The 551,953-nt window shown below is 44.8% G+C and overlaps 4 protein-coding genes across 9 annotated transcripts; 1 reads left to right on the top strand and 3 right to left on the bottom strand.

Annotated features, from left to right (window-relative positions):
- Positions 1–44,898: 44,898 nt before the first annotated feature.
- TRA2B (transformer 2 beta homolog) lies at positions 44,899–62,754 on the bottom strand. 2 transcript variants are annotated; one of them, XM_055127586.1, is made up of 9 exons: positions 62,541–62,754; positions 52,731–52,864; positions 51,348–51,510; positions 50,338–50,526; positions 48,623–48,738; positions 47,638–47,721; positions 46,864–46,923; positions 45,980–46,053; positions 44,899–45,309 (listed from the first exon to the last, which is right to left on the bottom strand). In XM_055127586.1, exons 1-9 carry the CDS (start codon positions 62,574–62,576, stop codon positions 45,299–45,301), a joined length of 867 nt encoding a protein of 288 aa, XP_054983561.1. In that variant the 5' UTR covers positions 62,577–62,754; the 3' UTR covers positions 44,899–45,298. The 2 variants fall into 2 exon arrangements, with proteins under 2 accessions (XP_054983561.1, XP_054983562.1); XM_055127587.1 differs by having other exon boundaries at positions 45,980–46,050.
- A 21,194-nt stretch (positions 62,755–83,948) lies between these two features.
- LOC101543543 (nmrA-like family domain-containing protein 1) lies at positions 83,949–100,619 on the top strand. Its single transcript, XM_004603262.2, has 5 exons — positions 83,949–84,067; positions 91,594–91,832; positions 92,861–93,110; positions 96,582–96,772; positions 99,829–100,619. Exons 1-5 carry the CDS (start codon positions 84,028–84,030, stop codon positions 100,006–100,008), a joined length of 900 nt encoding a protein of 299 aa, XP_004603319.2. The 5' UTR covers positions 83,949–84,027; the 3' UTR covers positions 100,009–100,619.
- Positions 100,620–167,343: 66,724 nt separating this feature from the next.
- Positions 167,344–238,542, bottom strand: ETV5 (ETS variant transcription factor 5). The gene is made up of 13 exons (XM_004603030.2): positions 238,361–238,542; positions 235,129–235,247; positions 234,924–235,011; positions 234,763–234,810; positions 234,614–234,664; positions 204,133–204,262; positions 202,978–203,265; positions 189,311–189,570; positions 187,327–187,386; positions 182,204–182,272; positions 181,865–182,034; positions 176,073–176,174; positions 167,344–169,957 (listed from the first exon to the last, which is right to left on the bottom strand). The coding sequence occupies exons 2-13, from the start codon at positions 235,171–235,173 to the stop codon at positions 169,736–169,738; spliced, it is 1,533 nt and encodes a 510-aa protein (XP_004603087.1). The 5' UTR covers positions 235,174–235,247; positions 238,361–238,542; the 3' UTR covers positions 167,344–169,735.
- Positions 238,543–265,812: 27,270 nt separating this feature from the next.
- On the bottom strand, positions 265,813–508,342 carry DGKG (diacylglycerol kinase gamma). Of its 5 annotated transcripts, none has more exons than XR_008628503.1 (26): positions 507,942–508,342; positions 463,513–463,818; positions 452,556–452,632; positions 445,849–446,014; positions 445,272–445,334; positions 433,898–434,068; positions 429,266–429,315; positions 425,273–425,347; positions 423,939–424,061; positions 418,298–418,415; positions 416,340–416,428; positions 413,579–413,695; positions 412,611–412,703; positions 410,851–410,910; positions 407,722–407,801; positions 406,472–406,546; positions 402,968–403,053; positions 397,238–397,327; positions 394,547–394,707; positions 384,593–384,657; positions 347,974–348,064; positions 327,039–327,216; positions 300,457–300,577; positions 296,782–296,842; positions 278,287–280,619; positions 265,813–268,275 (listed from the first exon to the last, which is right to left on the bottom strand). XR_008628503.1 is itself a non-coding variant. In XM_055126218.1 (26 exons), exons 3-26 carry the CDS (start codon positions 463,577–463,579, stop codon positions 280,521–280,523), a joined length of 2,376 nt encoding a protein of 791 aa, XP_054982193.1. In that variant the 5' UTR covers positions 463,580–463,818; positions 469,688–469,877; positions 507,942–508,342; the 3' UTR covers positions 275,013–280,520. The 5 variants fall into 5 exon arrangements, 3 of the variants coding, with proteins under 3 accessions (XP_054982193.1, XP_054982192.1, XP_054982195.1); XR_008628504.1 differs by having other exon boundaries at positions 265,813–267,150; XM_055126218.1 differs by lacking the exon at positions 265,813–268,275 and adding an exon at positions 469,688–469,877 and having other exon boundaries at positions 275,013–280,619.
- Positions 508,343–551,953: the final 43,611 nt, after the last annotated feature.

The following is a 551,953-nucleotide window of genomic DNA, read 5'->3' as shown; positions in this document are numbered from 1 at the left end:
GTGGGAAGGGACCCTGAGACATTGACAGAGAAACAAGAGACTCGTGGCTGTTGTACTATTGCAATTTTATATGCCTGAAACTTTATTAGCAGCGTTGTAAACCGTCGTGCCCAAGTTAATGTTTAATAAAAATGGGTAGATTTACAGTATGTTGATTCTCAACTTTATCAACTTGTATGGGGAGAAACTATTTTCTTTCCTACTGTTTGTTTATAGAGAAATGAGATCCTGCCTTTTTCGTCTTTGCATCTCCTGTGGCCAGTGTGGAAATTGACATATTACAAGCTCAGGTGCTATTTGTCATATAAACAATGACCATCTTTAAATGGTACATAAAGTTTACATACTATAGTGTTGTTCTGAATTTTTTTACTTTTTCTGATTTTTAATTAAAAGTAAAATGAGGGGCTGGAACAATAGTACAGCGGGTAGGGCGTTTGCCTTGCACGCGGCCAACCCGGCTTTGATTCCCAGCATCCCCTGAGCACCGCCAGGGGTGATTTCTTTTTTTTTTTTTCTTTTTTTATTTTATCACCATGTGGAAAGTTACAAAGTTCTCAGGTTTATGTCTCAGTTATACCGTATTCAAACATCATCCCTTCACCAGTGCCCATATTCCACCACCAAAATCCCCAGTATACCCCCCGCCCCCGCCCCACACCCCAACTGTATAACTGATGAATTTCACTTCATTTTCTCTTTACCTTGATTAGGTTTTACCTTGAGTTTTGTGTTTATTTCAACACAAAACTCACTATTGTTGTGGGAGTTATACCCCCAAACAAGATAGCTCTACTAAGGAAGCATTTGATAGTTAGTTTTCCAATAAAAGATTGTATGTTTTCAGGTTTTAGAATAGGTCACGTGGCCGCATTAGCGGCCGCGCGGCTCGGATGTGTCCCAGTCCCGAATCCCGGAGCCGTGTTAGTTGCTGCTCAGTGTCGCCAGGGCTCCATCTGGAGAAGGTATGCTGGCTGCACCTCCTCCGTCCGGCTCCCCGGTGTTGCTGGCCCCAATTCAGGTCCGGAGCATTTTCCAGGCCGCGTTGCTCACCAGAATGCCTGGCCGCTTCTCTGTTGAATGTGGCAAGATGACGCAGAGGGTGGGTCAAGGGCGTGACTTCCGGCGCCCGGGACCACTTGGAGTTTGGGCTGGTGCCGCCCCACTCCAGTGCCCAGGGGTGATTTCTGAGTGCAGAGCCAGGAGTAACCCCTGTGCATCACCAGGTGTGACCCAAAAAGCAAAAAATAATAATAATAATAATAATAATAAAATTAAATTTTAAAAAAAGTAAAATGAATGGTCATCTAACATTTGCTCTAAAGATGGACTTAAGATATATGAAATTTAGGTCCTAACAGATAGCACAGTGTGTGGGGTGCTTTACCTGCACACAGCCAACCCAGGTTTGATCCCCAGTACAGTACATGTTCCCCCAGGCACCACCAGAAGCAATCTCTGAGCACAGCGAGGTGTGGCCCATATACAAAAATACAGAAAAATGTGTGAAATTTTACCTATCTTGCATGATGCCTAACTTGAGGCAGGAAGAAATGTGTCCTTTCACCCCTTGTAGATTGTTTATTCATGACATTACACAATATTGGCACTGAGTATACGGAAATGGATATTGTCCACACCCTTGAAGTTTATAATCAGCAAGGAAGGCATATGTGTAAAAAAGATTGTAGACTGTTGGACTGGAGAGATAGTACAGTGGGTGGGGTGCTTGCCTTCCATGTGCCGACAGACACTGATTTGATCCCCAGCACCCTATATGTTCTCCGGAGCCCACCAGGAATGATCCCTAGGCTCAGAGACAAAGAGTACTGATCGCTGCCGGTGTGGCACAAAAAGATTATAGTACGGCATTAGAGATGCCACAGTAGACTGGTGAGCATAGACGTGAGACCCAGTTCAACCTAAGGTTAAGAAGGAGATTCAGTTTGGAAATGGATTTTGAAAGATCATGTAAGGATTTGTACTCAAGAGTAGAGAGGAAACATATCAACGGCAAAAGGCTAGCAAATGTAAAGACAGACATAAAAAGCATCTAATCCTACCTAAACCCAAATATTGATTCAGAAAAAAAGTTTGCAGAAAGGTGAATGGAGGAAACAATATTTTCCAGAATTTTCCTCAGAATTAAAGGCAACAAGGGGTAAGGCTCTTGCCTTGCAGATCTGCCAAGCTGAGTCTGATCCCTGGCAATTGTTATGGCCCCTGGAGCCCCATCAGGAATGATCCCCGAGCACAGAACCAGGAGAAAGCCTTGGTCGGGTATGGCCCCAAATGAAAAAGTAAAACACAGCGGAATCTACAAGACAGGAAGAACTTAAAAAACTGAAAATGTATTCATAATTCTACATCTAGACTATCAGTTAAGACATGCAAAGATTTAGACATGTCCCCACTTACTGTCTCTCCAGCCCAATACTCTACATACTTTTTTCACATATGCCTTCCTTGCTGATTATAAATGAGGAAGTTATTAGAAGGTAAGTACCAGCAAAACCGTAGATGATGTTGGGGATTGGGTATGTAACTGAGTGGTAGAACTCAATCATTATGTATAAGTATTGATCACTGTCACTTCCTTTCCTTCCCACCAAACCTTCAGACCCAAGGAAGAAGAAGACATGGCTTTTAAAGACAGAGGATCCAAACCAGAAGAGTGAAGAGCAGCTCAAAATGCCAACAGTGCAACTCTGAGAAAAGCAGCATAGACCAAAATGAGAAGAATAGATGACTCCAGAAGTGAGGAATTCAAGGAACAACAACAACAAAAGAGAACTCATGAACTGAGGATGGTACAGTAGGGGACCCTGGATGAGCACTTAAAAAAATGGAACTAATGAATGAATGCATAGTAATTGTTTCTGATAGGATGTTGGAACATTTGAAATAAATTAATCAGAGGTATATGGAAAACTAGGCAAATGGAAAAACAAGGAAATCATTAACTGTAGGAAAAACACATGGTCACACAAGAAAGGAGCAATGGTCATAGGCTCAGTCAACAGTGAAAATATTTGTACAGTCATAATGTAAACACTGATGCATTATCCAGAAGGCATAAAGAGAGCTTAACAAATCAATTGGAAAAAGGCATTAGAAAAATTGGAATATAAATGGGCTGGCTCACAGACGATAAAACTCAAAATGAACAAGAAGCTCTCATCCTGAGCAACAAATTAAAACATCACAAAGAGTAGATTGACACATTTTTAAATTCTAATGAATAAAGGTATTGAAGGTGTGGAGCATAAGAAACAGCCATCTGGGGGCTGGAGCAGTAGCACAGCGGGTAGGGCGTTTGCCTTGCACACGGCCCACCCGGATTCGATTCCCAGCATCTCATACAATACGCCGAGCACTGCCAGGAGTAATTCCTGAGTGCAGAGCCAGGAGTAACTCCTGAGCATCGCCGGGTATGACCCAAAAAGCAAAAATGAAAGAAACAGCCATCTGCTGCCAGCGAGATGTGCACCAAGGAGGCACAAAGAAAGACGGTTCCGAAGAGTGGAGCGTGTGGCTGGCATGCATCAGCCACCAGCCCAGCACCACATAATCTCTGGGATTGGTCCATTGACACTAATGGACCTAAGAAATACCCCATCCTCTGCCAAAGTACTCAACAGTAGGCAGAACTGAGCATGTGGGAGTGAACCCTGGGCTCCTTTAGTACTTCTTGGGAAGCCCACCCTCACATTAGAAGAGTGTACCCGAGTACACTTTCTCTGAAGAGCAATTTGTCAGTATCTTGTAAATCTGAAGATTAAAGACCCTTAGCACTCTGGCGATTCTCCTGTCCTCCTAAATAAACTTTCTTCGCTTAGCTCATCTCTCTCCACACATCCAGTAGTTCTTCATCTGCTCTCAATCTCTGCTAACCTCGCTTTCTATCTCTGAGAAAATAGAAGCAATCAGAAGAGCACTTGAACAAATCTCTGCTCTATGTGCCCGTATACCTGCATCATGCCCATAGATTGATCGTCCTCCAGTTTTAATAGTATCTCTTATGAGTGAGAAGTAATTTATATGTCTAAGGATCATCTTTATTTCCTAGCCACGTTTTCTATTCCTGTAATTTGTTCATTCAGTGTTGGGTTTTCATCTATTTTTTTCCAAATATTTTACTTAAGTATCAGGAATTTAACCCTATTGTGATATGTATTGCAAACATTTTCTCTAAGTTTTGAGTCTTCTGAATTTGTCGATGGTAACTTTTCCATCCAAAACTTACTGATTTTGAGCTGGAGAGATAGTACAGCAGGGAAGGTATTTGCCTTGCCTGCAGCCAACCCAGGCTCACCCCCTGACCACAATATGATCTGCCAAGCACTACCAAGGAAGGAATGATCGCTGAGCACAGTGCCAGGAGTAAATCCTGAAGAAAATGTGAAAGGAATTAAATAGCAAAAAAGTTTTTGCTTTAATTCACAAATATGTCACTGTCACTGTCCTCCCATTGCTCATCGATTTGCTCAAGCGGGCACCAGTAACCTCTCAATTTGTGAGACTTGTTACTGTTTTTGGAATATCGAATATGCCATGGTAGCTTGCCAGGCTCTGCCGTGTGGGTGGGATACTCTCGGTAGCTTGCCGGGCTCTCAGTGAGGGACGGAGAAATCTAACCTGGGTTGGCCGCATGCAAGGCAATGATTTTTCACAAATATTTTTTCCATCATCTGATTTTGAGTTACAATTGAAAAGCTTTTCTAAAACAAGTCAAGAGGAATTCACTCATTTTAATAGTACTTGGTTTGGTTTCACTTTAATATTTAGATCCCTGTCCATTAGCTATTTATTTTTATCTGTAACATGATACATGGAAATAATTTTAGTCTTTTTTCTAAGTAAATTGTTTCAGTTTCATATATTTTTAAAAATTTTAGTTCAGGGGCTGGAGCGATCGCACAGTGGGAAGGGCGTTTGCCTTGCACGCGGCCGACCTGGGTTCGATTCCCAGCATCCCATATGGTCCCCTGAGCACTGCCAGGAGTTAATTCCTGAGTGCATAGCCAGGAGTAAGCCCTGTGCATCGCCGGGTGTGACCCAAAAAGCCAAAAAAAAATTTATTCAGAAATTTTGAGATACCATCTTATCATTTCCTAAAATTCCTTATGTACTTGGTTCTATTTCCAGATTTCCTTTTCTACTGTTCTATTAATGTGCCTATACCCCATTGTTTAATTGCAAAAGTTTAATAGTATGTCTTGTTTGTTTGCTTGTTTGTTTGTCTTTTGGTGACTGAGTGAGGAGTGGGAGTAGGGGCATGGTTCATGCCATGCCCTGAAAATGCAGTTCCGGGGATTACCCAGGATGCCCTAACAGTGCCCAGGGGCTTCCAGAGCCACAGGCAGTGATGCTGAGCAGTGCAGGGTGGGGGCTGGAATAGAACACCAGGCATCAAACCTGGGTTGGCCACATGTAGAGTAAAGCAAGCGCCTTAACCTCTGTGCTGTTTTACTGACCCAATAGCATGTTTTAAAGTCTGATATACCTGGCTCCCACGTGCAGTTTTTTTGGTTTTTGTTTTTGCTTTTTTTAGTATTTTCTTTGCTAGTCCTGCATGTTTTCTCTTTCTTTCTCCCCCCCCCCCTTTTTTGTTTGATTTATTTTGTTTGGGGGCCACACCCAGTGGTGCTAGGGCTTACTCCTTGCTCTGTGCTCAGGGATCACTCCTGGAAGGCTGGGTTGACCCTAGAGTTCAAACCCAAGTTGGCAATGTGCAAGGCAAGCACCATACCCACTGTTTTTTTCCTCTGGCCATTTTTTCCCAATATATTGTTTTGGTTCAACAGTGAGAACCACTGTTGGTTCTCACTGTTGAACCAAAACAATATATTGAAAAAAAATCAGGATGAATTTCTGATTTCTACAGCCAGGATCGCCTTTAGTATTATTTTAAAATTTAATTTTTAAATACTACATACGAAATGATGTGTTTTTAACGTACTTAAAAATTTTTATATTAAAAAATATAAATGGCACACTAAATTTGAAGCAAGAAATTTGAAAATATTTCCCTTTCTCAATGGGAGAATAAAAATGGTAAAATAAAATTCTAAGAAACTAAAGGAATTATTTTATTATATCTAAGCTATGAAATATAGAAAAGTAAAACAAAATCTAAAAAGTGTCACTGACAACCCTGTGGGCTGGAGTGATAGCACAGCGGGTAGGGAGTTTGCCTTCCACACGGCCAACCCGGGTTCAATTCCTTCGCCCCTCTCGGAGAGCCCGGCAAGCTGCCAGGAGTATCTTGCTTGCACGGGAGAGCCTGACAAGCTACCCGTGGTATATTCGCTGTGCCAAAAACAGTAACAACTAGTCTCACAATGGAGACGTTACTGGTTCCCGCTCGAGCAAATCGAAGATGACAGTGATACAGTGATACAATATATTGTTTAATATCTACTTGCCAGGCTCAGGCTACATAAAAAAAATGCAGAGGGATTGAGAGGTGTTGGTATTCTGCTAAGATCCCATTACAGTATAAATTAACTTTATGATGTTGAATCATCCTACTAAAGAACAGGGGCTGTCATTTCTTTCACCAATCCTACTTAATAATAATAATAATAATAAAAATCACGTTCTAAGTGTGCTGAAGTAAGAGGTGGAAGAGTTAAACATCAGTTGCCTCAATGGGAAATAAAATGATAATGACTAAAATGGATACATGAAGTAATTGTATAGATTATTAGTAAATGCATTGGAGATGGATAGATAAATACCAAGAGAACAAAATACCAGAGTGGGGCCTGGAGTGATAACACATGCGTTTGCCTCGCATGCGGCCAACCTGGGTTTGATTCCCAGCATCCCATATGGTCCCCTGAGCACTGCCAGGGGTAATTCCTGAGTGCAGAGCCAGGAGTAACCCCTGTGATCGCCAGGTGTGACCCAAAAAAGCAAAAAAAAAAACCAAAATACCAGAGTGAGGGGACTATTTTTCATATGATTCATAACACAGGGTTGTGGGAGGAATTCCGTGCTATGCAGAATGATTGACAATAAAATAGTGCAGGTGGGAGTGTGGTTAAAAACATAAACATGACCTGGTGACAGACGTGAAAGACAGTAGGAAACCATTGCCACTGTGGGGAACAGCTGCGGGAGAGACAACTTTCCTGGAACCAAGAGAGCTCGAGGGAAGGAGAGGTGTGCCCAGTACTTACTGTGGGCCTGGGTGGCGATGGACAATCTCGGCACAAGGCACAGTAGGACACAGGGGTGAGAGTATTATTTTGCTCTGTTTTCTTGCCTCCCAAGTAATATTCAGGGGTCCCCAGTGCCACCCCCAGCAACACTCAACCAACTAGCTGGGTTATTCAGTGCTTGGACCCCAAGACCAGCTGCTGCACAGACCCCGTTATGCTGAGGAGCATCAGAGCCACCTCTGGGGTCTCCGGGGCTACTTCTGATGATGCTCAGGTGGTCATGGTCATGTGGTGCTTGGGATTGAACCCATGTCCAAAGCATGAAAATCATGTGCCGTAGACACTGTACTATCTTCTGACCCCTGGAGAGTGGCTTTGGAGCTGTGCATGAAGGATATCCAAGCAATGCTGTGATACATTTAAGTAGATAAGTATACATCATAGAATAAAACAAAACAATTATGGAAAAGAACTATCATCCATGAATTTATGACCCGAGGGACCTTGAGTTGAATAATTAGACTAAGTGCTGGAAAAAAAGAAAAATGGCTGGAGAGAGATTGGAATTATTCCCGGTAAGGGAACCCAGCCGATCATCTGTGAGCCTTTGCGTTGGCCATCTAATCCATACCCATATCATGGGTATTTCTCCACCTTCTGCGATAGAACTTCTAAGGAGAGAACACTGAAGTGTCTCTGCCTTACGGTTCCCCTGGCTCTGCTTCCTGTGGACATTTGTCTTTTCATGCCCATATAGTTTTAATTGTTGAAATTACTCTGCAGTTTTATTTAGTTTTTGGGCCACACTTGATGATGCTTAAGGATTTCTCCTAGCTCTGCATTTAGGAATCACTCCTGGTAGTATTCAGGAGACCCTCGGGTGGCCTGGGTCGGCCACGGGCAGGGTCATACCTTCTATACTATCACTCTGGCCCCCCCATCCCTTACTGTGTGTCTCTCTCCCACATGGGAAAGAGCATTCTGTGTCTGTCCCTCTTCTAACTTCACTCAGCATGGTTCTCTCCAGATTCAGCCACATAGCAGCAAATTGTATTGTCATTGTCATTGTCATCCCATTGCTCATCGATTTGCTCGAGCAGGCACCAGTAACGTCTCCATCGGGAGACTTGTTACTGTTTTTTGCATATCGGATATGCCTCGGGTAGCTTGCCAGGCCTTGAAGTGGGGGTGAGATACTCTTGGTACTTTGCTGGGGTCTCCAAGAGGGATGGATTGTATGATTTTATATTTTCTGACAGTTCAGAAGTATTCCATTGTGTACATGTGTCATAGTTTCTTTACCCAGTTACCTGTTTTTGTATACTTGGGCGGTTTTCACATTTTGGCTACTGTGAATAATGCTGCAGTGAACGTCGGAGTGCAAAACTTTAAGTAGAGTTTTTAAGCCCTTCGAGTAGATGCCAAGAAGTGCAATCACTGAGTCATATGGGAGCTCAATTCCTAGTTTTTCGAAAATGGTGGACCAGTCGATATTACCACCAGCAATGGATGAGGGTCCTTTTTTTCTACATTCATGCCAACAGTGGTTGCTTTTGCTCTTTGTGATGTGTGCCAATCTGGTGAAAGATGATATCTCATTGTTTTATTTGCATTTCCCTGATGATAAATTATGCAGGGCATTTTTCCACATACCTTTTTAGCCATCTGTACATATAGGACTGATTGTCATATATATAATATAACATGTCATATATATGTTTTAATATAATACATGGTATTATGTAATGTGTATTAGATATTATATTATTTAAATAATATATCACTGTCACTGTCATCCCATTGCTCATCAATTTGCTCGAGTAGGCACCAGTAAGGTCTCCATTGTGAGATTTGTTGTTACTGTTTTTAGCATATTGAAAACGCCATGGGTAGCTTGCCAGGCTCTGCCGTGCGGGCGAGATACTCTCAGTAGCTTGCCGTGCTCTCCAAGAGGGGCGAAATAATATATATTATATATTATCCCTCTTGGAGAACCTGGCGAGGTACCGAGAGCATCCTGCCCGCACGGCAGAGCCTGGCAAGCTCTCCGTGGAGTATTTGATATGCCAAATACAGTAACAATGATGGATCTCATTCCCCTTACCCTGAAAGAGCCTCCAATGCAGCACCGCTAGGAAGAACGAGTAAAGAGAGGCTGCTGAAATCTGAGGGCTAGGATAAATGGAGACATTATGGCGCCCACTCGAGCAAATAGATGATCAACAGAATGACAGTGATACAATTATATATATATATATATATATACATATATATTCTTCTTGAATTGAACTGAAATCTGTTTCTCTACTAATTACAGACTCAAAACGATTTAGAGTGAAAAAGAAATCTTAAAATCTCCCAGCTTAGGGGCTGGAGCGATAGCACAATGGGTAGGGCATTTGACTTGCACGCGGCCAACCTGGGTTCGATTCCCAGCATCCCATATAGTTCCCCAAGCACTGCCTTGGTAATTCCTGAGTAATTCCTGAATTACTCAGGTAATTTCTGAGTGCATGAGCCAGGAGTAACCCCTGTACATCACCGGGTGTGACCCCCCAAGAAAGAAGAAAATTTTTAAAAGTTAAAATTAAAAATCTCCCAGCTTACTCTATGAATGAAGCATCTGAGTCTCTGTTCTCTAAAGTAATGTTTTGCAGAGCTACACAGAAATGTATCTTCCTCTGCCTGTCAATGTTATCAATCAGGGCAGCTCCCAGTTCTTTCAGAATACCCCCTTTCAACCTCCTTGAATCAGAGTTCACTCTTCACACTCTGATGACCAGCTGTGAATGACCGCCACATATGCAAGTCTTTATTTGTTGTGGCTGGAGGGGTTTACTCCTGGCTCTACATTCAGGAGTCATTCTTGGTGGGCTTGGTGGACTGTATGGGATGTCAGGGATTGAAGTCATAGTGGCCTCATTCAAGGTGAGCACCTTACTCACTGTGCTATTGCTTCAGCCCTCTCACTTAGTTCTTGATTTCCAGAACTAAGCCTGATTCAGAAAGAGAGAGAGAGTCAGAGACACAGAGACAAGACAGACATATAAGTTTAACTTTTTTCTACACACCAAAGAAAGGGATGATGGAGACAGGAGAAACTGTAAAAGGAAGCAACAGATTATTGTCTTAGATTTTTAAATTTTGCAGTTTTGCCCCAATAAGAATTGAACTTGACATGATGCTCAAATTATCATAAAATTTTCTAGAAGTCCAGTATTACTGATATGTTCTAATTATGTTGATAATAAAACTTTCCCACTACAAGATTTCCTTAATACTAATGAGTCCTGGGTCAGAGCAATAGTACAGAGGGAAAGGCGTTTGCCTTGCACTCAGCTGACTTGAGTTCAATCCCCAGCACCCTAGGTGGTCCTAAGCTTGGTAGGAGTGATCCCTAAATACAGAGCCAAGACAAAGCCCTGAGTACTTCCAGGATGCCCGCCCCCCAAACAAACAAACAAATCCTGGTGAGTCCTTTCTTTTTTAAAAAGAAAAATCTTTTTTTTTTGTAACACTGTGATTTACCAAGTTGCTCATAATAGAGCTGCTTTAGAGCTTGTATGTCCCAATGCCAGTCCCACCGCCAGTGTGACCTTCCCTCCACCAATGTCCCCAGTTTCCCACCCACCCAAACAGAATTACTTCATAATGTTTGTTACAACACAAAGGCAGATAGAATTATGAAAACTTAGGTTGATAAACGTCAATGGTGATCATTGTCCTATCTCACAATGATGTCACTAAAGTCCCTGTCTGAGGTTCACTGTGCTGGTTGGTGCTATTGGGCCTTCTGTGTTACTGTGTAGGCTCATAGGCTCACTGAGCTTGGTGGTCTTCTACACAACTTTCCCATCAGACTAGCTGTGATCCGACTGGGCTGACAGTACGATGAAATTTTGAGGCAGCATGGCTAAAAATGTGACTATATTATTCAACTGAATAATCAGTCCTTGGTAAGTTGTAGTGTTTATGAAATTTGTCTAGTGACCAATACATTTAATGAGGTGACATTTGCCAAGTAATTTCTTTTAATTTAATTTAAGATCATACCATATTGGCTTATTGACTTTTTTTGAGACTTCTTTTCTAAATTTTAAGAACCAATGGCTATTGATAAAATGAGTAAACTACAGTCTCGTTTTAAAGGGAATTATGTTTATAAACCAAATACTTGTGTTTTTATTAAGTTTTGTAAATTTTTTAAATTTTAACTATATAAAGTATATCTCCTCCTGAATAACATTTCTGTAAAAAAAAATTCACCCTCTTCTCTATGAGAGACATTCCTAGCAATCACACAAAAAGTGGTTTTCAGATCAGAAGCAATGATATGATCATCGAGTTATTCATAAAAAGGAATACCTAAATAGGTACCATGTTCCCCTAAATTTTGTTTTATCAGAAGTTTGTCAATCATTGAATGACTGCACTCATTGGTGAAATATAAAGTAGCATAATATGAAACTAACACTTAAGGACAGTAGAGATAAGGGCCAGAGGATCACATCGTGGTTTGGAAGCCGGCAACCCATGCTAGGGTAAAAGCACTTGGGATGGAGAAGGGACCACTAAGTAAAGGATGATTGGAGAGATCAAGCAGGATGGGAGATGTGTGCTGAAAGTAGACTAAGGACCAAACATTATGGCCTCTTAGTTTCGTTTTTTTTTTCTTTTGCTTTTTGGGTCACACCCGGCACTGCGCTCAGGAATTACCCCTGGCTCTGCGCTCAGGAATTATCTCTGGCGGTGCTCAGGGGACCATATGGGATGCTGGGAATTGAACCCAGGTCGGCCGCGTGCAAAGCAAACGCCCTACCCGCTGTGCTATCGCTCCAGCCTCAGCCTCTTAGTTTCTGTATTGCAGATCATAACGCCCCAAATTAGAGAGTAAGAAGGATTGTACCTGCCACAGAGGCAGGGAGTGGGAAGGGGTGGGGGTGGCGGGAGGCACACTGGGAACAATGGTGGTGAAAAATGTGCATTGGTAGAGGGATGGGTGCTCTATAACTATCTCACGGTGATACAATAAAATTTATTTTAAAGGGGCTGGAGAGATAGCACAGCGGGTAGGGCGTTTGCCTTACACGCGGCCGACCCGGGTTCAAATCCCAGCATCCCATATGGTCCCCTGAGCACGGCCAGGGGTAATTCCTGAGTGCAGAGCCAGGAGTAACCCCTGTGCATCGCCAGGTGTGACCCAAAAAGCAAAAAAAAAAAAAAAATTTATTTTAAAATAAAATAAAATGGGGGCGGGGGGACAGGATGTGCCCCTGGATTGGAGAGATAGTACAGCTTAACTTTGCAGAAAGACAGGTATCTATTATGGTTCCCTGCCTGGTTTGTAAGCCCTAAGAACCACCAGGTTAAAAAAAAAAAAAGAAGTTTTTAATTATTTAAATGGATAAGTTTAAATCACACAGAGGGAGCTGTTATAGGCCATTTTTAATGGTTGTTGCCATTACATTAAAAGAAGCCAACAAACTAACAGAGCTATTAGCAGCCAGGTCACATGAAATGAACACCTAATTACTGTACCTCTAAGGGAATTTATCCCAGGCTCAAGCTAGACTAAAAGACAACATAGAAAGAGACATCAGGGAGATGCAGATGAAAACAAGAATGAGATATCATCTCACCACAGAGACTGGCACACATCCAAAAGAACAAAAGCAACCAGTGTTGGTGTGAATGTGGAGAGAACTCTCCTTCATTGTTGGTAGGATTGCCAACTGGTCCAGCCTTTTTGGAAAACAATATGGATGTTTCTCAAAAAAACTAGAAATGGAGCTCCCATTTGACCCAGCAATACCACTTCTGGGAATATACCCTGGGGGCCCAAAAACACAGCAGAAACTCCATCTGCACTCCTATCTTCATTGCAGCACTATTCACCATAGCCAGAGTCTGGAAACAAACTGAATGCGCAAGAACAGACAAATGGATAAAGAAAACAGGGGCTGGAGTGATAGCACTTAGTGATAGCGCGTGCAAGGTAGGGCGTTTGCCTTGCACGCGGCCGACCCAGGTTCGAATCCCAGCATCCCATATGGTCCCCTGAGCACCGCCAGGGGTGATTCCTGAGTGCATGAGCCAGGAGTGAGCCCTGTGCATCGCCGGGTGTGACCCAAAAAGCAAAAAAAAAAAAAAAAGGCACATCTACACAATGGAATGCTATGCAGCTGCTAGGAGAAATGAATTAATAAAATTTGCTTACAAATGGATAGACATGGAGAGTATCATGCTGAGTGAGATGAGTCCGGAGGAGAGGGACAGATATAGAATGACTATTCACTTGTGGAATATAAAAAATATATATAGTAGAAGACTAATATCCACGGCCAGGGAAAACAGGGGTTAGGAGGACTGGTCATTGGTTGGATCTACCCACAAGTGTATGTGGGGCTGAGGGTAGGTAAGATAGAGAAGAGACCAGTACAGCAATAGTAACTGGGAATGATCACGCTGGACAAGATCTGAGGGTTAGAAGTACGTAAAGGGATATTCTTGATAAACTTTCAGTATCAATACTGCAAACCACAATGTCCAAAATGGTGGAGTGGGTGGGTAGAAAAGAAAAACTCCTGTCATAGAGGCGGGGCAGGGGGAAAACTTGGGTACCCTGGTGCTAGGAAATGTACATTGGTGGAGGGATGGGTGTTGGAACATTGTATGACAAACTTAATCATGAACAGCTTTGTAAGGGTCTATCTCACAGTGATTTAAATAAAAAAAATTAATAAATAAATAAATAAGGTAGCAATAGGTAGTTCCTCTATCTACAATGTCCATGTTTAAGTTTAACATTTCCTTGACTTTGAGAATCCAGCCACAGAGAATTGTAAACCTTCCCATTACTCCTAAAAACTAGGATCCAAAACAGTGGGCCTCCCAAATTTTAAAAATTGGTGACAAAGATGCTGCTTCTGCTGAGAGACCACCATATGAAGTTGACATGGAAAAGGTGCAGGTTTAAAACCAGAAAACCCGGTTGGAGTACCCACTGCTGCTTCTCTCTCGTGAATTTGGGATAGCTCCTGTAATCTCTGAATCTCATTTTCCTCCCGAAGGCAGACTGCTGGATCCAATCATCTTTGGGGGTGTCTCTCCACATAAGAGGTATTAGTAGACTTCTTCCTGGGAAAGCCTCCGCCTTGTTTCAGGAAATACCACGATAAGCCCCCAAGGCCCGAGGCTGGCTAGGGCTCAGGCTCCCAAGAAAGGTCAAAAGGTTGCACTTGCTCAAGCAGGAAATTAATTTTTCTTGAGGGGTGAAGGTTGGGCTGCAAGGGTGGCTTGGGGGTTGGAAAGGCAAAACCTATAAAATGGGGGGGGCAGAATGAGGAAAGAAGTGGGGAGCATTAGGAGATTATTGGAGTGAGGCCCCTGCTTGGGGTAAAACCCCACGAGAAAGCCCCAGAAGAGGGGGGGATCCTAGGGGCTTTTCCTAACCCAAAAGCTTGAAAGGTGCCCGGAAGTGGTTTAAGGTAGGAGCAGCAGCACGACCCGTCGCCAGACTCTGGTTTTCGTGCTCTTGAGTTTGTTGACAGGGAGGCGGAACCGTGTGGATGTGGTGGAGGAGAGGTAGGGTCTCAGGAAAGGCTGAGCTGGAGAGCAAAGGTCCTGGAAACTGTAGCCCAAGACTTAGCCAGCGGCTGTGGATGTTGGCTGGGCACAAGGGGCCCTTCCCATCTCATGTGGGCACGGCGGAGCATCTTGGTGACTCTGAGGGGAGGAGGGCCACCAGCTTCTTCAGAGAACTCAGCCAGCTTGGCCTCGAGTGGTTTCGTCCTTTTCTGTCCAGAGTTGATGCCTAGAATCCCTTCTGTGTACCTGCGATACTGTTATCAGAACACACAGCATTGTCTTTTAGTACCGTCTCCCCTTCAGTGTTTATCTTAAACCCCTCTATATTGTTTCTTAACTCTTTTCTAAGTTTGAACTTGTTATTTTTGTCTCTTTTTCTTGAAAGTGACGCATGAGGTCTGGGTGTGGTTCAGGGGGTAGAGCACCATTTATACATGCACAGGACCTGCATTCAGTCCTGAGTATTGCTTGGATATGTCTTGTTCCCTGAACATCCAGGGGCCCTGGTGTGCCTTTCACAACAGTAAATAGTCTGGGGGGAGAGCACTTTCCCTACATGTGGCTGGCCCCAGTCTGAATCTTTGGCCCCACATACAATCACCCAAACACTGCCAGGGGTCACTGCTGAGCACAGGGCCTAGAGAATCCTTTGAGCACCAGCACTGTGACCCCAAAACAAAAGAAAAAAAGTGAATTGACAGATTCTGGTTTATTTCCTTCTCTTGTCTTCCCCTTGTTATTCAGATTCCTCTTTAGTCTTGCAGTTTCTATGAGCACTGTTCTATAGGGCAGCAACTTGAGCCTAGAACCAGGAATAAGAACTGAGCATCACCAGGTGTGGCCCCAAAGTAAAACGAAACAAAGAAATATCTGTGACAGGCCAGAGACATCAGACAGGGGTTGAGGCACTTGCTTACACGAGGCAGTGTGTTTCCCAGAGCCCCTCCAGGAGTGAGCCCCAAATACTGGGCCAGGAGTAAGCTCTGAACAGTGCTAGGGGTTACCCTGACCTCACCCCTCCAAAAAAGAAATATGAGTCAACATACGATAAAACATGCATTTTATACCTTTTATTCAATAATCCTAATACTGAAGATATATTCTAACATATATGATTCAAAATAAGAACAGACTTCTAACATATATGATTCAAAATAAGAACAGGGTGCTTAGGCAGGGTCTAGCCAATAAAATTTTTGCACGGATTATTTTATTTTTTTATAATTTTAAAATTTTTTACATGAATCACCGTGAGGTACAGTTACAGACTTACAAACCTTCATGCTTAAGTTTCAGTCATACACTGATCAAATACTCATCCTTCCACCAGTGCCCACTCTCCACCACCAATGATCCCAGTATCCCTCCCACAACCCCCACCCCATACCCCCCACCCCACCCCGCCTCTGTGGCAGGGCATTCCCTTTTGCTCTCTCTCTCTCCTTTTGGGTGTTGTGGTTTGCAATAGAGGTACTGAGGGGCCATCATGTTCGGTCTACAACTTTCAGCTCGCATCTCCCATCCCAAGCAGGCCTTCTAAGCACCCTTTACTTGGTGGGCCCTTCTCTATCTGGGCTGCCTTTTCCCCCAGCATATGAGGCCGGCTTCCAAGCTGTGGAGCAAACCTCCTGGTACACATCTCTACTATTCTTGGGTGTAAGTCTCGCATTCTTGCACACATTACTTTAAATGGAACTAAATACAGAAACTCCAGACCTAAAAACACTGGGCAGTAGTCAAAGCAGACAGGATTTTGAAAGGGGAAAAACAAATACAACCAAAAATATCACAGGATAAGTAGATTTTTTTTTCTTTTTGGGTCACACCCAGCAATGCACAGGGGTTACTCCTGGCTTTTCACTCAGGAATTACTCCTGGCGGTGCTTGGGGGACCATATGGGATGCCGGTGATCGAACCCAGGTCAGCCACGTGCAAGGCAAACGCCCTACCCACTGTGCTATCGCTCCGGCCCCAGGATAAGTAGATTTTTGTCTGAAGACAAGTCATAGTCAATGCTATGTGGAGTGACCAAGGCAGAGAACATCTGCTGTCTTTCTCATCACAGAGCACCTGGTTCAGGGCAATCCTGAGAGGGGGTGGTGCAATCTCAGAGAGGAGAGAATCACAGAGGACAATTTCTGTCTACTCGGACTAGATCTCTGGTTCACTTCTGGAACACCTGTGCTAGACTTTAGCTCTGAGCCAAAAATTTAATAAATGAGTGACCATCCAAGAAGTAGAGTTTCTAGTTCAAATACAGTCAAATGAGTTTCTGATTAGACTATTTTTAAAGAAAATAAAATCTGGGCTGGAGTGATAGCACAGCGGGTAGGGGTAGGGCGTTTTGCCTTGCACGCGGCCTTGTACATGGCCCGGGTTTGATTCCCAGCATCCCATATGGTCCCCTGAGCACCGCCAGGAGTAACTCCTGAGCGCAGAGCCAGGAATAACCCCTGTGCATCGCCAGGTGTGACCCAAAAAGCAAAATAAATAAATAATAAATAAATAAAAATCTAACAATTCTATAACTTATCATTTACAAGGTCCAGGGATCAAGTTTAATTGTTCAAAAAAAAGATACCTTCAAGTCAAATGATAATCAAAGAGATTAGAGATAAGACTACTCAAAAATTGAAATTGGCTGATAAGGACTTAAAACATATTGCAAACATGTTTAGAGACGTGAAGGAAACACTGTCACAGTGCATGGAAAGATAGGGAATCTCAGTTGGTCTCTGTCTTCCACCCTTTCCCCCCACAATTAATTGGTTCTATTACCAGTGTTCATTATCTTGTTTTTCATTATTTTTTTTCTGTTAACTTGTATAATCTTATATTGAATATGTGAATGAAATCATCCAATACTGGACTTTTTCCTTTTGATTTCGTTTCCTGCAATTCCCTCAAGCTGCCTCCATTTTACTACAAGTGCTACTATTCCAACTTTTTAATAGGTGAATAATATTCCATTGTATAAATGCAACCTCTCCTTCTTAGCCAATCATACATCGATGGGTAACTTCATGTTCTTTGAATAGATAGAAGTAGGATTGATGTATTATGGCAGTTTTGTATTTAACTTCTTGGGGAAGCTCACGATGCTTTCCAAAGTGATTATACCAACTTACCTTTCCAACAACACTGCTCAAAGGTTTCATTTCCTCCACACTTTCTCCAATACTTAATGTACCTTGTGATGTAAGTCATTCTCACAGGCACAAGATGGTATCTCTTGTGTTTTAATTTAAATTTCTCCGATAATTAGTGATAATGAACATTTTTTAAAAAATGTTAATTGAATCACTGTGAGACAGACCCTTACAAAGCTGTTCAGGATTAGATTTCAGTCACATAATATTCCAACACCCATCCCCTCACCAATGTACAGTTCCCAGCACTAGTGTTCCCAAGTTCCCTTCCATCACCCCCATCCATCCCACCCCCCAACCTACCTCTATGGCAGGGGCTTTTCTTCTCTGTGTCTGTCTGTTGGTCTGTCTGTCTCTCTCTCTCTCTCTCCTTTTGGGCATTGTGGTTTAGAGTATTGACATTGAAAAGTTATCAAGAATCTCCCTTTACCTATTTATAACACTCAGATCTTGTCCAGTGTGATCATTCCCAGCTGATAATGAACATTTTTTCATGTATTTTCTGGCTGCTGGAGCGATAGCACAGCGGTAGGGCGTTCGCCTTTCACCGACGCGGTCGACCCATGTTCAATTCCTCCACCCCTCTCGGAGAGCCCGGCAAGCTATTGAGAATATCCCACCCGCATGGCAGAGCCTGGCAAGCTACCCATGGTGTATTAGATATGCCAACAACAGTAACAAAAAGTCTCACAATGAGAGACGTTACTGGTGCCTGCTCGAACAAATCGATGAGCAATGGGGATTTCCTGGCCGTCTGTAAGCCCTCTTTGGAGAAGTGTCTGTTTAAATCTTCCACTCGTTTTTTGATTGGGTTTTTGGGTGTGTTTCAAAGTTTGAATATTCTGGCTTGCTCCTCAAGCCTATCTTTTCCCTATCTCACTCACTTGTCTGAGGTTTCTTTGCTTATTTCCACTCTGGTGCAGCCTGTGTTCTTTCTTGAACACACGTTTTCCCTTTATCTCCTCTCACATATTTCTAAATAAGTTTCAATAGAAACTACCTTGCTTCATGAAAAATAAAGTTTAAACTTTTTTCATATGCTGTGGATATTAATTTTTTCTCTTGTTCAGTAGTCTCCTCAATTTTTTAAATATTTTCTTTTCATACAAAATGTTTTCAAGTTAATGTGGTCCTTTCAAGTTTATTCTTTATTTCTATTCTCTAGTTCTTTGGGCAATTCCAAAAGATATCCCTAATGCTTATGTCATGAAACATATAGTTATCTTCTGTGGACTTTATGGTTTCAGGTCTTACTTCCATATCTTTAATACATTTTAAATTTAGTTTTGAATATGGAGTTAGAGAAGTACAGTTTCTTTCTCTTTGCAGGTGGTATCAAGTTTTTTCCAACATCATTTTGTTGAAGAAATTACTTTTTTCATTGCATGGTCTTTAATTCTTTGTAATAAATTAAATATTGATAAATGTATGGATTTTAATTCTATTCAGTTAATCTATGGGCCTTTTGTTTTTGGTTTGCTTTTTTTGTTTTTGTTTTTGGGTCACACCTGGCGATACACAGGGGTTACTCCTGGCTCTGCACTCAGGAATTACTCCTGGCGGTGCTCAGGGGACCGTATGGGATGCTGGGATTTGAACCCGGGTCGGCCGCATGCAAGGCAAACGCCCTACCCGCTGTGCTATCACTCCAGCCCCTTGGTTTGCTTTTTTAATCACACCTGGGAGTGGCTCAGGGGTTACTCCTGGCTCTGCACTCAGGAATCACTCCTAGCTTGTTTAGGGGACCATCTGGGATGCTAGGGATTAAACCCAGGCCAGCTGCATGCAAAACACACTTTGGAATCACTTCAGCCCATGGTCCTCTTTTTATTCTAAAACAATAGTCTACAATACTGTCATATTATAATATAATTTGAAGTCATGTAATAGAATATTTTTTCCTTGGGTATACTTTAGTTATTCGGGGGACTTTATGATTTCATATTAAAAAGTATGGGGAGGGCAGGGAGAGACCATTTGTTTATTTTAGTTTCAGTTGTGTTTACCAACAGATCTGTATCATTGAAGCATCTTTGAGGCACAAATCCTGGACCATTCTGCCTATATTTTCCTCACTGTATTTTCTGGTGTCTGGTCAAATCTCAGTCTTTTATCCACTTTGAATTGACTTTTGTGTAAGATACAAATAAATTTTCCATTCCTTCCTTCCTTCCTTCCTTCCTTCCTTCCTTCCTTCCTTCCTTCCTTCCCACCTTCCCTCCTTTCTTCCTTCCCTCTTTCCCTCCTTCCTTTTCTCCTTCCTTCCTTCCTTTCTTTTCGCACATAGCTATCCAGTTTCCCCAACATCATTTGAAGAGGCTATCTTTACTGTACTTCATGTATTCAGCTCTTTTGTCTTGAATTAGTTGTCTATATTATCTGAGGGTCTACCATTGGATTCTCAGTTTTAACCCATTGATTAACATTGATTAATACTATTTATCCTTATTCCAGTGCCATTTTTTTTTTTTTGCTTTTTGGGTCACACCCAGCGATGCACAGGGGTTGGTTACTCCTGGCTCTGCACTCAGGAATTACCCCTGGTGGTGCTCAGGGGACCATATGGGATGCTGGGATTCAAACCTAGGTTGGCCGCATGCAAGGCAAACGCCTTACCCGCTGTGCTACCGCTCCAGCCCATGTGCCATGCTGTTTTGATTATTATAAGCTTTATAGTTAAGTTTCAAGTTAGTAATGTAATACCACCTAATTTTTTATTTCTCAGAATGGCTTTGGCTATTTGAGATGTTTTAGTTTTCTGTTTGTTTGGTTTGGAGGCCACACCCAGCAGTGCTCAGGGATCACTCCTGCTTCTCTGTTCAAGGATCACTGCTGGTAGTGCTTGGAGGACTGTTTTCGGTGCTGAGAACTCAACCCGTGTTGGCCGCATGCAAGGCAAATTTTTTTGTGAAAACCTTAGAGCCCCCTCTACCTATAAGTATCATCAACCTACAGAATAGTGACTTCTTTTCCAAATTCTAACCCACTGATTTCTCTTTGCCTAATTGCTGCTGCTAGAACTTCTGAAACAATATTGAATAATAACAGGAAGTGAACATCCTTTCCTTGTGCCTGGTAGAGGGAAGGTTTTTAGTGTGTCACCATTAAGTCCAACACTAGCTATGGAGCTTGTAAATGGCTGATACTAACTTGAGGGAGTTTCCTTCGAACCCTATTTTGTTGAAGACTTTTTAAAAAAATCATGAATGGGTATTATATTTTGTCAAAAGCTTTCTCTGCATCAGCTGATACAATATGATACAATATCTCCCTAGTTCTTAATGTCTTGTTACTATATATGCATACACACACACACACACACACACACACACACACACACACACACACATATATATATTGGCTTTTTGGGTCACGTCTGGCAATGCTCAGGGGTTACTCCTGGCTCTGAATTCAGGAATTACTCCTGGCGGTGCTTGGGAGACCGTATGGAATACCGGGATGGAACCCAGATTGGCCGTGTGTAAGGCAAACAGCCTTCCAACTGTACTACTGCTCAGGCCGCCTATATACTTCTAACAGCATCAAAAAACAGTATAGTTTTGATTATATTTCTTTTATCTTTAGGTGTCATTGTTTCTATTTTGTGTGTGTGCAGGCAAACATATGTATTTATTGTCATGGATGTAATCCAGAACTTCTTACACAGCAGGTATGTATTCTACAACTGACCTATATTCCCAGTCCTGTCTTCAAGGTTTTTTTTGAGGGGGTGGGGCATGGGGGCACATCCGATGGTGGTCAGGGCTTGCTCCTGACTCTGTGCTCACAGATCCCTCCTGGCAGTGCTTGGACGGCTGTATGGATCCCAGGGATAGAATCCAGGTCAGGCATGTGCCATTGTATCTCTGCTCCAGTCCCTGTCTCCAGGTATTTTTTAAATTTCTGCTTTAATTTCCTTATTGACCCAGGGTTGCTGAGAAGTACATTGTTTAGTCTCCACATATTTGAGGTTTCTCTGCTTTTGTTTCTGTGGTTGAATTCTGATTTTATAACATCAGAAAAAAGTGTTTGGTATATTTCAATCTTCATAAGGTTCTTGATACTTGTTTTGTGTTCCTGTATATGTTCTCCACTGCTACAATCATTTTTTTTTGCCCTTTATAGCCAATCTTTATTATCTCCATCTTCACACTCCCTTCAGTGTCTTTGCTTCTATGACTCCACCTTAACGAACATTTACCCTTTGAACAGCTTGCCAGAGACTCATAGCTGGGAAATTTTATTGTGATTTTTAAGTTGCCATCCAACTCACGCCCTCTGCAGCCGTTGGCCTTGTTAACCACCATTCTTGGCTTCCATAATAACATTCTCCTTTTCTCTAGCATTTCCCCCTCAATCTCCTTTTCATGCCACTCGTCATTCCAAAGTCCAAAGAGCTTATCAGATTTTCTTTCAAACTACAACAGGAATACCTGCTTCATGGACATGCTTCAGTAATATTGAAATAAGGACACATACAGAGAAGTGTCTGAAGAAAAAGCTAACTACACTTGCCATATGGAGAAATAATTTAAGGTTCTAAAACTACTACACATTTTAATTAAAAATTTCAAATATTTACCTGGGCTTAAATCATCCATTATCCTGTGAGTTAAATGAAAGTATACTTAAAGGCAAAGGGGATTGTACAGGGGCTAAAGTATTTGCCTTGCATGTGGCTGACCCAGTTCACTAAGAGTGACCCTGAGCACAGAGCTAAGAGTAAGTCCTGAGCATCACCAGGTGTAGCCCAGCCACCACTCCCACCCCATATTGCTGATACAGAGAAGACCAAAGGCAGAGAGACCAATCAGGTGGTTGCTGTGCACTCTGGTAAGATGGGATGGCACTGGAAACTGGCAGCAAACATGGCAAAACAGATCCACTCACTAGGTGTATGGAAGACAGAATCACTAGGATTGAGATGTTGATGGCTTTCAGGAATTGGGATGGCATGAGAAGTAGTCAAAGATGCTCCCCAGATTTCTAGTGGAATGAGAGTGACACCAAATGAAATAGAAAGGGTGAAAGAGAATTCAGTTTGTGAATATATTGTTGTTAATCTGGTTTTAATATTTGAGTTTGAAAGGCCAGGGACACATCCTGAAAGAAATCCTGTGGCCATTTGAACACATGAACCTGGAGAGGACTCAGGTGGGATATTCTTATAACAGAGAATTCAGGGATGGAATTATCCTTACATCAGAGGATTCAGGGATGGGATATCCTTGTGACAGGGTTTGGGGATGGGATGTCCTTATTACAGGGTTCTTCAGGGATTGGGATGTCCTTGTGACAGGATTCAGGGATTGGGATGTTCTTGTGACAGGGGTATCAGGGATGGGATGTCCTTGTGACAGGATTCAGGGATGGGATGTCCTTGTGACAGGGGTATCAGGGATGGGATGTCCTTGTGACAGGATTCAGTGGTGGGATGTCCCTGTGACAGGATTTAGGGATAGGATGTCCTTGTGACAGAGGATTCAGGGATGGGATGTCCCTGTGACAGGATTCCGGGATGGGGTGGCCTTGTGACAGAGGATTCAGGGATGGAATGTCCTTATTACAGGATTATTCAGGGTTGTGATGTCCTTGTGACAGGATTCAGGGATGGGATGTCCCTGTAACAGGGGATTCAGGGATGGGATGTCCCTGTGACAGGGGATTCAGGGATGGGATGTCCCTGTGACAGGATTCAGGGATTGGATGTCCTTGTGACAGGGTTCAGGGATGGGATGTTCTTGTACAGGAGATTCAGGTATGAGATATCCTTATAACAGGATTTAGGGTTGGAATGTCCTTGTGACAGGGAATTCGGGAATGGGAGTCTTTATGACAGGATAAAGGGATGGGAGTCCTTATGACAGAGGCCGTCAAAGTAACCGTTTCTCATTGTGAGAAACTGTACAATGAGAAGAGAAAATGGTCCAAGACAGGGGCTGGAACAATAGCACAGCGCGTAGGGTGTTTTTGCCCTACACGCGGCCAACCTGGGTTTGATTCCCAGCATCCCATATGGTCCTCTGAGTACCGCCAGGAGTAATTCCTGAATGTATGAGCCAGGAGTAACCCCTGTGCATCTCCGGGTGTGTCCCAAAAAGCAAAAAAAAAAAAAAAGAGAGAAAGAAAAAGAAAGAAAGAAAGAAAGAAAGAAAGAAAGAAAGAAAGAAAGAAAGAAAGAAAGAAAGAAAGAAAGAAAGAAAGAAAGAAAGAAGGAAAAGAAAATGGTCCGAGACAGAACTTGTAGGAGCTTTACAGTTTCCTTTGTACAGAAGGAGAATCCTGCAAGAACAACCACACTGTCTTTGTCAACATCTGTCCTTTAGCCCATCTGTCTGGGTCCGGCTGCTTCATACTGGCTGAGAATGCACAAGGTAAACTGCGGAAGCCATTGAAACCAACTCATCATATTTAAATTTTCTTTTTTAACAGACCAGCAGAAGATGATAGATCAATAAGTAAATGCAGGCTCAAGTGAAGTTCCAAAAGAAAATTCATACCTTCCCATTTCCCATTCATACCTTGAGAAAAGAAAATTCATACCTTCCCATTTTTGTTTTCTTTTTCTGATGGTTTGACATGTCAGGACTTGCTCTTTTTGTTTTTTTTTTTTTTTTTTGGGTCACACTGAGAAATGCTGAAGAGTTACTCCTGGCTCTGTCCTCAGGAATTATCTCCTGGCAGTGCTGGAATACTGGGAATTGAACCCAGGTCGGCCGTGTGCAAGGCAAGTGCCCTACCCACTCTACCATTGCTCCGGCCCTGTGGGGCCTTGTGAACCCTGCAGAGACTGCTTCTCCAAGGACTGGCTAATTCATCAAGATAGTAAAAGGCTTGGGGAGCAACCCACTCGCCGTTGTCCTCCACCTATAAGCAATCCCTGGTGGAATTGGTATTACCGGAATCTAGTGCCTTATTGTTTATGCTGAGGTTAACTCTTTAAGGAAAACAGTTGGTGCGTTTTAGGACTGGGCCATCCCGAAACTGGGACCAGACACAGCAGACCTTCGAGGGACTATTAAACCTGTGAATGCTGCTGCTGGGGTTGTGTCTCAGGGGGTTACGGACCAGAACCCAATCCAGGGTCTTTGTCCGTCAGGTTGTCTGCTAGGCCCAGCCGGATTAGCGTGTTCCTTGAAGTTCTCAAGAATGGCATGGTCAAATTTCTCTCCAGAAAGAAAAATAAACTGAAATTAAAAAAAAAAGAAGTTTCTCTCCATTTGCACTTTTAGCAAGAAACATACAAGGGTGCAGTGAACCAAGGGCTGCTACTCCTCCACCCACACAGAGCCTGCCAGTTCACCCAAGACGGGCACTTGGCAGATGGAGACATTACATGGTGATGCCAGTGGGGATGTGTGTGGGCAGTTGTGGGCTGGGGTTAGAATAACCCAATGTTCTTTAGCCCCCACCAGCCAGGAAACAAAAAAACGTAATTTCTCAGATTTCTCTTCACGCTGATTCTATGTTTCTACAAAGAGCCAAATCTTCAGAGAAAAACAATGCAAAACCCAAACTGGGCCATCGAGAGAACCCCCACCTCCTTCATTTCCCGGCAGGAAAAGTTAAAGCACATGGGAGAAGGGGCTGAAGCGATAGTACAGTGGGTAGGGCATTTGCCTTGCACACGGCTGACCCGAGTTCGATTCCCAGCATCCCATATGGTCCCCTGAGCACCGCCAAGGGTAATTCCTGAGTGTAGAGCCAGGAGTAACCCCTGTGCATCGCTGGATGTGACCCAAAAAGAAAAAAAGCACATGGGAGAAGATGCTGGCCACCTTCTACTCCATCAGTCAAGGATGGGTCTGAGAGCTGTGCTTTGTACTCCTGACCCCCAGCCCAGCCCCTTAGGAAGTCCAGACCAGTCTCATCCACGGGACCATATTCTTTCCCCTGTCAGATTCTCTGTACTTTCGGGGTGAGGGTTCAGGATGGATTTCAGGGCTGCTGTTGCTAAATAGCAAAAAGAATACATCAGGGAACACGTGGAAGGGTAAAGCGAATGGTTCTCCTAGTAAAACTCACTATCACTGTATCACTGTCATCCCGTTGCTCATTGATTTGCTTGAGCGGGCACCAGTAATGTCTCCATTGTCAGACTTGTTACTGTTTTTGGCACAGCGAATACACCATGGGGAGCTTGCCAGGCTCTGCTATTTATGTAAAAAAACCCTTGATTATATATATCATATATATATATATGTATATATATATGCCACAGAGGTCTTGCAAGATTGTCTGTGGAAGATGGGAGGAATGTAGTGGAGAGGAGAGAAATACAAGCTTGAAGTGTTTGCAGACTTTGTTGTAGACTTGTTTGACTTAGCAACTATGTAAACATTTTACATAATTATAAAACAAAATGAAGATTTAAAAACAATCCCTTAAAATTTAAAGCAAAATAAAACAAATGAACCCAACTACAAATCAAGTTAGTGGCAAAGACCCTCCGAAGGGACCTTTTCAAGTGAATTTAAAACAAAAGTAATTTGATTGCTTGGCACCGTGGAATATACCCTGAAGGATAAAGAGAACTGCTTAAAGAATTATCAATTGTTTATGGCAATCATATTGTTTTTAGTAGTGTTGGTACTGTTATTATTGAGATTGTTGAATGTGTATTGTGAGGTTGGGAAAATGACTACTTATGTGATATTATGGTATCATTCCCAGGGTCACTGATAACCAGGATTCTCAGCATGGGAAAAAGAAAATACAGATACAACATAGAATTTAAGTATAGCCCTTTCATTTGAATTGGAGGTATCATGATGAATGTGTTAGGGGAAAAATGAGCATTTTCTAGTTCTGTCCATTTCAAACATTTAAATAGTTTTTAAAAAAGGGGGGGCATTCAGGCTCCCAAGTTGTGATCTTAAAAATACTGCTTCCAACTTGAAAGAGAAGATTCCTTGAAGAAGCAATGGGAACTTTCTGACTAGGGCAGAAAGTTTTTGGAACATCAAATAACAAGAAAGTTAGCAAAGTCCATGAAGGGCCTGTCAGAAAGACCAAGAAGCCAACCTGAAGACTCTGCCACTGGTCAAAGACGGAGCAAGTAAATTACAGTGTAGAGATCTTTGAATCGAGAATCTTAACTCATGGTTCAAGCAAATTGTCAAGCATAACATAGACACAACCAAAACATTTGAAATAATTGCACACTGAACAAACTGAAGTATTGATGATATGAAGAAACTATGGTTTATTTATATAAATATTTTTTGACTGGTTTTTACCCTAAAACGTAGCATTGTTTAGAAACACTTCCCACCCCCCCTTCCTTCCCTTTATCATTCTTCTGTAGTGAGGAGTCGGGAATTCATAATCAGACCCAGTTGTGGTGCTCCCACATTTTGGTTGCAGTGCTTGCCAGGGGACGCAGTGCTCACAGTCCTGCTCTACTTCTGCTACTTTTTTAAAAAATTAATTTTCTTTTCTTTTAATTTTTTGGCTTTTTTGGGTCACACCCGGCAATGCACAGGGGTTACTCCTGGCTCTGCACTCAGGAATTACTCCTGGCAGTGCTTGGGACTATACTGGATGCTGGGAATCCTGGGTCGGCCACATGCAAGGCAAATGCCCTACCCGCTGTGCTATTGCTCCAGTCCCTACTTCTGCTCCTTTTAAAAAGACCAAAGAGTCACAGCAAATCATAAGAAAATGACAAGTGTCCAATGGGAAAGCGGTCAAAGAATAACATATAGCTCACTGAGGAAATCTGTAAAGTGCCAACAAGTGTAGAAAAGTACTAAACCTTCCAATGATCAGGAAGACATAAATTGAAATCCCAGAGAGGGCACAGCCCACATGCCCAACGGAGAGCAGCAGCTCCACTAGGTACCACAGCAAAGTGTGCAATCTCCAGCATCCGGCAAAAGAGTGTGGGACTCACAGTGAGCACTGAATCCAATGTGAATGTGCACCTCTACAGAGAAGATGCCCCCGGCCTCCTCCACTCGGCACCGCACCAAGTGTGAGCAAATGCTGCCATCACAACAACAATAAAAGGGAGGAAAAGGGTCCTGAGAGCTCAACAGACTGACCTCAGGCTTTGCACTTGGGAGACCCCGGCTCACTCCCCAGGCCCCCCTAACACCACAGGGAGCGACCCCACCCACCCCAGAACAGAGATGGGAGTAGCCCCTGAGCATTGCCAGGTAGGGCCTCCATACAATAAGTGAATAAATAACCACAAAGAAATACCATTTTACAAATATTAAATAAACAGCAATCTAATAAACTCATGCGTTGGCAAGATATGCACAAATGGAAATTCTTAGTGCCTGCTAGTGGCAGCGTAAGTTGAATAGTTGTTGAGAAACTGGAAATACCTGCAGAAGTTGAAAGAATAATGGAACATATGTTATGTTGCACATAAGTATATAATAGCACTGTAGCACTGTCGTCCCATTGTTCATAGATTTGCTCGAGCGGGCACCAATAACGTCTCCATTGTGAGACTTGTTGTTACTGTTTTGGCATATCGAATACGCCACGGGGAGCTTGCCAGGCTCTGCCGTGTGGGTGGGATACTCTGAGTAGCTTGCCAGGCTCTCCAAGAGGGATGGAGGAATCGAACCCGGGTCGGCCACGTATAAGGCAAATGCCCTACCCACTGTGCTATCGCTCCAGCCCATAAGTATATAATATAGAAAATAATATACCCAAGAGGCCAGCATGCAGTTGTCCAAAGAAAGCCTGCTTATTTTTATAAAGAAACATGTATAACAATGTTTGTTGCATCACTGTTCACAATAGAGAAAAAAAAAACGACCTAAATATCCACCATAGGTAGAAAATAAAGCGTTTTACTCATATAATGAAATGCTTAGTAGAAGATAAAACTGTATTAATTCCAAAAGGCATATATTGAAGGAATAACACAAAATTAAGGATCACTACATAGCATTATTTATATCGTTTTTTCATCGTAAAATAATGGTATACATTATTTAGGAATACATATCTACAAATAAAAATAGTATATAAATATGTGTGGGAACAATAGGTGCCAACTAAGTTACCTCTGTGAGAAAAGAAGTGAATCCAAAAAGCTTCAACTCTATTTACTTTAAAATATTGAAGGGGGAGTGGAACATGTGCACTGGTGAAGGGATGGGTGTTTGAGCATTGTATGACTGAGACTTAAACCTGAAAGCTTTGTAACTTTCCACATGGTGATTCAATAAAAGAATAAATTAATTTTAAAAATTAAAAAAATAAAATATTGAAGGGGGGGAGGTTGGGCCACATTCGGAGGTGCTCAGGGCTTACTCTGGGTTTTGTGCTCAGGGACCACTCCTGGCAGTGCTCAGGGAACCATACACAGTTCTGGAGATTAAACTGGGGTGAACTGCATGCAAGGCAAGTACCTGGACCCCTGTGAATCATACACAGTTTTGGGGATTAAACCAAACTGCATCCAAGGTATCTGGACCCCTGTACTATATCTCTGCCCCCCCTATTTTATTTTTTAAATATCTAAAATTAAAATTGAAAAATATCTTAAAGATTAAGAGCTAACTGGGAACATGGATGCTTCTTATATCGTTTTCTATACTTTTCTGTATGCTTGAAATACTGTTGAAAGAAAAAAATATGAATAGGGAGATGAGAAAGTGGAAACAGTGAATGATCTTGGCTCTGATGTCAGAGAGGATGGTCGCTGGCTAAGGAGAAAGGGCCAAACTCCTAAGAGTCACAAGTTCTGAAATGCTCATGGGTTTAAGGCCAACCTCTGCTTTCTTACTTCTTACTGTTCCGCTCCAGTTTGACAAGTAATCCTCAGCAAAGAAGCAAGCTGTCTGTGACTTTTACTGAATGGATGAATGGTGTTCAGAACTACTTCCAAGGAAACAGCTGGCATCAATAAGAGATGTAGGTGAGGGGCTGGAGTGATAGTACTGCGGGTAGGGCGTTTTCCTTGTACTTGGCCAACCCGGGTTCGATTCTAATCATTCCATCCCGAGCGCCTCCAGGAGTAATTCCTGAGAGCAAAGCCAGGAGTAACCCCTGTGCATCACCGGGTGTGACCCAAAAAGAAGAGAGAGAGAGAGAGAGAGAGAGGTAGTTGAACAGGCTTTGCTGACAAAGTGGCTTAGAATTTCCTGAATAGATTTTTCTGGGGACAATTGCTTCCCTCTCTTAAAAAATGCTGAAGCTTCTGACTACATGGGTATTTCTGCCATGCTTGCTAGCACTGATTATTACACTTCAGCAGTCTTTCTGGGTTAAAACTCTAACATAATCAGATATCTGGGTATTTTTAACAGATTGATAGTGTTAAACACCACAAAGTCAGATGTTGCAAGAGTACAATTCAATAATTTTTAACAAATCTATAAAGTTGTATAACCAACACCAACGCTCTAGTTTAAGAATATTTCCATGACCTAAAGAAATAACATCATATCCATTTGCAGTTAATATCTATTCCCATTCCAGTCCCAGGCGAGCACTGACTTTCCAAGTTTCTATAAACTGGCCTCTTCTGAACATTTTATGTGAAAAGAATCATATCATATTAGTGCTTGTAGCTGTCTTCTTCCACAACATAATGCACTTGAGGTTCATCATATTGAATGTGTTAGGATTATATACATATATATATAAACATATATATACATATACATATATATATTGCTTTTTGGGTCACACCTGGTGATGTGCAGGGATTACTCCAGGCTCTGCACTCAGGAATTACTCCTGTCGGTTCTCAGGGCACCATATGGGATGCTGGGAATCGAACCCAGGTTGGTCGCGTGCAAGGCAAATGGCCTACCTGCTGTACTATTGCCCCAGCCCCATAGAATTACATATTTTTATTATAAATGTCATTTTATTATCTGAACATATTATATTTTGTTTATTCACCTGGTGATCACTGTCACTGTATCACTGTCATCCCGTTGCTCATCCATTTGCTCGAGCAGGCATCAGTAACGTCTCCATTGCGAGACTTGTTGTTACTGTTTTTTCTGGCACATTGAATATGCCACAGGGAGCTTGCCAGGCTCTGCAGTGCGGGCGAGATACTCTCAGTAGCTTGCTTAGCTCTCTGAGAGAGACAGAGGACTCGAACCCAGGTTGGCCGAGTGCAAGACAAACACCCTTACCTGTGCTATCGCTCCAGCCCCCAAGTAAGTTTTTTTCACTGTATTTCACATTCTGTTGCCAATAGGGTTTAACACACAACACTTTACCGCCTTTTAACACCACTTCCTTCTCCTGGTCAAATGCTTCCCTCCGCCATAGTTGTTGCCCTTTCCTGTCCCATCTCCCAGCCCCCTCAGGTGGCATGTTCCCTATTGAAGACCAGTTCTCATGTTCTTGGTTTCCATTTGTCTTTGGGTATTCGTTAGTCCTTCATTATGTGTCTTTCTATCCCGCATACGAGAGAGATCACTCAGTGTGGGTCTCTCTACCTCTGACTAATTTCACTCACCATGATGCTCTCCAGGTAACCTCCCTGTAGCAACCAGCTGCACAATGCTAAGTTTATCTTGTAAAGAAATGGTGCTTTTTCCCTCCCACCGAAAACTATTGTAGGCACTGTGCTTTATAGCACTGTTAGTAGGGTCTCGTGCATACAACGTTACAGCACCAATTCCATCCGCCAGAGTGCCCACTTCCTCTGCCATTGTGTCTGCTCCACCCCCATGCCCTCTTTCCACTGCTGTGACTGCTTCCTGCTGAAGACCAGTTCTTAGTTTTTGTTGCGTTTGGGCATTTGTTGTCCTCCTTTGTTTCATTATATGCTACATATGAGAAGAGACCATTCTTCGTCTGTCCCTCTCCTAACTTCACTCAACATGAGGCTCTCTAGATCCATCCACGGGCATGGTTTCATCTTTTCTCTTTATTATCTGACTCTTCCTAATAACATAGGACATAGTCAGGAGTCCTCACCCTAGGTCCAGTCTGTGCTCTCCTAACCCTGACCGGGCTGGAGTTAACCACAAGTAGCCACAAGATAGCCTGTCAGTTTCTGACCTTTCCTGGGAGGGTGAAAGTAAGAACAACTTTCATGACCTCATTTTTCCTAACAGCTCTGTAGTATGCCATTGTGTAGACGTACCATTGTTTCTTTATCCATATGTCTGTTCTCGGGCATGGGCCAGGAGGACTGGTCAATGCTTGGTTAACAGTGTTCAAGATGGAGGGTAGTTAAGAGAGAGGAGGGGTCCATTATGACAATATTAGTTGGAAATGATCACTCTGGACAAGAACTGAGTGTTGAAAGCAGGTAAAAGAATAAACATGATGAGGCTGGATCGATAGCACAGCGGGTAGGGCATTTGCCTTGCACACGGCCAACCCGGGTTCAAATCGCAGCATCCCATATGGTCCCCTGAGCACCGCCAGGAGTAATTCCTGAGTGTAGAACCAGGAGTAACCCCTGTGCATCGCCGGCTGTGACCCAAAAAGCAAAAAAAAAAAAAAAAAAGAAGAAGAAGAAGAAACATGATAACCTTTCAGCATCTGTATCGCAAACCATAATGCCTAAAATGAAAGAGAGAATGAGAAAGCGAGAAAGAGAAGAGAGGTGCGTGCCATAGAGGCAGGCCAGGGTGGAGGGTGGCTTGAAGGGGTGGGAAGGAACTGGGGACGCTGGAGCTGGGAAATTTCAGTGGCAGAGGGATGGGTATTGGAACATTGTATGACTGAAACGCAATCATGAGCAATTTTGTAATGCTCTATCTCATGTTGATTCAATAAATATTTTTTCTTTAAAAAGGAAGACAGCGAAAAAGGCTCTGAGAGCTGTCGGGATGTGAGATGGAGTCAATACCCATTTTTTTCTTCTTTATCAAGATTATTTTGATTAAGGCTGGAGAGATAACAAGCAGTGCATAAAATTTGCAAGCTGGAAGTCTGACTTCTACACCCAGCACTACCTGAACCCCCAAGCACCACCAGGAGTAACCCCCCAACACAGAGTTAGGAATAGCCAGCCCCCTGAGTACCACTGAATGATATTGCCCCATCTAAATAAATAAGTGCTCACATTGGCACACATATACTAAAATTGGAGCAAAAATAAAGAAACTGATAATAATTGTAACTTAGTACAGTGTATTGGCTGGTCTATGGCCAAGGTTCCTTATATTTCCATGTATGTTGAGGGGGAGAGGTTGGTTTTTGGATTGGGGTCACACCTAGTGGTGTTCAGGGCTTACTCCTGGCTCTGTGCTCAGGAATCGCTTCTGACAGACCATATGGGATGGAGGGGAGTGTACCCAGATCTCTCACCTGCAACACCAAATTTTTTTTTTGCCTTTTTTGGGTCACACCCGGCGGTGCACAGAGATTACTCCTGGCTCTGCACTCAGGAATTACCCCCTCCCATGGCAGTGCTCGGGACCATACGGGATGCTGGGAATCGAACTCGGTTCGGCCATGTGCAAGGCAAACGCCCTACCCGCTGTGCTATTTCTTCAGCCCCCAACACCAAATGTTTTATCCACTGTACATACTATAGCTCTGGCCCCATGTATATTTTGGAATTAAAGTTTCGTTTTCTACCAAAAAATATTTTTATAGGAAATTAGCCTATAAACAACCTTGATTTTTTTTGGTTTGTTTTGTTTTTGGGGTCACACTCAGGCATGCTCAGGGGTTACTCCTGACTCTTCACTCAGAAATTACTCCTGGCAGTGCTCGGGACCATATGGGATGCTGGGAATTGAATCTGGGTCGGCCTTGTGAAGGCAAATGCCCTACCCACTGTGCTATCGCTCCAGCACCAACATTGATTTTTTTCCCATTTGTATACATAGCACGTCTTTCCATTCATTTAAACCCTGACTTGGAGCAATGCTTTCTAGTTGTCAGTGTGAAGATTGCATATATATTGTTACATTTATTCATGATGATTTGTGCTATTGTACATATATTTACTCTATTCTAAATCACTTTTTTTCTTTTTCATTTTTGGACCACACCCAGAAATGCTCAGGTATTACTCCTGACTCTGCATTCATAAATTATTAATTGCTGGTGCTCAGGGGATCCTATGAAATGCCAGGGATCAACCCAGGCAATGCCCTACCAGGCAAATGCCCTACCCGCTCTACTATCACTTGGGCCCCCAAATCACATTTTTAATTCTTAATTTTCTGATTATCTCATGCTATTATGTACAGAAATACAAAGAATTTTTATACTCAACCTCATTTGCTGAAATTTTCTAAATCACTTAACAATATATATAATTCTTATAAATATTTGAGTTTCTATTAAGATAACAGCATAGTCTGCAAATAAAATTTTAGTTAAAACACATCCCACAACTGCCACCATGGAAGCTCATCCACCAAACCAGCTTTACAAACTCATGGTTAACTCTTGGAAGAGAGCAACCTGCCGCAAAACTTCACGGGTTCAGCAATCTCTCAGCTGGAAACTCTGGTGTGCCCTTGGGAAGGGGGTGGGCTGAGTCCCTGCCCTGCCGAAGCCCCCACAGCTACACCCACACCCCATTTGTGTTCAGCATCTCCATGTTTTCATCACCTGAATTCATATAGAAGTGTCCTTTCACTTTATGTATCTCAACAAACAGTATTATTTTCTCTGTTTGGAATGTTTTAACCATCTGGTGTTTTTTAAATGATGTGATAATAAATAGGCAAATCCTCAAGCAAAATTATGTTTATCTAACTTAGACCTACAAATACAGAAATGCATTGAGTTACCAGACTTAACATTTTGAACCAACTCCATGTCCCTTCTGAGGAAAAGCCAAGGAAATTACTGTCATTTCTTCCTTCTCTGCTTGTGGGGGTGGGGGGGGGGAAGGAGGCAAAATTAGTGAACACTTACTCTTGGCTGATGTCATGAAAAGGCAATTTATAAGCCTGGTTTTATTCCAACAGCTGCAGTTGAGGTTCGTGCACTGAAGGCTGGACAAGACTTTGGTCACACCCTGAGTCAGCTGGTGCCTGATGTCAGCACTTTCTGGTCAGACCAAGACTTGCTTGACACCCTCCTACTTTCAGGAGGACAAAAGTGAGTTTCTCAGGAAGCTCAAGTACCCAGGTCCAGGCTGACCCATTAAACACCACACACACATACACACATACACACATACACACACACTCTTTTTGTTTTGGGGGCTGTACTTGGACTTATACTGGCTTTGAATTCAGGGATCACTCCTGGTGGATTTCGGGGGATATATGGGGTGGTGGGAATCAAACAAAGACTGGTCATGTGCAAGGCAAGCACCCTACCTCCTGTACTATCTCTCCAGTTGCTCTATACATATTATTAATTCCTAATTCCTTCCCTATGTAATTCTCCTTTCTAGAGTACGTCTCCATGGTCTACCTATCCTCTAATGCACAAACACTAATGGTAATCGCTTCCTCACAGAGGCCCCATCTTTTCTCGCAATTTAAAATGATTACTGCTCTTTTTGCTTTTATCTGGGCCTCCTCTATCATTTTCCACATGTTCCCTATTTCAGAACCTGTCATTTCTTTTATTAAAATCAGAAATTTCTCTTTGTATGCTCTTGCCCTGGGATCATATTCTCACTCTCAATGTCCTATAAAGTACCTAAGTAAGATCCCATTCACCTATTCTACTCTATCCTCCCATTATTCTCTGGCTTGTAAAGTCTCTTGACAAATCTGCTGTGCATCTTTTTGGATTCCCTTTGTGTGTGCAGTCCTCTTTGGTCTTGCTGGTTGCAATAATCTGTCTTTGGCTTTGACATTTATCATTTTAGTCAGAGTACGTCTTGGATTTTTTTTTGTTTAGGCTCCTCTTGGCTGGGACCCTTCGGGACTCTTAAATCTATGTGCATGGACTCAACTCGGAAAATCTTTTCAATGATTTTTTGGAATCTGGTTCAACATAAAATACTCAACTGTTGATTTTTGTATTATTTCTTTTGAATTCATCCCCTAGTTAGTTCTCCAACGTACTGCTCACTTCTTTTCAAACTTTCTTCCGTCTTCCAGAGGTTTCTGTTGTTCTCTGCTGTTGAGATTGTCCATTGAGTTTTTTTTTTAATCTCACCTACTATACTCCTCAGTCATGTCAGTTCTTATTGTAGTTTTCTCATTTCTGCTCTATTGCTTTTTGTGTACCTGTACCAGCATTTCTTTGAGCTCATTAAACATCTGCATCACATGCCCCATAAAGTCTTTATCTGAGAGGTTCAAGAGGCGGTTGGTGCTGGTAGTCTTCTGAGCTATTATCCTCACTTGGTGGGGGTTTTGCAGCTACCCCATTGTGTCTGGCTTACTGCCATTTAGTCTTTCTGCCTGCCTTCCCTCCGTTCTTTTTACTCTTTCTCTCTGTGTTTGAGCCACACTTGCAGTGCCCAGGAATCACTCCTGGAAAGTGAGTGCGGAGTGCACAAAGAGTGCTAGGGATCAAATTTTAGCCAATCACGTACAAGGCAAGCACCTTACCCTGGACTATCTCTCCAGCCTCATTTATTTCTGTTGCTTCCCATTAGGTTTTCTGCCTTTTCATGTGTTTGATAAACCCTGATGATTCTCTTCACTTCTTCATTTTTACCCCTCTACATGTTTCTCTTCCAGGTTTTCGTTTCGTGGCTTATCAGGAGGATTGTATCAAACTTAGTAGATTTTTAAAAACCTTTGTGCATGTTGGTTTAGTCAGATTTTTTACTTAAATTGATTCCTTTTCTTCTTCTCCATGGTCTTTCAATTCCCTTAGACTTCTGGTGGCAGACTTGACAGCAAAAGTGGTATTGTAGACCCAAGAACCATCTGCAATGGTTTTCATGCTGGAACTACAGTGCCAGAAACCTACAGCCCGTCTCATTTTGGCCTTGTCGCAGAAGGAGCACACATACTTGATGTTCTTCACTAGTTTCTATAGGGAGGCACCATTACATGTCCCCTGTTTACTCATGATCCAACCTCGTTGGTGCAGTTGGCCATCTTCATAAGCTAGCTCAGGATGCAGAAGTTTTCTGAAATTTTAAAAAATCTTTAATCTCTTTGGTGAAGAAGTTCTTGTCAATTTTATATTTTGGACTTCCTTCTTTGTGTACATGGGGATTTCTAACTTTACTACATCTTATTAAGAAGGCTCTCCTCAACTCTTTGTTACCTCTTCCATTTCTGGTCTCTTAAGTTTGCCCTCCCCAGATCTGTCGTTCACTTACGGAGTTCCAGATCTCATTTGTACAAGTTGCCCACAGAATTTTTCTGCTCGACATCTGGATACATTTCTTTTCTTTACCTGCAGGTGGCACTGTGACTTTAGTGTTGGAATTCTCTCCTTTGTTTCCATGGGCATGATCAGAAGGACAATGGCAATATTTAAAAGCAAAAAACCAAACAAACCTGTGGTTGATTAGTGCTGCTAATGGGAGCCAGCCAGAGATCCAAGCTGCTTGTTTCTGCAGCCCCTCGTTACCCTTATTTGTGCCAAAGTTTGCATTCACGTTCTCTGCTGCTGAATTGCCTGTCCAGCTGCTGTTGGTCTGAAACACCAGAATGTAGCTGCTTCTGCTATTGCCTCAGAACTTAATTTCTGCCGGCAAGTCTTCTACCCCTGTTGGGAGAATCATTTATCGTATGGAATACTCTCCCAATTCTCCCATTTGTATCCCTGAAACAATGGCAGCTAATGTGCACTATGCTGAAATATGAGTATCTTCACCAGCTGATCCTGAACTATTTTATGCCCAGGTTTCCCAACTCTACATTTACAGATGCACGTGGGCGGATGCGTTTTCTTCCTGTGACTTGTAATTGACTTTTTTGGTTGTACTTAACGTGGAGAGTTTTGCTTGCTTTGTTGTTTATAACCACCATTTCTCCAGAGGCTAGAAGTCCTTCTAGATCTTTCTCTGCATATTAACTTTAGAATTAAAAAAAATTTTTAATTAAAAAAAACCTGCTGCAATTCTGATTAGAATTACATGAAATATATATATGGCTGTTTGGAAAGAACTGACACATTAACAACATATATTCTTTCTACCCAGGCAGTCGCCAGATATTTTCCTAGTTTTTTTTTTCCTTCCCCATTTTCCTAGTTTTTAAAAACAATTTTATCATTTTCTTCAACTCAAACTTAGATTGTTAGCTTTATAGATTCTCATGTGTGCTTATGCAAATTCTATTACATTTTTTTTTGCTTTTCGGGTCACACCCAGCGATGCTCAGGGGCTACTCCTGACTCCGCACTCAAGAAATTACTCCTGGCGGTGCTGAAGGACCATATGGGATGCCAGGGATCGAACCTGGGTTGGCCGCATGCCAAGGCAAACGCCCTACCTACGCTTTGCTCCGGCTCACATATTTAATTTTAAACTCCACTTAAGGCTGTTGAACAGGAAAGGGATTTTCCCCTTTTTCCCTTGTTGCCATCATTGCAATGACTGGGACTGGACATGCTTGGCCATGGTGCTCACACACTTGGCCACAGTGCAATGTTTGTCAGGAGCTGCATGCTTCAGCTATAGTGTTCACACACGTGCTCACTGGGAGCTGCACTAACTTAGCTGTGGTACACACGTCTTGGTTGTAGTGCTTGCCTGGAGCCATGTGCTCACGGGCTGTTAACACTCCAAAGTCCTTGAAAATCCTTGTTTGCAGGGACCATGAGCAACTCAACCCATGTAGATAGCACTGAGACTGAATTCATGGTCTCAACTTGCAGTTTTTGCCACACCTGGCAATGCTCTGGCTCTGCATTCATGAAATCACTCCGGGCAGTGCTTGGGAGACCTCTATGGAATTTTGTGGATTGACTTGGGTAAATGTGTGCAAGGTAAGCACCCTACCCACTATACTATCTCTCCAGCCCTGAAACGCACTTTTAAGTCAAGGAACCCTTCCCCCCACACAGGAGCTAACTTTTGAAATATATATACCTGCAACTTTACTGTGCTTAAAAAAAAAAAAACCCATTCTTTCAGATGTTCTATACAGGCAATCGTGTTATTCAGATTTTACTACTTTATTTCCCTTTTCCAAGAGTGTGTTAGAATGTGGATGTTGAAAAAGGAGTGGCGAGAAATAGAGCCTGCCCTTGTTCCTGATCTTACTGGGAATATTTCCACTATCTCACCAGTGAAATACTATGAGTGTTATTTTTGTATATTTAAGCAGAGAAAGTTCCCTTTATTAGTTTTTTTGATCATGAATGTATGTTAGCAGATGCACTTCAGGCATGTATTGATGAGCTCGTGGTTTTTTCCCCCTTCACCCAGTCAATGTGATAGACCACACTGATTGTGGATTTTAGGAATCAAAACTAAGACCACATACATGAGAAGCATATGCTAATGCCACTGAGCCACATCCCAGCCTACCCATTTTTATCCATTTTTGCTTTTTGAGTCACACTTGGTGATGCACAGGGCTTTGCACTCAGGAATTACTCCTGGCGGTGCTCAGGGGACCTTATGGGATACTGGGAATCGAACCTGGGTTGGCCACCATGAAAGGCAAATGCCCTACCCGATGTGCTATCGCTCCAGCCCCCAGCCTACCCACTTTAAAAATGTTGATCCAGACTTACATACCTGAGAGAAACCCCACTTGGTATGGATGTAATTCCTTGTACATTGTTGGATCTGACTTGCTATATTTTGCTCAGGATTTCTGCATGTTTATGGAAGATTTGAACCGTAGCTTTCTTGTATATTTTTTTTTTTTTTTTTTTTTTTTTTGCTTTTTGGGTCACACCTGGCGATGCACAGGGGTTACTCCTGGCTCTGCACTCAGGAATCACCCCTGGCCGTGCTCAGGGGACCATATGGGATGCTGGGATTCGAACCTGGGTCGGGCCGCGTGCAAGGCAAACGCCCTACCCGCTGTGCTATCGCTCCAGCCCCTCTTGTATATTTTTGATTAGGGTAATGCTGTCCAAAGGATTAATTTTTGTAAAGATTGCATGGGGGCAGGGCAAAGCAATATTAGAGGGCAAGGCATTTGCCTTATACACAACCAACCCAGGTTCAAGCCCCAGCACCCTATGATTCCCTCACTAAGTGATTCCTGGGCAGACAAGACCAACCCCTGCTCATCATCTAGTGTGGCACCAGAACAGAACTAAAAAGTTTATACATATGTATAAACACATTATGTTCAATTATGTCCTTACTGATATTCTGCCTGTTTGACATTCCTTTTGAGGGGAAATGACATCTCCATTTACTATGGCCATTTAATTCATTCTAATTTTCTCCTGCATTTAAAAAAACTTACTTGGCTAGGGGGCTGGAGTGATAGCACAGCGGGTAGGGCGTTGCCTTGCACACGGCGGAACAGAGTTTGATTCCCAGCATCCCATATGGTCCCCTGAGCACTGCCAGGGGCGATTCCTGAGTGCAGAGCCAAGGAGTAACCCTTGTGCACCGCCAGGTGTGACCCAAAACTGCAAAAAAAAAAATACCCCTTACTTGGCTATTAAACATTTCAGGCAACAACTTTGTTATCAGTATACTTCACCCTAATCCCATTTCCTGCTCTGGAAACGGTTTCAAATTTAGCTACTCCTCCAGCTTCCTTTAGGTTAATACCTGTCTACTTTTATGAACTGGTTTGTTTACATAACCACATTCTGGTTGACTGGGAACACTGCCTTTTGGGTATAGTAATCAGAGGCTACTTTTACTATTATCATTTATGAGGGCTGTCCTTGATTTACCCACCAAAGCTCGAACTTGGTTAACATCACACTAGAGGGTAGGTTTGCATATAAGAAAACATCTAGTGTGCAGCAACCTTGACACCAACTTGGGATAACTTGTTTCATCTTACCCACTCTTCTTTTGCTCTTAACCTTTATTTGGTGTTTTGGGCCTCACTTTGCTCAAGGGCTTACTCCTGGCTCCGGTGCCCATGGGATAGAAAGTGGGTTGGCTGTATGCAAAGCAAACATCCTACTCACTATAATATCACTGGGCCCTGACAATACTTTTTTCAGTTCCCATAATACTTGGTGGCACGTATGGAAATGGGGGGTGGGGATGGGGAAGGTCAGTCACACACAAGGAAAATATACTGTTTTAAGTCTCCAACTCTGCTTTGTCTTTTAACAGTCCAACAGTGATTTAAGTCTGTTGTCCTACAGTTCTTGGTGTCTGTGCTCATGTCTCCCCTACCTCCACCCCTTGTTTGGGACAGGAAGGGTAAATTGAGTTGAAACAAATACTTTTAACCCCAGCAGGAAAGGCTCATAATTTATAGCAAATCTATAGAATACTCTGGTGTGGTTCCTTTTTCCTGTTGGTTGACAAGCAAATTTATCACCAACTTTGATTGCACCCTAGTCGTTTTTTTCTTTTGTATGTTACAGCGAGCTTTGAGCAGCTGGTCAATTACAGTTTTAAGCTGTTTCTCTGTAGTTGTCTCTCCAATTTAGGGGGTCCAACAAGGAACTTGTGAACTCATTTCTCTGGTTCTTAAGAGCACTTTTCAGTTTGCTCAGCTTTGAACTCATTAAGATAGAATGGTTATTTCCAAGCTCATCACATCGCAAACCTAGTACAGTGGGTGAGGTGCTTGCTTTGCACACAACCTGGGCTCATACCCTGGCACTGTATATGGTCCCCTGAGTACTTGAGCCAGCACTACTCCCCAAGTACACTCATCAGTTAAGACCTCATTACTGCTGGGTGTAGACCAGAGGCCACTGAGAAAAACGGTATAAAGAGGTATTTATACGTTCGAGTTTCTTGCCTTTTTCCTTTTACTTACCAAGGGGCTTAAACTTCTACTCAACTAAAGCTGAGGAAACTTCCCCTAATAGTTCAAAATTACCAAATTAAGAGAAATCTGATTGGTGGGTGTGAGAGGAAGAGGCTAAGATGATAAAGGTCTAACAAGGAACTTTATCCTAAAATAGGAGCTGACCTTTATCCTGAGATAATGATTAAGGCTTTTAAACCTAAGTGATGTTATTTCACCCGTAAGACTTTCACTGCTAAGTGGAAATGAGATTGGAGGCATTACAAAAACAATGCCATCTTGTTTAAATAAACACAGCTAAGAAAGCATTTTAATCTGTTGAGTAGTCACTAACAAGAACTCTAGCCACTAAAACAAAGAAATAAACCCTATTCCTGACCCTTCCTGGCCAAATAGCCAATATCTTTCCCCCAACAAAGTTACTGTTGTTACATCTTTATTTTGGATATATCTGATTGAAATGGTTTGTGGTTGCATGTATATGGTTTAAGTATAAGCAGCATGATTCATACATGTTCAGAGTTTTTGGCATTTGTTGTGTCAGAGTGACTCTTCCAGAATGACTCATTCAATATTAGCCTAAGTATCTCAAAGGAAAATGGGTTGCGAATGTTGAGAAGTTGGGAAAAGTGGCGTCAAGTAGTAGCATGGAAAACCTGGTGTGTGGGGTTGGATTATCGGTTTTTGCCATCTTCCTTTCCTGTTTTCGTGTGACTTGTGTTTTCCATTGTAGAACTTCATATGCTTTGGTGTAACTTAATTCCTACCAACAAAGTGTTTTCACTTGTGCGTGTGCTCACTCTTCCAAGGAGACAAGGCACCATACACCTATAGTAAGACAATTTACCAACCCCAGGCTTAGTGGCCTGACCCACTGTGCTGCAGAGCCTAGTTAATACTAGCACTTGTTCAGTTTGTCTCTGAAGCAACAGCGTTCTAGGAAGGACTGACATAAATTTTAAGTTAGTGTCATGGGATAGAGAGGTGTTCCATAGACTGTGGATGATTAGATATGGCTATAAGTTCTGTGAAGCAACTAGTCTCCATCTGCATGGATAGCTTTCAAACTATTTACATGTACTATTCTATGGATTAAATATCATCTTTATCTCATAGTAACAAACTGGTGAATGGTACTGAAACTTTGTATGCTTGCAACCACCCCATTCATGAACTTTGTAACATCACAGTAACTAAATTAGAAAACCAGGAGGGTGTTTGCCTTGCATGCAGCAAACCCAGGTTTGGCCCCCAGCATCCAGTGTTCATGGGTACCCCTAGTACCACTAAGGGTGCAGCTGAATGTGGTCTGGAAAAAAACAAACCTGTAAGTAACATGGCTGTAAACCCAGCATGTAAACAAGCAGAGGCAGGAAAGGCCAAGAATTGCCTTCACCATTCCAAGTCTTGTCCCGAGGCTCTCTGCTCGTCTCAGACATACTAATATTTTCTAGTTCTATCTTTCTATGAAAGACCAAGTCTATGGCCTAATCCCATTATAGTAATGTGCAGTTAGGCAGCAATTCATTGTCTTTAGTTTTATGAAGGAGTTGTAATGGCTTTCTCAATGGGACAATTCGCAAATTTTCCTCAGGGTCTCCTTCCTGGAACACACATGATTAATACGTCCTCCCAGAGCTCAAATGAGCTCCAATCAGAAAGTTCATTAGATAGAGCCTTAAAAAGGGAAACTTTATTGGCAGAGTTAACAGACTATCAAACTATGAATGACACAAGCTTGCTTCCAAAACCTACAGACCTGGGTCAAAGGGATAGCAAATTTCTTACCCCAATAAATGCAATAGGACAATCTTAGGGCAATGGGTCTAGATACCCAATCTCTACTCTGAGGTGCTGGCTTATGCTTTGAAATGGCTCTATTAATATGATCACTATAAAACCAAACTTAAGGGGGGGGGGGGGAAATCAATCTGATCCAATATAATTCAACCACACCAGAAAACTTAATTTAGAAAACTGGATCAACTTGTATTGTGTAACAATGACGTAGATCCCAGTCCAAACCTCAGCACCCCATCCAACCAAAACCTGGCAATAATGAATATGAAGCACAATAGGATTAGTTCAGATGCTTCCTGGAAACACAACCTTGCAGGGATAAAATTATCAATGAATGCCATTGTCTTGGTACTCTCCAGTCAGTAAGTCTGATATTTGAGCATATTTAAAGCCTGCAAATATGAATCATTATCAATATACGTAATCACATGGTCACCCAGAATTTGAAGTAGAAAAGCATCACAAATGCAGACACTGTCAGCTGTGGATTAGCTAGGTTCAGAGATGGTCACTTTCAAGAAGTTTAAAGGCAAACTAATTACCACAGATTAAGTTAACAAGATTTTTGTAGAGTACCTCGTATGTCATTAAGTACCACAAAAGTCAACAAGCTAGCACAATTCAATTACCCATTGAAAATTATCAAGGATTTGCCATAAAAATAACCTAAGTAGTACTATGAACTGAGCCTTAGGTATACTCAGGGTCAGATGGGAGACTATTTTTACTACAAATCATTCTTGAAGTGGAGATGATTAACACCTACTCATTCTCAATTTTATTTCCTGGATTATAAATTATTAAATAACAAATGATACATTGTAACCCTAGAGATACTACATTAGGGCTAAATCGATGAAAGAATCATAAACAAGATTAAAAAAAAAAAAACTTTGTAAATGGAGTGTACCAGCCTTTTTTCTCTTTTCATTTGCATTTATTCAAACACAGTTCTCAAAACATTTGAGTAAACTGGGCCTCCTTTGATAAGCAAAGGACCTGAAAATAATATTTAAAAAATGAACAGGCAAAGTCTTCAGTTCATCCACAACACAAGTATAGTGTTCCCTTCTCTTTCCCAAACTCTGAAGCACCCGTTTTTTTTTTTTGTTCATAATATCTAAAAGCTAGAACAAGAGTACATTTGTGGTGGAATGTATTGTCTTTGCTGATAACTAGTTGAAATACCATTATCCCCTAAACAGCTTCAAGAAATAGCCTTTTAAGGCAGACATTGTGTAACTCTCCTTATTCCCTGCTATAATACAGATTACATAAAGGCTGACAAATCCACATTGATATAAGCATAAAGCATTTGCTGTATTGCAAGATCATTAGTTCTAATACTAGCAGTACAGAGTTACAGAGCATTAATTGTTAACACTTAGTTGCAGGTATATTAAGTATGGTATGTCTCATTGGGAAAACTGACATCTTTGTTTATCCTGAAATTTACTACCTAATCTGAACATTTCTGCTAAGCATAGATATGTTAGAAAGAAAAGTAAAAATCAAACTTTATTGTTGCTTTTTGCCATTTGGTAGCATTTTTACACACAGGCTTCGATCTTCAGAATACCCTGGATTCAGTAGAAAAACCTTTTAAATGAAGTTTTGTACAATAGAAACTTCTCAGCAGTCAAAATTTAGACTGTAAAAAAATACATGCAAAACATACTTTTCTGAAAACACTTAACTTTGAACAAAGCACCAAACTACACAAATGCAGAATGAAAACAGCATTTCAACTCCACCAAAAGTAGTCATCATAAAAGGTGTAAAAGTCACCTAACTTCACTAGGCACTGTTCACTTTTTAAACAGGAGACAATAAAAAATATTGTCCACAAACAATATCCCAACTCTAGGGCAGGTTTCAGAAAGTCTTCAACTTCATGCTTTAATAGCGACCTGAGAAGAAAAGATTGAATATGCTTCAATACTGAGAAATAAGAGAAATAGCTGCAACTTTAATTCAATCTAGAAGCTGAGATTTTGAAGTCATTCATACTCTTAAGTACAAAAAGAAAGTACAAAAGATTCCTGGGTCTGGAGGATAGCACAGTGGACAGGGCATTCGCCTCACATGTGGCCAACCCAGGTTTGATTCCCAGCATCCCATATGGTCCCCAAGCACCGCCAGGATTAATTCCTGAGTGCATGAGCCAGGCAGGAGTAACCCCTGTGAATGGCTGGGTGTTTGCCTTGCACGCAGCCGACCCAGGTTGACTCCCAACATCCCATATTGTGGCCTGAGCACTGCCAGGAATATTTCCTGAGTGCAGAGCCAGGAGTGACCCCCCCCCCCCGCCTAAAGCAAATAATAATTTAAAGAAGAACAAGAATCCAGTGAGTCGGATGCTTGCCTTGCATGCAGGCAACTGAGTTCTACCCAACACCCTACATAGTTCCTGTCGCCCAAAGCCAGGAGTAAATCCTGAGCATTAGCTGGGTGTTCCCTCTTAAAAACGAACAAAATTTACCTAATAAATTTATTCTCTACAAAAAGTGTTATTTTAGTTTGGTGAGCCAGGACAAGTCTTTTACAATATATAAAACGTCACGAAAATAAAACACTTACGAGGTGAGTATGATCGAGATCTGGAACGTGATCTGTACCCTCCCCGACTGTAGTAAGGAGAAGGTGACCGTCTTCTGTAAACAAACATCAAGATACTCTAATTCTCCATAAATCACAATACTAAAAGATTGTGCCCTGTATTATTTCAGTAGTCTCCTAGAAAGCCCTGAAATGACCTTTTATACTCTATACCTTAGTTTTTATGAGACTTGAGCGTCTATTTAAGTACTGAAATGAAGCTTTGGTCTGAAGAAACTGAAGTGCTACCAGGAATAAAAACGGAAAATGTTTTTTCTTATCCAATACCTTAAAATTCATCAGCATCCGGAGTAGGCAGTCTCTCTCCTCCTACTCCAAATGAACCCCAACGGCCACAAACCTCCAGAAGAAAAACCCAGGTACCAGGGAGCATTGATTGAAAACTCCAAGCCACTGAGGCAGGGATGGGCTGACCCCTCTCCCATCTACCCAACTATCCTGTGTCCTCGCTGTTGCAGCCACAAACTGCCTCTGGGAACCAGGCAAGATCCAGAGACTCACAAATGCATCTAGAAGACAGCAACATGCCACAGGAGGTCTCCAGACCCCAATTATTTAATTTTAGACATCCTATCTATACTATTCATAACAAGCAACACAAAATAAATTATTTAGCATCTGCCTATGGGGGCGGCTTGAGTGTTGGTGAGAAAATTTGAAATTATGGTGGAGGGAAGGTGTAATGATGTGGGATTGGTGTTGAAATACTGAATGTAATTAATTACTGTGAATAACTATGAAAATAAAATTTAAAAAATTCATCGCCATCTTATTAGGTAAGATAGAAAATAGGTAACATTATCCAGTATCAGACTAATAGTTTCATTGTCCATCTTCTAGCATACCTGTAGATCTGATCCCTATCTTGAGCAGCTCTCCATCCTCCTCCTCCTCCTCCTCCACCTCTGTGAAGGCAGAAAAGAAACATACTAAGTATGGCTGGCACAAATTCAGTTCTAAAGGCAAGTTTTAAAAACAGTAATCTGTTAAACAGGCTAGAGCTCTCTCTGGGGGTGAAACTGTTTCTAAATAAACTGAACTGTCAGGTGCTAATTTACACTTTGACACCCCCCCACCCCATTTCTAAGAATGGATTTCTCTCCCAGTATCTTCCCTTTTGTATTAGGAAAAATACAAGAAGCTCTTACCATTGTTCTAATTAATGTCCTTCAATTTTTTTTTACTGGACTCATTCAAGAATCAATTCCCCTGCTCTTTAGTGCATACTAAAGAGCCTGAACTCTTGAACAATAATGACTTTCAAAACAGACCTTTAGAATTAGCAAACAAGTTGAGAATGGGAGACCCAACCTGAATTCAATAATCAGTATTGCATGGTACCCTGAGCACAAAGTCAGGAGTCCACATCCCAGCAGTGTGCAGCCTCCCCTGTCTATACATAAAGCAAAGGAAAAAAACTGGTATATGCTGTTGTTCCTACTCTACCACTTGAAACCAGTGGTTCACACTTGAAAATTTGTAGTTAAGTTTTAGATACCTTTAAAAAAGAAATCAGCAGTTGCTCTAAATTTCTGAAGAGCAAAAGGCTATAATTTAGAAACAGTACTGTGCTGTACAAGTCAGTGCTTCATTTAAGCTTATTGCAATGTGAGTCTTACCTGTATGATCTGCTGTAATAGTCCCGATCATCATAACCTCGATCGTATCCTCTGTCGTAGTAATCTCGACGGCGTGAGCTGCCACTATGAATCAAAAAATATCTCATGAAGTATCAGGTGGTTGCCACTATATTCTATTCAGGTCTATTAAAAACCTAGCATATCTAATTTGGGTCTTAGAACTAAACTGAAAACAGTCTCAACTTCCTTAGTCTCTTTTAAGCAAAAAAGAGAGTGGTTGGAGCAGTAGTATATATAGTGGGTACAGCATTCACCTTGCACGTGGCTGACCCAGTTCAATCCTGTACATTCCCCCAAGTATTGTCAGGAGTTAATTCTGAGCAGAGAGCCAAGAATAACCCCTAAGCATTACTGGGTATGGCCCAAAAATGGGGGCGGGGAAAAACAAAAAATAAACCAATAAGCAAAAAGGGAGGTATGTAGTTTAATTATCAACTTTATTTAATTTTATAGGCAGGGGTTTTCTGATAATTCTGATCAAGCATTACCATTAAGAGTCAATATTTTACATAAATACAAAAGTCATGATGGATATTTAACACTAATATTTAGTATTTTTTGTCCCTTTTTCCCTAGTAACTCTTTCTAAAAACTGGTTAAGGGGCCAGAGAAATAACACAGCAGGTATGGGGCATCTGCCTTATATGCAGCAGACTAGGTTCAATCTCTAGCATTCCGTGGGACTGTCTGTCGGAGTGAGCATCACCTAGTGTGGCCCCCAAACAACCAAAAAACCTTAAGGCAGATATATTCCTAAAAAGAGGGAAATCTTTAGCTATTCAACGGCATGTTAACTACTACAGAGGTGTTTACGTATTTTTTGCCAGCTTTTCTATCAGATATATCTGCTGAGCACCTAGGAAACAAAAGTTTTAAGTCTCAGAAAGGACTGAATGGCGAAGTTTTCCCATCCACAATGTTATTTCTGGGGCAAGTGAGCAAGTCATCACATTGAAATACTTACTAGGTAGGTCTTCCCATGTAAATCCCTGGGGTTGGTGTATGTGGTCTTTTTGTTATAGAGAAATCAACTCTAATCCTACGTCCATCAAGTTCCATTCCATTGGCACGTTCTTTTGCCTTCAAAAGATAAGTGGGTTATTTTTAAATAAGCTCCCACGGCGTACTTCAAAGTACATTAAATTTTGTTAGTGTTGCCCAGTATGGCCTGTTGACACACCAATAAATTTGTTCTCAGTCCCACATGAAATATTTCAAAGTTTTATCCAGAAAGGACACAAAGGTCCTTATGCCCACGAAATACTCGAAAGCATTTCTAACTTGAATATAGTCACATAAACAATAGTCCTTATACTAAGTATGGCAGAGATAAATGAAAATATTTTAATGAATGGAAACTACACAAAACTCAAAGCCTATGATTCTTTTTGCATTACAGAATAGGGTGAAAGTGATTTGCAAATTGTTTTGAAAAACCATAAACTGGCAGCAGAAGAAGCAATTTTAAATTACAAATTGTAGCTCCTCCTGGAAAACACACCAGCTGTACAATGGGGATGTGGAGGCACAGCTTAGCATAAATTCTGGGCACTATTAATCCAGGTACAAAATAGTCTCTCCCTCCTGCACGCAACGGTGTGATAGTACAGCAGGTAGTAAACTTGGTTGGCACACAGCTAACCCTGGTTCAAGTCCTGGCATCTCGTACGGTCCTGTGAGACTGCTAGGAGTAATTCCTGAGCACAGTCAGATGTAACCCCACAAGAAAAGATAAACCAAAAAACCCCTCCAAAACCAGAAAAGCCTGTACTTTCAGTCATCTGGGTAAACCCTAATTATACCTTTTAGCACCAAGTATTCCTGAAATAAATTTATTACCCAACTTTCAATTTTTCCTTAAAAAAAAAAAAAAATTCAGGAGCTTGGGGCCGGAGCGATAGCACAACACTTAGGGTATTTGCCATGCATGAGGCCGACCTGGGCTCAATCCCCGGCACCCAATACGGTCTCCCAAGCACTGCCAGGAGCAATTCCTGAGCACAGAGCCAGGAGTAACCCCTGAGCATTGCTGGGTGTGACTCCTGTCCGTCCGTCCCCCATCAGGAGCTTGAGAGAAAGTAGAGTGAGTACAGCCACATAAATGGCAAGCTGGGCTCAAGCCTCACTACCAGGGGTCAGTATGGTAGCCTGAGCACTGCGGGGTGTGGCTCAAAAAATAAAAAAACTAAAGTTCAATTCAAGAAACAGTACAGCCAGGTGGGTTAGATCCCACACATACCATATGTCCCGAGCATAGGAGCCAGAACTAACTCCTGAGAACTGCTGGGTGTGGCCCCCAAACAAAACAAAAAGTAAAAGTCCAACTCATGTGAAAGCTTTATATTCTGAAAAATGACTAAAATCACACTTCAGATAAAAATAAATTACATAGAGTAATTATGTACAAAATGTACATCTTGACCTCACATGTGGTAGTGGGAACTGAGTTGGGGTACCATAGTCTACAATTGTTAATAGCGAAGCAAATTGCTAGGTTAACTGACTTAAGTCAATTTTCTATTACTCCGCATATGTTCAAGTGTTTTCACCACAAAACGTTAATTCCAGAATAAATTTCCTTTTAAGCTCAAGAAGCACATCCTTGTTACACTTGAGCAAAATTTGTACTTATTAAATCATTTGCACATAGTATTTTTAAATCGTAAGACATTTACTTACTTCTTTAGCATCATCTACATTTTCGAAATACACAAAAGCAAATCCTCTGGAACGTCTAGATTGCTGGTCATATACAATTGACACATCAGCAATGGGGCCATATTTGGAGAACACTTCTCTTAGATCTCTTTCTGTAGTGTATAAACTCAATCCAAATACTCCGAGACAGCAGTTAGGATCAGGATTTGCCTAAATATAGAAAAAAATTCTAAACTTTAAAAACCATAAAAATAAAGTTATAAACAAAAAGAAACCACACACAAATTAATCAAATTATCATTGGGGAAGAGAGTACAGGATTGTGATAAAGACTGCAAAAGGCATTAACTTCAGATGACGGAAAATGGGTACATAAGTAGGTTGAAAGCACACTGCAATTTTCCTAGAATAGTTCACCTAAGGTATTTTATTCTAAAACTTCCACACATAAAGCAATCATACAGGTGAAACAATACCACCACCCATTCAGCAAAATACTCTTAAGCTGTCAAAATTTTGAAGAACACTTAAATTCCATTCTTTTTTTTATTAAGACAGCAAATGTTACAGTATAAAATTTTGCCAGCTTTCCAGTAGCCACAATAAATTTAAATATTTCACATTATAATTTTCCTTGCACACATAAAAACTAAAATCCACCCCATCTGATATCTCTCATAGGAAGAGAATAAAGATTCAAATATGTTTCTCCCTCCCCACACCATCTCAAAGTATTAACTCAGTCTATTTGGTTATTTCTTCTGCCAGTGAAGTTCAAAACCTCTGCATATGAATTGATGGTAGAGCTCAAATTCAAATCAAATGGGAGGACACTGTACTTTGAAACAAAATGTGACCAACAGCCCAACTGATGCCACTACTTGTGATATGCTTCTAAAGACTAATGGCAAATTATTTATTGAAATGCTATAATTACAATGTCAAATAAAATCAGTCCCAATTAAAGGAAAAATATTTGTTAAGAAAGTGCCTTTATGAGCACTAAAAACAAAACCGCTTTTCCACCTTACCCGATTCCCAACATGACGCCTGCGAGTAGACATGGGAGAATGACTGTGGCTGTGTCTTCTTCGATAATCTCGACTATATGACCTGCTACGAGATCGTCTATGAGAACGGGACCGAGATCTTGATCTTGTGTAATGCCTTCGAGAACTTCTTCTGGACCTAGACCTGCAAAACAAAGGTCCTGAGGTTATGATTAAACCATCAATAAAATATGGCTTTCAGTTCCTTCATGCTAGAGTTAAGCTCTCTAAAAGAACACAAGAAACACATATGATCTTTAATTACCATTTCAATTATGCTAGGACTTAAGAAACCATTATTAGTTCTTTTTCAATATTTCTTAAAATACTCCCCCTTCATTCTGCATCCTCCTTTGTGTAAATTTAAAAAAGTCACCACAATAGCTTTTGCTAGTAGTTTAAAAAACCTTAATTTAGAGGACTGGAGAGATAGTAGTACAGCAGGCAGGGTGATTGTCCTGCATATAGCAGACCTGGGCTTGATTCCTGGCACCATATATGGTCACCTGAGCCCTACTAGGAGTGATCCCTGAGTGCAAAACCAGGAGTAAGCCCTGAGCACTATTGGGTGTGGCCTAATAATAAACAGAAAAATCAACCAATTCTTCTAGAGTTATGAACTGCTATCTAAACCAGGGCCACTTTAAAGAGAGAAAAAGGGATAGCTCTATAATCATGCCAGGCAACAGGCATAAATCGAAGCTGTCCCAGGCAGCTAGATTATACACTGCCTACCTACTGTCAACCAACAAAAGTACACTATGGCATTTTTGCTGAACACTTACATAACACTACACATATTTATCAAGTATCAAGAATTGCAGTTACCAAAAGCCACATTCTGCAGTGTATTTGCAGGACTCATAAGCAGTATGAAATGAATCTCACAACAATTCTGAAGAACTTATTATTTATCATTAACTTCCTTTTTATAAGTAAACCCAGGGTTTCTATTTTTTAAAGGGGGGAGGCTGGAGTGATAGCACAGCAGGGATAAGGTGTTTGCCTTGCACTGGGCAAACCAGAGTTTGATTCCCAACATCCCATATGGTCAGTCCCCTGAGCACCGCTAGGAATAATTCCTGAGTGCAGAGCCAGGAGTAACCCTGTGTATTGCCGGGTGTGACCCAAAAAGAAAAAAGAGAAAAAAAAGAAAAAAAAAAACTGCCCAACACAGGATAAGCAGAGGCAAGATTTGACCCCTAACTCCAAGCCCAGGCTCTTTCTCCCAGAACCAATAGTTTATTTCTAGTACCAATATTAACAGTTCAACAAATAATCTATCCAATCCTCTCTATCTTCCTAGTTTACAAAGAACACTCCAATTTCAGAGCTAGTAACAAAAAACACCCCAGTCTTTCTTACCTAGATTCAGATCTGGACCTGGACTTTGATCTGGAACGCCTGGAATCTTCCTTGGAGCGAGACCTTGCAGGGGTATGCCTTGCAGATTTCCCAGATCCATGAGCACTTCCACTTCTGGAAGCAGAACGGGATTCCTATACGTAGATGTCAAAAGTTTAATTTGTATACTTTCTGGGCAACTTTAAAAACAATTAAGCTGCTGTGAGATAAATGGTGAGGGCAAGTAATCCCCTTCCAAGATAAGAAAACAGGTTCAGGCAAGAACTGAATATACCTGGTATTGTTGTATTGCTCAGTTGACATAGGTCAATTAACTTGAACTCCCACCTTGGGGAGCAGGGTTAAGAGTTAATTGACCCCACTCACTTCAGAGAAGGTCACCAAAGTCAAGCAGAGAAAACTGCTCAAGGATTGTGGGGATCATTACTCCATAAGACTAGGTTTAAAAAGAACCTTAACTATAGCTGTATCTTATACTTATTTTCATCAAGTTGCAATCAAAGATCCTATGAAATAAAATCATGTATTAAAAATTAAAGAGTGCTTATTTTCATAAGATCTTAACCTTTATTTATTGTTGCATAAGAAGAGATAAGATGATAATAGAGGTAGAAACCTAGTGGAAAGCAAGGACCAGCTTAAAAGGATACTATATTCTGTTCCCGCCTAACTGTTAAGAGGTAAGATTCTCAAACAGAGCTACAGCAGAAAAGGCAGTACGTGAGGGTGCCAGAGATGGACTACTTACTTGCTCTGCCATACAGAGATAAAGCAGGGCACAGTGATAATGATAAGGACTGGGGGGTGAATAAACTAAGAACATTATATAAAAATTTTAAGAAAACCGGAACATTAAGTCAGTGACTTCTTATCTAGACCCAGAACGGGAATTAACTGTTTGCAAAAATCAAAGTCCAAGTACAGGTCTATATATACACATACACAGCTTTCACAAAAATGGGATAAGCTGGTAATACCCCAAAATAGCTCTCTAAAAAAACAAGCAAAAAGGATGGCAAACAGGACAGCTCGGTCATCAGTGAGCCAGAGAGGCACAATCAACTGCTTAGCATACGAACATATGTAAGTAATGAAACCAGGGGTTAAGTTAAAGCAAAACATCAAAACAAATAGAATGCACCGAATCTGATGGCTAACTGATAAACCTTTATTTCAGACTATCCAGTTTACACAAAATAAATTAAAAAGAATAAAGCCTCGTGACTCACTACCGCTGGAAAAGGAGAAATGGCCAAACATCACAATAAAAATACAGGATGATACAAAGCTGAAGCTGTTAGTAACCACAAATACCTCTCCACCTCTCTGGTAAACCCCCACAACACTCTTGCAATTCATAAAATCAAAGTCCAAAAAAATACTCCAATGTTTTAATTTATAGCATATACAATTTGAGAAATTAGGGGGGAATTTTATACAAAATGAAAGAGAGGGGAAAAAACACTTAGAACAGGGTTGAGACTGAACAAAGGAGTTCAAGTCTACAGATCCCAACCAAACAACTTTAGAATATTTTCTCAGTAACCTTTTAAAGTCATCATTAACAAGATGTGAAGTGATTTGAAATGAGTGTCTCCCATGCCCAGATTAGTAAAAAGAGTCAAAGGAAACCTTCAAAAAGATACTGTGGCTCTGGCAACTCCTTTGCTTTTTTCTGCTTTAACAAATATTGACAAACATTTAAAATGGGTACAGTTAACTCCCTTTCCTTTATGGACTCATGTAGCTTCTGCCATCTTTCACAGGCAAAAACTACTCTCAACTGGAACACTAAAATTGCTTAAGTCCTTTTGTCATTCCAATTACTGAATTACTTCTGAAGATTTGTGCTTTTAATGGAAACAATCTTCTCTAAAAAAGAGTGAAATATAACAGGGTGCTTCAGAAAAAACAAAAGATCACCAATGAAGTAGCAGTCTAGTATAAAAGTACAGTCCCTTCTCTAAGACTGGCCCCCAGATCAAGGACCAAAGCCACAGTATCTGAAATTGTAAGACTGCACTCAACTTCAAAATGAAACTATGCAGATAATGTTCTAAGCAACTATTCTTAGAGAATAGGAGAAACCTCAGAATGCCAGGATGCCCCCTTCCATACTGACAGCCTGGCTAAAAGACACCTACCTTTGTCAGGAATATTCTTAACTACAAAAGGGAGCTGAATGTCTTTATGTTGTTCATAAGAAACACAAGAATATTTAGCCTGTCTTTAAGATAGAAGTCTTAAAATGTCAGTTCTATGAAAGCCAGCTGGTTAAGTTCCTACACCAAGTCTAAAGCTCATCCAGACCTGACCAAAACAAGTGTCAACATATTAAAACCCCATCTAACCTAGACATCAATGTATCAAGAAAGAGGATCATGAACAAAATATATCCCATGAAAAACTCAGGGCCGAGTTTAACAGATTGACTCTTAGGCCACATACGAACACACAAACTACAGGGGAAATTATCAGGGAGACGGGGGAAAAAAAGCCCCAAACACCTCACAGCCTTCCAAAAACAAACAAAAAAAACCCAACAAATACTTCTCAATCTGCTCCCCACCACTGAAAAAGGCATACCCATTTTCGCTTACACGCATCATTCTGGAACCTTATTTCTGACATCCTTTTACTCCATCAGTATTGGATATTGACCGTCCCAAGGCCAGAGTGAGGGTCCTGTCTCCCCCTTACCTCTTTCAAATTGCAAAAAGACTCCAAATGCAAAGATGCCTTCCTTGGGTCAAGATGGGGTAGGGCAGGCAATTAAATAACATTATTTTTGCTTTACATTACACGGTTAGGGCCAGAGAAAACTCTCAATTGCTTTCCCTCTGGGTTAAGATTTCAAAGATCTAACAGAATTCCCAATTTAGAGTGTATGGGCTTGAAATGCCAATTCATATCCCTTTCACCTCAGTCCTCTCCCTATATGTAATTCACAAAATTAGCATTCACCTTATGTATGGCAAGAGGTTTTACAAAGTACAATTAGAGCAAAACAAACTCGAGATTTCTGCTTGTAAAATAAAGCACTAATTTCAAAGTTAACAGGCAGGCCTCTAAATCTTCAGAAAATGCAACTTTCAAGAATGCCAGATCACTTTTTAAAAGAGCATTAAGCTCTAACAAAGTTTTGTAGGCTTTCACTCTAGCTCAAAATTTTATCCTTGGATAGGAGTCAACTGTCGACTGACTACTGCTCAGCATTATTTTGCTTCAGTGTATTTGTCCCATCCAACAGAAAGTAACACATCACCTGACTCTTCCATTAAGCCAGGAGGAAAAGAAGTACAGATAAGATTTTCCCAATAGTTGTAAAGTTGTGGGAGTGCGGAACCCAAAGGGAACCTATTTAACATTATTAACAGCTAAGCTTCGAAAGAAAACAAAGAATATGTAAGTTTATTTCCATATTAGCCATCTGCTCCTCTGCCAACAGTTAAGATATCCTGTGACCCACTTGTTCTAAAGGAACAAGTTCTAACAAGTTCTTGTTCTAAGCCTCTGTATGCTTAGCAGTAACTGCAAGGCATTCATATAGAGCAGGCAAACAGCTAAGTAAACATCCCGTATGAACTTGAAGCACACATGCACTATAAATTAGGGCCCAAGTGGTCATAGCTTTCCACTAATTCCATCTGGAAAAACAATGGTTCAAAATGCCTACAGAGGAATCTGCCCAATGCTTTAATTGGATTGAGAGCTGGTTCTAAACCATTCCAGTGCCATTCTTCAGTAAAACTTTTACATGTCTATATTCAATTATTGTGCTGCTCAGTACTGAAATAAGAGGTGTCAAATCTAGCCTAAAGTCCAAGGTGGCACAGGCCACCAGTTCCAATTCCAAAGGCACTCACACACTCATGCCCTAAGGCAAGCAGAGTGTCACAAAAACTAAAAGGGATAATTTGAAGCCAACCCATGCTGGAGACCTCATCATTCCTGCCTGGCATGTAACTATAATGACTTTTCCTTTTTAGTTTTTTAAAAATGCATTTCAATCATTTGACTAAGAAGTTAAAATTAGAATTACCTAATTATTATACGTTTCCCCTGGAAGGCACTTCTTAACCCTGTATATATTTTCTTCTATTAAACAAATAATGCATGCATGTTTAGCAAAATATACAGGGACACATAAACAGACTAGTAATTACTTAGCGTAGTGCTTTCTGATTCCAGATTACTTCTTATCTTAACTTCATTTTTATTTCTTTTCTTCATTCTTCCGTTTCAAATTCTGACTTCTTTCATCTTCCCCACTTCACACAAATTGCTCAATATTCTACAAGTGGGACTTCTGGTCTGATAATTAGCATGCATTCTTTCTTTTATATTTTCAAATTTCAGCTTCACTTATTCCTGAGCTTCAAATACTCATTTATAAAACTTGTCAAATGACGACTTCCGCATTTTCCTTCTTCAACATTAACCTTAATAGAAAAAGAACAGGATGAAGAATATTTTAAAACTCCAGGATAAAATCCAGTGCCAAAACTGAAACTAGAAAAAAAAAATCCCTTTTCTTTTGGGTTTTAAAAGGCTAAAATAGGCAGCTCAAAAAAAACTGAGACTACAGTTTGTTTTTTTCCCCTAAAATATAATCTCAATTGTATACTGCAAATAGGTTTATCATGCTTAAGTTGAAGTGCGCAACTGAACATTTACTGTTCATCTAACATTTTAAGAAATTTATAATTACATTCACACTTCTTACTGTATTTGTCAGTAGAGATTAAGTGTCAAAAGCACATTTCTAATTAAAAAAGTGACACAATACGAAAGTGCAAGAAAGGAAAGCACGGACAATTCATTTGCACAATGACAAGGCTCAGGGTTGAAGGGGCTTACAAACTGTGACTTGTCTAGATAAGGAAAAAAATATTGCCATATTTCTGTACTGCATTATTTTAAAGCTCTGTAGAAAAACATCAGGAAATTTGAAAATATGGTCTATAGTGTTCAACCCACACCTAAGAAAGTTGATCTTAATCTAGTGAGATTTTAAAGTATGAATGGGGGCAGGAGTGATACTAAGTGGGCGGGGCACTTGGCAGAGCAGAGGTGGATCCCCAGCACCCATCATGTTCCCAAGCCCACCAAGGAGTGATCCCTGAGCGCAGAGCCAGGCAAGAGTAAGCCAGAGCACTGCCATGTGTTGCCCCCACCGCCAAAATTAATGAGTGGTTCAACCATTAACTTTAGACTGAAATCAAAGGGGCATAATATCTAGACAACCAACTACTACTATAATTCAATTAGCTACTCAGGAAAACAAAACCCATCAGTGCTATTTTCAAATACTTTTGGGGAGTAAACTCCCACGACCCTCAAAGAATGGAGAATTAAAAAGCGCTGCTAAACAAAAAAAGTAAAGCAGTACTTATAAACTGAAAACATGAGAAAATTATAGCCCACCTCCTGGGATTATGAAAAGAACCTTTTGGTTTATCCAATTAACAAATTCAAAACACCGCCTTCATGGAAAATATCCTAGTTTTCCTACATTCACCCTATGACCTTTTCTGTAAATCCCCTGACCTACTCCCAGCTTGTTTTCGGGGGGGGGGGGGGGAATTGTTTTTTATTACTGTGCATAAAGACAAAAGTAGCTAAGATGGGAAACATTGTCTTTTCTAAAAAGGGAAGCATAATTCTTTCTAGTTTTCCAAGGTTAAATTACAGTTTGATCCAGAAAAAAAATTTTAAATCTTCTATTTAAGGCAGTCAAAGCTAATTTGCTTTCTCTTAATACCCATCACAAAAATGTAATGGATAATGTTTGCTGGCAGCAAATGTAATCGTGGAATCAGAATGCCCAAGCAGGTTTCCTCATAAGGCCTCAAATATATAACAGATAACAGAACTTAGATACAGAAGATACTGGAATAGAGGCCAAAGTTCTAGGTATCACAACTTTTAGGACAGATGCCTTCCTTAATTTCATTACCCCTTCATCTTCTACATTCACTGAATCTGTTACTACATAATGTAAATTATCAGTTTATTTCAACTCAGCTGTAAAGTGGCCACTATAAAACCAAAAACCAACTACAGGGCTATTACACACTCTTAAGAGATTCTACTTTGATACTAAAGCAGAACTATCCCATCATTAATACCATTTTTGTTAAATTGACCAGAGTCTACAATTGGAGTTCGTGTCTTGTTAAATGCATGCAAGGCCATGGACAAAGTAATTTAAAAAATATACTGAAGGTCAAAGAAAAATTGGTTGATCTTGCTGTATGGGGGTAGATAATCAATGCTCATTAATTTAAAAGCTATTTCTATTCTTTCTGAAGCCAAGCTTTACTAGAAGATTGCAGGATAGAAAGAAAAATCCTCACTGAAAATATTCTCTGAAAAATACTGTTAACTAAATGATTTGTAGGCTAATGATTTTAATTCCTTACCAAAAAGAAAAACACAAAAACCTGTAGACGCATATACATTCATAAAATATCCAATACTTTCCAGAAAAAGCAAGTCATACAGTTTTTATTTTTAAGAACTAAACATCAATGCTAAAATGAAACCTCATTCATGCTGTTATATAGACAAAAATAATCCGAGTAATTTCTAAAACCCATTTCAAAGAAGGCTTTTGGGGAAATCTGGAGACCATTTACTATGGTAGAGAGCTTTGGGGGAACTCTCAGCTTAAAATATCAAAACAAAGTGTCAACAATATCTAATTCAACTGTGACCCACACCCACAAAAACTAAACCGGACAAAACACTTTATAAAGTCCTAAACATCACCATCCCGGTTACAATTATGTATAAAACTATCAACACACAATGGCAAGACTCAAAAGGTACAAGTACACATACTTCTCTTGGACAAAATGAGATATGAAAATATTATACCTATTTGAGAAAATAAGGGGGGGTGTGGGAGGCTGTACAAAGGCAAATCCCATTTAACACTTATCACCTGAAATCCTCTTCAGTCTTTGACAAACCCAGTAGTACTTACCTTGTAACCACTTGCAATTTCAGTTTGAAAATGTCAACTCCAATTTCCAGACAATATCCACAAAATTAAAGCATTTAGTTAAAAAATAAAAAAAATTCTTTGCTTGGTTAAAAGACATGCCTAATCACCCAAACAAAAGAGAAACGCAGCAAACAAAGGCTGTTTTCTTAGAAACAGATCAGAGATGTTTTTTAAGTCTTTAAAATTAGACTTCAGAAGTTAAAGACTATAAAAAACGAAGATTAAGCAGAAGAGAAAGACCGCAAAACCTGAAAAGGCTGATAGGATAGTACAGAGTAAGACTAAAGACAAGTACCTACATTAACAGCCATTACCCTTTTAGCATTTTATTAAACTGTTGCTATCATAACTAAACAAAAATTACCCTTCAGTTTTTTTAGATTTTTAGACTCATTTGTATGAGTTGTAAAAAAATTACAACCCTTAAGAAGTTAGGAACAAAACTAGTGCAGCATCAAGACCCGAGTTGGCTTTTCACTATGGAAAAGCCCATGTTTTTATCTTGAAAAGTTTCTCCTCTCTCATCTCTAAATTTTGCTTCTCACTCCCCCCACTCCATTTCCCATTCTGAATATTGGAACCACTACTGCGCTTTAAGATTGTCTCCAATTCTACAACATCTTTCTAAACTTACAACTGTTGACAACTTGGTGTGCTTTTTTTGGTCTGATTGTGGTTGCAAAGGCACCCCATCACCAAAATACGAGCACGAAGAATTGAGAGATGAAAGAGATTGTGCATTTTTGAAAGTTTGGTCAGATCAATAAAGTTTACAGATTACAGACACTTAGACATTTCAACTGAAGAATGCCTCCAGAAGAAAAAGGCAGTACACGCAGAACCCCAAGAGCCCCCCTAGCTATGAGCCGCAGCTCTCCTAGATGCACCCAACTGTGGGTAATCCATTCCACACCTTACACTATCTAAAACTCGCCCCTCCCCCAGCTACTGAAAGGAAGATGGGCGTGTCTGAGTTAAATGTGACAACAGATTCCAGCTGAACTAAAGACGTTAAGATTTAAGTGCCCGGGAGTACTGTAAAGAGAACCTTTTCTGGCTCTGAAGAAACTATCCGTACACATTCCACACACCAAATGGGGAAAGCAATCGTAATTCATTGTGGCGGTAGCGTCACAAGAACTGAACACTATGCCCAGAGCTCAGGACTACTTTCTCTTTCCCGCACAGCAACTATGGGACGTAACCTTTCCCGGTCATCTAGTCCGTATTATCTTCCACAACGCGTCGTAAGCAACAACGGGCGTGAGCGCTAGGGCAGAGTCTACCGGGAAGAAAACACAGCCAACTCAAACATTCCTGAATGCGGTGTCAGTACTGCCCGGCGGGCTAACCCGGGCCTCCTCCCGAAAGCGAGAGCGCGACATCCCTACGGGCCGGGGCGCGGCGAAACCCGGAGGTGCGTCCGCTGGGCACGAGCTCAGAGTGCACCAGTATAATCAGGACGTGCCGCCTTAACAGACTATTTCCAGAAGCTCGCTCAGGCATTTACTCCTTTAGGCAAGTCACTTCCGTCTTCACTAGTAGGCGCAACAAGGCCCCAAACCTCAACTGTCACTCTTTCCAACACGTATTCACCAACCGGCAGAAACCCGAAGCCACTGCTTTAATTTTTAACTAAAAAAAAAAAAAAAAAGGCCTAACTCGGGGGCCGGAGGGCAGCACAGCGGGGAGGGCGTCGGCCCGGGTTCGATCCCCGCATCCCACTCGGCCCCCCAGCGCCGCCAGAGTAACCGAGCCCGAGCCCGGGCAGCCCCCAAACCAAACCAAGCCGGCGACTGAAGAGCGCAGCACCAACTCCCTCACCGAGAGGCGCGAGGAACGGCAGTCACGCCGGCCACGAATTTCGGGGGTAGGGGGATGTGCTCGGGAGTCTTTAAAAGCGCGCACACCACCAGGCCGACACGCACCCCCGGGGGAGACCTGCCGCGTCCCCGCGTGCGCCGACAGGCGAGTTTCCGGACGCTCCTTCCCGGCGAGCGAAGGAAGCGCTCGGCCCGAAAGGGGAAGCAGCACCCGCCCCCCGGCCGCCCTCCCCACCGCGCGCCCCAGCGGGGCAGCCCGGGAACCGCTTCCCTGCGCTGCCCATCGCGCCGCCGCCGCCGCGCAAGCACACGCCCAAGGGGGCCCAACAGCCCCCCCCCGGCAGCCCCGACCCCAGCGGGGCCTCCCGGAGAAACCCGCTCCCGAACAAAGGGGAAAAGAACGGCGCCACCGGGGAAAACGAAAGAGCTGCGGGCCGATCTCTAACCGCCCCCGCCCAATCCGTCAACAAGGACGCCCCCGAGACCCCCCCAACGCGGACACCGGTGCGGGAGACCCTCCCGGAAGGTCCTTTCGGCCCCACACAAAAGCCCGCGTCCCCCGCGAGCGGCCGGAAGCGACCCGCGGCTTCCGAGTCCCGGCGCCGCCGCCGCCATTTTGTGCCTCTGGCGGCGCGCCCGGCCCGCCCGCCCAAGATGGCTGCGGCGCCGCCTCGCCGGCGAGCAACGGCGGCATCGGCGCCCGCTCCCCTCCCCCCACGCCGAGGGGACGCCGCGGCCATTTTTAACCTGCCGCCCCACCGCCCCCCGCCCCCCACCAACGGAAAAAAACCGCCGCCTGGGCTCTCGGGGCCCCCGCGGCGACGCGGACGCTGCCGCCACCGCCAACCTTGGCTCCGCGGCCGCGGCCCCAGGGCTGCACGGCCCGGAGCCGCCGCCGCCGCCGCCCGTCTCCCGGTCCGAGGCCAGGAGCCCGGGGCCACCGCGCGAGCCGCCCCCTGCTCCACCGCGACGTACCCGCTCGCCGTAGTTCTGCTCGCCGCTGTCGCTCATGACGCCCCACCGCCGCCGCCAACGCCGTTCGATGGGCTCCAACCAGCGCTGCCAACCCCTGGCGCCGTCTTGCACGAGGCCCCCGCCGCAGCCTCGCAGGACCGAACCGCTTCGCCCAGCCGCCGAGAGCCGACGCGCTCCGCACCAGCTCCTCCCGGGCTCTAAGCCTCCCGGATGTGACGCGACGCCCCTTAACGCGGCCCCGCCCCCGCCCGAACGCGCGCTTTCTAGGCCCCGCCCCGCGGCGCTCGGCTTTCCCGTTCCACCCGCCGCGCGGCCCCGCCCGGCCCGGACGTGACGTCAGCCCCGCCTCGGCGCGGCCCCGCCCCGCCCCCGCGGGCCTTCGGCGCGGCGGGAAAACGGGCCTGGCTGGCGCGCGCCGCGCACTGCGCTGTCAGCGGTTCTTCGAGAACTTTCCGGTGAAATGGTCGCGCAAGAAGGGGAGCAAGAGCGCAGATGCCGCCCCATGCTTGCGCCCTTCACACCCTGATTCTGCTTTGTCTTTCTGTATTTTTGTGTGTGCACCTTTTTTTATTATTTTTTTTTTATTTTGGGTGAGCAGATAGACTATGCTCTCTGCCTTACTTTGCAACCTTATTTTGCGTTTATTCAACGTGTTTCAAATCTTTTCCTAGTTAAATACATCCTTATTTCATTCCCCGGAGCCGCCGGATGTCAGGGTATCACGTGGAGTGCCCCGCTGCTAGGGAGGCGCCCCCGCCCCTAGTTCAAATAAATCAGGCAATACTGAGAAACCTGGCTGGGGAGGTACTTTGATTTCCCGGTCAGTTTTCACCGGCTTTTGGAGATACAACTCTCCATGCTACATTTCCGTTATGACGTGCAATCCAAGGGGTTTTTAGGGTTATGCAGAAACGGTGCAGCCACCATCACAAATCATTTTACATCAGCTTCAGTGCATTCCCTCTCACACACCCCCTCCTGCAAAAAAAAAAAAAAATGAAAAACACTCATCTTTTGTGTTTGTTTCTTTTGGGTGGTTTGCTTTGGGGGCCACACCCACCAGTGCTCAGGGCTTACTCCTGGGCCTGTGCTCAGGATCACTCCTTGTGATGCTGCAGAACCCTCTGGAGTGCCAGGGATCTGACAGGGATTAGCAGCGTGCAATGCAATTAGGTCTTTCCCCGGCACACTAAAAGTCATTTTTAATATTCACTTAATATTTCTTTCTCTCATACTTCTTGGCTGGCCTCTGTAGCCCTAAGCAATTTCAAATCCACTTTGTCTCCATACTTTCGCTTTTAAAAAAAATTAATTGTTATAAAGTTGTTCACAATATTTTATGACATTCAATATTCTAACACCAATCTTACCACCATTACACCTTCTCACCACCATTATTTCTAACTTTACCAACCACTACCCAAGCCTGCTCCAATAGTAGGCCCTAAAATGCACAGCGGGTAGGGCTTTTGCGTTGCACACAGCCGACCAGGGTTCGATTCCTCCGCCCGTCTTGGAGGGCCCTTCAAGCTACCAAGAGTATCCGGCCTGGAAGGCAGCGCCTGGCAAGCTACCCTTAGTGTATTTGATATGCCAAAAACAGTAACAAGTCTCATAATGGAAACGTTACTGGTGCCTTATCAAGCAAATCAATGAGCAAAAAGATGACAGTGACAGTGTTATGAATAATTGGCTAAAAATGTTCAAAAAAGTTTCCTTAGGAGAAAGTGTGTGAAGATTGTTGTATCTCTCCCTGGAGCCTTTAAAACCCCTGTATAAGAGATTACTAGCATTGAGGCCTAGACTGCACGGAATCACATCCAGAGACTATCAAGAAGTCCTTTGGCTTCACCACCCTTCCCTCAGTTGTCACTGTTGCCATGTCCTCAGGCAACTCCTTGCCCTGTTTAGGAATTATCTGTGCCCCTCTGTTAGGGGTTGAACTGGGATTGGCTGCATGTCCCTGTACTACCTCTCTGATTCCTCTGTGTTTTGCAAAAAAAAAAAATTTAATTTGTCAGGTAGAAGAGAGAACACCTCCAAGAGAGCACTTTATTTCCTCCCATATATATATCTACCCCGCTAAGATACAATTTTTTTGGTTTATTTCCTTTGAGCTATCTCTTTGGTCCAAGATGCAAAGTTTCTATGATCATTTTCTTTCCAGGGGGAGAAGGGAAGCGAAGGCCACATGCAACAGTAGTCAGGGCTTCCTCGGGTTCTGCCCTCAGCGGTCACTCCTGGTGCTGCTCAGGTGACCACATGTGGAGCTGGGATAGAGCCCAGGCCAGCTGTGTATAAGACATGTGTCCTACCCTGTATATTATCTCTCTGGATCTTTATGATACATTTTCACTCTTTTCCTTCGATCCACATAGTTCCACCAATCAGGTCTACCCTCTCACTGGTTATTCGCTATTCTTGCTGGCATGGAAGTTCAGTCATTATTGACTTATGCTTACAGCATAGAAACCCTATCCTTTATGTCCTTTATGGCCATGGACTCAATTGCCTAGCTTATGCTAGGGGATATGTCTTTATTCTGGGGATAAAGACATAAATCACCCCACTAGCCTCCAATCTGATCTCCAGGTCTTTGCCAGAATAACACTTTTTAATTTTAACTAGACAACATTCTGTTCATTGACCTATAAAGTCAGTTTTGTGTTTACCCAATCAACTCTAAATAACACTTCTTTTAGTTCACTCGATAAGTATTATTAAAGGCTTATAATATGCCAGGCACTGGTATTAGGCATAAAGCAGTGGACAGAATTAAGTATGAGCCCTATTTCCAAGGAACTTACAGTCTAGTGAGAAAAAAACTGCTCTTATAGTGAGCAAGAAGAGAGTCGCGGTTAAAGGGATCTGCAAATTGAATTTAGGCTTTTGAAATTTGTTACAAAAAGTTATGAAAAGGATGACTTCAAGGTATGTGGTACCATAACCTGACCAGACTCAATTCTTAATTCTCTCTCTCTTTCTCTCCCTCTCCCTCTCTCTCTCCTTTCTCTCTTTCTTTCCATTTCATCAAGTAAATTTGCAAACACCATGGAGAAAATTATATGGATAAAATCCATATTGCAGCACCATAAGGATTTTACAATTAACATTTTACATTTGACTTAATTTAAATGGCAGCACATTGACAATTACAAAATGTTAAGAAGACATAAATAATTTGATCTCTCTTTGCTACAGAAAATACAAGAAAGTTTAGAAATATAATCATTAGAAACTAGTACAGAAGTGTTGGACAGCAAACCTAAGTGTTTTAATCTTCACCGGTGAATTACCCTTTTCCTCCTCCCAGAGAAGCTTACCATGCTGTTGCCAACATCCCTAATTTGGTTAAAGTCTATCTTCAACCTTTCCTTTGTGTTGGATATTGACCCTAAGTGCTTTAGGCTTCATCAGTGAATTGTCCCCTTTCTTCCACCCTGAGCAGTTTAACATGCCCTTGCTAGCATCCCTAATTTGGTTAAAATTTATCTTTAACCTTTCCCTTGTATTTTACCTCTCATTGTCACAGTTCCCCAAGTCAGTCCTGATTACTTGTAAGCCAAAACTTTCTGGTAATTCTGAACTTGTATTTGTACTGCTTTGTATTTGAAGTGTTGTATGTTTGTACCTGCTTTCTTATTTCCCCTATAGCCTTTTTATATTTTACTATAGAGCAATGTTCTTTGGTTAAACACAGACCATTAATGCTATGCTCCTAATATTTGGGAGATGATTGATGTTGAAATATATTTACTCCTGGGCATAATTACTTGGTCATAACTACTTGACTCAGTCTTCAGTTTCTGTAGTTCCTAAAACCCCAAGAGGGAGGTCCCGCCGTGGGATTGGGATGGACCCAAGGCGAGTGGCAAAACTACCCGGAATTGAAATGGGACATTCTAGAAAGCATAAATGCACGGTCTTTATGCAAACTGTTACAGCCTAAGAGACAAGGCCCCCATGGGGAAGGACCATTTCCTCTTACTAGAACTTAAAATCAACTGTGGGGGCTGAAGCAACGGTACAGCTGGTAGAGCGTTTGCCTTGCACATGGTCAACTGGGTTCGATTCCCGGCATCCCATATGGTCCTTTGAACATCGCCAGAAGTAATTCCTGAGTGCAGAGCTAGGAGTAACCCCTGAGCATTGCCACGTGTGATCCAAAAAGCCAATAATAATAATAATAATAATAATAATAATAATAATAATAAAAGGGGGGGAAGAAAAAAGAAAGAACTTAAAATAATTTGTTTCATTAGATATAAGCTCCATAAACACGGAATGTACTTTCTTAGATTCTTTATAATTCTCAAATAAATGAAATAAAGAAACCCTGATAAATGTGGCAGAGGGGATGGAAAAAGACAAAAATTTTAAACACACGAAGTTGAATGGGTGATATGTGATTAATAAGAGAAGGAGGGAAAGAGAATATTTTAGCAAGACATTTAGAAGGCAGAGGAGAGGTTGAGCATTAGCATAATCATTTTAATTTTGGACATGTTTATTTTTATATGCTTCTAAAATACCCCAGTGAATATTCTAGAAGGCATCTGGAAGTAAGCATGGAACAGAGGAGGGTGTTCAAGGCTGTAGTAAGTATTGACTCGAGAAACAGATGCACAGCTCCCCATTTCAAACTATGAAAGCAGAGGAGGTTGGCTCTGGAGAGCATAGAAAAAGAAAAGATAATTGTTGCCCTTTTTGGCTTTTGTACCTTAAAACTATTGCTGTTTCAGATGACTGCTTTATTTTATTTATTTATTTTTGTTTGGGGACCACTCATTCTTTGGCGGTGCTCAGGGGTTACTCCTGACTCTACGCTCAGGAATTACTCCTGGTGGTACTCAGGGAACATATGGGATGCTGAGGGTTGAATCCAGGTTGGGCGTGTGCAAGCCAAATGTCCCACCCACTGTACTATCTCTCCAGCCCTTTTAATTTTATTTTTCATCTGGGAGGTCTCCCAAGCAGTGCTCAGTGGGCCCAGGGGTGACTGCCCCTGATAACATTTAGACTGTGTTGGCTGATGGTTTTGTGCTCAAGCCTGAGAAAGCTATGATGGGTGGGCCTGGCAGTGCCAGGGGCCGCCAGGACTGCACCCAGTGATGCTCAGAGGGCCATGACTGATGCCCCACGCCCAAACTTGGGGTTTCGAACATGCGTCATGTGTTCTGTCTAGTCCTTTGAATGCTCTCCCCAGCCTTCTGTGACTCAGTGCAGTGGGGAAGCAAAGCAGGTGAGCTCAGGCACAGAGAGCGTCCCCTCTCCGCTAAAGCCACCTCAGCCACCAGTGCTCAGGGAGATAACTGGTTTGGATAAGGGCTGGTCGGGTGGCTCTGAGAACATACACAGCATGAACGGCCATGTCTCTGCAGCCCCACGAGCCAGCCTTCCAGCTGTGCCTAAAACCCACCTGTTCTGCAGGGTGGGGGAGCAGATTCCACTTCCTGATTTCTTAGGGAGCCACAGACTCAGGTTGGAGCAAGGAATTAATCTTTGCAGGAAAGAAAAAGAAAGTCAGCCCTAACCTTGGCACAAGTGGTCTGGGTCCGTCACCTTTCCCTCATAGAAAAGAATTTCATCTCGTTCCTTTCACTGTTGGTGGTCTTTCATAATCTCATCAGCCCTTCCCTAACTTCTTTTCTGTGTCTTCTCTGGGTAGTGCCTCAGTTTCTCTACTACAAAGAGTTTAGGATTTGTTTGTTTCAAAGGGATGTGGACTTTATGCCTTTGGTCTACTTAAGGGCTAGGTGATCTCTTAATTTCCACTATTTCCCCAAAGTGTGTTACCAGAAACCCCTATCTATCTGCCTGCAACACCTTAGATAACTTTTGTTTGTTTGTTTTTGGCCACACCCGTGAAGCTCAAGGGTTCCTGCTGGCTCTGCATTTTGGAATCACTCCTGGCAGTGCTCTGGGGACCATATGGGATCAAACCCGGGTCAGCCACATGCAAGGCAAACACCCTACCCACTGTACTATCGTTCCAGCCCCATAGTCTCTTATTTTAACAAGATCTTTTACAACTTTTTTTTCACTAGGTAATCTAAAATATGTTTCATATTTTTCCATATGAGTTGATTTATTTCATAGTTTCAAATAATTACATGCTATTCCATTGTAAATACCATGCTCGGATCTGTTTTGCTGTTGTCTTTTTTTGAAGGGGCTACACCCAGTAGTGCTCAGGGACCACTTCCAGGCAATGCTAAGGCAACCATATGTAATATTGAGGATTGAACCTGAGTCAACCACATGCAAGGCAAGCACCTAATCCATTGTACTATCTCTCCAGCTCATCATTGTCCTTAAAAAATAATTTAGTTGTTTGGGGCCGGAGTGATAGTATAGTGGGGAAGACATTTGCCTTGCATGCAACCGACCTGGGTTCAATCCCCAGAATCCCATATGGTCCTCTGAGCACCACCAGGAGTAATTCCTGAGTGCAACCCCTGAGCATCGCCGGGTGTGACCCCAGAAGCAAAAAAAAAAAAAAAAAAAACTTAGTTATTGTTAATCAAACATCTTTGTTAGATTATTTGAAAAAAAAGTTAAATTGAGGTATCAAAGTTTATAAAAGTAATAAAGTCATTATTCTATAGTTCTAGAACTTTATGCCAATCCCTCCACCCATGTTATGAAATTCCTTCACCACTTTTCCATGGTCCCTTCCCCTTTCCCCTAATCCCTTCAGTTCCTAGTTCTATTGATAATGTTGCAGGTAATCAATGCTTTGTCTCCATTGGAGATTGTCTAATCCCTTTCTTTTTATTTCATTGTGGGGGGGGCAGTGGGTGGAGCACACCTGGTGATGTTCAGAGCTTGTTCCTGGTTCCGCACTCAGGATCACTCCTGGTGGGGCTCTAGGAACCGTAGGTGATACTGGGGATCAAACCTAGGTTGGCTCCTTGAAAGACTTACCCACTGACCTATCACTTCAGTCCCTTTGTTTCTTTATATTCTGCATATGAGTGAGATCAGTGGTATTTCCCTTTTACTTTCTAAGTAGAGTGAGTTTTCACTTGGCATGACATTTACCAGTTCTGTCCGAGTTGCAGCATACTGTAAGATTTTATCTTTATCCCCCCAATGCTAAGTGGTATTTCACCGTCTATGTATACCCCAATTTCTTTTTGTTTAGTTTTGGTTTTGGTTTTGGGACCACACCTGCCTCTGCTCAGGGGTTAGACCTGACTCTGCACTCAGGAATCACTCCTGGCAGTGCTGGGGGGGCCATATGGGATGAAGGGTAATAAACCTGGGTCAGCCACATGCAAAACAAACACCCTCCTTGCTGTTCTATCTCTCTGGCCCCTATACCCCAGTTATAGTTTCTTTATCCACTAATTAGTTTCTTTATCCACTATTAGTTTCTTTATCCACTAATCTATTGCTGTACACTTGAGTTGTTTCTATATCTTGACTATTATAACTAATGCTGCACTAAACATTGGTATGCATGTGTATTTTCAGATTTTATGTTTTCGTGTTTAGGGGATAGATTCACCAGGGTGGAACCACAAGATCAGATGTAAGTTCTACATGTTTTATGTATTGAAAAATATGCAAATCATTTTCCAGAGAGGCTGAATCATGCAACAGTCCTATGGTTGTAGAAATTCTCACTGAGACTCAGTGAAAGAAAAACCCAGGGCAGGCTCTGAGAGTTGGGAGAACTCCAGTTTATTATGCCAGGCAGATGGACCTGGGTGCAAGCTCAAAAGACTGCCTCCCCCCCCTGACACCCCTTCTCTCCTTCCCTGGCAAAATAAGAAGTTTCACTTAATAGGGTATTTGATAGGCAAAAAGGGCATTTGCAGGCATCTGGAGGGAGAATACAGAAACAAAAATTCTTTTTTTTTTTCCAGAAACAAAAATTCTTAAGCATATCATTTCAAAGCTGTTGCTGGGTTATGCTGGGGTCACGGGACCAGCTGCATCAGCCCACCTCGCTTTGCCCGTTGGGCACCACAACAGCGAGGGAGGGAACAGCCCTTTGAAGCAGAGAGTACAAGGAGCCCCAAGCACTCAGGGAGCCTCTGCAGGGAGAAGATTCCTTTTATTGTAAGCAGGGTCCGGTTTATATACCTCAAGAAATGGGGAATAAACTTTTTGTTGTGGTATCCAGCAAACGCTTGCACAAAGGCTTAGTAGGACGTTGTGGTTTGTCATCCCTTCTTGGTTGGGGCCCTGTTTGCTCAGTTGTCCCCTGGCACCACTTGAGGTGACTAGATGTTAAGGCTGGCTGCAAGAGCGGAGGGGGAGGGCAGAGGGATAGCTGCTGCAGGCAAATCAAAAGGGGAAGCTATGGGGGAGGGTATGCCTACCACTGGACTGGTCTGGGTCAATTCTCTGGGTGCTCCATTCTCACCCCTAGTTACCCCCCCATTGTGCCTCGCCGCATCCTACACAGAGCAAGGTCAACATCTCAAGGGCATGGACACACTTAGACTCCATTCCCATTACAAGGCAAGACTCTGACCATCTTTAGGACATGCCAAATGCCATCTAAGCGTATATCATGATGCTCCTGGCAGCTCCTGGTCCTCTGGTACTGACCTACTAGAAACGTGGTAGGGTTCTATTTCCCTCATCACCACCAGCAGTGAATGAGAGTTTCTTTTTCACCACATCTCTGCCAGCAAAAAAATTTCCGGTCTTTTTTACATAGACCATTATTGCTGGTGTGAGGTGAGTTCACTCATTGTCATTTTGATTTACATTTCCTGATTATCATTGTCAGTAAACGTTTCTTCATGTGCCTTTTTTGGGGGGAATGAGGGGCCCCCCACACCTGCTGTTACTCAGGGCTTGCTCCTGGGTCTGCACTCAGGGATCGCAAAAAAGAACCATATGCAGTGCCAGGAATCGAATCTGGGTCAGTTGAGTGCAAGACAAGCTCCTTACCATATATTATTGCTCCAATCCCCTTCTTGTGCCTTTTTATAAAGCTGAGCAGGCAGCTGGTTAAGAGAGCAGGAAAAAAGTGTTATCTGAAAGGGTCAAACAGAACATAAGGTGTTGAAGTGAGAACATTTGGCAGGTTCCAGGAGCTGAGGGCAGGGCATAGAATCCTGGTGAAGATAGTCCTGGAGTTCTCCCCATGGTCAGCTAAAGACTGGAGGGGATTTGTGGGACAGAGCAGAGTGTGGCCCCCAAAAAAGTAAACTTTATAGGGGAGAAAAGGTAACATGAGGACGGGGGCGATAGTTCAAATGACTGGAACCTACTATGCATGAGACTGAGATTTTGGAGCCTAGTCTAATATGCCCTTTTCCCCCAAGCACCTTGGAATTAGCCCTGGTGGCTCCTGAGCACTTTTCAACCCCAGGCATACCTTGCCACCAGGAGAGCCATTGAGCTGCCTGGCTTACACAGCCAGGTTCAGTAGAGAGTGGCCCTAGGCATGCTGACAGCCATCTGGGGACAACCCTCCTCCTGCAAAATAGAAAATAAACAACACAGGACTTCGCAGATCACACTAGCATGGCATGATGAGAAGTCAAATGACCCATTGCAAAATAGGACTTGCTGCACAACTAGCAAAATCTCCAGGATCCTTCCTCCCAGCCCAGGTCAGCTCCCGCCCTTCCCCGTTAGTCCAGGAAGTTTCTAGGGAAGGGCATCTCTGCTTCCTTTTCTTTGCCACCCCCACCCATAGGAGTTAGGCGCTCTGTTCCATCTCTCCAGCCCCAGAAATGGGAGTTGCGTAGTCTTGTTTGTGTTTTGTTTGGGGCCACAGTTGTCATGGCTCAGAGTCCGCTCTCCACACATCATGCCAAGGATTAAACCCCAGCGTCTGGCCCGTGAAGTATGAGTTCTAGTCCTGTAAGCTGTCTCACTGGCTTTGTATTAGATTTCTTTTTTGTAGTATGTTTGCACATCAACTTTGTGTTCTTTGGTCTTTTTTTTTTTTTTTTTTGGCCATACCTGGCAGTGCTCAGGGCTTACTTCTGGCAGGCTCAAGGGACCATATGAGACGCATCGGTCCAAATTTGGGTCAGCCATATGTGCAAGGAAACGCCCTACCCACTGTACTATTGTTTCAGCCATCTGTGTTCTGAAAAAAACCCAGAAGATACTTGTCTCTCTAAAGCACTTGAACTATTTTCATGAAATCAATACCAGGTTCTAGAAATAGAACGATAATGTTCTTTGTCAGTGGAAAACTTCTATGAATAATATGAGGTAGAGGATGGTCCTGCGTTTCTAAGTTGACGCTGTAAAACAAAGGTCGACAGGGCAAGATTTCCTAAGCTGATAGTTTTGACTATCCATAGGATTCAATGACCCCTTTCAGCATATAAACCAAAATAGATGATTTCCACTAGGTGGTGCCAAATCTCAACTGGAACAGATGGATGAATGACAATGAGTCAGAATCTTAGGCCTGACTGAAGCTTGACTCACCCGCATTTTATAAGCGTCCCAATAACACGCATGCTACATTTTTGACACTGGCGTTTTGGATTCAGTGACTTGCTGAGGTTTTACCATCTGTGATGTGCTGCATTTTGCAAGCATCATAATCCCTATGTTGGCTTTTTGATCTAGAAACTAAATTATTCTGGTGGTGAGAACAGGGACAGAGGTGGCACATCTTGGGAAAGATAGGAAAGTGATAGAGTCACAAAACTACAAGAACTTGGGAAACCTGGAAGGCCCTTAGCACCTCCTGGGCTAGAGACCCTCAGCCCACCAAAAGGCTCCCAGCAAAATGACAGGGTCAAAGGGTACTTTTTGTTTGTTGAGAACCAGCCCCGTGTTCTCCTGGATCCTGGCTGTCCCTAACACTCTCCTGCAGCCCCACAGGGTTAGTCTATTGCCCACCTCTCACCTTTGAGAGACCTTCTGTCTGTTGCTGATCTTATTATTTTGTTTTTGGTTTTTGGGCCACACTTGGCAGTGCTCAGTGCTTAGTCTTGACTGCACTCCAGAATTAACTTATCCTGGTGGTGTTCAGGGGATCAGGTGGGAATGAGCCTGGGTCTGCCACATGCAAGGCAAGCACCTTACCCACTGCACTCTCTCCACTTCCTGTTGCCTATCCTTTAATAAACATTTTTCTCTTTATCCTGGTCTCAGTTCTTTCTCATGCATCCAGTAAGAGACCACGAACCTCAGCAGCTCTCCTACTCCAGTGACAAGTAGGTTGAGTTCGTTGGAAGCCGCTTGGACTATTCCTTCCTATCAGCGAACATTCTGTAGCATTAGACATTAGTGTCAATATCTCCATCATCCTCTGAATTACAAAGATGGTGATCCCTAGCCTACGTCTGCTTAACTCACCAGTTTTTTTTTTTTTTTTTGGTTTTTGGGTCACACCCGGCGATGCACAGGGGTTACTCCTGGCTCTTCACTCAGGAATTACCCCTGGCGGTGCTCAGGGGACCATATGGGATGCAGGGATTAAAACCGGGGTCGGCCGCGTGCAAGGCAAACGCCCTACCCGCTGTGCTATCGCTCCAGCCCCTTAACTCACCAGTTTTGACGGTGCAAAAAGCAGGTAAGTATTTTGGTGAATGTCAGTGAATATCTTAATCATATAATCATCCAAACTGCATTTGTTGATCTGGAGAGGGTTTCTTTTTTTTTTTGGAGAGGGGTCGGGGGAAGGGATCAATATAAGTAGTAGTTACTAGTATGTAGCTATTGATCTGACACATTGCATTAAACCTGATTTTCTGAATGATGAGGATGCATTTATCTTAGAAGAGACTGTAATACACTTTCTTTTTTTTCTGATCAAAATTAGGTCGGTTCTGGGCCTGTGTTATTAAACCCCACGTTGTAGAAACTGTAATCATAATGAATAAGACTGCTAAAGAAAATCTCAGCCACATACTGTCATACTGTTGGGCCAAGTAAAGGTTAAAAATTTGTCCTTGAAATTCACTGGGACCCATCTGTGCTCAGTCTAGAACTATGAGCTGCCTGGAACTCCTTGTAGCTCCTGATCTGCCAGCAACCACCTGGATTGGCTCCATGATAAATTGCAGGAAAGAGGGCCCTGACCCTGAACAGTCTGAACAGTGTGAGAGAAACTATTTTCCCTCTTTTCCATCCTATTTCATTCCTCTTGGATATGGGCAATGCTTTGTGTAACTACAGATTGCAGTTTATCTTGGATGCGTTAGTTGGGGCTTTGTTTTACCAGATGCTGGAATGTAGTTTAAGAATATAAAAATGTGCAGTATTGAGTTCTGGGTCGAGGGTTTGGGGCCCCTACCCTCTGCTCATTTGCGGATGGATGAATAAAGTTTTCTTGTCCACTTCTCCTATTTGGCTTCAGTGACTCTCATTGAGTTTTTTGGTTTTTTTGGGTTTTTTTTTCCTTTTTGGATCACACCCGGCGATATACAGGGGTTAGTCCTGGCTCATGCACTCAAGAATTACTCCTAACAGTGCTTGGGGACCATATGGGGTGCTGGGAATTGAACTCAGGTTGGCCGCATGCAAGGCAAATGCCCTACCCGCCGTGCTATTGCTCCAGCCCCCTCTCTCATTAAGTTAAAATGAAATCAGGTACTATGGTGCTACAAGAACCTTTATAATTTCATTAGTCCATTGACTAATGCATGCTAATCTACTATGCTGGTGACATTAAGTTACAATGATCTATGAAGACGAAAAGTTACCCTAAATTCTCTGTAAAACAAACAAACAAAAAAAAATCAAGAAAGCCAGAGAGTGAGATAATTACATGTAATTTTACAATGGTGTGTCATCTCAGTGAAGTTTCTGGGGATAGCTAGTTTCTGTCTACTCAAAAGGATAATTTTTGCTACCACTTGGTGGTTGTTGATCAGTTCTGCCATATCTACTGAGAAGAATTTATAGAAAACTTAACTAACCTTAAATAGGCAGATATAATTCTAAAATGTAATTTAATTCCATGACTATTTCAAATCTCTGAAGAATAAATATTTGATAAGTTAAAGTGCTACTGGTTATAGATGGAGAGAGGAATGAGAGAGGCTGAGAAATCCAGTTATAATTACCAGCTTTGGCCCAGATTCATTTGTGTCAACGAGGAATTAAACATCTGACATTTTTTCTTTTTCTTTTTGGGTTTTGGGCCAAAAAGAAACATCCTACAGTGCTCAGGGCTTACTATTAACTCTGTGCTTAGGAATCATTCCTGGTATGGCTCAGGAATTCATCTAGGTTCTGGGGATTGAACCGGGGCCACTTGCAAGCCACTTGCAAGGCCTACCCACTGTTACTATTCTCAGGAGATTAAACACACACACAGACATAGACACACACACACACACACACACACACACACACCTGTGTTTTCCAAACAGAGGCACATCAACACTGAGCATTCCTCAGAAGCATCAGCAGTAGATTATTGCATAATTAAGAGAAAATGTTTACTCATGACTTTTGGGTGAAATTAAAGAAGCTATGATGCTCAGGAATACTTCCTTGCTGGTCTCAGCATCACTTGCCTCACCCTAATCCTTGGCCTAGTTGGATCATGTCTTCTTGAAAATTTTGATATGTTTTTCACCATGGATTTTGGGACTTTAATGATGCATTAAAATATTATTGTTTATTACAGGGATTCAGAGGATGTTGGGTCATGCTGGCTATGCTCAGAGCTTCGTCCCGGTTCTGTACTCAGGAGTCACTCCTGACAGTGCTCAGTGAACAATATGCAGTGATAGCGATCAAATTGGTTGGTTGCATGCAAGGCAAGAGCCTTACTCCTATATTACCTCTCTGACCCTGATTACAGAGATTTTATTCTTTTGTGGTGTTGAGTGTGTGTGTGCATATGTGCCTGTGTGTGTATGTGTGTGTAAATTTTTCTCACAAGTGAATGCCTCACTTGCTTTACCCTAGCGCTGTCCGCAGCACAGCAGACTGCAGATTCTGCTGTTAATTTGGATGGTTTTACTGAGACTTGATGAAAAGAGCAGAGTCGCCGTGTGGCTCGTGTGAGAGTGGCAGTGCACAAACACTCATGCACTGCTCAGCACGAAACCCTTTCCATCTGGAACCGGCTTCAGGTTTCCCCTGCCACCCTACACAGATTGATTTTGAATTTTCTTCTTTCCATGTGTTAATTGCTGCTCCTTGTTTTTATCAGTTTCATGACACAGAAGTGTGGAGGGAGAAACTAGCCTAACAGTGAAAAATGTGCTAAGAAATGCCAAGTTATATATTCCTTTGGTTGTGCTATAGGTGAAGTGATTTAATTTCAATCACTCCTCACTACAAGTACATAAGGCAAACACTAGTAATTTTTTCCTCACCTCCACTTTACATGTATATGTGTGTAGGAGAACATTGGGTTTGTCCTTTCAGCCTTGCTGCAGGGAACTTAGGTTTTTCGGGTTACACCCATCACAGTGCTCCCAAGACGCTCCCATTCCTTTGTTTATCTGTAAACTCTTCTCTGCACCCTCCTTCCCAGTTAATCACTTTTTCTCTAATCAGATTCTGTTATCTTGCAAGATCCTCCTAAGGACTCTGAATTTACGTTGCAAGTTAGTCCTTTCTGTATGGACACAGGAAGACAGTTAATATTATGCTCTTGTAACTTGGGAGTTGATTGACTCCGAATAATATTTACTCCTGGGCATCTGCTTTCTCAACTCAGTTGCCCTTAGTTCCTAACACCCTAAAATCGAGGTCCCGACGAGGGACGGACTGGACCCAGGGCAAGCTGTGAGCTACCCTGGCATCGAAATGGGCCAGGCCAAAGCGCCACAATACTCAACTATAAGTTGAGAGCATGATCATGGGCAAATGCTGTCATGATCCAAAGGTAACAATGAGATTAGGACCCTGCTGGGATTAGGAAGACTAACCTGGCCTAAGGACTGTGGTCTGGAATGTATAGTGAGATGTCCTCAAGAAGAACCAAACTTTAAGGTTACATCTCTTACTGTGCTTATACAGAATGACATTGCTAGAAACATCAGAAGTAGATTTACTACAACTATGTAAGTGGATTACTAATTGAGGAAAGAAGAAAACGACACACCCTTGTTTTGATCCTACCCTTGAGCAGATCTCCTAGTAATCTTAGATGAGATTTTGTCCTTGAGGAGTGATCTTACCTCTTGTTGATGTATTAATGTTCCGACCCACCTTTGTGTTACCACCCTATGTGATTGCTATATAAACTAAGACTGTAGGAGAAGTAAGAGAGAAGACAGAAGCAGGGGAGAAGACACAGAAGCAGGGAGAAGGCACAGAAGTAGGGGGAACACACAGAGGCACACGCACGAGAGAAGCAGAACGGGAACGGAAATTGGAATAAACTGCAACTGATACTGACCATCCTGGCACTTGTTCCTTCCTTCGCCTGCCCATCTCCATCAGCCTCACCGGGGTGGGGGAAGCGGTGTGAGAATACTGAAAGCGGGTGGTATTAAGTCCAGGCGACATGATATAACCATGCAATGCATTAGAGATGTCCTTGAAACAGCCATATAGTCTCTCCTTATAATCGAGGAATGTGCTCCCAAATTGCTTATGTCCTTGAGATAGTCTTCTCCTGGCTTTACAGATGACGCATAGAACTCCCAATTCTGTAATCCCCTGCCAGCTGCCTACAAATGCACTGTGCCCCATCAGATGTTACAGAAAATGAAACTGTCAGCTATGTTTGGGCCCAGCCTTTAGAGCACAGGCTCTTCTGGGATCACCAGAGTAATGAACCTGAGTCTCCCACACCTTAGAGCATGCTCCTTAGTTTGTCATTGACTCATGGTGAGAATTTCTGCCACACTGTAAGTTCACATAGCTAATAAAGGTTGAGTTTGGAATTAAACCTAAAATGGTCATGTCCCATAGTTTCTTCTTTAAAATAAAAGGGGGGGTGGCTGCAGTGATAGCACAGTGGGCAGGGCGTTTGCATTGCATGCAGCTGACCCAGGTTCGATTCCCAGCATCCCATATGGTCCCCCGAGCACCGCCAGGAGTAATTCCTGAGTGCATGAGCCAGGAGTAACCCCTGAGCATCGCCAGGTGTGGCCCCAAAACAAACAAACAAAAAAAACCAGCAAAAACCAAAACTGTTCTCCATAGTTTTAATCCTGATTTAGCTTTCTAGTTGAGAGTTAAATCTGTTGAGTTAAATTCTTGGGAGTAAGAGAGAGGTACATAGCTGAATATTAAAAGCAGAGAATTGGGGGCTGGAGCAATAGCACAGCGGGCAGGGCTTTTGCCTTGCTCGAGGTCAACCTGGGTTCTAATCCCAGCATCCCATATGGTCCCCCGAGCACCGCCAGGAGTAATTCCTGAGTGCATGAGCCAGGAGTGACCCCTGTGCATAGCCGGGTATGACCCCAAAAAAGCAAAAAAATAAAAATAAAAATAAATAAAAGCAGAGAATCTTTCTCATTGTCTTCACTAGTTGAAGAAACAACATACTCAAATACCCGAAACAGCATACTCTTTCCATCAAAGGAGCCCCAATAAACAGTTTATCATCATCTTAAGATGATTTTAAATTATAAAGAGAAAGCTATTGTTTTTCCCATGAACACTTAGTCTTTTTTAAAAATAATTTAAAAAATGGACATAACATTGCATCATAGCACATGAGTTCCAGTAAGCATATAGTGCTTTAATGGGTTGTTATTTGTTCTAGTTAAGAATTATCTTAATTAAAAAGTTGTAGATTTTGTTTAAATCCAATGCAACTTTTATAGGTTGGCACCGGTCCATTTTAGCTTTTATTATTTGGTCATAAGACATCTTACATGGTCCTATCTTAAAGATTACTTTTGGGGGGTGGGGACAACTGGCTATATTCAGGGGTGACTCCTGGTTTTGCGCTCAGGAATTACTCTTGGCAGTGCACAGTGCTCCATATGGGATTCTGGAAATCAAATCTGGGTCAGTCACATGCAAAGCAAAAGCCCTATCTGCTTTATTATCGCTCTGGCCCCTCTTACAGATTACTTTTAAAGTAAAGTTTCTAATGAAGTAAAAGAAATGTGTAGAAAATTGCACATACATTAGTTGTACAGCAGATATTAATTTTTTTGTAATATAGAATTAACTTTTTTTTTTTTGCTTTTTGGGTCACACCCTGTGATGCACAGGAGTTATTCCTGGCTCATGCACTCAGGAATTACTCCTGGCGGTGCTCAGGGGACCATATGGGATGCTGGGAATCGAACCCGGGTTGGCCACGTGCAGGCAAATGCCCTACCCGCTGTGCTATCAACCCAGCCCCAGAATTAACATTTTTTAAAAACTTACTTTATGTAGACAAAAGCCAAAATTGCTGATACAATTCCAGAGTTGAAATTGATCGAATAACAAGGCTCCAATATGAAAATCAATAAGTATTAAAAAATCTATTTTTATATGAAAATTCTTGTATCCAGTCACAGGGTTATTAAGTCCTTGTCTAAGGATTTACTAAGCCATTTGTTGCTAGTTGAGCCTTCTGTGTGACTGTTTTTGTTGTTTGAGTTTGGTTGGCTTCTATGTTATTTTCCCATCTAACTTGGTGTGCTCCTGCTGGAATTTCAGTACTGAGGAATTAGGAAGTCCAGAGACTTCAGGATCTACGGTCTGGGCCAGTGAGTTGACATAGTGAGAGAAGGCTGTGGGGAGGTAGGCATGGTTGCTGGGGCTTCCCAAGGACAGGAAGTGGAGGGAAGGCTGCCCACCCAACTCCAAGTAGACCTTAGAATTTTAGGCTGAGCACCAGGGTAGCTAGAATTATTCTCAGTTTGGCAGCTTTGTGTTGTTGTTGTTGTTGTTGTTGTTTTGCTTTTTGGGTCACACCTGGAGATGCACAGGGGTTACTCCTGGCTCTGCATTCAGGAATCACCCCTAGCGGTGCTCAGGGGACCATATGGGATGCTGGGAATTGAACCCGGGTCAGCCGCGTGCAAGGCAAACGCCCTACCCGCTGTGCTATTGCTCCAGCCCCTCAGTTTGGCATCTCTGCAGAGAATATTCTTAAAGCACTGGAGTTGCAACCTTGACATGGCTGTAGCAGTGGGGTGTGGGTGCACCCCGCCTATGAAGGGCACGCTGGGGTTTTCAGCCATGGGACCTAGGATTCCATAAATTATAGCTGCTTGGCCTGCGTCTCTCAGAGATTTAGTCGGGAACTGGTAGAACAGGTGTAACATAGAATTTTTTTTCTTTTTGGGTCACACCCGGCGATGCTCAGGGGCTACTCCTGGCTCTGCATTCAGGAATTACTCTTCGTGGTGCTGGGGAGACCATATGGGATGCCAGGGATCGAACCCAGTTCGGCCTCATGCAAGGTAAATGCCCTACCCTCTATGCTATCACTCTGTCCCTGTAACATAGAATTTTATTTTGAAACTGTTTAAAATAGAAATAACCCTGTCAAGAAATACCACATGGAAAACAGGTTCTAATATAATTTTAGGGTAATAAAAGTCTAAAAGGCCACAAAAGAGAAATAGCACCACTGTTATTTGAACAATGGTTAGTTACATGCTTTTTATTTGAACAGTGGCTAGTTACTTGCTGTTTTTGTTTTTGGCATTGTAAGTCACTGAATCTGGGTTTTCCTCCCAATTCCACACAGAACAGAGACTACACAATTTTATCATCCAATATCTGTTTTCTACACACACTTTCGATTTTAGGACCAGCTACCACCAAAACCAAATAGATGCAAATAAATCAGGGGTTGAACAATCTTAGTAGTGGGTTACATATTGCAGAATTACCAGATATGTTTTCACAAAATGAACTTATGTATATGGTCAACATCAAGATATAAAGTGTTATTGCCTGGCTGAAGTCCTTTCAGCCTCAGCCTCCTTCCAGACATCCTCCCCAAGTAGCCCCCATTCTGATGTCTATCGCCGCAATCATTTGTTCTACCTCTGAATTTAAATAATATGCTGGATATTCCTCTACTCTTTGGTTTAACTTTATTTTGGGGTGTGAGACAGATTGAACTACACTGACGGTGCTCCGGGCTTCTCATGATTCTGTGCTCAGGGATCGCTCCTGGAGATGCTTGAGGAGCAATAACAAGTGTTGGTTCTCAAGCTGGGGTATAGCACCTGCCTTCATCGCTGTAGTACTTATTCAGTCCCTTAACATTTAATTTATATATTTTTTCAGGCTATTGCGTATTTCTATAGTTCTGTCCCTCTCGGAGAGCCTGGCAAGCTACCGAGAGTATCCCGCCTGCACGGCAGAGCCTGGCAAGCTCCCCATGGTGTATTCGATATGCCAAAAACAGTAACAACACATCTCACAATGGAGATATTACTGGTGCCCGCTCGAGCAAATCGATGAACAAAGGGATGACAGTGCTATGGTGCTATTTTTCTTTTTTTCTTTTTTCTTTTTTTTTTTTTTGCTTTTTGGGTCACACCCAGCAATGCACAGGGGTCACTCCTGGCTCTGCACTCAGGAATCACCCTTGGCGGTGCTCAGGGGACCATATGGGATGCTGGGATTTGAACCCGGGTCGGCCGCGTGCAAGGCAAACGCCCTACCCGCTGTGCTATCACTCCATCCCAATGGTGCTATTTTTCTTGTGGCTATGTAGTATACCACTATGCATTCATATGCCACATACTTCATCCCTTCCACTCTTGACAAGCATTGGATTGTTTCCAATTTTTGGCTTCTAGGAAAATTATTGCTATCTTCTTGTAGATTTTTAATTTTTCCTCTGTGAACTCTTAGAATATGCATATTAATGTGCTATGTTGTAATAAAAGTGTGAAGGGAAGAGAGCTCAAAGTTCTCACTACCTTGTGTGCATTAGGCCCTGTGTTAGCTATTCAATACCACATAGGATTCAATAACTCTGTGGTCATATACAACAACTTTCATAATCCTTAGAATATTCCCTGTGGTACTCTTGGTTCTCTTGCCAGAGTTCAAGGGCTTGTTTACATTGGACAGTCCGATGCCCTTGCTTTGTTTCTTAGTACACCTCATATGCCTAAGATCACTGTCACTGTCACTGTCATCCCATTGCACATTGATTTGCTTAAGTGAGCACCAGTAACGTCTCCTTGTGAGACTTGTTATTACTGATTTTGGCATATTGAATACGCCACGGGTAGCTTGCCAGGCTCTGCCGTGGGGGCGAGATACTCTCGGTAGCTTGCCGGGCTCTCTGAGAGGGGTGGAGGAATCAAACCCGGGTCGGATGAATGCAAGGCAAACACCCTACCCACTGTGCTATTGCTTCAGCCCACGCCTGAGATCAACTAGCATTTATCCTTCTCTCTCTGACTTATTTCACTTAGAATGTCATCCACCAGAGCTGGCTGAGTAGTGCTTACAAGAAACAAAAGAATGTACCACTGGCTAACATAGAGGCAGTAAGGAATAGGTTGATGGAGAACCCTGCAAATAGGGCAGGAGGCAAGACTGCAAGTGTGCATGGGCTGGGGACTGCTGGCATCCGCTGACCTTACAATCCAGGGTGTTGCCAACTCAGTGCAGGCTTCATAGTACACTTTGTTTCTTTTTTTGCTTGGCTAAGACTGTGAGTTTTCCAAGCTAAAGGGATGCGGATGTTTTTCACGGCAGGGGGTGTTTTTTTCAGGAACAAAACAAGTCCGTGTTTAGTCAGCCTGCATAACCGTGGGCAGAATACTACTTTTTAGCCTTTTCTGCATGGTCTAGTTCCATTCAAATGGTAGGAGTTCATGATTGGTTTTCTTTTTCCTTCTTCTTTTAAAGACTTTTTTAAAAATAGATGAGTAGTATTCTACTGAGCATGTACCACAACCTCTTTATCCACTCATCTGTCATTGAGTGTTGGGTTGTTTTAGGATCTTGATTATTGTAAATAATGGTAAATAGACATGGTTCTGCATATATCTTTTTAAATTAATATTTTTGCATTCTTGAGGTAGAATCCTGGGTCAGACTGCTGGTAGTTCTAATTTTTAAAAAATTCTTTTTTTTTTTTGGCCACACCCGGTGGTGCTCCTAGTTCTGCACTCAGAAGTCACTCCTGGTAGTGCTCAGAGGACCATATGGGATGTCAGGGATCGAACTTGGGTTGGCCTCATGCAAAGCAAGTGACTTACCTACCTCTAGCCCCAAGTTCTAACTGTTTAAGAAGCTTCAACATTGTTTTTCACAGAGGCTGAACCAGACTTAGCATGCTTTACTCTTGTACATTACTTTACTTGTACTTCACTCTTGTACATTTTGTACCTTTATGTACTTTTTAATCCCCTTTACAAAATCAAGGTCACAAAAGCTCTAATTCAGTGGCTAATATATCAGAGGCACTCCATACATTTTCTGAATGTTTGGAGTGAATCAATAATCTCCCTCAGAAAATTGCAATGTCAGGGTGAGTAAGCTAGCTGATTATGAACACAAAAACTTTACGTGGGAGGGGCAAAATAAGAGGTGTGGTACTGTGATTTGGCTTGTACTTCTCACGCCAAGGGATAAGCTCCAATTCATTCAGCTGCTGTTGTCGGTCTGAGGAACTCTCTGCTATTCCATTCACTTTTGTTCCCTAACAATGACGAGCAAGAAGGTAATTGCAGTGTTCGGAGCAACAGGTAAAAAACATTTTGCTTTTAAGTGCATGTTGTCTGCTAACTTTCCTTTCTTCTTGTTCTTAAACTTCAGAGCCTGCAAGTGTGGGCTGAACAAAAAAACCCTTTGCAGGAAATTAGGAAAAGTGTCTATTCCATTGCTTAAGTTCGGATGTGGTCAGTGGCAGTGTGATCGGACTTCCTTCAGAAAGCATCTCACCGGGACAAGGACAATGGACACTGTTCTGTCTTTCCGGGGCATGTGCTGACTTGCTGGTATAAGTCTCTTATTAATGTAAGCTGTACTCTGGAGTCTTATCTCCCCTCACTTTCTAACAAGCACAGGAGCAAGTGTGAGAGGCCCTCAATTGATTCATAGGCCTGACCAAGATTCCAGCAATTTTGAAATCGATTCTGGGCCAGAGCTACGGTAACAGTGGGTAGGGATTTTGCCTTACACACGACCCACTGGAGTTCTATCCCTGGTATCACTTATGGTTCCCTGGGCAACAGCAGGAGTGATCCCTGAGTGTAGAGCTAGGAGTACATCCTCAGCACTGCTGGGGGTCCCCCCCCAACACAGAAAGCAAGCAGGAAAAAAAATGGGTTCTGAGTGAAAGCTGTTCAGGAGAATGTACTGAAGACTTCTCTCTCACTTGACCAGGTGTCTATACCTTTTATTATTTGGGGGAGGGAGAAGCCTGTACCCAGTAATACTCTGGGGCTACTCCTAACACAGTGCTTATACTGCAATGCTGCAGGGGACCACGCAATATTGAATTTCGGTCTGCCACATGCAAAGTGTGCACTCCACCTGCCCAGACCTGCTGACAGGCGCTCCTGCTTCTACTCTTGATCTTCCTTACAATCTGCTTTCCAACTGCCAAACTCGTCTTTGCAATGTGGTGGTCAAATCAGGTCATTCCCCTTTAGTCTATTCTCATGTCCGTCTCCTAGTGGTCCGCTGGAAACTGTGAGATCCTTTCACTCTTCTGCTCAAACCCTCCAACACCCACTTTCCCCTCCACCTCACTATAAGTAAAATGCAAAGAGTAGCTCATGGCCTGCCAACCCTTTCTTCTACTCTTCTCTCTGCCTCCTGCTGTGCTCCTCATTTTCTAAAATGCATGGTCCCTACTCCAGGCCTGTGCATTTTAGAAAATCACAACTCTATTCCACTCCACTGTTTCAGTGCTCCTGTCAGCTACCCCTGGCCAAGAGAGAACATGAGCTCTATGAGGACTAGGAATTATTTTTTTCTGGAGGAAGGCAAAGACTAATTCATAGGAAGAGAGAAACAAATTTTCAAAAACCAAGTTAAGTAAAAAACTGACTTTAAAAGGAAAGGGAATGGGGCTGGAGCCATAGCACAGCGGGTAGGGTGTTTGCCTTGCATGTGTTTCGATTCCCAGCATCCCATATGGTCCCCCGGAGTAACTCCTGAGTGCATGAGCCAGGAATAACCCCTGAGCATCGCTTGGTGTGACCCAAAAAGAAAAAAAAAAACAAAGGGAAGGAAAGATAATAGGACAGGGACATTAATGGTTAAGGCATTAGGGTCATAGAAAATATTTTCCTGAGAATGATGAGAAATTCTTAGAGCTTTGAGTGTAGAAGTGACACAACAGGACTGTGTCCAAAAGTCATTTTAGCTTTTGTTTTGTGAGGGGTCTGTAGGAGCAGGGGCTGAAGCAGAGAGACCTGTTAGGAGGCTGTTTTTGCTGTAATTTAGGCAAGAGGACAGTGGCTTGGACCAGGTGGCAGCAGTAAGGGTGGTGAGGAGTGGTCAGAGTTTGGAGATGTTTTGAAAAGAGAATTGACAGGGTTCGTGGAAAGACCATATATCAGAGGTGGGAAAAAGAGAACCGAAAAAATAACACTAAGTGTTCCAGTTTGAACAACAGAAGAAGAAAATTTTGTTTCCTTGAAGTGGGAAAGATAGTGAGGGGAGGAAGCAGAGGAAGGTTAGGAGCTCAGCTTTAGTGTCATTAAACTGGAATTGCTACTAACACATCCAAAGCCAGCAGCTGAATCTGAACCTTAGGGGCGGCTCCAACAGGAATCAGGTTAGATGTGTCAGAGTTGAAGAAAGTTGATTTCTAGTTAGCCAAGGGAGTGGGCCCAGGGCTGATTCCTATTATGTAACCTTGACTTACCAATATGCTTAATATTTGGTTGCCAGGTTTAGTATTTACATACAAAACACCTAGTATAATTTGAGTTTCTGGCAACGAGTAATTTTTTAGATATTCCAATTATTGAATAGAACATATTTGTAGGGGGCTGGAGCAATAGCACAGCAGGTAGGGTGTTTGCCTTGTACTCGGCCGACCCAGGTTCAATTCCCAGCATCCCATATGGTCCCCTGAGCACTGCCAGGAGTAATTCCTGAGTGCAAAGCCAGGAAGTAATCCCTGTGCATTGCCGGGTGTGACCCAAAAAGAAAAAAAAAAAGAACATATTTGTACTAATATGTGTGGATTCTTAATTTGAAATTCAAAATTAACTGTACATCATGTAAATCATGTAATTTATTGGGCAACCTGGTGTAAGGTTTGGAATGTTGGTGGTTGAGCAGTGTGTATCTGTTGTTAGCAGAAAGTAAGGAGGGAAGGGCCAGATAAGCAAGGGCTCTGGCTGGACTCTGGACTCTCATTTACATATGTGATATATTGATAGTGTGGCATATTGGTAGTCTCACAAGCCCTTATTTCATAGCAAGTAACCAATCAGCTGGTACTGCTAAGGGGGAGGGATACAGTAGTACAGAAAAGCTTAGATCAATCAATATTCAAGGGGCAGCAGTTGTTGTGGTGGGGAACTGACTTCAGTTGTTGCTGATTCCATTAAAAAATCATCTTGGGGGGCTGGAGAGATAGCACAGCGGGTAGGGCGTTTGCCTTGCACGCGGCCGACCCGGGTTCGATTCCCAGCATCCCATATGGTCCCCTGAGCACGGCCAGGGGTAATTCCTGAGTGCAGAGCCAGGAGTAACCCCTGTGCATTGCCAGGCGTGACCCAAAAAGCAAAAAAAAAAAAAAAAATCATCTTGGGGTGGGGTGGGGGAGATGGGGAGGAAGGGTGGGAGGGATACTGGGAACATTGGTGGAGGGGACTGGGCACTGGTGGAGGGATATAAACAAAATGCAAACATGAAATTTCATAAGTTTTTAACTGTAACCCATGGTGATTCACTAATTAAAAAAAATCATCTTGATCATCTCACTGTGTGCTGAAAGTAGATAATGGACCAAACATGATGACCTCTCAGTGTCTGTGTTGCAAGCCATAATGCCCAAATGTAGAGAGAGAGTATGGGGAATATTATCTGCCATGGAGGCTGGGGGAAGTTGGGAGAGGGGGGATATACCAGGATATTGGTGGTGGGGAATGTTCACTGGTGGGGGGATGGGTGTTTGATCATTGTGTGATTGTAACCCAAACATGAAAGCTTATAACTATCTCACGGTGATTCAATAAAATTTTTTAAAAAATCATCTCGCTGAGATACACCTATGTGCGCTGTAAATGAAGAGTTGTAACACTAAAGACATCTGGAAATTGGCATGTTATTCTTACTCCACCCATAAGAACCTGAAATTAGGCAGATTATCTGTAACACCATTACTACTGCTGATTTCCTAGAAGGCTGGAACTTCCTCTAAGTACTGGTTACAGGCTTAGGCAATCTGTTCTGTTCACATTCCTAACCAAGGTCTGCTCAAATCTGTGGGGCAAACTGGGTTCATAAGAGTTTCTGTGAGGTGCCAGACAAAGCTCTACTTGCTTTATACACATTATCTCCCCAAGGGAGGAGGTTAGATTACAAGCTTTGTATTACAGATGGGGACAAATTTGTCTAAGGTCATCTAAGTCAGATTGCTTAAGAGGAAAGATAATGGGCTTCTGATCAGCAGCCAAGTATGATACTGATATTGTAGCACTGTAGCACTGTAGTCTAGTTGTTCATCGATTTGCTTGAGCGGGCACCAGTAACGTCTCCATTGTGAGACTTGTTGTTACTGTTTTTGGCATACCAAATATGCCATGGGTAGATTGCCAGGCTCTGCCATGCGGGCCAGATACTATCGGTAGCTTGCCAGGCTCTCCGAGAGGGATGGAGGAATCAAACCCAGGTCGGCCTCGTGCAAGGCAAATGCCCTACCCGCTGTGCTATGGCTCATTTAGCAGTTGTGTTGCCTTCAAATTACTTATGTTTTCTGAGTCTTAGGTCCTTGTTTATAAATTAGAGAATCTAATGTACACAAAGGGTTATTGTGAAGATAGAGAAGATATCACTATGACAATGAAAGTTAGAAATGATCACTCTGGATAAGAATTGAGTGATGTAAAAAAAGCAACAAGGATCAACCTTTAGCAATATGTTAGTGATCTCTTACAGAAGGGCTTAATGGTCTCTGGGTGAAATACAACAATCTTCAGGATACTTTTTTGTACCATTTTCAGCGCTTTTTCATTACAAACAATACAAAATATATTATCTTGGTTCTGCTTTGGGGCAGGGATTGGGATTTGGGATGGAAACACCCGAAATATGGTGTTGGGAAGATGTAATGGTGGTGGGATTGGTGTTTGAATATTAAATGTAATCAAATATTGTGAACTACTTTATAAAATTAAAAAATAATAAAATTTAAAAAAAGGAATTGAATGCTGAAGTAGGTAAAGGGATATACATGATAACCTTACTGTATCTGTACCACCAACCATAAAACCATAATTACCAAAAAAAAAAGAGAGAGAGAGAGAGAAGAAAAGTGTCTGCCATAGAGGCAGACTAGGGGTAAGGGATAGAGCGATGGAAGTTGGGACATTGGTGGTGAGAAATGTACGCTGGTGAAGGGATGGGTGTTGGAACATTATATGACTGAAACCCCATCATGGACAGATTTGTAACTGTTTATCTCATGGTGACTTAACAAAAAAAATTTAAACGATTATTAAGAGCATTGAGATAATGAATGTAAAGTGCTAACATCAATGCCCAATATTGACTAAGAATTGACTAATGACTGAAAAACAAAAAATGCTCATGAAAAAAGTTTGAAATTAGGAGTTCTTTCTTCTTGGAAGGGTCAGTCTTTCTGTTTCATCCAAACCTTCAATAGATGGTACGAAACCCACCACCTTGGGGCGAGCACTCCACTTTACCTGGTCCACTAATTCCAATGGCTGACTGTAAATTCAGTATCGTTGAAATCCAGAATATTTTCTTTTTCCTAGTACTGTCCTGGCCCGAGGGACTAGTCAACGTGGATAACCGGGAGAGGGTGTGTGAGTGGAAGAAAGAGAGAGAGAGAAGAAAGGGAGCAAGACAAGGCTATGATCAAGCAAGCAAGCAAAAGCAAAAGCTCTTTATTTCTCTCAAGCTAGTTTTTTATAATTGATTACATGAGGAAGCAGGCAAAATGGGGAAGTAACAATACATGCACATTTTCAGTGACACAGAGAGGAAAGCCTAACGGCGGGCACATGACAGTTATCTCGGACGTTGCTCAGAAACTAACATTTTTCCAAGAAGAGGTTAGTTTTTTAATGTATGGACATTTTTCCAAAAAAAGATTGGGTCCTTAATTGCAGGTTAGGCTGTACTGACATTTTGGCTCCCGGCATAGTACCACTTTTTTTCTGCTAGCCTTTCATTCTGAATCTTTCCTGATTTTTTATCTTCAATGTCTTTTTATATTATATATTTATTCAAATTTTGGGAGCGTTCTTTTACTAGTGAGAATTTATGCCTGCTGTAATTTTTTTTTTAACTTTGAGACTTCCTTTATGTTTTCTGAATGCTCTTTTTTTTCCTATTTTCTAACTTCCCCCCTCCTTTTATTGGAATAGTAAGCTGATGTGTTATTCTGTATGCAAAATCTTCACGTTCCGAGGCTAATCATTCTTTTAATTTTGTCTTTTGCTCCCTGTATTGTTTTCTGTTTCCTTTTCTTGACTGGTTGGTTTTGGTTTTGGTTTTCACAGTGGAGGCTTCCCTCAAACATCTGGTGACTTCTGGCTATCTGTTCATATTTTCTATTTCCTAAGTTTTTGGCTGAAGCTTTGTGTACAAAAGGCAGAGTTCATTCAATGACAAACCCTATAATCAGTGGTGTATCAACTGGGCGCCCACAGAAAAATCTCACAAAGATGGACTGGGAATAGAGACACGAGGGATATCTAAGCAATAGGAGAAGGAGCAAAGGGCAGAAAAGATGATCAAAACTTGAGGCAAGTAACATTCTGAAGAGGGCTTCTTCTGCTGGTGCCCAATTCAACCGGAGAATAAGAGAGGCTGTCGATGGAGTCCAGACAAGGGAGCTTCCCAGGGGGCTACGCAGGGCTGGAGAGGCAAGAGTGGACTGACTCTCTGTCCCTCATTCTGGACTGGTACCCAGCCGACTTGGATAAGCCCCAGATGTCAGTAACTCCACATGTGTCATAAGCTCCAGGACATTCTGCAAATGCTTATAGAATGCCCACTTTAAGCAAGATGTGATCATATTACATATGACCTTGAATAAATTTAAAGCAAAATTTTAACCTCAAATATAAATAGGAACTGTGAGACTGACGTGGAGCCAGGAGAGGCTCCACTTTAAGACCGAAACTCAGCAGGCCTAAGTCTCAGTTTCCCCCATCAGAAAGTCCCGACTTCTCAGAAAACAATATCACCCTGGGCAGATAAATCGCCCCGTGGCAACAACCAATCAGAATAGGGGACATGGGGGGCTGGAGCGATAGCACAGCAGGTAGGGCATTTGCCTTGCATGTGGCCGACCTGGATTCGATTCCCAGCATCCCATATGGTCCCCCGAGCACCACCAGGAGTAATTCCTGAGTGCAGAGCCAGGCATAACCCCTGAGCATTGATGAGTGTGACCCAAAAGGCAAAAAAAAAAAAGAATAGAGGACATGGGCATTAGTGCCCAGCCTAGCAGAGAGGGCCTAGGAAGTGGAGTCACGGGACCGGACAGGAACCAGAATTAGAAACATATTGCCAGTTCCTAGAAAAAAAATTCTGTTATGTAACCAAACCCCATATAAGCTGCTTAGAATTTGGAGTCGGGGTCCTTGTCAAGACTCCACTGTGTTGGATGAGACTCGAACCCTAGCTCGAGCTAGCGATAAAGGGGTCTGGAGTTCGCAGCCTCGCATCTGGTCTGGTTAATGTGTGAGTGAAACTCCTATGCCAGGACATAACAAAAATGGTTGTGTGACAAACCTCAAATCAAATCTAGAACTGGGTAATATCAGAACTTTCCAGTAGAATCTGGGAGTGTGGGGGCGGGGGATTAGTCTGGCAGCCCAGCCCCATAGCCTCCGAGTCCAAGCCTCTCCCCTTTGTCCCCAGGGTTTCTGCAGAGGAGACTCCTAGTAGGCTTTGAGATGCCTAATGTGAAAGCCCTTGTCCCAAGCTTTGGGATAGTCTGTGGTTACTCAGAGGCTCTGCTGTAAAAAAATAGGCGTTTCTATCCAATTTCTTGTCACGGCCATTCTGTCTCATCCTGCTTCTGTTCTTTTCTTCCCCCATCCTGTAGGTGCTCAGGGTGGTTCTGTGGCCAGGGCCCTCCTGGAGAGCAAAAAGTTCACTGTCAGAGGCCTGAGCCGGGATGTGACGAGCCCGAAGGCACTGGCGCTCCAGGACCTTGGTGCTGAGGTGGTCCGAGGGGATCTGAATGATGAAGCATCTGTGGAAGCTGCCTTGCACGGTGCCTATGGGGCCTTCGTGGTGACAAACTTCTGGGACCATCACAGCAAAGAGAAGGAAGTGTGTCAGGTAGGACGCACCTTTGAACCCTTTCCTCTCATTCACCCTGGCTAGTTTGCCCTCCTTGGCAGAGTGGTTGGTCTTCTTCCTTACTCCACCACACCTCTTTGGTGCTGACAGAATATGGATATCCTTGTCCGAGGGGCTTCGATTGTGAAATCAATGTTATTTTACAACTTCCATGCAAAGTTCAAGACTTTTAGTAGTACCGGGCTGGAGAGATAATACAGTGAGTAGGGCACTTGCCTTGCACACTACTGACCTGGGTTCAATCAGAGACTCTATGGTCCCCTGATCATTGCTCGGAGTAATTTCTGAGTGCAGAGCCAGAAGTAGTCCCTGACCATGGCCAGATGTGGTCCCCAAACAAACTAACAACAACAGCAACAACAACAACAAAAAAAACCCTGTATATTTATTAGTGACTTTACAATGGAGTCAGTTGTTGGATTCTTGACATCATTTGTTTGCAGATGGCAGTATTGGAGTGGTAATAAAAATACACTACACATTAAGGTTACTCTGAGGATGAAATTGGAAGAGCCAAAATGAAATGAGAATATTAATACTTCTGGCAGGGATTTTGGAGGTGAATTGGTAATGGGTACGTAGGAAAAAAAAGAAAGAAATCAAATATATCACAGTTTTCGAAAGTTTGCCGAAAAAGGAAATGTAGTCACTGTGCACTAATCCTGGTAGCTTCTTACATACCATATCTACTGGGCATGGGTGCCCAAGGAGTCCTTTCTCTGAGGAAAGTAAAGAAAGAGGGGGTGACAGAAAGTCATTGTCTGCCCTCCAGTTTGTATACAAACTCAGTGGTCTAGAATAAGAATGTCATGAGGGCCTGGAGAGACAGTAAGGCCAGTCAAATGTTGCCATACACACAGTTGACTTGGCTTTGATCCCCAGCATCCCATAGGGTCCCCTGAGCATCACCTGGAGTGAGCCCTGAGTGCAGAGATAGGAGTAAGCCCTGAGCATCACCGAGAGTGGCCCAGAAACCAAAGCAAAACAGAATGTGGTTGAACCCTTAGGGAAAGATGGTGGCGGATGCAGCCAAGCGCCTGGGTCTGAAGCATGTGGTATACAGCGGCCTGGAGAATGTCAAGCGCCTAAGTGGCGGCAAGCTGGAGGTGCCACATTTCGACGGAAAGGGAGAAGTGGAAGAGTATTTCTGGTCCATCGGCGTTCCCATGACCAGTGTCCGCCTGTCAGCGTATTTCGAGAACTTTCTCACTATGTGGAAGCCCATGAAAGCCTCTGATGGAGACTACTATACCTTGGGTAAGTGGAAGTTAGCGTCCAAGTTAACCAGACACCCTCTGTCTCCTGCTCGGCGCCTTCTTCCCCCTTTTCCTTCCCTTTTCTCTTCGGTAGATATGTGGCATTGGAGTGTCTTCCACGTGTTTGGCTCGGTGTGAAGTGCCAGAAGAAGACCCAACTGTGCTAGAGAGAGCAGAGAACCGGGCTATGGGCCTGGAGACGGGGGATTATACTGCCAGGTCTTCCATGCTGCGCCTTCTTAGAGAAGCAGGTGTCAGTGGAAGCTCTGTTTCCTCATGTTTCTTAAAAAGTTGGACAAGGTGGTTCTCAAGTCCCGCCTGAGAACTCACTCATTTGACTTTTGGTGGGCACAGGGAAGACATTCTCCTCTTGAGTAGGATAAACATGGCAGGGTTCAAGTCTCCCTGCTGCCTGCCCATTCTCATTCTGGTTGTCTGGAGCAGTGTTTGGAAAAACAGAGTTCCCGCACTCCTCGTGGAGGGGAGGGTGGGGGGTGGGCCACGTGCTGGACCCAAGTAGCACCCCAATACCAGGCTTGGCATTAAACTGGTTGCCTGGCTGACAGTATTACTGGACTGGCCCCACACACTCTGAGTGCTGCTTAAAGACGTAAAAAAAAAAAATCAGAGTGGGGACTGGAGAGATAATACAGGGGTTGTCATTTACCTTACACTCGGCCAACCACAGTTCAATCCCCAGCACCACATGTGGTTTCCCCAGCATCGCCTGGTGTGATCTGCATAGAACAGGACTAAGCTCTGAACATCACTGGGTGTGACTCGAAGCCCCCCTATTCCCCCCTCAAACCAGAACATAAGACTTAGGCCATTTGGGTTCCAGACCCAGACTTCTGGGATTCTTACAATCTAGGAGAGGCTCTTCACACTGGAGTGGTCGATGAGGGTTTGAACCCACTTCTACTACTCATTAAATATTTGCGGCCGACCATGTACCAGTCACTTATTGGAGGATTCACAATGAATGGATCAAAACCAACTAAAAATGTAGGAGAGATAGTATAATGGGTAACCTAGGTTTGATCCCCAAGCCCCACAGGACTGGTCCTAAGCACAGAGCCAGGAGTAAGCACTGGGCACTGCTGGCTGTGGCCCCCAAACTAATGAAACAAACAAAGACAAAACTGTCACCATGGAGCTTTACTCTGGTGGAGGAAATAGATAAAACATAATAGATAATTATAATAGTTATAATACAATTTAATAATAGATAAATATACATTGGAGGTAATATGTGGGCAGGGCAAGGTATACATGAAGACCTAGTGGTAAATGAATCTGAAATTGAAAAAAGATGATTAATAAGCCTCTTTAAGAAGCTGACATCTGAGTACCTATTCAAAGAAGTGAGTCCTGTCTTTTATGTATATTCAGGAGGAAAGTGTTCGGGGAAGAAGGGAAGTGTGGGTGGAGCAGAGCATGTGTGGGGACAGGGGGAGGGTTGGAGCTGACAGAAGGTCGGAGGCTGTCAGATGATGTTCTAGTCCTCCCGGAGTCATTGGTTTCTCTTCTGAGATCCCTGGGAGGGTTCTGGGCAGACATGACATGAACAGATTTTAGTTTTACAGAACTACTCTGATTTCTGTGCAGAGAGAGGTGGTGGGGTGAGGAGAGCAAGGATATGGAGAACAGTAATTCTAGTCAAACAGCATGGTGGGCCACACCCAGAGATGATCATGGGCTATTCCTGGATCAGCACACAGGGATTACTCCTGGTGGGCTCAGAGGACCATATGGGATGCTGGGGATTGAACCTATGTCAGTCGCATGCGAGGCAAGCAACCTACTCACTATACTATCCTTTGGCCTCATCTAAGTAAACTTTAAATAAAACTATTTTACTTCACTAAAATATAACACAAAACAAAACAAAACATCATGGTAACTTAGATAAAGGCAGATACAGTGAAGAGGGAGATAATTGGCATATTCTAAACTATGACTAGGACTTTTCCAAAAATAGGATATAGGGTATGAGAAAAGCGTGAAGAAAGGCTGACTCCAAGATTTTATATTTAAACTGGAATGATGGAGTTGCAGAAAAGTGGGATAAGGAAGTTGGTGGGCAAAGTATGTGTCAGGGCACAGAAATTTAATTTGGTGCACATTGAGTATAAAATATCTATCTTAATTAATTAATTTTTGGGAGGGGCCATGCCTGGCAGTACATGGGGCTCATTCCTCACTCTGAGCTCAGGGATTACTCCTGGAAGGTTCTGGGGACCATATGGAGTGCTGGGGATTGAACTTGGGTCAGTCGTGTGCAAGGCAAATACCCTACCCACTGTGTTATCTCTCTGGCCCTGAATATAAAATATCTATTAAGTAGTCAAGTAAGGATGTTCAGTAGTAAGTTGGACATAGGAGTATGGAATTAAGCAAACATGTTGGGGATAAAGATATAATTTGTCATACCTTGCCCATAGCAGATACTTGGTGAATAGTCATTGCTCTTATTCTTTTATTTTTTTTTTATTTTTTTTTTTTGCTTTTTGGGTCACACCCAGCAATGCACAGAGGTCACTCCTGGCTCTGCACTCAGGAATCACCTCTGGCGGTGCTCAGGGGACCATATGGGATGCTGGGATTAGAACCCGGGTCGGCCGCGTGCAAGGCAAACGCCCTACCCGCTGTGCTATCACTCCAGCCCCTTTCTTCTTTTATTTTTATAATTAATTAATTACTTTTAAATTTTGGGGCCACACCCAGTGGTATTCAGGACCTTATCCTGACTCTGCACAAGGAATTACTCTAGGCTTGCTCTGGGGACCATATGGAGTGCCGGGGATCAAACCTCAGTCAGCAATGTGCAAAGTAAATGCCCTACCCACTATTCTATTCTCTAGTCCCCCTCATCATTTTTTTGTTTTTGTTTTTGGGTCACACCTGGCAATGCACAGGGGTTACTCCTGGCTCATGCACTCAGGAATTCCTCCTGGCTGTGCTCAGGGGGACCATATGGGATGCTGGGAATCGAACCTGGTCGGCCATGTGCAAGGCAAACGCCCTACCTGCTGTGCTATCGCTCCACCCACCCCCCATTTTCTTTTAAATCAATTATTGTGGCTTTTTTTGTTTGTTTTGTTTTGTTTGTTTATTTTTTGAACAAAGTCTTATTTAAAAAATTTTTAAGTGTTTGTTTTTTGGCCACATCCAGTAGTGCTCAGGGGTTACTTTTGGCTCTACACTCAGGAATTACTCCTGGTAGTGCTTGGGGGACTGTACGGAGTACCAGGGATTGAATCCACATCAGCCATGTGCAAGACAAATGCCCTACCTCCTATACTATCTCTTCTGCCCCTCAAACAGTCTTATAACTTGTGCACAGACAGTTATCATTGGGAAGTGTTTTCATTGGGTTCCCTTGCCTTTTAAGTGGTTCATTAATTAAGGTTGGTGGGACCTACCAAGAATTTGATGGAATTCTATATTTTAATCTTTTCTCTTAATCTAGCATTACCTATGGGGGACACCCCGATGGATGGCATCTCTGTTGCGGACGTTGGAGTAGCTGTTCTCAGCATCTTTAATTCTCCAGAGGAGTTCTTCGGAAAGGCCGTGGGTCTCAGTGCAGAAGCACTGACTGTACAGCAATATGCTGACCTTTTCTCCAAGAGTCTGGGGAAAGAAGTCAGGGATGCAAAGGTGAGTTGTCCATCCTCCATGGGCAACTGTGATCATGGAGGTGACCTTGGTTCACAAGGCAAGTACAGTTCTGATAGACTTCCAATGGATTGAGGCAAGGTTGAGCTTAGACCCTCAAAAGTTAAGGAAGATATCAGTTCTAAAAATCTATCTTCCGTCTTTGAATCCTATCTACCTTCAAGCTTTATTTCTTTGGCTTGAAGTATTGCCATGCTAAAGTCAAGGACTTAGAGAAGCTGGAGTGATAGCACAGAGGGTAGGGTGTTTGCCTTGTATGCGGCTAACCTGGGTTCGATTCCCGGCACCCCATGTGGTCCCCCAAGCACTGCCAGGAGTAATTCTTGAGTGCAGGAATAACTCCTGAGCATCTCTGGGTGTGACCCAAAAAGCAAAAAAAAGCATAATAATAATAATAATAATAAAGTCAAGGACTTAGAATCTGAAGGAATAACTTTTCCCCCTCCTCCTCCCCTCATATAGTTCCCCAATTCTTCTCTCCTAAAATTTCATAGTTCATCACTTGGGTTGGCTTTGAATTAGCCAGGGCAAAGCACTGAACCTATTTGAGCCTTAATTTCCTTCTCTGCAAAGTGGGAAGAGAGCATCTATTTCAGGGTGGTCCTGGAGAAAATTAAGAGAATAAATGGCCCGGCATGTAGTAAGTATGTATCAGGTCCCTGTTAAAGTCCTTGGTGCTAACTTGGAGTTTATAGCAGAGCTGGGATGAAATGTTGGTGTACCTGAAATCACAGTGATCAACAATAAAACACTTGACTGTGTTGGCCCCTCTCTCTATGCAATTGGTAACCAGAGACCGTAGAAGACTTCACGGAAGTGGGGGCTTTAGATGATCCTTGAGGGTGGGCCAGACTGTGCTGGGAAAAGGAAGGGAGGAGTTAGAGTGAATAGATTCTAGAATAAACATAAAGGACTCAAAGACAGTTTGGGGAAGTTAGCGATCCTTAGCATTATCCTTATCTATCAGTGAAATCTTGTCAAGTGACTTGGCATATTACTAACCCTGTCCACCACAGTTTTCTATCTTATTCCTCTCTCAGGATGAGTTAAGATACGTATACAGGCTGCTTGACACTGAGTCTGGCTGCTGGTGATATAACAGAGTGTGGCTAGGAGAGAAAGTGATGCTACGGAACATTACTAACATTTCCCAAAGCGAATGTGAAGGAGAATGAGAATGAAGTTTCTGAGGATAAAGTGTGTGAATAGCAGAGACATTGTTAGAGCTTATAGGAGGCCCCATCCCATTTCTCAATCTGGCAGGCTTTAGCTCAGAGATCTCTCTGCCTTTCGTCCACGGATTTCCCCGCCCCCCACCTGTGAAATGAGAGGGAAGTAGGTACAATTTCTCATTATAGTCTTTAGAGTTCCTGTTTCTTACAAAGTAGAAGCTTACTTTTGTATTCAGGCCTTATTGGAACTCAATCACACTTTTATTTCAGTATTGCTTGGGCTGTTTTCATGGTAAGATAATAGATTGGAGTAGTTGGGACAAAGATGTCTGCCCCCACAGCCTAAGGTACTTATATTTAGTCCTTAAGACAAAGTAAGACAAAGTTTGTTTGACATCGTCTCCAAAAGCTTGGACTTTTTTTTCTTTTCTTTTCCATTTATTTCCACTTTATCTTCACCTCATCGTAGACCAAGTCTTGAGGGCTTAGGAAGGTGTTTGCCAATTCCTAAATCAGCCTCAGGCAGTGGAATCATGAGAAGGCTGAGAGATATTTTGGTTTGGTTTTAGGGCCACACCTAGCTGTTCTCAGGGCTTACTGCTGGCTCTGTGCTCAGGGATCACTCCTGGAGGGGCTCACTCAGGGGACCGTATGTGGTGCCAGGGATTGAGCCTAGTCAGATATGTACAAAGCAAGTGCCTTACCTGCTGTGTTATCTCTCCGACCCCTGAGGTAAATTATTTCTGGAAACTATTTTTCACTGTCATTCCAGTCACAAAACAGCATCTGGTTATTTTCACTGAAAATCACACAAAATTTCAAGGAGAAAATATTACTCCTCGATTCAAAAAGGCAGCCCCCCATTCTCAGGATGGACTTCAGAGGCAATATAAGTCAGTGGTGCTTGGGGCCAATTTGCTTCTCAGGGCCTGAGCCTTCTCCCTGGGAATTTTCAAGAGTCTGATTTGTTTCACACCACTTAGTCTTGCGAAGTCAAACTCTGGAAGGTAAAGGGAGAAAAATAGGACATGAGGCACAGGGAATGTGTGTGTGAGTGTGTTTGTGTGTGTGTGTGTGTGTTGTCTGTGTGTGTGTTTGTGTGTGTCTGTATGTGTAAGTATTTGTGTGTGTGTGTCTGAGTGAGTGTGCATGTGTGCCTGTGTGGGTGTGTGTCTGTGTGTGTTTGTGCCCCTTCCCAGAGAGAACTCGGTAGAAAGTGTTTTGGATGGCTCAGGAGCTTCAAGCCTCTCTCAGTCACATACCTGATTCTGGATTATTGGTCACGGCACAGCAGAAATACCTCTGGTCCCAGTGTTTCTAGGGCCTTGGAGACGGGACGATCTATAAAACAATTAACACTGTTCTTAGTAACTGGTCTCATTTGAGATACCAGAGTGGGAAAATGCTTAGGTCCTATCCCTGCCCGGGGAAGGACGCGTCAGTCACCAGGTGGCGCTCTAGGCCCTGTAGTCTAATTTCCCCAGGAACTGTACAGGAAAGCTGATCAAATAGACGGATCAGGATCCGTCCTACCTAAACATTTGGGGAAAGAACATTCTTCTTCACATCTTTCCATTTTTACATAGGGGACATCCCACACATACATCCAGCTGGATGTGTTCAGACACATCAGTATCGCTACAGAAAAATGTATTTCCAGCAAATGGGGTAGTTAAAGCCCATATATGTTCATGTATGTTCAGATGAAACTTCCAGTTGCTAAGTTGTTTATGAAACAAACTTTAAAGCTTCTTGAGTGTGAGACTTTGGCAAAGGGATCTTGGGTGTGTAATTAACGTGAGTAATTTATTTTCAAATGATCAAAATGGATGCTTTAACATTGCCTGTCTTCTTACTTGTTCAAAGATCTCCCCAGAAGCTTACGAAAAGCTGGGGTTTCCGGCAGCAGAGGAAATAGCCAACATGTGTCGCTTCTATCAAATGCGGCCAGATCGTGACGTCAAACTCACCCACCGCCTAAACCCCAACGTCAGAAGTTTCAGCCAGTTTCTTGCAGAGAACCAGGGGACCTTGAAGGGCATATAGTGTCCACAGAGGCCCTGACTCACTGCATCCGCCTTCCTTGGTTCTGGGCCCCTCCACCTCCTGGCATCTACACTAGAAAACAGATGTATTATGGTGCAAATCTGGCAAGACTGCGACTTTCCCACTTAGAGGGAAAGCCTGCAGTCATCACGGGTCATGGTAATATGTGTGACTCACAGGGAGCTTTCCAGCTAGGGATGAGGACAGGATGTCTGCTTGGCTCAGTAAGTGCCACCGGCCTAAGCACTTCTTATGGATCCTTGTCTACAACAGCCAAATTGCTTTCCCCAAACCCTGCCACTGGGAAGCTTGTGCTTTTGGATGTCCTGACAAAAAAGGGGGTGTGGGGCCAGAGCAATAGGACAGTGGGTAGGGTGTTTGCCTTGCAAGCAGCTGACCGGGTTTAACCCCCAGCTTCCTCTAGGGTCTCCCGAATACTGCCAGGAGTAACTCCTGAGCATTGCCAGGTGTGACCCCAAAAGAAAAAAATTGGGGGTGTTACTCAGCTTTCTCCTGCATTAGCGATTTGGATCCTTCAGAATCTTCACTGGACAGCTCTGGGTTTTACACATGCGTTATCACATTCTCAGTGAACTTTATTTTTAAGGTGAAGGGAGACTCTCTCTTAAGGAGTGTTCGGGGGTGGGGAAGGGGTCTGGGGTGTTAGTTGAAGGGGTACTGACTCTACAGCCTTACAGTGACTGGACCCAAGAATGTGGTACTGCTCAGACCCAGTGGTGCTAGGGACCGTGGTGACCAACCCAGTGTTGTTCAGGGGACTTCGTGGTATAGGGGATTAAACTTGGGGCTTAGCATATGCAAACCACCCCTCCGTGTACTTTTAAGTAATGTAAATGTCTCTTTTGGGGGGAAGGGGTGGTTTGGGGACCACACTTGGCAGTGTGCTCAGGGGTCACTCTGATGCTGCTTGGGGGACCGTATGCAGTACTGGGGATCAAACCTGGGTCAGCTACTTGCAAGGAAAGTGCCTAAACTCCTGTATTATCTCTCCAGCCCTTTAAATTTCTTAAAATACAAATCTTTGTAGAGGACTTTCTGGGGAACGTGACATTCAATGAACAAACTCTGTTGGAGCTTCTAAACTTTGGTTTTGCTTTTAGGTTGGAAATTCATTCTCTATTCATTAAACCATCTGTTGAATTATCACTCAATTACCCGAGTATTCATTCCCCCATTCATCGTTGGTGCATTTCACAAACTTCTATTATTTATTTTCTTCTTTTGACTTTGTGGGCACACCTGGCATTTCTCAGGGGCTACTCCCAGCTCAGGGGCCAATCTGGTGCTGCTTGAGGATTGTGCGGTGCCAAGAATCAAACCTGGGCTTCTGCGTGCAAAGCATGTGCTCAGTAATTGTGCACTTCCCAGCTGAACTTTTTATTTATTTATTTATTTATTTTAGCATTAGCACAACTGGTGCATTAGCTAGCAGACTTCTCTCCCCTCCTATGTACTGTCTTGTTTTTGTTTGTTTGTTTGTTTTGGGGCCACATCAGTGGTACTCAGGGCTTACTCCTGGCTCTGGGATCGGGGATCACACCTATTTGGGGGGAAGCACTTTTGGCTGTGCTCAGGGATCATCACTCCTGGTGGGCTCAAGGGGTCATATGGGGCGCTGGAGAGCGAATCCAGCTTGGCTGTGTGCATGGTCAGCACCTTACCTGCTAGACTATTGATCCAGCTTGGAGAAGCCCTTTCTAAGTGGACAGAGGCTGGTGGAAAACAAGCCGCCTTGTAGGAGCCTAGATTGGCTCTCCAGTTCAAGCAATTTATAGGCAGGGGGAACTTGGAAATTTGCTCTAAAATGATTTGTTTTTGATAGTGGAGAAGGGATTTTCCAACCCCTCCCTTTCCACCATTCAGCAGTCTCCAGGGCAGGAAGAAAACAAGCACTCCAGAGTTGCTCAGAGCGGGGGATAGGAAGTGGGAAAGGGGTGGTGACAAATCACCCTCTCTTGTCCAGCCACTGGTTTAGGGGTACCAGCTGATGAAAAAGATGGAAGCAGCAGAAACGATCTCTCTAATTCTAGGTGTAGTTCCAGAAACCCAAGCAAGGAAGTAAGATCATGTTAGAATTCATTCTCTTTGTATTTTCTCTTTCTCTCCCCCTCACCCCACCCCGCTTATTTAAACACAATGATTTACATTCATGATGTATTTTAACAGGCATTCAATATTCCAACACCGATCCCACCACCAGTGTGACCTTCCCTCAACCATTGTCTTCATTTTCTCACCCCCCCCCCCAACTGAACGCTTAGCAGTCACAAAATACCACTGTAGCACTGTTCATCGATTTGCTCAAGCAGGCACCAGTAATGTCTCCATTATGAGATTTGTTGTTACTGTTTTTGGCATATCGAATACACCACGGGGAGCTTGCCAGGCTCTGTTGTGCGGGCAAGATACTCTCGGTAGCTTGCCGAGCTCTCTGAGAGGGACAGAGGAATCGAACCGGGCATGCAAGGCAAACACCCTACCCACTGTGCTACCGCTCCAGTCCATATTGCTTGTTATAACAAAATGGCTAATGCAATTATCAAAAAATCCTCCAGTTAAAGAAAATTTTTGAAAATTGTTCTATCTCAGTACAGGAACATTAAGTCCTTGTCTGAGGATTTACTAAGCTGTTGTTGCTAGTTGAGCCTTCCTTCCGTGTTAGTTTTTGTTTTGCTTCTGTGTTATCTTCCCATCTAATTTGGCTGGCTCCCACTTGATGTCAGTAGTGTAGAATTTGGAGGTGTCTGGAGCATCCGTGACTGTGCAACACAGAAATTCAGAATATTTAACTGAACCTTGGGTTTGTATAGCAGTGGTTGTGGTATGTGGGCGGGTAAGAAAGTGGGGGGAAGCATCCTGCCCCCATTTGGACAAGGCCCCAGAGTTCTCAGACTTGAAGACTGGTGTACCTGAAGTTTTCAGCATTTTGGCGTCTCTGCAGAAATTCATCAGGAGGCAGTGGAGTCTGGCAGTTGGCCTGGTGGCAGCTGTGGCTGTGTGACTGCAGCTGCCCAGGACTCAGCAGGGAGTGGACCTGGCCCATCCCCTCCTAAGGGCACCCCAGAGTTTTCAAGCCAAGACACCAGTATGCCTGCGTACTTTTGTGGCTAGTTGATCTCTTCCGATATCCAGTCGTCAGACTGTATCGGGCCATACGTAAGCTTACATGGTGGCGACTGTCGGATGTGATGAGATGGAGGTGTTCTAGAATTCATTCACTCATTTTTTTTAAGGTTTTTTATTTCCTATAACTGGCAATGCTTATGGGTTACTCCTCTCTTCATGCTCAGGAATCACTTCTGGCGGTGCCTGGGGGATCAGATGGGATGCGAGGGGTCGAACCCAGGTCAGCTGCATGGGAGGCAAACACAGTACCTGCTGCAATATTGCTCAGCCCCCTATAATGCATTCTTGTCTTACTCCTGGCTAGTCCTGAGAACCCAGGGCAAGTAATTTGACTTGTCTGGACTTTAGTTTTTCCAGGCTCCAGACTTTGCAAGCGAGGAAACTGGCTTTGGGTAGCTTGTAAATGCTCAGTACGCAGTAGCTGTCATTGTTCTGAGCGATTCCTGCCTTTGCCCTTTTAGCACTGCGTCTAAGTTCTGAGATGCCTGCTGGGCCCCTTCTCCTGGTACTAGACGACGACGGCGCTCAAGGCGCTGACCTGAGATCCTCACTGCGCTCTGCTCTGGTTGTGGTCGTGGGCGGGAGGGAGGTCTCGTCCCTGCCCACTCCCTCACCCACCACTAGATGGCAGGGCAAGTCTAGCCCGAGAAAGGGCTACTCCACCCTTATCCCAGGTGAATTTCGGGGGTGGAGGTGGGATTCATGAAGGGGAACAAGGCTCACGAACCCGACGTGTGACAGCCTTACAAGCATCCTCAGGCACCCTCCACGGTCATCTCAACAACACTCCCTGGGAATCTTCCTGCACCTGGCACTTAAGGATTAAGCGTCTTGCAGGTGCCTGGTGAGTGATGGAGAGTAGGAGAGGAGGCAGCTCATGAGCCACAGGTCCTAGCAGGGAAGACGCCCACCCCACGGAGCACCAGCAGCTGCTTCCCCAGCCCCGCCCCCTCCCGCCTGCAATGCCGGGGTACCATCAAGATGCACAAAGGTTGGGGACTGGAGCGACAGTAGGTGCTTCTTGCCTTGCATGCGACCCGCCAATCTACGTTCAATCCTGGGCACCCTATATGGTCCCCCAAACTCTACCAGCGTGATCCCAGAGCTCAGAGCTAGGAGTAAGCCCTCAGCACCTCCAGGTGTGACCCCCACCCCACCAAAAAAAAAAGATGGAGGCAAAGACCACTTCCCATAAGGAACTGGGGGCTCTGTAAGCTTTGCCCCGCGGTGTGGCCAGCTCCTGAGTTCCTCAAAGAATCGGCAGGGAGGTGGCCACCAGCTCTCAGTCCCAAGTGTCAGTGGTCCTTCCTAAAAGGTGATTCCTCTGTCGCAAGAGACTTAAAGATGTGCATCCCCTTGGCCAGGCACTGCTACTTCTAGAAACACACACACAGAGAAGAATAGCACGGCTGGGAATCTGTACGGAAGTGTCGTTCATGAGAGTAGGAAAGTGAAAAGGAGCTAACTGTTCAGCGTTAAAGGGATGAATGAGGAAATGGATTAAATTGTGAAATAGTTAAATTTTTTCCTTCAGAGCCAGAGAGCTAGTACTGAGGTGATGGGGTTTGCCTTGCTAGTGACTGACCTGGTTCCATCCTAGGCATAGTAGATGGTCTCCAAGCCCCGCGGGTGGGCAAGGAGCATTGCCAGGAATAACCCCTGAGCACAGCCTTGTGTGGCCCGAACACCTTCCCAAGCCCTCCCACTGTTCTGGCACTCTGCCTTCCCCTCTATTCCCCACCGCCCTTAAATTTAAAATTAAAATTGTTTTTAAAGCTAGCATTTGTGAAGAATTTTTACTGATGAAAAATTAAATTCATTTTATTATTATTATATTTTGTCATATTGAGTTACATATAGCGATGCTCAGGGGTTACTTCTGGTTCTGCACTCAGGAATTACTCCTGACAGTACTCAGAGACCATATGGGATGCCAGAGATGAAACCCAGGTCGGCCGTGTGCAAGGCAAATTCCCTACCTGCTATACTATTTAGAAGTTTATTCTTCATTAAGTGGAGAGTATTGTATATAAAATAGCATTGTATATACCTTAATTTCAGTTGTATGCAGCCCCAGGTGTGAGTGGCTGATTGGGGAAAGCACCCAGCACTCGGGTAGCCTGGCAGCCTTGCAAGGAAACCAAGGGAGCACCACCCCCAAGCCTCCCTCCACGCCCCCGGGAGCCTGAGGAGTATGAAATCCAAATATTACCAGAGTCAAGCAGCTGAGTGAAGGAAGCAGTCCAGATGTAAACATTAGAGAGTGGTGGGGACTATGGCGATGAGAGGTCATGCAACCCAACTTAGAGGCAAGAATATGGACCAGGACCATAATACAGCAGGTAGGGCTTTCTTTTTTTTTTTTTTTTTTAATGCAGCTGACCCAGGTTCAATCTCCGGCTTCCCATATGTCACCTGAGCACCACCAGGAGTTATTCCTGAGTGCAGAGCTAGGAATAATCCCCAAGCAACTCCAGGTATGACCAGGAAAGCGTCCCCCCCAAAAAAAAAAAAAACCAAGTAAATTGTAGGGACCAGCGAGGTAGTCAGGCATTAAGGTGCTTGCCTTCTGTGCATGTAATCCAGAACGCATCTGGCCCCCTGACCCCCTCAACACTGTCAGGGGTCACTCCTGAGCATAGAGCCAGGAACAGGCCCTGAGCATGCCTGAGTGTGGTCCCACCCAACACCCCTCTTCCCACAGTCTCCCCTATAAAGAGAAATAGTGATAACAATTTGTAACAAAAACAGTGAGCAATTTTCATCTGTGCTTCCTCAAAGGATGCTTTCCTTCAGATTCCTTCCTTCAGTTGTCCATAATAAAAATATTAATTCTATGTTGAAATTTTGTGTTTAACAAGGTTACTTAAAAAATTTAACAAATATCATACATTGCTCTAGTTCTTCCATATGATAAATATAATAATAATCTTTATAATTCTTATATTTAGCCACCATGCTAAGAAATATCTATGTATGTGTAACACAGCGGGTAGGGCGTTTGCCTTGCACGCAGCTGACCTGGGTTCAATTCCTCCGCCCCTCTCGGAGAGCCCGGCAAGCTACCGAGAGTATCTCGCCTGCATGGCAGAGCCTGGCAAGCTCCCCGTGGCATATTTGATATGCCAAAAACAGTAACAACTAGTCTCACAATGGAGATGTCACTGGTGCCTGCTCGAGCAAATCGATGAGCAACGGGATGACAGTGACAGTGACAGTGTATATGTGTATATTATATTGTTTTTTCAATGCAAGTTTTACAATTAAAGCTTTGGGTTTGGGGGTCCTGGGCCAGAGCTGGAGCACATGCTTAGTATGCAAGAGGTCCAGGTTTGATCCCTGGCACTGCATGGTCCGCCAAGCCCCACTAGGAGATCCCTCAAAGTACTGAGCCAGCAGAAGGCCTTGAGCACTGCTGGGTATGAGCCCCCCGCCCCTTCTCTTCCAAATAAAATAAAATCCAAGCAAACCCAAAACTCAGAACTCCCAAAACCAACTTCTGATTTTGTGGACGTGTAGGATATTGGTGACACTGAAAGACTGTGGTGGGAGGTTGGATCATGAGGGGAAGGAAAAGAACAAGATGTTAGTGTCCCCTGTTTTGGCCACAAAGAGAAAATGTTGGTCAAGGACCGTGGGGGTTGAGGAACTTGCTGGCTCAACTGTCCCTGTTGCTAGCTGTTGCCAATGAAGCATTCCCTTGCCGCCTGCAGGGGTTCGGCCACGGGGAAGAGAATGGAGGAAGCCACGTTGGTTGAGAGCAGCTTCCGAGTAAACATTTCAGTGAAGCCCCGTTATCTGTCTGAAAAGCTCATGTATGTGGCAAAAACTAGCTGGATGTTGACCAAACCTGTTTCCTCCTCGTCTTCCGGGGCACACAGCTGGACCTCATTTCCCATTGTTCCTTGTAATTAATTGCAGCCAGATGACTGATCCAGGCACCAGTATGTGTGACATTTCTAGGCAGAGTATGAAACTCTTTCACTCGCCACAATGCCCCGCCTTTCTCCTTCCTCTGAATTGAAGGCTAGAAGTCTGAGTTCTTGAAAACCATGTTTAGAAAGTGGTGGAGCCAGACAAAGCCAGACCCCCTGGCCCCCTGAGACCCCCTCACTCCCACCCCTGGGAGGAAAGCAGGCCGCAGATTAGGAACACCTGTTCAGAACTTGAAGCAAATCAGAAACAAACTGCCGTCATCTCGGTAGGGTCCATGAATGTGTGTTTATTATCTCAGCTAAGAATTACCTTAACCAATATGGTATTTTTATATCTATTTTATAAAGAAGCAAATGGGCCCAGAGAAGTCATGTAGTTTGCCCCAAGTTACATGACTGAAAAGAATCATGTGAATCCGGGTTTATCCAGCTCCCAAGTCCATGCAGCTTCCCGGGAAATCTGTCACTTCAGTAATAGCTGGTTTATGGTTTGATGTCCTAATGCAATTTGTTCCACCCCCCAATCTGATGCACGCCTCCAAAGGGGGCAGGGCGGATATGAGGAGGGGGAAACCACCAAGATGCAGGCAAATGCACAAACCTTTCTTCGGAAAGGTGGGGCTGCTGGCTGAGCAGAGGGCGGTGGCACCCCTATTTGATCTCCTTGCTCCTTAACATCGGTGTCCCTCCAATTTGGGCTCCGTCTTAAACTCTGTGAACTGCTCTCCCAGGCCCTTGCTATGCCTTTGTCCACATAGACAATGGCTACCGTGGTAAAGAGGCAAACCGATGCAGGTGAATGTTTATTTTTTAACATTTCTGAGGCCAAATGAGGATTAAACATGAAAATCGGAGCCCTCTCTTCCGCCTGCTGTCTCCCAAAGTGACCAGGGTCCTTTTGGCTGCCCGTGACTCTCACACACTTGGATCTTCCCAACCCAGGTCTACACCTGATGGGGAAGCCAGGAAGCCTGTTCAAGCTTTCTGTGGGCTTCTCCAATCCAGAAAGACTTTTTGCTTGGAGGTGGGGTTTAGCTTGTCCACAGAGTATGACCATCTTAGGAAGGTATCCTATTTTGCCCTCCCTAGACAGATGAGTTTTCAAAATAATACTTAAAAATTACCTTCTCTCATTTTTTACTGAGGTATTGCGACTTATGGCACTGTTAGTGGTAGTTTTATGTATAAGTCATTCCAACACCATACCTACTATCAGAGTGTGTCCGCCAATGTTCCAAGGGTCCCTTCCATCTCCCCAACACCAGGTGAGCTCAGGTCTGTAGCTCTACTCTCCAGTGCTGTTGCCTTCAGCCCTTACTATGAGAGATCATTCTGCATCTATGGTTCTTCATACTCAGCATGATACACTCCAGTTCCATCCACGTAATGCAAATTGCATGATTTCATCCTTTCTTACTGCTGCATAGTATTCCATTGTATATATATACACACCACAACTCCTTGATCCATATATTGAATATCTGGGTTGTTTCCACATCCTGGCTATTGTACACAATGAGCTACAATGAGCATAGGCATGCACATATCTTTTCAAATTCATGTTTTTGTGTTTTAGGAATAGATGCCAAGAAGTGGTTCTAAGCTTAACCTCAGTTGTCAGTCAAAATACAGTGAAGCCTTAACACACAATCCGAGTGTCATAAAGGGAACATTCTGGCACACCATAGCACATAAAACTCCTTTATTTTTGTTATTTTAAAATTATTAATTTATTTTTATAAAGTTGTTCATGATAATTTGTTACATGCAATATTCTAACACCAATCCCACCACCATTGCACCTTCCCACCACTATTATTTCCAATTTTCTCAACCGCCACTCAAACCTGCCCCAATAGCAAGTCCTAAATAATCTATTTTATATTACTTGTTTTGAGTTATTTGCTAAAAATGATCAAGAAAGTAATTAAGTGTGTGAGGTAAGTGTGTGTAGTAAGTGTGTGAAGACTGTTGTAACTCACAATGGAGCCATTAAGTCCTTGTAAAAGAGATTACTAACATGTTGTTACAGGCTAAACCTTGTGTGTTAATATTTTCTTAATTGATATTGGAGATTGGTTGCCTTCTACTTTCCATCCCATCCAATGTGGTGTGCTAGTCCTGGCATATCAGTGATGTAGACTTTGAGATGTTCACAGTTGCATACTCCACAAATGCTAGAATTTTGAATGGGGTGATATAGCTGGAGTTCAATTTTTAACTGGATGGTGACTTTGGGGTCCAGAAGCAACTCTGCAACTTGTTGATTTCTTTCAAGAGTTAATTATGAGTCACTGGATCATGACTGCCAGGCTCCCAGAAGAACAGGGAGATGAGGGGAGGTAGCCCATCTCTGACTCTGTGAGAGCCTGGAAATTTGGGTCACAATCTTTTGGGTTTCTAAAAAGATCAATTTCTTGATGAGGCTCGCCCGAGCTGGTGGAATAAGCCATGAGCATGGTAGCAATTGGATTATGGAGGTTTTTGGCTGCCAGGGCTCTGTTGGGGAGAATGGTAGGCTCACCCGCCCCGCTCCAGCATGCTCTGGATGAGACTCAACCTGACTTGGAGTCCGGCAGTATCTATGCACAGAGAACTCCTTTAGAGTTAGGCCAATGGTTTTCCCCACTCTGCAACTCTCTGGAGGTCCCTAGATACAAGAGGCTGGGAGGTTGGTGGGAGAGGAAATAGTGAAGGGGTGAAGGGACTTTTTTTTTTCTTTTTGGGTCATACCCGGCATTGCACAGGGGTTACTCCTGGCTCATGCACTCAGGAATTACTCCTGGTAATGCTCGGGGGACCATATGGGATGCTAGGAATCAAACCCGGGTTGGCTGTGTGCAAGGCAAACACCCTACCCACTGTGCTATCGCTCTAGCCCGGGGACTGAAGGCCTTTCGAGGGCATCCACACTGTGCAGTGCTTGGCCAGGCTGTCACCTCACCGCTCCATCTGAGGAGGAAGTGTTGCCTGGACTGCTTTTGCTCTGGGACCCAGCTCTGAAAGGGAATGAGTTGGTCCTGGAGGGTCTGGAGATGATTTGGGTGTGTGCAAAGGCGTTTTTGCAGGTGGGAGCCTCAGGTGCAATTCTCAGCACCTCATGGTCCAGGGAGTCACCCCAGAGCACCACCAGGGGCGGCCCCCAAACAAACACAAAGATTGTGAAGTCAGTTTCTCCCTCTTATTGCACAGTGTTTAGGAAGGTTCGTTTTCTTGTCTCAGGTTTCACTTCTACAGGGAAAACAGGCTGCCAGAACCCGTCTCTACTTCCTCTCGCCCTAGAACCTCCACAGCTGACACTTTCCTACAGGAGTCAGGAAAAAAGTTGTTGAGTCACGGTGACCATAATTATTAAACAAGTCTTTCAAACAAATAAGGATGAAATGATTATTTTTGTATGTTTCACTTTAAAATGATTTGCAAAAAAAATGAAAGAGTAACAGGGAAAAAATAAAACACCCAACTCCACAGATATTCTAATACATTAAAATACATATTTTAATTTTAACATCTTGACTTTTATTTCTTATTATCACTCCCGGTCACTCCTCGTGGTGTGTACCTGTTCCAGCCCAGCCCAGCACCTCATCTCATTGATGGGCATGTGTGACCCCCTCACAGGGCCTTTTTGCTTCCTTTAAATTTTTTTTTTAATATTAAAGAACTGTGATGTAGGGGACGGGAGCGATAGTACAGTGGGTAGGGCGTTTGCCTTGCACACAGCCAACCTGGGTTTGATCCCCACCATCCCATATGGTCCCCTTAGCATTGCCAGGAGTAATTCCTGAGTGCAGAGCCAGGAGTAATCCCTGTGCATTGCTGGGTGTGACCCTCCTTCCCCCAAAAGAACTTTGATGTATGATGTTACTGATATTTGAGTTTTTAGGCATATAATATTTCAACACCAATGCCACAATCAATGTCAACTTCCCCCCCACCGATGTTCCCGTATTCCCTTCCAACCCCAACCCTCCACCCTATCCCTGCCTGTCAACTTCACAGACACATTACAAAATTTCAGTGGTTACAACTTAGATCCCATGTCTTCAGTTTTGTTGAGTCTGTGTTGGGATAGACTCTGTTGTCATGTTCTCACGCATGAAATAGCTAGGCAGTCACACCCAGAGACTGCCCCCGGCACTGTGTAATCCCACCAACGGCCAGCATCCAGAGACTTAAAACCAAGCTCCCGGAAGAGCAATACAGAGTCTCTTGCCCGCGTGCCTGGCTGTCTTCCCCCGGGCCTCGAAAGGGCTGCCCTCCAGCTTCCCTCCCTGCCCCCAGCAGAGGTCCCTCGGCCGAAGATCTCCAGACCTTTAGCCACAGCCATGCTCAAGGCCCCTCCGCACACGTTCAGACGAGCCTCATGCATGAAGGTACTGGCAGAGGAACCCAGGTGTGCGGGACCCGGGACTGAGACCTCCAAGCCTGCTTGGATCAGGACTGGGCCTCTTTCTCCTAGATTTCCCATTTTTCAGTAGCTAGGCGGTCACACCCAGAGACTGCCCCCGGTGCTGTGTAATCCCACCAATGGCCAGCATCCAGAGACTTAAAATCAAGCTCCCGGAAGAGCGCAGCCACTGTGTGGCCGCGCAATATCTTATAACCTACTTCTTCCTCTGAGAGACCTGGCAAGCTACAGAGAGCTTCCTGCCCGCATGGGAGAGCCTCACAAACTCCCCATGGTGTATTCATATGCCAAAACCAGTAACAATGCTGGGTCTCACTCCCCTGACCCTGAAAGAGCCTCCCTCCTTGGGAAGGACGAGTGAAGAGAGTCTTCTAAAATCAGGGCTAGGGCGAATGGAGACTTAGTGAGACCACTTGAGAAATTCGACAATCATCGAGATAATGATGATGATGATGATGTGTTGGGATAAATACCACTCACTTGTATCACCTCAGAGCGCCTTTCTGAGGATGGGAGTGGGGCTGACAAACTCTGGGCGCCTACGAATATAAGAAAACCAACACCATTTTCCCCTTTTGATTTCCAGCTCCAGAATATTTGTTTTTATTTTAGTGCCACACCCAGAGGTGTTCAGGGCTTATTCCTGACTCTGTACTCAGAGATCCACTCCTAGTAACACTCTGGGGGCCCACCTGGGGTGCTGGCGATTGAACTCAGGTGAGGCCTGTGTGAGGGAAGGCCCCACCTTGCTGTACTGTCTCCCGGGCTCAGAATAGTCCTGTGCAGTCTGTACTTAGCCACCTTAGGGTTGGCTTATATCCTTCCTTGGGAACACCATTCATCTGTCTCATCTCGAAAATGGGCGTAACGCCATCTGCTTGTTGGTGGATTGTCAAAATTAAATCTAATTGGATGCTTTAAAAGAGTTTGCAACACAAGAGACACTCAGAAACATTGCATGTTTCCTGAACCTTGTCTTTCCTCAGGTTGCCAGGGATATTATCATTTTTGCATGCTCAGGTTGCTGGAACGGTCCAGGAGGCAGTTGTATCTCAGGTGCAGTTGGTGGGGAGCGTGTACTTCTTTTTTGTTCTCTTGCAGAAGATAAATTTTTAGGGGGTACTGAGTGTTTTTTTTTTTCTGACAGGGAACATCAGGCCAAATAAGTTTGGGAATCTCTGCTTGAGACCAGTATTCCTCAACCTTTACCTGACCGTGGCCCCCTTCTAATCTTTCTATTTCCCTGTACCCTCTTCACCTTTCTATTTGTTGCCCCCCTGGATTTGTACTGTGCCCCCTTGTCCAACTTGGAATACCCTTGGAACCTCAGCAGGGTCCCTGGTTGAGAGAAGTAGCTCTAGAGGAAAGCAGCCCCATTTATTTAGAGTCTACCAAGCTACCTGTGATGTATTCTATATGCCAAAAATAGTAACAAGTCTCACAATGGAGACATTACTGGTGCCCACTCGAGCAAATCAATGAGCAACGGGATGACAGTGACAGATTATAAAGCAGCCCCTTCCTCCATTTATTTAATAAATAAGGGCATGTGTTTTCCTGGAGCTTCTGGTTGAATTCCATATCCACAGAGGAATATTTACTTACCAAAAAAAAAAGTATGTTGCATGCTCCTTCTGGACGGAGTCACCCACACGCACCCCAGCAGTGCCCAAGCCTATTCTGATGAGGCAGAATGTTCTGTGGGCCCAGCAGGCCGTGACCCTCAGCGCGCTTGTTCAGCTGAATTTGCTGGAGTCTGGCACCGACCTTCTCTTTTGATGTTGGCAGAATGTCAGGGAGAGAAAAAAAAAAAAAGCTGGGTTAGTGTTCAGGCTGGGATTAGAATTTGAGACTCAACAGATCATACTGTTAACACTTCTTCTCTTCACTAACTTTATGAAGTTCAAGAAAAGCTTTCTGGGGAATGACACCCATTTATTTGCCAAAAGCCGACATGGGCCAAGGAAGTTGTAGTCAGCGCTTGGAGTCTCCTAGCCTCAGCATGTAACAGCCAAGAAGGGAAGAAGCTGGAGAGCTGGGGAGAGGGGGGCCCCCTGGGGCAGGTGTGGAAAAGGATCTGGAAAGATTTATGGTGCCCAACAAGTTGAGTCCTTGTAATCCTACCCCCCTACATATAGACAGAGACACCTCTCAAGCAGCCCCTCCTCTCTAGCACGGCCCCCACATCCTGGCCCTCATCCTCCTACCCAGCATCAACATTACTTTCTATTTTTCTTTTCTTTTTCTTGTTGGGCCACACCCAGAGATGCACAGGGGTTACTCCTAGCTCTGCACTCAGGAATTACTCCTGGCGATGCTCAGGGGACCATATGGGATGCTGGGAATCGAACCTGGGTTGGCTGCATGCAAGGCAAACGCCCTACCCACTGTGCTATCGCTCCAGCCCCAACATTACTTTCTGATCCTTGTCCTCACCCCTCTCTTTATTTAGAATATTTTGGTATGGGGGCTACACCTGGCTATCCTCAGGGCTTACTCCTGGCTCTGTGCTCAGGAATAACTCCTGATCCCTGGGGACAGAACCTAGGTCTGCCTTGTGCAAGGCAAGTGCTCTAATCCCTGTGCTTTCTCTCTGGCTTCTTCCTTGCCCCTCCTGTTCACCCAAAACACTGCCTCCAGTGTTTGTTCCTCTGCTTAAAATATTCAAGGGCTGTGGGGCCAGAGCAATAGTAGAGTGGGTAGGGCATTTGCCTTGCACGCGGATGACCTAGGTTCAATCCCTGGCATCCTATATGGTCCCCCAAGCACTGCCAGGAGTAATTTCTCAGTGCAGAGCCAGGAGTAACCCCTGAGCATCGTTGAGTGTGACCCAAAAAGCAAAAATATATTCAAGGGCTGGGGAGATGCTCAAAGAAATACTGACTGCCATGGACAAGGCCTCATGTTCAGCCTCTGATACTAAAAGTTTCCCTCAGAACCTATAAGTTGGCCCTGGTGACCCACCCCTGCCCCCCAACAACATGGTGGTCCTGTTGGTCCAGACCTCTGCCTCTTAGCAGATGCCCCAGGAAGGATTGTGGCCTTGCCAGAACGCTATAAGCAATGTCTGGTGGAGGCTCTCTCAAGTTGCAACCTCCCCCGCCCCAACACACCCAAACCACCACTCCCCACCCCCAACCTACTTTCATAAGCTATTGTGTGCCAGGGACTTGTGTGCTAGGGATACAAGTGCAGATAAGATCATTCCCTGCTTTCAAAAACAAGAAGTGGAATGGGTAATTGCCGTGGGAGGAGTGGGGGATTGGCCTTATCAGTTAGGACCAGTCAGGATCAGTTGGTGATGAAAGTGCTGCTCCCCTCAGACCTCAGCAGAGTAGAACAAGAGGCACCGCAGGAGTCAGGGACTAGAAGCCAGGGATCCAGCGCTGCTCTTTCTGGATCGACTACATTTGCATTTTCCCTTTGGGGTTGCAAGATGGTTCCTAGCTACTGGCGCCACCGATCTGGTTCATGTCTAATGTAAAAGAAAAGTTTCTTTCTGGGGATTAATGCTAAAGCTTCATATTGTATTACTGATGGTAAATAGGACACATGCCCGTTTCTCAACCTTTTTCAGTTAGAGGAGTGGAGAAACCAAACTCCACAATACAGCTGCCCAGTAGGAGCACACCGAATTAGATGGAAAAGTAACATAGAAGCCAACGAAGCTCAGTATACAAAAATATTAACACAGAAGGCTCAACTACGCAACAATAGCCTAATAAACCCTCACACAAGAACTCAACGACCTCATGGTGAGATATAACAATTTTCACAAATTTTCTTTTACTGAAGTATTTTTTAAATGTTCCATTAGCCATATAGTTGTAAGAAGCAATATAAAATTATTTTGTATTTTGTAAAAAGAAAAATAAAATTATGAATCATTTTGGGCCTGCTTTGTGCACAGGTTTGGGGTGTGTTTGAAAACTAGGGGACGGCTCTTACTGATCTGCCATAAAGTTAGCCAACCCTTAAAATAGCATGTTGTGATACATGATATTCTGAGTAGCACCACCTAGGCTAATTGTCTCTACCTTTGGATGAATCAGCCGTGGGTAGAGGTTGAGGGAAGAGTAGAGTAGACTTTGACCCTTAGGGGCAGGTAATCTATTGCATCTTCCACTCCTATCACCTTGGTTTTCAATGTCTGAGTGCCAGTCAAGAGTTCCCAACACCCAAGGACAGTAGAAACAAGGGCCAGGAGGGTTGGTCCATGGTTGGAAACCTGCTGGGGGAGAGGGAAGTTGAGATAGAGAAAGGACCACTATGACAATGATGGCTGGAGGGATCGCTCTGGATGGAAGATGTGTGCTGCAAGTGTGTAAAGGAACAAAGATGACGGCCTCTCAGTATCTGCATCGCAAACTACAATGCTCAAAAGTAGAGAGAGAATAAGAAGAAAAGTGCCTGCCATAGAGCCAGGAAGGGGGATGGGGTGGTGGGGTGGCAGGAGGAATATTGGGGACATTGGTGGTGGAAAGTGCACACTGGTGGAGGGATGGGTGTTGGAATATTGCATAACTGAAACCCAATCATGAAAGCTTTGGAACTATTTATCTCATGGTGATTCAATAAAGAAATTAAAAAAAAAAGAAATTCTGCATTTCTCAGAAAGTGCAAATATTTTGTTAGAAGTGCAACTGCTTATACCCCAATCCGAAATCTTCTGAATGAGAATCCCTGGGTATGTTGCTCTACATGTCTGAAACAGACTATAGTTTGAGTTCTATTGAAGCACATGTGTACAGAACTAAATACCAAAGTGGTTCAAAAACACTGCTATGAGATTTGATCAGTGACTGAGGAAGACCTTAAAAGGAGGTCTTTGAGGAAGAATTTGAAGATTGGGTCTGTCATATGCAAGGCAAGAGCCTTACTCATTTTACTATCACTCCGGCCCCATCCATAGACATTTTCATTATATGGCATAAGTGAATTTATCATAGCTTATTTAACCAATATTCTGTTATTGGACCAGTTAGTTATTTCTAGTTTCCGTGGTGATAAACATTTTTATGCATGAAGTGTTTTCTCCCGAATTTTGAGTTCCAAAAGTATAATTACAGGGTCACAGGATACAAATGATTTTATGGTTCTTGACACATTTTGCCAAATTTCTTCCAAAAGGTTTGTAGCAATTTACACTGCCACCAGCAGTGTGCGAGAATGCCAGTTCCCTCACATCCTTGGCATTTCTGGGGTATTTTAATTAAAAAAGGTATTTTGGTTTTGGCCAATTTGACAGGGCAAGAACTTTACCTTATTTGAATTTGCATTTTTATTACTTTACCTAACATTATTTAATAGTATTTTTCCATATTGCTTCAATGTTCTTAATAAGCTCTTTTATAGTTGTGAAGTATTTTATGGTTGAGACTTGAATTAATACAAGGGAGGGAATTCTAGTTTAGAGACTACCATGAGCCTTAGCACAGGGCTGGGAAAGCTCAAATATAGCCCATCAGAAGTGTCCATTGCTCTGAGCATCCATTTCTTTCTAAGCATCCTTTTCCTTTTGGGTAGAACTACTGAGCACCAGTCATTCAAGACTGAAACTGGGTGTCACTACTCAGATGTCCCTACCCTTCATTACCATACATAATCAAAGACCAAGTCATCCAAATTGTTCTTGACATCCTCCTACTGTCCTATTTAGACCATATATATATTTTTTTCAGTAATGATTTGCAGGGGCTGTAGCAATAGCACAACGGGTAGGGGGTTTGCCTTGCATGCAGCTGACCTAGGTTTGATTCCTCCATCAGTCTCGGAGAGCCCGGCAAGCTACTGAGAGTATCCCATCCGCACGGCAGAGCCTGGCAAGCTACCCATGGCGTATTCAATATGCCAAAAATAGTAACAAGTCTCACAATGGAGATGTTACTGATGCCTGCTCGAGCAAATCAGGGAACAATGGGATGACAATGCTACAGAAGGTCAAATGATTTGCAGAAACCTCTTAATGGATCTTGTTTCCCTCTATACCACGCTCCACACTACAGAAAAATCTATTTATTTTACAAACCAAAAAAAAAATGCTATCAGCCTAACAACTTTTTGTGCTCTCAAGATGACGCAGCAGTATTGCTTGGTCCATTTTACATCCTCTTTATTATTCATTTATTTTTGTTTTGAGTCACACCTAGAAGTGCTCAGGGCTTACTTATGGCTTTGTGCTCAGGGATTACTTCTGGCAGTGCTTGGGGAACCACATGCAGTGCCAGGGATCAAATCAGGGTCAACCACGTGCAGGGCAAGTGCTTTATCCTCTGTATCTCTTTGCCTCCTTCTTTTTCACTTTTACCATCTGAATTCTGACCTACTTTGGAGGCAAGATTTCAGAAGGGTTCATTTACTTCTCTTTTTCCAAGAGCCATGAAGAAATCACATTCAGGGCCTTCGAGGACCACAACCGTATTTCCAAAATGGCTGATTGATACAGGGGAAAAGATGGGAAGCGTTTCCTGACTCATCTGACTTCCTTTTAGTCATGTCCTGCATCCAGACCAACCATCAAATTGGTTCGTGAAGTATTTGTTGGTGGTCAATGAAAAGTGAAAAAATAAAAAGTAATTATTTGAAAACTATTCTAGCAATTGGATGGAATAATTTTATGCTTAGGATCTAATATTAAAAGCGCATCTGGTTTTGTGTATGTTTAACATTTCCTTTGTCTCATCGTTTTGTCTTATTGTTAACTTACAAAGAATTGGTCTTCAATGTGGTGGTTGGAAAGTTGCAAATCAAAGTTCCTTTAACTACAAATAATTTGACTTGAAATCTCTTAGAAAGGTTTTCTGAAACAACCTTCCCTTAAACTTGTAAGTGCATAGTGTGGAGTAAAGAGGGTCTGTGGAGTAAAGAGGGTCTGCGGAGGGAGTCCAAAGGACCGAAATGCACAGGCATGGCCCAGAGTTCAATTCCTGGCCCTGAGTATAGCTGTCTATAGCCCTGGTGGCGCTGACTACCACCAAGGCAAAACACCTGAGCACTGCCAGAGTGGACCTTTGGACCCAGCAACACTACCACACAACCATCAGACACAGCACTGTTGGGCCAAGTATTGCTAGGAGTGGCCTCTGGGCTCCCAAGCACTTAAAGGGGAGGCACCTCCTGCCCCTCTTCAATGCCCCCCACCCCCAAGAGATAGTTGAACACCTAACTGGGTAAAACTGAAGAAAATCACAAGGATAAAGAGATGGCAACTTTAAACATATCTAAACTGCTTATGCTTTTTCATAGAGATATGAGTTAAAAGAGAAAGTTCTAGCTTCTGACCATCACGTCAAGATATAATCACACAATGATGTGTTCAGCAAGGATGGTATTTTGCAAAACTATATGAAAAAATTGTTTTAAAGCCCTCTGTAAAACTTGGGGGTTGAATAAAATAAAACCCAAATGTTCTTTTTAGCTCTAAGACCACATGATTCCATAAATCTATTTTTGGCCATTTAGTTTAATAAAGGTACCTGCTGGTATATGTCATAGAATAACAAGAAGACTTGAAAAAAGAAGCAGCTCATTATTCTTGTACCTTTTATTTTTCTTATACAAATTCAACAACCTTTTAATGGAACAAGCTGCCAAACATTCGTGTTACCAGAATCCTGGGTTCCTTTCCACTAATATATTGTGGTACTGGGACCCCTGACATCACTTTTTTGTGCCCTCTGTTTGGTGAACAACATTGTACTATGTTGTCAGCATCCCCAAAGTGTCAAGGAGTTCCTTAGTTGGTTACAAGAGAGGAGGATGAGGAGTAAAAGGACCCAAGAAGTTTGGGTTCTTCTTAGGGCTTTCTTCGTGCTCATCTCCTCTTCTGTATTTAGAGATCAGACTTTATATGGGGGGAGGGGACTCCCAAGTGGTGCTCAGGAGGCCCTGGGGTTCCCGCAGTTATTATTGGCTAACTGGGATGTTAGTTTAGAGCAAGGACCCTCGAAGGCGATGCTGCCCAGACCCTATGGTGCTGGGGAAACTCAGGCCACTCAGGAGGTGCTGGGAGCCTCCAGGACCACAACTAGCAGTGCTCAGGGGCCTTCAGTGCTGCCCCTGGTGGTGTTTGGGTGACCATGTGACAATGGGAGTCAAACCACTATACTGTCTCCTAGACCCACAGATAAGGCTTTTGTGTAAGGCTGTTTATAAAAGGAAATAATTTCAGCTATAAAGAGGCTGGGAAAACTCGGTCTGCATCATTGCCCATGGCCTTTTTAGCTTTATATCTGCTGGTTGGCATTACCATTTAGTGATAGATGCCTTCAGTATGAACACATATGTACAAGTAACAGGCAAGTGAGGTAAGGAAAGAAGGCTGGGACGAGCCCAGTGTGGAGCAGTGGGGAACTCTGGTCAACTAGGAAGTGAACTCCTCCTCTAAAGAGAGCCTCAGAATTGCCTCCTGCCATTGTTGTCACGTGGGAATGTGGGTATGACTCGAGGGCTGGTGCATACAGTTTGTATTCTGGGAGTTAAACAAGGTTCAATTCCCGCCAGACTCTGGCTCACCTGAAATTCTTGGGATTTTTAAATGCCAAATTAATGAGCGCATCGGATGAGCGGGTTGGTTGCCTTAACCATCTTCATCTTTGTTTCACACTATATTTGGCACATGGCAAACAGATGAGGGATCTCAGCTGTCATTATCATCATCACTATCATTATCTAATAACGACATAGCTGTCTTGGATCTGCTAATAATTACAGTTGAATTGTAACATAATCACACAATTTTGTGCTATTCATATTGAACTCTTTTAAAAGACTTATAAAATGCAGCATTTGGGAGAGTTTCTGCAAGAGGAGAAAGGAAATAAAAGATGCCTCATTATGAACTTGAGTCATGTCCAAGGCAGCTCCTAGGCGACTCTGCCAAGAGTGGTCCTTCAGATTCATCATGGCTCACCATGAAACAGTGTGTGGGTGTCTAGAACTAGCGAACACTGGGATGGACTTGCTCTCTGCGTGCCTTAAAGCCAGCTCTATTCCAGTAACAACAAACAACCCAGGCATTCTCAGGGACCAGTCTGGACTATTAGCTTCTTTTTCACTCTTAGGATTACTGCTGTTTTTGAAGAAATTATGATATCTATAGGATTAGATTCCCTTCCTTACTCTTTCTCAGAACTGCCTGGGCTTATTTTCAAGTTTATAATCTTGTTTATTTGTTTGTTTTTGAAGATGCTGAGAGCCTTGGGCTTTGTGCATGCAAAGCAAGAAGTCTACCACAACACAGCTCTATAAATGTCTATTTTTTTTTCTTAGAAAAACTTGCTTGTTCAAGCAGGCCATGAGTGTCCAGATTCTGATTTCAGCTTCCACAGTGAAGTCCTGTTCAGGTATTTGGTTGTACCTTGAAAAAAAAAAACAACAATAACCAAAGATGTAAAGCAAAACAAATTATTTTTGTATATTTTGGGGGAGTCATTCTCAGTGGTGCTCAGGGTTTACTCCTGCTCAGAGATCACTCCTGGGCATGTTTCGGTGACCATATGTGGTACTGCGTATCAAACCTGGCTTGGCCATGTGCGAGGTGAGCGGCCTGCTCACTATGCTATCTCTCTGGCTCCAAAATGTAAAGCATGGAAGATTTACAGGGAAAAAAAGTAATGTATTCTGCTCTACCAGATAAATAAAAATATATCAAAAGTTTTGTTTCTCTTTTTCCCCTCTCATCCCTATTTCTGCATTGCTAAGTAAATTAAATAATCTTGAGATTGTTGAATAAGTTAGAGATGGGCAGGTGGTTTCTACCTCTCAGGGGTGGAGTTGGAGAGCTGAAGAAGAATCTTAGAATGAAACCAAGGATGACAACAGTGCTCCCACGTTGTGGGTAGGGAGAAGGAAGAGTAACAGAGAAAGTTAAATAAACTCTTTGTTTTGGCTTTTGGGTCACACCCGGTTATGCTCAGGGGTTACTCCTGGCTTCTCACTCAGGAATTACTCCTGGTGGTGCTCAGAGGACTATATGGGATGCCGGGGATCAAACCCAAGCCAGTCAAGTATAAGGCAAACGCCCTCTCCAATGTACTATCACTCTGGCCCCCAGATGAACTCTTGATTATGGAACCTGTTCTAGCTGATGGTTTATGATGTTAGAGCCCCATGTTGTATCTAGTGGCTGGCATTATATTTATTATATATGAATTTTATGTTAAGAACTAAACTAGGTAGCTAGGAAAGATAAATTCAGGGGACTGAGTGCATACTTTGCATTGTGGTCCATTCTTGGTACTTTAAGTTCCTCTGAGCACTGCTAGGAGTAATCCTTGAGTACCTCAGGGAGACCCAATCCCTTCTCCCTGGAAAAAATAAACAATAAACCAGGGGCTGGAGCAGTAGCACAGCAGGTAGGGCATTTGTCTTGCACGCGGCTGACCCAGGTTCGATTCCCAGCATCCAATATGGTCCCCTGATCACTGCCAAAGATAATTCCTGAGTGCAGAGCCAGAAGTGACTCTGTGCATCGCCGAGTGTGACCCAAAAAGCAAGAATAATTAAATAAATAAATAAATAAATCAGGGCGAAGAAGTTTGCTCAGTGGTAGAGCACATGCCTTGGAAGTGTGAGGTTGTTCATTTGATCATTGACTCTACCAAAAAAAAAAAGAAAAAAAGGGAAGTAAATTATTTCTCATGTTGCTATAGAGTCTTTATAATTTTTGTGATCTACTAAAATACTCCCTTATTAGATATTTTATAACCAACTTGTTGCCAATATAAATAACAGTTATAATAATATATAATAACATTATTTCCTTTAGGATAAAATCTGTGGCATTGGGAATCTTATCTTCAAAAGATAATTATTGTTTTGACTTTTGTCAGATAGCTTAATTGTCTCCCTAAAGGTTTCCACAAATTTCCAATGCTAACAGATTCAGCAGAGTTTTAATTTTCCTGTAGACTTTCAGGAATTGGATCTTATGAACTTGACTTTCTATTGTTTAAAACTCGTGCATTTGGATACCCATAAGATAGAAGATATTTCAAAAATCCTTCTTATTTTAATTTTTTTCCTCATGTCATTTGCCTACTTGTTTGTCTAATGAGGTTGAGGTGATATTTTCTTGTATACAGTTTATTCCCTTTGGTATAATGGAAATAAAAGCTCTCTGACAATTATTTTTACAAATAGTTGTTCCAATTCATTACCTCCCTTTTAAAATCTTAACTGGATTGTGTTTGTGCCTAGTGTACCCTGTATGTCCAACAGCTCTGTTTCTGTTCGCATTATACGTGTTTTGTGATGATTGGTTCACTCATCATTCTCTCCCGGTAAACCTGAATCTCCTTTCTATGTAACCAACCTCACACAGGGTCTGCTGCATGATATTCACTCAAGATGACTTGTGCAGGTTGTGAAGAAAAGAAAGATTCATTGAGTGAATTAAATGAAGAAATGTATAACAGTACTACTACCATTTCTTATTTTTGCAAGCAGAAGGGGATCTGTTTGGTTGTTGGGTTCTTTTCCCCTCTCTCCTATTCTCAGGAGCAAATAAAGAAAACCTCTTACTGACCTTGGGTCAAGGCCTAGTGGTAGGAGGGCGGGCATTCCTCCCTCTCCTGGGGCCTCACCCAACCTCAGGCCCACTGTAGAAGTCCCTGGGGGTCTGAGTGGGCCATTGCCTCCCTTTGGCGCCACTCTCTGGGTAAAAGGTTCCACTGTTTGGATTTTATTAGCCAATAAAATTAAGGGGAAAATGCTGGGGGGGAAAAAATCCCACAGCACACTGTTGTAACTCTTGTGAATGAATAACATAACTTGAAACTAGACTATTAATGTCTAAATGGATTTTCTGTGCTCCAAGCCAAAACACATTTCATAAAGTTACACAGAAATGGACAGTCTCCCAGTTAATAAAAACAGTGGTGGGTGAAGGACACTCTGGCCAGTGGAAAGGTGGCTGACTGATGCTATATTGCCGGAATTGCTTCATTTAACATTGATTTTATTTTTAAATCAAAATAAAACATTTTATCCAGGTACTTCCAAGGTACCTGGATCTTGGTATCACCAGGTGCCCTAGAAGTCCCCGAAAAATGCTTAGGAGTATCCCTAAATAATTTTTTTTAAAAAACAACCATTTTCTTTTTGCTTATTTTGTTTTGGGGTCACACCTAGCAATGCTCAGTGGTTACACCTGGCTTTGCACGCAGGACTCATGAGTGGTGGTGCTCAGGGGACCATATGAGATGCCAGGGATTAAACCCTGGTGGCCTGCATGCAAAGCAAATACCTTACTGCTATCTCTCTGGCCACCCCAAAATGAACTATTTTAATTGAGTGTATAAATTTAAGCATTATTGCATATTTAAGCTAAAGTCAAAAAAGCAAATGATTGAGCATAGTCTTGGAAATGGAATTTTATAAGGTATCATGAATAACTTTCAACATTGCGTTATTAACCATTTAATACAACTGTAGTTTGTCCTTTGTCATCATTAGTGATGTTGCTTTTCGAAATCACATTTAAGGGTGATGGAGAGATGACTCGTCCCATTGAACGAGTTCCTTGCATCTGACAGGCCCGTGTTTGATCTGTGGTTTCACATGGTCCCCTGAGTTCTGCCAGGAATGTCCCCTGAGCACAGAGTGGGGAGTAGTCCCCAGCGTCACTACATAGACTGAAACCTTCCATTCTCCCCCCAGAGAAGATGTTTAGGCTGGGGAGATAGTTCAAGGGCAGAAACACATTCTTTTTTTTTTTTTAATTGAATCACCGTGAGACAGAGCATTACAAAATTGTTCATGATTGCACTTCAGTCATATAGTCAGGAACACATTCTTTTGCTTTACTTTGAATGCCAGTCCCTGGGCTGAAGACACAGAACACTCAGGCCTTTCCCTGGAAAAGACAACTTTTACTTCTATTCTTAGCTCTCTTCTCCAGCGCAAAAGCTCTCCCGAATGATGACCAGTGGCTTGTGGCTAGATTTCGCCAGAAACTGCAGCTGACTTTCTCAACAGGCTATTTGAAATAATAGTCAGGAAATACATGGCACAAGATATGGATTGCTTGATGAAGTAGTTAGAACCTTACATAGATGCACCTATATAATTGATATATAGTTTTCCCTTTTTACATATATAGTCTATGCATAATATATAAAAATGATAAAGCATTAAATGCACCAAAGGGATTGGTGAGTTACTTCCAGATTATTGAATTAAGAGTGAGATATATTTCTTGCTTGTATTTTTCTGCAATAAATCTGCATTTCTTATATTAGGAAAAACAGAATTATTTAATTTTGGGGAGGGAAATTTTTAATGAACAAAACCTAGGGCCAGAGTGATAATTCAGTGGCTCAGACACTTACCTTGTACCCCATGGACCCAGGTTTGATTCCTGGCATCCCATTTGATCCCCTGAGCACTGCCAGGAGTAATTACTGAATGACGAACCAGGAATAATCCCTGAACATCACTGGATGTGACCCAAAACCAAAATAAACAAATTGGTAAATAAATAAACATCAAAACTTGGGGTCTCGAGATACAATATAGCAGATACTTGCCTTGCATGTGGTTGAGCTGGGTTTGATGTTTGGCATCTCATATAATTCCCTAAGCACCATCAGGCATCATCCCTTAACACAAAACCAGGAGTAAACCCAGGGCAGCACATGTGGGAGTGATTTCAACCCTACTCTCTGCTCATCATAAAAACCGTGAAAGATAGGAACCAAAGTAACAGTATGGGGGAGGAGGCATTTGCCTTGCATGCAGAGCACTTGGTGTAAGGTCTCTGGCATACTATATAGTCCCCTGAGCACTGTCAGGAGTAATTTCTGAGTGAAAAATCAAGACTCACCCCTAAGCATTGCCAGGTGTGCCTCTTACCTCCCCTTTACCCCCCCCCCCACCAAAAATGCAAGACTATATGATCTAGGACACCTAGACCATCTCCTAGATGGACACAAGCTTTTCAGACTTGTTTGGGACCTTGGTCCCAAACCATCTGATTTTTCCCTTAAGGAAGGTTATGCCTCTCTCAAACTGAAGTCAAGAGAGTTTGATTTCAAACAGGTTCAGAAATAAAGAGGAATTTCTCTCAGAATGCAGCAGTCCCCAACTCTCACCCATGAATGATGAAATGTAGGTTAAACACTTACATGAATTTTTGGTTTCAGAGTGGATGCTGGAAGGACTTTCCAGTACTGGAGGCTATTGGAACTGAGTACCTATCGAACAGATTTGAATTATGAGGCATCAGAATGATTATGGGTTCCCTACTCCCAATTCTCAACCTTCCTGGAGTCTCAGAATGTGTGACCTTTTTGACACAGGGTCATTGCAGATAAAAATTACTGTAAGGCCGTGTTGGAGTCAAGTGGAGCCTTAATCTAACATGACTGGCAGCTTTATTGGAAGAAAAGATACCCAGCAGACAGAGAGAGAGACAGAGTGAAGCCATATGACCTCAGAGGCAGAGATGTGAGTGACATGTTTAGATGCAAAGGAACAGTGAATATTGACAGTAATGCCAAACGCAAAAGGAAAAAAAAGAAAAAGAAAAGAAAGACAGATGGAAAGAAAGAAAAAAGAAGGAAAGAGAGAAAGAAAGGAAGAAAGAAAGAAGAAAAGAAAGAAAAAAGGAAGAAAGAAGGAATAGTAGAAAGGAAGGAAGAAAGAAGAAAGAACAGTAGAAAGAAAGAGAGAAGAAAAGAAAAAAGAAGAAAGAAAGAAAGAAAGAAAGAAAGAAAGAAAGAAAGAAAGAAAGAAAGAAAGAAAGGAAGGAAGGAAGGAAGAAGAAGAAAGAAAGAAAGAAAGAAAGAAAGAAAGAAAGAAAGAAAGAAAGAAAGAAAGAAAGGAAGGAAGGAAGGAAGGAAGGAAGGAAGGAAGGAAGGAAGGAAGGAAGGAAGAAAGAAAGAAAGAAAGAAAGAAAGAAAGAAAGAAAGAAAGAAAGAAGAAAGAAAGAAAGAAAGAAAGAAAGAAAGAAAGAAAGAAAGAAAGAAAGAAAGAAAGAAAGAAAGAAAGAAAGAAAGAAAGAAAGAAAGAAAGAAAGAAAGAAAGAGAGGAAGAAAGAAAGAGGAAGAAAGGAAGAGGAAGAAAGGAAGGAAGGCATGGGACAAATTTTCCTTTAGTGGCTTCAGAGAGAGAGGAAGAGAGTGTGTCTGAGGGAGCAGAGCTATGCTGACACCTTGATTTCTGAGCTCTAGTCTTTAGAACTGTCTAACAATACATTTTTTTTCTATTTTTTTTCAGGGGGGCACAACACCTGACAGTATTCAGGGCTTATACCAGCTCTGTGCTCAGGGATCACTCCTGGTGGGGCTCAGGGGACCACACAAGTGCCAGGGATCAAACCCGAATGGGCTGAGTAGGGGCAAACGCCTCACCTGCTCTACGATCATTCTAGAAGCCCACCCCCACCTCCGGGCCTCTGCTCAGTGATACATTTCTTTGAGCCTCAAGGCTGTGTCCTGTCTTACGTCAGTTCAAAGAAGGGAATCACTCGTACCTGTGCTACCATATTGCTAGGTTACGTATGTTCTGGAGTACACACAGAAATAGATACCGGAAAATGTGTAACAATGAACGTCTAGAAAGCAATTTTATCTTGGTTACGGTATGGGATGAGATTGGGATGAGTAATGACATTAAAATATTACGTTTATGGAAAAGCGGCGGAAAGAGTGCAGAGAGGGCCCCAGAGCCATTCCTGGTGGTGGGGGAGAGAGCACAGCGCTATCACGCAGAGGATGCGAATCCCAGCTGCGTCCCAGGCTGGCTGAGCAACACTCAGGAAGACTGCCTGCTTCTTTTTAAGAACAGGGTCGTCCCCTGCAGCTCAGGAGCCTGCAGGGCCGTTCAGGTTGGTACTTGTCCAGCAGTACCAGCATGATGGACTTAGCCTGCCGAGGTGTTGTTTAGGGGCTTAGAAGTGCAGGGGATCACCAGGGTCACACCTGGTGTGATTAGTTGGGGGCATGTGGAGCTAGGGGGTCTAACTTGGGGCTTGCATAAGCAAGATACTTGTTTTATTTTGCTTAGTTTTGGCTTGAGGGGGTGGTGGTTTGTGCCCAGGAGTGTTCAATGCCTATCCCCTCCCCACTCCGAGTTGCTCCTGGCCATGCTCAGGGGACCATGTCGTGCCAGGAATGAGACCCAGGCTTCCTGCACGTAAGACATGTGCTCAGACTATTAGCCATCTCTTCAACCCCCAGACATTTGTGTTTTAATACATACTCTCTCCTGCTTTGTAAAGTGGGGGAGTTTTCACTGTCACACTGTCACTGTCATCCCGTTGCTCATGGATTTGCTCGAGGGGGCACCAGTCACATCTCCATTTTGAGATTTATTGTTACTGTTTTTGGCATATAGAATATACCAGGGGTAGCTTGCCAGGCTCACCAAGAGGGGCAGATGAATCAAACCCGGGTCGGCTGCGTGCAAGGCGAATGCCCTACCACTGTGCTATCGCTCCAGCCCATTGTTATTTTACTATAGAATTTCAGGAGTGTAGATTGACAACTCTATCACTGAGTCTATCACCAGAGTTCTAGTGTCCCATTCGCCAAAGGACCACTCTACCCACTCCTCTTGTCACTGGAAACTAACTTCTTCGTTTTACCCTCTATGAATTTATAGAAGGGTAGAAAGTTGTTTACTTCATACTTCACTCACTTTTCCCAAGACTCTACTTAATTTATTTTGTAAGTATGTGTGCATTTATTTATTTGGGGAAATTTACCGTTTGCAGAGGCTACTGCCAGCAGGTTCCTGGGGGTCACTCCTGGCAGTGCTTTGGGACCATGTGGTATTCGAGATTGAACCTCAGCCATTCACTCCGCTGTTTAAGTCATCTGTCTTGTTTCTAGGATTCTCTTTAAATTGAGTTTGTTTGCCATTGTAGAGGCCGAAAGGCAAATCAAATATATATATATATATATATATATATATATATATATATAGTATGTTTGGATGTACCATGGGAACTTTTGAGACATACAGCATGTGGCACCAGTAATACAGTAATATGTATAGGTGTATGTATGTGGGGGGGAAGGGGGAGAGAGGAGAAAGAGAGAGGAAAGAGGAGGGAGGGAGAGACAAAGAGAGAGAGAGAGAAAGGGGGGGCTGGAGTGATAGCACAGCAGGTAGGGCGTTTGCCTTGTGTGCAGCCAACCAGAGTTCGATTCCCAGCATCCCATTTGATCCCCCAAGAGCACTGCCAGGAGTAATTCCTGAGTGCAAAGCCAGGAGTAATCCCTGAGCATTGCTGGATGTGACCCAAAAAGAAGAGAGAGAGAAAGAGAGAGAGAGAGAAAGGAAGAGAGAGAGAGAAAGAGAGAGAGAGAGAGAAAGGAAGAGAGAGAGAAAGAGAGAGAGAGAGAGAGAGAGAGAGAGAAAGGAAGAAAGAGATTGGGAACCTTTAAAGTACCTTCCAATCTTGAGATCCTTTATATCAATATAAGCAGCTCTAGGCTTATGAAGCTGTGAGTAGTCCTTAGTTCTGTCTGGAAAATTCCAGGAGGAGGCTTCTTCAGTACATATGTCTGAGAAGAGCTGATTTGTTCTAAAACGAGCAAATGCGTGGGTTGCTCTGCACCCCTGCTCTCAGCACCCGCCCCTCACCCCCACCCCTGCCGACGCCAGCTTTGCCTCTAGTGAAGGCACCTCTGTCCCCTCTGTTTCTCCTCTGAACGCCCCCAGAGGTGGGGACGCTCCCCACGGTCGGGACTGTGGCCCCTTTCTCCTCCTTTGCCATGATGACAAAGATCAACAAAATACCCATTTCAGAGCAAGCTGCTGTTCGGTCATTTAGTCAAGGTCTCTCAGTCCTGGCTACACTTTAGAACCTCTTGGTGGAGCTTTCAAAATCATACAGATTTCTGGGTCCTAGCCTCAAAGATTCTAGTTTTATTGGCCTGGGGGGAACCCAGACACTATTTTTTTGTTTTCTTATTTTTTTGTTTTTGTTTTTGGGCCACACCTGGCGGTTCTCAGGACTTACTCCTGGCTCTGTGCTCAGAGACCACTTCTGGAAGGGCCGAGGGGACCATATGGGGTGCTGGAGGTTGAAATATGATCAACTGTATGCAACACAAATACCTTGCCTGCTGTACCATCTCTCCAGCTCCCATAAGCCACCTCTAAAGGAATGAATGCAGAGACCTCATTCATTTACCTCGATATCCACTAACAACACAAACATTTGCTGAATGAATGATTCAGCTTACTCCTTACTCCTAAGGAGTGAGTCCCTTTGAGAGTTGAGGAGCAGAGAGCTAAAAATCCCATCTTTAACTCCACTTGAACCATCATTTTTATCTGTTAATATTGAAATATGTATATGTATATATATACTTTTATGTAAATTATGTGAACCTCTCATTTACTGATAGAGATTGGTGTTTCTGATGAAAGAACAGGGAAATTATCTTCTAATATAGCAAATTGTCTTGAAGAACAAGTATTCTCATGATAAAACTCCAACACACATTCATCAGTAATTTAAGTTTTATAGCTTAAGAATGATTTATTATGCAATTCTGGAATTAAATACTTCATAGCTATTTTTTATTAGATTTTGTGTTTTAGAACAGTTTAAGCTTTAAAATAAATTCTTGTGACAATTTGTATAGTTTCCATAAATCCAGAACCTGGTTTCTCCATCTATTAATATCTTCAGCAAGAGTAAGCTTTACTTATTATGATTCATGAGCCTACCCTGACACACAATCATTTAACTGAAGTTCATAGTTTAGTCAGATTTCCTTACTTTTTTGGATGACAACATTCTTGGACTTCGTGACCCCATTCAGGACACCACATTACATTAGTTGTCATGTTCTGCTTTGTTGTTTCTCCATTAGTTTCTCAAGTTTTCCCCTTTTTTTTGAAGACTTTGACCAGTTTTGATGGATATTGGTCAGCCTCCATAGAAAGCTCCCTGTGGGAATTTCTCTGCTTTATTCATGGTTAGACTAGGGTTATGGTGATGGGGAAGGAAGGCTAAAGAGGTAAAATGTTATTCTCATTAAGTCACATAAGGGTAGCACTGTTGCACTGTTGTCCCGTTGTTCATTGATTTGCTCGAGTGGGCACCAGTAACGTCTCCATTGTGAGACTTGTTGCTACTGTTTTTGGCATATCGAATACGCCACGGGGAGCTTGCCAGGCTCTGCAGTTCAGGCGGGATACTCTCGTAGCTTGCCGGCTCTCCAAGAGGGATGGAGGAATCAAACCCGGGTCAGCCGTGTGCAAGGCAAACGCCCTACCCGCTGCACTATCACTCCAATATCCAGATAGAGTACTTCCTATCAATGTGACTTATGTTGATATTGACTTTGATGACCTGACTTAATATTTGTAGACTTCTCCCCCAATAGTTACCACTTCCGACCCCTTTTCCTACTGTTTTTCTTGGGAGAAAATTACTATGTGTAGCTCAGAAAGGGATGGAAAACAATGCAATTATTCTTGAGAAGACACCGTCTACATACATTATTTAAAATCCTTCTTGAAGGTGCTAGAGCAATAGTATAGCAGGGCCTTGCCTTGCATGTGACTTACCTGGATTCAATCCCAGGAATCTCAGCACCACCTAGGGTCTCTTGAACTCCATCAGGAGTGATCCCTAGCGCAGAGTCAAGAGTGAGCCCTGAGCACTGCAGGGTGTGGCCCATACCAAAAAACTAAATCCTTTTCTTGAACACTCCTTCTTCTTCTTCTTCTTTTTTTTTTTTTTGCTTTTTGGGTCACACCCGGCGATGCACAGGGTCACTCCTGGCTCATGCACTCAGGAATCATCCCTGGCGGTGCTCAGGGGACCATATGGAATGCTGGGATTCGAACCCGGGTTGGCCGCGTGCAAGGCAAACGCCCTACCCACTGTGCTATCACTCCAGCCCCCATACTCCTTCTTTCATAACATCTTCAATCATTCATTTACATCAGTATAGATACTAAGTATAAATTATTTATATGGGCCTCATCAGTGGCTCTTGAGACCCACAAGAGCTATGCATATGTTGCCAAGGGTTGAACTCAGACCATACGTAGACTAGGCATGTGTTCTACCTTTTGTATTTTCTCCCCATCCCTGAGAATTTATTTTAATTTGAATATAATCATAATCTCCTTTGTGTTGTTACTCAGATTGATTCCACTTTGGCTATGGGTGTTATTTTAGTCCATTTTTGTATTCCTCTAACACACGACCATTGTTTTTTGGTTTTTTCGCTTTAATCTTTCTTGTTTTCTGGCGTATTCTATATGCTAAAAATAGTAACAAGTCTCACAATGGATACGTTACTGGAGCCCGCTAGAGCAACTCGATGAGCAACGAGATGACAGTGAGTGACAGTTTTCTGGCATGCTGCAGGCTTGTCAAGCATTTTGATTGCCTCAGATGCTGCTTTAAAAAAATATATTTGATTGTGTGTTTTGGGGTCGTATTCTACAGTGTTCAGGGCCTACTCTTGACTCTGCACTCAGGGATCACTCCTCTCAGTTTTGGGGGACCATATCAGATGCCAGAGATCAAATCTGGGTCATCCACATCAAGGTTAGCACCTTACTCGCTGTACTATCTCTCCAGTCTTATAATTGTATTTGAGAATGTTCATATTATTTTCCAAAGAGATGGAACCAAGAGCTGGAGAGATGGTAAAGCAAGCAGGGTGCTTGCCTTGCCGTCAACCTGTATTCTATCCCTGCCAGGAGTAATTCCTGAGTGCAGAGCCAAGAGCAACGACTGAATATCATAAAACCAAGAGCACATAAACCATGGAGCTGGAGAGAGTACAGTGGGTGAGTGCTTGTTTTGCACATGGCCAACACAGGTTTGATTCCCAGCACCCCATATGGTCCCAGAGTCTTCTGAAGTGATCCTTGAGTACAGAGTCAGGAGTAAGACTTGAGCACAGCTGAGTGTGACCCTAAAACAAGCAAACACAAAACCCTATGATAACACAGTGGGTAGGATGCTTGTCTTGCATGCAACACACCTGGGTTCGATCCCTTGCATACCATATGGTCTCCCAAGCACCATCAGGAGTAATTTCTGAGTGCAGAGCCAGGAGTAACCCCTAAGCATCATCAGGTGTGGCCCAAAAACAAATTTAAAAAAACAGTCCCTTTGGGCCAGAGATAGTACTGCTTGCCTAGCATGTGGTTGACCTGGTTTTGATGCCCACAATCCCTGAGCATCACCAGAAATAACTCCTGAGTGCAGAAGCAAAAGCACCCCTGAGCATCACTGGGTGTGGAGCCTCCCCACCCATGACAAAAGAATTTGAACCAGTGGACATTTTCACCAATAGTGAATGGGAGTACTCTTTTATTGTGTGCCATTTCCCTGGTGTGAGGTGATACCTCATTGTTGTTTGCATTTCCCTGATGATAGGTGATAAAGAGTAATTTGTTTGTTTATTTGTTTTTTAGGTCACATCCGGCAGTATCAGAGTTTGCCAGATAGAGAAAGGCCATTTCAGGTTACGGAATAGAGTGTTATTACATGAGTCTGACTCAAGAGAAGGGCCTGCTAAACACACCAAAAATCTCAGAAGTTTGGCAAGTCCCAGATATAAAGACAGAATATTCAGTAGCTTTCCTAGGTCAATCTGGCTCACGGGCCAGATTTATCTCTGTGCTCTAGCTCCATGTTCAGCTAAAATAAGTACTCATACTCAAAAATACTGAGTCAAGAAAGTCTGCAAATATTTGATATAAATTGACTTCTTCAATTTATTGAACTGGCTATTAAGAGTTCTAATATAACACAATATACAGTAAGAAAAATATCCAAAGAAGTAAAATTTCCAATAAAAGGATTGTTTAGACAAAGCACGGTATATTTATCAATGCAACAAAATTCTATACAACTATTCAATAATAAGAATAAGAATAATAAAGAGATTATGTTGTGGCAAAAAATATTTATAATGCATTATTCAGTACATTATCACTGTCATCCTGTTGTTCATCAATTTGGGCACCAGTAACATCTTCATTTGTCCCTGTTGCATGCTAGTGTAGCCCAATGGCGTCTGCTAGCTCCAGGAACACGAAGAGCATGTCAGTACATTATATGCAAAACAACATATAACATAGCACACAGTTAATTTATATAATTTATATAGGTGTGTGTATGTATACCACCACATATATATATATGTGTATATATACATATACCATCATATATATATGTGTATGAAGCATTTAGGGAGATTTTTGAAAATACATTAGAGATTATTTAGATTTTTCTCTTTGTTTATCCACTCTTCTTAATTTCTCTATAATGCATGGGGAAATATATAATAATATATTTAAATAATATCTAATTTTAATGCTATCTAATATATTTAATATATCTGTTAAATATATAATAAGATAAATGTTTTTAGAAAACAAATTTTGACCAAAAATACTTGTTGAAAAACCATAAAACAGTAAGCAATAAATAGCTTCTTTCAAAAAGTGAATCCTTGCTTATGAGTCTATGAATAGATGTGTGGGCGTATATAGTACAGCTTTATAAATATTTTATACCTTGTTGTCTAAAGTTAGTTGTTCTTTTTTTTTCTTTTTGGGTCATACCTGGCGGTGCACAAGGGTTACTCCTGGCTCTGCACTCAGGAATCTCCCCTGTCGGTGCTCAGGGGACCATATGGGATGCTGGGAATCTAACTCAGTTCGGCCGCGTGCAAGGCAAATGCCCTACCCACTGTGCTATCTCTCCAGCTCCAGTTAGTTGTTCTTTTCCTCAATGTTGTTGCATTTAATCCTTACTGCAGTGTTGGACTGGACCTAGATGAGTCTCAGGTGGGTGGAAGGTGTAAGTAGTGGGACTCACAGCCTCAGGCATCCTTATACATACACAGTTGGAAAGTGGCTGAGTTCAAGTTCAGCCTCAGGCAGCTTGACACCAGGTGCAGAGGATTCTCTCTGATTTCTGGCATTATTGTGGGGAAGGTAAAAGCAGCCATCTCAGAATCCAGGGTTTCCCCTGTTCACAGTCTCCCAAGCTCATACTGTGTGGAAGATTGTTGCACCATAGGCAAACATGTCCACGTGAAACTTTTCAGCCAGGGTTTGTGAGGGTGGTTATGGAGTGAGGGTCTTAGTTTGACCCCCTTACTGAATGCTTGCTGCCTGTAATCGCTCCCCCACCCACCCACCCACACACACCAAGTACTGCTGAAAGTGACCTCCGAGTTTGATCAAAATAAGATCCCATCTTTGTATCACTGTATCTCTGTATCACTGTTGTCCCGTGGCTCATCAATTTGCTCAAGTGGGCACCAGTAAGGTCTCCATTTGTCCCTGTCACGTTCAGGGTCAGGGGAATGAGGCCCATTATTGTTAGTGCTTTTGGCATATCAAGTGCCCCACAGGTAGGTTACCAGGCTCTGCCATGGGAGATTCTGCATCGCTCTCTGTTAAACTTTATATAAGTTTAACGTAGCACTGTAGCACCATCTTCCCGTTGTTTTTTGTTTCTGTTTTTTTTTTTTTGAACAACAACAAAATTGTTGTTCATCTATTTGCTCGAGCAGGCACCAGTAACGTCTCCATTGTGAGATTTGTTGTTACTGTTTTTAGCATATCAAATACGCCACAGGTAGCTTGCCAAGCTCTGCCCCTAGGGGCTGGCAGGATACTCCCGGTAGCTTGCTGGGCTCTCCAAGAGGGATGGAGGAATCGAACCCGGGTCGACTGCAAGGCAAATGTCCTATCCGCCGTGCTATTGCTCCAGTCCTACTTATATAAAATCAATATAGATAAAATAGATGTAGAAGTGCAAAAGAATTCCATCATTTATAAAGGGCGGGGGGAAGGTGGCAGCTTGCTTGCTCTTAAAAACATTTCCTCACACAATTGTCCAACACAAAATAGACAAATGCAGCATTCAAAATAACCCTCTTTAGGGGCTGGAGCAATAGTACAGCGGATAGAGAGTTTGCCTTGCACGCAGCCAACCTGGGTTCGATTCCCAGCATCCCATAAGGTCCTCTGAGCACCACCAGGGGTGATTCCTGAGTGCAGAGCCAGGAGGAACCCCTCTTCATTGCCAGGTGTGACCCATAAAGCAAAATAATAATAATAATAGATATATCCCGTTGCTCATCTATTTGTTCGAGCGGGCACCAGTAACGGCTCTCATTGAGAGACTCATTGTAACTGTTTTTGGCATATCCAATACACACGGGTAGCTTGCGGGGCTCTCCGAGAGGGGCAGAAGAATCGAACTCGGGTCAGCTGCATGAAAGGCGAATGCCCTACCGCTGTGCTATCGCTCCAGCCCAATAATAATAATAATAATAATAATAATAATAATAATATAACCCTCTTAGCATGCCATGTCGAATCAACATGTATATACAGAAAAGAGACCAGAAGGATGTGGCAGCGAGTTATGCGCTGGCATCGACAGACTGTCCGTAAGTTGTTGGTGCATCCTGAGGTGGGATGCTTAGTCCCCTGGCATGGACGGCCGACAGGGAGGCTTCTCAGAGGGCCAACTTCGTGTAGAGAAAATCGGGCTTGCTCAGGGATCTCCTCCCTCTGCCAAGCGAGTCTTCCCTCTCCACCTGTGTACTCCACTGGGCTCCAGAGCCCGGGCCCTTGGCTCTGCCAGTCTTTCGAGGCCAAGTCTGAGCGTGGGGGTGCCACTCCAGGGAACACAAGCCGTCTCTCCGAGCCTCCTCCTGCTTCTTCGGTGAGGCCTGGCTAGGTAGGTCTTTGTATAAATTAAAATTTATTTTCATGAACATGAAAACACTGGAACTAGGATATATTGTCAATTGCAAAAAAAAATTGTAGATACGGCATCTGTGGTATGCTACCTTTTGGAGAAAGAAAGAAGAAAAAAGGTTTTGTGTGGGTACCTGTATTTACATAAGGAAATCCTAGAGTGGATGGGACCCCAGAGAGACACCTATGGGAGTGGCATGGGGATACTTCTCAGAAAAATCTCTTTGATGATCAAAATGCCACTTTAATTCTAAACCATTCAAAAAAAACAAAACTAAAGTGGAAAATCCAGTAGAGCTAATAAAATGCTCATTTGGGGCGATGGAGAGACCAATCACATTTCTTTCTTTCTTTTGGTGCATCTGCATTTTCTGAAAGTTTTTAATGCACAGTAGAAGGAATTAACTTGTTTTTCAAAATGTTATTAGTGTTTTTACATTGCTTGAAAAGAAGACTTGAATGAGTTTCTAAAAGATTTGGGAGGTAGGACAGTCTGTAGGCTATTACATAGGAACCCTAATTTCGCTTAAACTCTTCATGACTCCAACCTACTCCATGACACCTCCTGGACCTGGTCTCTATTTTCAGCAAAACAGTAGTCTCCAGAAATCCCCCTGGAATTGTGTTCCAGATACTGCTATGGCCAAAAGATGAAGTACAGATTTCCCACTACAAGGCCAAGCCTTCCCACTCGCTGCCCCCAAATGTTGCTGTAGATAATGCTTTAAAAAGAATCCCGCACCACCTACGTATATTCAGGGAAATGGAATAAGTGTAGTCCAAAGATATTCTCTGGGCTTTAGCATTTTGATTGATTGTGAATTTAATATATTTTTAACTCTATTCAAGTGCTTCTATCTCAAGAGGCTGCACCTCTGTTTCTCATCTGTGGTGCCTGCGTTGTAGTCAGTGAAATTTGGCTGAGTGTCTGTTGACACATCTCCTGAACAAGGCTATTTGAGAAAAACATTTCCTCTAACTTCTCTTTAGTATGTAATGCAATTTGTACCCCATACCTACTGGGGTACTTTCTATATCTTAGAGGATAAGAATCTACTTCAGTCTTTACAACCATATTCAGCCTTTACCCTTACTTTATTTTCTTCTTCAGGTTTAGCTCTATTCCACAGCCTGAACCTCTGCCCAATCACTTCACAACCATGCTGTCTCCATAAGCATAGTCTTCTGTCTGCCAGTTTAGAAGGGACTTCAGAGCTCTTTTCAATTTTTACATCAGCAATACCTACTGAATCTTTGCCTGATAGTCATATAAAGTCTTCTTGAACACTCCCCGTGACAGGGAGTATCAACTACCCTCTAAATCACCTATTATGGCCATCATTTGTGGGTTTAGAAAAATGTTCTTACTATAAAACTACGATTTAACAGGTTGTTCATAATACATTTATTTCAGGCGTTCAATGTTCCAACACATTCAATGTTCCAACACCAATCCCACCACCAGAATGACCTTCCCTCCACCAATGTCATCAGTTTCCCACCCAGTGGGTGGGAAGCCTGCAACTTTAGGAGGCACAAACAAATTTACCTCATATTGCTTGTACAACACAAAGGCAAATATAATTATTAAACAACAAATTAATAAAAGTCCATTTGTGATCATTATTATACCTCACAATAGTGTTACAAGTTCATTCTCTGAGGATTTACGGGGCTGTTTGATGCTAGTTGAGCCTTCTGTGTTATTGTTTTTGCTCACTGAGCTTGTTGGTCTTCTATGCAACTTTCCCATCAGATTTGCTATGGTCCTACTGCGCTGACAGTACTATGAAATTTGGAGGTGTCATGTGTCCACATATGTGGCCATGTGTGCCACAGGAGGTGTAGATGTGGAAGACTATACATAAGTGCTGGAAGTATAGATATCCTCCTTAAGGGTAGTTGGAAGTACAGATGTCCTCCTTAAGCATGGAGGCATGGCAGCTTGGTGAGGTTCAGTGGAAGGTACTGGGTATGTAGCTGGGGGCTTCTCTGCCTGAAGGCAGAAAGCCCACACCCATTCCAAAAAGACTCCAGAGTTTTTTATCCAGGACCCATCCACCTGGGAAAATTCAGCAGCAATATATTCTTTCCTCTGTGGGTTTCTTAAGAAAGTTGAGAGCAAATTTGCATTTGTCTTGTATGAGTTTCAGTCCTAATGCAAAGAGTAGTGTGATACAGGAGGAGGGGGAAGAAGGGACATAATTCCTCATTCTGACCCCAGAGAAGTAGATCTAAGAATGACATTTGCCTCTGGAGCAATGGGGGTGGCTTTTGAAAGGAGCTCTAGATTTGCCCTCAGTACACAGGGCTCCTTTTCAGCTTTCACTTAGTTGACCTACTTAGCTGGGCTAAGTTATTTGTATTCATAATCTTTTTTTTTTTTGCTTACAAAACTGGAGTTGTAATGATGGAAAGATTGAATGAAATAATTCAGGTGATCTGCACTGTAACTATAAACAATTTTTTAAAGGAGAGCGTAGTCATCACCCAAAGATCCTAGACAGAAGAGTATTTTAAACTTCTGACTTTCTTATTAATATGGGCTTTATTGTACATTTTCTGAGAACAAGTTTTTGTGACTTAATATTTAGTCAAGTTTCTTGGCCCCCCAGGGAGTGAGGGCCAAGAGGAGATGTAGTCTATATTTTCTGAGTTAAGATTTTATCAGGATTTTCTTACTAATAATTATATATAAGGTCATATCTATCATTACTTATCTATCATTGTTTACCTCTTGGACTGAACGTGGGAAATTAAAGTCTCCTGTTAATGTGTTTGTGTCTATTTATTCTAGTATCCTTTATAATTTATGCTATTTGATGTTTGTTGCTACATTACTTGGTATATAGATTTTCATAACTATTATGTCTTCACTGTAGATCTTCCTTATCTCATTTAGAATGGTGCTTTTATGGACAAAAGCTTTTAAGGTTTAATGTGGTCAAATTTTATCAATATTATCTTTTATGGTTTTGTGTCTTACTTAAGGAGGACATCTATACTTCCAGCACTTAAAATTATTCACTCATGCTTTCAAGTCTTTTGTGGTTTTATTTTTTACACCAAAAATCTTTTAAATCATCTGGAATTAATTTTGATGTAAAAAGCGAGTTGGTAGCTCACTTCACTCTCTACTCCCCAGCCATAATCTCTCAGATAGTTCATAAGATGTCTAACCATCTTTATTGAATAAGGAGACATCCCCTGTTTCTGCCTCCTGCCCAGAATCTCTTGTCTCTTCTTAATAACAGCCCCTTCATTTTCCTCAGGAAACCACTTCTCAGACCATTTGTTTCTTTGATATGACTCTAACTCCTGCTCCAAAGTTGGGTACATACAGCAACCTCATTATCCTTTTCCTGGGTACAGCCATTGGTTTAGGGATGGAGCATGACCAAGCTAAGCCATTCAGTCAAGAAGATTCAGTCTTTCATTGGTATTATTTCAATAGAGTTAGTCTTTTTCTGTTGCATTTGAAATTAAAGAAGTATAATCAATCCTGGGCTTTCAATGACTACTATCAAGTAAGGCTGAAGAACATAATCAATAGAACAAAATGTTTGTATGATGATAAAAGATTAGTTACTGATGAAATGATCTGAGCCTCTGGATCCAGCTGTCTCATAATCCTGGACTTTTTAGTGACGTGAACCAATGTCTGTAGTCTCCACTTCCTAGCAAAAGACCTCTAACTTTAAAAAAAAAAGTCCATACATTTAAAATAATGTTTTTATCATACATAAAATTTTAATACAAAACTATTCCTCTATTTTTTTCTATAATTCAGGAACCGTAATCAGAAGTGCTCAAGGCTTACTCTTAGATCCGTGTTCAAGGATCACTCTTAGTGGTGCTCATGATATCACTAGGTGATGGGGGTCGAACCAGAGTTCGATGCATGCAAAGAAAGCACCTGAACCCCTCTGTTATCTTGCTGGACTCCTATAATTTTTAATCTATATATCTACATTGGACTGGGCCTCTTCCGCCCAAATCCCCCATTTTCCAGTAGCTAGGCGGTCACACCCAGAAACTGCCCCCAGTGCCGTGTAATCCCACCAACGGCCAACATCCAGAGACTATGAGACCAAGCTCCCGGAAGAGAGCGATGCAGAGTCTCTTGCCCCCGTGCCTGGCTGTCTTCACCGGGGCCCCTCAGAGGGGGTGGGTTGAGGACCTCCGGAACCCAGCCACAGCCATGCTCAAGGCCCCTCTCCACACCTTCGGACGAGCCTCACACATGAAGGAATCGGCAGAGGAACCCAGGTGTGCGGGACCCGGGGCTGAGATCTCCAAGCCTGCTTGGATCGGGTCTGGGCCTCTTCCTCCCAGATCCCCCATTTTCCAGTAGCTAGGTGGTCACACCCAGAAACTGCCCCCAGCGCTGTGTAATCCCAGCAACAGCCAACATCCAGAGACTGTAAGACCAAGCTCCCAGAAGCACACGACCGCAAAGCAGCTGAGCAACATCTTATAGCCTAGTTCTCTCTCTCGGAGAACCTGGCAAGCTACCAAAAGTTTCCTGCCAGCATGGGAGAGCCTCTCAAACTCCCCATGATGCATTAATATACCAAAACCAGTAACAATGATGGGTCTAATTCCCCTGACCCTGAAAGAGCCTCCAATGCGGCACCATTGGGAAGGACGAGTAAAGAGAGGCTTCTACAATCTCAGGGTTAGGACAAATGGAGACGTTACTAAGACCAATCGAGAAAATCGGTGATCAACGGGATGATGATGATGATGATGATGATGATGGTGATGATGGTGATGATGATGATGATGACATCTACATCAAAAATCATAAGCTAGAGAAACCTAGTTCTTAGAGTTTTTGTTTAGCCAGTCTAATGTTTAAAATATTTTGAATTTGAACATGGCTGTTGAGTATTGGTTGTCAATTTTTCTTATCTGTCCCCTTCTTCAGAGAATTCTTTTGGCAAAACAGCAACTGTCTGACCAGGGATGTTCTACCTACTGGCCAATTTCCAGACTCTGCCAATGACTGAATTGTAGGGGTTTAAAAAAAAAAACTATCCTCTTGTCTCAAAGTAATAATAGATTTGTGTTCCTGAATGTTCTTCCTTAGTGTTTCTTGTCTTTCCCCACTGCCTGTACTTTCCCTCTCCAGAGAATACTTCCCAATAAATCACTCAGTGGATTCCTGTCCCTGAATGTGCTTCTGGAGGACCTCACCTAAAAGTGAAGCTATTGTCGGCTATTGGCTACACTCATCCCTCAGAACTGCCACTTGCAGGAGTAACGTCTCTAACAGATGAAGGGTCTGCATTAAGGAAGCTGGTTTGTCTGAAGAATGCCCCTGGATGTGCTCAGGGCTTACTCTGGCTCTGTGCTCAGGAATTACTCCTGGTCTTACCTACTGTATTATCACTCCAGTCCCAGGACACTGTGTTTTTCTAGTTGAAATGTCTGGTGACATATGTTTCTAAAATGCATAACTGCTATCAAACAAGTCTACTTTTTTCTTTCAAGAAGATTGAGGTAGGGGTCTTGCACACGATGGACCCGGTTTTAATCTTTAGCATTCCATATGGTCCCCTGAGCCTGCAGGAGTTATTCCTGGTGCAGAGCCAGGAGTAACTCCTTGCCACTGCCAGGAGTGGCCCACAAGCAAGCAAACAAACAAACAAACAAATTTAAAAAGAAAAAGAAGATTGAGGTAGAGGCTAGAGAAATGGTACATGGGTAGGGTGCTTGCCTTGCATGAGTACAATCTGAGTTTAATCCTGTTACCCCATGTGGTTCCCAGGACTTGCCAGGAGTAATCCCTGAGCACAGATCCAGGAGCAAGTTCTGAGCACCACCATGTTGGCCCCCCAAAATAAATTTCAAAAGAAGATTGAGGAATAATTGATATTAGTTTTAGGTGTGCAAACTAATGGCTTGTTAGCAATCATACAAATGACTTAACAATTATATTTTGAAAAGATTACCAAAATAAATATAGTTAATATGTGTTACCACCCATAATTGCAATTGTCCCCTTTTCTTTCTTTAAATTTTCTTAAATCGAGACACTATGATTTACAAAGTTATTGATAATTAAATTTCAGTCAAAGATTATTTTCTCTTTTTTCTTTTTTTTTTTTGGGAGGGGTCACATCTGACAATGCACAGGGGTCATTCCTGGCTCTGCACCCAGGAATTACCCCTGGTGGTGCTCAGGGGACCATATGGGATGCTGGGAATCAAACCCGGGTCAGCCACATGCAAGGCAAACGCCCTACCCGCTGTGCTATCACTCCAGCCCCAAAGATTGTTCTTTCTTGTAATGAGAATTCTCTTGGGCTAATTCCTCCCAATCAGTGTTCAGGAGGTCTGGTAGTGACTCTTGGGGGTACTTAGCCAACTAGGAAAGGTGGTTTGATGCTAGAGCCAGAGGATACGCTACTGATCCGGGCTTGAGATGCTGGGAGCATCAGTGCCACCTCGAGAATACTTGGGTGTACCTGGAGCTATACCTGGCAATTCTTGGAGTGGTAGCAGCATGGGGCGAGGGGAGGCATGAGGTTCTGAAAATTGAGCTGGGGTCCCTAAATCCAGCAGTATATCCCTGATCTGTGGTGAAATACTTTTTGGGGGAGGGGTACACACTGTTGTGTTCGGGGATTACTCCTGGCTCAGTGATCAGGAGTCACTCCTGGTGGTGCTTGGGAGACTATATGGAATTCTGAGGTTGACCACAAGCAAGGTAAATACCTTAACTTTTGTACCATCTCTCTGATGAGAACTTTTTAATTAAGATTTTGTTTGTTTGCTTGCTTGTTTTTTGCTAGTCAGTGGTGCTCAGGGGCCACATCTGGCCGCGCTTAGGGGACCCTATACAATGCCAGGATTTGAACTACTGAGGAGATCTTGGCTGAATGCAAGGCAAGTGTTTAAACCGTTATAACCTCTCCAGTCCCTGATTAGAAGTTTTAAGGTTTGCTTTCTTGACAACACTCAAACATGCAATATACGACAGATTAATAGAGTCACCAGACTGTACATTACATCCTAGGGGTTATTTAATTTACAGCAGGAAGCTTTTAATCTTTTGAATTCCTTTGTTCATTACACCCATTCCTCCGTATCCCAACTCCTGGCAGCCAGTCTCTGACCTCAGGTTTCCCTTTTATAGATTCCACACGTAAATGGAACATATGGTAATCCGCCCCCCCCCCTTTTTTTAACTCAAAGTCCATCCTTGTTGCAAATGATGAAATTTCCCCTTTATGGCTGAATAGTACTCCATATGTCTATAAATCACTTTTGTTCCCTTTCCTTTTTGGGGGGGCGGGGGCAACATCTGGCTGCACTCAGGGCTTCCTCCTGGCTCTGTGCTCAGTTATCATTTTTGATGAGCTTGGAGGACCATATAGGGAGCTTGGGATAGAATTTGGGTTAACTATGACATGCACGGCAAGCACCCTACTCACTATATTATTGCTCCAGCCCACAGACCCCATTTTCTTTATCCCTTCACCCATCCATATATACTTAGGTTGTTACTATACCATCATTAGTGTAAACAAGGTGACAGTGACAGGCCAGATAGCTTTTCTTTTTTTTTTTGCTTTTGGGGACACACCCAGCAATGCACAGGGGTTACTCCTGGCTCTGCACCCCCTGGCAGTGCTCAGGGGACCATATGGAATGCTGGGAATCGAACCTGGTTGGCTTCGTGCAAGGCAAACGCTGTACCCACTGTGCTATTGCTCCAGCCCCCAGGTAGCTTTTTATGTTAGTGTTTTGCTTAATTTAGATAATACCCAACAGTGGAATTGCTGGATCACTGAACTTTTTGAGGAATCTTCATGCTGTTTTCCATAATGACTATACCTGGTTGTATTCCCACCAGCAATAGGCCTCAGGATCATTCTTTTATGTGCATTGGCAACGGTTTCTGGATCTGCTCACCTTTCTAGACTAACCAGAAAATCAACATTCAGTAACCACCAAGGTGTGTAGTTATTTAAATGTCAATACCAAGGTATCTAGCTATTTATTCAGGTGAGTTCATTGGAGGATGATAAAACCCTGGATAAAATTTCACTGGGGGAAAGTGCTCACTATTAATTATATAAGGAAGAACGCTTTTGTCATAGAAATAACTATTATCCCCCACGTTAGTTATATAATCAAACTTAGCATTAGTAATATTGTGGCAAACTGATTTCATGTGCTTCTTGAAATGCTGTGGTAGGAAGAACTTCACAGCACTCTACCATTCCATCCCAAAATGATTAAACGGAATCATCCAATCACTAGAAAGCATTGGACAAATCCGTCCCATGAGATACTGTATTAGACATCAGACTTGGGGGATGTACTTGTACTAGAAGCTTGAACTTCGTACACTTTTTGTTTAAAGAAAAATCTATAAAAAATCAGATAGATGGGGGGCTGGAGCAATAGCACAGTGGGTAGGGCATTTGCTTTGCATGCAGCCGACCCGGGTTCAAATCCCAGCATCCCATATGGTACCCAGAGCACCGCCAGGAGTAATTCCTGAGTGCATGAACCAGGAGTAACCCCTGTGCATCGCTGTGTGTGACCCAAAAAGAAAAAAAAATCAGATAGATGGATCAAAGTAAATAAGTCATTAGTTTATCATTTCTCCAATTTCTGAAAGATTTAAAATAAATATTTATGGGACTGGAGTGATAGCACAGCAGGTAGGGCATTTGCCTTGCATGCAGCCAAGCTGGGTTCAATTCTTAGCATCCCATATGGTCTCCCACAACCGCCAGGAGTAATTCCTGAGTGCATGAGCTGGGAGTAAACCCTGTGCAATGCTGGGTGTGACCCAAAAAGCAAAAAAAAAAAAAATTAAGTTAAATTTAAAAATAAAATAAAATAAATATTTATGAACGAAACAAACTATTTTTCGTATCACTGTCACTGTCACTGTCATTGTCATCCCATTGCTCATCGATTTGCTCAAGCGGGCACCAGTAACATCTTCATTTTGAGACTTGTTCCTGTTTTTGGCATATTAAATATGCCACGGGTAGCTTACCAGGCTCTGCCATGCGGGCGAGATACTCTCAGTAGCTTGCCAGGCTCTCCGAGAGGAGTGGAGGAATCGAACCCAGGTCAGCTACGTGTAAGGCAAAAATATCCTATATGAATGTGTCTCTAAGTATAGTGTACTATAGTGTACGTTGTTCAATAAAAATAGTTCAAACCTGTTTTTTCAAATCATATTACAAAATGTGCATTGTGATTATGGTCAATACTCATCTTATTTCAGTTTATAGATTTTCCAGTTCTTATTCACAAAAAATATAATTATATGCTAGCTGCTGGATCAATTCATTTAGACAGTATATATCTTTCTTTTCTCATTAAATACATGGGAAATTTAATCATAATATCTAATGAAATTAATGGAGTAGAGCTATTTTAGCTTTTTTTCTGCATTATTTTATTATATTATGTCCTAAAGCTGTCCACCATAGTTCAATACCCACATAGACTCACATTTGCAAAAGTAATTTGCATTCAATAATGCTCATCACATTAATAATAATTAATCATTTAGCCACACAACACACTGAATGATTATAAAATAATGAAGAGCACTGTGTTCATCTTGGTTTGATAATTTAAATTTGATTAATTCTATTAGATGTGATCTTAGTAATGATATAAGTTTGATCTTGACCTAACTACTTTTAATAATCTTTTTGTATAATTAAGATATGCTACAAAAATGTATTATTTTAAGTTTTTCATATTCTTTCTTAAAAATTTATATCAGCACATTGAATTAAATTTAAAAAATGACATCAGATTTTTCTGGCAGAAAGTTTGGCTAAACTGGCTTGACCATGAGACAGCTTTGCCAAAAGATGTTCTAGTAAAACATTCTTTAGAACATTAATTATCAAATGACCTAAATTTTGAATAAAATAAAACATGAAATAAAGTAATAGTATATGAAACAGATAAAATGTAGAGTTGAGTCTGGCAGCCCGTTGAACTCTGCTTCCTGGTTTTCTTGTCTTTGTGTAATTCATTCCTTTTCTCTAAATGGAAATGGGTCTAGGACATGCTTTAAATCCAAATAAGGAGGCAAAGATGATGGGATTTAGCTGTGTCAGTAGAGATTTCTCTCCCTGCTAGTTTCAAAGGGACAAATGGCCAGGTTGGCAAGACTCATGTGACCACTGACAAACAACAAAGAACTGAACATAGTCAACAAATATGAATATATTTTGGTTTTGGACCACACCCGGAAGTTATCTGGGCTTACTCCTGGCTCTGCGCTCAAGAATCACTCCTGGCGGGTTTTGGAGATCAAATGGGTGGTGGGGCTTGAACCTGGGTCAGCCGCATGCAAGGCAACCACCTTACCCTCTGTACTATCTCTTCAGCCCCCAAATGTGAAATTTTGTTCTTTAGAAAGTTTCTTTTTAATTTTGGGATCACATCCAGTGACGCTCAGGGGTACTACTACTGTATCTGCATTAGGGTTTCTTTCTTTTTTTTTTTTTTTGCCTCTGGAGGATTTTATTTGCTGTTTCTTTGAGTTTTAAATATTGGAAGCCTAGAGTGGTTTAAGGAGGAAATGGCACAACCAGCAATCCTTTATAATTTGTTTCAGTTCAGGCATCCTTGAATCAGATTTTTTTTAACACATTTCTTTTGAGTATACTTAACTTTGTTGGCTAACTTTATTATTATTATTTTTTTTGCTTTTTGGGTCACACCCAGCGTTGCACAGGGATTACTCCTGGCTCTGCACTCAGGAATTACTCCTGGCGGTGCTCGGGGGACCATATGGATTGCTGGGATTTGAACCTAGGTCAGCTGCATGCAAGGCAAATGCCCTATCCTTCGTACTATTGCTCCAGCCCTGCATTCAGTACTTCTGACAGTGCTCAGGGCACCATATGCGATACCAAGCATTGAACCCATGTGCATGTGCAAGGCAAGTGCCCTACTTGCTGTACTATCTCTCTGGTCCTCAAATAAAAATTTTTTTCTTTTTGTTGTTGTTGGTTTTTTTTTTTTTTTTGCTTTTTTTGGGTCACACCCAGCGATGCTCGGAGGTTATTCCTGGCTTTGCACTCAGAAATCACTCCTGGCAGTGCTCAGAGGACCATATGGGATGCTGGGAATCGAACCCGGGTCAGCCGCATGAAAGGCAAATGCCCTACCCACTGTGCTATCACTCCAGCCCCAAGAAAATGTTTTAATAAGGGTCACACACCAGGGCTACACTTGGAAGTGTTTTGGGGCCCATGTGGTTCCTGGGATATAACTCAGGGCCTCCTACATGCTGGCCACATGCTTTGCCACGGGAATGATCCCTCTCACCTCAGGTGTTATCTTGTCTCAGGCCTCTGTGAATCTGTTGCCCTCACTACCACCACCTTGACTGTAGATTTGTGAAAGCCTGAAATAAGAATCATTTAAGTCAGATCTGGATAGCTGACCTGCAGAAATTGTACTTAGTTCCAGGTCATTAAGTTTGTGGAAATATTGTTACACGCTAATAAACAGCACAAGTGGTAAGGATATGTTGGAATGAATGTTTCCTTATTTGAACCCTTTTGGAAACTATCAGATTAAATACAATTCTGTGGGAAAGATTTACCAGCACAAAGTGCAGAACCTGAGAGCACATCAAGCCTTGTTGGTAAAACACAGGGTTGCTGAGCTCCTCCTTAGAGTCTCTGATTCTGTAAATCTGGGGCCTGAAAATTTGCATTTCTAATAAGTTAAAGAATGAAAGCCAGAGCAATAGTACGGGTAGGGCATTTGCCTTGCATGTGGCCCTCCTGGGTTCAATCCGTGGCATCTCATATATCACACCCAAGCACTGCCAGGGGTGTGATCTACCCCCCACCCCTCACCCCTCCCCCCAAAAGAAAAAGACAAGTTAATGGATGATTCTGATGAAGCTTGGGGGAATTAACTCTTTCAGAACCACTAATAAAGACGTTTGGTAGCAAAGTCTTGATTAAATCTTTTTGATACACTACTCAAGTTTTGAGCATGATTAGATTATGGTAACCAATATCTACCACATTTATAAATCAATGCATTTCTAGTCCTTTACTGTCAACAAAATTGAAGGATTATTTAACAGTTATTGATGTACAAGTGAGTTAGATGAATTTCTAATGAAAGATCAGTTTGTGAGTTTCAGCATATAACTTGGAAGGTCTTCCAAAAAATAGAATGGCATTTCTGTTAAATGCACAGAAACATACACCCACATATGGACACAAACAAATCCTTCATTTCCTAAGTACTCTTTTATTAGTGAACAAGGTATAGATAAAATAGGTTAGGATTACAGGTTAAAGAATTACTACAAATAGGGGGCTGGAGAGATAGCACAGCGGGTAGGGCGTTTGCCTTGCACGCGGCCGACCCGGGTTCAAATCCCAGCATCCCATATGGTCCCCTGAGCACGGCCAGGGGTGATTCCTGAGTGCATAGCCAGGAGTAACCCCTGTGCATCGCCAGGTGTGACCCAAAAAGCAAAAAAAAAAAAAAAAAAAAAAAAAAAGAATTACTACAAATAGACTCCAATAGAGATCAAACATAATATTTAACTCCTTTTCTTTTCCTTATTTTTATTTTTTGGGGGGCGGAGGTGTTCTCAAGAGGTGCTTATGAGCCCTGGTGACCCTCCTGGTGATTTTGATTAACATGGCTGGTGGTTCAAAGGAAGAATTCTAGAATGTGGTGATGTCTGGATACCTGGGGCTTTCAGGAATATACCCAATGATGTTAGTGTAGCACATGGTGTTGGGGATCAAGGACTAAGACATGCAAAGCAATTGCCTTAGACCTTGTACTTCCTCTCTTTCTCCCATTTCATCTTCCTTCCTTCCTTCCTTCCTTCCTTCCTTCCTTCCTTCCTTCCTTCCTTCCTTCCTTCCTTCCTTCCTTCCTTCCTTCCTTCCTTCTTCTCTTCCTTCCTTTCTTCCTATAAATTATCTGAGTAATACTACATTTGTCTCCTCTTCCTTTACTTTATTTCCTTTCCTAACTCAGAAATAGCTCCCATTATTTTTGCTCAGAGAAAATTAAGCAGCATTAACATTGTTTCTATCTGAGTTCATTCAGGAGAAAGAAGCCATAAAGTAATTTGAACAGGGAAAGTTTAATGAGGGAAATTATTAATGGGAAGAATTATTAACTGAGAAGAGATTGGAAAAACAAGAGCTAGAGAGTCCGAACAAAAAGCAGGCATAAAGAATAGCTTTAGGCCTCGGAGCAAGTGCAGAAGGAAAGAGTCCTTATTTTCTCTTCTCTCCTTCGGGTTGAGATTCCAACTTTGGCAGAAAGATGTATTTGAGGGTCCCCCAAGTCTTTAAACAACCACATTTGTGTTCAATGACCTGCAAGACTCAGATTCAGCAAAACTGTTATTGTACTTGGGGCTGTGGTTTATTACAGAGGAAACTAACTAGATTGAAACAAAAAGCTTATCATCAGCAAAGGCAAAAGACAGAATAGGGCAATGCCCAAGAGAGACCTCAGGCACATGTTTCTAGTTGATCTGACTTCTCCTGGTAGTCATAGGGGCGACGCCCAGTGATCCCAGCAATGATGTATGGAGACATTCATGAAGTACTGACAAGGAAGGAAAGCACATCCAAACCTTCATGCCCAAGAGTTCTACTGGGGTTGATCATATAGACCTGGCTTACTGCCCAGATGGCTGATCTTTATTATTATAGGTTATTCAGTTTCAAACTCCTCCTGAGGTCAACTGAGTCTATGTGGTTCAAGGCCCTACACCATAAATCCTACTAGTAGTATAGACTATCTGGCACTACCAGAAGTCCTAAGTATATAAATATATATATATATATACACATATATATACACATACACACATACATATTTAGATAGACTATCCCAAATTCTAGAGGCTATCTCCAAGGAGCCTGGCATAGAACAAATTTTTTTAAATTATTACGTGTGGGATTTGGACTATGCAAGTCTGCTAAGTTAATTTTTACTGTGTTAAAGGGCATGGCTGTAATTCACTGAAAGGCAGAGAAGTGCCACCTCTTGGGCTCCAGAAAAAGCTATTCAAAGCCTATTTTTAAATTTTTCTTCTTTTGGCTTTTTGGGTCACACCCGGCGTTGTACAGGGGTTACTCCTGGATAATGCACTCAGGAATTACTCCTGGTAGTGCTCAGGGGACCATATGGGATGCTGGGAATCGAACCTGGGTCGGCCACGTGCAAGGCAAACGCCCTACCCGCTGTGCTATCACTCCAGCCCCCCAAATTTTTTTAATTGATTTTAATTTTTTTCTTTGTGGGTCACATCCAGCGATGCTCAGGGGTTACTCCTGGCTCTGCACTCTGGGCGATGCTCACAGGTCCTCCGTGTGCAAGGAAAACGCCTTACTTGTTGTACTATCACTCAGCCCTGTCAGGAGCAGCTTCCCATGATTCATGCTGTACTCTGTTTTATCGAGGCTTTCTGATAAAACAGAATATAGCATGGAGTCACGGGAAGCTGCTCCTAACTGGGTGTGCGGGATTCTGTACAGGCACCGGAGGATACTGCAGGAACTGGAGCTTCAGAATTACTTGAGGCAGTGACAGAGGAGATTTCTGGAAACTGGCTTCTCTGCACTGGAGAAGCTGTGATCACTTTCAGAAGCCTGCCCCGAAGAGCTAGAATGAAAAACAACTTGTGTGTGTGGGTGGGTGGGGGTGGGTGGGCGGAGGCAGCGGAAGTGGGTATGGTCACACCTGGACACCTGGTTGTGCTCAAGTCTTCTCCTGGCTCTGTGCTCTGTGCTCAGGGATCACTCTTGGTGGTGTTCAGGGGATCATCTGCTGTGCTGGGAATTGAACCCAGATGGTCTGCATACAAGCCAGCACTTTCCTCGCTGTTCTCTCTCTGACTCCATGAAACTCTTCTTCAATGTCACTCTAGCCCTCTCCTGACAAAGCCTCAGTGAGGGCTTGCAAAGGAAAAACGCTTCAAGGGCCCAGATACCTTTTAGACAGCAAACAGCAAGGATGAATTTGAGCGGAGAGGCACTATATTGGCAACCGTCACGGACACACTGCAAGGATGCTGGGAAACGTAACGCTGCGGCCACATGTCTGGCTACAATCTTTTTGTTGAGGGAGAACAGCTAGCACTCTGTCACGTGGAATTTCTTAGCACTTACTTAAAATCGAAAATTAGAAATAGAACTGATGCTCAATCCTCTCTCATGTCTGCAGTGAACTAATGGAAAAATACTTCCATTCCACTGAGACTATGGATTCATTTTTGGGGCTTTTTCACTTTACATGCTCAAAAACTATATCAGATTTGCTTTTTATCAGTGTGAAACCAAGAATTATAACAGTCACTCAATATAGAATAAATCTCAACGTGTCAGGTCTGATCAGCAGAGGAAAATATTTAGGGCCAGGAATGCAGCTATGCAATAGAGCACATATGTACTCTGCATGTATGAGGCACCGAGTTTCACTCCAGCACAACACAAGCAAGTGAACAACAACAACCAAAAAAAAAAAAAACCCTTAAAAAAAAACGAACAAAAGAAACTTATTTAAAATCCTTTGTTGTGTACTGGTATGATAAGGTAAGTTTACAAATAGAATGGGTGGAGGAGGTGGGAATAAAACTAAGATAAAGGCTAGGGAGTTAGTATAGTAGTTAGGGTGAGTGGCCTGCACTCATGCATCTGATACTAGTCCCACATGACCTGCAAGCACTGCTGGGCTTAGCCTGGAGGACCCTGAGCATTGATGGGTATAATCTTGGGTCCCTCTGGGACCCTCAACCCTCAACAGCACCACATCCTTGGGACCTGGCATTGTATAGTCCTGCCAAGTTGGCTGATTATGGTCAAAAGTGACCCTTGGTCCTCTTAAACATGACTTGGCCCACATCCAAAAGAACAAAAGCAGCCAATGTTGTGGAGAAAGGGACTCTCCTTCACATTCCCCACCAGGGAATGCTGACTGGTTCAGCCCTTGTGGAAAACAGTATTAATGCTTCTCCAAAAATTAGAAATTGAGCTCCTATTTGACCGAGCAATACCACTCCTGGGAATATATCCCAGAGATACAAAAAAGTATAGTAGAAATAAGATCTGCACTTATATGTACATTTCAGCACTGTTTACAATAGCCAAAATCTGGAAAAAACCCAAGTGCCTGAGAACAAATGGCTGGTTAAAGAAGCTTTGGTGCATCTACACTGTGGAATACTATGCAGCTGTTAAAAAGGATGAAGTCATAAGATTTGCATATAAGTGGATCAACATGGAGAGTATCATGCTAAGTGAAATGAGTCAGAAAGACAGGGAGAGACATAGATTGCACTCATCTATGGAATATAAAGTAACAAAATGGGAGACTTAAACCCAAGAATAGTAGAGATGAATACCAGGAGGATTGCTCCATGGCTTAGAAGCCGGCCTCACATGCTGGGGGGAAAGGCAGCTCAGATAGAGAAGGGACCACCAAGTATGGGGTGCTTGGAGGGCCCTCTTGGGATGAGAGATGCATGCTGAAAGTAGACTACACGCATCTCCCGTCCTACTTCTAAATTTACCTTCTCATACCTGTACACAACAATAGACCGAATGATGGCTATTGCAAACCACAACACCTATAAAGAGAGAGCAAAAGAGAATGCCCTGCTACAGAGGCAGGGTGGGGTGGGAGGGAGGGGGTGGGGTGGGGGTGGTGGGAGGGACACTGGGATCATTGGTGGTGGAGAATAAGCATTGGTGAAGGGATGGGTGCTCAATCATTGTATGACTAAATGTAAGCACAAAAGTTTCTAAGCCTGTAACTACCTCATGGTGATTCATTAAAAATAAAAACAACTCCACCCCACTTATCTGAGCACAAAATGGAGAGACGCACCCAAATGCGCGGCGCGGCTGGCGGGAGATCGAGGGCGGGGAAGTACCGGTCTCCGCCCACATCGGACACTTAAAGAGAGTGCAGCCACGTGGGCTTCCCCACTTCGCCGCGCCCGCAGCCCGAGTATGACGGAGGAAGAAGACGGAGCTGCTTCGCACACCAGCAGCCCGCCAGCAACCTGCAGTATGTGATTTGAGCGTTTCCGCCAGGCCCCCCGTGCGGGGGCCCGGCGTTTCTCTCTCTTTTTCTTTTCTTTTCTCTCTCTCTCTCATTCAACTTCTGAGCACAGCACGGCCTCCACCCCACTTCTCTGAGCACAAAATGGAGAGACGCACCCAAATGCAAGGCGCGGCTGGCGGGAGATCGAGGGCGGGGAAGTACCGGTCTCCGCCCACATCGGACACTTAAAGAGAGTGCAGCCACGTGGGCTTCCCCACTTCGCCGCGCCAGCAGGAGGACAAGGGAGGAGGACAAGGGAGCTTTCCCACTTCCGCCAGTGCGGGGGGCCCGATATTTCTCTAGGTTTTCCCATCTTATGAGCACCATAAAAGGGTAAAAGATTGTAGTGATAGAATTTCAGGCAGAATTTTCCCTGGTCTTTATACAGAAACCCAAAATGTCATCTTAGTATCAGCAATATGTAATGGTTCCTTCTTAATGGGTCGGGCTTTTGTGGGAGATCCTAACAAGAATAGTAAGTCTTTTGTTGAAATATTGAAGGCAATCAAAGTGGTAGCCATCTCTCTAGACTGAACTAAGCTATATCCCCAAGCCGGCTGAGAAGAAATATCCTATCTCGGGAAGAAACGCGGCGTGGTGTCAAACATAGTGTGATGTCCATTAAGCAAACAGACCTGGTGGCGTGGGAATGGGATATAAGGGGAAAAGTTATGTACATGGAACAGCGGGACGCTGGTGGAATCTCGAGCCGGAGCCGATACCAGCGCAAGATTTTTGGTTCCAGAAACTGCTTGCAGACACTCTACTAGACTATCAACTAAGCCAGAGCCCCACGCCGGCTGATGACGGGAAATAACCATCCTCTTCGTTTTTTTTTCCCTTTGTCAGACAGCGTGGCGATTACTAAACAGGCGTGAACTCGGTGGCGCGGGGCAAGGGGGAAAAAGAAAAGTTAAGTAACAAACAGCGGGACTTAATATCTCTATATTCTTAGCAATGGAGAACTATCAAATGCCTCCTTGGCAATAGGACTGTCTTTTTCTTTTTTGGGGGAAACCCCAGCAACGGTAGTGAGTTGTGTGTTGAAACATGGAATGTAATCGAGATAAGCGTAAATGAAGTGAAACTTATCACGTACAAGGGTGGGGACTGGGGAGGTGGGAGGGGGCGGCAGATATACTGGGGGGGTTGGTGATGGAAGATGGGCACTGGTGAAGGGAAGGGTGTTTGAGTATTATATAACTGACATAATCCTGAGAACTATGTAACCCTCCACTTGGTGATTCAATAAAAAAATTTTTAAAAAAATAACCAAAAAAATAATAATAAAAAAAAAAAAAATAAAAACAACAACAAACAAACAAAAAACATGACTTGGTAGGCCTCTTTCACGGCCCCCCACCCACTCAAAGAAATAGAATAAAGACTCTGAAGCATAAAAATATATTGTATTAAGATAATTACATTAATTAGGATAATATACTTAAATTCTTTTAAGTATATACATAGAGGGGCTGGAGCAATAGCACAGCGGGTAGGGCGTTTGCCTTGCACGCGGCCGACCCGGGTTCAATTCCCAGCATCCCATATGGTCCCCTGAGCACTGCCAGGAGTGATTCCTGAGTGCAGAGCCAGGAGTAACCCCTGTGCATCGCCAGGTGAGACCCAAAAAGCAAAAAAAAAAAAAGTATATACATAGAAGTATGGATTCAAGGATTCAAAAGAAGTGACCTAGAACTCTGTAAAAGAAGACTGTGTATTTCAGTTTAGTTTTTGGGCCACATCCAGCAGTTCTCAGAACTCTGGGTCTGTGCTCAGCAACCACTCCTGCTGGTGCTTGGGGGACCATCTCGGGTAGCAGGGATCACCGTTGACCTGTGTGCAAGGCAAGCACCTTACTCTCTACCTGGCCAATAAACTGCACTTTGGTGATCACTGTAATTATTTAGTATTGGAATTATAGTTCTATTGCATGTAGACTAATTGTTAAATTAGAATAACTGTACTTACAAAGACAGAATCACGATCATGATCACAATCATGAAATCCCGTTAATCTTCAATTTCTCGAGCGGGCTCAGTAACCTCTTATTTCGTCCTTTCCCTGAGATCTTAGAAGTCTCTCTCAACTTGGCCCTCCCAAAGATGTCACACTGGAGGCTCTTTCAGGGTCAGGGGAATGAGATCCAGCTTGTTATTGCATTTAGCATATGAACACACCTTGGGAAGTTTGCAAGGCTGTTACACGTGGGCAGGAAACTCTCAGAAGTTCGCCAGTTTCTCCCAGAGGAAGAAGTAGGCTACAAGATATCGCTTCTGAAAGCTTGCTTTTAAGTCTCTCTCTGGATGTTGGCCGTTGATGGGATTACACACACCTGGGCTCCTCTGCCTGTACCTTCATGCATGAGGCCTGTCCAAACGTGTGGAGAGGGGCCTCGAGCATGGCTGTAGCTAGGCTCCCGTGGTCCTCGGCCGCTGGGAGCTCTGCTCGGGGTGGGGAGGGAAACTGGAGCCCATCCCCTCCGAGGGGCCCCGGGGAAGACAGCCAGGGGTGCGGGCAAGAGACTCTCTGCCGAAATGACAGAATATCTTTTAAAATTTATATGCAAGAAAAAAATTTTTGTTTGCTTTTGAGTCATACCTGGAAGTCCTTGGGGGCTATGTCTGGTTCTGTGCTCCAGAGTGACCCTGGAGGGATTCAGGTGACCATATGTGGTGTCTCAAGGCAAGTGTTTTACTTCTTGTACTCTTTCTCTGCTCCCAAAGAAAATACTAAACATCGGGCTGGAGCGATAGCACGGCGGGTAGGGCGTTTGCCTTGCACGCAGCCAACCCGGGTTTGATTCCCAGCATCACATTCCATATAGTCCCCTGAGCACCGCCAGGGGCAATTCCTGATTGCAGAGCCTGGAGTAACCCCTGAGCATCACTGGGTGTGACCCAAAAAGCGAAAAAAAAATGAAAGAAAGAAAGAAAATATTAAACATCAACTTACAGCGCTAAAGAGTACCTAGCTTTTCGAAATTCTTTGGAGGTGGGGGGGGGCGTTCAGTGAGATAGTATAAGAGATAAACGACTTGCCTTGCATGAGGCTGGGACTTTGGCTTGACTCCTCACTGGGGGAGTCAAGAATCCTGAGCACAGACCAGGAATAGCTCCTTAGCAGGGTCGGGGGTGCTATTGCCACCCTGCCCCCAGGCAACCACAAAAAAAAACCCACTAAGATTCTTTTAGATGATAAGAAAACCTTTATGGAAGCAAAAAACAAAAATATAGTATTTTTTTCTGATGTTATATTAACTTTCCATTGGTTTAGACTATTATGGAATTACGTGCCTCTTGTAAGTGTCACCACACCCAAAAGTTTTACTGACATGACACCACCAAAAAACCCATCTCTGCTCATTCCTTCATCCCTCCCCTTTCCCTCTGGTAACTGTGATGATTGTCCCTCAGTCTAGGAGTTCTGTCTTGCCGTTATGTTTGCTTAAGTAAATCATATTCCACAGATGAGTAAAATTATCCCGTAACATTTTCCCCCCTCCTTGCTTTAGTATAATTATAAAAAGATCAATGTATATTATTTTCTTTTTTCCTTTCCTTTTTCCCCCCTCCTTGCTTTAGTATAATTATAAAAAGATCAATGTATATTATTTTCTTTTTTCTTTTTTCCTTTCCTTTTTCTAAAAAAATGTAGACATTATGATTTACTAAGTTGTTCATAACATAATTGTTTCAGGCATTGGGGCATTCAATGTTCCAATACCAATCCCACCACCAGTGTGACCTTCCCTTCACCAATGTCCTCAGTTTCTCCACCCACACCCATAGCCTGCCCCCTTAGTCGGTACGAATGAAGTTACTTCATACTGCTTGATGTTTTTCCTTAGTGGAGGGAGGCATGCCCTGTGATGCTGTGTTGCTCAGGGCCCACTCCTGGCTCCTAACTCAGGATCCTGCCCGTGTTCAGGGTACTCATATTACTTTTTACAACAAAATAGCAAAAGAAATTATCAGAAAATAGATCAATAAAGGTCAATTTGTGATGATGCCTATATCACACAGCGCTGTTACTAAAGTCCTTGTGTGAGAATTTACTGAGCTGGCTGGTGCTGGTTGGGCCTTTTGTTACTGTCTTAGCTCCCTGAGTTTGGTGAGCTTCTAGCAACTTTCCCATCAAATTTGCTGCACTACTGGGATGTTAATACTGTGAAATATGGAGGGGCTGTCACATAAGAAGCTGTGTGACCAGGAGCTGTGGGGCTGGGCTTGTCTCAATATATAAGAAGATCGGGTGTGTCTGCTGCTGGGCGTCTCTGGAAGAGAGGAGAGTCTGTGTGAAGACCTGAAAGTCAGTCTATCTGGGAGAGATAAATGCTTTGGGGATCATACCTGAAAATGCTCGTGGCTTACCTTTGACTCTGCGCAGAGAGCATACACATCAGTGCTCGGGGAGCATGTGTGGTGACAAGGATTGAACTGGGGCCATCTGCATGCAGGCCAAGTGTCTTGTACTGTCTCTGGCCCCTCCGTAGATTTTGTTGGTTTGGATAGAGGTCACATACACCTAGCAGTGCCCAGGGCTGACGCATGGCTGTGTGCTCAGGGATTATTCCTGGCATGGCTCAGAGGACCATAGCGGGTGCTGGTGATCAAACCTGGGCCAGCTGAGTGCAGGGCAAACACCCTACCCACTGCTTGTACTATTGCTCTCGCCCCTCAATAAATGTTCTTTATTCACCTAATCTGACGCGGAGATAAAGTAGTTGGCAAAATAAAGCACCTGGGCTTGCTTTATGTAATTAAGAATTGGGAAGGCACCAAAGTAGCTCAGTGATAGAGCTCCTATTTTGCCTATATAAAATGTGGGTAAAGTCAAAGGGAGGAAGGAAGGAAGGAAGGAAGGAAGGAAGGAAGGAAGGAAGGAAGGAAGGAAGGAAGGAAGGAAGGAAGGAAGGAAGGAGGGAGGGAGAGAGGGAGGGAGGGAGGGAGGGAGGGAGGGAAGGAGGGAAGGAAGGAGGGAAGGAAGAATTAGGAAAAGTGCCTTGAAAAAAAGATAGGTCTCTTGCCTTGCACATAGCCAACCTGAGTTGGATTCCATCACCACCCATGGGCCCACAATCCCCACCAGGATTGGTCCCAGCACAGCCATGTGTGCTAAAAAAAAAACCAAAAAGAAAAACAAAATAAAAAGATATAGAAGGTGCTGAAAAAACACACATGGGAGATAAAAACATACCTAGGAAATGCAGAAAATTGAAATTATTCCTTTGCCTGGAAAAGTAGTTCACTGTCTTCCCTGGGTAACTGCAGAATGAACTGAGATTAATTTATATATGGAGGTTAAATTGGTTGAGTCTCTTGCCCACACGCCTGGCTCTCTTCCCCCGGGCCCCTCGGAGGGGATGGGCTCTAGCTTCCCTCCCCACCCCGAGCAGAGCTCCCAGCGGCCGAAGACCACCGGAACCTAGCTACAGCCATGCTCGAGGCCCCTCTCCACATGATCGGACAGGCCTCACGCATGAAGGTGCTGGCAGAGGAACCCAGATGTGTGTAATCCCATCAACGGCCAACATCCAGAGACTTAAAAGCAAGCTCCCAGAAGTGATATCTTGTAGCCTACTTCTCCCTCTGAGAGAAACTGGCGAACTCCTGAGCTTCCTGCCCAAATGGGACAGCCTTACAAGCTTCCCATGGTGTATTCATATGCTAAATCCAGTAACAAGCTGGATCTCATTCCCCTGACCCTGAAAGAGCCTCCAGTGTGACATCTTTGGGAGGGCCAAGTCGAGAGAGACTTCTAAGATCTCAGGGAAAGGATGAATGGAGAGGTTACTGAGCCCACTCGAGAAATGGACGATTAATGGGATTTTGTGATTCGTGATTCGTGAAATTGGTTGGAGGTTAGGGTTGAGTCTGGAGGCCACATAATACTTCATGTGTAGAGAATATTTTGTGTCAGGTCTGGAGTAAAGGGACCAACGACCATCAAGACACCAGAAGACTGAAGCCTTGGAGGCAGGTTGTCTCAGAGAGAGCGGTGTGACATGAGGCTAAAGAGTGAGGGCCACCGTGTCAGTCCAAGTTAAAGTCTGGGCTTTATTCTGAGAACTGACATAAGCGTTTTGCGAGGATTAACATAAAATAAAATACAGCAGGCGCTCAATTTGACAATGGTTGACAAACATTACACATAACTGTCACCAAACCAAGCTAGAGAACATTTCCATCACTTCAAAATGGTCTCTCTGTCAATTCCTACTCACCCATCCCATCTCTGAATTTTGTCACTATAGGTAAGTTTAGCCAATTCTAGAGTTTTAAGTAGGATGATATAGTGTATATTTGTTATACAAATATATATGTATATATATTTAAGTGTATAATTAACTATTGGCCTAAATCATGTTTTAGAGATTAATCTGTGGTATAAAGGTAGTTCATTTTTTCAAAAGAGTATTTTTGATTGGTAGATTAATAGATTTTTTTCATTTAAATTCTATACAAGCTTCCTAGAAAACCTGAAATTGCTTACAGTATGTTTTCCTTATACTGAATTTTATTTGCTTATCTTTTTTATTAAGGATAAATGGCTATATCTTTGACTCATATGTATCAATTGTACATGTTTTATGCTAAACAATACTATTTTGTCCTATTAAATATATATGTATATAAAAAAGAGGGTTTTTTAATTGAAGGGTAGTATTCTATTGTATGTATATAACAATTTATCTTAATCTCCTAATGAGCATTTGGGTTGCTTATGGTGTCTCTTGCAAATCAATCCACAAATGTTGTTGCAGAGGTTTTTCTATTAATAGATATTCATATCTCTCTTCTGTAAATACTTAAGATTGGAACTACTGGGTCACAGAGCAGATATTTCACTGCCATTTTTAAGAAACTGCCGAGTAGTTTTCCAAAGTAGTACATCATTCCACACTTCCCTAGTCCTTTATCCTCTTCAACATTTGATGGTGTCGTCTGTTTAAAATTCTAGATGTCCCAGTAGGTATTACTGAAAAGGTAAGCAAGAGAATAACTTGGACTTAAGAAGACAGCTACTTTTACATCAACCATAGAGCAGGGAGAGAGTTTGTGATAGAGCATACACCTGGCATTTGGAAAGACCTGAACTTGACCCCTGGTTCTGCATGGCCCTCAGAGAATAGCCAGAAGTAAGCTAGGACTTGAGCACCTTTGGGTGTGGCTCATATGAAAATATCACCCGACAACATTTTGGAGAAAGATGTCAGGTGGAGACTGCAGTTGTCCAGGTGAGAAACTGTGGCAGATTATGTTATGCTAGTGATGATCAAGATGTATTTGAGAGGGGCTGGAGCGATAGTACAACGGGCAGGGCGTTTGCCTTGTGTGTGGCCGACTGGGTTTGATTCCCAGCATCCCATATGGTCCCCCAAGCACTGCCAGAAGTGATTCTTGAGTGCAGAGCCAGGAGTCAGCCCTGAGCATCTCCGGGTGTAACCCAAAAAGAAAAAAAAAATGTATTTGAGAGATACTTAGGCTTTTAAAATTAAAACAAAAAAACAGAAAGCTGGGCACTTCTCTTCAAGCCCAGGGTCTACCGTGAACACATCTCTCTCTTGCTTGTTTCTGCGTTCCTTCGCTGGCTTATTTTAATTCTGGAGCAGCTGGTGTTCACGCTTAAACATGCAATTCTCCCTTTCTCTCCCCTCACATCATTCTAAATAAGTTTCAACAAAAGTTTCTTGTTTCCTAAAAAAAACCACACAGACACGCAAACCTGGGTAACTGGGGGCTCTCAAACAGTGCTCAGAAGCCCCAAGGGGGGGCTGGAGCGATAGCACAGAGGGTAGGGCGTTCGCCTTGCACGCGGCCGACCCGGGTTCAATCCCCGGCATCCCATATGGTCTCCCAAGCACTGCCAGGAGTAATTCCTGAGTGCAAAGCCAGGAGTAACCCCTGAGCATTGCTGGGTGTGACCCAAAAAGCAAAAAAAAAAAAAAAAAAAAAAAGAAGCCCCAAGGGCCACTCCCCAAGACACACCACCAAATAAGCTGGGCAAGTATTGGATACGGTGTGAGAATGCAGCCCTGTTAACATTGGGCCATGGGCTAACCCAGTTATGCTCAGGGGGCCTCATGGGCCATACCCAGTAGCTCTTGGGAGGGCGGTGTGATGCCACAGATTGAACTGGGGTTCCCATCACACAAAATAGACTCCTCATCACACCTGGCAAAAGGGAAAACTTAATAGGAGCTGGTAACAGTAAAAAATTCAAATAGCTATTTTGTATTTGATTTGAGAGGATAAAGATCACTTGGTTTGGTTTTGCATATATGTTCATATATATTTGTGGTACCCTAATTTCTAACAAAGAGGACTGCAAAAATATATCACATTACATATATACATGGAATAGTATGTAGTCACTAAAATGCCACTCTAACACTGTAATAGACTTACTTCTTGATATTGAAAGATGGCCAAATATATTGCTTTAAAAATAAGCTACAAAACTATGTATAAAGTTTGCATGACCTTGTCTTTTTATGTTTAAATAACAAGATAGAAATAAGCCATCTGGAACGATGTATAGTAAGGTGTTAACGGGAATCTCTAGGTTAAGCTTTAAATAGTTCTGAACTTAGGCTATATTTTTTTGTTTCCTATGAAGAACATATGCGAATTGCGCAATATGAAAAAAAGTTATTAAAAAAAGGCACTGAACATTTCACAAAGGAAACATACCTTAAGAGCACAAAACAAGTACAGAGGTTGTTTGGGATGAGAAAGGTGGCGGGAACAGCACCTTAAGTCTCTTCTCATTTAACCTTGAATGGCTCTTTCCCATCCTACTCCTTCTAGGCATCCCTGACAAGGAACTTGAGGCCTCTTTCAGATTGGGGTATGTGAACAGAAATGGAGTCAGAGAAGCTGAGCTGAACTGAACTCAAATCTAAGACTTGGGCATCCAATGAGCCCCCTCTGATCCTCCTCCCAGCAGACAGTAAGCCTGAGCCTTCTTTGGCTAGTCATCATCATCATCATCAGTGTTGATGAGCGTAGCTGCTACCTTTCCTGCTCATAGAAATGGCTTGTACAAGTAATGAGCTTCATGCTGCTGATTTGGTTCCTCTCTTCACCTTGCTGGACACTCGAGAAACATCTGTCATAGCTGATGTCTCCCTTCTCTTGGGAAAACCGCCTGGTTATCCCTATCCTAGTCCTTTATCAATCTTGAATGATGCTTCTTCATTTCTTGCACTGTCTCGGGGCTCAGAGCTTTCAACTTTCTCATGTGGATTTATTGATTAGTGTTCTCATCTCTTTTCAATATGAAATACCCTCCTACACACAGATGACTATTTAAATTCCTACCTCCTGCTGGGGTCTCAAACCTGAAATGAACGCTCTCATCTCTACATCTAATAGGTCATTGCAGAGGCCAGTGAGAGCCCACCTGGGTTCAATTTCTGGCACCCCGTATGGTTCCTTGTGCCCTGTATGCAGAGCCAGAAGTAAGCTCTGCGCACAGCAGGGTGAGCCCAAGAGAAAAAAGAAATAGGGCATCACAAAGTCAAGATGTGCAAAGCAGCAACCTCTTCTGCCTCCATTTCCACTCAAGCTTTTTCTTTCATAGTGTTTGGTTGTAGCTGGGTTCCCCCCAGCCTCCTTTCTTTGTCTCAGTAAATGACAGCTTCACACTTTGTTGTGCTCAGTCCACATCCCCCAAAGCTGTAACCAACTCCTTTCTCTCACTCTGCATATTTAAAATCTACTGGCTCTACCCTGAAAACATATCCAGGCTGGAGAGAGAGTAGAGGGGTAAGGCACTTGCCTTGCAGCCTTCCTACCCAAGTTCAATCCCTGGCAGCCCAAATGAATGTCATGACCCTGAAATGCCTCCACATCCTCAGATGAGACAACTGTTCACTTTTTAAAACTTTCTTTCTCTGCCCCTACCCCCATCACTCCCTCTGATTCAGGTTATAGCCTTGCTAGTCCTTAAATATTCTAAGTATGTTCAACGTTTTCAGACTTGCTATGTCCTCTACCTCAAATGGTAGAGGTGTCCTTCAGATACTCATTTGTTTTTTCAAGACTTAGCTCCACGACCAGGTCTTCTCTGATCTTCCTATTTAAAACTACAGCCTCCTCTGCATTACTTCCTCTCCTTGATTTGCTTTTCTCCATTCTATTTAATGCTACTTACTGGATGCTATCTTGTTTGTTTCACTTAATTTGCTCCCTCCCCCCAATGTTAGATCCTTGAGAGCATAGATAAGTGTCTATTTTATTCTCTCCACTAACCCTAAAGAAGTGTCTAGCATACAAAAAGTAGATATTATTTATTGCACAAATAATATTCAGTTATAAACTGCATTCTGGTTTCATGTGGACAAGTGTCATAATAATAATTTGGTGCTGGGAACTCAGAGCCTCACACATGTGAAGTATGTGCTCTGCCACTGAACCAGATCCTCACCCAGCACATAAATAAAACGTTTCCCTCATCAGCCTATGAATAGTTTAAGGAAAAGGTTGGTTTCACTGTATGCACCTGCCACTTTCTAATACCTATCACGGAACTTTCCATACAACAGATGCTTCATAAATGTATATGTTTGTTTTTTGCCACGCCCAGCAGGCTCAAGGGACACTCCTAGAACAGGTTTGGGGCCTATATGGTGCTAATAATCAAATCCGGGTCTCCTGAATGCAAAGTTTATGCTTAGCCCATTAAGCTATCTCTTTAACCCTGATAATATATATGTATATATTATATATACTTATAATAGTCACTGTCACTGTCATCCCATTGCTTATCAATTTGCTGAGCCAGCACCAGTAATGTCTCCATTGTGAGACTTGTTGTTACTGTTTTTGGCATATCAAATACGCCACGGGGAGCTTGCCAGGCTCTGCTTTGCGGGCGGGATACTCTCCGTAGCTTGTTGGGCTCTCTGAGAGGGGTGGAGGAATTGAACCGGGGTCAGCCACATGCAAGGCAAACACCCTACCAGCTGTGATATAGTATGAAATATATTACATAGTTGTATATTATATATAGCTATATTATATAATTATTCATAGCATGGTGAAAGCAGAAACTCATCCAATTAAGTATGTGTAAAGAAATCAAGGTGGTGTGGGAGAGCTTGCTCAAGCTCAAGGCAGGTGTAACAAACACCGGTATCTGTGCCAGGTCCCCTCAACCCACCTGCTGCTGACCTGCCAACAGTTCCTGGGGCACTGATCCCTTCATCTGCCCTCTTCTGGTCCTGGTGGCAAACACATTAACATGTTGACCCCAGTGAGTACCATCCACGGGCTCACCACTCTTCAATGTGGTTTAATTAACATCAATTGTAGGCTAGTATCAATGTGTTCAAGAATTAATATCTCCACCATCAACAGGGGTGGAGTGAGGGGGATGAATACCTCAGCCTCCTCAGTCTCTGGTCAATGCTGCCAGAACAAGACGGTGTTAGCAGTGTTTAGTATGAGATGCTTTGAGCTGCTGAGTAGTTTTTACAAGTCAAAGAGGCCCTCACAGACAAGACCACAACATGACATGGGATTTGAAAGGTCATCTTAAATCATTTACTTTTGGCATTTGGCAGTCTGGCATCTAGTAGGTGGTTAGTGAATGACTGGGAAGTGAAAAAAAGCGTATTTTTTTTTCTTTTTGGGTCACACTTGGCGATGCATAGGGGTTACTCCTGGCTTTGCACTCAGGAATTACTCCTAGCGGTGCTCAGGGGACCATATGGGATGCTGGGATTCGAACCCGGGTTGGCCGCGTGCAAGGCAAATGCCCTCCCCGCTATGCTATCGCTCCAGCCCCAAAAATGTATTCTTTTAATAGTGGAGCTAGAAAATCTTAGAAACTTGCTGGAAAATGTTGACCTGAGAACTATGGTTTTCACACACACACACACACACACACACACACACACACACACACACCCTCGACTCCCCAAGGAAGTTCCTTTCTTCTCTATTTCCTAAAAGTCGTGGGCACAGCTGTCCATTAGTGCCCTCAGCGGTGTGGCGGAGGTATCAGTCCAGCCCAGCCCACTGAGATGCTCCAGGTACATCTCATCAGGCACAGCACCCCAAAGTCCCCAAAGTCCCGCTTCCCAATCTGCCGTCCCCTTTCCACAGTAGCCCTGTGAACACTCCAAGGGAGCAATTTTGGAGGCTCACAACTGTATTTTCAGATTCAATTTCAACCAAGAGTTACCATTGCAGAAAGCCTGCCAAAAAGATAATGGGGATTAAAAGTGCTCTGTAAACGGTAAAGTGCTCTCCTAAGGTTAGCTATCAAAGTTGCACTGCCAAAGTCAACAGTCCCAGGCCTCAGCTGAAGGAGCACATAATCTGGAGGTGAGGACAGTCCCCCTCAGGGAGCCCCTTCAGTATGAAGCGGTGTATATACAGGGACCTAAAGGGCACAGTGCCTTGTCTCTCTGCCCCTCCTTCCATCCTTGCCCTCCTATTTGAAGTATAATACACTAACGCCAAATAAAATCAGAGCTGATGTTAGACGGAGAAGTTCTTGACTTTTTTCCCCTTTTGCTTGGGTTCTGGGGCCCCAGGCTGGGCGCAGCCACCTGCATCGCTGGACAGTGGGCCATCTCTCTGGGGCTTCCAACCGCCTGGGAACAAGAGTGTTTTTCTTGCACATTAGTTTACATTTGTCCCAGCTGCATTCACATTTAGATTCTGCACATACTCTGGCTCTCCAAGCCACATTCCTCTGCCCTCACACTACCTCTTTGTCATCTGATGACTGAATAAGCATTGTTTTCCTGGCTTGGCACATGGAAAGGGATCTCGACGAAGAGTAAACTTCACATTTTCTGGGTTTCCTATCCTCGCGCCCAATGTGAGAAGGGCCGCCCAGTGTTTGATGACCTCTGAGAACAGGCGAAGGAGCTGGATCCGGGCCAGGCTGGAGAGTGAGCCCTGGGATAAGGAGGAGCCGACTGTCAGAGCCTTATCTTGGGGGAAGCTGAAAAGCAGAGCTGGCTTTGTCCTCAGCTCTCTGCCTCGTGCCCAAGCATCTTTCCTTAATCTGCCGCCAGCTAGTGGGTTTCGGTGGTGGCCATTCATTCCTCAGAGCTCTCATTCAATGGCTGTGCACGAATCCAGTCTCAGATGTTCTTATACTTAAGGGCTTGTAAAACAGTGTGAGGAAGATAGAAGATAAACTTACAGAAAGTCTTCTGTTATAGGCTTGGAAACGGCTGCGTATTAGTTTCTCCACTGTAACAGGAGTCTTGAAAGGCCCAAATGAAAGGTACAAAGGGTGAAGCAGGCACACAAAGAGATTTCCTACTGCACACAGCCCCGCCAACCTTTCCCTTCCATGACTTTCCCCAGTGACACATATCCAGGAGGAAGATACACTGGAAAGCAGGACTCTTGACTGGTGCATGCTGGGAAACAGCAGGCAGGAGCTTGCTATGTGGCTGCTTTTTTGTTTTGGGGCCACGCCCGGTGGTGAGCAGGGCTTACTCCTGGCTTTGTGCTCAGATCAGGATGTGGTTGTTTTTTGAGGGGTCAACTACTAGGAAAATGTTTGGATCAAACACTGGAGGGGAAACAAACCCTTTAACATTTTTTAGTTTTTTTCAAAGTTTCCAGCTAAGAGGCTGATCTGCATTCTTGATCTCCATGTCTAGTCTAATTAATAACCTTTCACAAAATTCATCCCCTAAAGTAAGTTATAATTTTGTTTTGTGGCCACACATGTGGATACTCAGGGTAAACTTCCAGATCTTGGTGCTCAGGGGACCATATGGGATGCTGGGGTTTGAACCTGGGTCAGCAGTCTCCAAGGAATTTACCCTCTAGACTCTCTCTCCAACCCCAAAAGTGAGCAATAGTTTTTTTTAAAGGTTCTAGATGAAGCCAAAGGGCAGCTAGGCTACTTCTTCCAGAAAAATGTTCCCACAGAGAAGATAACAGACAGAGAGAAAGAAAGGAGACACCATGTCAGGTGGCTTCTGCACAGTTTAAAAGCAGCCCAGAAAGTACAAGAAAGAGGCGGGGTCCAGAACCTTATTAAACTGAAAGCAAACTTCTTTATTGTACACAGTACAGAATATAACGCAGCTTGGCAGGATGCATACAGCCCTGCGCAGGGGAAAGTACTTCAAATCAACTGGCAGGTTAAAAGCCCTTCAGCACTGTAGACTTTCCACACTCTGGAAAAGAAGCAAAACCCAAACCCAAACCCAACCCCCAAACCATCAGGAGGTGTGTGAGTCCAATGGGAATGCAACGGTGACGCCACTGTCTAGTGTCCCGTGATGCCTGGGTCACATGGTTCCAGCGGGGGGGAAGGAGGGCTCAGGCTACGGGATTATTTCCATAGTCTCTAAAACAGCATAAACCCATCAAAACAACAACAAAACAACCACCAACCAACCAAAAAACAAAACCCCAAACCAGTATAAGAAAGGGAGGGGGGGAAAAAAAAATCCTATACAGCATTTACAACAAATAAATCTCTAGCCAGCTGGGGGTAAAATATGCATCTATGTATAGACTATGCGTAGTTTAGGAAGCTATAAATGCAGTTTGGAAAGAGTCCTTTGATTAGAGTACAGTGCTAATTAAAGCCCAAGCTTTAGGTTTAATACCTTTGTGGGCTAATTAGCGACCAAGAGGAAAACCTTACGTTTCCACAGCTATAAAGCTATAAAACGCACCCCTTATCTCTGTTAAGGTCTTTGCAAATGTGCTGCTGGTCCTGAGGGGGACTGTTGGAGATTATGGAGTGCTCCATTAATAGCAAGAAAATTCAGAGCACTGACTTACACATAACCTCCCCACGTCAGCACTGGCCTTGGGCGCTGAAGACTAACACAGCCTTTCAAAAAACGTGCTAAGAGCGGCTGTGCTCGGGATTCTATCAGCGGAGCAGGGCAAGGTTCTAACACCCTCTCGGAACTCTTCCTCTACTGGGAGCTCAACTTTCACATAGCTTTAGCTTGGTTGTTTAAAGAACGTTCCCAATATAATACAGTAATCAGCAAAACTTTTTTTTTTTTAAAGGTGGCAGGAAACTAAAATGCTAGCACTGTTTTTAATCAGTCAGTGTCACATGTAAGTCTCAAACCCTATTGAATCATATGCAGGGTTTAAAGTCCAAGGATTAAAGAAAAAGAGGAAAACAAAACAAACTGGGTGAAATGGAAATCGTCATCCATCATGCCCAGGAAGGAATCCCAAAGGGTTCCACCAGGTTAACAGGTTGCAAATGGACGCGGCATGTATTATGTACATATGCTTTCCAGAGAGCGCATGTTAACGAACGAGGGGAAACTATACATACAGAATCTAAGTGGTGTGTCCAGGAGGCCCCAGCACACCTCAAAAATGTACAACTCAGGTGCAAATGTGCCATCAGGCTGTCTGGTGCAGAAAGCACGAAGCAGGCAATGAAGTGGGCTTCTCCATAGCCCAGGGGCAGCCCCCAGCAAAGCCCCTTGCAAGCTGCAGTGTCTTCATAAGTCAGCACTGCCCTGTCTAAAGGATGCAGTGCAGTTACCAAAAGGTGTGTAGGTGTGTGTGTGTGTGTGTGTGTGTGTGTGTGTGTGAGAGAGAGAGAGAGAGAGAGAGAGATACTTTTTTGCTTTAAATACCAAAACTACAAAAATCAGTTTATAAACTGTTTTTCCCGCCCCCCTAAACAACCACCAAAACAAAACAATCCCCTGAATCAAAGCAAAACAAAATACTGTCAAAAGTGTTCCTCACCCTTCTAGGCTTAAAGCGTTCACATGGAGCCCTGTTACCGGGAAGAGAAAGGGGGCTTAAGCCTGGCCAGGTTCCCACGCGAGAGGAGCAAGGGTTTATCACCGAACCATGGCGCAGAGGACAGCTGTTTAGATGACCCCACCTTCCTTTCAAGACCGAGGGAAAGCGTTTCTCTAATGGAGACAGAAAAGTTCTCCTTGTTGTCAGATACCTTTTGAACCCTTCCTGGCTGGGACCTCCCCTACTGAGCTTACCTAGGATTCTGGGGGACCGGGGACAGGGGAGTTATGATTTCTTCTTCAATTGTGCAAAATCCAAGCCCTTCTGTGTAAAGGCATTTAGTAGTCCATGATCAAATGCAGATTGTCACGCACTCTTTGCCCGTGGGTAGGGGACTAACCTGAACAAGGTATTGCTTTGCATATATTGTCCAATGGGAAGGAGGTTCCAGGTCAAAAGCTCTTCCCAGAGACCTTGTGAGAGTCAGAACTGGGCCTCCCTGTTCCCACACCCCAGCCAAGGTCATCCGTCTGTCTGGGCGCCACTAGAGACAGCTTGGGCTCTCCACTTCATACTCAAAGGGCAAGCGTCAGGAACAGCCAGAAACACGAACAAAACCACTGCCCTCATTTGCCTGAATGGGAACTGCTAGCTCTAGGGTTTGGCTGCTCGGCCACTCGGGAACTTTAGTAAGCGAAGCCCTCGGCGTAGGGGAGGCTGCCGCAGCGATCCACATCCAGGAGGTAAGCGGGATTGTCTTCGAAGTGGGTCAGAGGCAGGGTTTCCTCCTCGTTGAGGTGGCACTCGGACTCCGCCTTCAGGAACGGACGCTGGTTGTCAGGGAAGGCCATGGAGAAAAGGGCATCGGGGTCACAAACAAATTTGTAGACGTATCGCTCCCCGGCCACCTAGAACAGGAAACACATCGGGTGAGGCTGAGCCGGATTAGGGCATAGGACTCGGGGACCCAGGGAACAAGAAATACCATGCTAATCAGCCACAGAAGCCAGGAAGCTCATTAGCAGCTAATTTGTGTGTATGTGTGTGTGTGTGTGTGTGTGTATGAGAGAGAAATTTTGAGAACGTGTTACGACTGACCTCACAGCTCAGGAACTGAAAAAGGTATTTAAATTTCAAATTCATACTTGATAGGTTCTTTTGTTTATTGGAAAAAAAAAGGGGGGGAGTCACACTCAGCAGTGCTCAGGTATTTACTCCTAGCTCCATGCTCATAAATCACTGCTGAGAGACTCATGTGGTGTAGACCGAACTCAGGTCAGCCGCATGTAAAACAAGCTCCTTTAACTGTACTATTTCTTTGGCTCAAAAGATTTTTTTTTTGCTTTTTGGGTCACACACAGCGATGCTTAGGGGTTACTTCTGGCTTTGCACTCAGGAATTACTCCTGGCAGTGCTTGGGGGACCATATGGGATGCCAGGGATCGAACCCGGGTCGGCCGCATGCAAGGCAAATGCCCTACCCGCTGTGCTATCGCTCCGGCCCCTCAAAAGATTTTTTTAAAAGATACTTTAATTTCTTAAGAAATCAGAAAATTCTTTCTCTGTCCCTTCGGTGTGGTGACCAGAGGCTGGACGCCCTCCCTTGCCATGCTCACACACTTTAGCTACGGTGTGCAGATCACATACAGTCGTGGTATCCGGATCCAGCGCTGACACATGGGTCAGTACTGGGGGCTGCACTCCTGGCCTCATAATCACAAGGCAGGTACTTTCTGGCACTTGAGTTATGCCCAAGACCCCTTGGTAACTTTGAGGAAGCACCTTCAAGTGGTGCTCAGGTGCTCAGTACCTCCAACTGGTGCTCACTCCTGGCAACGCTCAGCCACCCATGCCAGGAGTTTAATGTTAGGACCCTGGCGTCAGGGACCCCCAGAGCCACATCTGGTGGTACCTGGGAGCTTTCAGGGATGCACCTAGTGATGCCGTGTGGGGACCAGGTGGTGGCAAGGGTTGAAACAGGGTGAATTATGCATTAGCCCCTGTACTATCTCTGTGGTCCCTAGAACTATTCTTTTCTTTTTCTTTTTTTTTTTTTTTGCTTTTTGGGTCACACCTGGTGATGCACAGGGGTTACTCCTGGCTCTGCACTCAGGAAATCACCCCTGGCAGTGCTCTGGGGACCGTATGGGATTCTGGGAATTGAACACGGGTCGGCTGCGTGCAAGGTGTGCAAGGCGTGCAAGCCCTACCCGCCGTGCTATTGCTCCAGCCCCCCTAGAACTATTCTTTTTTTTTTCTTTTTTCTTGGGGGGGTCACACACGGCAATGCACAGGGGTCACTCCTGGCTCTGCACTCAGGAATTACCCCTGGCAGTGCTCAGAGGACCATATAGGATGCTGGGAATCGAACCCGGGTTGGCTACGTGCAAGGCAAACGCCCTACCCGCTGTGCTATTGCTCCAGCCCCTATTCTTTTAAAAGAAAATCTTCTTGATTCCCAGATAAGAAAGAACAGTTAGGCTGACGCTGGAGGTTGGTGTTATACAAAAAAAAGTTTAAGGTGGTGGTGGTGAAGGAACATACGGCAACTATTCATGTCTCATTAAAAAAGGAAAAAAGAAAAGGAGAAGAGAAGAGAAGAGAGCAGGAAGAAGAGTGGGGAGGGAGAAAAGTTACAGTCCAAAAGTCAGCCCATGTTTCAGTTACTTCCAAAGTTTGGCTTTGTTATTTTGAAGGGCTAAGAGCTTGATCTGAGAGCTTATATGGAAATTTTAAGTTTGTTCCAAAGACAAATAGAATTGCTTTTTGGCTTCCTGGCAGTTTTAAATTACTCATTCCATGAGTAGCAGAGGCTACATTAAAGGAATTGACAACTATCTTTATGGGAATTTTATACTGTATTATAGAAACCAAAGATCTTAATCATTCATAGACTTCAGGATGTAATTGATAAGCCACCAAGGTCAACCACCTTCTCTGCTGCTTGTTTGAGTAGCAGTACAAGAGGATGAAACCCAGTGATCAATAAAATCTGATAATCAAACCTAGTAAACTGGCTTTGATCGGGAATGTAGGTAAGGCAGAGTGGCTAATATTACTGATAACAGTTTTGAAATGGTGGGTTGGATCCTGCCCTTCATATTCTTCTGTTGTGAATGTCAAATCTGTCTTTAACTAAGAACTTCTCTAACTCTTCAGTTTAAGAAATTTTACTACATGGTGATGGGAAATGTACAATGGGGGAGGGACGAGTGTTGGAAGACTGTATGACTGAAACTCAACCATGATCAGCTTTGTAACTGTATTTCACTATGACTCAATTAAAAAATATATATATATATACATATATGTTACACACATACGTTTTGCTTACAGTGGTTATCCCCAGCCTTAAAACTGATTTTATGAGAAGGGACAATGATGGTTGAAGTGGTCACCCTGGAAGGGAGATGCATACTGAAAGTGGGTAAAGGACCAAATATGATGGCCTCTCAGTATCTTTATTGCAAACTATAATGTCCAGAAGGAGGAAGATGGGGCAGAGGAGAACGAGGGGGGAAAAGGGAGGGGGGAGGAGAAAGAGGGGGAGAGAGAGAGAGAGAAGAAAAGTACTTATACAGACAGGTTGGAGGGGAGTGGTAGGTGGCTGGAGGAACACTGGGACATTAGCGGTGAGACAGATGTTGAAACACTGTATGTATGACTAAAACTCAATCACAAACACCTTTGTAACTGTGTAGCTCACGGTAACTCAATTTTTAAAAAACCTGATTTTGGGGCCGGAGAGATAGCACAGCGGGTAGGGCGTTTGCCTTGCACACGGCCGACCTGGGTTCGATCCCCGGCATCCCATATGGTTCCCAAGCACCACCAGGAGTAATTCCTGAGTGCAAAGCCAGGAGTAACCCCTGAGCATCGCTGGGTGTGACCCCCCCAAAAAAAGCAAAAATAAATAAATAAATAAATAAAAATAGAAAACCTGATTTTGTGGTAACACTTAGATGTCTGGTCACAAGAACATGGGTGTCTGCACGAACGCTTCTCAGAACTCCAACACTAGGAGTTGGGGGCGGATAGACGGGAGCTGTGTGCATCACATGAGTTGATTCAGTGTCTTCAGCCAAGCAGTACTAAGTGTGGCAGACAATTATCCTCGTCCCATTTTTATAAGCCTATGTTCAGTCTGGTTTCTCACCCAGAGTCAAGTCCTCAATGTGGAGGTAGGAGGGCAGGAGGTCACTGACACTAACTAGGTCAGATGGCAGGACCAGATGGTGCCCAGTCCAGATTCACCACGCACCAGTCTGAACACCTCCGTGAGCCTCAATGAACCCATTTTTCCTCTCAGAATTGGATGGTGTAAAGCTACATCTTTTCTAGGCCCCTCCCCATAGTTTCAGTCTCATTCACCTTTTCTGTGGTTCTTCTCTTTTACTCAGGCGCCATACAACAGAGAGAATGGTCACCCCTCTCCCTGTGTGGCCCACGATGATCTCTGGAACATCCTTTACATTAGGAGCTTGGACCAGCAATTAGGATCATTATTTCTTTGTTGTTGAAAAGAAAAGCTCTGGGAGGTTACATGACTTTCTTTGCTTGTATTATTCTAAGACATAAAGTTCTCCTTTACTTCCCTTGAAAATTCAGGGACCAGTCAGAGGGACAATTCCCTGCCGTTAGTTCAAGGGACTGTGCCTTGGTTACATTCCCTCAGACTGGATACGAAGTTGAACACAGCAAAGGAGTAATGGCTCTGTCTGGATTTAGAGCTTAACCTGACAACACCACTGAGGAGAAAGGAGAAAGGAGAAAGGAAGTCGGGTGGGAGAGGGAGGCAGGAATATTTGGGGGAAACGGACGTGACTGTGAATGGAGTATGAGGTGTCTGTTTGGGGTAGGAAAATGTTCTAAATGGTTGCACAGTTCTGCGAAGATACCAAACACCAGTGAGTTGACTCTTCAAAAAAGGAGGTGGAAGCAGAAACTCTAAGTAGCTTTATGCCAAGCACAGGTCAAACTTTCAATCCTGCTCCCCAGAAACTTATTACTGTGTGTGTGTGTGGGGGGGGGGGGTGGATTCTGCAGGTAATGAGGGATTTAGAGTATCAAGAAAAGGACAGTGACAGAGATGAGTGCAGGGGCAAGGACAAGCAGAAATGGTAGCCAAGTAACCCAGCCTGAGGACTTCAGATTCTTGGCATGAAAAGGCAACGATTGAGACAGAAAACAAGTAGGGGCTGGCTAGGTAATGAAAACATTAGGGATGTTCTGGTTCTTCGGTAGGAGGGTGCTTTAATAGTCCTGGGTGCGTGCCGTGTGTGTTGGGGGGGGGGGTGAGGGGAGGCAGGGGAGGGGATTGCTGTTGTAGATTAAACTTAGGGTCTCACACATACAAGGCAAGTGCTCTTACTGCTGAGCCGATCACAGGCCTAGTAGATGTCTCCACTGGGCGGTACCCTTGATCACTTATTTGCATGTGATATATGTTCTTTGGTACGCAAATACCATCTTTATTAAAAGAAGGCTGACCGCACTAGTGGAAATAGTCAAGGATGAGCAAGAAAATGAGAGCTAGAAGCCGTTCAGACTGGGCACAGTTTTAGAGCACTACGATGCATTATGCACTACGATGCATAAAAAGTCAAAATAGGGGCCGGAGCGATAGCACAGCGGGTAGGGCGTTTGCCTCGCACTCGGCCGACCCGGGTTCGATCCCTGGCATCCCATATGGTCCCCCAAGCACCGCCAGGAATAATTCCTGAGTGCAAAGCCAGGAGTAACCCCTGAGCATCGCTGGGTGTGACCCAAAAAAAGCAAAAAAAAAAAAAAAAAAAAGTCGAAATATCCAGAAGACCATGTATGGAAAGCTATTAATGCTTCTTTTTTTTTTTAAGTGGTGAGGGGGATAAGGGTTCACATCACTACCTGCCAGTGAGAACGATAAACATGGCTTCAGCATAGGCAAGTTCTTTTTTTTTTTTTTTTTTAATTTATTTGCTTTTTGGGTCACACCCGGCGATGCACAGAGGTTACTCCTGGCTTCACACTCAGGAATTAATCCTGGTGGTGCTTAGGGGACCATATGGGATGCTGGGAATCAAACCCGGGTTGGTCACGTGCAAGGCAAATGCCCTACCCGTTATGCTATCGCTCCAGCCCCCAGTCTAGGCAAGTTCTTGGCAACAACAATCCATGTTTGTGCCGACCACACCTTGTTAATGTGCCCCGCCCAGGCTAGGGCCTACAGAACAGCAGCTAGTGGCTAAGGAAAGTCACTAAGCACAAACTGCCATTCCTAGCTTCTGCTGAGTCAGGGGCTTTCAGGGTTCTGGTCCTTCACTACCTCTCCCATGACAGGGTTGGTAACCGGCTTCCTCAAAAGATGCTTCATCCTTTATTCTGCAAAGAGCAACCCACTGCCAGGTACTTCTCCTGCCATTTCACAAACCGTGGATTTGTAACCCTTCCGTTTCTATAGGTTCTAAAGGAGGGAAAAAGCTTTTCTTACTCCTCCAACACTCTTCAGAATATCCCGTTTGGAGACTTAAAGCTTCAAACTTTTAGCTGGTTTGGTTCCCTCCTCACTTCCTATTATTTTAGGTCCACAAAAGTTACCTAAACTTCCAGACATCTCCCAAAAGTTTAAGCAAAGCAGAGGAGCCGAAGTTTCTTGTCTGTATGCCACGTAACTCTGATTATCATGCAACTGCGAGCTTGAAAAGTGCTCTCTAGGTCTTATTTGACGCTCATGTTGGCTCTTTCAAAACCCTTTCCTACCAGAGAGTCACGGATGAGGGTAACAATTTAGGGGAAATTAAATTAGATATTCAAAGACAAAAACTGCTTAGCTGTGGGGGCTGGAGCCACAGTACAGTGGGTAGGGTGTATGTCTTGCAGGTAGCCAACCTGGGCTCAATCCCTGGCATCCCATGTGGTCCCCTGAGAACTTCCAGGATGATTCCTGAGTGAAGAGCCAGGAGTAACCCCTGAGCATCTTTAGTAACCATAGTAACTCCTGGCCGCTATCTTTGACAGGTCCAAGCACCCCGTCTCACTGCTCACCTTCTGCATGATGCCCTTTTCATAGTAATAGCGGAGAGAGCGGCTGAGCTTGTCATAGTTCATGGCAGGCCGGTTCTTCTGGATGCCCCAGCGCCGAGCAACCTGAAGAGACAGAAAAAAGAATGGAAACTCAGTCTTGGGGATCTGGTGCTTTGCTCCCCATGCCAGGAGAGTCAGCTGTCACCTGACCGCTTTGATCAATGATCCATTTCCCTGACCTGGCAGAAAAAAGCATTTCATCCCTTCAAGACCAAACATTCCAGCAAGGTGATGACTCAGTCACAACTGCTAAGAGGTGAGACCTGGAGGTGGAAGAATTCTAGCGCCGCAAGATTACAGTGGGCTTGGCGAAGGTCCCAGAGGAAGCAGGCGCTCCACCATTTCTCCACGTATGAATTATTGACCAATACCCATAGACCATTAACATGCTGCCATTAAGTGCTATGGTTTCTGTAGCAGTCAATAAGGGATAATTAGAATGGTCATTCCTGAAACATTAGAAACACACTAGTGAGTTGCTAATGGGCAAGCCGAGCAAAAGTTCAATTCTAATAAGATTGGAGAGGGGCTGGGAGTTGTTTACTTATTGCAGCTCGTGGAGTAAGAGGGAATCAGATCATTTCAGCCTGCTACCATCCAATCCGTTGCTCCCAGCAGACTAGCAGAACGGACATTAAAACATGCAGCATCATTATCCAGTTAATGAAAAATTAACAGGGCTTCCCAAACTGTGCTGAAGTGCACGATATCCAATCCAGTCCACCTGAGGTGCCGTGAAGGGGTGAAAGAACTGGAGCACTGGATAAAGAAGCCTTTAGCAAGAAAACTTACGATTATCAGAACAACTAAGCTATATATATCCTTCTTTAGCTTTCGGGCAACACCCAGTGATGCTCAGGGGTTACTCCTGGCTCTTCACTCAGGAATCATCCTGGAAGTTCTCAGGGGACCACATAGGATGCCAGGGATTGAACCCAGGCTGGCTACCTGCAAGGCATACACCCTACCCGCTATACTGTGGCTCCAGCCCCACAGCTAAGCAAATTCTGTCTTTGAATATCTCAGCATCCAAAATACTAGGAGGGTGGCTGCTATGGGAGAAGAATAATTTTGGAAACGTGGACCTTCCCAGTGGTATTTTAAATGTTTGCAAACACTGTGTCATCTTTTCAACATTTTGGGGTCAGTTTTGGAAACCGTTTTTTTTTTTAAGAAAGCAAAATTCTAAGCACCCACCACGGGAATTTTGTAATGTGCCTATCAACTTGACGGGCGGGGGTTGGGGGTGGGAAGGGAATCTGGGAACCCTGATGGAAGGAAGCTGACACTGGAGGTGGGATTGGTGTTGAAGGGCGACATGACTAAAACTCAACTATCAATAACTTCATAAATCACAGTTCTTTAAGTAAAATAAAAGAAGTCATACCAAAAAATTAAAAAGGAAAAAAAAGGATAATATACTCTGTTGGCCTTTAAAGGTCTAGGGAAATAATGCCAATGGTAGAGTACATGCCTGGCCTGTGAGAGGCCCCTCAGTTTGGCGCTAGCACCGCATGACACCCCACTCCTCCCCCGAGCACTGTGGGGTAGAGTCCTGTTCATCACAGGGAATGGCCCCCAGGTTCCCCAAGATAACTGAATGAGACCCCAATGGTGGGGAGGAACGGGAAACATCAGCTACTTTGGAATGTAATTGGAGAGACTGCAAACAGAAAAGTCAATCATGAAACAGCATTTTCACTTCTGAAGTTTTTCCTTCAGCAATTTTGGGCCAAATAAAATCTTCTGAATCCAAGATTCTAAAAATGACCTTTTATAAATACCAGAAACGATGTGACAAGGAAGAAAGCATCTATCTAATTACATTAGGATAAATCAATAGTGAGGATATCCCTAAGGCTCAATGAGGAAACAGTGCTGGTGAGATTTCCACTCATTCCTCCATGCCCTGCAGCCTACCCCCTGTGCCTGATCTCTTCCTTTCTCAAGTGCTCTCATTCTCCTTTACCTCTGACAGAGCTCCGAAGGCAGAATTATTAACCCCAAACTATGCCTCTGGTTAGAAAAGACAAATTATTGCAAGCCAGTGGAAAGTGTGCCGAGGGAAGAAACGAAACAAACGCATCGTCATATATCCTTTGCCCTGTTCAAAATAAATGACACTGAGAAAGGAGACTTCAACTGCTGTCAGCCAGCAGTGACACGGGGAACTTCTAAAGCAGCCCTGAGCCTTTTACCCAATGTTCAGAAGCAGAAAACAAACCAGGGATATTCTTCAAGTTCCAGAGGGCACCTCTCAGCCGTCACCTGCATATGCAGGCGCTCGCTGGGGAGAGGTTATTGTCGATGCGCAGGTTTCTGAGCAGCTCTGGTAGCCATAGTTACTGACTCATCTTCCTGGGCCAGGGCCCTGGGATTCAGTAGCTGCCAGCCGGGGAGCTCCGACACTTCAGCAAAGCATGAGGCTGCACAACTTCAGAGCCGCCTGGAATTAGGGCTGCCCCGTTTCTGGGGTGAGGGGAGCATGCAATAGCTTGTTCTCCCACCCTGCTCCTTTCATCTTTCCCACCCACTGCACACATCCTGGAAAGCGAGGGCTGAAGGAGTTAAAGGATTTGCATACCTCTGAGAGAGAGAGAGAGAGAGAGAGAGAAAAAGAGAGGGAGGGAGAGAGCGCAGCCTAGGCACAGGGAGTGGCTCCATCCAGCGGACCCATCCTTTTAAACCTCCCCATGGCATCAGTTATCTGCCACATGTTCAACAAACAACCCTACCCCCCAAAATATTCATTAATGCAGATTCATAGTTAAAATGGCTCCAGATTAAAGCCGAGTCAGTCATAATTGAGAGGGTGCTAAGCTGGATGACTATCAAAAGACATTTGATTAGGGGGCCTGCCAAAACGCAGTTCTAAAACCACAATTTCCATGCACAGTGTAATGGATATTATGGATAATTACCCAGAGTGCACTACTCAGCCACACAGCTGCCTACAATTACGTCCCAAACAGCTTCCTCCTCCGCTTCACCCTTCACGCTACCCCCCACCAGCCAACACCGCCATGACAACGTCTTACAGCTTTTTCAAGGAGTTGGTAAGCTCCCAACAGGAGCCAGAGCAGGACCCACCAAGTTATACAGAGAGGGGAAGGAACTTTCCCACGCGGTGGTGTTGGTCCCGAGGCCCGTGTGTGCACGTGCAAGAGAACCAGGCCCTGACGAGGACAAAGGGAACGATGGGGCTTTCTGGAAAGCCTGGGGATTTCTCGCTGGGGTGGAAGGATGCACTTCCTGATGAACCCAAGCTGCCGAACAGCTGGGAGAGGCTCCAGGGCACACAGGCCGCTCCCGTGACGAGCATTCTGGATTCAGCCGAGGAGCAGAGCAAGGGCCCTCTGCCATCTGCTCGACGTTTCTTCACCGCTGGCAGGAGAGCGAAAGATTCAATAACGACTTCACCGAAGGGTCATAACCAGGTTTACCTGCAGCCGTACAGCCTGTGCTCACGCCTGGGGGAGCGGCAATAAAGCCATAAAAGCTCCTGTTTGTGAAATGAGGTAAATCAATAAGGGCTGCCCACATGACAGATTTACTTTCAGGAGGCCCCAGTGAGTCGAGGGGACACGTTTTTTTCCTCCTTAAGACGTACGTCAACCCAGCCGAGTGAGGAGGAAAGCAGCGAGGGAAAGAATGTGGGGAGGTGGCTCCCCAGGGATAAAGTATGGTTCCATTCTGTCCGAGACACAGCAGCACAAAGGCCTGGCTCTGGAGGCATGGACCCCTGGCAGGCACCGGTGACAGTAGGCTGTGCGGACCCACAGCCACTTTCCTATGCGACAGGGAGCAAGGCCAGGGAGGTTCTTAGCCCAGGTTCCTTCCTAACTGCCTGATTCTCCTCATTCCCCACCAGGAGTCTTCCTGCGTTTCCAATGCGCATGCTTTCCCTCTTCAGCATCAACTTTCAAGCCATTTTCTTCTTCCAAGCTGAGAGCCAGGTGGTGACTTCCTCTACTGCTAATCCCTGCACCCTCCCAGATAAGTCCGTGGTGTGCTAAGTTGGGTCCCAGCACTCATGGAATAACATCTGAAACAAACAGCTTGCAAGCCAGGGTTTCCGTTTCGATGATACCCAAAGACACCTTCCAAGCACATGGTTCTCATTTCAATGATAACGGACCCAAAGACCCCCTTTGCTCTGCTGGCTCACTCACTGCACATGGTGTAAATTATGCATCACCCAAAGAAACCTATTATCTAGATTTTCAGTGCATACTTTCAGAGCTTCTTCCGTGTGCGCTCTTGCTAGATTCCAAGTCAAACAGAAAATTTTTTAAAAATCAGCCCTGATTTCTACGCTAAATGGAGAGCCTGACTTAAATTCATCATGTGACACGTGGAAAGGGGTTCTTTGATGTATATTCCAAACTGAAGACAGTCCTAATCCCGTCTGTCCTTCACTTCTGTGAAGAGTGCCAGGTAAATAGTCATGTTTCTTTTCATATTACAAAGTAGTGAAGAGTATGTCATGCTCAACAACCTTGATGCCATGATACACTTAAAAAAAGAACTTATGCTCATAAAAACGACCCACTTATGATCGTTTTTTTAAAAGTAAAGCAATTTGCAATACACAGTGGGACAGCTGTTTCCTGTAGTAATAACAAACTTTCAGACTACATACTTGCATCACACCAGATACATGTTATGTGACAACATGAGGGCTAACATCAAAACAAGTTGGGTGTCACTATAACAACCCTTGAAACACACTGGCCCGGAGGGAAAAAAGACCCCCTTTGAATGTAGGTCTCGAGCGCCTCATGCCTCAGATTTTGAGAAGTGTCACCGTTACTTTCTGGAAAGTCTACACTGAGAACTGTGCCTTCCTCTGAATTTTAAACAGCCCCAGTAAACAGGGAGGGCACTACCAAATTTCACTGGCCAGGCTGGAGTGTGAATGAGAAAGAGGAGCGTATGTAACGAAGCAAAAAACCTCAGTGGAAATCTATGTAAAAACAACTTCATCACAAATCAAGGCTCTTCTGGGGGGGCCGGAGCGATAGTACAGCGGGAAGGGTGCTTACTGTGCACAGGGCTGACCTGGGTTCAATCCCCAGCAACCCGTATGGTCCCCCGAACACCACCAGGAGTAATGCCTGAGTGCAGAGCTAAGAGTAAGCCCTGAGCATTGCCGGGTGTGACCCAAAATGACAATAAACAAACAAACAAACAAACAAACAAAAAATAAAACCTCATTTGAGAGGGCCAGAGAGAGAATACAGGGTTAAGATGCTTAACCTGCACGTGGACAACCCCAGTTCAATACCTGGTGCAATTCCTGGTACCACATATGAACCCCCTAGGCTCGGAATGATCCCTAAGCACAGGGCCAGAAATCATCATCCCGTTGATCGTCGAATTTCTTGAGCGGTCTCAGTAACGTCTCCATTCGTCCTAGCCCTGAGATTTTAGGAGCCTCTCTTTCTTTACTCATCCTTCCCAACGATGCCTCATTGGAGGCTCTTTCAGGGTCAAGGGAATGAGACCCATCGTTACTGGTTTTGCATATGAATATGCCATAGGAAGCTTGCCAGGCTCTCCCATACAGGAGACTCCAAGAGAACTAGTACACAGACAAAAATATTAGCAGATAGAAAAGACAGAAATCACATTTCCAAGAATCAAAACCTTGGGCCTAAGAACCCAGGCCAGGAATAAGCCCTGAATCAGTGGTGCTGTGGGCTAAAGACCAAAACAAATAAAACTCATCTGAATCCAAGATCCAGTCTTACCTCCTCTGGTTCTATCAGCTTGAACTCCATGCCTCGGCCTGTCCAGGCAATGAAGTGGGCGTTGGCTGGATCATCCAAGAGGGTAACCAGGAACTGCCACAGCTGCAGGGAACCTCTCCTCTGGTATGGGGGGCCCTCCCGATACATTGTTGGCTCCTGTTTGACTTTGCCTGGTTGGGACCAAGATTCATATGTGTGACAATTTAGAATTCAGTCTTAGTTTCTCAGGGGATTTAGGGGATTGGAGGGGAGGAGGGGACAGTGAGCTGCCATGCCAGTACTGACCAAGGTTATTAGGTTCTCTGGCCTACCACAAAACCCTCGGGCAGGCCCACTTACCCTCCAGTCTCTCAGGAACAACACAGGTGTCATCAAAATACAACCGGGGATCTTTTTCATAGGGAAAACCTAAAGGGGGATTTAAAAAGAGAGAGTGTGGCTTAGCAAATTCTATCTTTCACTGGAAGTCTGGATTTAAGGGCTGAAAGGGGATTCTTGCAATTGCGCTGCAAAGTCCCATTCTCTGCAGACTCCATCTGGGGGCTCGTCAAAAGGACTTAGGTGTTCATGTCTGGCGGCCATCGCCAGCCAGAGCCATGTCTCCCTCCCTCTGAGAGCTCAGATGGTCGGGAGGCACTGGGTCATCACTGAGTTCCTTCGAGTCCTGCTTTGAATGCTGCCGAGACTCGAGTGACTAAGCCTTCCGATCTCAAAAGACATCTCGTCTTTCTCAGCAGACCTCGCTGGCTGGATGCTATGGGTCTGTACACAGTCGCTATTTTCCTCCTAGCAAACATTGAATTTTAACCCTTCCTACATTTTGCTCCCAGCTTGCCCACACCCCTTGTTTAATTATGCCAACAGCCTGGAGAGTTGAGAATATTGCCCGTGCCAGCAAGGACTTAGGCCTGTGCACGACTGCAATGAGCAATAATTTAAAAGTAAACGGAAGGCATTATCATCTGACCCAGTGGAAGGAATCTGAAAAGACTTTCCAGCAATAAAATGAACTCATCATACCAGTGATAAAACCGAGATCCACAAAGGGGTGTGACTGGCCCAACGACACAGCTTAAGTGAAAAGGAAAGTAAGGCAAGATGGTACAATGGGATCAAGGAGAAGAGCAGGTGACCTAGCACTGTCCGGAGCCACCTACTGAGCCACCCGGTGCCAAGATGAAGTCAGCGGCTCAAGTCAAAGCCAGAGAAGCAGGCGTGAAGGAGCCCACGTCCGTCCCTGTGTCTGCACTGTGGCAGGGGTATGAGCGCATCTACATCTGAGCATCTCCTACTGTGCGTCTCAGGAGAAGGTACCAGGATACTGATTTCTCTTTTGATCTCCGCTTCCATCAGGCAGCACCTTGGTGGCATCAGCCACCATCTTTGGGTTTGTTCCGGGTTCCGGGGCCATGCTTAGCTGTGCTCAGGCATCACTCCTGGCAGTACTCAGGGGACCGGGACCGTAGGTGGTGCTGGAGATCAGACATGCCGGCCATGGGCAAGGCCAGCCCCTTCAGCCCAGGCCTCTCTCTCCAGCCCCAGGAGAAGCTTACAGTTACAGAGGCCTAGGCCTGGGGAAACACCACTCGGCCCAAAGGAACATGAGGTGGTTTTGAGGTTTCATTCTTCTCTCATCTACCCCAAGCATTAGTTCTCTGTTGCATAACTACATCCGAGGGAAATCATTTCTTTTTTTTAAATTGGTACGGATTTAAATGTAATCCAATACGTATTTATGCCAGACACTGTGCTAAAAGGGTGTAGGTAACAAAAATAGACTTGGTCCCTGCTTTTAAGGAGAACGCAGCCCAGCTAGTGAAGACAGACGGTATAAAGTAGGTCAAATAACGAACAAGACACAGCGCACTGAGTAATGGAGAGGGCAGCCCTAGGGCCGGAGTGATGGGCCCTGAGCAGCTTCGTGACCCTGAACAAGTTCACTAACCTCTCTGTGCTCCAGGTTCCTCCTGTGAAAACTAGGGCAGTTCTTTCTGACTCTGTAGGGTTACTACAAGAATTTCACATCTTACTTCACTGGCCTATTATTTTTACAGTGAAGTGCCAGGAATAGCTCTTTGTACAATGAAAGCTAGTTTAAAAGTAAAGTTAGTTACTGCACACTGTGTTTTTAAGTGCTTTTGAGAAATTAACCAAAGTACTCAATGGGCTTAAGTGTGTACTTTGGATGCCAGAGGCCCAGATTCAATCTTCAGTATTGCACAGTCCCAGAGCGCCACCCACAAATAAAAAATAAAAATAAAACAAGGAATTTAATGAATAATGTGAGACATTTACAGTTTTGATCATGAATTTCAAATTCTGAGAATAAGACCCATGCCTTGAAAAACTTTAATATCCTTACAGCATTTGGTGTATAATAAATTCTCAGTATTTATTTTAGTATCAATCTATAACCTTTATTTAAAAAAAAAACATTAAGAATCTAATACCTAAGAGATATTCCAGTGGGTAGGGTTCCTGCTTTGCTTGTGGCTGACCCGGGTTTGATCATGGTATGACAGTATGGTCCCCTGAGCACAGCCAGGAATGATCACTGAACACAGAGCCAGGAGGAGTAAACCCTGAGCGCCGTCCGGTACAGCCCCCTCCAAACAAAACCAAACCCAAAACATGAAGACCCCAATGTTAATTTTTCAGCCAGGGATTCAGTGACCGCTGTGATAAATGGTTTCCAATTTGTTATTAAGAAACTTTAATTTTAATGACAAATTGTTGTACTTTATTATCAGTAAGAATTCATGAATCCTCTAGACTGTATATTTTTGGCTCTGGCTGCCAGGAAACAGTACGTGTTCTGACTTTCCATGTGGACTTGGATAATCCAGTGTTGTTTTACTACCTTTATTGTAAGGTCATTTAAAGGGAAGTACTTCAGAATTATATACCTATCCAATTTGCCATGTTAATTTTAGAGTTTCCCTTAAGCTCAAGATAAAGACACTCATAGCATATAAGGAAAAACCGTGTAAACCTAAGTTACACTCGAGTTTTAGTTTTCTGAGTCATCAGACGAAGGGCTGGCTGTGAGTATTGTTCTGGTGTATCTTGTGGTTTCTTGCCATGACCACATGTGGTTCTCTTAAACATCTGGAAGATGCTGTGGACTTAAGAGATTTAAGTCAGTTTGAATCTGCACCACGAGTTTTATCAGTTGCAGCCACAACCATCTAATCCCGCCACAGAAAGGTGGCAGGAAGGAAGAACCTGTTTGAGGAGCAACGTGGGAATGAAGGATTCAGGACAGTGTGCAAAGATACCAAGGCACGAGGCAGGACGGCTGTCCTGGGAATCACAGATGCCAATCAGATATGTTTGTCTCAATCTTTCACCGGCATCTGTGGTCAAGCTTTACAAGGACAGAAAAACTGTGTCAGGGTAATTGGCAGCAATTACACATGCTGGTCTCTTTGAAACGAAAATTCCCTGGGGTGTGTGGGGTCAGAGAAAGGGATGGGAAGGAGCTGGTCTGGGGGACGGAAAGCAGGCAAACCTGCCAGATATGTGTGTAGTAAGCAGGCCTGTGCCTGACTAAAAATATTTCCCTTAGGAGCGTGTTCCTTTCCCAAATGTTGTGATTATGCAAAAACGTGTTTGCCTTCCTCTCTTTCCCCTCTCTCTCCTCGTTTGCCGGCTGCAGGCATCAATGGCTGCTGTGGCAACACTGGATATCCTGGAAGCCAGCCCCACACAGCTGTGCGGGCTGATCTCTAAGGTCCAGTAGACAGCTTTCACCCCCAGGGCTAGACTCGCTGGGGTCACCGGTGCACAGTCCGGAGAGCACATGGTCAACTGTGACTGAGTGAGGGAGGCGCAGCTGACAGAGAAACCACGCCTGAGAAGCAGTCGGGGATAAAAAGCATCCAGTGCTTCAGAGCCTTCTCGGCACTGTCCTCTAAAACTCTGGAGAGCAGGAGCTGACAACCTGAGACGAACACTGGAATCACCTGGGGAGGCTTAAAAATGAAAGTCGGGGTCCCACACCAAGCTGCTTTTTTTTTTTTTGCTTTTTGGGGTCACACCCGGCGATGCTCAGGGGTTACTCCTGGCTCATGCACTCAGGAATTACTCCTGGTGGTACTCAGGGGACCATATGGGAAGCTGGGAATTGAACCCGGGTCGGCTGTGTGCAAAGCAAATGCCCTACCCGCTTTGCTATCACTCCAGCTCCTCCCCTCCCCCCCCCGCCGCTTTTTCCTCCAAGTTGCTGATTTAAAGGCAGTTTGGGAAAAGCAGGACGCCAGAAACTCTAAAAGCTACCGCTAGGGGCTAAGGATGTGACTCAGTGGTTAGTGTAGGAGATCCAGGCTTGAGCCCCACCACCAAAATTCAAAAAGCTCTTCAGGTGGGACCAAGAGTAGCCTTAGCTGAGAATCACTAGCTGAGGATGCTGGAATCTCCCAGAGGGCCTGTTCAAACACACTACTGGGCACCACCCCTGGAGTTTCTGGTTCAGCAGATCTAAACTGGATGAGAAGAATCTGCATTTTGTAAGTCACAAATGAGGCTGACACCAGGTATTTGGACACTAGCACTGCTTTAGATATTTATATGCTCCCCCACACTCCATATATACAGGAAACTTGCTCTAAGGAAAAAAAAAAGATCTTCCCTACTTCAGCGCTCAAATGAGAAGCCTTTTGGAGCGGGGGTAATGGTGGTAGTGGTGGGGTGTTGGGGCCATATCCAGCAGAACCCAGGACTTACTCCCAGCTCTGCGTTCAGGGGTGGCTCCTGGAGGGGCCTGGGGAACCATGTGTGGTGTATGATGTCAGGGATCCAACCTGGGTTGGCAGAATAAAAGTCACTGTGTTGGGGCTGGAGCAATAGCACAGCGGGTAGGGTGTTTGCCTTGCACGCGGCCGACCCAGGTTCGATTCCCAGCTTCCCATATGGTCCCCCGAGCACCGCCAGGAGTGATTCCTGAGTGCAGAGTCAGAAGTAACCCCTGTGCATCGCCAGGTGTGACCCAAAAAGCAAAAAAAAAAAAAAAAAGTCACTGTATTACTGCTCTGGCCCCAAAAGGTCTTTAACCTAGCACCTCAACCTGCAAGTTCTCAAGTTCTAGTTTAGGCTGATCAGTGTCAAAATATAGTGATGGAAAAGTCGAAGTCAAGTTGGTTCATTCTCCTTTCTATTATCCCATGAATCTTAAAAGACAGGGTGGGTCACTGCTACTGAAAATGACTCTAGCCCTCAGAGTGTTCAGAAGGGTGCCTGCTGCGTGCAAAATGTTAATCAGCGTGGAGCTAAGAAAGGTTTAACCTATGATCTCAAATTCTAGCCTGGGAATTAAATGATTTCCAAATCCCCTGAATATTATTGAGAGAGAGAGAGAGAGAGAGAGAGAGAGAGAGAGAGAGAGAGAGAGAGAGAGAGAAGAAAGGGGGAGCAGTGTGAGGACCAGAAAGGCAAGAAGCAGAGGGGACAAAGAGAATACTTACCTTCATGGCTGCTGGAGAAATACCCCCCCCTGATGTAGGACGACTGGCAGTTAGGCACTTCTGAAAGACAAGCACAGACATACGCGCCCTCGTCAGCAGTTTCTGCAGTTGATTTGGCACATGGCTAGAGCTATACTCCTCTGCAGCAAAGTCCCTAAACCTTTCTGGCTTCAAGGTCAAGTACTTTTGTTCTTGTTCTGAGGGAAGAGGCACCATCCCTACAGGCAACATGAGACAGTAGAACTTCTGGCTCCCAGTCAAGATCATGGGAGGAAAACATGATCCCTCACTCCTATAACTTGCTCAATTTTAGGAACCATTTAACACCAAATCTGGGGAGAGTTAATAGCAGAAAAAGAAACTAGCTTTCAAAAAAGTCAAGCTTGGCTTTCTGCCTATACTGACTCAGGGGTGTTGGGGCTTGGATCGGAAGAAGGATCACTTTCCATCTTTCTCAATTTATTCTCCTTCACAGAGGCTGGTCACATCCAATTCTGCTCTAAGAGGCGGGAGTATTTTTAGGTTAAAGAGATTAGGGGATTTAAGGTTATTAATCTAGAAGAAGATCTGGCAGAAGCCAGGGGGGACTAGAGTTTGGCAAATACGTGATCACCATGTTGGAATGTTAAATTGAAACCCACATTCAAGTAACTTCAACCATTTCACTGTCCAGGTGTTCATTGAGAGGGAAGACAGAGTTGAGTTGTCCATAGTGGGAGGAGACTTTGCCCCAGGACTACTGCTCAGAGAATCACAGATATAATTAAAATATCTTTTGGGTGCTTGTTTCTAAGGAATAGGGTTTGGGGGAGAAAATACATCCAGACAGATTAAAATGTCAATCCCAGTGGAATAATGTTGCTGGTCATACCCGTTACTGAGAAAAATACATCAATTCCTTTAGGAGAAACATCAGTGGCAATTTTTTAAGCTATCAGTATCTGCCACTTGGGGAATCTGTCCATTGTTAAACAAGAGATTTCTGCCTTCTGCCAACCTTCAGCCCTTTTCATAACTAATTTCTTCCTGAATTGAGCAATCTATCTGACAGGAGGCCAAAAGCAAATTCTGTGTTCTATTTGCAAAAGTACTGAATTTCATACTCTTCTACCCATCATGGAAGTACCAAGGGAAAGGCTGAAAACCTCACCTCACCTTGTCTTTAACACCCATAGCAAAGAAGGGGTGAAGGAGTTTGTCAGTTTAGGAAAAGGGGATGAAAGATGGAATTTTTCAATATGCAAGCTACAAAATTTCAACTTTCCCCGGATTTTATTTAATAAGGCTGGTCTGTAAGATTTGAGGTGAGTGAGTGAGGGTGTTCAAAGGAGGATCCCCAAAGTTCTGACTAAACTTCTTGGTATATTTAAGAATCTAGACAAAGTAATACACGAAGCAAACAACAGGCACCCAGACATGTATAGAGCTTTCCCTGTTCTACCACAGATGCCAATGGGCACAGGAAATTTATCAAATGAAAACACTGCTACAGGACTGAAATCTCACAAAGCACCCAACAGGCAGCCTATCTATGGCCACAGATGTGACATACCAGGTGCTTGCACCACACAACTTAAAAACAGAAAGAAGCCCTTCTCTCTTCCTTACACCTGTGTGAGGAGTTTAAGCGGGTCTGCTGTATTCAAAAACAAAGTCTCAGAAGCAGTGGCAGGGCTGAAATGTATGAATAATATTACCTGTGTCCAGAAGGACAATAAGTCTGGCCAAGGGCACCCGTAGCACTGGATCCCAGCAAGCTCCAGGCTAGCTCCCGGAGGTGAGCCCTGCCTCTCTTCACAATGCCTACCGTTCCCACCATTTCCATCAACTTTTCCATTCTGTGGCGTAGTTCCTGCACTACTAGCTCCTACGCACTTTGCAGGGAACTTTCGTAAACATCTTCCCCAAAGTCCTCCACACAGAAACACACAACAAGAATCAGGCAGATGAAAAGGAGAACGAAGGGCACGATGTTCATGCTGACCTGAATCAACGCAGTAGTCTCGGGGCTCCTGCTTGATTCCCATTGGTGACTGGAATCCATGCGCTGGGGGGCCGGGCATGCCTGGGACCCCGTGTTCATAGAGTGGGTCATGGTACTCTTGTTTGAATCCCTGAGGGGGCGGGGGAGCGGCAGGGACAATGGGTTCTGACATTTGCCGGTGGTAGTTGGGGCGATTATCTCCAGGAACTCCTGACTGAGCAGGGAAGGGGTGGCAGGGTTCAGACAGCTGTCTCTGAAATCTGCGAGAGGAAAGGAGGGACACCGTTTAGCAAAGAACATGATCAATACCTCCTACCTAGGATTAAGCACTGAGGGTTAGGGGTTAAGATCAACGGAATTGTTTGCAAAGTACTTATTAATGCTTATTTCTGGATATTTTACCCTCGTCCTGAAATTGCATCGCACATTTCAACCTCCTGAGTAAGGGAGTGGCAAAAGACACCCAGAGCAATAGCATGGTGACCTTGTATTTTCTAGGAATGCTCATTTCATACAGTCTATCATTGGGTCAATCATGTATCACAAGTAGCAGTGGTATACATCTGAGTGATATATGTGTTAACTAGTTCATTTTTCTCACCTGTACATTTTTTTTCTTTTGGGTTACACCCAGATGTGCTCAGGACTTATTCCTGGCAGGGCTTAGGGGAACATTGTCGTACTGGGGTTCAAACTCTGGTCAGTCATATATAAGTGCCCTACTGCTAAAGTTCTTAATTTTATAGACTAAAGAGTATGATTTAATCAGAAAATCTACTAAGAAAACCCCATATGTAATACCACTAAAGCCCCAAAGTCTTAAGAATAATCAAATAATATGAAGGTCACACAAAAACAAAATCCTAAAACTATTTCCTAAGGAAAAGGAAGATCTAATGAAAGAGCAAGTATTTAGGACTTGGTAGCTGTGCTGATTTACTTTCTATGAAAGTAGTATCTTTCCAACCAATGAGGCAAATAATTCTTAGTTTTGTTTAAAATTTTGAATTTGGCCCCAGAGTACAGTGAGCGCTGTGCTTGCCTTGCACACAGCCAACTTGGGTCTGATCCTTGACACTGCATCTGATCCCGAGCACAGAGCCTGCATAAGCTTCTAAAGCACAGCTGGGTTTGATTCAAAAATACACACACACAAAAGATTTTATCTTGAAAAGAAATGATGATCTATTAAATATTGGCAAATATTTAAAGATCCAACAGTCAATGTAGTAATACAGAGGATAAAAGACAGACACAGCAAAATAATTAAATAGGAAGGCAAGGTACTGGAGAGATGCTACAGGGGTTAAGGTGTGAATGTCTTGCACACATTCACTGAGTTTGGTCCCAGGTACTGCATATGGTACACCCCAAGCCTCACCTGCAGTAACCCTGAGCACAGAGCTTGGGGTAAGTCCTGAGCCATGAAGGGTGTGGCCAAAAAAAAAAATGAAAACCCCCAAACAAACCAGAAATCAAAACTATACAAAAAAGGCAGGCAAAATCTAATGTGTATACTTGAGAAAAGTTACTTATTCACTAGTTGGTATTGCAATATAATGGGGGAATTACAGCAGAGTCAAAATTAATTTCATCTAGATTAAAAATTCCAATGCAATATTGAAGTGGGAAATATATGTATAAACTTGTACAATGTTGTAATTAGAGGAAAACAAATCTTTCTACACATCATCCCAGCAGCAAAAACCATGACAATAAACAGAAATATGCTTCATGGTGTAAATTTCTGTAAGTCAAAAGAAAATCAGAACAAAACCCAAGAAGAAAAATTAAACATGGAAAAATTATCTAACAGACAAAAACAAAAACAAAGCAAAATGAAGAAAAATCTCTAGCATATACAGCAATAATAATATTGTTGGTGTGAATAGCTTTCAAAAAATCAGTAAGATGAATATTCCAATAGAAACAATGGGAAAGAATATTAAGTAAAACAGTCACTAATAAAGAGATACTGATTGTTACAGTTTACCTTCACTAATAATTAAGACATAAGTATTAAAAAAGTTGTTTTTCCTGATAACTTGGAGGAGCGAGATCCTAATTATTCTAGCATTCATAAAAAGAAATCCTAGTTAAGATATTTACAAAAAAGTGCACCATTTTAAATGTCCAACTGTAATAGAGCCATTAAATTGGAACCAAATATCAAGTAATATGTAAATGTGTAAGAACCCAAAAATATATCTTCTTTTATAGCATAGGCAGGTTGTGAAATAGCACAAAAGTTGGCCTTTTTTGCAAAAAATCAGAAAAGATAGTCACATAAAATCTTTGAAAGCTATAGACCAAAAGGCATTACAAACATTAAGGCAAATTTGATGTTAGGTGAATTTGTTATTATTTGCTCAACGATGGCTTGATAATCATTACATACTATTTTATGAGTGCAAACAAATTCTTTTATTGTTATTCATCAGTGACAATCATTAACATCCTTGAGCTGCTACAGGAATCCAGTTATGTGTAAGCACTTTGGTCTGCCAGGAAGTAAAGCTTTACATAGGACCTTCAAAGGGAGCCTACACAGGGCGTACCTGAGGTCCTGAATGACGAAAGCAAATTTTCTTGACTACCATTCGTGCCATATTTGATATGCCAAGAACAGTAACAACAAGTCTCACAATGGAGATGTTACTGGTGCCCACTCGAGCAAATAAATGAGCAACGGGATGACAGTGATACAGTGATACTTGTATCATAGAGATGTATCATGGAGGTTAGTTAAATAATAAAACCAAATCATGTCTACCAAGCATGTCTTCTGCTTTGGCTGTCAACTTGGGGCCAGGCTTCAGAAAGGTAGGGGTGAAGCTGGGAACCCTGAATGTGAGGCCTCAGTATGAAATATGCAGAAGACACTCATCTACGCACAGAAGGAAGAGCATTTGTGAACACATGCTCCCTTGTAGACAGTAGAAGCCAACAATCGGAGAAGGATCCAGAACTATAAATTTTAGTGAGTTTGTACAAATCAACGATACATTCCTATAACATCAAGGTCTTGCTGCTCCTCTCGCTTGAACCCTATTCGTAGCTTTATCAACTGATCTGAATTTTATCTGACATGATCTGTGTCAAGAGTGGCCAACAGATTTCTAGAACATCAAGACATCAAATCTTAGAAGAGATCTGAGTAGAGATAACACTGTTTAAATCTGGGACTGGCCTGATCCTGTGTCTATACTGCCTTAGCAGCACCAGCCCCAGAAAAGATATTTTCAAGGTCACGTTACTTAGGAAAATCCTTCAGTGATTTTTGAAGAAGTGCACATTTGAAGTTTAAGCTTGACATTTAAATTGCAGGTAAATAGCACAGCGGTAGGGCGTTTGCCTTGCATGCGGCCGACCTGGTTTGATTCCCAGCATCCCATATAGTCCCCTGAGCACTGCCAGAATTCCTGAGTGCAACAGCCAGGAGTAACCCCTGAGCATTACCGGGTGTGACCCAAACAGAAAAAAAAAAAGAAGAAGAATTGCAGGGCTGGAGCAATAGCACAGCGGGTAGAGAGCTTGCCTTGCAGGCGGCCAACCAGGGTTCAATTCCCAGCATCCCATATGGTCCTCTGAGTACCGCCAGGGGTAATTCCTGAGTGCAGAGCCAGGAGTAACCCCTGTGCATCACCGGGTGTGACCCAAAAAGTTAAAAAAAAAAAAAGTGCAGGTATCAGATTTGGGGGTTTTTTTTGGGGGGGGGACATTGGAGGGGGTAAGAAGCATTTGAGTTTCTTTTTCCAAAAAGAGTTAATTTTTATTGTAGATTTAGGTAGCATGGTCACTATGGTGTTAACATGTATGGCTTATACTGCACCTTCACCACCATTAAATGCACCAAGACCCTCTATCGCTTCCTTTGGTCACTTCTAGTCTGTCTCTTCCTTTCCCTTAACCTGGATTTTTGAAGAAAATGCTGAAAAGGTGGGCAGGAAAGAGAGACGAACCTATTACCACAGCCTTTTGCTGATCAAGCACCCAAACCTTATACGCAAGCAGGAAGGGACTGTCACAAGGACATCCCCGCCTTCATGTTCTCCTTCCCCCTCTGTGTCTATCTTAGCCCCTTTAAAGGTGATCTCTAATCGGTTCCTTTGATGGCTCCACGATGGCCATGAGCCACCAGCTCTGTAACCAGAGCCCCTGCAGCTGGCAGACCCAATCCTTCTGCTTCCGCTCATCTCCCCTTCCAGAATCAAACTCGAGTTGGCCTGGGACAACCTCCTCTGGAAAGGTCCTTCCATATGGGCACCCGCCAACAGCCCCCACTCCTTCCCCTTACTGGAAAGTTAAGGTCCAAAAGCCGAGAAGACCCCGGATCTGCAGAACAGCCTCAAAAAACCAGGATCATTCTGGTCACGATTTGTTTTGAAGGCCCATATGGGAGGAGCTGAGTCTAAGGGAAGGCCACAGAACCAACATATTTGGAAGATCCTCTCAGAGTCTGCTCCCAAGAAGAGCTTTTATTTGCAGAGATTAGTAAAGTAATTCAGCTCTTATCTTCCAAACATGTTCTGTGAACTTTACTCATTGACCTTCATTTGAACCCTGTTCCCCTGTCTATAAGCCTTTTGAAGTATCTAAGGACATGCTGTGTACATAATACAGCTATGACAAAGACCTTTGTTTACTGAGGCGGGCAATCATTTCCAAAGGAGAAGCTTAGCGCCTAACCTCTCCTCTGGCCCCACGCTCGAGGCTCCCTCCACCTCCACCCGTTAGTTATCCCAACAGAACCCGGGTCTCGTGAGCGCACAGTGGGGGTGCAAGAGGAGACTTCTGACTACTGAGTGAGTCTAAATTCAATAGGTTACAGATTTAGGCTTACTCAGTGCCAGTTTATTTAAAGAACCCAGTTATTTATTTATTTGTCAGATTTATATAGCGCCTTTCCTCCCAAGAGCTCACCCACGCTACTAACATTTGGTTTACGTTATGAAAACCGTTAGATGCTTTTTCTGCATTTCCTTTTTGGTTTCTGCTGCCAACACACAGAGTAAACACAATGTTTGGGGGGGCGGAAGGAGGTGGGGGGAGAAAAAGTGTGGATTGGACAACAGCTACACAGTGGCTCTGGATGCCAGGTGACAGACCAGTGCAGAGGCCAGCTCGGAGGTGGAAGATACAGAAAGTTGGCCCAGAAATCAATAATACATACTTAACATTTCTGTGAAGTCTAAGAGAAGACAGAAACGAGAGAAGCAGCAGGGCTGGGTAAGAGGCTCTGGCTGTGAAGTCAGAACATCCTGGGCTGATATCCAATCCTTCCCACTTACTATCCCGTAACCTTGGGTGAATTACACAATTGTTCTGAGTCTCAGTTTTCATCAGTGGATCTATGAAGACAGAAGGATACCTGTCCCCAGATACCTTAGGGAACAATTATGTAAGCTGAGGTCTGAAACAGGGCCCTGACCCACTATAAAGTGCTCAATCTACGTGACACCTCCCTCCCCGCACCCCCTCCCCAAACACCACCATCAACTAGCTAAATCCAGAAGTCGAGCGGGCATAAGGAAAGAATGGAAGGCAAGAAGCACTCACACACGGAACCCACGCAAAATAAAACTGAAGGGTCCACCACTGCCTACCCAATATCCATTCTCGTGGATACTGAAGAGAATTGGATTTCACCCTGTCCCACTCCGCTTCACACTGATGTGCCCTTTTCTAGCCAAACACCAAGAGTCGGACTCTGTTGAACAATAAAACTCAAGTCCTGTCGCTAGAAGCAGATCAAAGAATCCCCAATAGCGCTTACGTTGTCGAGGCTCAAGTCAATGGACCTAAAACTGTGGCAAAATGTTGGGAAAAATGTGGAACACACAGAGATCCTAGATGTTTCATTTGACTTGCCAACATCATCAACTGTGAGAGGAGGTGATGTGAACAGAGACGTTTCCAGGATATTAGATGGTAAAATTATTAGTTTTATACCTATACCATTAATAAACTTGAAGACGGAGAAAAAAATGATTAGGGATTTTTTTTTTAAAAAAAAAAAGGTAAGAAAAAAAAAACAGTGACAGTACAGGGGGGAGGGTAGGGCATTTGCCTTGCATGGCAGTCAACCTGGATTCGATCCCTAGCATCCCATATGGTCCCCTAAGCCCATCAGGAGTGAATCCTGAGTGCAGAGCCAGGAGTAATCCCTGAGCACTGCCAGGTGTGGCCCAAAAAACAAAACCGAAAAAAAGATCAACCAAACCAAAAAACAAACTTTACGTTAAACACTGAAGCAACTGAAGCTTCCAAAGGGTGTATCTCATATCACTTAAGATTCCTCTCACGCAGCCTTTTCAGTTTTTAAAGGGAAAAGAAAAGTGATTTTTAGAGAAGTAAAATCATCATAGATGCTAACATTCACTGAGTGTCTTTCCTGTGGCCACATGGTTTCATTTATCCCACCCGATGATTCTTTGTGGTATCTACCATTTGCCCATTTTCAGATGAAGAAAGCGCCCTTTAGAGCACTTAAGTGCCTGCCCGCGGTCACACAGATAGGAAGTGGCATAGCTGGGACTCCATCCCAGGCCAGTTAGTCTGTCAAATACCAGAGTCACAGGCCTATGCTGTTTTTATAGCTGCTTCTATAATTGTTTTAAAACACTCTCCTGATGACACTGAAGTAAAAATCATATAGACCAAGCAGCTAGAAAATCCCATATGCTTAGAAAGGATGAAATATGTATTTTTAAAGAACTATACAACTAAAAGGAGTAATAGAAAACACATGGAACTGAACTTTAAAAATAACACAAATCAGAACATAGGGAGGGGATGGAGCTAAGGAGGCCTCGGACAGGAAGATCAAATAACCAAGGGGATGATAACAACAATTAATCCCAGACAAGGCATAAAAATCGCATAAACAATAAATAACCTTGAGCAAAACAGATCTATGACTGTCTCAGCCCCAGGCGAGATGTCATTTGGTCCTATGTTTATGCTGTAAAGGAAAAATGTTAGAAATTAATAAGCTAATATCCAGAAGTTATAAAAAGAAAAACTGAAGAAACAGAAAACAGACCAAAATACTTGAGTAAGAGCAAAAAACGGTGACAGGAAAAAAACCCAATGGAGAAGATGAACAAAATCAAAATTGATTCATTGAAAAGGCAATGACATTGCGTGCCAAGAAAAATAAGGTCTAGATAAATTACTATCAACCACGAAAAAGGGAATCACTACAGATGCTATCGAGGTTCTTTTGAAGGATATTATGAATATAAGTCAACTAATTCTTAAACAAAGTGGAAAAACTTGTAGAAAATATTTTCAAATACATAGAAATCTAGAGCAATATAGCATATAAGGAAAAAAAAATGTTGATTCAGGAAAAAAAAAAATTCTCCACAAAGGAAATATCATGCCCAAATGCTTTCACTTCATCTTGGTGACTACTTTCCAAATTTTAAGGAATTAGCAAATTCAATTTCACACGAACTATTCTAGAATATACAAAAATCAAGACCCCTTCTACTCATTTGGTAATTATAACTTCAATTCTCCAAAAGGACAACCCCCCCAAAAAAAAACCTGCATTGTTCTCAATCTCTAAATAGAAGAGCAAATTTATATTGAAAAATCAAAAATATATATTAAAAAAGAGTTCAGCAATGTGCAAGAGAGAATACATATCTTAGAGGTTGTCACACAGTTGGTTTTACATATATGCATATTTATATATTTCATATATATGTATAAATTAATGGTAACACCTGACATAAGAAATTAAACAAGAAATTTTTACTTCTACAGAGACAGAAAAATTGTGTTTGTGTTTGTATGTTTTAAATATTGCCAGGAATGGAACCCAAGGCCTCACATGCGCTCCACCACTTGAATCATGTCCCTGGTCCTCAAACACATTTGATCACATTCAATATACGTTCATCTTAAAACTCTCAGTAAATGAGGGATGAAAGGAAATTTCCCTCTTTTAGCTTGAGCAAAAGTAGTAAGGGACGGTGAAATGCTAAAAACAAGTCCTCTTAGGATTCAGAACTAAAAAAAAAAACCAGCCTCACACTAAAAGTACATTATTCAGTCTGTCAAAGAAGGCTCCATTAAGCATCTAAGACACCCAGTTTTGGATCCCAAAGTGACTCGAGGCTGCCGTCGAGAACATGCTATTAACAGGAGTGCGAGGAGGGGGATGCGTCACCCACATACACTTCATTCCAGGCCAGGCTACAAATGTGACTCACAGGCGAGCTCTTCTCTCTCCCCAAAATAAAAAATCTGGAGGCAAAAATGAACAGCAATATACTGGGGATGGACGTTTTACGAGAGGAAGTGGGAATAAGCAAAAACCTGGAGTTTATTAAACCTCTTTTATCTAACCTCTTCAGGGAATGGGTAGTTTTCTATTAAATCACAATTCTAGAAAACATGAGCTTGTCCCTTAAGTTTTGTTCAGACCCACTGATGCAGAGACCGTTCTCGAAGGAATGAGGGGTGAGCCATACATAGCACTGAGGTAGGGCGCTTGCCTTGCACATTGGCCGACCTGGGTTGGATCCTTGGTACCCACTATGGTCCCTCAAGGCCTCCAGAAGTGATCCCTGAGCACACTCAGAAAAAAATGGGGGACCAGTGAGATTATGCATTAGGTACAGTGCTCACCTTGCATGCAGCTGACCTGGGTTCAATCCCCGGCATCCCATATGGTCCCCCGAGTCCACCAGCAGTGATTCCTGAGTGCAGAGCTAGGTGTAACCCCTGAGCACTGCCAGGTGCGGCACCCCCAAAACTAAAGAAGGTGATTCATTCTTCTGGAAGATGCCTGTCTAATGGATCCTTTGTGAGGATCGAAGCATTCAGTTCTACAGCATGGTACAGCACTGATGCCCTCAGGGAGCATTAAGAAGAGGATTTTGGGGGGCTAAAGCGATAGCACAGCGGGTGCCTTGCACGCAGCCGACCCAGGTTTGATTCCCAGCATCCCATACGGTCCCCTGAGCACTGCCAGGGGTAATTCCTGAGTGCAGAGCCAGGAGTGACCCCTGTGTATTGCCAGGCGTGATCCAAAAAGCAAAAAAAAAAAAAAAAGAAAAAAAAAGCCAAAAAAAAAAGAGGAGGATTTTTCCACTTGCTGGAGTTTGTGTGTGTGTGTGTGTGTTTTAATTGCCATTAAAAAAATATCCTTTGTCTGCATTTTTGCCTTGATGTATTGTGTGAGAGAGAGCAGGACATTCCAAAATTCCAGTGAAAAAGTTCTTAGTGGAGCTACTTCAGTTGAGTTGGGGAACTCCCTCAACTTGAAATGCAGTGAAAAATGGCATTAGCAAAAGACAAAAACAGGTCAGTGGATGGGTCTAAAAGAGGAATGTTTTCTAAGTTGCTTCACCCAGCACATGGAAACATCATAAACAGTACGGCGGAAAAACTTGGGAGCCGGGCTGGCTGAATGAAAAGCAATCCTCTGCAGGGAGCAGCTGGCCTGAAGGATGAATGGGACGTGTCTGAACAGGCCAAATTATATGGGTTTTTTCCCTCTCCTCCTTGTGAGAAGGAAATCTTGAATATAAATCATGGCTTTCAAACAGTATTTATCTTCTAAAAATAAGTCCCAAGTTGCGAGGAGTTATTTACCAAGGTTATATAAAACATTTAAAGCACAGCTTTGACTTTATTTCAGTAGAATCCTACAACCACGACCACCATCAACAAAAGTGCTGAAGACAAGTAAGTCACTAGGCTAATTGTGGTCAAAAGGAAGGTGTCCGAATTGTGGTTTTTTAAACCCCCACGGGTTTGCTTAGCTGAAGAGATAAGGCACACTGAGCAAAAACAGAAAGATAAATTGCAGCCTGGGTTAGGCAAGGAATGGAGGAATGCAGGGGGTTTTGCAGTGTAAGGGATGGATCAAGTTCTGGTAGTTTGACACAGAGATGAAAAAATCCAAGGTCGAAATCTTAGTGCCACTGAGATTAGGTAGATATTATGCAATGTTTAGCAACCTCTTGCCCCTCAAGAATAACCAAATCAAACGGTGTTAACAAGTTAAATGTTTGGATTTCTACTGGAGAATCCTATGTTTGGCAATGTGATCCTTGGGTAACTCTTTGGTCTGATTTTCTTATTTGTGAAATAGCCTCCCCCTCCCTTTTTTTTTAACTTTGCTTTGGTCAAAGAGCTTCTTACAAGCTCAAATAAGTCAGTGTTTCCTTCCATCCTGCAAAGTACCCAGTATTTCTGTGAAAAGATTAGTTTAAAAGTAATATTCCTTAGGGGCTGGAGTGATAGCACAGCAGGTAGGGTGTTTGCCTTGCATGCGGTCAACCCAGGTTGAATTCCCAGCATCCCATATGGTCCCCTGAGCACTGCCAGGGGTGATTCCTGAGTGCAGAGCCAGGAGTAACCCCTGTGCAATGCCAGGTGTGACCAAAAAAAAAAAAAGTAATATCCCTTCTATTTTAACATGGAGTTATGTGTAAAGAATCAACTAGTTACTACCCAAAATAATCCACCCTACCTCTGAAGAGGCATAAATATTATCTGGTTATTAAGCTAATTATACACGACAAATTACTATTGCTTTCAGAAAATCAGATCAGGATTTCAGCCTGTTTCATTTTCTGTGTTATCCAGTATCATCAGGCAAACTCAATGGTCATGGTTTTGATATATTTGTTTCACGGACACCATAAAGATATCTTCACCCATAATAGACCAAGACACCAAGAATCAAACCTCATGCTTTGCCAAACAGGTGTGTGGGAGTCGGGCTGGCTAGAAGAGGGAGCTGGATCATTTCTCAAAGCCTGGAAATCTCCAGGTCCTATACCAGACACACATACACAAACTCTGTGGTGGAACAAGGAGCCTGAATTTTTTTTATTTGTTTTGTTTTTGGGGCCACACCTGGAGAACCTCAAGGTTTACTCCTAGCTCTGTGCTCAGGCATTAGTCCTGACCATGTTTGGGGGAGTCACATGACATGCTGGGGATCAGGGCCAGGTCAGCCTTCCTGCTGCACTCTCTCTCTCTGGCCCGGAGTCTGTATTTTTAATACCCGCTCTCCAGGGGGCTTCTGTGCATGCCCAATGCTGAGATGACAGTATTCTACCGTGCCTCCAAATTGCTCTTTTTATTTTCTAAAATCCGGCGTGAATGGAAGACTTTACCCCAATTCTCTCTGGAAAATTTTGCGAATTCTGAGGTACTCTAGTACATATGAGGTCTTTATTTGTTTTGGGGTTTGGGGTGACACCAGCAGTGCTCGTGCTTACTCCTGGCTCTGTGCTCAGGGATCACTCCTGGCAGTGCTCAGGGGGCCATATGCTGTGATGGGGGGGAGCAGGAGGGGAATCAAATCCTGGTTAGCTGAGCAAGCATTTTGCCCTCTGTACTCTCTCCAGCTCTGTCTCTATTTTAGTCCCAGCATTCCTAAAAGCAGAATGTAATGGAAGTAAATCCAAGATACAGGCAGATTGCAGGGAAAAAGCCCCCGACCCCATTAGAAAGAAATGCTTTCTGGTCCTTGCCTCACCCCCTTTGGACACTGGAGGTCAGACATTTGCCTCAGGGATCAAACTTCCAAAGAGGTGGCTGGACAGCAGGAGGTGAGAATGAGGGGGTGTTTCTCCCTCTGTTTACACAAGCCCCTCTAGATTAGAAACAAGGTTTGTGAGGGAAACAGGAACGAAAGCAACATAACAGGAAATAGCTTTCCTTTACACATGTATAGCATATAGAAATTTAGATAAATATTTCAAAATACAAATTTAGAACCTCCCTACTCCTCATTCTCAATGAATAATCCCTCCCAAGAAGACAGGTTACTAAAACTCACGAAACCAGGGCCAGTGAGTACAGTGGTTAGGGAACATGCTACTATGACTGGGTTTGATCCTTAGCAGACACAGCTCCTTAACGTTCCAAATGTGGCCCGGAGCACCGTAGGCCCGAGTAGCACCTTGGGTATGTGCATTGAACCTGCAGCCTCAGGGGCCAAGACTAGCAATGAGTGACTCAGGGTTCCCCAAGTACTGCCCCAAAACAAAAACAAAACTGAAAAATACACACAAAATTAAAAAATCTACGGAAACAAAAATGGCACCTAGGCCCACCTTCACAAAATGACAGGTTTACAGGGTGACTTTACCCAGAAAAGTTTCCTTTTTTTGTTTTTTTAGGCCACACCAGCAGTGCCTGGTTCTTGCACCAGGATCACTCCTGGCAGTGCTCTGGGGACCATATGTGGTGCCGGGGAGAGAATCTGGTCAACAGCCTGCAAGACAAGTGCCCTACCCACTGCACTACCTCTCCAGTCCAGAGTGGTTTCCTTAAAATCAATGAAAACCACTGCTGTTTTCACTTGAACTAGTGGCCGACTTACAAAAAAACAAAAATAAACCTCAAGTCAAAAATTCTTACACAAGAACCCCAAATTTCCAAACACTCTTGAAGAAGTGCAAGCCTGCTAGTACAAGGTAATCATTTGCCAATGCTCGGTGGTGTCCTTCAGAGGAGGTGCCTGTACAAACAGCGGCCGCCTCTGGAATCGTCCCTAATCCCCACTGGGTCCCCGTGCATGGCCCTTGGCCTCACCAGGGGAATAAATCAGCCAGATGCTGTCACCCCCGAGAAGGGCAGTGACCTTCTCAGCAAGGGAGACGGGGACCGGGAAAAGACTAGAACCAGACCAACTGGGTTTTTAGTTTTCTGCATTTCAGTTAGAAATAAAGACCCTGATCTCTCAATGAATCCCAGCAGTATCTGAGCTGGCCCAGGCGTGAAGGTTATAGTCATATAACTCACAACTTCCTGTCTCTACTCCCTGTTTCTACCCACCTCAATCCCCACTCACCCGGTGTACAGCATGACAAACAGTAAGAAAATACAACAGTCACCAACCACCTTGCAGCCTCTGGTACTAACCCTGAGTTATCTTCTCCTCAACCCCCAGAAATAAGCAGGACAGTACCCAGAACATTCTATAGAGAGGCAGACCGAAAATCACTGCAGCTCCCTAATCTCACAGTGGACCCTGAGCCCAGGACCTAAGATGCTAAGTTTGGTATTTGCCATAGAAATTCCCTTTATGCCTCAGTCTGTTTGATGACTGCATGACTCTAGACAAGTTACTCCTGCAGTCTGAATTTTCTTACTAGGAACGTAGAGCCGACCAATTTCGATCTCAAAAGGAAAGACTTATAAATCAGGTCCTGAGCTAATTTCCTACAGTGACGCTATGTTAAATCTGATGAGTAATAATACTAACTGTAGCTCAGCTATCTTCTTAATTCTTAAATAAGAAGATAATACAGTGATGGGGGGAGGAACACGATTCAAGTTTCATTTCCAGCAGACACTATCCAGTGAGGAGGCAAAAAACCTGCCACCTTCTGGGGCCAGTAGGCACGGAGTGTATGTATCCTGGGCACGTTGCTCTTCATCTAGCTCTGGAAGGAAGGGAACAACATGTTCCCGACTTCAGAAGGTTGTCAGGACGGTTACAAATGATTCCGAGCCCCTCAGCACCAGGGTGATGGAGAAACAGGTCTCGTTCACTTTTGTTATCTAGTCTTACCTCCCAAGAGGCCTCAGTGGAATGGAACTTAATAGGTGCACAGCGAATAGGACTCATGGGGAATGGGGTCACCAGGCAGAAGGTGGCCTGGGAAGCCCCGAGCAGCACCTACCTCTGTTCTGTTGGATACTGGTTTTCAGGCATCATCTTTGGCATCTGCAGGGGCTGATGTGGTGGCCGAGGGACCGCGAAGGTTTGCTGCTGTGGTCCAGGTTCTGGAAGTGAATGAGGGGTGGGGGCGGGGCCCACACCTTGGCCTGGGCCAGCTGCAGGGGCATGTGCTGAGGTGGGCAGAGTGGCCTGAGGTGGGGGAAACAGGGAGTTCTGATGGGTGGGGGACAGGGGGGTGGTGGGTGGGGTTAATGGCTTGAACCCGGAGGGCGGCTTCCTATCGTAGGCACTGCAAACAGAAAAAGAGAAGGATACCATGAAGCGGCAAGGAAGCCAGGAGCCTGGGCACGGGGGCCTGTGGCACTCCAGGCTGCAGCCCAGGTTGCCAGGAAATGACAGCATTAACATAGTTAAAGTGCTGGCAGCCCTGAGGGAATATTTGTACCTCTGAGAAGTGACAAACACACTGCGTCACAGAGACTTGTTTAACACTTCGAGTGATTCTTCTCAAAGATAATTTTAGCCACTGCTTCCGGTTTCCTCCCCCCCTCCCCTGAAAGAATTCTCCACATACGTGTATGTGTGTGTGTGTGTGTTGGGGACTGGGGGAGGGGAGAAGCCCTGGTAGGGTGGGCGTGGGGGCCCTCTCACCCAACTACCCCAGGGTTGCTAAGGAATCAGCCAGAATCTGTTGCAGATAAATTTCTGCTGGTAGCATCGCTTGAATTAACAACTCTTCTCCTCCCCCTTTCGGGCACTGCTATGTTTATCTTCTAGAGCAAAGAATGATTTAAAATTAAAGCTTCAAGCCCGGGGCTTGGATATAGTCTTAAGTAAAGGGCAACAGGCACTGGGACTTTTTCATATATTCTGATTTGAAGATTACTTCTTTGGTGCTTAAAGTTCACATTAACATATGATAGACATGAAGAGGTATATATTCCCTCCCTCGAAGCCGAAGATCAAACAGTCGGTATTCAAGGTCCTTCCCCTCAGGAAGGGTCCAGCCCCGGGGAATCAGTTCCCTGCTGAGCTGTTTTCCCGGTTTTGTGTGCGTGTGTGCAGCACGGACCCAGACTTCCAGGATCGCGTTTCCAGGGGAGGCAGCAGCGTGTACCTGAAACGGACCCGACAGCCTCTCCCTGGCCCCACTCACCAATAGTTGTAGAGGCACTTTTCTCCATAGTTAGCACCGAGAGCTTGCTCGTGGCTGCAGGACGACAGCTCAGAGGAGGGGCTATGCAGCTCCCGTTTGATCTTGGTTGGCGGTGGGGCATGAAGCACCACTGGAAAAGAGTTGGATAAGGGAGGAACAGAGAGAGCAAAGTCAACAAGGAGCTCATGGGTCCTCCCGCACCCGCTGCTCACCCACAGATGGGAGACGACATGTCAGGTCACACCAGATAGTCAAGCCTTTTAGCTAAAGTGAATGAAAAATTCCATCAAGTCAGAAATCATCCCCAGACACTTTAATCAAGTCTCTTCCTACCCGTCCTCAATTTCTTTGGTGTAGGGGCTGTATCCCAGTGGCTCTGAGACACTTGAAAATCAGGAAAGCAGGGGCTGGAGTGATAGCACAGCGGGTAGGGCGTTTGCATTGCACGCGGCCGACCCGGGTTCAAATCCCAGCATCCCATATGATCCCCTGCACACTGCCAGGGGTGATTCCTGAGTGCATGAGCCAGGAATGACCCCTGTGCATTGCTGGGTGTGACCCAAAAAAAAGCAAAAAAAAAAAAATCAGGAAAGCAGACAAAGCAATAATAGTACAGTGGGTAAGGTGTTTGCCTTGCACGTGGCTGACCCAGGTTCGATCTCCGGCAACTCATATGGTCTCCTGAGTACCACCAGGAGTAATTCCTGAGTACAGAGCCAGGAGTAACCCCCAAGCATTGCCAGATGTGCACCCCCCAAAAAAATAAATATCAGACCATGGGATCTTTAAGATGGGATCATGGAAGCCAAAGGTTGCAGACGTGAATAATTTTGCTTCTAAAAATGACACAAGACTCAAAAACATATCGAAAGACATTAGCTTACCCAAAAACTCAAAACCATTGTGACAAACAGAGTAGCCAAAGGCATGCTTTCAAAATAAATGTGACTTTTTAAAGTCCTGCCTCCAGCAGCTCTGGTCTTTCAGTTCTGGGTTAGAAATATTCAATTTCAGGGGCCAGAGCGATAGTATAGTGGGAAGGGTATTTGCCTTGCACGAGGCTGACCCGTGTTTAATCCCCAGCATCCCATATGGTCCCCCAAGCACCGCCAGGAGTAATTCCTGAGCGCAGAGCCAGGAGTGATTCCTGAACACTGCTGGGTGTGACCCAAAAAGCAAAAAAAAAAAAAATCAATTTCAGGGTCATTTCAAAGAATTTTAAATCAAAGGAACGTAACAGACCAAACTACAAGTGAGGAAAGGCTGATCTCAGCCAAAGTCTTGGCAACCTTCGTACTTATCACATCTACCATATCCAGTGACCCATCAGGAAAAGTAGGTCTTCAGAAATCACCCTCTCTTAGATACACCCATTCATGAATTCATGAGACAGTATGCAGAGACATTGCTTTTCCTGTACAATTAAAAGCCAACTGTATAGTCCTCTTTTTTGGACAAAGGGGTAGGTGGTATCAGACCCAGCATTGCTCAGGGGTTCCTCCTGGCTTTATACTCAGGAATTACTCCTGGTAGTGCTCGAGGGACTACCTCGATGGGATGCCAGGGATTGAACCCGGGACCGCAACATACAAGGTAAACGTCTTACCCACTGTACTATTGCTCTGACCCCCCTGAATACTTCCTACATAATTCAGAGAGGGCAAAGTAATGAGAGTTTTTCAAATAATTTACTTACATACATCAAGCCACATCAAGCCAGACAAGGCTTTGCCTCTTCTGTTTTATCTAGAAGTTAATTCATTTTCAGTCCAGTCCAGACTGGAGTGATAGCACAGTGGGTAGGGCGTTTGCCTTGCACGTGGCCAACCCGGGTTCAATTCCTCCGTCCCTCTTAGAGAGCCCAGCAAGCTACCGTGAGTATCCCGCCCGCACAGCAGAGCCTGGCAAGCTACCCGTGGTGTGTTCGATATGCCAAAAACAATAGCAACAAGTCTCACAATGGAGACGTTACTGGTGCCCGCTCAAGCAAATCGATGAAAAACGGGAGACAGTGCCACAGTGTAATTCATTTTAGAGAAGGAATTTCAGGACTGTCTTCAAGTTAGAATTGCTATTTCCTGCCAGCTATCTTAGAGGGCGGGGCGAGTGACTGAAGCTTCAGAGGCCGTCACTTTCTACGTACCAAAGGTCTCGTTAAAAAGCTAACGACAGTCAGTGTGCTGGCAACCCACTACAATTTTGTTTGACTCAATAATTACTCCTAAAACACTTTTAGAAGTTTGGTGAATTCTTTGGGATTATACCAGGTCAAAGTAGCTAAATGATCATCCCATTTCTGTCTAATAAGTCTGAACAATAGGGGGCTGGAGTGATAGCACAGCGGGTAGGGCATTTGCCTTGCTCGTGGCCAACCCCGGTTCAAATCCCAGCATCCCATATGGTTCCCTGAGCACCGCCAGGAGTAATTCCTGAGTGTAGAGCCAGGAGTAACCCCTGTGCATTGCCAGGTGTGTCCCAAAAAGCAAAAAATAATAATAATAAGTCTGAACAATAATCTGGCCAACTGGTTTCTCAGATGCCTCCTCCAAGGTCCATTTCTGAGTCTCCAAATTGTAGACGGTTGACTACATTAGAGATGACAAATGTGTAACGCAAAGTTCTACCAGTGATGGACTAGAAAGGACAGTTTTGCTTAACTGCTTTTCTACACAATGCCAACTGCTTTTTCTGAAGACATGAACTCAGTTCAGAACCGGCAGATTATATTTAGAAGCCATTAGAGTCTCTCTTGTGATTTTTTGATGATGACATCATGGCAGCCAACCCTCAATTGTTATCAAATGTTTTCAGGCATTCAGACCCAGGAAACAGTCAGGCCTGTTGCGACACCATCGTTAGTAAACATGAAAGAAGGCAGGTCAGTCAACACACATGGAAACTGGAAAGGAATTTTTCCAATATGAACATGCCAGAGGGTCTCAGCCCTGTTTTTGGTCATTTGCTCTGCATCTTACCATCTTCTCAAGTTAAAGTTTTGGAAAATTATGGAGAAAGAGGATGATGCCAATAGAAACAGAAGTTAACACATCCTTGAAAAGTCTACTTTTCTTCCTTTATTCAGTTTCTGGTTTTTGTTTTTTTTTTGTTTTTGTTTTTTGGGTCACACCCAGAGATGCACAGGGGTTACTCCTGGCTTTGCACTCAGGAATTACCACTGGCAGTGCTCAGGGGACCATATGGGATGCTGGGAATCGAACCCGGGTCGGCCGCGTGCAAGGCAAACGCCCTACCCGCTGTGCTATTGCTCCTGTCCATTTATTTAGTCAGTTTTACCAAGTTTAAAAGTAAGCAGATATAGCATTATTCATTTTCTTATTTCAGGTTTTAGAAATGTCTTGACATTTTCACAATATTTTAATTAAAGTTAATAGTTCTGATGACAAGACTAACATCAAAGGTTTAAAAACAAAGTTGCTCACAGAGCAAAGGCTTATAATGGCTTCAGGAATAACATACTCATTCTGAAACAAAACCTAAACTTCCAGCTAACTCTGAAGTCTTGATGTCCTCAAATCTACAGAGCACCTTTAACATACCACATTATTTTGACTATCATAAATTTTACTACCCACTGGCCCCTGCTGCTCCCCCCCCACCCACCGCGTGTACCTGCGTATTTGGCATTTTTTATTCCCTAGGCTTTCTTGAAGGAGGATTTTGAGAAAAAAATTGTTCAGTACTGTGGTCTGAATATTCGTGTTCCGTTCCCAGCCCAAATCAACATATTAAAATCTTTATGCTCAATGCGATGGCCTTTGGGATATGATTAGGTCATGCGGTCAGAGACTTTATAATGCTTCCTCCATCCATTCTACCAGGTGAAGGCACAATAAGTCCGTGACCCTGAAGTGAAACCTTAGGTACCAAGCCAGTACCGTGTTCCAGGACCTCAGAAAGGTGAGAAATAAATTTTTGTTGGGGGCTGGGATGATAGCACAGCGGGTAGGGCGTTTGCCTTGCACGCAGCCAACCCAGGTTTGATTCCCAGCATCCCTATTTGGTTCCCCAGCACCGCCAAGAGTAATTCCTGAGTTCAGAGCCAGGAGTACCCCTGTGCAATGGCGGGTGTGATGAAAAAAAGCAAATAAGTAAATTTTTGTTGTTTTATCAGCACACCAGTCTGTAACATTCTGTATATATAGCAATCCCAAGAGGAGCTAAGGCAATGGGGAATTGGATGGATTTTATCTCCACTGTATTCTTCATTGTGAAGGCAGGGACCACAGCGGTATTTTTTCCCCTCGGGAATTATGAAAGAGAGAGAAAGAAAGGATCATGGCAGGAAGGAGAACTGAAAGCTGCCGAAGCAATTAGGGGAAGAAGGCACAGCCCTCTACCCAACGCCACTGCCGGGTCAGAGGGTCAGTGAGAAGCAAGTGCGCATGCGTGAGTCAGCGGTCGTGATGCACTCAAGACAGAAACTCAAATGCTGGAGAAAGGCTCCTTTCTTTCAGCCAATTCTCTCATTTGTAAAATGAGGTATGTGACGCTCTCTTGAGAAATGAGGAAAATGGCACAGCACCTTGCAGCTGGTGCTATGCTGCTGTGTAATTATACACCGCGCTTTCAAAAATAGAGTATTTACCTTCACACAGTCGTCCTACTAAACGATGACAGAGACCTAGAACTATAAAATGTGGCAATGAAACGAAATTGAGAAAAAAAAGGATCACGAACTCCTGAGGATGTCTGAAAAGTAATGCCAAGAAGGCAAAGAAGAAAAGACTCTTTGATAAACATCTCCCATATTTAGAAATTCTGAGTTTTAAGCATCGAGTTACAGAAGACGGGCCCACAAAGCCAATGAGCCTGACACAAACTATGGTTAGCATGGGCCACTCGACGTGTTCCAAAGATGTCACTCCTTCACTCCCTCCCTCACTGAGCATTTTCTATGGGCTTGGAGCTGCCAAGGATCAGATGGTAAAAGCATAACAGAAATGGTCCCTTTTATCACGGCATGCATCATGGATAAGGGATTTGACTTTTAGCATCCTCTCCCAGAAGCAGTTAGTGCCTAAGTCCACTTAACTCAGTTCCTTACTTTTATAGCTAAGGACCTTGACGTTCAAAGGAGTTAAGAAAATGCTCAAGGTCTTAGTGCAGCCGCTGTTACAGGAAGGAAGAGCCTTCATCACTCAGTAATTAATCACACAGAGAAATGGGGACATTTTACTCACTCTGTACCTTAAAGATAGAGGCCATAAACATTTTCTCAATTTAAAAGAACAGAAATACACTTTACAACTGGTTAAGAGGAAGTATTCTATAACAAGAAAAATGGGTGATAAAAAGCTTGAGAAAAAAGGTAACTAGATCAAGAAAACGCAGACAACCAAATCCACTCCAAGACTTCCACCTTCCTTATCTCTAGACCACCAAAATCCTTTTCCAAAAGTCTTCCCACACTATGGGCAACAATATCTGACTCCAGTAGCCCGCAATTGTAGTATCTGCTTCCCATTCTAGTGCTCCGCCCAAAAGAATTCACTCTTGGGGCTGGAGAGATAGTACAATGGGTAGGGCACTTGCCCTGCACACCACCAACCTGGGTCGGATTCCTGGCATCCCATATGGGCTACCAGGTCCCATCAGGAATGATCCAAGTGCAAAGCCAGGAGTAACCCTAAGTAACTCAGGGTATGGCTCCAAAATGAAAGAAAGCAAAAACAACATCACCAATAACAAAATCAACCAAAAGAACTCACTCTGACATGCTCCAGCTGACCAAAATCATGTGCTCAAGCAGGAAGTTGCAAGCACTTGGGAAGACGTGGCATCTTCCAGTGTGGGTGAATCTCATACTCACTAGCCAGAAACCACACCGTCGCCATGGATACCATCTTTCTCCTTAAATGTTCTGCTTCTTCTGATACTGATTCTAGACACTTTTCTCTTAATACTACTTCTGTTGCAAGAACTTTTTGAGTGAGCTGTCTGGATGCCTATTTGTCTTAAAGCCCTACGGATGGGTACACAAACATAAATATACTTCTGTTTGTCAAGAAGGAAGAAAATAAGGGTGGCTGCTGACAATATTTAATTCAGACCACACTTGTGGGTATGTACTACAAATATATACTGCATTGCTTATAGACCGCCATAACACCATAATGTTGATATATGAGTTTCACAAGTCATCCAATTAAACTTTAAGTTGCTTTTCTTACTAGGAACCCTGAAGTTTTCTATCTTACCAGTGCTTTAAAAAAAAATTCAAAACAAAAAACCAGGTATAATCCTAGCCAATGCAGAAAGTCAAGAAAAAAATGAAAGGCAAAAAGGAAACAATCATTATTTATAGATGGTTTGATTGGGTATACAGAAAATAATAAAATATTTACAAAGAACTATCTTGGGGGTGAAGCAAAATAGTTTTTATTGAAAGAAATTTACTCAAGAGAAGTGTGAAGGAGCAAAATGTGCTTTCAAGAGGGAACATGAAAAGAATTCATGTAATTTAGCAAAGTCACTAGACAAAAAACAATGTGTAAAATAGCTAATTCTATATACAATAAGATATTGTTTTAATACAAAATTTTAAAATTCACAATGGCAACAACAAAAGTCCAAGTCCAATATATAACAAAATCAAATACCTAGCAATACACCTAGTAAAAGATAAAAGATGCTCAAACTGAAAAATCATGAAACACTATGGAAAATTAAAGAACTCTCCATAAATGGAGAAATATATTATGTTTGTGATATTGTAAAGATTCAATTTTTCCCAGAAGTATCTAATTGAAATATCTATGCTATTCCACACTGTGTAGTACTGTACAAAAAAAATAAAGATAATGATGAAATTTAAACTACACTTTGAGACTGGTTGATCTCACAAATATGTTGAACAAAAGCTGACAGACAAAAAAGGCAAAATCATACGAGTTTATTTTTGCCATGATGGAAAAGACAAAACTAATTGAAGTTCTTTTTTTTTTTTTCTGCTTTTTAGGTCACACCTGGCGATGCTCAGGGGTTACTCCTGGCTCATGCACTCAGGAATTACCCCCGGCGGTGCTCAGGGGACCATATAGGATGCTGGGATTCGAACCCGGGTCGGCCACGTGCAAGGCAAACACCCTACCCGCTGTGCTATCACTCCAGCCCCATAATCGAAGGTGTTTTAAAGTCAAGATGGAAACTCCTCTTGAATCCAAGGATAAATCCCTTTTGGGGTCAAAGGAACCTTCTTGTGTTTCAATTTTCTAGTTTGGTTTCTGGTTTTAGTTTGTTTTCAAAAAAGCAGCCCTGTACTGGTTAAACAACATCATATATTTGCTGTCATACAAAGCCGGGGCCCCTCCTGCTCCCATTTTTTTTGCCACTCCTAGCTCTGAGCTCAGAGATCACTCATGGCTGGGCTCCGGGGACTACATGGTGAGCCAGGAATCAAACTCAGGTTGGACTTGTGCAAGGCAAATGCCCTACCCACTGCCCTACCTCTCCAGCCACTTGACTTCCACTAAGATTTCCAAATTTTGGAAAATCCTTCTTCTACAATTGGTATGGAAATAATCTTCCAAAGAAACAACCAAACTGTTTTAAGGATTAAAAAAAAAAAAAGACAAATTAGCCCATTCAAGATAAGAATTCCCTCTGCTGCTGACAAAATCTGCTTCCTGCCCACAAGTAGAGGCCTGTGAACCCTTTCCAAGGCAGCTACCCAGTGCCAGGGCTGGCAGCGAACTCCACTATTACGGCACCAAGAAGGAAAACAAAGAAAAACATTTTTGTTGAACGTTATGATAAATGGCAGCTTGATTCAAAAGGATTTCTTTAAAGGACAAAAACTACCTGGTCTTATTAATAAGTTTTTTTTTTCTTTTGTGCTTCAGAACCACCAAGGTTTCAACTTGCCAGACTTTTGCTGTGAATAAGGATGACGTGTACGTAGGTGCTGCGTGTTAAAGTGACTGCTTGCCTGGTATACTGACCCAAGTGAGGGAAATTCAAACCCTGTCTCCCATTCCACACAGGGAGGCTGCCGCCCGCCAGTGACGGCTTGGGCAGCTGTGTGGGGGGATTTTTCTCCTCTTTCCTTCAGTTCCAGCACCTTATTCAGGGAAATTCTCCCCTTTCACAACATCAGCTGTGCAGAAACGAACTCTGGGAAGAGCCTTGTTTGGTTACACGCAACAGCTATGATCTTACTTGACACATGAAGATGTGTCTCATGATAGAAGCTGACTGACACACCAACACTTGCCACTGAATGGCGTGTCCCTGAGGCTATGTCTCAGGCCTGCCACAGCCAGCCTCTGTCAGAGCCCGCACACCGTCAGGATGGTGTGACGCTAACACACGCACCTGGGGCCAGAGACTCCGGATTCTGGAGCTGGAATTTTAAAAGTGACAGCCTCCAAGAGTAGCACACCACATCCGATGAGGTGTAAAGTGGAAGGCAACCGATCTCAAAAAAATAAGTAAAATGGATGTATAAAAAGCACTCAAGGCTCAACCTTTAACAACGTGTTAGTCTTCTCTTATACAAGGGCCTAATGGCTCCAGGTTGAAATACAACAATCTTCACACTTTCCCCTAAGGAAACGTTTTTGGATCAATCTGAGCAGATTACTCATAACAAGCAATACAAAGAAGTTATTTAGGTCCCGCTTTGGGGGCAGGCTTTGGGGGTTGGGGTGAAAAAATGTGAAATATGGTGGTGGGAAGATGTCATGGTAGTGGGATTGGTGTTGGAATATTGAATGTAATAAATTATTGTGAACAACTTTATAAAAAATAAAGTGAAATAAAATTAAAAAATAAAATGACGGTCTATTCCTAACTTACTACTCCCCTGCCACCAACCTCAGGGACTACCCATCTCCTAGGCTAGGGCTGCTTTTCTGTTTTTTTAACATTTTTTAAATTAAGACAACGATTTGCAAAGTTACTATTATTTGGGGTTTTAAATATATTATGTTCCAGCACTGATCCTACCGTCCGTGTCTTTCTTCCTCTCTCCACCAGGGTTCCCAGGTTCCCTCCCCCGGCCTGCCACCTTGACAGGCACCTCTTTAAGTTTGGTAGTTGAAGTCTGGACCTCTTGTTCTCAGTGCTGTTGACTCTGGTTTGGATACTCAGCGGTGGATACTCAGCGGTACTGCTCCTGTATGTCCCCAATGTACTTGGATCCCCTCGAGCCCTGCTCCCTGTTGCTTCCCATCCATCTCCTCTTCCCCCCTTATTATCTGTCCATCTCAGACCTTCTCCTCCCTATACTCTGGGGTCAAGGGTCATCCAGGCATCTCCCCTTCAAACACTGCATTCCCTCGCCCCGTTCTTCCTCATACCCCATGTGAGTGTGATCATCCTATGCTCCAGACCGGGAAGTTCCCCCTTTTCACCTGACAAATGAAATAGGCCGAATGGTGTCAGAAATATTCCAGTCTTATTCTGTGGTTAATTTTGAACTGAGTTTCAGTCAATGTTTATTTTGATACTGTTTATTATCACCAATTTTCTTTTGTGATCCTCTCTCTCTCTCTCTCTCTCTCTCTCTCTCTCTCTCTAACACACACACACACAAACACATATTTAACTGTTCTGACTCACAGTTTTAAAAACTAGCTCTTACAACCACCGCTGTTCCATTTCATTTCCCTCCAGTGGAAAGACAATGTATGGGGTCTAGTTCAAGAATGGGTGCAGCGGGGGCTGGAGCAATAGCGCAGCGGGTAGGGTGTCTGCCTTGCACGCGGCTGACCCAGGTTCAATTCCCAGCATCCCATATGGTCCCCTGAGCACCGCCAGGAGTAATTCCTGAGTGCAGAGCCAGGAGTAACCTCTGTGCATCACCGGGTGTGACCCAAAAAGCAAAAAAAAAAGAATGGGAGAAGCAGTGGGGGCTAGAGCAATAGCACAACGGGCAGGGCGTTTGCCTTGCATGCGGCCCACCCAGGTTCGATTCCCAGCATCCGATATGGTCCCCCGAGCACAGCCAGGAATAATTCCTGAGTTCATGAGCCAGGAGTAATCCCTGTGCATTGCCGGCTGTGACCCAAAAACAAAAATCAAAAACAAACAAACAGAAAAAAGAAGAGGGCAGCAGAGTCTCAGCCAGAACCATCTGTCCCTCCCTAGTGAGTGGAGCATGAGGGAAGATGGCCGAGAGAAGACTAACAAACATGGCCCTGACAAAAGAGAACTGAAGGGAAGAGAAGGCACCCCCCACCCCAATTACTGCACCTTTCCAGATTACCCCACTGGCAGAGATCAGAGGACTTGCAGTTATAAATGTAGTTTCCTCAGGTTCCATGCTTGAGATCCAACACTGCACCCGAAGTTTCACTTTCCAACATACTTCTGCCCATTTTTTTTTTTTAGCTCTGCCTGTTTTTGGTTTGTTGGTTTGGGTTTTTTTTTGGGGGGGGGCAAAGTATGAGACAACGCTCAAAGGTCTGGTTCATAGGAAAAAAGCAAGAGGCAGAAATAATGTTCATCTTTAAAATTTTATCATATTTTGTCATATTACTCTAGTAATACTTCTTCATGTTAGGGTGAGTGGATGAGACATTCTCTTTAAGCACAAACCACATTCCTAGTATCTAGTGTTCTCCGGAGTTGCTCTGGCAGCACTAGTGAATGACAAGGACGACAGATAATATGCCCTGTTCTGGGGACCCACGAGGCTCCGGGAGATAAAGTAAGTGGAGAGGTTCTGGCACTTAAAAATGAGTATCTGGAAAAGGAGATGCCTTTTGGATTTCCAAACCAAGAAAAGAGACATGCTCAAACCTGTTCAAAGGGTTAGCAGGAATTCTGCCTGGCAACAGTTTCCAAAAATAAAAAACTGAAATGCTATCAAATTTATTTGGGGGTGGGGCACTAGGATTTAAGACAGAATTGGAGAAGGATAGGGGAATGCACCAAAATTCTTTAGTGACTGACATAGTTAACATTTGGAAGTGTTAAGTTGAATTCTGGGTAAAACTGAATATGGAAGAAAAATGACCCATCAATAATAAAATCAACAATTTAGTAAGCAGTGCTAAGAAATGATAATGTGCCCTCCAGAGTTTTTTCTTCCAACAGCACATACAGCGGCTGACTCACAGCCCTCTTTCACCACTAAGGTCAACACAGTAAAGAGTATGAGTGAGAGAACAGACACTACAATTTGGAGTCGGAAGCCAGCATTCCTCTAACCCGTTTATACCCCTACAAATCCTCGCAACAGAGTCCCTTGGAGCCAGAGAGCTAGTACAGCGGGTAGGGCACTTTCCTTGCACATGACCAACCCACGTTTGGTTCCCAGCACCCTATAGATTTAAGCACCTATATGGTCCTCCAAGCCCTGCCAGGAGTAATCACTGAGCACAGAGCCAGGAGTGAGCCCTGAGTAACGTGGGGTGTGGCCTAAACCAATGTACCCCCCAACTCAAAATAAATAAACTGCTACAGAATAAATTGGCCAGAAGAAATTTTTTTCTTAAAATAGCCAATGTAACGGGAGACTTGGTGGACAGATAGGCAGACTGCTGTACACTGAATGAAACTTTAAAAATAAAAACATAATGAGGGGCTGGAGCAATAGCACGGCGGGTAGGGCGTTAGCCTTGCACTCGACCTACCCGGGTTCGATTCCCAGCATCCCATATGGTCCTCTGAGCAGCGCCAGGGGTAATTCCTGAGTGTAGAGCCAGGAGTAACCCCTGAGCATCTCTGGGTGTGACCCAAAAAGCAAAATTAAATAAATAAACAAACATAATGAATGCCAAGTGTCTTGGCTGAATTAAAGATCAAAAATGATAACTATCACATCAAAAAGAAAAACCAGTGCTTGCGTGGATGGAGAGATTGAGAAAGGGACTCTTTTTTCACTGCTGGTGGGAACGATGGTTGGTTCAGTCTCTCTGGAAAACAATATCAAGATTCCTTCAAAAACTAGAAATTGAGCATCCATACAATCCAACACCACCATCCCTGGGAATGTGCTCCAGTGGCCCAAAAACACAATGCAGAAAAGCTACCTACACTTCTGTGTTCCTCGAACCACTATTCACAATAGCCAGGATCTACAAACAACTCAAGTACCCAAGAACAAGTGAGGGGATAAAGAAACGGTGGCACATTTACACAATGGAACACTATGCAGTTGTTAGGAAAAATAAAGTAATGACATCTGCTTATACACGGACAGTACCATGCTTAGTGAAATGTCAGAGGGAGAGGGACAAACAGAGAATGATGGCACTCATTAGTGGGATATTAAAAAAAAAATCCACATAATATTTAATAATACACAAAGACAGTAGAAACAAGGGCCATGTTAATAAGCTTGGCACAAGATGGGGGGGAGGGAGGAGTGCAGTTAGGACAGAGAAGGGACGGCTCTAACAATGACAGCTGAAAATGATCACTCTGGACAAAAAATGGAATGCTGAAAAAAGGTTAGGTGATATGCACGATACCCTTCAGAAACAGTATTGCGGGGCTGGAGAGATAGCACATCGGGTAGGGCGTTTGCCTTACACGCGGCCGACCCGGGTTCAAATCCCAGCATCCCATATGGTCCCCTGAGCACGGCCAGGGGTAATTCCTGAGTGCAGAGCCAGGAGTAACCCCTGTGCATCGCCAGGTGTGACCCAAAAAGCAAAAAAAAAAAAGAAAGAAACAGTATTGCAAGCCATGGTGCCTAAAAAAAAAATAGAGAGAGAAAGAAAGAGAGAAGGAAAGTGTCATAGAGGCAGGGCGGCTGAATGGAAAGAAAACTGGAGACATTGGTGTTGGAAAATGTGCAGGGCGGGGGGGTGGGGGGGTTTGGAATGTGCACTGGTGAAGGGAAGGGTGTTGGAACATTGTAAGACTGAACCTCAATCATGAACAACTTTGTAACTCTATATCTCATGGTGATACAATTGTAAAAATATATAAGAAACAACACCTGTACCAGTTATGAAAGGCATCTGAGTGACCCTAGGGGATTAATCCTGAATATTACGGAGTAAAAATTCATCTGTTGGACCAGAGAGACAGTATGCGGACTAAGTGCTTGCCTTGCAGGCAGCCAACCCCAGTTCAATGCCCAGCACCACATGTCACTCCCCTAGGAGACCCATGAGCACACAGCCAAGAGCAGCCCCTGAGCACTGCCAGTTCCAGCTCCGAACAAGACAAAACTTATGTAGATGCATGTTCTTAACCTTTGGAGAGGAAAACCAAAGTGTTGAGAAGGGTAAAAATGTCATAAAATATACAACTTGCTTTTGAATGGGCCAGAGAGGAAAGACATGTATACACAGAGAAATGACACAAAAGTAGCAATACATTTTAAAGATAAATTAATAAAACAGACACTACATCCTATTCCTCAAAGATACTTAGAGAAAACAAAATACCTGTACCTTAGGATTGATGAAAGGGTCAAAGGTAGATGTGCGAAGAACTTCAAAACCACTGATTCTCATCTGAAAAAAGCTAGCTCTACCCAAAGAACTGAGTATCACCGTGGTGGTAAATTTGAGTTCCCTAGGGTGTAGATTGACTGTGAGGTAGGACAATTCATCAACTGACAATTACAGAAGCCCTTCCTATGTGGCTAATACAATCTGAACAATAAAGAACACAGGAACCAAAATAGGAACCGAGAGAGCTAGTTCCTGGAACATCTGGCTCCAGGAATCAGATTTCTCCTATGCAGTAGAAAAAAAACCTACAGTCAGCAGTAAAGCAGCTTCAGGAATTGGTGTGTGTAGCAGAAAAAAAAAATTCTATTTTCATGATTGAAAGCCTGGAGCAATATAATCAGCTCATGGAATAGTCTCTGAATTGATCATCAAGCCATGAGTATGGGAAAGGACAGAGCTTTACAAACAGGGTTTTGGGTTACACTGATATAGGAAATAGACCAACCAGGGACTGAAGTCTTTGAGGGGATGGGTAGGGAACACCCCTCCGCAGTGCTCAGAGCTTACTCCTGGCTCTGCACTCTGAGATCATTCCTGGCAATGCTCATTAAATAGTATGTAAGCACCCTATCCACTATACCATCCCTTGTCCCGAGATTCAAGTCTTGATGATCTTGCATGAAAATGAGGAATACTAGAATGAAATAATACCCATAAAGTTAGAGTCAAGTTTTGGAACAGTGCGAATAATCTTTCAAACAGTAACAGGTCATCTCAAATATGAAAATGAAGAAATGAGTCCTTTTGTGGATCTAAGCCCAGGAATACAGCTGGTAAACACCCATTGAAAATGATAGACAGAAGGGGCCAGAGATAATGCGGTGAGTAAGGTGCTGGCCTTCACACAGCCGACTCTGATTCAATCTCAGTACTGCATATGGTCCTGGAATGCAGATCCTGGAATGCAGATCCAGGATAGAGTCATAACACCACCAAGTGTGCCCTTCATTCTCCCCCCCACCAAAAAATAAAAATAACAGGAATTTACTTGAAAGACTGGAATCTAAGTCTCCAAAAATCCTGCTCCCAACTTACAACTAGGTAGGCAGAAAAATAATTTCCATGTAGGGACTGGAGAGATAGCACAGTGGGTAAGACATTTGCCTTGCATGCGGCTGGCCCAAGTTTGATTCCCAGCATCCCATATGGTCCCCCTAGCACCACCAGAAGTAATTCCTGAGTACGGAGCCAGGAGTAACCCCTGAGCATCACTGGTGTGACTCAAAAAGCAAAAAAATAAAATAAAATAAAATAAAATAATTTCCATGCAAGACATCACTTTACAATTTACGATTCTAAAAGTGGAAATACAGTGGCTTTAGTACAAGAATTAGAAGTTAAAAAAAAGGAAAAGCAGCTTAGGAAATAACTGGCACAGCTTTGAAAAATATATTATATATTCTAATATAAAGAGCACTGGTAGAGTGGTATTTGAAACATCTCTATGATCAGCAAAAGCAGCAGAATTTCTTCAGGTTATAAGCCATTACGGTCACTACCAGAGTTTCTCCCACCTAGATTTAAATTAGACAAGAGGCATGATTCCATGATAGCTTAAAACCACTTAAGGATGCTCTGTAAGCTTCCGTTCCATTTTCTGTTTACCTCTAATAATCCTAAATCTCCGAGATGGACGAAGAGCACCATGCCCCAAGGCTGTGCCACAGAGAAGGCACTGGACTCATAGAGCACTGCCTTCTGGGAAAACGCAGGCTGCATGGAAGAAGAGTTCAGACTGGCTTTAAGAACATTTTTCCTTTTCAGTCTAATCATTTCACATTTTAAAAAATTGTATTATTATGGAGGCAACATTGTGAAATTGTCTATACAGGACTAGTGTCAGGGTCTTTCATTCCATACTACTCCCTGGAATGTGGATACGTGAGGACAGCTTCAGTGACGATGAATTCCAACATTATTTTTCAAAGGAACAGAACAAACAATTTTAAAATTTGTACAGAATCACAGAAGGTTCCAAAGAGTGGAAACCATCTTGAGAAAGAAGAAAAAATGGCATCACATTCAGGCTTGAAACTATATGTCAAGCAATAGTAATCAAAATGCAAGTGGAAAAAATATATATTAAAAAAACACCCAAACAGGCACTCATACCAATAAAATAATATAGAGCCCAGAAAGAAACTACACATACACGGCTACTTAATCTAGAACAAAGGACACAAGCCCATCTAACAGAGAAAGAAAAAGTCTTTTCTTCAACAAATGGTGCTGGGAAAACTGAACAGTCACATGCAAAAACATGAAACAGAATCATTACTTAACACAACACACAAAAAATGGTCCCCCAAGCACCACCAGGAGTAATTCCTGAGTGCAGAGCCAGGATTAACTCCTGAGCATTGCTGGGTGTGACCCAAAAAGAAAAAAGAAAAAAGATTAAAACCTACGAGGTACATAGAAGAAACTGTACATGATACACTTCTGGACTGTGAACTCAGTGATGTTTTGGAGACGTTAACTCCAAAGGCAAAGGAAACAAAGGCAAAATAAACAAATGATACTATTATCATATCAAACTTTACACAGCAAAAATGTGTAAAATAAATGATCTGCGGACACATGAAAAATGTTCAACATCTCTTATAATTAGAAAATGCAGATCAGAACTACAATGAGGTATCATCTAACACCAGTGAGAATAACCACATTAAAAAAACAGGCAGAGGGGCTGGAGTGATAGCAAAGCGGGTAGGGCGTTTGCCTTGCACGTGGCCAACCCAGGTTCGATTCCCAGCATCCCATATGGTCCACTGAGCACGGCCAGGGGTAATTCCTGAGTATAGAGCCAGGAGTGACCCCTGAGCATTGCTGGGTGTGACCCAAAAAGCAAAATAAATAAATAAATAATAAGGCAGTAACAGTGGTGAGAATAATGAGGCACAGAAATCTTTGTACACTATAGGTGGGTATAGACGCTGTAGAAAATGGTAACAATTCCTTAAAAAATGTCATGATACATTAATCCTACCTATTAATCAAGCATTATTATTTATTTACCATGTATTTATCCAAAATCATTTCAAAGCATGAATTCAAAAGGAAATATATTTGCACCTCTGTTCACTGCAGCATTACCCACAATAGCTAAAACATGAAATCACAGCATCAACCTATATATCCACTGATGGATGATGGCACAAGTTTGGGAGACAAAAGAACTGAGAACCAAGGATGACAAAGGTGTGTGCCTAGATGAGGGGGAATCATGCAAAGATCTAGATAAAGTGGCTGAAAGATAATAGCATTCTGGTGATAAGTGTGGGATAGCAGTATTGGAAGCATAGAACAACATGAATGTAAAACATGATACTCAGTTAAAAAGCTGAGTGAAAGGAAAAACGATAGGACCAGAGAGATAACTCAATAGGCCGTGCCCAAGTTCAATTCCGAGCACCACCATGTGTGGCTCTGGTTGGCCCCAAACACGACAGGAGAGGAACGGGTGGCTCCCAGTACTGCAGGGCTAGGGCAGTACTGGCTGGCCTGGTCAGCCCTGAGCACCTGGGCTCTGTATGGCTGGGAGTGGTCCAGGCCCACTGAACCCCACTTGGGGGACCCAATTTCCAACACCCCTCCATTCATCTCCCCAAAGCCCCAAATACACAAAGTGTCAACAGAAAAATCAACTTTGAAAGATGCCAAAGTACATGAGCGGTTCTAGCTTAAAAGGCCATCAAGTTGGATCCTCCATTTAATCTGACTACAGTGAAAGCAGAGACAGACAGACAGACAGCAGGCAGGCACAGAGACGAAGAACCAGAGAGTACAGAGGGTAAGGCCCTTGCCTTGCACACACCCACCCAAGTTCCATGCTGTCCCCTGAGAGCCGTGATGAGTAACCACTGAGCATGGCTGGGTGTGGCCCAAGTTAAAAAAAAAAAGACAAAAATGATGGTTTTACACTTGTAAAGGGATCTTTAAAAATTCTGTGGGAAAGGGAGACTGACGTGACGAGAAGGAGGGGTCTTATTGGGAGGATTCAGAGTTGAACGAAATGCTTAGATTATCTAGTGCTTCCTATGACAGGTTATAGGGGTAACCAATGGTGAAAATATCTACACAATTTTTCTTCCCTCCCCTCCTTCCTATTCCAATGTTTCTTCCAGAATCAGCAACACCAGTACATGGTCAAAATGAAATCATCAACCAGAACACAAGTCGTCAGAAAACAAAAAACTACACTTTGACCATGGAGTAGATCTCGGAGGTTTCTGTAAGATGCATGCAAATCAGAAAAGTGGGATTAGTATCCGTCAAAGTGTGGGGTGCATTCTAGCCCCTCTCTAGGGCGGGGGGGGGGGGGACGTTCAAGGTGCCCTTAGCTCTTTCAATGCCATTTAAAGCAAGAAGGACATGAAGTGCTAGACAGATGATAGTGGGACAGATGGAGGGAGGCCAGCCTTGGCTAGGACAGCACAAAGTGCCCAAGGTCATTTGCCCCCCAATGACAAGGACCCAGAGCTTCGCCTGCTCTCTGAAGCTGCAAGGACCCAGGGAAGAGCTCAGAGTAGTGACAAGGCACAGAAACTTCAGCAATGAAAGAATGCTCAGGGACATGGGGCCAAAACAATAGTATACAGCGGGCGGAGTGCCTGCCTTGCACGGCCAACTTGGGTTCGGTCCTCAGACGGTCACCTGAGCACCACCAAGAGTGGTCCCTGAGCGTAGAGCAAGGGATAAGCCCTGAGAGCTGCGGGGTGTGGCCTAAAAAGTACTGGGCGGGTGGAGGAGGGGGAGAGCATCTGTGGCAGTCTATCGTTCAGGGGACAAGGATGATGGCGTAAAGATGCTGGCCTGACAGCTAGAGAATAGCAAAGCCCAAGTAACGGAACTGGACTATAGAACTGGGCTGACCACAGTGAGGAGAGGGGGGCAGAGGAGCTAAGGAGGGGTATTTCTCTCTAGCTGAGACAATAGTGGAGAGAAATAGACACTGGTGTGGGGTGTGGTGTTGGACTGTTACACGCACGAAACCTTAATTTGACATTATAGACAGTATCATAAATCACAGTGGCTAAATTTTTTTAAAAACACAAAAACAAAATGTTGGCTTGTCATGGCCTTGGAAATCAACAAATGAGAAACGGAACTTGGGAGACTGGCTTTGTCTTTTGTTTCAACTCAGTCTAACAACAACGACAGAAGTGATTTTTAAGTTTTCTATTCTAAGTTTGGCTAAAATGGAAGGAAAGGGATAATTTACATAACTGCTCCTTCTCCTTTCCACCCCTAAGAGGGGGTCACCTCAATGACAGGTATAAGCGCTGAGTCAAGACTGGGGGGGGCTCAAGCTATCGTGATAGGACAGTGGGTTGGGGGCTTACCTGATATGCAGCCACCCCAGTTTTGAGCCCTGCCCCCCCATGTGATCCCAAACCCCACCAGGAATCATACCTGAGCCCAGCACCAGGAGTAAGCCTTGAGCACAGTTGAGTGTAACCCCAAAACCAAAACCAAAAATAAACCAATAAAAGTAAAATAAAAAACAACAATTGTTGGGGGAAGGGTGGAGAAGGGAGACACAAGACTCACACTTGGTACAAAACTGCATCTATCAAACTATCATTTCCAAAAAGAAACTTCAGTTATTAGAGAGATAATGGAATCCCTATCCGAGAGGGCTGTTTGTTGTTTTTTTGACCCAGATATACTAGTTTCAGAATTCTTTAAGTTCACACCTCAGTATTATTCTTCAGATAGTTTCAATTTGTGCAGCTCCTTGTCATCAAGGGGCTCGTCCATCTGAATAATTTAGGATTGCTCACTTAGAATTCTGAAACGGGGGTGGGCAGCAGAGATATGGTACAGTGAGTAAGGCACTTGCCTTGCACGTTGGTGACCTTGGTAACCAGAACTGCATACGGTGCCTGAGCACCCCCAGGAATCACTGATCTCTGACAGCCGGACATGGCCCAAAAGTAAAAACAAAGTAAAATAAAATAAGATAAAGGAGGATTCTGAAATGAAATCCCAGAATCTTGGATTATCAGAGTCTCAAACTCAAGGGAGAAGCAGGCACTCAGTGACAATGTGCCCAAATCCAGCTGAACACTGCCAGGAGTAATTCCCGAGTACAGCGTCAGGCGGGAAGCATGAGCGTCACCAGGGGTGGCCCCAAAACCAAAGCTGGGGGAAAGGGAGAATGCCACAGAGTGTCAGAATAAAATAGGGGGCTCCTCTGGCTTCCAAAGTCTCATCCCAGGGCCGAAGCAATAGTACAGTGGGTAGGGCGTTTGCCTTGCACGCGGCCGACATGGGTTCAATTCCTAGCATCCCATATGGTCCCCCCGAGCCCCACCAGGAGTAATTCCTCAGTGCAGAGTCAGGAGTAACCCCTGTGGATTGCCAGGTGTGACTGAGAAAAGCAAAAAAAAAGGGGGGGGGGTAAGCAATAGCACAGCAGGTAGGGCGTTTGCCTTGCATGTGGCCAACCCAGGTTCAATTCCCAGCATCCCATATGGTCCCCTGAGCACCGCCAGGGGTGATTCCTGAGTGCAGAGCCAGGAGTAACCCCTGTGCATCGCCAGGTGTGACCCAAAAAGGAAAAAAGAAAAGTCTCATCCCTCCCTTTGCCCACCTTGTCAACCTACAGTTCAGCGCTCGAGCCCACCTGCGCAGTGGAGAAAAGAGCGATTGTGGGGTATAAAGAGAGCAGCAGACAGGCCTAAGGATTATGCCACCAGGTGCTTTCCTGGGGCAACTGTTCACAGGAAGTTACCGTCCAACCTTTACCCATCGGACAGGCACTATTTCATTTTCGTGACCAAGGAAGAAACCTAGAGCCTTGCACTCCCATCAGAGTTCTGCGAGCAATGACAGGAAGGCTCCTTACGTCAACCAGCTGAGATGCGACCAGAAAGTGCTGCTTCCAGTGAAAAAAAAACATGAGGAAAGGGGAAGTGGGGCATTTTTCTTGAACGGGGAAGAAAAATGCAAAACAAAATGGTTGTTGTTCTTTGTTTGGGGGCCACATCTGACAGTGTTCAGGGCATACTCTTGGTTCAGTGCTCATAAGATGCTCAGGAGACCATACACGGTGCCAGGAATCAAACCCAGGTCGGTCACATGCAAGGCAAGCACCCTACCCTCTGTACTCTCGCTCTGGCCCCAAAATGTTTCTTTTTTAAACAGCCCTTCCAGAATCGATTTCCAATTTATATAACCCTCATCTAAACTGGCATCAAGGAGAAGTGTTAACCAGACTTGAAGGAGGATTCGAGCGCTGTGGAAAATTTTATCTTTCGACTTCGAGTTTAAAATTCACCCTTAAAATCTGACAGGAATCCAAACCCGAGGGAAATCAGCTTCTGCCCTCCCCACCCCCCCCCCACCCCAGAAGCCTTCTCGTCTATCTATAGCCTGCTCCTCCTAAAAGCAGAAACACAGCAAGTGCGTCAGGAGGGCCTCAACTGGGACGGTGTCTGCACAGACCACCAGTGTCAGCTGCAAAGTCTCAGCACCTCAGAAGACCCAGCCCGGGCTGCCTAAAGGCACACTCAGAAAATGCGGAAAGACTCCTTTATCTCTAGCTATCTCTCAGGTCACTCCAAGGACTCCCGGGCTCAGCCTTTGAAACCCCTCCCTGAGGACTGCCCCCCACCTCGTCTGCTGCCCCCCAGAGGCTGATGTTGGAGGCTGCTGAAAGACAGGGCGGGCAGAGAATATGCCAGAAGGTGTGGTGCTGTGCCAATGTTCCCAGATACTGAGTGTGTGCAGAGCAGATGTTGGTGCTAAGGCAGGTGTTAAGCGGCATGAGCGGGAGGAGAGACGGTACAATTGGTAAGGAGCTGCCTATGCACGTGGCAGACCCCGGTGCCATCCCTGGCACTGCAGAAACCCCCACCCCCAGCCAGCACTGCCAAGACGGACCCCTGGGTGCAGCGCCCAGCCAGGAGTAAGCCTTGCACATAGCCAGGTTGGGGGGGGGGGCGGGAGGAGAATGGTGAAGCCCAAACAAAAGCAAATAAAGTAGGAAGAGGGTCTTCTCAGGTCTCTGAAAGACCTTTTAGTACCACCGAGGAACCGTTTTCTGTTCTAACAGGCATGGCAAAGGGGAAGCAGTGACTATGCTAAATATTCATCAAAATACAGAATACATTCGAACCCTACGCTGTGGTCTCCTGAGATTTCTGGAGAGAAAGTTCCACGGGAGGAATAAAACGGGAACTGTGCCAAGTGGGAGTTAGGGGGGCTCGAGTGGGGCCCTGAGCAGTGAGCGCTGCTGAATTACTCCCCATCAAGATTCCGACCGGGAAGCCAGATTCCAGGTCTGGTCTGTACCACGGGGAACCATGAAAGAGACATATTCCCTCGGCTTATTGGGGGAGGGGGGAGAGGAGGAAAAGCCCCTCATTAAGTGCTCTTCTCAGGCCATCACAAAGCATTTCCAGGCACTCAGCAGAAAAGCATTTCTGTGAGCCCAAGTCCTTCCCAGCTGAGAGCCCGAATCCCAGCGTCCTCCCTCACAGCTGATAACCAGGGTGACCTCTGCCGCTGCAGCTTCTCAGCCCTCACAGAAGTAACAATCTAGGAAAGCCTTGAAAATGTTCTTGCAAGACCAATTTACAGCAAGGGGAATGTTGTTTTTTTTTGGGGGGGGAGGGGGAGCCCTCCTGGTACAACGCAAATACACACAGCCCATTACAGCAGTGAGGCCGAGGAGCAAGAGTGCTTTGAAATGCTAGGAAATTGCACCGGATTACTGCTAAGTGTTGTTTTGCTTTCTAACCCGTTGTCCTTTTTATGCTCACCCTGCAGCAGGGTAGAGTTCAAGCTGCCCTGCAGGGGTTGCCGGAGCTGTGAGCTAAGAGGTTGGTGGCTATTTGGGGTGAGGCCAGTGAAGCCCTAGGAACCTGGCTGGTTCTGGGGTGAGGAGGTCACTCTGGTTCTGCTTTCTGGCTCCTTTCTGGCATTTCCCCGGGATGGGGGGAGGGAGGGGGCAGAGCATCCATCCACACCGTGTCCGGAGATAGGGCAATCTGCCAGCTAGGGAAGGTCCCCCCAGAGAAGCCCCCCTGGGAAGATGGTGTCCGGCAATGACACGGATCCGATCCAACCACACCGCGCAACTAACTTAAGGCGAAAGCAGAGGAGTGGAGAAATGACAGTTTTGTCCCACCCCAGGTTCACATGTCCGTCTCAACAAGAAAAACCCTTCCCCGTGGCAGGCACTGTTCTTGCAGAGCTGGAGTAAGGACCGGGGCTTGGCAGGGGAGCGCGGGCAGGAATCTTCAATGGGGAGCTAAAGCCCAGCCCATGGGAAGCAGGAGATAGATAAAAGGGTAATAGCCTCAGATCAAGTCTCAACAGCTCTCTCTCCAAGGGAAACGGAACCGCACTCCCTATTATCACTCTCTGGACAGCTACAGTCTAAAATGGGAGACAAAGAATAAGGGAGGGAGGGTGGGAGGGCGGATGGGGAGAGAGACACACACCCTCAGTGGTCAGGGGTGGCCCTTCACCCCGTTAAACCCAGGCCTGGCAACGAAAGGGTTAAAACCAGCACTTGAGAACTCAGAGCCCCATTAAAGCCCAGGCTTGGAGCACAGGGAACAGCAGGGAAGCCAAAGGAAACTCATTTTGGAGGTGCTCCAAGCTGCCAATCACAAGCATATTTCTAACAGTCCCCGTGTTGTTTGAGTTGGTTGTTTTTCCACAGGCTGCACAATGGGGTCTGGTTATTCATTGAAAAAGTCTGCAAGGGAGCCCCGCCCTCCATTCACAACCAATTTGGAATGCTCCATTCGGGCAGAGGGGGACTCTCGGGTGGGGGGGGGGGCAGCTGTCGCTGCAGGGACGCTGGCGGGCTGGCTCGCCCAGAGAGCCGTGTTTATGTAAGAAATTCAGCCCCGGCAGGCGCCTGGCTGCTCCTCACCCTCCCTGCTGCTCAGATGGCCGAGCCCCGGCTGAAATGTGCAAGGGTGTGCAAGTCAGCCCCTGGGGGAGGCTGGCTGGCAAGTTCCCTCAGGCTAAAGGCAAACTCTCCGGTGCAATCCAGCTCAGAATCTGCAGCTACCCGGGCTGGGGGCTGGGGGTTGGGGACTGGGGTGGGGCGGTGGGGGCAAGGAGCTGGTCTGCATTATGGGACAGCTCTCCCTAGAAGCGGCCCTTCCAGTCGCCCCACTTTCCCATTCATTCCAACAGTTATATTAGGAGTCACCCGGCTGCCTGCTCCCAAGCGGGTCTCCCTGAGACACCTACTAGATTCTCTGGCTGCTGGGGGAAGGGGAAGGTGGCCTCAATTCCTCTTCCAGCCTGAGAGGCCTATAGGCACTCCCCCCCGCCCCCCAGCCCCCCAACCTATGAAATTTCAAAGGGGAAAGAGAGTGGCTCCCAGGTCTGTGGGGGTGAAATCTACTCCCTTGAGAATTACAAAGTGCAGGGCTAAAAACTGCTTTGCTTTAAGAGTGACTCCCCCTGCCCCCCCCCCTCTTAGTCCCCGGCAGAGACTTCTCAAACTTCCAGTGCCTTGTGTTTGTCTGGGGGAGATCAGTGGGGTTTTGTTTTGAGGCCACACCTCCGGATGTTTAGGGGTTACTCCTGGCTCTGCACTTAGGATTCATTCCTGGTAGTTTGTGGGAGACCGTATGTGAAGCCAGGGAGCAAACCCTGGTCTGACACCACGTGGCAAGACAAGCCCTTACCTGTCCTACAGCTCTGCCCCTGTTTTGTCCTTTCTAAACCATACCCCCTGTATAAAAATCACATCCGGGAAAATGAAGTTTCTTTGATCAGTTTCTCATTGTTTGCTTTGGGGCCACACCCAGCAGTGCTGGGGTGGGGGGGAAACTCCTGGCTCTGCATTACTCCTGGGTGGTGCTCAGGGGGGTCCAGGATGCAGAGGATAGAACTTGGGAGGGCTGCATCCATGGCAAGCACCTACTCTAAGAGTACTGTCTCTCCTGCCCCTTTCATAAAGTGTTTGGCTATTTTTAAAATGACTTCTTGATCTTATTTTACTCCTTCCCATGCTTCTAAGCAGGAGCATCTCTTTGATTTGCTCTGCAGGGTCCTTCCACAGATGTCCCTTAAAGATCCGAGATGTGCTTGGCAATCAAGGTCACAGGCAGGAGGGGCTCCAACTGCCAAGTTTGAGCCTGGACACTGCCACTCACTCCCTTCGCCCCTAAGTCCCATCAGGTGTAGCCCTGAAATCTCAAGCGCTACGAGTTGCTAGTCCATGGCACCTGCCAAGTGCAAGTGTGTCCTTCTACACACCCACACTGGTACAAGCACCGACACAGAGGAACCGGGGACAAGCATCCTGCTCCTCCTGTAAGCTGGGCCTCTTTGAGGGATGGGGCCATGAGAGAAACTGAAGACCAAAGCCGATGTGAAATGAGCTTGATGAGTGCACAAGATGAATTTTTAAAAAAGCAACCTAATCCGGGACTGGCATCAGCGTGCCTGGCACGAGTCCAAGAGCTCAGAGCTGCAACATGACAAGACCCCGAGCTCCTTGGATTCCAAGTGGAGAAGTGCGGTGTGCCAGGGCACAGATGGGGAGCAAGCTGCCTCGGGGGCCTCCATCCACCCCAGAGGGCCCTGTCAGCCGCTACCACTTCTCAAACCTGAGAAAACATGTTTGGGGGAAACTGTCTCCGGGTAGGGGATTACGCATCCCACCCAACCTACGACCAGTCAAGTTGTTCTTCCCCCGGGACCGAAATTAAAGCAACACTATCTAGAAATGGCAGATAATGCAAGTTCACAGCTTTCCCCAGCTACCTATGTCTTAATCTTCTCACTGCGAAGAATGCCTACAAGTGGGAGATGCAGCAACCGCTTGGTGAATGCCAGCATCTTATGCCTGCAAGCGCCCCAAGTCGATCTGCCTTGGCATGGCCCAGATGGGATTCCCAAGCCGAAGTCTTTCTCAGCAAATACAAAGAGCCAGAAAAGCTACTGGGTCCTACTGGGGGCCCAGGTGCCAAAGGACAGAAGAGGAAGCAAACAGTCCTCTGCTTTTCAAAGAGGCAGAGCTGAATCGAAGTCAGAGGAGAGCAGAGTTTGTGTCGAACGATGGCACTTTCAGACGAATGGGAGATCTCGGAGCCGGGTCAGTGAAGTCTAAGGATCTTGGGCCACCAAATCAGGAAGGATTTCGAGTCACTGAGCACTCTGGCCTAGGTAAGCAGCCAGCTGCCTACTGAAGACTCGCACGTCTCCCTTCAAACCTCCTCTCAGCTCTCCTCCTCCTCTTCCTCCTTCCTTTCAACTGGCTCTGGAGAGTAGAAACTGATAGCCTTGATTCCCTCAATCCCTACTCCTCTTCTTTTTTTACTTTCCCTCACATGGAAGATTCTAGGATGATCTTTTATTAAATAGGAACAGGTACCACCGCACCCTGAAAGGAGTGTGCTGTCTGATACCAACCTCATCTGTGAAGCTTAAGGGAAAAAAAAAAAAAAAAAAAACAGGAGAAAAAGAGGCCAGTTGAATAATCCCATATTGATACAGAATTAAGATCGATGTGCCTTAGGCTCAAGGGTTGTCCTAACAGTTAATCCTATTTCCGCAGTCCTTGTATTGCACTGTAGTTATGAAAAAGTCGATTTTATCAGTTAATTAGCCAGTCCTTAGGAAATTACTCTTACTTCCCCAGTTGGTCTATTCTTTTTGAACCACAGATCTAAAAGGAACACTTCAAGGGGAACATAAGGTCATCTGGATTTTAGAACAATTGCCTAAATTATATCTGGTATGGGGGTCAGGACTTAAAACGAGATTTTATCATGCCTCTCCCACGACCATAAAAAGGCTCTGGTTATTCAAGATGCTGACAGGTAATTATTTATAGGATCATTACCGCAATGAAAAAGATTGGAAAAATCAGAATTGAAATGTGTTTAGAAACGACTCCTTAGAAATACTAAATCTAGTAACACTCTTCACAGCACCCAGTCAGTGCAGTGCTTCCGATTTTTTTCTAAGGTTCTGATTTGTTGCTCATTCTTGACAATACCTAGTAAACAGAAAGACAGATCTTTCTCTTTGTCCCAGTTCCTTGCTTTGATAGCTGTGTGTGTTAAAGATAGTATTTGACCACACACACACCCTTACAGAGATAAAGCCGGTTTCATGCATTTATTTAAAATATGCCATGTAGGGGCAGGAGCGATAGCACAGCGGGTAGGGCATTTGCCTTGCACGTGGCCAACCCGGGTTCGATCCCCGGCATCCCCTATGGTCCCCCAAGCACTGCCAGGAGTAATTCCAGAGTGCAAAGTCAGGAGTAACCCCTGAGCATCGCTGGGTGTGACCCAAAAAACAGAAAAATAAAAAATGCCATGTATATCTATAAAAGCCGTTGTATTTGCACACAGAAGTATTCTAGACGCCTGTCAGTTTGGCAATTTTTCTGTTTTGTAAATTTGTGACTTCTCTCTCCCCAAATCCTGGATGAAATAAACTCAAAACACCAAGATGCTTAGTAAGTTTCTCAAATCCCAGCATGAGGAAGACCGCGGGTGCTGAGCGAGCCGGCCGGCAGTCTGCTGAGGCTATGTCTAGCTATTTGTAATAAATAAGGGAAAGCCCTGGGCACACTTAAACATAGCAGTATCCTCTGACTTTGCAGCTTTATGAGGATTTTCCTTAACAATATTGTTTTATAATCTTTTTCCTTCTTTTTTTCCACCTAAGCCCTCTCATTTACCCTAAACCACGTAAGTCTCCAGGTATCTAAACCTTCTATCATCCCTGCAGAGAAATGAATGGTTGGAAAAGACTCTAGGAGGGATTTCTGGCTCAATCTGGTATCATCCTGGCTACTTTTCAGGACCAGAGAGGAAATGAAGTGAACTGGCATAACCTCCATGATCTATGGGCTACAATTTCTACTCCCCTGGATCTGACCTTTTAGAGTTTCCAGACTTGAGAGTCTTGACTAATGTCTGTATTTGTGAGGTAAGGTGAAAACCGCACCGTTAGAGGTTAGCTTCACATATCTCTTAAGTCTTATAAAAACTATGTTTCTTTTATTTAAATCATACCTATGGCTGGCTGGCTATAACTCAATTCCGGAAACTTTATAAAATATAATCTCTTTTGGAAGTTTAGCTTATTAGACTACCAAAAAAAAAACAAACAGAGAGCCATAATCTTCAAAACATTCTAAAATAAAAACAATTAACCACAGTAGTATTTTTTTTCACTCTTCTCTCACACACATAAATCACAGAAGATTAACATGGAAAATTAATCAAATCATTAGCAGCAGATTACTGCCAGTAGCAGGCCAAAGAAGAACACGTGACAAATTGTTTCTGCTACTATTGGGAAACCATTCCTTCCCTGGGCAAGTCCAAGTTTCATTTATAGATCATTGACTGGGTAATTCAAACAAACAATTTAAGATTTTATTAAATTTGCATGAGTTTTTTTGATTCCCCACCCCCTCCCCCACCAGAATAATCATGGGTTCTTGCAGAAAGGCACCCAAGAGGAGCTGGTCTCAAAGCTGAGGCGTACCTAAGAGCAAGAAGCCTGCCCAGCTCCTGGCCTCCAGTGTCAGGGAACCCATTTCACAGACAGGAAGAATGTGGGGCTTGGGCTGGAGTGATAATAGTACAGTGGCTAGGGTGTTTGCCCTGTAAACGGCCAACCCAGGTTTGATCCCCAGCATCCCATATGGTCCCCCTCAAGCACCCCCAGCAGTAATTCCTGAGTGCAGAGCCAGGAGTAACCCCTGAACATCACCAGGCATGACCCCAAAACCAAAAACAATAAAATGAAAAGAAAACATGGCTTCAGGACACTCTAGCTCACATTTGCATTTGCATAACCACTAAGGCAAGTTTTTATGTTTGAATCTATCCTTCCTGAAACTCCAAATTCAAAAATAAGAATCAGAGGGGCTAGGGGAGGTTAAGGGGAGAATTAGTAAAAGACTTTGGACTCTACAACATCTGTTTGATCCTCAAAAGACAGGCAGAGCAAAAGGCAAACGAAAGCAAAAACATGTGACACTGAGTAGTGGGAGCACCTCCCCAAGTTCCTCCATGCAGGGATGGCATCTTAATGAAAGGCCATAGCACATTCTAGTCGCCGAGCAGGATTACTTCTAAGGAGCCAAAACACACGTATTGATTTCTTCACTTTAGTATATTCCTGCAGATAAACAGCTCTCCCACTATAAATCCCCTTCATCTTTTTTTAGAGAACATACCTTTGCTTCAGCACATGAAATCTATTTGAATACACTGATCTCACCTCCTCTTTATCTCTTTTTGGGTTACAGAGAAACAAACAAAAGTGTCATAAAAGCATTTCAAAGAACTTCTGCCAAGAAAGCCACCTCCCAAACCGCCTGCAATTTATGCTGCTCTGAGCAAGAACTGGAAAGGCCTGGCCAAATTGTCACACACAACAAAGTGGGAGTACAAATCCTGTCTTTTATCATGCAAGTGGGTGCACAAATGTGTGTGTGTGTGTGCGCGCGCATGTGTGTAAGTGCATGCGCACACTCTCTGTCTCTGTCTCTGTCTCTCTCAGAGAGAGACTCTCCCACCCAATTTGGATTATCTTTAGCCTTTCAGTGGCAAGTTTCCCAATCACTTGAAAGCAATCAAAGGGAAATAATTAACATGCATTTACTCTCCTATAGAAAACATCCACAGCAAGCTGCAACAAAGCTAAGGTAACTGATGCATCTGTGAGTTAGAGCTTAGACCCTTTTAAAGTTTCATGGCATTGTGCCTTGGGTATAAGGCCTATCATTACAGAATGGTTAGCTGGAACCTCTGTTCTTCCGTTTAATGATTTAGAACACCCAGCTTTACCTGGGAACTAACAATACCCTCGCACCCAATGGGGCTTGCATGCACATGCACACACACATGCACACACACATGCACACACACATGCACACACACATGCATACACACACACACGCAGAGGAGGGAAGCTCAAACAAAGCTGAAGACTTTGTTGGTGCAAAACGCGAAATCAAATCCCTGCCTGGCTCAGGTGCTTGCTATTATAAACTATGACTAAGACATGAATTTCTCTATGATGCAACTCTCAAGAGAGGCAGTATTTTCTCCAGGCCTCTCTTAAACCTGCTCATTCGCCAGTGACTAATGCTCTCTAGAGCTGCCCTGTGCTGCTCAAATTTCATCAGCCAGCTTTGTCCTTGATAGCTCTGCCTGGACCATAAAAGCTCCCGAACCTGTTGAAAACAGCCCCCAAATATCAGTGCAAAGCTCACCAGGCCCCTGACAGCACTGAAAGCCATCTTGTGAGTTCCCCCGCTGCATTTGTTATCACAAGCCCTTAATGACATAAAAATATAGTACAAACAGGGGCTGGAGAGATAGCACAGCGGGTAGGGCGTTTGCCTTGCACGCGGCCAACCCGGGTTCAAATCCCAGCATCCCATATGGTCCCCTGAGCACCGCCAGGGATAATTCCTGAGTGCAGAGCCAGGAGTAACCCCTGTGCATCGCCAGGTGTGACCCAAAAAGCAAAAAAAAAAAAAAAATATAGTACAAACAGAGTGGCTGTGTGACCATCTCGTGTGAATTTATAATAGAAACAGAATGGACATGATGAAACCACCAGTAATAGGAAGCTTCCATTATCTATATTCTGCACCTTTAAAGGAAAGTAAAGTGTCAGATTCATGATTCCCTCAAATGCTCAATTTGCAAAGCAAACAAAAAAATAGTGTAAGATCGGAGAAGTCTGGGATCCAACCAACCTCTTGCATTTAATGTCAATGAATTTATAATTTTGAATTTGAAGTCTTACAATACTCTTAAGCCAAAAAAAAAAAAGATGGAATTAAGTCTTCAGTAAATGTTACCTGTAACAGAATAAGAGCACTCAAGAAATAATTTCAATTAGGAATGAAACAGTTCTCATGACCATAAAATCCAAAAGGGTTTGAATTAATTAAAAAGCAACAAAATGGAAAAATGGATTCCACCGTCTAAATATACTGGCTACAGCTGGAAAGAGTCTTCTAGACATGGATGATCAAAGAGCAAACAGTTTCAGGCCAACACGAGAAAGGTACTTACAGTTATCAGACTGAAAATCTGGGACAAACTGTTCATCATCAGGAACTTGTGCTGGAAAAGAGATTAAGAATAGAATTTAGAACTTGAAGTTTTATTAAAAAGCAAAGTAAAAGGTTTTATATGGAAAATAGGGCGGCCAAGAAACTTGCCTTCAGCTAACCAAGCCTCTTGAAGTTGACTGAGATCCTGAAACAACTCTGGAATTAAAAACAGAAGACAGCAGGGTAAGAATTTCTCTGCCAGGGGGCCAGCGCCCACATGCTCCCTTCCCTGGGCGCCATCTGAAGACTCAGACAGAATGCTTCACTACCTTCCGAATCGTGAGCCAGATCTGTATCCAAAAACTTCCTCTTTCTGTCAATCACAGGTCGCCCTCTGCATTCCTCTGATCGGGATTTCTGCAAGAGGGCCAAAAAAAGTGTGAAGACACAAGAGCAGGTAATGGGGGCTGGGAGAAGCTGGTGGCAGGACTGGTAGGGGGAAGACAGAAGAAACCAAAAGCCGCACAAACTTACCCCTGGGACCATGAAAGGAACTTGCTGATCATAAAACCCGTCCATGGTGCTTCCAACGTCTCTAAGATCACTTTGAAAGGTTTCAGCATTGAGTAATTTCGGGGGGGATAGGGGTCCTCCTGTAACAGGAATTGGGAAGTTTTTAACCAAGGGGAGGGAGAAAAGAGAAACAAGTAATTTTACACTGTTCTTTCTCTAGGGCCTGTACAAAATTACTTTCTCTGACATATTTAAAGGTCATGGGGCACGTGGGCTTCACAGACTCAGGGAATCAACACTTTGTGATGTACTTAGGGCCACAGTCACTTATCCAGTCATCCTAGTGTTCTTTTAAAGACGCTACTGTCATTACAAAAGGGTAACTTCAAGATTCTCTCCAATAAAAGATTCTCAGGGGAATTTGTAGCATTGGAGATTGGTTTTTTTTTTTTAGATAATTTAATTTTGGGTAAAAAGTAAGTTAGTAGAGAAACTGGGTTTTTGCATCCCAAATTACTGGCAATTAAGAATCTGACATACATAGTGTTTCTAAAAGTATTTGTAGGTCAGTGTTAAAATACTATATATAGTTTCAGGAATAGACAGATCAGAGATGTACTTATTTTCAAAAAAACCCTTTATTAAAATCTGAACCTTCTATCCAGAAAGGTGGAGTATCTAGAATGTCATACATATCTCCACGGCAACTTAACAGATTATCTATGGTCTCACTCATTTCTAAGAAAATAAAATAGCTATTAAGAGTAATGGATGAAAGAAATTAAATTTCACTGCACCTATTTTAAATGCATGCCTGTGGCGTAGCTTAGAAAGAAACAAGTACTTAAAAGTAAAAACCCATACAAAGAAAATTATTTCTTATAGTGAAGTCAATTTCTCTCCAACAGGCAATAACAACAAAACTTGTTCCAGCACAATTGGGTGCTCAGTAGAGAGATAGGGGCTGGGGAGTCAAAGTGGATAGGAGGAAACATTTTCTGACTTGGGGAAAAAACAAGTGCCAATTTTAGTTAGGTACCATCTTCCAGAACATATTTTTATTCTAGAAATAAAACCGCACTTAAATCCGAAAAATGAGAAAACAGTTACACTAAACCCAGCTCCAAACAATGCAAAATGCTCAAGGACAATTCTTTTGTTTAAATAGGGGATTTCTCCTTAGTGGGCAGTTCCATCCAATTTGTTTTTCACACTGTGTGGAACAAACCAAGTTTTTGAAGTCAACAAGATACAAGGAAACGCCTAAAGACCAGGCTTCTCTCAGCACGCTGGCCCAAAGAAACATTTCCAAAGTCAAAGAGAAAAAAGGGAGAAGAGCAAAACTGCACGGTTCACAACTTCCTAGAAAAACCCCCGGACTCGATTGGCAACGCCAAAAAGTTCACAGTAAAGCATCCTTCTCAAACCACATACAAAAGTCTGAAAACAGCAGTGAGCAGAGAGCGGGGACATGAAAAACGAGTTCCCTGACGCCTTCAAAAAATCGGATTAAATCGTGACCTTAGAAATCATGTAAATGTCTACTGGAGGAAAGAAACAAGAGGGAGAAAGATCGGAGAGATCTATGTCCAGTCTTGCGATTTACTACGCTGCAAGAGTTCACCAAGAAGAGGAGGAAAGGTTTTTCTTTTTTTAATTAAAAAAAAAAAAGAACACAAAAATGAAATCGAGGATCTTTAATGCAACCCTCGGAGTTCAAGGGCTAGAAAAACCCAGTTCAGAGCATAATTTTTTTAAGCCTGCAGGGGAAAACTCGAGTTCATCCAGGAGTTTAAACCACTTCCTTTGTGCACCCCCCGCCCCTTTTCCCCGTGCCCCCAGGAAAACTTTAACGCGGCGCGGCGGCGCGATCCAGGCCCCTCCCCCGCGGCGCGCAGCGGGCCTAGTTTTATGAATGGGAGAGCGAGCCGCGGCCGCCACATCAGGTACAGGCTGTAACAGGATCCCTCGCGCTGGGCCCCATTCACAAAACAAGACACACTTCCACCCAATTCCCAGCCTTCCCCATTCATGAAAACTCCTTCAGATGCGCCCCCGCCCCCACTCCCAACGCACGCCCAACCTCCGACGCAGGCCCCCTCACCCCGGCATTTTAGGAAGCAAGCTCAATGCTTCATTCACAAAAAAAAAAAAAGCACAGGGAGAAAAAGAAACCGCAGAGAGAGCAGCGAGCCAACGAAAGAAATCCGCTTCATTCATAAAGTCACCCACATTCATAAAAAAGGAGCTGAGGCGCCCGGCGCTACCAACCGCTCCCAGTTTCTGCTCTCTCTCTCTCTCTCTCTCTCTCTCTCTCTCTCTCTCTCTCTCTCTCCTTCCCTCCAACCCCCCCCCCCCATCTCTCCTTGGCAGCCCTCCGCAATCAAGAGTTCAGTTCCCCTCCGAGGTCCATTCCCCTCCGAAAATGCGGTCAGATCCCGAATCCAGTGCGAAGCTCCAGCATCTCTCCATTTCCTCCCCCCCCCCCCCCCCCGCGCCCGCACTCGGCACCTTCTTTCTTCCCCCCACCCCACCCCACCCCCGCGCCGCCATCCAGATACTCCCTGATTTTTCGAGCATCGCTGTGCAGCCTTGAAGCCTCACTCTCCGGGGGGTTGGGGGAGGAGGCACTGGGGGGCTTGGGTGTCCACTTTCCACGACCTTAAACTTGCAAGGCCTGCATAAGTTCTTAAACGACCCCCAAGCCCACTGGCTGCACATGCCTGTGTCACTTAACCCCTGCAAGCTCGGGCTGGAGTGGGGAGTAAGGTGCCCCCTCTCATGCATTCCCCTCAAGCTGCTTCTCCTCCCTCTCCGGAGGGAACTGCAAAGCTCTGCTCTCTTCTCGGCCGCCCCCAAACCCCTCTCGCGGGTCTCGGGTCTCCGGGGCCCAGTAAAGCCCTCAACTCCGCACCCCCCACCCCTTCGCAGCCGGGAGCCCCCGCACCTCGCGCTCCCGCGCGCCTCCCTCGAGCCGTACGGAAACCCGCTCTCCGCGCGCTCCGGAACCGTTAGCCGCCCCCGCCCGACGTCTTGCAAGAACCGAACCGGACCGGGCCGCGGTCAGAGACGACGCTCACCCCCCATCCCACGGGGCGGGGGTGGGGGCGCAGTTTAGCCAGAAAGTGCACCCCAACTATGAAGACCCTGAATCAGCCCGTGAACTCCCCGCTGCCTGGGTCCTCCAGATCGGTCCCTCGAACAGCTCCCCCGATATTCCCCGCTCGTCCCCCTGCCCTCGACGCCCCCTCACCTGGCCGCTCTCCTCCCCTTGCAGCAGCCCCGAGGCGCAGGCGCGCTCACGCACGCGCGCACCGGGCCTGGGAGCCTAAGCGAATGGCTGGACCGAACCGCTCCGAGGACGCTGAACCGCTCCGCGCACCAGCGGCTGGACTCTGCGCCGCAGCTGCCAACCAGGCTGGAGCGCTGGCCCGGCCCCCAGCGGCCTGCAGCTCCGCCCGCCGCTATTGGCCCACGGCCCTCGCCCCGTCTGGTTCCTATTGGCCCGAGACCGCTCCCGCGACTGTCTATCACCTCTTGTTTACCCTGTCTGCGTGCAAATCCAGCTGAGCCGCCCCGTCAACTACGGCCACCATTGGTCAACAGCGTGTCCCTCCCCACCCCTTCAGGGGTCTGTTTTACATAATTTATGCACCGGGGGCCATCGGCCAATCAGCACGAGCTTGTTTATATAATGAATGTAAGGACGTTTTTCATTCATAAAAAACGCGACCTGAGGGGGAAGCTTAGCTGAGTCAGTGAAGCACTTAAAGGGGCAGAAGCCATGAGAAGCCGCCGTTACTTGTCGCCGCTCTCAACTTTTTTCTTTTTTTAATCGAGGCACAGCTCTTTCCCCTTCCCTATCCAACCCCCATTTCTCCCCACCCCCGTCATGCCACCTCCAGGATTGGGCCGCTGGGCGCCAGACGTTCGCAGCTGCAGCACCAAGCAAAGTTATCATTTTAGAATCCAGGAGAGAAGAATTCGTCATTCCACCCAGAGAGAAACTCGCTGACCGACCTGGGCGTTCGGCCCACAGAAACACAGAAAACGGAAACCCAGGCCTCTAATCTTAGCTACCTTTAAGAGAGGCCTTAATTTCCTTTAACCAGGTTTCCAGTGGGGTAGAAGGAGCAGGATCCCTCTAAAATCTGAGCTCAGAAACGGATTGTAGTTACTATTTTATCCTGGCAAGGCCAGGGCCCAGCCAACTCCCGTTCTGTGCCCGTTGCTTGAATTGCCGTTTCTAACCTCTTTTCAGAGTGGGTCCTGGACGAGATGAGAGACTGCCAAGATGAGAGACGGGCCGTGGGCGCTCAAAGAAATCCCCATGGGGAGGGGGAAAGACAGCAACCCAACGACCTAGAAACAAATCCCTTGGAATGGGGTTTAGTGCGCCTGCCTCGCTCCCCGAGCGGCTTGTTTTCCGTAGAAGTGTTTCCATGCAAGATGGTGCGTTTGTGAATTAGATACCGTGCAGCTGGGAACGCGGAGGAGCTGCTCCGCTTGCCAAGAGATCGGGCACTAACTGCAATTGCTGAGCTTCGTCTCAGGACGTTCCCGGAAGCAAATAAATCAGCTATCTTCCCCCGGGGCGGGGGGGGGGGGGGGGAGGTGTGGGGGGGCTCCCTCGATCCTGTGAAGGCCTTGAGGCGACTCTCCACTCTCCCTCTGCATGCCCTGGACTTGCAAGAAGCAAGTTTGCGTACCTCCTGCTGTGTGGCCATCCATGGGTGCTTTCCTTAAGCGGCCCAATGTAGAGAACCCCGGAGTTAAGGGGGTTCAAGGCAGTTCACTCTAGGGTTGCTCCCCATCCTCACTGTATGGCATGCAATGTGTATTTTCAGAGAAAACATCTTCAGCTAAAGTGCACCCCATTCCCTCACCCAACCCCCGTTTTCACTTAGTGCCATATTAATCATTAGATCAGATTCACTCTTCATTTCCCAGGTAGCGCCATTTCTATTTGGTGTCTAGAGGTTTTGCCCTAGTGCAGTTGCTCCCCACCATGGGTGGCGTCCTATGTTCATCTCATCTCCATCTTCCTCTGCCCAGACTGGTGGACCCCCATTTAACTCCCTCTCATCGCCTCTCATCTTGCTCTCTCATCCAGTTTCTCCAGAGTTGCTTTCTTACTCCTCTTACCTTGCGACTGCCCCAGGCTCCAGCATTTAAAAATGCCTGTAGCCCACAGGACAGGTTCCTCATGGATAAGTCGGAGTACATCAGACATTCATCAGACATACATCAGTTTCCCCGACTTCCCCAACTAGCCTAGCTAGGAGCGATCCCCTCATACTCAAGGATCGTGCCCCAGGGCCTGCTGAGGGGTGTAGCAGATGACCCCTGAGGATTATTCCAGCTCTTGGGTCTCTGGTTCTGAGGATGTGAAGGCTGTGTTGGACAGACGACAGGCCCTAGGCCCAGCCCTTTGACCCCGGTGTGAAATATGAGACTATAGCTTGTAAGGATCCACCCTTCCAAACTGCCTCCTAGAGCCAGACATGCTTCCTTATTGAGGAGCGTTTGTGATGTCTACTCTTCACTTCTCTCCTCTTTGTCTGTTTCTCCTTAGTGACACACCTCCCCAACTCCCTCCTCATCTTCTCTTATAATCTTTGCCCTTCAAAGAATTAGGGGTCATGGGCCCGGAGAGATGGTAAAGGACTTGCCTTGTATGTAGTCAACCCTGTCCCATCCCTGAGCTCTACCAGGAAGTGATCCCTGAGCACAGAGCCAGGACTAAGCCTCCATAAAACAAAATAGAATAGTAAAAAGAGTTAAGGATCAGTATCCAGTACTACGCATCTTCTATGTCAGAGATCTGGTTCTGCCTGTATTGCAGTGTAACTATTTTTCCTCTTCCAAGAGAGAAAGAAAAGATGACAAAATCAGAGACCAGCCCTCTGGAATATTATTCTAGAGCCCACCTAGCCTTTGCTTGCTGGTGGTAGCAAAACTCACTTTGTAACAATACATAAAAAGCTTATCATTTTGAGATTTGCAGCGTGTCTTCGGCAAAGGAAACGGAAGGACAGAAAAATGAGTTCCCTGCCTAGCCTGAAACACTGTTTTCCTCTCAAGCAGCACTTTTCAATTGGGTGGAATATGACATCCTTCCAGGATATTCCAAGGGGGTCTCAGATGAAAATCATGTAATGGGGGACCATGGCACAATATTAGGGGGCCATTTAGTAGAACAAGAGAGTCACAGGAAAGTACAAGTTCCTGGGGAACTACAGTCGGAAAAGGTTGAGAAACACCGCTTTAGAGGACCACTTTTAAAATTTCTCCACTATATATCCAAAACAAGTTAAAGAGTAAGGCAGGTCACCTTGCTAGAACAAACTGCCAAGATGGTAGGAGATGGGGCGGCCTCACCATCTCAGCCTCTTTTTCCCTGATTAGAAATTCTTGAGGGGAGGGCCTGGAGTGATAGCACAGCGGGTCGGGCATTTGCCTTGCATGTGGCCAACCCTGGTTCGAATCCCAGCATCCCATATGGTCCCTTGAGCACCGCCAGGGATAATTCCTGAGTGCATGAGCCAGGAATGACTCCTGTGCATTGCCAGGTGTGACCCAAAAAGCAAAAAAATTTAAAAAAAAAATTCTTGAGGGGAGGATTTGAAAGATAGCACAGTAGTAAGGTGTTTGCCTTGCACCAGCTGACCAAGGTTTGATCCCGATTGCCACATATGGTCCCTGGAGCATAGCTAGGAGTGATCCCTAAGCACAAGTGGGTCTAGTCCAAGAACAAAGGAACAAAATTTTCAGAGGGAGACAAGGCTCTGGCCTTCTCTGAAGGCTGGAGTGTGGGTCCCAGTGCCTGCGAGGACTCTTCCCAGTCTGACAGAGCATGGAGGAAGAAGCTTGAGTACAGTGTCAGAAAGATTCTAAAATGTTTTCTTCATCTTCAAGGGAGAAAGAAAGAATTCGATTTGGCTGGCACACTTGTTAAAATTCAACCATAAATGCCGTGAAGCCTGAAGAGAGAAAAAAATCTTTTCGATTCTATGTCTCTTTAAACAAATAGGGGCCATATTGTCTTCTGAATCCCTTATAGGCAGGGAATAATAATAGCTGACATTTACTGCCTGCTTACTATGAGCCAGACACTTGCCCAAACACTTCACATGTATTAGCACATTCAGTCCCAACAACAGCTCTCCGGGGGAGGTACTATTATTATCTTCTCCACTTTTCACAGTTGAGGACTTAGGTACAGAAAGGTTACATGAATTGCTTGCTCCGGGTCAAATAGCCCCAACATGGGAAGAGAGAGAGAGAGAGACAGAGACAGAGACACAGAGAGACAGAGAGACAGAGAGAGAGACACAGAGAGAGAGACAGAGAGAGTATCCAGTGGGGGTGCTCTAGAGCCCTCACATCTACTGGGCTGGCCTCCTTCAGCTCTGGGGAAGGCGTGTGTGCTTGACAGTTGCCACTTGACTCTCCAGAAGCTCAGAGAATTCACTTAAGTCAACCCTCTCCGTCCTCCCAACAAGCCCGTGATGGCAACAACACTGGCTCTCTTTGATAGATGAGGAAACTGAGGACCAGAGAGAAGAAGTAATTTGTCAGGATCACGGAGCTTGTGAGAGTCGGAGTTGGGGCTGAAGGAGCGGAGCTATTTCAGAAAAGCCGAGGCCTCCCCTGCTCTCCGCTCATCTTGCCCGTGGGGCTCTGGCTGTCTACTTGCTATTCCCAAGGAGAGGCGCTGTGCTTTCTGGGGAATTGTTCTGGAAACTCCAGCCAGAATTCTGAATTAGTATCCTGGGCCAGCATTACATCAGTCTTCATTAAAAACACTTTAGAAAGAGAATGGAAACTGTATTTGCTGATCACGTCTGATATGCCAGGCTCTGGATTAGTCACTTCACTCACATATTTGATCTTCCTCACCCCTTCTCCTCAGCCCCCCAGTGCTGGGGCTTGCTCCCAGGTCACTCCACCACATTCTCAACCTGTCACATGCACTGTCTTATGTGACACTCCCAAACCTTCTCAAAAGTAGCAATGATACACAATCTGCAGATGTGAAAACTAAGGGTGGAAGTGACGGATCAAGAAATCACCTCTGAGAGTCCAGAGATGTTATTTAGAAGTAGGGCACGTGCCTCACTTAGATGAGGTCACGGTCCATCTCTCGCATCCCCCCAACAAACAATAACAATAACACAAACCACATCTCAGGCTTCACAATTAGCCCAGGTACCACATCCAGCAGCACATTTGCTATGGGCTGATGGTTTAGTTCTCTGGCTGGTGATCTGGTGCCACTCAGCCTGTGTGGGGCCAGAAGGGCCAAACCCAGAGGTGCTCAGGACACCATATGGTTCCTTGAATTTGGAGTCTTCTTGTGAATACGGCACACCTCCTGGGCTCTGCCCCTGAGCTATCTCCCTGGACCTCAAATGCATGTTCCCAACCGACTCACCAACTGACCTAGTGGGGAACAGAGTAAGTTCTGTTCCCGCCTCATTTCTTGAGCTTGAAGACACTCTCCTGTCTTTCTTTTTGCTTTTGGGGTCCCACATGCAGCAGTGCTGGAGTCTACACCCCAGTTCCATGCTCAGAAATTGCTCCCAGTAATGCTTGGGGACCACCTGGTGTGGGGGATGGAACCCCGGGCCTCCTAATTGTAAAGCCTGTGCTCAACCATGTGAACTGTCTCTCCAGTCCCTGTCTCCTTCTCCAAACTCTACTATCATAATGAATATGTCAAGGTCAGATTCCTTGTTTCTTCCTTGGTTCCAAAAATCTTATATTATCAATAGGAATTAAAATCTTTAGGAACTCCTCATGGCTTCACACTGCCTTGAGGGGTCCCAATCACAGTGGGACTGTCCCTGGGCCTAGAGCCCCAGTTTCTCCCTCAAACCTTCTGAGTTCTTCAGTCAACTCATGTCGCACACGACTGCCTGTTCAACGGCTCAGTGTCAAGCAGGCACCCTGCTCCACCTCTGGGGCCCATGGAAAGTTCCTGTCCCCCCTGGAAAAGCCTCCAGTGACTAGATATTTTGGAGACCCAAGAGCATAAAAGGAAGCAAAAAGAGAACTTTACTGGGTCAAAATACTTGGCCTGATCCTGGGAGCTCCCCTGCCTCATTTTCATGCTAGATTTCCACTCGGAAGTCAAGGCATTAAGATGAGCTTCTTGGGTTAGGCAGACAGCTCCTGCGGTAGAGCAGGTGCCTGCCCCAATTCCTGGCACCACAAGGCTCCTCGGGTTCCACTGGGATAGCACTGGTGTCCCTGAATTTGCCTAGAGTGTCCTCAGGCCTTCAGCACCTTTAGATCTGGCCCAGGTTAAATACGTACAGAAAAAGGTGCCTGCTTCCCCAGCGGCCCCTGATGTCCAATTTCAGGCTTCTGCCTCTATTCACCATGGGCTTGGAAAGCAGCAAATAAAGTGGGTTTGTCATGGGCGTAGAGAAATCTGGATTCTGAGGGAGCCCTAAAGGGCCCCCTTCCATGAGGAAGTGGGTGAATTTGAATGTGTAGACTTGGCAAAAATCTATTTTGACCAAGTAAAGTTCTCTTTTTGCTTCCTTTTATGCTCTGAGTGGAAAGTTTCAGAGAACCAACGTAATGTGACACCCCAGAGTCTAGTCCTCAGAGCCTGAGGAGAAGGCTCCCCCCAGCTGGCCGGCTCCAGTTATGAAAGCCCTGGCCTTAGCTTCTCCCCACAGCCTCTCTGGAGGAACAGGCGGAAGGGTTGGGAGGGCCGAAATGTGGGTTTGTTCCCATGCCTACTTCACAGCACCTGGAGAGAGGTGGGCTGTGAGACATTCTTCCAACCCTTGGCTTGCCTTGGAGGTGCTCATGTCTGTCAATGGTGAAGAGCTGTCTTTGGGTTGGACGAAGGGGAAATCAACCATGAACAGCTGGGAACAGAGTCTCCCCCTGGAAATGCCCCATCAGTGGATTCCATCCTTTGGCTTCAAAGGGGGCGTCCAGCCTGCGTCTATCTTTTCACCTTGAAACACTTGAAGACAGAGTTGTCTAAACACAAGTAGATAGGAGCCAGAGTTCAATGGTAGAGAATATGCCTTGCATGTGTGGAGCTCAGGCTTAATCCCCACTACCCTACCACCCTCATTGTCCCCACCGCCTCACCACCCAATTAAAAAGTAAATGGATCAGAGAAATGATATGGAAGGGGCAGTGTTTGACAGCCTTGAACTTAGCTCGCTCTGGTTCAATTCTGGTTCGCATAGGATCTCCTGAGCCGGGAGTGATCCCTAAGAATAGAGACAGGATCCCTGAAAACAGCAAAGCCTGAGCTCTGCCTCAAAACAAACCAAAAAACCCATCAAAAATAAGGAAACAGAGACTGGACTGATAGCATAGCAGGTAGAGCGTTTGCTTTGCACGAGGCTGACCTGGGTTTGATTCCCAACATCCCATATGGCCCCCCAGCACCGCCAGGAGTAATTTTTGAGTGCAGAGCCAGGAGTAACCCCTGTGCATCGCCAAAAAAGCAAAAAAAAAAAAAAAAAAAAAAAAGGAAACAATTGCAATGACATTTCCTTCTGTCCCTCACCCCGCCCCCCCACACACACACTCTATGATTCTTGCTCAAAGTCCTTTGCTGCTTCTGTTACTTCTGGGGTCTAAAGCAGCTGCCATTTAAACCTGGGCCCATCAGAAAAATCTTTCCTCATTCTTAGTGTGGGCTTCCTCCCTCGCACTGAGCCATCAAACCCGAGGCAGAAAATGGCCAAGAATGAGCCCTGCATCTCATCCCCGACCTGGATGCATCGGGAGGGAGCACAGGGTCCTGTTCCTTCCTGCAGTGATCCCTGGACTTGGGGCCCAACATACACGGGGACCTAGAAAAGCACTGGGGACCACAGATCAGCGTCCAGCTCACTGACCTTCTCCGGCTTTCTCAGAGCCTCCAAGGTCAGCATCAGCTTCCGAAGAGGGTCTGAGGGAGCAAAAGTCCGGCATCTCAGCTGTGGCTTCTTTGTCTAGTTTTACTGGAGGCAACATTCATCAAGGGAAGTACCCAAGTCCTCGGGGCGAACCTGAACTTTCACAAAGCAAGCCTACGATCAGCAGGATGCAGGCCCATGACCTCCTCTCGGCACTTGTCACTCACTCCCGTCACGTCCCCTGCAAGGGCCGTTGCCCTCTTGGGGCAACACATCATGGACGCTTTCTCTGCTTTGTGTGATAGAATCTCTGGTCCATCTTCTTCCACATCTGACTTCCTCAATGAGATCTTTGGAAGACTCCTTCCTGTTGCCCTGTTGCTGTGTGTAACTGCATTTTTTTCTTTCTTTTTTATTGTTTCTGGGTGACATCTGGCTGTGATCAGGGCTTACTCCTGACTCTGCATAGGATGATTTCTAGTGGTGCTCTGGAGGCCACAAGGGATCAAACTTGGAGAGGCCACATACAAGGTGAGCACCTTACTCGATGTTCTATCTCTCCTGCCCCGTGTCATTGCATTTTGTTGCTTCTCTTTGCTCTCTGTATAGGGTACCAGTGTATGAGCTTATTATGGGGATGAATCCATTCTGCTGTTAGTGGCTATTTGGGCAGATTCCAGTATCTGTTATTCCTAATTACTCAGTTCTGAACATTCCAGGGAGACTCCACTATATGCCTTTTGGTAAACATCAATCTAATTTTAATTGATTCATTCAAAATGGGAGTCACAGGATGAATTTTAATGTTTCATTCCTTTTTATTATTATTATTATTATTTTTGCTTTTTGGGTCGCACCCAGTGCCGCACAAGGGTTACTCCTGGCTCATGCACTCAAGAATTGCTCCTGGCGGTGTTCGGGGGACCATATGGGATGCTGGGAATTGAACCTGGGTCGGGTCGGCCGCGTGCAAGGCAAATGCCCTGCCCGCTGTGCTATTGCTCCAGCCCCAATGTCCCATTCCTTTGTAAAATGAAGGAGACTCTTGACAAAAATTTCAGCCTCACAAACCTCACAGAAAGGTGCAAAATGGAAAATAAAAGCTCTTGCATCACTTACTATCCTGTACCCATTCTTCAGAATCGTGACCAGTAAGTTTGTGAATCATTATGTGAATCATTATAGTCACTATTGTCTGTATCACTATATCACTGTCATCCCATTGCTCATCGATTTGCTTGAGCAGGCACCAGTAACATCTCCATTGTGAGACTTGTTGTTACTGTTTTTAGCATATCAAATATGCCATGGTAGCTTGCCAAGCTCTGCCATGCGGGAGAGATACTCTCGGTAGCTTGCCAGGCTCTCCAAGAGGGGTGGAGGAATCGAACCTGGGTCTGCCGCGTGCAAGGCAAATGCCCTACCCGCTGGGCTATTCTCCAGCCCTCCCTATTGTCTAGAAGCTAGAATTTAAGTATATACATTATAGCTTTTAAGAAAACCACAAATCAGATTTTATTCAATTGTATTTTTTAGCTTTTAGATTTGATTATACTGTGTATTTTATTTTTAAATTTTTATTTATTTATTTATTTATTTATTTTTGCTTTTTGGGTCACATCCAGCAATGCTCAGGGGACTCCTGGCTCTGCACTCAGGAATTACTCCTGGCGGTGCTCAGGGGACCATATGGGATGCTGGGAATCGAACCTGGGTCAGCCGCGTGCAAGGCAAATGCCCTATCCACTGTACTATCGCTCTAGCCCCTATACTGTGCATTTTATACTCCACCTCCCACCCTGTAGCGTCCCAGCAGTAAGTGAAAGAGAGGCTCTGGAAGGTGAAGGACCCTTCCCTCCTGTCAGATGAGGCTGGGCTATCACCTTTAATAGGCCCTGATTTAAATAAGACACGCGGGGGTTTACACAGCAGTCAATCCCAGCTCCACTTCCACAAACGTTGATGAGTGGCTGGTGTCCTCCGTTTGGGGCCTGTTCAAGAAGAGCTCCCAGGCTGGTGGGAGGTGGGTGGAATTGCACAGGAACAAACAGCTCTCCTACAGTGTTGACAGGTGTTGTAATAGAGCCTGTAAATGGGTTCTGGGCGTCCAAGTGAAGGAGCAGAGAGTACTTCCTGTTAGGGCCAAGGAAGGCACCAGGAAGAGGTGACATTTGGGCCGGCCCTGAAACGAGTCATTGCTAGTGCTTTGCTGGGCAGACAAAAGGGGAAGGAGCTTCCAGGCAGAGGGATCACTGTGTCTCAAGTGGAGGACAGTAAGGCCAGGAAGAGACAGGATGGAGAAGGTGCTCGAAGGCGTAGCTGGGGGATACACAGTGAGGGGCTTTCGAGAATAGGTAGAAGAGTAATCGTTCACTTTTGGGGAGTGGAGGCGTTGTATTTGGACCACACCTGGCAGTGCTCAGGACTTACTCCTAGCTCTGAGCTCAGAGATAACTCCTGGCTGGGCTTAGGGCACCTATGGGGTGTCAGGTATCCAATCTGGTTTGGCTGTGTGCAAGGCAAGTAAGTGCCTTAACCCCTGTACTAGCTTTCCTGATCCCGATTTACAATATTTAGAACTATAGCATATAGCGGTAGTGTTTAAACTCATCAACAGAAGAACTGCTTTCCATACCGTATCCTCTATGGTGCCCTTAGTGAAAGTACATTGTTCAGGATACTGTGTTGTCTGTGGGACAATCTCTTCTAATTGCCCAGACCCTCACACACTGCCTCTGGTACACTGCAGGTGGTCACTAAAGAATGAATGAATATGTGAATGAACAAGTGATTTCTACTTTACAACACAGCACTATGCTTTAAAAGAGAGTGTCAGGCGGGGCTGGAGTGATAGCACAGCGGGTAGGGCGTTTGCCTTGCATGCGGCCAACCCGGGTTCGAATCCCAGCATCCCATATGGTCCCCTGAGCACCGCCAGGGGTAATTCCTGAGTGCAGAGCCAGGAGTAACCCCTGTGCATCGCCAGGTGTGACCCAAAAAGAAAAAAAAAAAAAGAGAGAGTGTCAGGCGAGCTTCTCTTTGTGGAATTATGTTTCTGCATACCTGGTAGCCCTGCCTGTTTGCGTGGTGGGAGAGGATTGAGGGGCTGGCAATCAGATCTCTGTGTAGCTCGAACTACTTGCATGCTGAGGGATGTGTTCACTTCGCAAATATTCAGTACCTAACAGGCACTGAATCCTGGACCACCAAGTCTTCACTTCAATGGGATTTTGGATGCTATAGACCTTGGCGGGAACCTATCACTTCATCTGAGTCCTTTGCAACCAGGGGAATTCACTTTGTGGGCACATCCTCCCTTTCCACCTTTGAAATCCTGGCCTTGTTTAAAAAAAGGGACTCAGGGCCTGAGAGATAGCACAGCAGGTAGGGCGTTTGCCTTGCACGCGACCGACCTAGGTTCAATCCCCAGCATCCCATATAGTACCCCCAGAACTTCCAGGAGTAATTCCTGAGTGCAGAGCCAGGAATAACCCTTGAGCACTACCAGGCATGACCGAAAAACAAAACAAAACAAAAAACCAAAACTCCCCAAAGAGGAGCTTGTCCTCCTCACTGGCTCTTTCAGGCAACTTTTCTTCCAGCCTCTTTTCAGAGGTTCTTTTATCCTCTGGGGCAGGGTCATCAGAGGCTGGAAGAACCAATTGCCATTTCTTCTCAGAGCTTGCTTGGCCCCTGGCAAAATTAGTGGCCAGTTTTTCTGGGATGGACCCCAGTATTCCAGGACGCCTGAGAGTTAGGCAGTTGAGAAAGCTCAGCATTTTAAAGCTTTAAAGCTTTCCTTTCTGCCTGACCACTGAGAAATACCCACATCTCCCCAACAAGCCTCCCCCCACTACACACACACACACACACACACACACACACACACACACACACACACACACACACACACACACTCTGGTAGCATCCTTGTAGAATTTCACATGCCCTGTGAAATCTTTCCTCACTCTTGCTGCTCATTTCTCCATCACCTAATTGTTTTGTGCATTATCTGGGTTTCATCTGGACCTTTCCCCTTAGGAATGTTCATCTTGAACATTAAAAACTGACCTCAGAGCCTGTTCTGACAGGGTCCGCTAAGCTCAGGGAGAATCGAAAAGCTAAATATGGTCTTCCTCTTCCTCTCTCTGGGTTACACAGCCCTCAAAGACTAGAAGCAATTTTTCATTACAGGGTCTGCATTTTGCCCTTCCCAACCCACACACTCCAGACTGGAATGCAGGTAGGTTCATTTACAACTCTGTGTAAGCCTTGCAAACGGAAGTGGTCGTGAGGTAAGGCTCATTTACAACTCTGTGTATGCCTTGCAAATGGAAATGGTCGCAAGGTAATCCATATGGAATATGGTAATAGCTCGAGAGACTCCAGTCTGAAAGAAGCTTTTATTTATCAGAGATCTTCAGTGGGTTACACTACTTCCTTCCCTGCATTCTCAGATTCATTGCCTTATTTTTTTCCCCTAGGGGCACACCCAACAGCGCTCAGGGCTTACCCCTGGCTCTGGACCCAGGAATTAGTCCTGGGGCAGCTTGGGGGGATTTTATAGGGTGAGGGGGATCAAACTCTGGTTGCTGCTTGCAAGGCAAACATACCCAGGTACTATCTCTCCCGCCCTGTGGTGCCTTCTCATGAAAGGACTAAATTATGGTTCCACCCTCTCCTCTAGGGTGTGAACTGAAGATGACTGCAGAGCTCCACCCTACTGTGTGGCCAGGGAGACAGGCCACTAGCTCTCTGCATGTCAGTCTCCTAGCTGTAACATGGGAACAGTAACTCCCACCTCTCAGTCCTTTGACAACAGTGAGAAGAGTGGAACTGGGTCTTTATCAGGACTCTGCCCCTTCCTTGTTAATTGGCTGAATATGAGCAAATTTAAACTGCCTGTTTGCAAAGTTGAGACAATGATACTCTAAATTGCTAAGAAAGACTAAATCGAAACAATGTACAGCAGACCGTAGCCTAGAGCTGAAACATAATACTCCTTCCCCTCCTTGTGTAAAGTCTCTTCTGACTTCTGCTCACTTTTTCTGCATATCTGGGGTTAAATTAAAGAGTCCCCAGTATTTTGCTTCTCCTCTCTTGCCAATTTCATTGAGTTGCTTCTTAGTTCTTCTTCTCTGTTGTCTTGGTGTTTATTTTTCTCCTCTCAGTTGACTTCTTTTTAAAAACATTTTTATTTGTTTTGGGACCACACCTGGTGGTGCTCAGGGCTAACTCCTGGCTCTGAGCTCAGGAATCACACCTGGCAGGCTCCGGGCGCTATATGAGATGTTGAGGATTGAACCCAGGTCGGTTGCAAGCAAGACAAACATCTTACCCATTGTGCTATCACTCCGCCCCGCCACCACTGACTTCTGAAGGAACTCTAGGTGTTCTGTTGATCTCAGGACAGAGAGCAGAAAGCTTCCATGGAGCATATGCTATTTGAATGGAAACTTTCTAAACACCAGGGTATTCATTGCCAAAGGGGGCTCTGGCGATCATCAGCAGGTCAGCAAGATGAAGATCCAAATGTTCAGGATTCTGTGACACGTGTGTGGGAGAGGGGAGTCATGTGTCTGAAGCAAAGGTTTGCAGAGTCACCCAGATTTGAGAGCAGTCTCAGTTCTCTCTGTCGATCCCCGATTTTTAAAAAGACTCATAAGAGCATATGGCATAATCATTCTATAAAATATGAAACAAGAACAATTTCATTAGAAAAAAATGGATTTATTTTATGTGTATGATATAAGATTACCAGGAGCACATGTCTGTGAAATAAACAAGCTGTCAAAGCCACGTGATGGGCTGTTCTGAGGCTTCTCCATGATTTTTCACCAGGGACTTGTTTTTTTCTGCTTTGCCATCTGTGGGCTCTCAGTCGAGATAGGCAGAGTTGCTGGTGCCAAAGGTTTAAAGAAAGTTGATGGGAGAAAACTTCACATTGACAAAATTGTATCTTTGAGCATAATTTGGACAGGACTCCATTATTCTACTTTGGTGGAGGAACATTTCCTTCCAACAGATGGCAACTCAGAGGGCCACTGAAATAGTGTGCGGGCTAGAGAGCTGGGTTGGATGCTGGGGGGTGTGTGGTGGGGGAGTGTGAGGGCTGGAGGGCTGAGAACTGTGAATGCAGAGGGAAGGGGGTAGGGACCGTGTTTGGGAGATCCTAGGACTCTGCATCAAATGGCCAGAGCTATGTCACCCAAGGGAAGCTCTGGCATGAGGGACAGTCAAGTGGGAAGGGGAAATTTGGGAAGGACAACCTCCTGGGTGTGAAGGATGGCTCCGAAGTGAGAGGGAAGAGGAAAAAAAAAAATAGAGCTGATTCTGGATGAAGTGAGGGAGAGATCACTAAAAGCATTTCTAAGATACCTCCCCTTCCTGGCCCACAATATCCCAAAGTACAAAATGAATGATCTCTTATTGTCTAGTTCTCCCTCCCGGAGAGTATCCTGCCTGCACGGCAGAGCCTGACAAGCTCCCCGTGGCATATTTGATATACCAAAACCAGTAACAATGATGGGGCTCATTCCCCTGACCCTGAAAGAGCTTCCAATGCGGCATCGTTGGGAAGGACGAGTAAAGAGAGGCTGCTAAAATCTTAGGGCTAGGACGAATGGAGAGTCTCTTGTCCATGTGCCTGGCTGTCTTCCCCGGGGCCCCTCAAAGGGGGTGGGCTCCAGCTTCTCTCCCCGCCCCGAGCAGAGCTTCCGCAGCCGAAGACCTCCAGAGCCTAGCCACAGCCATGCTCAAGGCCCCTCTCCACACGTTCGGACGAGCCTCACGCATGAAGGAACCGGCAGAGGAACCCAGGTCTGTGGGACCCGGGGCTGAGACCTCCAAGCCTGCTCGGATCGGGACTGAGCCTCTTCCGCCTAGATGTCCCATCTTCCAGTAGCTAGGCGGTCACACCCAGGGACTGCCCCCAGTGCCATGTAATCCCACCAACAGCCAACATCCAGAGATTTAAAACCAAGCTTCCAGAAGTGTGCAGCTGCTCTACAGCCAAGAGACATCTTATAGCCTACTTCTCCCTCTGGGAGAATCTGGCAAGCTACCAAGAGTTTCCTGCCCACATGGGAGAACCTTGCAAACTCCCCATGGTGTATTCATATGCCAAAACCAGTAACAATGCTGGGTCTCGTTCCCCTGACTCTGAAAGAGCCTCCAATGCAGCATTGTTGGGAAGGCCGACTAAAGAGAGGCTTCTAAACTCTCAGGGCTAGGATGAATGGAGATGTTACTGAGAACGCTCGATCAATTCGACGATCAATGGGATGATGATGATGAGGAGGAGGAGGAGGACGAATGGAGATGTTACTGGCGCCCGCTCGAGCAAATCGATGAATAATGGGATGACAGTGATACAGTGATACTGTGAAATAAAATGAACAGGACTGTTCATAGCAGGAAGGGGGAGTCCTCCGATGGACCACTGACATGCTGAATGTCCAGAACAGTTGGAGTCAGCCCAGCCTAACCTTCCACTCCTGCTCCTTACTTCTCCTCGTCTGCACTGAGGCTCAAGAACAGGGTTCTACATTCCTCTAGTGAGTGACTAAGCTCACACCCGCCTCGGGAGGAGGCTCGTATTTGCTCATCCTCCTCTCTCTGCCTCCCTTCCAAACCTCACCAGGGCTTTCTTCCAAGAGCCTGACCAAGAATGGTGGAGGTCAAGCCAAAGCATCCTGAGCCCAAGTCCGGGGCTGACAAGTCACAGAATCCTGTGGGCTGTCACATTTGTTATTTTCTAAGGCTTGGTTCATTCTTACTAAGGGAGTAGGGTGGGAAGTAGAAATTGTTCTTTCAACTGGCAGGCACACATATCTATTATGACTTTAAAAAACAATTATGTCCTAATTTCAATCCGAGAGTCTTCACATATTTAATAGTCTTCTTCAAAATATAGTTTCCCTAAAAATTATTTGTATTTTATCCAATTTTTAAAAATCTGTCTTCTTAAATCACCAAACCGTGGAATTTGGTCTTCGAAAAAAAAATTAAAAACCTTTCAAATGACAAAATCATTATATATCCATTGAGTATAATTAGGAAATATATATAAAAAGATTGAAAGTAAGCTAACAGGCACCCACAATTCCAGAAATGAATACTGTTAACATTTAAACACATTTTTGCCTGTCTTTTTTCTTTGCTGTTTTACATAATGAAGATGTGTTTTTTTAATATATCTTTGCATTTTGCCTAGCATTATATCACAGGCATGTCCCCAGGACACTGAATATTCTTTTTTTTTTTTTTTTTTTGCTTTTTGGGTCACACCCAGCAATGCACAGGGGTTACTCCTGGCTTTTCACTCAGGAATTACTCCTGGCGGTGCTTGGGGGACCATATGGGATGCCGGGGATCGAACCCAGGTCGGCCGCGTGCAAGGCAAACGCCCTACCCGCTGTGCTATCGCTCCGGCCCCGACACTGAATATTCTTGATAAACTCTACCCTAAGGTTTTTCTAATATGTCTTCTTACGCCTGAATATCATTTTCTTATTGTTTTCCTTCCGTTGGATATTAGATTGTTTCTAAATTTTGGGGGGAGGTTAAAAGCTGCCCTTCCCATGAGCATCTCTGTGTGTGTATGTGTATGTATGTCTGTGTGTGTGTTTTGGTGTAGGACAACTGTTGGAGATTTAGTCTGGGTTTGTGGCCCTTTCCAGATCCCGCTTGGCTGACCTCTTCCCTTTGCCAATGACAAATATCAGTCAAAGGAAGAGCTGCACCTGGGGCTGGAAGGTTAGTGCCTTGCGTGCGGCTGACCCGGGTGTGATCCCCGGCATTCTCTGAGCCTGCCAGGAGTGATCCCTGAGTGCAGAGCCAAGAGTAGATCCTGAGCACCTTCAAGTGTGGCCCAACAAAAGGCAGAGCTGCACCCAAAGGAATCCATTTATTTGGCTTTGGATTATGATAAGACTACGATAAGACCCTAAGAGTGCAGAGGAATTTCCCCCACAACAGAACAGTCTTGCAATTCCTCTTCGCAACTGAGGGAAACATTGAAAAGAAAATTCATTTTCAAGAGAAGTACAGAAATGTCCAGAAGGTCTCTTGAATGGATTGACTTCGCATGGTGTGGCTTTTATTTATTTATTTTTTTTGCTTTTTGGGTCACACCTGGCGATGCACAGGGGTTACTCCTGGCTCTGCACTCAGGAATTACCCCTGGCCGTGCTCAGGGGACCATATGGGATGCTGGGACCGCTGTGCTATCTCTCCAGCCCCAGGTGTGGCTTTTAAATTAAATTACTTGTGTGGGAAAATTAGAGGCTCAGACTGGAGCCATAGTAACACAGGTAGGGCACTTACCTTGCACGTGGGCAACCCGAGTTTGATCCCAGTCACCTCATATGCTCCCCTGAGCACCACCCTGTGTGATCCCTGAGTGCAGAGGCTGAAGTAAATACCACCTGGTGACTCAAGACTCTCTCCTCCCCCCTCAAAAGGATACCTAAAAGTGCAGAGAATAGTTACTTTGAATAAGAAAGCAGTAGGAATGTGCCGACATTGGCTTCTCTGCAGGCTGACTTGCTTAGCCAGAGGTGAGAAAATTTGGGATTAGCAAATCAGAATCTTACCTCTACCAGGGCTATGTTGCACAAGTTGTTTGGCCTCTCTGAGCCTCTCTGAGGCAGAGGATGACACCAATTGTGTTGCACCTACAGTTTGTTGGAAGAATTCAGACACCAGATAAGAGCCAGTAAATGGTGGCAAAGATTGTGTGCCTGGGAGTGCCGGAACTTTGATGTGTCTCATCTCAAAATGGCTCAAGCCCAAAAAGTGGCTTGCAGAACCGCAAGGGAGACCCGGGCCAGGGTTCCCGAACCTTCTGCAGAGATCTTCAACCCTCTCCCTGCACCATCCGCACACACTGAGTCTTTATCACCCCTGGGAACGTGCTCTGTTTTGTTTTGTTTTTCCCTGGCCTGTGAGGAGGGCCAGGGCTGGGCCGAGGGCAAGAGAGCTCAAACATTGCATTCCTCAGTCAGACGCCTGAAAAACCCTGCAATCAAACTCGGGCTGTATTCGGAAACAACTGTATCCGATGACAGCTCGTTAGGGAAGGTCCTGAACTTCTAAGAATTCCTTGGTAGGAAACAAACAAAAATACAGAGATCTCTCCCTAGCTGTCTGCCACCAGGAATTGTTTTTTTCTTGCTGACTTGTCCAGCTGTACTGCATAGTTGTTGAAGCGGAGACCCCACAGCTCCAAGACAGAGAGGGGGCAGGGTGGGGGGAGGTGGTGAGGGGGCAGCCAGGGCAGCCACTCTCCTGCCACTCTGTCCCCCACACATGGTTATAGGAGGGCGACCTGGCCGTTTGCTGACCCTGGGCATCAAGGGAAGGCCTCCTGGGTGACACCATCATGGTGTCACTGTCACTTGTGAATCTGCAGAATGACAGGGCAGAGGACGGTGGGGGGCTGGGGGAGGGAGCCACCCCACCTTCATAGGCCCTGCCAGCCCCACAGGCAGTTCACTTTAGAAATGTCTTCAGGGGACTTGAGACTCAGTCTGTCTCTACTTGCCCTGCTCTCTGGGAGGCAAAGAGTTAACGCTTTTCCTGCCCCCCATCAAGGAGTGGACATTTTCTTCCCCTGGCTTCTTTGAAGTGCCCTCAGATCTAAGCATCGAAGGCAGCGCTGTGTATCTTTGCAACAGATTAGAACATATTCACATTTTATTTGCTCACAGAACAAATATTTTCCTTGGAACGAAACCGAGGCAGTGGAGCAGGAGCAGGCTGGAGCAGCCACCGCGACGGTCCCTCCTTGACCCGCCAAGGTCAGGCTGGCTCAGGCCCTCGGGAGGACTCTCTCTGTTGCCTCGTTTCGGCCCTCTAGGCCCGTATGGATGGGCCCTGTGGAGCCTTTTTTTTTTTTCTTTCAGAAAGTGTTTTTGAATTTTTAACCTGGTACCGAGCACTGTGCAGGTGATAGACATAAAAAGAGAAAGAGATTCTATCCTTCAGGGGCTGAGTCAAGTAGGGAGATAAGGGATGTTTGTACAGGAATGACGCTGATCCAGGTGAAAAAAAAGATAAGTCCATAGTCCTCAGGAAGATCAAATGTTCTGAAGTGGGTAATTATTTTGATTGTGCTGGGTGTGTGTGTAAAAGGCTGGATGGTTCTAGGGAGACTTAGAGTGTAGGGGATGGTCAGAAGTACATGTGTGTACGGCATGTGTAGGTGCTTTGTATGTGTGCGATGGGTATGTAGTGTGGGGTGTGACGTGTCTGTGAATGAAGACAGCATACGTGTAGGAAGTGAGTGATGATGTGCATAAACATGCTGGAGTGGTGTTGTATTTGTGGGTTTTTTTTTGTTTTTTTTTTTTTGCTTTTTAGGTCACACCGAGCAATGCACAGGGGTTACTCCTGGCTCTGCACTCAGGAACCACCCCTGGCGGTGCTCAGGGGACCATACAGGATGCTGGGAATCGAACCCGGGTTGATCGAGTGCAAGGCAAACGCCCTACCTGCTGTTACCCGCTTGGCTATCACTCCAGCCCCTGTATTTGTGTATTGTGTGTATATGATATGTGTATCAAGCATGGTGCTGATAGGAGGTAGAAATTTTTTTTTTTATCCCGTTGATTGTTGAATTTCTCAAGCAGTCTCAGTAACGTCTCCATTCATCCTAGCTCTGAGATTCTAGAAGACTTTTTTTACTCATCCTTTCCAATGGTGCCGCATTGGAGGCTCTTTCAGGGTCAGGGAATGAGACCCATCAATGTTACTGGTTTTGGCATATGAATACACCATGGGAAGTTTGCAAGGCTCTTCCATGTGGGCAAGGAAACTCTTGGTACCTTGACAGGCTCTCCCAGAGAGAGAACTGGGTCATAAGATGTTGCGTTTTGCGGCCACGCTTCCAGGAGCTTGGTTTCATAATCTCTGGATGTTGGAGGTAGACATGGCACACAAAAAAAGATGGTTCAGAGGGCTGGAGCTATAGTACAGCGGGTAGGGCGTTTGCCTTGCATATAGCTGACTCGGGTTCAATCCCCGGCAACCCATATGGTCCCTGAGCATCTCAAGGAGTAATTCCTGAGTGCAAAAGCCAGGAGTGGCCCCTGTGCATCACTGGGTGTGACTCAAAAAGAAAAAAAAAGATGTCTCAGAATAGTATTGGCAGGATACGTATGTTTGATGGTGTGTATATACGTATGTGTTTGTATGTGTTATGTATATGTGGTTTTACATGTACCGTACGTGTATATCTTAGTCAAGGTGGTGGAAGAACTGAGAGGGGGAAGGGCTATGGCAAGAGAGGATGGGAGGAGTCAGGTCCCGGGGGAGCTCTGGGGCTGGCAAAGCCATGGAAATTAGATCTCCAGAAGGTATGTGCTAGGGGAGATGGTGAGGTAGGAAATAAACGAGGAGGGAGTGCTTAATTTTGATGAAATGCTTTCTGATGAAGATAATCACAGTTGTACTTCCTCAGCTGTCCCTAGAATCTTGCAAGATCTTGGGTTAAAAGAAATATTTCCAGGGCTGGAGCTATAGCACAGTGGGTTTGCAGGAGTAACCCCTGTGCATCGCCAGGTGTGACCCAAAAAAGCATTAAAAAAAAAGAAATATTTCCTTTTGGGGGACTTAAGCGATAGTACAGAGGGGTAGGACATTTGCTTGGCCAACCCTGGTTCAATTCCCAGCATCCCATATGGTCCCCTGAGCCCACCAGGAATAATGCCTGAGTACAGAGACAGGAGTAAGCCCTGAGCATCCTTGGATGTGGGCCAAAGCCAAAAGAGAGAAAGAAAGAAACAGAGAAAGAGAGAAAGAGAGGAAGAAAGAAAGAAGGAAGGAAGGAAGGAAGGAAGGAAGGAAGGAAGGAAGGAAGGAAGGAAGGAAGAATGGAAGGAAGGAAGGAAGGAAGGAAGGAAGGAAGGAAGGAAGGAAGAAAGGAAGGAAGAAAGAAAGGAAGAAAGAAAGAAGGAAAGAAAGAAAGAAAGAGAGAGAGAGAAAGAGAGAGAGAGAGAAAGAAAGAAAGGAAGGAAGGAAGAAAGGAAGGAAGGAAGGAAGGAAGGAAGGAAGGAAGGAAGGAAGGAAGGAAGGAAGGAAAAAATAAAGAAAGAAAGAAAGGAAGGAAGGAAGGAAGGAAGGAAGGAAGGAAGGAAGGAAGGAAGAAAGAAAGAAACAAAGAAAGAAAGAAACAAAGAAAGAAACAAAGAAAGAAAGAAAATAGATCTCCTTCTTTGATGTTTAAACCCTGTGAGGTCTCAGGTATTAGGACTGAACTGTGGGAGTTAAGGAGACTTTCTCCACTTGGGCTACTGCACCAGAAATGGTTTTTGTTTGGTTTTGGTTTGGGGGCCACATCTGACTGTTCATGCTTTATTCCTGGCTCTGAGGTCAGGGGGCTCTCTTGGTGGGGTCCAGGGGAACATACATGGTGGCTGGGGATCAAACCTGGGTCAGTCATGTGCATGGCAGGCGCCCTTCCCACTGGACCATCTCTCTGGCCCCTGAGGAAATAACCTCCTCAGCTCTCAGAATAGCAAAAGGTTCCACTGGGCTTGAATGTGAGATGAAGGCTTACGTGTTAGAGTTTCTGAAGCGAATGTGAGAGGAGAGTATAGTATCTAGCTGACTGCTGGCAACACAGTGGAGGCACTTTCTTCCTTGCCACTTCTGGACTGCCCTGGCCAGATCTGCACTTGGGAAGGTTTGTGGGTTTTGTTTGTTTGTTTGTTTGTTCTTTGAGGGGGCCACATCCAAGTGGTGCTCAGGGGCTACGCCTGGCTCTGTGTTTATGGATCTCTCCTGGCAGCACTCAGAGGACCATTCGAGGTACTGGGCTTCGAACCTGGATTGTGGTGGACACAGTCACATGCTAGCCAAACACCTTAACCTTTGTACTGTCTCTCCAATCTGTGTGGAGTTTCTTTAAAGAACAAACAGGGAGGCAGACGGTGAGAGCTGGCTCGCTTCCCCTCTGTAGATACAGGGTCAAAGCTGCTGCATGACTGAAACCGGGCCAGATAAGCGTGATTTAGTTTTATTTTATTAGACAGGGAAAGGAAACTAACCTTTTACAGAAATGAATGTTTGCAAATGCATATCATCTTCATTGTTACCTGAGAGGTAAATGTTATCAAGCCCGTGTTACGGGTGAGGAGGCCAAGGCTGAGAGAGGAAGGAAGGTTGTGCGGCATACTCTGAAACCCTCTGTGTTGAGTGCCCGTCGCTGGTCACCTAGGTGAAAAGTGAACCCAACTCTCTTGGCACTAAAGGCTCTTTTTGTAAAATATAAAAGGCAACATGAGACAGTGGAATATGATACACTTTCTTGTCAGACAAATTGAAACCCAAGTTCTTTCCTGCACTAGTGAAGGTATTTCTCGATTCCTGTTTCCTCGTCAAGCGTCTATCAAGGGCCTATTATATTCTTGTCAAGCTTGGTGCTGGGGACCTATCAGTTAAAGCCCCAGCCCCAGCCCTCCCAGGGAAGCAGTCTAATGTGAAAATGTTGGCATGAAGCAAACTATTCTGATGGGGTTGAGAAGCTCTGTGAGGCGGGAGCACCAGAGAGGAGCACTTCACCCCGGCTGAGTGCAGTCATGGAGACCAATTGTACATCCTAAAGGCTTAGCTCATAAACATGGTGTTAAGGATCTTCGTCATAATGTTTCTAATGATTACATGCAGAAATGACAGCATTTAGGAAATGTTGAGTTTAGGTGTTGTGTTTTTGTGTCACATTTGGCAGTGCTCAGGGACTCTTCCATCAGGGATAACCCCTGGTGGTGACAGGGGGACCATATGCAGTGCTAGAGATTGGAACCTGGGTTGGCTGCATGCAAGATAAGAGTCTGATCTGGATCTTGGACCCTTAAATAAAGCAGTTTATTAAAGTTAATTTCTCCTGTTCCTCTTTATCCTTTCCGTGTAGCAACTAGAAAACTTAAACTCACATAACTGACTCACATTATATTTCTATTGAATAGCTCTGCCTGAGAACAATGAAAGCATAGGTTGATAATTCTTATCATAACACAAAGAGCCACAAAATCATAGCCTGTAACCTCGCCAGGATGTCATGCAAGAGATTCTTAACAAGTAGGTCCTGTCTGAGATAGTACAGCAGGTAGGGAGCTTGCCTTGCACGTGGCTAACCTGGGTTCGATTCCTGGCATCCATATGGTCAGGAGTAATTCTTGAGTGCAGAGCCAGAAATAACCCCTGAGCGTCACTGGGTGTGAACCTCAAACAAAACTGAAATAGCAATAGAAAAAAAATAGGACCCTCTCTCTTCCCGTATCATTTCAGTGAGCACTGTAGGAAGGTTTGTTTACGGGGCCACAGGGGCCGCCAAGAATGTGAGGGCATGTCAGGTAATAGCTGCAGAGCTTCCTGTTTAGCCCCTTTGCAGATTCCTTAGTCTTTGGATCCTCCATTGTGAGAGGCATTGTTAATCCTTCTCCCTCCCAGCTTAAAAAAAAAAAAAAAAAAGCAGGGTGGGGGGGTACAGGGAGACAGCACAGAGGTGAAGGGGTGCACACTTCCATGCACCCAACCTGGGTTGACTACTACATGGTCCCCAGGGCCTCCTGCTGTGGTCAGAACTCCCCCGTCATCCCGTACATCCTAGGCCCATGGTGCTCCTAGGAGCACCACAGGGCCCCAGCAGTATGGCATTCCTCAGGCCCCAAGCACCCAATCAGCCAAGCATTACCTGGTGTGGCCCCCAACTCCCCCCACCCCCAAGATCAAAACCAAACAAAAGCCCAGGCCTGGTAATCAGATGAAGTAAGAAGTAAGTGTTGGTGCTCCAGGCTGTTCTGGATCTTCGCAAGAGAAAGTCAGGCGAAATGATATTCAGTCTCTTCTCTGGGCTCAAAGTGAAGAGCAGCCCTCGAGTACCAGGAGGGTCACTTTCACCCCCCCCCCCCCCCCCCGAGCCACGAAACTCAGGAAGATCTTGGGAACTGAAGTCCCACTGCGACAGAGTGAGACTCTGGGGGCCCGAGAGGGGATGAGTGGTGAGAGCCTGTGCCCCGGCCCCCTCTCCACACTCATCTCTCCCCACCTGCCCTTTCTTTTCTGAGGTCTGTTTTCCAGCATGTCCCCTGTGAAAGGTTGCTCCCATGTGGGGCTTAATTCTCTTCTGCTGCCTTCTCCCTTGGACCCAGTGCCTTCCTTTTTATTGACAGGCAGCAGAAATGGAAGTCAAAAAAAAAAAAAAAGATAGACACAAGCTAGGTGATGGATAGAAGTTAGCAAGATAAAACAGAACAGAAAAAAAATATTTTGAACAGATATAAAGGGATGAAGCTGTGGGATGTTCTGAATTTTTGTTTGTTTGTTTGTTTCATTGTTTTGGCTTTTTTTTTTGGGGGGGGGGACACCCGGCAATGCACAGGGGTTACTCCTGGCTCTGCACTCAGGAATTACTCCTGGCGGTCCTCAGGGGACCATACGGGATGCTGGGAATCAAACCCGGGTTGGTCGCGTGCAAGGCAAACGCCCTACCCCGCTGTGCTATCACTCCAGCCCCCCGGGATGTTCTGACTTTCACAGAGGTTCAAGAGAAAAGACAACATGGGTAGGTGTGGAGGAACTTGAGTTAGGAATTATAGACTCAGTTTTTTTTTTTTTTTTTTTTTTGCTTTTTGGGTCACACCTGGCGATGCTCAGGGGTTACTCCTGGCTTTTCACTCAGGAATTACCCCTGGGTGTGCTCAGGGGACCATATGGGATGCTGGGATTTGAACCTGGGTCGGCCGCGTGCAAGGCAAACGCCCTACCCGCTGTGCTCTCTCCAGCCCCTAGACTCAGTTTTGAGGCCAGGCCATAAGACTTTGGTAAAACCTGCATCTCAACATCCCATTATTGTCTTTTCAGTTTTTAGGCCACATCTTGCTGTGCTTAGGACTTAACTCCTGGCTCTGTGCTCAGGGATCACTCCTGGAAGTACTTAGGGGACCAAGTGAGGTAATGGGAATTGATCACCTGGGTTGGCTGTGTGCAAGGCTGTGTGCAAGGCCCGACTGCTGTACTATTGTGCTGACCCCCGGCTTCCTCATCTTTAACCAAAGCATTGAGTAGTTCTGAGGAGTAAATAGACCACATTTCCGGGAGGGCTTTGTGATCGGTGAAACACTGTGGTAGTGATTATTAGGCAGTTACGAGCTTTCGTTAGAGGGGAGAAGATTTTGTCAGCGGTGAGAGCAGGGTGTATTCGCAGGGTGAGACCACTGCCAAGGAAAGACAACCCAGAGTGAGGGAGGTGGCGGGGCACTTGTCTGCTTCTGGGGCACTGTGCTGGCTTCAGTCTTGGGAATTGCACTTGAGGAGGGCCTTTGGCACACTGTTGTTGTTCCAGAGAAAGTTGCAAGAATAGCTAAGGCTCTCAGAGCTGTGACATGTAAGGGATGATTTAAGGATTTAGAGGATGTTTAGTCTGGACGGCGGAAAAAAAACCAACACAACTTAGCTAGGGCAAGGTAGCAGTTTCCAAATATCTGAAAGCTTTCCTGCAGGAGAGAGGTGAGATTTATTTTGCATTCGCTAGAGACCAGCGCAGGATGGAATGATGGCATTTAGTGAGAGCAATAGGATCCAAGACAAAGCTCTGAGGATTTCTCCCAGCAGACTCCCCCGGGTGCTGGTGGGCTGCCCATAGCAGACAGGGATGGCTGGGATGGGGGCAGGTACTGTGTTGGGAGCATCTTGTTCTGGTCGGAGTTCAGGCCAGGCACTTTCCACCACCCCAGGCTTCCATCCTGGGGCGGCAATCACTTTAGAATCTCTCTGATCTTTCTTTCTGATCTACCTCCCTTGTCATTTTGGGTGCCTTTGACTGATCCCTTTGTAAATGGCTTTAGCATTTTCAATTCAGAAATATTTCATAATTTTTGATAGTCAGGTTTAAGAGGAAGTAGGTGGGAAGAACATTCATACACAAAGGCCGTTTTGTTACCACGCAGGACACACAGTAACCTGCTAAGTGAGGGAAGGAGCCGGGAACACAGGCCTCCCTATTAGAAGAGCTTGTAAATGCTACAGCAAGAGATGGATTTTTCACCATTGTTTAAAATGCAAACACAATGGCAAAGGTCTTTGTTCTGGGATGGACCAGCACTTACCCTGTTTACCCAAAACTTCAGTTTCCTATAGAGACTCAAGAAAATTCTCCTGTTGCAGCATAAGGGACTGTACCATAAACTACTTTCCTGAAAGTGTTTTGCTGATTCGGTTCTATCAGATTCTGCACCAGAGGCGGCTTCTTGACTTCCTAACTCCATAAAAGCCATTTTCTTGAGGAAAATATTTTTCACGCACACTTAGTGTTGTCACAGCTGGTAGAGGGGGAGGAGCCCTGAACCTCCCCAGTCAATGGGCAGTGAGCTATTTCTAGCATTTTCTTCTTAAGTAGCAATTATGTATCTGTCCCACAGGGCCCCACCTCAAACACACCCACCCATCATCACTCTAGAAGCCTCCATCTAGACTCTGAGGCATAAATAGCACTTGGCAGATCCAGGTGGAGGAGAAGAACAGTTAGGAGTGACTAACGTTTTCATGAGGCTCCTGGAGGCCGTAGTCATGTCCCAACCCTGAGGGTGACAAGGACTTGGAGAAGACTTTTAGGGTGTGAGTTCATGAGTTTTGGAAACCCTGTTGAGGCCTTGTCAAATCTCAGGCACTGTCCAGCCACCCGAACCTGGCCAGGAATGTGGGGACCAAGCAGTCCTAGGAATCCTCAAATAACTCAATGTCCAAAGCCTTTTAAACTCAGCCTTGCAGAACTCAGCCTTAAGGAAGCCTGAACCCCGACTTCCTGGCTGGCGGGCTGTGTTCTTGACCTTCTACTCGGGACAGCTTCAGCCAAGAGACCAGCGAGCAGACAGACTTATTCTTGAGGTACACGTGACAAGGAGGCGGGCGACCAACTCCATGGAGAAATTTGTCTGTGGCCTTGTTCCCCATCCCAGGCGGACGGGTGTGGGCCTCTTTATCCGAGCTGTTCTTAAGGCTCTAGTTTCTGGAGGGTCTCAAAGCAGTGAGCTGCTCTGTACTTCGCACTCCAAGGGTCCCCACCTTTCAGCAGCGTGGGGTGGTAAGTCCCTTGGCACAAGACTCTATCTATAGCCCTCGCTTATGAGAGATCAGAATTCAGGGCCCCATTCTCCAGAGAATGTGAATCAGAAGGTCTGGGCAGGGGGCGGGCGAGGAGGGACAAGAGTCAGGGCTCTCTGAGTGTCTCTGAGGTAAGCGGTGCACACAGGGAGAGACACAAGTTCAAAGGAAGAGGCTTGAGTTTGGGACATGAGAGAGACAGAGCTGTGGTTCCTACGCCAGCTAATTACCTCCATTTCCTTATCAATGAAATGCTAATCATCTCACAGGGGAGTTTCCAGATTTCAATCAGATGCTGCTTCAACGGCTTTTTCCAAAAGGTTTTTAGGCGTTCTCACCTCTTCCGCCACACCAGGCAAGAGGCAGCTGCCAGTTTTAGTTTTTCCCCCGGGTGAGAGTATGGAGCCCGCGCGGCAGAGCCTGGCAAGCTACCCGTGCGTATTGGATATGCCAAAAACAGTAACAATAAGTCTCTCAATGAGAGACATTACTGGTGCCCGCTCGCTCGAACAAATCGATGAGCAACAAGATGACAGTCTCAGTGGTATACCTTCAGAGTGCACTAGTGGAAAGTCAAGGACATCATGTAGAAGGGGCTCGGTGGTGGAGGGCAGGCCCGAGAGTCCGAGGTGCTGGGTTCCCATCCCTGGGTTCTGAGGCAGCTCAGACAATCCTCATTTTTCAAGCAGTGGCAGGGAAAGAAACCACCAGGAGTCAGAGGTCCACCATGTAACTGCCATTTTTGTTTGCAGTGAGCCATAGGGTCAAAAGGTACACAGGCACAGGACATCACGGAACGAGGTGACAGCACACGATGGAGGCAGGCAGGCAGGCGGGCGCAGGCAGCTGCTGTCACAGACCCACACACAATTCTGGAGGAGGAGCGAGACGGGAACGGAGCCTGGACCGTCTCATTGTGCTGAGTAGATCATCCCATTTCAGTCTTGACTAGGAGTGTCTGACATCACAGACTGCGCGTGATTAAGAGCTTTGACCTTCAACCTGTGCCCAGGGTCCCTCAGCTCTACCCCCACCAGCACTGAGGTTAGCTAAGTCCCTGCAGAGGAAGCAGTGCTTCTCCATGATGGGGTTCAAGTCTCTCCTCAGCCTGCTGGCAGTGGGAAAGGGGGGAAATAGGTTTAAAACAAAGAAGGGGAAATACTTACATGTCGGGGGTGGAGTATGTGTGTCTGGGTGTACATGAGTTTGTACCTCCTAGGTGGTGGGCCTATCAAAGAGTTTCTTGTAATTTAATTTTTTTTCATTTTTCTCATTTTTTCATTGTTCTCCCTTCCAATGCCCCCTGCCCCCCAGTTGATTTCTGAGCAAGAGCAATCCTTTTTTTTTTTTTAATTTTAAAAATTTTATTGAATCACCGTGAGATAGTTACAAGTGTTCATGTTAGGGTTACAATCTCACAATGATCAAACACCCATCCCTCCACCAGTGCACATTCCTTACCACCAATATCCCGGGTATACCCCCCCTTTCCCACCTTCCCCCTGCCTCCATGGCAGACAATTTTCTCCATACTCTCTCTCTACTTTTGGGCATTATGGCTTGCAATACAGACACTGAGAGGTCATCATGTTTGGTCCATTATCTACTTTCGGCATGCATCTCCCATCCCAACTGGTTCCTCCAGCCATCATTTCCCTTTGCAAGAGCAATCCTTAAGAGAGGAGGAAGATATATTCTCTGCGGAGGAACTAGAGGTAGCCCCTGGATTAGTGGGACTGGGGAAAGCCTGGGGGGTCCTGGTGGAAGACCCATGACAACAAGTCCTGGCCCTGCTTCTGTGGCCAAGCATTGGCCCAGGGAAAGCCAAATTGTTGCAGAGGAAAGTTCCCCTTCAAGCCCCTTTGTTGGAGAGATAAGGAAGAGAGGTCAAAGGCCATGAGGCTGAGCAGCACTGTGGCCCACTCCCCACGTTGCTCTTGTTTTCCAGGCAGCTTTCATCCCTCCTACCGTTGTGGGCCATGAAACGGCTCCCTTCCACAAGCAGCCTCCGGGGAAACTTCTGCCAGGTGTTGCCAGGATGGAGGGTCTTACTGGTTTTCTGCAGGGAGGGGAAAGCAGCCGTAAGAATCTCTTCCACAGAGGACAGGCTGGGAAAATAGTGACCTGCTATCAATCACCCTCTCTCTGAGCTACCCACCTAGAGTTGAGGATGGTGATGTACAGAGAGGCACAGATGGGTACATCTTCCCATTCTAAAAAAAGGGCAGCTGACCCCTACGCTGAGTCAGCAACCGGCCATAGGCCCCTCTTCTTTTGATTTGGGCTTCTTGCCTCTTGCTCTCTGGAGAAGGAAGAAAGAACCAAAAGGCTCTGGACTCTGCCTTCTGGTCGGGAGACCTACACAGGGCCAGCGCTGCCTCTGCTAACACCCCAAGACACCTAGACAGGCTCACACCACTCAATGGGGACAGTGTTAGGAGTTCCCGTTCCGGTGAGACATCGCATGCCTCTTGCTTAGGGACAGTGGGTTAGGGAAGGAATTCTGTCTATGGTGGCAAATGCACCAAGTTGAATGCATAATTCAATAATAATGACCAGAGTACAAATATTATGCTGGACTGGTTAACAATTCAGCATCCAAGAGTATATCCATAAGGTCTAAAGAAAGGCTTTTGGAATAAGAGGCTGATCCCAGCACTCCTATGCAATGGGCTTTCTTGCTGATCAAAATATTGTATGAGAAATCATAACTCCAGTCTACTTATGCTGGTGAGTTTTTGCTTTGTTCTGTTTTGTAAGTTTGACAAAGCCAAGTCCTTTCAACTGCCATCACTTCTAGTTCCCTGCATGATTCTTGATGGAGTTCTTCTCATACTGAAGCTAATATCCTTTTGGCCTGGGATGTCCAACATTATTTTGGATTAAGCTTCCTGATAGTTTGATACCTGGAAAGGTGTTCTTTCTCCTTAACATGCGATTCAAAAGGGAAAGGGGAAAAGGGAGAGTAGCAGTAAAGAGAGAACTTTTAGTTAGACACTGAGTACAATTTTTTATTGAGGAGAGAAGTTATGAGATTCTCAGAGGCATCCTGAAATTAGGCTCTGAGGTAAGTTCTTTGATCTTTCCTGGACCTGTTAAGCACAGATTTGCTTGAAGATAAAGTGTGCAGATATCTTCTGTAGACCCTCTGATCCTCTGATTTATGGGTGAGCTCTATCTAAAACTAGAATCATGGGAGGGGAGAAGAAGAAAAAGTAGAAGAATCAGACACAAGGTAGGGAGGGCGGTTAAGAAAAACAGAAGGTGATAAGAAAGAGCAAGAGAACCACATAAAAGCTCATAAGAGGTCTGGGGCTGGGAAAATGATCAAATGGCAAAATATCTGGTGATGAATAAATGATGAATAAATGCCTCAAACATGCTCTCCAACTGTAGAAATGACATTTGCACCTGTATGTTCACTGCAGCACTGTTCGCAATAGCCAGATTCTGGAAACCACCGAAGTGCCCGACAACAGACAACTGGTTAAAGAAATGTTGGTACATCTACATAATGGGATACTATGCAGCTGTTAGAAAAGATGAAGTCATGAAATTTGCTTATAAGAGGATGGACACGGAGAGTATCATGCTAAGTGAAATGAGACAGAAAGAGAGAAACAGACACAGAAGGAGTGTACTCATTTGTGGAACATAAAATAACATAATATGAGATTAACAGCCAAGGACAACCTAGAGCCAAGGGTCAGGAAGATTGCTCCACGGTTGGAAGCCTGCCTCATGAGTCAGAAGAGAAGGCAGCTGGAATAGAGAAGGGATCTATGATGGTTGGAGGGATCACTGGGGATGGGAGATGTGTGCTGAAAGTAGACTAAGGACCAGACATGGCCTCTCAGTATCTGTATTGCAGACCATAGTGCTCATAAGTAGAGAGAGAGTAAGAAGGAAATTTTGTCTGCCATAGAGGCAGGGGTGGAGTTGGGTAGAGGTGGCAGGAAGGATACCGGGGACATTGGTGGTAGAAAATGTACCCTGGTGGAGGGATGAGTGTTTGTTCATTTTATGACAGAAACTCAATCATGAAAGCTTTGTAATTGTATCTCATGGTGATTCAATGAAAATTAATTAAATAAAAAAACATGCTTGGGGCTGGAGCAATAGCACAGAGGGTAGGGTGTTTGCCTTGCACGCAGCCGACCCGGGTTCGATTCCCAGCATCCCATATGGTCCGCTGAGCACCACCAGGGGTAATTCCTGAGTGCAGAGCCAGGAGTGACCCCTGTGCATCACCGGGTTCACACCAAAAAGCAAAAATAAAAAATCAAAAACACACAAAAAACATGCTTTCCAGCTCTTCAGTGCCATTTGAAGTGGGGAAGCAACACACAGTGTGACTTGCACACATTCCTGTGGTTCATTGGTGTCAGGATAGAGGGTAGAAGGTAGAGTTGAATCTCTGAGTACCAAGCAGGGACAAGACTATGTCCCTACACCCCTATGCTCTGTGGGGAAGAAATGTGCATGCGCAGGTTTGGGATCTGAAGACCCAGCATGAAAAGGGGGTCTACTTTACTGCATGGGCTTCCCAAACCCTCCTCTTCCCTTGCCTTTCCTCAATGGAAAGACAAGACCATCCCAACCTAAATCTTCCCTTCTCTTTTTGGAAGCTATGTAAAACATCCACAGAAATTTTGGGTTCCTTCTTTTGTTCTTGTTTGGTTTGGTGACCATACCGATAGTACCCAGGACGACTCCTGGCTTTATGCTTGTGGGGTCTCTCCTGGTAGTGCTTGGAGAACCATGTGGTACTGGAAATAGAACCCAGGCTTCTTGCATGCAAAGCATGAGCTCAGTCCGTTGAACTCTCCCTGGCCTTTTGAGGTTGACCTCAAGCCCTCCTCTGCTTCTGTTTGAGCTTCCTGAATGCAATTCCCCAAAAGTTCCTTTCCCCTTCAACTAGAGTCTGAAAGATGACTTCTCACCCACTGAAGACAGGATTGACTCCCAGCCTGTGACCTGCTTTTGGGGACCTCTGATGAATCTCCCTAAATGTCCTTAGCTTCCTTTAGGGGGAAGATGGGAAATTCCATCTATTTTGTTTCTCTACCTCTCCTCCAAAAACGCTTCCAAACGTCACTGAAGGCATGTTTGAGCTGGGGTCCTCTGCGATGTCAAGGCCGCTCGGTGGTCAGAACACGAGCCTCCTCATGGCAAAGAGCCGAGAAAAGGCGCAGTGCCCCTGAAAGGTGTTTACCCCACGCAAGGGAGCCTGGTCTTCTGAATATTTGTTCTCCCACTTTAGGGAACAGTGCCAGGTTAAATCACTGGGTTTCAGCAGGGAACATTGGGTCACTTTCTCTCTGCTATGAAACGAGCAATGAACAGCAGGAGGAATAGGCCCCTCTGTGCAGAGGAGATAGAGGCAAGAAAAATCACGTTGCTTAGACATAACCAGTGCGAGTGTGCAGAGACCCGGGCCGCCATCTCTTCCGTCTCCCAGGAAGGCCTGCCAAGAGCTCTTATATAAGCTCCAGTGAGCTCATGTGTTTTCATGCGATCAGCAGCAGCTCCTGGGCTTCAGGGCCAGGGGTGAGGCTGGAGGAGGGAGCTCAGAAGATATTGTGTTCTTCCAAGGAGGGGGTGCTCTGGAAAGAAAACATGTTCCTGCTCTCGGGGAGGATGAAAACAACTTCCATCTCCCAGACAGGCACCATCAACTGGCAGGTCTCATGGCGGCCATCCCAGGAAAGGAGAAAGTGATACTGATTTGATGAGCCTAGTATGGAGGGGAACAGAGGGGGTTGGGTGGGAAAGGCCCCTCACAAGTCAAAGGCATTTAGAGGTGTGCTGGGAACCCAGAGGATAAAGCTTGTCCCCCTGATGTGGGAGAGGGCAGTGTGGGTGCTCCGTTAGGTCCCCAAGTCACACGCAGGGAATGAGACCTTCGCCTTCAGTGCTCACTGCCAACTGACGCTGTTCTTAAATAGGAAACTTGATTCATTTATGAACCGAATAGTCAGGCTGAATATTCTGGTACCTGCTGCCACTCATTTCACATCTGCTTCCTTTTTGTTTGGGAGCATCAAAGCTGGCAGGCTTTTGTAAGCAAACCAACCCACCGGCATATCGACCAGCTTATCCAGAGCCTCTGTAGTCAGCCTGGCAGACCCCAGCTCCACACAGAGCCAGGTGGCACCATCGCCGCTTCCTAACACTCTTTGCCTGCAGAATTCGCCATCACACCCCACTCAAGTAAGACGCTGCTTTCCCACCAAGCTTCCTGCACATAGTCTCAGGGGCTGAAGCACTTTCAGTTCAGTGAGGGGTGGGGGTGGGCGGGATCTGCCTTAGGTCTCAGCAGAAGATCCCTCCCACCGTGAGCTTCCTGGACAGCATGAGGTGGGACAATAGTCTGTTTTCCTATGGATGGATGATTCTGCAATGTTTGACCTGTTCAAAACTAGACTGTGCTTAACCTTTTTTTTTTTTTTTTCTCTTTTTGGGTCACACCCGGCGATGCACAGGGGTTACTCCTGGCTCATGCACTCAGGAATCACTCCTGGCGGTGCTCAGGAGACCATATGGGATGCTGGGAATCGAACCCAGGTTGGCTGCGTGCAAGGCAAACACCCTACCCGCTGTGCTATCATTCCAGCCCCTGTGCTTAACCTTTTTGTAGTCACCAAAACTTCACACAATTCTTACTTTAAGTATAAGGACATATTATTCTTGTTCAGGTTAAAAAAACAGTTGGGGAGCCAGAGTGATAGTACAGTGGGTAGGACCTTACCTGCGGCTGACCCGGGTTCAATCCCCACCATCCCATATGGTCCCCCAAACACCACCAGGAGCAATTCCTGAGTGCAGAGTCAGGAGTAACCCCTGAGCATTGCTGGGTGTGACCCAAAAAGAAAAAAAAGAGAAAAAAAATTAAAAAAACTTATGAGCGCATATGCTGCCTGAGCCCATGTGCTGCTTGTGCTCATGTGACCGAGCACATGTGTCGCCTGCATCTCCCCTCTTGAGATGTGTACTTTCATGCTTTCATACTTTTGCGTCTAAAGCTCAGTAATGTGTAGGGGCTTCCTCTACCCTTGGAGAAGCCTGCGTTCTCCCTTGAGCGCGTTATTCTTACTATTTCTTTCTCCCACTTATCCTTTCCTCCTTCCCTCAGAAACCTCTAAATAAAATCTATTTACTTCACACACACAAAAAAAAACCCAACAACTTATGTGTAGGGTTCCAAAGCAGTGCTTAGGGGGCCTGGGAGCCACACCTGGTGGTACTGGTCAGTAAGACAGGGCAGGCCAATGTGAGGGCCTGAGAGGTGAGACGCTGGGTCTCTGCCAGACCACTGGGGCTACATGGGTGGGGGGGTGAGGGGTGGGTTCAAAGCCAGTAAAATTTGAACCCTCTGACCACTGAGTTATCTCCACTGGGTCCCAGTTCAAGTAAATTGTTTTTGCTTTTAGGTCACACCACCCTGAACTCAGACTTATTCCTGGCTCCTGGTCGGGCTCAGGGACGGATGGGGAGCTGGGGGTTGAACTTGGGTTGGCCAAGTGCAAGGAAAAAACTCTACCCACTGTACTCTCTCCCCAGCCCCCTTCTTTTTTCTCTTTATGTTTTTTTTTTCCTCCCCAGATCAATCAGGAATGTTTTAAATGCAGCTAAGATCTTTCTTGGATTCCACCCAAAACATTCTCCTTGTAAGTGACAGAGGAATGTCCTGATGAGCTAGCAATCAGCAGAGAGGCGGGCATGCTCTGGGATGCCCCTCAATGCCAGGGAGGACCCCGTTCAGGACCAGGCACACGCCAGGCCTGAGCTCTACCCCTCTGAACCATATCCCTAGCCCCACTCCAATGGATTTTTTAAAAAGATACTTCAAAGCTCTGGTTTACTTTTAGGCACCAGCTATTACATTCTAGATAGTGCTGGCTATCTTACTTCATTTCACTCGCTTGTGATCCCTGCTCTATTACCATCCTTAACATTGGTTGGGTATTTGGCTATCACTACTCTGAGTACTGTCGTAGAGTAGAGGGGCCTTGGAGAAGGAACCTAAGAAGAGGGGAGGTGGGTAAGCTATACATGGACCTCAGGTCACCTCGGCTCCTTCTCAGGCTTCTCTGTGCCCAGACAGATGAAGGCTCCAGCTCTATGGATAAGGGAAGAGAAAGACTCAGATTGCCAATTTATGAAGGAAGTAAATAAAAGATTGGCTTTGGGGTTGTAAGTCCCCATTACCAGGCTGTGGCTCGGAACCCTGCAGACACAAACACGGCCCTGAAGGCAGCTTCAGGCACACCTGAATCCTGGACCTGCCCCTGTGAGATACGCCTCTTCTCTTTCCTGCTTTTTCAAGTGGGGAACTCTAGGACACCAACTTCAGAAGGTTCCTGTGAGGCTTAAAAGTGGTCATCCATGCAATGGTTTTCATGGCTTCATGGACATTCCTATTTTACCATGAACTCAACTTTAACTTTCAGAGGAAGAAAGATTTCTCAGTCCTATTTTTCTGTTTTGGACTACTGTCTTCACATGCATCTCTCTTGCCCAAATCAGTCTACCCAAGTATACATGGCTCTCTCTCTCTTTCTAGCTCATGAATCGGTATCTGATTGTGCTGACCTCTTGCTGAGTTGTTACTTCATTTCTGTGCTGCCTTTTCCTTTGTTATTGTCAATTTTTGACCCAGTGTCTAAGAAGTCGATTGCAAATTGTCCGATCTTTCTGTCCCAGTTGAAGTTCATATTTTTTGAATCATGAAACTGCCCTCCATGTGACCCAGAAAGCCCTTTGATGATCCATATTTAGCTGTATCCATCACTCAACAGATGTCTGGAGAGTTAAAGGCCCCCACGAGCTCCCTCTACATCCTGTGGTTTCAAGTTCCTGAGCTGTGAGCTAAAAAGCTTTCATCCCCTCTACTGCTTGCACACTGTTCCCCTACCTATCCCCGGGTAGAACAGATATTCCCTTTAGTCATTCATTCATTTAACATGTTACCTACTCCATGTCTGTTGCTGGGTTAGATGTTATCCTCTTTTCTTCCAAATTACATTTTCCTAATTTGATCCATTTAGACTCATCAGCTATGTTTCCTGATTATTTTCTTAGAATCTGCATCGAGCCTCCGATTAATGGTCTTTTTTATTTGCAGCATTTCTTGACCTCTGAAAGACTTGGAACTTAATTGCCAACTCTGGCGCCTTGCTATAATGCACTTGTCATTGCATCCACAGATTTCAGACGCTATCATGGACTCCTTTTAAGGGAATTTAGTTAGTAAATAAGGCTGTAGGGTTTTGTTGCCGCCCTGAAACATGGACATGAAATATCGAGTAATAGCAAGGGTACACACCCTGGAAAAGCAAGTGGCTACTTTCCAAAACTGAAATTTCCCTTTGGTTTTCTGTGTCCCTGGTTTCCCAGAGATACCCATAAGGATGCCTCTGTGCTGTTTGAGCTGCTGAATCTTCCTATTAGATAGTGTCTCTTGGCATCTGAAAGGCAGCCTGCCATTCTGTTCTCCTGGGTAACACAGATGGCCCAGCCCACGTTTCCCAGTAATGAGGATCACATGCAGAGTCTTCTTGCTGGAGGCTCCCTTCCACAACCCCAGCCCTTCCCATCTCTTCCCTTCCCTTGCCTTCCCCATATAGTCCAGTGACTATTGACCATGGCATTTCAATCTGAGAAGACTACTTGCTGCTGTCCCACTCTGTTCAGAGTTGAGCAGAAAATCTAGCGTATAAGCCATGGAAAATGAGACCTGTATAGCTAGAATTTGAAACATTGAGGATGAAGGGATGGCTGCCAAATTAATTACAAGGGTGAAGTTTTGAGTCCCAGCTGTTCATAGAGGATACTGAGTCGAAGTATCAGCAGGTTTTGAGGTTCTCCAGTATGAGTAGCATAATTAGATGACTATACTGAGACTGACCAGATAGGCGATCGATTTGCCAATGCCATTTAATCTTTCCCAGAATAACAGGGTTCAAAATCAATAAGAATGTTACAGGAGAAAATGCATAAATTTTGATGTAAGACAGATTCAGGAAAAGTCTTTGCTCTAACATTTACTGCATGGCCTTGGACAAAGAACGTCACTATTTGATGCACTAATCCCTTTAACTTTAAAATAAATACAACGCCCACATCATGGGCTGTTATGAACACTAAAAAGGAAAGTACACGAAAAGTCCTTGACAGTACCTTGTACTCAGTAAGCAATAAATGGAAATTTTCTTTCTTACCTCCCTTTCCTGTTTTATCTTTTATAGAAAGTTGAGAGATGTACTACAATAGAGTGGGACATCTGACTGAACCAACAACAATGGCCTTGTGAAATTCTATACAGTTCTACACTTGTTTGAGCTAAAATAAAACAAGATTTTTATTTGTCGCCTGGGCTTGTTTCTCTTTCTTTCTTTCTTTCTTTCTTTTTTTTTTGCTCTTGCACTTTGGATGTAGGTCTGGTATGTGTGACCAGGAGAATCGTTCTTCATTGCTAATATGGAGCCGAGCAGAAACAGAAAAATCTCTGTTGGTTTTAATACCACAACTCATTCCTTTAATTCTCAAAGCAACTAAGAATATACATCTACCAACACTAGCTATTTTCGAGGGTGCTGATGAAATCTGCCCAATCCTACTATGTGTAAGTGTGGTCTCACTGGTTAGTACCTACTCATTCATAATTTCCCTGGGGTGTATTCCAGGTTTCAAAAAACAAGGGATGCTAGAGCTGTTTAAAAGGCTGTTAGAGAACCACAGACTTAACATGGATGCTTCAAAAACCAGCTTTCATGGCCTATTGGACAAGGTAGGTCAATCACTGCCTTTTTCCTAAATGGAACAAATCAAGGCTCCTTCTATAAGAGTAAGTGGTCTTTCATTCATTTTCCCACAAGGCAGCTGTTTCCATATAAGTCTGTTTTCTGGAGCCTCACAGATGCAGTCTAACCCCTCTGTTTTCCTTAGTCCCTTCTCCACCCAGGGAAGCCTAGGTTCTTGATTCTTTTTTTTTTGGAGGTCACACCTGGTGATGCACAGGGGTCACTCCTGGCTCTGCGCTCAGGCACTACCCCTGGCAGTGCTCAGGGGACCATATGGGATGCTGGGAATCGAACCTCTGTCAGCCGTGTGCAAGGCAAATACCCTACGCACTGTGCTCTTGCTCCAGTCCCGGTCCTTGATTCTTATATGAAGACTTATAGATGGGAGGAATAAGAGGAATAAAACAATCACATAGAAAAAGCTAGAAAGAGCACCTTAGGAATCGAGACTGCTGGGAGACAGCACAAAGTGCTTGAGCACATGCACGCGTGCAGAGGCCTCAATGTCTGGCACCCGATGGGTCTCTCAAGCATTGCTAGGGTCACCCTCATAGCTCCCAGCACTGCTGGGCCTATGCAGCACTGGACTGAGCGTTACCAGGAGTTTGCTGAAGATTCCTTGTCCTAGAAAAGGAGTATTTTTTTAAATATAGTACTCCTAGTACTTTTTATAGTATTACAGAGGATGGTTACTTGCATGTTCTCATTTCCACTGAGGATAAAAATAAATGGTAGACTTGAGGCAGTGTTCTTAATCTACAGATGTTGGTGAGTAAGTAAAAGCATCTATGTTTTATAATGGATAAGACTTTTTATGTGTCTCCAAGATGGGGATCTAGTACCTGACCACAGAACTCTTTTGTCATGGAACATTTTATGGATGCTAGTATTTTGTGAAACCTATTTTAGGAAGTGATAGTATCATATATGCTGGAGGAACTTAACATTCTGACTGTTGGGTCCTGAAACTGGTGGTTCACAAACACAACACGGTTTCCTTCCTTTGAAGGTTGGTAGCATCTTCTTCCTTATCTCCACTATCTCCTCCCTTTTTATTAGTCTTTGGCACATTCCTGCCAGGGAGTGTTGATGTACAGACCTTGATATAGGGGATCTATGAGTCTATTTCTTCCCCATTCCATGAATCTATTTTATTATGGATTCAAACCGTGGTAGTGCTCTAAAGAAGGTATAGCCTAACTGGGACAGGAGATAACAGAGCGTTTGGCTAAGAGGAGGGGGGTTAGAGAGGGAAAAGTTGATGTAATTATTTTTGGCAGGAGTTGGAACCAAAGCAGCAGGAGAGAGTAAGTTTTAAGACTCCCTGGCAAAGTAACTTCCTAATCTGTCACTGAGTATGTGTAAAAAAGTGATTAGTGGGTCTCTATATTTATCATGATTACTCACAAATATGTAATTTACATAATATATACAGCACATTAAGTACTATGTCACCTTATATAATGTGCATATGTATAATGTATATGCATGTTATGTAATGCCAGTCTGGAGGCTCTTCCAGGATCTGCCAAGTATTTCCTAATTTATTTGGCAATTTTAACATATCTTTTCCATCTGTGAAAAGAACTCTCTTGAGAGGAGCTGGTCTCTGACCTGAAATATAATCATCGTACTAAGTCGCTCTTCATTCTCAATTCAGTGGAGGAAACCCACAAAGACCATACCACCGTAATGAGATGCAACTCCTAGCTCTTTCATTCAAGGGCAACACAATGTATTGAAGATCACTTGTATCCTCATTTTATTGCTAGTGGGGGCACATCTACTAGAAATGTGGGGGCAGGCGAGAACATGATTGTGCTGGGTCAGAATGAGACAAGAAATAGGATCTTGGAATCTCACTTGACAGTTTAATTATGTGACTTAGAGATACTCTAACCTGACTAAGACTTGCTTTTCTCAATATGAAGATGGGGGATAGTATTACCTTCTCTGCCAGCTTCAGAGATTACTGTGAAAAGCCTTATAATGAGATTCTCTGTAGGAAGAAACTACTGGCCTAGTAGTTAAGAGATGAGTTGCCAAGTTAAGCAACACTAGACATTACTAAGCTGTACTTGCAATTCCGCTCAAGTTCGTTATACTCTGTGATTCTAAGGAAGGTTTAGATCTACCTCTTAAGCAACCCTGTAAGTTCTATGCTCAAGAGCAGACAGGACCATCTCTTTTGTGTCATTTGACGTTGAAGAGACACTTGGAAATCTCTGAGAATTGGTCTTACCTGTTGATGGTGACATATCTCAACAATCTCAATCTTAGGGGATTAGGCCAGAAATATAATCAAGAACTTCTTGTAAATGTCTTAGAACCAGTGACCTCAACCAGGGGGCTGCTTTCGTTTTAGAATCAAGTGGCTTCCAAGACAGTACCTGTTGCCAATCTGGAGCTTGTTGGTCTCAGCACCAAGGATCACATCAGTGAGGATGGTTCTTCAAGGTGACCCAGTTCTCCCCTGCCCAGCAGGTTGCACTGTGAGGTCAGCAGGATATCCTAAATTTCCATACTAGGTGGTCCTAAGTGGCTACTTCATTCAGCGTTAGGATTAATTTGTACACAATCTTAATTTGCCCTTCCATGTTCCTCGTTGACCCAGTGCAAGGAGACAAAGGGGGGATGGAGGCCCAAGAAAGCAAAGGTGCAGAGGCGAATGTGTCTACCAAGAAAACAGACTTGCCCTTGGGAAAAGAGGATCATGCTGGCCCCAGCTGAATAAAGCCCTCTGAGCCCTGTCAGACCCCTCCGCTGAGTCCTGGCTGGCAGCACCTTGTAGAAGGCACCATTGTCTTCTTTGTGACTCTCCACCGAGGTCATCCCTGCAGTCAGGATATTTCCAGATTAAGAGGCTATGAGAATCATGATGAGGTGTCATGTGGACAGTTAGATTTGATCATCTGTCTAATGCCTTCGACCTCAGACTAATTTCTCACCCATCGAGGCCAGAGAGCATCATGAGGCCCTAGTTCTTCTCATGCCATCTTGCCCCATCCATCCGTAGGCTGCCCATTCATTCTTCCTTGGAAACCTGAATCCAAATGGGATAATTTCTCAGGTACTGGAAAAATCCCTATTTTGGAAGGTGTGGCTTCTTTCTTACTTGATTCTCTTTTTAGTGACACCTATTTCCAAGCCATATTAGCCAAGATACCAAGAACAAGTCCCTTAAATGTGCTGAGACACTCAGTTTTCTTATCTGATAAATGGGAGAGTACATCCTGCCCAGAACACCGTTCATTTTTTTAAAAAAATCCAGAATACATATTCTCAGTCTTTTTAGATAAGGAGCCACTTTCGTTTCCCTCAAATCTTGTGATTGCCATAAGGAAATAAGGAAATGAGTCTTGACACTGAAATGGGATGGGGGTTGGGGAGGCTAAGAAACTTTTTCTTTTTTCACTTTCTGTTCCTAGACTACATGTGGGTTTTTTTTTTCAACCAGGAAAAGTTCACCAGGAAATAAATATTTATATACATAAATATATATGCTACAAATATGTATACACAGACCAGCAGAAGGGCCTGCATGACATACTTTGGGAGAGGAAGGTGCAAAGAGGCAGGAGAGAACTACTTAATAGTTGGGCTCCTGGTCCCCTCAGCAAAGGCCCTTCTCTCCCATCTTGTCTGCCTTCAGGAATAGTCTGCCACCCGGGCTTCAAACTTATACAGGAAACACACTTCGGCTTGAAAAAGAAAGAAGCTGGGGGTGTTTTTTTTTTTCCTTCCCCTTTTACACAATATTATGACACCAATTTGAAAAATAGATCCCAGTTTTTCTGCTTTCCCTCCCAGGTGTTTGCAGAACTAAGAAAATAAATACCACATCTAAGGTGTGCCGCTCAGGCACGGCGGGGGGCTCTGGGAGCCGGGAGCCGCCACTGAACAAGCGCACAGTCCCCAGGAAAGCGCTTTGAGAGAATAACAAGCAGTGCCTCCCGACAGTGCAGAGAACCAAGAAGAAGAACCCAGCTCTCCACAGCCTTCCTGCCTCCTCGGCGAGTTCAGGGTGAAGTTGTCGCTCGAAAGACAACCACGACACCAACAACGTGTGCTCCAGGAGCCCTGCCAAGCACTGGGCTCAGAGAGTAGGAGGCGTCTTGTCTCTCCACAGAGGGAGCTTTGTGCAAGCTTGCTGGAACAGGAGCGCTTTCCCTGCGCCACATCCGATCTCACTGTTGGCAGGAAACCTCGCTCCCTGTGAGTGTCCGTGAAGAAAAGATGCAACTTGCAGTGTTGGTGAAAGAAAGGGGGGACTTCTCCTGAAGTCTCAGACGAGTCCACTCAGGAAGGCCTTCTGGGAAGGTGGAAGTGGCTGCAAGACCCCCCCCCCCCCCACGCCCTGGTGGGTACTGCATCCATTCAGAATGTCCTGTGGGCGTTGGTTGAGTTGGCGTGTACGCATTGTTGAAACAGACTATATGGCAGGTGAAGATTACTTCCTGAATGGTGTGTTGACTCCCACTGGTTAGAGAAGCGTGTGTGTATGTGTGTGTGTGTGTGTGTGTGGTGTGTCTCTGTGTGTGTGTGTGTGTGTGTGTGTGTGTGTGGTGTGTCTGTGTGAGTTTCTTGACTTCTTTCTTGGCGCATCAGGTGCTTGGCACTTTGTCTAGTCTTTGGAACGACTCTTCCTTCTCAGGGAGAAGAAGCTGCTCTTCTGAGGAGGCCCCATCATCATGGGCGCTTGGTTCTTGTGGGTAATTCTAATCTAAAAGCAAGAGGCAGAATTGAATTAGTGGGTGTGAATCCCAGGCAGCCAAGGGAGACGGAGTCTCAGAGAGAGAGAGAGAGAGAGAGAGAGAGAGAGAGAGAGAGAGAGAGAGAGAGAGAGAGAGAGAGAGAGGTCAGCGTTGGCTTGGAAGGATCCCTCAGCCACAGGACGGCTGACCTTGAACAGCTTTAAACTTGGCAACTGGATCCTGACTGGGCCTGGAGTTTGGCAACTGGAAGTCAGGCGGAAACACTGGGGGAGAGACAGGTGTGAGCTTCCCACGGGGTGATCAGCTCGCACCTGTCCTGTGTCCTTGCTATTTATAGACTCAGAATGTCACAGCCAGGGGAAGACCTCAGGGACCATCCCATTCAGCCTCTGCTGGGAGAAAGGAGTGGAGGCGCCGCTCTGTGAGGCCTTAGATTAGCTCAAGGTCACATGGAAAGGTTAGGAAACTAGAGCAGTTTTTCAGTGTTCTGCGCTCCGAGACTTCCGGCCATCCCTGCCCAGGAAGTGCAGAAATGTCAACGAGGATCTCCAAGCTGACCCAGAGGCTTTGGTCTGACCTCTGACCCAAGTAACACTATGTGGAGAATTTCCAAATGAGTCTATTCGATATTTCCTCTTTGAGTACCCTCCCAGGCCAACTTTCTTTCTTTTTTTTTTTTTTTTTTGCTTTTTGGGTCACACCCGGTGATGCTCAGGGGTTACTCCTGGCTCTGCACTCAGGAATTACCCCCTGGCGGTGCTCGGGGGACCATATGGGATGCTGGGATTTGAACTCGGGTTGGCCGCATACAAGGCAAACGCCATACTCGCTGTGCTATCACTCCAGCCCCCTAAACCAACTTTCTTTTGAAATCAATTTTTTAATGGTTGGTTTTATAAATTTTCTTTTTTTTTTCCCCTGCAGACTTTAAGTCAACTAGAAGTGAAAGACACTGACAGTCAATGATCATTTTGTTCTGTTTTTTGGGTCACACCCAACTGGCTCAGGGTTTACTCTGTGCTCAGGGATCATTCCTGGTGGGGTTCCAGGGACCATATGACATGCAGGAGATGAACAGGGTCAGCTGTGTGCAAGCCGAGTGCCTTACCCACCGTGCTAGCTTCCTAACCCCTTAATAATCATTTTTTGTTTTTTCCCCCTTTTTAAACTTATCCTTAGAGCATGGCTTCAGAGTACTTAATCCCTAGTTGAATGGAGCCTGGTGAGACTCACTTTAATCATCTGCATTATCAGCTTGTCAACAACATTTATCAAATCTGACACATGTTCAGAGAAAGAAGATGATGTGGGATAAGAGTCATTTAGCAGGTCAGAGAGACAGCACATGGGGTAAAATTTCATGCTCTGCATGCAGCTCCCCTGGTTTGACTGCCAGCACCACATGTTCTCCAAGCATCATGGCCCTGGTAATCACATGCATGGCAGCTCCTATGCATGGAACCACCACTTTTTTTTTTTGTTTTGTTTTTTGGGTTACAACCAGCAATGCACAGGGGTTACTTCTGGCTCTGCACGCAGGAATCACTTCTGGCGGTGCTCAGGGGACCACATGGGTTGCTGGGAATCGAACCCAGGTCGGCCACATGCAAGGCAAACGCCCTACTCGCTGTGCTATCGCTCCAGCCCCGGAACCACCATATTGGCTGAGAATCCAGGGGTACCCTAAGCACTGCTTGGGAGACCCCCTCCCCTGTCGAATAAGAATCATTAGAATTCAGAGATCTTGCATTGAGTTAATTTTAAAAAGTTTGTGTTTGTTTTTGGGCCATGCCTAGCAATACTCAGGGGTTACTCCTGGCTCTGCGGTCAGGAATTACTCCTGGCTGTGCTTGGGAGACCATATGGAATGTTAGGGATCGAATCTGGGTCGGCTGCATACAAGGCAAGCACCCAGCCTGCTGCATTACCGAGCCAGCCCCTCAAAGATCTTTCTTTCATTGAATCCTAGAACTCATATTCTTTTGCTGTCAGCCCTTGAACAATCATTTAACCTTCAAAACCAGTTCACACTGAACTATAAAACGAGGAAAACTTTGACAGAGGTTTTATAGGTTTATCGTTTTTCTCTCACAAAACCATAAAGATCAAGTGAAAGACTGCCAACAAAACCCCACTGTATACCGCAAAATGGAATGTAACAGTTCTCTAAATAATTCTCATCTTACATTGGCAGAGAAAGGGGTCTACTGAAAGAAACAGAATCTCTAAATTTATTCGCACTGGAAATGACAGGGCATTCCCAGAGAACAACAGAACCCTTGAGGACTTCGGTCAAGAAGACTGGATCAGTATGGTAGAAGCCAGTGATGTCAACTTTTTCACACCTGTGGACCAGCAATGGCCTGAAAACTGGCCATGGAAAATCACTCTGGTAAATGGCATAACCATTTTTCCAGACTTGCAAAAAATTCCTGGGAGCCAGCACTTGTCTTGTTGAAAACCATTAGTATATACAAGGTGGTATGGAAAACCACTAGTGGATCAGGGAGGTGGTAGGCTGGGACAGTACAGGATTTACATGTATGAGGCCCAGGGTTTAATCCCCTATCACTACAAAATAAATAAATAAATAAGGTAAGGTAAAGGATGTGGAGAACCTATAATATAGGAAAACTTATAATATTTGAAAAGAAATGAAGGAAATGTATATCTGAAAAGAGAAAGGGACTCCTTGGCTGGAGGGGTCACATATGAACACACTCCTTATAAGGCAAAGGAGGGGACATGAGGTCAAGATACAGGTGGCAGCTGGCATAGGTTTTATATGAGCAAATGGAGAACCATGATAACTGGAAATTGGTGAATGACACGATGAAAAAGAGCTTTAGGGAAATTATCTATTCACCAGTGTTGCTGAGGCAAGTTAGAATGGGGGAGAGGCTGATTAAGAGTACTATTGCAAGCCAGGCCTAAATGCGTTAGGCCCAGGGTTTGAAAAGAAAAAAATCTGTAGAGAATTAGCGTAGCCTGTGCAGTGGGAACTGAAAATGGGTCCTCTATTGGCTTCTACCAGCCTGGAGATCTGGGAAGAGAGTCCATCTGTTTGTAGTCATCAGAAGAGAAGAAATCCAAGAGTGTATCACGCACCATTCTGTGTTATGTGTCTGATGGGCATTACCGTCATTCCAGAATTCATGGGAGTGAGCACAGCCTGTCCCCCTGATAGCATTTATCTTTGCCAGGTCATCAAGCACTATCTGATGACAGTAATTGGTTTCACATTTCTTTGGGACAAGCCCCCTCTCAGCCCTGAGACTACATGAGCTATCTCCTACTCACTCCAGTTTTCCCTAAGCCAGAGCACTGTCTGCTCCGAGGGGGAATGTCAGCTCAGCTACACAACCTTGCAGGGGGATTGGCTGGCTTGGGAGGAGAGTGGCAGCTGGTGCACTGCCTACATTTCCTGCTGATGGAGTCCACTTTCTTGACATGATAGGAGACTCATGCTTCTCCTTTTCTGCCTCAAGCTGAGTTATTTATTTGCTTGTTAGCACCTTCAGAGCAAAGAAGAGGAAGCGAAACTCGGATCCCTCCCATTTTGTTTGTCAGCAATTTTGACAAATGTCTTGGTAGGGTAATGTGGAGATTGTGAAGTGGTTTGTGGACTATAAAACCACAGTTACTGAGAGCTAACTCTACATGTAACCAAGGACAATATGTCATGAGATCATATCCTCCTTTTGAGACAATCAGTTGTCAGTCTCTCTCCTCCTCACCCAAATGTAGGAGGGAGTAGTACGTTAAATCGCTGGGTAGCTGATTCATTTAATCCTGCTTTTTTCAACCGCAGATGGAAAAAGAAGAGCACTTCATATTTCTATAGTTAGAACCCAAACCCTTTTTGGTAATTGGGCAGGTCAGGCAATTAATTAAAGTCTTCATGATTGGCTTAAAACATTTCTTAATGTTTATAACATCTGGCAAGTGCTAAGGAAAGTAGTCCCACAGCTTTAGTTTTCTGCTTCTTAACAGGGAGAGCTGATACAGCTGACTCTCGTGTGACGGCTGGAAATTCATAAGACGGCTGCAGCACTACTTCCTATGAAATTCAGAGTCCAGTTTTAGATATCACCAATGCTGAGAGTTCACTTAATAGTGAGAGCCATTCACTATGCAAATAAATACATATTTATTACTTCAAGAGAAGCAATAAGAGCTGTCCCCCTCCCCGGGCAGCTGAGCCAGGCAAAACAGCCAATAGCCAGAAGGGTGGGCCCTTCTCAAGTGGTTTATGAAATGTCCAAGATTACCCAAATTTCAGCTGGAGAGAAGCAGGAAGGCACAAACTTGAAAGCGCTTATATTTTAAAATGTTCTTTTAGGAACTATGAGTGAGGCTGCCAAGTCCATAGCGGGCTTGAGCAGCCTTTCAGGCCTGAGAATTCTCTGCTTTATTAGGGTGTTTCCACCACCAGAGGCTCAAGAAACTACATAACCACACAGCTGGTTTTTGCCAAGGGTGGAAAAGCCTGGAATTTGTTGATAAACTGTGATTTTGTGTTAGGTGATTATTAGTTTTTAAAGTACGGTCCTTGCGGGTGGTTGGGGTGGTGGGGGAAAGAGAGAGAGAGAGAGAGAGAGAGAGAGAGAGAGAGAGAGAGAGAGAGAGAGAGAGAGAGAGAGAGAGAGAGAGAGAGAGAGAGAGAGAGAGAGAGAGAGAGAGAAAACAGTGGTCAGGGGGTGCTAGCTTTGCAGGAAGTCAACCTGGTTGATCTCTAGCATCGCATATGACCCCCATGCTCCATCAGGTGATCCCTGAGCACAGAGCTGGGAGTAAGTCCTGAACATGGCCAGTTGTGGCCCAAAGGAGAAAACAAACCAAAAAGAAACAACAAGCTCAATAGAATGTGGCCTCTACACCAGTAGCAACAGCATGTTCTAGAATCTTGTTGTAAAGACAAATTCTCAGGTATCTAGTCCTATTAAGTCAGAAACTCAGCAATCTGAGCTTTTAGAGGTCTTCCAGGTTATTTGGATGCATACTGAAATCTGAGAGTCATTGGATTAGATTGTGTTGAAATATTGAATGTAATCAAAGTAAAGTGAAAGTAAAGTGAAATTTATCAGTTACACAGGTGGGGTGGGGGGCTGGGGATGTGGGGGGCGGGGTGGAGCTATACTGTGATTCTTGGTGGTGGAATATGTGCACTGGTGAAGGGATGGGTGTTCGAGCATTGTATAACTGAGACTTAAACCTGAAACCTTTGTAACTTTCCACATGGTGATTCAATAAAAGAAAAGAAAAAGAAAAAAAAAGATTAAATAATCATAATCATTTTCAACTTTGAGAATCTTCTATTAACTAACTTATTCAGGTGTGGCCCCCGAACAAAACAAAAAACACCTAGAGGTAACCGCTATTAATTTTCAGGCATATATTTTTCAATATGTATATATTTATGCTTTTAATAAAGTTGATATTGACTTCTTAATGTGCTGTTTTCATTTGTCATTATCTTGCAAGCATTTTCAGCATTATTAAATATTCATTAGGCATGATTTTCAATGACTTAAACTTATTCCATTTGATGAATTCAGAGAACATCTTAAGCTCTTTCTCTAAACATTGAGCTTTTAAAGAATTTTCATGTTGCTTTTGCTGTTATGAATGATAGAGAAATCAACATTCTTATGTATCAGGTTGTTTGTATTCAATAACTTAAATTTTTTCTCAGAATAAATTTCTAGTACTAAACGATCCATGTGAAGAATTATGGTAAATTAATTGGATCATTGTATATTAATTTTTTTTTCTTTTTGGGTCACACCTGGTGATGCACAGGGGCTATTTCTGGCTTTGCACTCAGGAATTACTCCTGGCGGTGCTCAGGGGACCACCATATGGGATGCTGGGAATCGAACCTGGGTGAGCCGTGTGCAAGGCAAACGCCCTACCCTAGTGCTATCGCTCTAGGCCCTGTATATTAATATTTTTAAAGATCCTGATATACACTTGCCTCATTGAATGAGCTGACTTCACCTTACCTTTGCTAGCAAAAGAAGAGTGAGTCATCCTGGGCCAGGACTGTGGCTCAGTAGTATAGAACATGCCTCATACTCTTGAGACAACTGGTGTGATCATGGTACCACAAAACAAAACAAGAAAAAACAAAAGCCACCCTCCCTCCACCGAACACACCAACTCCCCATTTCTGGCCCAGCCTTGGGCAGTCACTCTCCCACTCCTAAATTGGGCTTATTTGATAAATGAAACATGACAATGGCGCTTTCATTATTTTTTTTAAAGATCATTTGATTCCTTTAAAAATTATTGTTATTATTATTATTATTTTTAAAATTAAAGCACCATGATTTTAGACACACTGTGACCCAGCACCCATCTCCCCACTAGTGTCTTCTTCCTGCCACCAGGGTTCCCAGGTTCCTTCACCCCTGGCTGCCACCCTGCCACCTTTTCAAGTTTGGTTGCTGAAGTGTCTGGATTTCTTGTTTTCAGTGTTGACTCTGTGGTTCGGATATTCAGCTGTACTGTTCCTATGGCCCCAATATACTTGGAGCCCCTTGATCCCTGTTTCCTGTTGCTTCCCATCTATCTCTTCTTCCCCCACTTACTTTCTTTCCTTCTCTGCCCTTCTCCTCTCTATACTCTGGGGCGAGTGGTCCAGGCATTCCCCTCTCTCAAACAATTGCATTCCCTCATCCAGTTAGTCTATACATCAAGTATAAGTTTCTCAATATTTTTATTAGAAATTCTCCTCCTGCACTTCATTTTAATTTGTGATAGGAAAAATCATACCATAGCTTTACTAGCGTGTAGCCTTCTGTAAATTCTCTGTTTGCTACTGCATGATTAGCTTTTTTTCTCTGCCAGTTTCCAGGAACGGTTTATACATAATGGTTATTAATCTGCTATTTTTTTTGCCCTCTTTTTTTTTGGGGGGGGTGTCACACCCAGCGACGCTCAGGGGTTAGTTCTGGCTCTGCATTCAGGAATTACTCCTGGTGGCTCTTGGGGGACTGTATGGGATGCTGGGGATTGAACCCGGGTCAGCTGCGCTCAAGGCAAACTTCGTACCTGCTATACTATCCCTCTGGCCCCATTAATCTGCTCTTTAAAATGACTATTGCAAAATCTTGTCAGCCTTTAAAAAATCGCCATTGATTCTTGGCTTGCAGAATAAAAAATTGAATAGTTAAAAATTTTACTTTGAGATATCACCTATTTTCCTTTAGTGATAGTTACCTTAATTGGATTCGAGTGTTTAGTTTTGTTCTTGTGGTACAGTTTGACGTAAATAATTGGTATAAATGATTTTTTCCTCAAAAGGCAATTTCTTGGATACCATATGTAACAAATCAGTTTTCTTTCAAATTAGTTTATGATATTTATCTTTTCCTTCATTAGTTTTTATATGTTCTAGGCTTTTTTAGGGCTTTCTTCCTTACAACTGATTTATCTATTCAATTTTGTGCCAATTACTGAGGTTTTATAACTATTTTAATATCTTGTGGGAAGTCCTTACTCATAATTCTTTTGTAAAATGCCTCAATTATTGCATTGTTTTGTCAAGAAAGAAAAACAAAGCCTTCTGCATTGGAATTTTATTTGAGATATGTATTTAGAAGCATGGCTTTTTCTAAATTCAAATTATTTAAAAATAATATTGGTTAAATCTGGTAGTTTTCACTTATGTTTCACAATTGAGTGTTTTGCATGTTTTGGTTGTTGCTATTTGGAGAGGTTAAATTTCTTAAAATATGAATTTTATTGCTTATGACTAGTAGGCATAAAAACTGGTTAGTTTTGTCTATTTATAGATTTTTATTTTCTTTTTTGGTCACACCTGGCGATGCACAGGGGTTACTCCTGGCTCATGCACTCAGGAATTACTCCTGGCGGTGCTCAGGGGACCATATGGGATGCTGGGAATCAAACCCGGGTCAGCCACGTTCAAGGCAAACGCCCTACCTGCTGTGTTAATTGCTCCAGCCCCTATTTATAGATCTTAATAGAAATAATGACTATAAGGTTTTCTGTTACTTCTATGTTTTGTTTATTAAATTATTTTTCCCTTTTATATTTTTTCTTTTGGGGGGATTTCACCGATGATGCTCAGGAGCTATTTCTGGCTCTGTATTTAGGTTTGATCTCTGACAGTGCTTGGGGGACCATATTTGGTAGGGATTTGAATTGGCTTAATTGCATACAATACATGCTATATTTTTAGCTCTACATGCAGAATGATATATGCAAATAATAGCACTGTACCAAATAGTGATATTTCATATATATTTCATTTACTAGTAGTAGAAAGCAACATTAGCATACACACCTGGTCCACAGCTAATAAGAATTCTGATAGAGCTTTACTTTTTTTTTTTTTTAATAGGACAGCCGAAGCCTTTTATTTATTTAATTATTTTTTTTGCTTTTTGGGTCACACTCGGCAATGCACAGGGGTTACTCCTGGCTCATGCACTCAGGAATTAACTCCTGGCAGTGCTCAGGGGACCATATGGGATTCGAGGAATCGAACCAGGGTCAGCAGCGGCATGCAAGGCAAACGCCCTCCCTGCTGTGCTATCGCTCCAGCCCCTGGTAGGGCTCTACTAGTAAGTAAACTATAGTTACTGGCTTAAGTTACTTCTTTACTAATTAGTTGGAAGGACTTTAATCATAATTTTCTAAGAAGTTTTATCTTTAAAAATCAGAAAATTTGGGGCTGGAGAGATAGCACAGCGGGTAGGGCGTTTGCCTTGCACGCGGCCGACCCGGGTTCAAATCCCAGCATCCCATATGGTCCCTGAGCACGGCCAGGGGTAATTCCTGAGTGCAGAGCCAGGAGTAACCACTGTGCATTGCCAGGTGTGACCCAAAAAGAAAAAAAAAAATCAGAAAATTTGAACTTAGGGTCTAGAGTGATGGTATAGCAGGTAAAATGCTTGCCCGGCACGCAGCTAGCTGATCTGGGTTCAATCCCTGAGCCCCCCCAGAAGTGACCCTGAACACAGAGTCAGGAGTAAGCCCTGAGCACTGCTGGGCATGGCCCCAAAACAAGAACAAAAGCAAAAAAAAGAGAAAGAAAAAATACATAAAATTTGAACTTGTATATTTTAGATTATCTATTCATATTTTTTAAAATTAGAAGACTTTTTTCTAAATTAAATTTAAACTAAACTAAACTAAAATTAGAAGACTTCCTTGCTCTCCTTTGACATACTCTCACTTCTTGAGGAGTGAATATTTCTCTTAACAAATTTCTCAATTCCACCTGCCAAAAATTAGAATTTTTGTATCATGTTCATATTTGATATTTTTAAATGTTTTTGAAAAACATTTAAAAATGTTTTTAATTTTTCTACAGTTCTCTATTCTTAAGTATAAATTTTAAAGGCTTTGTATACGTTTACATTTTATAACATAGATTTAGGGTAGTTTTCTACCTTAGTTCAGAACATGGAAAATTTTACATAAATGTTTATTTTCTAATAAATGATCTCATTGTCATTACTCACCACAATAATCATCAGTAAGACCATCTGCTTTAAGATCATCTTGATGCAATTATTTAAAAGCATTTTCCATTTCATTAATGAAAACCATTAATGGTTACCTAGGGTTTTCATTCATTTTTTTTTAAAGTTCCAAGTTTATTGGAATCAAGATGACTATATATAATAAATGTCATATCATGACATCCTATAATTAAATACAACAATTGCCACATTTATACTTATTTATTATATGTATGCATTTAATCTTTCTGGCCTATTTTTCTCTTTTTTTTTTTTTTTTTTTTTTTGCTTTTTGGGTCACACCCGGCAATGCACAGGGGTCAATCCTGGCTCTGCACTTCGGAACCACTCCTGGCGGTGCTCAGGGGACCATATGGGATGCTGGGAATCGAACCTGGGTCGGCCGCATGCAAGGCAAAAGCCCTACCTGCTGTGCTATCGCTCCAGCCCCCTTCTCTGTTCTTTTAATCACTTTAAATAATCAATAATGATGGTTTAATCTTTTCTCAGATCTTATTCTTCAGTAGAGTTTGAAAATCTAAGGGATTCTATGTTTGTTCACTTAATCTTCCATTATTAATTTCTAGTTTTATTGATTTTTGTAATTTGATTGATCTAGTTTTATTAATTTATAGTATATAAACTAACTTTTAGAATTTCTATTTCTGGATTTTATATCATTATATCACTGTATCACTGTCATCCTGTTGTTCGTCGATTTACTCGAGCAGGCACTAGTAATGTCTCTATTCCTCCCAGCCCTGAGATTTTAGCAACCTCTCCTTACTTGTCTTTCCCAATGATTGGAGGCTTTTTCAGGGTCAGGGGAATGAGACCTATCATTATTGTTTTTGGCATATTGAATATGCCATGGGTAGCTTGCCAGGCTCTGCCCGTGCGGGTGGGATACTCTCGGTAGCTTGCCAGGCTCTCCGAGAGGTATATGTGTGTGTGTGTGTGTGTATATATATATATATATATGTATATATATACATATACATATATATGTACATACATACACACACACATATATATATATTACTCTCTATGATTTGTTGCCTACTGTCTGTACGCCATCAAATATGGTGTGGTAATTTTGGAAAATGGGTAGGAGGTGTCTTATATCTTTTGTGGCCGCGTGGTCCAGAAAGTGACCTGGAGCATAACAGTAAGTGGTCTTAAAACTATAAATAACAAAACACAGTCAAGATATTACCAACACCAACAGCTTGGAAGCCATCATTGGAAAAGTAGGCTTTCCCTCTTTACTCTAAATTTTATATTTCTCTTATATTTTTCTTCTTTGTGAACTTGATCTATTTTAGTAAGCACTTTGTTAGTCCAAGAAAATATGAGATATTTGTTTACAGATTATATGATTATTTCATGCACATTTTATTACTTTCATTTTTCTCTTGTCACTTGACTTCAAATAGAGAAACAACTATTTTAAAGGTTCTGGATATTGGTGTTTGTTTATGACAATTTTTTTTTTTACAATTTCTTATATAACAATTTTTGTTAGAAAATGTATTGATACTGTTCTTAACCATGTTTTGATTCATTTATTTATTTTATTATTATTTTTTTTTGGTTTTTGGGTCACACCCGGCAATGCACAGGGGTTACTCCTGGCTCTGCACTCAGGAGTTACCCCTGGCGGTGCTCAGGGGACCATATGGGATGCTGGGAATCGAACCCAGGTCGGCCGCGTGCAAGGCAAACGCCCTACCCGCTGTGCTATTGCTCCAGCCCCAATTTATTAGATATCTAAAAGTTTGTGATTGTTACATCTCATCAAGCTACCGAGAGTATCCCACCCACATGGCAGATCCTGGCAAGCTATCCATGGTGGATTTGATATGCCAAAACAGTAACAACAAGTCTCACAAAGGAGATGTCACTGGTGTCTGTTCGAGCAATTGATGAACACCGGGACGACAGTGCTACAGTGCTACATCTCATAACTGAATATTCTTTTTATCAAAAAGAGAGTGACTTATTTAGTCCAAACTCTTCCATCTTGCTTTAAAATTAAAATGTTAATTTTAATTTTAAAATTAAAATTAAAACAGTATCAATACATTTTCTAACAAAAATTGTTATCTCCTTATTTGCTTTTTTGGTCTTGTGTTACATTGGTATGGTTCATAAGTTTAAAATTCTCCCGTGTTTAAAGGGTATTTGCAGGGCTGGAGCAATAGCACAGTGGGTAGGGCGTTTGCATTGCACGCGGCCGACCCGGGTTCGATTCCCAGCATCCCATATGGTCCCCTGAGCACAGCCAGGGGTAACTCCTGAGTACAGAGCCAGGAGTAACCCCTGTGCATTGCCGGGTGTGACCCAAAAAAGGGTATTTGCCCTCTTTTCAGGTTATTCCCCTAAACATGTCTTCTTTTTTTTTTTTTTGGTTTTTGGGTCACACCCGACGATGCACAGGGGTTACTCCTGGCTCTTGACTCAGGAATTACCCCTGGCGGTGCTCAGGGGACCATATGGGATGCTGGGATTAGAACCCGGGTCGGCCGCGTGCAAGGCAAACACCCTACCCGCTGTGCTATTGCTCCAGCCCCAACATGTCTTCTTCTGACTTATACTTTTAAATTGCCAATGTGAAGAGAGATGGTAGAGAATTTATCCTATTTTTGACTATTATTATTCTTCTAATAATATCACCCACCTGCTTTTAGCCTTTGTTAATATAACATTAGTTTTGGAGTCCAAGTTACTAGTGTTCACAATATATAGCCTAGCTTTCAAAGAATACTTGTTATTGTATAGTTTTGCATAACTGTATCTAATGGCTTTGTCATTCTAATTTAACTGGCTTTGATTTTGTTTTAAGGGGAGGAACACAGCAGTACTCTGACTGTAAGCAAGGCTGGCACCTTAACCGCTATACTCTCTCTCCAGTCCCGAGCTGGTTTCCATTTTTACCAAACATTATTTTATCCTATGATGTTGGATCACTGAACCTTGAATTTGAAATCACTTTTCATTTGATGTGTGTTCATAGAAAAATAAGAATATGTTTCAACAAGGGTTGATTTATTTTATTTATTTTTATTTATTTTCTTTTGGGGTCACACCCAGTAAGGCTCAGTGGTTACTCCTGGCTTTGCACTCAGGAATTACTCCTGGCGGTGCTGGGGGGACCCTATGGAATGCCGAGGGTTGAATTCGGGTCGGCCGCAAGCAAAGCAAACATTCTACCTGCTGTACTATGGCTCTGGCCCCAGGGCTGTTTTATTTTAATTCTATCAGGACTGACTTTCTGTTCCCTTGTGAATGGAAGTGTGATTATATTTGGAGATGGGTCTTTTAAGGAGGAAAAGTTTAAGGTTAAGGTTAAAATTAAGGTCATAGGGGTGAGGCCCTAATATGAGAGAATTGGTGTCTTTGAGAAGATGGAGAGAACCCAGAGCCATGGGCATAGATAGGCAGGAAAGGTTATGTGGGGACTCAGCGAGGGGGCCACTCTCTGTAGCTCACGAAGGTCTCACTGGAAATCAACTCTGCTAACATCTTAGTGTCTAGTCTTCAGACTATGAGAAAACATGTTTCTGCTGTGCAAGCCACCTGGTCTGTGTTATTTTGTTATGGCAACCTGAACAGACAAACCCCTTTCCACATAGAGATTTCCAGTTATGCGCACTGTAGCATCACTGGGCGACACCAGTTTTCCCAGGGAGTTGTAATCTACGAAGTGTGGTGAGGGGAGAGGGGGAGAGTGGGGACTCAGGCAGTCAGCAGCTGTTTCTGAAACCTGAACTGGGATTTAAGGAACTGGCACCCCATGTTGGCTATCACTGAACCATGTGGGGAAGGGTTTAATTTTTTTCCTACTCTTATTTAAAAAAAAAAAAAGAGTGACATCTAATAGCCTTGTTCTCCCATTTGAGAACCTGACAAGCTACCAAGAGTCTATTGCCCACACGGGAGAACCTTGCAAGCTCCCCATGGGATATATTCACATCCCAAATACAGTAAATTATATATACATACTTCACGGGGAGCCTGGCAAGCTACCGAGAGTATCTTGTCTGCACAGCAGAGCCTGGCAAGCTACCTGTGGCGTATTCGATATGCCAAAAACAGTAACAATAGGTCTCATTCCCCTGACCCTGAAAGAGCCTCCAATCGTTGGGAAAGATGAGTAAGGAGAGGTTGCTAAAATCTCAGGGTTCAGTGTAATAGAGACATTACTAGTGCCCGCTCCAGTAAATCAACGATCAATGGGATAACAGTGGTACAGTGGCTTATTATTATTATTTTTTAACAGAGGCTTCTCTAGGGGACCAGAGTATCTCGGGTAGTGTCCTTTCCTTGTATATGACCCACAGGCGCTTGATCCCCAACACCTCTGGGGATGGGCCCTGAGCCTTACCAGGAGCAATCCCTGAGCACAGAGCCAGGATAAGATCTGAGCACTACCAGCTGTACTTCCCCCTAAATAATAATAACAATAATAAAAACAGGGGCTTCCCCAACAGTGCCACCAGACCACCTAGGTTACTTCTAGGGTGTTTGAGGGGTTTTGCAGAGTCATGGATCCAACTTGGTTACCTCCAATGCATAGACCCCACCCCTTTAAGTTAGCTCCCTAGTCTCAGCTTTAAATGTTTTTTTTTTTAAAATTTTAATTTATTTCCCCTTTCTCTTGCCTTTTGTTGTTGTAAATTTTGTTTGTTTCTGGGCCACACTCAACTATGCTCAAGGGTTACTCCTGGCTCTGTGCTGAGGACTCACTTCTGGGTAGCTATGGGTGCCAAATGGGATGCCGGAGATCAAGCTAGGGTCAGCATAGCACCTTACTCACTGGACTCTCTCCAGCCCATATTGGGTCGTCTTTTTTTGTGACATCTGGGGGTGGGAGGTCACATGCTTTTGTTGTGATGTGTCAGGCATTGCACTTGTGCTACCAAAGAGCACACAGGCAGTCAGGGAGTGCACTGGGTGACGGGAGGCACCAGGGGGGACCAACTTACACCCTCAGACATGCAAGGCAGAGGCTCTCCCACTGAGTCCCATGCCACTGTCCAGCTCTTTAAGGTTTTCAGGAGACAGAAGGAGTTTGGATACATTGCCTCAATTTAGAGCCATCAAAATTATAAGCTGAAGAAATTTCCTCTTCCTTCCTAATTCTAACAAGGTGGTAAGTTATTATTAGTTTTTGCTGTGAAGTGTTTTCATCTTTTTTTCTTCGTCTTTATAGAAATCAGATGATTGACGTAAAATTTCACGGAGCAATTTTTGTATCTTATCGACGTTGGATAGCTTTCATAGAAGATGCCAGCTCTGGAGTCTACCTCTGGGGACCAGTTTATAATTTGTAGAAGTGAAGTGGAACAAAGAGTTCTAGAAATAAACCTAGTATTCAGACTTAGTAGAAATCTCACAAAAACCTTCTCTTGGGTAGGAAAAAGCCCCTGGTGTTTGGATGGACTCAAAATAGCAGACTATTGAGGCATCTTCAAGCTGGATGAGAGACAAGATGCTCAGGAGCACAGACTGGCACTTCCCGATAGGACAGAGGATGTGCTCACTCCTAGCATGCCCTGTGCTCTGGACTCCAGGACCAGAGCACACGATGTCTTTCAGTGAGTTTCCAATGGAAATGATCTTCCATATAGAGTGTGTAGCTCGGGTTTTAACCGAGAAAGAACCATGAAATACGTGTTTTCAGAGGCCCCGCTAAGAGGAAGGGGGTGAGGGATGGTCTCAAGTTTTGCTTGTTCCCTTGTGAGACCCTTATTTGTTCAGCAAAGATGACAGTGCAACTACGACCAACTGGCGCTGTGTGAGGTGCTAGGTAAAAAGGCCTTCAACAAGGCAGATCATGAGTTCTCAGCAATTTTCAGCTTGGCCCTTGGTGGTGAAACACCTGTGCTGAGGAAGGAGTCTGTGCATTGTGGAAATTCTCACAAGGCATGCGCCATACCCACCGTACTATTGCCCCGGTCCCAACATAGAAGCTATGAAATAAAGCCCTGGTGGCTCACTCTTCAAGCCAATGTTCTCTCTTGAACATGCCTCTCGCTCGCTTGTATCTTTGACTCTCTGTGTTCGCTTACTCTTTCAAGCTTGTGTTCTCTCTTGAACACCTACTCCTTTCTTTCTCCCCTCATCCCCATCACCTGTCTAAGTAGGTTTTGTTCAGTAACAATCATCTTGCTTCACTAAAAATGAATGAATAAATAAAATAAATAAATCTTGGTGGGAAATGAATGGATGGAATGAATATGGAAGAGGGCTTTTGCTAGGTGATTTCCAAGGCCCCGAAAACTCAGAGACATTCTGCTCTTGCATTTTGCTAGGTTACCCCAAGGGCCAAAAAGAAACTTGCAAAAGGAATTCCTCATCTGGAAGACTGGCCAGAGAGAGGGCTCGGGAGAGAGTAGAGAGGTGAGGGCTCTCGATACGTAAAGCAGAACAGGCCTTGGTTTAATCCTAACACCACAAAACGCCCTGAGCAGTGCTGGGTGTGGCCCTGGTGCCTCCTGGTACTACAGGGGGTCAGAGAGAACTGCATCCTCAGTTCATCACTTTAATCTGCTGTCCAGCTGGTCAAGAGCATCCAGAAGTGACCATTGGGTCCCCTGAGCAGTGCTTGAGAGGCCCCTGGCTCCCCTTCCCCCAGTGCCCCAACCATCACTCATTTGGCCGAACCTACCGAGCAAGGAGGCTGCATCCAGGGCTCTCCGTCCACCTGCATGGGCAGCAGCTTGTTCGTCCTGGACCCCAAGAGAGAATACAATCAGCTATTTGGGCGAGTGGAGAAAGGGTTTATTAAAAATAAATTTCCCTTCTAAACAGTCACTGAAAATTGTGAAAACACTTTATTTCCTTTTATGCCTGACTTAAGATATGTAAGGAGAGTTATGTAGGTCATCTGTGCACTAGGAAGCCAGGTAGGTTAGCAGTTTAAGGGAAATCAGTAATTTAGTGTGTGTAACTAAGAATTTGCATGCAAATTAAAGTGCAACGGTATCAAAAACAAACAACAAAACCAAAATGGATTTTTGAGCCTTTCTGCAATGGCAGGTCTGGGACCAGGTCCAAGGGTCTGCATTTCAATAAACAAGATGGGTGATTCTTTTACTTTGGTACCTGGATCCTGTTTTGAGAAACTGCCCTGGGTGAGTAGTGAGTCCACAGAAGTCCAGGTGACTGGCCAAAAAGTATGGCCGCATCACTACTGAGCTGACCTTCAGTTAAACAATTTGCCAGAGGGCCTGAGTATGGTGCCAAAAACCCCACTGTGAAATGGGAAGGGTTATGAAATGGGGAAAGGCCTGGTTTCTGTGTTGAGTGAGAAGTTACATCATGTCAGTGAGGTAATGTCTCCAACCTATACAAATTCAGGTAGGCCTGCGTCTTGCTTTGCCGCATCCTACCATTGCTTCTCCAACAGGGAATTCACTCTGCAGATGTGGGACTGTGGGCCTGGCTTAACCAGGAGAGATTGGGACTAACTGTTCTCCAAAGGTAGGGGGAGAAAAGAAGAAAGTGCTCCTGTTTTGCTGAGGACTAGTTTTTCTTTCTTTTCTTTTCTTTTTTTTCCTGATACATTTTTCATTTTTAACTTTTTGAAAAATGGCTTTAAATAACATGGGTTCCAATCGTGCTAATGTTGATCGTACCTGACAAGTTACCGCACCCCACAACCACTAAAGTGCCGAAACCCTACACCACCCTATATCACCTCTCATCTACCTTTTCATCCCCTCCCACCTCCCACTGCTTGGTAGTCTTAGTTTTTTTATTTTTCTTTTTGGGTCACACCCAGTGATGCACAGGGGATACTTCTGGATCTGCACTCAGGAATGACTCCTGGTGGTGCTCGAGGGACCATGTGGGATGCTGGGGATTGAACGGGTCGGCCGCGTGCAAGGCAAATGCCCTACCTGCAGTGCCCTCGCTCCAGCCCCTTGGTAGTTTTAGTTTTATAATCCAATACCAAGTGTTTGTCATTGTTCAGTACTGTCTATTTCCTTGTTTTGTCTCTCTTTAGACCAGCAATGAATTGAGGTCATCTTTGTCCTTCTCCCTCTGACTTTTTTCACTTAACATGACACCCTCCAGTTCCACCCACATTGCAGCCAATTGCAGGTTCATGGACTCTTTTGTTCTTGGTGAAACAACATAGTTTTAATTGAAACTTACTTAGAAAAGTGTGAGAGGGAGAGAGAGAGAGAGGAAGTACATGTTTAAGAGATAACACAGGGGGTCGGAGCAATAGCACAAAGGGTAGGGCGTTTGCCTTTCACGCGGCCAACCAGGGTTTGATTCCCAGCATCCCATATGGCCCCCTGAGCACTGCCAGGAGTAATTCCTGAGTGCATAAGCCAAGAGCAACCCCTGTGCATTGCCGGGTGTGACCCAAAAAGAGATAACAGTCTTCTCCAGAAGAGAAAAGGCAAAGGGACACAGAGACAAGCAAGAGGGATGTGTTAAAAAAAAAAAAAAAGAAGTCTGGAGGCTGGATCGATAGCACAGCGGGTAGGGCGTTTGCCTTGCATGTGGCCGACCTGGATTCGATTCCCAGCATCCCATATGGTCCCCCAAGCACCGCCAGAAGTAATTCCTGAGTGCATGAGCCAGGAGTAACCCCTGTGCATCGCCGGGTGTGGCCCCAAAAGAAGAAAAAAAACCAAACCAAACCAAAACAACAACAAAAGAAGCCTGGTTTATGGATTCCTAAAGGAGGAACCATGAAATCTTCCGACAACCTTCTATAGAAGACTTAGGAATTTGCATCCTGCTGTCTTTGGGAGAAGAGGCAGGTGCTTTCAGAGGCCTTCAGTCCAGGTGAACAGGGAACAATTTGTTCCCCTGCCCTGATAAGGGAGTCTGGGCCTGGGCTTGGCATTTTCCCTGTTTTTGAAATAATAAATTAAAGGGGCCTGCTGTGTTTTGAAGTAGATGAGTCTCTGACCGACCCTGAGGATATTTTATAATGAAAAACAATAAACCTAATAATAAAACAAATAACAGGAGAGAGAGTGGAGATTGGATTTTTGGGGGCCTTGGAGACCATGTGGGAAATGCCCAGAAGGACAGGACTCCTACTTCACCCCTTCTATTTTTAGTTAGAAAAAATATCTACTAGATCTGAAGAAAAGCTGCCCCTTCTTCTGTATGATTTTTTGGGTTCCTCTGGAATCATGACAGCACATTCTCTGGGGTCCGCATGTGTTATGGTTTAGCTGTTTTAATAGGCTGCAACCCACTCAGTGTTAGAATCACAGAGAATGGAGAGGAAGGGATGGGAATTCCAGCACTGCTATAGCTCAGAGAGAAAGGGGAATACAAATTTGGAGGTTCATAGGAAAGACAGAGGACAAAGAGAGAAGATAAAGAATAAGGAGTTAGTGGAATTGGCTAAGAAACATCAGACAGCGGCTTTGGGGTCCAGTATAAGAGATGTAGGGAGCACCTAGGACGTTTCCTCAAACTGAGTGTCTAGAGAAACTCTTGGAATATTTGGATAAAAAAAGCGTTCCTTGGTCAAAAAAACATGTGCAGTCTGCATATTGTGGCCCCCTCGAGGAGATTCCCCTAGGCAGATGAATAAACTTCACTGTAGAAATTGGATGGAAAAAATAATGAAAACAATGAAGATTTCTGAGATAATCAGGTTGAGAAAGATCTGTGCCCAGGATCTATGACAAAACAGGCAACCAACATCAGATGGTCTATTAGACCCCTCTTTTGTCGCAGATCCTGAGTGGCCAGCCTCAGAGGTGCTGACTTTGAAGAAGCATCATCCTCTTTGTCCATTACTACACGTTTGTTCCTGTTGATGGTCTCATTCTACAAGGCAGCCAGGAAATAAATTTCAAGGGCCACTGTCCAAGAAAGAACAGAGCAGAGTATCTGGTTTTTGTCACAATGTGCCCTCTGGCATCCACCTGACATTTTAATTTGTAAAAAAAAAAAAAAAAAATTTTTTTCTTTTTTTTTTGCTTCCTGGGTCACACTCATCATTGTTCAGGAGTTATTCTTGGCACTGCACTCAGGAATTACTCCTGGCGGTGCTTGGGAACTATATGGGATGCCAGGGATTGAACCCAGGTCAGCCACATGCGAGGCAAACGCCCTATCTACTGTACTATGGCTCCAGCCTCAAGTTTTTTGTTTTTAATACAAAAAGTTGGGCCTTTGGTTCTCTGGATCTCATAAACCTCTAGTCCTGTTCAGGGAATTCCACCAATTTTTCTGAAGAGAACAGGAAACTGGTCTCCCCACTCTCTCTGCACTGAAATCCAAAGGGCTTCCCACTGTGTCAGTGCAGGCGTTAAGGAGATGGGGGGACTTGAGACTGCTGGGTAAACTGGATGCATACCTGATTGTGACGGAGGAGCACTGGGCCAGCCTCCTGCCCGCACTCTTCAGGCCAGTGTAGATCTGTCCCATCTCCATGGCTCCCTCTAGTCCCACTACTTCAAGGAGCTGGTCACTGAGGTCTGTAGGGTGAGATAACAACATCAGTGCATACACATCTCGCTCTACCCCAGGCCGCTGTGGCCAGAAGATCTGGTCCCTCTACCGCCAATACAGATCTGTCAATATTCCTTCAATTTCCCATGGAACAGCATTTTCTCTTTGCTCCCTTTTAGTGATTTTCATTTATTTACATTATTATGGGCTGGAGTGATAGCACAGCAGGTAGGGCGTTTGCCTTGCACATGGCCGACCCGGGTTCAATTCCTTCGTCCCTCTGGGAGAGCCCAGCAAGCTACCGAGAGTATCTCGCCCCACACTGCAGAGCCTGGCAAGCTACCCATGGCATATTCGATATGCCAAAGACAGTAACAACAAGTCTCACCATGGAGACGTTACTGGTGCCCGCATGAGCAAATCGATGAACAACGGGATGATGGTGCTACAGTGCTACTTACAATATTATGGAATTTCAATGGTATATCCTGTCACTGTCACTGTCACTGTCATCCTGTTGCTCATTGATTTGTTCCAGCGGGCATCAGTAATGTCTCTCATTGTGAGACTTGTTATTGTTTTTGGCATATCGAATATGCCACAGGTAGCTTGCCAGGCTCTGCCATGTAGGAGCGATACTCTCGGTAGCTTGCCGGGCTCTCCGAGAGGGGCGGAGGAATTGAACACGGGTCGGCTGCGTGAAAGGCAAACACCCTACTGCTGTGCCCTCGATCCAGCCCATAGGGTACCCTTACACCTCTATATAGCTAAAGGATTCACTGAATCTATTGCCATTGTCCTAACACCAGCTCACGCACCCACCAAAAAAACCACTTCGAATCTCACTACCCAATCCCCCACTTCAGCCTCTTTCCCTCTGTCAACCACCGTAGAACTGACCAAATCTATGTGTTACTTTTCTTTTTTTGTGTGTTTTGCCAGTTTGCCAAAAGCAATTTTCATACTCATTCTGAATAAAGTAATCTCCTCACAGAGCAATGGATGGACCTTTCTTGGGGGATTGGGGAGCACCCTCAGTGGTGCTCAGAGCTTACTGCAGGGATCACTCCTGAGAGGCTTGGGGGACCATATGGGATGCCAAGGATCGAGGCTAGGTTGGCTGCATGCAAGGCAAGCATCCTATCCCTGTACTATCCAGCCCTCAAATGGCTTATTTCTTGAACAGAATCCCTGTTTTTCTGAAAACAATTTTTTAATTTTTTTTGCTTTTTGAGTAACACTCAGCTATGCACAGGGGTTACTCCTGGCTCTGCACTCAGGAATTACCACTGGCGGTGCTCAGGGGACCATATGGGATGCTGGGAATCAAACCCGGGTTGGCCTTGTGTAAGGCAAATGCCCTACCCGCTGTGCTATCGCTCCAGCCCCTGAAAACAAGTTTTGATTGAGAACATTAGCATGCATCTTAACATGGGTTGGCAGATTAACTGGTCTCTTAAACTATAGAGTAATCTAAATGATGAACTGGCTCTTCTGAAATAATTTTTCAACCACTTTGTACATCTGAAGGACACACTAGTTTAGGATTAGGAAATGGAGGAATGTGGATAAAAGTTATTATGCACTGTTGAATCCAGTTTCTCTTCTCTGAATGTCTGAATAACACACTGGCCTCACTGATGATGACTGATGGTTCATTAACCTCAAATTTGGCCTGTGGTAAACCAGTGGTGAGCCAACCTCCTTGGACATCCTTGGGGAAAGCAATGACCTCTTTCAGGACACCAGGTATCTTCACTGAGCCAAGGAAAAGACTATTTCATCTACACCAGACAATTCTGGGTCCATAGGAGAGAAAAAAAAAGAGAGACAGAAAATATAAGTCTCAGGTTTAGAGGTCTGAAGACCTCCCGCAGGAACAGTTGACTTTTATGCAGCACATGGAAAGTCTTGTTTGTCCCTTAAAGTTCCTGAATCTTAGCCTATGTCTCCTACTGTCTCATGAAAAGACTGTCAGGAATGGGCTGGAGCGATAGCACAGCGGGTAGGGCGTTTGCCTTGCATGCGGCTGACCTGGGTTCGAATCCCAGCATCCCATATGGTCCCCTGAGCACTACCAGGAGTAATTCCTGAGTGAAGAGCCAGGAGTAACCCCTGTGCATCGCCATGTGTGACCCAAAAAGCCAGAAAAAAAAAAAAGAAAAGGCTGACAGGACCAAGGCTTGATATTGGGCCTAAGTATGTTTTTTACATTAAAATTCTGTATGAAATGATCATGAATTATGACTTTATTAATATTAATATGCATATTTAAACTACGGACACTTCTCAGAAATCTAGGAATTGAGCTTCCATATGACCCAGCAATTCTACTTCTTGGCATCTACCCCAAGGACCCAAAAATTCTATTCCGAAAAGACATTTGCATTTCTTTGTTCATGGCAACACTATTCACATTACCGAAATCTGGGAAACACCCAAGTGTTCATTTAAGAAGAAATGAACTGGATAAAGAAACTATGGGACCTATACACAATGGAATATGACACAGCTTTAAGGAAAAAAATGAAATAATGCAATTTGCTGCCATGTGGATGGATTTAGAGATTTAGAGAATCAATGCTGAGTGAAGTTAGTCAAAAGGAAAGGGACAGACACAGAATGATCTCTCTCTCTCTCTCTCTCTCTCTCTCTGTGTCTCTCTCTGTCTCTCTGTCTCTCTGTCTCTCTATCTCTCTCTCTCTCTCTCAGGGGTGGTATCAGAAACATAGTAGGGAAATAACAAATGCCCAAAGGCAACAGAAACTGAGAAAAACCTGCTTCCAGAAGAAAGCTCACCTCAGAGAGTGGGGAACAGGAAAGGGATAGATAGACAATGGTGGGGCGGGGAGTGGGTACTCTGGTGGGGTGTGTGGTTCTCGAATGTTCCATGCATGAGACCCTACTAAGGACAGTTTTGTTAACCTTGGTGCCTAAAATAAAATGAAAATTTATAAAAGTAAAAATTTTAAATTATTATTTCTGTATTGAAGTCTCACAAATTACAACGGAACTCATATTGATATGCTAGGCATAACATGTTTTTGTCCCACACTCACCAACTCGACACACTCCTCCACCACTGCCCCTCTGTCAAAAGGCAGATGTTTTTCTAAAAGCCCTTATCCTGTTGGAGGAGTAAAGAAACTTCCAAGAAAAGCTACTGCTTTGTAGGTAAAGGCCAATCGCTTACATTCTAGTAATATCCCTAAACTAGAAAACTGAGTTTGTTAATGCTTTGTTAACAGATGGTTTCTGTCTTCTAAGGTGCCTTGTGGTAGAGGGGGACCATGTTTGTTAAGATTGGCAAGGAGATATTTGGGTTAATCTTTACTTTTTTTTGTTTGGAAGACTAACTTTTGTTTAAAAAACATTCCCTTGATGGATGTATTTCTAACACAGTTAAACAGATCATTAGTGTGAGCAAATGTACAAATGTGTCATCATTGCTACAGTTCCAACCTACTGATAATCAGCCCCAACAATGATTGCCAAGAGGCATAAAGTTACTTTAGTCTTCCTGTGATGGCTACGTGGTCCCCCACCCCCGCACCTATCCGGGAGTTCCGTTGTTCTCCTTTTATAATCTTGGTGAAAAGAGCGTGTCTCCTTAACTTTCTCTAGTTTTGACATGGAGCAAGAAACCATGAAAGGACAATGTTTGTTTAGGAGAATGCTCCAGTCTCTCTTAAGGAGTTTGGATCCCATAAACATCATGTCTAAATCTCTAGTCACTTAATTAGTTCCCCTTCTTACCAAAGAGCATTTATTCACCTTGCATAGTGTTGGGAGGAAGGGAATGGGGGGAAGAGAATTAAGGGGATGAGTGTTTAAGAGTGTGCTTAGGAGGTGAGGGGGGGGGGATTATACGGGCTAAGGAAGCTAAGAGAAGGGCAAAGTAGAACTTTTTAGAAGTTTCTCTAGGGCAGAGGAACAGATGTCTAGCAAAATGTTGCTCTTTGTACCACCAGCCTTTGGTAGCTGACAGTGCTGTGATAGTTCAGTGTTTTCCCTCCTTGAAACACTCCCTGGTAACAAAATGTTCTGAAGCAGGGGGACTTAATAGACTCGAGTGTTTCAGCTTTTACAATGTCTTGGTCTTTTAACAAATCTTCTTGTTGAATGGTTTCAACTCTGAAGTTGTTATCACTTCCCACACGTTACCTTGCAGCTATCGCTTCCCACACAGTACCTTGCTTCCTGGCTCCAGAAGAGAAGTAATAAAGGCTGATCTCATCAGCATGGTGGGTGGGTAGGGGGCAGGGGTTTACAAAATGTGGGACTGAGAAGAACAGTGTTAAGAGAAGAGGTTAGGATCTTGGGCCCACTGTTTGCCTGTTTTGCCTTTGCATTTGTTCTAATTCTTCACTGGCAGAAAGAGGCTAAGAGTGATAGAGCAATATAGTGATGAGAGGAAATAAGGTAGGACAAAGTTAGAAAGAGAAAGTCCCCAGAGAAAAAGTTGCCAGTGTGTAATGCCATGAGAATGGGCCCAGGATATGCACCCAGGATGGGTAAAGATAATCCTCTCTAACATCTAGCTGTTCCCCAAACCCTTTTTCTTACCACACTGCATGCAGTGAACCTAGTGCAAAGTACTCATCCATCTCCCCTATTTAAGAGAATCTGAAGGAGGTTTTTTTCACCTTTCCCAGGAATCCTACTCCATGCTTCAGTTTCCTTGCCCATCCCTTCCTTTCCTCAAAGTTTCTACTGAATTTGCCCATCTTGACTCCAGTCTTTTGCAAAGAGGACTTTAATCTCCTGAGAGATAATTGATTGCTCTTTTATTTTTCTACCAGTACCCATCTGGTTTTTCTTCGAACTTACTAGAATGCCTATTAGGAAATTCTGAGGTAAGGATATCTATTCAACATTTGTTTTCTGAACTTTTGTTTTGTTCTGAACCACACCCAGCAATATTTAGGGCTCACTCCTGGTGGACCATACGGGGTGCTAGGGATCGAACCCGGGTTGGCCACGGATGAGGCAAACATTCTACCCACTGTCCTATTGCTCCAGCAGCCCTGGTTCCTGACCTTACTGCATCAGGAGATCCTTTCTTTTGTCTGATAACTATGAACAGTTTATGGTACTTCTTGTCAGAATGCACTTTAGGAACTCCCGTCTTTAATTCAACTAACTCTGTATCTAGACAGTGGTTTCAAAGGCCACTCCATGGATTCTCGAGGGCTTGTTGGAAATCACTGGTCTAGCACAGTGATACTTAGTCGCAAATTAAATGTAGAGGGGCTGGAGTGATAGCAGGGCGTTTGCCTTGCATGCGGTCGACCTGGATTTGATTCCCAGCATCCCATATGGTCCCCCAAGCACCGCCAGGAGTGATTCCTGAGTGCAGAGCCAGGAGTCAGCCCTGAGCATCACCAGGTGTGACCCAAAAAGCCAAAAAAGAAAAAAAAATTAAATGTGGAGTTAAAATGAAACGTAACTGTATATCAATGTTTAGGCAACCAATGTTCAGTTAACATTCTGTACTTAGGACCCAGAATCAGGACATCTTGTATACCAGGTGTCTATTTTACCTTAGGTATCAATGATTCAGAGTGTGGCTTGGGTAATTCATGCCATCTCCATACTGTCTTTACACCCTGACTCATTAATATTAAAGAGGGACTGTTTGTCCACATTAGCAAAACAGGAATTTATTTAATCAAGAAGCAACTGAGTGCCTGCCACAGTGTTAAAAACTAAACATACAAAATTTGGTACTCTTAGAGGACTTTTAACCAAGAGGACAGTGATAGAGAATTTACTTGTCTTGCAGACCAAGAGTTTGATGTCTAATACTGTCATACGTGCCAGTGCAATCCAGGCAGCTCTACTGTGAGCTTGATTATCACAATAACAACAAAGAGAAGAGAAGAGAAAAAAAAAACTACAGAAACAAAAATGCTTTAAAAAAGAAAATACCTTGATTGAACTAAGGAACAAAGTAGACTGATTCTGACTGAGAGAGGGGAAGGAAATGTCACAGACATTAAGGAAGGACTTGAAAGATGAATGCCAATGTAATTTGCAGGGGAAGAAAGAGAAGGAGGAAGAATATACCAAAGGTAGGAATGATCACGTGTAAAACTGGATTATCACAGGACACTAAGAAATTAGTTTAGCAATAAATCCACTTGGCAAATTTCACTGAAAAATTAAAACATATTTCTCCCTAGAAACAGTTGTGAAAAGATTCCTTTATCTATTTATTTTGTTTTGTTTTGGGGCCATACCCAGCAATGCTCATGGGTCACTCCTGGCTCTGTGCTCAGGGATTATTCCTGGCCGTGCTTAGAGGAACATATTGGGTGCTAGGCACTGAATCTGGGTCAGCTGCATGCAAGACAAATGACCTATCTGCTCTATTAGTTCTCTGGGCCCCAGATTCTTCCTTTACAGCAGAACTACACACCTGTATTGAGGCTTAGTTATAGAACTTTCAATTCTGCTCTTGGTAAAGCCTTGTGCAGTGCTCTGTATGCAGTGATCGCTCAATACATGTTCTCCAGGACTGAAGAGGTAGATAAATGGGTTAAATGCAGGCTTTGATGTGGGACCTGGGTCCAAGCCGCAGCACCTTGTGATTGCACTGACACCAAGCTTGGAATAAGACCTGAGTAACATTGGGTGTGGCCCCAAAATAAACAAGAGAATTTACCTTCAACAAATACTCTTTGAAAGAGAAAAAGATTAATAATGAGGCTCGGAGAGACAGCATAGCAGGGAGGGCACTTGCCTTGCACATGCTGACCTGAGTTCCATCCCTGGCATCCCTGACAGTCCTCCAAGCGCTGCCAGGAGTGATCCCTGAGCACCACCTGCCATGGCCCCCAAACTCAAAACAAAAATAAACAAATGAAAACCCAGAAGAGATTGATAGTGGGGAAAAAAAGGAACATAGAGAATGTGGAAGCAAAGGGGAAGAGTAAGAGCACCAATAGAAGTTCCTGTCTGACCCACTCTGCTAGCGGAAAGAATGTGTTTTTGTGAGTGCAAAAGTGCTCGTGTCATCCCCATACCATGCCCTCCACTGGCACGGATCATATTACCAAGTGCTCGGAAGAGGAGATGAAATGTGAGAGTGAAAACTGGCAAACTTTTTGGAGAGAAATTTGACAAGAGTTTAAAACCCTCATACTGCTTATTCATTAAATTCATTCTTGGCATTGATCATAAGAAACCATTGAAATAATCTAGTTCTTACCAATATAAACAGTATGGCATCATCTATAATAACAGAGCCTCCCTTCCTTCATTTCTACGTGTATGAGAATACTTAAGTTATATGGGAGCCAATGATAACATTTTACGCTATCACTAAAATATTTACGACATTTCAAACATTAAATATGCATATGTCATAAAGTCAAAAGTAAAGGCAGAATACAAGCTTGCTTATATGACTTGCTCTCAATGATATAATGATATAAAGAGGAAAAAGGCCAAATTTTTATAAATTTTCATAAGGGCAAGCCCTGGGTAATTCAACAAAAGATGATGGTTTATGCTTCTTTATGCTTTTCTAGGTATTATTTTCCATCCATATGTATTAAGGTTGCAATTTAAAAATTATTTTAAAATCCCTATGTCCTTCATCACTGTAAAGATGGTATATAAAAAATTTGGCTTTATGCCCAAGGTCTATTCCCACCTGGCAGTGGGACCACCCAGTGGTTTTACTTCTTGACAGTCTAGGGCTAAGTACTTTCTCCAGACAAGCCATATCCAGTTCCTCACACGAATCCTCCTCCCTCTTCCCTTCCCTCCTGCCTCTGCACACACCAGACCATTGCAGAAGGGCTTTCTTTGCTGCTGCTTGCCTATCAAAACTTAGCTCAAATATCAACAACTCCAAGAAGACTCCCTGGCCTTTCGTGCCTGCAGGCTGATTTAGATGTTTCTCCTCAAATGTTCCCAGCACCGGTAGTAAGAGAAAGAAAAGAGGGATTGATGGGTTGCCTGTGGGCAAGGGATGGTTGTGGTCACATTGCACTGCAACTCATGGGAGTAGGGAAGAGACAGAGGACTGGATGAAAAAGGAGAAGGCAAGTAAGAGGCTTGACGAGGTCTAGCAGCACGTATTCTGAGCCAGTCAGAGAAAGAAGGTTGGAAAGAGGTGCTGTGGGTGAGCAGTGCTGGTGGCTCATAAGCGCCACTCAGGGGCTCAGTCATGGAAGATTCCATTAGAGGGGAGTGATGGGGAGTAGAGTCTATTTTTTTTTTCTTTTTGGGTCACACCCGGCAATGCACAGGGGTTACTCCTGGTTCTACACTCAGGAATTACTCCTGGCAGTGCTCAGGGGACCATATGGGATGCTGGGATTCAAACCCGGGTTGGCCGCGTGCAAGGCAAATGCCCTACCCTCTGTGCTATCGCTCCAGCCCCCGGGAGTAGAGTCTAGAAGCGAGGCAGCATCAGTGGTCCCTAACTCTGAAGGATATTGGAATAACCTGGGAAGTTTTTTTGTTTTTTTTTTCCTTTATGGGTCCCTGGCAATGCACAAGGGTTACTCCTGGCTCTGCACTCAGGAATCACCCCTGGCGGTGCTCAGAGTACCATATGGGATTCTGGGAATCGAACCCGGGTCAGCTGCGTGCAAGGAAAACGCCCTACCCGCTGTACTATTGCTCCAGTCCCTAACCTGGAAAGTTTTAAACAACGATGTCCAGGAGGCATCAATACTCATTAAATCAGAATGTGCAGGTCTGGGGAGCAGGGATCAGGGTCTTTTTTCTAAGTGGAGCACAATCTGGGAACTGCTGGCCCAGGTCTTCAGGCGGACCATGCCCACATGCCAGGGGTTCTTAAAGTGTGGTCTTGGAGCAGAACCAGCGCTGCCTGGGAACTGGTTAGAAATGCAACCCTCCAGGCTCCACCCCACACCTACTGACCTGGAAACTCTGGGAATGGGGCCCCCCAGTCTGTGTTCTAACAAGTCCTGGAAGATTCTAAAGCTCACTCGAATTTGAGAACTGGAGCTTCGGGCAATAACACTGCCCGGATCATAAGCAGGAGCTGGAGTGAAGATGAACGTAAACAAGTTACTTCCTGACTTCTTTTACCTAGAGCTTCTTCACTGGAAAATCAGGAATTAGGAATAATAATAAGACTGACCTCCAAGTGGCCTTCAAAGATTTCAACAACAGAGTGGAAATTGAAAGTGCCTGGCACAGAGGCCGTCATCCAAGGATGCTTCACTTTCCCTTTCTGCCCCGTTCACTCTCACTGCGCCCATCACTTTGAGAAGTCTGAACCAGTATCCCCACACCATCACGTTTGCACTTAACCTTCCTTACACGTCTTCATATTCCTCATAGCTTCACACCTCCACTGGGAGGCCTCACGTCCGGGTGAACTTTTGCTTCTAACTTCCTCTCTCCCAGCTCTGCTCCTTTTTCTAATTTTAATTTTATTTTTATTGTCCGTTGGCTTGGGGGCCACACTTGGTGGTGCTCAGGGCTTAATCCTGGCTCTGAGCTCATGGACTCTCGGGCCCTTATGGAGTTCTGAGGCTCGAACCTGGGTCAGCCACGTGCAAGGCAAGCCCCTTACCCACTGTACTATCTCTCCAGCCCTGATAATTTTTATTTTATTTTATTTTTAAATATCTCAACAACCTCCCTTTGACTCTTACTTCCTTAGTTCCATCCACTGTCGACTGGCAGAGTGCTGCACTTAAGGGGTACACCCTACCTGTTCACACCCCTCTGCAGACTTTTTAATGGTTCCAGAGGCCCCAGGAACAAGTGCCAAAGTTCCTTGTCTGTATGCAAGTCACTATTTCTAGCCTTCTCCCTGCACACGTCACCTTCTGCCAGGACAACCCTATTTACTCTCCTGTGCTCAGATTGTGGATCTCACTCAACGATGGTGGTTTCTGTTCTTACCATTCTCTTAACTCCACTGATATCTGTGGCAGAACTGTGTTCTTGCTGTTTATCTTTGTACCCCTAGCAACTAGCTCAGCCCTCAGCGTATACAAGGCTCCCACTACGTGTTTATTGAATAAATGAAATAAGACGTATGCGTTAGTGCCAATAACCATGACAGGTTTGGCCTGAAAGAGGAAAAAGATAATGATTAATAATCAGCAAAATAATAAGGATAAACAAGAGCAATAACTATTTTTCTAGATTGAACTGGGTAATAGGGTTTCCGTGAATTAACTCATTTAATCTGTGTATCAAATCACGCATGATAACCCTGTCTGGTTTTGCCTTGCTCCTTTATGCATAATTTTTATGTCCATCCTCATTTTTGACGAGTGGTTCACGTGAATGGAAATTCAGGTATTTAAGATGTGAGGGAGAGTCAGAAAGAAAGAGACAGACATAGAAAGATTGCTCTCATATGTGGAATATAAAGTAGCAGAGAGGTACAAGCTTGCAATGATGCTATTTCTGGCAGAAATTTCTCTGGACTTAGTTACTAAAATACTAAAATACAGAAATCCAAAACCGTGCAGCCGCTATTGCGGCCACTCGACCTCATATCTCTTCATTCTCAGCAATGGAAAACAAATTATCAAATGCTTCCTTTTCAGCAGGTCCGACTTTGGGGGGAGAAACTCCAAACAATAATAGTGAGTTTTTTTGTTGAAATATTGAATGTAATCAAAGTAAAGTGAAATTAAAGTGAAATTTATCAGTTACACAGGCAGGGTTGGGGGCTGGGGGACTAGGGAATAGAGGGGGAGGTATACCGTGATTCTTGGTGGTGGAATATGTGCACTGGTGAAGGGATGGGTGTTCGAGCATTGTATAACTGAGACTTAAACCTGAAAGCTTTGTAACTTTCCACATGGTGATTAAAAAAAAAAAGAAAGATGTGAGGGAGGATCAAGGAGTTAGAGACTCGAGTTTGATCTCCAGCATTTCACAGGCATTCTCCTGGTGGCCTCCAAGCACTGCCAAGGCTGAGCACCAAATTGTGGTGCCTGTCCTGTAAGAATAAGCATCATAGGAAGGGGGCCACTCGGCCATCCTCAGCACCACTGGTGGGTAGCACCTATTCCAACAAAGTTGCAGAGGAAACTCAGGGTGGTTGGCTATCATGCTTTGCGCTTCTTGCTTGCACTGCTGGTGGGACGGTGTAAGATTCTCAGCCTAACAGGACATCTGCTCTCCTTGATTCCTCTCCCACCTGAGTCCCCCTTCTGATCATGCAGTACTGAGCACAGACTGACCAGATGAGGGGATTAAGCAACCTCAAGGGAGATGCTTAAACCGACTACATGACAGTACCCAGACAATTTGGGATCCTTCCCCCACAGTGGTAAGGGGGCCTGCACCTGACCTGAGGGCACTTGTGTCTCTCCCTGGATGATGGCAGCCACAGAGGAATTGAGAGGCTAGTGCTTTGGGTTGAAGTTCCTGTCCATTCAGCAGCTACCACCACTTAGCTAATGTTGATCTGAAGCTCTTCCTAGCAGGTCTATGTGTCTGGTTAACTGGAAATGTAAAAAAGGAATTTGCTGCACTAGATGGTCTCTCGTAGACAAGTACAGAGTCACAGAGGTAAAGAAAAGGGCAGAGTGAACACAAATTTTCTGAGTTGGGAGCTAACACCTTAATCTCTGTTTCCATGGGGGAGGGTTATTTACTGTCTTCTCTATTTGTTTGCTCAGCCTGCAGGAGCCAATTCCCACAGCCAGGATGATCTAATCAACACAAATTAATTTTCTGATGGCTCTGGCAGCTGGAAGGCCCAAATAAAGGTGCAGGCAGGATTGGCTTCCCCTGGGGCCTTGCTCCTGGGTTTGGACATGGTGACTCTCTTCTCTGCTTTCTCACAGAGCCCTGGTGACTTTCTCTGTGTCCACATTTTCTCAACTTCCCAAATCCCCTCAAAGAACCCTGACCTGCCTGGCCCCTGGTCCGCCTGATGCCATCGTTGAACTCAGTCACCTCTTTCTTGCCTCCTCTCCTAGGACAGTCACATTAGTCACATTGAGAGGACTGGGAAATAGGACTTGAACATGAGAATCTTCAGGGTGCACAAATATACCCCTCAAGGTAATAAACTAACCTGTTTGTCCATCTTCAACTAATCCGTTTGTCCCTGGGTTAGTTGAAGATGCAAATCCTGATTTTGAGAGCAAGAAGGTGAAGGTATTCTGTAAATGAGACCTCTCCCTCGTTCCTGTACTGTAGAGATGCTGGTACATGTGGATGGGGGTGCTTCTTGCTCTCCTCAAGAAAAGGCAAGCCTGGCTCTGTGCTGTGGTGGGGCCCGGGCCCCTCAGCTGAGACAGGTGAGCAGTAACTGGCTTCCTGTCTCAGATTCAGCCTGCCAAGTTGCACCAGGCATCACCTAGGACTCCTCTCCTGCCTCTATATTGCCATGGAGATGGGATGGTGCCCCGGGCAACCCCGGCACCCAGAATCCAGCAAAGCCGGGCACAGAGAGTGAGTTGAAGCTTCCTACTGGATCTATCTACACAGATGAAAGATTGTTCCCTGCTAAAGAGCTTCAAAGCCAGATTAGATGAAGCCTGGCAGTCTAAAAATAGCTTAGGAGTGGGGAGATGAAGAGAACCCCAAAGACTGTTTGCCTGATCTTTGTGGGGAGAGTGGGGTGGGCTTTGGGCGTTCCTTTGGCTCAAAATGATAAGGAAGGAAGATTGTTGCAGGCCAAACAGGCTGTCCCCTCCCTTCAAGCCATGTTCCCATCTGATCTCCTCAAAGCACCAGGTCTTCAGGTAAGCCAACCATAGCCACCCCCAGCTGGAGGAAAAGGGGATCTCCAAGAGAGAGGTGACCGCGGCTGGAGTGATAGCACAGTGGGTAGGGCGTTTGCCTTCACGAGGCCAACCTGGGTTCGATTCCCAGCATCCCGTATGGTCCCTTGAGCACCGCCAGGAGTCATTCCTGAGCGCAGAACCAGGAGTAACCCCTGAGCACCGCTGGGTGTGACCTAAAATGCAAAAAAAAAAAAAAAAAAAAAGCAAGCCTCTGTCCCCCAGCTCTGCAGCCTCTCTACTCCTTCAGGAGCGGTGGCCCTGGGGGGCTTCTTCTTCCTCTTGGTTTCCCTTTGGTTTCCAGAGCCAAAGAGCACTCAGAACTTGTGGCCAGGGCTGAGTCTGGTGCTTCAGACGGGGAGATACAGTGTGCTTTGGGAGCTGTGTAATAGAGAAATTTTTAGGCAGAATGTTCTGCTGGTGGGAATGTCAACTGGTCCAACCTTTTAGGAAAACAATATGAACACTTCTCCAAAACAAGTAGAAATTAAACTTCCACGTGATCCGGCAATCTCACTTCCTGGCATCTGCACCAAGGGTCCAAAAACTCAATTTGGGAAAGACATATGCACCCTAATGTTCATGACAGCACTAACCACAAAGCTAAAATCTGGGAACAACCCAAGAGTCCAAGAACAGATGACTGGATAAAGAAACTGGTGCATATGCACAATAGAATACTACCCAGCTAGAAGATAACATGAAATCATGACAATTGCAGCCCTATGGATGGAGCTGTAGAGTACCACAGTGAATGAAGACAGTCAGAAGGAGAGGGACAGATACAAAATCTTTTCTCTCATGTGTGGGATACGAAGAAACAGAATAAAGGAATAACAAACACCCAAAGGCAGCAGAAACTGAGAGTTTATCTTCAGTAGGAAGCTTACCATGGAAGTGGGGGTGGTGAGGGACACTAACAATGGTGAGGAAAGCAGACACCTGAATGGAGGGTGCAGGCCTGGAATAATTCACATACGGAAACTCTACTGAGAACCATTGTAAACTATTGTGCCCAACCCTCTCCCAAATAAATAATAAAGTCATTTTTTAAAAGAATGTCCTGGAAAGAGGGTCAGACAGGTGACATCAACTGCCAATGCGGAGCTTCACAGAGATGTGAAGCACTGGCAAGTCTTGACCAGAATGTCCCCATGAAGACAGGAAGGGGATAATCTGCTTCCGGGTAGATTCTCAGTCAGACTTTGACAGATCGCTCTGAATCCTTCTGGCAACTCTGTTAGAAACTACTGTCCCTAGACAGAAAAATAAATAGACACACACAAAAAAATAGTGACACCAAAAAATGAGGTACAGAGAGGTAGAGAAACTTGCTTAATGTCACAAAGCTGATGGTGGTAAGCCTGGAATGTCATTTGAGGCCTGTCCAATGGTCCATGTAGGCTCAGATGAGAGGTTACAGATCAAACTCATGCCAGGGAGCGGGAGGCAACATCATCCGTCTGCCCCAGAGGGCGGGGCTAGAGGATGAGGTGAGCAGGTGGGGTCAGGATTGGCCAGAGCAGGGAGGATGTGAGCAGGAGGGGTGGAGGAAGAATACATGATGGAGATCTAAGTCCCAGATCCACCAATTAGCATGGCCTTGGACAGGTCAATTAACCTCCCCGGACCTCATTTTCCTAATTATAAAGGTTCCCTCGAGGGTGCTGGAGGGAATTAAAGTGAAATGATGAATGTAAGATATTTCTGGTATCTAGTGCTGAATTCAAACTGGTTCCTAACAAATGTTGGCTGAGTTGGCTTGAAAAAAGGTGCCTGGGAAACACTGAGGGCCCTACTTAAGCACCCCTCTGCTAACACAGGCCCCGAGGGGAGGGCTTGGGTGCTAGGCAGAGAGGAAGAGCTGAGTTTGGACCTAGAAGAACTGGGACTCAGCACTGTGGCTTGTGGGCTTCCATGTGGCAATGCCCCCTGTCCTCTCCCCCATTTCCCGTTGGCATTTCCCCATTCCTCATTTGCGATTGTTGACTCCCAGTCCAAACTGCATTCTGCATTCGCTTCCCATTGGCCAGTGCCTGCCTCTCCCCTACTGCAAACTGCACCAACTCCTGCCTGCCTCTGCTCCCAAGAAACTTTCATCTCCTCTGAGCATGGCTGGGGAAGCCCTGGTGGTCTTTGGGCTGAGCAACCCCACATCTTGGATCCCAGCAATGAACCCTGACCCCTGACCCCAGCACTGCTTCCCCAAAACCCAGAAGAAAAAAATTAAAACCACCCAGATCTTTTTCTTTCTATTTTCAAACGTTCATTTACTAGCTAGGTAACATGACACAACATTTTTTTCAGAATTCACTTATGTTACTTCTTTGAGCTAGAGCTCTGGTCCCCATCTTCTTCTCTCATTCACTATCTTTTCAAATGCTTTTCTGCTTCCAGTATAAGCACATATTCCATCTTGTCATCTTGTCCATTCATTCATCTGTCTACTACTTATTCAGTTCCACAGTGCTATAGTGCTGGGGAACTGGGTTAAATGCCTCAGGACCTTTTTCTTTTTTTTTTTCTTGTTGGGTCACACCCGGCGATGCACAGGGGTTACTCCTGGCTCATGCACTCAGGAATTACTCCTGGCGGTGCTCAGGGGACCATATGGGATGCTGGGAATCGGACCTGGGTCGGCCGCATGCAAGGCAAATGCCCTACCCTCTGTGCTATGCTCCAGCCCTGCCTCAGGACCTTTTTAATATCTCGCATACTCTTCTCATGCTTTATCTCTGCCACTCCATGGTGTTTGCCTTGTATGCCTGTTTTAACATGACTCTTCTACATAAATTTCCTAGGTGCAGACTGTTAACTATTAGAAGGCTGGATCATATCACACCAATGCTTGTATCTTCTCTATAGCACTTGGAGCACTGTAGGCACAAATATAGGTCTGAGTCCAGGCTCCATGGTGTATTGTCTGTGTGTTCCTGGGTCAGTCACTTAACCCCATTAGCTCCAATGTCCTCAGCGACACAATGCATTAGAGAATGAAATATGTAACAGGATTGACCCAGAGATAAGTGCTCAGTAAATCAGCCCAATTCATATTCATCGATTAATTAAGAAGATGAAACACTTCTTATACAAATTAGAAACAAATCAAGAACCGTACTCCGACTGAGCAGGATGTAGCCAGCATGCACTCTGACTATGTCTTAAGAGACACCCAACGCTGACTAGCTGAAGAACTACTCCAGGGAACGCTGGCTGCTGTCGGGCCGAGAAGGGGCAAGCCTCAGGAGATATCTAATGCGTCTGGGATTGCCAAAGAGCCCTGTGAGAAGTTTCTTGTGCAGGTGAAAAGTGAAGGGTTCCTTGGCTCAGCCCCGTGGTTCGATTTTGAGAAGCAAACCTCCAAAGGCAGGAATGAAGTCAGAGTTAATTTCTTTGGAAAAGGCTGGGCCTATCTCTTTGGAGTTAGGCTTGTTTCTTGGGAGACAGGCACAGGTCTGTCTCTCATCTGTGGATACACAGTCTCCTCCAGGGACACATTTCTATCTTGCTAGACAGTGCTGGAGTCATGGAAAGGGGGGCAGGGGTGAGGTGGGGAAGGAGACAAGGTCAAAGGAGTAACCCTCTTTTTTTTTTTTTTTGGTTTTTGGGTCACACCTGGTGATGCACAGGGGTTACTCCTGGCTCTGCACTCAGGAATCACCCCTGGCGGTGCTCAGGGGACCATATGGGATGCTGGGATTCGAACCCGGGTCAGCCATGTGCAAGGCAAACGCCCTACCCGCTATGCTATCACTCCAGCCCCAGGTGTAATCCTCTTGATTCATGAGTCTGCAAAGGAAGATGGCTTTTCTGAATTTCCGATTAGGCAGTGACCAGCCAGAGGTGGGGAAATGGAGGGTAGGGGTGGGGCGGTATGTGTAAGAAGAATTCCATATTTGAAGCCCGAGGACTTGGGCTCATGTCCCAGATTCACTAATTTTCGTAACCTCGGGCAGGTCAGTTAACCTTTCCGGGCTTCACTCCTCTCTTCTCTAGGAGACAAGCTGGCTTGCTAGAGCAAAACTTCTCAAGCTTCAGTAGGCTGCCCCTGGGGTCTCGTGCAAACGCAGATCCATCCCTAGCAGGGCTGTCTGGGACTGTGAATTTCTTTTTCTTTCTTCTTTTGTGACTTATTTATTTTTTATTTTATTGAATCGCCGTGTGGAAAATTACAATGCTTTCAGATTTAAGTCTCAGTTATACATGCTAAAACAACCATCCCTTCACCAGTGCCCATATTCCACCACCAAATAAAAAAAATAAAACAAAAAAACAAAAAACATCAAAAACCCAGTATACCTCCTATTCCACCCCACCCCGCCCCGCAACTGATAAATTTCACTTTACTTTGGTTACATTCAATATTTCAACAAAAACCTCACTATCACTGTTAGGAGTACCCCACTAGAGTCAGACCTGTTGTGAAGAGATATGAGGTTGCGCGGCCGCAATAGTGGCCATGTGATTTTGGATTTCTGTATTTTAGCAACTAAGTCCAGGGAAATTTCTTCCAGATATTGGATCATTGCAAGCTTGTAACTCTCATCTGAGAGAGAGAGAGAGAGAGAGAGAGAGAGAGAGAGAGAGAGAGAGAGAGAGAGAGAGAGAGAGAGAGAGAGAGAGAGAGAGAGAGAGAGAGAGAGAGAGAGAGAGAGAGAGAGAGAGAGAGAGAGAGAGAGAGAGAGAGAGAGAGAGAGAGAGAGAGAGAGAGAAATACCTTTCCCCTCCTGGACAGGCATGGGGCCGTGGCTTATTTCTCAGTCTGGAGACATTCTGTAAGGAGCTGCCCATACCAAAAGTAGTTTAGCTGGCCTCTGGAGTCATGCTCGTGCACCTGCGGATCACATCTCAGTGGCGAGCGGCAGGACTGTGAATTTCTACCACACTCCCAACTGGTATCAGTGTTGGGGTTCTGGGCGGCATGAGGTTCTCATGTTGGGAATCAGTCAACATGGCCCGAGGGCCAACTACAGTGGCTGCTTGCTTGGGAAATAAAACTCTGTGGAACAGCCCAATCCACCAGCTTATGCACTATCTATGACTTAAGTAGAGCCAAGTGGACAGTAGAGTAGTCTCATCAGAGACTTCATGACCTACAAAGTCTCACAGTTACTTCCTGGGGAGTTTGTTAAGTTCTGCTCTAGTGGACTAGGAGGGCTGGCCTACGTATGCATTTTAGTCTGGTTTTGACTAAACTACTTCACTTCATTAATTTTCATTTTCCAAATCAAGAGGACTAACTGGTCTGTAACTTTTTTGTGGTGGTGGTGGTGCTGGTGGTGGTAGTGGTGGTGTGTGTGTGTGTGTACTGTACCCAGTAGTGTTCAGTGCTTACTCCTGGCTCTGTGCTCAGGGATCACTCCTGGCTGATGTGGGGAACATAAAGGGAGCCGGGGATTGAATCTAGGTTGGGTGCATACAAGGCAAATGCCCTACCTGCTGTACAATCATGCCAGCCCCTAAATGGTCTATAGATTTCTAGGAGAATTTTGGGAGAACAGTACCATCTGGAAAGTATCAGTGTCTACAGAAACAGCTGTGTAGCCTTCATTTGGAAGCTGCAAACACATACCTGGTCATACCTGTGGGGTCCAGCGAGCAGCCCTGCCTGATGCCACAGGCACCTGACAGACACAGGCTGCCTGGGGTGGGGGGTGGAGAGGAGCAGAAGGGGAAGCAGGGGCTTGCAGGGGGCTCCTGTTCAGGCTGATATTTACACCAGCATCATTCACACATACCCTTTCCTTTTTGCTGAGGGACCAAGTCAAACACCATTCCCAAATGCACAGGTCCATGGGCCCTCTGTGGGTGCTCTCCATGCAGTGATAGTAACTAGCTCCTTTGTAGTATCAGAGACTGTGCCAGCTACAGAGACAGCTGGAACTCCCTGAGGTGCTCATGGTTGGGTGAGTGAGATGCCACCTAAATAAATAACTAAAGGTGGGGCCAGAGCGATAGTATAGCAAATAGGGTGTGGCCAACCCGGGTTTGATCCCAGGCATCCCATATGGTCCCCCAAGCACTGCCAGGAATATTTCCTGAGTGTAGAGCCAGGAGTAACCCCTGAGCATCGCTGGGTGTGACCAAAGAAAACCAAAAAAAAAAAAAAATTAAGGGGGAGTTCCATGAGCCAGCTGTGGTGGTGCCAAAACCAAGGCAGGGCAGGGAATGAGAGGAAGAAAAGTAAAGGTACTTTAGGAAGGTACTTTGGGGCATGCTGCTTCTCAGGGAGAGGGGGCTCTTATAGGACTGAATGGCAACATTGTGATTTCCTGTGAAAAGTTATTTCTCTCTTGGAGGGCTGCAATCACATAAATGATTTATACGTGGTCAAGGTAACTCCCGGACTGGAGTAATAGCACAGAAGGCATTTGCCTTGCACGTGGCCGACCCAGGTTCAATTCCTCCATCCCTCTCGAAGAGCCTGATAAGCTACCGAGAGTATCCCACCCGCACGGCAGAGCCTGGCAAGCTACCCGTGATGTATTTGATATGCCAAAAATAGTAACAACAAGTCTCACAATGGAGACGTTACTGGTGCCCACTCAAGCAAATTGATGAACAATCGATCATCACTGTAGCACTGGAAGTGCTTTCACTGGTCAACATTTTTTTTGCTTTTTTTTTTGGGTCACACCCAGCGATGCTCAGGGGTTACTCCTGGTTTTGCACTCAGGAATTATTCCTGGCAGTGCTTGGGGGACCATATGGGATGCCGGGGATCGAACCCGGGTCGGCCGCGTGCAAGGCAAATGCCCTACCCGCTGTGCTATTGCTCTGGCCCCTCACTGGTCAACATTTTAGGACTGTCTTTTTGGTCAAGTTTCTACCAAGGGTGAACACTGTGAACCCTGGGCAGCTTCTGAGGCCAACTGGCCACTTTCTGTGAGAATGTCACACAAGTGGAAAGTGAGCCCAGACAAATAAATTGTGTGCTCACGATTATTTTGTTCTTTCCATGAACGTTCTTACTTCTCAACTAGGAGTGTCGATCTGAGAGGCGGCTGGATGGAATTCCATTCTCTGGCTTTGGGATTCAGAGCATGGTCCATCTGCCTTGTGGGACTCACGTGAATGTCGTGCAGAAGCAGGCTGGAACCACAGGTGTCCCCTAAAAAGCAGTCAACTGACCTGGAAGTAGGAGAACTTTCCCTTTGCAGGCACGAGCTTGGCAGCTGGGCAGCAGATCTGATGAGAGCTAATATTTGCCAGTGAGTGTCTACTCTGCTGATTTGAGTACCAAGCTAGGGTGTGTGTGGGAGGAGGTTGTGAGCCTTACACAGTTTGGTTGTCCTTTCCGGAGTGTTGGGTAACCAAGCAACTCTACGTCTTTGCAGGCAATCATGCTTCCTAATTGTATGCCTGTCTGCGAAGTATTTGAGACTAGTCTCTCCCATTTTGTAGGTGTTATAGGAACTTTGTTTTTGTACCCTGACTGGCACTTGGTAGGTGTTTGGTTCATGCTGAATAACTAACCAAAAAATTCACTCTTGGGAAAGTCATTCAGTGTCCTTCCACCAACAGTGTCTAGTGTGTGCGGCCTTTGTGATTCCAGGAATCACAAAAATTTGGTCCTAGTACAAGTCTGGGGGCGGGGGAGATTTTTGTCTTCTCTGTTTAGATGACCCCATGTGCATCCAAGGCTAAGAAATCACAGGGTGAATGCTGCTTTCGTGTCAGGTAAACAGAGAGTGTGGTGACTCAGCCTGAAGAATGCTGCTGGCACCACACTGAAGGTGGTACTGGGGCAGAGTGGAGGCTCAGTGGGCGATGGAAAAAACCCGCAGGAAGGCTTGTATCTCAGATGGGGCCAGAGGAAAACAATGGCAGAATTTCTTTCAGAAGGGAGTTTTTCTCCTAGCTGACGGGCATGATCTTGGTGCTATGCACTTGGATTCAACACTTGGCACCAACTATGCTCTCCTCGACTCACTGAGCAGAAAGTTCCAGCAGAACCAACACACTTAAGCAGGGTGCCAGCAACTAATCCTGAAATTAGAGCTCAAGAGTCACAGGTGATTAAAAGTTTTCATCTTGACCCAGTACCTGAAGCAGAAGGGAGTGAATTTCTAACTTTCGCTCCTTCCTTACTATAGACTAAACTCTGGCCACGTTCCACTTTCCACTTGACAATAATTCTGATTGTTATTGATCAAGTGCTTGCCATGTTCCAGGTACTCTACTAAGAGAGGACGGTCTGCTACATGGATGATCTTGAGCATTCAACAGAGTGAGTGCCGAGGCAGAAAGACTAGAACTGTTTCCAGTTGGAAAGAGTTGAATGGAGTCTTGGAATAGTCTGAGACAGCATGGTTGGTAGTGAGAACACATGGGTTTTTGAACATTGTGTTTGATGTTAAATTCTTACTTTAGATTGACTTGACCAAGTCATTATATCTGAATGACTTATCTGAAGACAACTGCCCTATCTTTCTTGTTAAGTAACTTTCTATGGCTTCATGAAATGAAGTTCTCAGATTTATACATTCACTTATAAGATTTTTTCCTGTCAAGATTTTTTCACAAAGTTCCTACTTTGTCTAGTTCCACAACGAGATGCTCACTGAGCTGCCAGAACAAAGGCAAGATTCCTTTTCTCTCTCATGCTCCTTCCAATCAATGTTTCTGGAGCACAATGTGAGATTTTATGGGAATTCAAAGATGAAAAATACATAGTCCCTACTTTGCAGGTACGGCAGGAGGACTATATGCAAATCTATATGCCTCTCATACAGAACAACCCTGAATCAAGATACTGCTAGGCAGAGGACAAATTAAGGCCCTAGAATTCAGAGGCTGGGTTCACTTTTAGAGGGGTCCCTACAGGCTCTAGGAAGAAGATAATCTTGAGAAGGAGTAGAATTTCAATAAATTGTGCATACAGTGTTTTCTTAGTTTGGCTCATAAATGTTTCTGTTTTTTTTTTTTTTTAGGGACTTGCCATACACATAGTAGCTCCTCAAACAAATTTTCCTGTTGGACCCTAGCTACTTGGATCTAGGCTAGGAATCATGGAGTTTCTTCTAATGCCAACACTAGACATAAGTTGTATGAATCTTACTCTTTTTTAGGTCTCTTATCTCCCTTTCCCCACTATGAAACAAGGAAATGAAAGAAGTAGGCATAACTTTACTGGGGGCTTTTGGTCAGAATTTCGTTCAATTAATAGATGCAAAATTATTTGCAAGTCAAAATGAAATATAAACATGAGATTACCTCACTACTATCATGTGACAGAAATGGAAAAAAAAACAAATGCTTACATGTGGTAACAAATTTTATGTAACAAATTTTTATTTTGGGATTAACTACCCTGGGAATACAAAGGGTAGCCTGGTACTCAGAGCAACTGAGCAAGCACTCACTGGCAAATGCATCCAGGCCAAACACACCCACCCTCAATCCACAAAGCTAGAAGGTCTGAGAAAGGTGACAATAGGTACAAGTCTCCTTTGAAGGTGGAGGTTTAGAGTACTAGGACAGAGGCTGGGCTGAAGCGTGGAGTGGGTTTTCTCTTTCTTGTAGATGGCAATGCTAAAGATAAGAACTTCATAATAAGGAATTCCATACATAAGAATTGAAGGTGAAGGAAAAACTTAAAAAGATAATGTTAGATATTGTCTATCCGGCACTTTTACATTTTTCACCTTCCAATAAAGCTAGACATTATTCTCCTCATTCTTCAGATGAGGAAGGGGAGCCTCAGGGAAGTTGAGTCACTTCCCAAGTTTATAAACTAGAAAGTGTACAGTTGAACTTTAAAACTCAGGTCATTCACTGTAAGCCTGGGCACTTTTTCCTGTGTCCCTTATCACTTTTTCATCACAGTTGCTTTGTAGAGCTCCTTCCATGTTCCTGGTGAGGTCTCCTTTCATTGCCTTTCCACAGGGGAAAGCTGATCCTACTTTGACAGAAATGCTTTTGCTTGCTATTTCTTCTAGAATTTCCTGCAATAACCTCTTTTCCTCCCAATATTCCCTCCCTAGGGGCTGGAGCAATAGCACAGCGGGTAGGGCATTTGCTTTGCACACGACTGACCCAGGTTCCAATCCCAGCATCCCATGTGATCCCCTGAGCACTGCCAGGAGTAATTCCTGAGTGCAGAGCCAGGAGTAACCCCTGCGCATCGCCAGGTGTGACCCCCCAAATAAAAACCCCAATATTCCCTCACCACTTTTTCCTCACTTCCAAATAAGTGAAATTGCCAAGGAATAAAGAATCCCAATAGATGAAGAGTCGATAAAGAGAGATCTCTGCCTCTTCAGGCACCTCAGCCACAGGTCCATAAGAACGTAAGAAAAGACATACTGGAAGAAGGAAAATGTTGCCAATGCAGTTCAAGAAAAAATAAATCCACCAATACTAAGTATGACTAGGTCCGTGTGTGTGTGTGTGTGTGTGTGTGTGTGTGTGTGTGTGTGTGTGTGTGTGTGTGTATATGTGGTGTAGTGGAGGGCAGATTTGAATCACACCTGGTAGTATTCAGGGATCACTCCTGGTGATGCTCCAGGGACCATATTTGATGTTGGGGATCACCCTAGGGTTGGTCCCACACAAGGCAAGCACTTTAATCTGCATATTATCTCTCCAGTCCTGTGTTCTGATTTTGTAGGACCACAAGGAACCTATATAATTGTTGAACTTCCCTATTTACAGAAGACGAAAAGCCGAATCCCAAGAAGATGAAAGAACTTGAACACATTAGCGAGAGGTGGAGTCTAGATTAAAATCTAGGTTTCTGAATTAGGGTCAATGCTCTTCCACTAACATCGTTTTCCTTTTTCTCTTTTTCTCCATCAACATCTCCGCTTAAATGGGCTCATGGTGCTTTCAAAAGGGAAAGCTCAGTGTTGGTGTCTCTAGAAAGCCCAGAGTCCAGGGCCCTCACCTCAGCCCCTGCTCTGATCAGTTCATGTCCTCATGTAAAGAACAGGAAGTAACTTCATTTTTAGCACTGCAAGCACATTCTGAGGGGTTGGGAAAGGGGGATTTGGAGGAAGAAAGTTCCTATGCATGATAATGAAAAAACAATCACCAGTCACATTTCTCTTGCTTGGAGAAGGGGAAGAGATACGCCCAGACATGTCAGAGGAAGCTGTAGTCTGCTCTTGAATCCTAAGCAGAACATGTCCTCAGCAGAAAACTTCCCCAGGTTGGGGAGGGGACCAGTTCAGCTGAGGCTGAATGCCAGCGTGGGAGCTGAGGTCAGAGCATCAGGGTGGGAAAGTTTGCAGGAACTTTCTATAACCTCCAAAGCTTCTCCCACCCTCTGCTAGCACCCACAACTTCCCCCACCAAGCAAGGAAGTAGGAAGACATTATTATTCAATTTAATAATTTATAAAAATTGAAAAGTTTACTGTGTGAAATAAAGGGAACTTTAAAGGACAACAGAGAAATAAGAATTTCTGAGTCTTCTCTTAAAGAACAGAGGTACGCAAATGACTGTTGACTTCACCTTGGAATATAACAATGCGATGCTCTAGTAAATGGCTTTGCTAGTACATAGTAAGCAAGCAAACTCTCTCTTTGAAGCTCGCCCAAGTTTTATTTCCTTCTCCTGGCAGGACCACAGTGAACCTTAGTACTAACAGCTTGGGTGATCAAAGAACAGACCCAGATTCAGGAACACCTGTCTGTGTCAAGGGTTCTCAAACCCAGCAATCCACTGGAGTTGTCTAGAGAGATCATTACAAATTTAGATTCTCAGAAAGCGTTCCAGAGACCGATTAGACAGATCTAGGCTGTGGCCCAGAAATCTTCATTTTTCAAGGAGTATGCCTGGTTTGAGAACCAATTATCTGGTTCAGCCTCATTCATTCAGCTATCAGAGTTTTTCTCATACAAGTGTGTGTGTGTGTGTGTGTGTGTGTGTGTGTGTGTGTGTGTGTTATTTAAAAAAAAAACTTTTTTTGCACTCAGGGCTCACTCCTGGCAGGTCTCAGGGGATGGTGCCAACAATCTAACCCAGATCAGCTACATACAAGGCAAGCACATTAACTCCTGTATTATCTCCCTGGTTTTATAGCAAAGAAAATGGAGGCACTAATAAGTAGCAGGACTTGGACTCAATTCCAATTTTCTGGCTCCTGCTGTGGTATCTTTGTCGATCCTGTACACTTGGTTTTTCTTCCCCCAATTCACCAGTTCTTTGAGAAGACTTGAGAATCATTAGACACCTTTATCCATTCTCAGAGGAATCAGAGCTGCTGGGAACATTAAGTTCTATTTGATTCATGGTAAAATTGATTGGCAAAGGGCAGTAAAGAATTCTGTTTAAGGGGACTCTTACACTGTATCTTAATTGTCTTAAATTGTGTTGGATTAAAGGGGAAAGGCCTAGCTGAGGGCCTGTAAGGCACACCATCCAGATGTCCCAGGCTAAAAGAATAGGCCATTCCTAGAAGAATCTGCTGTGTTAGAGGATAACACAGTGGTAGATGAATAGAGAATGAAGACTGAGTAGCAGAAAATGAAATTTTGGAGGGAACGGGAGGCCAGACCATCCACGGCTCTTCTCTGGGTCACATAAAAGTCTTTTGACTTTTTCTCTGAGCCACTGCAGTATGTTGAACAGGAAAGTGGCATAATCTAACACTTCTCCCAAGGTTCTCTGATGTAGTGATGACAAAATACTGTGTGGGACAGGGGTAGAAATATGGACTCTTGTTGGGAGGATCTGTGGTACTCTAGGAACAGAAAATGACTCAGGCCTCGGTGGCAGGAATACAGGGGTAAAAAGTGTTGGTTCTTGGATTTTTTTTAAAGTACAGCTAACAGATTTCTTGATGGATCGGATGGGAGATGTGAGAAAAAGGAAGAGCCAAGGATGGTGCCAAATGTTTTGGCTTGAGCAAATGGCAGGTTGGAGTTATTATCAACGGAGACAGAGAAGGCTGTGGGTGGAGAGGTTTGGGGGAGGGACATCAGGTTCAGTTTTGGACCTGCTGAGTCATTGGCATTCACGTGGCATTTAAATAAAGTCTCACCACTGGATGAGATCATTGAGAGAGTGAGTAGAAACAGAAAAGAATGAGAACTCTGCTTGGGGAACCCCCCCTAACATTTGAGGGTTAGAGAAAAGATCAGGAATCTGCAAAAGAGTTTGAGAAAGAGGAACTAGTGGGGCAGGAGGAAAACCAGGAATGTGTAAAGTCTTAGAAGTCCATTGAAAAGTTTTCAGAAAGAAGGAGTAATCAGTTGGGTCAAATGTTCCTGATAGGTTAATTAAGGTCAAGGTTGAGAATTGACTGTTGGACTTACTTTATGGAGAACACTGGTAACCCTGACAGAATTTTTTTTTCTTTTTGGGTCACACCCGGCTATGCACAGGGGTTACTCCTGGCTCATGCACTCAAGAATTACTCCTGGCAGTGCTCAGGGGACCATATGGGATGCTGGGAATTGAACCTGGGTCGGCCGCGTGCAAGGCAAATGACCTACCTGTTGCGCTATCGCTCCAGCCCCCCTGACAGCATTTAATGCCTGGAGTCTCATGGTTTATCTTCTGGCTATCAGTTAGATCTCATGGATAATTTTCTCTTTTCAATTAATGTATAAGCTTTTCCATTAGGGATGATGAATTGGTACATCCCCAGAGCTCTGGGTCCTTGTCAGCCTGTCAGGTCTTCTAGACCCTACTCTAGAGACCCCTATATAGTTTTCTACGAGACCCATGAGTATCACATTCAGTCAGTTGGGACACTGATCTACAGTTATTATCTTCTTGGTTGGCTTACCTTGGACACAGAATTTCAGTTCCTTGGGATCAGTGACGACCTTCCTGCTTTCCCGAATCACAGTTCTGTTCTTCTTGGTTTCTCCCCAGAGGTTGGTGCCACCATACATGCTGGGGATGTTGAGAATGGCAATGCCTTCAAGGAATATATTGCTCAAGTCCACTCCAACCCCATCACACTGGTGGGCAAAGAGAAAGATTATTAGTTAGTGTCTTCAGTACAGCCATGGTACATGTGATGGGTTGGGTGAGGGGGCTCTTATAAAAGAGGTGACAGACCTTCAGCCATCTGTTGGCCCTGTTCGAAGCTGAATTTTGGGCAAAGTTGCTCTGGCCTAGTGCTTCAACCACTGCAGGAAGATGGGAAAAATCCAATCTGGCCAAATCCGTGAAGAAAACATAAGCCTTTAAGAGCCCTCTACAGGTCTAGAATGTTTTCCCAAAATAGATGATACTATCACCACAGAGTGGTTGGAATGATAAGGGAAAGGTGTATGGGAGGTGGGGATTAGTAGTATTGTGGTGTACTACTGGGGACACTTTTTATTCACTTAAGATAGATTTCCAGGGGCTGGAGTGATAGCACAGAGGGTAGGGTGTTTGCATGCGGTCAACCTGGGTTTGATTCCCAGCATCCCATATGGTCCCCTGAGCACCGCCAGGGGGTGGTTCCTGAGTGCAGAGCAAGGAGTGACCCCTGTGCATCTCTAATCTAGAATGTCTTTAAGGGATGATTGATTCAAAAGACAGACGCAAGATTGTGATCCAGTCCAATATCATTATCATCAATTCTTCCCATTCTTAACCATCATGAATTTGGGTGGGATATTGAATTCAGAATCTTACACATAGTAGATTCTCAACAAATGACAGAAAAGTTTTCTTTTTGCTGCCTTATTTCATCCCTTTTGGGAGAAGTACAAGAAGAAAATTTGGATGGCTTTCAGGATTTGCCTGTCTCCCGTATCTGTATCATAAGTGCAATTTTGGCATATGTGCTTGCTGAGAGCGCAGAATTTCCTTATCCAATCTCTACCACCCACATTCGCACCAAGAACAAAAGGCCAGAAGGCTTGAATTTGTCTGTCTCATCTATCTATTAAGTCGGCCCACTTTGGCATAATGCTTACCAACACAGCAAGAAATGTATTCCTAGCTCTGCTCCTTGTTCTTCAAGGTTGTGGGTAGTTTACTTCATTTACAGAAGGAAAAAGCTTGACTCAGGGAGGTGAGCTAAGTCAGCGGATAAATAACAGAGCAGGGATTGGAACTTGGGGAACTGACTGCAAAACCCATATTCTATCACACGTTTACCATGAGACAGGAAAAATCAAAGCACCAAACAAAAATCCACTCATTTCAAGGTCATTCATTGTTATCAGCCAAGCCTTCACTATTCTGAACTTGTGCAGGTATGTTGTCGATTCTATTATGTAGACGTACTGCTTTATACTGATGTCAAGTAATTGCATCCAGCTTTCAACCCAAGCCTCCTCTAGTCCATCCAGTTTATTTTCAAGCTTTATTTTATGGTTTTATCATTTGGAGAACAAGTCACTAATATACATCCATAAAGGACAAATGAAGGGGACTGAGCCCTCTTTGTGGGTAGCCCTCTCCTTAGTTAATGCACAGCAAACATTGTGCATTAACCACTCTGTGGGGGGGGGGGTGGCAGCCTTATCTAGGCTGCACATTCTTTTTTGGCTGTTTCCAGCCCATTTTCTATGATAGTGTGGATTCACAACACCTAGAGGTAAGAGGGAACTAAGAGAATAGGCCCATCTTTCACCAATGAGGCCCAACAAAGTAAAGGCACTTGTTATGGTCACCTAACTTAATGGTGAGGACTAATGGACTCCAGTCTCTGTACTCCAGTCCTGCGTTCTCTCCACGAAAACATAAGGTACTGGACTAGGATCAAATAAAATTTCCTAAATAATCACCAAAGAATAGAACAAATCTATCATCAAAGAATAGAACAAATACTTAGTCATTAATATCTATAAAGAGCAAATCATTTATTAATTTTTATTCCAGAATCTTGCCAAGGTTGAGTATTTACTGTATTTGTCTTTGGTTCCCAGAACATATTCCCCACCTTCCATTGTTTAAAATAAAAAAAATCCATCTGTTTGCCTCTCACTAGATGGGATCATCTCTGTCATCAGGCTTTATCAAAAATAGCCCTTGAATGATATCTATAGATTTGTCCAGCAAAGTGACTTCAAATGTGCGCATTGTCCAGGACCAGTTAGGTCCTTACCTGAGACCCTGGTACCTACATTTAGTATCTGGTCATCCATATTTTCAGTCTGGGCCACCCTTTCTGGAAAAGAGAAAACTATTCAGAAAGGCAAAGTCCTAGCATACCACACATGCCTGGCTTTGAGATTGCCAGACGCCAGATTTACAGGTCCAAGCTGCCTTTGTATACTCACAGCTGGTTACAAGCCCACCTCCTGCCTTTGTGTATCTGTTCTGACATCCCCTGAAAGCAAGCGGTTTAGCTACCAGCTCTGTGATAGTCTCATGGAAAAAAAAAATCTTGTAAACCTTCCTTCTTTTCTCTTTTCAATAGGATGATTGAATTGTTTGAAATTTATTAGGATGATTTTCCTTCCGTCCATCCTTTAGTTAAAGATTTAGGCTAAAATCTCACTGTTGAGACTGTTCTCTTGTCCAGACCCTCTGAAAGGAGCACACTGCTTGCCACCGTGCCTGGCATCTTCTTGTATCTGAATCACCTCCTGGGCAACACAGTTCCTCTTGCTTGTGGTTACTTCTAGGTCACCTCAACATACTCGTGGTTGAACACAATCCCTCTCCCTTTGGAGTGGTCATAAAATAATGCCAGCAGCTCACAGGGCGTGAGAGCCTCCCTCCCTCATATTCTCTTGCAGTTCTCAGACAAGCGGCAACGAGGGAGGTCTGAGCTCATAGGGATTAAGGAGCTGGAGGGTGGCCCCGTGACCTGCCACCACCTGACAAACTGACAGAGCAGCAGGCACACCCAGGCACTCCGCAGAGCTCCGTCCTACCCTGGAGACGAAAGCCTCTGAGGCAAAGGGAACTTTTGCTGATGCTACACTTAGAATAAAATTAAGCTTCCAGCTGTTGTCTGAATAATTGAAATCTCCCATCACTACTTTATCTTCTAGAGTACTTAGAGCAGTGCCTGGCACGGCAGTGTTGGATCTTAGGATCGTTCTATCTTGACCTTGCGCCAGCTTGGTTGGGAAGTGGGGGTGGGAAGTCTGCCCCCATCACTGGATCATCCTTGGCAGAGTATTCCACAAATTCCCCTTCCTTCCCTCCTGCACTTTCCCCGCCCCCCATCTCCGGTCAGAACCAGCTAGGAGGGCTATTGGCTATTGGCCCTTCACCTCTCTGGAAGCACCGTTCTCACCCTTCACTCTAATCAACCATCCTACCTTCTGCCATGATCTCGTCACCTAGGCCAAGGATGGAAAATGGAATAGAGGAGCGGGGGAGGAGCCTGGACACAGCAGGAGGCCGGATGTAGCCGTCCCTAGCCTTGGGGTGCACCAGACAGAGAGAGCCGGGTTTATACTTGGCTCTGTCACTTGCCCCTCTGTCACTGTGTGATCCTTAAATTCCCTGAGCCAGTAAAACCCGAGGTGGGTGGGGCTGGAGTGATAGCACAGCGGGTAGGGCGTTTGCCTTGCACGCAGCCGACCTGGGTTCCATCCCCGGCATCCTATATGGTCCCCCAAGCATCGCCAGGAGTGATTTGTGAGTGCAGAGCCAGGAATAATCCCTGAGCATCGCTGGGTGTGACACCCCCCGCCCCCCCAAAAAAAAAACCAAAACAAAACCTGGAGGTGGGGCAGAACATCCTGCATTCTGATCCCAGTTCCTCAGTCCTTGGGCCACGAGCCCAATGCCGGACATCACATCCCCTCTACCTGCCCTGCCTCTGGCCCGTAGGCTTCACCCCGCCAGCCAGGGTCAGGCCCGGCGGGCACGCCCGTTCTGCGCGGTTCTGGGCCTAGCTGGGACAACACTGATTTCCTTCAGCTAAGACCTTCCTTCGGCTAAGACCTCCGGAGACTTGGAGAGTCGGTATTAGGGGACTTGGAACAGTGGAGCCCAGAGCGGTAGACCGTCATGCTGCCGTCTTAAACGGAACACGGGCTCCGGGCCGCTCCCGGGCTGAGCCAAAGGCTCCAAACGTTCCATGACGTCACCCGCCCCTCCCCAGACTCCAGCGAGGCCGGCGGAGGGGTGGGGGAGGGCTGGAGGGGCGGGGATGCAGGGCGGCGGTCCCAGTGCACACCTTGAGCCCCCCACAACCCCTCCCTTCGGCAGCGCTGCTCTGGGAACCGTAATATTTCTCTAACCCGGCCGCGCTGGGGCACGAGCGCGCGCACGGCCGACGCGGGTGCCCAGGATGCGCGCCAGCACCGGGGTGGGAGGGGGCGCCGCACCCACGTTAGCCCCGCGGCGCCAACCCGCATCCCGGGGACAGAGCCCAGAGTCCGGTTCCCTTCTGCGCCCGGACGGTGGGTTGGTCTGAAGGCGCAGGGAGCCGGGCACAGGGCTCGGGACCCCACACCCCCGCCCCCCGCCCCAGCCCGAAATATATCTGTGCAGATGAAACGCACGTGGCAATTCGTATTCCTCCCGTCCCTCCTCCACCACCTTGGCGCTCGGATGTCTGTCATTCGGGACAGAACTGGTCCCCTACAAATATATATATTTTTTTAATGGTTGTGATTGTGTGAGTCGTTAAACACAAGTTTTCCTTATGTCCCTGACCCTTTCTCTATATATTCTCCTTGTCTTGACTATTCCAAAAAAAAATTTTTTTTTTGGCCTAAGTAACATATTTGTTTAATGTTATTGTTATAAGTACAACCACTTCTATTACTAATAAAAGACTAAGAGGAGAGAAAGAGAGGAGAAGCAAGAGGAGGAGAAGGAGGAAGAACAGAAGGAAGAAGAGAAGGAGGAAGAGGAGGAGGAGAAGGAGGAACAAGAGGAGGGGGGGAGGAGAAAGGAGGAGGAAGAGGAAGAGGAGGAGGTAGAGGAAGAGTCTCAGTACCGGTCCAGCCTCCTGCAGCCTCCCGGGCCTGGTGACCTGGAAAAGGCGGGGGATCTGAACCATCTCCCCACTGGGCTTTCATTTCAGCTGTCAGTCCTATTTCTAAAGGTCCTCTGAGAAGGAGATCCCATAATTTATGTGATGACCTGTTTCAATTTTTAGCAACTAGGAAATTCTCCCTTCTTCTAACCTCCATTCGCGATGCAGCCTATTACGCTGGTTTTTCTCTGGGTTAGAATGCAGACGATGTTTTTCTCCTCCCATAGGCTCAGTTCTGCTCCCTGGAAGAATTTCTCTCCTGCGAGACCACATCCAAGATGTAATCCCCAGGGCTGGGGGTTGCCTTCTCACAGTTTAGATGTGTCTTTTTCTGTGGGGGTTGAGAGGAACTTCCTTCTACTTTTCTTTTTTTTTTTTTAATTATTATTTATTTATTTATTTGCTTTTTAGGTCACACCTGGCTCTGCACAGGGGTTACTCCTGGCTCTGCACTCAGGAATCACTCCTTCACTCCTGGCGGTACTCAGGGGACCATATGGGATGCTGGGAATCGAACCCGGGTCGGCCGCGTGCAAGGCAAACGCCCTACCCGCTGTGCTATTGCTCCAGCCCCTTCCACTTGATTCTTCTATCTTAATGAATCCTTCTTGGTCACAATGGTTCTTCAAGCATTTCACACCAGTACCACAGGCCTTTTTTTTTTTTTTTTTTTTTTTTTTTTTTTTTACTAGCACTTCAAATATACAGGAAAGTAGAAAGACAAATAAATTTCATGTTCCCTGAATTTCGGCTTCAGTACTGAGCAATTCACAGCCAGTTGTGTTCCAACTCTATCCCAATTCATCCAACATCTATGGCCAAACCCTTTCACAAAGGATCCTTGATATTTGATATCCTTGATAACATTTCATGTTAAAAAGGTTAAAAGACTTTGGGGCCGGAGCGACAGCACAGAATGGTAGGGCATTTGCCTTGCACGCGGCTGACCCAGGTTCGATCCCCGGCATCCCATATGGTGCCCCCAAGCACCGCCAAGAGTAATTCCTGAGTGCAGAGCCAGGAGTAACTCCTGAGCATCGCTGGGTGTGACCCAAAAAGCAAAAAAAAAAAAAGGTTAAAAGACTCTTAAAAACAGAAGCATCCCAACACTATTATTATTCTTAAAAATATAACCAAAAGATTAAATATCAACGAGCATGCATTCATTGTTCATACTCTCTCTCTCTCTCTCTCTCTCTCTCTCTCTCTCTCTCTCTCTCTCTCTCCCCCACGCGCCCCCTCTCTGTGTGGAGGAACACACTTGGTGCTGGTACTCGGGGTATTCCTGGACTCTGTGCTCTGTGCTCAGGAATGACCCCTGGTGGTGCTTAGGGAATCAAATGAGGTGTTGATGGATCAATCCCTGGTCAGCCGTATGCAAGGCAAGTGGCTAACCTATAATATCTCTCTGATCCTAATAGTTCATGTTTTCTTATTAGCCTCATTAAAAAAAAACAATTGATTTGTCCTAAAGTTTTACTGACTGAATTTGGCTTTGAGATGTCTCTCAGGTTATAATCTCTTGATTATAACTTCCCTGTCCATTTTCGCTCAAATTTTAAGATAATATTGAAGGAAATGGTTCCACCAGTACAGCTTCCCAGGTGATCCAGATGCAATTAGTTAATGGCCCACACTTTGAGATGGAAAGCCTTTATTCTTCCCAAAGTTCTAATTTTGCTGATTACATCTTTGAGGTATTTTGTTCGGTTTTGCTTTTGCAATGCTGATTGAACCCAGGGCCTTTGACATAGAAGGCCCATTCTCTAGGCCCCTTCTTTAAGGCTAAACCACATCCCTAATCCTGAGATGTTCTTCAAGCATATTCCCAGTCTCGTTCTGAAATTTTCACTAAATTGGTCCCTTCCCTACACATCTAGAGGCTTGGTTAGAACCTGGATTGACACTTTAGGAAGATTCCTACTGCATCTCTTAGGCAGTGCATAGTTTAGTATCTTTTTTTTTTCTTTTTGAGTATTTGCCGGTGATGCTCAGGGGTAACTCCTGTCTCTGTACTCAGGAATTACTCCTGGTGGTACTCAGGGGACTATATGCGATGCCAACGATCAAACCCAGGTCAGCTTCATGCAAGGCAAATAAACACCCTATCCACTGTGCTATCTCTTTGGCCCAGTTTGGTTTCTTTTTTACTATGTTTAGATTGGTCAGTGGGTTCTGGTGTTATTAACATGATCATTTTTTATGACATCCTTAATTGGTAGATGATGATCCTTGTTTTCATTTCAAAGTTCCCTAGTGTCAGGATACTTTTGACAACATCTTTCTTGGGGCTGGAGTGATAGCACAAGTGGGTAGGGTGTTTGCCTTGTACGCGGCGGACCCAGGTTCAATTCCCAGTATCCCATATGGTCCCCTGAGCACCGCCTGGGGTAATTCCTGAGTGCAGAGCCAGGAGTGACCCCTGAGCATCTCCGGGTGTGACCCAAAAAGCTGGAAAAAAAAAAAAGACAGTTGACAACATCTTTCTTGTGTTTTATCCCGAAATCACTATACATGCTCTTTTTTTTTTTTCTGTGAATACTTCCCTCTCCACTCTCCAAAAAGGATCTTTCTCCTTTATCTTTTGCATTTATGTTCTCATGGAACAACCATCAAAAGTCCTGAAAGGTGATTCTGTCCAATCACTTCATTTTATAGATGAAAGGTTAAAGAGGTGAAAAGAATGGTCCAAATGTCACACTCATCACAGTAAGCTGATCTGGAATTAGGCCTTTGGTGATTTGGATTGGCAACCAAAAGGTCATGAGAGATTTTGCAAAGAGGCATTTAGTAGCTGAATTAGGGCCAAAGCACAGAACGTTAGAATGGTAAAGCCGGATGGAACACAGAGATCACTCCTAATTACCAAGGAGAACAATGAAGCCTAGAGTTGGTAAATGATCTTCTTTAATTGCAGAGCAAGAGCAAAGGCTAAACTAAGGTGAGCACAGGCGGTACTATGGGAACAGAGTCAAGAATAACCAACCACCTGATTGTGAGTCTGAAGAGGGAAGACAGGATCTAAAAGGATCATGCGGTTGAAGAAAAAAATTGTCATGAATGTCTGAGGCAGAGACCCAGTGGCTCCTTGTAGGAAACATGCACAGAGGGACAAGAAAGTTGGCAATGTCTAGGATGAAAAATGGAGTGGAAGGGAAGAAGCAGGAAGTAGTGGTGGGATACTAATCTGGGCATGACATTGGAATCCCTTCCTTTCCCAGTGGGTGAGGAAAGTGGATGTCAGGTGGCTCCATTGAAGAAGGAAGGAGAGAAATTCTGAATAATGTCTAGGGAAAATAGTATTTCTGTTACAGTGGGAAGAAAGAGAGAGGGCTATGAAAGAGGTATAGGGCATCTGCACATACACTTCTACACATCTGCACATAGGGGTGCTGAGGGGTGGGGAGGCAGGTAGACCGAAGAGGAGGGTGGCCCGAATCTCAGATATACACTCAAGGGTAGAGGGGGCAGATGACTAGACCAAGATGTTTTCCCTTTTTTCTGAGTGAACAAGATGCTGAAGGCACCAATATACCACCATCAAATTAACAGTACACCACCCTTACATGGACCCTATACGTGCCAGGGACGAATGAGATAGTCATTGCTTATTTACAGTGGAATCACTTCTGCTTGGTAGGCAGGAGGTAGATTCTATTAGTGACTGGAATGAATGTTAGACTATAGGAAAACTTGAGCTCAAATCCAAAGTCCCCTTTATTTTAGAAAGAGGAGAGTCACTGACAGAAAAGAGGGTTGGGTTGGCTGGCCCCAACCCAGGATGACTTTCATTCATCCATCAAGAATGATGCTCACCCTGGGCTAGAACCTGGGGATGGAGCAGTAATGAAATACAGTCCTTGTCTTCAAGATACACCAGATCAATGCTAGAGGCTGGTGTGCTGCTGGTGTTCAACATCAGAATCTCAGGCGGGGGGTGGGGTGGGGTAAAGAAAGAGAAGCAGCAGCTCCCTGGTGTAAATACACCCACGATGCCAATTCCAAGCTACTAATGTGACATCATCAAAAGCAGAGTTGGGAAGAGATGAGCCAGCCAGCAAGTTGGCTCCAAGCATACCACGGGGAAGGAAGTGGGTATCTGCATATCTGCAGGGCCGATGGCCAGAAGAGAGAAATCCACTGGGATGAAAAGAAAAGCAGCCAGGACAAACAATGTCTGTACTTCCTAGAGAATTAGAGGCAGTGTCAAGAATCTGATGTGTATCTTGAGGGAAGAAAAGGCAATAAACTGAATGGTGTTGACATGTGATGACAGATTTATTGAAGAGACAGCCCATTGTTATCTATATCACAAAAGAAAAAAGGACCTGGTCTATCGATTAATCTTATAGGACAGTGGCTTACTCTGTGTTCCAAAGGGTTGCTTTACTTCATTTGAAGAGCTGATTTCTCTTATACACAGTTCTATCCCAACACCAATACACAAATGTTAAATGATGATGTCAATATATACAATTTATTGTGTACCTATTATGAATCATTCAGCTCATAGGTGTTCCATCTAATTCTTTTTTATTATTTTTTTTTGGGTCACATCTGGAGATGCACAGGGGTTACTCCTGGCTCTGCACTCAGGAATTAGTCCTGGCAGTGCTCAGGGGACCATATGGGATGCTGGGAATCGAACCTGGGTTGGCCGAGTGCAAGGCTAATGCCCTACCCGCTGTGCTATTGCTCCAGTGCCCCCATCTAATTCTTACAGCCCTGCAGTGTTGGTATTTGTTACATATTTATAGGTGAGGTGACACTGACTCAGTGAAACCCAGGATAAGTCCTTTCCAAAGGTATCCCAGTTCATGGTAGTTTCCATGAGCCTGTAGGTGTCTGGCATGAGATATAAACCATGTGACCAAGAAGACGGTTCAATTAACAGAGCCTGATGCCTCTCAGTCTGGTACCTATTTAAACACCTTTTGTCTAGGTACAAGGGATGCAAATGTTCATTTAAAAGAGGACACTGAAAACCATGTAAGCTATCCCCCCCAAAAAAAATAGAGTGGTCATAAGAGTCAATGTCTATACATCGAATCATACAAGAGCATGGGAGGTTTAGCTCAGTGAAGATCAATAGCAGACACGAAATATGGATCTTCAGCCCTAGGAAGGAGTGAGAACACTTTTCCCTGTGTCTCCAGAGGGTGGAAATAGCATCAGTGGAAGGGATAGTCAGTTCTGCATCCCCCATGCACTGTGCTGCCTCTCTCCTTTCCAAGCACTGTGCTAAGTGCCCTCAGGGGAATGCCTACAAGTGATGAATGGGACCCAGGTCTTTGTTTGACATGAGGAATAATTCTGGAAAGTCAGAGCTGTCCAGCAATATAACAGGCTTCTTGAAAAGCAGTGGTCTCCTTAACCATGTCAGGAGGAGGTGGTGGCCAGATGTTCCTTACCAGAATGTGCCAGATCAAATCATTGAGTAACAAATAAGGCTAAATCCTCTCTCAGTTCAAACCCAGAGTCTTCCTGTAGTGTTGCTTTGGCAGGCTCGAGTTCTGTACTGAAAAGTGTCATCCCGACCCCCCCCCCCCCCCCCCGCCACTGGCTTTGCCCACCAGCTGTGTGCGCTGCACTTTTTGACAACGTGCCATTGCGGGCGAGTTATACTGGAGAGTGGCTGCCATCTGGGACAGGGATGAGGGGGTCCTGGCGGGTTTGTGTGGGCTCAAGGAATGCGGCATTGAAGCCATGTACACACAACCTGCTTAAGAAACATCCCATGGGTAGAAAATGTTTTCTTCCTCTTCAGCCCTCCTCTGTTGCCATGCCAAGCGGGCACAATGGTGCCTTTGAGAGGGGCAGCTGGAAGGGGGTGCTGGCAGGGAGGCTGGAAGTAGACCGTCGCAGCTGGGGAGAGTGGGGGAACCCAATTCATTTCCAGGAGTGAGCCTGGGTGCCAGTTTCCAAAACAAAACTGCTGTTTCTCAGAGCTTGTGGTGGTGGGTTGCCCCAGCGTTGGATAGAGGGTAAAATCATTTCCTACCCACTGCTCCACCCTCCCTGCGTTGAACACTCTGGGTGTGTTAAGGCATTCCTGCTCTGGATGCAGATTAATAGGCTTTGCTGTCTATCCCCAGAGCTCAGGCCCACAGGGTGGACAGGGCTTCCCGAGGAGGGGAGCCTGCCTGCAGACAGAGCAGGGCTGCGGGCCTGAGGGCCAGGCTGGGCTCAGTGGCAGGGAGGTTTCCAGGCTGCGAGACAGGAATAGAGACCCTCGCTTCTGCTGTTCAGGGTCACTACCTCGGACACCCTACCCACCCGGCACCTTCGCTGCCATATGGGCTCTGCCCACTCACTGTCTTCACGTTCTTTGGTGGGAAAGAGGTGGGAGAACTCTGGCATTTCCTGTGCTGGATTCACAGTTGTCCAGACCCTCTGCCACTTTCAAAGGCCCCTGAACCAGCTCAGAGATGTGTGGGAGGTCTGCCCACTCACTGAACCATTAGGAGAAGACCTGGGTGCCAAGCCGCCAGCTTTACCACTGATCCCTTGGTGGTACAGATGGAACTCAAAGGGTCCCTTCCATTCTGGTGGCTTTCCACAAAAAGAGGTATGGCTTGAGGCTTGCTGAATGGTAATTTGTCTTGGTGTTCTCACTAATTATGGGATTTTCCACACTTTGGTTCAATTTTACAATCAATAAATTACTATTCATTTCTGGCATCCTGCAAGGCCTAGGGATACAGAATGGATGAAATAGTCCTTGCTTCAGACAGCAGACTGCCTAACAGACATGCCAAGTCCCTAATGGGAGCCCTGCTGCTAATTAAGTAGACACATGTGTCTATTAGTTGTAACAGCATTAGGTGGAGAGCAGAGACTACGTGCAGTGGCCAGCTCCTCCGGGGCTTGCGGGGAGGCAGGTGGGCCTGGGATGGCAGGTTTGAAATGACTCTGCACTGGGAGTACTTACACATCTTTATGAGACTTAGTTTCTTTGTGTAAATAATTGGAATAATACAGACCACGCTGAGATGCTAACAGGATTAAATAAAACAATGTATGTACAATCTGCTTAAGAACATCCCCTGGGCAGAAAACATTTTCTTCCTTTTTCAACCTCCCTCTTGTTGCTATGCCAGGAGGGCACAATGGTGCCAGATCAGAGCTTGCTACATGGTAAAGAAAGTGGCTTCTGTCATTAACAATGAGTTCATCCTGAACAGATCTAAGTCTGTATCTACAAATAACATGGGTGTGTGACTGTGGCGTTTAGCTCACCCCTTGTTAGATTAGAGGTCCTCCGAAAAAGAGTCAGTTATTCTGCTTTCTCAATTCCTCTTCTATAGAAGGTTTGGATAAACAAGTTTATGGTCTCACCGAATAAGGTGCAGATATAAAGACCTCTCTGCTTTACCCAACAAGACTTATCTGTATCTATTATTCTTCATCTGTAAAGCAAAAAATAAAATTGGTTCTCTTCCTCAAGAGCCCTGAGTCCCCTGAATGTGGAGATGAAGACTAGGAGCTCTTTGAAGAGTCTGAAAAATAATGGCAGACTTTGGAATGATTAATTCCAGAGAATTAATGTATTAATTCTATGATAAAAAATATGTTTTTCCACAATATCTCATAGTAACACCCTCCCCCAAACCAAACCAAACCAAACCAAAAAACATGACTTAAAATGTTTGAGGTTATTGCTTGGGGAAGTTATTCTTTTACTAAGAGATGTAGGTGGTAGAGAAGGTAAGTTTGCCGGGGCAGAGGTTAGTCCAGAGAATCTTCAAGGAATCTGTCATGAGAGTGTCTTCTAACCTGGCACACTGAGTCATGTGACCCCAACCTAGGTCTCCTGATTCCTCCCTGGAACTGTCTAGTCAATATACTGCTTATCTCCTTGATGTGAAAAGAACTAGTCCTTACAAGTTACTCTAAAGTCCTTGAAAGACAAAGTTTGTATAGCCAGGAATCTGAAGACAAAGAAAATCAAAGCAATTCACCAAGAACAAAGGAAATGGAAAAGAACAAGAAAATAAAAGCATATGGATGATTGAAGAAAAAAAAAACCAAACAAATCAGAGTGCACATTTGTGAAAAATAAAAAAGAGGGTCATTGCAGAGAGATAAAAAGTTATATGTCAGAAACTTCAAGCAGACAATGGGATTTCATGAGAGAACATTAACAGAAAGTGTCCTCATAGAGGGCTGCCTCACAGATTTTTAGGAATCTGTAAAGGAAAGCTGTGATCAGTGAATAGCAGAAAGAGAGAGAGAGAGAGAGAGAGAGAGAGAGAGAGAGAGAGAGAGAGAGAGAGAGATATTCTGTTTATGACGAATAGGGTCCAGGATGTGACTCAGTATAAAGTGGATTCTGTATACTTTACACTTTATCCCTGGCACTAAAATAAAATTTAAAAATAAGATGAAATAAAAATAAAGATTTTTTTTAGAAGGTCGAAGTATCATTAGGGTCCAAAGACCCGATTTATGAGAAACAAGGGTTAATATAATTATAGGCTTGAACCAAGGCCAACAGTGCCGATCCCTGATGGAATAACTTGTGGGTTCTTTGTCCTTTTCAGCCCTTTTATAGTTTATTATGTCTACTAAGAATTTGGACTTCTTTTATAATCAGGGCAAGTGGTTAGCACCCTTAGAAGGAGAAAGCAGGACGAGACTGACGTGGGAGCACTGAGCAGTGGATCGGCAGATGGACAGGCAAACAGAGCAGTGAGAGTCCGGAGAGGGAGGTCAGTGAGGATGCTGGAGCCTTGGTCTGGGTTGAGGAAGGGAACAAGGAAGGGTTGAGGAGCTGGAAGCAGCTCTCGAAGGCCCCATTCGGGTCTTGCTTTTCCCTCGAAGGCTTGCTGCTGAGTCAGGTTGCCACCTTTTGTTTTCTAAGAACTTAAACCCTTTCCAATGTTCTTCTCAAGTGTCCCACAACATATTTTCATCTCGTCTCTCACAGGATCACTGTGACTGGGTGGATGTACTGAGCATATGGTCGGTGCCCACCTTCTTTCCCCTAAGCTCTAGAGCGCTCTACCTGTCTAAGCTAAGAAAGTTTAGATCAGTGTTTCTTTACCTTTTCTCAGACCACAGCCCTCCCCTATCCTACTCATTGGCACTTTAGTCTTTTGCTATAGCTCCCTTGGAATAAAAGTTTATGTGATTTTTCACCTGGGGTCCTCTTGGAATCTTTTTGGGACTCCAGGGAACCATATAACTCTGTGCTGAGAAAAACTGGTTCAGATGATGGCAAAAGAGGCTAAAATGCTTGATTATCTCTTCCTCTCTAATCGAGAATGCATACTCTCGCAGGTGAATCCAAGGCAGAATGAAAGAATGACCTCTGTTGGAATTTTCTCCTACCACTTACTGGTTGTGTGAGCCTGGTCAAGCTGCTTCACGCACACAGCTTGATTTATATCTTGTATCTTCTGAATAACAATGGCACTTGATTGTATTGGAGTAGCTAATGCTATCTGTCCAATCTTAAAACAATGTGAAGCATCGTTAAGCTTCCCTACATGTACACAACTGAGCCACATGTTAGTTTTAGAATTTCAGATTCTCATACTGAAGACTCATAGCAGGAGTCTTATAGACCTAGAGTACAGCGATCAACACACTCTCTTTCACAAAGTTAAACCATTAAAAATTGAGATGAAGTGGAGGGATGGGTGTTCGAACATTGTATGACTGAAACTCAAACATGCAAGTTTTGTAACTCTAACTCAGGGTGATTCAATAAAAACAAACAAATAAATAAATAAATAAAACAGAAGATTCAGAAAAAGAAATGGAGATGAGATGCATGTGATCTAAGCTAGCCATTTCAAAGCAATACCTTCAGTGGCACTTAGCGCTTTCATTCATTCTGCCTTTTGAAAGTATTAGAGTAGCTGTCATTTGGATTGATTCTATTTTATGGTATGAGGCTGCATGGTAGCCTTATGCTCACCCTCTTGTGACCTCACCTAAAGAAAAGTCTTTCGGTCTAAGTTGGGAGGAATCCGCTGGGTAGTGTAACCTACAATGGCATTTTTCAGTAGGCTGTCCACAGCTCTCCAAAACTCTGACATTCCTACCAGTAGTGCCCAAGAGACCCCAACCAACAGGAGGAGATGCATGCACAGAACACCAGCTACAAGCAATGAACCACGGCCAGGGATGGGGCTCAGAGGATAGTGCGCATCCCTGGTACGCTCTCTTGGGCTCTAGTTTGATCCTCAGCATTGCATGGCCCTGTCCCCCTCAGCAACACAGAGTTTGTTTCTGGTGAACCCAGCACTGCCAGATTGGACCCCCCCCCTGTGAAAAAAACCCAAACAAGCGCCAGAGCAATGGTATAGTGGTTAGGGTGCTTGCCTTGCGTACAGCTGACCCCAGTTTGATCCCTAGCACTCCATATGGTCCCCTGGGCATTGCCAGGAGTGATCCCTGAGTACAGAGCCAGTAGTAACCCTTGAGCACTTATGGGTATAGCCCACTCCCCCCACCCAAAAAAAAAAAACACCTAAGCAAACAAAAACACCAAACAAGCAATGAAACAATTCTATCAACCTCAACATCAACATGGAACAATCTCAAGAAAGTCATGGTAAGTGAAAAGGGGTGGTTGCAGAGCGAGGAGGGATTGGAAGCGGGGGGCTCCGTTTCACCTGTCAGGCTTTATTTCTGATTGTGAAATACTAGGAAGGACTAAAACAAAATATCAACAGATATCCATTATAACAGAGGGGGAAAATGAGAGTATTTGATAGATTCCTCTCAAAAGATTTGTTGTATTTAAAAAAAAAATCCTCAGTTAGAGGGTGGGGGAACTAATGTGCTGAGATTCCTAAAATACACTGCATAACAGATTTTTTTTTTTTTTGAGCAGCTTCCAAATTTGGACACACGGTCCCCATGCAGAGGTTCACATTAGTGGAGCTGGCTAGTCTTCTCTTGCAAACATTGTTTTAAAGCCTCGATAAAATATCAAGGAATTTTGGAAGTTCTTATTTTTAGCCAGTCAAGTGAAAATTTTCCACAGCATGTCAAATGAGTGCTCGAGTTGAAGCCTGCCTGTTGGCTCCACCTAACTCTGCTCACGTCTCCAAACCTTTCCAAGACTATTCTGGGCCCCGGGGAGGGGGGGAGGGAGAGGGAGGTGACTCACTGCTTCTCCCCTCCCCCCCATCTGTTGGTTCAGGTGAAATCTGATGAGAATGAACATCAAGAGCCCTTTGCAAGGGAAGAAAGCCAGAGACCCCAAGACGCAGGGAGACTGGCTTGGACCAGGGCAGAGGGCAGTCGTGGGGGCACCGGGAGGCTTTCTCAATGGCGCCACTCACAAGGTGCAGTGAGCACCCAGGTCAGCACCTGCTTCCATGGTATTTCTGTAGAGGAAGCGTTTGGAGGTGCCTTTGCAAGGATGTATAGACACATCTCGGGCCTGCTTTGGATGTTATCTAAAGTATCAAAATAAATAAAGGTGTGTAGATCAAAGCCTTTCCAGATGCCCCCACTGGACTGAGGATCTCTGCTTCAGCGGGAAAGGGGAGTCCAGCCCAGAGACTCCCGGGACTGGGGCCCACCTGGGCCTGACCTTCTTCCTGAAGGCTGTGGACCTCAGTGAGTGTCTGACTTCCCCTCAGTTTTTTACCCCCTTTTCTGGGAGGGTGATTATGATCCCCCCAACACGGGGCGTCTTTGTAGATTCTGGGAGGTACTTTGCATGACTGCCAATTACTTAACAACCAAAGCTAAAAAACTTTCATCTAAATGATAGCCTTGGCGGCAGGCCAACCTCCTTTCTCTGTTGTATAGATGAGCTTACATCTGTCAAGCCAGTTACTTAACCTAACTGACAAGAAGGGACGACCCTCGGGTCGTAGATGTCTGGACCAGGCCTTTCTCCCTGGCCAACTGTCCACCCCTGAGCCATCATCATCTAGAGGTGAGTCACCTCACCTCTGCCTGGACTCCAACACAGGGAGGGTCACTTCCCCTGCTCAACACATCAGGACCCCTTCGATCCTGTTTTCTTCTCACTAGTTAAGCGAGCACAGCATTTATCAGCTCCTGTGTATTATCCCCAGGGTTGTATTTTAGAGACGGGACCAAGTCTCAAGTCTCTTAGCCCTTCTCAGTTAGCGACTGGTCTCAGAGAAACAAACTGTGTTCATGTGAGAGACTTAATAGAAACCTTCCCTTCAGAGTCTCAATGTAGATTTAAGTTTCACCACCTATGTTTTTACCAGTCTGTCTGTCACACACACACACACACACACACACACACACACACACACACACACACAGAAAGAGAGAGAGAGAGAGAGAGAGAGAGAGAGGGGGGGGGGAATGGTCTCCTGCACTTCTTATCTTTGCACGCTTTCTCAAACTTCCCTGCCTCAGTTTCCTCACCCACAAAGTGAGGAACTTTTTGAACCCCCGAAAGGTGCAGGTAGGCTTTCCCAGGATGTCTAGAATAGGTCCTTTCTAGCACAGGTTTCTAAGGCCTGTGGAACAAAGGCCCTGGGGGTCCTCAGGAGAAACTGTTACTGGGACTTAGGCATGCAGACTACCTGGATTTGGAGACATCTCCAGAAATAATCTTTTAATCAGAGAAACTTATCTTCCAGCAGGCAAACACCCAGAGGCAAGGCTCTGTCCTTGGACGTTATCTATGGCTCATCATGTGAAACCTCTCCTTTCTCCTGCACACCCCACAGCCCTTAGCCCAAGACAGAGCGACCTGGTTGGCTCTCATTTGCTTTGGAATTTACAACCACATAAACTCTCTGTACACATGTTATTAGATTGGGCCTTTCCCCTCAACTGCTCTGTTGGATGCTTTTGTTTATCCAGTTTCAGAAGACCCCAAAGGGGTACGGGAGTTTTCCCCTGGGCCCCAGGAACATTAGTTATTATTATGCAGCATCTTCTGGGATTGATTATACAATGAGATGATGTATAGAAAAGCATTTTTGTAAACCTGGAGCAAGTTTTCTTCTACCGCTCCGTTCTCCTCTCCAGCCTGAATTCCTTCCTTCCTGTCAAGACTGTATTTCTCGACCCTTTGAAACATTTCTCAGCCGAGCTGAGAGGGAACCCAAGGGTCTCTCCCTGGAGGAAGGAGAAAGAACAGAGACTCCGTGCAGACAGTCACTGAGTTTCTTTCTAGCACTTGTTAGGGAAATCTCTGTTTATTGAGTTCCAACCTAGAAGACCTAGAATCTTCCCTCTTACCAGTTCCCAGTCATGAAAACTTGGCCAAGTTCCTGAAAATATTCAGGACTTTTCACTTCCTTATTTAAAAATATGTATCATACATTGCCTCACTGTTTTCTGTTTTGTTTTGTCTTGCTTTTTGGCTTTTGGGACACACCCAGCTGTGCTCCGGGCTCACTCCTGCAGTCAGGGCTCACTCCTGGCGGGGTTTGGAGGTCCATAGGTAGTGCTGGGAATCGAACCCAGGTTGGCTGGGTGCTCAGCAAGTGCCCTACCTCTGTACTATTGCTCCAGCCCTTCACTGGGCTTTTGTATCAGTCTAATCATGTGATTTTCCCCTCCCCCTTGGTTTAGCTCCTCAAAGCTTCTGTGTTTCAGTTTACTGTTCCATGAAATGGGGACAGTACTATTTAGCTTACATTAGGACAGTTGATGACTTCTGAATAAAGTCTTCATTAGGGTTCTGGGAAATGGAGAACAAATCCCTGAGTGGGGTCGTTCTCAGATCGCTGACCCTGAGCGATGTGGGGGGAACACAGGAGCTCCTGCCACTGGTCTACCAGAACCCAGACGGCCCCCACCTCCCCGCGGGGCACTGCAGTCTCTGAGCACCTGCCACTCACACACCCACCCCCTTCCCTCTCACTGCCCCTCTCCTCTGCATTTCAACACACACCACAGTCCACCCACTGCTCTGGGCTGCAAACACAGCGCCGCCGCCGCGCTGCAGTGCTGCGGGGTTTCAGAAACTGCCAGTCACATGCTCCGCTTTTCCACCCTGCCCCTCATGAATCAGTACTAAAAAGGCTCATTATGAGGAGATAAGGAAAACAGGAAACGCTCCTGAAAGCCCCCAAAGACCCTCAGTGCGAGCAGTCCGCCCACCTCCCCCACGCTCCCACCTCCCCCAGGCCACCAGCTTCCATGGCAAAGAGACCCCCCAGCCCCCACTGCTCTGAGCCCACCAGCCTCCCCTGCCTCCTGGCCCCAGAGGGGAGAGCAGGCATGGCTGGGAGGGCGGCCGTGGCCAGGGGAGCTGGCCGCTCTATTCTGGGCACAGTTTCAAGGCCAGCTGCAGGGAGAACAAGCAGCCGCTGTGAGCCTGCAGCTGGCGGCCGCTTAGACCCGGGCGTCCCTCACTGGGGGGCTATTTAAAGAGACCCCAGCAGACCACCATGCCCGCGGAAAAGGTCCCCACATCTCTCTGGTGGTCAGGTTCCCGGCCCTCGGGCCCCTCACTGCAGTCCAGGGGGTCGCAGAGGGTTTATAGCACCCCCACCCCATCCCCCCAAGGCGGACTGGCTCCTCCGCCTGCCGCGCCCAGGCGTGGGTGGCACCGCCAGGGGACACGCAGCCCCTGTCCCTGGGGCCTCTGCGCGCCCTGACAGCGGAGCCAAAAGTTCAGGGAGAAGCAGGCCTGGCTCCGCCCGCCCCGGCTGGTAACCCGGCAACCGTCTGCGGGAGCGTCAGGCAGATGAGTCAAGGAGAAGCCGGGATCGCTGGCTGGCTGTTCTGTTTGTGCAAACTCGCCGCCAGCAGCTCCCTTCCGCGGGCGGGGCTGCCCTCCCCACGCCGCGGGTCTCTGCGGGGCCAGGCCAAGCAAAGGGGCCGGGAGGCGCTCCCCCCACGCGCCCCCTTCACTTGTTTTCCTCCGAGGGAGCAAAGCATAGGACTTCCTCCCGTGGGCAGGGGGGTGGGTGAGTGGGTGGGGGGTGAGGTGGTGGGGGGCTGTGGCAGGGCCTGTGGGCCCCCAGCGCTTGCAAAAGCGGAGCTTGCTAGGCCAGAGAAGCTCTGCGACTTCATGGCATCCCCAGCAACCCAGACCAAGTCGAGGTGGGGTGGAGTGGGCAGGGATGGAGAGGGGGCAGCGACTCAACCCGGGAGGGAAGCAACCCACAGGCAAATCAGTGTCCAAGGCAGACAGCCAGATATGCCCACACGTGCCCCAGTGGGGTTGGCTCCTCGTTTAAGGGGCCCCAGGCAATGTGAAAAGGCAGAATGCTTTGTGTGAAAATGATGAACTGTAAAGCAGTGACAGAAGAGCATGGAGCTTGGGGGCTCTTGAGAGCAGCTATAACCCCCCCCCAATAAAAGAAGAGCCTGAATAGCCTGGGGCAGCAACATGCAGTGGTTGTGAGAGCTGGGGTGCAGTGAGCTGGTGGGTACGGGGCATATCTAGGGGTACTCGGGAGACCATGTGGTGCCAGGGATCAAACCCAGAGCCTCACACATAAAAGGTATGTGATCCTTCACATGAGCCGTGACCCTCCTCCTCGGTCCTCAGGCTTCTACCAGGCTTGGGGCATCATCTCTACTCCAGCTCTCCACCTGTGCAGGTGGCACCTAAATCTCAGCTTCTCAGAAGATGGGGAACTGTAAGGCTGTGGTGGGAAGAGGGAAGAGGGCTGGAAATGGTCCAGGGTCCTCTGAGCCTCAAGGATTTCTGGGACAGGCCACATCAGGCTGGTTCAGCACCTGGAGTCTTCACTGAGGAAGGATGGAAAAGGATTTTGGAAAAAGACGGTGATGTAATCAATGATCGCTCTCTGGATCACTAATTAGGCATCCAGGGGAGCATGTCCTGAGAATGTGAGACAGTTAGGGAGCAGAACTGAGCGCCCAGAAACCTTCACCCTACATGAGAACTCACCTCCAATTCTATGTGGTCATGGAGTTTCTTGCAGGTGGCTGCAAAGGTCTCCGAGGTGCCAAATTCAAAGTACCACAACTTGTTCTTCATCCTGGACCAAGAAGCAGAGAGAAGCTCAGTATTTCTCATTTGAAATGACCGCAGGGAAGAGTTACAGTATTGGGACTGCAAGACTCAACCCTTAGCATCCCGCAATAGTGCATTTTCAGCACTTGTTGATCAAATGATTGGGGATTTTTTTTTTTAACCAATCTCAATAGGAACTCGGAGGAAACCCCATTCATTTCTTAGATATTCTGGATATGCTGGGTAAACTTCCACCTGCTCTTTGAGCTTCCTGTCCAGAGCAAGAGAAAGGGCCCCTCTATCTGGACCGAGGGAAGAGTTTCGGGATTATCAACTGGAGATAGCAAGTGACAGCATGCTCTAGTGATTGTTCTTTCCACTATAAATGCTAGGAAACTTCAGGTATATCCCTCTCAGATATGGTAGTGATAAAAAGGGAGAATCAGACTTTTTGAGACCTGAGGAATGGACATCTTGAGATAGAGAAGAGATAACCTCACACAAAACTACTTAACACATATGTACCTTGTCCACACACTAATGGGGAAAGCAGAGTAGGGAGAATCAGACATATATTTGCAAGTGAAAGAGAATGTCAAGGTGAATTGGTTGGTAGCAGTAGCCCCCTTCTACCACTTCCTCATATATATACTCAGGCCATGACAAATTTTCCTTTTAGGGATAGAACTTATTACATCTGCTTCCATGTAAGATCAGCATTTTGACCTTGAACATTTTCCAACATTTTCTCAGTAGGGAAACAAAATCAGTGGGGTTCCCGTGGAATTGGGGGCTTTGCAAAGTCAGATGGTGTGTCCTGACTCCTCTTGGTTGCTGTGATCAAGTGGTGTCATCAGGAAGTGTTTCTGAAGGTCTCTCATTCCTTCCATCCCAACTGTCATCTCGTTATCAGGGGTCTGGCTAAGAGAAGGGACACCTGTCCAGCTTATGAGTTGACAGATTTTTGTTAAGGGAGGCCTGAATGAAATCACATTCTTCTTGGCACTCAGGAAAGAGGAAGCCACCTTACACATGTGTTACCGATTTGTGGACCAAAAGGGAAGAACATTCTGCAATGCAAAGAGGGCTCTTATTTCTTCCTAGTTTCCCTTAGGCCCTAGCAAATGAGGGTTCAGGGCAACAGACAGAACTCTTCTCCCTGCATTTTTCAGAAACCACCAAGAACTTCAAGATGAGGCTGTGTTCTTTCATTGCAACAAGATTTCTAAGACCTAGTAGGTTGGGATGTAGCTTTTGTGACTCAGTATGTGTGAAAAGAAATGACAAGTGTTGAAAAGAATAAGAATAAGCAAGACCTGGGGAATTATGCCGCAAGAAAGAAATTTAGAAAAAAAAGGTGTATTTTAAGTAGACTAGTGCTCTTCCGCCGGTAGAGCTGGAAGCCTAAGAAACATCTCTTAGCTTTCTGGGTAGCCAGATGGGGTCTGGGGCAAGCTGAGCTCTGATACCTAGCTAACATCCCCACCTATATTTCAGTGGGCTTTACAAATGTTGCTTTCTACGCACACTGAAATGTTGGGAAATGTTCTAGATCTCTGGTTCTCTGAAGTCATGTGACGTGTCTATCAATCACAAGAAGAATTCATTACAGTGTTTGGGAGGAGGACTCAAGAGTCCTCGTTTCCTAACAAAAGTTGCTAACATTACTCTGAGGATCACCCTTGGAGTTGTGGTGAATCCCCACAAAGGATGTTAGTGGTTTTCACCTTTAGAATCAATTAAAAAAAATTCTGAAAAAGTGTGATTAAAAGGCTGCATTTTGGCTGCAATCTGGAGATAGTTTCAGTGACTATTGTGGGAGTAGGCCTAAGAAATACATTTTTTTGAGTGCTCAGGGGATCTTTACGCAGTTGGATAGTTGTTAGGACACTGGCAAACATTTCTCTACATCCCAAAGAAATAACAACTACGGAAGAGGAGAGACTGATTAAACCTGAAAGGGAGGACTCCTCAGGGACCATCCAATGTGAGCCAGTGCCTTTCAATAGACAATGATGGTAAAAGACTCAGGAATGGGAAAAACACAGATTGCCATAAATGTCAAGGCTGAGCACCCCTTTCCAGTAGGGAGAGTCTCGAGAGCCCAGAGACCCGCATGTGATCCCATCTTCAAATATCACTGCTGCTCTGAATCATGACTTCTGCAAGCTACTGCCAGGAGATTTAGAGTTTTAATAAAAATTCCGGAAGCCCCAAGCTATTTTTTTGCTTGAAGTGGCTCTTCTGATGATCTAATAAGGTTAAAATGTCATGGTTATGTTGGTATCGAAGAATGGCTGCAAAGATCACGCGGATGGCTTGCTTGTTGCTAGCTAAATGGCCAGTGTGGGCTCTGTAACCTTTGGTAAGTTATTTAACTTTTTCAGGCTCCAATTCCCTCATCTGTAAAATGGAGGAAATAAAAAGATCCACTTTGAAAGGTAGTTGAGAAAATGGCATGAGGTGCTGGCAAAGCTGTTCATGTAATGCTTGCACACAGTGAGCTCCCCAGGAATGTTAGCCAGTTAACTCCTTATTGTCATTTCAATGTCTTGAGCAGGCATTTTGGAAATTACCCAGTAAAGCAAAAAGCAATGATCAGGTTGAGTAGCCAGTATGTATCCAAAATGTTCTGGAACGGAAACATAAATGTAATTATGTTTGTCAGATCATGCATCTCCTTCCTTTGTTGGCTAAAAACATATACTGCTCTCCACGTTGTTTAATGAAACATATTTTTCCAGAATCCTAGACCACACCCTAAACTTTGCTTTATTATTTTTCACTGGCCACACATTTGTTCAAAGATGTAATGGTGATTGAGAATAATATACTTCTAATAAAGTGTTTGGTGAGAGATAAAATATCAATTTGAAAAACTTTCATTGTTCCACAGCCAGGTGGGGGTGGGGATGAGGGATGTATTCAGTACAATGAGAGAGGGAAAAAATAGCACTCACTGAGCCAGGCACCTGGAAAGCACAGACAAGGAAACCATACAGGTTCATGAATGAAGTCCTAAGCACTTAAGTACTCAGAAGGAGGGAACAACCAATTCTTAGTAGAGCCAGAGCAAGCAGAGAAAGCATCCTTGGGAAGCAACAAACAGTCAGGCTCTGAAGGATATGGAAGAAGAGGAGAAGGTGGGAAAGAGTATTCGAGGTAGAGGAAGAAGACAAGGCAATGACATAGGGCAAGAGATAACACAGGTCTTCTGGAGACTGCCTGGAATTCAAGGGCTGGGGATTTTCCAGGAAAAGCTGGAGAGGCAGAAAGAACCAAGATTATGAAGACTGATGATGCCATGCTTAAGTTTTTGGGATTTATCTTAAAGGTTATAGTGTGTCATGCACCATCCATATGTGTGTGTGTAGGGGGCGGAGTGGGGCAGTGGTGGTACTCGTGGCCTGATCAGATCTATGCTTTTAAAAGATCATTCCACATCCCAAGTGTGAAAAGTGGATTGAAAAGAGTAGCTACAGATCAGAAGCCTGAAGAGGAGTTTGGAGGTGGTAGAGAAATCCAGGATATAATTAGAAAGGGCCTGAACAAAGGGAGTAACAACACGGAGAAGAGAATGAATTCCCACGCTAATATTTAGGAAGTGAAACTGACAGGACAAGTTGGTTGTAAGGAGTGACTAGGAAAGAGTAGTCACGGGGCTGGAGCGATAGCACAGCGGGTAGGGCGTTTGCCTTGCACGCGGCCAACCCGGGTTCAAATCCCAGCATCCCATATGGTCCCCTGAGCACCGCCAGGAGTAATTCCTGAGTGAAGAGCCAGGAGTAACCCCTGTGCATCGCCAGGTGTGACCCAAAAAGCAAAAAAAAAAAAAAAAAAAAAAAAAAAGATATTAAAAAAAAAAAAAAGAGTAGTCAGGGTGACATCCAAGTTTTTGTCTTGGACCACATGATAACTGACGGGTGCCATTCACTGTGAGAGGCGCATGGTTCTTCAGTGGTGCTTCTCTTAGTAATAAATTATTTTAATTCATCCATGATACATACATTCATGCATGCACACATCCATCCATTCAGTCGTCATATATCCATAGAACACCTCACACCTGGCAACAAGTTCAGAACTGGGTTGAGCCTGGAAATAAGCAATGACTAAGAGAACCAGCAACCTCTGCTCACTGAACTTATATTCTTTATTTTTATTTATTTATTTATTTATTTATTTATTTATTTATTTATTTATTTTTGCTTTTGGGGTCACACCTGGCGATACACAGGGGTCACTCCTGGCTTTGCACTCAGGAATCACCCCTGGCGGTGCTCAGGGGACCATATGGGATGCTGGGAATCGAACCCGGGTCGGCCGCGTGCAAGGCACACGCCCTACCCGCTGTGCTATCGCTCCAGCCCTCTTTATTTTTTTTTTAAATTAAAAAAAATTTTTTTTTGCTTTTTGGGTCACACCCAGCGATGCTTAGGGGTTACTCCTGGCTTTGCACTCAGGAATTACTCTGGCGGTGCTTGGGGGACCATATGGGATGCCGGGGATTGAACCCGGGTCGGCCGCGTGCAAGGCGAACGCCCTACATGCTGTGCTGTCGCTCCGGCCCCTGAACTTATATTCTTTAAAAACTACACCAAGATACTAACATTTTATCTCTGACCAATAGAAATCCATTCAAAATCTAAGAGTTTTTGCATTTGGGGCCATACCTGGCAGTGCTCAAAGACTATTTATGGTTTTGTGCTCCAGAGTGGTCCCTGGCTATGTTTGGGGGACTGTATGTGATGCTGGTGTTTCAAACCAGAGTCAGATACACGCCAGGCAAGCTCCCTAATTGCTGCACTATTTCTCCAGTCCATCACAACCTAAGAGCTTTTATTTCTCTTTTAACTCAGGCATATTTTAATTAGAAGTGCATTCCATTCCCATGACCCTTTGTTTTTCCACTCTGTGAAACATTTTATATTTGTATACTATGTGAAGCATTCTTATTTTACTTTATTGCTTTGGGGGCCACACCTGGCAATGCTTAGGGATTATTCCTTGCTATGTGCTTTGGGATCATCTTAGCTGTGTTGGAGGGAGATACACAGTGCTGGGGGTTGAACTGGAATCAGCTGCATGCAAGGCAAGCACCTTAACCTCTATACCATCTCCCTGGCACTATGTGAAACTTTTTCAAGTTGTATGTTATCTCTTTTAAGTCTCTGAAGAACCCTATAATGGTAGATGCTATTGCTACAGATAAGGAACTAAGACGTGGGGAGGATAAGTTACTTGCATAAGATTTCAGAATGCATAAGTGCATGGGGTGCTCAAACCCTGTCTGTCCCTAGAGCCTGTACTTTGCTAGCTAGCTACCCTATCTTTGCATACTTTTGCAGATTGTTGGTGTGGGATGTTTACTCCAATTACATTTACTAGACTTCTGTGATTCTCCTTCTCCAGGTTGTTAAATGGATGCCTTTGGGGACCATGGCTGTGAGGGGTTGCATACACAATCTTTTCATGAAGATAGTCAGCCCTGCCAGCAACCATTGAGCAAGGGAATGCTTGTTTGAATTGGATGAGTCACTCACTGTCTGGACTAGCTATTTAAGTTCTTGTAACTTTCATTTATTTATCCTTCTACAAAGGAGAACGTTATCCTCTACCCCAAAATGTTGTAAAGTTCACATGGCAAATGCAATTGTGTCACCTCCTGGTCTTGTATCTTTGCAGCCTCAGATAGTCAGGGAGACCAGAATGGATCCACCTAGAACTCCATGCACTTTTCTATGTCTTGGCTCACCCAGAAAAGTGATTTCTGTTCCTTGGGCCAACTGCTCAAGCCAAAGAAAGGAAACAGGAAAGCTGGATGCCATTCTTGGGACACAAACAATTTCTCTACAGGTTCTTTTTACTTCAGGCTCAACGTGGGCCATTTCCAATGGCTTATAATAAAAGAGGGCAGTGTGGTCTAATGCAGTGATTCCTAGAATGAAATCACGGAGTCCTGAATTCAAATTCTGACTTGGTCTTGTAAATATTGTGTAACTGAGAACATATTCTTACTTTTCTAAGACTCTTTACCCAAAAATTAAGCTGAACTCACAGTGTAACAAATATTCAGGAGATATGTGAAATGATTTAGAACAGCTTTTGGTCTGTAGAAGATCCTAATATCCAATGCACATTAATTAAAAGTCTGTTGATTATTGTACTGATGTCAAAATTAATGTACTTTCACTAGTGGAGAGAAGGGTGTTGGAACATTGTATGACTGAAACCCAACCATGAACAGCTTTGTAACTATATTTCAGAGTGATTCAATTTAAAAACATAGATAAAATAGAGAAAAACAAAAAAATTAATGCACTCTATTCCTAGAAAAGTCACTTTCTTGGTTACTAAAAGAAAGTAGCCATTAGTTTTTATTTTAAATGGCATGAAGGGGGATTGCTTTTTTAAAAAAATTATAATAATTTTGGGGACTGGAGTAATAGCACAGTGGGTAGGGCATTTTGCCTTGCATGCAACCGACTTGGGTTCGATTCCCAGCATCCCAAACGGTCCCCTAAGCACTTTCAGGGATAATTCCTGAGTGCAGAGCCAGGAGTAACCCCTGTGCATCGCCGGGTGTGATCCAAAAAGAAAAAAACATTGTTTTCTTTTTATAAAGTAGTTGGACTGGAGTGATAGCACAGCGGGTAGGGCATTTGCCTTGCACTCGGTTGACCCAGGTTCAGTTCCTCCATCCCTCTCAGTGAGCCTGGCAAGCTACCGAGAGTATCCTGTCCGCATGGCAGAGCTTGGCAAGCTCCCTGTGGCGTATTCAATATGCCCAAAACAGTTACAACGAGTCTCACAATGGAGACGTTCCTGGTGCCTGCTCGAGCAAATTGATGAGCAACGGGACGACAGTGCTTACAGTGCTAAAGTAATTAATAATATTTGATTACATTTAATGTTCAAACACCAATCCCACCACCATTACACATTCCCACCACCATATTTTGGTGATGCGTGAAATGATTTAGAATAGCTTTTGGTCTGTGGAAGATCCTAATCTCCAATGCACATTAAAAGTCTGTTGATTACTATACTGATATCTAATGTTCGGGATGGAAACATCCTGAACCCCAACCCCTGCCGCAAGCAGAACTGAAATAATTTATTTTGTATTGTTTGTTATGAATAAACTGCTGAAAATGATCCAAAAATGTTTCCTTAGAGGAGAGTCTGTGGAGATTATTGTATTCCACCCAGGGGCCATTAAGCCCTTCTGTAAGAGATTACAAATATACTGTTAAAGGTTGAGCCATGTGTCCATATATATATATATATATATATATATGTATATATATATCTCTGTAAAAATATATTTCCCTCTAAGATTGGTTTCCTTCTACTTTAAACCCCATGAGATGTGGTGCACCATTCTTGGAGTATGAGTGGTGAGATATCCAGGGATAGGTTTAGTTGTGGGTGAGGCTCAACCTGAGCATGTGGAGAGTTGGCTGTGAGCATGGCGGCAGTTGAGTTCTGGAGGTATTCGGCTGCCAGGGCTGGGTCCCTTGGGGTGTGGAGGGGCCTCACCTGCTCAAGGGGGATTGCTTTGATTTCCTTTGTCTTGGTCTTCAAAATGATTTAAAGTACAAAATCAGAATCATAAAGAGGAGGAGACTTATTGAGATAAAGACACATGAGTAAAAAAATGTCCTACAGATCCCAAATGACCAAGGTTGGCCATTAATGGTGGGCCATGAGCTGGGTCTTGGCATCAGGTCAAGTGACTTCAGAGAGATCCTTTCTTTATGTTTGTTGGGGTGTCATTGTCAGGACTTCACTGGCAGTCTTATCTAAGGTTCCTTCCATGGCTGCTCTAAGGTCAGGAAGGAAAACATGCTCCCAGCCCACTTCCATTGCACACCAAGACACCAGAAAGCAATGCAGTGATCTGGATTATTTGTTCCTGTCTACAGCAACAGAGCATCTCTATATAGCACAGAATGTTGCCAAATTATTAAATTATTTCTCCAACTATCTATCAGGAAGACTTAGCTATTTGGTTCTGGCCTCTGCTAACCACATATTCTCTCTCTCTCTATCTCTCTCACACACACATACACGCAGACACATCTGCACACACATACACACACATATCTGGTGGGGCTCAGGGCTTATTCCTGGCTCTGTGCAAAGGGAAATCACTCCTGGTGGTGTTTGGGAAATCATAAGTGGTGTCAGGGACCAAACTGGGGTCTCTGCCACATACTACGCAAGCCTCTCAACCCTTGTACTATTTCTCTGGTCTTTACATCAACTCTTTCAACTCTAAGAAAAACACTCAGAGGTACCATTGCCTCAAATAGGGGAATTTACAGATTTAAGTGAAATTTCCTTCAGCTCATCTTCCCATTCCTCCTTTTCCTTTACCAGCATCAACACCTTTCCAAAGTCTTTGGTGAAATCATGTGATGACTTACAGTTTGGGGTGGGAAACACAGCCCTCTTCTCCCTTGCCAACCAAGGAGACTAATGCCAATGTCCCTTGGAAGATGTTTCCCTGGGCTCTTCACTTTTCATTCCTTCTTGGGGGATTGCTACTGTTGCATGTGGCTCTAGCTTTTGTCTGTTTTATCTTCAGCTGTACAAAAAACATGGCATCTGGTATCCGAGAAGCTAGGGCTTATGCCTGGCTCTAGCATTGTCTGCCTGGGCAAGTTATTTAAGTTCTTTGAGCTTTCGTGTCTTCTTCTACAAAAGGAGAATATTATTCTCTACCAGCCAAGTTGTGAGGCCCGTGTGGCAAATACAGAGCACTAAGCAGGTGTTTAATGCATGGCAAGTGCTCACTAACTTGTTCCCTGTTGCTAGGAGACAGTGGTACAGAGAAACTTACTCCCCAGTGGTGAAAAGAAAAGGTAGGGGTAGGAGTATAGTGTGGTCTAGCCCAGGCAGCCAGTGTTTTTTTTTTTTAAGAAAATAAAACTCAATGTTTTAATGACTTCTGGAATGTTTTTTCCTGCATCTCTCTTCCTGCATTTTTTTTGGCCCACCATTTTTTTCCCTTCTTATAATCACCTTTAAGTTGAAGATGACTAATCCTTAACAGTTGTCCTGTGGCGGGTTTCCAGAGCCATGAAACTAGGTTCACTGCCAGGCTCTAAACTAACCGGGTGATCCTCTTCTTGAGGCCAAAGACCCTCATCTGGCTCCAAGGGACTCTCAGTCATGTGGGTGAGTGGGAGATCGCAGCATGGCACTTGGGTCAACTCTATTTCTGGGTGTTCTCAATGTCTCTCTGCTTTGGAAGAAAAATAACACTGATGGCACAATAGTTAGCTGCATCTTTTCAGTCGATGGACGAGGGGGGGAATGAGACTAAATTAGATTTTTAAAAAGTTGCTGTTTTTGGCTTTTTATTTTACTGTTTGTTCGCAGTTTAGGACTGAAATTAATCCTGAGTCCCCAGGAATAGCCTGTCCAGGGATATCCACAAGCACAACCAAGCAAGCTGCTAGGAATTTTTACCAACAAAGACAAGAAGCTTCTGATATCCCCCCACCCACATTAAAAATAAAATAATTATCTAGAAGCTTTCAGAGCAATAGATTTTTGAAGTGCTCAAAACCGGAAAATATTTCTTTGGGTTTACAAGGCCACACAGAGAACACAACATCTATTTCTAGAAATAGGGGCCCTTCGAGTCAAAGTCTTCCTCTGTGTGGTCTGGGCTTTGATTATCAGGTTTCCTGGGTGGGTCATGACTCAGATAGCCAGCCGGGCTTCTGTGCTGGCCCTGCACAATAGATGCTACCAATAAGCTGGTGTTCTGTGTTGTGGAGAGGGGTGGAATGAGATGGCCAAGCAAGTTCTCAAGCTTGCTGGCATGTACTATGCCAGGAGCTACCTGAGTCCCTTGCCTTCTGTTTCTTCAGCCGATGAGAAAGCTTTTCCGACAACTTTGTCTCAGAGTTCTCCCCAGGTTCCCCAATCAACTTGTGATCATCCAACACAGACAGGGGGAGAAGCCTGGTGTGTTCCCACAGCCACCATGGGGGAGCGTGGGCCCAGATACGACCAGAGCTGTCACTTTTGAAAGAGAAGCCAGAAATAAGTATTTTAATGTAAAATCTTCTGACTATTATCATTGGCAACTAATTCAACTTTGAAAAAGAGCCCTGCATTGGCCAAAAACTACACATCCGGGGAAAACTATGCCTAGCCAACAGACTACTTTGGTACATGAGTTGTAAATTTTAAGACGGTTCATTTCAATGAAAAAGTGAACCAAATTATTTCACTTACTGCTCTTCTGGGGAAAAGGGTGGCCAGGAATGACTGAGGGGTGAAAATTTCTGCCTTGCAAACGTGAGGCCAAGAACTTAAACCTCAGAACCACTATTCTGCTCTGAACTCATTCCTGGTAGCGCTGCTATTTAGAACCCTGGCTCAACAGAATTTACTGTCTCAAGTGCGCTGTATGCAGTTTGGGCCTCGGAAGTGCGAGCAACATGACCAGGTGTCTGGGCACCACGAATAAAGAGTGTGAGCCCTGGTGAGCAGGTGTGCAAGCACCCAAGCCAGGCACACAACCCCTGGTGAGCACCACAAGCAAGCATGCATGTGATCCTCAGTCATAATCACAACATCCACGAAGAAAAGGGACGTAAGTGGTCGAGCAAGGGAAGGTTATTAAGCTTTAAGCATGAAATTCTAAAGGGTTTGCTGGTGGTTCTGGGTGTATCTCTTTAGTACTCAGCTAATGATAGCAGATGACTATTGGGTTATTAAGGCGAAGAATCATGCAAAAATACAACAGGCATAATATATAGGAACATGGAGCTGATGCTACTCACCCGGAGTGCGGATAGAATATTAGTCATCAGAGCAAGCACACTTTATTTAAATCTCAAGTGCCTTTAGAAGTTTGTAGTTGTGCGAACCAGTGTTTCGATCAAAGGTTTGAAAAAGGGAAAATAAAAATTCGAGGCAGGTGGGTTGGTTGTAAGGCCAGGATGCCAAGCCCTGTACAGGCCAATGACTGCCACCTCACAGGTGCTGCAGAGGCCATCTGTGTCACCACACACCCAGCTGCCCTGGCCCGTCAGTAAGCCTGTCACCACCTCTAATCCACCCTGCATGCTGTCCCCTGTTCTCACTGCTTACTGGCATGGGTATTCGATGACTCCCAGGCATGGAGCTGTAGATGGAAGAATCTTTTCGAAGAGGGGGCAGTGGCCCCTTTGGCTCAAGGGAAAGTGAACCCCAGCCATCAGGAAGGAGCTTTATAAATAGCTGTTTTTGTTCTCTGAGTGTGACTCTTGTGCCCGTTGTTCCTGCCAACAGATTTGTCTTGGCTCAGGGTATTTCAGCTTCAAGGCAAGGTATCCCCTGGCTGTTTTCCACACTCAGGACAAGACTGGCATTCAAAGCCTCCAAATCAAATCAAAGATGCTGAATGATGGAAGGATAGAGATCAGTGAGAGATGAGAGCAGGGCCTGAGCAAAAAAGAGGGGAGATCTCAAGAAGGACCTCAAGATTTGGAAAACAAAGGCCGAGAGAGGAAGGAGAAGTCTGTCTAGGGTATATTTTATCATGCAAACATGAAGTCTTCTGACAACCTGGAAGAGACTTCTTAAATCATTTTTTTTTTTTTTTTTTTTTTTTTGGCTTTTTGGGTCACACCTGGCGATGCACAGGGGTTACTCCTGGCTCTGCACTCAGGAATTACCCCTGGCTGTGCTCAGGGGACCATATGGGATGCTGGGATTTGAACCCGGGTCGGCCACGTGCAAGGCAAACGCCCTACCCGCTGTGCTATCTCTCCAGCCCCTTCTTAAATCATTTTTATGTGTGAAAAGTTACCTGAAAAAAATCACAGACGACAGATCACAGACATTTAAGGAGTACTTTGGGGTCCACGGATTCTCAGCCAGGAGACTGCAGGTCCCAGATAATGGCTCAAGTGTGAAAGGGGTCAGTGCATGGGTTTCTATAAACATTTCTGAGTGTGGAATAATATTTGTGCAATCAGTCATAATAAGAATTGCAGAGACAGGGCTGGAGTGATAGCACAGTGGGTAGGGCATTTGCCTTGCACGCGGCCGACCCGGGTTCGATTCCCAGCATCCCATATGGTCCCCTGAGCACCGCCAGGAGTAATTCCTGAGTGCAGAGCCAGGAGTAACCCCTGTGCATTGCCAGGTGTGACCCAAAAAGCAAAAAAAAAAAAAAAAAAGAAAGAAAGAAAGAAAGAAAGAAAGAGAATTGCAGAGACAATAATAAGTGCACTCTGTATGTGTGTGTGTGTGTGTGTGTGTGTGTGTGTGTGTGTGTGTGTGTGAGAGAGAGAGAGAGAGAGAGAGAGAGAGAGAGAGAGAGATGTAGAGTGGAGTTACATCAATCACATCAATACCTCTTCGTGACCAGAGGTGCTGATTAAAGGGCAAATAGATGTTGAATAAGAACAGGAAAAACAATTGATTTCCTAGAATAGCTTTTGGCTGACAGAAGTATTACTGGATATAACACTGTGGTGGAGGGTGTGGAGAAATGAATACAAACAGTACACATACTACTTGAGGTGAAGGGTACTTTCAGAACTCCAGAGCAGTTCTGGATGGAGATGCCTGTCGAAGGCCCGCCAGCCTTCTCAGGAGGGTCCCAGCGAGAGGCCTTGAGCGCCAACTCCCAACTCCAGTCTTTCTCCCTCAGCTGCTGACCCTCAGACTGCCATCTTCAGAAGGTGTGGAAAAGTCAGCCAGGCTGCTCTCTCTTGCCAGCCCTTCTCGATCATGCCTGCGTTCTTGGTTTGATTTTCTCCTCAGGCCTCAGGCCTGGACACAGTCTGAGTTGGCCAGCCATGGCTATGTGGAACCTGCGGCCTCCGTGGATTTCTATTTTATTTTTTAAGGTTAAACACATTTATTTGGGAAATAAGGGAGAGAACGAGAGATACGTGCTTAAGAGTAAACATGGTCTTCTCCAGAGTGGGAAAAAGCCTGGGCCTCTTTCTCGATCTCTCCACTCTGGTCGTAAGTGAACAAACAGCCAAACCCAGCACCTTTGGCACAAAGCGACCTCTCCACTCCTTCAGGGCTAAGTCTGGGCTCCAAGGAATCCGCACCCTCTGAACAGTAACTAAATTTCTATTTAAAACTTTTTTCCCCCTCATGGACTAAGGACCTATTCTCCTTGGATAGGCTCTAGAATTACCCAGCACCCGACAATATCTTCTCCTCAGGGAGGGATGCCAGACACAAAGCCTGCCACAGACTTAAGTCCGATTCTCCTCCAATCCAGTGCAACATCCAGAGAAACACATCTACACACAGGCACACACACACATCCACACTCATAAACACACGCACACACATACTCATACACGTAAACACATACACACATGCTCTCCTACTCTCACACAAATATACACATACGCTCAGACACTCACACACCCTGAACCAGGGAGGCTTCTCTGTCCACTTACTGAATAGGCCCCCAGACCCTGCCTTTCTGAGACTGCAGGTTACCCAGGAGCCCCACAGCCCAACTCGAGAACTTCTGGTGATGTAAAGGCCATTCCATGATCCTGCCACTTTGGGCGTGGAAGGGAGGGGGGTGCACCCTCAGGAGAGCAAGCTGGTGAGACAGCCAGGGTTTTCCCTCCCTAGAGGGCCCAAGTCTCTGACTACTTTTCCGGTTAGTCTCTGTCTTTGCCAAGAGAATGTAGCTACCTTCTCCAATCTAAGAAAGAAGAAGAAAAGGAGAAAAAAAATATCAGAGTTTGGCTGCTTCTTAGTAATCCTTTCTCCCTTTGAAGATTTATTCGTGGAAAGAAAATCCCCTTCAGGCCGATTTGGCTGAGGCTGGAGGGGAACTGAATCAGCTTGCTCTCACATTTCTCAGACAGCAAAGTCAAATACTGGGACCAAAAGAAACTCCGGTGGAGGGGAAGGAGATGGCAGAAGTGTGTGTGCGTGTGTGTGTATGTGTGTGTGTGTGTGTGTGTGTGTGTGTGTGTGTGTGTGTGTGTGTGTGTGCAAGGTGTGCAGTGCTGAGCAGCTCTTTGATTCTGAGCTAAGCTTCAGCAGCCTTCACACAGCTTTAGCCCATGGAGCTGGTACCTGAAGGAGGGCGGGGGATAGTCAAGGCCCAGGTGGCTAAGCTGGCTCGCTGGAAGCTAAGCTCTGAACAAATGCCCAGTGAAGGCCCGCCACATTGCAGGAATGGAACTCTTGCCAAAGGCCATTTCCTGGCTCCTCACCCAACCAGACTCTGTTTGTGGCAACACAGGATAATCCCAGAAGCAGGTCCATACCTTCCCCCTACGGCAATTGCCAGGTGGGCCCCTAATAAAGCTGAGCTTTGCCCTCTCTCTTCACTCCCTCCCATTCCAACTCTTCCCCCCCACCCCAGCAAACACACACCCCTCCCTGTGCGGGACATCATTTCAGCCTGCACTGGTTCATTATCAATCCTATGCTAGAATTGCACTAGCTGCTTTACAAACCAAAAAGTATCTTATATTTGAGTCTCACATCCACAGTTTAAGGCAACACTGGGTTGGTTATTTTCTAAGTGCAGTTGTTCCTTGGGAAAGGCGAAACTAGACTGGAACCACGGTAAATGTAGGCTATTCTCTTTTCTCCCTCCCACCACCAGGCTATGCCTGATTTATACTAGGTCAGGTTACAAAAGTTCCTTGGTTAAGCCAGTTGTTTGTCACTCTGAGCACATTTCGCCATAGAAACACGCTGTGTTGAGGTTGGGTTCCCAGACTAACTTACAAAGTCCACTGACCTCTCATGTATCCAATGTGTAGTCTGGGAGAGCTCCGTGGAGCGGAAGCAGCGCTGCCAGGCGCTAGAAAGCATGTGCTCAGTGCATTCACTCTCTTGTTCTGTAACGCGGGGCAAAGCATGGGTCTCTGTCCCACAGTTTTTTCATCTTTGAATGGGGATATTGTCTACGTGAAGAGAATGTATGTGTGGTGCGTGACACACAACTCGAGAAAGTACCACAGAGCCCCGTTACCATGAAACTGATACTGTGGTCTCCCAACTCAAAATACAAGTTGGGAGTTCTCTGCAGTTCAATTTGGCTTGGGGAGTCTTTGCTCTTTCCTTGGCTTCCTGGGAAAGAAACGCGAAGACCCTTCCATTCTGAAATCCCTGGTGTCCACCCTGCAGTGAGGGCTGACAGGGGCTGGAGGGAAATGAGAAGGAGCAGGGTAGGAAGGGAAAGAACGGGCACAGCTTCGGTCCGCCTCCTATGTCTTCCTTTTGCTTTTGTAGAACTGCACAGTGATCTAGGCTATTTCCTCTTCCATTCCCTGCAACTTCGACATCATCAACTAGTTGGCTGCCTCCTGGTTAGAACTGCAGACAGTTTATGTAGCACTACTATCTTCAGCAACCCGACCTTTTAACTCATGACATTATTAGCAAGGCAAGCCAACAATGCATAAGATGAGGAAGATTCCCCAGTGAAGCTCTGCTTTCTATCTGATTTCATTTTCTCTCTACACCAATTTTAAATATCTCAAATAAGAAAGCCCCAGCGAGAGCCTCACTCTGCCTGTGAACATTGCCAGAGAACTCCTTCCTCTCTCACCCTTTTGAAAAATCTCACCTGTCTGCTCTCTGTTTTGCTTCTACCCTGACACTCGTGACTTCTTGTGCCTGAAGTCACATGACACCCATGTAAGGGACTGTGTTACCCAGCCAACAGGGCGGTGTTCCCCACTAAGTCTGTTGTTTTGGAAGGCCTGTTTATGACCCTTCCCCACTTGCCATGCATTTGGCCATGTGTCCTCTCTTTGGGTGTGACCCCATTACTCCCTCCTACTGGTTCCTTGCAAGAGCTGTAAGGCACCACCTCTGCTAGGCTCCTTATTTCTATTTCTACACCTGTTGCCCCTCTGTGGGCTGTGATTTGAGAGTTTCGTGGGACCATTCTATTTTATCCCCCCTACATCTCTGCATCAGGCTGTTTTCACTTAAAACGCCCCAGAGGGGGACGGGTGAGAACCCTCCCTGCCCCGAGGGACCCAGCCCCAGCAGCTGACCTCCACTACCATCAAGCTCCAGGCCACTTCCCAGACCGACTTCCGCTTCGCGGCTGCTCAACACGTTATAAGACACTTCCTACCCATTTTCCATAATTACCACACCATATTTGATGGAGTTCAAATATTCGGAGAGCCCAGCAAGCTACCGAGAGTATCCCGCAGAGCCTGGCAAGCTATTGATGGAGTATTTGATATGCCAAAAACAGTAATGATAGGTCTCATTCCCCTGACCCTGAAAGAGCCTCCAATCGTTGGGAAAGACAAGTAAGGAGAGGCTGCTAAAATCTCAGGGCTTGGGAGGAATAGAGATGTTACTGGTGCCTGATCAAGAAAATTGATGAACAACAGGATAACAGTATATAGTGATACTTTTCCTTGGAAAGCTCTCCTGTTTAGTCTTCAAGTTTCTGGCCAGAAATATTCCTTTGGTCTATGTGACAAGCTCCCCATGTCTCACTGGGGTCTTGTCATTCTAGCACCGAGATCTCTGGTCAGAAGGGAGAGTCGTTCTCAGGTCAGTGACACAGCCGCTCTATGTCCACCACACATGCCTATTCCTTCAAAAATTAGGACTCACATCTGATGAGACAAAAACCTCATCCCTTAGTTTCCCACCAGAAACCCCAGAGACCCCAGTATCATTGGAGATAATACTGACTGGGACGTTTCTGGATATGAGACTTGCCCTCACCCCCACAGCTGAAAGGGAGAAAGTCTATGCTTATAGGAGTGTGTGCATTTTGGGGGACGGTGTGGGGCAGGGAGGGAGAAGAGAGGCCTCTCAAACAGGTTTTCATCATTGTGAATTTAGCAGAATACTCTTTTTTGGTGACGGGAATTCTGTAATCAAGTCAACTGGGCAAATTAAAGACTATCCTGCTCTGCATGGTTTCAGGTGTATTTGTGGATGTCCCTGACCTGCCTCTGCTCTTTTTCCACGAATTTCCCTTTAACACTCTGTGGTCTATACTTTAACCTATGCTGCTCTACTATGTGCTTGAGGAAGACAACCTGACTAGTTACATCCCAAGACCCTCGTCAGAGATCAGGACGATCCTGTTTGCTGTTTTATCTGCTCCAGAATGTCCAATTTAGTCCTCCTTGGAAACTTCCCCAGGCTTCTTTTCTTCTCTCCTAATGGAGGTGGAGGTATTTCTTCTTTAAGTCCACGTTACAGCTGTGTGTTAATCAGACACTAACTTTGCATCATGGTCCCATTCATCTTCTGAATCTGATTCTATTTCTGAGTCATGACTCTTAGGACATCTAAGGAAGCCTTCACCAATGCAACTACATTGATCTCCCAAGTTTTCCGAAACCTCCTTCAGTGTCTTCTTTGGAGGGAAGTAATTGGCAGGTGCAGTACAAGGTTAATAAGCAGGCCAAGGATATAATTGGTGCCCACCACATCTCTAAATTTGTATTTCTTGGGAATCAACGTAATGTGTTTTGTGCCAAGAATCCTACAAGGTCTGGAAGTGTATTTATTTGATATACATTCAGTGACTCTTAAAATTGGAAGGTTTTGCACACACTCCCCACTTTTCTTGAGAAACCAAGAAATCTGTTAATACTAGATTGCCTTCCAACCTGGCAACAGCTGGCTGGAGCTGAACACTGGCTGTTCCCTTTAGGGCGAGCAGATGATTTTGACTTTGCTAGAGTCCCCACCACTCCATAATGTCTCACTTAAACCTACTTCCCTCATTCAAGTGGACTGCTGGGTCTCTGCTAGTATTTGGATTCACGATTCCTCACACAGACTGCTATTGTTTCCTTATCTTGTGGAATTTTCCTAGAAGGCACAGCAGAGTCGCTCCCCTACTTCTTTCCTTATCTCGCGCTTCCCATCAGAGCCTTCCCATCAGAGCCGCTAGTGTCTTGGGTTATCAGTCCCAATACTATCTGATGTCCAGATCTGGCCACCTGCAGTCAAGTCAGCTCTTAGCATCTGCAAACCCTATGTTCACGGAAACAAAACATCATCCCAAGACCATCCCGTCTGGGAAAAATATTTTCAGTTGTTCTGTATTTATAAATCATGGAGTAGCCTGGTAGATTTATCAATTCTGACAATCACGGAACAGTGTGTAATAAATTTGTTCTTTAATCACTGGGGAAATAACTATATCTCATGTCTACCTTCTTCTTGAATTTTTCGCCTGACATAAACATAGATGATGATTATGAATATTAATGTTATGCTACTAAGTCTTATTTAAAAAAGATTTTGGGTCACACCTGGATGTATTCAGGGGTCATTCTTGGCTCTGTGCTCAGGTGTCACTCCTGGCTCTGTGCTCAGGAATCACTCCTGGATTATATGAGGTGCCAGGAATAAAATCCAGGTCAGCTACATGCAACATTAGCACCTCAACCGCTAAACTCTCTATTTCTGTACTACCAAGTCTTGATTATTGAAGGACAAATGATCAAATATCTTCTTCTCCAATTCTCTTTTTCTTGACTTACTATTGGCCATTTAAAAATGTTTCTTTGGTCCACTTACTGCCAGTTAGGTGGAAAAAAAATTATAAGTAGAAATAACAAACCAAACTATCAGTTTAAATCAGTGGGTATCCTGGGGCTGGAGAGATAGCACAGCGGGTAGGGTGTTTGCCTTGCATGCGGCCGACCCGGGTTCAAATCCCAGCATCCCATATGGTCCCCTGAGCACCGCCAGGAGTAATTCCTGAATGCAGAGCCAGGAGTAACCCCTGTGCATCGCCAGGTGTGACCCAAAAAGCAAAAGCAAAAAAAAAAAAAAATCAGTGGGTATCCTGTTGTTTTTTGTTTGCTTCATTTTGTGCCCCTTTCAGCTGTTATTGGGGCTTACTCCTGGATCTGTGCTTATGGCTCACTCCTGGCATGCTTGGTGGCCCGTATGGGAAGCTGAAGATTGAACCCAGCTCAGATGCATGCCAGGCAAGTGCCTTACCTGTTGTTCTATCTCTCTGGCCCTTATTCTGTTATTTTATCATTGCTCTATCCCTGCACACATCTCCTGAAACCCAAATTGTAAGCAGCTCCATCTCTCTTTCTGACCAAATTCAGAGATAAGGTGAACTTATAAGAGGAAATGGAAAACTTAATTCATAAGAATGCTGTGCCGATGGGCACAATGAAAGTTTTACTAAGATTAAAAATTTGCGATTTTAATTTATCCATGACATTCCTACCACCTCTTGACCTCTGGTAACCCAGACCTGGAGACCATAGATACACAGGCAGCTCACAGAGTTCAAAGGGAAGGTAGAACACTTGTCTTGATTGGCATTTTGGAAAGCTCTCCAAAAAGCTCCACTTTCAGGATTAAAGGGACTCTTCATTCAACAGAATACAAAACATCTTGTTACTGGATGGTGAGGAATTTTGATCTAAGTGGAGGTTCAATAAACATGAATATTCAGCAATTATATAAGTCCCTGATGCTTTAGCAATTTGGGGGTTATAAGGACATTCTTGGAATGAGGAGAGCCATTCTTTCACTTAAGAGCATTAGAAGATTGAGAAAATGCTTTCTTAGTAAATGCAAAATGATAAGCCCCCTCCAATGAAATACTTCTACAATCTTCAAAGTAGGGATTGATGACTCTTCAGATGGGTGTTTATAGAAGTTACGCCTATGCTGGGAAAGGCATTGAAGCTTAAAGTCCTGTCCGAAGTTAAGATTCAATAAGTCATTAATTCAGAGACAAATCGCACTATGTTACTGAAAGAAGAAATTCTACGATGTGTTTGCTTATATGGGGCTTCATGTTCTCTTTACAAAATTCTGTCCTAATCCATATATCAAACACATGCTGGAAACATTTAAAGTTCATGTATTTATCTACTCTGATTCTCAAAAGCACTTTGTGAGCTTGCTGTAATTCTTTTTTTTTTTAACACAATAGAAAACTAAGAATGGAGATGTGAATAACTTTTGCAAGGGAGCAGAATAGGTAAGAAGCAGGATGGGAGCCGACTTAGCTACTCTGATTTTGAATGCAGTGAAACCTTGGGAATTAGTATCTACATTTCACGTGAGGGTGACATAGCCTGACCTGGAATCCAATCATTCTCCCTCACTTTCATGAGAGATAATTCACTTATTTCACTTAGGAGAATTACTGAGTTCCCTGTACAGCAAAAGGTCGCTTTCAAAATTCCTTTTGGTCAAAGAATAAACACATGAAAATTTTCCTTAGTAAATGGCAATCTAAATTAAAAAATAAAATTAATCACCTAAATCTTTCTTGAGAATATCTACTACTTTTGATCAGTCTGCAATTTAACCTGTGCAATATGAACAATTTAAGGAAATATATTAGAAGGAATATGCTAATCCCAACAGCTCTAAATATAAAACTGGAATCATATTGGATCAAACTATAAGATGGGTGTTTATATGTATTATATGTCATAATATGAAAAAAAAAAAACAACCTTCCAAAGTTCTAATTAGTAAAGTACAGTAGAGGTTTGGTATACTCTAATATCCTTTTCTCTGGGACTGAAAACAAAGAAAAACATGATGAACTAAATTTCAAGATCACTAAACTCAACCTCCCCACAAAAAAACCTGAAATAATGAGGTCTGGAAATGAAAAAAAAAAAACCCATGTGATTTTAATTTATTTTCCTATATGGATTTTTTTACTTCCATAAGTGAAGAACATACTTCAAATTCAGGGTTTGTGGGGAAGCTTTGTGGTTGGTATCTATAGCATTTCTGGCTTTGATGTGGATGCTTGGCCCCAATATTCCACCAATGGAGCAGACCTAATTCTCTTTGTCTGCCCCCCTCCAATTTTTATCAAAGTACTGTGATTTACAATACTGTCAATGATAGTCTGGTGCATATATCAGCGACACACCCACCATCTCCTTTTCTTTTTGCTTTCACCTGGGGTTATTTTTTGTCTTACCCCCCCTTATCTCTGGTGCTGTTGCATCACTTCAGCAAAGCCCAGGACATGGAGGTCTCTATGGTTTTGTGAACCCTGAGATTTTTGCTCAGGAAGATTTTTTTTTTTTTTTGGAGTAATAGCACTCCAAACTGTCCAGTCTTGAAGTAGCCCAAAGGCATCTTTGAGATGCTAATCTTGAGCTCCAGAGAGATGAGAAATTGAGGCACTACCCAGATGGTGTGGACTGGAGCTATAGCACAACGGGTAGGGCATTTGCCTTGCACGCGGCCAACCCTGGTTCTATTCCTCTGCCCCTCTCGGAGAGCTCGGCAAGCTACCAAGAGTATCCCGCCCGCATGGAAGAGCCTGGCAAGCTACCCGTGGTGTATTTGATATGCCAAAAACAGTAACAAGTCTCACAATGGAGACATTACTGGTGCCTGTTTGAGCAAATCGCTGAATGATAGGACGACAGTGCAGTGCAGTGCAAAATATTCTTTATCCTTTCACTGATCTAAGAAGCTTTTGCTCAAGACTGGGGTGAGGTAGAGGTAAGCGGGGTGGACGCTCAGTGGCAAAAGCTCCCGCCTGGCAAGCATGGGCCACAGCTTTGATGCCTGCCGATGCCCACGTGTGCAGACCTCAGTCTGATCCCATGCTCCATTGTCTGGGGGCCTGTGTCACACAGAGCATGGAATCTCCAAGCAGATATGTGCAAGCACCACAACAGAAGTGTGGGACCCCTGTGGGGGGAGCATTACAACCTAAAACTATGATAGTGCCAGATCGTTCACTCCCTGTGAGTGGGCACCCCACGTAAAAGTGCATGACTGCCAGCGAGCAGCTCATGCAAGTGTCTGTGTGTGTGACCCCTGGTTTTTGCAACAGCACAAGGAAAGGGGAAGTGTATTTCATTATTATTATTATTATTATTAATTTTTTAAAACCCAGAAGCTGGTACAGTGCATAAAGGCATTTGGCTGACCCAGGTTTAGCATCACATATGGTTTGGCATCACACATGATTCCCCAAGAACCACCAGGAGTATCCCTGAGTGCAGAGCCAGGAGTAGGCTGTCAGTCCAGTCTAGAATGTTCTGAACCAGGCCAATGCTGGCCTCCATGCTCTCTTAGAATCCACCAACAAGAGGTGGTCCCCCAAACCAAAAACCATACGGAACTAAAAACACAGAAGCATTTTAGTCACCACTCACTCACTCACAAAATAATGTTTAACTTCTGTGCAGGCGGTGGCGGCCTTCCACCTCACCTCACAATGCCCGCTTGCTTTCCTTCCCCTCAGGTATCGTGGTGAGCAAGCTTACCACCAAGACGGACAGAAAACAGTGTAGCACCTGAAAAAATAACTGTGAGAAGACAAAGAAGAAAAGAAATCAAAGTATGGGGCCGCCTCTTGTAGGTGGAGTCTAAGAGAGCATGGAGGCCAGGGTTGGCCTGGTTCAGAAAGTTCTGGACTGCATTTTGAGACAGTTCCAAAGTCCCCAAGGGAGATTTCATGCTAGACTCAGGAATAAGGTGCCTCTGCAGGAAAGGCAAGAGCAACGGAGCAAACAGATGGTGAGGCTGCTGGAGAGAACGGGAAAGGAGCGAATACAAGGCAGGTCTAGAGTTTCAACTCTAGACCCTGGGGCTAGGGAAGAGTGCTCTTGTGTGTCAACAATACCACAAAACGGGGCTGGAGCGATAGCACAGCTGGTAGGGTGTTTGCCTTGCACACAGCCGACCTGGGTTCGATTCCCAGCATCCCATATGGTCCCCCAAGCACCGCCAGGAGTAATTCCTGAGTGCATGAGCCAGGAGTGACCCCTGTGCATGGCCAAGTGTGACCCAAAAAAGCAAAACAAAAACAAACAAAAAAACCCCACAAAACACAAGGCCGAAGAGTGAAGAATATTCGAGAGTCCAGACTTATTTGGTCCACAGCCCTCTTTACAGAAGCAGAATCACTCAACATCCCTGGTAATCTTTATTCTTTAAATGAACAGAAGGGTAGCCCTCACCAATTGCCCTCCAGACACTACTATCCCCCCTGGGCCACTCTAGCGCCCCCTAGAGGGTCATGTCGCCTACACTGGAGAGCACTGGGCCAGATGAATGCTGAGACAATGCTAAGGGATGTCTTGGGGATCTAACTGGGAGCCGAGGTATAAAGGACAGAGCGTTGGGGGTCATGCCAGTCAGCTGTGGGGTGAGAAGCAAAGGGCCCTGGAGGGTTTGGCAGGGAGCAGCGGGCTCTTCCCTGGGTTTCGAAAAGACGCATTTGTCACTGCAGACACAGCGGCCATCTCCTGTTTTCAGAGGCCTTTCCCAGACATTCCACGTGTCTCTCAATAATTCACTGTAGCCTTTAGAACATCTCCAGGCCGGAGATTCATCCACCCAAAAGGATTTTTCTCGCTCATTCTTTCCTGAGCCCAGATGAAGGATAGAGAGGTGTGGTCACTGCTTCCTGCGGGTAATCCACCTCACCCCTGAGGCCCTGTTCCATCACAATCTCCGCGTCTTCTCAGGGGAAGGATTTAGTGTAGTTATGTTTTTGTTTTTTCTTTTTTTTTCATGGGTCTTGTAAATTGTCTCCATGCTCTTGTCTAGTCTCTTTATCAACTGCTTCTAGATTCTGGGGCACTGACCAGCGGTGCTCAGTCAGGGAAGTGGAGCCAGGCTAGGCAGCTCCCCTGCTTGCTGCCTCTACTTGCCTGGGCAAGTCGTTTAATCCCACTAAGCCCATTTTCTCAACAGTTAAACGGGTCATTCCTTTTTTATCTTATTCTGAGAAAGTTGTTCCAGTTAAAAATAATGTACACCATCTGGGTAGCACTGTAGCACTGTCGTCCAGTTGTTCACCGATTTGCTCGAGCGGGCATCAGTAACGTCTCCATTGTGAGACGTGTTGTTACTGTTTTTGGCATATCGAATACACCACGGGTAGCTAGCCAGGCTCTTCCGTGCAGGCGGGATACTCTCAGTAGCTTGCCGGGCTCTCCGAGAGGGACAGAGGAATCGAACCTGGGTTGGCCGTGTGCAAGGCAAGTGCCTGACCTGCTGTGCTATAGCTCCAGTCCACACCATCTGGGTGGTGCCTCAATTTCTCATCTCTCTAGAGCTCAAGATTAGAATCTCAAAGATGCCCTTGGGCTACTTCAAAACTGGACACTTTCTTCTTCTTTTTTTTTTTTCCTTTTTGGGTCACACCCAGCAATGCTCAGGGGTTACTCCTGGATGGACAGTCAGAAGTTACTCCTGGTGGTGCCTGGGGGACCATATGGGATGCTGGGGATTGAACCTAGGTTGGTCAGCTACATGCAAGGCAAATGCCCTACCCACTGTACTATCACTCCAGTCCCTGGACAATTTTTCTGTTTTTTTTTTCCTTCTTTTTTTGCTTTTTGGGTTACACCCAGCAATGCTCAGGGGTTCCTCCTGGCTCTGCATGCAGGAATTACTCCTGACGGTGCTTGGGGAACCATATGGGATGCTGGGAATTGAACCTGGATTGGCCGTGTGCAAGGCAAATGCCCTACCCACTGTACTATCACTCCAGCCCTGACAATTTTTTTCTTAAGTTTTATTATTTCCCTGGAGTATATTAACAGGACCCCCTTACCTATCTGCCTACAACATTCCCATCTCCCAGAGATTTCACCCCCACCCACAGAAGGGTAGACCTCTTAGAAAAGGAGAAGCTACAGAAAAACCTAAAGGTGATGATGAGGTTATGAAGGGACCATCAACAGTGCAAGGCTGTCTTTCCCATGACAATGCCCAAATTAACTTTGACATGTGTAGAGAACTCCAGAAAAAAGAAGAAAAGAAACCATTCAGAGGTACTGCATATAGCCTCCCAAAAGTCATTTGGAATTTGGTCTGTCAAAACCATGTTCTCTCTTGAACACTATCTTTCTAACACTTTGCCTACTCTCGTGTTTAAACTCATGTTTTCTCTTGAACGCGTATTTTTTCCTTCTCCCCACCCTTATCTTTCTAAATAAGCTTTCTTCAATAAAAAGTATCTTGTTTCAAAAAAGTGCCACCCAGTCGCATCTGAGGCTACTAGGGCCTCCATGGGTAGTTCCAGTGACTTCCAGGGGTGGTGTCACCCTCTTTGGGAAACAATGATGTGCATGAGATTCTTGGACGCCTTCAATAATAAATGACAACCTCTATGTTAGTATGGGTTGGAGCCAAGTTTAAACTGAGAAGATCACTCCTCCTAGCACTTCATTAACATCCTGTAGTCACTAGTCACATGTGTTTACAGCACGGTCCTGCCCAGGTTTCCAAAGACAACTCTTGCTGCCTCTCATGGTCACATAAAACACAATCTGTTCATTATCAGATGCAAAGAAACCAGGGACAGGACCGGAACTCTAAGATTTATTTACCCTTCACAAAAATGGCGCTGCATAGCATATCAGATAACCACTTCATTTGCAATGAGTAATGATTCCTTTAAAGGTCTCAATGAACAAAATCATTTGTGTTATTAAAATTGGAAATGATTGATAAAACTCCCAAAGCAGATAAATAACTCAATCAGTTTCTTTATACTAACTTCCTTTCATAAGCCGTAAATGTTATGATCTTAATAATTAAACCAGCATATGCAGTGTGACCTCAAGTAAATAAAATTATGCAGTGAAACTCCTGAAGGAAAATATGCAATAATGTTCTGTTTATTTCTTGGGAAGGCATTATGGTTTGTTTTTCTATATTAAGTCTTAATTGCCAAAACTCATGCACAACATGGGGCTTGAACCCACAACCCTGAGATTAAGAGTCTCATGCTCCACTGACTGGGCTAGCCAGGCAGGTCTGGAGTGATAGCACAGCGGGAAAGGTGTTTGCCTTGCACGTGGCCAACCTGGGTTTGATTTCTCCGTCCTTCTCGGAGAGCCCGGCAAACTATTGAGAGTATCCCACCCGCACGGCAGAGCCTGGCAAGCTACCCATGGCATATTTGATATGCCAAAAAACAGTAACAAGTTTCACAATGGAGACATTACTGGTGCCCACTCAAGCAAATCGATGAACAACAGTGGGACGACATGGCTACAGTGCTAAGTCTTAATTGCTTGTCTAAAGAAAAGCATGTTCAAAAGTAGTTGATATAACCTTATCATAACATTACCACAAATTTAAAACCAGCTCAAGATTTGATCTCCATCACTGCATGGTCCCTGAAGCATCACTGGGAACAAGCCTAGAACACCAAGCCAGAAGTAGCCCCTGAACAATGATGAATTTGGCCCCCAAATTGATATAGATGCACACACCCTTTCATCATGACTAATGTATTGGTGTTCTACTGAGAAAACCATCTAGATGAAGAGAAAGGGCCAGTGGAGAAAGCTCAGGGAATAAGGGCACACGCCCAACATATACAAGAACCTAAGTGTGATCCCCTGTCCTGCTTCGAGCACTGCTGGGTGTGCGTTTGGGGGGATGAGCACCGCCACATCTCTGCACCTGACACTCAACTACCCAGTCCTGTTAATTGAGTACCACTCATGGGGGTGGCCCCCCAAGGCTCCATTAGCTCCCTTGGGAGCCACCCCACACCCCTCTATCCTGCAATAATTAACAAAAGAAAAGATGAAAAGAAAAAAATAAAGTCTCCTATTGCTACATTGATGACTCATACCCTCTGACCAATAGATATTTATCTGTTCCTCTTAGACAACCACCAGATCTCAGAGTTGAGTTTTAAGGACTTGTGAGTCATCTAACTGACTATTATCTGATGTGGGATCTGTCTTTGTAATAATAAGAATATTAATAACAGCAGCTAACATTGAAGCTCCAAACCTTTGTAATGAACATTTAAAGGCCACTGTTTCATTGGATCTTTAGAAGAATTCAGTGAGAAGGCACTTGTGGCCCACAGAATGTGTTCTGAGGATACTCATGATCTAATCCCTGGAATCTGAGGACATGCCTATGTTTGTTACATGGCAAGGGGACAACAGTAGCAGATGGAACTTACATTGGCAGTCAGCTGGCCTTGAAATGGGGAGATGATCTTGGAGCATCTAAGTGGGTCCATGTAATACAAGAGGAAGAGGGTGGCAGAGAGATACCATCAGAGATTTCCATGTGAGAAAGACCTTAACAAAGACCACTGTGGGCTTTCGAGATAAAAGGGGCCACAAGCCCAGGAATGTAGGTGGCCACTAGATGCTGAAAGAACTAGGAAATAGAGGCTGTCCTAAGGCCTCCAGAAAGGAATTGGTGAGGCCCTGATTTTAGTTCATGAGGCCTGGGTTAGACATCTGACCAGCAAAACTGTAATGTAACAAAGGTGTGAAGGTGTGTGGGTTTGAGTCACAAAGTTTGTTACCACAGTCATAAAACAAAAACCAGAAAAACAAGAAACAACCTCAAACCAAATACAGCATTATATTCCAATTTTGTTTTACCTTGTCTGGGGGTCATTCCTGGCAGTGCTTGGGGGATCATACATGGTGTCAGGGATCTCAGCTGGGTCAACTGAATGCCAGGGAAATACCTTATCTCCTGTATTATTTCTCCAGCACTAACTTTAATCCCATTTTACAGGTGAGCTCACCGAGCATTTGATAAGTGGTTGGTGAAACTCCAGCATTTGAATCCAGCCAGCCCTCCCCTTTCCATCACGCATCTCCACAGGGGCCCGCAGAGGACTGACCTGATCATAAAACTATGGAAAGTGCCTCTGTCCTGTGCCCTGTGCTTTCATTGGTGACTTTGATTGGTGAAACCAGTGTCGTTTATTTGGGGCTCAAACTGGACAATCCAGTTACTTTTCCATTAATTTACCATGCAATATAGCCTAATATTCTCTAGGAAAAAAATCCTTTTAGGTATCTGAAACCAAAACTCATTTCTCCCTAGGTCTTCTCTTCTTTCAGTCCTTCCTCAGGAGACAAGCTTCTGCATTCCGGCACTTTCCCGACCCTCTTGCCCATCGGAAAGCACGCCACTGAGAACACCCACTTGAGGACCCAGCCAGCTCCAACCTCATTTTGAATGTGTGTGCTCTGATTTTTCTCCCGCGGGGTTATCAATCTGACCTTGCCCTTCTGAACTTGATTATACACTACAGTTTTAAGCTCTTTGATGGAAATATTTCTAGAAATCAATCAATAAATAAATACTGATAACATTTGGATTATCGGCCTAAAGACTTGAAAACATAGCTCGCTTTTAAGTTCCTTTTGATATTATCACAAGCTGATCTCACTCTTTGTTGCCATGAATCAGACCTTTTTTTCTCCGAGAAGAAAAGTCCTGTTATAAGCTATAGGAAGGAATTGTTCTAGGGAACCTGCAGTTTTGTTGGGAGCCTTAAGGTCGAATGGGTTGCTTGTGGGTGCTGCTCTGAGTTGCTGTGTTGTCTGTTCCAACATGAACTGAGAGCTAGGAGGAATATGAAGGAAATATTGAGGCAAGTGTGACCTCATCTGATTATTACAGTGTGAGTCTTTAGGGCAGAGACTTGCACACTAATATAAATAAGAGTTTAGTGTACTACAATGGTTGACCAACTGAGTTTTTAATAAACTACACGCTGCTCTCTTGTTTCTGCAATGACTCTAAGTAAATTATACAGAAAGGTAAACACCCAAGCAAGAAAAGGACCCCCAAGACCCAAAACCTCCTTCTCCCACCCCCATCAAAAAAAAAAAATCCAAAACAACAACCCAAACCCATAAAACCCTCCAAACAAAATCCCGGCCTCTGGCACTTGAAAGATAATGTGTCTGTGAAATAAACATGAGCTCAGTGTTTCATTCACTTTATCTAGTTCTCTCTTGAGGAGGGGTAAAAACAAACCATTTGTTTTTGTGTGTGTGGAGGGGTAGTTTATAAACATTTCAGTTTTGCTGTTGGAAATGACTTGAAGAGTCAAAGGTATAAACTTATCTAGGGATATAGCACTGCATTGTAGCACTGTCATCCCGTTGTTCATCGATTTGCTCGAGCGGTTATCAGTAACGTCTGCATTGTGAGACTTGTTACTATTTTTGGCATATTGAATACGCCATGGGCAGCTTTCCAGTCTCTGCCATCAGGGCGAGATACTCTCGGTAGCTTGCTGGGCTCTCTGAGAGGGACGGAGGAATAGAAGCCGGGTCAGCCGCGTGCAAGGCAAATAAATGCCCTATCCATTGTGCTATCACTCCAGTCCATCTAGGGATATAAGAATAAAAATAGGAAAAGCTACAAATAGCTTCATCTGGGCCCCCCCTCAAATCTCAAATATTTGAAAAAATATATCTGATATATTGAGGGAAACAGGTGTAGAAAGATGAACCTCCTTTGTCCCCAAGGTGTGTCTTTTGGGGGTACTGAATATTAGATGAGGAAAAAACAAAGCCCATTCCAGGGAGCAGAATTGAAGACTTCACTGGTGAGGAATTTAAACCCTGCTCTTTTAGCTTTCTGGGGAAAAAATGAGATTTTAGACTAACATACTGGACACAAGAGTCCTGGAAAACATAAGCTTGACTGGTTTAATTTTCAGATTGAAGGAAAGAAAATTTTATGCACATGGTGATAAATTAATATTTGTGATTACCGAGCCCACACCAGGTAGACAAGAAAAGAAGCCTCTCCTTCCCAGAATCGAATGCCTTGAGCTTTGCTGGTTTCTAGTTTTGCTTCTTAGAGAACTCTGTGTTCATCTGCAGTGAGGGAAAACTAAGATCAATGAAGGAAGCATAGACATATCTCTGGCATCTGATACCTTGCTCCAGTCACAGACATACCAAATCTCCATCATGACTTGCAGCTGGTAAGCCCTAAATACCCATGTTGCTCAGGACGTCTGCCTTGTAACTACCCCTTCCCCATTTCCAGCTTTGTTCCTCCTGTTACTGTACCAAATGAAGCATGCAACCTCCTTACCTCCATGCTAACTTCTGAATTTGCATTGGACTTAGAATCTGGTATTTAGGCCCTAAACCCCTGACTCTTGGACATGCATGGGGCCAGGAAAAATAAATTCCTTTTCTATACAATTTTAGTCCTAGTAGAATCCAGCCCAATCCTGACTCCATTGTCTGCCAAATTGGAGAGGAATTTGACAGATTCATTGTGTCATGGCTGGAGTCTTCTCCAACTTTTTATCATCCTCCAGCTTTCTATGTTACCTAGGAAAAAAGCATAGCAAAGACCCTCTGATAAGTAAAATCCCACCTGAAATTCTATCAAAAAAGCTTTCTGGAATCCTTCGATGGGGAATGCTTTCATGCTAGTGCTTTGACAGAAATTCAAGGCAATGCTCTTCTTAAGCTTGTCATTCAATACAGCAAATGTTTACTGAGAACCTACTACGTGCTGTGAATGTACATATTATTAAATACTCTGAGCAGCCTCACAAGATTTTCAGGAAGAAGCAAAGGATTAAAGAGATTAAGCAACTTGCCCAAGGTCACACAGCTAGGGGCAGAGCCAAGTTTTGATGTCAATTTAGACTATACCCTGCTGCCTCATTCTATAAATAATCTCTTAAGTGCTGAGATATTTGCAAAATGTATTCCCAACCTCTTAAGGATTCAGGCTACATTAGGGCTTGAGGGGAACCCCTCATTAACTGCTCCATGGGCCTGCCTCCAAGAAAGCTAACACTCCAGAGGCTGTTAATTACCCAAGGGCTTTTGGAAAAGGTGGTCAGCTTCCGGTAGGAAGGGAGCATTGTTTCTGTTCCCTTTGAAGGCTAACAGGAAATATCTTGCTTCAGCCTAAATTGCTAAGGGACATAGTCAAGTGCATGGCACTCAACAGGTTTGGAATAACACATTCCTCAAGTACTCTGAGTTTCTGACCCACAACCAAAAAATTCCATAGTTAGACTTCTCTTCCTGGACACTCACGGCCAGTGACATTAGAAATTAGGCAGTACATCTTCCACATACATAAAACCAGTCACAGAGACTTCATTCGGAGACTCGGGAGAGCCTTGGCGCTCTGGAAATCTTTACTAGCACCCCCGATTGGGCTACTGACACTGACTATTGCCTGTTTGAGGGATTAAAATCCTCCTTCTTCTCTCCCTAGTTGAAACTTTCTTTCTTCCAGTCTTTAAACTCTTTTTTTTGAACTCATGAGCCCAGGTAAATCAATCTTTCTTTCTTTCTTTCTTTCTTTCTTTCTTTCTTTCTTTCTTTCTTTCTTTCTTTCTTTCTTTCTTTCTTTCCTTCCTTCCTTCCTTCCTTCCTTCCTTCCTTCCTTCCTTCCTTCCTTCCTTCCTTCCTTCCTTCCTTTCTTTCTTTCTTTCTTTCTTTCTTTCTTTCTTTCTTTCTTTCTTTCTTTCTTTCTTTCTTTCTTTCTAATGAACTCCTCTTCTTGATAGCTCATAGGTTCCAGAATTATGTAGCTCCACAGGTTCTGCTTTCATGAACCCTACACCTGGTTTTATGTTCTGTTGTCATAGATTTGAAATCCTGTATCATTTCTGAACAAAGGGTCTTGCATTTTCCCTTTGCACTGCACCATACAAATATCACAGTCAGATCTTGCTGTGGATATAGAGATGGGGTATGGGGTGGGGGAGGGGAAGGGGGGAGTCACACCATGCAAGGCAAGAGTGGGCGGCATCCCTGGGCTCACTGTTTGGAACTCAGCGGGTGTTTTTTTTCCAGAGACAACTCAAAAGGGGAATAGAGCCAATGATAGTTAAGCCTTCTGTATCCCTGATGTCTTTATTTCTGAAATGGGGACGGTAACATTTATCTTTGTGTGTTATTGTGACATTGAGTGAGATAATAAATAAAGTTTCCACAGGAGTGTTTGATTCACAGTAGCCGTTTGCTAAATGAAATCTACTGGAAATAGTAGGTACAGTAAAAAGCTTGAAGCCTGGAAGTTGGGAGTTAACCAGAAGACAAGCCTCTCTGTTTGAAAAGATGTATGACTTCACTGTAAACAGCAGTGTTGATGAGGTTGTAGTGAGAAAGGAACCCTCATCCACTGATGGCAGGAACATCGTCTGATTTGGCCTTTATGGGAAGCAAAATGGAGATCTATCTAAAAGATAGGACTAGAACTCCCCTAGGCCCAGAAATACCCATTCTTGGCATCTATCCCCCAAACACAAAATCATTCATTTGAAAGGATATAGGCACACCTATATTTATCACTACACTGAGTACAATAGCCAAGGTGAGAAAACAACCTGAAAACCCAACTACGGATGAGTGGGTCAAAAAGTTGTGGTATATTTACATAATAGAATGCCATGCAGAACAAAATCATGCCATTTGCAATAACATGACTGGAACTAGAGGCTATCATGCTAAGTTAAGTCAGTCAGAAGGAATGGGATAGGCACAGGATGATCTCTCACATGTAGGATTTAAAGATACACAACAAGTTAACAACAAAGGTCCAAAGGCAACAAACATATCATGAGAGAACTGATGCACACAATTGAGTTTCCGGTGTGGAGGGATGCTGCCGAGAGGGAGGGAGGCGTGTTGGGGCCCTTGGGAGAGGGAAGTGGGTATACAGGTGATAGATGTGGTGTTGGAATTATGAGCATGAAAAACCATTATTAACAATATTGTATACAACAGAATCTCAACCAATAGGGGAAAATAGTATGATAGTGATTAGATAACTTAGCTTCTTCAAAAGTCATTCTATCTGTAAAATGGGAATGCTAAGGTTGGCCTTGTGTGGCTACTTGGGAATTTGAACGATTTAATGTATTTAAAGAGCCTCGTGTATCATCTGGCTTAGTATGAGCTCAAAGAATAACAGGTTTTGGGTCGGGAAGATTATACAATGGGTAGGGTGCTTGCCTTGCTGGCATCAGACATGGGTTCAATCTGTGGCATCACAAGTGATCCACTGAGCTTCACCAGAGAAAGCACAGCCAGGTGTGGCACAAAACCAAACCAAACCCCACCCCAAATAAACAAACAAAAAAATAATGACACTTCTTAGTTTGGTTCCCTTTTTCTACACTACAAATAATTTATAAGTAATTAATGACTATTAATATGTTTCTTATTAATATACAACATTCAGTATACGACATGAACTATTAAATTTAACCTGCTTGTATACAAAAATAATTTTCTATAAACAATCTGAAAATGATTTTTCCTAGACTAAAGATTCCTTGAGGGGCAGAGCAATAGTACAGCGGGTAGGGCATTTGCCTTGCACGTGCTGACCTGGGTTCGATCCCCAGCATCCCATATGGTCCCCCGAGCACTGCCAGGAGTAATTTCTGAGTGCATGAACCAGGAGTAACCCCTGTGCAGTGCCAGGTGTGACCCAAAAAGCAAAAAAGCAAAAAAAAAAAAAAATTCCTTGAAGTAGGGACTATCTGCCCTGGAATCCTAAGATACTTTCTTACACATTAGACTCTCAATAGGATTAAATCTCAACAATGATAATTTTTATAACTTCCTAAATTAGCCATTAATAATTAGTCTGTCAGTAATTAGGAAGTAGCATAGCAAATTGGATCTCATCTGTGCTCTCAAAGACCTTTTCTTTCTCCTGCCCATCACACATGCCATCTCTTCCTGTGTCTTTTGGTCTGGTCTTGCCCCATTTACACAGCTATTCCTCCAGGGAACACATAACTTACTTTTGCGCAACCAACGGCCTTCCCAGGAAAGTAACCTGTGTCGAGAGGCCACTGGGGAAGAAATTCCCAGCAATGGATTCATAATTTGGAAGTCTCTTAGGATTTGAAAATTTCAGAACTGTGGTTTTTAAAAATGTAGGGTTCAATTCTATTAGAAATAGCCCAGGAAAAGGAATAAGCACTGAAAAAGACCCATACTTCCTGATAAATTCCAACCCAAACTAAAGATTCATGTTTCCTGATAAATTCTAGCCCAAGCTAGTCACAGATTGGATTCCTGCATCAAAACAAAACAGCTACAACTCTCTAGATTTGACCCTGGGGTTAGCCCCAGGGCTCCGTGCAGCATGAATGGCCACAGCTTCCAGCCAAGTAGTGACTACCAGTTGGAAAACCTAAATTCAGAGGAGTAAAGTGAGGCCTTGTTTGATAATATCGTTTACATTTCCAAATCCTGGGTATCAAGCTTTCTTCCTTTCCCTTGTGGCCCTTCCTAAGTTTAGCCTTGGTGTAATGGGGTAACCATGGCTACAACCACCTGCCTATTTAAAATGTCTCCAAAGCTAAATAAGGAAGCCTGGAGAAAATGGCTGCTTGCCTGCCTCTCAGTGGACAAATTGGGCACTTCTGGGTGTTCTCAGTAGGAGCAAATAGGCCCCGGGTGGCAGCAGCATGGACTCAAAATTCCTAATGGAAATTGGTCTGAGGCTTGGGGGAAAGGCCTCCCTCCAGGCCACTGCGTTTTCGCTTCTCAGCAGGCACGTGAATTCGCATGTGATCCCTGCTCCTCCAAGGGTTAGGACCGCACTACCCTGATTTCAGTCTGGTGAGGTGTGCACCTAATTGCAAGGAGTTGTGTTAATAATGTAAACCGGGAAGAGGGAAGGAAAAGACAGTCCTTCGGATCACTGTGAAGTTGTTCAAACCTTGCACTGACATGCACAATTGCAAGTTTATTTATTTTTTTGTCTGACACAGATGTCTTTCTAATTGCACTCAATCCTATGGATGGGTGATGATTTTTCTACTTATGTCATATGTTGACCTGTCAGTGGATTTCTGGAATAAGGAGAACTTTCTCCCTCCTGCTGTTTCCTTGTTGTCTGCAAACTGCAAAGGTCTCACTTCTTTCTGTGCCAAAAGACCACTCAGTGGACTGCTTGTCTATTCCCAACATGCTCCCTGTCCCTCTCCTTTGGATCTTTTTTTTTTTTTTTTTTTTTTTGCTTTTTGGGTCACACCGGCAATGCACAGGGGTTACTCTGGCTCTGCATTCAGGAATTACTCCTGGCGGTGCTCAGGGGACCATATGGGATGCTGGGAATCAAACCCAGGTCAGCCGCCTGCAAGGCAACTGCCCTACCCGCTGTGCTATCGCTCCAGCCCCTCCTTTGGATCCTTTTGTCCATTTGGTTCTTCTCCCAGGGTTGCTCTTTCCATATGCAAGTGACTGTCTTGGTATAAAAGGATTTCCTGCTGGAATCCTTCACACCAAGTTCCATGCTCTGGCTTTGAGTTCCCACAGGCCACCTCCATTCATTCACACCTCCTGATGCTAGTCTGTATGTATCTCTGCCCCCCAGCAGTCTGCCACAGGACTGTGAGTCCCCAGCTTGCACGTATGCCCAGTGCATCTTCAGATCATTCAGCTCAGGAAACCGATGAATAGATGAACAGAATCTCACAGAATCTCTCAAGCATCCGGCATCTCAGCAAGACTGTGCACACAAATATGTGTACACATGTAAGAATAACGGGGGAAAAAGGACCATTAAGTCTGGGATAGATGGAAGAAGGCTTGTTTTTGGTGGTTCTGAAAATCTATGAGAGCAAACTACGTTTTATGAGAGGAAATTTGGATGTCGGAGACTATGTAGAAGCCATGTCTGCAGCATGTCTGGAGCCTGTGTGCATGCTTTGTGTGGGGCAGCAGGATGGGAAAGTGCCCAGAGGGAACCCACACCTTCCTGTGAGCGCTACTCTTGCCCACAGCCACTTTTTCCTGAGCCAGGCTCTGTTGTGAAGGCTTCATTACCTTCCATTTCAGACCCCTGAAGCCCTTCTCCGCTAACCTCTCACAGGCCAGAGGGGAAGGAGTAAGGACTGAAATGGAGATCCTCAGAGTGTGCTTCTTGGACCATCCTGTTCTTTCTTGTTACTGGATCTGGCCTTTGGGTGGTTTATATCAAGCAAAGCCCTTCCTCTCAGTCTGAGTCCCTCTTGCCTATCCACCAGACACCTCGCACAGGGTCAGCCCAACCCAGGGAAGAGAGAATGAACGAACCAAGAAGAAGAAAAAGAGGGGAAAAAAAAGAAAGGTGGGGGGAGAGAGAGAGAGAGAGAGAGAGAGAGAGAGAGAGAGAGAGAGAGAGAGAGAGAGAGAGAGAGAGAGAGAGAGAGAGAGAGAGAGAGAGAGAGAGGAGAGAGGGGGGAGAGAGTGGAGGAGGGGAGAGAGGATAGAGAGAGAGAGAGATCTGGGGTTCTCTCTCCTTTCTTTTCTGGACCTAGGATGTCCACTTGGTCTAGAGTGCCCTGGCTCTGGGGCGGGTACCAGGATGCGCCGCCTCTGCCTGGGCCTCCCTCTACTGCCCTCTGCTGCCCGGGGAGCAGAAGGACACGCTGCCGGCCCTCGGGGGCCGCGGCCTCCCAGCCCTTGGAGCCCCGCATTAACGGACGTTTCTGGTCACGCTGCCGGCCTTCCCCCCCTCTCCCCCTGCGGGATCGCGGCGAGGGGCCGGGGCCCGAGCGGGGGTCGGCTTGGGGAAAGCGGTGGAGCCCCCGAAGGCGTCCAGGTGGCCGAGCGCAGACATCCCACCCCAGCCCAGCCCACCCCCGGCGCCGCTCGCCCGCCCTCTCGCCCCGCGCCCGCCCCCCTCCCAGGTCGCTGCCCGTCCTCTCGGACACACGGGGACTGTCCTTCCGGCAACGTGGCAGCAGAGCGAGGCCCGGGCGGCCCAGCCCAGAGCTCGCGGGGGGCGGGGGGAGCAGGTGGCGCGCAGGGCGGGGCGCGGCTGCGGGCGCCCCGGGGCCTCTTACCTGCTGTTGAATTTTTCAGGGTGTTTCTCCCGCATCACGTGGAATCGGTGTGCAATGGAAGCATCCTGAAAGGGAAAGACAGCAGGGCAGACGCTGCGTGAGAGATCCTGTCCGTGTGAGGGGCCCGGAAGGACAGCACCCACGCTCTGGGGGACCCCCCCCCTACTCCCCAACCCTCAGGCACCCACGTCAGGCCCCCCTTCTACTCCCTGTGTCCCCCTTTCAAGGACCGGACAGTCGTAGATCCTGGCTCAAGGAGTGAAACAGTGCCCATCTCTCCTCGGCCACAGGTCAGAGTGGAGGGGGCCCCCAGCCCCCTGGGAGAAGGAAAGTGGGGGGTATCTGTGAGCTGCTGGGGCAAAAGCCCAGAGTGGGCGTTTGAAAATGCATCCCATGTTAACTTATTTTTTTAAACAACAACAACAACAACAACAAGTCTTTTTAAAAATTTGTGAATATTTTAAGACTCACGAGAAGTTGCAAAAATAGAACAGAGTTCCTGTGTCCCTTTCACCCAGCTTCCCCCAGGATAACATCTTACATAACTGGAGTACAATGTCAAAACAGAAGCCTGAGGGTGGTAGTGGCTGTTCTATATTAACTCTGAACCACCCAGAGCCGTGCAAGTCTCAGGGAGCTTTGGATCACACGCTGAGTAGATAATAATAATAAAAAAAAGAGACATTGAAACTTGTGACTTCGGCTTTTCGAACACGCTCCCCAACATCAAGGCCTCACCACCGCATTCTACAGGCTCTCTGCCCCTCGTCTGCTTCCTACCATCCCTTTGCTGTGGGACCTGCCACCTGCCTCCCAGAGCACATGAGGTCTCTCTCTCTCCCCCTGGGCTGAATCTTCAAGCTGACTACAACTGTCACAGCCTGAGTCCCTTCTGTGGCCTCCACTCCTGCAGTGGACCATCTCCATTCTGCAGTGGACCATCTCCACTCCCTGCAGTGGACCATCTCCACTCCCTGCAGTGGACCATCTCCACTCCCTGCAGTGGACCGTCTCCACTCCCTGCAGTGGACCATCTCCACTCCTGCAGTGGACCATCTCCACTCCTGCAGTGGACCATCTCCATTCTGCAGTGGACCATCTCCACTCCCTGCAGTGGACCATCTCTACTCCCTGCAGTGGACCATCTCCACTCTGCAGTGGACCATCTCTACTCCCTGCAGTGGACCATCTCCACTCTGCAGTGCACCATCTCTACTCCCTGCAGTGGACCATCTCCACTCCCTTCAGTGGACCATCTCCACTCTGCAGTGGACCATCTCCACTCCCTGCAGTGGACCATCTCCACTCCCTGCAGTGGACCATCTCCACTCCCTGCAGTGGACCGTCTCCACTCCCTGCAGTGGACCATCTCCACTCCCTGCAGTGGACCATCTCCACTCCTGCAGTGGACCATCTCCATTCTGCAGTGGACCATCTCCACTCCCTGCAGTGGACCATCTCTACTCCCTGCAGTGGACCATCTCCACTCTGCAGTGGACCATCTCTACTCCCTGCAGTGGACCATCTCCACTCTGCAGTGCACCATCTCTACTCCCTGCAGTGGACCATCTCCACTCCCTTCAGTGGACCATCTCCACTCTGCAGTGGACCATCTCCACTCCCTGCAGTGGACCATCTCCACTCCCTGCAGTGGACCGTCTCCACTCCCTGCAGTGGACCGTCTCCACTCCCTGCAGTGGACCGTCTCCACTCCCTGCAGTGGACCGTCTCCACTCCTGCAGTGGACCATCTCCACTCCCTGCAGTGGACCATCTCCACTCCCTGCAGTGGACCATCTCCACTCCCTTCAGTGGACCATCTCCACTCCCTGCAGTGCACCATCTCCACTCCCTGCAGTGAACCATCTCCACTCCCTGCAGTGGACCATCTCCACTCCCTTCAGTGGACCGTCCACTCCCTGCAGTGGATCATCTTCACTCGCTACAGTGGGTCTTCTCCACTCCCTGCAATGCGTCATGTCCATTGTCACGCTGGTTCCTAGTTTATGGACATGGGACTCTCTACAATGTTACCTCCAGGGCCAAACCTGAGCTTCATACCCCCAACACCATCCTCTACCCTTGCTGATAGTCTCAGTCATGGGCCCCAGACCCCCAGCCGGTGTGGGCAGTAGGCTTTAGGCACAGACTGACTAGCAACCCTGAGTGCTGGGGGGAGTGACACAGAAACAAAGGAAACTGACTCAGATCTATGTAGGAACACTACCCCCCCACCCCCCATCCCAAATTCATTGACTGGAATATGTGGTTAAAAGAGGCCTATAATTCCAGGCTGTGAATTTTCAGCCAATGCATATTAATTTATCTTCTCCACATGGAAACTGTTTAAAAGAAAATTTCTGAATTTAGAATTTTTTTTTTAAACTCCAGGAGATATAGCTCAGTGAAAAGCTTATTTTGATGTGCTATGTATGAAGAATAAGTGACAAGCTAGTGGTGGGGATAGAAAGGCTGGAAGCAAATTAGGGGACTAAGAGGAGCTTTTTGGGGAGTATTTGCACTTGTCAGATGAGTAAGCCCAGCTAGCAGCCTACCAGTGAAAAGGAGAGAGAGCGTAAGTCAAGAATTTGGGCAAGTCAGAATTTTATTTTATGGTTGGCAAACACTCTTTGCTGAAATAACTAGCTTTGGGAGTTTAAAATTTAAAGTTGAGCTATAGATTTATTTTTTTAAAGGCTCACAGAGACGAAGGGCTTGGTAGAAGAGAGCTTATGCAAAGGGGGGCTGCAGTCCCCAGGGTCTAGCCAGCCCCCATGGAGACGGCGTTGAGCTCCTGATGGCGCCCACCTCCCTCTCTCTGAGGGAGTTTCAGTGAACATTCTGAATAAGATTCCTGAGACATCTGTCAAACGCTTCTCTAGAATTCAAGAAAACATTCCATCTACTTGTGCTCCTCTGAAGCGCTCATTTTCTTCTGTCAGGAACAAAAGAAAGAAAAAGCAATCACGCGTGATACTTCAGTGCCTCCTGCCCCCAGGCTGCTGGCCCTGGTGTCTCATTCTCTGGGACCTAGGCACAACCGTGGTCTCTAGGCCATTCGATGAACTCTTGTTATTTTCACAATGACGTTTTGGCAGAGCCTTCTTTGCACTGAGAACAAACTTGACGATATTATTAGTTCAGAACATGGTTCCTAATTTGATAGTCTCATTCCTTGGTAAACAACACAAAGGAACAAGGGAGAGGCGAGCCACTCCTTGGCTGTTCAGCCTGCAGAAAGCAAGGCGGTGGGCATCAAGGGGCACTGTATTTCTCTTCCTAGGAATACTAAGAGTCACGTTTCATCTTTCTCACTCTCTCACCTGAGCTTCACAGTGATCACATAACTCACCAGAGGTGGGGGCAGGGGCGAGGGGGGGGGAGTGTCCACTGGCATCAACAGCGTATGGAACTGGGAGCATTTATACTCAGTTGTGATTTTCATTTCAATTTTGGAAAAGAGTGAGCCAAAGGTTTGAAGTATTTTCCTGGAATGATTAGAGCAAATGGCGATTTCTCTCCTCAAGGGAGGGACCGCAGATGGCTATTCCGAAGCCCCAATAAGGATGATGGGGTTGCTGATAGCCCGACTGCCCGGGGTTCTTTCTAAGAGTTCTGGGGTGAGGAGGAGAGGGTGGGCAGTCTGACCTGTGACTTTTTCCCCCCTGAGCTGAAGCTGTGATATGTAAGGGAGGGATAAATTGCAGCTTTTGCTCTATTCTCCCTGTACCTTCTGCATTAATGCCTTATCTTGATGTCCTGTTGGAGTGATGGGGAAGTTAGAAACCTGAGCAAGCAGCTTCCTAAGCACAAGGAACCAGGAGGCAGCTGGAGGTGGGAACTCTGAGCAGCCCGTTTGGGGAAGCTGGCAGAGAACTGGCCACAAATCATTTTTTTTTAATTTTTCAATTTTTTTTTGCTTTTTGGGTCACACCCGGTGATGCACAGGGGTGACTCCTGGCTCTGCACTCAGGAATTACTCCTGGCGGTGCTCAGGGGACCATATGGGATGCTGGGAATCGAACCCGGGTCGGCCGTGTGCAAGGCAAACGCCTACCCGCTGTGCTATTGCTCCAGCCCCTGGCCACAAATCATAAGGCTGAGCTTCCAGAATAGAACAGAAGGACTCAAACTAGCCTGCGACCTGGCCGGGAAGGGGAGTGGGGCCACCAAAACAACTAATAAATTAATAAATGTCTCTAGGGGACCGAAAACAGAATGTATCTATCCTAAAGATTTCCAGCAACAAGGGACCCCCTTTAAGCCCTGTGTCGTGCCCTTCTGCCTCAATGTACCTCAGTGTATTGTGGTGAAGGACCCAATTGAGACACCCCGTTCTTGTGCCCTTTTTCTCGTTCTTTCACCATTGCTATGATTGCCAGGAAAACCTTAACAAAAAGTGCTCTGGGTCCCTGTTCTAGGACACAGTTTCAGGGATTGCCTCGTCGTCATCTGTCTTGGTGTTAAATAAGTCTTCTTACTTTCTTGCCTAACACGCTTTTTGGTGTGATTGATTAAGTAACTTCCATTACAACAAAACTTCGCGGGTGTGGGTGGGTAAAAGATTGTTGTACTTCTTGGATTCTATGCTACTGGGTTGCCCAGCTTAGTGCTGCCCAACCGCAATAAATAAGAAATTTTCTAGATGCCAGATCAAAACTAATGTGATTATATTTGAAGTGATAACTATTATGCAACATGAAGTTTTCTGTAAAATACTTTTAGAAATTTATACCGACTTCCTAAATGTTTTTCACGTCTTGGGGCTGGAGTGATAGCACAGCGGGTAGGGCGTTTGCCTTGCACGTGGCTGACTTGGGTTGATTCCCAGCATCCCATGTGGTACCCTGAGCACACCGCCAGGAGTAATTCCTGAGTGCAGAGCCAGGAGTCACCCCTGAGTTACCCCTGTGTATCACCAGGTGTGACTCAAAAAGCAAAAAAGCAAAAAACAAAACAAAACAAAACAAAAACCTAAAAAAGGTTGTTTACGTCTTTATGGTTTTAGTATCTCTCAGGTAAGACCAGTCCCAGTTCAGGAAAACAACAGCCATATGCGAGCACAAAGGACTAAGACACTTTGGCAACTTCTGGAGAAAGATAAAGGGCAAAAAGGGGAAATGAGACAGATAATTTAAATTTTGTATTAGTCTGAAAAATTTTGTCTGATTGGGTTTAAAAGAGAGCAGACCCTTCTTCATTCAAGACATTTCAGGGATCCCCGTTGTCTTGTATCTTTCATGTCAAAGGTGTCTTGTCTCTCCTATGTCAAAGGCAGTGACCGAGGCTGAGGGAATCCAAACGTTTGCAGAGAAAGTGAAAACTTGTGAACTTGTGATGGTGGGTAGTGAAGTCTGAGAAATATACTTAGCGAGGTGGGTTTGCGTGACGCCTGTGGCCTCCTTGGCCACTGGGTTTCCTTAACATCAGAAATAGATTTCATTGACTCAAGGGATTAGCTGTTCACTCATCCTGTTAAAGCTCAGTGAAAGCAGAGCCTTTGCGGTTTTCAGACTTACACATACCCCAGGAATTATTTTGCAGTCCCCAACTTCCTGTTACTGATACCTGGCCATCCTGACATTTCTGCAAATCCAAAAATAAAGAGCAGGGAGGAGGCCAGAGGAGTCAGAGGATGTAGCATCCTGAATGACTGTGTCTAAATTTCCTGCCAGCTATGTTATCTATCAGTCGGGGGACTAAGAAAATCAACAAGCTCAATTCCTCATTGGTGGTGATCTGGCATATATATGTAGGTGATGGGAATGTCGTGACAATGACAACCTAGTCACTTCCTGGTGAGGGCAGGAGAGTTGACCCTGCTTCTTATCCCTCCACTTAGTAACCAGGTCTGCTGGTATCGAGGGGACTGGCTGAACTGTCAGGGCAAATTCTTACCACCTCAAGGTAACACAAGCCGGCGGTGATTGTCATCACCTTTATAAATGCAAGGCAGTAGACATTTGATACCGGTAAGATATTCCAGGTCCTTCAAAGGAGGCAAGGACCTTGGCAAAGTCTTTGCAGAGCTCTCTTTGCCAAGGGAGACTGACTCTAATCATAAGGAAGTTACACTGTGCGTTGGTTTACATACCTACTTCTCTTGCAAAGTTTGGGAAGTCAAATAGGGAGCAAGAGCTTCTGCAAATGTCAGCCCCAGATTCTGTTAGGGTTGCGTGTTGGTTACTTGTTTTCTCAAGAATTTCCCTTTCCAACTTTTAAAGAGCGAGCACACAAACCCTGCAAACATTTTATTGAGAGAAGGCTGACAGTACACCAACGAGATAAAAACAATCCTGGTGGCTCAGTACTTTGTAATCAAATGCTAAGCATGCACAAGAGAGAACTAGGTGGGAAAAAAATCACGAGGGAGACAGTGTGAAGTTCTTCATAATCTTAGAGATGAACAGATTGGATTATTTTAAGTCAGCCACAGGGAAAGAAATACCTTGACCATGATGAAGAATCAGTTTGCATGGGCTTTCCTGGGGGGGGTTGGGGGACCAGTCTTCCTGTCCTCCTAATTCCTTTTTGTCTTTCCTCTCTTTCCTCTTCTTCCCACACTTCTTTCCTTCCCACTTATTTGTGAGAGGGGATTAGGTCCATGATGAGTCTTGGTTCTTGGAATTAGGGTTTTGCAAGCCAGTCAAGGGGAGGTTTCTTCAAAGTTCTGGGGTCCCCCTCCATTTTTTTCTTTTTTCGCTTTTTGGGTCACACCTGGCAATGCACAGGGGTGACTCCTGGCTTTGCACTCTGGAATTACTCCTGGCAGTGCTCGGGGGACCATATGAGATTCTGGGAATTGAACCCAGGTCAACCGTGTGCAAGGCAAACTCCCTACCCGCTGTACTGTTACTCCAGCCCCAAGTTCCCCTCCTTTCTATCTTTCCTTCACTTCCTTTCTATCTTCACTTTCCTTTCTCTATCTCCTTTCTTTTCTATCTTTCTATTTTTCTTCAGTTCTAGTCACTGGCCAATTATGGAAGACTTCTTTTGACTACTAGACACTCTAAAAGGTTGTTTTCACTCACTCAAGACTAGGTTGACACCATCTGCATCAGGATGATCTCAGGGTCTCTTAAAAAATGTAAATAAATTCCCAGACCTAGCTTAGATAGACTGAATCAGAACAACAATCAGGGAAATGATATTTGAATTTCTGACAGAAGGTTTGGGTGATGATCTATCACACATAAAAATTTGAGGACCCCCCTGCAAATCCTGCAGAATGTGGAACATGTAGAAAGAGGGGCTGTGCTGAGGGTGAATGACTCAGGGACCCACAACTCAGGGGATTCCTGGAGTTCAACCACCGCTAACCAGTCTGCAATTGTCTTAGCCGCAGTTTCTTCTCAGAACTCAAAAAAAAAAAAAAAATAAGGGCTGTGTCCACCAGTAAGAAAACTGTACCTGTTGTACTGCAGGTAAATATTAGCAAGTTATACTGTGGCTCCACAGAAAAAAGACAGGATGCTTTGTCAAACTGTATTGATGGGAAGCCCAAGGTGCAGAAGCCCCTTATAGCAGACCTCTAAGTTAAGTCTCATTTGTAGGAGTCAAGACTGTGTTCCAGTAGGAGAAGGCGGAGTCTGAGCAGGTGTACAAGAAGGACTTGGGAGCCACGAAGAGTAGGGAGGGACCGACCCAGGTCAGAGGATGGAAATGGAAGAGGCTCAGGAAAGATGTTTCCCTCAATTGAGGTTGGGGGTCTGGAGAGATAACCAAATGCTCTACATGCAGTCTCCATCATCTCACAACCTGAAAGTGGGGCCAGCTATGCCTCTCTCTTCTGTTTTAAGGGTTGGAGAGACGATACTACAGCGCAGAAGAGGATGACCCTTGGAATGATTGAACCATTCCAAGGCTCAAGACTAGGAGTCTCATGTGGTCCCTCAGAGCACCGACAGGAATAGTCAGTGTCTTGAGTGCAGAACCAGGTTGGTGTGGACCCAAACAAACAAACAAACAAACAAACAAACAGAGCTCTCTCTGTTTTACTAATAGAACAAGAATGCTGGATTGAACTCAGAAAATGAAGGCAAATCCCTTTAATCTGACCATTTCCACACTGATAAGATGCAGTTAATACTACTCTGTGCAGTCATAGGAATCATATTGGTAGATATGGTAAATTTTAAATCCTGTAAATATAAGGTATTACTATTTTTAATCCTTTCCTTACCCATAGGTCTCCTTTAAGTCTTATTAAAACACAAACCCTTTCCTTAAATCTGTTCTTCACCTTTTCGTTTTCCCTTAAAAAAAAAAAAAAAAACAACTACCCAGAAAAGTTTAAACAAGCGCAGGAAAGATGGTAGATGAGGATCAGTCCCAGGCTAGAGGGTCGGTCTAGAGGGACTCATTATATGATCAGATAGCAAAAATAAACAGAATGTCACGGTGGTCGGGCATCATTTCAAAGAGAGAAACAGAGAGGACAGGCCCTGGCTTTAGAGTGAGGCATAGCACTCCTGAGCACCTTCTCCTATCAATGGCACTGTGTCAGCTCTTCTCTGTAATTTGGGGACATCAGGTCTAGTGATACTGTCTGGGGCACTGGGAGCACCAGACTCGTCTAGCACCGTGGGAAGCCCTCAGCAGGTGCTCAGCCCTTAGTAGCATCCTTGACTCCCTCCTAAGCTCCTGCTTTTGCCATGGAAATGACCCACCCCGTTCCTCTAACATTCTCCATCTGATCTTCTCCCTGCTAATAGCTGAGTTCGGTAAAACAAAGTAACTGAATTGCTGCTGATATGCTGGGGAAGCAAGGAGGGTGGTATGTGTGCAAGAGTGTGTGAATGTGTGTGTGTGTGTGCGCGCGTGTGCACCTGTGTGTAAGTGTGTGAATGTCTGTGTTTATGTGCACATCTAGGAAAGAAGACAGGGTCATGAAACGAATCCTTTAGTCTAATGCAGACAGTACATTATGGGTGAGCAAAAGAATGAGGGGACTCCAAGGGGGAGGCAATATAGAGCTCAATATAGAGCAGAGACAAGTTACCCCACGGGGATGAGGGGGAACAAATAAGGAAGATCGAATTCCGTGAGCTAAGTCAGCCCAAGTCAGCTAGGTGCTATAAACATTTCCTTTTGCAGAACCCCCAAACTCTTCAAACTCACACGAGATGTCTCTTCCTGACCTTGTCTTGTGTTTTTTTTTTTTTAAATCATTTTATTATTTTATTAGGGGGCCTCCAAAATGGTGCTCCGGAGAAACCGAGGCCCTTCCTGGTGATTCTTGGTCAAGTCAAAGGCCTGAGGTGCAGCGCTGTTCAGGTCCTTGGGTGCTGGGGGACCTCCAGAAGCAAGGTCTGGCCCTGAACCTCTGTACTATCTCTCGAGCTCTGAGGCTATTATCACTATGGGGACCATACTGGAGGTGCTCAGGTTCACTGCTGGTGCTTAGGGGGGCATATATGGTGACAGAGATTGAACTGGGGTCAGTGGTATGCAGGCAAGTGCCTTAATCCTTATACGATCTCTCTGGCCTACATGTAGTTATTTTTTGATGTTGCCTGTTTTTTTTGGGGGGGGGCATATCTGACAGTGATCAGGGTTTACTCCTGGCTCTGTGCTCAGAGATCATTCTTGGCAATACTCAGGGGACCATATGCAGTGCCGGGGATCAACCAGGGCTCAGCAGCATAAAAGGCAAGTACCTTAATCCTGTGCTATCTCTCTTGTCCCTGCTTTTTCCTTTTTAAACTTATTCAAACTATCCCAAGAACAAATCTATCTTAATTATTTTAGTTACACTTATGGGGGAAGGTAGGAATTTCTTCAATAATCAAAGATGGGTATTTGTACAATTGGGGTGTCCATCCTGAGGCCAGATGTGCGGGTATTTGGGCTCACATCAAAGCCCTGTGACCAGCAAGGACGAGCAAAGACAGTGGACGCCTACGCCCCTCCTTACACACGGGGCTTTCCTGTGCAAGCGGAAAGGTCAACTCACCACACCGATGGAGAAATAGTTGTTCATGATGCTGTATGGAACCTGGTCCCCATTCTCCACCTCCTCTCTGGGGGTGACTTCTACATGCCAGCGGTCCAGCATCACCAAGGGGCTCTGCTCGATGTCCTTCAGGATCTTCGTCAGGCTGCCCCCTTCATAACCTGTGGAACCACAACACCCGCATTTACCCCCAGACTCGAAGAGCCGGCAAGTTGAGACACAGGCAGCTGCCGGAAACACCCCATCCCCTCTCCCCCTCTCATGGTACTTGAGCCCAGAGAATCCCTCGTGTCTGAGGACCAGAGGCCCCTGGGCCATGGAGGAAGTGGGCTGGGGACACACAGTTGTGGAGATCCGGAGCAGAGGAGTGGGGGTGGGCTGGGGAGTGGCTCATGGGGTGGGGGACACAAAGGCTCTGCTGGGCCTCTCTCTCAGGTGCACACGCAGTGGGCAGAATGGTAGGGTGGTCCCATGATTTCTGCCCGCTGGCATAAACGTGCCACCCCGGAACCTGGGGACAAGAGCGCACCATCATTGACAGGATTAGGTTTAATAGGTGGCCCAGTTGGCTGGCGAAACTGGGTAACTGGGTAGCTCTGACCGGTTGAGTCCTTACAAAGGTTGAGGGTTTTCCTCAAAAAACAGGTTTAAAGGACCAGAGCAATATTACAGCCAGTCGGGCACTGGCCTTGCACGTGGCTGACTCAGGTTCGATCCCCAGCAGCCCATATGGTCCCCTGAGCCCTGCCAGGAGTGACCCCTGAACACAGAGCCAGAAGTAAGCCCTGGGCACCGCCAGGTGTGGCTCCAAACAAAAAGAGGATCGTGCTCTCAGGACGATGGAGGGCGGAAGTAGCCGGAACTACGAATGCTCTTGGCTGACAAACCGGGAGGAGAGAGGGGCCTGCGTCTCCCACAGGGAACAAAGTTTGGCCAACCACCTGAGGGAGTGTAATTAGAAGCAGGTGCTTCTCCAGAGCCTTTAGGGACCCTGACTCCAGCCTGTGGGGCCGCAGCAGAGAACCCAGTCATGTTCTAAGATTTCTGTGTTCATCTCTCTCTTTTGTCTTTCACTCACAGGAGGCGCCAAAGATCAAACCCAGGGTCTCACCCACCTGAGTCATGTGTTAGCCCATCCCCAGGCCTCCAAGACTCTGGAGTCTACATGTTGGGGGACAGGAAGGTCCACACCAAGACACTTCACCGGTTATCAAATAAAGGGGCCTTTCACCTAGTAAATGGATGCTTTCAGCCTCTTTTGCTATGATGCTTTGTCATACTAGAGCAGTTGAAAGTACCCATGAAAGTAAATTAGGATGGGAGGGAAGGAAGAGAAAAGGTCTTTTCTTTCAAACAACCCAGTCCTACTTAGCACTGGGGCAATCCTGATGAGCATTTTCAAGTTGCCAGGGCTTTGCTAACTCTTTAGAGATGTGTCACAAGACAGACAGCAATGACATTAACTACGGGGTTGAGGGCTTATGCCGAGCTGGAAGCACAGGGCTGGAGTTTCTGTATGCACTTTTTTTTTTCCTTTTTGGGTCACACCTGGCAGTGCACAGGGGTACTCCTGGCTTTGCACTCAGGAATTACTCCTGGCGGTGCTCAGGGGACCATATGGGATGCTGGGAATCGAACCCGGGTTGGCTGCGTGCAAGGCAAACACCCTATCTGCTGTACTATCATTCCAGCCCCTCTGTATGCACTTTAAAAAAAACCCCTCAAATTATTTATTTTTTTTGCGGGGGGGGGAAACCTGGCGATGCTCAGGGCTTACTCCTGGCTTTGCACACAGGATCTACTCCTGGTGGATCTGTGGGTGTGGGGGTGCAGAGAGGATGCCGGGGACTGAAACTGTCTTGGCCACCTGTGAGGCGAGGGCCCTGCCCGCTGCTGTACTATTGCCGGTGGGGGGGCCCCCTGCACCAACTTTGTGCTGAGTCATGCTTCCTCGAGAGCACTTGCTGGGACAAACTGCATCTGTCTGGAGCAGAAGGCTCCTCCTCAGCCTCGGTGCGTGGCTGAGGCCCCTGGCTGCTTGCTCTGAGCCCACCTACTCTCTGCCTGAACTGGGCTCTGCTCACAAGCATGCGCCAAGCTCTGAACCCTGATCGCGGTCCAGCCTGGTCTGGAATTGCCCAGCCATCTGCCGGCTCTGCCTACAAACGCACCTCCGAGCACGGACCCAGACTCCTCCCTTTCCTGGAGCAGGCCTGGGTGTGGGGGGAGGGGGCTGGCTGTTTGCAAAGTTCTCTTTACTTAGCTCTCGCCCCCTCGCTCTGCGACCACTCTGGGTGCCCGCCTGGGGAGCACTGCAGAAAGAGGGTTCAGAAGGTCCCTCGTCGCTGAGAAACTGCCTCCTGAGTCTGGATTCACAGAAAGATCAGTAATTTGGAGAGGGGGAAGTTTCTTATGGAAAACTCCAGGCTAGGCAGGTGCCTCCTGGGACAGACAGAGGGGAGGACCAAGGGGACCTAGTGACCCCAGAGCTTCTGAAGATCCACTGGGGAAGGCAGGTTCTACACTGCTGGTTTCTGCGGGGTAGGAAGGACACGTGAGGGGCAGGGGCGTGGCCACAGAGCAGAGCTGACTGTGGAGCTGAGGGTTTGTCTGTTGTACCGGACCCCTAAAGCGTGGGGGGCTGAGCTCCTGAGACCGTGCCCAGGACGGAGGTACCCCATGCAGACTCACCTCCACCCCAGCGGAGACAGCGGGCCAGGTCGTTTCCTGTTCCCAGGGGCAGGACCGCCACCGGTGGGTGCTTGGTGAGGTTGGCCTTATCTGCAACCCGGAACAGAGATGAGAATGTTTAAGGGACCCCGTTAGCCTTGATCCAACACTGGAACCCCTCGCTGGCACTGCGTGTTTCAAGACGTCTCGGGGTACACCGCTGCTTCCTCACGCCGCAAACTCGGGCTCCCTGTGACTCCTACCTCGTGATTCGGCCTTCATTCTCCCTCCCTCCTCCGGGTGAGACCACAGACCTCCAAAGCCAGCTGTTTGCAGCTTTCATCCTGAACAAAAGCCAGCACTTCCTTCTCATAGGCCTCACAACAAGCCTGCAAAGCATTACTGTCCTTCCAGAGGCGAAAAACAGATGTAGAGAAGGAAAGAATGTCGGAGCCGGGGCCCAAGCCCAGATCTCTGCCGTTCTGAACCCACGCTCCTACTCGCTCCAGGTCCTGGGAGGGGGCACACAGGATAAAGCAGTTTCTGGCCTGGAGACCTCAGAAAATGGCAGGGCCTTTGAAAACCCACAGGAGGATGCCAGCCCTGAAGCCACCTAGGGTTGAAGCACTGTTGTCTAACACAACCTCCGGGTGGGTACCAGTTTGCCGCTTCTCCCACCTGTCAGGCTTGAATCTTGCAAATACACAGATTCCTGCCCTTATCTTGCAACCTGGCTTCCCATGTTGGTTGCGAAGGCACGGCAGACTGAGCCACTGCAGGAGCTGTAGTGGAATGTGTATTTCATTTACTTTTTTTTGGAGTCACACCTGGCAATGCCAGAGGGCCTGAGGTCACACCTGGCCACCCACAGAGGAGGAGGAGGGAAAGTGATGCTGAGAATTAAACTAGTGCTTCAGAGTTCTCTCTCTCTCTCTCTCTCTCTCTCTCTCTCTCTCTCTCTCTCTCTCTCTCTATCCCCTCCCCCCCCACACACTACACAACCCTAGATTTTAAATATGGCTCTGTATCTACAGTATGGGCTGTATCTATAATATGGACCGGAGTGATAGCACAGTGGTAGGGCGTTCGCCTTGAACGTGGCTGACCTGTGTTCGATTCCTCCACCCCTCTTGGAGAGCCCGGCAAGCTACCGAGATTATCGAGCCCGCATGGCAGAGCCTGGCAAGCTACCCATGGTGTATTCAATATGCCCAAAACAGTAATAATCAGTCTCACAATGGAGATGTTACTGGTGCCCGCTCGAGCAAATCGATGAGCAATGGGATGACAGTGACAGTGACAGTATCTGGCTTGCTGTCTGCTGAGGCGGAATGTTGAAGCAGGAGGCACTGGTACCCACTGGGTACTGGTGCCCAAAGCTACACAATCTTCATGGCTCCTGGGGCCCTGGGATATGAGCAAAATTATTGTGAAGTGCAAGTGGCGAGGCTGGAGGTGATGCAGGAAACCAACAGGTGAGGTGTGTGCTGGAGCCAAATGAGAGTTTTAAAGGCTTTTCCAAGTTCTATTATCCAGTTTATGCCAGCAATGGCTGAGTTCAGGCAAGACCAGGGCGAGGACTGCTGCCAGGAGGGTTGAGAAGAATGAGCAAAGCCCCTCATGCTCCCAGAACACGCAGACCCCAGTCACGCCTCTTTGCCTCTGCTCGGGCTGTTCCTGGTGCCTGGGCAGGTCCTCGTCTCTGAGGTCTGCCCCTCTGCACAGCGAGCCACCCATCCTCATACTGGGGAGACTTTAAACATGGACGCAAACCTAGGTTTCCCCATTCCCACACCCCATACCCCTTCACACACACTCTAGATGCTCTCTTGAGAGATCTCGAAGTTATCTCTTCTCTCGGTCCCTACAGTGATGCCTGAGTTCAGCCCTAGGTACAGATTCTTCCCAATGATGTTGCTGACGCAGCCTGAGCTCTGTTCCCCCACAGAGTCCTGCGTATGTCCCAGGAGGACAATGCCTGAGCTACCAACCGGACGGTGCTTGTTCAACTGAGCTCACATTCCCTTCCGTCCAGGCATCCAGGTACAATAGGCCTTTCTAGGTTTTGCCTTTCTCTCTCACCTCATCCTGCTCACACCCTCTTCTCTCTTAACTCACTTTTTTTTTTCTTTTTGAGTCACACCCAGTGATGCACAGAGGTTACTCCTGGCTCTGCACTCAAAAATTACTCCTGGTGGTGCTTGGGGGACCATATGGGATTCTGGGAATTGAACCCGGATTGTCTGCGTGCAAGGCAAACACCCTACCTACTGTACTATTGCTCCAACCTCTCTTAATTCACTTTTCTTTTTTTTAAACCAAAGTGTTTTCGGTGTCTCAAATCACAAACTCTTTGCTGTGTAGCTCAGGAAGCCACACTTTGGGAAGCCCTCCCTGTTTGCTCTCATCTAGACCAGGCACCTCTCCAGAATGTTCTGGAAGCACCAGCATGATCTCCTCACACTCTTTTGGAACTGATCACAGTCATGTATCACTTAGTAATAGTGACCCATTCTGAGAAATGTGTTGTTGGGTGCCACTATCTTGGTTCAAACACCATAGAGAGTACTCTGACCAACCTAGATGGTATACTCCCCTCCTTACCAACAGATCCACCAAGCTAGATGGCATACCTTCTACATTACCTACAGATCCACCAAGCTAGATGGCATACCTCCTACATGCCACAGATCCACCAAGCTAGATGGCATACCTCCTACATGCCACAGATCCACCAAGCTAGATGGCATACCTCCTACATGCCACAGATCCACCAACCTAGATGGTGAAGACTAGCATAGATCTCTTGCCATGAAAGAAGACATCCAGACTGCCAGTGTCATGGTTGACCAACATGATACAGGACACTCTGGCCTCCCGGGCAGCTAGGCCACACTCACCACAATCTCAGCAAACATGGTTACTGGCACATAGAGCTATCAAGTGACAATGCTGTGGGAAGTGGTGTGATTCAGATAGTGGGAACCACAGCTACTACTGTGCCTACTCATCATAGAATCGATGAGTGATTTCAAACTTATACTGGAAGGAGAGGCGTGCTGCCCTCCTGAGAGGTGGCTGAAGGTGGGAGGTGTGTCAGGGAAGGCTGCCTGGAAGAAGCTACTTTTAAGAAGAGTGGAAGCAAAATGTGTCTGAGAAAGGCCAAGTGTGCCTCTGGAGTAGGCAAGAGAAGGTGGGCAAAGGCTCTGCAGTGTCAGGGGTGCCTGGAGCCCAGGGGAGGGCAAAGGGGGGATGCCATAAGGCTGGAAGAGTGGGCCAGATGCCAGCCCTGGGACCTGTAGGCCATTTGAAAGGTTTTGTCTTTATCTCACTAATAGGAAGTGGCCAATGACCTCCACACACAGCACACACCCACTGGTTCTCAGGAATGACCCGCCTGGCCACAGGTGGGGGACAGCTCAGTGTGGACCACAGTGAGAGCGCGGCGGGCGCTGAGGGACTCTAAACAGGGGCTCCCCTATGTCTCCAGCGAAGGAACCAACACTACAGTTCGCCTCTCCCCATTGTTTGTGCCCTCCCTGGTGAAAGCAGATGGTCTCAAACCACTTCCCTTCCCGCTGCCTTGAGCGTCTCTCACTCTCTGGGTCTCCGGCAGATACATTTATGCAACACTGCACCAAAGCCTTCTCCGTGTCGGAGGAGAAGCCCTGCACGTAGCTGCTGTGCTCCTCCTGCCTCCCACCAAGGCCTCCCCGAGCTGGAGCAGAGGTGACAGGCGTGGGGGTGGCTGCTTGGCAGGGCCGTGTCCATGGAAACCAAAGTGCCTTCGAGGGAGCAAAGGCTGCAGGTGCCGGGCCCACCCATTCCCCATAGTCTCCTGGCCGCTTCACAGTGGGCCTCACCATGCTCCCCGCTCTCTGTGATTACTGAGGGTTTTTCTTTTTTTTTTTTTTTTGTCTTTTTGGGTCACAACCAGCAATGCTCAGGGCTGGCTCCTGGCTCTGCACTCAGGAATCACTCGTGGCTGTTCTCGGGGGACCATATGGGATGCTGGGAATTGAACCCGGGTCGGCCACATGCAAGGCAAATGCCCTACCCGCTGTACTGTTGCTCCAGCCCTGATTACCGAGTTTTTTGGGAGGCTGGTGGGACGGGAGGATGTGGACTTCCAAGCAGTGCTCGGGCATCCAGGGGTTCCCTCTAGGTGACACTCCACGGACCGGCTGGGGGTTCAATGCCAAACTCCTTGGATCCCGAGGTGCTGGGGATCACAGGCTCCAATTCGATGATGCCTGGAGCCCAGGGCTACACCTGGGAGTACTAGAGAGGCCCCGAGGTGCAGGGGTTGAACCCAGGTCCTGCACAGGCAAGGATGAGCCCTAAGCCCTGTCCTACCTCCTGGCCCCTGCGATGACCTTTTCGCATAACCTCCTGGGCCGTTCCTTCTCTGCTCCAAACCATCAATCAGGGTCTTGGGATTTCCCAAGATTGGGAGTCACCTTCTGTGATAAGTCCGTATGTCCTGGTGCCCTGGCCTTGCTTCTCTCTGTGTCTGTTCCTCTCCCCTCACACTCTGCCTGGATCCTGCATGGTGTCCGTCCTGCTGCCTTTAGTCCCGGGGCCTGCTCCTACCCCAGGGCCTTTGAATTTGCTGCTCCTTCTGCCCAAACTGCTCTTCCCCACTGGGTGTCTGTTTGGTTCAGTCTCCTCCAGGTCTCCACGCACAGAACACACGTTGGCGAGGGTTTAGCGCCCTGAGCCCCCCTGGCCCCTCCCAGGCTCTTTCCGCTGCTTCTGGATTACCCATCTCACCCCTTGCAGAGTGGGTGAGAATTCTGTCTGCTCACTACTGGGCTCCCAGCCCCCGAGGGGAGCTGACACATGGGGACGCCTGGGGAGTGTTTGTGAGATGAATGACAGGAAGACAGAAGAAAAAGAAGCCCAGAAGCACCTCCCAGAGCTCACCCAACAGTTCCCTGGGCTGCTTCCCTGTCTTTTCCTTTTTTTTTTTTTTTTTTGGTCACACCTGGCAATGCAGAGGGGTTACTCCTGGCTCTGCACTCAGGAATTACACCTGGCGGTGCTCAGGGGACCATATGGGATGCTGGGAATCAAACCCGGGTCGGCCGTGTGAAAGGCAAACGCCCAACCCACTGTGCTGTCGCTCCAGCCCCCTGCTTCCCTGTCTTGATGTGTCGTGTCCCCGTGTTTATCTAAGAGCTCCCGATAAACAGTCAGATCTTGAATACATCCCCATTCCAGAAATTCGGAGTTGTTCTCCATCATTTACGAAAGGGAGGAGGGTCCAAAGACCTACAGATCAGGCCAAGTGAGGCCAGACCCAGGTCTCCTGATTTCCAGCCTGGGTGCTACTCACTGTCCCCCGACCCAGGCAGAGGGCAGACTCCCCAGTGCGAACTGCGTTGGCCTCCACTTCCCACAAGTGCTTTCTCTGCTCAGATGCCAGGCTGCCCACTCCCTACCCTTGCCCACCTGACTACAGCCTCTGCCAGAGCTCTCCTGCCCACCCCTTCACTCTGCAGCTGCCTGAGCCACCGCCGTGACAGATGTTTTTGAAGGGAAGCCTACAACCAAGTGCTCACATCCATCTCAGTGCAAACGCTTCCATTGTCCCCCCTTTTCCATCCAAAATAGACACTGAGTCAAGCATTAGGTTCAAGAGTAGATCCAAGACATGGCTTCATTTCTCTTTCGTGTGTACTGCCTTCCTCTGACTTTAAATATATTTTCTATATATAAGACATAAGGAGCCTCCCAGCCCATTCTTACCAATGCAATCCAGAATCCAGCCAACTGTTCCATCTCCTCCACAGGCCAACACACGGAAGTCTGGCGTGTCGTGGAAAAAGTTCAATCTGGAGAGAGGAAGAGAGAGACAAGATGATTTGCGGCTCTAGACTGGAGCGGACTCTGCATTCCCTGCGCCAGAGTCTCGCCTCTCCCTGGGAGGATACGGTGACTGTGATTCCTTTTGGAGCAGAAAGTTTCACTTAAAAGTCCCGAACTAGAGTTTCCTGAGCTCTGCCATTCGGGGGAGAGAGAGAGAGAGAGAGAAACCCCACAACAGTGCTACGTAGGAGCCACGGTGCACAAGAGCGTCTGAGTCAAGCATCAGCACTAACAGAGACCAGTTTTCTGGAAACGCTCTACCACGAGGGCAGCAAATCCACCATTTGCCTGCTTGGCCGCCAATCCAGCGAGCCCGTTTTCACACCTCTCTGGCCTCCTGCCCGTTCTCTGCTCAACAAGAGTTTTAGGTTCATGCTGCTGAGCACCCTGCACCCCCACCTGCTTGCCCTGGGTAGACTAAGGGGACTGAGCAACCTCTTAACCCTTTCACGCCTTTTGAGCCCAGAGATAGAACTCACGACAGTCCTGTCTTCCCCTTCAATGGTAAATGTAGGCAGTGGGTCACGGAGGAAATAATAATACCTGTAAATCACAGGGATATTTGATGTCTTATCAGGATAGTGGCAGATTGCTCTATCATTGATGTTTGGCACTTTTTAATTTATAACAGTTAACAGGCTTGCCTCTGGATCTTTCCATACAAAGTAGTGGTAGAATCATGTATATTCCCATAGAGGAAAAGGAATTTTTTTTTAACTGTTTTGATAAATTTTTTTTCATTAGTTTCCTTGGTAGCCCTACATCTTTGAGTCATGTACTAAGAAACAGTACCCGGAGAAGGGACTCTTTGGGCCTGATTAGATTGCTGAAGGGGTTCCTAGCACACAGAGGTGAGGCAACGCTGCTTCTGAGCTCAGGTGGCCTATGGGCTGCTGGCAGGGAGGGAACTTTGATGTTCCGGGTTCTTATTTCCTCTTTGCCCACCCGGGGCCTTTCCGAGCCCCAGATGCTTATGTGGGGAAGGAAGGGTCTGTCTCTGCTCCAGTCTCACACAGGAGGGACAAACTCAAGGCCCCACCACCGAAAAGCAGCCTCAGGCCTTGTCATGCAGGACAAAGCCAGTTTAGGATGGAGGAGTTTCATCTCCATCAGCCGCAGGGTCCTCCCTCGGACCCTCGGGGCATTCCAGGAAGGGGGTGTGAAAAATCATGAAAGGGAAGCTTGGCATGACATGAGGAGACCAACTGTGGCACGGGGGGAGGGGGGCACAGGCAGGACACAGGAGGCAGAGGGGAGAAAACACAGGGCTAAAGTACTGCGGGTGGAGGCCTGGGGCTCTCTCTCTCTGGGAGTCTCTGCTTTCGGGGACACCGGGACAGCACCCGCAGCAGTCGAGGAGGCTGTTTAGAAACTAAGTGGACAGACCTTCTACTATAGTGGAGGAGCCGAACCTGCAACCTCATCTGTCTTTTAAAACGGTCTCGGGGCTGGAGCGATAGCACAGCGAGAAGGGCGTTTGCCTTGCATGCGGCCGGCCCAGGTTCGATTCCCAGCATCCCATATGGTCCCCTGAGCACCGCCAGAGGTGATTCCTGAGTACAGGGCCAGGAGTAACCCCTGAGCATCGCCAGGTGTAACCCAAAAAGCAAAAAAACAAACAAACAAAAAAAAAAACAAAAAAAAAACGGTCTTTGGGCGCCAGAGTTATCGCACAGTGGGTAGGGCATTTGCCTTGCATGCGGCTAGCCCGGCTCAATTCCTGGCACCCTGGATGGTCCCCTGAGCCTGCCAGGAGTGATTCCTGAGCACAGAGCCATGAGTCAGCCTGGAGCAAGCACCGCCTGGTGCGGCCCTCAACCTCAACGAACCCAACACCCCCTCTCCTCTGCCATAATAAATTAAAAAAAAAAAAAGATTTCTACTCCATGAATAAAAGCTCTGTGTCAAACAGCCAAAGACAAGGCAGGCATATCTTTAGGTAGCTCTTTCCCCACCTGGTCCAGCCTACCTGCTGAACCCGGAGCAGAAAGGCAGGTTAAAAGGCTGGGCTGAGAAGTGAGTAAGGGGTTTGTGTTGTGCACAGCCCACCTGGGTTCATCCTCGGCATTTCTTTTCTTTTCTTTCCTTTTTGGATCACACCTGGCAATGCCCAGGGCTTTACTCCTGGCTCTGAATTCAGGGATTACTCCTGTCGGTGCTGGGGGGACCATATGGTGTGCTGGGGGTTGAACCTGGGTCGGCCACGTCCAGAGCAAATGCCGTATCTGCTGGGCTACTGCTCTGGCCCTAACCTTGGCATTTCAGAGGGGCCTCTGAAACATGCCAGGAGTGATCCCTGAGCACTGCCTTGTGCTGTGCTCAAAAGCCAAAAAACCAAATCAACCAACCCAATCCAACCCAACAGAAAACCAGAAAAAAAATTTGAAAAGAAGGTTGGAAAGTAGCTCAGTGTCCAGGTATCTGGGGACTGGGCCGATGCAGCCCCTGGCCGGCCAGCAGGGGTCTCCAGAAACCCAGGGCTTTGGGTGCCTGTCTGCTAAAGGGACCTGCAGTTCACCAGGAGGGTGCCCCACAGGGACCAGCTGCTCCCCCCGCCCTTCAGTCAGGCTGCAAAGGGGCTGCTGCGTCTCCTCTCATCGCTCTCACACCTTCTGCCCGATGAGCAGTGAAACAGCCCGGTGTCGGCAGAAGGAAGTGGAGGAGGCCCTGGGAAGGAAGCTTAACCTCTCCAATGGACAATCCAGGGGGCCAAGGAGGGGAAGTAATGTCACTGAATATCCATCCAATGGTCGAGACCCCAAAATGCCCAACTCTGGGACACAGGACAGAATTGAGTCAGATGACTGAGTCTGACTCCGGAGCGACTCACTGATCATAATAAGAAACTCTCCTTCCCGGGGCCGATGCCATAGTAGGTAGAGCACTTCCTTGCAGGCAGCAGCCCTGGATTCAATTCTCGTTACAACATATGGTCCTTCAGGTACCGCCAAGGAGTGACCCCTGAGCATCGTAGAGCCAGGATGCTCTTGAGCACTGCTGGATGTGGCCCCCAAACCTAACCCCAACAAAAAACCCCAGAAACTCTCTTTCCCTGATGATTCAAGAAAGACACCAGCAAGCATCGCCTTGCCAGGCCCCCGTGCCTGCCTCTCTGTAGTCGGATGCAAGGGCCTTCCGCGTTCCCTTCTTAGAGAACCATCACCTTGAGCGGGAGGAGACAAAGTCTAGGAGGAGGCTTCCCCGAGTTATACAAACTGGGTGCTCCTGAGTTTCTCCGGGAGAAATAGTAGAGGCAAGGCCAGGAAGCAAGCAGGGGGATGCCGTGGGAAGGAGGGACAGGTCAAGACAGGACAGGCAGGGGGCTAGCGACAGAGTAAGGCATCCTCTTCAGAGGGGAGGGAAGGAAAGACGGTGTCTCCATACCCGGGTGTAGGCCCCCCATTGTCCAGGTTGAAAACTTGTTTGGGGTTGAGCAGATAGTGGAATTTCCGAAGAATTCTATGGGAAAGAGAGAGAGAGAGCCAGAGAAGGAGAATGTTACTGAGGGGGACCACAGCCAGCCAGCACTTCATGGAGAGAAGACCGGGTTCAGGCCTGTAAAGCCCCCATGTCCCAGTCCACTGGTGTCAGCCCCCGCCAACCTTCCCCCCCAATCACTCCCCATCCAAGCTCTTTTCTTGCACAGAGGACAGGGCAGGGACAGAGGCCATACATCCATCCTCCTGGTGGTCTTTGCTTCACGGGCCACTCTTCCCACCCGGTCTCCGATTTAAGGAGTGTGATTCTGCCCTTTGTGGTCACTCAGAGGCCTCAAGAACCCCCTCCCCATAGACCCCGTGGCCTAAACTCTGGGGATCAGGAAGAAATGCAAGAGGTGGGGCTGGGAGAGGGGAGGACTGAGGGAGAGGCCACGCACGGGCTTGGCTTCAGGGTCCAGGTGGAGATAAATCAGGTGCATTCGGGAGACAGCCTCCCCTGGGCACGGGCAGATGGCTTGCGGTTCTTGCTTCAACACAACTTCGAAGCTATTTGACATCTGGATTTCTGAATCTGCCCGGGACCCCACTGCTGAGCCGAGCAGGGTGTTTTGGCTGTGTCTCCCCGCAGGGAGTGCTCCCAGGAGATGGGGCATTTCCTTCGCTAATAGGATGGGTTCTCTGCCTTCTCAGGAGAGGGCAGAGCAGGCATCCCAACAGGTGATCTCACCATATCTCTTTCTCTCTCTGTTCGTTTTTGGGATACAACTGGGCGTGCTTGGGGCTTACTCCCAGCTTTTTACTGAGCAGGGACCATGTGGGATGCTGGGAATCGAACCTGGGTCGGCTGGGTGCAAGGCAAACGCCCTCCCCGCTGTGTTATTGCTCCAGCCCTCACCATATTATCTTAAACCAAGGAGCGGTCAGGGAACCTAGGAAGGAACCTGAGACCCTGGGCTTCCTCTGAGTCATAATAGTGGCTCATGGGACAGACCCCTTGCCACCACCCTGGGAGGGGAGGAACCTTCTCACAGATGAGGAAACTAAGGCACAGGGATATTCAGCCACTCGCCTCAGGGCACCAAGTGGTGGGTGGGAGGGAGGGATGGGATCTGAAGCCAGACTTGCCCATCTCCCAGGGGTGAGGAAGAAAGGCCTTGCATAAAGGGGTCCCGGCTTCTGTTGTGACAAACATACCTTTCTCCTTGTCGCCCTCCACTCTTGGGGTTCACCAAGACCAGCAAAGGGTGGGTACCTGGGGTGGGGATAATCTTATACTTGAAAAGATAAAGGGAAAAAGAAATTAGTTCCGCTTCAGCCAAGAGGGGCAATGAGGTGGGCGGGGCCTTCTGTTCCCACGCAACAACCAAATGCCGCTCATGGGATTGCCCACCCCCACTGGCCAGCACCTTCCAAGCCACCTTCCTGCCAGCTCACGCTCCTGCGCCCACACTGCTCACGGACCTGTGGGCACCTCCACCCAGAAGTACCCACATCGTCTGTGCGAACTGGGCAGACCCGCAACGGCTTTCCTTGTGAAACGTGGCTGGGCCCCAGGGAAGACCCTCTCCTGCCACTTCCTTCCTTGGGAAGTTCCTGAATTCTGGCAGAGGCCCCAGGATTGACAATGCTTAGACTTTCCCTCCCACCTCAGGCGAGTCCTTGAGGCTCTCCCTCAGTTCCCAGAACCTCACATCCGTCATGCCCTGCCCATGCAGAACCTCTAGGGACAGCTCATGACCGAGGGGATCGAGTCAGAGTCACCTCGCCCGTCTCACCCCATTCTCTCTTCTCTCCTCGGACCCTCGCTCCCGTTCCAGCTCGGGCGGGCTCTTCCCTGCCCATGAGTGTGTGTCCTGCACTCTGGCTCTGCTTCAGCTCCAGGCCTGAAATGCCCATTTCCTCCCGGGGGGTAGGGTGGGTGGGTGGCAGAGGGAGGGGGAAGAGCCTCCCCACCTCCAGCTCTGGTTTAAGACCAAGTCACTTTGATGTCACTTTTCCTTGATCCTTACAATGAATGCAATTGCCCTGGGAACACATGCAATTGGATTTCTTTTTTTTTTTTTTGTTTTTGTTTTTGGGTCACACCCGGCGATGCACAGGGGTTACTCCTGGCTCTTCACTCAGGAATTACCCCTGGCGGTGCTCAGGGGACCATATGGGATGCTGGGATTAGAACCCGGGTCGGCTGCGTGCAAGGCAAATGCCCTACCCGCTGTGCTATCGCTCCAGCCCCCAAGCAATTGGATTTCTTTGGGGTTTTTTGTTTTGTTTTGGGTATGGGTTTTCTTGTTTGTTTGTTTGTTTGGCTTTTCTTTTTTGTTAACTTTCTTGGGTAAATGCCTGAAAATATCAACTGTATTTCAAATGTTTCAGGAACAGGGTAGAAAGTGTCCAAGGGAGACTTGGTCGAGGAAAAACACTGGTGCTGGTTGTTCTGGGGGGTTGAGGTGCTGACTCCTGCACAATGGAAAATCTGCAAATAACTTTGAAATCCCCTAAAACTCAACGACACTTTCCCCTTGATATTCTCGGGGTAATTTGTTTCAGGACTTCTGGAGACACTAAAATAAACAGATGTTTAAGTTCTCCGTATTCATGGGCTCAGCTAATTATCAGAGTTGGTGGAAAATGTAGGTGCAGAATCTGTAGCTATGGAAAGCCAACTACATTTACTGGAAATGCTCTGTGCTTTGCCCCCAGCAGGCCTGCATGTGTATATGTATATATATATATATATATATATATATATATATAAGCTCAATTTAACTCATGCTGCTCTCGGGGGAAGTGGAGAACCCGCCCAGCGTCAGATGAGGCGTGGAGTGCTCACTTAACACTTGCGCACTCAGTTGGTGGCTCACTACACACTAAAGGAGCCCTGCTCCAGCCCGTAACTGATGCTACTTCTCTAGGTCTTGAGCTCAAACGCCAGAAAGTCCTGATCTGTGTTGTTTGAAACGGACAGCAGAATTCCTTATGCTCTTTTGAGATGACCTCATCTATCCAGGATAACTAGTTTTGTGACTCCAGAGGCATGTTGGATGAATAATTATTCATCCCCCCAACCCACACCCAGTGGTGCTCAGGGACCACTCCTGACTCTGCTCAGGGGACCATACCAGGATCCACACCATTGTCTCAGATGTGACTGCAGACAGGACAAATGCCTTAGTCTCTGTACTATCTTTTGGCCTACAAGGAGCAATTCTTTATCTCTTTCTATGGAACAATTCTTTACCTAAATATCAAAACTATTCAGCAACTACCATATTTTATTCTGATTTTAAGTAACTTTGGCACCATTTTTTAATAAAGCTTCACACAATAGTTCCATTCCACCTTTTGACAGGAAAAAAGAATCTGGCAAAAGATCTGCATCAATAATGCAGTACAATGTGGTATACACGATGGGCCTTATTTGAAAGGAGCAGATGCAGGATAATCAGACAGATGGCAGCTATGAAAGGATATACCTGCAGAGAGAGCAGGAGAGAGAGAGAGAGAAAGGAAGAGAGAGGGAGAGAGCGGGGAGAGAGAGAGAGGGAGAGGGAGAGAGCAGGGGAGAAAGAGAGAAGGAGAGAGAGAGAGAGAGAGAGAGAGAGAGAGCGCATTCTGCCTTACTTTCTGCCCTTTCAGGTGTCAAAAGCTTTCCCCATTTTAACATCTATCCCTTCTGTTTCCATTTTCAAATCACACTAATCTCCATCCAGGATTTTGAGGGTGGGCTGGGCAGGGATTTCGACACTCCTTTGTAAACCACAAAACAGAAGGCACGAGAGGTGGCCCTAGTTATCTGTGTCCGTTCCTTGCATTCTTGGCCCCTGGCCAGACCATCTTTGCTGCGTTCCCTGGAAATTCGAGAAAGGAGCACATACACCAAGTTGCTCATTAGTGAATCCCAGTCAAAAAATGAGTTTAAGGGTGAAGAACTTTCAGATCTAATTAGCTTTGTTTGGGCAGGTCACATTTTGAAGACAGCTTGGCGGTTTGGGAAAACCTATGGCCTATTTTTAGTCCCTACTCTGGCTACTATTTAAGAAGTGTGTCTACTGAAGTTCTATGTCTCTTACTGCCGAAAGGGTTAAGGATCCTGTTAGGGCTCATTATGGGATTGGCAAAACTCCCTTCTCACCACTAGCCCACAGCCGGGCCATCGAGGGTCACCCAGAGAATGGCAACAGAGTGTCTTGCGAGACATAATGTTTGAGATGAAAAGACAAATGTCGAGACATATGTTTCTCATCTCTCAACCCTGAACCCTGTCCTCTTCTCCACAGCCTTGAGCCACCTGGGACTGGGCACAGAGCCCGGCTGGCAAAGTACCTGCGTTACAGGTTCACCCTTTCCGGTCACGGTGCCATCCGTCTTCCCATCCTGCTTGTCCTGTGAAAAGAGAGGAGAGCAAACCTAGTCTGAAAACCAGAAAGCAGAAGAACAAAACAACAACCAAGGTCTGATACAAAGAAAGGTCAGAAGACAAACGGTGAATATAGAGAAGGAACAGGAAACCAGGGGCGTGTGACAGGATTTTGCCAGTGGGGTTTTGAAAGTTGAAAAAAAAAAAAAAAAAGATGATCTCCAGGGTTTCCGAAGACTGTCAAGGCCTCCTATGGCGTTTTCAGGTGAAACTGGCAAGAATCTGTGCTGATTCTGCCTGTGCTTCAGCCCAGGGAAACTGCTTCTGAGATCTGGGTTAGCACAATGGATGGGGTGTGGAGTAAATTTTTTCCTTAGTGTTTATGTTTAATAATTGTTTGCTGTTTTGGGATGCCTATTTTTAATTTTGGAAGGTTATCTCACATATTGTAAATGCTCAAATCTGCATTTATAACTCTGTGAAAATTTTTTGGGGGGAGGCCCATACCTGCCGGTGCTCGGGGATTAGTCCTGGCTATGTGTTCAGGAATCACTTTGGTGGTGCTCAGGGGACCGTATGGATGCCCTACTCACTGTACTATCACTCCGGCAAATAACTTGGTGAAGTTTGGAGTATGAATATGCCCTTATATTCACACTGGTGGTGTTGGAACACTAAGTGCTTGAAACAACTGTATAATAATTTGTAAATCATGGTATTTTTAATAAAAAATAATTAAAAAAAAAGAATATGCCCTTATGGCAACCATCTCATTAGGCCTAACTCCTTTGTGACTTGATACAATACTGATATTGGCCGACTTTTTAATTTTATATAAAGAAAAGCAGAGAGTGTGTCTTTATTTTTTTTTAATCGAACGTCAAGTCTGAGATGATCCATTTTCTACATCTCTGCATGGTTCACTTCAGCGCAATGTAGTTACATTATAAAAATATGCCTCAGCTTATTCATCTATTAGCCTGCTTCCAGTTCTAAACTCTGTGAATACAGTTGACAAGAACATCCCTGTCCATGCCTTTCGGTGGAATAAGCTTCTCGGGTATGTACCTAGCAGGAAATTTGCCGGGGAATAGATTTTGAGTTTCCACCCTAGTAGATATTGTCAAATGGTCTTTCCAAAGCAATGGTCTCCGCCTGCCCCTCTTTTTTTCACATGAAAAAGGAGCCACTCGTCAAGTTAAGGGTGAGATGTGAGAAATCAGTGGGATTTGGTGACATCTTTAAGGGGAGAGGGCGACAGTTAATGTCTGTGTTCGTTTGAAAAAATGAGTCTTCAACACAGGAGATGAATAGTTTCCTATGGGGTTAAAAGGAGTTTAATTTGGTGCTTTCACTTCCAAGTGGGGTTGAGACAGCTGACTGGACATCCTCCAGGCAGAGCGAGATCCAGGCTTGGAACAGAGGAGAGAGTGACAGGGCCAGGCCCGGGAGGTCTGACCATGCAGAGGGAGAGTGGAGGGTCTGTGAGCTGGGCTCTCTGCCAGGAGCTTGGGATGATGTGGGAAACACGATGGGCACCTCCGAGGATTGTGGGAGCAGCGGAAATCAGTTCCTACAGGAGAGTTGGCTCTCGCAATGAGACTGGGCAGCACCAGCGGAAACACCGATTCTCGGGATTGTGGAGAAAAAGCTTGGCGGGAAGAGGCAGGATGCTACCCACGTCTGTGAGCTGAGAAATGAGGAGCCGGGTGGCGGCAGCACTTACCCGGGTGACTGGGCATATCGAGGTGGGCAGCAGAATGTGGTCTCTCAGCTCGCCACCGTCGCACAAGGTGGACACCTCACACTTGCGGTGAGACTGGGGGTGCAAATGACGAAGAGGAGAGTGAGTGACAGAGTCAAAGCAACGTCCAGTGGGAGGCTTTAGAGTGTGCTGGAAGGCCGGGGTCTAGTTTCCCCCCAAATCCTGACACCCCGATGGCATTGGCAATATTGCTCTGTGTGTGTGTGTGCGTGGGTTAAGAGATGCCGAGCCCGCTGTGGGCAGAGAGAAGGAGACCCAAGTCCCCTGGGGTAAACTGGTCAGAGTGGGTCTGTGGCCCTCAGGTGAGTCCTGGGCCTCCCTGAGCTATGTGCTCTCGAGGGCCTGAGTTCCTGGAAGAAAACAAACCTTGAGGAGCAAACTCACGGGAGGCCAGATGAAAACCACCCACTACGTTGGGCATTTGAGACTCTGATTTGGAGGCATGTTCTTTTGGTGGCTGATACCTAAGGAAGGGGATCAGGTGTGGCCCTACAGGCCTCCCCAGAGAGGACACGGACATGAGCTGGGGCGATGAGGCAGCTGTGAGGCGTGTGCCTTCCTCTGACACCTGGGGATCAGCAGTGCTGGTGCTCAGTTCCCCTCCTGCTGACAGTGACCCAGGGCCCACAGGTCAACTGCTGGCTGCTTTTCACGGCTGCCCAGATACACAGACATTACACCGGCCAGTTCCTCCTAGTTGGTGCTTGCCCCACTGGTACCCTTCTGGGGGTGTCTCTCGGTGATCATTGGAGGCACTGCTGACTCCGGTCACTGAGTGGGGGTTCTCGGAGCCCCCCCACAATTCTGCTTCCCTGACCTGTTCATGCCCTCTAGTGGCACATCCATGGCTTCCTGGCTGCACCCTGTGCAGGAAAAAAAAAAAAAGATCACACTGAAAAGAAGCAGGGCAGCCCTGGGTGCAGACCCACCGTCATCCGGCACCACACGCAGTGCCGCGCTGTGACACTCTGATAGCACTTGATACTTTTATGGCACCGGTCACACTTGACGGAGCAGTTCCCTTCCACCCACGCGTGCTGCATCACCTGCAGGAGGGAAGGGAAGGATACCAGGGAAGGCCGCAGAACCACGTTTCCAGATTCTGGACCTGAGCAAAAGGGTACGGGGAGTGGAGGGCGCAGCTTCCTGTCTAGCCATGCCCTTATTGGATGCTTTGCTGAATGGCCCCGAGGTGGTCCCTTCCTGCCCAACTGCCGGCATGCAGAGTTGCCCTGACTACAAGTCTCTGGGCGACCTGGGTGACGCTGTCTGGCAACTGCACCTGTCTTGTAGAACTTGCAGAGCAATATGCTCGTGTGCGCAAAGTCATTTGTGTTTGGAGGACATCAAGTTTCAATTATGAGTGAATCAAGCTGCAAAGAATTGTTGGTAAAATTGTTGTTCTAGAGCAGAGGTTCCCAAACTGAGTAGAACTAAGGTAGTGCTCCCCACCCCCTACCTTTAAGGAAAAAAAAAAGCACAAAAAAACCCCACAAACTACTGTATCTTCTTTAAGTCTACTTTCTTAAAGGGAGCAAAAAGTAGCTCCCCTGAACTGCCTCGGAGGCTACGGTCACACCCCCCCAATTCAGCACCCTGAGGGGATGGTGTTTAAAGAGCACTGTTCTAAAGGATGTGCCATGTTTATTTCATAACCTCTCATCTTTTGCCATACACCCCTGAGAGTATAAAAACTGTGGATTTCACCTTTGATAGAATTGCATAACCTTTCACTTTTACTGTTAGCTTTGGAAACACATCCGGCGATGCTCAGGGCTTACTCCTGGTTGTGTGATCAGGGATCACTCTTGGTAGACTCAGAGGACCATATGGGTGCTGGGGTTCAAACCTGGGTCAACCACATGTAAGGCAAGCACCTTGCTCATTGTGCTATCTCTCTGGTCCCTGTATAATTTTAAAAACATGGTTTTAAAAATAAGTATTTTGTGATTCATTACCATTTTGGACTTTAATCTCTAATACCCTGGGGTCATGTTAAGATTTCTTGGGCAAAAAAAGGAGTGATGATTGGGAAAGTTTAAAACGCACTGCCTGGTCCTTATACCACTTTGGCAAAAGCAAACAAGTGAGGTTTCGGAGAGATTAAGTGACTAGCCGGGGTGCCAAGGTTGCTAAGAGTCCCTGCAAGGATTCAGAGTCAAGCCTCCTGCCACCGCCTTGCCATCTCTCTCCACTTCTGGGCTGAGGAGAGATGGTGAAGGTCTTGTGTTGCCCTCTGGAAGCTCAGAATACTGTGAATGTGCTAGTTTGCCAGGGGCCTGTGTCTTTTCTGTGTGTGGTGGTGGCCGGAGTGGAGACAGGGGGCCTGGCTGAGGATGAAAGGGCCGAGTGAGCCCTGGTGAAAGAGACAGGCACGAAAGGTGCGTATGGCGTGAGTGGAAGGAACAGATGAGCAGTCATGCGGTGTCTCATGGGGCATGCATGCAAGTATGTACTTGGAGGTATCCTTCTGGAATCCTTTGGGGACCTCTGTCTGTCACTTCCACTTGCTAACCTCTCTCGACTCAGACTCCTCAATGCACTGACTGCTCCCTCTGCCAGGCACGATCACGCTTTAACCCTGCTCAGCCTTGCTTGTCTGCTTTGTATTGGTTTGGGAGGTCACACCTGGCTGTGCTCAGCGCTGATTCCCGACTCTTTCCCAGAGATCACTCCTGGTGGGCTTGGAGGACCATATAAGGTGCTTAGGATTGAATAAGGGAAGTGTCTTACCACTACACTCTCTCTCTGGCCCCAAACCCTACTCATCTTAAGGAGAGTCTTATTTCCAGAGTGGCACTACTTAGTGGCCAAGTGAGAACCCAGGAAACCATTCCTGACTTCTTCCCCTCTCTCATCTCTTCCATCTGCATCACCAAGTCCTGGTGATAATACCTCCAATTTCTTTCTCTAATTCTCCCTTTATCTTCACTATGGACTATCAAAACACCCAACAACCGGGTCAGTAAGTGGAAATTCAGCACCGACATGGTCCTCCTCTGCTTTCTCTCCTGCACCATGGTTAGCGATGAACCGAACTGTCAAGCCCAGTTGGATTTTTGTGTGTTCATGGTCTTCAGTAATGCTTAGTGGCATGCTTGGCCAGTGGCTCACCTGACACCACAAGACCACCCTCAGGCTGGGTCAAGTATTCTCAGTCCTAGTCCTACCAAACCAAGTATGGGTTCCAAAGGAAGCCACTTCAGCATGGCCATGCACTTGGGTCAACTTCCATCCGGGGCTCCTTGTCCTCTTAATGTCTTGAGAATTCCTCTTGGTTTTGGTTTAAGACACAACTGAAATGCCACTTCCTTGTGACACTCTTTCTGGTTACCTTGCTGGCCAACTCTAGGTCTCAACACAGTACAACTATTATCACACATTTCACCTCCCCTCCCTCCCCCACCTCTTTCCTTCTTTCCCTCCCTGCACCTTCCCTGTCCCTCCCCCATCATAGTCCTCTAGCAGGCTGAGCACCTAACCTGTATGCCCCTAGCACAGTGCATGTGGTGGCACCCGAGAGATGCTAAATGGACTGATGGATGAACAAGATGCTTAAGGGGGGTTGCCGAGGCAGTGCCGAGCAAGAAGGTAAAGCTCCCACAGCCCCTTCTTGCCCAGCATCTGCAATGACGGACATGTGGTCCCAGATGCACCATGCAGTAGCACAAAGCAAAAGATGTCACCAACCTCATTGCCTTTTTTGGATTTTGAGTACGTTTTGACACATCCAGGAATGTTTTTGGATACACAGCGCTCATGGACAGTGTATTTACAGTCTGAAACAAGAAAACACAGAGAATGCTTGTGAGTGAACACCTAGGAAAGGCCCAACCACTGCGCTTGACATAAGGCCCAGCTGTCTCACTGGGGGCCACAGGGAGCTGGCCTTTCCTAGAGGAAGATGTAATGTCTCAAATTGAGAAGAGAACTAGCTGGAGAAGAGGGTCAGACCTGCCTCTACACTCTCTGTTCTGCCCCACTACTTTTCAGGGTAGACAGCTGACATGGTGGGAAAACATTGCCAGCGAGGTGCTTTTTCCTGCAGGGGATGAAAGGCGTCATCATCCTCTTAGGCCAATGCTGGATGTGTGCAGGGGTGTTAGGGAGGACAGAAAGGTCGGGGGCCTGGGAAAACACAGACCTGGGCCCAAGCTCGGGCTCTGTCACTTTCATAAACCTATTCTCGGGAAAGCTGTTGCACCTCTCAAAGATTCAGAGTCTTCCAGAAAATGAAAGTAAAATCCTCTATCTTTCTCGGTGCAGGGCTTTTGCAACACGAAGTGAGGTCATCTGTATAAAGTAGCATGTGTCTTGTTTGGAACAGTTATTCCACAAATGATTATTGTTATGGTTAGGGCCGCGACTACTTAACTGCTGTGCAAACACCACAGGCCTCGACCCCTTCAGGAAGCAGACAGAGGCTGTCAGCACGGCCGAGAGCTGCTGAGCCCATGGGTTCTGCAAAGGCTCTGGGCCCATGCCTCAGTCTGTTTGCTGGTGGACATTTGCCCAGTTTTGTTAAGACGGTCTTTATGGCTGAGGTGACTTCCTCCCTGGGGACCTGGACCACACCCGAGGGCCCTTCTGGCAGTACCCTCCCCACACCCCATAGTCTCTGGCGAGTGTTAGCTGAACAGATGTTTTAAGACTAGCCGGCAGATTTAGCTGTAAAAAGCAATATCACATAAATTATTTTGTGGCTGCTAAGGGCACAGGCTTTGGGGGGGTGGGTTGGGAAAATGGGGACAACGGTGGAGGGAAGGTCACGCTAGTGGTAGGATTGGTGCTGGATTATAGAAAGCCTGTTACAAAAGCATCAAGACTTTGTAAACCGGAGTGTCAAAGAAGAGTTGCCAGAACTCTTCTCATTTACTCTAGTTCCTATGGTCTTCTCATTGCAGCAACCCTCTTTCTCTTCGCTTCCAGAATTTTCCCTCTTTCCTGGGGCATTCCCTTCATTCTTCCATCCTTTTCCTCCATCTCTTTTTCCTGCTCTCCTTTCTAGTCTTACTCCATCCTTTTTCTTTTTTGGGTCACACCTGGCAATGCACAGGGGTTACTTCTGGCTCATGCACTCAGGAATAACTCCTGCTGGTGTTCGGGGGACCATCTGGGATGCTGGGCATCGAACCTGGGTCGCTCTGTGGAAGGCAAAGGCCCTACCCGCTGTGCTATTGCTCCAGCCCGCCATCCTTTTTCAAGTGTGTGCTTGTCCTTTTGACTTTAATAAATGGGTTATAAAGCAAAACCAATGGAATGTTTTCCTTTCAATGGCCAATATAGTTTGATATGGCTTAATAATTTTTAAGACTCAGGTTCTTACCACCCAGGATATTGGCAGACAAAACCCCCCAAATTAATAGGCGCTGCTTTCAAATTAGGTAAAAACCTAATTCATTCCCCCCTCCCCTGCCCCAGGCCCCACCCCGAGAGAGTTATCGGCCCATGACAGGATTCCAACAATAGCACAATTCTAGTCCACTTGACTGGGGTAGGGAACAAAAACATCACGGAGAGTTTCGCTTTATTCCCTGCTGATGGCATAATCTGGGTGGGCCCTCACGCTGGGAAGCAGAAAGGACACGTGTACTTTCCATGGTTCAGTCACATGCTCGTGGACAAGGCTGTGAGGGATGAGTACTCACAGATGCAGCACAGGCCTTGCTTCCGGACACCCATCAGCATGATGTGGCAGAAGTTGCAGTAGGTTGGTTTCTTGAAGTGCTTCATGACCCAGGCATGCCTCCCGTCACCCTTGGAGCCCTGTAGAGAAAACAGAGCAGTGAGAGACTGAATGGGGGCCCCTAAAAACGTCCATGACTCCCCTCCCATAGATTTTTCTTTTCTCTAAAAAGACTTCTGTGCTGGAGTGATAGCACAGCGGGTAGGGCGTTTGCCTTGCACGCAGCTGACCCAGATTCGATTTCTCTGACCCTCTTGGAGCTCCCGGCAAGCTACCGAGAGTATCCCGCCCACACGGCAGAGCTTGGCAAGCTATCTGTGCTGTATTCGATATGCCAAAAACAGTAACAACAAGTCTCGCAATGGAGACGTTACTGGTGCCTGCTCGAGCAAATCGATGAACAACCGGACGACAATGCTAAAAAGACTTCTGAGCATCTTTGGAAGACAAGATATTCATTCGTTTCTCTTTTCTTCTAGAACTCTTGAAAAAGAGACACAGATCAAAACAAAGTTCTTCATGTAGACATATTTTTTAAAGCTAGCAAATATTTAAAACTGAACTATAAGAGTTGGAGCAGATATAGGTGAGATAAAATATACCTTCTTTTATGAGTGAAGTGTAAAGCAGAATACATTCCTATCTATTTGCGTATCTTTCATCTGTCTGTCCATTCATCTATATATCTGTTACTTTTATCTGTGTCTATATATCCACACACCTATCCTATTTATCAGAACTGTTCTACTAAATTCTGCTTTAATGAGAAAGCAGAATGCAAATTTGATGACCTACTTTTCTTTTCTTTTTTTAAAAAAATTTAAAATATTTTATTGAATCACCATGAGATAGTTACAAGCTTTCATGTTTGGGTTACAATCTCACAATGATCAAACACCCATCCCTCCATCAGTGCACATTCCCCACCACCAATATCCCGGGTATACCCCCCTTTCCCACCCTTCCCCTGACTCTAAGGCAGACAATATTCCCCATACTCTCTCTCTACTTTTGGGCATTATAGCTTGCAACACAGACACTGAGAGGGATGACCTACTTTTCTGTCTACCTACCTACTTATGTATCTGTCTTCCATCTGTCCATCTATCCACATATATATCTATTTCAATTTTCTATCCATCTATTTAACAACATTTCAAAGGTTTACATTTGACTTTTAAAATATACTTCTTGGATTCTACCTCAAAGAAATAATTTTTGAAAAACATACATTTTCCTTCTTTTTCAGCTGTTTAACCTACAATATTTAAAACAATGAAAAGCAGCAGGAGAGGTAATATAGCAGGGAGGATGTTTGCCTTGCATGTGGCCAACCTGGGTTTGATCCCTGGCATCCCATATGGTCCCTCAAGTACTGCCAGGAGTAATTTCTGAGTACAGAGCCAGGAGTAGCCCCTGAGCATCACTGGATGTGACCCAAAAACCAACCAACCAAACAAACAAAAACCAAACAAACAAATCAAACCAAAACAAAAAAACAAACTGAAAAGCTAAAGGGCCTGGTAGGGTGCTTGCCTTGCAAGACAGGCCTAGGTTCGAGTACTGGTACCCATATGGTCTCCCAAGACTGCCAGGATTGGTCCCTGAGGACAAAGTAAGAAGTAAGTCCTGAGCACCATCGGGTGAGACGCCCAAACAAAAAGAAGCTAGAAATATCTGAATGGTCTTAAAATCATCAAAGGGTAGTATTGGACATTTGTAGAATTTCATTTTAAGTGGCCAGCAAAAAAATCTATTTTGCAATACTTTTATAATATTGATGCCATGGGAAATATTTATGATACCATCTTTTTGTTTGTTTGGGGGGATATACCAGCAGTGCTCATGGTTTAGTTCTGGGTCTGTGCTCAGAGATCACTCCTGACAGTGCTTAAGGAAGTATTTGTGGTGTCGGGGATTGAAATAGGGTCAGCAAAGTCCCTTATATACCTGTCCTATTTATCAGAACTGTGATACCATGTTTAATGAGAAAGCAGAATGCAAATTTGATCACACATTATGACTTTAATTTTACATAAGATCTTTTATGGGAAGAAAAGTCTCTAAGCTATCAATAAGGGTTAGTTGCACTTAATATCACTGTGATTTTTTTTAATTCTCTAATTTATACTTTCTTTTGAATTTTCCAGACTCTAGAGTGAGCTTGTACTAGTTTTGTAATCCAGAAAAAAAGTTCAGTGAAAAGAACACATGTCTCTTATTGACTTTTCTTTTTTTCTTTTTGGGTCACACTCGGCGATGCACAGGGGTTACTCCTGGCTCATGCACTCAGGAATCACCCCTGGCGGGGTTCAGGGGGCCATATGGGATGGTGGGAATGAAACCCGGGTCGGCCATGTGCAAGGCAAACGCCCTACTCACTGTGCTATTGCTCCAGCCCCTCCCCCCATTGACTTTTAGTGCAACAGGTGAAATAGTTAAGAAGTTGAGAGAGGATTAAGTCTTTTCCTGCCCAGAATTATTATCCTTGCCTCTGAAGTAAATTCTTCCCTACCTCAGAGATAAGCCACACTTCCTGCAGTCACACACCTGGTCTGGACACTTCAGGACTTTTAGCCTCACTGAAGCTTGTGGCTTTAGGAACATCCCCCACAGACACTATCCCTGAAACTTTTTCAAAGACTCCACACACAAAAAATTCGCCCTCCGAGGCTGGTCGTGAGGTCAGTGAAACTACCACAGGTAGAGTAAGATCGAGTCAGGGTCTGGGAATCCTACACGCTGGACTCAAACCCCAAGCCAGGTCCTATTTCCGGGTTTGTGCGGGTCAGGGTCAGATCTGCTCGTGTGCCCCATGCCTGCCCCTCTTCCTCTCCATTCAAGGATCTCCCATTTGCTGCTCTCCCGACCCCTGAGGTCTTTCCTTCTCACCCATCACTTCAAAATCCTGTTTTCACCAAGACTTCTATAGAATCACAGCCGTTTAGTCCCCCTGATGGTTCCCACGTTAGTTAATCGATCCAGAAATCCAACAAACGGTTCAGTAAAGAATTGGTTCGTTCATTTCTTTGTGTTTCTGTAAGAAGTGAAAGAATGTGAGTGAAGTTCGTGATCTACTGCATGACACGTGGTAGTGAAAAAAGTGTTAGGCAGACACTAGAGACATAGGAAGCCAAGTGCTGTCTTGTGGGTAGGAGGTAGATTTAGGCTGTTCTAGAGAGCAGACTTGGAGGAGTTGCCTACATAGCCCAAAGCCACAATGTGAGATGGTCAAGGACCCAGCCAGTCGTCAACAGGGCCTTTGAGAGAAAAAAGAGAAATCCCAGCACTTTCAGCATCCAGCTTCTTTTTCTCGGAGACCAGAGACTATCACTGACCTGAGAAATACCTTAATTAACTGAGTCAGTTGGCGAACGAACTTTCCTTTCTGTTTTCATAGCTACAGGGTAATATGGCAATAGATCCTTTCAGAGGCTGCAGTGACATTTCTGCTTGAGTTATAGCACCATCCTGTGGCTCTAGCGGGGCAGCAAGTCGGAAGTGGTGGGATGGGGAGGAGTCATTCTGCGCATGCCTAGTTTAATGCTGTCATTGTATTCAAGGGCAGAGGCTTCCTACAGATCCTGTTCTGAGTTCCCAGACCTCTCAGCGGTCGTGTGTATGCATGCGTGCGTGCGTGCGTGAGTGTAGTATGTGTGTGTGTGTGTGTGTGTTTACACGCGGGTGTGAAATGTGGTTTATTAAACATAAAATATTTAATTTTGTGCAATTAAAAAAGAAAATCATAAAACGTTTAAGAGCCAATTTCACATTTGCTTTTTTGTTGGCTATTTTCCTGATGTAAGTTATGGTTTCTTCTAAGGCCGATTTGACACAGAAGAAGGGTGAAGCGATATTCGGCTTCACCTTCTCCATAAAACATAAACAGTGAATCCTACTGTGCAGTATTAGGGTCATTTTAAATACAGCACATCTAAACAGAAAACATAAATTGTTTTGGACCAGAGCAATAGCACAGAGAGTAAGGCATTTGCCAGCTCCCCATATAGTCCTCTGCCAGGAGTAAATCCTGAGCACGACTCCTGCAATTTTTTTTGTTTCCTTGTGACTTAAACATCCCTGTTCCCATGTGTAAGATGAAAACTAAGCACAGTAGACAGCCCCCAGCTCATTATTCCACTTTTATTTGGGTAAAATCCTGAGTGAATATTGAGAGCAGAAAGTAAATCTTACTTCTCTGAATGTCCCCAACTCCTAAATCATGTGGAGTCTCGTGTAGTCTCTAATATAGAGAGATCCCAGAAGGAACCATTGAATGAGGCAGGTACCTGCTGTTACTGCAAGTGGAAGGTGGTCCTTGCTAACCACTTGATAAACACTAAGCAGGTGCCCATGGACAAGTCTTTTTCCTCTGTGGCCCTCCATCTATAAAACGAGGGTAAGAAAACTCTTCTCCAGCTCTGACTTTTTTTTTTTCTTTTTGGGTCACACCCGGCGATGCACAGGGGTCACTCCTGGCTCTGCACTCAGGAATTACCCCTGGCGGTGCTCAGGGGACCATATGGGATGCTGGGAATCGAACCCGGGTCGGCCGCGTGCAAGGCAAATGCCCTACCCGCTGTGCTATCACTCCAGCCCCCAGCTCTGACTTTTCTAAGAACTAAGAAGGGAGTTGAGTAGATTCTGGTTGCTTCATTTCTTCCTAGCCCTTGGAAAGATCTGGACACACCATGAGTTGAGTATAGGATTCTTAGTTCTTGGGTGTTGAAATGAAGGTTTAGCTATTGTCCAGAATTACAGATATGACAGATGGTGACACTGTGGGCAGTGATAGCCTATGTACTCCCTACTCTGGTACAATATGAGATTCCTTAGTACATCCCACACTTGATCTCATTTGGTTCTTGATCCCTTGGCCATAAACTCTCTCTTCTACTATTTTTCCCCCACCAAATAAATAAGACCCATGCTTGGGAACAAGACTCAATATCCTCTTGTCTTTCTCCATGATCTTCAGGGCTGGAGAAGACAGACCATTGAGTTTCTTCCCATTGGTCTCACTCCTAAGTGATGAGGTGTGAGTGCAGGACCTTAGAAATCAGATCCAAATGCATTCTGGCTCCTCCTTTTACTGCTCAGGTTCAGAATCTTAGCTTGTATCACAGAAATTGGGAGCAATACCCAGTTGTTATTGATTTCTGGATAAAATAGTAACCTAAAATGTCCCCAACTCACACCAGATCACAATTTTTCCTTTCCCTTTTTGCTTCCTCACTCACCCCCATCTTAGCTTTTGGGAAAACTTTCCTTGTGGCAAAGGTAAGATTCTTCCTCTACATTTCCTGCTATGATTGCCCTTTGTTTGGTTGCTTTTAAGCTTCTAGTGGGTGATTATGCCCCTTCATAGCTCTCAGAACTTTATATGTGATATTTTATGAAGTGTGTAATGAATGAATAAATAGGAACCTATAAATGAATAGAGAAAAATTGAGGGCTTTGGACTTGGTCTTGAATAGATGGTGTGTCCATTAGGAAGTCTTCAGACAGAAGCCAAGTTAATGTACACATCAACTATTAAATTCCACAAGGAGTCTGGTGCTTCAAAAATCAAGATTGCTCTAAACTTCAGCCTGCTGACTTACAGAGTCATCCATGCCCAGGAGAACCAGCAAGGGGATGGTGGTCATTCCTCCATGGACCCATTCCTCCAGAGACACGAAGCCATCCTTGTCATAGTCCATCCCTTGCAACATCTCCTTCAGTATCTGTGGAATCCAGAAAGCAACAATTGTCCACTTTAATCATCCATGTCTCTACCTCCCCACACTCCTCCTTCTTGTTAGTTCTGCACAGTGGGGTTTGAGTTTAACCCTTTGACACCAGTTAGTTCAGTGGGAGCAGAGCTGCAAAGGAGGAACTTGGAATAGTGTTGTGCGGTTCTCAGGATTTCCTTCCAACCCTGCCTCAATCTGGTTGTGTGACCATGAGCAAATCGTCCTCCCCGACACCTCCTCCCATGACTCCAGGGTTCTGCTTTGTTCATCTGTGAAACAGAAATACTATTGCTACATTAGCAGAAGTGTGTTGAGGACTAGAGGAACTGGATAAAAATGCCTATTTAAAAAAATTATTAGTGAATCACCATGAGGTACAGTTACAGGCTTATAAACTTTTGTGTTTGCGTTTCAGTCATACAATGGTTGAGTGCCCATCCCTCCACCAGTGCCCATTTTCTACCACTAATGGTCCCAGCATCCCTCCCACCACTCCCACCCTGTCCTCCCCCTACCCCACCCCACCTCTTTAGCAAGGCATTCTCTTTTGCTCTCTCTATCTTTTTGGGTGTTGTGGTTTGCAGTAAAGGTATTAAGTGGCCATCATGTTCAGTCTATAGTCTACTTTCAGCCCGCATCTCCAATCCCCAACAGGCACTCCTAGTACCCTTTACTTGGTGGTCCCTTCTCTATCTGAGCTGTCTTTCCCCCCAGCATTCAGGGCCGGCTTTTAAGCTGTGGAGAAGCCACATGATACATTCCATGTTGATCCACCTATATGCAAGTTTCATGACTTCATCTTTTCTAACAGCTGCATAGTATTCCATTGTGTAGATGTACCAAAATTTCTTTAACCAGTCATCTGTTTTCAGGCACTGGGTTTTTTTCCCGATTCTAAAATGCCTATTTTTTTAAAAAAGACATTAGAAGCCCTAAAGTATAATTATTTCCATTGTTATTCATATTCTCTGGTGCCTGAAAGAAAATTTCAATTCTTTCTAGTTATGAATTCCTTGACCCACGAAATTCTATTATAAAAAAATTTAGCTCTGGTAAAAAGGCCAGGTGGAGTAAATTGAGTGACATCCACACAAGTTGAGTCTGGGGGAGCCCATCCTGGAAATATCTGCATTCTAGTCCTGTGGAGCTCCCTCTTACCTTGGACATTCACTGGAAATCCCTCCATGCTTCTGGAAACTTACCGGCCTGAGCTCCGTGGGGTCCCACTCCAGATACTGGGCGATGTGTAGCATTTGGTTAGCGATACGGTCCAACTCCTAGAAAGCATTCAGGGGAGAAAGCAGCTGAGACGTGCATCCGAGAGCAAGGTTCACCAGCAAACCCAGGAGGAAGCCTGGTAGGGCAGGGTGTGAGACGCAGCTGTGCCACACCCTGTCTCATGACTCCACCATTCGTTTCGGCTCCTTCTGCCTTGCCCATGTAGCCCAGAGGAGGAGAGATGCGCCCAAGATGCACAGAACATAGATATTCCAGAGGAATAAAAAGATTCACGGAGCATAGACCTTCTCCTGGGCTTGAGCACTATTGGGAGTGACCCCAGGAGCCCTGAGCACTGCTGGGGAGGTCCCTATACAATATTTTAAAGTAGAAAAACTGCATAAAGGGATAATGGATGAATGAAGGAAATGGGCATCTGGGTGGAGCCAGGGCTTGGCATAAACTCTAATGAACAGACCTTTCATTTCTCCCCCTTGCCGTGCTCTGATTTAGGCAGCAGAGAAAGCACTGCCATTTCCTCTTTTCTGTGGATGAAACTCATGAAGAACCTATAAATACTTACGAGGAGGTTCCCTCTTCCTCCCCTTTCCACTTTTTATTTTCATAGTTTCAGCAACTCACAATGTGGCTATACCCCCAGGGACCAGTTTCAGTCAGGTGCGGGGCTATTGTATTGGTCCTAGCTCTGGCACTGTGATTAAGATTCCTTTTGGCATCTCCTCTGTTTCCTTTGTACCATGTCCAGCTGTGAGCCCAGGACTCTGTGAATAGGAAATTAATGAGCAGGATGATGAGTGAGCCTTTCATCTGGTCCCAAGACCAGGCTCCATCTAAAACCTCACAGAGAGATGTTGGATGCTTATGAATCAGTGGTCTGAGTTCCACAAAAGCACACTGCACTGGGGAGGGGTCTGCACCACTTGGACACCATCGAAGATAGTATACTTGATATGCGGGGCACACTGGCGAACTGAAGCAAGATGCAAAAGTGCTACTTCTACTTGGAGGAAAGCAGGGTCAAAATACATGAGCTAAAACCAAACAGCTAAAACTGGGGTTTCATTTATGTTAAAAAAAATCCCTTAGGGTCAGAGAGATAGAACAGGGGTTAAGGCCTTGCATGCAGCTGACCCAGGATCGGTCCCTGGAACCACTTATGGTCTCCTGCATCCTGCCAGGACTGCAACTCATCACAGAGCCAGGAGGAGTCCCTGAGTACACACTGGGTATACTCCAAAACAAACAAACAAACAAAACCCTCAAACCCAACACTTCCAAATCCTTTAAAGAGGGGCTGAGGATATAGTCCAAAGGGATGGAATCTATGCTTTGTGCGTATGAAGTCCTGAGTTCAATCCCTGTTATTGCATGATGCTGCCCGGACCAGTGGTCTCCACCAGGCCTCCGGGTTGAACTGTCAGTTCTGAATTCCTGGCTTGAGCAGTGTTGGGAGTGACCCCTGGGTCCCTGAGCACTGGGGAGGTCTCTAGACAATTTTTCAAGTAGAAAACTGCAGAAAGGGATAGTAGATGAATGGAAGAAAATGGGCAATGAAGTGGAGCCAGGGCTTGGCATAAATTCTGATGAAACAGTTTACGAATCTTGTTGAATCCAAGACTCAGTGAGAGATATTTTATTGTTTCCCTTTTGGGTCACATCCGGTGATGCACAGGCGTTACTCCTGGATCATACACTCAGGAATTACTCCTGGTGGTGCTCAGAGGACCATATGGGATACTGGGAATCGAAGCCAGGTAGGCCGTGTGCAAAGCAAACGCCCTACCCGCTGTGCTATCGCTTCAGTCCCACGGTGCCTGCTTTTAAGAATAGTATCAACAAACCAGAGCCCGAGTTGCAAAAAAAAAAAAAAAAAAAAAAGCAAGTGAGAACTGGGAAACTTGATCTTGGAGATGTTTGGTCTGCAGCTGGGTCTGCATCACTCGAAGACCACCTAATATGGCACACTTGACACTTGACATGCAGTACATATGTGGGAGTGCCTTCAGAGGAGTCTGTTGTGTGATTCAATATCCCATGGGTCAGCTGTCCTGTCAAACACCAAGGGCAGAGGTGACTGGAGGGGTGAGGGGAGGCCTCCTTAAGGTCAAAGACTCTTCTATTTGGGCATTCACAACTGACTTGGGAGATGGAAAGGGAGAGGAAAATAGTCAAATTTACTGTTAAGGAAAAGCTTTCCCTGGGAGGCTAAGGGTACTTTTAGGCTGGAAGAAGCCCTTCCTGAGGTGAACCCCAAAGAGTAGGATCTATTTTTAAGTCAAGACTGAATTCTCCGACACTGGGACTGTTTACACAGAGGCTGCAGGTCACCCGCCGGGCCTTCTGGGGGCAAGAGGGAGCTTCATCTGAGATTTCGTTTGCGATTTGCTGAAGCCCACTGATATCACATTCAAAACTACATCCAGAAATGCTCGCAGTGCACTAGCCCAGAGCCAGGCACCCTCTTTTCCCATCTGGAGGATTTCAGGGGCCTCCTAACTCAGAGCCTTGTGTGCACCCCCCAAGGCTGGTTGCCAGCCGGCAGCTCAGGCGATCCTGCTGGGACACAAGTCTGTCCTGTTGCTCCTCCACTCAGCATCTCCGATGGCTCTGTTTCTCTCGAAGCAAACAGATACCTTCTCCATAACTTAGAAGACTCAAGCAACATCGCAAACTCCCCTACCCCCAGCCCACTACTTCTCTGCCTTCACCCTGTACTTCTCACTCATTCTGTCCTCATCCTATTCCTGCCACTGTGTCTTGGTTCTCTGACCAATCTTCCAGGTACCCCTCAGGTTCTTTCCACCACAGTTTCCCTCTGCCTGGAAGATGTGCTCCCGCAGAGCCCCCTGACCTATTCCACACCCCTTTCAAGTTTCCATTTAGAAGCCCCTTCAGGGGGTGCGGGGGGGATCCTTGGCTACTCTGGCAAAAATGACAGTTTTCGCCACTGCTTCCTTAGCTTCTCTTCTGACACACATCTCACCTCTCCAGCCTTCACATACTCTGCTTCCTAGCATGTGTGCGCGCTCCAGAATGAAAGCTTCATGAAGGCATGAACCTTTGTCAGCTGGCTTCGCTGACAGATGCCCGTGCTTGAAAGAGCACCTGCCATATGGTAGAGGCTCAGTAAATATTTGTTGGTCAAGTGTCTGACAGTTTGTGATACTCACACGACCCACCCCCAGCAAGGCAAGAGTGGTAGTCGGGAGCCCATGAGGCACCGTGGAGTTTAGAGGGACTGGGATGAATCATTGGTCTTCCTCCTTCAGATCTGTCTGACTCACACTCAGCTTCATATAATCAACTTCAGAGCTTTTCAGTTAGTGATGGGGGATGACAAGTCTGCTGGTCTCTATCTGCCTCTGTCCCCACCCCACCCCCGCCTTCTTCCTTTTTTCATCTCTCTCTCTCTCCAAGATACCTGACCTATTCCTCACAGGTGTTCTCCAGTGCGAGTGGCATCATGTGTGCAGAGCCAGTGTCCTAAGCACGAGAGGGAGCCAAGGCTGGGCGTCAGTGCACATCAGTAGTCACCTGACTTCATCCTGGCCTCTAAGCCAGGTCTTGCTGCCTTCCCTCCTTCCCCCTTCCCTTCTGCCCCTGTCTCCAGCAGGAATTTACAAAGGTAATTTCTGAACTTATTGGGAAATGAAACTCGGGGAGGTACCTCTCTCTGTTCTGAGATTTTTCAACTCTTCTTTTGAAGTGAAAAGGCAACTTGGAGTTGACAAACCTCCAGGCTGGCTCTTTGGAAGTAGAAGTGTGTGTGTGTGTGTGTGTGTGTGTGTGTGTGTGTGTGTGTGTGTGTTGGGGGGTAGGGGGTGTTCTACTTAGATTTCTGCCACCCATACTGAGACTGCTTATTCCTATAGAGAAGGTACTGAGAGGTTTCAGACCCTCCCTCCAACTGCTTCTTTCTCCCCCACCCTTTCTCAGGTCTCAGACTGAGAGCTTACCGCTTGGTCCAGGAGGCCATTCTCATCCGAATCATAGAGATGAAACATGACTGCAAGAAACACACACAAAGGTGAGGCTTGAGGAGTCAAGACTCTAAGGACAAACTGGCCTGATGCTTTGATGGCCCTGTTTTTTTTTTGCTTTTTTGGGTCACACCCGAGGATGCACAGGGGTCACTCCTGGCTCATGCACTCAGGAATCACCCCTGGCGGTGCTCAGGGGACCATATGGGATGCTGGGATTCGAACCCGGGTCGGCCGCGTGCAAGGCAAACACCCTACCCGCTGTGCTATCACTCCAGCCCCTGTTTTTTTTTTTTTATTGCTTTTTGGGTCACAGCTGGCGATGCACAGGGGTTATTCCTGGCTCTGCACTCAGGAATCACCCCTGGCAGTGCTCAGGGGACCATATGGGATGCTGGAATCGAACCCAGGTCGGCCGCCGTGCAAGGCAAATGCCCTACCTGCTGTGCTATTGCTCCAGCCCCTGATGGCCCTGTTTTAACATCAGTTCTGACCATAAAGGGGTGAAGGGTTTGTAGTCAGTTCACCCACACCCAAGGCACACTCTGATTTTATTACAAGACAGAGATGAGCAGGCAGGAGAATCAAACTCTTTGCTCCCAGGCCTGTCCAGCCGTGGTCAAGGAGATGATTTCCTGTAGGGCATGAACATTGTTACTCAGCTTCCTTCGACCACAGCTCAAAGCCAATGACAGCTGGTGGTGGGATACAGGCACCAGAATTCTAGATGGATCATTGCTTCTGCAGTACAGAGGAGTGTGGAGTTAAGATTCAAACCCTGAAGCTGATTTCCCATCTCTAGGGTGTCAAATAATTCATCTAACTTCCTGGATTTAGTTTCTTTAGCTGAAAGATGGATATTATAATAGATTATTTTTTTTAGTCAATATGTGAATACTGGTTGAATTTTCTAGTTTATGAAGATTCATAAGTAAATGAAAGGTAAGATTTTTTGCCCAAGGAAAATAAAAGCACAATAGTGTTTTTGAAAAAAATTATTTTTCTCTCACTGATGTTTATATATGCAAGCTAATATGTATCATGTGCTCCCGCAGCATTTTATCATTTTTATGAGTTTTTTTTTTTTTTTTTTTTTTGCTTTTTGGGTCACACCCAGCGATGCTCAGGGGTTACTCCTGGCTCTGCACTCAGGAATTACTCCTGGCAGTGCTTGGGGGACCATATGGGATGCCGGGGATCGAACCCGGGTCGGCCGCGTGCAAGGCAAACGCCCTACCCGCTGTGCTATCGCTCCGGCCCCAGCATTTTATCATTTTTATTTAATCCTCATAATGCGATGAAGTAGTTTATATTCTATTTATTTTTATAAACTGTCAATATGCTGTTCAGAAACATCTTATATCTTATTCTAGTTGTAGGGAGGTGATATAGGACAAGGAAGTCTGGGAAAGAAATTTCATCAGGATAAGCTCTCAGTATCTGCATTGCAAACCATAATGCCCCAAAGTAGAGAGAGAATATGGGGAATATTGTCTGCCATGGAGGCAGGGGGAGGGTGGGAAAGGTGGGGTTATACTGGGAATATTGGTGGTGGGGAATATGCACTGGTGGAAGGATGGATGTCTGATCATTGTGTGATTGTAACTCAGACATGGAAGCTTGTAACCATATCTCATGGTGAATCAATCAAATTTTAAAAAAATTAAAAAAAAAAGAAATTTCAGCAAACAGCCAAATGCTCATTTGGTGGCAAGGCCTGGGGCATAACATTGAGGCTTTCTGTACACTCTCTTATGTGAAATGAGAATAATCATATCATATCAAGAGTTCTTGTAGGTTAAAAGGAGATAATGCATTAAATAGCTTAGCAGAAATAAGGTCTCCAAGATGAGCATTATTATGCTTTTTTTTTTTTTTTTGGTCACACTCAGCGATGCTCAGGGCTGACTCTTAGATCTGCACTCAGGGATCACTCCTGGTGCTGCTCGGGGGACCATATGGGATGCTGGGAATCACACCCGAGTCGGCCGCGTACAAGGCAAACGCCCTACCCGCTGTGCTACCGCTCCAGCCCCTATTATGGTTTTTATGGCATTGGCCATAGGAGGGCTTTCGGGTCAATACTTTCATACCTCCCAGTTGATACATTTTTGCATAGCAAAAAGAACGGCCTGTTTTTCAATCATTAAAATCAGAGGAGAAATCAAATTTATTTGGTTAATTTTTTTGAAAAAGTGAATTAAGATGGGAGCAGGAGAGATAGTACAGGGCTTAACACACTTGCCCTGCACATTGCAGACCCTGATTCAATCCTTGGCACCATATATGATTCCTTGAGTATCTCCAGGAGAGATCCCTAAGCACAGAGCCAGAGTAGACTCTGAACAGCAAAGTTTAAAAATTGGGCCTAGGGGCCATAATAAAGTGTTCAGACTCTGAACACCAGTGGGCCATATTCTCTACCCCAACCCCCATCCAAAACCAGTTAAGATGAAAACACTGCAGGATAAGTGAATGATCTTTTCTGCAACAACAACAACAACAAACTCCAAGGAAAAAAAGATGAAGAGAGAACCAAAGATTAATAAGAGATGAAAAAACCATAACCGATGCCAATGTACGAACAAATAAATAACTTTGAATATACAGGACAATTGGGAAAATGTGAATGCTGACTGAATATTTGATATTAAAAATCATGTTTTTCTCACATGTGACAATGTTATTGTGCATGCATTTAATTAGAGGTGCTTTTTTCAGAAAGACATGGTGAAATATGTACAAATAAAATAATATGATATTTGAACTACTGCTTCAACATAGATAATCTGGGGCAGATTGAATAGTGAACAATCTATAGCTAAAATATAACTAAAATGATGTTGACTATAAACTAGTAATTGTTAAAGCTGGGTGCCAAGTGCATGGAAATACCTATTTGTTTTTATGTTTGATATAGCTAAAACTTATTCTTCTTTTATCTGTGTTTGACATTTTATATAACACAGTGTTCTTTTTCATGCAGTTTATGTTTACTTCCATTTCAAGTAGAGGCTATACTGAGTCACTAATATGAAACATTACCACATTCTCTCTTATAGCTGTAAGCAGGATATGCCTGAAACTCAACATCCAGTTAAATGCTGTGCATAATTTGACATTTCACTCCTAACATTAACTGGAAGACATAGACATTTATTATATTTGCTTCCTAATTAGCACTTTAAGCCTGCAGTTGTTAGTAATGCAAACTTTGGGAAGATTTTTAGCTCAGTTAATGAGCAAACTTTCATTTTGTTTTTGGCAAAGGTTGACCTTGGCCCAACTTTCCTTTGATAATGCTTAAGTTTCGTTGACTAGTCTAATTATCAACTGGAATTTTGACTTTTGTTATAATGAGTGTGTTTTCCCCTTACCATCTATCAAAGCCTCAAGGGAAGTCCAAACAATACACAATTTAAAACAAGATCCTATCATCCTCTGTTTTTTATTTAATTGCACTATTCTTGAGGACCTCTGAAGCAGCACTCAGGAGGCCTGGGGAACCCCTCCCGGTGGTTTTTGGCTAACCAGAGAGTTCAGTGGAAGGGCTTGAGAATGTTCTTTGGGCCCTGCAGTGCGCAGGCACCTCCACTATCAACCAGATGATGTCTGGGGAGACTTGAGGACTGCACCTACCTATGCTTGGGAGACCATGTGGTGCCAGGGATTGAGTTGGGGTAGGTCACATGGAAGGCAAGTGCCTTCACTCTTGTACTCTCTCTCTAGCCCTTATTTTAATATTTTTACAGGGATTACTCCTGGCAATGCTCAGGACCCTAGTCACTCCTGGAGGCACTGGGGGATGGGGGTGGGAAGGGATGGGGACACAAAATCCTGGAGATCAAACCTAGGACCTCCCACATGCAACGTTATATGCTTTATTATAGCTCTTAGGCCCAGTTTGCAAACTTTGCTGTGAACGAAGAGCTAGTGAGTTCGTCTCTGGAGGAAATCTTCTACCTGAAGGTAAGCTGTTTTAGTCACGGTGAACTTTCCTATCATCTCCTGACCCAAAGTTATTACTCTCTTCCTGAAGACAGATGTTTAAAACTAGCATCAGTAGCATTGCAAAACCGAGTTCATCTCCTTTTATTAAAAAGCCCTCTTTCTCTGGGGGCCAAATACCCAGGCCTGGATGGGTGGAGAAATGGAAATGAACTTTAATATAGAGGTTGATTAGATCTTATTAAAACAACTTTTCTGAACCGAAGAGCTACTTGAGGAGAGGCAAGGGGGAGGAAACGATGCTGAATGTCATCCCTAGAAATAGGTACTAAGAGGGGACAGTGGCTTTTCTGCTTGGGGACTTTCACGTCCTGCTGGTGAAGGAAGGGACTCTTTGTGCTCTGCAGAGTCGCTCTTCCCCACGTGGTATTCCTGAGGACTAAGGACTCAGCTGCATTTCCCACGCTAGGTGCAGCCCTGCGTCCTCTCGTGGATTCTAGGAAACAGTGATATCCTCGCTAGAGGACAGGCAACCTCCCCAAAGGAGCAGGGTCCTTACTGCGGGAGCATTCTCAGCTCCATCTCCAGTTGAGAGTGAGACTCAGGCTCTAGAACTTTCTTTAAGGAAAAGCTGAATCCCTAGGCGGGGCACGTACTTACACTCCAGTTTGTCCTGAGGCCTCCCGGTCTCCAGCAGGGACAGGGAACACGCGACATCATTCAGGTACACTATGGGGGACCCTGAGCCTGAAGACGGAGTGGCAGCATTTTCCAGGGTGGTCACAGCCACTTGGTCCTTAGAGGCCACTTCCTTCTCGGAGCTCGTGCAACCTGTGACGGACAAAAGGAAAGCGTGGAAAGGCATCTCATGTGAAATAAATATTAAACTGTGCCTTTCATCCTTTTTGTTGCAACAGACCTCACCTCTGGTGGTGCAGTGCCTGGGGTCTGGTGGGGGGGCAGGGATCACTTCTGGTGGCAAACCAAGAGTGAGGCCAGGTGGTCTGATCTCTGGCTCTGTGAGGCAGCGCTACCCTGAGAGATGGTAGTAGGGGGCCACCAAGGGGCCACGTGATGCTGAATTCTAAGCCAGGCCCTTAGGCCCTAAGCTTATGCTCCTTACCTCTTACATTTTCTCCCTGGTTCATGCACCACACATTTTACAGCAGAAATAAGAACTGCATATAAAATATTTGTCTTCCTAAAATATCTATTTTCATAAAGTATCTTTAAAAAGCTTTTGGTCCATAAATCAAATTACTGTCCTAAAAATCTGGCTTGCATTTGTAGTTCTAAAAATGGACCCTGTTCTAATCATTTTAAGAGAGTCTATACCCTTGAAAAAAATCCACCTGCAAAGTTTCAGAGAATAAGATAGTGATTTTAGTAATTTCGATAGATGACAGATAAACTGAACCTATTTTGGTGGAAGATACCCAGTTTGCAAAGATTATTTCAGTTGGGATGCCAAATGTCCAGGCGCATGGATTTTGGCCTCCCACATTTTTCGTCTCAAATACATTTAAGGACAAATTAATGTATTTTTAATCTCAAATACATTTAAAGATAAATAAAAAGATGACCACTCAGATGACACAACTGAACTGTTAATAGTTTTCCAAATACTGTGAAGAAGTTTGACTAATTGCAATCCTAATTAGTTGGATTAAGAAAAATGCACAGTGTCTTATTGTAACATAGAAACAGAATATATTTTTCTCTCTGAAATTTTCTTGATTGTAGGTTGTGATACTGTCCCTTCCATACTTTCACTCTCTGTTCAGATATATTAAATTATAAATAGCCAGAAAACTAGCCACCTATATTTGAATGTAAATTCTACTTTCTTTTTTTGAGGCACTTTAAGTATTATCTCTTTTCCCAGTTTCTCTGTATCCAGGCTGATCAGTAATAATCTCTTACTTACTAGTATGACTGTGCAACTCACATAAAATACATGAAAAAGTAAAAAGAGGACTAGCAATGGAAAAATCCAACTCAGGTGTTATAATGCTAAGTAATGGTGTTATAACCTTTCCCGCAACCTTAACAATGATATATTTCAGGAGAAAGAAATGCTACAATGCTATGTTTGTTCAGAGAACCAAAGTGTCAAGCAGTAGGAGACATCATTCCCTCAGAGGGCAGTGAGCTAGAGAAAAGTCTAGTAGGTCCTGGAAGACAGGCTATGTTCTAAAGGAGCTACCCATCATCCCTAATGACAGTGGATTAGACCAAAGGCCACGCTCTGTCTGTATCTATGTTACAAAGGGTCTTGTGATGACACGAGGATAGAGTCTTAGAAGCAGAGCTGCTGAATAAGGTGTGTAAGCTCCATTCTCAAGTTTCAGAGGACAGGATCTTTGAAAATAGTTTGTTACTTAATATGAGACTGACACCCAAGGACAGTAGAGACAAGGGCCAGGAAGATTGCTCCATAGTTGGAAGCCTGCCTCATGAGCTGGGGGAGAAGGCAGCTGGAATAGAGAAGGGATCACTAAGTCAATGATGGTTGGAGGGGAGATGTGTGCTGAAAGTAGATAAAGGACCAAATGTGATAGCCTTGCAGTATCTGTATTGCAAACCATAATGCTTAAAAGTAGAGAGAGAGTGGGGGAGAAATTGTCTGCTACAGAGGCAGGGGGAAGGTTGGGATAGGGGAGTGATACTGGGACATTGGTGGTGGAAGATGTGCACTGCTAGAGGGATGGATGTTTAATCATTGTATGACTGAAACTCAAACATGAAAGCTTGTAACTATCTCACGATGATTCAATAAAAATAATTAAAAAAAAGTTTGTTACTAGACAAAACCCTGTAGGGATATCTAACCTCAATTACACACAGAAACAGAAAACCTCAGGGATGAGCAAGTTACAGCAGGTAGGGCGTTTGCCTTGCATGCGGCTGACCCGGGTTTGATTCCTCCATCCCTTTCGGAGAGCCCGGCAAGCTACTGAGAGTATCTCGCCCACAGGGCAGAGCCTGGCAAGCTACCTGTGGCCTATTTCAGTACGCCAAAAACAGTAACAAGAAGTCTCACAATGGAGACGTTACTGGTGCCCGCTTGAGCAAACTGATGAGCAACGGGAGGACAGTGATACAGTGACACAGTGATAGAATTGGATTAGATTTTTAAAAATCATTGAGATCAGGAGGAAGGGCAATGCAATTAATAGCCATGAGCAGTATTAAAATTATCACTGGAGAACAGCTTACAGAAAACCTAACTATATAATTTATAATATAAATGTGAGAAGTTCTTTGCATTGGTTAGTTTATTTTACCTTGAGTTGCTTTAATGCCATCATATTATTCACTTAAGACAATTGCTTTTATTCAAACTTAATTAGAGTAAATGGGATCATATTAATCCTCCCACCAAAGCCAACTAAAACACTGAACAAATATATGAAACAATGGTTTCGCAATGGAAACAGTACCAAATTATAGTCCCAAGAGATGGGAATCCAAGGAGATGATCTCTATAATTGCCATATTTTATTATCTGGAAAAGTTTTCTAGGCTTCAATGCAGATTCTGGCAGTTGATCTGTGTTCAGAAGATAGAAATGGTAGCCTGGGGTTCCCAGGTGGACTGAATTTACAGAGAAAACGACCAAAAGATGAGAAAGCTGCACTAAGAAAGAACTCCAGAGATCTGCAGAAGGTTCATTTTGAGTAATCGACAAGGAGCTTCTTCAATTAATCAATTGAATGGTGATTAGTATACAGAGAGCATAAAGAAGAAGCTAGGATTAGAACATACAATTCCTAGATTTCACAGAGAACCAAGAATCCTATTTGTGTTTCCCCACCAGGATAGAGCATCTTCCCAACTCATAAATCATTGGGTCGAGTACTCTGGAGAATTTTGCCTTTGTAGACGGGAAAAATTAACCCTAGAATAATGATGCCCTCTGTAATAATGCCTCTCTATAATAATAATAGGTTCTGTCTAAAAATTCTTAAAAAGGTTGTCTCCCCATCCCCCACAACAGTCAAATTATTTTTGGGTCAAGGATATATCTCAGAGGGCTGGAGCACATGCCTGACATGAACAAGGCTCTGAGTTTGACTCCTAGCCTGAACACTTCCAGAATAATATCTGTCAGTGATCCCTGGGGTCGACAACCTGGGGCTTGTAGGTCACTGCCCCTTCTAAGAAGGACTGTTTCCAAGTAATTCTAAGTACTTCACTTATACCCAATCAAGGAGCCTAAGAATATTTATAGAATGCAAATTACTCAGTATTCAACAAGTAACAACTTGTGATGTATGGCATAAATATATTTCCAGGTAGTTCAGATGCTCAATAAGCATATGAAAAAAATGCTCATCATCTTTGATCATCAGGGAATAAAAATCAAAATGACAATGAGGTATCCCCTCACACCTCACTGAGACTGGGACCCATCAACAAAAATAGAAAGAACCTGTACCAGGGAGATATGAGAAAAATAAAAGGAATCTTCATCCATTTTTGATAGGAATATCATTTGGCAAGCCTCTATGGTAAACTATGAAGACTGGGGCTGAAGTGATAGCACAGCAGGTAGGGCTTTTGCCTTGCACACGGCTGACCCGGGTTCGATTCCCAGCATCCCATATGGTCCGCTAAGCACTGCCAGGAGTAATTCCTGAGTGCAGAGCCAGGAGTAACCCCTGTGCATTGCCGGGTGTGACCCAAAAAGAAAAAAAAACAGTATGAAGACTAACTGAAAATTTACAGTTAGGTCTTCAATGCATGAGTTTAAATCCAGGCCATTTAAATATGCAGATTATATTAAACATTTTAAAAATAATTTTAGCAACAAAAAATTATTTAACAACTAAGCACAAAACTGCTAATCTTTAAGTCTTGCTGAAAAAGGCAAAATAATTTTTCATATAAAATTCTACAAAGGTTTACTACAGAAATTGTAAAGAGAATCCATGTACATGATATAGAAGGATAAAGAACACAATCTAGAAAACATTTGGGCAAATGAAAGAACCATTTTCTTATTAGGTAATTTTTTCTAAAATAAAATTAAATTTTAAAATAAATCTTATAATGTGTTGTGTGATTTATAATGGGCTGGAGCGATAGCACAGTGGGTAGGGCGTTTGCCTTCCACGTGGCCAATCCGGGGTCTATTCCTCCATCCCTCTCGGAGAACCCAGCAAGCTACAGAGAGTATCCTGCCTACACGGCAGAGCCTGGCAAGCAACTGGTGGCGTATCCAATACGCCAAAAACAGTAACAACAAGTCTCATAATGGAGACGTTACTGGTGTCTGCTTGAGCAAATCAATGAGCAACGGGATGAGTAACAGTTTTCAGATAAAATGACAGTGACAGTGACAGTGATTTATAATTAATATAGAGAAGTGAAAGGAATGATAACAAGAACACAAAACATCTTTTTTTTAATGGAATAAATAGAGAGTTTTGTTGAAGTCCACTGAATAGGCACACTTCCTCTGATTAATCTGAGCGTCTGTGCATGAAATTAGTGCAATCATTGGTATACAGAATACTGGATGAGGAAATGTACTGTAGTGAAAAAGGGGATGTCCCCTTTATTAGATCACACCTGAACCCAGTGTTTAAAGACAGGAACAGCAGAGAAGGAAAAAAAAATCAAAGGAGGAAGTCATGGGTAAAGGGCTTCAGTTATCCTGGTGATACAGGTAAGTGGGATAGCCAGATATCCAAAAACAACCTTAACAAAACTGAAGACATGAGATCTCGGCTGCAACCACTGAAACTGTATAAGGTCAAAGCAGGCATGGCTTGAGTTGGGGTTGAGGTGGAGAGGGAATCTGGGAACACTGATGGCGGGACTGGTATTGAAATATATGTTTAAAATGCTACTATCAGCAACTTTGTAAATCACTGTTCTTTAATAATTGTTTAAAATGAAATTAATGCAATGAATGGTTGAGGAGAAATCTTCTTGGCACGGCACAACACCAATTCCTTCTCCTTTTAAACAGAATCATGCCCCTTCTTGCATGCAGATAGCAAGTTAATCAAAGAGAAATCTGCAGGACTTTTACATCCATATAAATATGTTTTCATTTGTCCCACACTTTATCTTGTTTATTATCTTTTAACATATGCTTTTATTTATTTTTCAAAACAACACAAAAGTCTTGATGGAAGAAACTGAAGTCTATAGTTAAATTGCTTATTGTATATGCAAAGGAAATAATATTACTTCAAGGTAGATTGTGCTAAGCGGGAAAAAAATCCTTCTTAAATAATGCAAGAAAGAGATATAGAGAATAAGGAAAGAGACTGAAATTAAAAATTCATCAATTTAAAAAGAGGCAGAAAAAGAGAAAGAGGGGAGAAAGAACAAATGGAACAAATGAAAAACAAATGGTAAGATAGTTTAAAATCTAACAGTTTAAATTATCACATGCAATGCAAATAAACTAAAACTAACTAAAAGGCGGATTGCCAGAGTCTGTATAAAGGTTCTACGGAAAGCTTGGCCTAGAAGGCTGGGTCAAGCTGAAAGAATAGGGAGAACTTCTGTTTATCTCATCCTGCTTTATTAGCAAATGTACACCAAAACTTGGAACTTATCTACACAGAGATTGGCCTGAAACAAAGACAAACAAAAGTTTCATAGGAAAGAGTAAAAGAACAGCACTCAGATGGATTGAAGACAAAGAGAAACTCTTTTTTTTAAAAAAAAAAATTGAATCACTATGAGACACACCATCACAAAGTTGTTCATGATTGGATTTCAGTCATACAAGTTCCATCAACCATCCATTCACAAGTGAACATGTGCTACCATCAATGTCTTCAGTTTCCACCCAGCCTGCCTCAATGGTAGGCACCTCTCTCTCTCTCTCTCTCTCTCTCTCTCTCTCTCTCTGGAATTATTGTTTGCAATAAAGATACTAAGAGGTTATTACGTTACCCAGAAAAAAATCCTGTCACAGAGTAGTGAACCATAACCAGAAAAACAGATTTCATATGGAAGTTTTAGAAGGTGAGGAGGGAGGGAAAGAGGGAGTAACAAGCTCAAGGGAGAACATGGGCTTCTCCAAGGGCAGAGAGAACTCCTACACACATCCTAGCATTAGCTATGGAAGCATAAGCATCTCAAGAGAGGAAATGGGGGCGTCACATGTGCTCGGCCACGTGGGCACAAGCAGCACATGGGCTCAGGCAGCATATGCGCCACAGAAAGAGATTCTAAACGAAAGAAACTCTCTGTCTTAGGAAGATTTGCATCCAACACTCAGCACCCCAACCCTACAACGTTTACTTAAAACACTGGGATAGGAGAAAAGAAGCTGTAGGGTACAAAGAGGGTGCAGGGGCACTGTCAGGCTCCTTCTGACTTCCTCTCAACCTGGCTCACAGTGCTGGTGAAACACTGCTAACAGTGCTCACTCTCCATAATCACAGAATCCACAGACAGATTCCCGAGTCATTCTGCCCAGCCGTTGCAAAGAGTTGAGCTAGCTGAGGCCTGAGAGATAATCAAGTGTGTTTTCTCTTGGCAGACAAACAGACCTGCCCCCTGCCAACGCACAAGGAACTGCTAGCAGACAAGCTCTATAACAGAAGCTACATACAGAAAACAGGACTAGTTACCCAGTGTGCTCACCGGGCTCCCTTGTCCAGCCCTGGCCAGTCATAGTTTGCTCTTTGCTGGCCCCAGCTGGCCTCAGCTTGCATGCTCTATCACCCGATGGGATGGAGGTGCTAGCCTCCTCTTAAAATTTTCTGCTAAAGAATAAAGTAGATGAACTGAAAAGTACAACAGAGGGGTTCAGCAACCACAAGGAATAAGCCAGAAATGGAATCAGTGAGCTTGAAAGTAAAATAGTATAAATCATCTAAAAGACCAGCAAAAAAAGGAGGACATATTAAAAACAATGAAATTAATATAAGCTCAATATGTGACAGCATCAAGATGAACCACATTTTCATTTAGGAGTTCCAGAAGAAGTGGGGGCAAATTCTGTTTTTGAAGGATCCTCCCAAGCAATGCTCAAGTGATCCGTGGGTCACTTCTAGAGATACTCAGCCAGCCATTCAATGCTAGGGGTTGGTGATGCAGTGTTGCTTAGGTCCAGGAGTGCTGGGGCCACGAGGGCCACACCCAATAGTGTGTGGGGAATGTGATGCTGGGGAATAAACTTGGTACCCTCAACATGCAAGGATGCTGTCCTTGACACACAGCATAGCCTCCAGCCTTGGGTGGGTTTCTCCTTTGAAGAAATGAGAGCTGAGAATTTTCCCAAACAGAAATAATAGTCACTCAGATTCAAGAAGCAAAACTGTTTTAGCAACAATGTCAAAATTTTTTAACAAATGATGCAGGGGGAAAAAATTGCACCTGACACCATAAACAAAAATTTGCTAAAACTGGGATAGAGAGTTAAATGCCATAAGACTTTGAGAAGCTCACAGGAGAACCTGTTGGTGATCTTAAGTTACACTAACCACCAATCACCCAATGCAGAAAATACAAAAGTCTGACTTCATCAAAAGTAATAAATTTAGTTTTTCAAAAGACACTTAAAAAATGAAAACAGGAGTCACAGACAGAAAGAAAATATTTTCAAGTCATATCTGATAAAGAACTTGCATCTAGAACATATAAAAAACTCTGAACATTCCATAGAAAATCAAACAACTCAGAAAGTGGGCAAAAGATTTAGACATTTAGTTAAATAAAATAGATGTTAACAGAACACATGAAAAGATCCCCGCATCATTAGTCAGTCCTTGGGGAAACTAAACAGTGAGATGCCACCTCACACCTATTAAAATAGTAGCAAAAGGACTGTCATGCTGAGGTACACAAGGAAGTCTGAAGCAATGGTAATACAAAATGCTCTCTTTAATGTTTTTTTTCTTTTAGGGTCACACCCGGTGTTGCACAGGGGTTACTCTTGGCTCATGCATTCAGGAATCACTCGTAGTGGTGCTCAGGGGCCATATGGGATGCTGGGAATCAAACCAGGGTCAGCCACGTGCAAGGCAAATGCCCTACTGCTGTGCTATAGCTCCAGCCCCTGTCTTAAATGTTTTTTATTTTGTTTTGCTTTTTGGGTCACACCTGGCGATACACAGGGGTTACTCCTGGCTTATGCACTCAAGAATCACTCCTGGCAGTGCTTGGGGGACCATATGGGATGCTGGGAATTGAACCCAGGTCGGCCGTGTGCAAGGCAAATGTCCTACCCGCTGTACTATAACTCCAGCCCCTCTTTAATGCTTTTAAACTTCCAAAAAATTCATTGAAGTTTTGTGAATTACAGTATTGTTAATGATGGTTTCCCAGGTACATAATTCCAACCCCACACCCACCACCTGTGTACTCCTCCTTCCCCCAAGCACCCCACTGTCCCTTACATTAACACCCTCCCTGACAACTCAGTTTTGAGAATCAGTTATCCTACTGTGTTGCCTTTGCCCCTTTGTAGCTACTTTGTTGTGTATAATTTCAAGTTCCACATATGAGAGTGACCATTCCCTTTCCTTCTGACTGACTTCATTCAACATGATATCCTCTGGTGCCATGTATGTTGCGGTGAATTGAATGAACTTGTCTTTTTTATTTGAACTGCATAGTATTCCATTGTGTATATGGAATGACCACAGCTTCTTGATGACAGCTTCAAGTCCAGGTGCTATGACATAAATGTCTTCATGTGTGAGTTCTTGGGAAGCCCTGCCTTGTCCCATCTTTCCTCTTAGCCTCTGTACTGCCATCACTACTTTCCCACTGGGTCATGTTGGCCCCATGGAAAGACTCTCAGACTAGATGCAGAAGACGGATATTCTCCCACGGGGTTGTGCTACATGGTGTGTGATCTCGCATAAGTTGGCTTACTCCCCCACATTCAACTTCATCTTTTTTCTCTTACAATGGGGACTTGCATTTAAACTGTCTGGTCATGTTCTCACGGGACATGAGAAGTGTTCATGAATATACTGTGAAGTGAAAAACAAAGTTGAATTCACAATTACATATAAAATCTGGTGACAATTCTGTAAAATATTTTTAGAAAAAGACCTACAAAGACATGTATGCGCAACCGCGTTGGTCGCATTCTGCATCCTTCCTTCCTACGTTATTTTGTTCCTTCCTTCCTCCCTCCTTCCCTTCTTCACTCTTTGCATTTTCTACAATATGGGCAAAACAAATTATAATTGGGAAAACTAAGAAAAAAAACAAGATTAAAATCTTGACTTGAGATTTTAATATTACAAGTTGCTGGAATGTTTCCACAATTGGATAAACCACATAAAAACCGAGACCAGTTTTTCACATTTTGGGGATTCCTCTTGAAGTTGTAGATACTTGGTCTAAGAAAGTCTCTTGGTAAAGAATTGGCACCAGATGCTTTTCAGTATTGATTTTTTTTCTTAGAATCACAAAGCTTCCAGTTTTATCTTTTCTTCATGAGGAAAAATGTATGTCACAACAAGCCTGAGTCTATTAATTTTAAGCTTAAAACTTATTTTTGACTTAAATTAACATGACCAAGGAGCCATGGATCTAGCGTGGTGAGTGGGGTGCTGGTCATGGAAGGGTGGTGGTAGAGTCTCCCCTGTTACTGTCCCTGAAGTTCATAGGGGGTATCAGTGCCCTTCATTCTTGCTTTTTGGCATCCTATCAGCAACTTGGGATTTGCCAAATTTAAGGTCCCGAAGCATTAGCAACCACTCTCTGCTATCCATCTATGGTGAATTCTTGATCTCACTGGTCCTTCTGTTAAACATGGAAAAACGATAATCTTTCAAATAACCTCTTGGCTGTAAGTGAAAAGGATTAGAACTACATCTAGTATCATTGGAAGATATCTTCTCTTCCTAGATTCTTCATTATAATAAGTTCTCATATGGTTAAGATAATCTCTTTTATATCTTGTTATTTATAGATATTTGAAAGAAACCAGAAAGTTCCAAAACTTCTTTGTTCTCTGTGCATATCACATAGCCTGAAACTTATTGCAAAGCTTAATTTTTTTTCTCCAGATGATAAGGCATAGGAAATGCAGTCTGACCTGAGATTTTCTGTACTTGAAGCTCCAAGAACAACTTAAAGGAAGGGAGACCCGAGAGTCCTTCCATGAGTATAGCAGGTCAAACTGAGACACTTGGGGACTAAGGGTAGAGGTGCAAGGACATCCTGGCAGACAGTGATCAGTTCACAGGAGAGTCAACTGCTGGAGGGTGGCCAGGACAATAATTTCCAATACTTACTGAACACCTATTACATGCTAGGAACTGTTTGAAGCATGTTTCACATGTACCTCACTTAACCTTTCTAGCAACACTTATTACCATCTCTTGTTATAAATAGGGACACTGAGGCACAGAAGGAGTGGATGCTTTAAGATTGGTGAATTTTGGATAGAATCCCGAGCTCTGCAGGACACACAGAGGTATAGAATCTCTTGAAGTCTCACTTCCTCAGTGTGTGTAGCAGTGTGATCTTGAAGGCTCAATAAAATATGTAATAAAGCAGGTGCTTGGCACATAGATCTTGCAGACATCATCCGCCTGCTTTACACTGCCCCTCCCGAGTGATTAAGATCACAGCATTTGACTGTTGCTGGAAGTAAATCACAACAGTCTCAAACTCCTGCCTTACTCAACTCCAGCCACTAACTACAACAGTCAGTGGCCAGCCCTTTGCCAACTTCTTTGCCAACTCTTTTCTCTCTGTTTTTTGTTCTCTCTCTCTACCTCTCTCTGTCACTGTGTCTCTCTCTGTTGTTCTCTTTCACATACACAGAGACTCAAAGTCCAATCATACATTTTTTTTCAGATAAAGTGCCCCTCCCAAATCCCATGCCCCACTGTAAACCCATCAGAAGTAAACATTTAATAACCCTCTTTTAAGAATCTTCCACCCCGTTTCAGAATCCCAGCACTGATGACTCATGAGGTCCCATGACATGGAGGCAGACAAGAAGATCAACTTCTGCTTATGTTTTCCCACTCTCCCCCAAGGGTGAGGTATTACCCACTCCTTCCCCAAATCTTCTATCCCAAAGGCTTACCTGCATCTGGGGCACAGGCCTCATCTGCTTTGGCAGCATTATCTTCATTTGGGATGTTGGGATCTAGAGAACAAGGAGAAAATATCAACAACAGTCTGTAACTGCCAACTTCTTACAAGGGGCCAGTAGGGGCGCTTCTCCCGAGTCTGGACCACAAAGTGTGTGTGTGTCTCTGGGTTACTGTCAGTTGGGTTCATGACAACTCCTTTGGCTTAACTTTCTTCTCTCGTTATAACCCAAGATCCAGACAGAAAGCGACTCTACCTTACCCTTCCTTTATACTCCCAGGCTAGTCCCAGTCTGGACACAAACCCTAAACGTGCTCTATCCATGAAAAGCCTCTTGTGGCCCTGCTGTACATTAGCTGGTGTCTCCTCTCCCCCCATGTTCCCCTCCGATCTGAGTGGTGGGATATTTATTACTACTAACTATAGGCCCTGAAAGAAGAATAGGCCTGCCTCCCTGGTCCCCATTCCCGCCCCATAGGGAAAGTACTGCACTCAGGGAACCCTATGCACAACGCTATAGTAAGTGGGACACATTTCCCTTCTATCTTGGAGAGTGTTGGTCCATGTACCTGGGCCACAGGCCTCGCTGTTGCTGGCCCCCTCCTTTGGATGGTCAGGGGTCTCCTGTCTGGGCTTCTGGCTGAAGGCCAGGAAGAGATGTGTACTCAGTGGTTGAGGAAGGTCCACCTCCAGGTATGACCTCATGAACAGCTTGAAGACATCATAGCTAATCGGCTGAGAAGGAACAAAAGGGAAAAGTCAGTGGAGAAAGGCCCAGGAGAGAGAGAAGAGGAAGGGGGAGCTGGCAGGGGAGAGGAAGGGAAGGGGAGGTAGAAGGAAGTGAGAGGATAGGTGAGGGTGGGAATGAAAAGGGTCGGGGGCAGCAGGAAGGAGGGAAGAGAGAGACCAGGCTGGTGGTTATGGTTAGGGGCTGGCAACCGAAAGAACCAGAGAAGACTTAGACATCTGAGTAGGTGGAGACTGAGCACTGTGGGGGCTCTCTAGGAGCCCAGGCACATGGGAGGGATGAGACCAGTGCCCTGGAATCCTAGTGAAGGCAAAGAAGGATGTAGTGGAATACATGAAAAAAATCATCTCTTCTGTGGTATCTTGATTTTCTGCCTGTTCTCCAAGTGAGGTGATACCCAAGTGGTCACATCTCAGGAGATGAGAAGGAGGAGAGAAAGGGATAGGCTCTGTCCTTCAGTGCTTCCCTAACTGACCTTCCTTCAAGGCCACAGGGGAGCATGTCTGGCATAGCAGCTCTCAAACATGTCCTTGGGAAGGTTTTCAGTCACCGAGAGAAGCACGGGAAGCCAGGGCAGAAGGGAGAGCTGATGCATACCCTAAATCTGATGTCTCCCTCCTGTCTCTCTCCCAGCACTGCCTGGCTTCAGGTCCAAGGCTGGGAGCCATCACACCAGAAAGTGCTGTGGCACCCAGCACACACTCCATAGCAACAACAGTTGGCCATGAGTCATCGCTGGCTTGAGCTGTGATGGCATCAGATTCTTCAGCAACTCAGCAGAGGATCCTGGAAATCGCTCGAGGAAGCACCGCTCTGAGTTCTGCGGGGCAGGGCGGCTTTGGTGAAGAATAACAGCGATGATCAGAAAGTTCCTTTGGGGCATCTACTTGGCTCTCCTTCCAAGAGCCTCGCAGCTTGTTAAACCCCTGGTCTTTTCTGGAAGATCTAGGTGCTGCCTTCCTGGATCTGAGAGCTGGTTTCTATGCATACAGTCAGGTTCAGGGGGGAAAAATCTTGGTTTTGCACTTGTAGGCAGGGCTCACTGGGCCCCAGCCAGAGAGGTGGAAGTCTGATGTAGCTGGACAGAGGACAGAATTACAGGACCTCAAAGCAAATGGTGGACTCATTTCTTGTGAGCTGTCAGTACCCCCATGCCTTTACTGTCCCTGACTCTGCTCTATCTCATACAGCCTTGCCACCTTTGCCCTTTTCTTACACACCTTACCCCCTTTTTCTGTATATCAGAGAAAAATCATTTCGTCCTCTTTTCCCATGGGTCTATTACACTGACCCACGTTTCCATCCTCCCTGCCTGTGACAGCATCTCCCAGCATCTCCCAGCATCTGCTTTCCTCCCTGTGGGCACATTCAAATCATTGTGTTCCAAAGAGGTGACTACGTATTAGAACTACCAGCCTGGTGTTCCCTTCCCTTCCTGAGCTATGATTTCTAACTTTCCTTGGAAGAACTGAAAATGCTTCTCTCCAAACTTTCAAAATCATGTATCCCTTGATCATATTTTTTGAGCATGTATTCCCATCTAATTTATTGACAGATAATATACATATAATAATCTGCTTCTATACTATTCATTATAAAACATAGCAAAAGAAATTAGAAAATAGGAATCAGATAACAAAAAAAGCAGTGTAGACAGGTTTAACTTCCACAATCCAACAGACAGCCCCACACATTCCCTGAGTTCTGTGGCATGCACAGCCATCCCACAATCCCACTTTCGCCTGTGTTTGCAGCTGTTTCAAGTTCTGAGATCATTCTGGTCTCCCATTACTTCTGTGTACCCCCACCACTTTGTCCTCACTGAACTCTGTGTTCTTTCCTAGATAAGTGTCTATGCACTTTACATGAATGGCTTCCTTCTCTGCCTGTTAAAACTCTAAGCATCCTTTAAGGTGCAACCAAGATGCCACCTCTTCCAGGATACCTGGTATGATCTCCTGTGCCCAAACCACTATACTTTCCCACCTGTCTTCTGACACTCATGAATGTTTCATCTATATATAGTTGTTAAGCGACTTATTCAAGTCCAGTGATATATCCAGACTTGGTAAAACTCCTGAAAGGTAGTCAAATATCTTACTTCATCTTTGTATACCACCACCCCCATCACAATGTTTGCTGATATTTTAATGGATGTTGAATTCCTAGGGGATGTCCTTGGCTTTTTCAATGGTTACCAAGTTTGATGCACTAAACTGTATGCACCAAACCTTCATGGTACCAAACACAGTGCTGATGCTTAACAAAACCATGAATGAGGCTTGAGTCATTCCCTTTAAGAGACTCAGTAAAGACATTACAATTCCAATAGAGAGCTGAGTACTGACTGCTATAGGAAAAGAGATGGCAGCCAGTTTGAAAACTTACGATGTAACAATAACCGAACGTATGTACAACCACTTATGGCCCTAGAGTGGCAAAGAATAAATCCAGCAACATAGACCTTGCATGAGAATGAGCCTTGCATGAGGGAGGACTTGTGTTACAGATGCTTTGGTACCCAGTGATTTTCCCAGGTTGACCAGACTCCTGGTCCCATGCTCCTATTCCTGCATCTGCCACAGACGTCGGTGTTGAAAATCCCTGTCACTCCCTCCACATTGTCTGTGTTCAGAGAAACACTACTATGTGCTACTTTTAGAGTGAGAGCTTGGTCGCAAGAGAGTGCTGAAAGACTCTTTTTGAGCACAGACAAGGCTGAGAGTAACTGCTCAGTAAAGTGGCGTGATGGGAAGGGTGGGGGCCTAGAACCATCTCCAAGCCAGAAGAATCAGCCACCCCGAGGCCTGTTGGCAATTTCCTGAGACTTTGGGATAACATTTTAGGCCTTGCTATTGCCCAGTCCCCCTTTCTTCTCAGAGAATGCAACTTCTGGACTAGATGGACAATTACTGTCACTACAGCCAGAGTAAAGAGAAGGTGTGAATTCTTAGAGGCCGAGAAGGCAGGAGATTAACTGGATGGTACACTGACCCCACACTTCATAGAGGGCATCACGCTTAGTCTCTAGTCAATAGCGTCAGATGGGTCTAACACCGACCCTTTGTGGCTCAGGACAACTGGGAGAATACAACTTGCTCAGGGTGAGAGGTCTAGTGGCAGGGATGCAACAGGTACATGCGAGTTTCAGATCTCCGCGCCAGCCTTGACCCTGCTACTCGGCAGGACCCTCGCCTGCTCTCCCACGTCAGTGTCACTCCCTTGGCCCCTCTGCAGACTTTCCTCAGCACAGGCCCTTTCCCACAGCGAGCAACTTTCTCACGCTCTGATCAACACTCCGATGGCAGCAGGAGGCCATCAAGTTGATGAGAAATGAAACCTCTGTTGTTTCCCTAAGCCTCTTGCGGGACCTTACACCTACCAGAAGCCAGCCCCACTGTGAGAGAGAACAGAAGCAGAGTGACAGACCTCCGCAGGGACCCAGAAGGGCTGGCCTGGTGGAGGTGGGGGTGGCAGCTGCCTGGTAACTGCCAAGCTGCTGCCAGCTTGGGAAAGCTCCCAGGCCTTCACACCAAATTGTTCTCCTCCCACTCGGCAGCCCCAGGGCCCACAGGCTGATTAGCAGCTCCTGCCAGGCTTCGTTCAAGTGTTTCTGGAGCTGGGGGTGGTGTGGTAGGAGGGCAGTGAGTGTTTTTTGAGGGTTTGTTTTTTTTGTCATCTCTGCCATCTTCTTGGCATGACTTCTTAGCAAAGTTCTTTAGAGTGAGGCATACTCAGTCTTGCTCCCATGCTGGCCACTTTCCTCCAGTCCTAGTCTCCCTGTGATGATGAGCACTTTCTCCTCCGAGCCCCTCCAAGGCATGCTCCAGGGGAGGTGCTCTGGGGCTCAATATCAGTGCTCAGCAGAGAGGGAGCTGACTCAAAGATTGCTGAAAGACACTATTGAGGTAAGGGACCAGCTTTTCTCCTCGTTTGTCCTGTTTGTCACTTTCCTACAATTGAGAATGATGTGATTGAAGGACCTGAGGGAAGGATGAGTTGGAAATATTTTAGAGAGGGCCAGGGAGATTGTTCAGTGGTCACGCAAGGCCTGTATATGAGTCAGAACTGCATGGTCCCCCAAGCACTACCAGATGTAGGTCTGGGGGTCCCAGTGCTGCTGGCCAGAATAGCACCGTATCTGGTTGGCTAAGCAATGATACGAGTAGTCTTCCAAAAACATCCAACAGATTCTGGGGAGTGGGAACAGAAGAGGTACCTTATAAAGGGTAGCAATAAAAATTTCCTATAGTTAAGGTACATGTTTACAAAGGTGTTGACAAATTATGGTCGTGACACACAATGACCTCATCTCACTAACAAATGGGGGCACATTTCTTAAGGACTATAAAATGTTAGACACTTGGCAAAAATAATCTCATCTCATTTACTCATTTGCAATTTTTTTCTAGGACATAACAGTGAACAACAACAACAACAAAAATCAAATGGGAATGACAGACAGTTAAATAAGTTGTATCAAGTGACAGATGGTGAAAATCACGAAAAACGAAAGCATGGCAGAGCAGGGGGATAAGAAGTGTCAAGAATGAGAATTTCAAATCTAAGCTAGAGAAAGTGACATTCACTGAGGTTATTTAAGTGAATACTTGGAGGAATCAAGGAACAAATAATGGGAAAGGGATGTTCCATAAAGAGGCAAAAACAGGTGCAGAGATTAGAGTAGTCTTAGCTTGTTTTGCAGCATTGAGAGGGCAGTATGGTTGGACAGGAATGAGAGGGAGGTGATAAGAGGGATCAGAGAATAGGACGGTGGACATGGTAATGACCTTGACTTTTACTCTGAATAAAGGATGGATGAAAACATGAGGGATTGTTCAGTACAGCTGTGCAGTGATCTGACTTTAGTTTTGGCAGATTTTCCAAGATGTATAATAACATACTTTTCGTTTGTTTGTTTTGCGGCCACATCTGGCAACACTCAGGCCTTACTCCTGATTCTGCACTCAGGAATCATTCCTGAGGCTTGGGAGATCATGCACGGTGCTTGGAATCAAACCTGAGTCAGCCACCAGGAGGGCAAGTGAACCACTAGCTGTGCGATTACTTCATCCCCAACAGACCTTTTCAAAAAACTGTCAAACTCCAGAGCAGAAACAGGAGCCCCTTCAAGTGACTGAGTAAACCGGGCAAAACATGGTGATGCGTCTCAAGTCAGGATAGGAGCGCACAGGTGTTGTGAAGTGAAAGGGTTTGATGACAACTTGGATGTGGGAAAGAGAAAAGCTGATGATGATTCAATAGTTCTAGGTTGAAAGCTTTGAAGAATAGGCGTTGCCATTTACTGAAGCAGGGGAGACTGCTGTAAAAACAGATTTTACAGGGGAAGTTCAGGGAGCTCACTTTAGCACATTAAGTTTGAGGCGCCTGTTTGAATTTTAAGCAGAAATGTCAAGTAGAGGAGTGAGAGGAACACCAGGAGAATGCACTGAATCTCAAATTTAAAAAGCGGAGAAGGGGCTGACCAACTGTTTTCAATGTGCCGTTGAGGAAAATGGCCTCTGAATTTAGCCACATGGAATTCATGGGCTCTCTTGACCAACAATCTGACTGAAGGAGTGAGGTTGCATGTTGATTGTGGGGCTTTTAAGAAAATGGAACATTGAATTTTGGACAAATCACTGCAACAGCTTTTCTATAAAGGACAGAAGAGAAATGTGGTGGTAGCTGGAGGAAGAGTGAAGTTCAGGAGAACGTATTTTGTTTTTATACAGGAGAAATGACCGCATGTTTATATATTGATAAAAAGTATAGGAGAGGGGCTGGAGCAATAGCACAGCGGGAAGGCCTTGCACGTGGCCGACCTGGGTTCAGTTCCCAGCATCCCATGTGGTCCCCTGAGCACCACCAGGGGTGATTCCTGAGTGCAGAGCCAGGAGTGACCCCTGTGCATTGCTGGGTGTGACCCAAAAAGAAAAAAAAGTATAGGAGAAAGATGATGATAGTGTGTGTAAGTGGACATGTATGTGAGAGTCAGAAGGAGTAAGAGAGATAAACAGGGAGAGGGAGAGCAAGAGAAAGAGAGAGACAGAGACAGAGAGAAATGCATTCCTGAACCAATCAATGCCTGTCAATGGACTAAAGATGAGATTGAGTGTACAGGTGGGCATGGACTGAGAAAAAGGCATGGAGAGTTCATCCCTGGCTATGGGAGAAAAGGTAAATGGTGGAGACATGTGAGCATCAGAAGTGATCAGTTTGTGGGAGATCTCGTCTGATTGCCAAAATTTTCTTAGTGAACTAGAAAATATGGTTGTTAACTAAGATCGGGCAGGGGAACCCAACGTGAGAGATTAGAGGAGAGAAAAGAAGGTACATTATGAGAGTGAAAAGGGCAAAAGGACATAGGAAACAAAGTTCCAAGTAATACCAAATCTCCTTGAGATATGGGGAAATATACTGAGAAGTCAGGTTTTAAAGGTGAGCTAAATTATCAAGAAATTTTTGAAAAAGTTGGAATGTACCTTTTTTTTCTTAAAAAAAAGGCTGAAATGGAAATGTTCTTACCTCACGTAGGTCATACTGTTTGAGGCTCCCACCTTTATTGAATTCAGCCAATACATCCTTTATCTTCTTGGAAGAATCTAGGGAGATATAACGTTTATGTGAAACACTGGTAACAGCAAGTGGGAGCTGAGCTAACTAGATTCTCCCCGGTTAACCTGAGTTACGGTGGAGTGGGTACTCATGTCCAGGGCCATCTAGAGTAATTTCATTCCTATGTGACCTCTGATTTCTTTTTTTCACTATATTCTCTGTCTTACTTTATGAATTATTTCTAAATAAAATCTGATCAGTGTTATGTTCCTGCTCAAAACACTTCAATAGTCCTCAATTTCCTCAGGGTAAAAGCGAATCCACTTAGCTCAGTATAAGAGTACTTGATAATCGATTTAGCCTTCTCCTTAGTTTTTACCTTAACCTTGATTTATCCCAGTTTTTCAACCACATACAATCCTATTTCCATACATCCTTGACTACACTCTGTATTCCTTCATGAGTCTGTTCTCTGTGTTGCAACTTGACTAATCTTTCCAAATGTTCAATCTTTTCCAGAAGGGAAGAAGATCTGGGCCACACCCACGAGTGTTAGGGGATACTCCTGACTCAGTGCTCAGTATTACTTCAGCTGTTCTCAGGGGACTATGTAATACAAGGGATTGAACTCAGTTCCCCTGTATACAAAACATACCCACTAATATTTTGAGCTATTTTTCTAGCTTCGGAAAGCAACTTTATTTATTTATTTGGTTTGGGGGACACACCTTGTGGGACTGACATGCTATTTATGGCTCTGTACTTAGGAACTACCCAGGGAATGTTTAGGGGACCATATGTGATGCCAGAGATTGAACCAAATCTGGCAGAAGCAGTTGCACACGCCTTACTTTTTGTACTGTCTTTCTGTTTTCCCAATTCCTTTTAAAAATCTTTCTGTTACCAATGAAAGTTACTCATTACCTCCTGGTTTGCTACGTGACTTGTATACAATCCTGTAATACTTGTAATGCAGTGTTATACTCCTGCCTTTGTTCTAACATGAGTTTTTACCCACTGGCTAGTGAGTCTTTGTAAAGAATACAATATTGTGACACACAATTAGTGTTCTAAAAATAAAACACGATGCAATGAAATAATCATCTGTGTAGAAACTAAAGAACATAATTTTGGGGGGTGATGGGGTACACCTAATTTTGGGGGGGTGATGGGGTACACCTGGTTGTGCTCAGGAGTAACTCCTAGATCTGCACTCAGGAATTATTCCTGGAATTGCTTAGAGAACCATATGGAATACCAAGGGATCAAACCCATGTCAGCCACATGCAAGGCAAGTGCCCTACCCACTGTATTATCTCTCCACCCCCCCCCCAACATAAAATTGCATTGAATTAAATAGGATGAGTGGGAAGGCAGCTTGGACTCTGTCCTTGGTGCTGAAACAAAGATGAGGTTAACAAAGGATAGAGGTTTAGAAAATTCTGCTTACGTAGGAAATAATTCAGGAAGATGGATAGATAAAAGAAATAATTATTTACTCTTATATTTACAAGGGAAGTAGGAATCACAAAAATGCAAATTATCATCATTAGAAACAAATTCTGGATATCCTGGGTGTATCTTGTACTGTTATCAAATCTCTGGAAATGAACAAAAAAAGAAAAACAAAAATAGGGTTTATGTGCGCTCCCTGTCTTTCAATACTGTAGATATTCAAGACTTTATCATGCTCCACTCTTGGAACTATTTAAACATCTGAGCAAAGGGCCGTATCATTAAAAACTGACATAGATTTCCTTGGTTGTTTGGCTCACTGTATAGAGGCTGTGTTCTGTCAGGCCTCTATAAAGTAGATGTGCTCATTGGTTGGGGTTTTCTTCACGACTCTGCTGAATTGGATTCAATCAAGCACAAGTTATAATCATTTCGGGACTGAGACATATTGAAATGCCACTGGAAAATGCTGCTGTTGCCTAAAAATGGACATTTCTTTTTGAAATTCAAAACAGATGTCAGAAAACTAATAGCTCAGTGAGATCCAGGCAGCAGATGCCATCAATTTGGGTTGCTTCCATTCAATACAGAAACAGTGTGGATGGAGGGAGAGATACTGCAAGGTACTGTTGATGAACTGAGGAGATTATCTGAGTCATTATGGTAATAATAGCTCCGCCTTTCTTGGGAACTTTTACTGCATATTCTCACACACTTTGCCCTATCAATCTATGTATTTTGGTCAATATTTTCTTCGGCTAACAGGCAGAGATATTTAAAAGTTTAAACAAACCACTTTAAAGTCCATGTTTTAATTCAGGTCTAATCTAGCTCAAACATAAAATAACTATCCTGTAATTTTGTAAGCACCTTTCAATATTACTTCACAAATATTTGCTAACACAAGGAAAAATTTAACTAAACATATAGCCATTAAATGAAACTCTATGAAGTATAGAAGGAGAAATAAGTAAAATTAGGATTGTGGGGGGTTAGGTGAATGACTTATGAGAGAGATAGTATTTGGCCTTGGGTATAAAAAAGGATATGGTTTTGAAATGAGGGCATGAAATGGACAAGACATTATCAGCCAAGGTGAGCAAAGATGAGATAAGGTCAAATAGGACATTTAGGAATATTTAGGACCAGGGAGTATTTTGAGTTATATCTGGGAGTGGGAGTCTGAGTGCCAAGTTAATGATATTGATTTGAAACTATTAAATATTTGGATAATGGATTAACACACCTAGGTTTCTTGTACAAATGCTACTCAGGCAACAGAATAGAAAAAAGTTCAGAATTAAACCAGAGCTCAGTTAAGACTACACTTAAACCATATAAAAATTCTTCAAGAAGCAGCCTAATTATTTAGGAAAAAAAATCCTTTGACTCAATTTTAATGAGAGATTTTCAACTCAGCCAGAGTGGCCAATTTTAAAAATAAATAAAATCCTTAATTTTCTTAGCAAAAAGTTTCTTAAATCAGATTCTTCTTTTAAACTTAAGTAAGGTGCATTTGAGAGCATGGCTTCTGCAAGAGTAGTGTTGGGAAAGCATTTTGATTGAAAACTAAGGAAGCGAATTTACTTGAATGTCTACTCTTTTGATATTACTGTCATATTTTGGAGACGTCAGTTTCTTCTAAAAGAAATCCATTGGTTCTAATGTTCTACCAATCTATTTGTGAAATATTCTTTTTATTTATTGAAATATATGAATAATGTATATGTATATGTTTATATACTTACACATATCCAATCTTCACATTCAAGTAAATAGGCTTAATTTTATTTTTTAAAGATTGGTTGTGGGGCTTGAGAGATACTGTGGTGGGGAGGGCACTTTCCTTGGATGTGGCCAACATGGATTTAATCCCCAGCACCCCATATAGTTCCCAAAGCCCTGCTAAGTGTGATCCCTGATTGCAAAGTCAGGAGTCAGAAGAGCTAACTGTGGCACAAAAACAAAACAAAATAAAGTACATCATGCTTATTTGTGTGTCTTGGAAGAATTTCAAGCATGTTATACTAGTAAAAAAATAATAATAAACATACATTGTACTTGTAAAATTGAAGTTATTGGTTAAAACAAATGTCTACTCTAGTTTTTAGACCAAATTCCACATTTTCCTGAATTCAACTTAAAATGACTCCTTGAGATATCTAATTTTTAAAAATACACTCTGTTTGACAGAAGCAACCAAAATAGCTGTGGTAAACAATATCATCAACTAACATTAATTTCTTAGGAGAGGCTGCTAAAATCTCAGGGCTGAGTGTAATAGAGATATTACTGGTGCCTGCTCGAGTAAATCGACGAACAACAGGATGACAGTGAAACAGTGAACATTAATTTCCAAGTGGAAACTCCATAGAAACTGGTTTTGTTGCTTTGCTTGCTTGCTTGAGTCTCAGGTAAATACATTTTGACAAAGAAAAAGTAGAGAATAAATTTATATTTAAAAATCTCTGTTCAATAGCTAAAATCGAATGTTTAAAATTTCAAGAGGTTTCTGGCTCCTGGGAGTCCATGAGGGGTATTTCTCGCCACACTGTGATTTTGATTGGTTTTATAGGTTTTAATGAGCTCAGTGCATCAACCCCTTTCACTTTAAGAAGGGGAAAATCACCTAATTCTCAAATGTGAGACTCATCACCTGCTCCTTGCTAATGAGTTTCTCAGTCGGATTTCTCTTTCTCTGAGCAAATGGGTTGTGTTCTACCTAGTTCCATCTTACAGAGAATTAAGAACAATGAGAGACTTCTTCCAAGCATTTCCTGGTCTCACCTCAGGTTCCTTTGGTGGTTCTAACAGCTACAACCCAGGTAGAAAATTCCTTGTTGAAGCTGGATGGTAACATTGTCAGACCCAGAAGTAATGGAGCTCCATCATTCAATGTACTTAGGCTGTGTCTGCCATTCTTTTCAACAAGCCCTGTTGTGTTGAGAGCTTACTATATGCTAGGCACTACTCTGGGCATCTATATTTAATTTAGATATTCACCACTACTGTCAAGTGCAATTATTATCTCTATTGTAGAGAAGAGAAGTGCAGATTTTTAGAATTGAAGTGATTCTTTCAAGGGTTCACTGTAGCACTGCACTGTCGTCCCGTTCATCGATTTTCTCGAGCAGGCACCAGTAACGTTTCCATTGTGAGACTTGTTGTTACTATGTTTGGCATAATGAATATGCCACGGGTAGCTAGCCAGGTTCAGCTGTGCAGGAGGGATACTCTTGGTAGCTTGCTGGGCTCTCTGAGAGGGATGGAGGAATCGAACCCGGGTCGGCCATGTGCAAGGCAAACGCCCTACTCGCTGTGCTATGGACTGGAGCAGTCATTTTTATTTTTAACTTATCTCATGACATGACAGAGCTGTTGGATTCACTGTCTATTTGCATACTGTTAAGTCAGAGCAGGCTCTTCCTCTAGGGCTGGGTTCTCAGACCTGATGCTTGTTGGAATCATGCATACTCGCCTCCACTCTGGGGTTCAAACCTTACTGCAGGCAAACAGGAACCCATAAATAAGTATCTTTTAAAGTTTCCTGGAGACACAAATGTACAATCAGAGTTGAGAACCTCTGTTCCATACCATAATTTCCATGTTAGAAAAGGGACTCTCTTGTGAAGAGATATGTGAAATTTGTTTGGAAGAAAATTCCAAGTGATTATTCCCAAACGATTGCAAATAATGGGGAAATGTTTTAACCCTGCTGAATATAAAATTGCTGCACGTGGCAGACATTTCCCATTGTTTAAGTGGATAGCACCAAAGACTCCACTAAACAGGTCAATGTATTCTAGCTGCTTAAATTAAATCTATCAACAGCAGAGATATATTTTTGCATCAACCCACGCAGGCAGGACTATTGACCTGGGGTCTTTCCTCAGTTAGGCATTTAGAAAGCTTTGCTGCAGAGGAGAAGCACATGCTGCATTTTGGAGATAAAGAGTCAAAGGGGGAGAATGATCACCAAGATGTGTCGATGATGATGATTAGAAAGGTGGCGCTCACCACCTCAACTGGATGATTAAACCAAATAGCTTCTGTGACCAGGATCACCAGCTTTAATAATTGCCCTAAGGAATTCTGGTTCAAAATTGTCTAGGTGCCAAGAATCAGCTCTGAAACCGCAACCAAGCCTTTGTTCCCGATGTTTGAGAAAATTCAAGGCCTTTCAAGGAGGAAATTTGACTCCTCACCGGAGTCACCTTTGCCACCACATTTGTGTGGGACAGAGATGCTCTCCATTTAAACAAAGAGACAAATCAGAAGCTCAATCTTTGAGCACTGTCAGGAGCACTGAGTGCCCAACCCATCTTCCCAGCCAGGAGCAAGCAGGCTTCAGAACAGTGAGTGGGAAGCTCATCGAAGTACCAAGAATCAGAAGCAGAGGCTCATCCTCTTACGTGCAGTTCACGGTCCATGCTCCTGTTTCTATTCACTGTTTATTCCCACCTTTACGCATTGCCTGTCAGAAAATTGATGTTCAATAAAGAGATAGGGGATAAATGAGGACTACAAAAGGGATTGTTCCTGTCATGCACGTCCCACGGTTCTATATTCCACCAGGCCAGAAAAAGGACAAGGTAGAACAATTTTGTAAACTGTGGCTTCATGTTGGCCTGGGGGAGCTGTCAAAATTTTCAATGGCTGGCTCTCATGCCTACGGATTATGTATGAACAGTGCGGGCTTGAGAGTGTGGGTGGGCAGGACATCAGAAGTGCTCAGAGCTTCCCAGGTGGTTCCGTGGCACATCTACAGCTGAGGACCATTGAGACCCACCGCACTCACTATGGAAGGGAATATGGGGAAATGATGACTCTTCCAGAGTGTTCTATATAGGTGAAGAGGGAAAGGCTCCACACTGAAGGAGAGACAATATTGTCTGTAGGATAACATAGCTTCAGGTAGTTTAGGTTTATTTGGTTGTTCCCATCACAGTGCTCCCATCCTTCTGTGTTTATTTGTAGCTTCTTTCTTTGTGTTCTGTTAACTTGTAAATATTGTTTTTCTCTTCTCCTTGAATCCTTTGCATAGTTTATTCAGAGCCATGTCCTTTTGTATGGACACAGGAAGACTGTAGCAAATTATATGCTTTTGTAACCTGGGAGTCATTTGACTCTACATGGTATTTTCTTCCTGGGCATCTGTTCTTTTGACCTAAGCTTCAGCTGCCCTTACTTCCTAGCACCCCCAAAAGCAGGGTCCTGACGAGGGATGAGATGGACCCAGGGCAAGCGGTGAGTTGTGTGCTACCCTGGCATCGAGATGGGCCTGGCCAAAGTGCCTAATGCTTAACTATAAGTTAAGAGCTTGGTCATGAACAAATGCTGTAATGATCCAAAAAGTAATAACTAGATTTGGACCCTGCTACGGTTAGAAATGATTAATCTGGCTTGAGTGCTGTAGTCTGAGTCTGTGGCAAGATGTTGTTAGGAGAGCTGCCTTGCAAGCCTCAATGTACCTCTTGCTATGTCCATACAAAAATAACTAGTATTAAGATGTTAATGAGTGTTTGGACAAAGGAAAGGAGAAAAATAATATTTACAAGTCAACACAATACTAAAAAGGAAGTTACAAATAAACATAGAGGAAAGTTCCCAATAAACCTAAAGTATCTGAGGCCATGTTACCCTACAATTGGCTGATGTAAGAAAACCCTGTCTGGGCCACTAAGATTTTCTGATTCAACACAAATGATCTGAATGACTAGAATAAAGAAAACTACTACCACCGGAAAAACTTCCTTTATCTCCAAATATGTTGACCTTGGCCGTCATATTCCAAGTGAGAGTGAGGAAAGGCTCACTCTGTACTTCCCAGCAGCCAGTCTCTGGGCCGACAGCATAAGCATCACCAGGGGACTTGTTAGAAAATTTCAGAACTACCCCAGACTTCCTGATTCAGAACCAACCTTTCAACAAGAGCTCCTGGGAGACTCATGAATCAAGTTTAAGAGTCATTGTTCCAAAGATATCTTTCTCTGTCCCTAAGATTCTGTGACTGCGTATGAGCAGAGCCCCAGTCATCACTAAGGAAAAGAATGCCTGCTGTGCAGAGGGAGGCGTGGGTGTGTGCAGCAGTTGTGGTCATCCCTTTTAAGAGGGGGTGTCCTTCAAGGACTCCAGAAGCCTGGACATATTCCTTTATGAGCCGCATGGTATTGACTCCATGGTATTGAAATAACCCTTTCCAGACTCCATAGACACAAATCTCACCAACAGGCCAATATAAATAGCCATGTTTCCTGGAGGAACCAGTTGGGATGGGAGATGTGGGCCAAAAGTAGATAATGGACCAAACATGATGACCTCTCAGTGTCTGTGTTGCAAGCCATAATGCCCAGAAGTAGATAGAGAGTATGGGGAATATTGTCTGTCATAAAGGCAGGGGAAAGGTGGGAAAGGGGGGGTATACCTGGGATATTGGTGGTGGGGAATGTGCACGGGTGGAGGGTTGGGTGTTTGATCATTGTGAGATTATAACCCAAACATGAAAGCTTGTAATTATCTTACGGTGATTCAATAAAAGTTAAAAAATTTTAAAAAATAGGCATGTTTCTACTGGGTATACTTAGAACCTAATATTGATATACAAAGCAGTATGAACCCCGTGGACACCTTGAATACAGATGGATTTAGCCTCCAGAACTGGGAGATATTTTCTGCTGTTTTATGTTGTTTAAATTATGGCACTTGGTGGCAGTGGCCTAGCAAACAAATACCCCCTCCCATATCCATTGTCTTGTCCATGGGTTCAGTTCATCCAGATCTGTCCAAAGTGTTTCCTTGTGTCCTTAAACCTATTCTCTGCTGTGTCATGAGCACATTTCTATATCCTCTGTAAGATTCTGCTCCTTCAAGGACAAGCCCTTGTGCTCCTTTTATCATCCCTGATGGGGTCTGCTACTTGGCTGACCTGCGGAGCAGGCTGGATTTAGTGGAGTTCACCCGTGAGGGCCATTCCTTGTTCTGTCAATACATCAGTTTCTCTACACCTATTTGGGTCAGAGACGAGGCGGCAGGCTCCAGGTCCCCAAGAGGGAGGCTGTAGATGGATGAAGCCCCTGCTGATTCGGGAGGGGCACAGGTCAAGGTTGTTAGACCTTGAGAAGACCACCAGAAGAGATGGTCTAGTTTGGTGTTTCCAGCCCTCTTCTGATCATGGTCCCTTTCTGACCTTTTTTTGTTGACTCTTAAATCTCATGTCATACTAGTACCCAAGAATAGTAGTATATAATACCAGGAGGTTGGCTTCATAGCTTGGAGGCTGGCCTCACAGGCTGGGGGAAAGTCATCCCAGATAGAGAAGGGACCACCAAGTAAAATGTGATTGGAAATCCCATGCGGAGAGAAAGATGCATGCTAAAAGTAGACTAGAGACTGAACATGATGGCCACTCAATACCCTTATTGCAAACCACAACACCCCCAAGAGAGAGAGAGAGAACAAACTGGAATGCCCTGCCACAGAGGCGGGGTGGCGTGGGGAGGATGGGATTGGGGGATGGGAGGGATATTGGGTTCATTGGTGGTGGAGAATGGGCACTGGTGGAGGGATGGGCTCTCGAACATTGCATGAGGGAAAAACAAGCACGAAAATGCGTGAATCTGTAACTGTACCCTCACTGTGACTCACTAATTAAAAATAAATAAATTTCTAAAAAATCTCATCTCATAGTCCTCTTGGTTTTATTTTTCACTTAAGGGCTCCTTGGGATATTCTAGGAATCCATGGTGGGAGTCAAAAAGCCTCCAGGTGAGAGACTCTGATCTAGTTCAATCTTTTCATCTTGAATAAGAGGATGCTGAGGCAGATGGAGGCGAAGGACTGTCTCAGCACAGAGAGCGTGAGCCCCAAATTGGCTCTTCAATCTCAGTCCCCAACTAGTGCCATGGACATGGGCTGGCTGGCTCGTGGTGGTGGGTGGTGGGTGGTGGGTGGTGGGGTGGAGCAGGCTGCCAAAGGGTGCTCTGAGGGTATCCTCTCCGAGCTCCTTTGGATAGACCAACATGCTAGACCATCAGTGAAGTACAAAATCGCAGAGACAATGAGATCAAATGGGTGGGGCAGGCAGAGCAGCTGCAGCGACGGCAAAGCAAAGACTAAAAAGACGCCACCAGGAGAACTGATGAATGGTTGGAAATTACCACAAGGTTGTGGGGGATGGAGGGCAGTTAAGATAGAGGAGGGCCCATTTATCCAGAGTTGGAAATGATCAATCTAAACAGGAACTGAGGTTGAAAGTAGGTAAAAGGGATATACAGGATAACTTTTCAGCATCTGTATTGCAAACCATAATGCCTAAAATGAGACAGAGAGAGAGAGAGAGAGAGAGAGAGAGAGAGAGAGAGAGAGAGAGAGAGAGAGAGAGAGGGGTGCCTGACATAGAGGCAGGCAAGGATGGGGGTGAGGCGGGGGAAACTGGGGACACTGGTGCTGGGAAATTACACTGATGGGAGGTTGGGTGTTGGAAGGTTGTATGACTGAAAGCCAATCATGAACAGCTTTGTAATGATCTATCTCATGGTGATTCAATAAAAAATAAATAAACAAAAAGGTTCCACTGCACAAAGATGGCCACTGTGTGTGTGCAGAGCACAGCCTTGGGTGGCACCTTACTCCAGCCCAGGCTGTGTCTCATCACCCATCAGGATTCATAGTGGCCTGTGGACACACACACACACACACAAACACACACACACATTCAGTGGGCATCTGCATGTGAGAGGGGCCTCTAGGCCAATGAGACTGAAGGCACTGAAATTGCTCCTGGATGCAATTAAGGAGACATCAAGAGCTCCACCACCCTCCACCCAACAAGAGCCCAGGGTGCTCTAACAAACAAACAAACTCAAGAGATGTGGATCTACATTCTATATCTCCCTGAAAGAAGGCTTCGGGGCATATTCTAATAGATGAATATCCATGCGGCTTGCAATTCTTTCAAACTTAGGCTATCAAGAGGCTCTGATGGTTTCAGAAATTATGTACATTACTATGTTAGATACGAAAGGTGGGCTGAAAACACAATAACATAATGCAGGAACTCAACCAGGTAAAGCAGTGGGAATGTGGCACAGGTGGGAGTGTGGCAAAGTGCTCTTAGAGTTGAGTTGTGAGGTTGTTTTTTTTTTTTTTTTTGCTTTTGGGTCACACCTGGTGATGCACAGGGGTTACTCCTGGCTCATGCACGCAGGAATCACTCCTGGTGGTGCTCAGGGGACCATATGGGATGCTGGGAATCGAACCCGGGTCGACCGCGTACAAGGCAAATGCCCTACCCGCTGTGCTATTGCTCCAGCCCCCTGAAGGCTCTATTTCTGCTTCATAAAGAAACCAAAGCTGAGAGGCCTCAGATCTCATTCTCTTCGGCTTTGCAATGTTTATGCTGTTCTCGCTCTCTAGAAATGTCTTCCCCGACAAGAAGAAATCCTATCCCCAAAGCAATAATTCATTTACTCACATTCGGAATATTTCTGGAGTTGTTCGAATTCTTCGGGAGTGAGGGAAACCCAGCGTTCCTCACTCATTTTTCAGCCGGCTGTGGATGTCTGAGACCACGTGTGGAGCTGTGTTCAGGGTGACGCTGGGGCTCGAGCTAGCACCTGGCACATTGAAGGGATGCTAGACAAGTCCTTCAGGAAACTTCTCAGAGGCCAAGTATCTATGGTCGCTGTGGGCAGCTTTCCACAGATGAGCAAGTATTGTTATTTCTCAAACAACATTCTTCTATCTGCAGTCCAGGTGGCTTCAGAGACCCTTGCTTTTCCTGGGAGGAGTAGAAAATTACATTGCGTGAGAGTGTTAGAATATACAAGCCATCTTTTCTTTTTATTTATTTTTAATTTATTTTATTTTATTATATTTTTTTAATGAATGACTGTGAGATGCAGTTACATACTTACAAACTTTCATGATTGTGTTCTAGTCAAACAATGTTCAAGTACTCATCCCTCCACTAGTGCCCATTCTCCCCCACCAATGTTCCCAGTATCCTTCCCACCACCCCCACTCCTTCCCACCCCTTGCCTTTGTGGCAGGCACATACCCTCTTACTCTCTCTGTCCTTTTGGGTGTAATAGTTTGCAATAAAGGTGTCAAGTGGCCATCATGTTTGGTCCATAGTCTACTTTCAGCACATATCTATTATCCTGAGCGATTGCGCCAACCACCCTTTACTTAGTGCTCCTTTCTCCATCCCAGCTACCTTTCCCCCCAGCACATGAGATCGGCTTCCAAGCCATGGGACAATGACCCTTATTTCTACTGTCCTCAGGTGTTAGTCTCCTATTATGTTACTTTATATTCCATAAATGAGTGCAGTCATTCTATGTCTGTCCCTCTCTTTCGGACTCATTTCACTTAGTATATAAAGTATATAAAAAGAAAACTCTCCATGTGCTTTTTTCCCCTTTTGCTGAGGACCATAAAAAATTATTTTTTGCTTCATTTCTTTTTTTCCTACAAGGACCATTATTCTTGAGGGGAAGCAATCTCTCATTTAGAACCTCTGAAGAAAGCAGAGACCAGGCCAGCAGTGATCTGGACAGTTGTCTGGCTGGGGTGGGGGTGAGTGACCAAATATGACTAGGGAACCAGATCCTGAACTCGGGGAACTTTTTTTTTTTTTTTGCTTTTTAGGTCACACCTGGCAATGCACAGGGGTTACTCCTGGCTCTGCACTCAGGAATCACCCCTGGCAGTGCTCAGGGGACCATATGGGATGCTGGGAATCGAACCCGGGTCGGCTGTGTGCAAGGCAAACGCCCTACCCGCTGTGCTATTGCTCCAGCTCCTCGGGGAACATTTTTTTGTTTGTTTTTGTTTTGATTGGTTTTGAGGGCCACACCCAGCAGAGCTCAGAGGACCACATGTGGTGCCAGGGATTGAACTGGGATTGAATTGCAAGTAAAGCAAGAGCCTTACTCCCTGTACTGTATCTTGGGTTCCAACTCTGAGAAATTTTAAGGGTTTCCTGCGAGAGGTGGTATTAAGGCCACTCAATGGCATGTCATGAAAAATGCCTCAAGATTGGAATACCTCTGGAAGAAGGAAGCACGGGGCTGGGAACAGTAGATTTGAAAGGTGAGCCATTTCCTCCTCCACTGATTTCTAATTTCAGAGTAGCTCACATTACTCTGAGGAGTCATTCTGGAAATTCAACCCCCTGGGCCTCACCCCCCAGTCCCACAGTCCGGCTAATCTATTTAAAAAAAAATTTTTTTTTAATTGAACCACCGTGAGAACAGTTACAAAGCTTTCAGGTTTAAGTTTCAGTCATACAATGATCAAACACCCATCCCTTCACCAGTGCACATGTTCCACCACCAAGAATCCCAGTACACCCCTCATCCCACCCCCCACCCTGCCTGTGTGGCAGATGATTTTCACTTTACTGTCTCTTTACTTTGATTACATTCAATGTTTTGACAGAAAACCCACTATTATTATTTGGAATTTCCCCCCAACAATCAGACCTGCCGAAAAGGCATCATTTGATAATTTGTTTTCTATTGCTGATAATGAAGAGCATATGATTTTGGATTTCTGGTATTTTAGTAATTAAGTCCAGAGTGATTTCTGCCAGAAGCCGCTGGATTCTGAAATTGGTTTGTGTGCCTCTGGGATCATGGCCACTCAGGAGTGAAGGAACCGTTTGCGGGTGACTGCTCAGGGTCTCGTCTGGGCGGGGAGCAGCGCTGGTACTGCCCCCCCAATTCCAAGATTTCCCGAGTGCCCCGTCACTGCAAACTCGTACCTCCATCCAATTGATTCTGGAAGATGGAAGTTGCCATGCCACTGCCGCCAAAAGGAAAGGCCAAGGGACAAAACCTTTCCCAAACAACAAAACCCCCAAATGAAACTAGAATGAAGACCTTCCACCAAACAGGACTTTCCTGCTGTAGATATGGTGCCCGGCTGGGGAATGAGAAGCCTGGGTCCCCGGGAGCATGACAATTCTCGTTTCTTTCCTTAACCAGCCTTTCTTCTCTCCTTAAGCTGCCAGCCAACTAGGTCAGCTCTCAACACCTGGTCGAGGTGGCCAGTGTTCTAGCTGGCAAATCCCACGGTTACCTTTAAGGCTGTGCTTGCTTCTTTTGTCTTCTGCAATCCATGCAGAAAACAACTATGTTGAAAAAAATCTGTTTTCCCCCTCTAGAATTACCCCAACCACTCCTCTGTGTTCTCCTTCTGCCAGTGCTAAATACTAAATTTCCCAAACTTTATGACCTCCTGATTCGTCTTCAGCCCTTACCTGAGGAATCTCATCCCTCTCCATAGCCCCAGGGACTCCCTGGCATGCTGCTCTCCCAGAACTTTCTCTCTCCCCATTTCTGATCTGAATAACCAATGGTCTGTTCTACTACCATGTATGTCCCAAACTTCCCCAAACTGGCACCTTCCCAAGGTCACAGCCTGCCTCTACTCTACATTCTAGTTGTGCCCAAGAGCCCATCTGCAGATCAAAGGCCCGTGGCTCAGTCTAAGCTCCTTCTGTTTCTCTCCTGCAAAATCCAGTCACCAGTCCTGAGTGTTTTCCATAAGGCTTGCAGTTTCATTCACTCTGACCTTGATCATCTCTTCTTTGCCCTCTAATCCCAGCCTCCCACTTGTATTCCTGCCTTTGGGTTTGGCCCTCCTCTCCCTAGAACACTCAATTGCCAACCAGATCACATCTCTCTGGGTAATACAATTTTTCAGTGGTTTCTACTACTTGCAGAATAAGATGCAATCTTCTTCTTACAATTCAAAGCTCTTTATGATCTGGCCTCTGATTGCTAATTCAGTTCAAAAGCCGGGGAGACCTTTAGAAATGTTCTTCCCCATAATTGGGAATTCAGAATTACAATTCATGTTATCTCTGTTGCTACTATTATTTTATTTATTTATTTATTTTTGCTTTTTGGGTCACACCCAGTGATGCTCAGGGGTTACTCCTGGCTTTGCACTCAGGAATTGCTCCTGGCAGTGCTTGGGGGACCATATGGGATGCCGGGGATCGAACCCGGGTCAGCCGAGTGCAAGGCAAATGCCCTACCTGCTGTGCTATTGCTCCGGCCCCTCTGTTGCTACTATTATTAAGGGGCACTTTATACTGTATTCTTTGCTTTATGTCTATCACCTAATTTGGTCCCCTTAACAATCATGCAAGTCAAGCACTGCCTTCACTAATTTTTGATGAGTTATGGTGTTTATCAAACATAGTGAGAGAGAAAAGAATTCCATGAATGACTTTTAGAATGCCTCCATATGTACCATCCTATGTATTTTCCAAAGCATGAGTTCTGAGATGCCCTAGGATACATTGCATTTAAGAATCAACCAAACTTCACAAAACTTATAATCATAAGGCAGAAGATTTGAGTCCTGGCTTTGCCTCTTACTAGCTATTTAACTTCATGCAATTTTTTTGGTAAATCTTGGCTTCATTTCTCTATCTCAAAGAAATGGAGTTACAAACAAGTGAAACAAAACAACAGAAAACAAAAAAACCAAACTCACTGTGTAGTGTTAGGATTGTGTTAATACACACGAAAAACCAAATAACACCTCATCCCCCAAAGAGCCACCTAACACAGTGCCTGTCATTCAAACATTCATAAAATAATTCTTATCACAGTGTTGCAAATACAATACAGCAGGCACGGAGGCATGACTGAAATCATCATCTTGCAGCAGTTGGGTAAAAAGTTTGAGTCATGTCATAGTTTACTGAGTTTGATCTTACCCTGCTCTATGCTGCTGCAATTTTGTAATCCCTCACGTTTCTATTTGTTTTCTCAGGGGCTACTCCCAAGTCTGTGCTTAGGGATCACTCCCAGCTCTAGAGATCATGTGGTGTAAGTGGTTGTATCTTTCCATCCCCAAATCTCCCTAATTTAGAACCAAATTTTATTTCAACACTCAATGCTTAAAACCCTTTGGATCCCCAGAATCACCAAGCCAAAGTGCCAAGCCATCAGGCCCATAATGATACTGGGCTGGGGATCACTGGGAGTGACCCCTGGGGTGTGCCCCCACCCTAAACAAAAACGATAAAAAAGCCACCTCTTCAAAGGCCTTCCTTGCCTCCCAGGATAAAGGAAAGACCCCCTTTACTATAATCCTTTACCCAAAGTACAGTTCATCTTCCCATCTTAATCCCAATGACCTCCTTCTTCTACGTACTCGACATTCAAGTCAATTTAACCTACAATCTTCTACACCTAGCAAAGCTCTTGGCACATGTTAGGGCCTTATGCATAGACCACAGGCCACATACACGCCATGCTTGAATCTACCATAAATGCCCTGGGCTCCTGCCTTCCCATAACAACTGCTCAGGTCCCTTCTCTAAGAGAACTCTTTTAGAATCTTTGAGCAAATAACTATTTTGCCAACTGAGTTCCAAAATAACTCTATTTTTCCACTGTAGTAGTTGACTGTCCTATGTTTGGAAGTAGACACTCAAATAGATGACTAGCGTATAAGTTGGGAAGGATTATGGTACAGATGTGGTCAGACAACTAGGCAGGAGATAGGCAGCGTTTAATGTACTTGAAGCTAGCATGCAAGTGGAAAAGGCTTCCTTCATGAGATGATTCCCCACAGAGAAGGGGGTACAGGGGAAAGAGGTATATTTTATAAGAACTCCAAAAAAAATTATTCATAGTATTTTCATTGTTCCACTGTAGTTCAGTACTTATCTCCATTTGTGGAAAATGGAGATTGATTATTTGTCTGTTTATTTATTTATTTATCTCTTCCCATCTCTATTATTTGTTTGCTTTTTGGACCACACTTGGAGTTACTCGGGGCTTACTCCTGTCTCTGCACTCAGAGATCACTCTTGGTAGAGATTAGGGGATCATATGGGATGCCAGGGACCTAACCTGGGTCAGCTGCGTACAAGCCAAGCACCCTACCTGCTGTGCTATCTCTCCATCTCCACCATTCTTTATTTCTATCCAGAAAAGTTAAGGGCCTGAAATAATGCCACTTTAGTGTGCAGAGGAATTTAGCCTGACCTGTTTATGCTCTTCTGAAAGTGGCTGAGCAATCAAGTCACTAACAGATAGACTAGTTAGGAGAAGAGTAGTATTCTAGCACTGTCGTCCCATTGTTCATCGATTTGCTCGAGCAGGCACCAGTAACATCCATTGTGAGACTTGTTGTTACATATGTAATTACATAATTAATAAAAATCAACATGGGTGCAGACTGTAAGTAAATGGGGCAAAATGAGATATTTTTTCTGAACTAAGGAATGGGATGGAGGCCTGGGCTTCAAGGAGAAGAGAGAGAAAGACTCGCATGAGAATGAGTGGATGCAGATGACAGATGCCCTATAATTATAAGTTTGCCCTGCCATGTTGTCCCTGTTGATAGGCTGTCCAATCAGAACGTTGTTCCTGGCAAACAAATCAGACTTCCGAGCAATATCCCTAATTTCCATTCTTATAGGTAGTGAAGGGAGTGGGGATTTTTTTGTTTGTTTGTTTTTTGGTTATTTTTCTTTGTCACACCTGGCAATGCTCAGGGGTTACTCCTGACTCTGCACTCAGGAATCACTCCTGTCAGTGCTTTGGGGGGTGGGGAACCACATGGGATGCTGGGGATTGAACCTGGGTCAGTCACATGCAAGGCAAATATCCTACCTGCTGTACTATCACTCCGGTCCCGGGAGTAAGAATAGCTTTTCTTGAACTTTCAGGGTCTTTATCGGCCCTTATTTTGTTCAAAGCTTAGGAAGGCCTATTCTGAACATCTTCAAGGGGCTTGTTCTTCAGCTCATTCTTCACATGGTCACTGATGATGGTGCTCTCACAGTAAGGTCCCTCCAGTGCTCTGCCATTTGATAGAGGTCACAGTTAACACACGCGGTTTGCTCCAGCCGACATCACTCAGCATTTCCCTTTCTGCAGCTAGGACCACTCCTCTCTGGTAGGTTCTTTACCATATGAAACATCTTCCTATGACCACCTTGAACATCTTTCCTTACAGGAAAAGATATGCAATAGAGCTTTCTAAATAACGCTCTGATTGGATATTGTCGGGCTTCGATGGGAAAAAGTTTTTTATGTGACTATAGTTATGCCCCTCTGAGCACTTGCATCAGTGCCTGGGGCCTCGGTTTCCTTGTCTATAAAATGAGGGGGTGGGGATAATGGTTTTAAATGTAGTTCCTAACTCTGTAATTTCATATGCTGGATCAAACTCTACTTGTTCTGTACAGATGTCAGCATGGAAATCACAAGTCAGGAGAAAGACAGCAAATTCAACAGGAATTGAATTGCACCCAGGTCTCTCTCTATTCACCTGAATGCAGCAGCCATAACCAATTATCCAGGAACAAACACCTCTTCATCTCCTCTGTGCTCTCATAAGAACATTAATTCATGAATTTGGCATTAGGCTGGGGGAGCTTACTCATATGTATCTGATGATTTATAACAAACTCATAAAGAACTTATTTTTTATAAGGGATGAATGACAAAAATCTAGTAAAATAAGACTCCTTCTCATTTTCCAGACTTAGAGAGAACTACATCTTAATAGTTTCACCATCTCTAGGCCTCTCTTGCTGATCTATTGCCCACTCAGCCACTCAGTTCAGTTGTGGCCAACTCTAACATGTTCATAGACCAGGTGGGGTAGTTTCTCTTGGCACCTTGGGCTTGTCTCCATTGTGGCTTTGAACACATTACAGCGTACTTGCCAACTCTTTCTGGTGAAAGAGTTGAACTCGTTAAGGGAAGACACTGCAGTAGCCTGTCTCCTTTTTTTTTTTTTTTTTTGCTTTTTGGGTCACACCTGACGATGTTCAGGGGTTACTCCTGGCTCATGCACTCAGGAATTACTCCTGGCGGTGCTCAGGGGACCATATGGGATGCTGGGAATCGAACCCGGGTCGGCCACGTGTAAGGCAAACGTCCTACTTGCTGTGCTATTGCTCCAGCCCCTAGCCTGTCTCCTTGTACCTCTAGCTATTACCAAACTCCTAAAGGGTTATCTCTTCAGCACTAGAAAATACACTTTCTATTTTTTTTTTCTTTTTGGGTCACATCTGGAAATGTACAGGGGTTACTCCTGGCTCTGTGCTCAGGAATTACTACTTGTGGTGCTCAGAGGACCATATGGGATGCTGGGAATTGAACCTGGGTTGGCCACGTGCAAGGCAAACTCCCTACCTACTGTGTTATTGCTCCAGCCCCACACTTTCTACCTTTCATGGTGGAAACCATTTTCTGTGAAGCAAATGATCCAACCAATACTTTATGCTTCCCAGAAGAAAAATAATGTGATGATACAGAATTGAATGATAAAATGTTAGAGAGGAACAAAAGACACAGTTGGTATAAAATTATTGCTAATATCATTTTGGAGACACTATTTCAAAATAAAAGAATTCAAATCAGAGCACATGGTTGAGCATTAAAATGAATGGCTTATAAATTTTTAGCTATAAACTATGATCCAATAAACTTATAATAGTTTATTTATTATGTTAAGATTACTGAGATCACTAATAAACTGTAACAACCATGACCATCTGCTATAGTCTAAAAATTCATACCTCCTGACAGTCATGTCTTTTTCAGTCCCTTCTCCTTGAGTCTGGGCTTCCCTTGCCTTCTTTAACCAAAGTTAGCTTTAGCAGAATGATACATGCCTGGGTTAACCCTAAGCGTGAAGAAATCCCCGGTAATTTCCATATTCATATTCCATTTCCATATCTATAGGTGCACAGAACTGTCCATTCTGCCTGTTAGAACCCCTCTTTGAGCCAGCACTCAAAACTCATCCCAGCTGTGATGCCAGACATTCTGGATATACAGAATTCTGTGGAATGAAAAACTGATGTTGAGCCACGAAGCTTTGAAGTAGTCAGTGACACTGTCACAGATTACCAAAACAACTCTGTTAGTACTTCAGGATTCAGATCACACATATATCTGTTTAGCAACAGGATCTGTGTGATTCATGTTTGAACGGCAACTTGTTCATGTTTTAAAATCTAGTAATTGGAAAATTATAAGCCAAAAATAACTGATGCAAATATGTGGTACTGTGCGCTGTCAAGTTAACCAAATATGTTCCACAAACTAACAGGATAATGATGAAGTTCAATGGACTCAATGTCTAATTTCAAAGGAGAACAGCAGTGGAAGAACATCACAACCAACAAGAACCAAGTATGGCATTGCAAGGACAATGAGATGTTCCCTTAGGCCACAGGATTCCAACTATCTTGTTGAGGGGAGAGGCAGCCCTGACTGGGCATGAAGAAGAACCCAGACTTCACAGAAAACTAAATTAGAGGCCTCAGGGGACCTTAGGAGGGAGCCTATTTCAGTTTGTGAATCATAAATATGAGTTAATTCTTAATAATTCAGTTTACAAATTACTAACAGAGTCCTTAGGCAAACACAAAAAATATGCCTTGGAATTCATGACCCTTATAAGAATTTAGAAAAATAAACATTCGAGGACTTTGCATCCATTAATGGCCTCCGACTGAACATGCAGATCCCTTCTCCAGGGAAGTGTGAAAATTTGAGGTTGTGCAGAGTTGCACTCAGATGCTTGGGGGCTGGTACCTGGGAGAGACAGACAGGCTGTTAGCAGATGCTGAGACCTGCTCCTTGAGGTGCCATTAGCACCAGAAGACAGTGTCAGCAGGAGGGGGATGGCATCACAGCTTCTGTGAGGTCATTTATCCTTTTGCTTGTTTGCTTGTTCAACAAATCACCCTAGGAACGAGCAAGAGCAACAACCTCCACTTAATAGACCATAACACATCTGGGACTTTGCACACTTCTGCAACAGTCACCAGGCCTGTGAGGAATGTGTTTTCTTTTGACCCATTTCAGCTATAAAAACAGGCCCAGAGGGATTCTCCCAAGTTTACCCATTAATAAATGATAGAACTGGTACCTGCACTGTCTGTTTAGCTCCCAAATCTCACCTTTGAGTCAGGCCTATGCTGTTTTGATACCATCATTAAACCAAGTATGAAGACCCTATACCTTCATCCTCAGGTTGAAAGGTAAATTAAAAGCCAGGAGAAAAATTATAGTATTCACCTGGAAAGCTAGCATTATTTGAGGAAAAGATAATGCATCCTAGCAAACAAACAGAACAGAAGAGAAAGCAACATATGTAGAACATTTGAAGGTGAAACATAAGAATTAAAACAAAACAATTTTGTCACAAGTGTGTGTGGGGCAGGGGGCAGTTAATATAGAGAAGGGACCAGTATGACACTAATAGTTGGAAATTATCACGATCACTCTGGACAAGAACTAAGTGTTGAAAGTACATAAGGAGTATTCATGGTAAGATAATCTTTCAGTATTAGGCAAACCATAATGCCTAAAAGAGAGGAGAGAGAGACAGAGAGAGATAAAGAGAGAGAAGGAAAAAAGTGCTTGCTATAGAGGTGAGAGGTAGCAGGAGGGAAACTGGGGACACTGTGGTAGGAAATGTACACTGGTGAAGAGATAGGTGTTAGAACATTATATACTGAAACCCAATCATGAACAACCTTGTACTGTGTATGTCACCATCATTAAACTAAAAAATAAAAAACAGGTTTTTTGAACTTGAAACAGTGGGATGCTTGGGCAGTCTCTCTCGGGCCAGGGCTAATACTGGCTCGAGCTCCGCCGAGATTCGACCCGGGTGGCCATGCTTTTGCACGGCCACTTTGCTGCTGAACAACCAAGATCCAGAGCCAGCTACACTATTTCTGGTCCCAGCAAGTGCTTGCAGCCATGTCTCTAGACTGTGAACTAAGCCTCTGCCCCATGCTGCCCCAAGAAGGGAAATGATGCAATTTCCAACATAAATCTCCCTGGACTTAATTACTAAAATACAGAAATCCTAAACCGCACGGCCGGTTTAGGATTTCGGTATTTCATATCTCTTCATTCTCATCAATGGAAAACTAATTATCAAATGCTTCCTTGTCAGTAGGGCCGTATTTTGGGGGAGTAAACTCCAACAACAATAGTGAGTTTTGTGTTGAAATATGGAATGTAATCAAGGTAAAGAGAAAATGAAGTGAAATTTATCAGTTATGCAGGCGGGGGTAGTGGGTGGGGGGTGGGAGGTATACTGGGGCTTTTTGGTGGTGGAATATGGGCACTGGTGAAAGGACGGGTGTTTGAGCATTGTATAACTGAGACATAAGCCTGAGAACTTTGTAACTTTTCACATGGTGATTCAATAAAATAAATTAAAAACAAAACAAAACAAAACAAAAAACTGTAGCACTCTAGCACTGTTGTCCCGTTGTTCATTGATTTGCTCAAGCAGGCACCAATATGTGCAGAAACAAACAAAAAAAACAACAAAAAATCCTTTATTTTTTTCATGAGGCCATCTCATTATTTTGGAAACCCGTGGGAATGTTCATTCATTCGTTTGGTATTGCCACCAGAGGCTCTGCAGTAGAAATGGTCAAGTAGTGGGTTGTAAAGAGCAACACCAAGTCTGATTCTGGACTCCAAAACTGAGCGGCTAATGCAGGACCAGATCTTGAAGTGAGCCACTCAAGATTTACTGATCCACATCTAGGGTCAGGGAGATTTCTGCCCAAAAGCATCCAAGATAGCCTCGTTTTTGAATGTAAGAGATGACAATTCAAATCTTGGCTCTACCTCCTACAACTATGCACTTGTAAAAGAGTTGTTCTTTAACACTAACTCAAAATAACGACAAAAAATAATGATGGCAATACACATTCACAAGGCTTTTAGGAGAATTACACATATCCTGTTTCAGAGCTACCACAGTGTGGTCCTCACACCTGTGGGACAGGCATGATCCAGTAAAAAATCCTCAGGACCCACAACAGGCCAGTAGAAATTCAGGGTGGCCCAGCAACCTCTTTTGAAAAGCGTTGGAGAGTCTGAGGCACACCAGTGTTTTAGAGCCAGTGCTTTATGTTAATGTAGGCTGCAGGACTAAGAAAAGAGGCATGGAAACCTGGAGGTACTACTCGTCCCTAAGGGGTGGGGGGCCAAGGTAGTTGGATATTGGAGCTCTCTAGTCAGTTCCACTTTCTGAGGCAGGAAACATCACAGAGCAATTGGGTGATGTGCTTGCCTGATGTCCTGCCTAAGCTTCTGAATTTCTCCTGTTTGATTTACATTCTCTGTATAATTTTTCTTTTTTATGATCTGGCTCCAATTTTCATACTCGGTGACATTCTCTGACAAATATATCATCTAGAGGGGCCATTTGTAAGGTAATGAGTTTCCTGCCATGAAGTTTGTTTGCCATATAAGCAAACAAACACATAGAGAAACACGAGAAGGTAGAAAAGAGCAATTCTGGTGCTAGAAACACAGCTGACAGGGATGACGTTGCAAAGCGTGATCATGGGCCCCAGGCAGCTCTAGAAGAGAGACTGTAAAAGTACCAGAAATTGGAGTGGCAGTTGTGTGGTGTGTGATGTGTGTATGCATCTGTGTTTTAACAAAAGCCACAAAAAATCACCCCAAAAAAGACAACATTTGGGTTTGGAACAATTCAGTTTGTAAAGTTGTTGAGCTCCAGGAGAAAGTTGTGGTGAATGGATCCTATTATCTGTACTTCGTGAATCTGTATTTTTTTCTCCCATCTTTCTCTTCCCTTCTCTGATTCTGATTCATTCATTCTCCTTCCCCCTTCCTGCGTCTCACAGCAATAGAAACAACAGCTAGAAGCAACAGCATCAGGAATATACCATCTATTTCGTTGTAATATAGTTATCAAGACAATCCATCAGTACAGATACAGCCAAAAGCCCTACAGCTGGACTCCTTGTAGGTAGCTGAGCCACCATTCAAGCCTGGATGTCTGCCTGGATACAAAGCCTTTTGTAGCCTGCTTTTTAGAGTTTGGAATTTTATAAATACCATCTTAGATCATGAACATCCAGAATGTTGATTTTCTGGCAAATTCTGGAAGTTCAGTATTTAGCTGATAGAGGTCTGAACATTCAAATGCCTCTTCCCACACTAACTCCACAGAAGCACCAATGTAATAGTCAGCCACAAAATAATGATTCAGCACCATGGACAACAGCAGGGCTACTTATACCTCATTCTGACCAAGTTTGTTCCTCAGTGGGCCCCTCTACCCAGAGATGCTCAGTTCCCTAACTGAAAAGCACCTTATTAATAATCACTAAACATTACAACATTCCAAAGCAGCCTAAGACATCCAGTGAATTATCCTGTTGATTCCTCACCATAACCACATAAGGTAGATACAAGTATCCCGCCTATTTTGAAAATGTAGAAATAGAAACACGGAGGGCATGTCATTCCTCCTAGGTCATTGAGTTACTAATGGTGACCCAGGTTTCAGAGCCAGATTGCCTAATCCTATGTGCTACACTTCATCATTATAGACAGTGATACGAAGGTACACTGAAATCACAAGGCAGTACTCAGCAAATGGTAATCATCAAGAAGATACATGTACATTTAAAATAATTCGAATTTCAAGTCCTGTTTCAGAAATACCAAAAGTTAATGGGGATTTGGAAGCATTGCTTTCCTAAAAAAATAAGAGAAGCTTAAGTGTGGGCCAAGCTTGTTGGTCTAATCCTGCTTCTGGTGTTGAGTAGGGAGAAAAAAGACACATCTGCTCTTTAAACCTTCATTTCTTAATTAATAATGAAGAGGGAATGGAGAGATAGTACAGCAGGTAGGGACCTTCCGTTGCAGGTACATGACCCAGGTTTGATCCCCAGCACACCATAAGCCCTGAGCACAGCCAGGTGTGGTCTAAAAACAAAACAAAACAAAACAAAACAAAGTAAACAAAATTGCAGAGAGTGGAATAAGTAATATTTAAGGTTCTGAAAGTAAAAGATAACTCACTTTCTTTCAGAAATGTTAGGCCTCAACTCTCTGTTCTTGCTCCTTAGCACTTGGTGTCTGTAATAATGATTCATGGACAGGCAAGAGCTTAGGCATTCGCAATCATAAAATCAGTTTTCTAAGAAGTGTTAAAGGAGCTTCTTTACAGCACAGGACAAACTTTTCAGCACTCTGCCACTGAATATGGCATTTACTCATGCGCTTATGGTTGCCCTCTATGCAGATAAAGGAAGGTCTGTTTATTTCTAGCTTCCTGAAGGATTTTATACTTATTTAATAGTGAATTACTATTTCAGTTATATTGAATGTTCTATGTCTCTCCACTTAGGTGATTTTTTTATATCTACAGATATTTTATCATAATATTTTACTTATTAATGCAGTACTTAAGCATTATCTATAATACAATATTTTCTAACATAAAGTCAATATTCTAGGATAAAACACACCTTTATAAAATTACTTATTTTTTGGGGGGGCTGGAGTAATAGCACAGTGGGTAGGGCATTTGCCTTGCACACGACTGACCTGGGTTCAATTCCCAGCATCCCATAAGGTCCATCGAGTACCGCCAGGAGTAATCAATCCCTGAGTACATGAGCCAGGAGTAACCCCTGTGCAGTGCTGGATGTGACCCCAAAAGCAAAATAAAAAAATAAATTGATAAATAATTACTTTTTTTTAATTGAATCACTGTGAGATACAGAGTTACAAAGCTGCTCATGGTTGGGTTTTAGTCATACAGTGTTCCAATACCCATCCCTCTACCAGTGTACATTTCCCACCACCAATGTCCCTAATTTCTCTCCCACCCACCTCCAGCCTGTTTCTATGACAGGTACTTTCTCTCTCTCTCTCTCTCTCTCTATATATATATATATATATATATATACACATATATATCTTTCTCTTTTCCTCGCTCTCCCCTTTGGGGCATTATGGTTTGCAACACAGGGACTGAGAGATTTCTCGTTTGTTCCTTTAACTGAATAAATGCCTATTCATATTTAGATTTTCCTTAAAATGCTTTTAATTCTCTATCTATTTCATGCAAATTCTAAAATGTATTAGCATACAATTTTATATGATTAATTTAAAAATTATACACATAGAAAAAAAGAAAACGGTTTTTCATCAATTTAGCATTTATTACAATTCTGTGGAGTTTCAGGAGTTTAGCTTTATTCACTATATGTGTGTAGGTGTCAGCACTTCCACACACTAAAGTTCTTTCTCTCATATATGGAATATAAGGAAACATATAAAGGAAACAACAAATGGTCAAAGTCGCTGGAACTGAAGCTTTTGTCTATAGAACTAAGCTTACATGGGAGGGGCGTGGGAGGTGAGAAAGGCCCTTGGAACATGGGTGGAAAGAAGCAGGCACTCTGGTGATGAATGTGGTGCTGGAATCAGTTGTGCATAAAAGCACAATTAAAAGTATTACAAATAGGGGGTATGGTTCAGCCCAGCAGGTCAACCTGTACCTGTGGGACGAGTGTATTAACAGCCTGGTGGTGCCTTCAGGCTTCCTGATACCCCAAAATTGCCACTGTGCCTCTGGCCAGACTCCAACAACTTGGCACCAAAATTTCTGAGAAATTAAACGGCCAAAAGTTATGGGAGTCATGCCCACAAACCATCTTTGGCTCAGCTATATAAGCTCATTTATTGGCCTTGCTTCAGAGACCCATAAATGGATCTCAAAAGAGATCAAAATCATGGGGCTGGAGAGATAGCACAGTGGGTAGGGCGTTTGCCTTGCACGTGGCCAACCCGGGTTTGATTTCCAGCATCCCTTATGGCCCCCTGAGCACCACCAGGAGTAATTCCTGAGTGCAGAACCAGGAGTGACCCCTGTGCATCGCCAGGTGTGACCCAAAAAGAAAAAAAAGAGAGAGAGAGAGATCAAAATCAGGCCATTTAAGCACATTAATGGCCATGATTCAGAGACTCACAAATGAATCTCAGAAGAGAGCAGCACACCACAGAGATGTCTCCCTGCCCTGTGACAGGCTGATGACGGGGCACCTCAGAGGGGGCAGGTGTATCCCTCTGCCTGCCCCAAATGAACCCCAGCAGCCGTAAACCTCCACAACCCAATCACCGCCACACTCATGGCCAATCTTTACAGGCTCAACCCGAGAACTGCACACATGAGAATGAATCCGCTGAAAAACCAGATATGCGGATGGTGACTGAAAATTCCAGGTTTCACAGAGTCGGGGATGAGTGGCCTCCCCCCATCTCTCCACCCTTCCAGTTTCCTGGCTGCCAGACCCAAGAACTGCCTCTGGGGGCCATTTAAGCAGATGAACATCCATAATTCAAAAGACCCACAGACAAATCTTGGAAGAGAGCAGCACGCCCCAGAGATGCCTCAGAACCCCAAATATTTAAAAAATTTTAGAATTCCAGGAGTGCACAGCTGCTTTCACAGGTGCATAACATCTCATACTACTCATTACAAGCAATACAAAATAAATTATTTAGCATTTGCCTTATGGGGCAGACTTGGGTGATGGTGGAAAAATTCAAAATAATGGTGGTGGGAAGGTGTAATGGTGGTGGGACTGGTGTTGAAATGTTGAATGTAAACAATTATTGTGAACAACTTTATGAAAACTAAATTGAAAAATTGAAAAAAAGTAATGTGGAATTCAGGTCTGCTTAAGTCAGCTTAATCAGTGGCTGGATAAATAGCAGTAGTCATACACTTTTAAAAAAGTACTACAAATATTGGTAACTTTTTAAAAATTGATGATTTGAGGCTTGGAGATAGTTTTTTTTGTGGCTATGGTTTATTTGTTATTGAGCTACATTTGGTGGTGCTCACAGATTAATCCTAGCTTAGTGCTCAGGGGTTGGTCTCAGCATTACTCAGGGGAATTATATGATAACAGTTAGCAAATTAGGATATCCTGTATGTGGACATTTTAATGAAAATCTAAATATGAATAGGCCTGTTCAGCACTTTGAGCAATCTTCCTAGAACAGCAGTTGTTTTCATACTCACTCAAATTATACTTCGTTGGGTAAAAGCAATAGTAATATATTACTGCCACCTTATCAAATTTTTATCAATTCAAATCCTTGTTGATGAGAAGGAAGAACAAAGAAACTCTTCAATACTTCCGGTATGCAAGTAAATTAGCAAAAATAGCACAGTATGTAAAAGAGGCGGAGGTGGGGGGGAACTGGGAGAGTGACGGGAGAGAAACTGGGGACATTGGTGTTGGGAAATGTACACAGGTAGAAGGATGGGTGTTGGAACACTGTACAACTAAAACCCAATCATGAACAACTTTGTAAGTGTGCATCTCACAGTGATTTAATAAAAAAAATTTTTTTAAAGGATAGTGTATTTCCATGTATTTTTTCTTTTGGAAGACTAACCTGAGAAAGTAACTATGACCCTAATAACAATTTTCTTTCTGCAACCACAATTATAAGATTTCACCTCCAAGATATGGTGGCATTCTTTGTAATATCACAAAATTTGAAACAACATTAACAGGGGCTGGAGTGATAGCACAGCAGGTAGGGCATTTGCCTTGCACTCGGCCGACCTGGGTTTGATCCCTGGCATCCCATATGGTACCCCAAGCACCGCCAGGAGTAATTCCTGAGTGCAAAGTCAGGAGTAACCCCTGAGCATCGCTGGGTGTGACCCAAAAAGCAAAAAAAAAAAAAAAAACATTAACAGTCTTACATTGGGGCTGGAGCGATAGTACAGCGAGTAGGGCATTTGCCTTACAGGCAGCTGACCCAGGTTTGATCCCTGGCATCCCATATGGCAGCTCTGGCACTGCTAGGAGGAATTCCTGAGTGCAGAGCCAGAAGTAACCCCTGAGCATTGCTGGGTGTGACCCAAAAAGCAAAAAAAAAAAAAAAAACCCAACAAAAGAAACCCAGCAGTCTTTCATTATGGCATTGTATAATACATTTTCTACATGTATCTGGCGAAATGTGAAATATGAATTCACAGAAGCTCGGTAATCAAACACACTGATTCCTGAGTGGAAATGTCTTGCAAAGATTCAACATCAATAGCCGAAAGTTAGTTTCAAATATTAAATTATAAATATTTGTAGCATGTGCTGAACTAAACTGAGATTTCTTTTTGCAAAGTAAGATTTCTCCCTCCAGCTGCTTGGAGTATGGCTGGCAGAGAGCTCACAGCTGCCAACCCTTTCAGGAATTTCCTTAGCTGAACATGAACCCAAGGTCATGTTCCTTCTGGGAAGCCCATGTCCAATTACTTAATCATCAAAACGGGGGGAATATAAAGCCTGGTCCCATTGGTAGAACTGGAAGAGCTCATTAGGGCCATCCAAGTTCAAGTCCTCCCCTTGCCAAACCCCTGCTCTGACCTGTCCCTTCCAAAATGTGTGATTCCAAGAGCAGCCTGAATAAGAAGAGCATCACAATTTCCATCATAGAACCTGCTTCTGAGGAAATAGGATCTGCAACAACATGGAAATTAAGGCAAAAGGAATGCATAACACAAAAAATGAAATAATATAGCTGTATTGAAATCAATCGAATTACAACCACTAGTGAATAAAACCAATGCTCAATTTTGCATTGTTGATAAAGCAATGAAACAGATTTATTTGGTAGCAAGGAGAGGAAAAGGGAGGGGAGGGAAAGGGAGGGGAAGGGAGGGGAGGGAAGGAGAGAAGAAAAGAGGGTAGGGGAGAGGAGAGGAGGTAGAGTCTGAGGAGGAAGAAGTGGAGGAGGAGGAGAACCAACAATATTAGGAAGGAATATTGGGACATCATTTTACATTTAAGAGATTTCATTAAAGTAGAAAAGCCTAGCTTCATCCAAAATTAACAATTGAAATGGAATCAAATTCAAAAGTCTATTTGCCCAGCCTCCTGATAAAGACAGTATTAAGGACAAGTTCTACAAATCATCAGGAACAGATAATTCTCCTCTTATATAAGTTGTTCCAGAGCATAGAAAAAGATGTTAAGTTGTAATTTATTTTTTGAGGCCAGCATAACCCGGTTACAAAAACTGAATAAGGAGAGCACGAATAAAAAATTATAGACTGATCTAAATTAAGCAAAACTCCCCATAAAATGGCACAATTCAGTATAGTATTAAAATAACAATGCATAGGGCTTATTCTAGGAAAAGAATGGGTCAGCATTATAAAACATATCAAGATAGTTAACCAGAGTGACAGAATAAAAAGAGAAATTCACAAGATCATCTTAATATATTCAGAAAAAAAGCAGATAAAATTCAGCACCTCAGTCTGACAGAAAAATGAACATAGTTCTAAGCACATTATAAAGTGGACAGAACGTCCTTTCTAATGCTTACCTACCAGGCACCACAGCAAATGCCATGCTTAAATGACAAAATGTTAGAAGCATGGTTATTAAAATCAACAGTAAGACAAAGATATGTGTGGTGATATTTGCTATTAAATAATCCTAAAAAATGAAACTATATAATAAGAAGAAAAGGGCCAGAGAGGTTCCACAATGGGAAGGATGCTTGCCTTGCATGTGGCTAACCTGGGTTCAAACTCTAGTACCATGTATGGTCCCCTGTTTGCTGCCAGGAGTAAGGCCTAAGCACAGAGCCAGGAGAATGACCTGAGCACAGTCTTGTGTGTCCCCAGTCCAAGCACCCCCCAGGGATGTATTAGAATATAAAAAATAAGTGTCACTTATTTTTGGGTCACATTCAGCTGTGCTCAGAGCTTACTCCTGGCTCTGTGCTCAGTGCTTAATCTCAGTAAATTTGGGGGACTATATGTGGTGCCAGGAATTGAACCTGAGTTGGCTGCATGCCAAGCAAACACCTTACCCATTGTACTATTGCACCAGCCCCCAAATGTCACATTTTTAAAATGATATGATAATACACTTAGAAAAGCCAAGAGTATATAAACTTCTAAGGAATTTTAGCAAAGTGGTTAGATGTAAAATCAATAGTGAAAAATGAATTGCTTTTCTTTACACAAGCAATAACCAATTATGAATTGTGTTGTTTAAAAAAGATCTCCTGGGGCTGGAGAGATAGTACAGCAGGTAAGGCCATGGCTGACAACGGTTCAATCCCTGGCACCACTTATCTTTTTTTTTTTTCTTTTTGGGTCACACCTGGTGATGCTCAGGGGTTACTCCTGGCTCTGCACTCAGGAATTACCCCGGGGCGGTACTCAGGGGACCATATGGGATGCTAGGAATCGAACCCGGGTCAGCCGCATGCAAGGCAAACGCCCTATCCGCTGTGCTATCGCTCCAGCCCCTCCCTGCACCACTTATGGTCTCTGAGCCCCATCAGGAGTGATCCCTGAGCAGAGCCAAGAGCAATGCCATGTGTGTGGCCCAAAACCCAAAATCAATAATATATTTATAAATAAATGAAAGGATTGCTTTCAAAATGGCAATGAAAAATAGCATGTGCTCTGGAACAAACATAATATTAAATGCACCAGATCTTTAAGGGGAAATCTCTAAATATTTACTAAAGAACATAAAGGAAAACATGAATTAATAGAAAAATACCTTTTTTTTTTTTTGCTTTTTGGGTCACACCTGGTGATACTCAGGGCTGACTCCTAGCTCTGCACTCAGGAATCACTCCTGGCAGTGCTCAGGGGACCATATGGGATGCTGGGAATCGAACCTGGGTTGGCTGAATGCAAGGCCAACCCCCTACCCGCTGTACTATTGCCTCAGCCCCAAAATGTCCTATTCTTGGAGAGGATGGATCAATTTCATTTCAGTTCTAACTGGCTATGTGACCTTGGGCAAAGTGTTAAACCTGTTCTGAGTCCCAGTTTCCTCTTTGGTAAAGAGAATGGACTTTTCCTCACACAATTATTATGACCATTTTAATTTGCAGTCAGAAATGGTGTTCATTTAAAAATTCAAAATCAGGGTCCCAAGGATGGCTATGGGTGGAGAATTTGTCTTGCAGGCATCTGGTTACGAGTTCAATCCCTGAACTGCCCCATATGCCAAGTCTAATCCCTGTCATATAGCCAACAACAAAGGAAAGGGAATTTTAAAAAATGAGATTCTAGAAAAAATTGGAACAACTTTATTTTTTTAAATAAATTTAAAAAAAAATTGAACCTGAGTTGGCTGCATGCCAAGCAAACACCTTACCCATTGTACTATTGCACCAGCCCCCAAATGTCACATTTTTAAAAAAAATAAATTTTTTAAATAAATTTAAAAAATTGTACTTTAGTTTTGTGTGTGTGGCAAGGAGCACATGCAACTGGCTCAGGGCTCACTCTTGGCTCTGTGCTTAGGGATCAATACTGGTGGGCTTGGGGACAACATGGGGTACCAGGGATCAAACCTGGGTCAGCCGCATGCAAGGCAGATGCCCAACCCACTATATTACCGCTCTGGCCCCTACCTTGTTTGTTTATTTTTTTTTAAAGTAATGCAAGTATATGTATGTGACTACAAATGTTTACCCACAAAGAACAGGTGGAAATTAAAAGCTGTAGTGCTTTAATTCCTATGAAAAGGCGATTTGTCATTTATAGACTTTTAAAGGAGGGTCTGAGAGATAACATGCTTCACCTGCAAAAAGACACAGGTTCGATCCCTGGCACTGAACACCACCTGGAGTGACCCCCTCCAAAAACAGAGTCAGAAGTAGTCCCCAAACACCTGCTAAATGTGTCCCTTAAAACACACACTCACACACATACACATACACACACAAGCCCACTCCCCCCACATACAAACACACCCCATATGAAGGAAATTATTTTTTTAAACTTTATTGATTTTAATTACTTAATTATTTTAATTGAACCACCCTGAGATACACAGTTACAAAGCTGTTCAAGATTGGGTTTCAGTCACACAATGTTCCAACACTCATCCCTTCACCAGTGTACATTTCCCACCACCAATACCAATGTCTCCAGTTGTCCTTCTGGCCCCCACCTTCCCCATGAGGGAAATTCTTTATTTTTACCATTTTGGCCTGCTCTTTTTAAAATTTTCTGATATAACCCACACCATTTTTTTCCAGTTTCCCAATAGTGGTGAGAGAGGGGGCTCACAAAATGTTGGCTTGAAGATGCAGACCCAAGAAGCTATTATGTGGAGCATGATTTAGTTGTGCTACATATGAACATGTGCAATGTAAGCAAGCTTAAAATCTGCACCATGTGCCTTTTTAAAAATCTTCTTTGTGTTTCCTCTGCTGGTACCTTCATGCGTGAGGCCTGTCCGAACATGTGGAGAGGGGCCTCCAGCATGGCTCTAGCTAGGTTCCGGTAGTCTTCGGCTGCCGGGAGCTCTGCTCAGGGTGGGGAGGGAAGCTGGAGCCCATCCCCTCGGAGGGGCCCCAGGGAGGACAGCCAGGCGTGTGGGCCTGGTGTGTGTAATCCCATCAACGGCCAACAACCAGAGAGAGACTTAAAAGCAAGCTCTCAGAAGTGCGCAATATCTTTAGCCTACTTCTCCCTCTAGGAGAAACTGGCAATCTTCTGAGAGTTTCCTGCCCACATGGGACAGCTTTGCAAGCTTCCCATGGTGTATTCATTCATATGCAAAATCCAGTAACAAGCTGGATCTCATTCCCCTGACCCTGAAGAGCCCCCAGTGCAACATCGTTAGGAGGGCCGAGTCGAGATGGACTTCTAAGATCTCAGGGAAAGGACAAAACGAGATGTTACCGAGCCCACCTGAGAAATCGGTGATTAACGGGATTTCGTGATTTTTGTATTTAAGGATTCTTATGTCTGTAAATTTCTGTGTCTGGGGATATGTGCAAATATAAGTCAGATTTCCATAAATTACCTGGGGCGGAGGCATAGTTCAAAGGGCAGGCAGAGGTCAAAGGTCTCCAGCCTATAAAGCCAGTACAAGCTGGTAGGGAGTGCTGGGGCTCCTAGGTCAGGAGGCTCAAAAACATTCAAATAATCCAGGTGTAAAGTTCTCTCACCCCAGAATTGCTATTTTGTACAGGGTCTCTAAACTTGCAGGTCTATTTTATTTCTCCTATCTTTTCCAATCAAGTTTGGTGAAAATAATGATATTTCCAAAGCAATTATGCTAGAGCATTTTCCCACCTCTTGGTATGTGTGAAACACTTTGCTAGGAGCTCTGGGGAAGAATTATAACCGAGCCCAGCAAAATGAAGTCCCCTGGGGAGACCTCGGAGCTCCCACTGCTGCAGTGGGCAGAGTGGGTCAAGGACGGTGGAGCTCCCAGCTGGGAGATGTCACCGGGCAAGAGACGCACAAGGGTCCCTAAGCAGATGGAGCAGACAGGAGAGACTTGTTGGTCCATTGCACCGTTGCACCCAACATGCTTGCAAGGAAAGGGAGGAACTACCAAAACAAAAACTCCCAGACTTCTCAATCAGGCCTCACTGAAAGTTTCTTTGTGCTATGAGATCATTTATTATACTGTTGATGTCACTAAGAATGACTGTTAATAGACTCCTCGGTTCAAGATTCCATGGTGCCATTTCATTCCCTCCCCCTGCCCCCAATCTCCTAAACTCCTGAGTTCACTGCAGGGGTGTGTGTGTGTGTGTGGATTGGGCAAAAGGGATTAGTCAAGAGATGGATCCACTAGCCCTGTGATAGGTAAAGGGCTGCTTCCCCTGCCCCTTCATCCCATTGGTTTCTGATGGAAAGCAACATGTGCCAACATAGCTTACATCTGGGAATTGAGATCCCACAGAAAGCAGGAAGAAACCCTGGACCGGCTCCACCCAAACTCGGGTCTGTGTCTAATTTTTGACATTTGCCAGATTTGGACTTTGAGCATATTATTTATTCTCAGTCTCTGAGTCCAGGTTTCCTCATCTGGGAAGTGTGAATAGTGGTAGTGCCTTATGGAGTTAAATTAGGCATAATGTGTCTGGCACATAAGACTCAGCGGGCATTAACTACCTTCCTTTTGTCTTCATCAGATAGGTCAATGTGGAGATCAATGTGTCAAGATTCCCTCCAGAGAGAAGTACAGTGGGTAGCATTCTTGCCTTACATGCAAAACCCAGGTTTGATCACTGGCATACCATATGGTCCCCGAAGTCCACAGGAGTGATTAATGAGTGCACAGCCAGGAGTAAGCCCTGAGCACCATGAGGAGTGCCCTCCAAACAAAAACAAACTCCTTGGTACTTTGAGTGCTTTCCTAAACCAGAGCACAGGGTTAACAGTGAGAGAAGGTGTGGATTTGGGTATGAAAATCTTAGACATCAGTCCCAGAAAAAGGATGAAAAGAAAAGATAATGCTCTTCAGAATTAGCTGTGAAAGATAGAATGTGGAAATTTTCACATCCACCCCAGAAGCAATGAATGATTAAAGAAAAAAACTAAAATGGGAGTAATATGGTAACTCATACTTGCAAGGACTATGAAGGACTGGGAGCAGAAACTAGGGAAGGGCAATGGAGATGGGGGTGCAGTTCCTGGGAGTTATCATTTAGCTGAATGTGTTTAACAAGTTATAAGTCTAACTGAAGGGGCTGGTCTTCCTGGGAGAATCCCTTTGAACTAGATTAAAAAAAAAAAAACAGCCAATAAAATTCAGCCCTCCACTTTGTGAAGGAAAAGGAAAATTATTATTTGATTTTATTGTTTTGATCAGAGCGTGAAATAACATGCTGAGTTTAGTTTAGCCCAGAAGACATCCTGTTGCTGATGTAATCACATGCATTTATTCAATCCTTCAGCAATTTACTAGGTGTGACTTTTAAATATATAAATAGATCTAAATCTTATTTTTTTTGCTTTTTTTGGGTCACACCAACGATGTACGGGGGTTACTTCTGATTCTGCACTCAGGAATTATCCCTGTTGGTGCTCAGGGAACCATATGGGATGCTGGAAATTGAACCCGCGTCAGCCACGTGCAAGGCAAATGCCCTACCCACTGTGCTATCACTCCAGCCCCTAGATCTAACTCTTAAACTTACCTTCCTCCCACCTCCACCTCCAAAATGAAATAAAACAAATCCTACTCCATTTTTCAATAGAAATGTCATATTCACACTCACCAGGCTGGATATATTGATAGAATTTTCCTTCAATTCCTTTCCTCCTTCAAAGAATTTCAATACCAAATCAAAAACTAACTTTTCCAGGTTCTATTTAATATATTATATTAGCTTGACAGCATCCCCAGTCTGAGAGAAACAATCTCTTATTTGGCTTTGGTCTGTCTCCTGACTTTATAACTACTCACTCCATTTTAGTCTGCTTTACACATGAATACTTTGTGCAACTCACTAGTTGTAATTGCTTTCTCAAGAAGCAAGAATTGCTTCCTACAGGAACATTCTTCTTATCCAATTCCTGCTCCAGGCATTCATTCACAGCTCTGTATCTCTCATCTGACTTGATCTCCCACCTGTTTTGAGGCAAGTCAGTGAAAAACTTGGAAATAGTGAGGGTGTTATACATTCTCTCTGCAGTTGGGGTTCTGGGATAAAAAGGAAGCAAAAGAAATGAAGAATGTCAATACTAGTGGTCGCTTTCTGGGCCGTGATTTACTAGATGCTGAAAGAGACGGGTCCTGAGAAAGGCTTGCTTGTCTTGAGTATGGTTGTAGGGGAGTGAGAAAACAACTAGAAGAGTACTGGAATCCATCCAGGTTATAGGACTGATGACAAAGTGAAAGATAAGCATGAGCAGGAAGATCCCTGGTGACCCAGTTTACATACACATATACACATGTTTACAAGAATTAGAAATTGTATTTAAGGGTTGACATGTCTCTATGACAACATGGCCTTTGATCCAGAATAGGTTTATGACATGAATTCACAACTCTAGAGCTAGATTACCTAGAATATTTCATGAGTGAGGAGAAAAGAGTGAGAAATACTTGTGATACCTTTGGTAACTGTGCTATGCTGTGCTATCGCTCCATAACACAGTGGGTAGGGCATTTGCCTTGCATGAAGCCGACCTGGGTTTGATTCCTCCGTCCCTCTCAGAGAGCCCGGCAAGCTACCGAGAGTATCCCACCCGCACGGCAGAGCCTAGCAAGCTACCTGTGGCGTATTCCATATGCCAAAAACAGTAACAGCATGTCTCACAATGGAGGAGTTACTGATGCCCGCTCGAGCAAATTGATGAACAACTGGACAACAGTGCTACAGTGCTACCCTTGGTAGCATTTCTGCGGTTCTTAAGGTCACAGGGAGGAAATGAAGGGTGCGTTCCTATTCACTAGTGATCCAGCAAAAGGGAAATCGGAGATTTGTACTTACTGAACATTTGCAGGGAGGCTCATTTGAGCAAAAATAGAGCATCAGAAATGCATGATTATCCCTGTTGATACAGAATAAAGAAGCATAATTGGATGAAACTCTCTGGCCCTCGTTTTCGCAACATAAATACTTCTTGGTGAAGCAGGCGCCGGAGTTCATTGATTTTTATTCTGCATGCCATTCTTTATTCTCTTATATTTCATTCCCTTTAGTCACATCTATTCTACTCTTTACCCATTCTTAAAGAATGAAGCATTCTATGTACTTGGTGCTTGTCAAATAACAGGTCTCATTTTCATTGAATTAATAGTAGCAGATGGATTTGCAAGGTCCTCGACTATGTCATTTCTAAAAAATATTATCCTATAATAGCTCTAGTTTCATTTCCCTCTTATTTATTGCCAGAACAACTTCTACTTTGAAGAATGTATCACAATTTTCCTTAGAATGTGTTAAAGTTACTCAATATGTCACAAGCCCTTAGATTACATTCTTTAATTCTTTTTTGGTTTGGGGACTGCATCCAGCAGTGCTCAGGGCTTACTCTGAGCTCTGTGCTTAGGGAACACTCCTGAAAGGGCCTGGCAGAACCATAAGAATTGCCAAGGATCAAACCCAGGCCAGTCACATGCAAGGTAAGTGCACTACCTGCTGTAATATTTCTCTAGTCCCCATTCTTTCATTCTTAAAGGGGAAGTTAGTTACATGTCCTTTGTATCAGATTCATTATAGTATTTGAATTCTTTATGAACTCATTTATTCCTATCACTTAATATGTTAAAGATTGGTAGCAATATACTGTTTCCTTTGGTGATCGTGTCTTGAAAATTTTATTTTATATATTTTGGTCTCTTGCCCGCACGCCTGGCTGTCTTCCCCGGGGCCCCTCGGAGGGGATGGGCTCCAGCTTCGCTCCCACCCGGAGCAGAGCTCCCGGCGGCTGAAGACCACCAGAACCTAGCTACAGCCATGCTGGAGGCCCCTCTCCACACGTTCGGACAGGCCTCATGCATGAAGATACCAGCAGAACCCAGGCTTGTATAATCCCATCTACGGCCAACATCTAGAGAGACTTAAAAGCAAGTTCTCAGAAGCGCATGGCGGCATCTTTAGCCTACTTCTCCCTCTAGGAGAAACTGGCAATCTTCTGAGAGTTTCCTGCCCACATGGGACAGCCTTGCAAGCTTCCCATGGTGTATTCATATGCAAAATCCAGTAACAAGCTGGATCTCATTCCCCTGACCCTGAAGAGCCCCCAGTGCAACATCGTTAGGAGGGCCAAGTCGAGATAGACTTCAGGGAAAGGACGAAATGAGATGTTATTGAGCCCGCTGGAGAAATCGGTGATTAACGGGATATTGTGATTGACTGTGATATATTTTGGTATTTATATTAGACTATAAACATACTTAGAGATGTTACACGTTCTAATATCTTGTGGCCTCATTTAATGCACCATTTAATGCTTTCTGTATTAAATCCTATTTTATCTAACATTAATACTGCTATCCCTTCTTTCTTTGGTTTCATGATATGCCCCTTTCTTTATCCCTACTTCCTGGCCCATTTTGTTTAAAGCAGTATATATTTAGAATTCGTTTTTTCTTTTCTTTTTTTTTTTAATCAAATCTATGTCTCTTTGTCTTTTAATAGAAACTATTAAACCATTCACACTTCATGTGATAATACGTTTGACCTCACTTCTGTCATCTTATTTTATACTTTCCTTTTTTATGTTCCCTTGCTATTTTCATTATTAGTTTTTAACCTTGGCTATAACATTCCAAACCTTCCTCCTTACTTTTAAGTTAATGATGGTATTTCTAGTTTTATATTCATTCTTATTTATAGACGTATTTTATATTCTATATCTTCCAAATTACCAAGGGCTATCTCCTTCCCACTGCAGAAAGACTGATCTGAGTTTTTAGATTCAGATTATTATTTCAGATCCAGATTATTATTAAATTTCACATGTTCATTTTTATTAAGAATAATTTTTGATGAAAGAATTGCTTCAAAAATGCATTTGTAACATTTAGATATAAAACTTTGCTTCATTGCTTTCTTTGTTCAACTTCTATTGTATACATTTTTGCCATACTCAAATAGAAAAAAAATCACTGTAAAGCTATACACAATAATTTACTCAAAATGGATTAAAGACTGAAATATCAGTCCCAAAACCATACGATGCATAGATGAAAATGTAAGAGATACACTCCACAACCTCAAAATCAGAGATGTATTTGGAGATTCAACTTCAATGGCCAGAGAAACAAAAGTTAGAGTAAGCAGACTAAATGAATAAACAGACTAAATGAAATATAAAAGCAAAATGAACTATCTCATAAATAGACAAACTAGCAATGGGGAGAAGAAATCCTTACATTCTACGTTAAAGTAAAGTGAAATTTACCAGTTACACATGCGAGAGTGGGGGGCTGGGGAAGTGGGGGGAAAGGGGAGGTATACTGTGATTCTTGGTGGTGGAATATGTGCACTGGTGAAGGGATGGGTGTTCGAGCATTGTATAACTGAGACTTAAACCTGAAAGCTTTGTAACTTTCCATATGGTGATTCAATAAAAGAATAAATTAATAAAAAAAAAAGAAATCCTTACATTCTACATTCATTCTCTGACAAGTAGTTAGTATTCAAAAGATGAAGGGAATTTATACAACTCTACCTCCACAACAAAAGTAAGTGACTTAATTAAAAGATGAGCAAGACATGAGTAGACACTTCTCCAAAGAAGGAATACAGATGGCCCACAGACACATGGGAAAAAAGTGCTCACTATCACTGATTTAGGGAAATGCAAGCAAAACCACAGTAAAATACCACTTCACAGCTCTGAGAATGGCCTACATCAAAAAGCTTGGAAACAACAAGTGTTGGTGAGAATGTGGAGAAAAAGAAACTTTGCAACACTTGTGAGTGCAAATTAATGCAGCTGCTATGGGAAACGGTATAGCGATTTTTTTTTCTTTTTGGGTCACACCCAGCGATGCTCAGGAGTTACTCCTGGCTTTGTACTCAGGAATTACTCCTAGCAGTGCTTGGGGGACCATATGGGATGCCGGGGATTGAACCCGGGTCGGCGGCGTGCAAGGCAAACGCCCTACCCGCTGTGCTATCGCTCTGGCCCCTAGAGATTTCTTATTTAATTTATTATTTAAATAAAAGTGGGAGTCTGGGAAAATGGCTCAGGTGGAGCATGCTAGCCTTGCAAGTCCAAGACTGTAATTTGGATACCTGGCAACCCCGACATTGTCCAGTGTGATTCCAGCAGCATGGCCTTTAAGATATCTGATGCCACAAGCATGTGACCTCAGGACACTGCACCCAAGTGTGTAACCTCTGGCAAGCGCCCAATCCAAGTGTGCAAGCACCACAGCCAGGGGTGTGACCTCTGCTGCCGCACCCCAATGCAAGGGTTTGTAACCCCCAGTGATCTCCACAATTAAGTATGCAAACACCATAGCCACTTGAAAACTATTGGGAACAATACAGTGAAATGGCAGTTTTCAAAATTAGTATACCGAAAAAAAAAATCTGCTGCACATGTATACAAAATGAACTAGAAAAAAAAATAAAATTTTGAAAATCTATCCCATTCACAGTCACATAAAGAAGTAAGTGCCTCGAAGAAACTTAACCTATATGTGAGACTTGTACATTTAAAACTATTTTTCTTAAAATAAAAGATACAAAACAATGGAAAGTTATCTAATGCTCATATTTCAAAGAATTAATATTTTAAAAACATACATCCTACCCAAATCAGTATTCATATTCAATGCAATCCCTATTAAAATTCCAATAGCATTCTTTAAGGAAACACTATAATTATATTACTGAAATCTGTGTGGAATCATAAAGGATCCTGAGCAGCCAAAGTAAATTTGAGAAGAAAAAAAAAGAGCCAACTTGTTCCCCAACTTTATTCAGCAAAGCTGTAATAATCAACAATATGATGTTGAAATAAATTTGATACAAGAATCAAAGAAATAGAATTGAAATCCCAGAAATAAGTCTCCACATATACTGATAGTCAATTTATGACAAAGGAATCAAGAGAATAAAATGGAAAAGAAAACTTTTTCAATAAATTTTTTTTGGAAAACTGGATTGTCATATGAAAGAGGAAACTGGATTATGAAAGCTAACCCTGAACAAATTTAAGACTTAAATGTTAGACTTGAAACCACAAAATACACAGAAAACATAGGCAATACAGCACACAATTTGGTCTTCAGTGTTGTTGATTCCAGCAAGGGAAACAGAAGCAAAAATAAACAAACGGGACTACATCAAACTAAAAAACTTCTACACAGTGAAAGAAACTTTGTTAAAATTAAAAGACACCCTACTGAATAGTAGAAAATATATCATAATAAGTACTGGGAGGATTACTACACAGTTTAGAAGCTGGCCTCACATACTGAGGGAAAAGGCAGTTCAGTTAGAGAAGGGATCACTAAGTAAATGGTGCTAGGAGGATCCGCTGGGGATGGGAGACACACCCTGAAAGCAGACTATAGACCGAACATAATGGCCACTCAATACCTCTATTGCAAACCGCAACACCCAAAAGGAGAGCCAAAGGGAATGCCCTGCCACAGAGCATAGGGGGAGGGGGAACGGGGTGGGGATGGTGGGAGGGATGCTGGGACCATCGGTGGTGGAAAATGAGCACTGGTGGAGGGATGGATACTTGACCATGTATGACTGAAATGTAAGCATAGAAGTTTGTAAGTCTAACTGTACCTCATAGTGATTCACTAATAAAAAATTTTTTTAAAAATTAAAAAAATAAAAAATAAAAGTCTACAATTCTTCTAAATGTTTTTTTTTTTTTTTTTTTTTTTTGCTTTTTGGGTCATACCTGGCGATGCACAGGGGTTACTCCTGGCTCATGCACTCAGGAATCACCCCTGGCGGTGCTCAGGGGACCATATGGGATGCTGGGATTCGAACCCGGGTCCGCCGGGTGCAAGGCAACGCCCTACCCGCTGTGCTATCGCTCCAGCCCCCTAAATGTTTTTTTAAAAAGAAAATATATCATAAATCTGAGAAGGGTGTAATATTTAAGCTAAATAAACTCAGGGAACCTGTCACTGTCATCCCGTTGCTCATCGATTTATTCGAGCGGGCACCAGTAACGTCTCTCATTGACAGACTTATTGTTACTGTTTTTGGTATATCCAATATGCCACGGGTAGCTTGCCAGGCTCTGCCCTGCAGGCTCGATACTCTCGGTAGCTTGCCGGGCTCTCCGAGAGGGGCGGAGGAATCGAACACGGGCCGGCCCCGTGAAAAGCGACTGCCCTACCGCTGTGCTATCACTCCAACCCTCAGGGAACCTAAGAATAATAAAAACAACCCTACCAAAAAATGGAAGGAAGAGCTGAGTAGACACTTCAACAAGAAGACATATAAATGGCCAATAGGAACATAAAAAATTTTCACTATCACTTATTATCAAAAAAATGTAACTCATAAGGGTAATGAGATATCACCATACACCAGTGAGGACCATCTACACTCACACACACACACACACACACACACACACACATATGAAAGTTTTGTCATATCCTGTTACACCTTCTTAAGTTTATTATCTTGGAAATTAAAAAATAAGATTTTTAAAAATTTTATATATGTGCTATTTAATAACAAAGTGTTAGTTTTATGTCCTAAGATGTCTCTGGTCTTTTGAGTTACTAAATATTATTGTGTTGAGTGAGAGTGAGTCTGAGGGCCTGTCCCTCAGAGGCACAAATATGATTGAGTTGTGTTTTCTATCATCTCCCATTACCACACCTACAGATAGCTTTTTGTTGGTGTTTTTGTTGAATTTTTGGAGTTATTTTTATACCTTGATACTAATCTCTTTTCAGTAATATTTTCAGATATATTTCTTCCATTCTTTGAGGCCTCTGACAATCTGTCCTCTGCGATGCTTGAAAAATTCTTCTGGGAGTCCCTTCCCTCCAACCAACTTTTCTTTTCGATAAAATAGTTTAGCTGGATTTTCCCTCACTGAATATGTGCACTTTTAATTTTAGCATACCAAATTTTCTGACATGTAGTTTATATGGCAGATACCTCCTTTACCAGAAGTACATATTATAATGAATATCTTTAAAATCACTTATGTATAGTTATTTAAATAGAAAACCAGGGAGTATGAATTGAATGTGTATGTTTTATCTCCCATTCAAAAGGTAGTATACTCCCTGCACCAAATTCACTACGGATACTGATTTAAAATGTTGATTCTAATTTCCCAACTCATTTCTCAATCAGAATCTCCAAGGAGAGAGGCTCCAGGCAAAACTAATGCAAATGAAAATCCTAAAACCACTGGGGTGGGTACCGCCATATGAGCACTTAGATGAGAAAGCAATGAATCAGCAAAACTCAAGTTCTAAGTCATAGCAGGTGATTCTTACCTTTCTTTGTTTTTTTTGGACAAACATATTATTTATGTAAAGGAACTGTGACTGTGATTGCAAAGACAGACAGTGGCTATGAATGTGGGGACATTTAACTGTTTTCTGAAGAACTCTGCAGTTATGAGGGAGAAATACCTATTTCATACAAAGACATAAAACAAGCAACGTGAGTGCAGTGTTCAGTTAAGGTTCAGAAACTTGAAAGTGGTTTATAGAGAATTGCAGTGCACTCAGAGATTTGCCAGAGATGGTAAGATTTTGAAAACCCTTAAACTGATGAATCACCAAGAGGCCTTTTAGTTTATCAATGGTTCTTAGTTATGCCGAACATTTTTGTCACTTAGAAGCCCTAAAAATTTACTCAGACTCAGGTCTCAAACTCACTAAATGAACAACTGTGGGTATGGGACCCACGATTATTAAATTGGTAAAGCTCCCTAGGTTTTTAATTTCATTTTATTTAATCACTGTAGCACTGTCATCCTGTTGCTCATCGATTTGTTTGAGCGGACACCAGTAATGTCTTCATTGTGAGACTTGTTACTGTTTTTGGCATACCGAATATGCCACGGGTAACTTGCCAGGCTCTGCCGTGTGGGCAGGATACTCCCGGTAGCTTGCCGGGCTTTCTGAGAGGGACAGAGGAATTGAATGAACCCGGGTCAGCTGCATGCAAGGCAAACACCCTACCCACTCTGTTATTGCCCCAGTCTATTTTTATTTAATATTAATTTTATTTTTTATTGAATCACTGTGAGGTAGAGCATTACAAAGCTGTTCATGATCGGGTTTCAGTCATATAATGTTCCAATACCTATTCCTCCACCAGTGTAATTTCCCAGCACAAATGCCCCCAATTTCCCTCCCACTCCCCTAAACCACCCTCACCCTACCAACCTCTATGGCAGGCACCTCTTTTCTTTCTCTATTTTTCTTTCTCTCTCTCATTTCAGGCATTATGGTTTGCAATACAGATGCTAAAAGGTTATTGTGTATATCCCTTTTACCCTAGGTTATTCTAATGTTTAACCAGCTATGAAACAACGAACTTGAAAAAAGTACCCTGTTTACATGTATGGAAAACTCAGGTGTAGAAGAGAAACTCAGGGCTTATGTAAAAACCTCGTACTTGATCATTTACTTGGACAAGAAAGACATTGGTTTAGCTGAGTAAGCTGAGGCAACTGGCAGAGCTCCCAAATCTCAAAGCTGTGAGAGGTTTCCTCTCTTTATTAAACGGACATGCATCTCCTTGACATTAATCTTTCACATATTAGCAATACATAGATCAAGACAAATGAACGTGGACACGCCTGTGATCTCATTGGTGCACTCTGTTTCACCCACCACTTAGATTTATTATTTCCTAATATGAGTCTCCCCGCTACTGTCACTTACCAGTCACATCTGGCCTTCTCACTGACACCTCAAACTTAGCATGCTCCCAACTGAACTCATTATTTAAACTAGAGGCATCCTCACCTTATTTGGCCTACTTCCCCTCTTCCAAAAAGATGAATCATGCCCCTCCCCCCCACCACTCAAGTCAAAGTGCCTCCTAATTATACTCGAGGCTATTACAACCCCCTGGATCCTTGTAGCATCCCCAGAGGGTGATATTACCCACGTTGAGAAACTGAGTTATCTTTTGTTCTCTTAATTCTCTTGGTTGATAGTCTTTCTCTTTTCAGGTGCATAAGGCAGAAGCCTAAAAGCTAAGCTCAGTTCCTCTGCTACCTTTATTACCCTCACATGCATTTAATAAACCAGTTCTTTCCTGATTCTTTCGCTCTATCCATCAATACTACCTGGTTTGTGCTCACATTACCTAAATTTCCACAAAAGCCCTCTGTGGGCGGCTTCCTCTCTCTCCTCCTATACTGCAGCTAGATGGTTTATTCCACTGTGAAATCGGACCTTATCAGCTTCCACATAGCAATTCTCAGTGCCCTTCCATTGTGTACAGTAGGAAAAGAAGCACACCATTTAACTTGACAGAAAATAACAACCTTCACACATTTCTAGACTCATCTTCTGGATGATATCATCTTTTATCAATAACTATAGATAAATGCCTCTAAGTCCTAGCTCACACTGTTTTCACTCCCAAGAGACATTTTCTACACTTGCTTCTCTAGACTACAACCTATCCTTTAAATTTCAGACAATGCTCATCTAATTCATTACCTGGTTTCCTTGGTCCATACTTTGCTAGGCAAAAACAAGTGACCCTCCTCTGACACATCTAAAAATAATGCTGCATTTTAGCTGCTTCTGGTTCTGTCCTATAGAGTTTCTCACAATCCACAGAATTTCTTTTGGTTCTGTTTTCCAAAGTCAAAAACTCTTTCTATGCCAATTACAGAACAAGTGTGCAATGTCATATATTTACTGATCTAATGTTGGTTAAATAAATGATTGGATTTTATTAAGTGTATGTTTGCCATAATTTGCAAAGTTTATGGATTAGTTTTCAGTAGACCCTTCAGGCAGAGCAGAATGTCCTTAGTTATCAGAACAAAAGCCATTGGCTTCCTCATGGTGGGGAAGCTCACTTTGTGAAACAGCCAAAGTCTACAGGGCATCTTAGCCTGAGTACAGGGAGACCAACACACAACAGGGTGTGTCCTGGGGGCCAGATATAGCAACCAGACTTTACTATTGACCAGCCCCCCTGAGTTTTATTCATGGGTCTTGGCCTGGAACCCATAGGGGACTGAAAAAGAGCATCTATTTTGGGTACTTTCAAAGATTGTGGAAGGAATATCTGATTCTCTGAGAAACTGAGAGTTCTTTCCTAGCTCTTTCACTTTAATTGGGAAACAGGCACACCGAGGTTGCTAGTAACGTGCTATCCCACAGCACAGAGGAAGAGAAATGCATCAAAGAATGAAAACATTTGAGCCAAACCATTTCACGTATTTCAGCATGGAAAGGTAAAGATGGACTTCTTGATCTCTGGCTTCTTGGAATTTTTACACTAGCTCAGTCATCAGGAAAGTGAAAATGTGGTTCCTGTGTTACTGACACTGTTCATGCTTAAAGTGCATTAAGAGTGCTCCAAGCAGGGGCTGGAGCGATAGCACAGTGGATAGGGCATTTGCCTTGCATGAGGCCGACCCAGGTTCGATTCCCAGCATCCCATATGGTCCCCGAGCACAGCCAGGAGTAATCCCTGAGTGCATGAGCCAGAAATAACTCCTGTGCATTGCTGGGTATGACTCAAAAAGAAAAAATAAAAGAAGAAGAACCCTCCATGCAGACCATATAAAAGGAGCAATAGTTTCAAATGGTTAACTGAGCAGGAAGGTCTATGGGTTATCAGCTGCTCTCCATCACTGAGTTTGATCGTTCATTCCTTTTCTACAGCCCACCGATATGCAAAACTGACAACCTCTTTAGTGAAGTTACACTAGAAAAATGAGGTCAGTGGCATTTGGGCTTCCTGCCCCACACTCATCGTTAGAATCAGAAATTAATACCTTGTTATCTTGTAAGGACGGCATACATTATAAAACACAGTGATCTTTGTTTTGTTTTGGAGTTAAACCTGGCGCTGCTGAGGGCTTACTTCTGGCTCAGGGATCAGTGCTCAGGGATCATCCCTGGCAGTGCTCAGGAGCCCAGAGGCAGTGCTGCGGATGAAACTGGAGCTGAGCACATGAAAGACAATTGTACTATTTCTCTGACTCCCATTTTTATTATTCTTAAAATGTCATTTTGAACCTTTTCTCTCTGTGTCCCTGTTCTGACTTTGAGACCCTTTGGCTCCATTTTTCATTTGGAATTAGAGACTTTCCTCTTTTCCTTCCTCTTTTCTCTGTTTAAATAATGATGTCAGGAGAGAGTCTTTGATTTTCATGGAGATTCAGATGATTTAAGAAGATAATTCTTAAAGGAAAATTGCCATTTTGGCAAACCAAAAAGTCTTTAGAAAAGGAGTTACACAAGCAATACATAATAAATCATTTAGGGTCTGCTATTGGGGCAGGTTTGGACGGTGGTTGGGAAAATTGGATATAATGGTGGGAAGGTGTAATGGTGGGGGGATAGGTGTTGGGATATTGAATGTAATAAATCATTGTGAACAACTTTATAAAATAAAATATTTTTTTTAAAAAAAGCAAAAGAAAAGAAAAGGAGTTATATCCAGGGGGATGTATAGGGAAGGAGTAGGAGACCTGGGTTTCTGCTCTGGCATGGAATCTCAAGTGAAGTACCCCTAATTTTCTAATTTTAATATGAAGTCTGGGATTTGATTCTTTCTAAGCTCCTTCCTGGATCTCATTTTCTATAATGCTACAAATTAATATATTCTGTGAATTAATGTCTTTTGGCCTAATTGAATAATATCCCAAGGTGCTTAAGTGGCATGCAAATGGGATCACTAGAACATTATCCTTGATCTGCTTAACATATTCAGAATCATAGAGAAAGGAAGCCATCACCCATCATTCCCAGTTACTGTCTCCATCATCATCATCACCAACATTATCATTCCCATCAACACTGTCACTATTACCACCATATACCGTCATTTCTACCATCACCACTAACAATCTCAGTCCCAACCACTGCCATCGCCTTCACCACCACCATCACCTTTGTGACAAATAATTGACTTTGGAAAATAGGACAAAAACTTCAAAAACCTTTTTGATTTATGGGGCTAATAATAGTCCTAGGAAACACTTTGTTATAAGGATGTGAAATGAATTTTTAGGACTAAGATCATCATCTCTAGGGTTAACAGAAAGTAACTTATACTCAGAAAATTGGTTTCTTGATATTATTGGGCAGTCATCTCAGGAAAATGCCAATGACAAAGATTATCTGGACTTCATTAAAAGAGTGGTGAGATTCCTCTAACCTCTATTACAATTTTTAAAAGTGATAAATAATAAAAGAGAAGTCAAGATGAAGAGATAGGAGCACTTAGACTTAAATAAACTCTTTGAAGTGAAACAAAACTTGTCTGATAATTTTTTTTCTTTTTTGGTCACACCAATGATGCTCAGGGGTTATTTCTGGCTCTGAATTCAGGAATCACTCCTGGCGGTGCTTGGGGGACCATATGGGATGCCGGGGATGGAACCCAGGTCGGCCACGTGAAAGGCAGACACCCTACCTGCTGTACTATCACTCCAGCCCTGTCTGAAAATTATTTTTCAAAGGTTTTAAACTAGGGACTAAGTAGTAATAGTATGCAAAATTGAATAAATTTAAACACTGTTGTTTTATTCACTGAACTAATATCATCTTTCAGAGCATATACTGGAATATTAGGATTTTGCAGCATTCATAATCTTGCGGAGTGTGGACCACACCCATCAGTGTCAGGGCTTAGTATTCAGGGATCACCCCGGCTTGTGTTAATGGGACCGCATTCAGTGCTCGAGGTGGAACAGAACTTGTTCATGTGCAAGTTAAGTGCCCTATCTCCTATACTATCTCTCCAGACTGAAGGCCACAATTTTCTTCTCTAGGACTCAGTTCAAGAGGTCATGCTCTGGGCTGAAGAGGGGCTACAATAGGCTGAGTGCATGCTTGGCCTGTGGGCTTGATCCCCAGCACTGCATGACTCCCAAGCCAGAGGTGGGAGGAGCCCCAGCACACTATTGGGTGGGACCCCCGAAAAACAAAACTAAACTAGGAAAAAAGGTTTTCTGCCACACTGATGGGAAGTTAGCTGAGATAGTGATACAAGAGAGATGGAACTGAACAAGATAAAATCCAGATCAAATGCAAAAGCTCTTTGGCTCTCAGGGAGCACTTGCACAGGCCCAGGGAGGGAGGAGGAGGTGATACAATTCAAGAGCAAACCTCAAGAGAGTTGAAGCTTTCCAGCTGACGCAAGCTAATCCAATTGGTCTAGATTTCTAATTTAACTTCACAGAATCTTAAGTGTAAGATATAGGCACACATAACGTTGCTCTACTTGGAGCTGATTAGGTCTCTCTGTATTTTATTTTATTTTGTATTTCTGTATTTTGTTCTTCAGGGAAAAAATTCAAAATTTTTGAATTCTGTATTTTATTCTGCAAAACATGAAAATAATTAGAGACAGATAGGGCGAGAGTAATAATGATGCTGAGGACGCTGGATCCGATGACCTCCGAGGCAGGATGGGAAGAATGGGAGGAGCTCAAGGCCTGGTTATGCCCATTGGTAGTGAAATCACAGCCCGTCAAAATTCTTCTGTAGGACTTGTACCCATCCTCCCTGGAGAGAAGTATGGAACTCAGTGGCTGGGAAAGCCACTCTCCCCTACACTGTGTCTACAGGCCAGGGCTCACCCATAGAGGGACAAATTCTTTTAACTTCCCGATCAAATTCTGTACCCTTGAAATGCCATTCACATTCACATATGATGCCAATTATTTCCCTTAGAAAGCCTTCGAAGTGCTTTTTCTGCTATTTACTGGCATGATGGCAATTCATACCTTCATGACTATATATATATATACATATATACATATACATATATATATATATATATATATATATATATATATATACTGAGGCAATAAAGCACAGGGCTGGAAAAAAATATGCTTTGAAATTTCATGGGGCCCCAAGTTAAAGCTCAATCTCTTGGGGCTGGAGCAATAGCACAGTGGGTAAGGCATTTTTTGAAATTTCATGGGGCCCCAAGTTAAAGCTCAATCTCTCGGGGCTGGAGCAATAGCACAGTGGGTAAGGCATTTGCCTTGCACGTGGCAGACCCGGGCTCAATTCCCAGCATCCCATATGGTCCCCTGAGCATTGCCAGGAGTAATTCCTGAGTGCAGAGCCAGGAGTTACCCCTGTGCATTGCTGGGTGTGACCCAAAAAGAAAAAAAAACACCTCAATCTCTCTTATGAGTTTTACAACCACTTAAATTTTGGAGATTCTGTTTCATCGCCTGTGTAGGGATGTGACTATTAGATAACATATGCATGATAACAACATAACGTTAGTATAATATAGGTGCCCGACGAATGGTATGGTTAACGTTAATATTACATTTACGACTAGCCTCCTTCCTCTTTCTTTCACTCTCCTGGTCCCTCTCTTGCTAAGCACTGTGCAGCTGCAAGGGAGATGATAGAAAACAAGATTTACACCATCACCACCACCCCCGCCTGCACCAAATTTATGAGCTAACCAGTACCGTCCAGTTGAACTTTGTATCATAACGAAATTGTTCTAATGTAAATTCTCTAATATAGTGCCTGAAAGTCACTGAATACCAGAGATGTAGCCAGTGTGACTGAGAAGCTGAATTTTAAATTTTAGTTAATGAAGTGAAATGGAAAATAGTGACATGCAGAAACAGCATGGCTGTAGATACTTCTCAGATTCCTTTCTTTTTTTTTTAAGTTTTTTATTAGAGAATCACTGTGATGTACAGTTACAAACTTATGAACTTTTGTGTTTGCATTTCACTCAGACAATGATCGTTTACCCATCCCTCCACCAGTGCCCATTCACTTCCACCAATGATCCCAGTATCCCTCTCACCACCCCCACCCCATCCCCCACCACCCCACCCTGCCTCTGAGGCAGAGCGTTCCCTTTTGTTCTCTCTCCTTTTGGGTCTTGTAGTTTGCAACAGAGGTACTGAGTGGCCTTCATGTTTGGTCTATAATCTACTTTCAGTTCGCATCTTCCAACCCGAATGGGTCCTCTCAACATCCTCTACTTGGTGTTCCCTTCTCTATCTGAGCTGCCTTTTCCCCCAGCAAGTGAGGCCAGGTACCTTTCTGAGAATGATCATTCGTCGCAGAATAAAGGTGCATTTAAAGAGAAATGCACACAAAACACCCAGAACAGAGCCTAGGAACATCTCTTATTTGTTCATTATCCCATTTAATAATCCACTGTGCATAAGTATCTCAGGTGCTGAGGTATGGTGAAAAATAGGGATTTGCCAATAGGGATTTCAGAATTTAATGGGGTTATGCAGATAGTGATTTTACCAGAACAGCGAGATGAGCACCTGCACAGGTGCTCTGGGATCCCCAGCAAGATTTGTAACACTGTGAACTTCCTACTAGGACATTTGAAAAGCTGAGCAGATTTCTGAATAAGTAGACCTCATAGGAGGGGCTCAATAGATTTTCATTCTCTTTGTAGCAGATTATGTTCTAGGACTATTAAACCCACTGAGGCTGAAAGAGGTGGCCATGGGGCAAACACGGCCCCAGGGAAAGTTCATAGCTAGGACCCATGTGTTTTCTTTGAACATTTCTCCTTTACGTTTTTTCCTATTGCCCAATATCTCCTGTTGTCACTTTTACTTCACCTAAGAACATTTGCTTTCAGGACAACATATTTTGTTTCTTTTGGGGCCTACACCTGGTAGTACATAGCAGTTACTCCTGGCTATGAGTTCAGAGGTCACTCATGGTGGGCTCAGATCATATGGAATGTCAGGGATCGACAAGCCAAGGTCAATCGCATGCAAGGCAACCAGGTCACCGTACCTGCTGTAATATAGCTCTGTCCCCAGACAGTTTTTTTTTTCAATTGTTTTACCAATAGTCCCTAATCATGCATGACTTTCTTAGGCTGAGATTTTTGGGAAAGGGAGTCAGATTAGCTCTGTTACAAATAAAATGCCATCAAGTCCCAATGTAATTTGGATACAGAATTCTGACACTTGGAATAATAAATAGCTCCATAAATATGACCAGGAGGGGAACAGTTGCTACTGTTGGTTAGGCTGTCTGGGCCAATGATTGTGATTGTGATTGTACTGATGAACGTTCATAGCAGTGAGGGCTGTTTTATTACTTGGCAGAGAAGTGGGATATTACAGCATTTATGTGTTTTTACACAATAGTTTGATTTGTTCCTAAACTAACCTGTGACATCTAAGCAGATTATTTTTGCAAGGAACACTTCCTTACATAACGATAGGTAATATTGTATGGAAGGCTGCAATAAAGTTCCATAAAGCAGGATGATAAGTGTGATTATTTTTCTCATGAGACCAAAGGGATAATTATGTTATCCGGTTTGATCTTACTCTCCTTGAGCAGACTAATAAGGCTCCTTTCTACTTGCATCCTCAGGATTCTTCTGCTTTGACTGGATGAATGACAGTATAAATAGGTGTAGCTGGCTTGTCGTATCTATCGACAGTTAGCATTCATACCCTTTTAGCTGACTTCTGGGAATCTATCCAGAGGAAGTAATTGAACATTTGCACCGCAAAGACTTTGCCTAGGGGGTGTTGTCCAGACTTATCTGTAGTTGCTAAAGACAGGAAACAACTTTAGTGATTAAAAGCTAATAACATGCAGCTACGAAGAAGATGATCAAAAAGGACTTTTTCTGTAACATTCATCTTTTTCTTAAAAGTGCAGAACAACTAGCTACAAAGGATAAGCAGCCAACCAGGAGTCAGCCAGCCTGGATTTGAATTCTGGCTCTGCCACCTGCTAACTTGTGGAAGGGCACGTGCTTCTGAGAGGTTGGTCATAAAAGGTGCTCAGGGCAACTTCTGAAGACCAAAGTATTGTAGGATATAAGATATAAACTCTTAAACCTACATTTTTAGCTTTAGACTTGGAACCTAAATCTAAAATAACCTAAATCTAGATTTACATTTAGAACCCACATCCAGTACATGTTGGTTCTCTGTGTTGTGTCATTTCAAGGCACAGAAGCAGACCAACAGGAACAACCTAGCTACGAGTATGTAATCTGGTGGTAGAATGGCAGGTGTTTGGTTTGATTTTTTTGCATCCTTTCAACTTTCCAAATTTTCTGCAATGAGTATCATGATGGTGTGATACCATTAGATTTTTCAAAGGAGATGTACGATCACAACATAAAGGTACTTTATTTTTTTAACTTTTTGGATCACACCCGGCAATGCACAGGGTTTACTCCTGGCTTTGCACTCAGGAATTACTCCTGGCGGTGCTCAGGGGGCCATATGGGATGCTGGGAATAGAACCCAGGTTGGCCGTGTGCAAGGCAAACGCACTACCCACTGTGCTATCGCTCCAGCCCCATAAAGGTACTTTTCATCCCTCTTTTTCCTTTGCTTCTAAGAAGGGGCTAGGGCTCAGCATTCCCTCCCAGGGCTCAGGAACGAGAAAATCTGCCCCTGGAAGAGACCAGTATTTCCACAGCCAGGACCTCTAGGAGTACAGGCTTGGCAAGATCCATCCCCTCCACCTGCTGACTGGGCTCTGGGGAGACTTGGCCAGAGGGAAGAAGCTGGAACAGATGGCCTCAGCGGTTTCTCCATCACGAAGAGTCTAGATTCCAGATGCTCTACACTTATCATTTTCTCCCTGGGTCTTGGTTGATTTCAACAAATCAACTGAGAAAACTGGCATATACTATCTTGGTAGGAACAACTCATCCACTGGCTCTCCATCCCGGTTTGCTCCCAGAAAAATCGGACAATAGTGGTGGTTGTAGTGCTACACATACATGTTAAGGATGTGGACCCCCCCCAAAAAAAAAAGAAAAAATCCTTAAAGGATTGTACCTACATTAGAGGAGTTGTACTAGTGTGGCAGGGTGTTTGTCTTGCATGCAGCGACCCTGGTTTGATTCCTCAGACCCTCTAAGAGCCCAGCAAGCTACCCAGAGTATCCCGCGGGCATGACAGAGCATAGCAAGGTATTCCATATGCCAAAATCAGTAACAATAAGTCTCAGAATGGAGACGACTTTACTAGTGCTTACTGGTGCCCGCTGGAGCAAACCCATGAACAACGGGATGACAGTGCTACAGTGCTACCTTAGTTGTAGTAATTTGCTCGTTTTCCTGAAGGCAGTTCACATTCAGAACAGAATCTGTGGCAGATACTGCCCCTTTTAACACTAGGAAGGCATTTAGTATTACATTCTTGCTTTAAGACTTGTCTCTGGAATGAGAGGAATCTAAAGTACAAAGGTAGATGTGCAATGTGTGTGTGTGTGTGTGTGTGTGTGTGTGTGTGTGTAAGACAGAGAACAAAACGTGAGGACATTTGTCCCCATATGATCTAATGCCGTTCATTGACATCAAGATGTACCTATGCTTCAGCAAGTGTAGCCACCGTCTATTCCGCAGACAAAGAATCCCAAGCACCGAAATAACAAAGTCGTCGCCCCTATTTCAATCCAGGGGACTATTTCCAACCCCGTGTCCCGACCACCATCGCTCAACATTTAAGTCACCAGGACCACAGCACCAGATTCAAGGGGTGTTTTGCAAACCGAAAACCTGAGAAACACCAACAGCGAGGACAGCGGGACAGCGAGGTCATCGTATGCTAATGAGGCCGCTGGGGCCGGCCGCGCGGCGCCAGCGAGCGCGCCCCAGGATTCGCGCTCTCCCGCGCGCCACTGCGGCGCAGCCACAAATCACCGCGCGCTGCCGCAGACCCTCCAGCGCAGCTGGGTGGTGGGGTCTCGCCCGTCACTCCATTCTGCCGCGGGACCGCTCACATTTGGGAGATGCCTGCTCGCTCGCGCACCTCTCCTTCTGGGTGCTGGAGAGGGAAAGGGCGGTATAGGGGCTTCACTTATAAGGACTCCAGCCCCCTGCCCAACTCTGCAGCCCCCTCCTCAAATTCTGCTCCACTCGCCCGGAGGATGAAAAGCTCAGCTTTGCAGCGCCTGGTGGGGTGGAGGAGTTTGTGCAAGCCCCACAGGTGATAACGGGATCTGCGCCCCCGAAACACACATGCACACGCATCTCATGATTCGGAAACTAAACAGGTCAGCGTGCAATTCTCTCCGTAAGCCTCCTCTTGGTCCCCGAGCTGCTGTTTGTCCAAAGGCCCGCTGTCCGTCCCGCTCCGTTCTAAGCTGCCCGATCCCGGGGAGGAGGGGGCTCCGTGGAGTACCTCCAAGTCCTGGCGCCCCGCGGGGAGGTCAAAGGTCTGCAGCTCCAGACCTCAAGAAAAGTGTTCGCGGGTCCTTTGCCGCCCGAGTGCATCCCGGGCGCAAGCTGGACCGCGCAAGCGGGTGAGTCTGGAAGGATGGAGATGGGACTAGTTGTTGCTCCAGCACACATCCAAGAGCAGGGCAGCCTCCTGCCCGCACGCACGCACGCCTTTGAAATCTGGGAGGTCTCGATCGCAGAAGAACTGGGCACCCCAGCTTGTGGCCTTCCCAGTGACCTCCCCATTCCAGCGGGGACCTCCTCCAGCAAGGGCAGGTGGCACCGTCGGAGTGGGCGCAGTGGCCTTGGGGCAGCCCCTTCCTCAAACCACAGGACCGGCTGCAGGCTTTGCCCTTCTTGGCCAAGTGGCTGCAGCCTGCACCGCCTCCCCGCCAACCCCGTCACCTGAGACCCCCCTCACCTACCCCCACCTCGACGGCACCCTCCGTCTTCTTACCTCACCATGCAACACTTGGTTGCGCGGTTTCCCGGTGCGTTTCTTTGACTCTGGGCTTATTCCCTTACTTGGGAGCAAAGCGGAACCAAGAGACGCAAAGGGGACCAAGACTGGTCGTCGTCGTCGTCGTCCCGCCCGCGCTGCCAGCTCGGGGCGGGAGGGTGGCAGTGCCTGCAAGCTCTGGGGAGCTGCGGGCCCTCCCCCGGCCGAGACTGGGAAACGCCGGGATCTTCTGCCAGCTCGGGTTATCGGCGGATCCCCAGCCGTCCGCCGCTGCTGCCCACTACTACGGCACTGCGGCGCCCGGCCCCTCGCAGCCTGCTAAGTCCGGCTGCCACTCTGCGCGCCCAGCCCGGCCCCCGGGCGCAGAGCCCGCCCCCGCCAGGCTCCCGCGCGCGCGCACCCACCGGCGCCGCTCACGAGCACGCGCGCGCGCCCGCCCGCGCACACGGGACTGCGGCTCTGTTGGTGGTGGCGCTCTGTCGGGATGGGGGGAAGGGGGACGCGGGGGGGCAAGAGGCGGGGGGCGAGATGCGGGGCGGGGTGGGGGAGTGTGCTCTCACAGCCCGCGCTTGGGTTTACTAGGAGGAATTTAGAGGTTTAGGGGTGCGGAGTGGATGCAGCCAGGGGTGCGCTTTGGGGGACACCCGAGGCCAACGGACACGTGGGAGGAAGGACGACTGCTTGGTAAATAAAACGCCCACTGGGCATCTCGACCACGTCTAGGCCGCCTTAATGTTGGGAGAGACGACAGGGGGGTGGCGGGGGGGGCGCTAAATTCTCTCTTGCCTGGAACTCAGTATCTCTAGAGTCTCCAAATTATTGCCTCACCGGGTTCGATCCCCAGCATCCCAGGTTATTTCCCGAAAGCCCCTCCAGGAGTGATCCCCGAGTAAAGAGCCAGCACTAAGAGCTGAGCGCGCCAGGTGTGGTCCCCAAACAAAACAAAACAACCAAAAGATTGCCTGTGGCCAGCCCGTGCACAGCAATTTCTGACTTCTCTGACCCTGGAGATGGGTGGTGGTTGCGTCTGAAAAGGTGCCGCTTTGGGCAGGGATGGGAAGGTGGAACCACCCCAGCCCCATCCCAGCCCGCAGGCGCCCGGCTCTCTAGACTGAGGCTTATTGTCTTTTTCTCTTTTGCATTTAAAAGAAGCCTCCGGCCCCTGTGTGTTCCTGCCGCGGCACACAGCCCCGTCTACCTTAGCCCAGCAAGTGCGAGCACTGCAGAGGCGCTGGGGGTGAGGGTGAGGAGACGGTCTGGCTAAAGCAGCGTCTCTTTGCTTCTTTCCATGACGTGGGCTGTCTTAGTCGGGAAGATGGGGGGTGACACTATTTCGGGCCTGTCACTCCAGCAGGGCAACTTCTGTCCTTTTCACACCACATTTAGGGTCATCAGGGGTTTGGACTCTCATCTGCAAACTATGTGAAGTTTCCCAGTTTCCCCAGTTGAGCATTCTTTTCCGCCATCAGGCAGTGACGGTCCCCGGCCAGGCCTGCAGCCAAGAAAAGCTTTCTGCACAATGCGAGGCGCCTCGGGGATGTGGGTGTCTGCTCGTTTGGGGGAAGAAGCCTCAAACACCAATGTCAAGGATTCCCCGAGCACCCTGATGGCCAGGCTCCATTCTGGGCCCCATGAAGGCAGACATATGCGGCAGGTGAGGAACAGAGAGGGCTCCGGATTTTCTTGAGTTTTCCGTGAAGGGGACGTGCCTCCTTGCCACTTCATCTGAAGATTCCCCATTCACAGTTCCTTCCCTCACTGTGGGTTGCTTTTCAAAGTTCTTTCCACTACTGTCCTGATCTGGGTGCTGTCAAAGTTCTTTTGGGGGTCGTGGGGCACCGTAATGGTGCTCAGGGGATCAGAGACTGCCCTCAGTAAATAGTGCAGCTCATGCCCAGGGATGCTCAGGGATGCTCAGGGCTACACCTGGTGGTGCAGGAGAAGGGGGGCTGAGGAGAAATGTGGTGCTGAGGCTCAGAAACCCGGGGTCTCGGGGCTGGAGCGATAGCACAGCGGGTTGGCTGTTTGCCTTGCACGCGGCCGAACCGGGTTCGATTGCCAGCATCCCATATGGTCCCCCGAGCACTGCCAGGAGTGATTCCTGAGTGCATGAGCCAGGAATAATCCCTGTGCATCGCTGGGTGTGACCCAGAAACCAAAAAAAAAAAAAAAGAAACCCGGGGTCTCCACATGCACGGGCCTTACTCCAGCCCATTAAGTTACTTCTCCTGCCACCTTAAAGTTGTTTTTAAAAACCCTTTCTTTACTTTTCTTTGCGCTTGTTGACTCACTCATTTCACTAAATCTATAAAGCTCCTGCTATGTCTTTATTTTATTTATTTGGTGTTTGGGCCACACATGGGCTCTCGGGGTTTAATCCTGGCTCTGTGCTCAAAAATCACTCCTGGCAGGGCTCCGGGGACCATATATGGTGCCAGGGATGGAACTCTGGTGGGCTATATGCAAGACAAGTGCCTCCGCACGCTGGCTCCAGCTTCTTTTACTATAACTTCAGATACTTGCCCTTGACTTTAGTCCTCAGCCTTACTTGGGAAGCAAAAGGAGCAGAGTGACATAAAGGGCATTGAGCTGTCTCTGTCCTTGCTAGAGGAGAAAGCTGGTCACAGGCTTGTTGGCTCTGTGTGGCAGGCTGCGTGTTTCTGCCTGCGGAACCACATTTTCTATGGAGAACAACTCACACACACAGTTGCCAGAAAGACATTCTTGCCCTGTCTGTTCCTGATGCCTTCTAAAGGAGTAGGAAAGTCTACCTTTGACGGAGCCCCGTGGTGCATTTGGGGGTGCATGCTTCTAGATAGGGCATGGGGCAGTGCTGAGTTACTCTACCTAGCAGAAGGACAAAACTTGGGTTGGAGGAGTGGGAAAAGCACCTTGGTTGTGAGTGCTTTGAGAAAGGCTGATGGAAGAGGCACTGCCAGGAGAGCGCTGCCCTCAAGGATCTGGACAGCAGGATGTGGAGCACAGAAGGGCTTGCAAAGTTTGGAGAATAATAGTTCCTGGGGCTGGAGAGATAGTCTGCTGCTCTCCAGTCTTTCTGGGTAATATATCTCTAAAAAATAAAAATAATAATAATAAAAAAGAAATTCTGGGGGCTGGAGTGATAGCACAGCGAGTAGGGCGTTTGCCTTGCACGCAGCCGACCCGGGTTCGATTCCCAGCATCCCATAGGGTCCCCTGAGCACCTCCAGGGGTAATTCCTGAGTGCAGAGCCAGGAATGACCCCTGTGCATCGCCAGGTGTGACCCAAAGAGAAAAAAAAAAAGAAATTCTGAACAGTGCTCAGGAGATCCAGAGGTCCTACTGTCAGTCCAGTGCAAGGGCCTGAAGAATGTGGTGCTGTCCGGGCCCTTGGTGTAGGGGAGACTCGGCTGCACCCACTGGTGCTGGGGGCCTGCAAGGTTGCACTGGTGATGCTCAGGGGACCATAAAGTGCCAAGAATGAAACCTGGATCCGGCATATGATTGGCATATGACCTCTCCACTCTAATATATCCTAGACTCGTAAGTTCATTTGTGAAGGCAATATTCTCTCTCCACTCTGTTGGCTAGATGGGATTCTAGCTGGACTCTCTGGGTGGCTGGACTCTCTGGGTGACTCGCAGTGCTGCTGGGACTTCCAGCTGAGGCAGAGAGAGTGCACAGAGAAACCTCCCCGGACCTGGGGTTTGCAGGCAGCTGACAGGGGGGGGTTTCTGCCACCAGCCTGTGGAAAAAGAGTAGTAATAGAGATCAAAGCCCCTCGGATGCAGAGAAGGCTGGGGCAGGGGGAGTCACCCAAGAGTGCTCAATAAAAAAGAAATTCTGAACAGTGCTCAGGAGATCACTGTTGGTTGAGATGATGTGGAGGAGGTTGGGTTTGTGATAGAGTTGGAGACAGAAACTGGGGCCTGATAACAAACCAGCAAAAGAGAAGCTTTCTTAAGTTGAGGGAGAGTGAGCGCTTGAGTAGGACAAGTCAGGGTTCAGTAGATGAGAGGAAGCCAGTATGGGGACAGGGACTTCAGGCCCTGAGAACTGAAGAGCTTCTGAAAGTGCTCAGCTTTGTTGTTTATTTTGGACCCCTCAGGGGCTGGGGCATTCCCGCTGTCGGCTTTCTCCTCCCTGCCAGGCCACAGCGGGGGAGGGGGGTGGATCTTATTGCGGAGCTCAGGAGGGGCCAGAGCTCAGGTGACTCACTCACTCCGGGGTCTGCCCTGGCCCTGGCCGCCTGCGGGAAGGGGCTCCCTTTCTCGAATTTGCAGAAAGGCTTGCAGGCGGGCAGAGGCTCTGACTGCTCGATGCTGTCTTTGAAAAGGCTGAAACCCCGGGGAGACAGGGGAATATTGATGGAACCTTTGCCCAGCTGAGTTGAAGCGGGAAGAGCCCGGAAATCAGGAAGCCGTGGGTCTGAGGGCCTCTCAGCTACCGGTGACACTCTGGGACACACCGGAGAGTCCAGAGGAGGAAGCTCACTTCCTCAGGGGAAAGCAGGGAGGCGGGGTTCAGCGGTGAGCCAGACAGTGGAAGGGGGTTAAGAAACTACGAAAGGAAGCAGAAAATCCAGGGGCCCGCTGCATGGAGCAGTTCCCCTGGGAGTGTGGAGGGGGCGTCTGGGCTTCTGTGTCCAGTCCAGGGAGGGCTTGGGGAGCAGCAGGATGGGGGGGGGCCCAGCAGGGTGTGTGAGGCCGGCCCGGGGTAGGCAAGCTAGAGCACACAGGCGCTGTGGCCAGGCGGTGCCGTTCCCAGCACGGCCATGTCTGGAGCCCTCTGACAAGTCCCCGGGTTTCTGAGAGGCGGGGAACTTGGGGAGGTGCCACTGATTCGCCGCTTTATGCTCCCAGAGACTGGGTTGTTGGCAGCTTGCGCTGGCCATGTTGCTGTGGGAACACTTCATCCAAGCCGGCAGCTGATGCCTGGGAGCCTTTGCCAAGGCGAAGCCGGGGCTGAGTCAGGTGTCTGTGTCTGGAAACGTTTAAGTCAGACTGTCTCTGGCCGGCTGGGTGATCAGGATGAAGAGGTCTCCGAGTGGGGCTGAGGGTGGTGACTTGGGGTGGTCCCTGCTTGGGGCGCGCTGCCGGCCTCCCTGTTCTTACATCTTCACACCCGCATTGGGTCCGTCCTTCCCTGTGGAACAAGCCCAGGAGGGGAATTGATATTAGCCAAACCCTGACTGAAAAAGTCCTCTTTGCTTTGATCCGGAGGATTGTGTCGGGCAGTGCTTGGAGATGGGGGGATAAAGGAGGAGAACCAAGAGACTCACAGTTTTCCCACAGATGGGATTTATGGGTACAGCCCTTGAGGGCTCCGTGGATCTGAGTTTTCTTGTAGGAAGAGTAAGGATGTTGGAGATGGTCTCTGCAGCCCTTTCTGGCTCCGTCACTGTCACAAGCACTGTCCACAGGGCTATTGTAAATCCTGCCCATCACCGGAGTTGGGCCCTTCCACAAGGATCCAAGGATGTGGTGCTGTTCAGGCCCTCAGGTGCCAAGGCTTCCCCAGGCCACCCTAGCACCACCACATGGTGCTGAGGATGGCACTGGGCTGGCTTGGCAGCACCCATGAAACATACCGTAACTCCCATCCTACCTCTCTGACTTCCCATTTTCAATGCATTTCTTCTCTGGCCATTCCCAGAGAAGTCGGCGGGGGGCTGGGGGGGGGGGTGGAAGAGTCTTGGGACCACACCTGGCAGTGCTCAGCCTGGCAGCATAGGCTCGGTCCTGGCTGCCCGCACTCTGTACACCCTTTTGCGTCACGGGCGGTGTGTGTGTCGGAGGGTGTCACACAGAGTCAGGGATCAAACTCACCATCTCAGCATGTGTTCTACCGTCTTTTATTGTGATGTTGTTGTTGTTGAGCCCAATTATAGTACTTAGATGTCTGCGTCCCAGGAAACAAAAACTGGGGTGAGCACCTTCTTTCCTAGAGCTCAGGTGAGTAAGATTTCAATAAGAGAATGTAACAAAGTTGCTAACAGATTACAAACCTGCTCCCCACCCACCCCCCCACCCCCACCTCATCCACCTCCCTCCCTGCCTGAGCCTAGAAAACGGCAAAGCTATTCAAGAGGCTCACAGGGGGGTCCTGCCAAGCCTTGGCTGCCTTTTCTTGAGAGGAACGGAGACATCCACCTTCCCAGATCTTGCTTTCGTGATTGCTAGACAGAAGTGGAAGAACGGGAGTGTGAGTGAGAGAAAAAGAAAGAGAAAACCCTCTCGCCTCCCCACTGTTTTGAGCAGTGATGCTAAACTTTAGCGCGCTTGTAAAGAGGCTAATTTTGGTGACTCTGGGTCTGTTTTCTGCTTGGCCCGGTAGGAAACACGCTGTGGAAATTCCTCACTGCTGTCCCTGGAGGGTAAGTTTTTTTTTTTTTTTTCCGTGGGGGCCCCTGGGAAGAACCACAGAGAGGACAAGATTCTCCCTCCATAAATGACCATATGCCTCAAAGTCAGCCCAGCCCACACAGCTTCTGAAAGCATTAGTCCATTTTTAGAAATACTGGTCACTTCTTTAATCTTCAGTTAACCAACTGCAGGGCGGGACAAAAAATTCACAACATGGGCAGAATTTAAGGGCACCCCCGAAGCTTGACCCCTCTCTCATCCACTCTTTCCCTCTGCTGCTGCCAGAATTTCTGCAAGTGTGGGCCCTCAAGCCCTCCCTGCACTCAAGTCTTTGAGGCCTCAGATTCCGCATCCATGAGATGGACATTAAATAGTACACACGAGGCATAGTCTTTTGGGGTTGTTAGAAAAAATATTTATAAAGTGTTTCGTGTGGCGCTGGCCACGTAATAGGTTCCACAGTATATGGAGCTGTTAGTACTTTCAAATAAAGCTGACATTTCCTAAAATGATCCTCAAGGCCTGTCATGATGAGGTCCCAGCTTACTCACCCATTTACATTTCCAGGAAGCCCTTCAAGAGCTTGGCAAGCATCCTGACGAACTTTAACACCCAAATTCAAGCACACGGGGCCCCCAGCCCTCTCTGTATCCTACTCAGGCAGTGCCGTGGCCGGGAAACCTGCTTCCTCTCTCCCTGCTGTGCTTTCTATAGTTACCTCCTTCTCTTTCGTTTTGTTGGTGTGTTTTGTTTGCTTGGAGGCCATATCCTGAGGTGCTCAGGGTTTATTCCTGGCCTTTTGCTCTGTGTTCGCTCTTAGCAGGTGTTTGAGGGGCCATATGGTACTGAGGATCAAACTAAGTTCAGCTGCATGCCAGACAAGAGTCTTTTTTTTTCTCTTTGGGTCACACCCAGCGATGCTCAGGGGTTACTCCTGGCTCTGCGCTCAGGAATCACTCCTGCCTGTGCTCAGGGGGACCATATGAGATTCTGAGAATCGGACTTGGGTCAGCTGTGTGCAAGGCAAATGCCCTACCCGCTGTGCTATCACTCCAGCCCCCAGACAAGAGTCTTAACCTGTGCACTGTCTCTCTGGCCCATGGTGCCACGTCCACAGCCGCTCCCAGAAGTGAATGACCCTCTTTCCTCTTCTTCCACTTACCTTCATTTATAATTGATCATGGTACTTACAGCAGGCCGCCCTAGGTTGTAGTGCTGTGTGAGCCTCCCTCCCTCTGCCCTGTTGCATCCCAGGGACAGCAATGGGCCGTCCTTCAGTTGTACTGTAATCAACTTTCTGTCACTCACAAAATGTTGTACTGACAAAGTGATTGATAATATCAGTGGGTGAAGGGCCTGGAGGAATTGTGCAGGAGCTTGGGGCACCTCCCTTGGGATTGGGTGATCCTCAGTTTAATCCCCTGCGGTCCCACCTGGGCTAAACACAATCCTGGCAGCTCTGCAGTTTGTGCTCCCCAAGACTACAAACAATTTCTAGCCACAGTCTCTGACATACGTGTGTGTGTGTAAACACCACAGAAGAAGAGGGGTGTGGGATCAAAACAGGGATGTCCAGCAAGTACCCCAAAGATAGCGTGTGCACCTCAGTTGAGAGTGTGAGCCTGGGAAAACATGCATGGGAGCACTGTGACTAAAGGAGACCTTGGTAAGCACTGTGGCTCAGTGAGTGAGCACCAGCGCCCGAAGTGGGCCCCCTGGTGAGCAGCATGGCTGAAAGTGTGCAACTGGGCATGTGTGCACCCCTGGTCATTGCAGCAACATCAACAAAGGGAAGGTGGAAAGGGGAATTAAAGAGAGACAAAATATTAGAAACACACTGACGTAATTCTATGTGATAGTTTTGGTTTGGGAGCCATACCAGGCAGGGCTTACTCCTGGCTCTGCGCTCGGGGATCATTTCTGGCGATACTCGGAGAATGATATGCGATGGTGTCTGAGGATCAAACGCAAGTCAGCTATGTGCATGGCAGATTCCCTACCCACTGTACTCTTTCCAGCCCGTGGGGGTGATTGTAAATAAGGCAGCTGCAAAGCCCTGTGGGCCCTAAGATCTACCACGAAGGGAAGGTTGATTTCCCCTTTCAAATCTTGAGAAGGAGCTGCCACTCACTGACACCTGCCATGTCCTGGGCACCGGGCAGGCTTTTACACAAACCCTCCTGCACACCCTCCTGGGAGCTGAGAGTCAGAGCCGTGCGGAGACTGCACAGCGTGATGATTGCTCAAGCGCTTGCAGCCAGCGAGAGGTGGAGCAGGATAAGAAATCTGGGCCCCACAGAGCACCCTCTCCACTTCCTAAGGGGAAGGGACGTCTCCCACATCCAGCTTGTCTTCTTTTTCATTCTATAGCACTTGTGAGTGAATTAGACCCTATCATAGAAAACCGGTTTGTTGTTGCCTGGCTGCAGTTTTTGGTGTCTTTGTCTTGATTCTCCAAGTTGTTGTAGGACAATACAATAAAATGACTCTTTGAAAGCATGTCCATATTTAGCACTTTACAGACACATCAGTTCTACAAAGGCGATGCCATGAATATCATGCCCTCAGAGGTGAACTGAGGCGGCTATGGGCAGGGAAGAGCTGGGGCTGGGGTGGGATGGTGATGGGGGGAGATGCTTGGCAGATGCTATTCTCCAACAGCTACCAAGGTTTTGTTGCTATTTTAAGCCCCGCATACCAAGTGCATATCAGTCCTCAATGTTGAAAGAGGGATGAAATTTCTTTCTTTCTCCTTCCTTCCTTCCTTCCTTCCTTCCTTCCTTCCTTCCTTCCTTCCTTCCTTCCTTCCTTCCTTCCTTCCTTCCTTCCTTCCTTCCTTCCTCCCTCCCTCCCTCTCTCCCTCCCCTCCCCTCCCCTCCCTCCCTCCTTCCTTCCTTCCTTCCTTCCTTCCTTCCTTCCCTCCCTCCCTCCCTCCCTCCCTCCTTCCTTCCTTCCTTCCTTCCTTCCTTCCTTCCTTCCTCCCTCCCTCCCTCCCTCCCTCCCTCCCTCCCTCCCTCCCTCCCTCCCTCCCTTCCTTCCTTCCTTCCTTCCTTCCTTCCTTCCTTCCTTCCTTCCTTCCTTCCTTCCTTCCTTCCTTCCTTCCTTCCTCTCTCCCCTCCCTCCCTCCCTCCCTTCCTCCCTCTCTCCCTTCCTTCCTTCAGTCCTTCCTTCCTTCCTTCCTTCCTTCCTTCCTTCCTTCCTTCCTTCCTTCCTTCCTTCCTTCCTTCCTTCCTTCCTTCCTTCCTTCCTTCTTTCCTTCCTCTCTCCCCTTCCTCCTTCCCCTCCCTCCCTCCCTCCCTCCCTCCCTCCCTTCCTTCCTCCCTCCCTCCCTCCCTTCCTTCCTTCCTTCCTTCCTTCCTTCCTTCCTTCCTTCCTTCCTTCCTTCCTTCCTTCCTTCCTTCCTTCCTTCCTTCCTTCCTTCCTTCCTTCCTTCCTTCTCTCTTTCTTTTTCTCTTTCTTTCTTTTTAAAATTTTGGGCCATACCCAGAGATTCTCAAGGCTTATTCTCTGTGCTTAGGGCTCACTCCTGGTGAGTTCAGGGGACTATATAAGTGTACTTTCTGTACCTGCTGTGCTATCTGTACCTGTCGCACTCTTGTTCAGCCTCAAGTGACAGAATTTCTTTCTTCTCTCTAACCCCTACTTTTAACCCTGGATCTCTGGATCCTACGTATTCTGTAGAGTGACAGGGAGTTGCTTGCCATCTTCTCCCACTGTGGAAGTGAAGCAGGAAAGAAGGAGGGGATGGCACTAACAGAGGGTCCCCGGCCTGGACATGAGAGTCAGCTATTGGGGACGAGGTGGCCGGTCCTCGTGTCACAGTTTCCATCGGTGTGGGCCAGACTCCTCAATTTCTTGTTAAAAAGTTTATTTCCAGGTTGGAGAGCTCAGGGGTATGGTGTTTACCTTGCATGTAGCCAACCCTAGTATGATTCCTGGGGCTGCATACCCTGAGCAGCCCTAGGAGTGATCCCCGGAAACAGCCTTCCAAATCTGCCTCCTCGGACAGTGGTCAGAAATCTGCATTTTACTTCATTTTAATTAACTTTATTCATTCACTCATTTTTTTGCCTCTCCTTCCTTTTGTTGTATGTGTGATGACTAGAAGTCAAACCCACTCGTTCTCACACGCCGGACTATGCCCCTGATGGGGACCTCATGCTTTAGTTGTGGTGCTCAAGCAGCATGTTGTGGGGAACTGCAGACCACATACTTGCTTGTGACACTGAGATTTCAAACAGCAGAGTCCATGGGATCACATTTCCACGTGTAGGGTGGTGGGCAGAGGTGGGAGTTGAACTCACAAACTCACCGAACTCAGACTTATAGACCCTTTAGTCACCAAGCTACCCCCAGGCCCCAGAAATCCTCCTCTGAAACAAATCTGAGAGCTCAGGCAAGGCTAAGCTTCCGTCAGAGATCCCTTTTAATCTCTGCAGCTGTTGTCAACGAAACTGGCATTTTCTCAAGTCTCAACATCCATAATAAACAGAGAGACAGTACTGAAACTCCCATTTTTTCTTCCCTTGTATTGCCCTTTATCTAAAGACTACTGTGTAATTTAATATGGTCTGCAAGTCTATTCCCTGATGCTTCAAAGAAAAACTTGCCTTGAAATATAGCTTTATTGCTGCTTATCATTCATTTTCCTGAGTAAATATTTGTCTCAGAGCTTCACTGTGACTCTTCATAACATATTTCTATAAGAAAGTGTACTCTGGGAGCCCAGTGTGTAGAGAGGAGATAGACAGAAAGGGAAAGAAATCAAGGAAGGAAGAAGAGAACAAGAAGTAATGGGTGAACAGAGTGAACACAGTTATTTTATACCAGTGATATGGGTGAGGGGTCTAGCCATGGATCCAAAACACAGATTCAAAAGAACTGAAAGAATGAGATCTAAGTGTCAACCACTGAAATTTTGTAATGTTCCTGTCAAATTGACAGGCGGGGGTGGACTGAGGGTTGGGATGGGGAGGGAATCTAGGAACGCTGGTGGAGGGAAATCAACGCTGGTGGAGGGGATTGGTGTTGAACAATCGTATGACTAAAACACAGCTATCAGTAAATTTGTAAATCATGGCTTTTTAATAAAAAATTTTAAGAAGTGTCTTCTGAATTTCAAGTCACAATTTCATAAACAGACTTTCCAAACCCAACATGTCCCTAAGTAGGGAACTGTCTGTATTTTTAAGAGTTTATAGTTATTTGTTTCAGAGATTTTTACCATTGGCCTGAATGTCATCCGCCACTTCTCACAGAACTGGCCGACTCCGTAGCTTACCTGGGGTGCAAGTAGATGGGACTTTTGGCAATTTGGGACATACCAGTTAGACGTATCAAAGGTGGGATTTTTCTCTTCTCATCTGTGAAATATTCATTCATTAAACAAATGCTTCTTGGGAACCTCTAGTGAACCAGCCACTGGGCTGGGCACTAGGGGTTTAGGCGGGAATTCAGTCTTGTGAGGAGTAAACCTGCAGGTCAGGCACCAGGGAGAAAGTGTCCAGATCACACAGGCAAGGAACTGGACTGGAAGGATGCTGCAGGATGAAGGTCACGGTGGTGGTGGGCGGGGGGACGGGGAGAGCTGGTTCTTTTTTATTTATTTGTAAACTGACATGCAAAAAGCAGTAGCAACAGTTCTCACAATGGAGACGCTACTGGTGCCTGCTCAAAGAAAATAGATGAGCAACGGGACAACAGTGACAGTGACAGTGATACTGACATGGACTCAGGAGGTCCTTGCTCTGACCCTCTCAATCACTACAAGTTCTGCAGGACTAACTCCACTCACCAGGTAGTATCTGGTGACAAGAGCAATGATGGGTACTTACTTTCCTCTGCGTGAGCTTGGGGGGCAGAGTGGGGGGCAGTGAGGTGGAAGAAAGGGAGAACCCCAAATTCTATTGCTCTGGGTTTTTACTTATAGCCTGGGAACTCTATGTATTTTTCATTTTGTTTTTTGTTTATTTTCTAAAAAGTGCTCAGGAACCTTGGGTGTCCCTCCTGGAGAGTTTTGGCAGCTGGGCTGGAGACTGAATGCAAGGGCTTGAGGATGTGATGCTTCTTGGGCCCTGTGTCATGAGGGCTTCTCTGTCCACCTCCGCTGAGGACCTCCAAAGCTGAATCCTGTGATGTCCAGGGAGCCACGTGGTTCTGGGGACAGACTGGGGTTGGTCACATGCAAGCCATGCTCTTTGACCCCTGCACTGTCCAACCCTCCGTGTGTGTGTGTGTGTGTGTGTGTGTGTGTGTATGTATGCGTACGCACACGTGTGCTTTAAGAGACCCTAAGCCTGTTTTTCTGTCACTTTACTTTTTATTCCTTTGTATTTGCCACTGGTACCCATAAATAAAATACATTTCTTTCTTAATTTTAATTTAATTTGGCTTGGGGACCACACAGGCTGTACTCAGATCTTATTTCTGGCATGAGTCAGGCTGGGGCTGACTCTGATTCTCATCCTGATCCTGATTCTCATCCTGATCTGATTCTCATCCTGATCCTGCTCGGAACGTGTTTTTCTAGTGTTATTCCAAATGCTGACCAGAGGAAGAGATGGCCTTTGAGAGATCTCAGGATTTGTCATGGCACATCACCAGGTTTCCACGGGGCCTGACCCCAAGACTGTGATGCTCTATGGCCTCCGTGGAACACCAAGCCCTCCTTTGGAGCCCTCCTGGGGCTCATTGTCTTTTTTTTCTACCTTATTGCAGAGCACTTTGGGGTACCCTTGCATGTAGATTATTTGTCACATCTTTTTATTATTATTATTATCATTGTTTCTGCTTCTCACTTATCCTATATCTGACATTCTCCCCAGCATTGTGGCTTTCAGTGGCACCAGCAGCTGCAGCAATGTATTCCATCTATCAGAGCAGCTGTGCTTCCCCTCCCACACCTGAAACCCTCAGTGGAAAGGTAACAGCCACATCTGGAGTAGCAGGGCATAGATGAACGGGCAGGTTTTGGTGTTCTGCTCAGTGAGTAAGGTTTCCTGGTAGAACTTTTACATGCATTTCAGACATAGATAAGGCTGCTACTGCCTCTCCCAGAACTTTCCCGGAAAACTTCCAGACTGGAGGAATAAGTGAATGGGTCATGGCCAGATGGATTGTTCATCTTGCAGAAGATCGGGCAGGGGGAGGAGATCCTTCAGACAAGATCTAATGTATTGAACTCTATGCTCTTGTATAGAGCGTTTCATTGGAAACACGACAGCCGGCTCAACCTCAACTTGTCCCCTCAGCTCTCACATATTTGCCTCTCCCGTTTTTTTCCTTTCTGGAGAGATTGGCTTCCACTGTGCAGAGCTACCACTCTGAAAGCCTTGAGCTAGTCTCTGACTCTCCTTTCCAGTACTCCCATCAGCCCCTTAGGCTCTCAGCAGCAGCTGCAATTTGTTTCGCTTCCTTTCTGATTTTCTGATTTCCTATGAGAAAAACATATGTCCCATTCCTCCAGTTAAGCTCCTAACGTCTTGCTGAATGACCATCTTCATCATTCCTCCTGCCTCCCGTTCAGCAACAGCTCAGGTTTGTACCTTCCACTCTGCAGCCAGGGCAAGTTTCCCAACTTGTAGATTCAACTGCGCACCACCATCCTGTGATTTGATCTTATTTACCAACTGCCTGATACTTTCAACATCAAATCACAAATTCCTTGACCCAACCTGTAATGCCTTTTGTGAGTTCACCCTGCTTACCTTGCACTGATTGAATTCTCATCTCTGCCTGCTCTCATTTTCATGCCAACTAGTCAGAACCACGGCATTTGGAGCTTTAAATAATGATACGTTCTTGTGTCTCTCCTAAGAATACTTAGTTTAATACCCCCTTTGAGATAAAGAATCTACGGCTCAAAACACCCAGCTGGGAAGTGATAAAATATGATTTTAAGCCAGGTTTCGCTGTTTCTGAAGACCAGGGTCTTTCTGACAGACTGGCTTGGGGAACTTGGCGGGCATACTCTTTGGAGTTCAGCAAGTCTGCAAGAACGAAGAAGGGAGAGAAAATCCTGACATCATCTACTGTAGGCCTGTCCTTTCTCTCTGACCAACATGATTTTTGCAGATGTGAGGGGTGACTGAGGCCCTAGATTAATAATCACTGCAAAATTTATTGTGGCCATAGAGGAGGCACACCATTCATCATGTGAACTGTGCTCACATCCCATTGCCTGAGCTTAATCAGACTAATGAACCAGCTGGCTTCCTTTCTAAAATCATTTCTGCTGCTTCCATTGCTGAATAAACAGCACAGCAGGATTTGAAAGGGAACTAGAAGAGAATTCAGCTGGGGGAAAAGGACATCCTCCAAGCTACACTGCTGAAGAGTTGTCTGGGTTAGGGGATGTGAGACAGAAAGGATGAGGTATGGGTGAGGATACGGTAGAAATTTGGAGGTCTCTGACCAAGCCTCTCACCTCCAGGCAATTGTTTCTATGAAAGGAGGATGTTGGTAAAATGTAGATGAAGAGAGATGACTTAGAGGCCAGTGTCTTCAGTGGGGAGAAACCAGGGTGAGGAAGGAACTAAAAATCTAATCACGCATTAATTCATCTCACATTGATGCTGCTGTTTGCCATGGTAATTCTGGGGAGGGTATTTTTTAAGCACCGAGTATCCAATAAGAAGCAGGATATGGACTCTAAAAACTAAGAGCAATTGTCTTCAATTTTTTTTTTTGGAGGGTGCTGGAGGTGGGTCCTGCATGTGCTGAGGATTGGCCTGAGGGCCTGACCCATGCTAGGTATCTGACCTACCTCTTGAACTATAGCCCCAGCCCCTCAAATATTTTAGACCACAATCTTTTGTTTAAATTAAGACTTTTAGATAAGTAGAAAAGTAAAACAGAAGCAAAACTGTATATGCTGGTCCCCAAATACTCATTGGCTGGTTACAGAGATCCCTGCTGAGGCTCCCTGAAACTTGGAGTAATGGTGCTGTGTCCCGTGCTGAGGAGCAGGAATGACTCGGAGCAGGGTTGCCTCGAGCTGTCTTCAGCGTTTGATTTGAGATCCTGGAGAAATGGAGTCTGGCTAGCCAGCATGGTGTCATGCTGGCCAGGACTCTATTAAGAACCATAATGACGAAACTTTAAAATGTGTTTGTCAAGGAGGTAGTAGGTGGAGAGGGAACCTCAGGACACTGGTAGAAGAAAATTGATACTGGTGGTGGGATTGGTGCTGGAACACTGTAAGCCCAAAATTCAACTGTGAATTTCTTTGTAAATCATGGTGAGAAAGAAAAAATAAAAGAAAGAAAGAAAGAAAGAAAGAAAGAAAGAAAGAAAGAAAGAAAGAAAGAAAGAAGAAAGAAGAAAGAGAGAAAGGAAGGGAGGAAGGAAGGAAGGAAGGAGGGAAGGAAGGAAAGAAAGAAGGAAGGAAGGAAGGAAAGAAAGAAGAATAAAGGAAGGAAGGGAGGAAGAAGGGGAGGGAGAAAAGAAGGAAGGAAGGAAGGAAGGAAAGAAGGAAGGAAGGAAGGAAGGAAGGAAGGAAGAACAAAGGAAGGAAGGAAGGGAGGGAGGAAGGAAGGAAGGGAGGGAGGGAGGGAGAGAGGAAGGAAGGGAATGAGGAAAGAAGGAAGGAAGGGAGGGAGGAAGGAAGGAAGGAAGGAAGGAAGGAAGGAAGAAAGGAAGGAAGGAAGGAAGGAAGGGAAGGAGGGAAGGAGGGAAGGAGGGAGGGAGGGAGGAAGGAAGGAAGAGAAATAGCAGAGAGTTAACCTAACCTTCTAGTCACTAAACTGCAGAAATTCTCAGGGAAATAGGTGGCCTTCAGTAGTACCTGGAACTAGGGATTGGATGCTGCTGGACTTCTGTTTCCTCCCTTGACTTCCTACCCCCTTACTTCCTCTTTTCTTTGATTCTACCCCCTTCCTTTGAAGAATGTTCTCACCCACATGTCTGCTTCCTTGAGTGGCTGTGAACATGTGAGTGCCCACACACTGGTCCTGAGGTTGCCCACACTGACACCCTTATTGGTCCCTTCTGGTCATGTGACACAAATGGATCATCAGCTCTTCTGGAGGCTGGCCAGGGCCTGTAACTTGGACTTGTTTTAAAAAGATGAGCTGAGACACATGAATTGTTGCACTCCGAAAACCAAGAGACACGGAGAAAAGTTGCAGGTTTGCTTTGGGAAAGAGAAGAATATTTATGTAGACTTGGAGTCTAAAACGGTGGTAACAGATAGGATGATCATATATCCTCTTAGTCCCTCTCCCCAGAGGAATCCCAGTATAATTTTGAGCAGGTCCTCCTTTTTTATTCTTAGGTTTAATCCTTGAATCTGGAATGGGAGAAGACTGGGATCAGGCTTTGAAGAGTTTTGAGGGTCAGGTTAAAGAGTTTTGATTTTATGCTGAAAGCAATGGGGATCTTAAATGTACAAGTACAAGATCAGACCATGCTTTTAAAAGGTCATTCTCAGGGCCAGAGAAATGGCACAGTGGGTAGGGCTCTGCTATTGCCTTGCACAAGGCTGACCTAAGTTTGCTCCTCAGATTCCTCCAAGTCCCTCCAGGAGTAATTCCTGAGTACAAAGCCAGGAGTAAGCCCTGAGTACCACTGGATATGGCCCAAAAACTAAAGAAAGAAAGAACATAAAAGGTCATTCTAATAAAGTTCCCATGCAAATTGAGGTAAGGAAAGGGGATGAGAGATTGACAGAATAATCTGGAGAAGAAAGAACAAAAGCAGATGCTGGTAGAGACTATAAAGAAGAAAATGTGAGCAAGGAGTGTCCCAGAGGAAAATCTAAAGGGATATGGAGATCTGATTAAATTTGGGGAATGAAAGAAAGGTCAACGTTGAGGGCGTGAACCTTCCTGGTGAACAATGATGCCTTTCACCCACAAGGTGTTGGTATTGGCAGGAAGGTGCTGAGGAAACTCTGAACATGTTGGTTTTGACAGTCTTAAGGTAGCCATGGAGTGATGAGAGCTTGACCAGAGAATCAGGCTCAATCAGAACTCGAGATGCAGCATGGGGAATGGTGGCTGGGGGAGGAGCTTCCTCCAAGGGAACAGATAGATCTTGTAGAGAAGGAAGGTGGGAAGGGGGAGAAGGAGGGTAGGAGAGGCGATATGTGGAGATGACACTCGTAGCCATCTGTGCTTCTGAGGCTGGCGGTGTTTCTTTACAGCATTCCTCAAAGAAGGTTATAATCAACCTGATGCCTGGAACCCTTATAAATCTTGAATCTCTTATTAGTGCCTTGGTTGTAGTCAATTGCAGGTATGTATTTGGCATCCAATGATGGAAGCATCAGACACATCCCTGAGGCCCAAGGAGAACATGTTCCTCTGGCAGGTTGGGGCAGATACCAAACTGCTGTGGTGCATGAAGAGGATAAAGGAAACCAAAGCAGTGACTCAAGCTCCTGGTGGCTTTGATTTCCATTAGCTGATCTTTCTGCGTCACTTTGAAGGCAGTCATCTCTTTAGTTGTTCTTGAAAAAAAAAAAGACTTGAGATACTTAGTCATTTGGGAAGAGGCACAAATGGGGAAGTTGGGATGTTTAAGGGGATTTTTCCCTCCGTAAGTGCAATGCCTCTAGAAAAATGGACAGTATCACCATGTAAGATGAAGCAGGTATGAGTCCGAGCCCTGCTTTATGCATGGAACAGGGTAGCAGTTTGGTAAGTCTGAATAACAAACAGAGCTCTAGAATCTGAAACCAGACCAACTTGGGCCAAAATGTTATTCAGTTACCTAGTTATTACTCTGTTATTCAGTTACCTAGTACTATGTAAACTGTATAAAAAAAGGTTTCAACATATTTGAATATTTGTTCATTGAAAAAAAAAGAGGGGCTGGACTGATAGCACAGTGGGTAGGGTGTTTGCCTTGCACGTGGCTGACCCGGGTTCGATCCCTAGCATCCCATATGATCCCCTGAGCACCACCAGGAGTAATTCCTGAGTGCAAAGCCAGGAGTAACCCCTGTGAATCGCCAGCTGTGACCCAAAAAGCAAAAAAAAAAAAAAAAAAAAAAAAAGAGTATCGTAATGGTTAATCCATGGGTGGGGAAAATTAAAACTTGCCAAATTTTTACATCACATTTCCAAAGCAATCTGCTACAAAGTGGTGCAATGAGGATCCCAGCCCAGGTTTTGTCACTTTGTGGGTGTTCTGACTTTCTAGCAGACTCCATGGCCTGCCACACGGATATAGCCTATGGTTCCCTCCACTTTGTTTGGAATGAAGAAAGACACAAGTAATAAGACTAATACCTAGATCAAGAATATGCAATATTCTCCCACTTCCTGCTCCTTCCTCAGAAACTTGGGATGTGCCCTGTGATGACTGAAGTTCCACCTTTACAAACAGCGGGGACTGGCACAGCGGATTGAGAGGGCTGGACTCAGTCAACAAACATCCACAGTTTGGTGTTCTCATGGTTGGTGCTAATTAAATGGCAGCTAAAATTCTGACTCGGAGTATGTGTCTTCTATCAAGCTCTGCTGGTGGTGGCAGTGTGGCAGTGGTGGAGGCAGTTGTAGTAAGAGCAGCACCCACAAATGTTTGTAGAACACCAGGAAGTCTCCAAGTGCCAGAAAACAACTCTCATTTAAATAATCTCATTTAAATTCACAACAACCGTCTTAAACAGATGCCATTATTTATTCCTATTTATACGATTTAAGATAGCAAGGCATAAAGAAAGAGGTAAGTCACTTACCAAAATCTCTCAGCGAGTGCATGGTTCGATCCAGGGTCCAATCCAGAGCTCGGGGATCGATTCAAATTTCCATTTGCACGGGATTCCAACACAGGAGCCCCCAAACCTTGCTTCGCAATCTGTTTCCTGGCCTTCTTGTGCACTACAAAGAAATGAAGACGGCGCCTTCTAGGAAGTGCTTGACTCCTGAAGAGGCAGATCCAACTGGCTACCTGGCATGCGTTACAGGAGCTGACCCCTGACCCCAGGCTTTCGAGGACAGCGCTAGCGGATGAGAAGAGGTGAGGTAATTGTTACCAGCTCACGGTCTCCTTGGCTCCCCTGCCCCAGACCACACATTCATTGCCCTTGTCAGCTGGTCCCTATCCAGGAGCCCCACCAGTGTTGCTGAGGCCTATGGGGGTGGGGGTGGGGGGTGGGGGAGAGAGAGAGAGAGAGAGAGAGAGAGGGAGGGAGGACTCAGCCAGGGATCCTGCCGAGGGAGCTGGCAGGGATGCTGCCACCTTGCTCATCTATATGCTCAGGGCTGAGGGCTGAACACTCATTTAAATGCAGGCTGTGAATCAATCACAGCTCACGACACTAGTTCTGGGCTCCTGGGGACTCTGGTCCCATTCTCTGCTTGCCCTTGTTCTCTCTCCCCTGACAGTGCTGTGTGCGTGCATATACATGTGGATTGGGCTCCCATAGTCAAGAGAACAAACGAAGGAGGCCCTGGACCCCACAGGCAGCGGGGAGCTCACCCCTGCCTGAGTCCTCTCACACTTGTCCAGGAGCGGTTCCCGAGTCCTCTCCTCCAGATTGTTGGCAAAGCTATGGAACTTCTGAGTCAGTGACATTTCCCAGGATCACTGTGCTCTTTCTCGAGAGTCCTTTGAGATAGAACTGAGAACAGGAAGTCCACTTTCTCAGAGGATGGGATCAAGAATGGTGCTCCCTAAACAGCTCGACACTGTGGGGTTCCAGAGCAGTGGGGCAGGGGGTGGGGGAGGGAGAGAATGGGGTAGGCAGGAAGGAGGAACCATTATTTAGTTCCAGGCCTGACTTCAGGAATTATCACATTTTGTCATAGCTTTTAATCTCTTCAGTAATATTGGGAAGTTGGTGATTTACAGGGCAAAGGACTGGAGTGATAGCACAGTGGGTAGGGCATTTGCCTTGCACGCTGCCAACCCGGGTTTGATTCCTCTGTCCCTCTCGGAGAGCCTTGCAAGCTACTGAGAGTATCCCACCTGCATGGCAGAGCCTGGCAAGCTACCTGTGACATATTTGATATGCCAAAAACAGTAACAACAACTCTCACAATAGAGACGTTACTGGTGCTCGCTTGAGCAAATCGATGAACAATGGGATGACAGTGCTACAGTGCTGCAGGGCAAGGAAATTAAAGAGAGATAAAGATAGCACAGGCAATAGATACTTGCCTTGAGTATGGCTGTCCCTGGTTCAATTCCTAACACCGTCTATGGTTCCTGAGCATCATCAGGATTCACCCTTGACCTCGGAGCCAGGAGAAATCCCTGAGCACTGCTAGATGTGGCTCAATGCTCTGCCCCCAGCCCCTATTCCCCCACCATTTCCCCAAGATTCAACTAGGATTATTCAGAGTTATAAGATCTAGAACATAAGGAGTCTTTACCTCCCATCTTTTAAAAAAATTCTCTATGATTACTCTATCCTTTTTATTGTATAACTGTCATGTTTTGCCACAAGCCAGAATTCCTGGAACACAGCACCAATTTTTGGTTTGTTTGTTTTTTTTTTTTTTTTTTTTAGTTTTTGTTGTTTGTTTTTGAGCCACGTTCAGTGGTGCTCACGTCTTACTCCTGGTGGGTTCAGGGGACCATATGGGCTGCCAAGGCTGTGAGTCTCATGCAAGGCAAACTCCCTACCCACTGTCCTGTCATTTTGACCCCACAGCATCAGTTTCTAGGGCAATGCTGAACATGTGGACTTGGAGAGGCTAACACTTGCACTTTAGTCATTGAGACTTGTATCTTCTACATACTCTCCATCATAGTTCCATATGTCCCATCAGAAATTCTCATGGAGGGGCTGGAGCAATAGCACAGTGGGTAGGGCGTTTGCCTTGCACGCAGCTGACCCGGGTTTGATTCCCAGAATCCCATATGAGCACCTCCAGGGGTGATTCCTGAGTGCAGAGCCAGGAGTAACCCCTGTGCATTGCCAGGTGTGACCCAAAAAAGAAAGAAAAAAAAGAAATTCTCATGGAAAGATAAGTAACAGACTGAATTAGTCTGAATTAGTATCTGTCATACATACAAGCATGGATATGTCTTTACACACAATCACAATGAATACATATACCTACCAAAGAATCCTGGAGATGATAAAGAATGTGTAGGTAATTTACGCCAAATTCTCAATTCATGGGCTAAAGTTCCAGTAGTGAAACAAAAGGATTTTCTGAATTTGTGCTTGGAGACTTAGAGAGTATAAATTTTTTTAAATTTTTGCAAAAGGGGGAGTTGTATGAAACACTGCCCCTACTATGCATAGGTTTACCCTGGAAAAACTTGAGGTTGTGTGGTGGCTATGGTCATGATGGAGTTGGTGTGGTGTTGGTAATGGTGAAGGCAATGGTGAAAGTTATGATCATGATGGAGGTAGGGAGGATGACAAGAGCAATGGAGGAGATGGTGGCCTTGGAGGTCTTGGCGGTGGTGTTGGTGGGAGAGAGGCAGAGGCAGGACTGATGATGGCCATTAAGTGGTAGCAGGAAGGGTGGTAATTAGAGCCATGTTGGCACAGGAGTTGGTGGCAGCCAATGATGGTGGTGATGTGGAGGTGGTAGAAAAGGAGCAGAGAAGACAGGGTGGTAGCAGTGATGAGAGGGGTTAGCGATGGGATGGGGCCATTGTACTAAAGGTGGAGACTGGGATAAAGATGGAGAGGATGACGGCCATGGGGGCACTGGAGTTCTACTCTCTAGGAGTAGGCCAAACTCCCCGGAGCCCAAGGAGCCAGTGTATACAAGGGAAGCTGTAGGCCCAGCATTGGCATTGGGGAAGTTTGTTCCCAGGACACCAAACAACTGCTCAAAATGCCTCCAAAGAGTTATTTACTGCAAGGAGAATGGAAAAGTCACTTGCTGTCTCTTGGCCTAGCCGTGGCACTGGTGATCATCCATGTGGGAATCCTTCAATGTGCTCCATTCCCAGCAGCCAGACAACAGGATCCTGAGACCTGGCAGACATTACAAAGCTCCTGTGGAAATGACTGAGGGAAGCACTGCATACATTTCCTCTGGGAACTACAGTCGTACATACTTCACACACTCTAACACCCCAAAACCTACACTCATAATTGGACTCAGTTTCTGCAGAAGTTCATGCAATATGTCTTTCCAAGTCTGATACACATAGAACGGAGTGTGTGCTCACCATGCCACATGTCCACCTCCACCATGCTGATCCTGGCAGTTCACACAGTGCCAGCAGCTTGGCATTGACTCAGTCACTGACACATCGCTGGTGAGGAAAATCAAGATATCATTTGCCTCTCTGAAGTGAGAGCTTGCAAAATAAAAAGCCACAAAGGGTGACCTTGACAGTAGCTTACCTGGGTCTCCCAGATGACACCTAGCTAGTCTTTCTGGCCAGGTAGACTTCCTACCATTCAGGACGGGAAACTTGATGGAAGAAATTCCCATTCTGGATTATTTATCTTAATTAGGTTAATATGGTTTAGTATATATCCTTGATCCACAATGACTCCTGCCATTTACCCTGCTCTGAAGTATTCCTTCCCTGCAAAGTATTTGTAGTTCACAAGCCATGTACTTGTCTACCAACTACCACCATGTTTGCAGAAGTACCATCACATCACACATTCCCTCACATGTCACCTCTAATACAATTCTTTACTTCTTTACAAGGGGAATGATAATCCTTGTATCTAGAAGGTGGAAGAGCACAAATATCATTGTTTACTGGAATCTGGGGCTGGAGCGATGGCGCAGCAGGAAGTGCGTTTGCCTTGCACGTGGCTGACCTGGGTTTGATTCCTCCACCCCTCTCAGAGAGCCTGGCCAGCTACGGAGAGTATCTTGCCCCCACAGCAGAGCCTGGCAAGCTACCCGTCGTGTATTCGGTATGCCAAAAACAGTAGCAACAAGTATCACCATGGAGATGTTACTGGTGCCTGCTCAAGCAAATCTATGAGCAATGAGAGGACAGTGACAGTGACTGGAGTCTGGTTCGTGGGTGAAGCCTAGAAACCGATCATTCAGTGAAAGGAAGGAGCCTGGCGGGGGGGGGGTTGTATGGAAAATGTGGAAGCTCTTCTGGATCTGCAAGGCCACATGAACTTTCTGCAGGAAAAGCAACAACTTACAGATCTCTGATAGCTTTCCGGAAGTAGCTGAATGAGAACAAATGCAGCTTCCTAGGTTCCAAGGCTACGGACCCAGCCAAGTTTCTCTCTGCACGTATTTGCATAAAATGCACATGCTGGTGCTTGGCATCTCTCCAGTGACTCAGTTTTTAGGATTTCTTCTGTGTCCTGGTTCCCTTCATGATAGGACCAGCCTTTGGCAAGTACAACCCCCTAGAAATTTTGGACAAGAATTCACAGATTAGCCATAAGCCAAGAAGTCATCTGTGGATACAAGAATTAGGCACCGTGTGTGATGAAGAAGAAGCCCCCAGTTTTGCCAACCACAGAACCAAGGGCTTGTTTTAAGGAAATGGTCACTTTTCTTGATAAAGAGTACCCAGACTCTCTGCAGTAGATTCTGTCAACTGACAATTGAACTTCCCAATTGAATCCTGACCCATTCTTCTCAGGGAACATTCCATTGGTGATAATTCTATGAGACTGTAAAAAGAATTTCATTCAGACTAAGAAATTATAGTCCATGCTGGAGAAAGTATCATACTTGGGCGTTTTTTTTTTTTTTTTTTTGGGGATGGGGATATGAAGCATAAGACTGAGGCTCCTCCCCATAATGTAAAGCATTCACTCTGTCTTTGAACTATATCCCTGGCATCTTGCATTATATTTCTTGAGGTGCACAGTTGCATGTAGCTGTGATTGCCATGTGTAGCAATTTTAAAACCACAAGGGAAACCAGATTTGGGCAGAAGCTGATATTGAGTTGAGTGAGATGGCAGAAAGTGCTATCTTATTTGATGTCATTACTGATACAGGAATTACATCATGCTGGGTTCTGTTCTACCCCAGGCCTCAATATCAGATTCTATAGTTCCTTATTGGTTAAGTCCCTTTAATTCAACATCTTTTGTTTCTGGCAGACAAGAGGACCCTAAATGATATGATCTGCCAGGCTACACAGAGAGGAACTATGGGCAGAGGAAGGAAAACAAGACAGCCCAGCTTTGGTTTCTAAAGAGCATCCTCCATGGTCACCTACTTCTAAACCACAATCTTTCTCTTAAAAAGTTCTTCCTCAGGGGGCTGGAGCGATAGCACAGTGGATAGGGCGTTTGCCTTGCATGCAGCTGACCCAGGTTCGATCCCCAGCATCCCATATGTTCCCCTGAGCACCGACAGGGGTGATTCCTGAGTGCAGAGCCAGGAGTAACCCCTGTGCATCGCCGGTTGTGACCCCCCCTCCAAAAAAAAAAAGTTCTTCCTCAGGACCAAAGCATAGCATAGCGGGCAGGGCTTTGCCTTGCACGTGGTCAACCCGGGTTCGATCCCTGGCATCCCATATGGTACCCCAAGCACTGCCAGGAGTAATTCCAGAGTGCAGATCCAAGAACAACCCCTGAACATTGCTGGGTGTGACCCAAAAAGAAAAAAAAATATTTCTCAGAGAGTAAGATGGGGAGGTAAACATTCCTTCCTGCAGTGTTCAGAGAAAATAGCAAGAAAATAAGCATAGCAAGTAATTTGCTACTAGAGAATCTGGTTCTCAAGATATGGTTTGGTTTTAGTTCAGTCGATGTGATGGGCTCCATCTAGGATGAGAATCATGTCTTAAGAAATCCATGTTCTGTGGGGTGAGTCAAAGATTCTCTCCTAGCTCCTCATTTTCTGTACGGATCCTGCCACCTCTTATGGTGATTGATCCAGGAAAGCCCACATCCCTCAACTCCAAAAAGAGCCCCTGTCTGAAGCCACAATAACTATAAAGAACAAGAAGGAAATTCCATTCATGCACCATGCAATCACATAATCACCACTACAAAGGCCGGGAATCAACCACAAAGAAAACAAAAGGATTATTCCTTGACAAGACACACAATGGGTAATGCTGCTCCACCTAGCTTGGAATCCCAAATCAGCTGGGCCCCTCCCTCTACAGCCCATGCTGAATATGATATACAAGAGGTGTTACACAGTCTGTACTTGGTGACTATGTTGGCAGTAGAAGCATAGTAGGAGCAGGGTTCCCTACTGGATGTTAAACTCATTCTGTGACTTGCTTTTTCTGTGAACTAAACAGTCACTTAGTGCCCAGAACTTCCATTCCTTCTGCAAATCTGCAATACAAGTCACCATGATCATCAGAAAGATGAAGTATATATAACAGTGCCTCATGCATTAGTGGTTTCTTAAGACACAGCAATTATTTAGCTATTAGTTAAACTATTAGTGAAAATTCAGTTAGCTTCCCATTTCTTCCTCTGTGTCAGACACCCAACCGTCCTTGTCCCTCATTCTCCTGTTAGGTCTCCATATGACTCCTAGATTTGGTAGGCATGATTTCTTTCCATCTGAGTTATAATGATGGTGCTCAAACCTGACAATGTCCCACAGATGTTCTTGGTGAATGGCCTCTGACACATCCAGGCCCTAAGACTCTTTCTAGATATAGCTCCCTAGGCTTCCTTCCCACCTACAATTAGATAGGACCAGCACCAAATCCTCTGGAAGACTCTGGTTGTAGGTGGAGAAGACTGTCTTCAGGACAAATAAACCCATGAAGCAGTTTCTTTGGAAATGTGGGAAATGTTCTCTGGCCATGGCCATTTCAATGCTAGGATGGAATTGACTGGCAAACCACTCAAGTTACGGGCGGGGAAGTGAGTCTGGGCACTGCCACATAGTCAACAATTTGATCTCTCTTCTTAAGGTCAGGCAGCCTGGGGTAGACTGAAACCAATAAAATCACCTGGGACTACTAGAGCCAGGTACCTTTCAACTGCTCCTGTCATTGATCTCAATAAATACAAGATGGCAGTAGCTGGCATGATAAATCAAAAACGACACTGGTCAGAAAGAATTCTTGTGTTCCAAACCCTTCACCGTTTAAAACCCATTCAAACCAATATCTACAGGAAACTCGTCAGTCATTGGCTGGTTTCTGTAGTAGGCAGTGGGGTTCTGTAGATTCGGGTAGTTCATGGCAGTTCAGGAATGGCTCAGAGCTATGAGAGAGGTGAGGGGGTATAGCACGCGGGGCTGTGTGGGGTGAGAAGACAGTACAGGTTGTAAGCAAGGGGCATATATGGGGTGGGAAGGACACCTCAAGGAAAGAGGGAACGCATTCCCCCTGGAGTAGGAGGTCAGGACTTGTTTTCACAGGGGAAATGACCCAGATATCATCCCGTGAGAATTTATTAACTGTCAGCTGGCACTGATTTCCGTGTGAGAGTATTTCACAGGCGTTATCTCATTTATGCTTCACAGAAACCCCGTGAAGGAGATATTATTATCCCTGTGATTTTTTAGAGACAAGGAGATGTAAGCCCGAGACTCCAAGGCTAATACGTAAACTTGGCTCTTTGGTAGGATCAGAATCCTTTATTAGACTATTCAAGCAATGTGTGTCCTAACTTTGGGGGTCTGTTCTGCTCATGTTTCAGGTGGGTAACAATGTAAGTAGCCCAGATTTCTACCCATCCTTCTGGTGACAGGACAATTCATACCGAGTAAAACCCACTAACAGAAGCCAAAGTAACACCCTCCCTCATATCCCCACTTTCCTTCATTTTCTCTCAGTTTTAAAGGCCTTCAGCTGGCAGGAAGAAAGATAGGAAGAAAAAAAGGAAGGAGAAAGAGCTGCTTGTAAAAGCTACTATGCTTCTCTGTGTCATCAAGTTCTCCTTGGACTAAACAAAGATTTATCCTGCCAAGAACACTGGAATAGGGTGAGCTAAGAGGAGGGCCACTGGGAGAAGAAGAGGAAGGACAAGTGCTACCGGGCTGGAAGAATCTAGGGCTCAGGGCTGAGAGGACAGGGTGTGTGAAGGCATAGAAAGGAGAATTGCTGAAGAGCAGGAGAGGATACAGATGAGCAGGACAAGCAGGAGAACCACAGCCAGGCTCAGAACGGGCATAAAAGAAGAGACAATGGATGGTCGTATATCTCTCAGGATGGTGCCTTCATATTCAGCCAAAGCTGGTTACTTTTACCTGGATTCAATTTTAGCTTGAGTCCTAGATTTGAGACTGCTTGGAGGAAATTGTGCTGGCATCTGAAAATGCAGGCTTATGTATTGGAAGATTCTGGGGGGAAAGGACTTAGCATTTTGGTTTCCCTCAGACCTCAGTTAAAGGGGGGGAGCAGGGATTGTTAAAGGGGGGAGCAGGGATTGCAAGGTCATCTTTGCAATATCTCTGTGATATTTTAGTGTTGGGAACCAGCCCATCATTCTTAGTTCTGTGAAGAAAGTGAAGATCCTAGAACTTGAACTGATTTTGCAGGACCAAAGAAGTGGATAATCTCAGAGAGAACGAATAAACACACTGACCCTTAAGGAAGGAACATAGTTTTAGCCTCTCTCACCTAGTTCTCCTAAATTTCTTTTGTCAGCAAACACCATTTCCCTTTTCCCCAGGTTGACTTTGCTCTCACTGAACCTCAGGCAGAAGGGGTCACTAATGTGCAAGCCCCAAGCCAAGTCTCTCAAAGAGATAAGGTTCAAATTCCTGGAACCATGCAAGTGATCTTATTTGGTAAAAGAATCTTAGCAGGTGAGATTTAAGTGAAGTCTCCTGAGATGAAGATGATCCTGGACTATCCAGATGGGCCCTAAACGTGAGTCAGCAAGGGATCTGAATGGCTATTTGAAGACTCTGACCTTGACATTTGGACACAATGGAAAGTTCAGGAATGCCAGCAGCCACTGGAACTGCAGGAGAAAGAACAGTTCCTCTTCTCAAGCCTCCGAAGGCAGAGTCCTCCAATGATGGCTTTGCCCAGTAATACTGATTTCAGACTTCTAGCCTCCCAAGCTATGTGAGATAACATTTCTGTTATTGTTGTGTGTTTTTTAAGGCACTTGGTTGGTGACAATTTGCTACAGCCACTGCAGAAAACTAATACATTGTAGCTTCGTCCTGCTCCAAAGCCTACACATTCTGCACCCATGCATTCTGAGTGTGCCACATCTGCTGTTTTTCTCCAAGTGTTGGCACCATCTGGACTCTCTGGATGGGCTGGAAGGAAAAAGCCACGGACTTGGAGGTACAGAGAGAGTCTGATTGGGAGACTGAGATTTCTTATCGTGATAGGCGGAGATTTTTACCAGTTCAAGACAAAGGTAATCCCGGATTAGCTCTCTGTCATTCTGTCAGGAGCGCAGCGCATGATAGGGGACTAGAGAGATAGTACAGCAGGCAGGGTGCTCTCCTTGCATATTCCTGACTGCATTCAAACCTAGGCACCAGCTACAGTTCCCTGAGCCCTCCAGAAGTGACCCCTGAACACAGAGGCAGGTGTGGCCCCAAAACGAAAATAAAAACGAATTCTTGACAGAAGGATCGCCTTTAGAGCTCAGTGTGGGAACCAGGGTTTGGATCAGTGCAAAAGAGCCAGACCTTGCCATAGAGGCATGCTGCAGGGGCGGGGTGAGAGGCGTGCACAGGAGGAAAACTGGGGACATTGGTGGCAAGAAATGTGCACTGATGAAGGGATGGGTGTTGGAATATTGTATGACAGAAATTCAATCATGAACAACGTTGTAACTGTATCTCAGGGGGACTCAATTAAAAATAAAAAATAAAAATTTAAAGAAGGGCTAAACCTGCAAACTTGAGGCTGTGAATTTGATCCTGGGTGGCCCTTCCCCTGTACAAAGCTTTCTCTGCAGCTTTGTTGTCTTGGAATCTGAGGTTGCCACAGAGCCGGTGATCTCTGGCACACAGCCAGGTGGCCAGGAGTGTGTGAGCACCTCAAGTGTGCAATCCAGGCAAGCAGCTCAGTTGAATGTGTAAATACTACAACCAAGTACATGTATGATGATCATCACAACAGTAAAGCAGAAAAAAAGGAAAGGATGGAAGGGGGAAAAGGAAGCTCAGTGTGCTCTAGCTTTGTTTGTTTGTTTGTTTGTTTTCATTTAATCCTGCTCCTTGGGCACAATCCTGAAGAGATCCCTAGAGTTACCAACCTACAATCCTTAGGAAAAGCAAGTAAGGGTCCAGGTCAGAGAACTCTGTGGCCCATATTATTTCCAAATTTTCCCATTGCTTGTTTTCATTTTATTTTATTATTTAGTTTAAAAAATCTTTTATTTTGGGGCTGGAGTGATAGCATAGCAGGTAGGGCATTTGCCTTGCACGCGGCCGACCCGGGTTCAAATCCCAGCATCCCATATGGTCCCCTGAGCACCGCCAGGAGTAATTCCTGAGTGCAGAACCAGGAGTAACCCCTGTGCATCATACAGTATATACAATTTAACCTTGTTTTCTAAACTTAATGTTCAGCATAAATAATTTTTAGTACCATCTACATTTTTCTACAAATATCATTTTTAGTGACTGCATAGTATTCTTCAGTCTATTATTAATCATGACTTACGGGGGCAACTCAGAGTCTCTTTTCCTTAGCGCTTGTGCTTAGTCCCCTCTCCTTTGTCCTCTGTACAATCCACTTGAAGAACTCAGCATCTCTTTGAGTTCTCTAAGAAGAACGAATTTATTTCAAAGCAGCAAAGAGCAAGGCACAGTTGGACGTTAGCAGAGACTTCCTAGCGAAGAGAGAAGGAAGACTGTACATTATATACCTTACAGAAAACTTGAATAAGCACATTACTTAACCACTTCTGATTCATGGTTAGCCCCTGCGGCTAAAGTAGCAGCAGGAGGGTTTTGTGGAATTGTTTGTTTGTTTGTTTGTTTTGCTTTTAAACACTACCCTCCCCATGCATCTCCACCCCCATACTTCATTTTATATTTTAACTGTTGTCTAAGAGTTCCCTCCTCATTTCACAAACTCAAACTCATGCTGAGACTCAGAAAATAAAGGGTTTCTAAACACCTGTACCCTGTTCTTTCTGTAGAAGGCACTTTAGTGTCAAGTCATTTGAGAATTGAGTAGTACTTAAAACACTTAGACACGATGCCTCCTCCCACCCCAGTTATCAATCATCAGGGTATTTTTTTTTCTAGGCACATAAAATACTTTCCCTAAGAGTAAATGACATTCTCAACTTCATTAGATGAGTATGTAATAAATTTTCTCAGTTTTGCTATTTTTTAAAAAAAGGCATTAATTCTTTCTTATTTAGGTCTGAATAAGAAAAGCTTGTTTTGAAAAGAAAAGGGAAAGCTATCCATGCAAATGTGGAACTTGTGAATTCCGTAGATTCCTAGGAAATTGTCCTATCTATTACCTCCTGCCAGGGAAGGAGGGAACAGAGATCACTGAAATGAGATAATTCTGCCCAAGGATACTTGGAGAAATAAGGAGTTTATAGTTGAGGGAGCCAGTGTCAAGAAATGGTATTTTTTCTGTCAACTAAAATAATATACTACCACTGCATGGATTTAAAAAAAAAAGATGGACAAAAGGGATGGAGAGATAGTCCAGTGGGTAGGGCACTTGCTTTGCATGCTGCCAACCTGGGTTGTTCAGTCCCTGTCACCTCAAAAGATTCCCCGAACCTCTCCAGGAGTGATACCTGTGTGCAATGCCAGGAGTAAGTCTTGAGCAATCTGGGTGTGGCCCCAAATCTAAATGAATAAATAAAATGTCTAGAAAAGACAAACAAAAAAAGAACTTTATATTTCAGAATTTAAATTAGGCAGGCTTTGGGGAAAGCTTGGTGGTGGGTAAATTTGAAATAATGGTGGTGGGAAGGTATACTAGTGGGGGGATTGGTGTTGGATTATTGAATGCAATAAATTATCGTGAATAACTAAAAAATAAGTAAAATAAATAAATTAGGATAATAAAATAAATGTGGCTGGTTGGGAAAGAAAAAAAAGAGATTCCTGCAATAAAATAAATAAATCATCACTGGAGCATTGCTTTGTTTACTCTTTCCCCTTTTTATTGATTCACCGTGAGGTACAGTAACAAAGCTTTCATGTTTGAGCTTCGATCATACAATCATCAATCACCCAGCCCTTCACCAGTGCATGTTTTCCACCACCAAAATCCCCAGTATCCACCCCCCTACCCCACCCAATCCACACCTATCCCTGTCTGTGTGGCAGACAATTTGCACAATACTCTCTTTCTCTACTTTGGTTACTTTCAATATTTCAAGACCAATTCCACCGCCACTCATACCTGCTGAAAAGGTAATGCTAGATAATGTGCTTTGTATTGCTTGTTATGGATATAATATAAAGTCACGTGACTGCAAGAGCAGCCGTGCACTCTAGGAATTCTAAAATCTTAATAATTAGGATCTGGAGAGATTGCTGGAGCAAGTTGCTCGGTACGAGATTCGTTTGTATGTCTGGATCATGGCCATGTGGGAGCTTAAGTAAGTAGACAGTGGCCATGTGTGGGTGTCATCTTGGAGTCTCATCAGGGCAGGAGAAGGAGAAGGGCGGACTCCTCCCCTGTCCCGTGAGGCCTGGCGTTTGCTGCCACCGCCACCTTGTACCTGGAGTTTTCGCTGAGTTCTAGAAGATGGCGGCCGCCGGGATTCTTAGGGTGCAGGTGGAGGGACGGCACCTGCCCCCGTTTGGAGTGGCCCAGCAAAAGTGGCCTATTGCAAAATCCAGAGCCATTTCTGCAGCAAGTTGCTCGGGTCCGAGATTTGTTTGTGTGTCTCACTGGAGCATTGCTTTGCATGTTGCGAGACCTTGGGTTTGATTTTCCAGCACCACAGAAAAGTTAAAAAAAAAAAAAAAGTTAGGCTGCTTAGAGGAAGAAGTTAACAGAGATTTCTGCTTCAATTCTCTTCCATTCCACATTCGAAATTATAGAAGAAAACAAAGCATTTGCCTTTTGGCAGGCAGACACATGGCTATTCGCAGCATTCTGCCTAAATAAGACAATCAGAAGTGTTGTTGTACTGATGCCTGAAACAGGCCACAGCAAACTAAGGGTAAGAAAATGCAAACTAGAAGATTCATCATAATGATGCATCAGAAGAGAGGTGGGTAGGGCTGAGGAGACAGCACAGAGGTCAGAGCACATGGTTTGCATGGGATGGAATCTGTTTCCAGCCCTGGTAAAACCTGGTCCCCCTGACACTGCCAGGTGTAAGACCCTGGGCACTGCTGGCTATGGCCCTGTGGCATAGCAGGGCCTAAAAGACATGTCTTGACTCTTGCACCGAACTGCCTGTTGGCTGGCAAAGAATTTCTAAGATTGGTACCCAGCCTTCTGAACACTGCTTGGGTATCTCCATCACCAAACTTCCAATGTTAGATGGTCTGACCCAGACTCATGATAGCTATTGTTGGCCTCAATAGGGTCTGCAGTGTACCTGGGTGGGGCTATTCGGAACTATCATAACAGAAAGGGGTCCCCATGCTCCTTTCTGGATGACTTAAAAAGAGAAAAATAGACTCCTGTAAAACTTTTTCTGCCCAAAGTTTATTCCCTATGTCTTTGAAGTTCACATTGCTCTTCCAGGCAGACTCAGCCAAGGACACCTGGAGTCCAGGGGCAAGAGGACTGCCAGAAGGCGGAATCTAGGATGCACTGCTTATTTCAGGAAAGTTGTAGTGAGTTAAAAGGGCAACTCTAATCACCATTGAACAGACTTTGGTAGAGCCTGAAAGAAGGGAAAGGGGCTCTAGGCAAAGCAGCAAGAGGAAGTGGAGGGGAAGTGGAGGGAGGGGCCGAGGGGGTGGGGAACATCCCTGCCCAGCTCACCACTAGGCAAAGTCCAGTCTGACTTGAGAAACGGCCACTAAGACACAGAGGCAGGAGTTCCCCACCGGCAGGCTGCCTGGGATGCTGAAGGCAACTCCACTGTGCTTTGTGAGCCCAGCAAAAGCGCAGCCTCCTCCCAGCTTTCGGTTGTTTGTGAACGAAAAAATAAATCACCGGGGAGTGGTGGAGCATGGAGCAGCACCCCTCCCCAGGGGGGACTGTACTCAGGGTGAGAAGGGAACTGTGGGGAGCAAGGGAAAGCCAGGACCCCCTTTCTTAGAGTTCCCAGACTGGGAGGAAGCTGGGGGCTGTTCCCTGCTCCTTACCCTAATGAACTCCGTGCGCTCTTTGTGAGCGCAGCTAGAGAGGAGAGTGGGGTAGAGCTACAGATTTACCACTCTCCCCAAACAAAAGCAGCCAGACTCCCACATTAAAACGAACTATCAGATGAAAATGTTTTAGTATAAATAGGTTCTGAATATTTAGGTTGCATGGCAACGCTAAAAGGATGACACAACCAGTGACGGCCCAAGTTTCCTGTCAATAATAGAAAAAGGGGAAGTCAGAGACAGAGGCAATTTAGCTCGAAGGAGAACCAGCACACATGAAAGGTGTGTGTGTGTGTGTGTGTGTGTGTGTGTGTGTGTGTGTGTGTGTGTGTAAAAGATTAAATAGAAACTTTGGGAACTCACAAGAACATAAAAATAATTTAAAAATAGGCTTGTTGTATTGTAAACAGGAAACTAGTCATTTATGGGAATTTCCTACCATTTCTGATTTTTTTAAAGGAACCACCTAAATTCAGAATTTCTGCCCCATGAAAGTGTACTTTGGAGAACTCACCAACAGCTCTTCTGCCCTCTGACTGTGAAATCATACCCTGCCTTTGGGAACACCCAAGCACCTGCCCACCCGAGGCCCACGGTGCATCTCCGACAGTGTCCAGCTCTCTTTCAGGTCATCAGGAACAAACTGTGAGACTACTTGGATATTTCCCCCCAAGATTTCTCTTTATGATGCTCAAGCCCCTACTTCACCTTCAGAGCTCTCTAAAATGGTTAGAATTTGCTTGCGAAAAGCTCATTCACTTTTTATATTCAAGTGAATAATTTTAACCAAGGCAAATGATAAAGATGTCTGATATTTGGTTCTTAGTCAAAGGATGCTTCTACACATCTGAATAAGAGTTCCCATCTTACTGTGTGTCCCCTGGGGCTGGCTTTATGATCCATGCCAGAAGTAGGTATGTGATTTCCTCTCTCTGACTGGAGCCGACTGTGTCTGCTCTACTCCACAATTTCTCTCTTGCTCCTTTGTCTGGAGCTCTCAGGATCACAGTTTGTTTCCATTTTATTGCATGTAATGTCATCTGATACTTTTAGACTGTACTAATTCATCATTAAGATACTGAAGCACACTAAACTGACTTCATGATACAGTAATGACATGTAACATATATAACAGAAATCATGATTGTTCTGAGACCTAGATGTCTCTTGAGAGTTTAACCCCACTACCTTAAACTTCAGCTTCACTTCCTGATGGTGAACTTTCAAACATGAACATCCAACATCCAGCTCATGTGCCTGGATTCCCTTCAGAATGATCGAAGGGTTGCCCCTGGACCACATCTAGAGTGTGGGTTATGGTATGCACCACTAGGACCCCACTCCAACTAAATTCAAGAACAGTACATAGGGGTGTTGCTATATGCAATAATAAAAATGATGGTATATAATAGTTATTATAATAACAAGAATCCCACCTTTGAGATCCAAGAGTATCTAGTTAATTTCAGGGAACGGGAAGGCTTGTGCTGAAGACCCTGATCTGAGTTGAGAGGTGATGAGCAAAATAAGATTATATTTGCGTGACCTAGGGATTGGCTTCTGAGCCCAGAGAGAATGGATACCTGAGGTGGGGGTTGCAAAAAATGTCCTTAGATATTGATTATGTGCTCATGGACATCTCGAGCAGGAGAGAAATAGGGTGTGCCCATGAGAAAGTGATGTGCACAGCCTTTGTTTATGAGGTGAGATTGTGTAGGGAGGCCTCCTGGGGACTGGGGGAGGAGGGGCAGGAAAGGAACAAACCCTTAAAGGGCTCTTTATAGGCACCGTTGTCCAGTTTGCCCTTTTGCCCTGTCAGGAAGCAGCTGGTAAAGTGTGGATGGATAGTTAACGCTCAAGGTGCCTCGCCAGCTGATAGATCTAGGGAAGTTAAGGCACATAGAGCAAACAGTCACACTACACAATGGCATTATTGGAGAGTGCATTCATGGTACAAATTGCTTCTGTAGCCTTGTGGATTTGGCAAAGCTCACAGTATACACAAGAGTGCTATAGTTTAGGAAGTGAAGGTGGTGATGGGAAGGCTGTGGGCATGCATAAAAGCTGTGGCTAAGTTCCAAGGGCCAGGAAACAGCAGACGGAATTCAAACCCAAGTCTTTAGCTGGTTTCTGTTCTTTCCACAGTGCAATTTGTTGCTGTGGCAACTCTCTTAAACTGCCCAAACTGTGGTGAGCAGGGGGGAAAGAAAACCAGGATGGAGATCAGGTGCCAATACCACCAACTCTTCCCTGGCTCGCCAATGCCTTGAGGTCCCTTGCAGTGAGTCACTAAGCAACACTCCCTCTCCTTTGACACCTCTGCTCTGTGATCCTTCAAAAAACAGCAAAAACCAAAGTTTATAGGCTTCGTCTCTGGTACGTGTGTGTGTGTGTGTGTGTGTGTGTGTGTGTGTGTGTGTGTGTGTGTATTGGTGGTTGTTGGGTATCATCAACCTTAAGTGTTTCAGGCTTCACCAGTGAATTACCGCTTTCCTCCTCCCAGAGAAGCTTACCAAACCCTTGCTAACATCCCTAATTTGGTTAAAGTCTATCTTCAACCTTTCCTTTGTGTTGGATATTGACCCTAAGTGCTTTAGGCTTCATCAGTGAATTGCCTCCTTTCTTCTTCCCAGAGAAGTTTAACATGCCCTTGCCCATCCCTAACTTGGTTAAAGTTTATCTTTAACCTTTCCCTTGTATTTTACCTCTCATTGTCACAGTTCCCCAAGTCAGTCCTGATTACTTGTAAGCTAAAACTTTCTGGTAATTCTGAACTTGTATTTGTACTGCTTTGCATTTGAAGTGCTGTATATTTGTACCCGCTTTTCTATTTCCCCTATAGCCATTTTACATTTTATAATAGAGCAATGTTCTTTGGTTAAACACAGAAAGACCATTAATGTTATGCTCCTAATATTTGGGAGTTGACTGACTCTGAAATGTATTTACTCCTGAGCATAATTACTTGGTCATAATTACTTGACTCAGCCTTTAGTTTCTGTTGTTCCTACCACTCCAAAAGGGAGTTCCGTCCATAGGACTGGGATGGACCCGGGGCAAGTGGCAAAGTTACCTGGCATTGAAATGGGACATTTTAGAAAGCATAAATGCATGCTCTTGATGCAAACTGTTACAACCTAAGAGACAGGAACCCCATGGGGAAGGACAAGCTGAACTGGCCAAAGGACTTAGTCTGGGATTTACGGTAAAAGCCTTGCTTGCCCTCAGAGCCCACACAACCAAGTGTTAAAAGCCTTGCTTGCTCTCAGCCCAGAGAACTAAATGTTGGGATATTTGTCTCTTACTGTGTTTATCCAAACAACTGCAAGGATTGATAACTTATACAACTAGAGGGAAAGATAAAAGCAATGTAGATGTCCCTGGGAGACAGTGTCTTCTTCAGTTGATCTCCCCAAGACAATTTCCTCTGCCCAATGTTTATCTATGTAAATGGCCGATCACACCTGTCCTTACCTCAACCCCGCTTCAGATGTTCTATAAGTATGCTAGCAGCTCTGCACTGAATGGGCCATTTTCACCATCAGACTGTGGTCCCTGTTCTTTGCTGGGGAGGATTGGAAACAGCTCTCACAGTTGCCTCATCCTCAGCACCCACACCACACTGCGAATTTACAGGCGGTGGTGGTGAGGGGTGGGCAGTGGTGGTCAAAGTTGGCTCTTGTAACTGACACTTCTATAGCTGTCCTGGCCCATTATCCTTCCCTGGATTGCCAGCCTGTCAATCAGTCGTAGGGAAGACGGTCTGGAACCTTCTAGAATGAAAGTTACTAAGAGTTCTTTCTAAAAGAACTAGAGTTACTTCTAAAAGTAACCGAAAGTTACTTCGGTTCTGAGTTTCCAATTCTTTCCAGAGGGCAGGTGAATACCTACTGTGTGCAGGACATTGTGTTGGGCATATCACGTGCAAGTATGTGTCTCACACTATCTTAACTGAGAAAGCATAGCATGGCTAGCATTTTAGGACAAGGATGTTAACTTGTTCAGGGTCACACAGACCCTGAACCTTGGTAAGAAGCAAGGCTCAGACTAGACCAAAGGTTCTGACACTTCTTTGAATCCTCTTCAACCAGATAATGTTGCTTATATACTCCCTCACTCCCTTCCACTGTCACACACACACACACACACACACACACACACACACACACACACACACACACACACACACACACTGGGTGGAGAGGAAGTGGGAAAGGAAGCAATGATCACCATTCAGTAAAATCACACTACAATGAACAATTTTGCCTGCAGTCACTTGCAATAGGTACACAGAGTTCAAAAGTCAGCTGGTCAGTGAAGAGTCACTTACTTCATTGGGAGCACCCTGGTCAGTGCCTCAGGAACGCCTCAAATACAGTAACCAAAGGACTGGCTCGTAGGCGCTGGTGGGACTATGGTAGCCCATCCCATGGTCATTGTCCACTCAGGCTGACCCTCTATGCTTATGCTATGCATGTTGACACCACTCCCAAATCACCTAATGGAGACTGTGGGAGGTGATCTCTTTTTTTGTTTGTTTGAGTTTATTTAAAAAAAAATTTTATTAGTGAATCATCATGTGGTACAGTTACATACTTACAAACTTTCATGCTTGGGTTTTAGTCATATAGTGATCGAGCACCCATCCCTCTACCAGTGACCATTCTCCACCACCAACAATCCCAGTATCCTTCCTACCACCTCCACCCTTCCCCTCCCCACTCCACCCTGCCTCTATGGCAGGGCATTCCCTTCTGTTCTCTCTTTCCTTTTGGGTGTTGTAGCTTGCACTAGAGGCATTGAGTGGCCATTGTGTTTGATCTATAGTCTACATTTGGTTCGCGTCTCTCAACCCGAGTTGGTCCTCCAAATACCCTTTACTTGGTGTTCCCTTCTCTATCTGAGCTGCCTTTTCTGGGAGGGGATCTCTTGAATGCTGATCAATAGCTAAAATGCTCAGTTGGATGCTGGTTTCTGAAAGCTGCCTTTAGAGAGAACTTGTGGGTTTCAATGTGTTTCCCAGAGGGAGGGGCCACGGGCATGGGTGAGAGTTTGCTCAAAGATATCTCATCAGGCAGAAAAGATGTATGCTGGCAAATATGGGCAGAGATGAGATTCTGCCAATGAGTTCATTCTCTTGTGACTGTCATGGTAGAAATCAGGGGTGATATTCTGCCAATGAGTTCATTCTCTTGTGACTGTCATGGTAGAAATCAGACCGCACTTGGAGGGTTGGTGCATTATTATGAACAGAAGGACATATTCCTGGCAAGGCAGGGCTTGAGATGGACTGTGCCCAGAGCAGGCTTGGTTGGTTTTCAGAAATGTTTTTGTAGAATTTTAACTTTGAGATCTCCCAAGCTCTGCTGTCACCTCTGAGTCCTTCATAGAACCTACATAGTTCTCTAGTTTTTGAGAATATTGACTCCATGCTCATAACATCTTGAATTAAGATTACTTCTTTTTATTTTAGCTGAGAAGGGATCATGATAGCTTCCATTTATTGAGTGGCTCTGACTGGCCACACATGGTGTTAGGTGGTTAACATACATGATCTTGTTCACTCTTCCTTATAGTCTTATTACCTCTATTTTGTAGACAAGGAAATAAAGACTTTGAGACAACAAAAAAAAAAACCCTACATCAACATGTCCCATAAATAAGGCAGTCAATTGCAAACTCAAGTATGTTGGACTTCAAATCTGTTTCCTGCCTTATTGCATGGTCAAAGCATCGGACCATGCTCTAAGCTACTTACATGGTCTAGCTGATGCTCCCACCATGACTGCCTCTTGCACTCTCCTCTTGCTCCTTACCATGCTCTGGTCTCACAAACCTTTCTGTTCCACCAACAGGCTTGGGCGGTTGTGCTTTTGAGTTTGTAGCTTACTATAGGAACTTTGTACTTTCTGAGATTATACAAATACATTAGGAACAGTACTTGACCTTAAAAGTCTATAATTTAGTGATGGGAAGCAGCTCTGTAGATAGGTTATTATAATGCAACCTATCAAGTTCATTAATAGAACTCTTAAGAGGCACTTATGCAATACAGAGAAGTGAAATTGAAGTGTGTGTGTCTGTATGTTTGTGTGTGTATATATCTGTAAGAGGATATCCAAGAAAAACTTTCTGGAAGAATATTGCTGAGTGGAGTTCTGAAGATCAGGCACGAATGAACGAGATGGGGTGTGTAAAAGGGGATGTTGAGACACAGTCCGGGCAGAGACATTCCCACATTATGACAGGAAATGACCCAGGACTGAACCCAAGAATCATATATCTGCACTTTGGGCAGTGATCTGCAGCTGGGCATTGCTGGAACATGAAGTACTAGGAGAGGAAGAGTTGGATAGTGGATGATCTTATTGTGAAAGGATTCTTTGATAGTGAGAGAGGGCTGTAGCCTGTGGGCACCTTAAAACAACAGGAACTGTCTGGGGACACCGGGGTGTGCTCTCACCTAGAGTTCACACTAAGAAATATGAGCCTCAGCTGATGCCCGGTAAGGACACACTGGAGATTTCTAATAGTGAGGTGAGGAAACCAGAATGACTTCTTTGAAGGGTTATTCAGACACCAGTGTGAGAAAGAAATCAGAGGTGTCCAGGCTACAGGTAGGAAATTACCTTGGAAGTTGTAGTAGCCTAAGAGAGAATAGTAATGACATGGAGGAAATGGTGGTGAGGATAAGTAAAAGGAAGAATATTTATCAAGAATTGAAAGAATTCTGGGCAGGTAAGATCTTCAGGATTTTATGATAGCGAAGAGAACAAAGAGAGGGCAATAAACACTTTCCTCCTCGCCAGGTGCCTAATTAGGGGACTAGGAAGATGCTTGTCCTAGTAAAGTCAACTTGGACCCATATATTGAGTGTCACCATGCACAGGTTAACCTGCATTGGTTATGGGATACTGGGTCCATCATTTGATTTGTTGAATATCCACAATTCTGCAGAAAGAACTGGAGACTTACATGGAACTCATTAAAATGTGGAAGAATATTAAGAGAATTTAAAAAATATCCTCACAGTCATGACAGTTCAAAGGGCTTACTTAGTCCATTCTCTGCATGTGGGAGACCTGGGTGACATCCCCAGAAACTGGTCCCTTGAGCACTGCTGGGAGAGAGCCCCAAGCACAAAATCAGGAATAGTCCCAGAATGCCATGCGGTTCGGCCCCCAATTCCCTCCTCCTCCCCACAATGCCACAGATGTTGTTCAGTGAGGCCAGTGAGTAAGCACTATTCCCTTCCTCTCCTTGGCATTTTTCTTTATAAACTTAATAAACTTTATTTCAATAATAGGATATTCATACTCTAATAACTCAAGAACGAATGAACTTACAATTTCCCTTGTAAGACCTGCTTCAGGTTCTCTACATTCTTAATTATGTTATCATTTCCCAGACTTAATTGAGTCCTAGTTGTCATATGTGGCCTGGCTCTCAGCCCATTGTTAACAGAGATTAGCATCTGGTTTCACTGAATTGTCCCTGGACACGGGACATGAATATTGATGGGGTTATGGTAATCAAGTTGGACTCAGCTTCTATTTTTCTAATTTCTTTTTTAAAAAAAATTTTATTGTCCTGTCACACCTTATATATACATTGTGGTTTACAAAGTTGTTCATGATGATTTGTTACAAGCATTTAATATGTCAACACAAATCCCACCACCATTGCACTTTCCCACCGCCATTATCTTCATTTTCCCCAACCATCCTGTAAGCCTGGCCCCATTGCAGGCTCTCAATAATTCATTTTGTATAGCTTGTTATAATTTTCTAAAAGAATTTCTAAAAGAAATTTTCTATAATTTTCTAAAAGATCAAAAAATGTTTTCTCAGAAGAAAATTAGTGAAGATTGTTTATCTCACCATGGGACTCTTAAATCCTTGTATAAGAGAATTCTAAGGTATTGTTACAGATTAAGCATTCTGTGCTGATACTTCGTTAATTGAGATTGGATGTCTTCTACATTCTATTTTATCCAATCTGGTGTGCTACTCCTGGTGTATCAGCATTGTAGAGTTTGACATGTTGCTCCAGGAAGTACAAAATTTTCAATGAAGTGATATGGCTAGAGTTAAAATTTTTATTGGGTTGCATGTTGGGGCCTGTGTGTGACTGCCAGGGTTCCTGGAAATACAGGGAGATGGGGACAGTTAGCCCATCCCTGACTTAGTGAAAGGCTGAAGATTTCAGTTGTAAAACCTGCGTACCAGAGTTTTTTCAACCGATCAATATCTGGGTGAGGCTTCTTCTGAACAGTGGAGTTTGGCTGGGAGCATGGTGGCAATGATGGAATGTGGAGGTTTTCAACTGCTGGGGCTTGCTCTAATGGGGAGGTTGCTGGACCCATCCCACCCCTCTCTGGGATACCCCAGATAACTCAGCCTTGTGCAGGGTCTGGAAAAATCTGTGCATCTTGTTAATTTCTCTCTTGATTTATGTATGGGTCTCTGGATCATGACTGGTGAAAGAGCTTATAAGGCACTGGAGGTGGTTCGTATTTTTCTAACTTCTTAAATCAGTTTTTAATCTCATTTTGAGAAGCTAACACATTTCCATGGTGTACATATTGTAAGTTAGGTATAAATGTATATACAGAAAAAAAAAGTCTATTTCCTGTCCATGCAATTCTCATCTTTGTTCTAGGTAATTGCTATTTTCAATTTTTTCAGCTGATTCTCAAAATTTTCTTAGCATACATAATTAAATACAAGAGAATGATTTATTTCTCCTATTCTTTACTCCACGGCAGAGTCTGGCAAGCTACCTGTGGCGTATTTGATATGCCCAAAACAGTAACATCAAGTCTCACAATGGAAACATTACTGGTGTCCGCTCGAGCAAATCAATGAACAATGGGATGACAGTGCCACCGTGCTACATTCTTTACTCACTTAACACAATAGACTTGAGGGTATACTTAGATTTCTGACCTTGCTGTTTTTAACTGTTGTAACAGGAATATTTTCCATTTAGAATATAGAAAGGAGGGGAGGAAGAGAGGGAAAAAATATATAGAAAGGGGGCTAAAGAGATAGTAAAACAGGTACAGCAGACAGAATGCTTCCCTTGCATGTAGCTGGACTGGGTTAAATTTCAGACACCCCCATATAGTTCTTTGAGCCCCACCAGGAATGATCCCTGAGTATAGAACCAGGAGTAGGCCCTGAGCATGGCCGAATGTGGCCCCAAACTGAAACCAAATTAGAACCAACCAAAAAAGAGAACACAGAAAGGTTTATCATTCGATTTAAACTTGAGTTTATTAGTTAGTCCTAGTTGATGAATGTTTGACTAATGTATTTGATGGGACAAATAATAATGTCATGAATAAATTTGTGTTTGTATGGCTTTATACTTGCATATCTATGAAATGCATTTGTAGATATGGTGTTGATGGCTTTAGTTTTAATTTTGAAATATACTGCCAAATTGTCTTGCATAGTAGTCACACCAAATTTCATTCCTATCATTAATGGAGAAAAGTAATCCTTTCTCCACAGTCTTGCCTGCAGAGTGTAATATCAAATTGACTAAGGAAAAAAAAATAACTCTTGTTGGATTTGCTTCTCACCTCTTTTAGTTTGAATAAAGTTAAAGATATTTTACTTTTCCCATTGTAGGTCAATTATTTGTCAATAAGTATTGCTTAATTTTTTATGAAGTAGTTGGTATTTTTTAGACTTTTGTCTAGTATAGCATATCTTTGCGATATTGGTTGCAATTCCTTTCTCTAGTTTGCCATTAAAGAATGAACAGGTTTTGGTATATCCATATTGCATATACATATACACATATACATATATATGCAATATATACATTGCATATACATATATGCAGTATATACATTCAAATTCTATATATATTGAAAAATTTCAAATTCAATTTTAAATTCAAATCCATCCTGATATACATTGATTAGTGTAAATGCAACTTAATAAGATCTAGATAATTAGGAAGCAGTAGTTTCAAATATAATTTATTTATTTATTACTCCTGCCTTCTCAGTAATTCAAGAGGCTACTTTTGTCATAGTTCTAAATTTTCATGTGGTTTTTGGGTCTCCTTGACATAATTTTTATTGGTTTTATGGATAGTTTATTATTATTTTAATCATTGACATTTTGTGACTAGTTTACAGTTTCATAGGGATAGATGGTCTTCACTGCCTTTTAAAAATCCTCTGGGTATTGATGCCTCATTAAAGATGTTTTATTTCAATTTCAGAATAAGTTTATCTATATAAAAATATCACAAAGTATTGTTATTTGTACTGAAATCAAGAAATAACATCCTAAAATCATTGTTATGTTATATTTGAAATTTATTTTCAGTATTCTTTGTGGCTTTCAGGAGTCACAAGATAGAGATCTTGCATAATTCTTATTAAGATTATTCCTAATTGGGTTTTTTTTGGTTTTTATACTTGAATTTTTCTTTCATTATGTTTTCTAATTGGCTATTATTTTTATACCATCTACTTCAAGGAATTCTTTTGTTTTCTGCTATTTTCTTTAGTTTCCTGGTATGAAATCATATTATCTCCAAACATGCTTATTAGAAATAATTTGAAAGTAAATAATTTTCTAGCTTAACTTCTTTCTATTTTATCATTAGATAGGTCAGTACAAATTAAGAATAAT

Source organism: Sorex araneus, chromosome 2 (assembly GCF_027595985.1).
Source record: "Sorex araneus isolate mSorAra2 chromosome 2, mSorAra2.pri, whole genome shotgun sequence".
Taxonomy (NCBI): domain Eukaryota; kingdom Metazoa; phylum Chordata; class Mammalia; order Eulipotyphla; family Soricidae; genus Sorex; species Sorex araneus.
The sequence above is the reverse complement of the archived record's forward strand: the minus strand, read 5'-3'. Positions and strand labels throughout refer to the sequence as shown.

Excerpts from the sequence above, each read along its gene's own strand:
- TRA2B (XM_055127586.1), bottom strand. The coding sequence starts at position 62,576 with ATGAGCGACAGCGGCGAGCAGAACTACGGCGAGCGG. Across the intron at positions 51,511-52,730 it reads AGGTCCAGATCTGAATCTAG|GTCTAGGTCCAGAAGAAGTT; the intron begins GTAAGAAAGACT and ends TTTGTTTTGCAG. Across the intron at positions 46,924-47,637 it reads TATTACAGCAGATCATACAG|AGGTGGAGGAGGAGGAGGAG; the intron begins GTAAGACTCACA and ends CTGCCTTCACAG.
- DGKG (XM_055126218.1), bottom strand. The coding sequence starts at position 463,579 with ATGAGTGAGGAACGCTGGGTTTCCCTCACTCCCGAAGAATTCGAACAA. Across the intron at positions 452,633-463,512 it reads ACTCCAGAAATATTCCGAAT|ATTCTTCCAAGAAGATAAAG; the intron begins GTGAGTAAATGA and ends ATATCTCCCTAG. Across the intron at positions 280,620-296,781 it reads GGATGCAGCCTCCTTGCTCG|ATTAGAATTACCCACAAGAA; the intron begins GTAGGTTCGGCC and ends TCTTGCTTTTAG.
- LOC101543543 (XM_004603262.2), top strand. The coding sequence starts at position 84,028 with ATGACGAGCAAGAAGGTAATTGCAGTGTTCGGAGCAACAG. Across the intron at positions 91,833-92,860 it reads AAGAGAAGGAAGTGTGTCAG|GGAAAGATGGTGGCGGATGC; the intron begins GTAGGACGCACC and ends TTGAACCCTTAG. Across the intron at positions 96,773-99,828 it reads AAGAAGTCAGGGATGCAAAG|ATCTCCCCAGAAGCTTACGA; the intron begins GTGAGTTGTCCA and ends ACTTGTTCAAAG.
- ETV5 (XM_004603030.2), bottom strand. The coding sequence starts at position 235,173 with ATGGACGGGTTTTATGATCAGCAAGTTCCTTTCATGGTCCCAGGG. Across the intron at positions 204,263-234,613 it reads AGATTTTCAGTCTGATAACT|TGGTGCTTCATGCCCCACCG; the intron begins GTAAGTACCTTT and ends ACTCTTTTCCAG. Across the intron at positions 182,273-187,326 it reads TTTCTCCAGCAGCCATGAAG|GTTTTCCCTATGAAAAAGAT; the intron begins GTAAGTATTCTC and ends ATCCCCCTTTAG.